The sequence below is a fragment of the Taudactylus pleione genome, unplaced genomic scaffold (genome assembly GCF_031769625.1).
Source record: "Taudactylus pleione unplaced genomic scaffold, aTauple2 ptg000017l, whole genome shotgun sequence".
Lineage (NCBI taxonomy): Eukaryota > Metazoa > Chordata > Amphibia > Anura > Myobatrachidae > Taudactylus > Taudactylus pleione.
This window is the reverse complement of record NW_028284419.1, coordinates 6,995,474-7,503,358: the sequence shown is the minus strand read 5'-3', so window position 1 is coordinate 7,503,358 and position 507,885 is coordinate 6,995,474. Positions and strand designations below refer to the sequence as shown.

The window sequence follows — 507,885 nt, the reverse complement described above, 5'->3', positions numbered from 1 at the left end:
TTCATCCACAACAGTGGCAGTCTCTTTCGCTGAAGTGATTGGTTTGTTACACTATGCAAAACCTTTTAAAAATACAACATGATGCACCATTTTCCATAATGCACCACTTTTCATTATGGGCTTTGCCAAGATTGTGTGTGTTTGACAGGCAGAGTACTGTATATTAAAGTACTTTACTGGGGCATTCTTGTTCTTTTGTATCTTGCAATGAACTCCATCACCAGCCTCTCATCCAGGCATATAAGCCCCATTTCCTGCATCTTCTTAGCAGATACAGACTAGTATCAACAAAACAAATAGTTAATTATTCAATTAGACTAGGCCTTAATTCCTGATAACTCAATCTCATTAGGATTTTAGATGCTAGTTTTTTAACAATGCTTTCTACTTCTCTTATTTGCTTTTTTATTGTTAAATTAAAACACTAATCAATTAATTAATCAATCAATCTGTAAACTTCATTGGGATTTTGGATGCTTGTTTTTTAACAATGCTTCCCACTTCTCTGAATTGCTTTTTTTTGTTAAATTATCAAAATGAATCAATTAATCAATCACTATCCAAAGATCTATGTTAGAATGGATAATGAATATGTCCTCTGCTCTGTTGGGATTGGATGTTTAACCAGAGATATAAATTACGTCTCCAGATGTATACCACCTGTCGGACGCATAGACTCACCCCAACACCATCCTTATTTTGGTCTGTAAGGTGCAGCACTCTACCACCTACTGATTGAAGCGCAATCTCTGGAAATGTAAACTGTCTAGGTGGTCTGTCTCAATCCACAGTGCATTGGCTACCCACAGGTAATTGCCGGCTGTGTTGTGGATTGAGAACCAAAATGCAATCACCATCCTGGGTAGGATCTATGGGATGCAGTGCTCTACCACGGGAGCAAGTTCTCTGGGTCTCGCGAGATATCCAAACAATCCGTCTCAGTCCTTAGTGTACTGGTCATCCACAGGTATCTCCCAGCATTATTACGATAATGTCATTCATTTAGTAATAGATTGAGAGAAACACATATAAATAATTTTAAACATAAATATAATTTAAAATATCTTAAAAAAGACTATTTCTTAATACTGATTTTTAGATACTTGAGGTTGTAGAGATATTAAATCTATCAAATAAACTCAACTTGCTATCTAGTTTATAACATGCAATCACCCATTGAGCATCACATATAATTATATGAAAATACTCATAAATTCGAGTAATCTCCATAGAATAAAAAAACCATGGAGATTATTCAGAATGATTTTATTGGAAGATTACGATGTATTTTAGAGTTTTCCAGAATTACTGTAGTTAAGTGCACAAATATAATAAAACTTAACTAAGTAGATATACTCTTATGATCATATAGTGGACTGGTGTTCAATCCTGACAATGCAGTGGGACCACTACCCTTGTCTGGAAGAAACTTTAATTTCACCCTATATATATATATATATATATTAGGGGAGAGCGGGTTCGGATTTCTGAAATCCGAACCCCCCCGAGCCCCCCCGATCCGAGGCCGATCCGAGTCAGGCTCAACTTTTCCTGCCTGACTCAGATCTGAAATCGAGGCAAAACGTCATCATCCTGCCTTCTGGGTCTCGTGGGTTTTGGATTCTATATAAGGTACCCGCGTCGGCGCCATTTTCTCACTCGGCTGTGGACAGTGAAGAGGGAGGGTGGGAGTTAGGGCTGGCAGTGTAGTGTAGTGCAGTGCAGTGTAGTGTTGTGCTGTGCTGCGCTGTGCTGCTGTTGTCCATAGGGGCTGTGTCCACTCCTCCAAAGTCCATAGGGGCTGGCTGTGTTGTGCTGTGCTGCTGTTATCCATAGGGGCTGTGTCCACTCCTCCAAAGTCCATAGGGGCTGGCTGGACTGTGTTGTGCAGTCAGTTGTCCATAGGGGCTGTGTCCACTCCAAAGTCCTGTGTAGTGTCCCAGTCCTAAAGGGGTGCTGTAGTGTTGTCCAGCGGGTGCTCTGTCCATCAGGGGTGCTCCCCCAAGTGCAAAAAAAATAAATATTTTTTCTGTGTTTGTGAATTCTGTGCGCAGTAGCCGCACGTGCATCAACAAAGTAGCGCCAAGCATGCGCCTGTGTCCAATAAGTAAAAGGCTGGCTGGCTTGTCCATTTAAAGGGTGCTGTAACCCCCAAAGTACACTCCAAACAAAAAAAATATATATTTTCTGTGTTTGTGAATTGTGTGCACTGTGGCTGCACGTGCATCAACAAAGGAGCAGCGTGAAGCGTGCGCCTGTGTCCCATAAGTAAAAAGCCAGCTGGCTTGTCCACTAAAGGGTGCTGTAACCCCCAAAGTACACTCCAAACAAAAAAAATATATATTTTTTGTGTTTGTGAATTGTGTGCACTGTGGCTGCACGTGCATCAACAAAGGAGCAGCGCCAAGCGTGCGCCTGTGTCCCATAAGTAAAAGGCCAGCTGGCTTGTCCGTTTAAGGGTGCTGTAACCCCCAAAGTACACTCCAAACAAAAAAATATATATTTTTTGTGTTTGTGAATTGTGTGCACTGTGGCTGCACGTGCATCAACAAAGGAACAGCGCCAAGCATGCGCCTGTGTCCTATAAGTAAAGGGCCAGCTGGCTTGTCCATTAAAGGGTGCTGTAATCCCCAAAGTACACTCCAAACAAAAAAAATATATATTTTCTGTGTTTGTGAATTGTGTGCACTGTGGCTGCACGTGCATCAACAAAGGAGCAGCGCCAAGCGTGCGCCTGTGTCTCATAAGTAAAAGGCCAGCTGTCTTGTCCGTTAAAAGGGTGCTGTAACCCCCAATGTACACTCCAAACAAAATAAAAAAATATTTTCTGTGTTTGTGAATTGTGTGCACTGTGGCTGCACGTGTATCAACAATGGAGCAGCGCCAAGCGTGCGCCTGTGTCCCAGAAGTAAAAGGCCGGCTGGCTTGTCCGTCAAAGGGTGCTGTAACCCCCAAAGCACATTCCAAACAAAAAAAAAATATTTTCTGTGTTTGTGAATTGTGTGCACTGTGGCTGCACGTGCATCAACAAAGGAGCAACGCCAAGCGTGCGCCTGAGTCCCATAGGTAAAGGGCCAGCTGGCTTGACCATTAAAGGGTGCTGTAACCCCCAAAGTGCACTCCAAACAAAATAAAAAATATATTTTTTGTGTTTGTGAATTGTGTGCGCAGTAGCCGCACGTGCATCAACAAAGTAGTGGCAAGCGTGCGCATGTGTCATAGGTAAAGGGCTGACTGGCTTGACCGTTAAAGGGTGCTGGAACCCCCAAAGGGCACTCCAAACAAAATAAAAAAACATATTTTTTTGTGTTTGTGAATTGTGTGCACAGTAACCGCACGTGCATCAACAAAGTAGTGCCAAGCGTGCACCTGTGTCATAGGTAAAGGGCCGGCTGGCTTGACCATTAAAGGGTGCTGTAACCCCCAAAGGGCACTCCAAACAAAATAAAAAGATATATATTTTTTGTATTTGTGAATTGTGTGCGCAGTAGCCGCACGTGCATCAACAAAGTAGTGCCAAGCGTGCACCTGTGTCATAGGTAAAGGGCCGGCTGGCTTGACCGTTAAAGGGTGCTGTAACCCCCAAAGTACACTGTGGCTGCACGTGCATCAACAAAGGAGCAGCGCCAAGCATACGCCTGTGTCCCATAAGTAAAGGGCCGGCTGGCTCATTTCTTCAAGGGTGGTGTAACCCACAAAGTGCACTAGTCTCCAACAAAAAATAAAAAATTATTTTCTGTGTTTGTGTGCGCCTTAGCCGCACGTATATATCAATATAACATAAATGGAGGACCAAACTTTCTCCGATAAAAATAAAATGGGGAAAGATCAAGAACCACTTCCTCCTAGTGCTGTTGCTGCTGCTGGGAGTTGTTCATCATCCCAGAGAGGAAGTAGGAACACCACTACTTTTACTAAACAATTGACCCTCCAACAATGCTTAGCGAGGAGGATGAAGTACGACAGCAGTCATCCTGAAGCAAAACGTATAGCTGAGGCCTTGACTGCTATGTTGGTGTTTGATGTGCATCCAGTATCCGCCATTAATGCAGTGGGATTTAGACAATTGATGGAGGTAGTGTGTCCCTGGTTCCAAATCCCATCTAGATTCCACTTCACTAGGCAGGCGATACCGAGACTGTACAGAAACGTCAGAAAAAGTGTCCTCAGTGTCCTGAAAAATGCGGTTGTACCCAATGTCCACTTTTCCACGGACATGTGGACAAGTGGAACAGGACTAAGGACTATATGACTGTGACAGCCCACTGGGTAAATGTATCACCTTACGCAGCAACAACAGCAGCGTCACCAGTAGCAGCATCTCAGAAATGCCAGCTCGTTCCAAGGCAGGCTACGGTGTTTATTACCGGTTTCAGTAAGAGGCACACCACCAACAACCTCTTAGAGAAACTGAGGGAAATCATCGCCCAGTGGCTTACCCCACTTAGACTCTCCTGGGGATTTGTGATATCTGACAACGCCACCAATATTGTGCGGGCATTACATCTGGGCAAATTCCAGCACGTCCCATGTTTTGCTCACACAATAAACTTGGTGGTACAGAATTTTCTGTAAAGCGACAGGGGCGTACAGGAGACGCTTTGGGTTGCCCGAAAAATTTCTGGCCACTTTTGCCATTCAGCGACTGCGTGCACCTGTGTCATAAGTAAAGGGCCGGCTGGCTTGTCTGTTAAAGGGTGCTGTAACCCCCAAAGTGCACTCCAAACAAAATAAAAAATTCTTTTTTTTCTGTCTTTGTGAATTGTGTGGGCTGTAGCCGCACCTGCATCCTCAAAGCAGCAGCCACAAGCATGCATCTGTCTGTTAAAGGGTGCTGTAACCCTCAAAGTGCGCTCCACAAACAATAAAAATATTCTTTTTTTTCTGTCTTTGTGAAATGTATGCGCAGTAACCGCACCTCCATCTTTAAAGCAGCAGCGACAAGCATGCATCTGTCTGTTAAAGAGTGGTGTAACCCTCAAAGTGCGCTCAACAAACAATAAAAATATTGTTCTTTTTTTTCTGTCTTTGTGAATTGTGTGGGCTGTAGCCGCACCAGCATCCTCAAAGCAGCAGCGACAAGCGTGCGTCTGTCTGTTAAAGGGTGGTGTAACCCTCAAAGTGCGCTCCACAAACAATAAAAAAATTCTTCTTTTTTTTTCTCTTTGTGAATTGTGTGGGCTGTAGCCGCACCTGCATCCTCAAAGCAGCAGTGACAAGCGTGCGTCTGTCTGTTAAAGGGTGGTGTAACCCTCAAAGTGCGCTCCACAAACAATAAAAAAATTATTTTTTTTGTTCTGTCTTTGTGAATTGTGTGGGCTGTAGCCACACCTGCATCCTCAAAGCAGCAGCGACAAGCGTGCGTCTGTCTGTTAAAGGGTGGTGTAACCCTCAAAGTGCGCTCCACAAACAATAAAAAAAATTACTTTTTTTCCCTGTCTTTATGAATTGTGTGGGCTGTAGCCACACCTGCATCCTCAAAGTAGCAGCGACAAGCGTGCGTCTGTCTGTTAAAAGGTGGTGTAACCCTCAAAGTGCGCTCCACAAACAATAAAAAAATTCTTCTTTTTTTTCTGTCTTTGTGAATTGTGTGGGCTGTAGCCGCACCTGCATCCTCTAAGCAGCAGCGACCGACGTGCGTCTGTCTGTTAAAGAGTGGTGTAACCCTCAAAGTGCGCTCCGCAAACAATAAAAAAATTCTTTTTTTTCTGTCTTTGTGAATTGTGTGCACTGTAACTGCACGTGCATCGACAAAGGAGCAGCGCCAACCATGCGCCTGTGTCCCATAAGTCTGTTTAAGGGTGTTGTAACCCCCAAAGTGCTCCAAAATGTAGAAAAATTTATTTTTTCTGTGTTTGTGACTTGTGTGCGATGTAGCCGCATGTGCATCAACACAGTAGCAGCACCAAGCGTGCGCCTGTGTCATAAGTCAAGGGCTGGTTTGGACATCTGGTCCGGACTGAAGGATGTGTCAACAATTTATGACAAATCTACTGTCACTGCATATGATACTGTCCTCAAAGCAGCAGCGACAAGCATGCGTCTGTCTGTTAAAGGGTGGTGTTACCCCCAAAGTGCGCTCCAACAAATTAAAATAATCTTCTTTTTTTCTGTGTTTGTGTGTGAAATGTATGCGCAGTAGCCGAACCTGCATCCTCAAAGCAGCAGCGACAAGCGTGCGTCTGTCTGTTAAAGGGTGGTGTAACCCTAAAAGTGCGCTCCACAAACAATAAAAAAATTCTTCTTTTTCTTTCTGTCTTTGTGAATTGTGTGGGCTGTAGCCACACCTGTATCCTCAAAGCAGCAGCGACAAGCATGCGTCTGTCTGTTAAAGGATTACATCCAAGTAGGCATGTCAGACAGTCAGTACCTGTACTGGCAGGAAAAAGAGCAATTTGGAGGCCGATGTACAAACTGGCTCTATTTTACCTGAGTTGCCCCCCTGCAGTGTGTACTCCGAAAGAGTGTTTAGTGCAGCCGGGAACCTTGTCAGCGAAAGGCGTAGGAGGTTGCTTCCACAAAATGTGGAGAAGATGAAGTTCATAAAAATGAATTATCAACTCTTCCAGGGAGACCAGCCTCCAGAACGTACAGAGGGACCTGTGGTGGTGGATTCCAGCGGGGACGAATTAATACTCTGTGAGGATGAGGATATACACAACACTGAAGAGGGTGAGGAATCGGTGGATGAGGAGGATGAGGATGACATCTTGCCTCCGTAGAGCCAGTTTGTGCAGGGACAGATTAATTGCCAGCTTGTTTTGTGGGGGCCCAAACGAACCAATCATTTCAGCCACAGTCATGTGGCAGACCCTGGCGCTGAAATGATTGCTTTGTTAAAGTGTGCATGTCCTGTTTGTACAACATAAGGGTGGGTGGGAGGGCCCAAGGACAATTCCATCTTGCATCTCTTTTTTTTCTTTGCATTATGTACAGTTTGGGGCCTAGTTTTTCAAACTGCCATCCTGTCTGCCACTGCAGTGTCACTCCTAGATGGGTCACGTGTTTGTGCCGCCCACTCGTGTCGCTTAGCATAGTCATCCAGCTACCTCGGTGCAACCTTTTGGACATAAAAACACTATTGTGAGGTGTGAGGTGTTTAGAATAGACTGGAAATTAGTGGAAATTAAGGTTATTGAGGTTAATAATAGCATAGGAGCAGAAAAACCAACACATTCTGTGATTTTAGCTGTTTTTATGCTTTTTTTAAAAAAAAATACAGATCCAAAACTCAAAACTCAGAACCCAAAACATGGAAGGGTGGTTTTGGCAAAACCAATCCAGATCCAAAACACGAAGAAAGATCCAGATCCAAAACCAATACACAAAACACGAAAAGGGGCCGGTGCACCCCCCTAATATATATATATATTGTGATAGGATCACTGGTAAAGTGGTCTGTGACAGGGACATTTATCCCAGATTCCTGTCTTTTGTGTTTTAAATCCCCAGGAGAAAGTCTGCAGTGTAGCAGGCTTGAGTCTCGGCTTTTTGAAAAGCCGGTTCTGGGACCTGGGGGTTGTGGGTGAGAGGAGAGGGAGGGCTCCACCCACGGCCACTCCAGGTTTTGGTTCTCTTAGCCTGGTAACAGGCTTGTTAGGGTTTCCACCTGAGAGTGGCCAATATAATCCTAGTGTGTTTAGGGCTGATTGTCTCACCTGGGAGAGCAGACAGGGAGTTTGCTCAGAGACACTTGAAAACCTATCTGTGAGTGTTGTGCTGTGCTTTTGTTGCTGGTGAGGGCATTAGGCCCTGCCAGGTTCTGGTAGTGAGGGAACTACCTGTGAAGTTAGTGCCCCGACAGGGCAAGGATTTATGTTTATGTTTTCTTTATGTTGTTTCTGACATTGTACTATAAAGACTGGCACTGACCAGCTTATACTTGCATCCAGTCTGGCGTTCTGTTTCCCAGCTGCTGTGTGAAAGGAAGGAGTCCTCTACCCAGGAGAGGGACCTCCTAATCTGACTGTGTCACAATATGGTGGAGAATGCGGGCACCCACACACACTGAAGTTGCAGCGAGAGGAAAACTTTCCGTTTAAAAATTAAAGGGACAGACACCCAATTTGTGAGTGTGGAAATAACACTGTGTCCTTGGAGTCCCATAGAGGAGGCGTCAGCCAATGCTCAGAGAGGCAAGGTTCAGCTTCCAACCTACACCCCAGGACAAAATGGAGGACATTATTAAGGCCTTGCTCCAAGCTACAGCAGCTCAGCAGGAGACAAACAAACTTCAGCAGGAATCTACCAGAGCTCAGCAGGAGACGAACAAACTTCAGCAGGAAGCTACCTGGGCTCAGTAGGAATCTACCAGGGCTCAGCAGGAATCCACCAGGGTGCAACTGTTGGCCTTGGAGACAGCCCAGAACCAACAACAGGTCACCATCGAGGAAACCCGCCAGGCCTTAGCGGAAAACAGCCAGGCCATAAAAGAGGTGGTACAGCACCTGGTCGCCCGGCCCAGAGATGTTAATACTGGTCCTCCCACCACCACTCACGCCGTACGAGCCAGTCACTTCCTCCAAAAGATGACTTCGGTCGATGATGTGGAGGCCTATCTTGCCGCATTTGAAAGAACGGCCGAAAGGGAGAGTTGGCCCAAGGAGCAGTGGGCAAGTCTGGTGGCACCTTTTCTGTCGGGGGAGCCACAAAAGGCCTATTTCGACTTATGCCTCGCTGATGCCAAGGACTATAAAAAACTAAAACAGGAGGTCCTAACTCGCTTGGGAGTCACCACCTTTGTTCGTGCCCAACGGGTCCACCGCTGGGAGTTCCATATGGACAAGCCTCCACGTTCACAGATGCATGACCTCGTCCATCTGTCCTCAAAATGGCTACAGCCCGAGATGCTGACAGGACCACAGATCATGGAAAAGGTCATGATGGACCGGTACCTGCGATCATTACCTGTGACTCTGCGCAAGTGGGTGAGCCATGCAGACCCTAAGTCCGCGGACCAGTTGGTCGAGCTGGTGGAGAGGTATGTTGCGGCTGAAGAGCTGAGGAGTATGCCCCATCGAGCCCCGATGGCGCACCGGCGAACTCCCACAGACACTGGTAAGACTGTTCCAGGGGAGAAGGGTGCTGGGCAGTGGGATGTACCTAAGACTGAGGGTGTAGAACCTGGACACAGGCCTGCCAGGCCAGGAAGGTTCTTGCCCCGTAAACAACCAGACATTAATATGATTCAGTTTTTCCGGTGTGGTGACTTCGGCCATATTTCCGCTAATTGTTCACTTACAACTGAACCTATGCAATGTGATACTGCTCATGTCTACCGCAGGGGGTATTTCTTTGCACAGACAACCTGTACGGCTGACCGGCTGGCTGAGACTGATAAGCACATGTGTGTACTCACAGTAGATGGCAACCGAGTAGAGGCACTGTTAGACTCTGGTAGCTTGGTGACACTTATAAAAGCTGAGCTGGTGAACCCCTTGCGGCATAAGGGAAAAACTGTTGGTGTGACCTGCATACATGGGGATACTCGATATTATGTTACTGCCGAGGTGAACATCGAGACACCATCTGGTTCTGCTATAGTTTCTGTGGGTTTGGTGCATGGTCCGATGTATGATGCAATATTGGGGAGAGACTTTGCTCACTTCTGGAAGTTGTGGGAAAGCCGCTTTGTTCCAGAAGTGAACAACCCCGATCCATTTGAGAAGGTTGTCGATGTAGTGGAGGAGGGAGTTTCTTCTGAGTCAGAGTTATTCCCTTTTTCTACTATGGTTGGTGAACTAGAGAATGCGGAGCGTGACGGTGGCCCGCCAACTGATGTGCCTCCCATTGAGGTGGGAAGTGTTGTTGGTCCAGGTTATCGTCTGCCTGATTTAGAGGTCAGAAGAAAGGTCTTTGCCGTGGAGCAGTTGAATGACCCTACTTTGGTAAAAGCCAGGGAGAATGTAAAGGTAGTTGATGGTAAACCCGTAGACCCTGATAGTCCTTTGTCCTATCCCCACATGGAAATGTGTCAGGATTTATCCTGCCCTGAGTGTCAGTATCATGCTCCCAGACCACATTTTAAGGGTCCACTAGTTCCATTGCCTATTATAGAGGTGCCGATAGTGAGAGAGCACCTGGAACAGGCTCAACAGGCACAGCAGAGGGTATACAACCGCAATGCTCGGTTACGCAGCTTTGCTCCTGGGGACAGAGTGTTAGTGTTGGTTCCCACTGTGGAAAATAAACTTTTGGCTAAATGGCAAGTGCCCTTTGAAATCTTAGAAAGAGTGGGACAGGTCAATTACAAAGTTTACCAGCCGGGGAAAAGAAAGCCGGAACAGATATACCATATAAATCTGTTAAAGCCCTGGAAAGATAGAACGGTACTGTCGGCCGACCGAGCCCCTCCAGTAAATCTAAAGCCCTATAGGTTACCAGTAGCACAAAGAGAATCGGTGTCGAAAGAAATTAAAAATATGCTAGAGTTAGGGGTTATTGAAGAATCACATAGTGAATGGTCATGTCCCATTGGGTTGATTCCAAAGCCCGACGGGAGTGTGCATTTCTGCAATGACTTCCGAAAGTTGAACAGTGTTTCAAAATTCGATGCCTACCCGATGCCACAGTGAAGGAGGCGTTGGCCATAAAGTGGGCGTTAGAGGCTCTGAGGTACTACTTGGTTGGAAGAAAGTTCAAAATGATCACTGACCTTGCCCTTTGAAGTGGATGTCCGAAAATAAGGACAGTAATGCGAGAATTACGAGATGGTTCTTGGCGCTACAAACTTTTAAATTTTCAGTGGAACACAGGCCAGGGGACCTGTTGTCTAAAGCAGACGCTTTGTCACGCGTTCATTGTTTGGGGGCTTCAGTTGTTCCGCCCCATATGTCGAAACAAAGGGGGGGGATATGTGATAGGATCACTGGTAAAGTGGTCTGTGACAGGGACATTTATCCCAGATTCCTGTCTTTTGTGTTGTAAATCCCCAGGAGAAAGTCTGCAGTGTAGCAGGCTTGAGTCTCGGCTTTTTGAAAAGCCGGTTTGGGACCTGGGGGTTGTGGGTGAGAGGAGAGGGAGGGCTCCACCCACGGCCACTCCAGGTTTTGGTTCCTTAGCCTGGTAACAGGCTTGTTAGGGTTTCCACCTGAGAGTGGCCTATATAAGCCTAGTGTGTTTAGGGCTGATTGTCTCACCTGGGAGAGCAGACAGGGAGTTTGCTCAGAGACACTTGAAAACCTATCCGTGAGTGTTGTGCTGTGCTTTTGTTGCTGGTGAGGGCATTAGGCCCTGCCAGGTTCTGGTAGTGAGGGAACTACCTGTGAAGTTAGTGCCCCGACAGGGCTAGGATTTATGTTTATGTTTTCTTTATGTTGTTTCTGACATTGTACAATAAAGACTGGCGCCGACCAGCTTGTACTTGCATCCAGTCTGGCGTACTGTTTCCCAGCTGCTGTGTGTGAAAGGAAGGAGTCCTCTACCCAGGAGAGGGACCTCCTAATCTGACTGTGTCACAATATATATATATATATATATATATATACACATTAGGGGTGAGCGGGTTTGGATTTCTGAAATCCGAACCCCCCCGAGCTCCCCCGATTCGAGGCCGATCCGAGTCAGGCTCAACTTTTCCAGCCTGACTCAGATCTGAAATCGAGGCAAAACATCATCATCCCGCCTTCAGGGTCTCGCGGGTTTTGGATCCTATATAAGGTACCCGCGTCGGCGCCATTTTCTCACTCGGCTGTGGTCAATGAAGAGGGAGGGTGGGAGTTAGGGCTTGCCGGGCTGTGTAGTGTAGTGCAGTGTAGTGTTGTGCTGTGCTGCACTGTGCTGCTGTTGTCCATAGGGGCTGTGTCCACTACTTCAAAGTCCATAGGGGCTGGCAGGACTGTGTTGTGCAGTCAGTTGTCCATAGGGGCTGTGTCCACTCCAAAGTCCTGTGCAGTGTCCCAGTCCTAAAGGGGTGCTGTAGTGTTGTCCAGGGGGTGCTCTGTCCGTCAGGGGTGCTCCCCCCAAGTGCTAAAAAAAAATATTTTTTCTGTGTTTGTGAATTGTGTGCACTGTGGCTGCACGTGTATCAACAAAGGAGCAGTGCCAAGCGTGCGCCTGTGTCCCATAAGTAAAAGGCCGGCTGGCTTGTCCATTAAAGGGTGCTGTAACCCCCAAAGGGCACTCCAAACAAAATAAAAATATATATTTTTTTGTGTTTGTGAATTGTGTGCGCAGTAGCCGCACGTGCATCAACAAAGTAGTGCCAAGCGTGCGCCTGTGTCCCATAAATAAAGGGCCAGCTGGATTGACCGCTAAAGGGTGCTGTAACCCCCAAAGGGCACTCCAAACAAAATTTAAAAAAAAATTCTGTGTTTGTGAATTGTGTGCACTGTGGCTGCATGTGCATCAACGAAGGAGCAGCGCCAAGCGTGCGCCTGTGTCCCATAAGTAAAAGGCCAGCTGGCTTGTCCGTTAAAGGGTGCTGTAACCCCCAAAGGGCACTCCAAACAAAATAAAAAAAAATATTTTTTTGTGAATTGTGTGCGCAGTAGCTGCACGTGCATCAACAAAGTAGTGCCAAGCGTGCGCCTGTGTCCCATAAATAAAGGGCCGGCTGGATTGACTGCTAAAGGGTGCTGTAACCCCCAAAGGGCACTCCAAACAAAATAAAAAAACATTTTCTGTGTTTGTGAATTGTGTGCACTGTGGCTGCACGTGCATCAACAAAGGAGCAGCGCCAAGCGTGCGCCTGTGTCCCATAAGTAAAGGGCCGGCTGGCTCATTTCTTAAAGGGTGGTGTAACCCATAAAGTGCACTAGTCTCCAAAAAAAATAAAAAAATATTTTCTGTGTTGGTGTGCGCCTTAGCCGCACGTATATATCAATATAACATAAATGGAGGACCAAACTTTCTCCAATAAAAATAAAATAGGGAAAGATCAAGAACCACTTCCTCCTAGTGCTGAAGCTGCTGCCACTAGTCATGACATAGTCGATAACATGCCATCAACATCGTCTGCCAAGGCCTATGCCCAATGTCATAGTAGAGTGCACATACAATCCCAAATGACAAAGTTCAGGAAAATGACCTTGAAAACATTTAAATCATCTGAAGAGAAACGTAAACTTGCCAATATGCCATTTACGACACGGAGTGGCAAGGAACAGCTAAGGTCTTTCCCTATGTTCATGACTAGTGGTTCAGCTTCACATGACGATGGAAGCCCTCCTCCCACTAAAAATATCAAACGAGTTAAGCTGGCAAAAGCACAGCGAAGAACTGTGCGTTCTAAGAAGATATCACAAATCCCCAAGGAGAGTCCAAGTGTGGTGGCGGTAGCGATGCCTGACCTTCCCAGCACTGGACGGGAAGAGGTGGCTCTTTCCACCATTTGCACGCCCCCTGCAAGTGCTGAAAGGAGCATCCACAGTCCTCTTGCTGATATGCAAATTGAAGATGTCACTGTTGAAGTACAACAGGATGAGGATACTGGTGTAGCTGGCGCTGAGGAGGAAGTTGGCAAGGAGGATTCTGATGGTGATGTGGTTTGTTTAAATCAGGCTCCAGGGGAGACAGTTGTTGTCCGTGGGATGAAAAAGCCCATCGCGGTCATGCCTGGGCAGAAGACCAAACATTCCACCTCTTTGGTCTGGCAATATTTCTATCCAAATCCAGACAACAACTGTCTTGCCATATGTACCATATGTAAAGGTGAAATAAGTAGGGGTAGGGACGTTAACCACCTAGGAACATCCTCCCTTATACGGCACCTGCAGCGCATTCATAAAAAGTTACTGTCAAGTTCAGAAACTTTGGCTAAGACCGTAAGCAGTCCAGGGACACCTAAATCCCGTTGTCCTGTTGTATCCAAGCACCTGCAAACCACACCATCAACTCCCTCCTCGTCAATTTCCTCCTTAGTCAGGATCGGAAGTAGTCCTGCAGGCCATGTCACTGGCATGACTGACTCTTCTATCCGGGATTCATCCGGAGGATCCTGCATTGCTACGCCTCCTGCTGCCGCTGCTGCTGTTGCTGCTGCTGGGAGTCGTTCATCATCCCAGAGAGGAAGTAGGAACACCACTACTTTTACTAAACAATTGACCCTCCAACAGTCCTTTAAGTATGACAGCAGTCATCCTGAAGCAAAACGTATAACTGAGGCCTTGACTGCTATGTTGGTGTTAGACGTGCGTCCGGAATCCGCCTTTAGTGCAGTGGGATTTAGACAATTGATGGAGGTAGTGTGTCCCCGGTTCCAAATCCCGTCTAGATTCCACTTCACTAGGCAGGCGATACCGAGACTGTACAGAAACGTCAGAAAAAGAGTCCTCAGTTTCCTGAAAAATGCTGTTGTACCCAATGTCCACTTAACCATGGACATGTGGACAAGTGGAACAGGGCAGACTAAGGACTATATGACTGTGACAGCCCACTGGGTAGATGTATCACCTTACGCAGCAACAGCAGCAGCGTCACCAGTAGCAGCATCTCAGAAACGCCAGCTCGTTCCAAGGCAGGCTACGCTGTGTATCACCGGTTTCAGTAAGAGGCACACCGCCGACAACCTCTTAGAGAAACTGAGGGAAATCATCGCCCAGTGGCTTACCCCACTTAGACTCTCCTGGGGATTTGTGATATCTGACAACGCCACCAATATTGTGCGGGCATTACATCTGGGCAAATTCCAGCGTGTCCCATGTTTTGCTCACACAATAAACTTGGTGGTGCAGAATTTTCTGAAAAGCGACAGGGACGTGCAGGAGACGCTTTGGGTGGGCCGAAAAATTTCTGGGCACTTTCGCCATTCAGCGACCGGGCCGAAGACTGGAGCACCAGCAAACACTCTTGAACCTGCCCCGCCATCACCTGAAGCAAGAGGTTGTGACGCGGTGGAACTCAACCCTCTATATGCTTCAGAGGATGGAGGAGCAGCAAAAGGCCATTCAAGCCTATACATCCACCTATGACATAGGCAAAGGAGGGGGTATGCACCTGACTCAAGCGCAGTGGAGAATGATTTCCGTGTTGTGCAAGGTTCTCCAGCCTTTCGAACTTGCCACACGTGAAGTCAGTTCAGACACTGCCAGCTTGAGTCAGGTCATTCCCCTCATCAGGCTTTTGCAGAAGCAGCTGGAGAAAGTGAAGGAGGAGCTAAGATGGAGCGATTCCTCTCGACATGTGGGACTTGTGGATGAAGCCCTTCATTCGCTTTGCCAGGATTCCAGGGTGGTCAATCTGTTGAAATCAGACCACTACATTTTGGCCACCGTGCTTGATCCTAGGTTTAAAGCCTACGTGGTGTCTCTCTTTCTGGCCAACACAAGCCTGCAGAGGTGCAAAGACCTGCTGGTGAACATACTGTCAGCTGAAGCGGAACGTGACACGTCAACAGCTCCTTCTTCATTTTCTCCCGCAACTGGGGCTGCCTGGAAAAACTTAGCTATCCTAAGCAACCCGCTGGCAGTGATGCAGGGCAGGCAGGACCAAGTTTGGACATCTGGTCCGGACTGAAGGACCTGGCAACAATTTCTGACATGTCTACTGTCACTGCATATGATACTGTCACCATTGACAGAATGGTGGAGGATTACATCGGTGACAGCATCCAAGTAGGCATGTCAGACAGTCCATACCTATACTGGCAGGAAAAAGAGGCAATTTGGAGGCCCCTGTACAAACTGGCTCTATTTTACCTGAGTTGCCCCTCCTCCATTGTGTACTCCGAAAGAGTGTTTAGTGCAGCCGGGAACCTTGTCAGCGAAAGGCATAGGAGGTCGCTTCCACAAAATGTGGAGAAGATGATGTTCATAAAAATGAATTATCAACTCTTCCAGGGAGACCAGCCTCCAGAACGTACAGAGGGACCTGTGGTGGTAGATTCCAGTGGGGACGAGTTAATACTCTATGAGGATGAGGATGTACACAACACTGAAGAGGGTGAGGAATCGGTGGATGAGGAGGATGAGGACGACATCTTGCCTCCGTAGAGCCAGTTTGTGCAGGGACAGATTAATTGCCAGCTTGTTTTGTGGGGGCCCAAACGAACCAATCATTTCAGCCACAGTCGTGTGGCAGACCCTGGCGCTGAAATGATTGCTTTGTTAAAGTGTGCATGTCCTGTTTATACAACATAAGGGTGGATGGGAGGGCCCAAGGACAATTCCATCTTGCACCTCTTTTTTTTCTTTGCATTATGTACAGTTTGGGGCCTAGTTTTTCAAACTGCCATCCTGTCTGCCACTGTAGTGTCACTACTAGATGGGTCACGTGTTTGTGCCGCCCACTTGTGTCGCTTAGCATAGTCATCCAGCTACCTCGGTGCAACCTTTTGGACATAAAAACACTATTGTGAGGTGTGAGGTGTTCAGAATAGACTGGTAATTAGTGGAAAATAAGGTTGTTGAGGTTAATAATAGCATAGAAGCAGAAAAATCAACACATTCTGTGATTTTAGCTGTTTTTATACTTTTTATAAAAAAAATATAGATCCAAAACACAACACCCAGAACTCAAAACACCGAAGGGTGGTTTTGGCAAAACCAATCCAGATCCAAAACATGAAGAAAGATCCAGATCAAAAACCAAAACACAAAACACGAAAAGTGGCCGGTGCACACCCCTAATATATATATATATATATATATATATACTGTATACTGTATAGAGGGGGTTTATCTAGCAGGACCAAAAGCCCTCATTCAGAGCCGTACGCTCTGAGCAGAGCGCACGCTCTGAATGAGGGCCGCCCTCCATAATTATGGAGCGTCCTCCTGGACGCTCGTATAGCTGTGGGTCACCACCCACAGCCTATACCAGCGTGCAGTTTGATGGCCGCGATGGTCTTGACCATCGCGACCATCGCCACTGCGAGCCGGAGCCTGCGGTTGAGGTTTTCAACCGCAAGGCCCGGAGTGATTTTGGCTCTATCAGAGCCAAAATCACTCCTACTGACATCACTAGTGATGTCAGTGGGCCGGCTTCTGACGGTAGGCGTTCCCTTGGGAACGCCCCCGTCAGGGAGGCACGCCCCCGGCACGCCCACCAAAGGGGGCGTGCTGTCAATCAACATCGACAGCACGCCCCCTTTGATCAGACACAACGAGCGAAGGAAAGTCCTTCGCTCGTCGCGTCTGGCGCATGCGCACGACGGAGCTCCCGCCGTCGTGCGCTTGAGCAGTGCACAACATCGACCCACTTGCGAGCGGACAGCCACTCGCGAGTGGGTCTGAATCAGGCCCAAAGTCTGTTTGAGGAGGTTTGACGAACATAAGTATTACTTAGCATATGGTGGTAGTGGGCAGCTCTGTTATTAATAACATTGTATAGCAATTTGAATTTAGGAGTAGATGTATTTGTGCAATTAAAAATCATATCTAAATTTAGTTGTCACTCATCTGTGTGCTAAAACATTTTGGGCCTTATTCAGAGATGTACGTAAACTTGATGGTTTACGTACATCTCCGATAATTGTGGGTCTGCGCATGCACATGACCCTTTTTGTGCATTTGCAGAATGGGTCATGCGTGATCACACGCAGTGTCCCCTAAGCCGCAGCCTGATTGACAGGTTGTTGCATTTTGGAGGCTATAGAGCATTCTGCCCTCGTATTTGGGAAGCGCCGAGGCCAGAGTAAGCGTCTTCTCAGTCTGCCCCCCACCCCATCCCTTCCCCACACTGACTGGGCCTCTGTCCTGTTCCACCCCTCTCTCTGCTGTTCTGTCTGCTTCTCCCACCACCAATCTGTCCTGTCCTGCACCCCATCTCCGTTCCCCCCCTACCTACTCCATCCAGCCCCTTTACTTAACCCATTCCCAACACCCGACGAGTCCTCCTCTCTGGCTATGTCAATCTTATCTCCCTAGTAGTAGGAGCCATTGGAAGGGGTGACACACTTCCCAGCTTCCACTACTCATGAATCTTTGAGACAGGACAGACATATATATATATATATATATATATACATGTGTGTGTCATTGTGTGTGTATCCTCTCAGTATAGCTTTTAGTAATGTAGGTGACCACCCACAGCTTATGCGAGCGGCAAAAAAGATGGTCGCGATGGTCAAGACCATCGCGACTATTGGGCTTGCGACGAGACCCTGTGGTAGGGTCTCGCTGCCGCAAGCCCAGGAGTGCTTTTGGCTCTATCAGAGCCAAAAGCACTCCCACTGACATCACTAGTGATGTCAGTGGACCGGCCCCAGACGGTAGGTGTTCCCATGGGAACGCCTCCATCTTGGCAGCAATGCCCCCGGCACGCCCACCAAAGGGGGCGTGCTGTCACTCACCATCGACAGCACCCCACCTTTGGTGCAAGACCCATAACGACGGCTTGGACGTCGCTATGCGGGTCTTGCGCATGCGCACGATGGAGCTCCCTCCGTCGTGCGCATGCGCACTAGGGCATCATCGACCCGCTTGCGAGCGCTCATGAGTGGGTCTGAATCAGGCCCTCGGTCCACTCTCAGACCGTTCAAGCCTAGCAGCTAACCACCTCAATGCATAATCCTTTGTCAATTAGATTCTCCTCCTGTAGCTTACCTGCACAAGCCTCTTTTAAACACGTCTCATCTCTCATTAATGCGGCTCACTCAGCCCCTTCTGTGCACCTGGCATGCATTCCACTGCAATGCGCATGCACTCTGACTGCTCCATTGCCTAAGACTCAATGTCAGTCGGGAGCTGGTAAGCACTGTAGGTGGTCACACACATACAGCGCTAACCTTAGTATATGGTTAGGGTGTCTGGTTTTTTCTACTTCAGGGTCCATAGGGTATCCACAGGATACCTTGGGGTATAGGTGTGACGTCAGTCGCTGGGCACCATAGAGTTAAGCTTTTCAGCCTCCCAGGATGCACTAGGGTCCCCCTCCTATACCCCGCCCCCGAGCCAAGGATATGCTAGAGTTAGGGGTTATTGAAGAATCACATAGTGAATGGTCATGTCCCATTGGGTTGATTCCAAAGCCCGACGGGAGTGTGCATTTCTGCAATGACTTCCGAAAGTTGAACAGTGTTTCAAAATTCGATGCCTACCCGATGCCACAGTGAAGGAGGCGTTGGCCATAAAGTGGGCGTTAGAGGCTCTGAGGTACTACTTGGTTGGAAGAAAGTTCAAAATGATCACTGACCTTGCCCTTTGAAGTGGATGTCCGAAAATAAGGACAGTAATGCGAGAATTACGAGATGGTTCTTGGCGCTACAAACTTTTAAATTTTCAGTGGAACACAGGCCAGGGGACCTGTTGTCTAAAGCAGACGCTTTGTCACGCGTTCATTGTTTGGGGGCTTCAGTTGTTCCGCCCCATATGTCGAAACAAAGGGGGGGGATATGTGATAGGATCACTGGTAAAGTGGTCTGTGACAGGGACATTTATCCCAGATTCCTGTCTTTTGTGTTGTAAATCCCCAGGAGAAAGTCTGCAGTGTAGCAGGCTTGAGTCTCGGCTTTTTGAAAAGCCGGTTTGGGACCTGGGGGTTGTGGGTGAGAGGAGAGGGAGGGCTCCACCCACGGCCACTCCAGGTTTTGGTTCCTTAGCCTGGTAACAGGCTTGTTAGGGTTTCCACCTGAGAGTGGCCTATATAAGCCTAGTGTGTTTAGGGCTGATTGTCTCACCTGGGAGAGCAGACAGGGAGTTTGCTCAGAGACACTTGAAAACCTATCCGTGAGTGTTGTGCTGTGCTTTTGTTGCTGGTGAGGGCATTAGGCCCTGCCAGGTTCTGGTAGTGAGGGAACTACCTGTGAAGTTAGTGCCCCGACAGGGCTAGGATTTATGTTTATGTTTTCTTTATGTTGTTTCTGACATTGTACAATAAAGACTGGCGCCGACCAGCTTGTACTTGCATCCAGTCTGGCGTACTGTTTCCCAGCTGCTGTGTGTGAAAGGAAGGAGTCCTCTACCCAGGAGAGGGACCTCCTAATCTGACTGTGTCACAATATATATATATATATATATATATATATATACACATTAGGGGTGAGCGGGTTTGGATTTCTGAAATCCGAACCCCCCCGAGCTCCCCCGATTCGAGGCCGATCCGAGTCAGGCTCAACTTTTCCAGCCTGACTCAGATCTGAAATCGAGGCAAAACATCATCATCCCGCCTTCAGGGTCTCGCGGGTTTTGGATCCTATATAAGGTACCCGCGTCGGCGCCATTTTCTCACTCGGCTGTGGTCAATGAAGAGGGAGGGTGGGAGTTAGGGCTTGCCGGGCTGTGTAGTGTAGTGCAGTGTAGTGTTGTGCTGTGCTGCACTGTGCTGCTGTTGTCCATAGGGGCTGTGTCCACTACTTCAAAGTCCATAGGGGCTGGCAGGACTGTGTTGTGCAGTCAGTTGTCCATAGGGGCTGTGTCCACTCCAAAGTCCTGTGCAGTGTCCCAGTCCTAAAGGGGTGCTGTAGTGTTGTCCAGGGGGTGCTCTGTCCGTCAGGGGTGCTCCCCCCAAGTGCTAAAAAAAAATATTTTTTCTGTGTTTGTGAATTGTGTGCACTGTGGCTGCACGTGTATCAACAAAGGAGCAGTGCCAAGCGTGCGCCTGTGTCCCATAAGTAAAAGGCCGGCTGGCTTGTCCATTAAAGGGTGCTGTAACCCCCAAAGGGCACTCCAAACAAAATAAAAATATATATTTTTTTGTGTTTGTGAATTGTGTGCGCAGTAGCCGCACGTGCATCAACAAAGTAGTGCCAAGCGTGCGCCTGTGTCCCATAAATAAAGGGCCAGCTGGATTGACCGCTAAAGGGTGCTGTAACCCCCAAAGGGCACTCCAAACAAAATTAAAAAAAAAATTCTGTGTTTGTGAATTGTGTGCACTGTGGCTGCATGTGCATCAACGAAGGAGCAGCGCCAAGCGTGCGCCTGTGTCCCATAAGTAAAAGGCCAGCTGGCTTGTCCGTTAAAGGGTGCTGTAACCCCCAAAGGGCACTCCAAACAAAATAAAAAAAAATATTTTTTTGTGAATTGTGTGCGCAGTAGCTGCACGTGCATCAACAAAGTAGTGCCAAGCGTGCGCCTGTGTCCCATAAATAAAGGGCCGGCTGGATTGACTGCTAAAGGGTGCTGTAACCCCCAAAGGGCACTCCAAACAAAATAAAAAAACATTTTCTGTGTTTGTGAATTGTGTGCACTGTGGCTGCACGTGCATCAACAAAGGAGCAGCGCCAAGCGTGCGCCTGTGTCCCATAAGTAAAGGGCCGGCTGGCTCATTTCTTAAAGGGTGGTGTAACCCATAAAGTGCACTAGTCTCCAAAAAAAATAAAAAAATATTTTCTGTGTTGGTGTGCGCCTTAGCCGCACGTATATATCAATATAACATAAATGGAGGACCAAACTTTCTCCAATAAAAATAAAATAGGGAAAGATCAAGAACCACTTCCTCCTAGTGCTGAAGCTGCTGCCACTAGTCATGACATAGTCGATAACATGCCATCAACATCGTCTGCCAAGGCCTATGCCCAATGTCATAGTAGAGTGCACATACAATCCCAAATGACAAAGTTCAGGAAAATGACCTTGAAAACATTTAAATCATCTGAAGAGAAACGTAAACTTGCCAATATGCCATTTACGACACGGAGTGGCAAGGAACAGCTAAGGTCTTTCCCTATGTTCATGACTAGTGGTTCAGCTTCACATGACGATGGAAGCCCTCCTCCCACTAAAAATATCAAACGAGTTAAGCTGGCAAAAGCACAGCGAAGAACTGTGCGTTCTAAGAAGATATCACAAATCCCCAAGGAGAGTCCAAGTGTGGTGGCGGTAGCGATGCCTGACCTTCCCAGCACTGGACGGGAAGAGGTGGCTCTTTCCACCATTTGCACGCCCCCTGCAAGTGCTGAAAGGAGCATCCACAGTCCTCTTGCTGATATGCAAATTGAAGATGTCACTGTTGAAGTACAACAGGATGAGGATACTGGTGTAGCTGGCGCTGAGGAGGAAGTTGGCAAGGAGGATTCTGATGGTGATGTGGTTTGTTTAAATCAGGCTCCAGGGGAGACAGTTGTTGTCCGTGGGATGAAAAAGCCCATCGCGGTCATGCCTGGGCAGAAGACCAAACATTCCACCTCTTTGGTCTGGCAATATTTCTATCCAAATCCAGACAACAACTGTCTTGCCATATGTACCATATGTAAAGGTGAAATAAGTAGGGGTAGGGACGTTAACCACCTAGGAACATCCTCCCTTATACGGCACCTGCAGCGCATTCATAAAAAGTTACTGTCAAGTTCAGAAACTTTGGCTAAGACCGTAAGCAGTCCAGGGACACCTAAATCCCGTTGTCCTGTTGTATCCAAGCACCTGCAAACCACACCATCAACTCCCTCCTCGTCAATTTCCTCCTTAGTCAGGATCGGAAGTAGTCCTGCAGGCCATGTCACTGGCATGACTGACTCTTCTATCCGGGATTCATCCGGAGGATCCTGCATTGCTACGCCTCCTGCTGCCGCTGCTGCTGTTGCTGCTGCTGGGAGTCGTTCATCATCCCAGAGAGGAAGTAGGAACACCACTACTTTTACTAAACAATTGACCCTCCAACAGTCCTTTAAGTATGACAGCAGTCATCCTGAAGCAAAACGTATAACTGAGGCCTTGACTGCTATGTTGGTGTTAGACGTGCGTCCGGAATCCGCCTTTAGTGCAGTGGGATTTAGACAATTGATGGAGGTAGTGTGTCCCCGGTTCCAAATCCCGTCTAGATTCCACTTCACTAGGCAGGCGATACCGAGACTGTACAGAAACGTCAGAAAAAGAGTCCTCAGTTTCCTGAAAAATGCTGTTGTACCCAATGTCCACTTAACCATGGACATGTGGACAAGTGGAACAGGGCAGACTAAGGACTATATGACTGTGACAGCCCACTGGGTAGATGTATCACCTTACGCAGCAACAGCAGCAGCGTCACCAGTAGCAGCATCTCAGAAACGCCAGCTCGTTCCAAGGCAGGCTACGCTGTGTATCACCGGTTTCAGTAAGAGGCACACCGCCGACAACCTCTTAGAGAAACTGAGGGAAATCATCGCCCAGTGGCTTACCCCACTTAGACTCTCCTGGGGATTTGTGATATCTGACAACGCCACCAATATTGTGCGGGCATTACATCTGGGCAAATTCCAGCGTGTCCCATGTTTTGCTCACACAATAAACTTGGTGGTGCAGAATTTTCTGAAAAGCGACAGGGACGTGCAGGAGACGCTTTGGGTGGGCCGAAAAATTTCTGGGCACTTTCGCCATTCAGCGACCGGGCCGAAGACTGGAGCACCAGCAAACACTCTTGAACCTGCCCCGCCATCACCTGAAGCAAGAGGTTGTGACGCGGTGGAACTCAACCCTCTATATGCTTCAGAGGATGGAGGAGCAGCAAAAGGCCATTCAAGCCTATACATCCACCTATGACATAGGCAAAGGAGGGGGTATGCACCTGACTCAAGCGCAGTGGAGAATGATTTCCGTGTTGTGCAAGGTTCTCCAGCCTTTCGAACTTGCCACACGTGAAGTCAGTTCAGACACTGCCAGCTTGAGTCAGGTCATTCCCCTCATCAGGCTTTTGCAGAAGCAGCTGGAGAAAGTGAAGGAGGAGCTAAGATGGAGCGATTCCTCTCGACATGTGGGACTTGTGGATGAAGCCCTTCATTCGCTTTGCCAGGATTCCAGGGTGGTCAATCTGTTGAAATCAGACCACTACATTTTGGCCACCGTGCTTGATCCTAGGTTTAAAGCCTACGTGGTGTCTCTCTTTCTGGCCAACACAAGCCTGCAGAGGTGCAAAGACCTGCTGGTGAACATACTGTCAGCTGAAGCGGAACGTGACACGTCAACAGCTCCTTCTTCATTTTCTCCCGCAACTGGGGCTGCCTGGAAAAACTTAGCTATCCTAAGCAACCCGCTGGCAGTGATGCAGGGCAGGCAGGACCAAGTTTGGACATCTGGTCCGGACTGAAGGACCTGGCAACAATTTCTGACATGTCTACTGTCACTGCATATGATACTGTCACCATTGACAGAATGGTGGAGGATTACATCGGTGACAGCATCCAAGTAGGCATGTCAGACAGTCCATACCTATACTGGCAGGAAAAAGAGGCAATTTGGAGGCCCCTGTACAAACTGGCTCTATTTTACCTGAGTTGCCCCTCCTCCATTGTGTACTCCGAAAGAGTGTTTAGTGCAGCCGGGAACCTTGTCAGCGAAAGGCATAGGAGGTCGCTTCCACAAAATGTGGAGAAGATGATGTTCATAAAAATGAATTATCAACTCTTCCAGGGAGACCAGCCTCCAGAACGTACAGAGGGACCTGTGGTGGTAGATTCCAGTGGGGACGAGTTAATACTCTATGAGGATGAGGATGTACACAACACTGAAGAGGGTGAGGAATCGGTGGATGAGGAGGATGAGGACGACATCTTGCCTCCGTAGAGCCAGTTTGTGCAGGGACAGATTAATTGCCAGCTTGTTTTGTGGGGGCCCAAACGAACCAATCATTTCAGCCACAGTCGTGTGGCAGACCCTGGCGCTGAAATGATTGCTTTGTTAAAGTGTGCATGTCCTGTTTATACAACATAAGGGTGGATGGGAGGGCCCAAGGACAATTCCATCTTGCACCTCTTTTTTTCTTTGCATTATGTACAGTTTGGGGCCTAGTTTTTCAAACTGCCATCCTGTCTGCCACTGTAGTGTCACTACTAGATGGGTCACGTGTTTGTGCCGCCCACTTGTGTCGCTTAGCATAGTCATCCAGCTACCTCGGTGCAACCTTTTGGACATAAAAACACTATTGTGAGGTGTGAGGTGTTCAGAATAGACTGGTAATTAGTGGAAAATAAGGTTGTTGAGGTTAATAATAGCATAGAAGCAGAAAAATCAACACATTCTGTGATTTTAGCTGTTTTTATACTTTTTATAAAAAAAATATAGATCCAAAACACAACACCCAGAACTCAAAACACCGAAGGGTGGTTTTGGCAAAACCAATCCAGATCCAAAACATGAAGAAAGATCCAGATCAAAAACCAAAACACAAAACACGAAAAGTGGCCGGTGCACACCCCTAATATATATATATATATATATATATATATATATACTGTATACTGTATAGAGGGGGTTTATCTAGCAGGACCAAAAGCCCTCATTCAGAGCCGTACGCTCTGAGCAGAGCGCACGCTCTGAATGAGGGCCGCCCTCCATAATTATGGAGCGTCCTCCTGGACGCTCGTATAGCTGTGGGTCACCACCCACAGCCTATACCAGCGTGCAGTTTGATGGCCGCGATGGTCTTGACCATCGCGACCATCGCCACTGCGAGCCGGAGCCTGCGGTTGAGGTTTTCAACCGCAAGGCCCGGAGTGATTTTGGCTCTATCAGAGCCAAAATCACTCCTACTGACATCACTAGTGATGTCAGTGGGCCGGCTTCTGACGGTAGGCGTTCCCTTGGGAACGCCCCCGTCAGGGAGGCACGCCCCCGGCACGCCCACCAAAGGGGGCGTGCTGTCAATCAACATCGACAGCACGCCCCCTTTGATCAGACACAACGAGCGAAGGAAAGTCCTTCGCTCGTCGCGTCTGGCGCATGCGCACGACGGAGCTCCCGCCGTCGTGCGCTTGAGCAGTGCACAACATCGACCCACTTGCGAGCGGACAGCCACTCGCGAGTGGGTCTGAATCAGGCCCAAAGTCTGTTTGAGGAGGTTTGACGAACATAAGTATTACTTAGCATATGGTGGTAGTGGGCAGCTCTGTTATTAATAACATTGTATAGCAATTTGAATTTAGGAGTAGATGTATTTGTGCAATTAAAAATCATATCTAAATTTAGTTGTCACTCATCTGTGTGCTAAAACATTTTGGGCCTTATTCAGAGATGTACGTAAACTTGATGGTTTACGTACATCTCCGATAATTGTGGGTCTGCGCATGCACATGACCCTTTTTGTGCATTTGCAGAACGGGTCATGCGTGATCACACGCAGTGTCCCCTAAGCCGCAGCCTGATTGACAGGTTGTTGCATTTTGGAGGCTATAGAGCATTCTGCCCTCGTATTTGGGAAGCGCCGAGGCCAGAGTAAGCGTCTTCTCAGTCTGCCCCCCACCCCATCCCTTCCCCACACTGACTGGGCCTCTGTCCTGTTCCACCCCTCTCTCTGCTGTTCTGTCTGCTTCTCCCACCACCAATCTGTCCTGTCCTGCACCCCATCTCCGTTCCCCCCCTACCTACTCCATCCAGCCCCTTTACTTAACCCATTCCCAACACCCGACGAGTCCTCCTCTCTGGCTATGTCAATCTTATCTCCCTAGTAGTAGGAGCCATTGGAAGGGGTGACACACTTCCCAGCTTCCACTACTCATGAATCTTTGAGACAGGACAGACATATATATATATATATATATATATATATATATACATGTGTGTGTCATTGTGTGTGTATCCTCTCAGTATAGCTTTTAGTAATGTAGGTGACCACCCACAGCTTATGCGAGCGGCCAAAAAGATGGTCGCGATGGTCAAGACCATCGCGACTATTGGGCTTGCGACGAGACCCTGTGGTAGGGTCTCGCTGCCGCAAGCCCAGGAGTGCTTTTGGCTCTATCAGAGCCAAAAGCACTCCCACTGACATCACTAGTGATGTCAGTGGACCGGCCCCAGACGGTAGGTGTTCCCATGGGAACGCCTCCATCTTGGCAGCAATGCCCCAGGCACGCCCACCAAAGGGGGCGTGCTGTCACTCACCATCGACAGCACCCCACCTTTGGTGCAAGACCCATAACGACGGCTTGGACGTCGCTATGCGGGTCTTGCGCATGCGCACGATGGAGCTCCCTCCGTCGTGCGCATGCGCACTAGGGCATCATCGACCCGCTTGCGAGCGCTCATGAGTGGGTCTGAATCAGGCCCTCGGTCCACTCTCAGACCGTTCAAGCCTAGCAGCTAACCACCTCAATGCATAATCCTTTGTCAATTAGATTCTCCTCCTGTAGCTTACCTGCACAAGCCTCTTTTAAACACGTCTCATCTCTCATTAATGCGGCTCACTCAGCCCCTTCTGTGCACCTGGCATGCATTCCACTGCAATGCGCATGCACTCTGACTGCTCCATTGCCTAAGACTCAATGTCAGTCGGGAGCTGGTAAGCACTGTAGGTGGTCACACACATACAGCGCTAACCTTAGTATATGGTTAGGGTGTCTGGTTTTTTCTACTTCAGGGTCCATAGGGTATCCACAGGATACCTTGGGGTATAGGTGTGACGTCAGTCGCTGGGCACCATAGAGTTAAGCTTTTCAGCCTCCCAGGATGCACTAGGGTCCCCCTCCTATACCCCGCCCCCGAGCCAAGGATATGCTAGAGTTAGGGGTTATTGAAGAATCACATAGTGAATGGTCATGTCCCATTGGGTTGATTCCAAAGCCCGACGGGAGTGTGCATTTCTGCAATGACTTCCGAAAGTTGAACAGTGTTTCAAAATTCGATGCCTACCCGATGCCACAGTGAAGGAGGCGTTGGCCATAAAGTGGGCGTTAGAGGCTCTGAGGTACTACTTGGTTGGAAGAAAGTTCAAAATGATCACTGACCTTGCCCTTTGAAGTGGATGTCCGAAAATAAGGACAGTAATGCGAGAATTACGAGATGGTTCTTGGCGCTACAAACTTTTAAATTTTCAGTGGAACACAGGCCAGGGGACCTGTTGTCTAAAGCAGACGCTTTGTCACGCGTTCATTGTTTGGGGGCTTCAGTTGTTCCGCCCCATATGTCGAAACAAAGGGGGGGGATATGTGATAGGATCACTGGTAAAGTGGTCTGTGACAGGGACATTTATCCCAGATTCCTGTCTTTTGTGTTGTAAATCCCCAGGAGAAAGTCTGCAGTGTAGCAGGCTTGAGTCTCGGCTTTTTGAAAAGCCGGTTTGGGACCTGGGGGTTGTGGGTGAGAGGAGAGGGAGGGCTCCACCCACGGCCACTCCAGGTTTTGGTTCCTTAGCCTGGTAACAGGCTTGTTAGGGTTTCCACCTGAGAGTGGCCTATATAAGCCTAGTGTGTTTAGGGCTGATTGTCTCACCTGGGAGAGCAGACAGGGAGTTTGCTCAGAGACACTTGAAAACCTATCCGTGAGTGTTGTGCTGTGCTTTTGTTGCTGGTGAGGGCATTAGGCCCTGCCAGGTTCTGGTAGTGAGGGAACTACCTGTGAAGTTAGTGCCCCGACAGGGCTAGGATTTATGTTTATGTTTTCTTTATGTTGTTTCTGACATTGTACAATAAAGACTGGCGCCGACCAGCTTGTACTTGCATCCAGTCTGGCGTACTGTTTCCCAGCTGCTGTGTGTGAAAGGAAGGAGTCCTCTACCCAGGAGAGGGACCTCCTAATCTGACTGTGTCACAATATATATATATATATATATATATATATATATATATATACACATTAGGGGTGAGCGGGTTTGGATTTCTGAAATCCGAACCCCCCCGAGCTCCCCCGATTCGAGGCCGATCCGAGTCAGGCTCAACTTTTCCAGCCTGACTCAGATCTGAAATCGAGGCAAAACATCATCATCCCGCCTTCAGGGTCTCGCGGGTTTTGGATCCTATATAAGGTACCCGCGTCGGCGCCATTTTCTCACTCGGCTGTGGACAATGAAGAGGGAGGGTGGGAGTTAGGGCTTGCCGGGCTGTGTAGTGTAGTGCAGTGTAGTGTTGTGCTGTGCTGCACTGTGCTGCTGTTGTCCATAGGGGCTGTGTCCACTACTTCAAAGTCCATAGGGGCTGGCAGGACTGTGTTGTGCAGTCAGTTGTCCATAGGGGCTGTGTCCACTCCAAAGTCCTGTGCAGTGTCCCAGTCCTAAAGGGGTGCTGTAGTGTTGTCCAGGGGGTGCTCTGTCCGTCAGGGGTGCTCCCCCCAAGTGCTAAAAAAAAATATTTTTTCTGTGTTTGTGAATTGTGTGCACTGTGGCTGCACGTGTATCAACAAAGGAGCAGTGCCAAGCGTGCGCCTGTGTCCCATAAGTAAAAGGCCGGCTGGCTTGTCCATTAAAGGGTGCTGTAACCCCCAAAGGGCACTGAAAACAAAATAAAAATATATATTTTTTTGTGTTTGTGAATTGTGTGCGCAGTAGCCGCACGTGCATCAACAAAGTAGTGCCAAGCGTGCGCCTGTGTCCCATAAATAAAGGGCCAGCTGGATTGACCGCTAAAGGGTGCTGTAACCCCCAAAGGGCACTCCAAACAAAATTTAAAAAAAAATTCTGTGTTTGTGAATTGTGTGCACTGTGGCTGCACGTGCATCAACGAAGGAGCAGCGCCAAGCGTGCGCCTGTGTCCCATAAGTAAAAGGCCAGCTGGCTTGTCCGTTAAAGGGTGCTGTAACCCCCAAAGGGCACTCCAAACAAAATAAAAAAAAATATTTTTTTGTGAATTGTGTGCGCAGTAGCTGCACGTGCATCAACAAAGTAGTGCCAAGCGTGCGCCTGTGTCCCATAAATAAAGGGCCGGCTGGATTGACTGCTAAAGGGTGCTGTAACCCCCAAAGGGCACTCCAAACAAAATAAAAAAACATTTTCTGTGTTTGTGAATTGTGTGCACTGTGGCTGCACGTGCATCAACAAAGGAGCAGCGCCAAGCGTGCGCCTGTGTCCCATAAGTAAAGGGCCGGCTGGCTCATTTCTTAAAGGGTGGTGTAACCCATAAAGTGCACTAGTCTCCAAAAAAAATAAAAAAATATTTTCTGTGTTGGTGTGCGCCTTAGCCGCACGTATATATCAATATAACATAAATGGAGGACCAAACTTTCTCCAATAAAAATAAAATAGGGAAAGATCAAGAACCACTTCCTCCTAGTGCTGAAGCTGCTGCCACTAGTCATGACATAGTCGATAACATGCCATCAACATCGTCTGCCAAGGCCTATGCCCAATGTCATAGTAGAGTGCACATACAATCCCAAATGACAAAGTTCAGGAAAATGACCTTGAAAACATTTAAATCATCTGAAGAGAAACGTAAACTTGCCAATATGCCATTTACGACACGGAGTGGCAAGGAACAGCTAAGGTCTTTCCCTATGTTCATGACTAGTGGTTCAGCTTCACATGACGATGGAAGCCCTCCTCCCACTAAAAATATCAAACGAGTTAAGCTGGCAAAAGCACAGCGAAGAACTGTGCGTTCTAAGAAGATATCACAAATCCCCAAGGAGAGTCCAAGTGTGGTGGCGGTAGCGATGCCTGACCTTCCCAGCACTGGACGGGAAGAGGTGGCTCTTTCCACCATTTGCACGCCCCCTGCAAGTGCTGAAAGGAGCATCCACAGTCCTCTTGCTGATATGCAAATTGAAGATGTCACTGTTGAAGTACAACAGGATGAGGATACTGGTGTAGCTGGCGCTGAGGAGGAAGTTGGCAAGGAGGATTCTGATGGTGATGTGGTTTGTTTAAATCAGGCTCCAGGGGAGACAGTTGTTGTCCGTGGGATGAAAAAGCCCATCGCGGTCATGCCTGGGCAGAAGACCAAACATTCCACCTCTTTGGTCTGGCAATATTTCTATCCAAATCCAGACAACAACTGTCTTGCCATATGTACCATATGTAAAGGTGAAATAAGTAGGGGTAGGGACGTTAACCACCTAGGAACATCCTCCCTTATACGGCACCTGCAGCGCATTCATAAAAAGTTACTGTCAAGTTCAGAAACTTTGGCTAAGACCGTAAGCAGTCCAGGGACACCTAAATCCCGTTGTCCTGTTGTATCCAAGCACCTGCAAACCACACCATCAACTCCCTCCTCGTCAATTTCCTCCTTAGTCAGGATCGGAAGTAGTCCTGCAGGCCATGTCACTGGCATGACTGACTCTTCTATCCGGGATTCATCCGGAGGATCCTGCATTGCTACGCCTCCTGCTGCCGCTGCTGCTGTTGCTGCTGCTGGGAGTCGTTCATCATCCCAGAGAGGAAGTAGGAACACCACTACTTTTACTAAACAATTGACCCTCCAACAGTCCTTTAAGTATGACAGCAGTCATCCTGAAGCAAAACGTATAACTGAGGCCTTGACTGCTATGTTGGTGTTAGACGTGCATCCGGAATCCGCCTTTAGTGCAGTGGGATTTAGACAATTGATGGAGGTAGTGTGTCCCCGGTTCCAAATCCCGTCTAGATTCCACTTCACTAGGCAGGCGATACCGAGACTGTACAGAAACGTCAGAAAAAGAGTCCTCAGTTTCCTGAAAAATGCTGTTGTACCCAATGTCCACTTAACCATGGACATGTGGACAAGTGGAACAGGGCAGACTAAGGACTATATGACTGTGACAGCCCACTGGGTAGATGTATCACCTTACGCAGCAACAGCAGCAGCGTCACCAGTAGCAGCATCTCAGAAACGCCAGCTCGTTCCAAGGCAGGCTACGCTGTGTATCACCGGTTTCAGTAAGAGGCACACCGCCGACAACCTCTTAGAGAAACTGAGGGAAATCATCGCCCAGTGACTTACCCCACTTAGACTCTCCTGGGGATTTGTGATATCTGACAACGCCACCAATATTGTGCGGGCATTACATCTGGGCAAATTCCAGCGTGTCCCATGTTTTGCTCACACAATAAACTTGGTGGTGCAGAATTTTCTGAAAAGCGACAGGGACGTGCAGGAGACGCTTTGGGTGGGCCGAAAAATTTCTGGGCACTTTCGCCATTCAGCGACCGGGCCGAAGACTGGAGCACCAGCAAACACTCTTGAACCTGCCCCGCCATCACCTGAAGCAAGAGGTTGTGACGCGGTGGAACTCAACCCTCTATATGCTTCAGAGGATGGAGGAGCAGCAAAAGGCCATTCAAGCCTATACATCCACCTATGACATAGGCAAAGGAGGGGGTATGCACCTGACTCAAGCGCAGTGGAGAATGATTTCCGTGTTGTGCAAGGTTCTCCAGCCTTTCGAACTTGCCACACGTGAAGTCAGTTCAGACACTGCCAGCTTGAGTCAGGTCATTCCCCTCATCAGGCTTTTGCAGAAGCAGCTGGAGAAAGTGAAGGAGGAGCTAAGATGGAGCGATTCCTCTCGACATGTGGGACTTGTGGATGAAGCCCTTCATTCGCTTTGCCAGGATTCCAGGGTGGTCAATCTGTTGAAATCAGACCACTACATTTTGGCCACCGTGCTTGATCCTAGGTTTAAAGCCTACGTGGTGTCTCTCTTTCTGGCCAACACAAGCCTGCAGAGGTGCAAAGACCTGCTGGTGAACATACTGTCAGCTGAAGCGGAACGTGACACGTCAACAGCTCCTTCTTCATTTTCTCCCGCAACTGGGGCTGCCTGGAAAAACTTAGCTATCCTAAGCAACCCGCTGGCGGTGATGCAGGGCAGGCAGGACCAAGTTTGGACATCTGGTCCGGACTGAAGGACCTGGCAACAATTTCTGACATGTCTACTGTCACTGCATATGATACTGTCACCATTGACAGAATGGTGGAGGATTACATCGGTGACAGCATCCAAGTAGGCATGTCAGACAGTCCATACCTGTACTGGCAGGAAAAAGAGGCAATTTGGAGGCCCCTGTACAAACTGGCTCTATTTTACCTGAGTTGCCCCTCCTCCATTGTGTACTCCGAAAGAGTGTTTAGTGCAGCCGGGAACCTTGTCAGCGAAAGGCATAGGAGGTCGCTTCCACAAAATGTGGAGAAGATGATGTTCATAAAAATGAATTATCAACTCTTCCAGGGAGACCAGCCTCCAGAACGTACAGAGGGACCTGTGGTGGTAGATTCCAGTGGGGACGAGTTAATACTCTATGAGGATGAGGATGTACACAACACTGAAGAGGGTGAGGAATCGGTGGATGAGGAGGATGAGGACGACATCTTGCCTCCGTAGAGCCAGTTTGTGCAGGGACAGATTAATTGCCAGCTTGTTTTGTGGGGGCCCAAACGAACCAATCATTTCAGCCACAGTCGTGTGGCAGACCCTGGCGCTGAAATGATTGCTTTGTTAAAGTGTGCATGTCCTGTTTATACAACATAAGGGTGGATGGGAGGGCCCAAGGACAATTCCATCTTGCACCTCTTTTTTTTCTTTGCATTATGTACAGTTTGGGGCCTAGTTTTTCAAACTGCCATCCTGTCTGCCACTGTAGTGTCACTACTAGATGGGTCACGTGTTTGTGCCGCCCACTTGTGTCGCTTAGCATAGTCATCCAGCTACCTCGGTGCAACCTTTTGGACATAAAAACACTATTGTGAGGTGTGAGGTGTTCAGAATAGACTGGTAATTAGTGGAAAATAAGGTTGTTGAGGTTAATAATAGCATAGAAGCAGAAAAATCAACACATTCTGTGATTTTAGCTGTTTTTATACTTTTTATAAAAAAAATATAGATCCAAAACACAACACCCAGAACTCAAAACACCGAAGGGTGGTTTTGGCAAAACCAATCCAGATCCAAAACATGAAGAAAGATCCAGATCAAAAACCAAAACACAAAACACGAAAAGTGGCCGGTGCACACCCCTAATATATATATATATATATATATATATATATACTGTATACTGTATAGAGGGGGTTTATCTAGCAGGACCAAAAGCCCTCATTCAGAGCCGTACGCTCTGAGCAGAGCGCACGCTCTGAATGAGGGCCGCCCTCCATAATTATGGAGCGTCCTCCTGGACGCTCGTATAGCTGTGGGTCACCACCCACAGCCTATACCAGCGTGCAGTTTGATGGCCGCGATGGTCTTGACCATCGCGACCATCGCCACTGCGAGCCGGAGCCTGCGGTTGAGGTTTTCAACCGCAAGGCCCGGAGTGATTTTGGCTCTATCAGAGCCAAAATCACTCCTACTGACATCACTAGTGATGTCAGTGGGCCGGCTTCTGACGGTAGGCGTTCCCTTGGGAACGCCCCCGTCAGGGAGGCACGCCCCCGGCACGCCCACCAAAGGGGGCGTGCTGTCAATCAACATCGACAGCACGCCCCCTTTGATCAGACACAACGAGCGAAGGAAAGTCCTTCGCTCGTCGCGTCTGGCGCATGCGCACGACGGAGCTCCCGCCGTCGTGCGCTTGAGCAGTGCACAACATCGACCCACTTGCGAGCGGACAGCCACTCGCGAGTGGGTCTGAATCAGGCCCAAAGTCTGTTTGAGGAGGTTTGACGAACATAAGTATTACTTAGCATATGGTGGTAGTGGGCAGCTCTGTTATTAATAACATTGTATAGCAATTTGAATTTAGGAGTAGATGTATTTGTGCAATTAAAAATCATATCTAAATTTAGTTGTCACTCATCTGTGTGCTAAAACATTTTGGGCCTTATTCAGAGATGTACGTAAACTTGATGGTTTACGTACATCTCCGATAATTGTGGGTCTGCGCATGCACATGACCCTTTTTGTGCATTTGCAGAACGGGTCATGCGTGATCACACGCAGTGTCCCCTAAGCCGCAGCCTGATTGACAGGTTGTTGCATTTTGGAGGCTATAGAGCATTCTGCCCTCGTATTTGGGAAGCGCCGAGGCCAGAGTAAGCGTCTTCTCAGTCTGCCCCCCACCCCATCCCTTCCCCACACTGACTGGGCCTCTGTCCTGTTCCACCCCTCTCTCTGCTGTTCTGTCTGCTTCTCCCACCACCAATCTGTCCTGTCCTGCACCCCATCTCCGTTCCCCCCCTACCTACTCCATCCAGCCCCTTTACTTAACCCATTCCCAACACCCGACGAGTCCTCCTCTCTGGCTATGTCAATCTTATCTCCCTAGTAGTAGGAGCCATTGGAAGGGGTGACACACTTCCCAGCTTCCACTACTCATGAATCTTTGAGACAGGACAGACATATATATATATATATATATACATGTGTGTGTCATTGTGTGTGTATCCTCTCAGTATAGCTTTTAGTAATGTAGGTGACCACCCACAGCTTATGCGAGCGGCCAAAAAGATGGTCGCGATGGTCAAGACCATCGCGACTATTGGGCTTGCGACGAGACCCTGTGGTAGGGTCTCGCTGCCGCAAGCCCAGGAGTGCTTTTGGCTCTATCAGAGCCAAAAGCACTCCCACTGACATCACTAGTGATGTCAGTGGACCGGCCCCAGACGGTAGGTGTTCCCATGGGAACGCCTCCATCTTGGCAGCAATGCCCCCGGCACGCCCACCAAAGGGGGCGTGCTGTCACTCACCATCGACAGCACCCCACCTTTGGTGCAAGACCCATAACGACGGCTTGGACGTCGCTATGCGGGTCTTGCGCATGCGCACGATGGAGCTCCCTCCGTCGTGCGCATGCGCACTAGGGCATCATCGACCCGCTTGCGAGCGCTCATGAGTGGGTCTGAATCAGGCCCTCGGTCCACTCTCAGACCGTTCAAGCCTAGCAGCTAACCACCTCAATGCATAATCCTTTGTCAATTAGATTCTCCTCCTGTAGCTTACCTGCACAAGCCTCTTTTAAACACGTCTCATCTCTCATTAATGCGGCTCACTCAGCCCCTTCTGTGCACCTGGCATGCATTCCACTGCAATGCGCATGCACTCTGACTGCTCCATTGCCTAAGACTCAATGTCAGTCGGGAGCTGGTAAGCACTGTAGGTGGTCACACACATACAGTGCTAACCTTAGTATATGGTTAGGGTGTCTGGTTTTTTCTACTTCAGGGTCCATAGGGTATCCACAGGATACCTTGGGGTATAGGTGTGACGTCAGTCGCTGGGCACCATAGAGTTAAGCTTTTCAGCCTCCCAGGATGCACTAGGGTCCCCCTCCTATACCCCGCCCCCGAGCCAAGGCACCTCAGTTTAGTTTGGTGCCCGGCCGGCGTCGGGTGCACCTGTCGGAGTGGGGGGCTAGAAGAGCCCCTGAAGCTTTCTTCAGTGCAGCTGTGGCTGCACATCTGGATGTACAGCATGGACAGTCAGTCCTGACGTCCATGCTGTCTTCCCTACACCCCCGCCGGTACCAGAACGCCGGTACCGATCCGGGGATGCTGGTGAGTATCTGGGGTCACAGCTAGCGGTGACCCCAGATGTTCCGGACCATGGCCGGATCCAAGGGGGACAAAGGTAAGCAGCGGGGTCCCGCGGTGGGTCCCCGCTGGTCACATGGTCCTAAGTCCCCAGGCAGGGGGCTCCCTGGGGACTGGCTGCAGCATGGAGCCAGGCGACCAACCTGCGCTTTCCACTACCCCCTGGGACAGCGGACCGCAGCAGAGCGGTAGCGCTGCGGCGTCCCAGGGGTTAAATGCATGCCAGGGGAGCGCGCCTTCCCTGTCTCACAGCCGGCGCCTCCCCCGCTGCACACAGCCCTCTCTGCATGCTGCCGACTGGTCCTGTGGCAGCGCTCCTCCCCCAGGCCAGCCTCCTCTCTGCTCCTCGGCGGCCATCTTCTCTAGAACGCATGGTGAACGCTGCTGGAAGCGCTGGACGGAAGCATCGTGGTCTGGGTCCCCCCGCATACCTCTCCTCCGCTGTGGCTCAGGTCTGTGTATGCAGCGCTGTGTCCTACCAGGCCCTGTGTCTGTGTAGTTGAGTGATCAGCGCTGTTAGTGCAGGAATTGTTATTTCTCTGCATTGTATGTGACTGTGCTAGCGCTGCCTGTAACTTTTCTTCTCTAAACTGTCAGCTTTATTACTGTCCCTGTTCTTCTGCTAAAGCCCTTGCGGTGCGGTGCTGCAGGGTGGTCTCTCGCCTATTTAATACTTAATTGGTGAGAGAGGTCACATACGTGGTGCCATCATGTCTGAAAGTGATTTTCCCCTCCGGCTACAGTGTACCACGTGCAAAGTACCGTTAGCGGAGGGGGAGGGTAGCGCGGAGGGCCTTTGCCGGCAGTGTTTGTCCATGGCGCGGCCTATTACGGTTACAGCACCGGTACAGGAGCTGCCCTGGGCTTGTTTCGCTCAGGCGTTAACAGCTTTAGTGGGCCAGTAAGCTCCGCAGCCCGCGTTTACTCCGATGGGTTTGTCCCAGCAGTCTGTGGTGTCGTCACCCATGCAGGGGTTCCCACGACAATTGGTGGTACCCCACAGTCTCCCTATTTCCCCGCTCACGGGTTCTCGGGAGCCAGCGTGGGTTAACTCCCTGATGAGTTCTGTACAGCACTTGTCGGATGTGTTGCAAGGGGAGTCTGTGATGCGGCCTCATAAAAGGCCGGTGGCGTCTCTGTCCGCTCCTTATGAGGATGACGAAGGGACGTCTGATGATGGGGAGATTCTGGATCCTTACGATCAGGAACCTCTCCATACTAAGGACGCTGATGCTAAGTCCAAAGTATATATTCCTGGACTTATTCGGGCGGTCCGCATAGCCTTGGTGATTGAGGACGAAGTTCCCCCAGCGGCTAAATCTAAGTATGCCTTTTTCAAAGATGTGAAGGGCGATGCCACAGTCTTTCCTCTTTCGGGTCAGTTGGTGGACCATTTAGAGGAGGCGTGGAAACAACCTGGCAAAAGATACCAGCCGCAGAGACACCTGGCGGTGGCTTATCCGTTCGCGGATAATTATTTTGCTAAGTGGGAATCCCCTCCACAGGTGGATTCTCACGTGACCCGTCTTGTCCGTAGTGCCACATTGCCGATGCCATCCATGTCCTCCCTTAAGGATGCTACGGACCGCAAGGTAGAAATCTGCCTCAAGTCCGCTTATTCCCTTGCAGGGGGGGCAGCACGGCCGGCTATGGCCATTTGTTGGGTTGCCAGAGCGATGGAGCGCTGGGCGGATTCATTAGAGGCTTCTTTTGAATCCGACTGTCCGGCCGAACAGGCGGAGTTGATTGGCAATCTCCGTGATTCGGCCACCTACATCAACGAGGCGGCTCTAGACATTAGTACTCTGGTGTCTAGAATTTCTTCAGCAGCGGTAGCTGCTCGTCGCACCTTGTGGCTGCGATCCTGGAAGGCGGACGCAGATTCCAAGAAAGGTCTGGAAGCATTGCCGTTTACCGGAGAAGTTCTCTTTGGTCCGGATCTGGATAAGATTGTGGCCACGCTGGCGGCAGCCAAATCTGCTTGTCTCCCGTCGGCCGCTGCTCCTTCTGGTTCGGGACCATCATCCTTTCGGTCATCTAGGGCCCAGGGCAGGCCCAAACCACAGTCGTTTCCTCGACAGGCTGGCCCTAAGAAATCGGTCAAGCCCCGGAAGCAGGCATGGAGCACCAGACGTCCGGCCCCCAAGCCAGATGACAAGCCTGCGGCCTGATGGTCCGGGCCTCCCTTTGGGGGATCCCAGGGTGGGAGGCCGCCTGCTACAGTTTGCCCAGTGTTGGTCGACCACTACGACAGACACTTGGGTTCTGGAGGTGGTTTCCCACGGATACGCCCTCTCCTTCCGGCACAGACCCCCGTCTCGCTTCTTCACCATGGGTCTCCCATCAGACCGGAACAAGGCTACGGAGCTGCGGAAGGTATTGCACACTATGCTCCAGGCTGGAGTTATAGTGCCTGTTCCATTCTCCCAGAGGGGCCAGGGTTTCTATTCAAATCTATTTTTGGTACAGAAACCCAATGGGTCATATCGTCCGATTCTCAACCTCAAAGCACTCAACAAGTCTTTGCGGGTCCCGAAGTTTCGGATGGAGACCCTACGGTCCATCATTCTGGCGCTGGAACCTGGGGACTACTTGGTGTCATTGGACATACAGGACGCTTACCTGCATGTCCCTATTCTTTTGCGCCATCAACAGTTCCTCAGGTTTGCAATCCGCAGCGACCACTTCCAGTTTCGGGCGTTACCTTTTGGCCTGGCAACAGCACCACGTGTTTTCACCAAGGTGATGGCGGTCATGGCGGCTTCTCTGCGGCTGCAGGGAGTCCGCATGTTGCCGTATTTGGATGACCTGTTATTGGTGGCAGGATCTCCAGAGCTCCTGTTACGCCACTTGGACCTGACCATTGCACTGCTGCAACGGCACGGCTGGCTAATCAACTGGCAGAAGTCCACTCTAATCCCGTCTCGGAGGATTCTGCATCTTGGAGCCTTATTGGACTCGGGACAGCAAAGGATCTTCGTGACAGAGGACAAGATCTCTGCTTTACAGTCAAGGGTGCGCAGTTGCCTGCACAGCCGCCGGGTGTCCTTACACTCGGCGATGAGGTTACTGGGCTCCATGGTGTCGGTGTTCGACATGGTGGAATATGCCCAGTTTCACTCCAGACCTCTGCAGCACCTGATCCTGTCCAAGTGGAACGGGCTGCCTCAGTCTCTGAAGTCCCAGACGATTGTGGTCACCCAGGAGGTTCGCCTGTCCCTTGCGTGGTGGTTACAGACGACCCACCTCAACAAGGGACGTCCGTTCTGGGTTCCAAATTGGGTCCTGTTGACAACGGACGCCAGTCTTTGGGGCTGGGGAGCAGTTTTGGGTCCACACTTGTTCCAGGGCAGGTGGACGCCGACAGAAGCGGAGCTTCCAATAAATATCTTGGAACTCCGTGCGGTCTTCAAGGCTCTCCAGCAGGCACAGCGGTTTCTCCGGGGTCGCCCGGTGCAGGTCCAGTCAGACAACGCTACCACCGTGGCCTACATAAACAGGCAAGGAGGAACTCGCAGTTGGGCGGCTCTCGTAGAGGTCTCTAGGATCCTGGTTTGGGCGGAGCGCAATCTTCCGGCCATATCAGCGGTCTTCATCCCGGGAGTGCTAAATTGGGAGGCGGACTTTCTAAGTCGCCAGGACGTTCATCTGGGGGAATGGTCCCTGCACCCGGACGTTTTTCAACTACTGGTGGACAGGTGGGGTCTTCCAGAAATCGACCTCATGGCGTCCCGGCACAACAACAAGTTGCCGGTGTACGGGTCTCGCACAAGAGACGAAGGGGCGTCTCTGGTGGATGCTCTGTCCGTCCGGTGGACGTTCCGGTTCGCATACCTGTTCCCTCCGGTCTCCCTTCTTCCACGGGTAATCCGGAAATTCAAACAGGAAGGAGGGACGCTCCTGTTGATAGCTCCCGCGTGGCCCAGACGGCACTGGTTCTCAGACCTTCAGGGTCTGTCCGTGGACAGTCCTCTGCGGTTGCCGCTACGACCGGACCTTCTGTATCAGGGTCCTTGCCTTCACCCGGACCTGACTCGGCTGTCTTTGACGGCGTGGCTGTTGAGACGGCCATGCTGAGGTCCCGGGGGTTTTCCAGCTCTGTGGTGCGTACCATGTTACGAGCTCGGAAACCGTCTTCCGCGAGGATGTACCATCGCGTGTGGCATACGTTCTTCCAGTGGTGTCGACCGAGAGGTTATGCACCGCGGGAGTTTCGTCTGTCTCGGATTCTCGCCTTCCTGCAAGCGGGACTAGATCATGGGCTTCGCCTTGCTTCTTTGAAGGTACAGGTTTCGGCCCTATCTGTCTGGTTTCACCGTAGGATTGCTACAATCCCGGATGTGCGCACCTTTATGCAGGGTGTTCTCCGCATTCAGCCGCCCTTTGTTCCACCTGTGGCGCCTTGGGATTTGGCTGTGGTCCTGAGGGCTCTCCAAGGACCGCCGTTTGAACCACTGGGCTCAGTGGATCTTAAATGGCTAACAGCTAAGACTGTTTTCCTTCTGGCCATTGCTTCGGCCAGACGTGTTTCTGAGTTAGGGGCTCTTTCTTGTAGACCCCCTTTCTTGGTTTTTTATGGGAACAGGGCAGTGCTCCGCACTCGGCCCGAGTTTCTTCCCAAAGTTGTTTCCCAGTTTCATGTTAACGAGGAAATAGTTGTTCCGGCCTTTAACTCACCGGGTCTTTCCGTGGGTGAGGCCTCTTTGGATGTTGTGCGGGCCTTAAGGACTTATGTTGACCGCACTTCTTCGTTTAGGAAGTCGGACGCTTTGTTTGTCCTCTATGGCTTCCGTAAGAAGGGTTGGCCTGCTTCAAAGCAAACTTTGGCAGCCTGGATCCGTATGGCTATTTCTGAAGCTTATCTTCATGAAGGCCTACCGGTCCCTCCTTCTCTGAAGGCTCATTCCACTAGGTCTGTGGGTCCTTCGTGGGCAGCTCGACGTGGTGCCTCGGCAGTTCAGATCTACAAGGCTGCTACGTGGTCCTCTGTCCATACCTTCATGAGGTATTACAGGTTTGACACCTTCGCCTCTCAGGATGCTTCCTTCGGGCAGTGGATTCTCCTTTCTGCACAGGAGCGTCCCCACCCTTAAAGGATACTGCTTTGGGACATCCCCAAGGTATCCTGTGGATACCCTATGGACCCTGAAGTAGAAAATATGAGATATGGTAAGAACTTACCCTTGTTATCTCTATTTCTACGAAGTCCATAGGGTTCCACAGGACTCCCGCCCTGTCGCACCTGTGCTGCAGATGGGCTTTGCTCTGGTCACCGGTTTTCCGTCTCCCTCTGGTGAGAATGTGATTCTTGTATGTGTCCAGATCTTTTTTCTCTCTCTTCCTTCTCCTCCTCCGGCCTCTGGCTTGATAACTAACTGAGGTGCCTTGGCTCGGGGGCGGGGTATAGGAGGGGGACCCTAGTGCATCCTGGGAGGCTGAAAAGCTTAACTCTATGGTGCCCAGCGACTGACGTCACACCTATACCCCAAGGTATCCTGTGGAACCCTATGGACTTCGTAGAAATAGAGATAACAAGGGTAAGTTCTTACCATATCTCATATTTTTTTTTGCAAAGACCCCCCTGGATTCTACGGAGACCAGTGCGATGGAGGAGGTGAGTATAGGATCTTTATTGCAGGTACTCCAAACAGGATTCTACTTGGAGAAGAGGACGTGATCACCTGGCAGCAGGTAAGTATGTTTGAGTGGGTAGGTGTATGTAATAAACTTTTACTTGTCACAGTGTATGTGTACTGTCATTATTTAACTATTTATTTTACAGTAGGGGTATGGGTGCTGGCCATCTGCTTGCACTTGTAATTACACAGTGCCAAAAGGCAGGCATGCTGGCACCTGTAGTTCCACTGTAAAATACAATAGTTTACATTTATTTACCGCTTTATTACCCCTGTACCCAATGCTCCAGGGGTCCGGGGAAGAGCCCCAGGCTTCAGACCAAGCCTGTGGTTTTGGGAGAGGGTGGCCTCTTCTTGGGGGTGCCCCCACCTCCCCTAAGATCACCAGCTTGGCCTGACTGGCTTGGGGTTGTAATGCTTTGACCACGGAGCCCCGGTGAAAGGGGCTCCTGGCTGTGACATTACACCCTGGTCGGTATGGTCCGGTGCTGGTTTTAATTATAGAGGGACCCCTACGCAATTTTTCCCCCCTATAATTAAAACCAGGACTGGCCCTGCAGCCTGGTGCTGGTTTCTAAATTACGGTGGAACCCTACTTGTTTTGTTCCCCATAATTTTCGGAACCAGGACTGGCTGGCAAGTCCAAGGCTGGTTAGGCTTTTGGGGGGGGACCCTACATCATATTTTTTAAAACATTTAACCCATTTTTTTACAGGTACAACACACAAGCAGAGAGAGAATACACTGCAATCTCGGGTGAGTAATCTCATCTAAACTCGCAAATAGGGGAAGAAATCTCTCTCTGCTTCACCATCGGAAAACTTACTTTCAGTTAAACTCACTTCTTAATAAATTTGCGAGTTTTAAAAGGGAAAACTCACCTGAGTTTTGGTGAAGCAAAGTGAGCTGAAAAAAAAAACTCGACCAAACTCGATTCTTAGTAAATTTACCTATAATTTATATAGATATATAGACCTCATGGTCAAACAGAAACAAAAATAAACACCAAAGTCCTGTTTAGCGTGTGTTAAAATTTGAGACTAGCGGGTGAGTCATTTAAATTTTAACACACACTGAACAGGACTTTGGTGTTAAATATCTTCCCTGAAGTATATCTCTTTGTGTCTATATATTTACTTGAAAAAGAGTTAGCACATATGTTACAAATGGATACAATCTGACAAATATGTTATTCAAGCTGCTGAGACAATACCACACACCTTTAATTGTGATACCATGAGGTGTCATTTCTAAAGAAAGACATCACCAGCATATCTCTTTCCTGATGCAAACAGGATAATTTTAGAACCTAAAAGAGCCTATTATAGATCCTTAACCTGGCATGTGAACATGAATGTGTCCTTTAGTGAAGTGCTTTCTAATTGATTTATTGTACATCAAACGCATATTATTGTTGGAACTTTAGACCATTGGTGGACTCGATTTGCTTAATTCGCACTCTCAACGGTACTGGTCTACAGGAGCCAGACACAGGCTTTCTGACAGCAGAAGCTCAAACTAAAGTGGATCAATAACTGTTGTTTAATGTACTCTCATCGCATCTCCTCTGCACGGTGTTATGATTCCTGGAGGGAATCTATGGTATAATGTAGTGACTGATGACAGCCTTGAGGGCTGGAATGTATAGCACTAGTCATGGCCAAGGGTTAAGGATTTGGTTGCAGCCGTTGGGCTGTCAATGCTGCCTTGGGGCTGGTTTGTTTTGACTAGTTGTGCTGAGGGCAAGAGGTGTGATGCAGCCTGTGGGCTGTAGGAGCAGCCTCGATGGCGGGTTGTGGCCTTTATAGTCGTGGCCAAGGGACTGATGTGTGAAACAGCCTTTGGTCTGTTGCAGCAGCCTTGAGGACTAATAGTGACTCGGGGCCCCAGGATCGTTGCAGACTTTGGGCAGATGAGACTCAGGTGAGGTATGCAACAATAATGTGGGGCTGCTACCAGTGCCACCAAGATGACACTGGTGACGGTGTGCTTAATAGTGCACCTGGAATTCAGAGTGGCTACCAGTGTCGCCAGGATGACACTGGCATCGGTGTGCTAGATTGCGCACCTGGAAAACAGAGTTGCTACCAATGCCACAGGGATGACACTGGCGACGGTGTGCTAAGTTGCGCACCTGGAACGCAGAGCTGCTACCAGCACCGCTGGGATGACACTGGTGATGGTGTGCTAGATTGCGCACCTGGAACACAGAGTAGCTACCAGTGCCACCGAGATGACACTGGCAATGGTGTGTGATCGTACGCACCTGGAACGCTAAACTGTGACTGGTGCTGTCATGTTGACACAAGCCACTGGATGGTGACAGATGCTTCTGGGGCAGGAAGCGCTCTGTGCTGCCCAGATGGTACAAGCAGCACATGTGGTCGAGATGCAGGTGAAGCCACCTAGATGGAATTAACGGCACACACAAAACACAGCTAGATTAACTCAGGAACTCGACTGACATGCAGGAGACAGGAACCGGAAGTACGAAAAACTTCTATCACCGGCATGGAGTGAAGGACTGGCTGCAACTTAACAGATACAGGGCCCAATCAAAGCAATCCCTTCAAATCTCCCTAATGACAGACTCCTGCACCTGGCCTGTGCACACAGACAAGAAAATCAATAGTGTGCAGCTGACACTGCATAGAGACAGGCAGTAATTACTGAACACAGATCAGCACACAACCAGACAGGAATAAATGCAGTGTCCAGGGGTGTTTCTAGAGAGGAGGGGGCCCGTGTGCAGTCTCCAACATGGGCCTCCTCCTCTCTGCCCGGCGGCCGGCAGCGCACTGAGCTGTGCGTGGCCAGTGCCAGAGTTATAGACTCTGGGCACTAGAGTGTGCCCGAGTCTATAGCGTATGCACAGGTAGCCGGGAAAATGGCCATGGCAGCCATTTTCCCTGTACTGTGCATGCGCAAACGACAGTAAATTGGCCGCCGCGGCCATTTTCCAGTCGTTTTACAGCGTCGGATGCCCGTGTGGAGGTGGGACTCCGGAGAGGTAAGTATTATTATGGGTGCGGGGTGTGCGGTGCGGGGCCCCCCTGGACCTAGGGGCCCGTGTTCCCCGCACACCCTGCACCCAATATAGATACGCCCCTGGCAGTGTCTCAATAGCAACTGAAATGACCTGCTAACCGCAGATCCTAACACACGGTTGCCTGGAGGTAATGAGATTTGAATGCAGATGCATGACATTGTTGGTTCCCTCTTATCATGATATCTGCAACTCACTTCAATGCTTCCTACTATAATAACTGCCACTGAGGAGGAGGACCACTCATTAATTCATTCGATGCCTCTGAGCAGATGATTAACAGTAGTATCTTATTCTTTGTGTTGATCAGTTCTTTTAAATCAGACTTTTTTCTTCTCTCCTTTACCAAGTCCACCATAGGAGGGTTTCTACTGTACTTCCTAAAACGTAATTTACGGGTACACATTATTTTATACTTTTTTCACCCTTTATTGAAACCATTATAATGACACTGATAATATCCTCAGACTTTATTAATCCGTATGACAGAATTGACCCGTACTTCTGTGAGGATTAATGAACAAGGGTGTTCAATTAATCAGTGTGATTTGTTATATGTATTGTGAATTTTGTCTTAATTTGATATTATCTATGTGTGTTGAAATTATTTTCTAATTAAACATTATATTAAATACTGTTTTTAACACATGAATTTAAGTTTGTGCCTTTCTTTGTGCAATGCTCCCCTATTTCTTCCCTGGCCCTATTGTTATTTCAGAAGGCTAATTACATAGTATAATTATACCACTTTGTAATAATTAGTTATTTTGAGCAAGTTTTAACCATCATTGGCCCTCATTCAGAGCCGTATGCTCTGAGCAGAGCGCACGCTCTGAATGACGGCCGCCCTCCATAATTATGGAGCGTCCTCCTGGACGCTCGTATAGCTGTGGGTCACCACCCACAGCCTATACGAGCATGCAGTTTGATGGCCGCGATGGTCGTGACCATCGCGACCATCGCCACTGCGAGCCGGAGCCTGCGGTTGAGGTTTTCAACCGCAAGGCCCGGAGTGATTTTGGCTCTGTCAGAGCCAAAATCACTCCCACTGACATCACTAGTGATGTCAGTGGGCCGGCTTCTGACGGTAGGCGTTCCCTTGGGAACGCCCCAATCAGGGAGGCACGCCCCCGGCATGCCCACCAAAGGGGGCGTGCTGTCAATCAACATCGACAGCACGCCCCCTTTGATCAGACACAACGAGCGAAGGAAAGTCCTTCGCTCGCCGCGTCTGGCGCATGCGCACGACGGAGCTCCCTCCGTCGTGCGCATGCTCAGTGCAGACCATTGACCCACTTGCGAGCGGACAGCCGCTCGTGAGTGGGTCTGAATCAGGCCCATAGTCCCATAAGTTACTATGTTTAGTTGGAGATGAGCAGCCATTCATGGTATGCTTTGTTTGTTGAACTGTTTTTGGCTTACCATTTTGCACTTGTGGTCATGTGTGGAATGCCTTTTGTTTTATTCTGCATTACATATAAGTGTTTAATCTCTTTTTATACATTGTGAAAAGTTCAGAAATGCATCTGGAAAGTGTAAGATACAGTACAGTATGTCCATTTTAAAGATATGGGGCCAAATGAAATCGGGTGAGAGTTCAGCCAATGTAATAGAGTCCGAGAACATTTTTTCAAAGTTTTTCAGACTCAAAAAACTCTCACAATTTACACTGTCATCCTGATGGTTTCCCATTTTGAAGATACAACTCGACCAATGTAATAGTGTGAGGGGTTGAGTATGGGGACCGGCGGTCGGGATGCTGCTGGTCAGAATACCAACAGTCAGAATTCTCACACTAGAAGGTAAGCTCCCTTACCCCTACCCCTACCCCTCACTGGTGCATAAACCTAACCACCCCCCTAGTGCCTAAACCTAACCTCCCCCACCCTGCACCCTAAACCTAACCCTCCCCCTTAGTGCCTAACCCTAACCATCCCCCTAGTGCCTAACACTAACCCTCCCCCTAGTGCCTAACCCTAAAACTAACCGTCCCCTAAACCCGATATTTACTTTCATTATGCCTGCGGTCGGGATTCTGGCACCAGTATTTAGACTGTCAGCATCCCACATGCCGGTAAGCTGACTACCTCCCAGTGTGAGAGTTTACTGCTACATTATCACATTTTCTAAACTAGCACCCTATTACATTTAGCCCAAAGTATTAGACATGATCTCTATCAAGTTAGGTTCTTTATGGAGTAGCAATAAAGGTTCACATCTCCCCATAGCAAGAAACACCATCCAGCTTCCACCATAAACACAAGCACTAGGGCAGATATCTATTTTTCTTTTTTAATTTATGGGAGCCCTAAACAAATGTTTTACTAAAGTTGTGTGGACTATAGTGATATAATGTTGTCCAAGTGAATTAGGAGGTAACAAACATTCATCATACATTGTATGAATGTTGATTTTTTTAATATTGCACCTTTTTAATATACTGTATTACTGGTGAAGTTCAGTAATTCTGAGGTATGTGTATCAAGCATTGGAGAAAGATAAAGTGTAGAGAGCTAAAGAGTACCAATCAATCCGCTTCTAACTCATTTTACAGGCTGTGTTTGAAAAATGACAGTTAGGAACTGATTGGTTTGTACTTTGGGGGAGATGTATCAAACCTTGGAGAGAGAGAAAGTGGAGAGAGATAAAGTACTGACCAATCAGGTCATGACTGTCATTTTCCAAACACAGGGGTAGATGTACAGTACTAAGCCATGGAGAGAGATAAAGCAGAGAAATATATAGTAACAATCAGCTTCTTTCAGTTTACAGATTTTGGGCCAAATTAAATTGCTGTCATAGCCCATTATTGCATGCTAAATAGTAAAACAGGTGTTAAACAATAATTCATCCAATTCAATCAGCCGGCCAGTTAATGCGCGTCACTTCTAGTGGTGTTAATGCATATTTTTTAAAGGTACCCCTTGCGCAGGTTATACGTTTTGACAGAAGCTGTTTGGATGGTACCTTATTACTCTACACGGTTTAGTAAATCTCCCCCATAGCCTGTAAAATGATAGTTAGATGCTACTTTATATCTCTCCATTTTATCTCTCCGAGGTTTGATAAATCTCCCCCTTTATCTCGCTTTACTTTATTTCTCTCTAAGGCTTGATATATATAAAGTACCCTTCTGTTCCCAAATCATTTGAACTCCTCACTGTGTAAATATTTGAGAGTGGGAACGATCCCAAATCACTTTCCTCTGTGCAAGCAAAGACAAGTGGAATTATGAAACATGCTGTACATGTTTCACAACTGGGCCAATTTTTACATAACCTATAGAAAATTAATAATGTGGCATACAAAATTTACAATCACACTTAAAATTACAGGATTAAAATATACTATATATTACATAGTAAACAACCAAATTAATTTCTTTAATCACTTAAATATTGGAACAGTTTTTCAGATTTTTTCCATATTTATGTTCAGAAATATATTACACTCCGCAAAATTAGCAAAAATGTTTCTCCTGTGAGTTGGAATATCAAATGCCGTTTTAATTTTATATACTCTCAGTACAGAATATAGGAAACAGGTTTATTTTTGTTTATTACACTGGGGAACAGTCTATCTGTTGCCAGGGATTTAAGAGTCAATTTCGATTAATTTTGTGCTCCTGATCATGAATATGCCCTGCTTATTTTTCAATTGGCTCTAGTTTTTGAGATATGCATATGTCTTAATATTTATTTTTCTATTTATGAAAAATAAATATTAACAATGTTAAAAATAGTTGAAATTATATATTTGTTTATTCTGATTAAATTTGAATCGTAAAATGTTATAAAAAGACACAGGATAATAACATACATAGGTGTTAGAAAGCTAAGAGAACCGTTTTTTGTAGGATTTTCTTTTGTATTCTTGTTGCAGACAGTCCCTCTGCAGACTCCAACAGTAATTGGCCATCATGTGATGATCCCACCTTCCTTGATATCTTTCTTCCATTACCTGAATATCCTGGTGGAACCGTTCACCCTATTCTTCGCTTAAATCTCCTAGATTAGATGGGAAGTGATCTAAATGGTTGTACAAAAAATGTACGTTAATACTCATTTTGGCACCTACTTTCTCGAAACATTTTAGCATTTTGTGGACTAATTCAAGATAGTTGTCTGCCTTGTGATTGCCTAAAAATTTTTGAATGACAGACAGATAACTCAGATTCGGTTTCAGTCATAGATGTGGTAAAATTTGGATCCTTCATCAGTTTCCATATCTGTGGGTCATCAAAAATTCCTGCCTTTAATTTTTCAATACTAAGAGATGGAATTGTTCGACAAATATATGTGAAACAATCGCCTGACTTGTCCAATGCTTTTACATATTGTTTCATTAAACGCAGTTTAATATGAAGAGGTGGCAGCATGATTTTTTTCCTGTCAATTAAGGGCTCACGAATGATGTTGGCTTCTCCTACAGTTATAACTTCTCTTGGAGGCCATATGGTTTGCTGTCAGTGCTTTTCTTTTGCACGACTATCCCATAAGCATATTTGACAAGGATTCCATTTTGCTGCACAAGAAGAAAGTTTACAATTTTTAAATCGACATAGACCACTGAAGCTGAGAATAAGCAATTTTTTCTAAGACTACCTTGATATTTTCATACTGTTCTTTAAGTTTTGTGGAAATATCAAAAGGAATTAGAGATGTGCGCCAACACCCATATTTTGGTTTTGGTTTTGGATCTGGATCTCCCCTGGTTTTCCATATGGATCTGGTTTTGGATCTTTTTCCTTTGTGTTTTGTTTTTATGCTTTGGTTTTGGTTTTGGATCTGTATTTTTTCCAATAAATGACATAAACAGCTAAAACCACATAATTTGGGCCTGTTTTGATCCTACAGTATTATTAGCCTTAATAGCAATCATTTCCTGGCATTTCCATGCATTTTTAACCACCTCACAGCTCACAATATCGATTTCACAATTTTTTACCAATACAGGCCAAAGGCTGCAGTGAGCTGGCTGGCTAAAGTAAGCAACAGAGCAGCAGCCCAAAAAACGCAGGATAGTTTAAGAAAATATAGGACATCTATGAAACATTACCACACAGCAGTGGAAGACAGGATGGCAGTTTAATAAACTATCATAATGTCAGTCAGCAATGCCCCAAATTGTGCTAAATGTAAAGAAAAAAGGTGAAAGATGGAATTGTCCCTCCCACCCACTCTTATGTGGGATATTAAAACGGACAAGCACAGTTTAACAAACCAAGCACTTTAGCAATTAGGACTGACACTTTTGTGGCTGAACTCCTTGGTTTGTTTGGGCCCCCACAAAACAATTTTTGGAAGGACTACCTTCAATTAGTGGTGGAGATTGCATGTGCTGGTCCAAACTGCTGTTAGCTGATACTGGACTGCTTGTTATTAAATTATTATAATTTTGTTAAAAAAAATTGCATGAACTCATTGCAAATGACGTTGGGAGGAGGTGCCCAGATGGTTAACGTCCCTTTTTCTGCTAACTTTGGCTTTACAAATGGAACAGATGCCTTCACAACTGTTGTCTGAATTTAGATTAAAATAATTCCACACCCAAGACGTGGCTTTTCTGGCTTTCTTTTTATCATGAGCAACAACTGCTGCCACTGGTGGCTGATTTTACGAAAACCACATCCTCATCATCTACATCCTCATTAGCATCAGATAGGACACAGATTTCCCCCTCATCCTCCTTTTGCACTTCTTCCACACTGTCATCCTCATTTTTTATTATTCACCATCTAATACTAGCACAGCCGTCATGGCGTCAGTGATCCGCTGTGAAACTGGGTGACAGCTGTTATACTTACTTCCTCTATCAAAGGACTGTTTAATAGACAATTGCTTTTTTAAATTACTACTAGTAGTAGTCTTCATGGTCCCCCTCTGGGATGAAGATCCACCCCCAGAAGCACCAACAGGCATAGCATTCAAGGATCCTTCTAAGGAATCATGGACAGGAGAGGAGTCAGTCATGCTTATGAAATTGGATGCAGCAGGACTACTTCCAATCACAAATGAGGATGTTGATGGTGGAGATTGCAGGTGCTTGGATCCAGATAGAAGGGAGCAGCTAGGTGACACTGGACTGATTGTTGTTCATTTTTTTGTCCCCAAAGTTTCAGAATTTGAAATACCCTTTCCAATTTGAAGAATGCGCTGCAAGTGATATAACAGGGAGGAGGTTCCAAGATGGTTAAGGTCCTTACTTCTACTCACTGTTACTTGGCAATGGTTACAAATGGCTTGGCAAAGGTTGTCTGGATTTGGGTGGAAATAATTCCACACAATGGAAGTGGATCTTTTGGTCCTTTGCCCAGGCATGTCAACAATGAGATTTTTCCCACCATGGGCAACAATTGTTGTCTGATTTACAGTTTTTACACAAACATCCTCTGCAGCAACATCCTCAACATCAACATCCTCATTATCCTTGTTGTTATTGCAACTACATAAATATCCTCCTCATCCTCATCCAATTCAACAGAAGCATTCTTGATTTCTACAGCATGTTGATTTGTGCTGCTCATCCCCACATTTGTAGAGGGCACACAAATAGTGGAAGGAGGATCCTCTACAAGTACAGTATTAGAAAGGTCAGGCTCATACATGGCAAACCGCGAACAAACTTGGACTCTCCTCAGGGATCTGTGACTTTTGGGGACAATTTAAATTTTTTTTTTTTACCTCTTCTACAAGCAGAAGGGCTTAAATCATCACAACTAGAACCACCAGTCATAAATAAAGGCCAAAGCCTTATTTTATCCTTTCCACTTCATGTAGTGAATGGCATATTGCCAACTTTTTGTTTCTTAAAAAGCTGACTTAGCTTTAGATTTTTTTGCTTTAACAGGGTAAAAATAGATTTTTGTAGCCTGACTTTTTGGCCTGAATTAAACTCTGGTACATCGGACTTCATAGATAACATTGACGGCCTTGCATCGTCATCATGACTGATGCTGGCAGCTACAAGACTGGTATGTGGATCCTGCTCTCCATCATGTGACTGTCCTCCATACCAAGCAATAATAGCGCAGCTAAGTTGGGGCTAATGCACACAACCACACACAGAATTTTTTTTTTTTTCACACGGGATGGGTGATGATCACCCTTGAAAGAGGCAGCAGCAGCAGCAGCCCCTTGACAGACAGCACAGCACCCCTTCGCACCTATGTTGATGACCGGTGTGACTAACACGCACACAATTTTTTTTTCACACTGGGGGTGGGTGAAGAGCACTCCTGAAAGATGAAGTAGCCCCTTGACAGACAGCAGCACAGCACCCCTCTGCACCTATGTTGATGACAGATGTGGCTAACACACACACACAAAAAAAATTTGTTTTTTTATACACTGGGGGGTGAAGAGCACCCCTAAAAGAGGCAGCAGCAGCCCCTTGACAGAGAGCACAGCAACATAGCAACCCTGCACATGTACAATGATGACGGCTAACACGCACACAATTTATTTGTATTTTTTCTTCACAGTGGGGATGTCACAAATGGTGTCTGTGAGTTACCTGTCTCAGGTGGTGATCGGGATTCAACGGAGACCGGCATGACTGGAACCACAGATTACGTAAATACAGTAGCTCTATTTGCAAGATTTGTGTAGCAGTGAGAACTGCCTTTGATGATAGATGACAGGAACATGGAGGAACTGGACTGGGACCAGCAGGAAGACCTGTTGTGTTGAACTGATGAAAAAGGAACTTGACTCTGGACTGGAACTACGTGGCTTGAACTGATGAGCTTGGAACTTGACTCTGGACTGGGACAACGTCTATAAAACTGATATGACAGGAACTTGACCCTGGACTGGAATAACGTGACAATGGCTGAAGGGAAATCAGGTAATGCTGAGATGAGGGTTAAACAGGGTGATCCGGAAATGCTGTGACAAAGGTTGGAACTCAGGTGCAGGCTGGATTGGATAATTGGGAATTACAGGTTCAGGAAGGAATGGGTAGGTTTGGGATTTAGGTTCAGGGAGGGAGTGGGTAGGTAGAAGGAGCAGGAGTTGATCCACAGCAGGAAGCATGATGCAGGTTTGCAGGGTGCCAGGGACCAACCAGGAGTAGGGCTAGCAGAGCACAGGACTAAGGTCAGGAGCACAGGGACTCACTATAGCTGATGCTAGCAGGACGTCAAGATTGACAGGTATTTCTGTAGCAGGTTTTCTAGATGCATCAGGAGTTGCTGTAGCAGGTATCTGGATTGCACCAGTGGTTTCTGTAGCAGGTTTTCTGGATCGCACCAGGGGCTGCTGTAGCAGGTTTTCTGGATTGCACCAGGGGTTTGCTGTAGCAGGTTTTCTGGATTGCACCAGGGGTTGCTGTAGCAGGCTTTTGGGATACACTTGGATACAGAAACAGCACGAACCATACACCACGGAAGTAACGAGATGTTCAGGCCCAGAATGCTATCAGGGGAGGATATATATACCCTGGGTCTGGCTGCAATTGGTGGATATGGACAGGTGGTCTTGCAGTAGCATTCTGAGTGGTGGAAGGCACAACATGCAGAGGGAGTATTCATCTCTGCAGCACTGAGTCAGAACTACACCTGTGATTCCAATCAGGGCTAGCAGTGTTCACAGACAGGAAAGGACCCAGGTGAAATAATCACTGTGAAAGGAATGCAGGGAGAAGTGCTGCAGCCAGCATGATCAGAGCACATACAAGTCCATGGAGACAGTTGGCAAGGCTAAGTCTACAGGCAAAAGGTGCAAACTAGACAGATTCATGACAGTACCCCCTCTTTATGGGTGAAATCCAGACACCGAGAAAAAAAAACAACTTTCTTTAAAACATGACATTCCAGGAGCTTCAAACACAGGGACACCATAACTCTGAAAACATCTCTTCAGACATCTTCCCAATTCTCAATTTGTTGGGGTACTTGGAGTGGAAAGTCTACAAGGGAGAAAGTTCAAGACCTTCACTGATTCTTCTTTTTGCTGCGAGAACATTTTGTGCCAACCAACAGACATGGGATCTCTGGTAACTCCTGTGGAAATATGTGACTGGGAAGGACAGGATCAGAAATAAATAGGGGCAACCCAGTACCAAGCTTTACGTTGAAAAGATGGGATAATAAACTCTATAATATTAGTAGGCTTGACTCCACATGGCAAAAAAGAATTCATCATAGCGAATAATTGTTTCAATAAAGCATAGTATTGAGAGAAGTCTCCATCAAAAGAAATACATGCTTGAGTATCCGATGAATCCTGTGTGTTCAAGGATTGCAGAGCACATTCAGGTGCAGGGCTGGAGGAAACTTGAGGATGCTCTGATTGATGAGGAGTCGAAATAACTGAAGCTGACAGATGCTCGGAATTCGGGCCAATTGATGAAACTGGAAGGAGTCCTGGGGAGCTAGAGACAGTAGCATCAACAATCAAAGCTGAGAACAGACTACAGATATTTTCAGGAGATGCTGAACAGGAACCATGATCAGAATTAGAAGTACATGACACTCCTCTCTGGGGACTGGAATCTGAAACCCGCTCCTGGGGTATAAGATTTGAGACCCCCTCCTGGGGTGCGAGACTTGAGACCCCTCCTGGGGCACGAGACTTGAGACCCCCTCCTGGGGCTCGAGACTTGAGACCCCCTCCTGGGGTGTGAGACTTGAGAACCCCTCCTGGGGTGTGAGACTTGAGACCCCCTCCTGGGGTGCCAGACTTGAGACCCCTTCCTGGGGTACGAGACTTGTAACCCCTTCCTGGGGTTTGAGACTTGAATCCCCTTCCTGGGGTACGAGACTTGAGACCCCTCCTGGGGCTGCTGACTGGAGTCCCCTGCTGGGACAAGCAGAATCCGGGCTGGGACCGGAATGGGCAGAATCTGGGCTGGAACCGGAATGGGCTGAATCCGGGCTGGGACCAGAATGGGCAGAATCCAGGTTGGGATCGGAACGGGCAGAATCCGGGCTGGGACCGGAATGGGCAGAATCCGGGCTGGGACCGGAACGGGCACTGAGACGTTGACACTTGGAACCACTGCTGGAGTTGCAAAGGGAACAGTCTTTAATGAAGTGGTCAGAACTCCCACAATAGAGGCAGAGCTGTAAATCTTTGCGCCACTGGCGTTCGGCGACAGAGAGCTTGGGGCGTGGGTAACTGCGATGTCTGACATTACTTGGTTCGGAAGAATACTTGTTTCTTAGGGATTCCAAGGCAGAGGTTTTAGTTGAGACAGAGACAGCTCTAAGAAATTCAGGAATGATCTGAAAAATTTTGCTGAGTAGAGCCTGAAGCTGTTCCAGCAGTTGATGGAAGGTAGTTAGGGGTTCAGGTAAGGTTTGGGTAACATCTAGCCGGTTATTCAGGATTTGCAAAAGCTGTAGCACTTGATGCTGTACGGCCTCCTGTGAATCCAAGCGGGCGACCAGGTTACGGAAAGCATCTAGGACCTCATTCAGAGGCGGTCATAAGCGGCCGCTCAGTCATACGCCTAATGACCGAGAAACTGAAAAAGGAAGCAATCACATGGCCGGTCGGTCGCAACCAAAGTGACGCCCATAAGCGAACAATGCACCTCCTCTAGCTAACGAGTGATAGCAGTAAGCGATCTAGTCAATCGTTGTCAGTCATTGTCAGTCGCTGTATGTTAATTTTCTTCTGATGGTTGCGGCCGCTTGTGTTGTGTTGATGCCCCAAAAAAAAAAAAAAAAAATACGCATAGAGAAAGCCATCACCATGAAATTTATTTATTCTTATTATTCGCTATTGCAAACGCAGCTGAATCAATTACAAGCCAATTAGCAGTGTTATTAGCTTCAACAATCGATTATTATCTGCTTGCATTGTGTGGCTCAAAATAGAAACATCAATCCTAACATCAGTTATGTTTGATACTATCGATTGTACTGTGTGGCTTGTTGGTGCTCCTACCCTACCTTAAGCTGTACATTCAGCCAGCCCTCTAACCTGCTCGCAGAGTGACGTTTTACTACTTCTGGCCTTTTATGTCGGTCGTAGCAAGTAATTTATGTACGCCCCTAAAACACCCTCAAAACGCTGAGGCATGCTTGCATTTTCAGACCACCACCCCCGTCAACACCCACAAACGGCCTTTCATGTCAATCAACTCTCGGAAGCCACTTCCTGCTTGTAAGCCATACGATCTACAGCATTTTGGATTGCAAAGCCTCGTACGCACATGCGCACAACTAACTGAGCACATGCGTGCTTTGTAAACATCGGATGCGTACGACCGAGCGGCTGCTTACGACCGCCTCTGAATGAGGTCCATAGTCCCTAATTAGGTGCTTGATCCGCCACCATCGTTGGGCCTGAACATTCTGTCACAAATGGTGTCTGCGAGTTACCTGTCTCAGGTGGTGATCGGGATTCAACGCAGACCGGCATGACTGGAACCACAGATGACGTAAATACAAAAGCTCTATTGCTGTGACAAAGGTTGGAACTCAGGTGCAGGCTGGATTGGATAATTTGGAATTACAGGTTCAGGAAGGAATGGGTAAGTTTGGGATTTAGGTTCAGGGAGGGAGTGGGTAGGTAGAGGGAGCAGGAGTTGATCCACAGCAGGAAGCACGATGCAGGTTTGCAGGGTGCCAGGGACCAACCAGGAGTAGGGCTAGCAGAGCACAGGACTAAGGTCAGGAGCACAGGAAGTCACTATAGCTGATGCTAGCAGGACGTCAGGATTGACAGGTATTGCTGTAGCAGGTTTTCTAGATGCACCGGGAATTGCTGTAACGGGTTTTCTGGATTGCACCAGTGGTTGCTGTAGCAGGTTTTCTAGATGCACTGGGGGTTGCTGTAGCAGGTTTTCTGGATTGCACCAGTGGTTGCTGTAGCAGGTTTTCTGGATTGCACCAGGGGTTGCTGTAGCAGGTTTTCTGGATTGCACCAGGGGTTGCTGTAGCAGGTTTTCTGGATTGCACCAGGGGTTGCTGTAGCAGGTTTTCTGGATTGCACCAGGGGTTGCTGTAGCAGGCTTTAGGGATACACTTGGATACAGAAACAGCACGAACCATACACAATGGAAGTAATAAGATGTTCAGGCTCAGAAAGCTATCAGGGGAGGATATATATACTCTGGGTCTGGCTGCAATTGGTGGATATGGACAGGTGGTCTGGCAGTAGCATTCTGAGTGGTGGAAAGCACAACATGCAGAGGGAGTATTCATCTCTGCAGCACTGAGTCAGAACTACAATGATTCCAATCAGGGCTAGCAGTGTTCACAGACAGGAAAGAACCCAGGTGATCACTGTGGAGGGAATGCAGCGAGAAGTGCTGCAGCCAGCATGATCAGAGCACATACAAGTCCATGGAGACAGTTGGCAGGGGAAGTCTACAGGCAAAAGGTGCAAACTAGAGAGATTCATGACAGGGGGTGGGTGAAAAGCACACCTGAAAGAGGCAGCAGCCCCATGACAGACAGCAGCACAGCACTCCCGCACACCTACATTGATTACAGGTGTGGCTAATATGCACACAATTTTTTTTTCCACACTGGGGGTGAAGAGCACCCCTGAAAGAGGCAGCAGCCCCTTGACAGACAGCAACACAGCACCCCTGCGCACCTACATTGCTAACAAGTGCGGCTAACATGCACACATAAACATTTTTTTTTCACAGTAGGGCTGAAGAGCACCCCTGAAAGAGGCATCAGCCCCTTGACATACAGCAGCACAGAACCCCTGTACACCTACTGTACATTGATGACAGGTGTGGCTAACACACACCAAAAAAATTGTTTTTAATTTCACACTGGGAGTGGGTGAACAGCACCCTTGAAAGAGGCAGCAGCAGCCCCTTGACAGACAGCACTGCAGCACAGCATCCCTGCACATCTTCATTGATGACAGGTGTGGCTAACATGCACAGACATTTTGTTTTCATACTGGGTGTGAAGAGCATCCCTGAAAGAACCAGCAGCCCCTTGACAAACAGCAGCACAGCACCCCTGCACACCTACTGTATGTTGATGACAGGGGTGGCTAACACACACACAAAAAAAATATTTTTTTTTTCACACTGGAAGTTGGTGAAGAGCACCCCTGAAAGAGGCAGCAGCAACCCCTTGACAGACAACACAGCACCCCTGCGCAACTATGTTGATGACCGGTATGGCTAACACACACACAAAAAAAATTGTTTGTTTTTTTCACACTGGGAGTGGGTGAAGAGCATCCCTGAAAGAGGTAGTGGCCTTTTGACAGACAGCAGCACAGCACCCCTGCACACCTACCTAGATGACAGGTGTGGCTAATATGCACATTTTTTTTCCACTCTGGGGGTGAAGAGCACCTATGTTGCTGACTAGTGTGGCTAACATGCACAGATATTTTTTTCACACAGGGGGTGAAGAGCACCCCTGAAAGAGGTGGCAGCAGCCCCTTGACAGACAGCTGCACAGCACCCCCGCACACCTACATTGATGACAGGTGTGGCTAATATGCACAAATTTTTTTTCCCACACTGGGGGTGAAGAGCACCCCTGAAAGAGGCAGCAGCCCCTTGACAGACAGCAACACAGCACCCCTGTACACCTACATTGCTGACAAATGTGGCTAACACGCACACACAAACATTTTTTTTTTCCACACTGGGGGTGAAGAGCACCCCTAAAAGAGGCATCAGCCCCTTGACAGACAGCAGCACAGCACCCCCGCACATCTACCTTGATGACAAGTGTGTCTAACATGCACAATTTTATTTCCACCCTGGGGGTGAAGAGCACCTCTGAAAGAGGCAGCAGCCCCTTCACAGACAGCAACACAGCACCCCTGCGCACCTACGTTGCTGACAGGAGCGGCTATCATGCACACACATACATTGTTTTTTCACAATGGGGTGAAGAGCACCCCTGAAAGAGGCATCAGCCCCTTGACAGACAGCAGCACAGCACCCCTGTGCACCTACTGTACGTTGATGACAGGTGTGGATAACATGCACACAATTTTTTTTTAATCCACACTGGGAGTGGGTAAAGAGCACCCCTGAAAAATGTAAGCATTACACAAGGATAGATGCAGGACTTCACCTTGTCATTGCAAGCTGTATCAAAACAGGCCTTGCAAGACTCCACAGCCATAGATCACATCAATTTTCCAAAGGCAGCGGGATCATCCAGGCTAGCAGCCCAAGCACTCCGTCCAGTAATGTACAGTAGGCCATAGCAGGTTTGCAGCATTCCATGTGTGACACTGAGTAGTACAGACATGTGTTACGCATGCCTTAGAGTCTACAGAATCGAAAAAACATACTCAACTTTATAAATGTTATAAACTAAAATACACAACAAAGAAATAAAAAATGTAAATAATAATGTAAGATAACCATTTCTATAGACTTTTCAATTTTGAATTAAAAAATACTTGGAAACAAAAAAGGTAACTCAATAACAACAATCCAAAAACTTGAAACCAATCATCAAACAGCGATTACTCTGAAAAACAATACAAACTACATCTATACCAATAGATAAAAAATATTACATGATGGGAAGATATATAAAAAAATTTAAAAAATACTTACATACAGTACAATAAATTCCAAAATCAATCTGCTCCTTGCATTTCCTCCTTCAACCTGATCCTCCGATGTTGCTGGAGAAAGGTCCTGATCCCACAAAACACTGGGATCTATATCCACCGGCATATAGCTTGCAACACAAATATTATGCAAAATGTTACAGGGTATTGATAATATCACAAATCTTGGCCGGCAGATATAAGATCACACACCCGGCCGCCCTGTCTTAACAATGAACTGGTTTTTAAGGGCATCGAAGGTTCTTTCTATTACACCTCTTAATGTTATGGGTGCTGCTTGGTACCTTTTTTCAGCATCACTTTTCGGGATGGGGCAATGGGGTCTTCAGCCAATATCAATTGGTGTATCCTGCATCACCTGTGGCAACAAAATAAAACAAAAAGTTTTGTTTATTTAAAAAAAAACAATAATAAACAAAAAAAATTATTCACCCAATATCCAGCCGTCCAGGATTTTACCAGTCTCAAAATCACAAGCCAGTTGATGACTGGTTTAGGATTAATGATGCATGGGTTGACCCAGGAAAACCGACAAGGAAGTTCGTGATTTTCTGTCTGGCATCAGAAACCATCTGCACATTCATGGAATGAAAGTGTTTTCAGTTTCAAAAACATTCTTCTGATTGCTTTGGTGGAATGAGTGCCACATGGGTACAATCTACCACACCCAGAATATTGGGGAACTGAAAATATTGATAAAAGCCATATTTGATCTCCCTCCATTCTCAGTCATTGTCTATAAATTTAATATACTGGGATGTCAATTTGCGGAAAGCCTTTAAGAACTTGGTTAAACAGCGAGAAAAAGTGGCTTGGGACATACTGGCATCCAGGAACAAAGTTGACCAAAATGTGCCTAACACCAAAAAATGTAAGGCAGCCAGAAGTTTTGAAATACCACTGACTGCATGATTTGTGGGCACCTGGGGTTCAAGGTCAGGCTCCATGAGATCATACAGCAAATAGATTGCATGAGAGGATAAGCAATAATATTTTATCACTTCCACCTCAGAGAGACCATCTAGTACACACCTAGTATGATACTGACGTGGACATGGAATTGTAACGCGCACTGACTCACCATAGGGAGCAACTGCTTGAACATCATCTTCCTCTTCCTCCTGCTCACTCTGCACACTAGCCTGGACCATGAACATCCAAATAGTGTCAGTATAAAGCTCCATTATTGTAGACAGTGTTAAAAAAGGAAATTAAATAAAAAAAATGCAAATGGTGCTGAAAAACACATTGTATAACAGCTGACTGTACACAAGCTGTTGCTCACTGAAGTCCCCAGAGAGGAGTAACAATATGTTGCAAGTAGGAAGAATTGCATCATAGGAGAAAAAATAATGATGCTGTGGGTCAAAAATCCGTCATTCCCAAGGGTCCTGGACCAGATCTACAGAATTTTATTACTGTGACAGTTTATACAGTCCCTATGGAGATTTTAGAAGTGAATTTTAGGTGATGTTGCCCATAGCAACCAATCAGATTCTAGCTATTATCTTGTAGAAGGTGCTAGTTAAATGTTAAGTAGGATCTGAGTGGTTGCTATGGGCAACATCACTTCTAAACTCACTTCTAAAAATTCTCACTTTAGTATTTACCCCCATGTCTGATTTGGCTAAGCATTTTGGGACTTTTAGAAGGAGGATAATTCAGTTACAGAATCCATTAGCAAATATACTTCAAAAGTTGCCTGGAAATTTGGAAGAATTTATTTTCCTGGGAAATCACATTCTGCTGGTTCAAGAAACTCTGGTTCCCAATCAAGTTCTGTCTCCTCCAGTCCCAGCTAGTTCAAGAAACTCCTCTCGCAATCCAGATCAGTCTCCTTCGATAACCATTGGTTCGAGTCCAATACCTGATTCCATCAGTTCCAGTCCGATAACCAGCATCCATCGGTTCCAACCAGATATCCTGTCTCCATCAGTTCAAGCCTGATATCATGTATCCATCTGTTCCAGCCTAATATATCCTGTGTCTCCATCAGTTCCAGGCCAATATTCTGTGTTTCCATCGGTTCCAGCCTGATATCCTGTGTCTCCATCTGTTCCCAGGGGTACTGACATCTGCGCTGGACCCGGGGAAAGAAGGGGCGTGGCCTAATCTTGGAGGTTGTGGCCACGTCCCCTTCGGGAAAAAAACAACATTCTTGTAGTGCGCACTGGGGAAGGGGATGCTGTGAGCCCCTCAGCCCAGCACATAGCCAGTGGGGGGCATGATCAGTGTGAACACTCTCCCCACAGGCATTGGAGACTGCTGTGGCTGTTACTTAGCAGCCGTGAGCAGTTTCCCAGTGCAGCCCAGCACACATCAGCATGTGCTTGGCTAGTTTGATGTAAGAGGGAGGGGAGTGGCACTGCACCCAGGCCTCCAGGCCGTTCCAGCAAGCCCATGCCCAGATAATTAATACCCGCCCACCCCCCTCTCGGCAACCCTGTCTGTTCCAGTCAGATATCCTGTGTCTCTATATTGTCAGGTTGCGGCCTAAGATTGGCCATTACTCACCTTTGCGCCGGCTTCCCCTGATCTCCCGTGGGGCAGACGTCGGGTGCAATGGATGGTACGTGCTGAGTATTCTACCTAGAGCCATATAAAATGCTTTGGACTGCTCTGTGCCTGGTTTCTGTGGTTGCTGTCATGGACGCAGCCATGACAGTTTGCATCACCTAATGACTTCATACCCAATGGTAGCATGGTGCTGGTCAGTTGACGTTGTCCACTAATGATATGCTACTGCAGGGGATAAAGCCCGACTCTGGATCACAGGAAGTTGCCTGTGCAACATTGTCGCTACCAGTGTATTCTTGCTTCTATCTCATTCCAGATCCTCTCGTGTTTACTGGTGAACAAGTTCCAGCCTCTTTTTGCAACAGTGTATTAATATCCAGCCTGTGTGCAAGGCAAGTCCCAGCCTCTCTCTGCAACAGTGTATTAACATCCATCCTGTGTGCAAGGCAAGTTGCAGCCTCTCTCTCTGCAGCACTGTATTAACATCCAGCCTGTGTGCAAGACAAGTTCCAGCCTCTTTTTGCAACAGTGTATTAACATCCAGCCTGTGTGCAAGACAAATTCCAGCCTCTTTCTGCAACAGTGTATTAACATCCAGCCTGTGTGCAAGTCAGGTTCCTACTCACTTACAAGGACCTATCCTTTATTATACCTGCACCTCCAGCATTCCAGTCTTAGGTTCCACCCTCTGTGTTACTTCTTCTTGAAGTATATGTACAGGGCTATTGTTTATTTGACTCTATTCCCACGGTATCAGACACCAGTGCAAAGGACTGCAACCTGCCAGCTGGGTGCAGCTAAGCCCATATCCCGCTTGGAGGGGTCACTGGCGAACACCTCCCGGCTGGTTAGACTCTGCATATTTGAACTGGTCTCATCACCATCTAACATCTGTGGATGAGGAGATTTTATAATCAGGCCCTACGCCACCGGTTCCTACCTCAACCCGGGACCTCAGCTTTCACCCCACCAACAGGGGAAATCTGCTCAGACTCCGTGACAGTTTGCACAGGCCAAATTGAAGCTTCCAGGTCTTGGGCGGTGAGTGCGCTACAGGATTTAGCCACTCCCATGGATAATCAGGAGGCGGCCCAATGTCAAGTACAGTAGGTCAATATCTGCAAGAGCTCTCTGGGCAACTGATGAATATACAAGCATCTCTGGCAACACTTTTACCATCACCTGCATTGGTACTACCACCTAACCCACCAGCCCCGCCTACTGGGTCTGGTAATCCGAGGTCTTGTCTCCAGTTGGCTACACCGGAATGCTTTGATGGAAATCCACGATGGTGTCATGGGTTTATTAACCAGTGTGAAATTCACTTTGAGTGTTTACCACAAAACTTTCCTACACCACGGTCTAAAGTGGCCTACATTATTTCCCTGTTGTCCGGGATGGCCTTGGACTGGGTTTCTCCCCTCTGGGAATGGGCCAATCCCATTGTGTCCAATTACAACTCATTAATTTCCTCCTTCAAGAGAATCTTCGATGAACCTGTTCACACGGCCTCAGCATCCGCGGACCTATTACGAGTTCATCAGGGGACCCGTACAGTTGGACAGTACATATTCCAGTTCCAGACTATCTCCTCAGAGCTAAAATGGAATGAGGAGGCACTGAAAGCGGCCTTCCTCTGTGGATTGTCATAGAGGATGAAGGGTGAACTGGCCTCCCCGGATCTACCAGAGTCCTCCGTGGACGTAATATCCCTTTGCATTAAAATTGACCTGCGTCATCGGGAGCGTACAACCAGCAGAGGTCGATGGGATTGTATTCAGAGTTCTTCACCTCCAGCAGCATAATCCTCTCCTACCCCTGGCTCCAGCAGAGAGGAGCCTATGCAGGTTAACTGCTCTCTATTGTCTTCCTTTGAATGAACTTGTCACTTTCAAAACAAGCTCTGCTTATATTGTGCCACGCCAGACCATGTCTTGAAGAAGTGCCCTCTCCTTACGGGAAACGCAAGACCCTAACTGGCACTGGGTGCGTCCAGTTAGGGGTTTTGATCAAACCCACCCACGTCATGGATAGTTATTTACCTGTCATACTGTCCTATAAGGAGAAGACGAGAGGCCTAAAAGCTTTAGTGGATTCGGTAGCAGTGGGGAATTTCATTTCCGAGGCCTTGATGCTTTCCATGGGTATTCCAGTGACTCCCCTTGCTGCTAAATTGGACCTCTCGGGGGTGGATGGTAGCATAATCCTGGGTAATCCGATCTCCTCCATTACTCACTCAGTGACCCTTCAAGTGGGTTGCCTTCATAAGGAGACACTAAATATTTAGAAAGAATAACCAATGGCGCTGACTGAAGTAGAGAATAAAATAGGATAAATAAAATAAGTAACCCTCACGCAGCTGTCAAAATCAGGTGGCAAACCAATAAAAAACTACTAAATTGAAAACATAGACAGCGCTATAGAAGGGAACATATAACATAAATAAATAAGCCCACATATATAATAAAATTAAATAACATTTAATGAATTATATATTGTAAATAATAAATTACTGTTCAAACACTTATGGTGCTAAAATATATGGAAATACAGTTCACATATAAAAAAGGAACACAACCTTTATACAATTCTACCAAAAAGGAACACAGCCTTTATACAATTGTACAATTCTAGAATTAGAACAATAATTTATTATTTATAATTTATTATTCATTAAATGCTATTTAATGTTATTATATATATGGGCTTATTTATTTATGTTATATGTTCCCTTCTCTAGCGCTGTCTACGTTTTCAATTTATATGGAGGCACTAGAATTCCTTGTTCTCTCTAGGATGTCATACGAGATGGTGTTAGGACTACCCTGGTTCAGAAAGCATAATCCTACTTTGGATTGGTCCACAATCCAAGTTTTAGCTAGGGGGGCTAACTGTGGCCATCAGTGCCTTTCCCAGGTTATACCGGTCCATGCCCACTCTCTCTCCACACAGTCTCCTCAGGTGGACCAACCCAGAAAAGAGCCTTCTGATCCCCGCTTGCCGAATGCTTACCAGGAGTTCGAATAAATTTTTAATGAGCAATCGGCGGATAAGCTACCTCCTCATCCCCCCTGGGACTGCAATATTGATCTACTGCTGGGGAAGGTGCCTCCTAGGGGTCGTATCTATCCTCTGTCCATACCAGAATCTGCAGCGATGGCAGAGTATATCAAGGAAAATCTGGAGAAAGGATTCATTAGACCTTCTTCTTTTCCTGCTGGTGTGGGATTTTTCTTTGTAGAGAAAAAAGGCGGAGGACTTTGACCTTGCATCGACTATAGCGGCCTCAATGCAATTACAGTTAAGAACATTTACCCCTTGCCCCTCATATTGTAACTGTTTGATAGAGTGCAGGGAGCCCGTGTTTTTTCAAGTTGGATCTACGCGGAGCATACAACTTAGGCCCTCATTCAGAGCCGTACACTCTGAGCAGAGCGCACGCTCTGAATGAGGGCCGTCCTCCATAACTATGGAGCGTCCTCCTGGACGCTCGTATAGCTGTGGGTCACCACCCACAGCCTATACGAGCGTGCAGTTTGATGGCCGCGATGGTCGTGACCATCGCGACCATCAAAACTGCGAGCCGGAGCCTGCGGTTGAGGTTTTCAACCGCAAGGCCCGGAGTGATTTTGGCTCTATCAGAGCTAAAATCACTCCCACTGACATCACTAGTGATGTCAGTGGGCCGGCTTCTGATGGGAGGCGTTCCCTTGGGAACGCCCCCATCAGGGAGGCACGCCCCCGGCACGCCCACCAAAGGGGGCGTGCTGTCAATCAACATCGACAGCACGCCCCCTTTGATCAGACACAACGAGCGAAGGAAAGTCCTTCGCTCGTCGCGTCTGGCGCATGCGCACGACGGAGCTCCCTTCGTCGTGCGCATGCTCAGTGCAGACCATCGACCCACTTGCGAGCGGACAACCGCTCGTGAGTGGGTCTGAATCAGGCCCTTAATCCGCATCAAACCTGGGGATGAGTGGAAGACCGCGTTCATTACACGGGATGGACATTTTGAGTACCTTGTAACGCCGTTTGAATTATGCAATGCTCCAGTGATCTTCCAATTCGTAGTGGTATACTTGGATGATATATACATTTTCTCCAAAGACTTACAGTCCCACCGATGTCATGTCAAGGATGTCCTGGCCCGCCTTCGAAAACATTGTTTGTACGGAATATTTTCTAAGTGTCTCTTCGAACAGTCCTCTGTGCCATTCTTGGGAAATATTATTTCTGGCAACTCTTTAAGAATGGACCCCGAGAAGTTGAAGGCCATTTGAGACTGGCCAAAACCAACCACTTTGAAGGCCATAAAATATTTTCTGGGATTCTCAAACTACTATAGAAGGTTTAATTTGAATTTCTCCACAGTAGTGGCACCTATCACAGCCCTCACCAAGAAAGGCTCTAACCCTTCCTGCTGGTAGCCATCAGCCCTCTCTGCCTTTGAAGAATTAAAGTCTGCATTTTCTACTGCCCCAATTCTTCATCAACCACACCTGGGGAAACTCTTTGTTCTGGAGGTAGATGCATCCTCTGTTGGAGTAGTGGCAGTACTTTCACAGCCAGGAGATGATGGTAAATCTCATCCTTGTGGATTTTTCTCCCAGAGGTTCTCTCCAGCTTAAAATAATTACACAATTGGTGATTGAGAATTACTGTCCATGCACCTGGCATTAGAGGAGTGGAGACATCTGCTGGAGGGGGCAAAGTTCCTATTTACCATCATCACGGACCATAAAAATCTGCTTTATCTTCAGACAGCTCATCGCTTGAATGCAAGGCAGGCACGCTGTTCCCTCTTCTTTGCACACTTCAATTTCAAATTGCAATTCTGGCCTGTGGTCTTAAACAAAAAAAGGTGATGCTTGGACTCATATCTCGATGGACTTTATCCCTGAATTGCCATCATCTAAGGGTTATAATTCAATTTGGGTTGTGGATGACTGCTTTTCAAAGTTTGCCCACTTCATCCCTCTAACCGGTCTTCCTTCAGCTCCACAGTTGGCTAAGGTATTCATTCTGCAGATCTTCAGGCTCCATGGCTTACCAAAGGAAATTGTGTCCGACCGTGGAGTACAGTTTGTAGCAAGATTCTGAAGGGCTCTTGGTACTTCCTGTGGGATCAAACTGAAGTTTTCATCAGCCTATCATCCTCAAACTAACGGCCAGATGGAGATGGTAAACCAGGAATTGGAGACATTCATCAGACTCTTTGTGGGCTCCATGTAGGATGACTGAGTCGATCTTTTACCTTGGATAGAGTTTGCCCATAATTTCAGATATCATTCTTCTTCAAATTCTACCCTATTCTTCACGGTGTATGGTAGACACCCTCGAGTGCCAGACTTTCTAGACCTACCTAGTGTCGAAGCTGGATAATTGGCTGAGACAGAATCTATTTAAAATTAAATCTGCACAACGCCATTTTGCGAATAGCCACAAAATGCCATTTTGTGACTGGCCACCCAGCGCCATTTTAGCGAATCTCACACATTATAAGTACATACGGCGATGCTATTATTTAGGGTTGTGCGATTCCCACGCAATAGAAAGATGTTAAATGTCCTCATTATATAAATACAGACAGTTACTAAAACATATAATATGATCAACCCTGCAAAACACGTACCACGGTGTACTCCACAAAACACATAGTCGCACAACGCTAACTAGCGTCTTTTCTCAATACCCCAATACTTACACTCTGCACACTTACATAAAAAGGTTCCCTAGCATTAAGGTTAATATTTAAGGTTTTATTCATTATCAGTAATGTTGCAAAATACATGTTATTTGATATCTAAGGTTTAGTGCATGATAAGCAGACCATGTTTCTGTGTCTTTGCAGATTTCCTGTTCCATCGGAGAAGAAATCACAACATGTGTCTGCAAGTTATGGATCATAGAGAGTTAGGCACTGAAATTTATCCTGTAATGCAGCCAGTTTAGATTTGTTATGCAGTGGGAAAATGGACACAAAGAGCTGTTGGAGGCTGGACTGTGACCATATGAATTGACCTATGAACTGTACTGTAACAGAAGAACCAGGAAGAACCAATGGAATCATGCCAACCTGTTCTATTATATTGCCTATCTCTGTGAGTATATGTGTAGGCTCTCTGAAACAAGATGCTAGTCTTCTTGCTTTGCTGTTGACGGAGGTTTCATCTTTGATGCCGGGATCTGAATCCAGAACGAATGCGTATGTAATGACTGTACCTTGTGTTTGTATAATTTGTTTGCGCTAATTGTATTTAGATCACAGCATGTAACTATCTGTTTTTATGGTGAATAATAACTTTTGTGCTTTGGAACCACAATCAAAGTCTGAAAGCAATTATTTCTTGTGCGACTCATAACGCTAAACAGCGAGAATTTTAGAGTGTATAGATAGGTATGAATCGATACTAGTGTGGAAGTTCCTGCGGTTGCTGATTTAATGAAGTAATTCTCAGAGTTATGAAGGAGGTGCATTGTTCATTGAAACAAACCTCCCATAATTATAAGAAGTTTGCGGACAGGAAATGTCTTGCTGTTACTCTGCTAAAAGTTGGGGACAGGGTGTGGCTATCTTCAAAGAACATCCATCTGAGAGTCCCAAGCATGAAATTGGCACCTCCATCCTTACCGTATTCTTAAGGTAGTTAATCCTGTAGTATACAAGCTGGAACTTCCTCCTCAACTCAGGATTTCTTATACTTTTCATGTATCTTTGTTACACCCTTTGGTGCTTAATCAGTACCAGCAGTCTCCTCCCAAGACTCCTCTGGTTCAGACTCTTTGGGGAGTTGAGTTTGAGGTGGAGAAGATCTTGGATTCCCATCATCTGGGCAATACTCATCAGTACCTTATTGATTGGAGAGGTTATGGTCCAGAAGAGCGGGCCTGGATCAAGGCAACTGACATATGTACTCCTCATTTGGTACGAGCCTTTTATAGAAGAATCCCTGAGAAGCCTTGTGGGCATCTGGAGTCCACCCTGAAAGGGAGGGTACTGTCAGGTTGTGGCCTAAGATTGGCCATTAATCACCTTTGTGCCAGCTTCCCCTGATCTCCCATGGGGTCAGACATCGGGTGCAACGGTGGGTACGTGCTGAGTATACTGCCTAGTGCCATGTGAACTGCTTTGGACTGCTCCATGCATGGTTTCTGCAGTTGCCGTCATGGACGCAGCCATGACAGTTTGCATCACCTGATGACTTCATACCCAATGGTAGCATGGTGCTGGTCAACTGACGCTGTCCACAAATGATCTGCTACTGCAGGGGATAAAGCAAGACTCCAGATCACAGGAAGTTGCCTGTGCAACATTGTTTATACCAGTGTATTCTTGCTGTTACCTCATTCCAGGTCCTCTCGTGTTTACTGGTGAACAAGTTCCAGCCTATCTTTGCAACAGTGTATTAGCATCCAGCCTGTGTGCAAGACAAGTTCCAGCCTCTCTCTGCAACAGTGTATTAACATCCAGCCTGTGTACAAGACAAGTTCCAGCCTCATTTTGCAACAGTATATTAACATCCAGCCTGTGTGCAAGACAAATTTCAGCCTCTTTCTGCAACTGTATTAACATCCAGCCTGTGTGCAAGTCAGGTTCCTACTCACTTTTAAGGACCTATCCTTTATTATACCTGTGCCTAAAGCATTCCAGTCCTAGGTTCCACCCTCTGTGTTACTTCTTCTTGAAGTATTTTTACAGGGCCATTGTTTATTTGACTCTATTCCCACGGTATCAGACACCAGTGCAATGGACTGCGACCTGCCAACTGGGTGCAGCTAAGCCCATATCCCGCTTGGAGGGGTCACTGGCAAACAACTCCTGGCTGGTTAGACTCTGCATCTTTGTGCTGGTCTTGTCCACATCTGACATCCGTGGATGAGGAGATCTTATATTCAGGCCCCACGCCTCCAGTTCCTCCCTCAATCTGGGACCTCAGCTTTCACCCCACCAACAGGTGAAATCTCCTCAGAGTCCGTGACATATATGTTCCATCCCTATATCCTGTGTTTCCATCAGTTCCAGCCCAATATCCTGTGTCTCCATAGGTTCCAGTCCAGTTTTCAGCTTATTCTCAAATGTCTGTCAGATGACAAAAATTTCCATGGAAGGAGAAGACTTTATCAAGAAATGTCATCTTTTTTACTATGCTAATCCTTGTCCTAAGGGTCCAGTGGCCACTTGTGAAGGTGGGGGTGTACTGTCATGAATCTGAGCCTTAGCATTTCTGAAAAGCTCAAACACTGATTCATTGCTATATCCAGGTCTATGCAGAAACATTCTGACTTCCCTACCAGTTTCACAGTTCTTCACTGGGTTCCAGTTCCAGGTCTTGCATCAGAGCAATACCAGAGTTGTAGCTTTCTTAAGCTGTACTCTGACTACATTAGACTCTGATTCCTGGCCTGAGTTCTGAGTTCCAATCTACCAATACAATATTGTTCTAAGTCCTGGAGTTAACCTTTGTCTCTGGAGTGTATATCTGGTCTTGCTGGCCTTCACAGGTCACTAGCCAAGGAGTCGCACAGTGGACCTGGTCTGTTCACTCCAGTTCTAGTTCAGTATTTATGCATATCACTAGTTGTGTTCCTACATTGTCGCTAGTGTTCCTATACTCCTGTTTGTACCCATGAGCCAAGGTATCATTAAACCACCATATTACCAATGTACATCCATAATACCAAAGGGTCATGGGCCAGATCTATGACAATGTTGAAGTTGTACACCATTTTGCAATTCCCAACAAGTGAATGCCCAATAAGATCCAAGAGAGATGAACATTATTGAAGTAGCCTTCCAACCTAAGAGATGAAATTGATCAATGTGGAGGAAATAAAGTTAAATTGACAGATTTGATCTCCAGGGAATAGTTGCTGTCTCCGATGCTGCTTCCTTGGTACCAGACATTGCAAAAAGGGAAGGTACTGGCTTCCTGCCATTTGATGTAAGGAAAGTTTGTGACATTTATAAATACAGCCATAATGAGATAAAGGCCACTATAGAGAATTTCAGGATAGATATTTAAAAAAAAGTATTGTATTGGTGAAAAAAAGCATAAAAAGCTTTATTTGATATGTGTTATAATGATAGAAATTGTTGCAAAGGTTGAAAGTGTTGTCGCACAACTGCTCAGTGATTTACCTAAGTTCCATTAGGTCATTAAAAAAAGAGACACAGTAACTTGGATGAAGAAATCACCAGATGACAGAAAAGTCTAGATGATGTTTGTTAATGTGGTGAAAGGCCCTGATGTTCAAAGTGAAGAGGAACTTCACCTTAAAATGCTTTGTCCCAGATTGCACAAACCATAGGTTTTGAGCTGGGGAGGGGCATGTGTGGCAATATCAAGCTAGGTGGCTATAGTAAGCCATGGATTCTGTGTGGGACTGCAGAGTTCCACCCATACAGGGAAGAAAATAAAGGTGCATCCACACCTAATTGCTACCCTGTGGAGTCAGTCCAAGGAGGACTGGTGCAGACAAGTATGTATACAGCCCAGGTGGGGCTTTGGAAGCCAGACCAGTGGGCCTTGAATCTGACAAGGCCAAGAGGCCAGTGTCCATACTTACATGCAGCATTGCAGCATGGAGAACTACAAGAGAGACTTTGTGTAATTTGTGACAGACAAGCCAGACCAGGAGGCTTTGTCTAAAACTGTGAGAGACAGGACTAAAAACTGAGACTGTATTTAATTTGCAGACTAGCTGCCCATTATAGAGAGGGGTCAAGAAGTGAGGTAGTGTCCTGCATGATGGAAAGGTTGTTTATTAATTTGTTTCTATATGCCGACAGTAAATCACTATTTGTTTCATTTAACCGGAAATCTGCATGTGGACCCTTATTATACATCTGTATACTGCACCCAGATACTGCACCACTGACCCCTCTACCAAGCTAAATTAACCCAATATAAATATACAGTCAGGTGCATAAATATTGGGACATTGACAGAATTTTCATATTTTGGCCTGTATTCACCACCACAATGGCTTTGAAATGAAACAAACAAGATGTGCTTTAACTGCAGACTTTCAGATTTAATTTGAGGGTAATTACATCCAAATCAGGTGAACGGTGTAGGAATTACAACGGTTTCTATATGTGCCTCCCACTTTTTAAGGGGCCAAAAGTAATGGGACAAACTAAACAATCCTAAATCTAACTTTCACTTTTTAATACTTTGTTGCAAATCCTTTGCTGGCAATTACAGCCTGAAGTCTGGAACGCATAGCCATCACCAGACGCTGGGTTTCATCCCTGGTGATGCTCTGCCAGGCCTCTACTGAAAATGCCTTCAGTTCCTGCTTGTTCTTGGGGCATTTTCCCTTCAGTTTTGTCTTTATCAAGTGAAATGCATGCTCAATCGGATTCAGGTCAGGGGATTGACTTGGCCATTGCATAACATTCCACTTTTTAGCCTTAAAAAACTCTTTGGTTGCTTTTGCAGTATGCTTCGGGTCATTGTCCATCTGCACTGTGAAGCGCCGTCCAATGAGTTCTGAAGCATTTGACTGAATATGAGCATATAATATTGCCCGAAACACTTCAGAATTCATTCTGCTGCTTTTGTCAGCAGTCACCACATTAATAAATACAAGGGAACCAGTTCCATTGGCAGCCATACATGCAAATGCCATGACACTACCACCACCTTGCTTCACTGATGAGGTGGTATGTTTTGGATCATGAGCAGTTCCTTTCCTTCTCCATACTCTTCTCTTCCCATCACTCTGGTACAAGTTGATCTTTGTCTCATCTGTCCATAGGATGTTGTTCCAGAACTGTAATGGCTTTTTTAGATGTTGTTTGGCAAACTCTAATCTGGTCTTCCTGTTTTTGTGGCTCACCAATGGTTTACATCTTGTGGTGAACTCTCTATATTCACTCTTGTGAAGTATTCTCTTGATTGTTGACTTTGGCACATATACACCTACCTCCTGGAGAGTGTTCTTGATTTGGCCAAGTGTTGTGAAGGGGTTTTTCTTCACCAGGGAAATAATTCTTCTGTCATCCACCACAGTTGTTTTCTGTGGTCTTCCGGGTCTTTTGGTGTTGCTGAGCTCTCCGGTGCGTTCTTTCTTTTTAAGAATGTTCCAAACAGTTGATTTGGCCACACCTAATGTTTTTGCTATCTCTCTGATGGGTTTGTTTTGATTTTTCAGCCTAATGATGGCTTGCTTCACTGATAGTGACAGCTCTTTGGATCTCATATTGAGAGTCGACAGCAACTGATTCCAAATGCAAATGTCACACCTAGAATCAACTCCAGATCTTTTACCTGCTTAATTGATAATGAAATAATGAGAGAATAGCCCACACCTGTCCATGAAATAGCTTTTGAGTTGATAGTCCCATTACTTTTGGCCCCTTAAAAAGTGGGAGGCACATATAGAAAACATTGTAATCCTACACCGTTCACCTGATTTGGATGTAATTACCCTCAAATTAAATCTGAAAGTCTGCAGTTAAAGCACATCTTGTTTGTTTCATTTCAAAACCATTGTGGTGGTGAATAGAGGCCAAAATATGAAAATTCTGTCAATGTCCCAATATTTATGCACCTGACTGTATGTATATATATATATATATATATATATATATATATATATATATATGTATATATATATATTTGTAAGGCATGGCCGCACTCGCATCACCAGTATTGCTTAAGAATGTCCTGGGGTGTCACCCATGGCTTCCACATGGGGAATCCAAAAATATAGAAAAAAATTAGGGGCACTCACCAGTATTGCACATAAAAAGCAGAATTTATTTCTCACATAATCCATAGGCGAATAGTACTCCTCAATGTTTCGGTCCCATCCAGACCATTATCAAGAGACACATCAGTGCAGCTTACACAGCAGCATGCACCAAATCCTTATATATATTAGAGATGTGCGCTGACCCCCATGTTTTGGTTTTGGATCTGGATTTCCCCTGGTTTTGTATCTGGATTGGTTGTGCCAAAACCTGACCTCCGTGTTTTGTTTTTCGGTTTTGTGTTTGGATCTGGATTTTTTCTTAAAAAAATAATAAAAACAGCTAAAATCACATAAAATGGGTCTGTTTTCATTTATACAGTATTATTAACCTCAATAACATTTATTTCCACTTGTTTACAGTCAATTTTGACCACCTCACAGCTCACTATATTGTTTTCATCCAGTTTAGGCCCAAAATTTGCACCAAGCTAGCTGGCTGACTAAGCTATGTTTATGAAAACAGGAAAGTTAAGGGGGAGGGGAACGGGAAAAATAATCAACTGCACAGGAACAATCGTATTGATACAATAATATAAGGGTCTGTAAATATGGTGTGATATACAGAGGTGCTCCCTCAGAGTCAATATAACATATATAAAGCACAAGGGAAAAGAAGACTCCTATTGTGGGGCACACTCTGATTAGAGTGGATGGGAAAGTATTATAAAATATAACTTTTATTAAATGTCACGACTAAAATAAACACTACTAGGCAAAAAGAATCAATATGGGGGGGCGGCAAAAATATGCACACAAATGTATAAACAGACGAGAGACAATAACACACTATCAGACAGAAAACACAAGTAATAAATCTAGAAAAATACAATAGTATGATCACAAATGTCTACAATAATATGAGGTCAAAAATGACCTAGACATTGGGTTAGTAAATAGCAATAGTTACATACATCCTGATATTGTTGAGGTATATCCCAAAAAATTGTATATATATATATATATATATATATATATATATATATATACATATATATATGTGTGTAGGGATATATAATGCCAAATACTAAAGTATGTAAATATAATGCAATACAGTTATAGATCAATTGATTATCTTATGTGGAATGAGGCGAAATATTAAAACATATCAGACATATAACGAAGAGACATACACATATAATTAAAATGGCTGAACACCATAATCAATATTATTTACCGATAAGAGGATTAAATTGGAGGCGTCCCTCCCTTCTATCTGGGAGAATGAAGTTCAATATTTGACTAAATAGTCGTGAAGAGCAGGAGTTGTGCACTTACTAGTTAGATGCTGCTTTCCCACGTCTTACAAGTATCAGACGTGGAATGAGTGTCACTAACATATGGCACATGAAGCTAGTATAGTTTGCTTCTGCTGTTAGTGTCCGCATAACCTAGGGTCCCTGTTACCTATGGCAGCGCAAGGAACCTGGTGAGGGACATCTAATGAGAGAGCAATGAATAGAAGAAAGTATAGATACCTTACTCAAACTCCCAGATAGGATCGTGGTGTAGGGGTCCTACAGTGCGCACTGAGTCCCCTCCAGCTGTAAGGCCGATGCGTGTTTCGCCGGAGGCTTTTTCAAGGAAGCTGTCAAACACCGTGTGCATGAGTCGAAGTTAAATACTTCCTGTCTCACCATGATTGGTTCTCTCAAAACGAGCCCCTGCCCACTAGCGCGTCATCGTAACAACAGAGAGAGAGTAGTTATTTTAATTAATCTGGTAATCAGAGAGTCACCTACCCTGTGTGAACCGCACAGTACACCAGAGTAGTCATGGGAGATAAAGCGATCGGCAGGACCGCTACGTTGTATTAACTTCCAGATACCGAACATAATGAAAATGAGAAAATGGAAAAACCAGCTGATCAGATGGGGAACCCACTCGAGTGATGTCATGATAGTGGGTGATCAGCTGATCGGAGATTCTCCAAAGTTTAGCTAATTAGTTACATATTGTTTATAAATTTCAACTAGTATCAGGTAAAGATTAGAAAAGGCACTGTATATATAGCAGATCATATTCAATCCATAATCTTCATTCTAATATCATAACATAGATAGCGCTTAGAAACACTAGGTCACATGATTAAATTCAACATTACCAAAAAAAAAATATAATACAAAAGTATGTAGTATTCAGTTAGTAGATTGTATTCCCTATGGTATCAAAAAAGAAACTCATCCAAATAGAAACAGTAAAAAGTAAAATAAAAAGTATTGTCACAAAAATTATTGTTCAGAAAAAAGTATAGTTAAAATATTCATGCAGTGTAGATTACACTTGCATACCATATAAGAGTAGATGTTATTACAGAATGTCAGTATCTAAGCCAATATAGATTATCTATAGTTTAAATGAGTCATACCTCATACAACCTTGAGGTTGAAGTAACATAATAAGGAATAAAAAATACTATCTACCTAAATCATAAAAGTATCTAAAAAAATAAAATAAAATATACCCATAAGTTGTAACATATGGTTACACAACAATAAATACATAGTTTCATAACCAGAAATGAAACAACACCTAATGATAATCATCGCATATGTCTGTAAGCGATATTTATGGTCACCATAGCAGTACAGAAATACCGTGTGTAATTCATTAATAGAAAGACAAACATATTATATAAATGTTCAATAATTATGTAACATATAGTCACACATATGTTCAACAATATTATTTCACTAGTGAACAAAAAATTAGTACATAAACGTAAGAAAATAATAATAAAAAGAAAAAATTATTATTAAGTGTGTTGTTAATGAGATAAAATAAATGTAAAAATGTGATAATCACAACTCTTAATTAATATATAAACGTACATACGTAAGTATGTGCATCTATAAATATGTAGATATTATACAAACAGTATCACATATATATATTTTATTAAATATTGAAAAGTTAAGACTACATATTTAAACACTAAGTGACTATAGTGAATGTGTGTACAAAATATATATACTGAATAAAACGGTGTCAAAACTAAGAATAATAATGAAATAAATAATGAATTAGAAGGAGTGTAAAAATAAATTTTGTAAAGGGAGAATACCACAACTAATTATATAAATACTAAACCACTCAAAAAAGATATTTGATCACACCACAAATGTGACAGATAAGAAATTTATTATTAGAGAATAATATCAAAAGTAAGAAGTTAAAAGTTCAAACAAGGTTATATCAAGAAGAGAATAATTAAATAATTCTATCAGACCTCCAAAAAAGGACTATAATTGATCATTTCGTTCATACCATTTGGGTTGACAGTGTCCAATTTGAAGGTCCACTCACACTCCTTCTTAAGGAGTTCTTTTGTTAGATCCCCTTTTCTTAGACCTAAGGATATTTTCTCAAGGCCAAAAGCTCTTAGGTCTTTCCAGGATCCTTGGTGGTGTGTGAGAAAATGTCTTGCCACGGTTGTGATTTTCTTCATTTTTTGAATATCCGTGGCTGCATGTTTAATATTACCGATGTGTTCAAGTAATCATTGTTTTAATGGTCTTGTTGTCATTCTAACATATCGTTTAGTACACGTACATTCTATACAGTAGATTACTGCCACTGTGTTACAGTTAATAAATTGTTGGAAAACATGCTTATTGCCGTATCGGTCATATACCTCTCTTTTCTTTATCATATTAGGGCATGCTTTGCACTGCCCGCATGGAAAAGAGCCTTTCACATCCAGAGTGGTCCTGGATTCAACTGAAAAGTGACTGCGGACGCACATATCCCTCAAATTTTGTGCCCTCCGCCAACTGACTTGGGCTTTAGGATCTTGGTGTTGTTTAAGATCAGGGTCCAGGGTTAGAATCCCCCAATGCTTCTGTATGATATCTCTTATTAGTTGCCATTCTTGGCAAAAATTACCTATAAACCTGACCTTATCTGTTTTTTTCTCCTTCCGCTTATTGGTTGTAAAAATCAAAGTTTGTCTGTTAATTTTGGATACAGCATGATATGCTCGCTTAATGGATTTGTTGCTGTATCCTCTATTTCTAAGTCTCACTGATAGGTCTTTACTCTGAATCTGGAATGTTTCCTCATCCGAGCAATTCCTTCTTAATCTAAGGTATTCCCCTTTAGGGATATTGTTAATGGTAGAGGGAAGATGACAGCTATCATGGTGCAATAAACTATTTGTCGCAGTGGGTTTCCGATATAAATCCGACCTAAGATTCCCCTGCTCATCCACTGTTAATTTGAGATCCAAAAACTTTATTGACTTATTACTGATCTCATAAGTAAATCGTAAATTGAGTTCATTGCTGTTGAGCTTCATCATAAATTCATGGAATCTATCCACTGGTCCATCCCATATAAGCAAGATATCATCTATGTAACAAATCCATAGTGGTATCAATGTATCAAGTTCTTCATTCTCTTCATTAAAGACCTTGGTGCGCTCCCACCACCCCAAAAAAAGATTGGCATAGGTGGGAGTGCAAGCTGATCCCATGGCTGTCCCCCTCGTTTGAAGATAGAATCTGTTGTTGAATATAAAGTAATTTTTGTGCAACACAAATTCCAGTAGCTCCACCAGTAAGTCATTGAATTCTGATGTTTCATCCATATTAAGGAAGAATTGTACTGCTTCTATACCTTGTTGATGGTGAATGCTTGTGTAGAGTGACTCGGCATCAATACTTGCTAACATCTGCCCTTCCTCTAGTTTGATGTCATCAATCTTCCTCAATACATCCAAGGTGTCTTGAGCATAGGAGGGTAATGTAGTCACATATTGTCTCAAATGTACATCTATAAAGGTGCTAGCTTGCTCTGATAATCCTCCTATACCTGAGACAATTGGTCTCCCAGGAGGTTCCTTATGACCTTTATGCACCTTAGGAAGTAAATAGAATGTAGGTATTTTGGGATGCACAATTTTTAAAAATTCATATTCAGACTTAGTGATTATTGCTTTTGTCCTTGCTTTTCCAATTATTCTGTTGTATAAGTCCATAAAGTTGTCAGTAGGATTGAATAGTAATTTTCGGTAGCAATCCTTATCCTCCAATTGCTGATATGCCTCTTTGAGGTACATTTCTGTCGGCCAAATGACTACATTACCCCCTTTGTCAGAAGGCTTAATAATAACATTAGGCCATTTTTTAATCTCTTTCAATGCTCGCATCTCATTGGCATTCATGTTACTCACTTTATTTATTGGTTTCTTCATATTCTTCCTGAATAGATCATCAAAGTCCCTTGATACCAATTCCTGGAAAATTTTAATTTCGGTACAATTGTTGTTTATTGGGTAGAAAGATGACTTTCTTTTGCATATAGGTCTACCTCCCACTGGTGATAAGACTAATTCCTGACTAGAATTGGATTCTAATAGGTCCTCCAAATTTTCCAGTGCTTCAATTTCTTCTGAAGTCACAAAAGGAGAAACAATCTCCTCCGGTTTAGATATTAACCACTGATCTAAAATGGATTCCATTTTAGATGAACTTGGGTTGGTAAGGTTTTGTTTTTTTGTCATGGGTTCAGTATTGTCTTCATTCTTTTTATTTGTAAAAAATTTTGCCAATAAGAGTTTTCTACAAAAGAGATTTAAATCCCTCTCCCATTTGAAGCAATCAAAACTACCTGTAGGTGAGAAAGAAAGACCTTTTTGAAGAACAGACAAATGTTCTTCTTTCAAAACTATATTGGATAAATTAATGATTTCCATCCGTATCTTTTAGCATCTTCTGTTTATCCGTTGAGATTGTCTTTGTGGTAATGGGGTTTCCCATGCTCTTTCTTCCCTTCCTCTTCTTGCCCCTCCTTGTTTGTTTCCTCCTGCCGTCCGTAATCGTGGTCTGGAGCCAGTGGCGTTCTCTAAAAAATGAGATATAGTAGAGGAGGACCTAGGTGTTGTCTCATAGGGTCCCGGGTTTTCTTCAGTGCCTGATGACTCAGCTTCTGCAGAGGTATATTGTGGGTTATACGATTTGGTGTAATCTTTTCTACCTTTGTTATTCCATTTAAAGATAGTACCACTAAGGAAATCGCGTTTGTCCCTAATAAATTTAAGTTTTTTCCTTTCAATTATTTCCCGTTCGTATTCTTCAAGATCTTGTTTTGCTTGTTCAAAGCATTTTTGGAAGTTATGATCTTTCTCCCAGGTTTCAAGTTTCTTGCCTAGAGACTCTATTTCTTTGTCACATTCATCCAATATAAGTAAATCATGTTTCACTAATATAGTCATCAATTCATGGGAGCATCTTAAAAGACATGTTTCCCATTCCTTCTGAAGAGCTGGAGTTGCTAGTTGAAATGCAGGGAAGACTTTGGGTCTAAGACCCCTGGGAGAGATTTTCTGTTTAATATAACTTTCAATGGTAGTTGCATCCCAGTGTGTCCTTGTTCTCTTTTGTAATGCTTGTTTTAATGCAAAAAAATCCTGTTCCCAATTAACATTGGGAGAAACTTCCTGAATTTTCTCTGGAAAAATATTCTCAATCTCCTCTGGAGAACAACGTTTACTAACTAATTCACTTCTAAGACTAAAATTTGCCATAAGTGTATATATACCACCCAAAAAAACTCTAACACAGCTTGAAAAAGTGTTAATTACAATATAACAGTCCCAATTACTTTCTAATTACAAAGTATAGTATTAACAAGATAATTAATTCCATGCTAGTTGATAAGAATCTGGGATAAGGAAACCCAGTGAACTAAGTTTATGAAAACAGGAAAGTTAAGGGGGAGGGGAACGGGAAAAATAATCAACTGCACAGGAACAATCGTATTGATACAATAATATAAGGGTCTGTAAATATGGTGTGATATACAGAGGTGCTCCCTCAGAGTCAATATAACATATATAAAGCACAAGGGAAAAGAAGACTCCTATTGTGGGGCACACTCTGATTAGAGTGGATGGGAAAGTATTATAAAATATAACTTTTATTAGATGTCACAACTAAAATAAACACTACTAGGCAAAAAGAATCAATATGGGGGGGCGGCAAAAATATGCACACAAATGTATGAACAGACGAGAGACAATAACACACTATCAGACAGAAAACACAAGTAATAAATCTAGAAAAATAACAATAGTATGATCACAAATGTCTACAATAATATGAGGTCAAAAATGACCTAGACATTGGGTTAGTAAATAGCAATAGTTACATACATCCTGATATTGGTGAGGTACATCCCCAAAAATTGTATATATATATATATATATATATATATATATATATATATATATGTGTGTAGGGATATATAATGCCAAATACTAAAGTATGTAAATATAATGCAATACAGTTATAGATCAATTGATTATCTTATGTGGAATGAGGCGAAATATTAAAACATATCAGACATATAACGAAGAGACTTACACATATAATTAAAATAGCTGAACACCATAATCAATATTATTTACCAATAAGAGGATTAAATTGGAGGCGTCCCTCCCTTCTATCTGGGAGAATGAAGTTCAATATTTGACTAAATAGTCGTGAAGAGTAGGAGTTGTGCACTTACTAGTTAGATGCTGCTTTCCCACGTCTTACAAGTATCAGACGTGGAATGAGTGTCACTAACATATGGCACATGAAGCTAGTATAGTTTGCTTCTGCTGTTAGTGTCCGCATAACCTAGGGTCCCTGTTACCTATGGCAGTGCAAGGAACCTGGTGAGGGACATCTAATGAAAGAGCAATGAATAGAAGAAAGTATAGATACCTTACTCAAACTCCCAGATAGGATCGTGGTGTAGGGGTCCTACAGTGCACACTGAGTCCCCTCCAGCTGTAAGGCCGTCACGCGTTTCGCCGGAGGCTTTTTCAAGGAAGCTGTCAAACATCGTGTGCATGAGTCAAAGTTAAATACTTCCTGTCTCACCGTGATTGGTTCTCTCAAAACAAGCCCCTGCCCACTAGCGCGTCATCGTAACAACAGAGAGAGAGTAGTTATTTTAATTAATCTGGTAATCAGCGAGTCACCTACCCTGTGTGAACCGCACACTACACCAGAGTAGTCATGGGAGATAAAGCGATCGGCACGACCGCTATGTTGTATTAACTTCCAGATACCGAACATAATGAAAATGAGAAAATGGAAAAACCAGCTGATCAGATGGGGAACCCACTCGAGTGACGTCATGATAGTGGGTGATCAGCTGATCGGAGATTCTCCAAAGTTTAGCTAATTAGTTACATATTGTTTATAAATTTCAACTAGTATCAGGTAAAGATTAAAAAAGGCACTGTATATATAGCAGATCATATTCAATCCATAATCTTCATTCTAATATCATAACATAGATAGCGCTTAGATACACTAGGTCACATGATTAAATTCCACATTACCAAAAAAAAAATATAATATAAAAGTATGTAGTATTCAGTTAGTAGATTGTATTCCCTATGGTATCAAAAAAGAAACTCATCCAAATAGAAACAGTAAAAAGTAAAATAAAAAGTATTGTCACAAAAATTATTGTTCAGAAAAAAGTATAGTTAAAATATTCATGCAGTGTAGATTACACTTGCATACCATATAAGAGTAGATGTTATTACAGAATGTCAGTATCTAAGCCAATATAGATTATCTATAGTTTAAATGAGTCATACCGCATACAACCTTGAGGTTGAAGTAACATAATAAGGAATAAAAAATAATATCTACCTAAATCATAAAAGTATCTAAAAAAATAAAATAAAATATACCCATAAGTTGTAACATATGGTTACACAACAATAAATACATAGTTTCATAACCAGAAATGAAACAACACCTAATGATAATCATCGCATATGTCTGTAAGCGATATTTATGGTCACCATAGCAGTACAGAAATGTCGTGTGTAATTCATTAATAGAAAGACAAACATATTATATAAATGTTCAATAATTATGTAACATATAGTCACACATATGTTCAACAATATTATTTCACTAGTGAACAAAAAATTAGTACATAAACGTAAGAAAATAATAAAAAAAAAAAAAATATTATTAAGTGTGTTGTTATTAAGATATTTTAGTCGTGACATTTAATAAAAGTTATATTTTATAATACTTTCCCATCCACTCTAATCAGAGTGTGCCCCACAATAGGAGTCTTCTTTTCCCTTGTGCTTTATATATGACTAAGCTATGTGGCAGCAGTGGATGGCACAAAAATGTGTCAGTTTAACTGTCAACATGGCACATCAGGAAACAAATGATTTTATTATTCAAGAGAGGCCTGAGGGAGTTGGAATATGTATGTAGTTGAAGGCGGGACAGAAAGGGTTTGGTAGTAAATTTAATTAAATTTTTTTATTCTGATGTAAATTTATAAGGGAGAAGGGGAGGAAAGGATGTATTTACAAAAAAAAATACTAATTCACATCAGTCTTAGCCCTAGAAGAATCCTTGAGGGCCATGCCTGCTGCTGGGAGTGGATTTTTACATCCCAGAAGGGGACCAGGAAGACTTCTAGTAGTGCTTTCCACATGAAAAAGCATTCCCAAATCTGTACAGGGACATTAGAAAAACATAGGGCCTGATTCAGACCCTCTCGCTAAATATGGCCGCTCACTCCCAGCGTATGCAAATTCAGCTAAGTAACATCATGGCAGGCGATCGCACGGCAAGGCATAAGCACGCCCACTATGTCTTGGCGTGAAATCACTTTGTGTATGCAGATGCCCACCAGCCTGTCTTTAGCCACCCACTAGCGAACGTCATCTCCAGGAAGTACATACAACCATTGTGTACATAGGGTTCCATCGGATCTGACCACAGCACTAGCAGTTGACTGTACCCTGCCGCAAGTACTGCAAGCACTTCAGTGTATAATTCAACCAGGTAATGTGTGCTATGACGCTGCCTGTTAATTATGCATGCCTCTGAATCTGCATTGAAACACTCAGGCACGCCTGCGGTCACAACTCCAATCCCCCGTTACTACTGACCTGCTCCTGTTAACACCCACAAACGGCCTCTCCTGTCACTCATTCCACTGGGCTGTCTTTTCTGGGTGAGCTAGCGCTTCTGGATTGCTCAGACTAGTTTGCACATACGCACTGCGATGCATACGCATGCGCAACTGCATAACATTGGCCGCGTACGAGTGAGCGGCCACTTGCGAGAGGGTCTGAGTCAGGTCCTTATTTAGTTAGTGGCCTCCAAACTGCCACTAAGCCAGCACAGAGATATTAATGGGTACATTTCATTTTTCTAAAATGAGAGTTTTTAGAAGTGCATTTTAGAAGTGATGTTGCCCATAACAACCAATCAGATTCTACTTAACATCGCTAGTTTCTAGAAGATAATAACTTGAATCTGATTATTTTCTATGGGCAAGCAACATCACTTCTAAAACTCACTTCTAAAAACTTTCTCTTTAGTAAATTAAATTTACCCCATAAGGTCTTACGTTGTGTCTTTCTTGAGAATCCTGCACCAACTTTTGCTGCTAGGAGTGGATTTTCATCCCAGAAGGGGACCAGGAAGACTGCTTCCTAAACAATTGACGGTAAAATAATCCTTTGCAACGCTTCCACAATGAACATTTCCCAGCCTGTTCAGGGACATTAAAAAAAGCATAGTTAGTTAGTGGTCTCAAAGTGCCACTTTACCAACACAGAAATGTGGACAAGCATAACATCTAAGATTTAAGGCAGGGTTAGCCAACCCTGGTCCTCGAGAGCTACCAACAGTGCATGTTTTCCAGGTCTCCTTACAGAATCACAACTGTAATAAATAATTAATTCCACCTGTGGATCTTTTCAAAATGTGGTGCCGAGTATTGAATACACCTGTGCACCTGCTAGGTGGTCTGAAAAACGTGAACTGTTAGTTGCTCTCGAGGACCAAGGTTAGCTACCTTTGATTAAAGGCCTTACGTTGTGTCTTTCTTTAGAATCCTGTACCTGCTTCTGCAGCTAGGAGTGGATTTTCATCCCAGAAGGGGACCAGGAAGCGTGCTTTCCAAAAACAATTGACTGTTAAATAATACTTTGCAAACCTTCCGAAAAAACATTTCCCAACCTGTACATGGACATTAAAAAAAACATAGGCCCTCATTCAGACCCACTCGCGAGCGGCTGCCCGCTCGCAAGTGGGTCGATGGTCTGCACTGCGCATGCGCGAGACGCACCATGCGCATGCGCACCTTGAAAAAGACCTTATTTGGGTTGAAACGCGTTGGTGCTGTATCCTGTGTTGCTGCCATCTACCCTGACTGTTGGAAGGTATTGCTCAAATCGGGGGAGCAGATAACTTACCCCTATATGCCTAAAACTGTGCCTTTCTGTAAAGGTTTTGGATGGTACGCAACCATTTTTTATTAATGTTGTTTTGAATAAATGTTTTATGGTTTTACACTATGTATTCTCCCCTCTTTTTGTCTTATATGGCCTTTTGATGCTGAGGGGTATTAGTGTGAAAAACCAAGTGGAGAAACCAGGTTGCTGACTCTAAAGAAAATAAGGATGTACAACAGTTGAACTATAAACAAGTGACTATTTTATGTCAATTGGACAACACTATATTTTTACTTTACTTGCACCTTTACTTGAGCGCTTTTAACGTTCTTTATTTTTGACCATACATACATCTGTGATTGGTGAATATCACATTGTTATTAGCTGCCTGGTGCAGCATGGAGCGCGAACATCTATTTCTCGGTTTTACACACTGCAATCGCCCAGCAAAGGCAGCCCAGGGTAATGAGTGACAGGAGAGGCCGTTTGTGGGTGGTAACAGGGGCAGGACACTAATAACAAGGGGTTGGAGATGCAACCGCACGTATGCAGTGGCGTAACTAGAGTCCCTCCAGCCCCAGCAGTGGCTTGGGGGCGGCGCCGAATGAGGGCGGCGCCGGCGTCATTGAAGTGAGGGGAGACGCACACTGACTGCTGTGCCTGCGCCTCCACTGGAGTGACTGTCAGGACCGCTGGTGCGTGGGAGCCGGTGAATCACCGGCGGTATTACAGTGCTGGGCAGCACCTGCTCCGCTCCTGGCTGTATGAAGAACGTCGGTCGTCGTGTCCTTAGAATGCTGATCTATTCAGCTGAGCTGCCCTGAGGTGAGTACCGCGGGCGGCATGCGGGGACAGGTGAGAGGTTCTGGGGTCAGTGATAAGTTAGTGGGCTTCAGTGCTGGCTGCTGGCACATAGAAGGGAAAGAGATACATGGTGGTAGAGAAAGATACGGGGTGGTGGAGTCAGGTAAGTACTGGGGAGCACTTCTTTAAGGGGCACAACTACAGGGGCACTTCTTTAAGGGGCACTGCATATGGGCTCAACTACAGGGAGCACTGCATATGGGCACAGCTACAGGGGCAATGCATATGGGCACAGCTACAGGGGGCACTAAATATGGTCTCAACCACAGGGGGCAATGCATATGGCACACCTACAGGAGGCACTGCATATTGGCTCAACTACAGGGGGAACATATGGGTACAGCTACAGGGGGCACTGCATATGGGCACAACTACAGGGGCACTACTACAGAGATCCCTGCATAAGGGGCACTACTACAGGAGACATTGCATAAGGGGCCCTGCATAATGGGCACTGCTACAGGGGGCTCTGCATAAGGGACACTGCTACAGGAGGTATTCCATAAGGGGCACTGCTACAGGGGGCATTGCATAAGGAGCACTGCTACAGGGGGCATTGCATAAGGGACACTGCTACAGGGGGCATTGCATAAGGGACACTGCTACAGTGGGCATTGCATAAGGGACACTAATACAGGGGGCATTGCATAAGGAGCAGTACTACAGGGGGCATTGCATAAGGGGCACTACTACAGGGGGCATCAGATAAGGGGCACTAGTACAGGGGGCATTTCAAAAGGGGCACAACTATAGGGGGACTACTACAGGGGCACTAATTTGATACACACAGTTTATAGGTTATAAACTATGTTCCCAATAATCTGGTTCTACACGGCCATAGAAACTGTACAACCTGTCTTGAACTGAGGTGACAGACTGGCTGGAGAGAAGAGGAGGGTTGGTGAAGTAGATCTGTCAGGGTGGGATGTAATGGGCATTACTGTGTGGCATAATGTGTAAGGGGCATTACTGTATGGCACAATGTGCTATTAGGGGTATTACTTATTGTGGCATAATGTGTTATAAAGGGCTTTACTGTGTGGCATTATGTGCATAATGTGTAAGAGGCATTACTGTGTGGCATAATGTGTTGTAAGGGGCATTATGGTGTAGCATAATGCGTTATAGGGACATTACGGCATGTCATAATTTGTTATTAGGGCATTACTGTGTGTCATTATGTGTTATACATGGCATAATGTGTAAGGGGCACTACTGTGTGGCATAATGTGTTATAGGGGCATTAAGGTGTGGCATAATTTGATATAAGGGCATTACGGTGTGGCTTAGTGTGTCATAATGTGTAAGCTACATTACTGTATCATGAAACCACAAACCTTAAACGTTGTCTTTGGGAGTGTTTGTTTTCTTGGGCTGAGGGGGGCGCCTGAAACTTTTTTGGCAGGGGGGAGCAAAATCTATAGTTACGCCACTGCAGGCATGCCTGGGTGTATCAACGCCATTTTTAGAGGCGTGCATAATTAACAGGCAGCGTCATAGTACACGTCACTTGACATTTTTTAACACTGATTTCCTCGCAATGCTTGCGGTAGTAAAGCTACCTCAAGCACTGCGTTTGTATCCGATGGTGCTTGATGCACCAATGTTTTAATACACTTCCTGGAGATGATGTGTTGCTGGTGGGCGGCTTTGCCTGTGTTATTGGGCATACGCATACACAAAGTGGGCGCTCGCTAAGACATGGTGGGCATGCTTATGCCTTGACGAGCGATCGCTTCCCATAGTGTCACTTTGAAAAATTTGCATACGCATCTAGCGAGCGTACACAGATAGCGAACAGGTCTGAATCAGGCCCACAAATCTGAAGAGATGTAAATAACTACTGACAGGAGAAAGAGGCAATTTGGAGGCCCTTACATAAAACTTCATATGCTCTACTTGAGCTGCCCACCTTCCAGTGTGTACTCAAAGAGTTTTCAGCACAGCCAGGAACCTTGTCAGTGATCGGCCTGAGACTAAATGTGGAAAAGATGATGCCCATCAAAATGAACTACAAATTCTACGAGACAGACCTTTACCATCAATTACATGCAAAAATTACAGAGGCACCTGTAATGGTGGATTCCAGCAGGGAAAAATGTATATTGTGTGAAGAGGATGATGTATGCATCACCCCAGATTATACCATCACCCAAGACTATATAGCCATCTCATCCTGTGTTGTGTGTAAATTACAGCTGCACTTCCTGTTAGATTGGGTATTCATTGTCCACTTTAGTGGATGTGAGCTCCATTTTAGTCCATATCATCATCATCATCATCACCATACTCCCTACACATCTTCTGACCTGTGCTATAGGAGGAGCAGCTGCACTCTGGAACACGGTTGCATGGAGTTGCCCCACTGCCTCACTGAAATTCAGGTAGAGGGGCCATGGGTAAGGGCTGGGAGTAGGGACACTATAATCAGAGAATGCAGTTTTAGCTGCTTTATTCTATTTTTTAAACCATATCCTCTAATTTCACCTCAAATCTCAGCAGAGACGTTTTGTGATGCCTTGGCAAACGCACATACACACACACACACACACACACACACACAAAACAGATTGATTTATTACATTCATTTTGGGGGGCACTTGGGAGGGAGAGCACCCGAACGAGGCAGCAGCCTCTTGATAAATGACACAGACAGCACCCCTGACACACACAACAAAAAGATTTATTGATTGAATACATTTTTGGGGGCACTTGGGAGGGAGAGCACTCAAACGAGGCATCAGCCTCTTGATAAACTACACAGGCAGCACAGCACCCCTGCATCCCTGTGCACCTACATTGCTGATAAATGTGGCTAACTTTTTTTTTCACACTGGGGATGAAGAGAAACCCTGAAAGAGGCAGCAGTCCCTTGACAGAAAGCAGCACAGCACCCCTGCACACCTATGTTGCCGACAAGTGTGGCTAACATGCACAGAACTTTTTTTTTCACACTGGGGGGTGAAGAGCACCCCTGAAAGAGGTAACAGCCCCTTGATAGACTGCAGCACAGCACCCCTGCACACCTATGTTGCTGACAAGTGTGGCTAACATGCACAGAATTTTTTTTCACACTGGGGATGAAGAGCAACCCTGAAAGAGGCAGCAGTCCCTTGACAGAAAGCAGCACAGCACCCCCACGCACCCATGTTGCTGACAAGTGTGGCTAACATGCACAGACATTTTTTTTTTTTTCACACTAGGCATGAAGAGCACCGCTTATGGACATAGCACCCCCTGGACAACACACCAGAACAGCCAACCCCTTCGGACAACAGCCATCCAGCCCCTATGGACTACAGCTAGCCAGGCCCTATGTACAGAACAACAGCCAGCCCCTATATATGGACAACAGACAGACAGCCCCTATGGATGGACAGGACAACCTCAGTCACAAGGCTCACAAGAGCCAGCCAGCCCCTATATGGACAACAGCCAGCCCTTAAGCAACACAATTGGAGCCAGTCCCTATGCAGTATGCACAGCAGCACAGCACAGCTCCCAGCTCCCTCCCTCTTCATTCTCCTTAGACGGAATGAAAAATGACAGTGATCTTGGGACATTTATAGAATCCGACAGCGAGATGATGAAGTTTTGTATCATTTTCAGATCCGAGTCAGGTGGGAAAATCCGAGCCGACTCGGCTCCCCAAAGTTCGGGTGGTTTTGGTTCTCAGAGAACTGAACCTGCTCATCCCTAATATATATATATATATATATATATATATATATATTATATATATATTTTGTGATATCTTGGGGTAATTAGCTCAGCAGAGGGTGGATTGGTGCAGTGTTTAGGTGCTCAATGAGGGTCCACACACAGCTTTCAAGTAAATAAGTGATGCTTTACTTTCCAGCATGGAAAGTCAGGAAACAAATAGAAAATAATAAACAACCTAGCCCGTATTTAGGGTGTCTAACTCACTTCTTGAACCCTCTCTATAAGGGTGCAGCTAGTCAGCCAACACAGTTTCTGTGATTGGTGGTCCTTCCTGCCACATGCAGGACTGGACACTAGCCTGCCACATGCAGGACTGGACACTAGCCTCCTGGCCTGCAGCTTCACTGCTTTATGGTCACACAGTCTGAGAGTTTTGTGGTCCCCCTGCCTCCTTCAGGTACAGACCCAGGCCTCCTAGCCCTCAATGGCTCGCTTAGCTTCACTGGGCTCTCTGGCTGCCACAGTCTCATATAGACTGTCTCCCACAGCAGCTTGACTGTTCTGCCTTCTTATCAGCCCATACCTGAGCTCTCTCCACAAGGCAGCCCTTAGGCATCTTCCCAGAATCCTTTTCCTCTCTGTGTGGGTGGATCTCCCCTGCCCCACACAGAATCTGCTGCTCACCAGTGCCATCTCTGGTGATACTGCCACAATTTATATATATATAATCCCAATACTGGCACTAAGAATGGTGAGGAACAATTAAAATACCTGCCAGGGTGTTCACCCTGGGGACCTTAGCCCCCTCAACACAAACCACAAAAAAGCAGCACTTCTGGACTTGTAAGGCAAACAAAATGCTGGTGCTTATACTATCAATGTTTCGGGGTCAATACCCCATCATCTTCAAGACACATGATGATGAGGCATTGACCCCGAATCGTTGATAGTAAAAGCACCAGCATTTTCTTTGCCTTACAAGACCAGAAGTGCTACCTTTATTTGTGGTATATATATATATATATATATATATATACACTGTATATATATATATTATATATACATATATATATTCCATAGACAAAAAACATTACGGTTTCACATGTCCCTGTCCCTGCTGACTCAGGGGAATCTCCAACTGAGGAGCTGAGGTCCCGGGTTGTGGAACGAATTGGAGGTGAGGGGTCTGGATATATGTCCACCTCATCCACAAGTATCGGTGTTGGCGAGACCTGACCATAGGTGCGGAGTCTAACCTGCTGGGAGGTGTTCACCAGTGAACCCCTCCATGCGGGATATGGGACTAAGCTGCATCCAGTAAGAAGGTTGTGGCCCTTTGGTCAGGTATCCAACATAGGTGAGAAATGGAGGGAGATAATACTGATGAGGCCCAGGAGAATGTACCTCTGAAAGAGGAACTAGCAAGGATTTTGTATTTGTATTTTTTTGTGGTTGTACTCGGAGGAAGTACAGAGTATGCAGGCAAGGTATCCAGTCACACCGCTGGCACAGGAGAGTAACTAGAGATGACTCGAGAGTAAACAGCAAGGGAACCTGGAATGAAGTGACGGCAAACAAACACTAGTAGTAAGAACGTTGTACAGGTAGTTTCCTGCTGTCCGGAGCCTAGTTATATACTGTAAACTAATATACAGTGGCAGTTTATTGGAGGATAGCGTCAGCTGACAACCACCACGCTACCATTGGGTAAAGGCAAATCAAGTGATGAAGACTGTCATGACTGCATCTATGATGGCAACCGCAGCAACAAAGACACAGTGCAGCTCATGGATGCCTACGTGGGTCCTAGGCATAATCCTTAGCGTATCACTCACTGCTATACTTGAAGTCTGACCACTCAAAAGGTCAGGGGAAGCCAGCACTGGGGTGAGTAATGGCCGATCTTAGGTCACAACCTAACAGTCCTATTAAGGCTTCTTAGACATGATCTGAAATTTCACAAAACCTATTGAATTTCTGCCACTCAAAATTCAAAAAGCAATCAAATTACGATCATTAAGGCTGCCACCTTAATGGACGTGTTCCTTGCATAATACAGATATGACACCATGTGGTTAACTGCAGATTCAGCACTTTCACAGAGTGAGATTGCTATCACTCACAAAATGGTGGAGCTGCTAATGCATACAATTGTGTGCTCGTTGGAATACACACATGCAGTCTATGCAACTAAGGTCTGAGCAGTAATGTGGCACACACATCTCATTCAGTGCCCACAATCTTCCCATTCAGTCACCACAATAATCCCACTGAGTTCCAACATCCTTCTCACTCCATACGTCTATCTCATTCATTATACACATTCAGCTCCCTAATTGCTAAAGCTATCATACTCCCTATGTCTATGCATTTACACTATCTTTGCCTTCATGCTGCTATAAATTCCCCAATCCCTACATCTGTGTGTTCTCCCAACTTTGCTAGTCTGCATACCCTCCTCCACACCAATGTCTTTCCCCATGTGCACCGCCCTGTCTTCCTGCATCCATGCCACTGTTTCCTTCCATCTGCACCACTGCCTTGCCCCCAGCCACAACACTGTGTCTTCCCCTCATCTCTGCCACTCTTTCTTCCTCCATCTGCAGCACTCTGTCCCCCAAACTGTGTCACTCTGTCTTTCCCCTCCCACCCATACCAATCTGTCTTCCCCTCATCTCTGCCACTCTTTCTTCCTCCATCTGCACCACTCTGTCTTCCCACTCATCTGCACCAAGCTGTCTTCCCCAATCCCTACTGTTTGTGTGTTCTCTCATTGTGCTAGTCTGTATTCCTTAGCCACACTTACTTTAACCATCTGCGCTGCTCTGTCTTCAAGCATCCATGCCACTCTGTGCCCCCCACTCATGTTGCTCTTTTCCCCCAAACCATGCCACTCTGTTTCTGCCCCTTGTGCACCACTGTTTTCCACCAATTTGTATCACTTTGGCTTGCCCCCATCTGTACTGCTTAATCTTCCCCTCTCCACGCCACTCTGTCTTATCCCCCCATCCACCATACTCTTATACCATTTGCATAGCTCTATATTCTAATCAGACCTCAGTTGCATAGACTGCATGTGTATATTCCAATGAGCACACAATTCTGTAATTTAGCAGCTCCACCAGTTTGTGAGGGACAGCAATCTCTTTGTGTGAGAGTGCTGAATCTGCAGTTAACCACATGGTGTCATGGCATACCATATCTGTATTATGCAAGGAACAGATCCATTAAAGCATCAGCCTTAATGATCAGAATTTCATTGCTTTTTGAAGCTTGAGTGGCAGAAATTCAATAGGTTTTGTGAAATTTCAGATCATGTCTAAGAAGCCTTAATGGGACATGTGAAACTGTAAGGTTTATTGTTTATAGAACTTTATTGCTTTTTAAAAATGTATTAACTATCAGGATTTGGAGGAGCAAACCGGGCCACCTGCAGGGGAGAAGGGCAACAAAATGGTACATTAGCACAGGTGGAGAAAGGCCGGCACACAGGAGGTGTTTAGGGGATGCACCAGGAGAGATAGCTGTGGGGGAGGGCTGCAGGTGTGCAGGATAGGGGCAGCAGCAGTTGGGTGCGGATCAGTGGCAGCAGTGGAGCAGTGCACAGGGGCATCAGTGGGTGACAGAGGTGCTCACTGGTTCTGGGCATGCATCTTAGAAAATAAGACACAGATGCATAGATTAAACAGTAAAATCCATCTATGCATCTGTGTTAAATTTTGAATTTGTATAAAATTAAAATAAAAAAATGGGACATTCCGCCCCCCCCTTGTAGTTCACCAAGTACCAGCATGCAGTGTAGGCTTGCTGGGACATGTAGAACCACAGCTATATTAACAATTCCAATTTTTACACAACACATTTACACTATCAACCCGGCACCCACCACCCCAGGGATGCCGGAAATAGCCCCGTGCTATCATCCTAGGCTTGGGGTGCCCTCAAGAGGGGAACCCCTTTATTGAAGGGGTCTGCAGCTCCCCTGGGAGCCCCGGCCTGGGCTGACTGGCGTTCAGTGTTGATGCTTCAGCCAGGGGGCCTGGTGAAAGAGCTCACTTGGCTGCGGCATCAGCCCCCACTAGAAAAAGTCCAGTGCTGGTTCTGGAAAATACAGGGGAACCCTACTAATTTTTTCCCCTGTATTTCCAAAACCAGGATAGGCTCAGAGCCCCGTACTGGTTGTTGAATACGGGGGACCCCTATGTAATTTGCCCCCCTTATTTTGACAACCAGGACTGGTTCCGAAAAGCCTGGTGCAGGTTGTGCTTAATACAGGAGAGCCCTACGTCATTTGTCCTCTGTATTTTGCACAACCAGCACTGGGTCAATCAAAGCCCGATGCTTTTTGCTCTTTTAGGAGGGGCACGCCATTTAAAAAAAAAATAATTTACACACAGATGCAGGCTTTACGAGCCTGCATCTGCCACTGACGCCGGCTACCTCCCCCAGGTCCTACTGCCTGCCACTCACTCTGCTTAGGCCACTAACAGCCACACTGCGTACTGCTTTCTCCCCCGGGTCTCAGCCGCCACTAACACCTGCTACCTCCACCCAGGTCCCGGCCACAGCAAACTTCAGCTTCCTTCCCCCGGTCCCGGCCCCTGCTACAGCCCACAGAGGACAGCCATCTTGGTGCACCCAAGTGTAGCCACAGTGAGTACACCTGCTAGAGGCTCCTACTGAGGCTGCACAAGTACCGTATATACTCGAGTATAAGTCGACCCGAATATAAGCCGAGGTACCTACTTTTACCACAAAAAACTGGGAAAACTTATTGACTCAAGTATAAGCCTAGGGTGGGAAATGGCAGCAGCTGGTAGTGCCCCCAGTAGTAATTCCCCCTGGTTGTGCCCCCAGTAGTAATCTCTCCTGGTAGTGCCCCCAGTGGTAATCCCCCTTTTCAGTGCCTCCAGTAGTAATCCCCCCCTGGTAGTGCCTCCAGTGGTAATCCCCCCCTGGTAGTGCCCCCAGTGGTAATCCCTACCTTTTAGTACCCCCAGTAGTAATCCCCCCCTGGTAGTACCCCCAGTGGTAATCCCCCCTTTTAGTGCCCCCTGTAGTAATCCCCCCCTGGTAGTACCCCCAGTGGTAATCCCCCCTTTTAGTGCCCCCTGTAGTAATCCCCCCTGGTAGTGCCCCCTGTAGTAATCCCCCCCTGGTAGTGCCCCCTGTAGTAATCCCCCCTGGTAGTTCCCCCAGTGGTAATCCCACCTTTTAGTGCCCCCTGTAGTAATCGCCCACTGGTAGTGCCCCCTGTAGTAATCACCCCCTGGTAGTGCCCCCTGTAGTAATCGCCCCCTGGTAGTGCCCCCAGTAGTCCCCCCCCCAGTAGAGAGAGACCTCATAAGAATAAAAAAACAAAATCACTTACCTGAAACTCCCGCTCCTGGTCCCGCCGCTATCAGCTCCTCCGGCCGCTTTGCATGGGAGAGACGTCGTCATGATGACGTGTCTCCCATTACCCACTGCGGGAGCCGGAAGATGGCTCCCACAGTGGGAGCAGGAGCAGCCGCTGAGAGTCTGACAGACTCTCAGCGGCTGCTGATTACAGCAGACACACAGCTGCCGGCTCCGGCGGCTGTGTGTTTGTGCTGTGTAGCGCTGACCGAACTCCGTCCGGTCAGCGCTACACTTCACTCGAGTATAAGCCGAGGGGGTACTTTTTCAGCACATTTTTTGTGCTGAAAAACTCGGCTTATACTCGAGTATATACGGTAATTGAATCTTCCTATCTCTATAATGGTGCAATTGTGAGGTAATAGTTTAAAAACTGTAGCTTTCTAAATTACTTGAACCCTAAAAGGCCCTCCCCTGGAACAAGAACTACCTAATAATTCAAACCCCAAGTCCAAAATCATACTGTACCCTGAGTTGTGCTTTCCCAAAAATCCCACATAAAAAACAGCAGAAAAGTGTTCCTACCTGAGAGCAACAGGCCACCCCTGAAAAAAAACTGACAGTTAGATTTATCCCAAATCCTCATTTTTTATTTTTTTGCCAAGAAATTTGGCATGCAGTACCGAGCAACAGTTCTACCTACCCATGCCAAATTTCAGCTTGATACACCCTATATATTTTGAGGTATAGCACCTTAAACAGCATGCCCCCCCCTCCAAAATTCTCTATGGAGATTTACATTTTTTATGATTCAGTCTTAATATAAGGGCACAACTGTGCCTTTATAATATATATAAATATATGATATACATATATATATATATATATATATAATATATATATATATGTATATATACCTACATACATATATAGTGTTATTTTTCAGCAGGAACTCTGTTACTGAACCTCTCATTATCTCATTAACTATGACATAATGTCCTGGGCCAACATTTTTTTCCATAAGATAAGTTTTATTTTAAAGGTTCTTTAGAGTGCCTTCTTTTCTAAATACTATATACTGTATATGTATATATAATATATATATTATAAAATTGTGATTTTATAGCTCCACCCCCAGTTCATGAGCCCTCTGGCATAGTCCAATGATAAAACGCATTAGTGCGTGGCCTAATGATGCAACTCCATCTCTACCAGCATCTTTTTATCGGTACGAGTCCACTCTGTTTTAAGGAATTACTGTGATATATGTATAAATAAAACTTTTATGCACTATGGAGCGCCCCCATCTGTTCTTTTTGTTGTAGATTCATTGGCTTCTTGGGGATTCTGGACAAAAGAAAGGGAGCAGCGGTCTGAAATTAATGGGCACTAGTGCAAGAACACCTAACATCTGTATGGTGTGGTGAGCTATATTAGTACTCATGCTTGAACACAGACTGGTTTATTGAGCACCTGTCATTATATATTTTATATATATATATATATATATATATATATATATATATATTGTGACAAGAATCACATAGACCGGAGTAAAATCCAGCAGTAGTTTATATTTTCACCACAGGCAGATATACAGGTCAGTGTAGTGTTCACAAGCAAGATGTTTCAGCAGGTACACAGAATTTTCCATACAGTAACCCAGTTCTTTTATTGGAACCTCAGGTCCAGGATCCCTAAAGGGGCCTATCCATTACACGACTTTGTGAACAATCCGACCAAAACCAGGAGGCATTGTTCACAAAGTCTGCTAATGGATAGCCGACAAGGACCAGCGATGCGCGTGCATGCTGAGTCCTTGCCAACCCTGACTGTCTACTGAATATGCCCATCAACCTGACAACGCTTGTCAGGTCCGGCATGTTCAGAGATAGGAGGTCGGGCTCCTGCACTGAATGACGTTCAGTGAATGCCAATCAGTGCGGGCATTGCACCTCGGCGACCTGAAGATCTGAACGCTAGGCATTCAGACTTTCAGGTCGCCTAATAGATAGGCACCTTAACACTAGTCACCCTCGGGCCTATAATTCACCATCAGGATTACTATGGATTTGCACTGACACAACTTTAAAGACAAATAATAGGTGCTGCTAATTAGCCTTACTTGTGGCTTACAACTGACCACAGGAAAACCTGGACTGGATCTCAATACCATTGCTCCATCTCTGCACAAACATGCTGTTCCACATTAACCTCATGGAAAAGCATGCTATCCCTGTCACACTCCTTCCTCCTTAGCTTCAACCACCCTGGTGAAGCTAAAACTTTTTTCAGGCAAGCTCTCTGCCTTGCCCATCTCTATTTGTGGCATCCATCTTGATTGCCACCATATGATTGCTTGGAGGTTCAGGACCCACTAACCTTCTTGAAAGGGCATCAGCATTGAGGTGCTGTTTCTCTGGTCACTGCTGTACCTCAAATTTGAATGGCTGTAAAACCAAAAACCAGTGGGTCACCTGGGCATTCACCTCTTTGTTTATGTGCATCCTCTGTAAGTAAACATGATCTGTGACTAGCTGGAATTCTCGCCCCAACAGATAATATTTTAACGACTCTACTGCCCACTTAATCACCAATCACTCATGTTCCACAGTTGAGTACTTGTGTTCTCTGGGCAGCAATTTCCAGCTAAGATAGAGTATAGGTCTCTCCTCCCCATCTACCTCCAGGGAAAGGACTGCTCCTAAGCCTGTCCCAGAGGCATCAGTCTGCAACACAAACTGCTTCCTAAAAGGCAGGAGCTTGAAAAACAGGCTCTACACACAAGGCTCATCTTAAATCCTGCCAAGCAGTCACTGCTGGCCTAGACCATATTATCTGGTCTGGGGATTGTTTCTTAAGGCACTCAGTCAGTGGAGCCACCTTAATTGCAAAATCATATATGAATCTGCGGAAATAACCAACCAGACCAAGGAATGTTCTGAGTTGTGATTTATATTCGGGTTTAGGCCACGTAAGGAAGGCTGACTGAGGAAGCCGCTGATATTTCATAGAGGCGGAGAAACGTGTTTTATACTAACTTTTATTACCATTGAAAGACCTGCTGATTTAATCCATGTCCTCCAAGAGCTCATATTCCCCTCCAGTGCTCCGGTATCTGGTTTTACAGACCTAAGAGGCAGCTGCTGACTAAAGAGTGCTACGGAGCTGACGGCAGGGAGAAGGGGGAGAATATCAAATAATAGAGTGACACGCTCATTTCCTGCACTCCCCCCGTGCTCCAGGGAGGCAGCCGCTGGTCACAGAGCGCTACGGAGCTCATGGCAGGGAGAAGGAGGTTTATACCAACTGACAGCATGGCACGCTCTTTCTTTACATTTACAACAGGGACATAAATTGGCTGTCCCCCTGCCCCTAGAACCTCCATACCCCCCCCCACCCCGATACTTCGGCTGTTGGATACACCCGTGGGTTTAAGTCACAAGGTGGTGGACAAAATCAAAAAGGGAGAAAGAGCTGGAGAACAGCACAACTAATTAACCCTGTCAAATCAGGAGGACATGGTAAATATTTATTTTTATACATAGTTTTCATGGCCATGATTTTTTTAAATATGTATGTATTAATCTAAATGTGCATACTGAAGAAATATAAATAGTTGAATGCCAAGAATCTAACTGGTTTTCACGGATAAGTGTATGCTTTTAAAGGAACTATTTAAAAATCTCAAAGAAATTGCCATATACTGTGGAAAGTCGTGCTGTTTAAATCACAGCAAGAAAAACCCTGTAGTGTCTAAACAAACTGACACATAATATGTTTCTCTCTAAAGTGCTACTAGAAAATCAAATGTGACAAAAATATTGTGAAACAGAGTTTCAATTGAACCAAGTGTTATATTATTCATGTTTTAAAATACAGTGATGCTTAATATTTAGATGTAACAGTCCTATATATAGGGGTGTTTTCATCTATCCAAATAGAGTTATATGTGGCCTTAAAATTCTTGATTGCCATAATTATCTCAATTGCATTATTGATGTATAATATGGTCTAATAATATTGGTATATATATATATATATATATATATATATATATATATGTTAAAGAGTTGATAACTTCTATATAAGAAAGGTAATAATAAATTTAACATTTTCATTTCATATTTTGTGTCAGTGCTCTCTAACTTTTATTGTCTTTTAGTTCATATATACGGGGACCGAGTAACCCCTTGTTCTTGAGAGCAGCAGACACCTCATTTTTATACATTATATCATTGGCGCCATCACTAGATTTTTCTTTTTCTGTATCGTTGCTTCCTAAAAGGCAGGAGCTTGAAAAACAGGCTCTGCACACAAGGCTCATCTTAAATCCTGCCAAGCAGTCTCTGCTGGCCTAGACCATATTATCTGGTCTGGGGATTGTTTCTTAAGGCACTCAGTCAGTGGAGCCACCTTAATGGCAAAATCACATATGAATCTGCGGAAATAACCAACCAGACCAAGGAATGTTCTGAGTTGTGAGTTATATTTGGGTTTAGGCCATGTGAGGACTGCTTCCACTTTAATGGGCTGAGGTTTAACCTGCCCTCTGCCTATGACATATCCCAAGTATTTCACCTCCACCATTCCAATGGCAAATTTATCAGGGTTAGCAGTAAACCTATGTGCCCTTAAGACTGTAACACTGCTTCTACCCTTGGAAGGTGTGATTCACAGTCAGAGCTAAAGATAACAATGTTGTCTAAATGTGCAGCTGCATACTCCCTGTGGGGTCAAAGCAACTTATTTATAGCCCTCTGGAAAGTTGATGTGGTTCCATGAAAACCAAAAGGCAGCATTTTGTACTGGAACAAGCCTTCTGGGGTAGAGAAAGTTGTTTTTGCTTTAGCAGCTTCAGTCAAAGGAATCTGCCAATACCCTTTTGTCAAATCAAGAGAGGTGAGATACTGGCTTTTTGCTAGATTCTCCACCAGCTCATCAACCCGGGGCATGAGGTAGGAATCAAACTGAGAAACTTTTTTAACTTGCAAAAGTCATTACAGAATCTTAAATCCCCCGAAGGCTTCGGCACTAAGACAATGGGGTTATTCCATTCACTGTTTGACTCCTCTATGAACCCTAAGTGCAGCATCTCCTCCACCTCTCCATTTACTGCTGCCCATTTTGCCACAGGTATGCGATAGGGTCTCTGCTTAGTACTCATGCTTGAACACAGACTGGTTTATTGAGCACCTGTCATTTTATATATATATATATATATATATATATATATATATAAAAATGAGAAGAATTGGCACTCACCAGGTAGCTGACAAGAAAATTGGTTTTTAATTACCCATCTTGAGGGAGAAAGTGCATAGAGCCATAAAGTGCAATAGTCATAGTCTACGTTTCGGTCCTATGTAGGACCTTCTTCAGGACATCACAGCAGACATGTTTCAGCTTGAAAACCAAAGACAGACTAAATACCACCACCACTAGCTGACATATATACCCACTTCCATTAGGTGGAGCTCCACCCATGCAAAACACAATGTATGCTGGGACATAGTCACTGCATATTGTAAACAACTAAACAAACATATCCCAGTCGACACTAAGATGATTTCCTTATTAGCAATGAGTCCCACCGCCCATAGAGCATCTAGAACAACTTCCACATGGAATTAAACAACAGATATAAGAGAAAGAAAACGGCGCTATTACCGGAAGTTCCATGCGTTCCACAGCAGTGGGACGCATACCTACAACCGGAAGTCGCGCACAAATCATTGTCGGGAGTTAGTCAGCGCTATAGTTACAAATAGCGCTGACATTCTCATGGGGCTGTCATTATAATAGTGTCAGAGTGCCCAAAATGGGATCAACGTCATCTGCACATTCAGCAGCAAAAGTTTATTGCTCTAATGCCTTCAATGGCACATAAGGACCCAAACAATAGAGGGCATGCAGCACAACATATCTCAATAACACCCCCTGCTGGTCTGGAGGATAATACACCTACACACCACAGGGAATAAATGTTCAAAAGTGGGTTCTCATTTAAAAAAATATTATTAGCAATGCGTTGGTGTAGGTATATATGTCAGCAAACATTGAAAAAAATATATATTACAAAAATAATAATCAACAATAAAAAGTCATATATAAAGAAATAACTCTAAACAACATTAATTAAGGAAAAGGAAAAATGGGGACTCCCATAAATATATAGAAGCCCTCATTTCAAAATACCATCATTACAAAAAACAACATCATTTCAAAAAAACATTAAGTGGATTGGATTCATTAAGTCCCTTTGGAACTAGAGTGTCTAACTCAAAAATCCATCTTGCTTCACGTTTACGTAAGGCAACATCCCGGTCACCACCTCTTCTCAAAGCAGGGATATGATCTATCATCATGCATTTCATACTAGACACTGAGTGCCCAAGTTGTAGAAAATGTAGTGCCACAGGTTTATCTGTTCTCTGTGTCTCTATCGCCATTCTGATGGATGAGCGATGATTCGCCATCCGTTCTCTGAAGGGTCTCTTCGTCATCCCGACATAATACAACCCACATGGGCAAACTAGGATGTAAATAATAAAGTCCATAAGACAATGTAATTTGTGTTTTATTTTTATCCTTCTGCCATTGTGCGGATGAGCGAAAGTAGCTCCAGTCAATAAAGACCGACAAGTTGTACAGTCTGGACATCTGAAACATCCCATCTTCCGATTGTGCAGCCAAGTGTTCGTTTTTACTTCTGGTGTCATAGTTGGTCGCATTAAAAGATTACGAAGATTGGGACCACGTCGATAGGCACAAACCGGCGGCTTCTTGCCCAAAGCTCCTAATTCACGATCTGACGTGATTATGGGCCAATGTTTACAAATAACTTTATTGGCATGATTAGAAGTTGCATCAAAGGTGCTTGTAAATAGCATCCTTGTCGGGTCCAATCTGGAATTTTCTGTCAGACCTGTCTGTGAGTGCCGTGTTCTTGCCTTAAATAAACATCTACGTAAAGTCATGTCTGAATAACCTCGTTCCAAAAATCGCTGGGTCATCCCCGCAATTTGTGTTTCTGCTTGGGAAACTGAGGAATTGTTCCTAAAGATACGTAAGTATTGAGAAATTGGTAGACTTTCTTTTAATTGACTTGGATGTTGACTCGTAGAGTAAAGTAAGGTATTGCGATCAGTGTCCTTCCTATAAAGGGTGGTGCCGAGAGTGTTGCCATCACGATATATCGTGACATCCAGAAAATTGATCTCACAATGATGTACTTGACTAGTAAATTTTATAGGGGAATCCAATTCATTCAACAAATTGACCATGTCCATAAATTGAGCCTCAGAGTCCAACCAAATCAAAAACAAATCATCAATGTAACGCTTGTAAAATAAAATTTTTGACCCAAATACAGGTAGGATATGCATCTGTTCAAATTGTGCCATATATAGGTTGGCATACGCCGGCGCCAAATTTGACCCCATGGCGGTGCCTTTACGTTGTATAAAATAACTATTACCATATTGAAAATAATTATTAGTCAGAACTAATTCAATAAGTTCCAGCATAAATTCAACTGGAGGACCATGATAATCATTGTTTGTGAGAGCTTGTTTAACAGCCTGTAGGCCGCCTTCATGAGGGATCACAGTGTATAGCGAGGATACATCTAACGTAGCCAACAGTATATTGTCAGGAAGATATGTCAATGATTTAAGGCTAGTGAGAAAATCATTAGTATCCTTAACATAACTAGGCATCTTAACAACAATAGATTGCAAAAAAGAATCGACAAATTGAGCTAATGGTTGTAGAGTAGAATTGCGTGCCGATATTATAGGTCTCCCTGGAGGATCAACCAATTGTTTGTGTATTTTAGGTAACGTGTACAATATCGGACACACTGGATATTCCACTCTTAACCACCCAGCAACCTTTTCATCAATCCAACCATGCTGGCATGCCAACTCAATGGCAGAGTCGACTTTACGTTTCACTTTAATCATAGGACTAGTATCAACCTTGGTGTAAGTGTTTATATCAGATAACTGTCGTTTAATCTCTCTGTCATAGGCATGCCAATCCTGCACCACTGTAGCTCCGCCCTTATCAGCTTGTCTAATCACAATTTGATCATTTTGTATTAGAGATTTAAGGGCAATTCTTTGAGCTCTAGACAGATTATCATATCTCGGCTTGGAGTTGACCTTCCTCATATCATAATCCAAAAGCCGTAAGAAGGTTTTAATGCTTGCGTTGTTACTTTGGGGATCAAAGATACTAGGTGATCTAAACGATGAATCTGGTATAGAATTGTTAGAGTTACCAAAAAGTTCTCTAAGTCTCATCTTCCTACCAAGTTTATAATGGTCGACAGACCAACCAAAACTATTATGTAAACTGGTAGGAACAAACGATAAACCACGAGATAAAACTTCCAACTCTGCTGTAGATAATTCATAGCTAGATAAATTGAATACGTTATTTAGTAGCGTCTGCCCCTGCCTCTCCTTCTTCTTGTACCCCCCTCTCCTCGTAGGGTATCTGGACCTCTTCCTCTGACCTGATCCACATTGGATCTGGTCACTCTGCCTAAAAAAGTGCCACTGGGAGGTCTAGAGACAATAGAGCCCATCACACTTGAATCAGTGTGTTCACTCTCCGAGAGAGATTGGGATGAGGAAGAATCAATATGTTTAGATGTATATGTATGGGCTCTGGGTAGTCGTCTTGATCTTTTGGGACCTGAATCACCTTTCAACCACTTATACACCTGGTGGTTGTTATAGTCACACATTGTCTTATGGACTTTATTATTTACATCCTAGTTTGCCCATGTGGGTTGTATTATGTCGGGATGACGAAGAGACCCTTCAGAGAACGGATGGCGAATCATCGCTCATCCATCAGAATGGCGATAGAGACACAGAGAACAGATAAACCTGTGGCACTACATTTTCTACAACTTGGGCACTCAGTGTCTAGTATGAAATGCATGATGATAGATCATATCCCTGCTTTGAGAAGAGGTGGTGACCGGGATGTTGCCTTACGTAAACGTGAAGCAAGATGGATTTTTGAGTTAGACACTCTAGTTCCAAAGGGACTTAATGAATCCAATCCACTTAATGTTTTTTTGAAATGATGTTGTTTTTTGTAATGATGGTATTTTGAAATGAGGGCTTCTATATATTTATGGGAGTCCCCATTTTTCCTTTTCCTTAATTAATGTTGTTTAGAGTTATTTCTTTATATATGACTTTTTATTGTTGATTATTATTTTTGTAATATATATTTTTTTCAATGTTTGCTGACATATATACCTACACCAACGCATTGCTAATAATATTTTTTTAAATGAGAACCCACTTTTGAACATTTATTCCCTGTGGTGTGTAGGTGTATTATCCTCCAGACCAGCAGGGGGTGTTATTGAGATATGTTGTGCTGCATGCCCTCTATTGTTTGGGTCCTTATGTGCCATTGAAGGCATTAGAGCAATAAACTTTTGCTGCTGAATGTGCAGATGACGTTGATCCCATTTTGGGCACTCTGACACTATTATAATGACAGCCCCATGAGAATGTCAGCGCTATTTGTAACTATAGCGCTGACTAACTCCCGACAATGATTTGTGCGCGACTTCCGGTTGTAGGTATGCGTCCCACTGCTGTGGAACGCATGGAACTTCCGGTAATAGCGCCGTTTTCTTTCTCTTATATCTGTTGTTTAATTCCATGTGGAAGTTGTTCTCGACGCTCTATGGGCGGTGGGACTCATTGCTAATAAGGAAATCATCTTAGTGTCGACTGGGATATGTTTGTTTAGTTGTTTACAATATGCAGTGACTATGTCCCAGCATACATTGTGTTTTGCGTGGGTGGAGCTCCACCTAATGGAAGTGGGTATATATGTCAGCTAGTGGTGGTGGTATTTAGTCTGTCTTTGGTTTTCAAGCTGAAACATGTCTGCTGTGATGTCCTGAAGAAGGTCCTACATAGGACCGAAACGTAGACTATGACTATTGCACTTTATGGCTCTATGCACTTTCTCCCTCAAGATGGGTAATTAAAAACCAATTTTCTTGTCAGCTACCTGGTGAGTGCCAATTCTTCTCATTTTTTATATTTCATGGGCTGTTTTGTCCTTAATTGAGCACCCCCAAGTTGATTCTGGTGCTGCAAGTGCGGACACTCTGTATGATTATATATATATATATATATATATTTTTTTTTATATTGTGACAAGAATCACATAGACCGGAGTAAAATCCAGCAGAAGTTTATATTTTCACCACAGGCAGATATACAGGTCAGTGTAGTGTTCACAGGCAAGATGTTTCAGCAGGTACACAGAATTTTCCATACTATGACGCAGTTCTTTTAGTGGAACCTCAGGTCCAGGATCCCTAAAGGGTCCTAACCATTACATGACTTTGTGAATAATCCGACCAAAACCAGGAGGCATTGTTCACAAAGTCTGCTAATGGATAGCTGACAAGGACCAGCGATGCGCGTGCATGCTGGGTTCTAGCTGACCCTGACTATCTACTGAACTACTGGACATGCCCATCAACTTGACAACGCTTGTCAGGTTCGGCATGTTCAGAGATAGGAGGTCGGGCTCCAGCACTGAATGACATTCAGTGAATGCCATTCAGTGTGGGCATTGCACCTCGGCAACCTGAAGGTCTGAACGCTAGACAAATCAAGAGTGGTGAGATACTACTTTTTGCTAGATTCTCCACCAGCTCATCAACCCGGGGCATGAGGTAGGAATCAAATTGAGAAACTTTATTTAACTTGCAAAAGTCATTACAGAATCTTAAAGCCCCCGAAGGCTTCGGCACTAAGACAATGGGGTTATTCCATTCACTGTTTGACTCCTCTATGAACCCTAAGTGCAGCATCTCCTCCACCTCTCATTTTACTGCTGCCCATTTTGCCTCAGGTATGCGATAGGGTCTCTGCTTTACTATCACCCCGGGAGGAGTAACAATATCATGCTGTATGATTTGGGTCTTTCCCGGAATAGCAGAGAATAAATCTTGGTTTCGTGCTACTAAGCTCACCACTTGCTGTTTTATGCTAAGACTTAGGGTGACCTCAATGAGTACCTGATCCTCTGGGGTTTTCTTTGCCACGAAAGTGGGCTGACTGGCACTTTCTTTCCAAGGTTTTAATAGAGTTACATGGCAAATTTGTGCCTCCTTTCTTCTACCCTCCTGTCATACCCTGTAGTTTACAGGTCCCACCACCTCTATGATCTCATAAGGGCCTCGCCATTGAGCATACAATTTGCTTTTAGTAGTAGGCAGAAGCACAAGTTTCTTGTCTCCCGTTTGAAAGTCTGTTTGACTGTGCTAATGTCGTAACTGAGTTTCTGATGCTGTTGAGCTCTGTCCATGTTCGTTCAGTAGTGGCTCAATCTGCCTTAACTGGCCATACAAATGGGACACAAAATGAACGATATTAGGATCTTGGCATGACTGTTGCTCCCACCCTTCTTTTAACACATCTAAAATCCCTCTAGGTTGCTTCCCATAGAGGAGTTCAATGGAACTGAACCCCGTGGAAATTGGGCCACCTCTCAAACTGCAAACATCAAATAAAGCAGAAGTAAATCCCAATCTCATTTTTCTTGTGACATCACCCTCTTTACCATCTATTCAATGGTCTGAACAAAGCGTTCTGCTAGGTCATCTGTTTGTGGGTGGTAAACTGAGGTGATCATCCTATCTACCCTTAACAGTCAGCACAAATCTTTCATTAATTTAGAAACAAAAGGGATACCTTGATTCATCAGGACTCTTTTGGTATTCCCAGATGGGTATATAGCATCAATAACTCCTGGGCAATAGTGCTAGATTTCATATTACATAGCGGGTACCTTGTGGCATAATCTGCTACCATTAATATGTATTGATGCCTACGAGAAGATTTTTCCACCAGCCATATCAGATCCATGCCAATTCGCTGAAGGGTGTCTGAAACTTTGGCCGGGGTGCTGTCTTCTGACACACTGGACATTCCTGACAATATTTTTTTACTGCTGCATGAATCCTGGCCAAAAGAATCTTAACTGAATATGCTGGAGAGTTTTCACTTCCCCTAAATGGCCACCCCACAGGTGTGTATGAGCCATCCTAAACACCAACTGCTTATGTTTCCAGGAAAGCAACAATTGGTCTCCTTTCTTATCTGCAAATATGTTACACGATATAACAAATTAAATTGCAAAGTATAGTTCACCTTCTGTTGATAAATCCGTGATTACTTTACCATTTACAATACTTCTACAACATTTTCAAATGCGTTTATTAAGTTCCCATTATTCTGTTGGTCTTGGCTAAAGTCCTCTAAAGACACTTCCTTGCCGATGGGAATCCACTATGCCTTGGTCTCACTCCCTTCCTTCTGCTCACTGGCCAAGGAAGGTGTTACAGTCACCAAACTTTGGGATACTGCAGAGCTTGTCTCTTGGGACATCTTTAATGTGGTCTGTCTGCTACCATCATGCCAAGTAATCACCACCTTCAGAGATCGCCCTTTTATCACTATCAGGAGGTGCACTTGGGGACATCCTTCTACATCCCCATGTACAAATATAATATTTACCAATGGTAGCACCTGATCAGCCCCAGGTGGAACCAGGTTGGCAGAGATGATGGTTAATTCACTGCCAGTATCCACTAAGGCCCAGACCTCCCAGCCTTCCACTTCCACGATCAAATGAAACAAGGTGGTTTCCACCAGAGAAGTGCTTCCAGCAACAATGCTGACCACCAGTCAAGTTTTTTTTCCAGTACTGCAGTCCATCAGCTCGCCCTGCTTTGGGCAGTCCCGGTGCACATGACCAGGATTGCAGCAGTAAAAACACACAGCTGGAGGTGGGTTGTTTGTTTTAAGAAGTTTCTGGGTCTATGTACTGGTTGGAACCCCTGTTTGGCCTTACTCAATTTCCCAATATTCAGGTAACATTCAATCACCACCGCTAACTCCTATAACATTTGAGGATCATCCTGTAGGGTCCACTGTTGTACCACATGGTCTACCAGAACTCCCTCTTGGTACTTTCGAAGACATGCTCCAGCTCTAGTGTGTGATTGAGTGTTTCTTCGATTTGTTTACCGCTTTATTTGGTAAGTTTGTATTTATTATTCTATCTTATATTGCATTACTGGGATATAATTGTGATCCTTATCAGCTTATCATCATTAGAGTGGTTTTAGGCAGTACTGATGTGCGCTTCACAGTTGGATCGCCCTGGATACATTTCCTCTAAATTACTAATGTACCTTAATTAACTGGTGCTATATAAGTGATTTCCTTTAGAGGGGAAGCAATCGGGAAGCCGGCTGACATTATACCAACAGTTGACTTCCCAACTGTGATATCCCGGCGAGGGTGAAATGCCCGGTGTCTAGATGTAGACGCCGCTCATTTCCCTGACGCCGGGAGACCAGCGCCTGGAATCCCAATCGAAGTGATGCCGGGCGCCGTGAGCGGACAGCCGCGGTGGGGGGAGGGTTAGGTTTAGGGCTCCCAGGGGGGACTTAGGGTTAGGCACCCCTGCGGGAGGTTAGGGTTAGGCTAGGGGGAGGGAGGGTTAGCGTTAGGCACCCCCGGGGGGAGGTTAGGTTTAGGCAACGGGAAAGGGGGGGTTAGGTTTAGGCACTTAGAGGGGGATTAGGGATAGGCACTTAGGGGGAGGTTAGGGTTAGGCACCCCTAAGGGAGGGTTAGGGTTAGGGGGGTAGGTTAGGTTAGTTAATACTTACCTAGGGACGATCAGGATTTCCAGTGCTGTCGGGCTGCCGCTGCCGGGATCTGTTCCAGTGTCGGGCCGCCGCTGCCGGGAATCAAACCGGCCAGCGGTATTTCATACCAATTCCCCTTTAGAGATATCAGTATGCTTCTGGATTGCCTGCTGTGTTGACCATTCTTCTTCATTGCTGGTCCACGGGGTCAAAATGTCGACCTTCTGTTTTAGATGTTTTTTATATGAAGTCTGAATCTAAAAAAATGGAGATCTCCATAGAGAATTTCGAAGGGGGGGGCATGGTGTTTAAGGGGCTAAACCTCAAAACCTATTGAAGGTACCGAGCTAAAATTTGGCATGGGCGGTTTGAACTGTCATAGGGTGCTGAATGCCAAATTTCAGGGCAAAAACATAAAAAGGATTTGGGAGTAATCTAAAGTTCCAACTGCCAATTTTTTCTGACATTCTCAGTTGGGACCACTTTTCTGCTGTTCTCTATGGGGGATTTTTGGGAAGGCATACTGTAAGTCAGGGTAGGGGAATTTAGAACTGGTGTTTGCTTTATTAGGAAGCTATTGTTCCAGGGGGGTGCTTTTGGGTTTTAGGTAATTGATAAAGTTACAGTTTTTAAACTATTACTTGAAAAATGCGCCATTGTAGAGATAGGAAGTTTCAACTTGTTGCGCAGCCTCAGTAGGAGCCTCCAGCAGGTGTACGGTGTACTAACTGTGGCTTCACTTGGGTGCACCAAGATGGCTGCCTTTTGTGGGCATTAGCGGCGCTGGAACACAGCAATGGCAGTGGGCGGTAGCAGCGGTGGGGACCCTGCAGGAGTGCAGCCATCAGCGGCCATGGGGACATCAGCAGCAGCAGCGTGGGTGTCAGCGGCAGCAGCGCAGGTGTCAGTGGTGATGGCGCATGTAACAGCAGCAGCGCGGGTGTCAGCGGGACCCAGCGGCAGCAGAGGAACCGACGGTGCGGGTGTTGACAGCGTGCTTGGATCTGAATGGATCCAGTCCTTGCCTGCCATTTTGCAGAGTTTGGCAGTCGAGTTAATATCAAAATTGGCGCCTCAGTGTCATTTTTGAAATTCAAAGATGCCCGTAAAAAGCCAATCATGGCTCGAGATGTCATCGCCCTGCCCCCTTGGCTTGCTTATATAAGCCAACGCGAGGAGGCAGCATGCCAGTCCAACGGCCGGGAGGGAGCAATGAAGAGCTCCCAAAGAAGGAAGATGCCGGAAGTCCTAGTGGACGGCGGTCATGTAAAAGAACTGACACAAACTTCTGCCCACTAGGTGAAGAGGACAACAGAAGCCCTGGAGAGGTGGCAGCCATGCAAAAAACTAATTGGCTGCCACCACCAAGGTGAAGATGCCAAAAGCCCTGGCGGGATGGTGCCTGCCAGGCAAAGACACCAAAGTCCTGGTGGGTTGGCGCTCACCAGGCAAAGTCCTACTGGGTGGTGGCCATGCAAAAGAGTTGACACAGACTGCTGCTAACTAGAAGATGCCAAAGCCCTGGCAGTTTGGCGCTCACCAGACAAAGATGCCAGAAGTCCTCATGGGAGGTGGTCATGCAAAAGAGCTGACACAGGCTGTCGTCTCTTGGCAAAGATGCTGATGCACTGGTGGGTTGACGCCCGCCAGGCAAAGAAGACGAAACCCTGGCAGGTTGGTGCCTGCCAGGTGAAGACGCTGGAAGTCCTAGTGGGTGGCAGCCATGAAAAAGAGCTGACACAGGCTGACAGCTAACACAGGAAAACACCAAAGCTGGTTGGTATCTGCCATGCAAAGACACAAAGCCCTGGTGGGTTGGCTCCTACCAGACTAAGTTGATGAAGCCCTGGCAGGTTGACACCAGCCAGATGAAGATGCCAGAAGTTCTACTGGGCAGCGGCCATGCAAAAGAGCTGGCACAGGCTGCCGCCTACTAGGCAAAGATGCTGAAGCCCTGGTGAATTGGAGCCCGCCAGGCAAAGACGACAAATCCCTGGCAAAGATGCCGAAAGTCCTAGTGGGTGGTGGCCAAAAGAACTGACACAGGCAGCCGCCCACTAGGTGAAGATGCTGAATCCCAGGCTGGTTGGTGCCCACCAGGCAAAGATGATGAAGCCCTGGCGGGTTGGTGCCCACCAGGCGAAGACACTGGAAGTCCTAGTGGGTGACAGTCATGAAAAAGAGCTGACACAGGCCGCCAACCACTTGGTGAAGATCCCAAAGCTATGGCGGGTTGGAGATCATCAGGCAAAGACGTTTAAGCTCTGGCGGGTTGGCGCTCGCCAGGCAAAGATACTGGAAGTCCTAGTGGGCAGCAGCCATAAAAAAGAGCTGACACCGGCTGCCATCCACTAGGCAAAGACGCCAAAGCCCTGGCAGGTTGGTGCCCTCCAGATGAAGAGGCCAAAGCCCTGGTGGGTTGGCGCCTGCCAGGTGAAGTTGGCGAAGCCCTGTCGGGATGGCTCCTGCCAAGCAAAAATGCCAGAAGACCTAGTGGGCAGTGGCCATGAAAAAGAGCTGACACAGGCTGCTGCCTACTAGGCAAAGATGCCGAAGCCCTGGTGGGTTGGCTCCCGCCAGGCAAAGATGCTAGAAATCCTAGTGGGCGGCAGCCATGAAGAAGAGCTGACACAGGCTGCCACCCACTAGGCAAAAACACCAAAGCCCTGGCGGGTTGGCGCCCACCAGGTGAACACATTGAAGCCGTGGAGGATTGGTGCCCACCAGGCAAAGTCGATGAAGTCCTAGTGGGCAGCGGCCTTGAAAAAAAATTGACACAGGCTGCCAACCACTAGTTGAAGATGTCATAGCCCTCGCTGGTTGGCCCTCAACATGCGAAGAGGTCGAAGGCCTGGCAGGTTGGCACCCACCAGGTGAAGATGCTGGAAGTCCTAGTCGGCGGTGGCCATGAAAAAGAGCTGACACAGGCTGCCACCCACTAGGCAAAAACACTAAAGCCCTGGTGGGTTGGCGCCCACCAGACAAAATCAATAAAGCCCTGGTGGGTTTGCACCCACCAGGCGAAGATGACAAAGCCCTGATGGGTTGGCACCCGCCAGTTGAAGACACCAAAGCCCAGGGGTGGCGGCGGCCATACAAAAAAGCTTGAAGGCAGACTTCCCCCAGGTTAAAGTGTACTGTGTTAAATATTTTCATTATAGGTGGACAACCGGTGCCAGTGGGGACTTATGCCCTGCATGCTGGTACTTGTGGTTCTCCAGGTACCAGGATGTAGGGGAGGCTTACTGGGACATGTAGTTCAGCTGGAAAGGACAATACACTATACACAATCAACCTGGCACCCACCGCCCAGGGGTGACGTGGATAGACCCGGGCTATCGGCCTAGACCTGGGGTGCCCTGGAGAGGGGGAACCCTTTATTGGGGGGTCCCCAGCTCCCCAGGGATCTCTGGCCTGGGCTGACTGGTGGTCAGGTTTAATGCTTCAGCTGTGAGATCCATCTAGGTATGTACGGTATGTTAAAAATGGTAAAAAAAATTTATATTAGACACAGGGTCACTTGCACCACTCATTTTATTGTATATTTGATAACATGCCTGTGTCGGCTATCTTATGTAGGAAAGATAGACAGAACCTTGCATGAACAGATGACTCTACATTGTTCCGCTATACGTGCAGCAATTAACAGTGGTACTAGTGACCAGCCTGTGGCTCGTCACTTCTTAAGTGCCAGCCACAATTTATTGACTATTAGGTATATAAATATAGACCACATCCCCAAATCTATTAGGGGGGGTAATAGAGGACTTAAGTTATTACAATGTGAGGCTCAGTGGATCTATCGATTGGGCACACTAGCTCCGAGAGGATTAAATGAAAATCTGGGATTCCACTACTTTGTGTAAATTCTTGTGCAATTTTTTTATGTTTTGTATTGTTAATTATTAGTTATTATATTGAATATGGCTTCTGAGTGTCTAAGATTGATGTCCGGATGTTTTGGTGTCTTACAAATGTTTACTACAAATATGCTTGATATCTTGTTTATTGCTACATTATAGCCATGTTTATGTTTGTTTAAAGTGGTTACCCTGGCGACAGGCGTTGGAGATGACGTCTTTATGGTGTGCCACCCTTCCGGATGCCGGGACCCGCTGCTGCACGTGGTGATCGGTGGTGGTATAAGTATTTCTGTATTATATGTTTTATGTCCTGATGATGGAGCAATAAAATAGCTCTGAAACGTTGACTATTTACCTGGAAGTTTGGACTTAATCATTTACTCGAGTGCCGCTGTCTCTGGTGATGTGTGTATATATATATATATATATATATATATATATTAGGGATGTGCAGGCTCGGTTCTACTCGGTTCCGTTCGGTTCTTTTTACCGGATCTTATTGGGTTTCAGCTGTCACGAGTTTTGGATAGCCAATAAGGTTCGGTAAAAAGAACCGAACGGAACCGAGTAGAACCGAGCCTGCACATCCCTAATATATATGTATAAATATATATATATATATATATATATAAACATGGTATAGTGTAAAAGATGTACTGTAATTACTCAAATATATATATATATATATATATATATACATATATACATGATATAACATATAGAGGAGCTTTCACAGACAGTGAAAATAGCCTGTAGGCCACGGGAAGGAATGGACTGTACGGGACAGGGGTGAGACTGGGAACTGATAGGCAGCGGCTGGGCTGAGGGTTTCCGGTGTCCGAATATGATGGGAGATCTTGTTGTAACTGGTTACAGCCATCTCTTCAATGTTCCACTCATCATACTCATAATCCCAAAAGTTTTATATGATGGGCAGCGACCTTCTGTCATAGGCCTGGCCAGCTGTGCATGTGTGTGTCCTGGCCACTGCCCAACTGGCCCCAGCATCACTCATACATGGCCATTACCCCACCAGACCCTTAATTGTACACAGGGCTTTGTACTGTATGTATGTTTTGACCACTGCCCCACCAGCCTCTTCACTTTACACAGGGCTATATCTACTGTTTGTGTGCCCCAACCATTGCCACACGGGCCATCACCCCACTGGCTAAATCTCTGCATACACTGTTATCTACTGTGCACAGGTGTCTTAATCAAGATCACTAAAACCTGGACTGTTAGTGTGCCTTGAGGACCAAGGTTGGGAAACACTAAACTAATGATATAGATATATACAGTGGGGCAAAAAAGTATTCGGACAGCCACCGATTGTGCAAGTTGTTGCACTTTAAAAGATGAGAGAGGTCTGTAATTTCCATCATAGGTACACTTCAACTGTGAGAGACAGAATCAGAACAAAAAATTCCAGAAATCACATTGTATGATTTTTAAACAATTTATTTGTATTTTCTTTCAGAAAACAAATATTTGGACAATCAAAAAGTTTAACTCAATACTTTGTAATGTAACCTCGGTTGGCAATTACAGAGGTCAAACGTTTCCTGTAGTTCTTGACCAGGTTTGCACACACTGCAGCAGGTATTTTGGCCCACTCTTCAATGCAGATCTTCTCTAGATGTGTCATGTTTTGGGGCTGTCGCCCGGCAACACAGACTTTCAACTCCCTCCACAGAGTTTCTATTTGGTTGAGGTCTGGAGACTGGCTAGGCCAATCCAGGACCTTGAAATGCTTCTTACGGAGCCACTCCTTGGTTGCCTGGGCGGTGTGTTTGAGGTCATTGTCATGCTGGAAGACCCAGCCACGTTGCATCTTCAATGCTCTTACTGAGGGAAGGAGGTTTTTCCCCAAAATGTCACGATACATGTCCTCATTCATCCTCTCCATAATACGGATCAGTCATCCTGTCCCCTTTGCAGAAAAGCATACCCAAAGCATGATGTTTCCACCACCATGCTTCACAGTGGGTATGTGGTTTTTGGGATGCCACTCATCATTCTTCTCCCTCCAAACACGGCATGTGGAGTTTATACCAAAAAGTTCTATTTTGGTCTCATCTGACCACATGACATTCTCCCAATCCTCCTCTGGATCATCCAGATGGTTACGGGCAAACTTTAGATGGGCCTGGACATGTGCTGGCTTAAGCAGGGGGACCTTTCGTATGCTGCAGGATTTGAATCCATGACGATGTAGTGTGTTACTAATGGTAACCTTTGGGACTGTGGTCCCAGCTCTCTTGAGGTCATTGACCAGGTCCCCCCATGTAGTTCTGGGCTGATCCCTCACCGTTCTCAAGATCATTGATAACCCACGAGGTGAGATCTTGCATGGAGCCCCTGGTCGAGGGAGATTGTCAGTGATCTTGTATTTCTTCCATTTTTTAATAATTGCGCCAACAGTTGATCTCTTCTCACCAAGCTGCTTGCCTATTGTCGAGTAGCTCATCCCAGCCTTGTGCAGGTCTACAATTTTGTCCCTGGTGTCCTTACAGCTCTCTGGTCTTGGCCATGGTGGAGAGGTTGCAGTCTGACTGTTTGTGGGTGTGGACAGGTGTCTTTTATACAGTTAACCAGTTCAAACAGGTGCCATTAATACAGGTAACGAGTGGAGGATAGATGAGCTTCCTAAAGAAGAAGTAACAGGTCTGTGAAAGCCAGAATTCTTGATGGTTGGTAGGTGTCCAAATATTTATTTTCTGCAAGAATATACAAATAAATTGTTTAAAAATCATACAATGTGATTTCTGAAATTTTTTGTTCAGATTCTGTCTCTCACAGTTTAAGTGTACATATGATGGAAATTACAGACCTCTCTCATCTTTTAAAGTGCAACAACTTGCATAATCGGTGGCTGTCCAAATACTTTTTTGCCCCACTTGTAAATATTATAAGGGCACGTCGTGGCAAAAAATGGGCGTGGTCACTTAAAAATGTAGCATGTCAACTTGACACACCCCTTTATCATCACTCTGAACATTCCTTTCCATATGCACCTTAACCCCAGTAGTGCCCCTTATACAGTACCCCCAGTAGGCAATGTCCCAAGTTATGGTCCCTCTTATGCAGGCCCATAGTAGTGCCCCTTATACAGTAGCCCAACTAGTGGTCCCCCTTATGCAGCCCCCCATTAGATCCCCTAATACATTACTGCCAACATGCAATGCCCCCAGTAGTAGTCCCCATTATGCAGCCCCTCATTAGTTCCCCTTATTCAGTGACCCCAGTAGTGCCCCCCCTTATGTAGTGCCCCAGTAGCAGTCCCCTCAGTGCAATGCCCCCAGTAGTGGTACCCCCTTATGCAGTGCCCTTTATATAGTGCCCCCAGTAGCAGTCTCCTATATGCAGTGCCCCCAGTAGTGGTACCCTATATGCAGTGCCCTTTATATAGTGCCCCCAGCAGTATTCCCCCCATGCATTGCCCCCAGTAGTGATCCCCCTTATGCAGGTCCCCAGCAGTGATCCCCCCTATCCAGTGCCCCTTATACAGTGCCCACTTTAGTGGTCCTCTCTATTTAGTGCCCCCAGTAGTGGTCCCACCAGTGCAATGCTCCTAGTAGTAAGCAGCTTATATAGTGCCCCCAGCAGTAGCCACCCCCATGCAGTGCCTCCAGTCATGGTCCCCCTTATGCAGGCCCCCAGTAGTGATCCCCCTTATGCAGTGCCCTTATACAGTGTCCCCTGTAGTGGTCCTCCCTATTTAGTGCCCCCAGTAGTGGTCCCCTATAGTAAGCCCCTTATATAGTGTCCCCAGTAGTAGTTTCCTTGTGTCCCTAGTAGCAAGCCCCTTATATAGTGTCCCCAGTAGTAGTTTCATTTGTGCCCCTAGTAGTAAGCCCCTTATATAGTGCCCCAGTAGTAGTTCCCCCCCCAGTAGTAGTCCACAATAGAGGTTCCTCCTCCTGATGCAGTACCCCCAGTAGTAGTTTCCCCCCCCAGTAGTAGTCCCCAATAGAGGTTCCCCCTCCCGATGCAGTGCCCCCTTAGTAGTAGTTCCCCCCCCGTAGTAGTCCCAAATAGAGGTTCCCCCTCCCGATGCAGTGCACCCAGTAGCAGTTTTCCCCCCTTCCAGTTGTACTCCATAGTAGTGCCCCACCCCAAGTAATGGTGCCCCCGCAGTGCAGCCACACAAGTTTAATTTTTTTTTTAAAATACACTTACCTGAATCCACACTCTGGCTCCGGCCACTGCTCCCGCCACAGCACGTCAGTCCTCCCGGGCTGGTGCACTATGCATTATGGGAGAAACGTCATGATCTCATGACGTCTCTCACATTACCCATTGCAGGAGCCTGAAGGTAGAGCTCATGAGTGAGCTCCAGCCCGGCTCTTGCAGTGAGCACTGCAGCAGTCAATGAGAGTCTGTCTGACTCTCTTTGGCTGCTGGTTCACACACTCATCACCGCCGCATGGCAGTGATGTGTGTGCAGCAGCAGCAGCCAATGAGAGTCTGTCTGACTCTCATTGGCTGCCGGTTAACACACACATCGCTGCCGCGCTGGTGGCAATGTGTGTGTTAAACTGCACAGCTTGAGCCCGCCTCCCACCGCTATTGGGTAAGCACTCAGGGAGAGGGAAGGGGCTCAACTGTGCAGCACAGGACTGGCGCTGGGTGCAAGGAAGCCTATTGCCGGTTCTGTGTAAATGTGTAGCGCTGACCGCACACACACATTGTGGTTGGCGCTACACCTCCTAACTAGGATGGGCCGGGCCAGACCATGGCTGGTGGTGCCCCCCTGCACCGCCTGTCCTACGGCAACCAGGGCACATGCCCTGCTCACCCTGCCCTAGTTCCGCCACTGGGCGGGCCATCCAGTAATGTATGTAAGTGGTGGCATGCAGGATATGCAGGGTCCCCACAAAGCAGAGTACTACATGTCTGTGTAGTACTGTGACGCTCACACACAGTGTACCATGATTGCTCATCACATGCACAGAAGACCTAATGATGGCCATCTTGGTAAAGGACAGATGCTTTATATAATGAAGCATCAATGAGGTAGCACATTCCTTATTCCAACGCAGAGATAAATGGTAATGCAGCCACTCTCTCAATAATTATTTTCAATTGCACAGGTTTTAGGATATGGTGTTACATTTGTTCATGGGATTGTACACATGGCATTTATATAATTAGCCACACAATTCCACTGTTCAAATTACTTTCAGATAGACACTTCACCTGGGTTATCAGTAGATTTTTATTTCGGTAGGTTCGCTTTTCCAATGAAATACCATCTGATTAACAATGGCATATAAATTAGTGGAGTGAAATAGTCTTATGGTGGCCGATATATTGGCCATTCAATTGATCAGCCAATATATCGTGCTCCCATCGGCCAGTGTGTACAGGCGATATGTCTGTGAACACCATCGTTCACAGACATATCGCATTGGCTGTGCTGCATAGCCGATGGACAGATATGTCTGCAGACATATCTGTCCATCAGCAGGTGTGTACGGGTGGTCTGCAGACCGCCCGTACACACACAGCGGCAGCCGTGGGGAGGGGGGTGGGACATACCCCCTCCCAACAGGACATGCCCTCGACCCGCCTCCAGCCTGGTCGGACCTGCTGCAGCATGCAGATGATGGCCGTTCAGTGTGTATGAACGACCATCATCTGCAGATATATCTGCAGATCAATTGATCTGCAGATATATAGCAAGGTGTGTACCCACCTTTAATATTTGATTCTCATGAATGTTCACTTATACTTCTTTTCCACCAAAAACCCAGGTCCGACCTGGGTTTTTGGACATGGTTCCAACCCTGGTCAGACCCAGGTCAGACCCATTTACACTGCACCTTTGATCTGGGTTACTCCCAGGTCACACTGGTCATAAAAAGTGGGAGGTGAATGCTCCACAACCACCAATCCGCTCATTTTAGGCATGATCCAGATCAGATAACCCGTGTTGCACCGTTTACACTGCACCATTACCTGGGTCCATCCTGGGTCCAACACTGGTAGCTACCTGGGTTGGATTGCAGGGTCACTTGACCCAGGTTATTTTTCAGGGACCCTTTTACACTGAGCTGCGACCCGGGTTGACCCAGCAAAATCCCAGTTTTTTGCTCTGGTGTAAAAGGGGGTATTATATGACAAAACTAAACATTTGTTAGGATATATTTTTGCCCAAAGTCTCCAAATACCCCACTTGTGTTGTGGGTAGACTTGTTTATAGTATTCATTTGTTGACATTATTGTACTTAAGTGTTAAACACTTAGTCACGACTGATTTGCTTTTGGGCTTGTATGTGTTTAGTAAGTGGTGGTTGGTGGTTTTGTGGCACTAAATAATTAACCACTGATCATCCCATACATTGTATATAATTTCCTCATTGCCTGGACTTAATTAGCTAGTAATTGATATCCTGGTGGCACTTAGTAATTAGCCACTATTTGTCCTATTCATTGTATGTACACAACCCCTACATTGTGTGTAGTATTACCTATAAAATGTAGTAAAGTAAGATTTTATTTGTCTATATTTTAAAGGTCTCTTAACATAATAGTTATCTCTTGGGAAGTTGTTATACAAGTTCAATTAGTATTCCATATCAATCCATATCGTGATCCTTAATATACACTAAGGAAGAGATGTACTAAGCCTTGTAGAGTAATAAAGTGGCACAAGAATAACCAATCAGCTCCTAAATTCCATTATTTAAACACAGTCTGTAAAGTGACAGTTAGGAGCTGATTGGTTGGTACTTTATATTTATCCACTTTATCAATCTTCAAGGCTTAGTACATCTCCCTCTTAGCATGTTAAACATAGCGTAGAGATAGGATTTTTTAAAGTGCAGCCTATTCATTGAGATATATACATTTGTAGTGATGGCTTGCCTTTGCTGTAGTACAGATGTGCTCATGTTCATAGTGACTATGCACCATGCTATGCTATGTGGGTCCTCAATCGTGGGAGTTCATCTCCATTCAATCCTATGGAGACATGAAAGCACATCCCCGATCGTGCTAGTGCGTCTCCCATTATATTCAATGGAGACGTGAATGCACATCTTCAATCACAGGAGTCCGTTTCGCACCACACATAGTGCGATTCACTGCGCTATGGACAACAATGTAGCTGGGCAGATCAGTATACACAAACAATCACACATAAGAGTATCTCCCTCATAGGCTAAGCCTACCTTCTGTCTGTTGAGTATAGACAATCACATATTGTAGAAGTCACTATTTTTGCTCTTTGCAGGTTAGTCCCACCTTCTGTCTATCTATTATAAACATTCACATACATAGGAGATAGTGCAGGTATTTTGGTGCATAGCAGGAATGCCAACATGCGTTTTGCTCCTAACCACTTTCTCATGGCTACCCGACTGCCCATCAGATCTGCCTTATATTCAAAATGTATTCATAATGTAAAGAGACAATCAGGTATCAATCATAAAAATCCATCTTGATTCTGAGAAGTTCTCTATCAATGCCCCTTCCTCTAATACCCAATTTAAATCTTTCCAATCCAAAGTCTGTTAGACCTTTGGGGTTACACTGATTGCATTCTAGAAAGCGCCTTGCCACTGTGGTTAAGCAGTCTTATATTGTGTTGATCTCATCTTGTATTCCTAATACTCCATATGAGTTCCAGTATCCTCTTTTTAAGGAATTTTATGGTCTTGCCAATATAGGTCTTATCACAGGGGCATTTGAGATTGTAGATCACACCTGCAGTATTACAATTAACGTGATCCTTAATGTGCTGCACTCTATTGTATTTGTCACAGTATGATTTGTTGTGTGACATATATGGGCATGCTTTTCATGTTCAACCTCTTGAAGAGCCATTGCTGAAGTTTTCTGATACTTTTCAGATGACTCCGCACTAGTGTGTAAAAGTTTTTTTATCTTCTCCAACTAATAGAGATAATTAACCCAGGACTGTACATTTTACATTGAAATGTTTGTGTAAAATCTTTTGAAATTCTTGCCATTCATGGCAGAATGTTTCAATAAATCTGACACCTTCTCTTTTGTACTTTATTTTGGGTTTTAGAAGTTGGTTTTTGGTGCATGTTTGATGGACCTATTACAGCTGAACCCTCCTTGTTATAAATGTAGTTTCCTCAGAACAATTGCATTTTGTGTGCAGAAATTCACCTTTTAGTAATCCTTTCAGTATAGGTGAAAAATGTAAACTTTCAAAGTGAAGTATTCTGTTGGTGGAGGTTTTTTTGTGGAATAGGTCAGATGATATATTTCCATCTTTCTCTATGGTAAGAGAAACATCTAGATATTTTAAATTTTCTTGTCAGGCTTCATATGTTCATTTAAGGTTCAATTTGTTGATATTAAGTTTATTTATGAAATGCTCAAAGATGTGCATGTATCCTTCCCACATTCTGAGTATATTGTCCATATACCTCAGCCGCAACACTATTATCTCTTTTTCCCACCATGCTAGGTAAAGATTAGCATATGTAGGGGTACACATAGGGTCTCATTCAGACGCGGTCACAAGCACCGATGTGCTCGCGACCGGGTCGATAGTTAGCCCTGCGCATGAGCAGCGGCCGCACTGCGCGTGCGCAAGCCCCGGAGCGAGAGAGAAACTCTCTCGCTCCAGAGCTCTCTACAAAAGGGGCAGCTGTCGAAGTTGATCGACAGCTCGCCCCATTTTGTAGGCGGGCCGGGGGGGTGGTTTCCAAAATGGAGGCGTTCCTTAAGGGACGCCTACTGTTTTGTGGGCGGCCGCACTCACATCATCAGTGATGTCAGTGGGGAGTTTCCTGCTCTTTCAGAGCAGGAAGCTCCCTGGGGCTTGCAGCTGCCGAGACCCAAACTTAGGGTCTCGTCACAAGCCCCGATGGTCGCGATGGTGTTCACCATCGCGACAATCAACCTGCTCAGTCATTAAGCTGTGGGTGGTAACCCACAGCTTTCCTAACGACCAGGAGGCCGCACTTCAAAAATGAAGCGGCCGCCCTTATTCAGAACGAGCGCCTCTGAATGAGGGCCATAGTCCCCATCACTGTTACACATTACCTTTAAGTAGAAGTTCTCATTGCATACAAAATAGTTTCTCGTAAAAACAAATCAGAGAGGTGTGAAAAGTAAGTAATTTGGGTCACTGTTGCAGTCCATACTTAAAGTATTTAACCACATTGATTCCACATTCATGACTTCTTCAGCCGACGATTGAGAAGCGGAGAAACGTGAAAAAGTGACAATCTGTGGAGAGGCTTGAATACACACGGGTTGGTGTTTGATGGTGTGGTTCCCTGTTTCAATCCAATCACTATGGCCAGTAACAACATTGCCGGCTAAAGATCATCGGAACCGGGTAAAACATATGGTCTTTGGCATAAGATTATACAAGGGATACCACCTGGGATAGAGTTTGAGACACAAAGAAAAATTTTCTATGCATGCCTGCTCCTTGAATATAACTCTCCATACGACCTATGCCTAATAAATCCACAGAAATATTAACCTACTTATCAGGACTGTTTCTGCTGAAAGCTATTAAAGCACAGCTAAACAGTCCAGTTTACTAATTGTGCCTACTTGAAACATTTGAAACTTTGTCAAAAACATATTGAGACAATATAAATTTTTCCCTACAAAAGGATACTAATAATTTTTCTTCCAAATAGACCTACATCTGTAAATTTTTTATACTGCAAGTGTTCTTAATTGTTTGCCATCATTTTCTACTATGTAGAGCAGCGGTGGGGAGCCTTTTTTCTGCCAAGGGCCATTTTGATATATATAACATTATTCACAGGCCCGGTGCAGGCCACGTCCCCTCCATGTAATGTCACTCTGGGACGAGACCACAATCATCGGTGATTACAGCAATGCCGGTAGCATCCTTAGGATGCTCCTGGGAGCTGTAAGGGCAGCGGTTTGACCATCTGAAGCATCCTAAGGACACTCCAGGTGGCACTGCTGCATAGATTCTGGCTGCAGGGTGCCATTCTAGGCTACAGGAGAGCAGTCCTTGAGAGACACAGGAGGACAGTCCTGGTGAGACACACGGGGTGGTGTTGGAAAAATAGAGTAGGGATTATCCTAAGGAGACATGCAGGAGGATGGTGCCATAGAGACACAGGAGGATGGTGCTGGAGAGACTCTGGAGGATAGCACTGGATAAAAGTATGGGAGATGGTGCTGGAGAGATGCATGGTGCTTAGATGGAGAGACACAGGGAGTGGACTTATAAAGACAGAGGGCTGGTTCATCTGGAGAGACCCAGTGGCTGATATGGAGCAACACAGGAATATGGTCCTGGAGAGACGCAGGAGCATGGTGCTAGAGAAATGCAGGAGGATGGTGCTGGAGAGATGCAGGGGGATGATGTTGGAAAAACACGGGAGGGGTGGTGTTGATTAAACTCAAGGGGTATGGCTTTGTAGAGATGCAGGGGCAATGGCATTGTAGAGACACTTTGTAGAGACACAAGAGGAATGGCACTGGAGAGGCGTAGGAGGATGTTTGATCAGTGAAGATCACATTTTGTCCTGCACCCAAAGTTCTGTTACAATTTTTTTTATCTGGTTGGACCTCCCTTTTATGAAGATTACATATTATTCCTATGCAAACAGTTGGTTCTGTACCTCATGATCTCCTACATACATACTGAATACCAACTCAAGAAAATTACTGCCCAGGGAGGCTCAATATTTTCAGAAACTACCATATACAATAGGTAGGAAAATACTCACAAACACAGGGGATGCACAGGGGTTGCAAAATCTAAAAAATGTGGCACATAAGTGACAAAAAAATGTTTGGGGGGTACCCTATAAAAATGCTCAGAGGGGTGGCAATCGAATAAAACAAATTTTCTTTTTTAATGCAGTAATATTATAGTCTCAGCTGGAGACAGGAGTGTTAAGAAAAGCAATTAAAATGTATTTCACACTATCATAGTCCCTAAAACTTCCAGGGGTCTAAGCAGCCACTGGCCATTCAATTTAATTTTTCCTATACACAACAGTATGTGTATGTGCACGTGGTCAGAGCCGGCCCTAGGCATAGGCATTATAAGCAAATGCCTAGGGGCGATGGCTCTACTGCTGCCCTCTCTCCGCCTACCGTGATCGGAGCTCAGCTTCGATCGGCAGCTCAGCGTTTGGCCAGGCCAGAATGAGCTTCTGTACAGAAGATCATTCTGGCAGGGCTGCAACTAGGGGGAAGGGGGGCTGGAGGAGCATGTGCACCGGGTGCCAAGCTACACCCGGCGCCAGTGTCCTCCAGCCCGGTGCCGCAGGGGGGCACCAAGCCCGACTCCTGCTGAGATGTTATTACCAACGGGCGCCCGGCTCCTTCCCTGCAGCGTCGCGGTAGCCGGAGGCTGGAGTTCTCTCCTGAACTCTAGCTTCCGGCTCTCCCCACAGCCACTATGGGAGAGACGTCATGACGTCTCTCCCATAGATCCGAGGAGCCGGAGCTCACTGCTGAGCTCTGGCTCCTGCAGAGAGCACTATGGGAAGAACGTCATGACGTCTCTCCCATAGTTCCGAGGAGCCGGAGCTCACTCCTGAGCTCTGGCTCCCGCAGAGAGCACTATGGGAGGAATGTCATGACATCTCTCCCATAGTTCTGAGGAGCAGCCGGGCGGACAGGACAGCGGCGGATGCAAGAGCGGGGATTAAGGTAAGTGTTTTATTATTTTGTATAAGTGGCACTATAGGCAGGGGCGTAGCATGGGCGGAGCCGTGGAGGTCATGCTCCAGGCGCCATCTATGACAGAAGGCGCTGAATGGGGGTATCAATCAGACAGCAATCACTTTTTTAATATACCGTCGGGGATCGGTCCCCGGCAGAGTGGAGACTAAACAATAGCTTAGCCATATGCATCCCTCTATTGTGGGTTCCTGCGGTCCTGCTTCTATGGTGCCTAACCAGTCCTCCCAGGCCCGCCTTTCCCCCTGCACCCAATCACGATGCCCCTTTGAATGATAACCATGGGCCACGCCGGGCATGCCCCTCCTCCCAGCATCAGAGTGAAGGACCTCTCCGGGCAGAACCATCCTCCCAGCCATCCTCCCAGCATCAGAGTGAAGCAGGACCACTCTGGGCAGCCCCATCCTCCCAGCATCAGAGGGAAGCAGGACCATTCCAGGCAGCTCCATCCTCCCAGCATCAGAGTGAAGCAGGACCACTTCAGGCAGCCCCATCCTCCCAGCATCAGAGTGAAGCAGGACCACTCCGGGCAGCCCCATCCTCCCAGCATCAGAGTGAAGCAGGACCGCTCCGGGCAGCCCCATCCTCCCAGCATCAAAAAGATGAACTGGGCCAGGACTAGAGGAGCCAACACATCTCTGACTGCAGAAGCTCATACAGCCAAACAGAAGCCCATACCCAAGGGAGAGGTGAGCACTCAGCACCTGCACATAGCTGTGATTGTCTGCAGCAGTGCAGACTTCAGAAGAGCTCACATTGGGAGGTGGGCCTGACCAGGGGGTATATTTATGTCTGAGGGAATGTTGTGGAAAGAGGTGACTCTTTAGCAGCTGGGGGGTGGGGTGCTTTCAAAATTGTTTCTATATACGTATATATGTATATGTATATATATATGTGTAGAGGTAGGGGGCACCAGTCAAAATTTTGCCTAGGGCACCAAATTGGCTAGGGCCGGCTCTGCACGTGGTATTCTCCCTAGTCATATGGAGGTTTTGCTTGCTGTTACATATCTCTTATTGTGTTTACAATGTGTGTTTCAGTACTAATATAAATATACAGACAGAATTTTAAAGAGCAGTTTTCAAGGGTGCAACATTTTCTTTATTTGCTTCAACTCTATTTGCATCTCTGGCAGTGACAAGACACCATCTCAGAGTAGCTCCACCTAATGTGAGGGTGGGGAAGATGAGTCCAACTCTTTAGGACCACTTTAAGCCCTGGTACCAGGAGCTTAAAGTGGGACAGAAAGGGGTGGAACTGCGTTCCATCACTTCTATTTGGAGAGGGAACCAGTTGTGCCTTATCCAGCCTACCTAACCCGACCTGTCAGCACTGAAGATGTCGGTTGCCTGCTGAGATTTTGTTACCAGGCTGGAGCTAACTCCTGAGCTCCGGATCCCGCAGTGTGCACTATGGGAGAGATGTCATGACATATCTCCCATAGTTCCGAGGAGCAGGCAGCCAGTCGGACAGCAGCAGATGCAGGAGCAGGATAAGTATTGTTACTGTTTGTTTTGTTGTGTAAGAAGCATTTCTACAGGCGCATTACTACTGGAACACTACTACTGGGGGCACTAGGGTGCACTGCTACTTGGGGCATTACTACTGGGCACATTACTACTGGGGGCATTACTACAGGGGGCACTACTACTGGGGACACTACTACTGGGGGCATTACTACAGATGGCATTAATACTGGGGTCACTAGGGGGTATTACTACAGGGGGCATTTCTACTGGGAGCAATACTACTGGGGGCTCTACTACTGGGGGTATTACTACTTGGAGCACTAAGGGGCACTATTACAGGGGGCACCACTACTGGGGACACTACTAAATGGGGGCACTACCACTGGGGGCACTACTAATGGGGGCACAACTAATGGGGGCACTGCATAAGGGGCACGGCATAAAGGGCATAAGGGGCACTAATACTGTGGGTTCTGCATAAGAGGCACTATCTCCGTAGGCACTGTATAAGAGGCACCCCTACTGGGGGCACTGCATAAGGGGCACCACTACAGCGGGCATTGCAAAAGGGGCACTACTGTTGTGGGCATTGTATAAGGGGCATTACTATTGTGGGCATTATGTATATTAGGGGCATTACTACTGTGGGCATTGTATATAAGGGGCACTAATGTGGGCATTGTGTAAAAGGGACACTACTGTGTGTCATAACATGAATAAGGAATACTAGTATGTGGTGTAATGTGAATCAGGGGCACTATGTGCGGTGTAATGTGAATAAGATTGTGCTAGTGTGTGGCATAATTTGTATTGGGGATACTATTGTGTGACCATGCCCTTTTCTTTCAGAACCACACCCCTATTTCTGCACGCCTTTATTAAGATAGCACAGAGGATGGTGGGGGTGAGTTCCACAACATCTATAGGACCACTTTAAGCATTGCCTGGCTCAATCTATGGTAGATAAGCTTATATGTACTGTAGGTGAATAGCTAAGGACAATGACTTTATGAAGAATGCGTGAAAGATAATTATCTTTCTATTTTAAGAAAAATACTTATGTGCGAATACTGCTTTAAAGCACGCATTGCTGGTTTGTAGAGCTCTTTTCTCTTAATACAGGGAGGAGCCTGCATTTCTTTTTTTGTTCCCCTTTGTAAACATTATGCAGTATGCACAAATTCCTGGCACATTTTGGACTATTTAACAAGCAGTAGATAAATCAACATCAACGGGAGCAAAATGTAAGTATTAGAGACAGCAAACACTTCTTGTTTCTTATTAATGAATAGTGCAATCTTCCAGAAATTATGTATTATTTTACCAGTAAATGTGTCACCTCTTGTTTAGAAGTATGTCTAGAATACATCACATAAGACAAAGAAATATATAATTTCCTAGCATATGATTACTCTCTGTTTTATTAAATACTGCTTTTGTGTAACTTAGCTATTATAATACATAATTCAAAAGTATGCTAGATGCAGTTAGTTGAATAATTGTTTTTTAAATGTTCACAGGAAAATAATAAGTCTAAAGATAGACTTAGATCGTATCTACCAAGAAAATGTTATTTTGTACACTCTTGTATTACATCCTCTTTTATTGTTTCATGATATAGTATTTATATGATGTAATGAAATCAAAATAAAAGGGGTAACAATTATGTATATCTTATTAAGAACAGTTATGAATTACCATATGCAATTAGTTCTATAAGCTAGTATGATATAGAATGTAAACTATGTATTCTGCGTTCTGTTGTCTTTATGTTATAGATTGAGGTGTTCCCAGCTACCTATGAGGAGATATAAGTCAAATGTGAAAGGAAAGAGTTAATACTGAACACATAAAACTCCTGAGAATTCTTTTCTCTTGGGAACACATGATAATGTTAGGATAAAAGCATACTGCCTTTCACAGAGACATAATTTTGTTAACTGAAGTTAATATTTACAGTAGCTGTGATAACTTATTGGGGTCATTATTTTGCTATTCATAGACACCTGGGGCTTGACTCAGCAAGGAACGCAAGTGTGCGCACACACGAACGCACTCGTCCGCTGCATGTATGTGCTGATCAATGCATAGGCATGGCAACCGCATCATAAGATGCAGACGCCCAGCCTTACACAATGCCACTCACTTCCCTTTACTCAAAGCCTGAGTAGTCCGCAAGACAGCAGAAACATCGGTAATATCGAGAACTGTCAGAACCATACACACAATAGACGTTGACCTGATGTTGTGCAGGATTTTGGCCACTTCCTGCATGCATCGAGTCATCTGGCTGCATATGCCGCGGCCCTGCATTAATTATGCACGCCCCTATAAGGGCGTCAGAACGCACAGGCACTCCTGCGTTTGCACAACCACCCCGCCACCACCCAAAAACGGCACTTCCTTTCAATCAATATCGGAATGGTCTGCGTATACACTGTGTGTAGTCTGCGTACCCTTACCCGATCGCACTGACTAGTTCACACCCGCGCAGTGCATACGCATGCGCAGTGCTAAAATATCGGCCGAGTGCGTGCGTTCTCTCACTTCCGTTCCTTGATGAATTAGGCCCCTGGTGCAAATATTTGACTGCAGAATTGCTGCGTTACAGCAATTCCATATAGAAGGATATTTTTTAGGCATGCATTAATAGTCGTTTCAGATATCCTCCTACAAATCATTATTTCCTACACAATGCCTCTCTGAAGGGCAAACAATAATGGCTGTCAAAGAGTTACCTCTCTCAGCATATCATGTGATGGCAAAGGGGGAAGGAGGGGGTTGATGTTACAGTGCACAGAGTAAACACAAAACACATTGGGTTGATGCATTGTTGGTTACAAAATGGGTAAAATGTATGCTAAACAAATGTGCATGTCTCCGTACGGCTCTCCACTGGTAGCGTATGCACCAAACATACTGTACATCACATAAACGTATGCTCATGTTTTTTGCTTGCTCGCTATGAAGTATCAATAAAACTTCAAAAACCACTCTACTACAGCAGAAGCAACCCTCCATCTTGTGAATGGAAAAATAATAACAATAGACAAAATCAGCTAATACATGCACATTAAAGCATAGTATACTGTATGGCCAAGCAACAAAGAAATCATCTGTCAGTGTCAGTGGATATTTGCAAACCAGATGCTGATGACCATCGTCGTCGTCATCATCATCATCATCCCTTATTTACACCTGTCCCTAACCTAAATATTATAGCTTTCTCAGGCGTAGATATGGTTGATGAAGAACTGCAATAGTCATGGCATAGCTCTTTATTTATGGCCATTTTATTGGCCACTGCTGAGAACTAATGTATAGCTTACTGATTCTACTCCAATGTACATTTTTCTGGGCATTACTGACAGCTACTATAATGGCATCTTATTGTGTCTAACGTCTGCTATGGGGCTCATAACAAGATATTTCTTTTGGCAATGGGTTTCTCATTGTGAAATACTTTACCAATTTACTGGGGATGTAGTCAAAATGTAGGACACTGGGCCTGATTCAGAGCCGGACGCTCTGACAAGAGCGCTCGCACTGAATCAGGGCCCTCCTACCTAAAATTGGAGCGGCCTCCTGGCCACTCGCACAGCTGTGGGTGACCACCCACAGCTTATGCGAGCAGCCAAAAAGATGGTCGCGATGGTCAAGACCATCACGACCATCGGGCTTGCGATGAGACCCTGCGGTAGGGTCTCGCTGCCGCAAGCCCAGGAGTGCTTTTGGCTCTATCAGAGCCAAAAGCACTCCCACTGACATCACTAGTGATGTCAGTGGGGCCGGCCCCAGATGGTAGGCGTTCCCATGGGAACGCCTCCATCTGGGTAGCAACGCCCCCGGCACGCTGACCAAAGGGAGTGTGCTGTCACTCACCATCGACAGCACGCCCCCTGTGGTGCGAGACCCATAGCGATGGCTTGGTTGTCGCTATGCGGGTCTCGCGCATGCGCACGACGGAGCTCCCTCCGTCGTGCACATGCGCACTAGGGCACCATCGACCCGCTGAATCAGGCCCACAGTCAGAACTTAGACAATCAAAACAGCAAATGCCGGGGCTGCTATGATCCTGTACACTGCCAGCTGTGCAAAAATATGCAAATGTTACAGCCGCTGGGATTTTTATTGAAACATCCATTTGCAGCATCTCTAGTCGCCGCTTGTGTACAAGGACGCAACCAAGGGACCCATATCGGTCGATCATCTAACTTCTGAGTAACCCTATGGCCATGCAGAATGGCCTATGGAACAAAGACCTTAACAACTGTATATAGGATCCTAGTCACAGGCTGTGACAGGGCCCCGAAATGTTCACAACACACTTGCATTTGAGCTGCCGTCCTCCGTTACTGGCCACAAATAGTCCCTGACTGTCAAATCACTTTGCAAATGTTTCTTCTCTGCGACCGCCGTCACAAAACTACTGTGGCACATGCATAGTGTGACCCCCTACAGTCACTACAAATCCCATCAAGCTTGAATGGTGACACTTGTAGAATCACAAGTGCCAGCATGTCATGATATTAAGGGCCTGCTGGTGCCTGTAGTCTGCCTGTGAAACATAAATCTAAAAAAAAAGATAGGACATGGAACCAAATGTTGTATACCTTTATTAAAAAAACACTGCCCCACACATCCCTCGGTCACTCATGGTCACACCATTGAAATGAATAGGGAAGAGCTGTTTGGCTTAGGGCTTTTAATTGCTGTGACAAGGGGTACAGGGAAGAGCCCTGGGCAGTTGTCCCTTGGGACATTATTTCTTAAATGTAACTATTTCTTGTTATACATACATTCATAATATATGCATGTCTTTATTTTGAATGTCAACATTTTGAACATATTAAAATATAGACAATCAAAATTGATAAAATAGGCAAGTCTATAATTTACATTTCAACATTTGCCTGCAGTATCTCAACTTCAGGCTCCCAGAGGCGTATTATGCTTAGTACACACTTAACGATGTGTACCCAGCCAATTTGTCGGGCAGATGCATCGTCAGCAACATAGCCGATATGAGGGATGGGCTGGGCCTGTATATCAGCCCTGGCAGTCTGCCCTGCACTCGCTTGTGATGGGGGGCATGGTTAATTCAAGGGTGTGTGCCCCGAGTCACGGAAGCTGGCCTCGTGGTATGCCCGTCTCTTCCCAGCCCAGCACAGCCGCCGCTGGACCATGCATGCCTCCACCCCTTCCATCTCTGTGAAATCATAATGATTCCACAGCCTTGGGGTGGAGGGTGGGGGACTCTTCATTCCTCCCTACTCGAACCAGTCCTAAGGCCTCCCTACTCGAACCAGTCCTAAGCATATGCCAGGGAGGCCCGATGGCTAGTCTGACCCTGGCCGGTACACACTGGCCGATGTGGCCGATATGTCATCCGATCTATCAGATCAGACAACATATCGTCTAGTGTGTACCCGGCTTAATACACCAACTTTTAGCTGTGTATGAGACTCAACACAAACATGTACGGCTGTGTCATTTTATTATCAACATTATGACTGTCAACATTTTAGTTGTAGACATACAGTAGAGCCCATGTTGACATTTTGATTGTCTAAGAATGTACCAGTAAACATTATGATGCCTATATTTTTATTGTATACATTTTAACTAAGTAATGTACTGCATTCAATTAACTGGACATTCCTTTTACTGATGGATACAATTTGTATTCTGTTTTTGCCATGAATGTCAATGGGTACAGTGTCTTACTGGACATTATTGCTGCTTAATAAAATTTTAATGCACAATAATAATTTTTCTTGTGCATAAATGTGACATAGGAACATCTCACTGGGTATTACATTTACTGGGCATCATACTGTGTGTTACTGATACTAACAAGCAATTTTTTAGACAGTGTTTTTTTACTGGTTGGAATCTTTTGGGACATTATTGGTACTGTTGTGCATCTTAACGAGCATTATTGCTACTGATGGGCATTATGTATAAATAACTTTTTTGGGGGAATTTCTGCTATTGCTGGACATTACTGGGATGTTTCATTTTATATTTATGAGGAATTATGATTGGTATAATAATTCTTGATCACTGGTAAAGGAGGAGTTAATGGAAATTAAAGCTAGCACATTAGATCTTGCTAGTCATTTGCCCTAGTACATTAGATTTTGTTTACGGCATGCGAGGTTGTACATTCGGGAATTTCTTTGTTTGTGATCACAAAGTCTCAACGGAAGCTGCTCCTTCCACATAAGCTCTGGGGTATTGTTAGGAGATGCAGAAGCTTGGGTTTTATTCTTTGTGAAACCTATCCTATCTGATCAGCCAAATTTGTATTTTTTATCATTCTGAGCTCTTACACACGTAGCCATGTAATTTGGAGTATTAAAGATGGTCAAACCCTCCATGACAATCTAGCAAACCAGCCAACCAAATGAAAGTTTTGACAATTATTATGCATTGAAATTAATGATTATCGATCAGAACCTGAAAACAGCTGAAAAACAATCTGGAGTGTTTGCTTTGCCTATGAAACCAGTTTGGTCTACGCAACTGTCATTCAGCCAACTGGAAGCTGTGAATAGAGATCTTCTCCATATATCAGGGGTGAAGATACTCTAGTCTTTTTGTCTCATGGGGCCAAGGTTAGTTTGGCACCCCCAACCACCCTCTTGAGGTGGCCATAGTGTATGAGTGGTGGATTATCTTGTAGATTGGGTTTAAGGAAAATGAATATGCTGGTAGTTCCACTTTAAGGGCATGACTCATTTGCAATGCCAATGCTCACATAAATGGTCAATGTTTTTCAGCTACGCATGTGTCTAACTCGCTAAAAAGTTGCACCACAAATGCGTCCCATGGTGTGAGCTTACAGAGCCACAGGGGTATATTTACTAAAGTGCAGGTTTTTAGAAGTGGAGTTGTTGCCTATAGCAACCAGTCAGATTCTAGCTTTTATCTTCTAGAAGGTGCTAGATAAATGATAAGTAGAATCTGATTGGTTGCACTTCCTGCCAATCTCTCTGGGATGGGTCTGTGTAGTCACTGCGATAGCAGTCCCAATTGCAATGGCTAGTTCGAGCATGCGCACTGCGATGCGTACGCATGCATAGTATGCAACAATCGGCCGATTGCGTTTTTATTAGTTACTGCATTTCTTGCTGAATCAGGCCTTCAGATGCTTAATTGCTTACATTGGAGACCATACTCTGATAGAGATTTTGCACCTAGCATGGGGCCAGTGCAAGTTTTGATGGAGCATCCAATGGTTGCGTATAAAGATGCACCGAGTGGAACTGTTGCATTTAAAGTTGCACAATGTGGGCATCCCAGCCCTTTCACATTCAGATGCAAGGATATACATCAGGGAAGGGAATATATTAATATTAACTTAAAATTGCAGATGCGACTACGGCAAATGACGAAACATGGACGCCACTGCATCCAACTCAGAATCGTTTTATAAGAGCCAGATTCAGAGGTGTACACACTGCCAATGTTGGAAGTAGTGGAATTAATTTTTTGCTACTACATATGCATTAAAGTCACAAAATGCAAGTGTCCGTGCAGAGTTGCAGTTGTCATTTCAGGAAAAGATTATTAGAAATATATAGATGCAGACAGGTAACCACAAATAGATGCAGCTGCGGGCTCTTCTGCATCTGCCTTTGAATCAGACCCAAAATGTTTTTTATGGGTTTTTTTTAAACAGTGTAACCTATTGCTCTCCAGGTATATTGGAACTACATGTTTCATTTTGCCCTATTTTTTTCCATCACTTTCAACTGCAAGAGAAATTGGCCAAGTGTTGTGAAACATGTTACAGAAATACAGTGGAAGCTTTTTATTTATTTTATGGTTTATTTTTGTATGTCTTATCTATATCATCCCAGTAATTTGATCGTGTGACGCTGATTCGAAAATATTTTTTAATCATGTTTATCTTTCATTACAATTTATTTCATGTTATAAGTTTTATATGCATTTCCTTGTCAGTAATAGTGAAAACAGTCCTAGGCCTTTACATTTGTCTCTCTATTACATCATGGTTTTGTAGCTTTGAACGTGCACTTTATTTTAATATAAACTATTGTTGGACATTTCCTGTCTAAATATACTGTAGCTCACCTTACTGGCGAGTAAAGGGATTGGTTCTACCCCATATTCATCTTAGACTGTTTGTTGCTCAGTGTTGAACAGTCTTCAGTAAAAAGCTCATTAAGCTGGGTAAGAGATCTGTTCCCCTATTCAAAAGACTATTCAAAGACACAGTTTACAAGACTAAGCTTTAAATTACTCTTCTACTATAGCAATGGACAAAACTTATTATTATATTTTGTTGATGTACAAAGCTTTGGAATGTGAGACATTTGCCCAGCTAGGCATTATAGCCTATAGGCTCCATACTCCAACATTTGCCAGGAAATCCTATGGATCCTTCCTCAGCAATGGCTGCTTTCACATGATTTGATGAACGCACAGTAGTGTGGACGGCACCCAAAGCAGAAAGTAAAGTGATCGCATTAGCAGTTACTTTACTTTTACACATCCTATCAGACCACCTCTCCTTGCATGTTTTATTTAATACATCTGGGTGCGCTATATTGACCAATACAACCCAATAATTAATAAATAGGCCCCTTAAAAATATTCAACTTTTTCATACAGTACATCCTAAGAACCACATTTAGAAGCTGTGTATTTACTATATACACTGGAATCCTACTGGCTTACGCAAACTTTGCATATTCATCCCACTTCTTATTGGCTCTGTTAAAATAGACCTGTCACCTACACACAATGCCACTGCCAGTGCACAAGGTTAAGCTTAGGCCTTTGTTCTCGCATCCCTGCTACTGAAGGAGGCATGACCATGACATGGTAAGGGCACTTTGCTAGCCAGATGCAGAGGCTGTGGGGCAGATATCATAGGCAAATGCAGGGGGGGTTTCCGTCAGCCTGGAAACTCCCCTCCCCAGCACACACATTACCACAGTAGAAATAGTAATATAATAGAATTTTGCTAGTGTTGCATGTTCTTCTCAGTATCACAAATGAAATAATTTTAACATGTATCAGACTGTAATAAATAACCTGTGCACCAACTAGGATATCTGGAAAACATGCACTATTAGGGATGCACTGCTATAGAGCCCAATATGTACATATATGTCCACGGCAGTGCTAGGTTCTTCTACTGCTCCTCCAGGTTCCCGGACTTGCTCCAATAGTCTGGAATGGTGAGCATATCTAAAATAAAAACATCCAGTTCAGGAAGGATGGCCTTACTGACGCATCTAATGGCTTATTGTGATCGCTGGTCTGGGGCAGAACTATGGGAGACAATGGAGGCGCTTGCCGCTGGGCTCCAGCTCTGAAGGGGCACCTCCTCCATTGTCCACAACATATTCACCCCACTTAGGGCTGTAATTATGTACCCAGAGTGTACCGTCACAGCCGCCCAATACATGGCACCCCTTCCCGGCACCTGAGAAGCCACCATATACTAGTGGAGAGCTGCATGTCACACCATCAGCTGCTGCCTTCATCTATCTATAGCCTGTATGCATGCGCATTGCTAAATTACAGTGTCAGCGGCTGTGATGCGGGGGGGCACCAAATTATAACTTGCCTCCGGGCGTCTGGGATGAACTTACACCACTGTCGCTGGTCCTGTATATGCTGGAATTATGATACACAATATACTTTGTATGACGCATAATAAAACTGGTTGAGTATTAATTCTGCACTCTTCATGGACTGGCCACATTCGCTCTAAAATCAAGCATTTGGAAACCCCCCTCTAGAAATCCTGCATTTGCCACTGGATATGGTGCTTCCCCATATGCCCTGCACCCTGGGAGTCAGCAGTACCCTTGTAACCCTCCCTATGGCCCTGCACTAGTGCCCAAGACTCTCTCTTCTGCACCAAATAACTATCCCAGTAGTCAGGAAACAGTTTAACCTGCCAATAACAGTTTCCCAAATTAAGGAGGGTTTGGCCATCTTTAATACTCCGTGTGTGTGTGTGTGTGTGTGTGTGTGTGTGTATTTACTGTATGTGTGCAGCCCCCTTCCTTGAAATTCAGTTCCAACACTCTCCTTTCATCTGTACTTCACTCCCTCTCCTTGTAATTTATTCCTCTAATACCACACTATGGGGTTAATTCTGTGCTGCACGTATCTCTCTTCACGGATATAAAAGGTGAGTTTCTGCATACAGAGCAACTTTACACAGTTTTGCATATACCGGTCCTATTCTTTATGCCTGGCCCAGGTAAAGAGAGGGCATGGTCTAATCACGGGAGGCGTGGTCATGCCCCCTTGAGAAAAAAACCCCACTCTTTTGCAGCGTCACTTTGTGGAGCTGCGCGCTGGGGTGGGGGCACTGTGAGCCCCTCAGCCTGGCGCAATCTCCTATGCTCCCCCAGTCAGGCATAGGAGATTGCTGTGGCTGGTGCTTAGCAGCTGTGAGCAATCTCCCACTGCATCCCACCACACGCTGTGTGCTGGGCTGCTGCGAGGGAAGAGGAGGGAGGGGGGCAGAGCCGGATCCGGGCCCCTACCGGGTCCCTTTGGAAGCCTGGGCCCGGGTAAACTGTACCAGCTCCTTCCCCTCTCGGCACCCCTGGTTGTGCATATAAGGAAGGGAAGCCTTTTTCTGATGGAACTCTTGCACCTAACATAGGGTAGGTGCAAGTGTGCATATACTAATGAAGACGGTTGCAGTGAGCATAATAAAAGTAATGGGCAGCACTGGATTCTGCTTGCACACACACAATCCGCTACATTAGGTGAACACCACAAGCAGTAAATCAGGCTTCTACGGCTGCCCACAAATAAAGCCACTTTGCGAGTCAGAATCAACCCTAATGTCTTAATTCACATAATGTTTACCTACTCTCCTAGAATGTTCAGTAAACTCCAACATTTCAGGTGGCTCTATTATCTTGGTAAACTGCTGCGAATGACGGGACTGTGAGGAGGGAGCAGGGCTAAATGATGTGTTTTCACTTTTAAAATATGTTTTTCACCTCCATACGGAGCCACGATTCCTGGCAATTATCTCCCCATCCTGCCTGCTTCACTTGGAAATGGGTAGGATGCAGGAGATCCAGACACTCTTCCAGGGGTGCAGCGGGCTACCTGAAAATTCGGAAACTTCCCACAACCTCCAGGAGAGCAGGTAAGTATGTATTGGCCCCACCCCCTGCTTTACAATGCCTTGAATCATGGCTTTGTATATATTGATCATGGAGGGGGCAGCCATACCATCGTCATTCCCGCTACAGCCCTATCAATAGATTTCTCCACAAGCACCCTCTGCTTTCCTTCTAATTAATCCCCCTTACCCCTTCCTCTAAAGTATTTCCACCCTTCCTAACATACTTCCATCCCTATATTCATCATCCTCGCTCACTAGAGAACAGACCCTATACACAGAAACAGATGCTTTACAAATATAATCTCATTTAAATTGGATTAATACATATCAACATATCATGTTTGTCATGAAGAAAATGTGACTCACTGCACTAAGTTTTTAGATGTGGAGATGTTGCCCATAGCAACCAGTCAGATTCTAGCTATTATCTTCTAGAAGGTGCTAGTTAAATGTTAAGTAGAATCTGATTGGTTGCTATGAGCAACATCTCCAATTCTAAAAACTCTCACTTTAGTAAATATACCCATTGTAGTGTATTGTATGTAAACGGAAATATGACCTTAAGTGCTAAATATAATTTGAATTAAAGTTAATAAGGTTAATGTAGATTTTATATGTGCTTGCCACAAAAAGAAAATCTACAATCCCTATAATAAAATATCAATTAGAAAGAAGAAAAAGTTTTGCTAACACGAAAACTGCACCTGATGTACAAAAAAAAAAAACTAATACAAATCTAATGCAGAACCTATATAAGTATTAAGAACAATATAATTTATTACAAAGACAAGAGAATACAGATTAAAGGACAACTGAAATCAGCCCTATCAAATATCAGTATGTGAAGCAAGGTGATATGTATTAATCATTTCCAAGTCATAGGAACACAATGTCCGAGGACAGTGTCCTTAGGAGAGAGCCAAATAGATGTCAGGTCATTGGTGATGTAACATAGAATTATGGAACTGTAGGAAAAATCCTCTGCTTAGCTTGATAGCAGTAATTGGTCTAAGCAAAGCGGTTACCACTGCAAACATCACTCTGCTTATTCAGTAGATCCTGTTCATCCTGTTCTACAACAACGTTTTAGTTTATATAACAGAATATAACAGAATTATAAAACAAATGATACAACTTAATAAATTATCTAAACAGTTCAAGAGATTAATGTAAACTATTTGGTAGCTGAAACAGGTATAGTGCTACCGGCTGGCAGTAAGACAGAAAATAGTTGAAAATAACATTATAACCATGTACAGTGTTTTAGAAACATTTGATTACATTTTTAGAATTATTATACAGATCAATCATTGGGCAGTTTAAAGGATTATACAACATATATATGATAGTTTTGTAGGGACATATGCCACAACCTTAATAATGAACTACAGTATATAGTTAATATTTTATGCAAAAATAAAATAAAAGTTATATTATCCAAGTAATCCTTCAGCAGATTAGTGAATTATTTAATTATTATATCTCTCAGGGTTATTAAACTTATATTCAATATTAACCAACATGTGTTCATCAAGTGCATGCAATCATTATAGATTCATATTACATTCAATTTATTTTGAATAATAAATAGTTACAAATATAAGACAAAAGTAAAATATATGGGGCCTTATTCATTACCGATCGCAACTGCAATTATGCACACGATCGGCCAATTATTGCGTTCTGTGCATGCGTATGCATAGCATTGCTAGTGCGTGAAGGCTCCACTGCAGTGACTAAGCAGACCCATCGCAGAGTGACAGGAGGTGAGCGTTTGGGGGTAGTAATGGGGGGGTGGTTGGTGAAACGCGGGTGCGTTTGATTGCCATTACACAGTCATGCATAAATTAGCCACTGTGATGCCATATGCAGCTTGGGCTTCACTGCGTGCGATGAGGTTAGCAATTCCTGAGTAAGGCTCCGATTGTACTCTCTGTTACCAATGCAAAGTATTATGTGTGTAAGGTAAAGTGGGCATCCTTATTTTAGGCTGCGACAGCATTGCGACTGCAGTCATTAGCAAATTTTCGCAGTGAGACTGCATGTGTAATTGCAGTCCGTAGTGAATCTGTAGTGAATCAGTCCCATTGTTCACAACATTGCAGGCTGGGGGCATGGCAACCGAGGTTCCGGCCTGGTGGGCTGAGCCCGGCAGTTGCTGGAAGGTTAGCTTGCAGCAGCAACCAGCAGCTTCTCTGACATAGTCACATCTAATGCCTTGCATGGGATGCTACCATGACAGGCCAGAGGTTAATTGTAAAAAGATCCTACAATCTACCTTACTGTATACAGGGAAGCGGCTTGTTGGAGGAACCCGGGAAAGGCATGGGTAAGCTGCTGAGTGGGACATTTTACATTAATCCATGCCCCCCCGGTAGCCAGGCCCTTGTCAGCTCTTGATTGCCCTGACTAATATATATACTGTCATGATTGAATAAATCACAGCACTTTTTTACTACTTATATGGTCTCTGAGTGCCGCCTCTTCTGTACATGTACATATATATACAGTATATACAGTATATATATATATATATATATATAAATATAAAACACGCAAAAAAGGCAGCACTCTGCAGGCTTGTAAGGATATTAAAAGTCCTTTATTCTCTACCATATAGGCAGTAAAAGACTCCACCGCATAAGGGATCTTTTAATATCTCTGACTATCATCTGTCTGAGGCAGAGACATATTTACTAAGCAAAGGGCTTAATTTTGCACAGACACAAAAAAGCAACAAGTTTCAAACATTCATAGACCTGAATAAATTTGATGGAATACTAACTTTAAAAAGACACTTTGTTATGAAAGACACAGCAATTATATCCAATTATGAGAACCCTTCAAAATTGGACCTTAAACCTGTGTCCAAATTTTATCCTTTGGAGACTAATAGCAGTAATCTATCGATATTTGATGAAATGACTAAAAAAGACTTAATAGACACCCAAGCAGACATATATTTAAAAAGTAAACTTACATTCCAAGAAAGACAAGCATTAAAAACTCTACAAGATAATGATAATATAGTACTCAAACAAGCAGATAAGGGAGGAAGTCTCGTTATAATGAACAATATAGATAACACTAAAAAAGCTGTCTGGCTCTTATGGGATCTGAATTCATACCAACCCCTCACCAAAGACCCTACAGAGGAGTACGTGGAGCTCCTAAGAGAAGTACTAGTGATAGGTCAACACAAGAATATTATCTCGAAAGATGAATATCAATACCTAATGATGTCTAATTGGTTACCCCAATATTTTATCTTTTACCAAAAATCCATAGGGATATAAGGAATCCACCAACCCAACCCATTATTGCAGGGATTGACTCTTTAACCTCACATACATCAGAATGTGTTGACATCTTTCTCAATAAATATGTGAAATATTTGCCCTCATATGTAAAGTATGCGACTAGTCTCTTAAATATTGTACAAGAAATTAGTTGGGATAACAGCTATATGTGGGTCACTATAGATGTCCAATGTTTGTATACTTGCATCCAGCATTGTAAGGGCATTGAAGCTTGTAAGGATTTCCTTGATAAAGACCCATCCATTGATGATAATCATAAACAATGTATCTGTGATCTGGTTGTATTAATTTTAACGCATAACTATTTTACATTTTTAGACCAGTTCTCTTTACAAATTTGCGGAACCATGATGGTCACTATTTTTGCACCCAGCTACGCAAACCTTTTTATGGCTAACTGGGAATCAGTGTACATCTACACTAACAACCCCTTCAAACATTTGATACACCTCTCTATGAGGTCTATCGATGATATTATCATTTGGAAGGGTAATGAGCAAGAGTTTAATGAATTCATGGATTTCATTAACATAAATGACTACAACCTGAAATTTACTTCCAACCTATAGAAAACCAAAAAGAGTTCCTATATATTGTTTTAAAAGGAACTAATAATGGTATTTCAACTAGAACATATATAAAATCAGTAGATACAATAGCTACTTGCACTACAAAAGTGGACACACTAGAGGTTGGAAGGATAACATTTTTTATTCCCAGTTCCACTACATCAAATGGAATGGAAACCCTGAATAGGGAAAACTCAGCTCAAAAAGTAAGACCAGGTACCCTTCATCACACATTTCAGCAATGAAGAGAAAAGGTTCTGACAAGTTTGGAATAAACACTGGGGGATCCTAAAAATTAGAGATGAGTGGGTTCAGTTCTCAGAGATCTGAACCATACCTGCCGACTTTCTGGCTACTCCTTCCGGGTGGGAGCAGCCAGATCGGCAGGACAGGGGGGCGTGGCCGAGACCAGGGGGAGTGGCCAGCCGGGTGACATCACCTGTGGGTGTGGTGGAGGCGGAGTCACACGATCGCGTCAGTTTGGCCCCGCCCCCGCTACACAATGCCGATAAAATAGGCATTGTGAAGCAGGGGGCGGGGCCAAAATGACGCGAATCGCGTCACCGCCCCCCCCCCGCTGCGGGGGCTGCAGGGGTTATAGCGGGGGGATAGGAAGGGTGAGCGGCCTGCCTTCCCGGGAGGTCAGGAGCGGCACCCGATTTTCGGGAGGCTCCCGACCAAATCGGGAGGGTAGGCAAGTATGATCTGAACCAGCCCGAATTTTGTAGATCCAAGTCAGATCCAGGCCAGCTCGAGGTTTCCCGCCTGACTCGGATCTCTCAAATTGAGACTAAACCATAGAGACGAAATCTTGCTGCTCGCGAGCTTTCGTCTCTACATATAAGGGATGCAGCGGGCGCCATTTCACTCTGGCTGTGTAGACTGAACAGGGAGGGTGGGTAGTGTAGGGCTGGGGAGAGGTGCTGTGCTATCTGCTGTGTCCTGGGCTGGTGCTGATCCATTCTGAGCTGGTGCTCTGTGGTCTGCTGTGTCCATCTGGGCTGTTGCTAATCCATCTGAACTGGTGCTGTGGTGTCTGCTGCTTCCATCTGGGCTGGTGCTGTGCTGTCTGGTGCTGGTGCTGTGCTGTCTATTGTGTCCTGGGCTGGTGCTGATCCATTCTGGGCTGGTGCTGGGCTGTCTGCTGTGTCCATCTGGGCTGTTGCTGATCCATCTGGGATGGTGCTGTGCTGTCTGCTGCATCCATATGGGCTGGTGCTGATCCATATGGGCTGGTGCTGTGCTGTCTGCTGCATCCATCTGGGCCCAAGTTCTAGACCCCCAAAATTATATATATATTGTCAATTTATTTTCTGTGTATGTGTGCATGTTAGGCTTACAGTAGCCACACAATATACAGCAAGTTGCAACCTAGTGCTGCCCGACTCCAGTCGGCATCAATTGGCGCTCTGGGCCCAAGTTCTGACCCTGAAAAAATAAATAAAAGTCCTTTTTTGTCTAATATATATTTGTCTGTGTGGGTGTGCATGTTAGGCTTTACCGCAAAAGATACAGCAAGTCAGCAACGCAACCTAGTGCTGCCCGATTTCAATTTGTCATCAATCTTTGCTCTGGGCCCAAGTTCTGGACCTGAATTTTTTTTTTTTAAATTGTCTTTTTTTGTCTAATAATTGTCTGTGTGTCTGTGCATGTTAGGCTTAGCCGCACAAGATCTAGCAAGTCGGCAACACAACCTAGTGCTGCCCGACTCCAGTCATCATCAATCTGGGCCCAAGTTCTGGAGCTGAAAAAAAAAGTATTTTTTTGTCTAATAATTGTCTGTGTGTCTGTGCATGTTTGGCTTAGCCGCACAAGATCTAGCAAGTCAGCAATGCAACCTAGTGCTGCCCGACTCCAGTCGTCATCAATCTGTGCTCTGGGTCCCAATTCTGGAGCTGAAATTTTTTTTTAACAAATTTTCTTCTTTTGTCTAATAATTGTCTGTGTGTCTGTGCATGTTAGGCTTAGCCGCACAAGATCTAACAAGTCGGCAATGCAACCTAGTGCTGCCCGACTCCAGTCGTCATCAATCTGTGCTCTGGGCCCAAGATCTGGAGCTGAAAAAAAAGTATTTTTTTGTCTAATAATTGTCTGTGTGTCTGTGCATGTTAGGCTTAGCCGCACAAGATTTAGCAAGTCAGCAATGCTACCTAGTGCTGCCCGACTCCAATCGTCATCAATCTTAGCTCTGGGCCCAAGTTCTGGACCTGAAAATTATTTTTTTTAAATTGTCTTTCTTTGTCTAATAACTGTCTGTGTGTCTGTACATGTTAGGCTTAGCCGCACAAGATCTAGCAAGTCAGCAACGCAACCTAGTGCTACCCGACTCCAGTCGTCATCAATCTGTGCTCTGGGCTCAAGTTCTGGAGCTGAATTTTTTTTTAAAAAAATTGTCTTTTTTTGTTTCATAATTGTCTGTGTGTCTGTATGTGTTAGGCTTAGCGGCACAAGATCTAGCAAGTCAGCAATGCAACCTAGTGCTGCCCGAATCCAGTCGTCATCAGTCTGTGCTCTGTGCCCAAGTTCTGGAGATGTCAATTTTTTTTGTGTGCGCACAACTGCACGTGTGTGAATTTTGTAACCGCACCTTGGCTACACTATTGGTGCTTGTGACACTGCTTCAAGACCACAGAAAATATGGAGGGCTCTCACATGACAGGAGAGCAAGGCCAAGAACCACATGTTGTAGCTGCTGCCAGCAGTGCAAGGCCGTCAACTTCCTCATCCTCTATGAAGGCCCATGCCCCAGAACTTAAGTCACACCATCGAAATGGTAAAGCTACTTTTACTGAAGTTAAGGAAAAAAAATTGAAAGGAAATTTGCCTTTAGATAAACAAAAAATTGGCAATATGCCATTCACTACACGAAGTGGCAAGGAAAGGATAAGGCCTTGGCCTTTCTTTATGAAGACTGCTGGTTCTGATTCTGATAGCCCTTCAGAAAATACAACTTTGTGCCCTGAGAAATCGAAATCACAAATCCCCGAGGAGAGTGCAAGCTTGTCCGTGGTTGCAGTGTGTGAGCCAGACCTAAATACTAGTGTTCCAATATTTGTGTGCCCTCTGTAAATGTGGAGAAGGGCAGTCAACATTTTGCAGACGTAGTCATCGAGGATGCTTCTGTGGAATTGCACATGGAGAAGGAGGATATTTTGGTAGTTGAAGGTGCTAAGGATGATGAGGATGTTGATGATGAAGATGTTGGTGATGAGGATATTGATGCCAAGGATATCCTTTGTGTAAGTAAGGCAACAGCTGTTGCCCATGGATTGAAAAAGCCAAAGCCCATTGTTGTCATGCCAGGACAAAAGACAAAAAAAATCCACTTCTCACGTGTGGAATTATTTCCACCCCGATCCGGACAACAGTTGTCAAGCCATATGTGATCATTGCCAAGCAAGAGTGAGTAGAGGGAGGGACCTAAACCACCTAGGAACCTCCTCCATGTTACGTCACTTGGAGCACATTCATCAAATATCAAAGTGTATGTCGCCAAGTTTCAAAACTCAAAACGTAACAAGTCCAGTGTCACCTACCTGCTCCCTCTCTGTGAGATCCAAGTGCCTTCGATCTCCAACACCAACACCTGCATCATCAACATCCTCATTCATCATCAGGAGTAGTCCTGCTGCATCCAATGTTGGTATTCGAAGCATGATTGACTCCTCTCCTATCTGTGATTCCTCAGAAGGATCCTTGATGACTACACCTGTTGCTACTGCTGTTGCTGTGAGTGGTTCTTCATCCCATAAGGGGACCAGGAGGAAGACTACTTATAGCGTATCCTCCAAAAAACAATTAACTGTTAAACAATCGTTTGTAAGGGCAAACAAGTATGACAGCAATCACCCATTTGCACAGTAGATTACTGATGCCATAATAGCTATGCTGGTATTAGATGTGTGTGCAGTATCCACCATTACTCTAGTGGGTTTTCAACAGTTAATTAAGGTCCTGTGTCCTCGCTACCACATCCCTTCTAGATTCCACTTTGCTAGAACAGCAATTCCAAGTCTGTAGAAGGACATTAAAAAAAAACCTTATTAATGTCCTCAGAAATGCCATTGTACCCACTGTCCACTTGACCACTGGGTAGGTGTATTGCCTACAACAGCAACAGCAGTAGCAACATCTACCAAAAGTCTGCTGATACAGAGACAGGCTACTCTTTGTATAACTGGTTTCACTAAGAGGCATACCACTGAGAAACTCTTAGAAAAACTCAGGGAAATCATTGCTAAATGGCTTACCCCACTTGGACTCTCCTCAGCTTTTGTGATTTCGGACAATGCCACCAATATTGTGAGAGCATTACATGTGGGCGAATTCCAACATGTCCCATGTTTTGCTCACACAATTAATTTGGTGGTGCAATGTTTTTTAAAAAATGACAGGGTCGTGCAGGAGATGCTCTCATGGCCCGCAAAATATCCGGACATTTTAGACATTCAGCGACCGCTTGTCGAAGATTGTATGACCAGAAGGTACTGTTAAATTTTTCCTGCCATCACTGAAGCAAGAGGTAGTAACTCGGTGGAATTCTACCCTCTATATGCTTCAGCAGACACTGAAGCATATAAATGGCAAAAGGCCATCCAGGGTTAGACAACGGCCTATGACATATGCCGAGGAGGGAGAATGCACCTTACTCAAGCACATTGGAGAATAATTTCCGTGTTGTGCAAGGTTCTCAAACCCTTTGAACTTGCTGCACGTGAAGTTAGTTCAGACACTGCCAGCTTGAGTCATGTCATTCCCCTCATCAGACTTTTGCAAAAACAGTTGGAGAAACTGAATGAGGAGGTGAAATGGAACGATTGCGCAAAGTATGTCGGACTGGTGAATCAAGCCCTTGATTCACTTCAGCAGGATCCAATAGTTGTCAATCTATTGAAATCTGAAAAATATATTTGGGCGACCATTCTGGATCCTAGGTTTAAGTCCTACTTTGTGAGTTTTTTTCCAACAGACCCAAATCTAAACCTGTGCAAAGAGCTGTTGGTAAAATTATTGTCAGCTGCAGCCGCATGTGAAACACCATCATCTCCTTCTTCAGTTGTTGCAGCTCCCAGGAAAAAACTACATTTTCCTTACAGAATGCCTGCTGGTCATGCAGATTGTTCACCAAAAAATGACATCTGGTCGGGCCTGAGAGAACTGCCTACTATTGACATGTCTTCTACCGTGACTAAGTGTGATACGGTCTCCATTCACAGAATGGTGGAGGACTATTTCAGAGATAACATCCTAATAGGCATGTCAGACAGTCCCTTTCAGTACTGGCAAGAAAAAGAGGCAATTTTAAATTAATGTTATGGTTGGTTTAGGAACCAATGATTTGTGTTTGAATTAATTTATTACCAATTTTACAGCCTGGGGCTGCACCAATGAATTTATTTTTATTATTAATTATTCAGCCAGAGGCTGCACCCAATGAATTGTTTTTTAATTAATTTATTATCAATTTTACAGCCAGAGGCTGCACCAACTATCAACTATCAATTCTTCCATCCTCAAGGGTATCCCAACCATCATCTTTGCACAGTCCTCAACTCTATTAATAATTATATCAATCAGTTTTGAGTCAGCAAGCTGGATGCAACCTTTTGGCCCTTTTAAATAGATGAAAAAATCAATATTGTGAGCTGTGAGGTGGTCAAAATTGACTGGAAATGAGTGGAAATAAATGTTATTGAGGTTATTAAGACTGTAGGAACAAAAAAAGGCTAATTTTATGTGATTTTAGCAGTTTTTTTTATTTTTGAAGAAAAAATCCAGATCCTAAACCAAAACACGAAAACAAAACACGGAGGTGAGGTTTCGGAAAAACCAATGCAGATCCAAAACCAGGGGAGATCCAAAACCAAAACACGGGGGTCTGCCACCACTAAGCCACTGATATACATTGTGCTGTTCGTAGTCGGTCTCTACTTTATTCAATTTTTCTTTTTTAAATCTTAACAAATCTCGTTTGTAGAGAGAGATCTGATTATCCAATTTCCCCATCCAATCCGTACTGGTTTCAGACAGCAAAATAGGCAGTTGATTTTTTCAAACAATACATTCTTTTCTTTAATAGTGACCAGTTCTTTCTTGCTCTGCTCAATCACAAGAAGAATTAAATCAAATGAGCATTTATTAAGAATTGTGGGTCATAACATCCCATAGTGGGGCAATTTTTCATTCTAAAGCCATGGGGGATAATTTTTTCTCTATAATAATTACTTAATGAGATGCTATGAAGATGAAAATCTACTTCTTTATTTTTTAATTTAACAAGATCTCTAAATAGTGTATCAACAGGCAAAGCTTCAAATTGTTCAGAGATACATTCTTTTTCCAGAATAGTGTCAGCATCTGACTCAGAATAGCTGAAAATGTCCCCAACAGCAAAAAGCAATGGATTAAATGGTAATCCTGGTTCATGCTTCTCAGCCATGATGTTGTACAATCCAGGTGCACCACACAGAAAATGAAAGTCTCCAATAAACGTACTGTAAATGGTAATACTTCACACACCACAAGCTCTAATGTCTTGTGACTATAAAAATCAACACAGTCCAGGCTCAGAAAAAAGTGTGCACAAGTAACCACCATGTAACACAAATATTAAAAACAAAGAAAGCGATCTTGAAAGAACCTCATAAGGCAGAAGATATATAAATGAAAATACTTGCGGATGCCTTGACAGAAGGACAAACAAGAGTCCTCCATACACAGTATACCAAGGTCTGGCACTCCAGATAATAAATGAAATCCTGCAGGGGTGCCCTCCAAAGCCGGCCCTAGCCAATTTGGTGCCCTAGGCAAAATTTTGACTGGTGCCCCCTACCTCTACAAACACATATATATATATATATATATATATATATAACCATACAGAGTGTCCGCACTTGCAGCACCAGAATCAACTTGGGGGTGCTCAATTAAGGACAAAACAGACCACGAAATATAAAAAATGAGAAGAATTGGCACTCACCAGGTAGCTGACAAGAAAATTGGTTTTTAATTACCCATCTTGAGGGAGAAAGTGCATAGAGCCATAAAGTGCAATAGTCATAGTCTACGTTTCGGTCCTATGTAGGACCTTCTTCAGGACATCACAGCAGACATGTTTCAGCTTGAAAACCAAAGACAGTCTGTCTTTGGTTTTCAAGCTGAAACATGTCTGCTGTGATGTCCTGAAGAAGGTCCTACATAGGACCGAAACGTAGACTATGACTATTGCACTTTATGGCGCTATGCACTTTCTCCCTCAAGATGGGTAATTAAAAACCAATTTTCTTGTCAGCTACCTGGTGAGTGCCAATTCTTCTCATTTTTATATATATATATATATATATATATATATATACATATACACATATATGTACTGTACATAGTAATGCCCCTGTAGTAGTGCCCATATACAGTAGTAATACCCCATAGTAATGCCCTTGTAGTAGTGCTCCCATAGTAATGCCCCTGTAGAAGTGCCTCATAGTAATGCCCTGTAGTAGTGCCCATATTCAGTAGTAATACCCCCATAGTAATGCCCCTGTAGTAGTGCCCCCATAGTAATGCCCCTGTAGAAGTGCCTCATAGTAATGCCCCTGTAGTAGTGCCCATATTCAGTAGTAATACTCCATAGTAATGCCCTTGTAGTAGTGCCCCCATAGTAATACCCCTGTAGTAGTGCCCATATACAGTAGTAATACCCCCATAGTAATGCCCTTGTAGTAGTGCCCCCATAGTAATGCCTCTGTAGTAGTACCCATATACAGTAGTAATACCCCCATAGTAATGTCCCTGTAGTAGTGCCCATATACAGTAGTAATACCCCCATAGTAATGCCCCTGTAGTAGTGCCCATATACAGTAGTAATGCCCCTGTAGTAGTGCCCATATACAGTAGTAATACCCCCATAGTAATGAGGGTGGAAGTGTCGTTCATGCCCATTAAGGCCAGCTAAACAAGTAGGTTGTCACCTCGCGGGCTCGCTACACTCGCCACAAGGTTATATTCCCCCTCTATGCCCACTTGGATGGTAGGGAATGATGCAGGACACTGGGAATGATGCTGGACACTGGCTGATGACGTCAGAGTCCTCTCCGGAAAGGGGATTTAGACATTAACCAGGGAAAAGGTATATAATTAGGGCTAATTGTAGAAGAAGGTGTGGTATAGATATAATAAAAAGTAAAGGGAGACAGTCAGTGGGAATTGGTAGAATTTACTGCTGGCCGCATGGCCGGCATTTCAAATCCTGACAGCGGCTGCCCGACACAGGAGGAAATCCATATCGTCGGAAGGTAAGAATTTGCTAATCTGATTCCCCCCCTAACCCTAACCCTCCGTTATGGTGCCTAACCCTAACCTCCCTCCCAGTGCCTAACCCTAATCCCCCCTCTAAGTGCCTAAACCTAACCCCCCTTCCCCGCCGCCTAAACCTAAGTCTCCTGGAGGGTGCCTAACCCTAAATCCCCCCCGGGAGCCCTAAACCTCACCCTCCCCTCCCCCGCGGCTGTCCGCTGTGGTGCTCGGCATCCCTTCGATTGGGATGCCGGGCGCCGGTCTCCCAGCATAGGTAAAATGACAGGCATCGGGGTTTAGATGCCTGTCATTTAACCCTTGCCGGGATTAAGCAGTCGGGAAGCGGGAGGTCGGCATTGCGTCCGCCGGCTTCTTGACTGCTTCCCAGTCAGAGTGGGGAGAAAGAAAACATAATGATTGTAGGTACAAATCATGAGGAGTCAGAGAGACATGAGGGGGGAGGTGATAGAAGAATGCACATTGGGGGAGGGAGGGGAAATAATTCTACATACAAATTAATTAGCTGCAGAATGAATGAAACAGGGAGGATGAGAAGAGGTGCTCAAGAGCTGAACAGTCAGGGGGTAGCATAGACACAGGAAGAGCTGCACCCCCAGTGAAAGAATGTATGCTAGCAGGGGTGTAACTAGAACTGTTAGGGCCCCATAGCACAATTTTGAAAGCCCCCCACCACCCAGCTGCTAAAGAGTCCCCTCTTTCCACAACATTCCCTCAGACATAAGTATACCCCCTGATCAGGCCCACCTCCCAATGTGAGCTCTTCTGAAGTCTGCACTGCTGCAGACTATCACAGCTATGTGCAGGTGCTGAGTGCTCACCTCTCCCTTGGGCGTCAGCTTCTGTTTGGCTGCATGAGCTTCTGCAGTCAGAGATGTGTTGGCTCCTCTAGTCCTGGCCCAGTACATCTCTCTGATGCTGGGAGGAAGGGGCTGCCCAGATCGGTCCTGCTTCACTCTAATGCTGGGAGGATGGGGCTGCCCTGAGTGGTCCTGCTTCACTCTGATGCTGGGAGGATGGGGCTGCCTGGAGTGGTCCTGCTTCACTCTGATGCTGGGAGGATGGGGCTGCCCAGAGAGGTCCTTCACTCTGATGCTGGGAGGAGGGGCATGCCCGGTGTGGGCCATGGTTATCATTCAAAGGGGCATCGTGATTGGGTGCAGGAGGAAAGGCGGGCCCTGGGAGGACTGGTTAGGCACCATAGAAGCAGGACCGCAGGAACCCACGATAGAGGGATGCATACGGCTAAGCTATTGTTTAGTCTCCACTCTGCTGGGGACCGATCCCCGACGGTATATTAAAAAAGTGATTGCTGTCTGATTGATACCCCCATTCAGCACCTTCTGTCGTAGATGGTGCCTGGAGCATGACCTCCACGGCTCCGCCCACGCTACGCCCCTGCCTATAGTGCCGCTTATACAAAAAAAAAACCACTTACCTTAATCCCCACTCCTGCATCCGCCGCTGTCCTGTCCGCCCGGCTGCTCCTCGGAAATATGGGAGAGACGTCATGACGTTCCTCCCATAGTGCTCTCTGCGGGAGCCGGAGCTCAGGAGTGAGCTTTGGCTCCTCGGAACTATGTGAGAGACGTCATGACGTTCCTCCCATAGTGCTCTCTGCAGGAGCCAGAGCTCAGGAGTGAGCTCCAGCTCCTCGGATCTATGGGAGAGACGTCATGACGTCTCTCCCATAGTGCCTGTGGGGAGAGCCGGATGCTAGATTTCAGGAGAGAACTCCAGCCTCCGGCTACCGCGATGCTGCAGGGAAGGAGCTGGGCGCCCGCTGGTAATAACATCTCAGCGGGCATCCGGCTTGGAGCCCCCCTGCGGCGCCGGGCTGGAGGACACTGGCGCCGTGTGCAGTAGCGCACCCAGTGCACCTGCTCCTCCAGCCCCCCCCCCCCACCCTAGTTGCAGCCCTGCCAGAATGATCTCCTGTACAGAAGCTCATTTTGACCTGGCCAAACGCTGAGCTGCCGATCGAAGCTGAACTCCGATCGCGGTAGGCGGTGGGAGGCCAGCAGTAGAGCCATCGCCCCTAGGCATTTGCTAATAATGCCTATGCCTAGGGCCGGCTCTGGTGCCCTCACAAAGGGGTAGATAAGGGGCTGAAAGTGCAGCACTCCCCTCAAATAAACCACACGGAGTCCAAGGAATCAATGGAATGTTTCAGTACTTTAACTAGTATCTTCAACCATACAAATATACAAACAAACAGCTCACCTTAAATAACACCCTCTGCCCAATGTGCTTGAAGCACGCCAATACATCACCATAGTAACATACTATATATATATATATATATATATATACATACTGTATATATACTATGATTTTATTCTTTGTATTAATGTTCTCTCAATGCAGAGATTTTATTGGGGACATACCCCCTCCTCCTTCTTTTAGGAAATGTGATGTAATTATGCACTAGTCACTTTTCTATTGTTTTCTACTGACACATTATTGTATTTTACATGTTGTGCCAAGTATGGTACTTATTATTGTTTTACAATGTGTCCCTCTCTATTTATACAATGTATGATGTATTAAGTTTCTTTCTCCAAACATGTCTATCCCAGAATGGCTCCCCCCCCCAATGTTTAGATACAGAGTAGTGAGGAAAGTGGCCCCCGCCTGATCCCTTTTCCACCAACAAAATGGCCGCCGAACTGTGGGCCTGATTCAGACCCAGTCGCAAGCGCTGAGCACTCGCAACCGGGTCGATGGTGGCCCAGAGCACATGCGCACGATGGAGCCTGCTCCGTCGTGCGCATGCGCGAGACACGGATAGCAACGGGCAATCCGTCACTCCGAGTCTCACACCAAAGGGGGCGTGCTGTCGATGTTGAGTGACAGCACGCCCCCTTTGGTGGGCGGGCCGGGGGGTGGCTGCCCAGATGGAGGCGTTCCCATGAGAGGTGGATTCATGTATTTTTGATGGTGTGGGCCAGAGTCTGCTTGAGAATTCTGGCTGCCTGGAACCAGTTGGGGGCATGGCTGCAGACTGTGCACAAGGATATTACAGAATAGTGATGGTTGGGGGGAGGAGTTAGTTAGAGCTGAGATGCCCTGAGGTAACGGCTGAAAAAGGAGGGAGTGGAGTAATGTCAGGTACCAGATAGAGAGACAGAGCCCATGCTCTCTAGAGTGGAGGGGTTTGGTGGCAGACAGCGGGGAGCTGTTACGAATGAGAAGAGAGGATCAACCGACAGTGAGTTGCATCCCTTATAGAGCCAATAAAGGGACAGAGAGCTGGAGTTAATCCCCATACAGCACAAGCAATATAGACAGAGTGAGATTACCTGAAGGAGAGAGCAGGAGCACTGAGGAGAAACAGTGAGGAAAGACAGTTAGGAGAGAGTGCTTTAGCCTATCAGTGAACAAGGTGCAATGTCTTTCTGGCAGGAGCAGCAGCTGCTATTCAGCACAGTGAGAGAGAAGCAGGGGAGTCATGGAGCCTGAGACATCCCACCAGCACCCCATAGGGCAGAGTAGTGTCTGATTACAGCTAGATAACAGACCTGCGAGGGGGTTAGTGTACAGGAGCTGATCAGGAACAGGGTACTGACCAGAGCCAGCTTCCTGACTGAGACCTAAACCAAGGTGTGTACGTTCTTATGAAAATTATCACCGCAGCACACCTCAGGACCCAGACTACCTAAACAGCTGTATACATATACTTCAAGCCCATTAAGTGACATTCAAGCATATGACTAAGCATATTGCTATTCATTAATGCAAGCTCTTTTGCCAAATAAAGGAAGACCCTTCATACAAGTGACTGGTATAACCCCTTGCTGGAGACAAATTAATAATGAACATTCCTTTAATAAACAACCTAACAGGAACCAACATAAACCTAGGTTTCCAACTATCAAATGTGTACACCAACAAGTAAACTGGCCAAATATGACTAGTTAAGTGGTTATTAGTGTGGGGTATCAGTATATTATCTGAAATGTGTTTCATGTAGGTGAATTGTAATGTTATTGTCAATGATAGTGCTCTAAAATAACCTAAAGGAGTCAAGTTAGGACATTTTAATATAACATGTTGTTTCTGAAACTGTTAGAATTTTCCTAGTAACCATTTATATATGTGGTAGAAAATAGCATAACATATTTCCTTCTAATCTATAAGGACAGTTGCATTGGCTGAAATTTAATATATAAATGTATACCTTTAGGGATAAGCTAATTTACATTTGTGACAGTGAAGTTTAACTCTCATTGCTGCTTTATCCTGCATAATAAAACTTGTTTCTGTGACCACAGTTAATCAGATCTCAGGTATTTTATTTGAGAAATAGAAAACATAGGACACTAGGGTAATTAATTTCCCACAAATATAACCTATACCCTAGGCTTAAGGGTTTTCCCAAGCAAGCCCCTTGGTGGAAGGTATACAAGAGAGGAAGCCTGGGTGGAGGCATTCGCTACCGGAGGACCATAGAAATCATCTGCTATAAGGTAACCCACTTCTAAGATAGAACAAAGTAAACAGGGTTACATTTGGAAGCACGGCTAAGATTAAAGACATACTGAAAGCCTGTTAAAATACAATTGCCAGCAGTCATTATTCACAGCTAAGTGCTGCATTTACTTCCCAACTTGCCTACAATGGGAAAGAAACAAAAGAATAAGGAAGAGGTAGGCATTGATGTCTTTGTTGTAGCAGTTGGGCGAGCTGAAGCTCAGAAGGAGAAACAAGGGAGCAAGAAAAGACCAAAGGAAAAGAAAGTGAAATTTAAAATTAATTAAGATATTAAGAAAAGTGTCCATGAAGAACTAGTTGAGTTATCAGTCATTAGTAATGTACCCTAGGATAAGACTGTTTATAAACAAGAAGAGAGAACTATTGTAGAAGTAGAGGCTGCTACAAAGGTTGAAGTTGAAAGAAAAGATCTTAGTAGAGACAAAAAGGAGAAAAACAATGGCCCTAGTTTAGGTACACTAATCGCTCACCAAGATGTTCTGGAGGAGCCTAGGAGTAAATAGAAATGGCCTAAACCAGAAGTGAAGATTGCGGAGAGAGATATAATTACAAAAGAACAGAATAGGGTAAAAATTATTGAACAAATATTCACAGACCTGATAGAACATGAATAATTGTTGAGAGATAGGCCCCAAAAGGTGCAGCATCTGGCAGAAGTAATGGAATATATAGCAAATATACAGCTTAATCATATCAGATGGCTTACCACTCTTCTACAGAAGGAAGTATCAAAAAAGAGGGAATTTAATGGGACTGAGTTCCAAAAGAAAATTGAGGAAGAACCGGTTTTAAATGTCCAGCTAGAAAAACAGAACCACGAAATACAAGAAGAGCTTACTGTTGTAACCAGAGAATTTCAAAACTTGCTCCAGTGGAGTAAAAAGAAAATGCTAGAGCAGAACACTAGCATCCAGAGGTCTTTGCAACAGGAGGAAAGGATAATTAACTGGAATCTCAAATAACTGAGATGTCTAAACTCTTGCAAGCTGCAGAAACCTCTAAAGAGCAGGACCAGATTAGTCTTTGCGAAATGAAGGAACATTTAACACAGCTAGAATCTGAGAAAAACAACTTTACCATTACAAGTTCTATAAAATCCACTCCTGAAACACATCTTAGTGCACTTTTTATGGGTAAATATACTAAAGACATTGCCTTGCAGACTGAAGAAGTGTTTGCTAGTTTGCCAGAAAATACAGCAAATAGGCCTAAAATATCTGGCACTGTGGTATGGTTCCATGTAAAAAAGGATATGGATTCATTAAAAGGCATGATAACCATGGAGATGTCTTTGTCCATTGGACTGCTATCACAAGAAACAACCTCCTGAATCTTTTGCTAAGTGTTGGAGAAGGGGAAAGTGTAGAATTCAATGTGGTGGATGGAATAAGGGGAGCACAAGCAGCCAATGTGACCTTCCCTGGAGGTGTACCAGTTATAGGTAGTTGCTTTGCTCCAAACCAACGAGGAAAATGCAGATGTTGTTATCAGCCAACAGGAAGAGAGGTTTGGGGAGGAGATGTATATGCTGAACCAGTGATTAAAAGAGAGATTGGAGAAAGAACATCATATCATCAGAGAAGCACCCAGAATAAACGCCCTTGTCCATTCCAAAGACATCATTCCAGATGGAGCGACATACCAACTAAGTCCTATGGTCAAAATGTTGCAATAATAGAGATGAGAATTTGACACCTTCATCTAAAGAACACAGTTCAAGTGATTATCAAACATAGTCCACTAGTGTAATTAGTTTCCCACCTATACCCTTGGTGAAGGTATACAAGAGAGGAAGCTTGATGGTGCCCTGGGGCAGCTTGGTTGGGCCAGTTTTGGGGGGTCCTGTGCTCTGGATTTGCACCCTAGTATGTTAGGGACCTACCCGAAAGAGGTTACCTGGATATGTTGGGTAGGCCCATAACCTTGGCCATGATTATGCTAAAAATCTCTATTGATTGCAAAATTTTATTGCATTTATATATATTATTAATAATTTGGAGTTGTGCACCTGAGATTTGTCTGTTTCTGTGCCTGCAATTACTCTCATCAGGTAGCACCTCCCATCATATATATAGTCAGGTTGTGCAGTCCAGAAATCTTTCCCACATACTTCATTTAATGTGCTTTATTGCACTTCTGAGGGAAAGGGGACATCCTCATTCTGGATTAGCACCCTTCCTTATTGGTTTAAAAGCATTGATGATACTGGATAAGAACCTCTATATACCCCTGCCTGTACCTTCTAAAATCCTACCTATAAACCTCTAAGGATGATGCTAATTTGCGTATGCAGTCATACAGTAAATAAAAGACTCCAGACTTGGAACCTATGGTTCCGAAGCACAAAGTATTATTCAAGTAAAAAGTACAGTCAGTTACACGCTATTGATCCAGACACAATTAGACGCAAAGGAATTATACAGACCCCAAGTATAGTATACATACGCAGTGCTTACTGGTCCAGATGTTACGCATCAGCAAGAAACCCCGTCGTCATTCAGCATTCAGCAAGAAGACTAAAGACCCAGTGTTTGAGCACACATATTTATACCCCCCCCCCCAGAATAGACAGGACAATAGAGAAGTCTCTTGCTTATGCCATTGGTTCCCATGGGGGAAGCATCTGTTACAGAGCGTTTAACAGGCTGGTTCAAATAGACTCATCCCAGCCTCCAACAACTGGGGGTCTCTGCCCTCCCGCCCCATGCAATCATTCTAACAGTTGTTCATATAATATACATTTTGTTGCTTGAAGTCTCTGCGGTCCATAAGTTGAGAATGCATGATGCGATCTCCACACCGATAATACCGGAATTCTGTTGAAAGAGTACGCATCAGTATGAACCCAAACACGGCTTTCTTAGCATGCATAAAACCTTAGTTATCAAATAATCTTTATTTCACAGCATTTATACTAACTGAACAAACTTAAATCTTATACCTTAAAGCTTATTAAACCTTTTATGTGGATATGTAATGTGTGAGTATGCGGGGTTTGATATAAAGACGCTAGTTAACTTGGGGCAGATGCGTGCGCATGAAGCTAATAAAACAGTGTTTTCATACAGGATCTTATGCATTCGCTAATATGCGATTAGTTACCAGTGCAATTGTGCGTATTAATGTGTGTATGAGAAATGGTGCACTTAAATCTCACTTACTAAGTGAACACCTAGCAGTGTGGATTGCTGAGCATTATAGTTCCACATGCCCCCTCTCTCAGCAGCCCCTAACATTCCCAGGCTCAAAAGAAAATGTCCTTTGTTCTTACAGACTCTTGTGTGGATTCAAATTAACCCAGCTACAAGACCCAAACCTAAGATAACACTCTAGGCTTTGAAGTTATTTCATTGCAGGAAGCTTGCTAATGTAAGGTGTGTATTCTAGCCGGGCAACCTGGAGTGAGAGCAGAGTGAGATAAGCTTATCCAGGAAGCTTATCTACACAAGCTAGTTGTCACTTGGCCATTTGCTCTGTTCAGCTAATGCAATCCAATTTTGACATACTGTAAATCCATTTCTGAAATATATCCTTTATAATACGTAAAGTCATGAAATGGGCTTTTGGTGAATCGCCGTAACTTATGGCGATGGTCACAGATGCATTCGCATGATGCTAATAGTATTATCGCCACATGTACTAAAGTGTCAGTTTATCTAAAATGGTGCTTAGGCGGCCATTTAGCAAAATGGCATCTTGCGGCCAGTCGCAAGATGGTGTTGATGCGATTCAATTTTAAACTGATCTTGTCTCAGCCAATAATCCAGTTTCGACAGTCCATCCTTTGATAGCGAACAACATGTTATCACAATATGCTATTAGAATTTAATTTAGGCTTACAGTTACATATTATTTAGTGTTATTATGGGATGGCACAAGGTGGTTCCTAATCCATCAATAATGTGTCTCTGAGTGGGGACATAAAACTACTATTATACGCACACTGCGGATCTTGGAAGAAGATGTGAAAGGTGTGGGAATGCACCAGTCTTATAAAAGCAGTCTTGAAGGGGAATTGAGACTTTACATTATCTGAGGTGTTTTAAAAATAACATTTCAATAATACATTCTATGCATGTCTAAATATAATACATTAAATGATGGTATTTCCTAGTTCAGGGTTGTAATGGAGTTCTATATTTACCTTGGTATTCATATTGTCATTACTGACCACATCATAGTTTTGTTCTTTCATTTTACTCTATTTTTACATTTTCCACACTTCAACACAATAGGAACACACCGGACGCATATGCCAATTATTATGATGACAATTAGTATAAGGATTAAGAATTTGCCTATGCTGGCGATCACTTTCTGGACCCATTCCCCTAGACCTTAGAACCATTTCACTGGGTTCAGCCATGAAACCCATCCTTCTATCTTCTACCCTACTTCAGCCACTGAAGCATTATGGTTCTTACGAAACTCCCATTTTAGCTGCAGAATTTCATCCATCCTTTGGTCTATCACTTCCTTAGGGTCGCTGGTATCATTGGTGATATAGGTGCAACATTTTACTCTAAATTGGGTGCTAACGTTACGCAATACCCTCCAGTAACAGCAGTTAAATAATTTAACACTAGCCTGTGTTGCACCAGTTCTTTCTTGTATGCTTGCAATTCTCTCCCTGCATACCTGAATGTGACTTCGTACATCTCGTTGATATTATCTATCAATTTAGCAAGTTCCTGAATATATCTAAAATTTAATGTACCCCGAGCAATTCTGGTGGGATCTAGTGCGACTAAAACTTGAAAGCCAGTTGTCTCACTAATTAACTGAGTGGCTTTATGCACATCACCAGGTATCATGTTTCTTTTGCCTCTGTGTTCATATTGCGTGTGAAGATATGGTGATGGTGTGTTTTTATGTATACCAAGCATTTCAACATGTGTGAGGGTCATAACTTCTGGAAGTATTCTTCCCAAATAACATAACAATTACAATACTAAGATTGGTCAGACACTCCCTTGATTTGGTATAGCGCTCCTCCTCCTGACTCCACTCCATCAGCTCAGCCATCAGCTCACATTTCCTTTATTGGTCCCCCATCACAGAAACTGGGTATCCCCAAACAGATCATCACGACAGAAACTTCTGGAAGAAAGAACTAGGATGACCACATCAGACCACTCCATTGCTGGAAGCACTGATCTACACATTTCTTTAGCTCAGATATCTCACCGTCATCCTTTTTAATCCTTCCGGCACAAACTCGCAATCGACAGGTCCATGTTATCATCCTTGTCTCTGCCTTGTATCTCCACCGGTTGGTTAACCTCCCTATAGTGAGTGGAATGGACCCACGTATCTTCCTCGGCCACCCTTTGAGGATGTTGTATCGTCAGATACGGACCTTTCCACCAATCAGTCAAACAACCTGAGCTAAAAAAATTTGGATCATAATAAATTCTCCAGATTTGACATCATGACAGTTTGCATTAGACATGTTAGTTAATAACACTTTCAATTTTGGTTATTCTCATTCATCTTCGTGAGACCCTGCACAGTAACCTCATTATCATATTTTCACATGAGGCTGCCTGTTTAAACAGTATCTCAAAGGGGGGCAAATAAAGGAAAAGACAGTCTGGGATAATCTTAGTGTTGTTACCCATCACCTTACACATTTTCTTGGAAACGTCACCTGTAAAATAAGTCCCCCCATAATTTTTAATAATTCTAGGGATATAGTATCTGCAAACAGGTTCCTGCAATTAAATTTTGTTATTAATAGCTACTGCTCTAAATAATGCCTGGGCCACTGGGTTGGATAGTATTCCAAGTAGTCGACCTTAGCCTGGCATGGCTGCCGTTTATCCTTAGCAACCTTGTGTCCTATGAGTGGGAGATAAAGCACAACAGTTTAATATCATTTAAACATGACCTAAAATACAACAATAAATCGTCCACATTTTACATTAGAACAGATACATTGGCAGATTGAAAAGATTGTAAACAGTCATATAAGGCCTGGGAGAAGATACTGGGGTTGCCTATGAACCCATGGGAAACCCGTGTTCATTTGTGGTGTTCTTTACTTTGCAGTACTTGTGGGTAGTATGAGGCCTGTGGTTGTGTATGATATGTGGGGTAAGGATGTGTTTGCTGTGGTGTGGGATTGGTGAGGACGTGTAATTGTTCAGGTGCAGGTGTGTGTGTGGGTGCAGGTGTGTCGGTTGGCTGTGATGTTATTGTCATTCCTTCCAGAGCTTGGATACTGTCAGCCATTAGTTTTTCGCTCTGGGTCTCTCTCTTCTTTGTGATATTTTTATCATGTTCTATGGCAGACTCTATGAGGTTATCTATTGTGAGTCCCCTCCAGCCAGGCTGTGAGGTCTGAACCCGAGTCTTTAATGCATTACTACTTCCCTCGTGGGCACTACACCATTCGCATCTGCATTTCAATTCGGAACAGTTATCATCCGAATGGGATGCAGACCAGTAGCGTTGCTACCTCTGACCTGGTTACCCGGCTGGGGGTTTAATCTGCTGCTGCTACGTATGGTATGAACAAATTCCCCTACGGGTGCAGAGGGTGTTAGCACTTCCCTTGCTGTTACCGATGGAGATGGCGGCATCACCCATGATTGTGGTGATGCAGCATCTATCATTTGCACAGCATGGGAAATGGCAGACATTACAATAGGCTCATCATCCACATCATAAACATTTTCTTTATGGTTACTTAAGAGAGGGTACAAATTGCTTGTTACATTTTTATGGGTATTTTTGGTAACTGTACTTGCACCTCCATCCACATAAGGTGGGGAAGGTGAGCGTGAACTGCTGGCAATACTTTCCACAACGCTACCTTGTCGCACGTGTGCGCCATTTTGCGACTCGCCCGTATTGCAATTCAGTGTCGCGGATGTATTCTCTGGCAATGTGCTCGCAATGCTAGTTTGCGTCGCTTGCACATTTTTAAGCCACGCATCCCCTTCATGCTGCCACAATTTTAAACAATCACAATATTTGACCTTTTTCTCTCGGTAGTGCATCAAACTGATGTGATCCCTGACATTATCTAATACATCCTTATCAAAACTACCAATTCTGGGAAACGGTCTAACACTCTTCATCGTCATTTTAAACCATACAGCACAATACCTTATTGCATAAGTACCGTACTTAGTATGCATAATACGACGGGCCAATCCAATTGGAGCTTTCATTAGCAGCACATCATTGTCTAACATCTCTACTGTTTGCATGGCTCCCATTCTGAGACAAAATCCTCCGCTTTTCAATAAATATTTAAACTTTTGAAAGACAATCTAGATACTCTCACTTACCTACGGAAGAATTTCTAGATGCCCCCGGTCACCTACGGAAGAATTTCTAGATGCCCCCGCTCACCTACGGAAGAAATTCTAGATGCACCCGCTCACCTATTATCTCTCAGCTCACAATCACACCTAGTGCGGCTCAACTACAATGCTCAAATAACCCAACCTTATTATTGAACACTGCAGTCACACTGAGAGCCGGAGCCTAACAAAAATAACAAACCATACACCTGCTCTGTGTACTGAACGGTAAGCTGCTTACCGAGCGGCTAGCACCTAGCCCTTAAAGGTCATACGGTACCTCTAACTGTAGGGAACAAGTTACCCCTACCAACAAACACTCACAACAAATACTCATTGTTACACACTTTTTCCTGCGCAGAAAAATACACGTTAACCCAGATATTGATAACAATTGAAAAATTTAAACCTCAACGGCTTTGTTTAAACACGTGGCAGCACAACCGGAAGTACGTATATGCTATTGTGCGACCAGTCGCATACACAATAATGCGACTACCACACAACCGTATGACAACTTTTTAGCTGCGTACGCAAAAGTGCATCTTTACTGTGCGCAAAACTGCGACTCAGCCGCATACTCAATACTGCGGCACCCTTTTAAACGTTAGGTTCTATCAACAAAGGAAAACAAACTTTTTCCTCTCTAGTCCCTGGAATCTAGTCAGCTTCCTTTGCTCACACGAAAACGGATAGCGATTTTTCAGCACAAAGCGGTTGCAGGAAAACCCTGCATGTGGCCACTCCACCCTTTGCTGAGATATCGATAGCCGTATGTGCCGTGTGAGTAGGCAAGTGACTTCACTCGATGAGCCCCCATCTGATGATACTGGATAAGAACCTCTATATACCCCTGCCTGTACCTTCTAAAATCCTACCTATAAACCTCTTAGGATGACGCTAATTTTTGTACGCAGTCATACAGTAAATAAAAGACTCCAGACTTGGAATGTGTGGTTCCGAAGCACAAAGTATTATTCAAGTAAAAAGCACAGTCAGTTACACGCTATTGATCCAGACACAATTAGACGCAAAGGAATTATACAGATCCCAAGTACAGTATACATACGCAGCGCTTTCTGGTCCAGATGTTACACATCAGCAAGAAACCCAGTCATCATTCAGCATTCAGCAAGAAGACTAAAGACCCAGTGTTTGAGCACACATATTTATACCCCCCCAGAATAGACAGGACAATAGAGAAGTTTCTTGCTTATGCCATTGGTTCCCATGGGGGAAGCATCTGTTACAGAGCATTTAACAGGCTGGTTCAAATAGACTCAACCCAGCCTCCAACAACTGGGGGTCTCTGCCCTCCCGCCCCATGCAATCATCCTAACAGTTGTTCATATAATATACATTTTGTTGCTTGAAGTCTCTGCGGTCCATAAGTTGAGAAAGCATGATGCGATCTCCACACCGATAATACCGGAATTCTGTTGAAAGAGTACGCATCAGTACGAACCCAAACACGGCTTTCTTAGCATGCATAAAACCTTAGTTATCAAATAATCTTTATTTCACAGCATTTATACTAACTGAACAAACTTAAATCTTATACCTTAAAGCTTATTAAACCTTTTATGTGGATATGTAATGTGTGAGTATGCGGGGTTTGATATAAAGACGCTAGTTAACTTGGGGCAGATGCGTGCGCATGAAGCTAATAAAACAGTGTTTTCATACAGGATCTTATGCATTCGCTAATATGCAATTAGTTACCAGCGCAATTGTGCGTATTAATGTGTGTATGAGAAATGGTGCACTTAAATCTCACTTACTAAGTGAACACCTAGCAGTGTGGATTGCTGAGCATTATAGTTCCACATGCCCCCTCTCTCAGCAGCCCCCACCTTTCCCAGGCTCAAAAGAAAAAGTCCTTTGTTCTTACAGACTCTTGTGTGCATGCAAATTAACCCAGCTACTAGACCCAAACCTAAGATAACACTCTAGGCTTTGAAGTTATTTCATTGCAGGAAGCTTGCTAATGTAAGGTGTGTATTCTAGCCGGGCAACCTGGAGTGAGAGCAGACGTTATCCAGGAAGCTTATCTACACAAGCTAGTTGTCACTTGGCCATTTGCTCTGTTCAGCTAATGCAATCCAATTTTAGCATACTGTAAAGCCATTTCTGAAATATATCCTTTATAATACGTAAAGTCATGAAATGGGCATTTGGTGAATCACCATAACTTATGGCGATGGTCACAGATGCATTCGCATGATGCTAATAGTATTATCGCCACATGTACTAAAGTGTCAGTTTATCTAAAATGGTGCTTAGGCGGCCATTCCGCAAAATGGCGTCTTGTTGCCAGTCGCAAGATGGTGTTGCTGCGATTCAATTTTAAACTGATCTTGTCTCAGCCAATAATCCAGTTTCAACAGCTTGGAGTATGGTAATGTATATGCACACTGTATTAGGCACAATTCTAGGTAAGTCGCACAAGTTATATACTGTAGTGCAACTTTGGTTCATTTTTGGGGTGTGGGTCCCCCTGGATTGCGTTGGTTAATCTGTCTCAGGGCACCGCATTATAACACATTTTCCTTTATAACACATTTTAACCCTTCACTGTGTGTGTTTAATATATATGTACTTCACTTTTTTATTTTCATTCTTTATATGCAGCTGCAGCTGCTCCTAACTATCTCTTTACACTGCACTTTTCTTACTGTGGTGGTGCCCTGGGGCAGCTTGGCTAGGCCAGTTTTGGGGGGTCCTGCGTTCTGGATTTGAACCCTAGTATGTTAGGGACCTACCCGAAAGAGGTTACCTGGATATGGTGGGTAGGCCCATAACCTTGGCCATGATTATGCTAAAAACCTCTATTGATTGCAACATTTTATTGCATTTATATATATTATTAATAATTTGGAGTTGTGCACCTGAGATTTGTCTGTTTCTCTTCCTAAATCTACCAGTCGCCCTCAAAATTTGTTTAAATTCACCACCTTGAAGCCAATTATAGACACGAAGATCTTTATAGTCCTCCTTAACACGCTTGTGTTTTATTTTTTTAAAGACCAATAAATCAGAATAAAATTGATAAATGCTGGTTTCAATCTTGGACAGCCAATCAACAGAAACATCTGTTTTTAGAATGTCCAATCCTGTGCTTTCACAATCTGTTATTTCTTTATCCAATGCCAAAATATCTATATTGACCTGTTCTATGACCAAAATCATTAGATGAAATGAGCAGTCATTAAGTATTTGATACCATTGCTTAGAAAAGGCGATATTTGATCTGCCTATAGTGGGTTGTTTTTTGATCCTGAAGTCTCTGGGTATGATTTTTTCTTTATAATACTGTGACAAAGTCAAGCCATGCAGATTTAACTCAACTTTACATTTTCTCAATTTGAGCAAATGTGAAAATATCTCAGAGGGAGAATCCACATCAAACGCCAAAGATTCGGTGTCTGCAACATAATGCGATGTATGTCTTTGCTCTCAAAACTCTTGACATGTGTCAATTCACCAGATAGAGACATTACATGATCCATTTAGCAAATAATGCCAAAAAGAAAAAAGGACAAAAAACGAAAAAATCCAAACAATAATGACAGTCAATATGTGGTGCTATCCAGTATAAATAATGTTGCAATGTATAAAAACCAGCAGCACACACATATAAGGCGAAAAAGGAGTGCATAGCACATAAATGGTTTATTGCAGAAAAAATCGAGCCAGCACATCCATTTAAATGGAAACATTTTTATCCAATAACAAGGAATAAAACATCCATAAAGTGCATGATATGCATTAGGGTATGAGGAGACCTCATAGCAGCAGAAATTGCATGATATATAGCCAAGTCAGATACTTTTCAGTAGAGAAGCAAGTAAAGTCCCAATCAGGTATAAGGTGCTCGACAGCAGCTGTTTCGGTGTCAACCTTACACCTTCATCATGAGCAGTGAATACACCATGACCCATAGCAAAATATATACCTGCAATCCAATCAACACAAATCAACTCACCTGTGTGCAGCATCGGCCAAAAAGCACATGAAGTGCTCCGGTCAGAAAGCCTGATTCAGAGCCGTACGCTATTTGCGGACGGTCGTTCTGAAAAAGGGGCCGGATATTTAAATTAAGCGCTCGCTCTTTGCGGTCTGTTGACGCCTCTATGTCTGAACGAGCGAACTAAACATGCGCTTGCTATTTTGAAAAAACGCCCCCTTGCCACTCGCATCATACGTCATCTCCGCTATTTATTAGATTAATCGAGTACATCGAACGGCGTATGAACTGCTCGCTATTCTTGTGGTAGCATTTTCCTACCGCAATCATGCGAGCAGTTCAGACTAAAAGACAACCAAGTGACGTGGTCGATGACGCTGTTTTGTTAATTATGCACACCCTTAAAACGGCCGTTTTGACAGTTTGGCACGCCTGCGTTCGGATCTCCACTCCCCGTTTTCAAACACCTTCCCCTGTTGCCACCCAGAAACGCCTCATCCTGTCACTCATATTAGCAGGCATTAGCTATTTTGCGAGCACACGATTTCCGACCGCACTGACTGGTTGGTGCATGCGCATTACAACCCATACGCATGCGCAGATGTGCGAACATCGCTCGGAACAAACGAGCGGCCGCTTACGAGCGGCTCTGAATCAGGCCCAGAGCCCGGAGCATTACATCTGGTAATGTATAAGCAGCTGAGCATCACAAGCGGAAGTGACGTTCCACGACTGGAGCACAGAATACAACATCACAAATGGAAGTGACGTACATTACATATATATATATTAGGGGTGTGCACCGGAAATTTTCGTGTTTTGGTTTTGGATCTGGATCTTTCTTCGTGTTTTGGATCTGGATTGGTTTTGCCAAAACCACCCTTCCGTGTTTTGGGTTCTGGGTTTTGTGTTTTGGATCTGTATTTTTTTGAAAAAAAGCATAGAAACAGCTAAAATCACAGAATTTGTAGGTTTTTCTGCTCCTATGCTATTATTAACCTCAATAACCTTAATTTACACTCATTTCCAGTCTATTCTGAACACCTCACACCTCACAATAGTGTTTTTATGTCCAAAAGGTTGCACAAAGGTAGCTGGATGACTATGCTAAGCGACACGAGTGGGCGGCACAAACACGTGACCCATCTAGGCGTGAAACTGCAGTGGCAGACAGGATGGCATTGAAAAACTAGGCCCCAAACTGTACATAATGCAAAGAAAAAAAAGAGGTGCAAGATGGAATTGTCCTTGGGCCCTCCCACCCACCCTTATGTTGTATAAACAGGACATGCACACTTTAACAAACCAATCATTTCAGCGCCAGGGTCTGCCACACAACTGTGGCTGAAATGATTGGTTCGTTTTGGGCCCCCACAAAACAAGCTGGCAATTAATGTGTCCCTGCACAAACTGGCTCTACGGAGGCAAGATGTCATCCTCATCCTCCTCATCCACCGATTCCTCACCCACTTCAGTGTGTACATCCTCATCCTCACAGAGTATTAATTTGTCCCCGCTGGAACCACAGGTCCCTCTGTACGTTCTGGAGGCTGGTCTCCCTGGAAGAGTTGATAATTCATTTTATGAACATCATCTTCTCCACATTTTGTGGAAGCAACCTCCTACGCCTTTCGCTGACAAGGTTCCCGGCTGCACTAAACACTCTTTCGGAGTACACACTGGAGGGGGGGCAACTCAGGTAAAATAGAGCCAGTTTGTACAGGGACCTCCAAATTGCTTCTTTTTCCTGCCAGTACAGGTACGGACTGTCTGGCATGCCTACTTGGATGCTGTCACCGATGTAATCCTTTAACAGACAGATGCACGCTTGTCACTGCTGCTTTGAGGATGCAAGTGCGGCTACAGCCCACACAATTCACAAAGACAGAAAAAAAAAAGAATATTTTTATTGTTTGTGGAGCGCACTTTGAGGGTTACACCACCCTTTAACAGACAGACGCACGCTTGTCGCTGCTGCTTTGAGGATGCAAGTGCGGCTACAGCCCACACATTTCACAAAGACCGAAAAAAAAAGAACAATATTTTAATTGTTTGTGTAGCATACTTTGAGGGTGTCACCACCCTTTAACAGACAGACGCACGCTTGTCGCTGCTGCTTTAAGGATGCAGGTTCGGCTACAGCCCACACATTTCACAAAGACCGATAAAAATAGAACAATATCTTTATTGTTTGTGTAGCACACTTTGAGGGTGTCACCACCCTTTAACAGACAGACGCACGCTTGTCGCTGCTGCTTTGAGGACAGTATCATATGCAGTGACAGTAGACTTGTCAGAAATTGTTGGCACGTCCTTCAGTCCGGACCAGATGTCCAAACCAGCCCTTGACTTATGACACAGGCGCACGTTTGGCGCTGCTACTATGTTGATGCACGTGTGGCTACATCGCACACAAGTCACAAACACATTAAAAAAATAGTTTTTTATTTTTTGTAGCACTTTGAGGGTTACACCGCCCTTTAACAGACAGACGCACGCTTGTCGCTGCTGCTTTGAGGATGCAAGTGCGGCTACAGCCCACACAATTCACAAAGACAGAAAAAAAAAGAACAATATTTTTATTGTTTGTGTAGCACACTTTGAGGGTGTCACCACCCTTTAACAGACAGACGAACGCTTGTCGCTGCTGCTTTGAGGATGCAAGTGCGGCTACAGCCCACACAATTCACAAAGACAGAAAAAAAAGAACAATATTTTTATTGTTTGTGTAGCACACTTTGAGGGTGTCACCACCCTTTAACAGACAGACGCACGCTTGTCGCTGCTGCTTTAAGGATGCAGGTGCGGCTACAGCCCACACATGTCACAAAGACAGAAAAAAAAAGAACAATATTTTAATTGTTTGTGTAGCACACTTTGAGGGTGTCACCACCCTTTAACAGACAGATGCACGCTTGTCGCTGCTTTAAGGATGCAGGTGCGGCTACAGCCCACACATTTCACAAAGACCGAAAAAAAAGATCAATATTTTTATTGTTTGTGTAGCACACTTTGAGGGTGTCACCACCCTTTAACAGACAGATGCACGCTTGTCGCTGCTGCTTTGAGGATGCAGGTGCGGCTACAGCCCACACATTTCACAAAGACCGAAAAAAAAGAACAATATTTTTATTGTTTGTGTAGCACACTTTGAGGGTGTCACCACCCTTTAACAGACAGACGCACGCTTGTCGCTGCTGCTTTGAGGATGCAGGTGGAATCTAGATGGGATTTGGAACCGGGGACACACTACCTCCATCAATTGTCTAAATCCCACTGCACTAATGGCGGATACCGGACGCACGTCTAACACCAACATAGCAGTCAAGGCCTCAGTTATACGTTTTGCTTCAGGATGACTGCTGTCGTACTTCATCCTCATCGCTAGGGACTGTTGGAGGGTCAACTGTTTAGTAAAAGTAGTGATGTTCCTACTTCCACTCTGGGATGATGAACAACTCCCAGCAGCAGCAATAGCACTAGGAGGAAGTGGTTCTTGATCTTTCCCTATTTTATTTTTATCGGAGAAAGTTTGGTCCTCCATTTATGTTATATTGATATATACGTGCGGCTAAAGCGCACACAAACACAGAAAATATTTGGAGAGTAGTGCACTTTGTGGGTTACACCACCCTTTAAGAAATGAGCCAGCCAGCTCTTTACTTATGGGACACAGGCGCACGCTTGGCGCTGCTCCTTTGTTGATGCACGTGCAGCCACAGTGCACACAAGTCACAAACACAGAAAATATATATTTTTTTGGTTTGGACTGGAGTGTACTTTTGGGGTTACAGCACCCTTTAACGGTCAAGCCAGCCGGCCCTTTACTTATGACACAGGCGCACGCTTGGCACTACTTTGTTGATGCACGTGCGGCTACTGCGCACACAATTCACAAACACAGAAAATATTTTTTTTTTTGGTTTGGACTGGAGTGTACTTTGGGGGTTACAGCACCCTTTAACGGTCAAGCCAGCTGGCCCTTTACTTATGACACAGGCGCACGCTTGGCACTACTTTGTTGATGCACGTGCGGCTACTGCGCACACAATTCACAAACACAGAAAATAATTTTTTTTTTGGTTTGGACTGGAGTGTACTTTGGGGGTTACAGCACCCTTTAACGGTCAAGCCAGCCGGCCATTTACTTATGACACAGGCGCACGCTTGGCACTACTTTGTTGATGCACGTGCGGCTACTGCGCACACAATTCACAAACACAGAAAATATTTTTTTTTTTGGTTTGGACTGGAGTGTACTTTGGGGTTTACAGCACCCTTTAACGGTCAAGCCAGCCGGCCCTTTACTGATGACACAGGCGCACGCTTGGCACTACTTTGTTGATGCACGTGCGGCTACTGCGCACACAATTCACAAACACACAAAAAATATTATTTTTTTAGCACTTGGGGGGAGCACCCCTGATGGACAGAGCACCCCCTGGACAACACTACAGCACCCCTTTAGGACTGGGACACTGCACAGGACTTTGGAATGGACACAGCCCCTATGGAGAACTGACTGCACAACACAGTCCAGCCAGCCCCTATGGACTTTGAAGTAGTGGACACAGCCCCTATTAACAACAGCAGCACAGCACAACACAGCCAGCCCCTATGGACTTTGAAGTAGTGGACAACAGCAGCACAGCGCAGCACAGCACAGCACAACACTACTCTGCACTACACTACACTACACTACACAGCCCAGCCAGCCCTAACTCCCACCCTCCCTCTTCACTGTCCACAGCCGAGTGAGAAAATGGCGCCGACGCGGGTACCTTATATAGGTTCCAAAACCCGCGAGACTCGGAAGGCAGGATGATGACGTTTTGCCTCGATTTCAGATCCGAGTCAGGCGGGAAAAGTCGAGCCTGACTCGGATCTGCCTCGGATCGGGGGGGCTCGGGGGGGTTCGGATTTCAGAAATCCGAACCCGCTCACCCCTAATATATATATATTACATACATATATACATATATATATATATATATATATATATACACAATATCTTATAGGGGTGCACTCACCAGACTAATACAGTGGTTTTCAAAAAAAGTTGCTTTATTCCATGATACAAGTAAAGTCCGACGTTTCGGTCCTATTCGGACCTTTGTCAAGGTACAATAGCCCTTATACAACATGCCTATAAATACCCAAATCCCCATCCCCCAAGTAACAAACAAAACCTGACATGGACAAATACATACATTAAACATAGAACAAACACATATATAGAAAACCTGTATAGATTGTGCTCCAGTATAAGCAGCTGAGCATCACAAGCGGAAGTGATGTACATTACATATATATATATATATATATATATATATATATATATATATATATATATATATTACAGACATTATACATATATACATTACATATATATTAGGGGTGTGCACCGGCCACTTTTCGTGTTTTGTGTTTTGGTTTTGGATCTGGATCTTTCTTTCGTGTTTTGGATCTGGATTGGTTTTGCCAAAACCACCCTTCCGTGTTTTGGGTTCTGGGTTTTGTGTTTTGGATCTGTATTTTTTTTTTAAAAAGCATAAAAACAGCTTAAATCACAGAATTTGTGGGTTTTTCTGCTCCTATGCTATTATTAACCTCAATAACCTTAATTTCCACTCATTTCCAGTCTATTCTGAACACCTCACACCTCACAATATTGTTTTTATGGCCAAAAGATTGCACCGAGGTAGCTGGATGACTATGCTAAGCGACACGAGTGGGCGGCACAAACACGTGGCCCATCTAGGAGTGACACTGCAGTGGCAGACAGGATGGCAGTTTGAAAAACTAGGCCCCAAACAGTACATACTGCAAAGAAAAAAAAGAGGTGCAAGATGGAATTGTCCTTGGGCCCTCCCACCCACCCTTATGTTGTAAAAATAGGACATGCACACTTTAACAAACCAATCATTTCAGCGCCAGGGTCTGCCACATGACTGTGGCTGAAATGATTGGTTCGTTTGGGCCCCCACAAAACAAGCTGGCAATTAATGTGTCCCTGCACAAACTGGCTCTACGGAGGCAAGATGTTGTCCTCATCCTCCTCATCCACCGATTCCTTGGATAAAACAGGAAAAAGGGATTTAGGTGTCCCTGGACTGCTTACGGACTTAGCCAAAGTTTCTGAACTTGACAGTAACTTTTTATGAACGCGCTGCAGGTGCCGTATAAGGGAGGATGTTCCTAGGTGGTTAACGTCCCTACCCCTACTTATTTCACCTTTACATATGGTACATATGGCAAGACAGTTGTTGTCCGGATTTGGATAGAAATAGTGCCAGACCAAAGAGGTGGAATGTTTGGTCTTCTGCCCAGGCATGACCGTGATGGGCTTTTTCATCCCACGGACAACAACTGTCTCCCCCGGAGCCTGATTTAAACAAACCACATCACCATCAGAATCCTCCTCGCCAACTTCCTCCTCAGTGCCAGCTACACCAGTATCCTCATCCTGTTGTACTTCAACAGTGACATCTTCAATTTGCATATCAGCAAGTGGACTGTGGGTGCTCCTTTCAGCACTTGCAGGGAGCGTGCAAATGGTGGAAAGAGCCACCTCTTCCCGTCCAGTGCAGGGAAGGTCAGGCATCGCAACCGCCACCACACTTGGACTCTCCTTGGGGATTTGTGATATTTTCTTAGAACGCCCAGTTCTTCGCTGTGCTTTTGCCAGCTTAACTCATTTGATTTTTTTAGCGGGAGGAGGGCTTCCATCGTCATGTGAAGCTGAACCACTAGTTATGAACATAGGGAAAGACCTTAGCCGTTCCTTGCCACTCCGTGTCGTAAATAGCATATTGGCAAGTTTACGTTTCTCTTCAGATGATTTAAATGTTTTTTTCAAGGTAATTTTCCTGAACTTTGTCATTTGGAATTGTATGTGCCCTCTACTATGACATTGGGCATCGGCCTTGGCAGACGATGTTGATGGCATGTTATCGTCTATGTCATGACTAGTGGCAGCAGCTTCAGCACTAGGACGAAGTGGTTCTTGATCTTTCCCTATTTTATTTTTATCAGAGAAAGTTTGGTCCTCCATTTATGTTATATTGATATATACATGCGGCTAAGGCGCACACAAACACAGAAAATACTTTTTTATTTTTGTTGGAGACCAGTGCACTTTGTGGGTTACACCACCCTTTAAGAAATGAGCCAGCCGGCCCTTTACTTATGGGACACAGGCGCACTCTTGGCGCTGCTCCTTTGTTGATGCACGTGCAGCTACAGCCCACACAATTCACAAACACAAAAAATATTTTTTAATTTTGTTTGGAGTGCCCTTTGGGGGTCACAGCACCCTTTAACAGATAAGCCAGCCGGCCTTTTACTTATGGGACACAGGCGCACGCTTGGCGCTGCTCCTTTGTTGATGCACGTGCAGCCACAGTGCACACAATTCACAAACACAGAATTTTTTTTTTATTTTGTTTGGAGTGCCCTTTGGGTGTTACAGCACCCTTTAGTGGTCAATCCAGCCGGCCCTTTATTTATGGGACACAGGCGCATGCTTGGCACTACTTTGTTGATGCACGTGCGGCTACTGCGCACACAATTCACAAACACAAAAAAATATATATTTTTATTTTGTTTGGAGTGCCCTTTGGGGGTTACAGCACCCTTTAATGGACAAGCCAGCCGGCCTTTTACTTATGGGACACAGGCGCACGCTTGGCGCTGCTCCATTGTTGATGCACGTGCAGCCACAGTGCACACAATTCACAAACACAGAAATTTTTATTTTATTTTGTTTGGAGTGCCCTTTGGGGGTTACAGCACCCTTTAGCGGTCAATCCAGCTGGCCTTTTATTATTGGGACACAGGCGCACGGTTGGCACTACTTTGTTGATGCACGTGGGGCTACTGCGCACACAATTCACAAACACAAAAAAATATATATTTTTATTTTGTTTGGAGTGCCCTTTGGGGGTTACAGCACCCTTTAACGGACAAGCCAGCCGGCCTTTTACTTATGGGACACAGGCGCACGCTTGGCGCTGCTCCTTTGTTGATGCACGTGCAGCCACAGTGCACACAATTCCCAAACACAGAAAAAATATTTATTTTTTTTGCACTTGGGGGGAGCACCCCTGACGGACAGAGCACCCCCTGGACAACACTACAGCACTGCTTTAGGACTGGGACACTGCACAGGACTTTGGAGTGGACACAGCCCCTATGGACAACTGACTGCACAACACAGTCCAGCCAGCCCCTATGGACTTTGAAGTAGTGGACACAGCCCCTATGGACAACAGCAGCACAGTGCAGCACAGCACAGCACAACACTACACTGCACTACACTACACTAAACTACACTACACAGCCCAGCCAGCCCTAACTCCACCCTCCCTCTTCACTGTCCACAGCCGAGTGAGAAAATGGCGCCGACGCGGGTACCTTATATAGGATCCAAAACCCGCGAGACCCGGAAGGCAGGATGATGACATTTTGCCTCGATTTCAGATCCGAGTCAGGCGGGAAAAGTCGAGCCTGACTCGGATTGGCCTCGGCTCGGGGGGGTTCGGATTTCAGAAATCCGAACCCGCTCACCCCTAATATATATATATATATATATATATATATAGTCAGAGCCATATATTCCAAGTAATAGGAATAGTCATTTATTTATCAGAATGACACAGAGGCACCAACCGAAAAGTACTGAATTTTTCCAATGGCACAAGCTACCCTAGTTAACAGAGATCAACCCTCTAGTTACCAACAAACTGCTTTGGCATCTGTTTCTAACACAAATGCCAGGTTTAAATACCTTAGACCCCTCTCCCAGTTTGGCAGCCTGTGACGCTACCACCTTGTCTTCTTAAAGGAGATCTCCTCAGGTGCTCTGGTTAGACAGCCGCACCCTGTCAGCTGCTGTAAACTGTGGGAGAAAATGCATTCACTAAATAAAACAAGTAAGTCACACATTCTTTTTACAATGAGTAAATGTCTTTGATTTGTATATGATTTGTATACAGTATGTTTAAGCTAGATGCAGTGCTGCACCAGTAAGCAACCTTGTCTATACATCTTCCCTGGGGCCTGTCAGTATAACATCTGATTCCTCTTTAGGAAACCACTCCCATTGTCACATTATATACATTGTATCTGCAATCTAGGAGCTTTCGGTCTCTATCCAGTTGATTACTTCCTGTTTGCAGCAATTTCTCATTATTGGATGGCAGTGGGGAGCTCTTACTAAATCATGAACAGTGAGTGCTAGAGATAACTGATAGAATCATATTGTTTAACAAAATTTTATCAATTTTATTGACTCTTCAGAGTAGCCACCTTTAACTAATATAACTGCCAAGCACACATGTGGCATTCTTTGGGCAATGGAAATATTGTTTGGGAAATTCTTGCCAACACTGTTGCAGAAGTTCCCACAAATGTGTTGCACTTGTAGTTTGCTTTGCTTTTACCATTCTGTCTAGTACATCCCAACCCAGCTCAATGGGACTTATCACATAATATTTGCAAGGTATCCCCTGAATGTATCATGGCTGAACCGAAGCAGATATCTATGATAGCTACCACAGTCCCTCCATTTCCGACAGCAGAAGCAGCACCCCATAGGTTTCTTTTGAGGTTGCTAGGCTGTCTTATTTCTATGAGGGGGCTGCTATGCTGTCAGAATCCATAAGAATGCTTCCCGGCAATGGCTGCCCACACATGCGTGGTCAGCTGACCGTGAATGCGCAGGAGCACTGCCAGGTCTTGAAGGAAACGTGAAGTGATAGCATCAGCCATCACTGCACTCCAAACACATCACAGAGATGGGCACCTAGTCTTTTTTAATACATGTGTTTTTTAATGCATTTGGGCAAGACCTAGTTTCTTATTGCAGTGAGTAGCGGGGGATAAGAAACTATAATTATCAGGTCTAAAATCTGATCATTACTAAATATGTCTCTAAGTCAGTAGACTCTGCTGGCCATTCCATGAGTTGAAGCCTACCATCTTATTCTTTTCTTCAAAGATAGTTCTTACATAGCGGTAGGTATGTTTTAGGTCATTGTCTTGTTGGTATCACAGGGATTTATTTATTAAGCTACAACATGTTTATGCCTGAAATTTAAAAGGACAATGCTTTTAATGGCAAAACATGGAGTGATTTTCTTCCAGTCGTCAGTAGTCCATTGGTGGTGCTTCATGGCCCATTGAGGCCTCATTTTCATTGATGCAGAACAGCTGTAAGTTCTTAAACCATTACTTTTTCCTAAAAAAAAGGCCTTTATAGCTCTCAAATTTACATTATTTTTCAGTTTACTTGAATTGCATAGATTAAATTGCGGGAAAACACAGTTTAATATTCCAATAGCTCACCTTCAATCTTTACCATCTATAATAGCTTGATGCCAGTATAGCAGCTGAGCACTAGAAATGAGGGGAGGCCACGAGCTCTTAGTGGCTGCTAGAGTGACATACCACTCACAGCCAGTAAATCTCAACAGTGAGAGCAAAATGGAAATATGATTATACAGCTGCAGCCTGATATAATATAAATATTGAATGAAGTCGTTTCTGCTGAATGGGGGAATGGGGGAGGGGTCAAGGCAAAAACAGCCAATCACAAACAACTTTATAGTGATGCTGGTGTGATCATCATTAACTAATATTTATGATATTTTAGCACATCAGGGTTAAAACCTATTCTCCACTTTTGGCTAGACACCTCTGTCAATAGAACAGCCTCAATCTGCGGTGAAGAGGAAAAATCTGAAAGAGTGCACTGTATATAATTGCAAATATGTTATCAAAGTCCAATCTTCTACCATTATAGTGCCATGTAGTTCCCTAAAATAAATTTACAGATTAAAAAACAAATCTGCTTGTTTTAGCAGCTTGTTTTAGTCTCATGTAGGCCTTATAATAATCATAAGAATGAGAGGATATTGGGACCATCTATATTACATATGGTAATTACTGATGTGTGTGTAAAAATTTACTACATTGCTAAGAATGCATTTGTAAATATTAGTATAACCTGCTTTGTAACCGGAATGTGAATGGAGATTAATCCACACAGATGGCCTTAACTAGGCTGCTGGGTTAATTATGGTTTTAGCATCCACATCTTACTACTCTGCCTTGACCATATTTCAGTAAGAACATATTTGCTCTAACCAACTCCATTCCGCGGCTGTCATCTTGCTCTGTAAAAGTATGCACCATTGTGTAAAGCTTAGTGCTCCGGCACATTGCTTGTCTAAAGCCTCTGTTGCACGTTAAAATTAATGTTTTATGCTTTGTAAAAAGAAACCCCTCCAGATCTTGAAAACTTTTGCACCCCACACAACCCTCTTGACCTACAAACCTATTCCTTCCCTTGTCATAAATGCCTTCACTCTCCCTTCCCTTGTCACACGTGCAACCTGAATCTTCCCATGTGATATATGCCCAATCCTCACATGTCATATGACCACTACCCTCCTTTCTATTGCTACATCTCCTTTCTATGCCGACTAAAGCATCATTTTCTAGTCTATAGGCCTGGCTGTACGGTGCATATTATCTAAGTGCATTTTTTCAAAGTGCAATTTAGGTTTTAGGCATTATTTCCACATTACATTCTTTCATTAATCTCTACTACAGAAGGTCTGCTTTCAAACAATAAATGTGAGTTCACTATATCGCCACAACAAACACGTGCTGTCTATATAACCTCGACCCTCTACACAGTGAACTACTTGTTTAGACACTGCAAAAACACACCACTTCAACTGCAAATACTAATGCTGCCTTTCTGTTTTTCACAAACATATAAGTGTAGGGTTGGGTATGTAATCCCAGTGGCTGCATAGCTGCCTGGTGAAATGCAGTCTCTGGAAGACCGAACAGTCAGAATCCCGATGGACAAGGTAAGTACCTTATCCCTACCCCTCTCCCCCCCCCCCCCCAACCCTAACGCTCCCTTATGGGTGCCTAACTCTAACACTACTAGGGTGGTGCCTAACCTTAAGTCCCCCCGGGGGTGTCTAAACCTAAAACGGCTTCCCGGGCGTCGGCATTATAACTTAATCCCTAAGTGTATATCTGTACCTGAGTTGGTGAATCTGCCTTTAGTTTATACCCTTGAAAGTCCTGCCTTTATTATCATTGTTTCTTTGCCTAGCCTCACATCCTCTTACTTCTAACACAGTTTACTTTAATATTCAATATCTGCACTCATAAAATCTCTACATTATTCTGCTTAATAATATACAATTTAATTTGTGCATACACAAATACCAACACTGTACTTCTGCAAATCTACTGCACTGTTTCTCTTGTACTTTCAGTCTTCCTTCCCCTATTTACCTCATCCACATGTTTTCTTCAAATTCCCCCATCACTCAGTGTTTACATAATCTTTTATTCTACCCCCTGTTCCCCCCTATTCTCCTCCACCTCCTCCTACCCCTCTCTCCCCTCCTCTGTCTGCCTTCCTCCCCTCTTCTTCCCTCCCCCACCCCTCCAGTTACTCCACTTTCATTCACTTCTCCCCCACCATGGTAATACTACCTGACCACCAAACCCTGCTCACGACCTCCTCGCCCTGTCACCTCACCTCACCTCCATCCACATTAAATTAAACTCCCTCCCTGCCTACCTCCTGCAGGTTCTCTTCCTAGCTCAGGAGCCTGTTCCATCACTACACTCTCTTCATCCCTGCACTACAAATTAATTTCACCTCAACACTAGAGAAATCCTGATAATCTCATTCACATCTCTCCCACAAACTCTGTACCTTTCTCTTGTGCTCTTTGGAATGCCAGATCTGTTTGTAATAAACTGGTCCCCACTCATGACCTTTTCATCCCTAACTCCCTCATACTCCTAGCCATTACAGAAACCTGGATTTCCCCCTCTGACATCACTATTCTCATAACTCTCTCCTCTGGGGGCCTCTCATTCTTTCATGGTGGAGGTCGCCATGGTGGTGATATTCTGGTCATTCTATCCTCTGGTTACTCCTTCCAGCTCATGCTCTCGAACTGTCCTTCTGATTCTCTACATTCAAGCTATTCACCTCTTCCAACCTGTTCACCTTGAATTACCTGTCATTTACCATCCCCCTGGCCCTCCCTCTAAATTCCTTGACAGCTTTGCTTCCTGGCTCCCTCACATCATCGTTTGGTCTTTCCCAATGGACCTCTTCAACTTCCCATGTGAGTGACCATTCACTTGATGTGATCATCACTTACCATTGTGATTTTTATGATTACACCAATTCCATATCCCCCCTCTCTGACCATCAACTTATGCCTCCCTCCTTCTCCACCAATGCTAAGGTTACCATCACTAAGCATAATATTTTGACTATCTACATTATTTCTTTATCCACCCTGCTCAACTCACTTCTCTCCCCTATTCTCTCTCTCTCCAGCCCTGAACAAGCCACTTCCTTATACAATGCCTTCCTTACTGCGGCTCTTGCCTCAGCTATAACTACTTCCCCTCACAGATCCACACCTTAACCCTGGCATTTCAAATTCACCCGATACCTACAGAAGTTTTCACAAACCACAAAATGAAAGTGGAGGAAATCATGCTCTAAGGCTGATATCCTCAATTTCAGAGTTATGCACTCATCCTACAGTTCTGCCCTTTTCCTCTTTAAACAGTCATATTTCAAAAACTTAATTTCCTCCCAGTTCTCAAACCCCTGGCATCTCTTTCAATTGCCCTTGATTTTGCCACCTACTTCACTTCTAAAATTTACTCCATAACATCCCCCAGACCCTGAGCACCCTGCCCCTCCTTTCCCAGCCTACCCCTCCCTTTCCTTCTTACCAAATCGGACTTCTTTTTCCCCTGTATCTGGAGAGGAAGTCATGGTCCTCATCTGGTCCCCTCTCCCCTCCACCTCCTCCACTACCTCTACTTCTGCCTGTTCCCATCTGTCCCACCTCCTCAATCTCTCCTTTTCATCAGTCACTGTTCCCTCTGCATTCAAGCATTCCCTTGTCTCCCCCATTCTTATAAATCCTACTCTTGATCCTAACACTCCCTTTAACTACCAACCCATCTCTTTCCCCTCCCTTTTGCCTGCAAACTCCTTGAGTGTATTGTTTACAACCTCCTTACAATCTTTGTTTTTTTCCCACTCCCTGCTTACCCATTTCAGTCTGACTTCCATACTTTTCACTCCACTGAAACTGCCCTGATGAAAGTCACCAATGACCTTGTTGCCGCCAAGTCCAAGAGCCACTACTTGCTGCTCATTCTTTTCTCTCTGCTGCTTTTGACATTATGGATCACCCATTCCCTTTGTCTATGTGCCTTCTCCTGGCTGTTTTCCTTCTCTGTCTCTTCTCATGACTCCACTTCCACACACTTACACTAACAGCAGGCATACGCTAAGGTTTTGTTCTCGTACATCTCCTTTTCAGCTCTTTTGACCTCCAATATCATCTCTATGCTGATGATATACCTTTCTTTCCCTGACCTCTTGTCCTCTCTTCTCACTCATATCTCCAGTCATCTCTCTACTATCTCTTCCTGGATGTCCCAGCACTTTCTTATACTTAACATGTCTAAGACCACACTCCCACATAACCTCACTTCCTACAATTTCATTATCTATTGATGGCACAACCATCTCCTCTAGCTCCCAAGTTCACTGTCTTGGAGTTATACTTGACTCCTCCCTCTCCTTCAATCCATGCATTAACTCTCGCAGTCCTGCCACTTCCATCTCAAAAATATTTCTAGGACCAGACTCTTTCTCACCCTGGATGCTACTAAGAACCCTGACCTCCTCCTATCTGGCCTTCCTGACTCCCACCTCTCTCACTTCAATCTGTCCTCAATACTGCTGCCCAGCTCATCTTCCTCTCCAAGCATACATCTGCCTCCACTTTCCTACAAGCACTACACTGGCTTTCCTTCAAAACCCAATTCAAGCTTCATATTTTACAAAGTAACATAAGATTGGGGAGCATTTGGACAAAGGTAGAGTGCGGAAAGAGACATATGTGATTTATAAACACCACTCACCTCATGCACCTCACATAGTAATTTCATGCACCTGCCCTAGTCACTTCATGCATCTCCCCTAGTCAACTCATACATCTGCTCTTGTCATCTCGTGCATCTGCCCTAGTTATCTTGTGCATCTGACCTAGTCATCTCGTCCATTTGTCCTAATCACCTTGTGCATCTGCCCTAGTCACCTTGTCCATCTGCCCTAGCCACCTCATGTATCTGCCCTAGTCACCTCATATATCTGCCCTACTAACCTTATGCTCCTACTTTAGTCACCTTGTGCACCTCATCTTGTCAGTTTGTGCACCTTGCATCTGCCATGGTTACCTCAAGCATCTACCAATCATCTCATGTGTCTCCCCTAGTCATCGCATGTATCTGTCCCTGTCCCTCATGCACCTCACTTAGTTACCTCATGCATCTCCCCTAGCCATCTCATAACTCTGCAATAGTCACCTTGTGCACCTCCCCATGTCACCTCATGTGTCTGCCAGTCATCTCTTGCATATACCCTAGTCATCTTGCATATTTCCCCTAGTCACATTGTGCATCAGTCCTAGTTACCTCATGCACCTCCTCTAGTCATCTCATGCATCTCCACTAGTCACTTCATGCATCTCCTCTAGTCAACTCCTGCTGCTCCCCATGTCACTTCATACAACTCCCCTAGTCACCTTATACATATGACCTAGTCATCTTGTGCATATGACCTAGTCACCTCGTGCATCTGCTCTAGTCACCTCATGCATCTACCCTAGTCACCTTGTACATCTGACCTAGTCATCTCGTGCATCTGCCCTAGTCACCTCATGCATCTGCCCTAGTCAACTTGTAGATCTGCCCTAGTCACCTTATGCATCGGCCCTACTCACCTCATGCACCTCAACTAGTCAGTTAGTGCTATTCACATAGTTACCTCATGCATCAGCCCTAGTCATCTTGTGCATTTCCCCTAGTCAACTTGTGCATCAAACATCTCCCCAGTCACCTCATGCACCGCCCCTAGTCACCTCATGCACTTCCCCTATTCACCTCATGCATCTGTCCTAGTCACCTCATGCACTTACCCTAGTCATCTAATGCAGTTGTTCTCAAACTCGGCCCTCAGGACCCCACACAGGTCACGTTTTCCAGGTCACCCAGCAGGTGCACAGATGTAGTCAATACTCACTGACACATTTTAAAAGATCCTCTGGTGGAGCTTATTATTTCACTTGTGATTCTGTGAGGAGACCTGGAAAACATGACCTGTTTGAGGTCCTGAAGACTGAGTTTCAGAGCCTGTGATCTAATGCATCTCCCATAGTCACCTCATGCATCTGCCCTAATCACCTTGTGCATCTCCCCTAGTCACCTCATTCAACTCCCCTAGTCACCTCGTGCACCTCCTCTAGTCATCTTGCACATTTCCCCTAGTCACCTTGTGCATCAGCCCTAGTCACATCATGCATCTCCCCTAGTCAACTCATTCATCTCCCCTAGTCACCTCATGCATCTCCCCTAGTCACCTCATGAACTTGCCCTATTAATTTAATGCATCTCCCCTAGTCACCTAGTGCATCTTCCCTAGTCATCACATGCATCTGCCCTAGCAGAGATGCACTGGGGCTGTAGTTCAGCCCTGGCAGTCCACCCTGTGCGCACGTCTTAGGTTCGCATGCTCACAAAGGGGGCATGGCTAAGTTTCAAGGGGACATGCCACAAGTCATGAAGGCCTGGCCTCACGGCATGCCCCCGTTTGTTCCTGGCCAAGCAAAGCGCACTGGCCCATCACTGCCACTGGGCCTCCCCTTTCTCCTGAGCTCACATAGTAAACCCAGCAGTGGGGGTTGGAGAGCGAGGACACTTCAGCCCTCCTCGAGATGGCCCTGAGGACCATCGACCTTTCTGGCACTTGCCACAAGAGCCTGATGGCCAGTCCAGCCCTGTGCCCTAGTCACAACATTCACCTCCTCTAGTCACCTTGTGCATCTGCCCTAGTCACCTTGTGCACCTCCTCTAGTCCTCTTGCACATTTCCTTTAGTCACCTTGTATATCAGCCCTCGTTACCTCATGCATCCACCCTAGTCATCTCTTGCACATTTCCCCTAGTAACCCTGTGCATCTACCCTAAGCACCTCATGCATCTGTTCAAGTCACCTCATAGATATGCCTTGGTCACCTTATGCATCTGCCCTAGTCACCTCGTGCACCTCACCTAGCACTCCAGGGCTTGCGGCAACGAGACCCTACCACAAGGGTCTCGTCGCAAGCCCGATGGTCGCAATGGTCTTGACCATCGCAACCATCTTTTAGGCCGATTGCTATAGCTGTGGGTGGTCACCTACAGCTATGCCAGTGGCCAGGAGGCCGCTCTAAAAAAGAGAAGGACGGCCCTGATTCAGAGCGAGTGCTCTGTCAGAGCGTCCGGCTCTGAATCAGGGCCTCTGTACAATACAGACAACATTTTGGTGATTGCTATAGAAAACAGAGGATATTTTAATATACCATATAAAATACAAAGAACACTCTAGTGAACTCTGTAGAATACAGTGAGCAAGGACATGGTGAATAATGGGGCAGCATGCAAGTGGAGTACATGGTGAAATAATTAGGTAGGATCAAGTCCCAGTGGCAACAGCCACTCCACAAACTTCAGCAATCAAACAGCTAGTTCCTGCACTGCTAATCCTACTACTATCCTCTCTAATCTTCAAGTATCCCCAAAATGATCATGTTTTCAGTATTTCTTTAATCATGCACAGATGAGTTTATTTTCTTTACATGCTCAGTAATTTTCCCACCTGTTTCCACATACAGATATCCTTAAAACTAGATATGTGCAGGCTCGGATTAGTTTGGGTTTTCGGAATTTGGCGGAAAAATTCAAAGTAGTGTGAGCCTGCACATCTCTAACATGACCTGTTGGGGTACTTGAGGATTTGAGGTCAAAACGATTCCTGGTTTGGATCTTCCCGCGGTTCGGAACTCAGATTTAAAAACCAAACCCTGGTTTTGGAATGCATGCTAACAGGTCAAAATTACATAATTTTAGCTTTTTTTATATATTTTTAAAAAAATGCAGACCCGGAACCAAAACTAAAACACCAAGATGAATCCGCATCCCAAACCAAACACGGGGGTCGGCGCACATCTCTAATATATATATATATATATATATATATATATATAAATATATATATATATATATACACTACACTCAGACATACCCACACACATTTGTATTGTTATGATTTTCAAAACACTTTGTATCATCTTTCTGTAGAAATTGAAAATTAGCACAATGCTGACTGACATATTATGGGCCTGAGTCAGAGTCTGCTGCAGCCATGGCCTCATCAACGACGTTATGCTAATGCCACTACAAAGCCCTTCGCTGGTGTACAGCTGTGCATCTGAATGTGCAAGGATTGAAATACCCACTTGCTGCATCTATAGGTGCTGCATTACCGTCTGGTGCGTCTTTAGATGCCACCAGCGGTCGCACCATCAAAACTTGCACCAGCTGTACGTAGATGCAGACTATCTGTCTGAGTATGGACTCCTATATGAGTGGCTGAGCATCTCTATATGCAACCGCTTTCAGTAGCATACCTGCAACATACCTGCAACAGCCTACAAGATGCTACCTCTGCATGCTTCTGATTAGCCACCCCCTGTTATCTTCCAGTCGCCACCTAGGAAGACTTCCTATATACTTCTGCGACTGTGCATCATACATGCCTACCCACCTGGAATTTGCGGTAGGCTCCTGATTTTTCCGGTATCCCCCGGAAGGGTAGGCACTTCTCCTGCATTCTACCCACTTCCTAGTAAAGTAGGAAGAATAGGGAGGCTATTAGCCCCGATCGTCGGGAACCGAGTGTTGGGGGCGGGGTCTAATGACGCGATGCTATGAGAAGTGCGTAATTTAGCCCCACCCCCTAATTAAAATATGCGCCATCATGCCGAATTACCACGAGGGTGTGGGGCTTAATGATGCTTCTTCGGTCGGCCCCGCCCCCAACTCCGCCCACCTGCTTCTTCTCCCTGGGCTTTTCCCGGGGAGGAGAAATACATTGTCGGCAAGTATACTGTGCTTGTGAATCTGTACTGCGACTCTGTATGAACACCATTGGGACGCATGCATGGTGCAACTCAGATGACATTGAAGTTGTGGTCAACTCTGAATCAGGCCCGGTACCTTTTAATAACATCACCAGTATAACACTTTGACAATTATTGATAGCGGTCCTCATGGGTTTGTTGCCCAGGGGCCCCCACACACCTTAATCTGAGAACAGATGCTCTGCTTTGCATCACACAGCCACTCCTGGAGCTTAATATGCTAGACATACTGTATGTGGTAACTGTATTTATATTACGATTGCAGTACTTACTTTGCAATGATTAGTTCTTGGGTGTGGGACTAGGTGACCAGGGGCATCCTGCAATACAATCTGTGGACACAGAATTTGTAGCACAGATACATACAAAAAAGTACACAAAGAGCATTCACTGAGTTTTGGAAATATTCAACACAATTTATACTTCTCATAAAATCATTCAGTTTAGTGCAAGAATAAATCTTTACATAAATACTTACCAAAAATTCATATGAAATATATATGTGATAAAAAATGCATATAGTAATACATTTATGCAGGAAAGTTGCAATAAGATTACAATAGAGGATGTAGAATATAAAACTATTAGGGGTAAATTTACTAAGATTCGAGATGGTCCCGATTTTCAAGGAGATTAATCTCGCTGGAACTCGCCAAAATTCAGGTGATTTAATCCCTTGTTTTTACCAAATTTACCAACAGGCGATTTGGGGCTATACGAGTTGGCCGATGGTGAAGTATAACGAGATATCTCTCCCGAGTATCTCGTTTTGCAGGAGATTACTCACCCAAGATTGCAGTGTTTTCTCTCTGCAAATCTCTCCCGAGCTAGGTGCAGCATCAGCCCTGACCGCTAGTCAGCACAGGCCAGGGATCCCTGGGGAGTTGAGTACCCCTCCAATAAAGGGGTCACCCTCTCCAGGGCACTCCTGGCCTAGGCTGATAGAGTGGTGGGTGCCGGGTTGATAGCGTATGTGTAGTGTAAAAGAAAGGGTTAAATATTGTCTTTAGTTATGGAACAACACGTACCAGCAAGCCTCCCCCACATGCTGGTACTTGGAGAACCACAAATACCAGCATTACGGGACCGCTGATACTTGTAGTTCCACAACCAAAGCAATACATAATAAACACAACATACACAGTGACAATAAAATTTTATTATAACATACATTCACACTCACTATCACACTCACTATCACACTTACTCACCTAGTATCCGAAGTAGGTCACGTCCTTTTCTCCAAGTAGGCATCCAAAGGGTTAAAAAAAAATGAGTACCCGAATCCAAGCCGGACCGAGAAAAGCTATGTGTTTCCACATAGCTTTACTCCACGCGAATGACCAGGGCACAAGTGGGCCCCGCCAGCCAATCAGCGGCCATCTCTGTCGGTGCAGCTCGCTAATTGGCTGTGTGCAGTCAGCGTGTCTCCCCATAGACTTCTATGGGGAGAATTCTCCATTGAAGTCTATGCTGGGAACCGCGACATTGTATCTACTGCTGTAACCACAAGGTTAATTGAGGTCACCCTCGTGGTTACAGCAGTAGATACAATGTCACGGTTCCCAGCATAGATTACAATGGAGAATCTCCCCATAGAAGACTATGGGGAGATACACTGACTGCACACAGCCAATTAGCGAGCTACTCCGACAGAGAGCCCGCTGTTTGGCTGGCGGCTCCTTCAATGATGGGGCCCACGTGTGCCCTGGTCATTCGCGAAGAGTAAAGCTATGTGGAAACACATAGCTTTGCTCGGTCCGGCTTGGATTCGGGTACTCGTTTTTTTATTTTAACCCTTTGGATGCCTACTTGGAGAAGAGGACGTGACCTACGCATAGGAGAGGTGAGTATGGATTTTTTTTATAGGTACCCCTATGGATTAGGTGAGTATGTGTGATAGTGAGTGTGATAATGAGTGTGAGTGTGCATATATGTTATAATTAAATTTTACTGTCATGGTGTATGTTGTGTTTATTACATATTGCTTTGGTTGTGGAACTACAAGTGCCAGAGGGCCCGTAATGTCCCGCATGCTGGTATTTGTGGTTCTCCAAATACCAGCATGCGGGTGGAGGCTTGCTGGTACGTGTTGTTCAACAACTAAAGACAATATTTAACCCTTTCTTTTACACTACACATACACTATCAACCCAGCACCCACCACCCTAGGGTGCCGGGGATAGCCCCGGCCTATCAGCCTAGGCCAGGGGTGCCCTGGAGAGGGTGACCCCTTTATTGGGGGTGTCCCCAACTCCCCAGGGATCCCTGGCTTGGGCTAACTAATGGTCAGGGCTGATGCTGCGAGGTGGGGGCCCGGTGAAAGGGCACCCCTGGCTGTGGCATCAGTCCCCCGTTAGAAAGGGTCCAGGGCTGGTTTTAAATATACGTACTAAACACCATTTTAGCAAAATAAATTACAGTGCAGGTTTGCTGGCTGTGTCGGCAGTGCAGGGGTTGCTGGCGGTTTCCTCAGTAGATGGAATGGCAGTGCAGGGGGGCCAGCTTTGTCTTTAGTGCAGGTTTGCTGGCTGTGTCGGCAGAGTGGGATGCTAGTGGTGTCTTTAGTGCAGGTTTGCTGGCTGTGTCGGCAGAGCGGGGGTGTTAGCAGTGTCCTTAGTGCAGGTTTGCTGACTGTGTCGGCAGTACAGAGGTGTTCTCAATGCAGGGTGCCAGCGGTGTCGGCAGAGCAGGGGTGACAGTGGTGTCCTCAGTGCAGGTTTGCTGACTGTGTCAGCAGTGCAGGGGTGTTCTCAATGCAGGGTGCCGGCAGTGTCGGCAGAGCGGGGATGCCAGCAGTGTCCTCAGTGCATGTGTGCTGACAGTGTCGGCAGTGCAGGGGTGCTGGTGGTGTCCTCAGTGTTCGAGTGTCGGCAGTGTCGGCAGTGTGGGAGTCGCTGACGTTGTCCTCAGTACGCGGGGCAGCAGTGCAGAAGTGTCAGCAGATGTGGTGTCAGCAGTGGGGGATGCTGGCAGTGGGGGTGCCTGCGGTGTCGGCAGCTGGGGGTGCCGGCGGTGTCAGGCAGCGGGGGATGGCGGGCGCCATCTTCTTTTTCTCTCTGTGCATTTTCAATGGGCTTAATGCTGATTGTCTGAGAGCCGTGACAGATGGCTCCCTCAGCCAATCAGCGTGAAGCCCGCTCAAAACAAAACCTTGTGACCTGATAACAGGGTCACGAGAATTTGCCTTGGGTGAGGGATCCGGGGCAGGCAGGGAGATCCGAGCTGCGCTCGGATTGCCCCGGAATCCCGAAATTCAGGTGGGTTCGGATCTCTGAGATCCGAACCCGCTCATCTCTAGTTACAACCATCTCTTAAAACAAATACATACAAGCTGAGCTGTGGCAGGCATTAGCATATATTTGCTGCTGCATTGCGTGCAATTATGCAGCTGCAATCGCAATTGCGATCCGTGGTAAATCAAGCCCTCGGTCCTCAAGGCACCTAACAGTCCATATTTTAAGGATATCCATGGTTGAAAACAGATGGTTTAATCAAAATGAATAAGATACTAATGAAGTCACTTGTGCAGAAGCATGGGTATCCTTAAAACCAAGTTCGGAAACCACTATCAAAAGGTAAATATTCTCTACAACACAATTCTTTTCCACCAGGTGTACCTGTGTTAATTAAATAATTTAAAGTATTTAAAGTTTCTGTAATTTCTTAAACTGTGATGGCATATGTAGATCAAAGAGCTGTGTCATAGATTATGTACCCCTAGAAAATTCAAGAAGTTTGGGCTGATGATTCAGTTTCTACATATCATTCTGCCACTGTATAGAATTATAGGACACTGTAGGCATGTAAGAGAGTTCTTTGCTAAGTACTTGATTCTAAAATTTAGTTATTGAATGTGATGAGAGGTTGAAGAGTATATTCTTTCATGGATAGTGGGTTTGCATGTATGATTTCGAACTCCGCCTTGGAACCCTTAAAGGCTAGGGGGTAAATGTACTAAAGTGAGAGTTTTTAGAAGTGAATTTTAGAAGAGATGTTGCCCATAGCAACCAATCAGATTCTAGCTATTATCTTCTAGAAGGTGCTAGTTAAATGTTAAGTAGAATCTGATTGGTTACTATGGGCAACATCTCTTCTAAAGCTCACTTCTAAAAACTCTCACTTTAGTAAATTTACCCCTAATTGTCCACTGAGGAATAATGGGGGTCATTCAGACCCGTTTGTGAGCAAAGGACGCTCGCAAACGGGTCGATGTTGCCCCACTGCGCATGCGCACGACGGAGGGAGCTCCGTCGTGCGCGAGACCTGGAGAGCGACGGGCTCTCTGTCGCTCCGGGTCTCGCAACAAAGGGGGCGTGCTGTCGATGTTGATTGACAGCACACCCCCTTTGGTGGGCGTGCCGGGGGCGTGGCTGCCAGACGGAGGCATTCCCATGGGAACGCCTACCGTCTGAAGCCGGCCCCACTGACATCACTAGTGATGTCAGTGGGAGTGATTTTGGCTCTGATAGAGCCAAAATCACTCCAGGGCTTGCGGAAGCAAGACCCTACCGCAGGGTCTCCGTCGCAAGCCCGATGGTCGCGATGGTCTTGACCATCGCGACCATCATCATGGACGCTCGCATAAGCTGTGGGTGATAACCCACAGCTATGCGAGCATCCATGAGGACGCTCCTAAAACAGGTAGGAGGGCCCTGATTCAGAGCGAGCGCTCTGGTCAGAGCGTACAGCTCTGAATCAGGCTCAATGTCTCTTGTCTGATTTTTTGTTTCATATTCAGCTGATGTAGTGTCAGGTATTTTTGGAAAATAATCCATTTGTATTTTCTTGCTCAAAATCACCATTCACTTTAGTAATATAAATAATTGATAATAACTCTATTATAAATTACAATAAGGCTCTTTAGTATTTTATTTTGTTTTTTACTTTACTATTTTTTCTCTTTGATAGTTTTCAGAAATATCCCAAGTTATTTCAAGAAATACCTAATTCTTGTTAATGCTTAGTGAATAGATAAATAAAGAAGAAAACAAGCACAACATGTAAAAATGTTAGACAGCTTTGCTTTGCACAACTGAGAAATAATGGTAATTTTCTGTTATACAGTAAACCTGAATCTTTAGAACATGGAGAGAAATGTGGCTATAATTGGTGCTGGAATCAGTGGACTTGCTGCTCTGAAATGCTGCTTGGAAATTGGGCTTCGTGCAACCTGCTTTGAAAAGAGTAACTCTGTTGGAGGACTATGGAAGTTTATGGTACATTTCTGTATGCTTTAATTAATTTGTATTGAGAAGACAAATCTCAGGAATACTAAAACATATATAATAATTTGTAGAGCTTTTTCACAGTAGTATTCATAGCATTTGCTGGAGGTTTATTAAGGTACGTATCCACTTGCCAACTGAGGAACGTTTGAATGATTACGACATTGTAATCGTTCAGTCATTCCTCATCCTGTAGGTGCCCACACCAGGGTTGCCTACCATTAACATTCTCTTCCCGGGAGAAGCCCGGGTAAGAGATGCAGCAGGGGGCCGACGGGGGCGGGTCTTGATGATTAGCGTCATTAAGCCCCGCCCCCTCACGGTAAAATTGTCGCGATTGGGCACAATTTACATAGGGGGCGGGGCCAAATGCTGTGATTCATGCAGAATCACAGCTTAAGTCCCGCCTCCTTCACGGAGACCCGCGATTGCCGCGGGTATTCTCCTAATTCTGCCCACTTCACTAGAAATGCCTACACTTCCGGGGGTGCGGGGGGTTACCCGAAAAATCGGGAGCCTCCCGCGAAAACCGGGAGGGTAGGCATGTATGGCCGACACTGAACGATATGTTGTTCAGTGCAGGCACCCTCCTTCATCCCTGAACATGCCCAATCTGTTGTTATCGGCAGATTGACCGGCATGTTCGGGTGATGATTGATGTCGGAACGACCAGCAGGAGCACGCATCGCTGGTCATTTTCAACATTTTCATGCCTGAGTCATGCACGATTAATGAGCGATTGAACGTCGTAATCGTTCAACCGCTCTGTTTAATTGGCAAGTGTATAAGTTGCTTTAGCCATCTTGGTTGCTGTCCTTTGTAATGATTCACATCAATTCCTGACCCATTGGTCTTAACCTAACAGTATGTTTTTGGACTGTGGAAGGAAGCCAGAGCACCTGGACAAAATCACACAAAATAGAAAAAAGAACATAAAATCACCACACAGATAAACCCATGATACAAGCGCTGTGAGGCTTCAATAAATTATAAGCTCTCTGTCGTTTCTCATAAAGGTGTTATTTATAAGCATGTTACATACATTCTCAAATAACATATTTCTTAAATCCTGCATTTTAATGCAGTTGTGATGTGTTAATATCACCCAAAATTGCAAAGCAAATTGTTATATTTTTACTTGTATTTATCCTAGTTGGTGTACTAGGGCAGAGCTTACAAGACATCTCTGTCCCTAAGAACACTTTGCTTCTGTATATGAACCCAGTGCAACTATTTGGCTGTTCAGGTACCGGTATTGCTATTGACTAGGAATGTGCACCGGCCACTTTTCGCGTTTTGTGTTTTGCTTTTGGATCTGGATCTTTCTTCATGTTTTGGATCTGGATTGGTTTTTCCAAAACCACCCTTCCAGGTTTTGTGTTTTGTGTTTTGTTTTTGGATCTGTATTTTTTGGGAAAAAAACATAAAGACAGCTAAAATGGCAGAATTTGTTTTTCTTTGTTCCTACGCGATTATTAACCTCAATAACATTAATTTCCTCTCATTTCCAGTCTATTCTGAACACCTCACACCTCACAATATTGTTTGTAGGCCAAAATATTGCACCAAGGTAGCTGGATGACTATGCTAAGTGACACAAGTGGGTGGCACAAACCCGTGGTCCATCTAGGAGTGGCACTGCAGTGGCAGACAGGATGGCAGTTTGAAAAACTAGGCCCCAAAGAGTACATAATGCAAAGAAAAAAAAAGGTGCAAGATGGAATTGTCCTTGGGTTTATGTTGTATAAACAGGATATGCACACTTTAACAAACCAATTATTTCAGCACCAGGGTCTGTCACACGACTGTGGCTGAAGTGATTGGTTCATTTGGGCCCCACAAAACAAGCTGGTAATTAATCTGTCCCTGCACAAACTGGCTCTACAGAGGCAAGATGTCATCCTCATCCTCATCCACTGATTCCTCACCCTCTTCAGTGTTGTGTACATGCTCATCCTCACAGAGTATTAATTTGTCCCCACTGGAATCCACCACCACAGGTCCCTCTGTACTTTCTGGAGGCTGATCTTCCTGGAAGAATTGATATTTCATTTTGATGAACATCATCTTCTCCACGTTTTGTGGAATCCACCTCCTACGCCTTTCGCTGGCAAGGTTCCCGGCTGCACTAAAAACTCTTTCGGATTACACACTGAAGGGGGGACAACTTAGGTAAAATAGAGCCAGTTTGTACAGGGGCCTCCAAATTGCCTCTTCTTCCTGCCAGTACAGGTACGGACTGTCTGACATGCCTACTTGGATGCTGTCACCGATGTAATCCTCCACAATTCTTTCAATGGTGACAGTATCATATGCAGTGACAGTAGACATGTCAGAAATTGTTGGCAGGTCTTCAGTCTGGACCAGATGTCCACACTTTGTCCTCCCTACCCTGCATCACCACCAGTGGGTTGGTTAGGATATCTAAGTTGTTTCTTGGCAGCCCCAGTTGCGGGAGAAAATGAAGAAGAAACTGTTGCCATGTCATGTTCTGCTTCAGCTGACTGTGTTTCACCAGCAGGTCTTTACACCTCTGCAGGCTTGTGTCCACTGGAAAGAGAGACACCACGTAGGCTTTAAACCTGGGATCGAGCATGGTGGCCAAAATGTAATGGTCTAATTGCAACAGATTGACCACCCTCGATTCCTGGGTAAGCGAATGAAGGGCTTCATCCACAAGTCACACAAACTGAGCAGAATCGCTCTGTCTTAGCTCCTCCTTCACTTTCTCCAGCTGCTTCTGCAAAAGCCTGATGAGGGGAATGACCTGACTCAAGCTGGCAGTGTCTGAACTGACTTCACATGTGGCAAGTTTGAAGGGCTGGAGAACCTTTGCACAACATGGAAATCATTCTCCACTGCACTTGAGTCAGGTGCATACCCCCTCTGTTGCCTGTCATAGGTGAATGTATAGGCCTGAATGGCCTTTTGCTGCTCCTCCATCCGCTGAAGCATATAGAGGGTTGAGTTCCACTGCATCACAACCTCTTGCTTCAGGTGATGGCAGGGTAGGTTCAAGAGTAATTGCTGGTGCTCCAGTCTTCGGCACGCAGTCACTGAATGGCGAAACTGGGCCACCCAAAGCATCTCCTGCACACCCCTGTCATTTTAAAAAAATTCTGCACCAGCAAATTTATTGTGTGAGCAAAACATGGGATGTGCTGGAATTTGCCCAGATGTAATGCCCGCACAATATTGGTGGCATTGTCAGATATCACAAATCCCCAGGAGAGTCTAAGTGGGGTAAGCCATTGGGCGATGATTTCCCACAGTTTCTCTAAGAGGTTGTCGGCAGTGTGCCTCTTACTGAAACCGGTGATACACAGCGTAGCCTACCTTGGAACGAGCTGGCGTTTCTGAGATGCCTCTACTGGTGACGCTCCTGTTGTTGCTGCGTAAGGTGATACATTTACCCAGTGGGCTGTCACAGTCATATAGTCCTTAGTCTGTGCTGTTCCACTTGTCCACATTTTCCTGGTTAAGCAGACATTGGGTAAAACTGAAGTTTTTAGGACACTGAGGACACTTTTTCTGACGTCTCTGTGCATTCTTGATTTCGTCTGCCTACTGAAGTGGAACCTAGATGAGATTTGGAACCAGGGACACACTACCTCCATCAATTGTCTAAATCCCACTGCACTAATGGCAGATACCGGATGCACATATAACACCAACATAGCTGTGAAGGCCTCAGTTATCTGCTTTGCAACAGGATGACTTCTGTCGTACTTCATCCTCCTCACAAAGGACTGTTGGACAGTCAATTGCTTAGTAAAAGAAGTAGTGGAGTTCTAACTTACTGTCTGGGATGATGAACGACACCCAGCAGCAACAGCAGCAGTGGCAGCAGTAGGCGTAGCAATGCAGGATCCTCCGGAGGAATCCCGGATAGGAGAGGAGTCAGTCATGCCAGTGACATGGCCTGCAGGACTACTTCTGATCCTGATTGAGGAGGAAATTGACGAGGAGGGAGTTGACGGTGTGATTTGCAGGCACTTGGATACAACAGGACAAAGGGATTTAGGTATCTCTGGACTGCTTACGGTCTTAGCTACAGTTTCTGAACTTGACAGTAACTTTTTATGAAAGCGCTACAGGTGACGTATAAGGGAGCATGTTCCTAGGAGGGTAACGTCCTTACCCCTACTAATTACACCTTTACATAAGGTACATATGGCAAGACAGTTGTTGTCTGGATTTGGATAGAAATACTTCCAGACCAAAGAGGTAAAATGTTTGGTCTTCTGCCCAGGCATGACCATGATGAGCTTTTTAATCCCACGGACAACTACTCTTTTCCTTGGTGCCTGATTTAAACAAACCACATCACCATGAGAATGCTCCTTGTCAACTTCCTCCTCAGAGCCAGTTTCACCAATATCTTCATCCTGTTGTACTTCAACAGTGACATCTTCAATTTGAATATCAGCAACTGGACTATGGGTGCTCCTTCCAGCACTTGCAGAGGGTGTGCAAATGGTGGAAGGAGCCACCTCTTCTTGTCCTTGGGAAGGTCAGGCATCGCAGCCGCCGACACACTTTGACTCTCCTTGGGGATTTGTGATATCTTCTTAGAATGCACAGTTCTTTGCTGTGCTTTTGCCAGCTTAAATCTTTTCATTTTTCTAGTGGGAGGAGGAAGGCTTCCATCATCAGGTGAAGCTGAACCACTAGTCATGAACATAGGCCAGGACCTTACCCGTTCTTTGCCACTCCGTGTGGTAAATGGCATATTAGCAAGTTTACATTTCTCCTCAGACAATTTAAATTTATTTTTTTGGCTCATTTTACTGAACTTTGGCTTTTGGATTTTACATGCCATCTACTATGACATTGGGCATCGGCCTTGCCAGAAGATGTTGATTGCATTTCATCATCTATGTTATGACTAGTGGCAGCAGCTTCAGCACTAGGAGGAAGTGGTTCTTGATCTTTCCCTATTTTATCCTACAAATTGTTTTCCTCCATTATTTTTATGGAGTGCATTGTTTTTATGGAGTGAATCACCCCTGAAAAATTAGATTGATGATGAAAAGCAGCGTACACCACACAGGACAACCCCTGTAAAAATTATTGATGAAGAAGGGCAGCGTACACCACAGAGGACAACCGCTGTAAAAATTATTGATGATAAAGGGCAGTGTACACCACACAGGACAACCCCTGTAAAAATTATTGATGAAGAAGGGCAGCGTACACCACAGAGGACAACCCTTGTAAAAATTATTGATGATGAAGGGCATCGTACACCACAGAGGACAACCCCTGTAAAAATTATTGATGATAAAGGGCAGCATAAACCACACAGGGCAACCCCTTTAAAAATTATTGATGATGAAGGGCAGCATACACCACACAGGGCAACCCCTGTAAAAATTATTGATGATGAAGGGCAGCATACACCACACTAGACAACCCCTGTAAAAATTGGTTTGATGATCAGGGGTAGCATACACCACACAGGACAGCCCCTGTAAAAATGAGTTTGATGATGAAGGGCAGCATACACCACACAGGACAGCCCCTGTAAAAATTGGTTTGATGATGAAGGGTAGCATACACCACACAGGACAGCCCCTGTACAAATTAGTTTGATGAAGGGCAGCGTACATCACATAGGACAGCCCCTGTAGTTTGATGAAGGGCAACATACCCCAACACCACACAGGGCAGCCCCTGTAAAAATTATTTGTATTTTTGGGCAGCAGCCCCTTGACAGGAGCACACCACCCCTGCGCACCTACCTACACCAATGACAGGTGGATAACACGGCACGCACACAGAAAAAAAAATATATATATTTTAACACTGGTGGTAGGTGAAGAGAGCACCCCTGAAGGACGAGCACCCCCTGAACACAGCACTACAGCCAGCCAGTCAGCTCCTATGGTCAGGACAACAGCCAGCCCCTATATGGATAACAGTAGCCAGCCAGCCCCTATGTATATGGACAACAGTAGTCAGCCAGTCAGTGTCAGCAACAGCTCCCTCCCTCTTCACAGTAGCCAGCCAGCCCAGTATGTAATGTATATATATAAGTACTACTAAGTTTACTTTATTATTTATTAAATTTATCACACAACAGTACAGTAGCCAACAGCTCCCAGCTCCTTCCCTCTGCTAGCCTCTATGGACAGGATAACAGCCAGCCCCTATATGGACAACAGTAACCAGGCAGCACCGGAATCGGTATGAAATACCGCAGGCTGCATGGCCGGCGGTTCGATTCCCGGCAGCGCCTGGCCAACAAATGCAGAGTTCCTGGCAGCGGAAGCCCGACAGCGCTGGAAATCCCGATCGTGGATAGGTAAGTACTATCTAACTTGTACTTGCCTAATCCTAACCTCCCCCCAAGTGCCTAACCCTAATCCCTTCTCTAAGTGCCTAACCCTAACCCCCCATTCCCCGCTGCCTAAACCTAAGTCCCCCAGGGGGGGTGCCTAACCCTAAGTCCCCCCCAAGGGTGCCTAACCCTGACCCTCCCTCCCCCTAGCCTAACCCTAACCCTCCCGGGGGGGTGCCTAACCCTAAGTCCCACCCGGGTGCCCTAAACCTAACCCTCCCCCCCGCGGCTGTCCGCTCGCGGCACCCGGCATCCCTTTGTTCAGGATGCCGGGCGCCGGTCTCCCGGCATTGGGGAAATGTCAGGTGTCTACATCTAGACACCCGGCATTTCATCCCTCGCTGGGATATGACAGTCGGGAAGCCGGCTGCCGGTATTAAGGCCACCGGCTTCTCGATTGTATACTTCCCGCCCCTATGTATATGGACAACAGTAGCCAGCCAGTATCAGCAACAGCTCCCAGCTCCCTCCCTCTTCACAGTAGCCAGCCAGCCCAGTATGTAATGTATATATAAGTATTATTTATTATCACACAACACAGTAGTAGCCAACAGCTCCCAGCTCCCTCCCTCTGCACGCATGCTCCACAGCCAGAATGAAAAATGGCAATCTCGGGACCTTTATAGAATCCAAAACCTGCGAGAATCAAACAGTGGGATGATGACATTTTGCCTCGTTCCAGGAACCGAGTCTGGTAGGAAAACCCGAGTCAGACTCGGTTCCCACCTTGGATCGGAGGTGCTCGGGGGGTTCGGATTTTGGAAATCTGATCATCCCTACTATTGACTGATCAAAAATGTAACACAGCAGATGCATGTATTGAGTAGTTAGTCCCAAAATCAGTTTCACACTAACCATGAAAATATCACAGTTTCATATATCCATGTATCATGGCCTATAGCCTATTGTCACATTTGTGATACAGCTGGCTTCTATAGAAGCCTTTGTGTCTTGTAGTGCCAGAGGCTATCATTTTGTGAACCGGTGGAGCGCAAGGAGATACATCCTGGTAATAAAAAGGACTCTGCAGCTGAACATGTGCAGTTGAGCCGGGCTGAGGAATGGAGCTGGATAGCAGGGTGGGGTGCCACAGGTCTGTGAGTGAGGACTGGGCAAGCGATGATGCTAAGGTGGTGCTGAGTGACAGGGCCGCTGAGTACCCACTTAGAGAGTGATGGGGACTACAGCAAAGCATCAGCAGTGTGAGAAATAGATTTGAACAGTGTGGCAGTGCTGAGGGTCACAGCAGGATTTGTGGAGGCTGTGTGAGTTGAGACAAGCAAGGGAGACATCCCTAAGTGAGCTGCAACATAAAGTAAGATATATATTATATATCAGAGATAAGTGGTTCAGTTTTACTCGAATTTACTGGGATATGTTCCTATCTCAAAAATTGCATCACATTGGCTAGATGAGCGGATTCAGATTCCAGAAATCCGAACCCACCCGAATTTAGCAGAACCGAGGCAGATCCAAGCAGGCTCGGAGTTTCCCGCCTGACTCAGATCTCGAAACCGAGGCAAAACGATAGAGTCTGAAATCTCGCGGTTCGCGAGCTTTCGTCTCTATTATCAATGTAGTATATAAGGGACAACGCGATGGACACCATTTCACTCTGGCTGTGGAGACTTAACAGGGAGGGCCTGGGTAGTGTAGGGCTGGGAGAGATGCTGGTGCTGTCTGCTGTGTCCTGGGCTGGTGACTGCTGATCCATTCTGGGCTGGTGCTGTCTGCTGTGTCCATCTGGGCTGTTCCTATTCTATCTGGGCTGTCTGCTGTGTCCTAGGTTGGTGCTGCTGAATCCATCTGGGCTGGTGCAGAACTGCAGATACATCTGGGCTGGTGCTGTGTCCATCTGGGCCCAAGTTCTGGACTCAAAAATTAAAAAAACATATATATATATATATATATATATAAAAATCAATAAAAGTGCTAAACAAAAAAACAATAAAAGTGTATTTTCTATTTTTCTGTGTGTGTGCATGCGTGTTAGGCTTAACTGCAGTACCGCACAAGATCCAGCCAGCAACACAAGTTGCAAGCTAGTGCTGCCCGTCTCCATTCGTGCTAAAAAAAAAAAATCAATAATAGAGTCTTTTATATTTTTCTGTGTGTGTGTGTGTGTGCGTGCATGTTAGGCTTAACTGCAGTACCGCACAAGATCCAGCCAGCAACACAAGTTGCAAGCTAGTGCTGCCCGTCTCCATTCGTGCTAAAAAAAAAAAATCAATAATAGAGTCTTTTATATTTTTCTGTGTGTGTGTGTGTGTGTGTGTGCGTGCATGTTAGGCTTAACCGCAGTAACGCACAAGATACAGCCAGCAATGCAAGTTGCAAGCTAGTGCTGCCCGGCTCCAGTCGTGCTAAATTAAAAAAAATCAATAAAACTGTCTTTTAGATTTTTCTGTGTGTGTGCGTGCATGCATGTTAGGCTTAACCGCAGTAACGCACAAGATACAGCCAGCAACGCAAGTTGCAAGCTAGTGCTGCCCGACATGCTAAAAAAAATAAATCAATAAAAGTGTCTTTTATATTTTTCTGTGTGTATGTGCCTGCATGTTAGGCTTAACCGAAGTACAGCACAAGATCCAGCCAGCAACGCAAGTTGCAAGCTAGTGCTGCCCGTCTCCAGTCGTGCTAAAAAAAAAATATCAATAATAGTGTCTTTTTTATTTTTCTGTGTGTGTGTGTGTGTGTGTGTGTGTGCGTGCGTGCGTGTTAGGCTTAACCGCAGTAACGCGCAAGATACAGCCAGCAATGCAAGTTGCAAGCTAGTGCTGCCCGACTCCAGTCGTGCTAAAAAAAAATATCAATAATAGTGTCTTTTTTATTTTTCTGTGTGTGTGTGTGTGTGCGTGCGTGCGTGTTAGGCTTAACTGCAGTAACGCGCAAGATACAGCCAGCAATGCAAGTTGCAAGCTAGTGCTGCCCGACTCCAGTCGTGCTAAATAAAAAAAAATCAATAAAATTGTCTTTTAGATTTTTCTGTGTGTGTAAGTACATGCGTGTTAGGCTTCATCGCAGTACCGCACAAGATCCAGCCAGCAACGCAAATTGCAAGCTAGTGCTGCCCGACTCCAGTCATGCTGAAAAAAAATCAATAAAAGTGTCTTTTATATTGTTCTGTGTGTATGTGCGTGCATGTTAGGCTTAACCGCAGTACCGCACAAGATCCAGCCAGCAACGCAAATTGCAAGCTAGTGCTGCCCGTCTCCAGTCGTGCTAAAAATTAGGTGAAATGGAGCGATTGCGCAAAGTATGTTGGACTGGTGGATCAAGCCCTTGACTCACTTCACCTGGATTCCAGCGGAGACGAATAAATATTGTGTGAAGATGAGGATGTGCACACTGATGGGATGACAAGGATGAGGACAACGACAACTAGTAATGTAAAGCCAGTTTGTGTATGGGATCATTTTCATTTCCATGTCCATATCACATTGGCAGCTTGTTTTATGGGGGTCCAAACGAACCATTCATTTTAGCCACAATTGACAGTCCTTGTCACTGAAATGATTGGTTTGTTAAACTGTGAATGCCCTGTTTCGTATACAACATAAGGGTGGGTGGGAGGGCCCAAGGACTATTTAATCTTGCACCTTTTTCTTTTCCATTATGTGCTGGTTGGGGCATTGCTGCCTTACATTTTAAATTAATGTTATGGTTGGTTTAGGAACCAATTATTTGCTCTTTAATTAATTTATTATCAATTTTACAGCCAGGAGCTGCACCCAATGAATTGTTTTTTACTTTTTTAATTAAATTATTATTAATTATTAGCCTGGGGCTGCACCAATGAATTGTTTTTTAATTAATTTAACATGAATTTAACTGCCAGGGGCTGCACCAATGAATTTCTTTTTATTATTAATTATTCAACCCGGGGCTGCACCAATGAATAATTTTTTAATTTATTTATTATCAATTTTACAGCCAGGGGCTGCTACCAACTAGTATCAACTATCAATTCTTCAATCATCAAGGGTATCCCAACCATCATCTTTGCACAGTCCTCAACTCTATTAATAATTATATCAATCAGTTTTCAGCCAGCAAGCTAGATGCAACCTTTTGGCCCTTTAACTAATAAAAAAATCTATATTGTTAGCTATGAAGTGGTCAAAATTGACTGTAAATGACTGGAAATAAATGTTATTGAGGTTACTGTAGGAACAAAAAAAGGCCCATTTTATGTGATTTTAGCTGTTTTTTTTATTTTTGAAGAAAAAATCCATATCCAAAACCAAAACACGAAAACAAAACATGGAGGTGAGATTTTGGCAAAACCTATCCAGATCCAAAACCAGGGGAAATCCAGATCCAAAACCAAAACACGGGGGTCGGCGCACATCTCTAATATTGGCTATCTGGCTCTCACATGTTTTGGATATCCAATAAGATAAATCTGAATTAATACTAACTTGAGCTAATTTGGCAATAAAAAGTGAATAAAACCGAACCCACACATCTCTAATATATATATCTGCCAGACACCAAGTTTTATATTTATGTGTGTGTATGCGCATGAGTGTGTGTTTATGCATTGAGGAACAACACACTGAAAATGGTTTGAATGCATAAACTACTTGAGTTTATTTCATGCAAGAAACAGCAACTTTTCGGGTCTGCTCAGGACCTTTTATCAAGCTGAGCAGTCCTGAAACATTGGTGTTTCTTGCATCTCAGTTGTTCCGTCTAGAGAAGGTCCAGAAAATAGACAGTGATGCCCTAGCTATATTCACAGAAGCTGGCTTTGCTATACAAACAATTGACAACAATACATACAAGTGACTACAATACAATTACCTAAAATAATAGAACACATCAGTGAAGATGAAGTTATGTTGCCCCCTCCAAGGTTGGCTTCAGCTGCTAGTAGGGCCGATGCTAGGTGTCTCAGCACCCATGACTGTCCTGTGCTCCCTCTCCGCCCCCTCTCTCACTGTGCCATCCCCCTGAGCATAAAATAATAATGGCAGCAGAAGGATGGAGGGCAGGGATCTTCTCCAGCCAGACCCCAGCACCCCAGGGTGGCCTCACACGCAGAGCATGCCTGGAGCCATCCCTGGATGCTAGTAAGTAATGGATCACAGATGCCCTTCCAAAAATATGGTATGCTGGGTGTTGGGCTCCCGGCATAGATCTAATGACAGGCATCATTAGTAAGTTGCCGGGATTTGACAGGAAGCCGGCGGTCGACATTTCAACCGTCAAGCGCACCTACTGAATCAAGGGTGTATTGTTACTAATGTATGTGAAAAAAGTACCTCCAATTATTGTAAGGAAGAACATTCTGCAAAATTGCCCATAAGAACTGATCACAGCCCTAAAGACACACTCCATGACACACATACTCACCTGCTGCCACATCCCCTTCTCAACATAAGGTATCCTATAGAAGTACCTGAGAAAAAGATCCAATACTCACCTTTTGTCCCACGATGTTCTCCGCAGAAATCCAAGAAGGGCCACGACACACACTGTAAAAACACGCTTCAGCATGTTGTTACAGTACGCTAATGACAGCTCATGGAGAATGAGCTATCATTAGTGCCGGGCCGCAAGCCAATCAGCAGTGGCTTAACGTTAGTGGCCGCTCATTGGCTGGGACCCACATGGAGGAGCCTCTCATTTGCTAAGTCCACGTGGGTCCCAGCCAATGAGTGGCCGCTAATGTAAAGCCGGCGCTCCTTGGCTTGCGGCCCGGTATTAATGACAGCTCAATCCCATGAGCTGTAATTAGTGTACTGTAACAACATGCTGTAGCATATTGATACATTGTGTCCTGGGCCCTATTTGGGTTACTGCCGAGAACTTCATGGGACAAAAGTGAGCACTGGATCTTTTTTTATGAGTACTTCCATTGGATACATTACGCTGAGAAGGGGACGTGAACATTTGGCAGCAGGTGAGTATCTGTGAGTGTGTATGGATGTAATAAATATTTATTTTCACGGTGTCTGTGTCTTGTGTTTTTTACACTTTTCTTTAACTACACATACCAGCGGCCCCTTAATGCCCTGCATGCTGGTACTTGTGATTCTCCAAGTACCAGCATACGGAGGAGGTTTGCTGGGACCTGTAGTGCCACTGGAAAGACAATGTTGATAATACTATTTTTAACACTACATACACTATCAACCCACCACCCACCGCCCAGGGGTGGTGGGGATAGCACAGGGCTATCAGCCTAGGCCAGGGTTGCCCTGGAGAGGAGGACCCCTTCATTGGAGTGGTCCCCAACTCCCCAGAGATACTTGGCCTGGGCTGACTAGTGGTCAGGGCACGATGCTGCGGCTGGGAGCCTGGGGGAAAGGGCTCCCCTGGCTGTGGCATCAGCTCCCCACTAGAAAGGGTTCAGAGCTGGTTTTAAATATAGGGGTAACCTCACACTAATTTTTCTCCCTATATTTAAAACCATGTCGGGCCCTGCTGCCTGGTGCTGGTTCTTAAATTATGGTGGAATCCTACACATTTTGTTCCCTGTAATTTTAAGAACCAGGACTGGCTGGCAAGTCCGGGGCTGGTTAGTCTTTTGGGGGGGGCTATGTAATTTTTTTTTCAAACTTTTAACCTTTTTATATATTTACAGACAGAAACATTCATGGATCACAGTGATCTTTGTATGTTTCTTCCAAATTCGCAGATCACAGGCAGGTGTATTTATTTCAAGGGTTTGTACAGGAGAGTTTTCCCATCTCATGAGAGTTTAGAAACTCTCTGCTTGGTAAATTCCTGAATCCTATCTTCACTAGAGAAAAGGTTCTCAAGTTTTGCCGATGGTGAATTGAAGAGAGTTTGCCAACTCTCCAGTATTTTCCCGTAGCAAAGGAGATCTCTCTCCCGAGTTTGACATTAGTAAATTTGCGAGTGGGAAACAATGCCCAAACTCTCCAGAGTTTGCAAACTCTCCCAAACTCGATTCTTAGTAAATTTACCCCTTAGTGGTTGGACATGTGTAGTTGAGCTGGGCAGACGCCGAGGAGTGGAGGGTGGGGTGATGTGTCCATTGCCACTGAGTATCCACTGACAGAGTGTTGGGTACCACAGCAGAGCACCAGCAGTGTGTGCAGGAGATTTGAGGAGACAGCATGGCAGCACTGAGGGCTGCAGCAGGATCTGTGGAGGCTGTATGAGTTGAGCTGGGCAAGTGATCTGTCCCTATTGTAAGTGAGCTTGCACATAAAATAATATATATCTACCAGAGATTAGTGAAACACACACGCACACATGTACACACACACATATATATATATATATATATATATAAATAAATCTATATTAGAGATAAGCAGTCTGATTTTGACTCAGTTCTTTTCACAAAATTAGCTCAAATTAGGATTAGTTCGACTTTATCTTACTGGCTATCCAAAATATGTGAGAGCCAGATAGCCAATATGATGCCTTTTTTGAGATCTGAACATAATTGGCTAAAATTGAACCACTTATATGTTATATAATATATATAAATATTGGAGATGTGCACCCACCCCCGTGTTCTGGTTTTGGATCTGTATTTTTTTCTAAAAACTCTATAAAAACAGCTTAAATCACATAATTTGGGCCTGTTTTTCTTCCTACATTATTATTAACCACAATTACATTTATTTCCCATTTCCAGTCAGTTTTGACCACCTCACAGCTCACAATATTGTTTTCATCCAGTTTAGGCCAAAAGGTTGCACCGAGCTAGCTGGCTGACTTAAGCTAAGCGACAGCACTGGGTGTTACAAACATGTGGCAGTTCAGCTTCCAACATGGCACATTAGGAAACAGAGTGGCACTGCAGTGGCAGACAGTATGGCAGTTAAATACACTACTAAAACACTCTAAGAGTACGGCCTGCGGCATCACAGTACTTATGTTATGGATACACACTGGCATACGGCTTGAGACATCACAGTACTTGTGTTATGTAGAACACTAAGGGTACGGTCTGAGGTGTCATAGTACTTATGTTATGGATACACACTGGGGTACGGCCTGAGGCATCACAGTACTTGCGTTATGGATATACACTAAGGGTATGGTCTGCAGTGTCACAGTACTTATATGGATACATTGAGGTATGGCCTGGTATGGTCTGCAGCATCACAGTACTTGTGAAATTGGATGCACACTGGTGTATGGCCAGGCATGGCAACAGGGGGTGACTAAGGGAACACCAGTACCGGGCCCCAAGGTCCAGCTAAAAACCATAGCCACTGCCACCCAACCCCAGCTCCCTTGTAGCCTGGCTGGGCAGCACTGGGCTCTTCCAGGTGGCTAAGCTGTGGCCCGGGCATGACCTTTACATCTGCAATGTGGTGGCATGATGTCATTAGTCACGTGGCTGCATGTGTTCCCTGCCTGGGCAGAAGTGTATTGATCCCCGGCCGACCATCAGTTGGTAAGTAGTTGAGGCTGCTGTTAGGGCTGGGGACAGAAAAAGGTACAGGGGCGGAGGAAGGTGATGGGCTGGGGGAGGAAGGTGACGGGCTGAATACAGAGGAAGGTGATTGTGCCTGGTGATGGAGGAAGGTGAAGGAGGCTGGGGGCAGGTGACAGGCACTGGACGCTAAGGAAGGTGAAGTTTGCAGAGGAGGATGAAGGAGGCTGGGGCAAAGGAAGGTGATGGGGGCTTGGGGCAGAAGGTGACAGGTGTTGGAAACAGAGGAAGGTGATGGGGCAGAAGGTGACAGGGGTTGGAAGCAGAGGAAGGTGATGATGCCTGGGACGGAGGAAGGTGAAGGGGCAGAGGAAGATGAAGGGGGTTGGGGGCAGAGGAAGGTGATGTGGGCTGGGGGCAGAAGGTGATGGGCTGGACGCAGACAAAGGTGATGGTGCCTGGGGACAGAGGAATGTGAAGGGGGCAAAGGAAGATGAAGGAGGCTGGGGGCAGAGGAAGGTGCTGGGGCAGGTGACAGGGGTTGGAAACAGAGGAAGGTGATGATGCATGGTGATGAAGGAAGGTGAAGGGGGCAGAGGAACATGAAGGGGGCTGGGTGCAGAGGAAGGTGCTGGGAGGCTGGGGGCAGAAGGTGATACTGGCTGGGGACTGAGAATGGGGTCTGGAGATGTAGAAAGGTGTTGGGGGGCTTCTGGGCTGAGGATGGTGATGAGCGGCTGAATTTGAGGAAGGTGATGAGGGACTGATGACTGAGTATGGATGGCTGCAGACTCCATACTTCCTACCCCTGAGGCATCCACAGCACTGTGTGGTAAGTCATAGCATATTTTTACTTTATTTAAAGGTTGGCATATCTTTCAGTTAACATTATTATGCTTCACATATCACACATGAATGGGAGGGATGTATGGGATCAGGGTGGTGGTGAGAAGGTGGGGCCCCCAGAGACATCAGTGTACCGGGCCCCAGAGATTTCTGTTGCTGACCCTGGGTACAGCCTGCAGCATCACAGTACTTGTATGGATACACTGGAGTATGCCTGCAGTGTCACAGTACTTGTGTGTTAGGGATACACACTGAGGTACGGCCTGCATCATCACAGTACTTATATGAATACACTGGGGCAATGGTCGACAACCTTAAATGAAGTGTGAGCTACTTTAGTAAAATTAAACATCCTGAAGAGCTACTAAAATTGTAGAAAGAAAATCTGGCTAATAACCGAACAATTGAAGGTCATTTATGGAAATGTAAAAAAATGTTTCATAGAAAACAACAATGCATTACAGTGATATTGTTGTAGTTTGCAAATACAATTTAAGCACAGGCACAATTTACTGTTAATTACCGGATCCAAGGAGGTACGTGCAGTAGAGGAGAAATTTACTGTATCGCCAGGGCTGCTGTGTGATTTTCCAGCAGGGCTGGGGAGGAGTCACTCTCTCTGCCATAGCGTAGATGCCGTGTGTAGAACCACAAGGAAGCACAGCTGTGGCAATCACCTGATGTGCTTCCCTGTGGCTCCACCCATGGTGTCGACACCATGGGGGAAAACACATTAGAGGTCACTTCCTTCCAGTTTACTCGGCAGTACTGCAGCTAGATGAGCTACCAAAATTAGGATGGGAGCTACCAGAGACCACTGCACTGGGGTATGGCCTGCAGTGTCATAGTACTTGCATGGAAACACTGGGGTATGATCTGCAGTGTCACACTTGTGTTAGGGAGACACTGGGAGTACAGAACATAAAAACAATTAATTTTTAACCATTTTTTTTTTTCTACTTTTTTTATACTTTTCTTGACTTTTTTGAAGTCTTTTTTTTACTTATTTTACTTTTTGTACTTTTATTCTTTTCTTTTGTTTTTTTAACAGTGAAGCAGATGGACACCGGTCAGCTGCATTGGCAGCACTGGAGCAGATAGACACTGGCCATGTGCATCAGCAGCACTGGAGCAGATGGACACTAGACAGATGCATAGACAGCACTGGAGTAGATGGATACCAGACAGGTGCGCTGACAACACTGGAGTGGATGGACACTGAACAAGTGCATTGGCTACACTGGAGCGGATGGATACCGGACAGGAGCGTAGGCAGCACTGGAGTGGCTGGACACAAGACAAGTGTGTTGGCAGCACAGGAGTGGATGGACACCGCACTGAGCACAGGAGCAGCCACTGGAGTGTATGTGTATGGATGGAACACAGCAAAGCCCCTGGACAACACAGCACAGACCCTTAATGGCCATAGCCCCTGGATGGATATCACAGCCCCTGGATGGACTCAGCACAGCCCTTGGTTGGACCGCACAGCCACTGGATATACAGAACAGCCCCTGGATGGACACAGCACAGCCCCTGGATGGACAGCACAGTTATGATACAAGTTATAATACAAGAGCTGGCTAAAGTGCACTAAAAAAAAATAATAAATATTACTGTGTGCTGAAGATAATTGTGCTTTTAAAGTCTGAACTGCATGTACTGTGCCTTATCATTGGAGAGATGTAGCTCATGTAATTTCTGAATCAAGAAACATCAGCATTAGATGCTAACTTTTCCTATTGTGGATTTCCAATTGTGGATTTCAAGCACATGTAGGAAAGTGACCACCTATTAAGAGGGAATGGGTATGAAGTCCCAGTGGCTGAATAGCCACTGGTTCATATTCCAACACCAGCAGCCTGAAGGGAGAAGATCCTTACAGGCCAGGTATGTACCCTACACTTATCCCTCTCCCCCCCTAACCCTCCCTTAGTGTTGCCTAACCTTAACCTCCCCCTGGAGATGCCTAACCCTAACCCCCCCTACCGCACCATAAATCTAACCCTCCTGGGAGGGGGGCTAACCCTGACCTCCCCTGGGGGTGTCTAATCCTAACCTCCCCACTGTGGTGTCTAACCCTAACCCTCCCACCTGGAGGGCCTCCAAAAACCCCCCCAAAAAAAATTCTAACCCTAACCCTGCTATGCTCTATAAACCTCACCCTCCCACCCTGTGGCTAATGCTAAGGGCACCCCGGACTTACGTCCTTCGGGCTGGCATCCTTTGGCATTATGGCATCAGGATTAAGTTAGGCATCAGTATTTCTACACCTATCTTAAGTCCCTTGTTGGTATTGTGACCTATTAGAGTTTTCCCCAGAAGCCGAAGTCTGCATTACACTCCACAAACATCATTAGATTACTAGATGTCAAGATCAAACAGGTCAGTTCTATAACCTTCATTACCTTCACTTGCGCAGTAGGAATAGTGAGTTCCTGAGCACGAGTACACACTGGGCCTGATTCAGAGCCGGACGCAAGTGGCTGCTCATTCGCTCCGAGCAATGTTTGCCCAACTGTGCATGCGTACGGATCATAATACGCATGCGCGAACCAGTCATTGCGGCCGAAAATCGCTTGTTCGCTAAATTGCGAATGCCTGCTATTTTGAGTGACAGAATGAGGCGTTTGTGGGTGGCAACAGGGGAAGGTGCTTGAAAACGGGGAGTGGGGATCCGAACGCAGGCGTGCTTAAAGGTCAAAACGGGCGTTTTATGGGTGTGCATAATTAATACAGCAGCGTCATTGACCTCGTCACTGGGTTATTTTATAGTCAGAACTGCTCGCAAGATTGTGGTAGGAAAAACCAACCACAAGAATAGTGAGCAGTTCATACCCTGGTCGATGTACTCGATTAATCTAATAAATAGCGGACATGACGTAGGATGCGAGCGGCCAGGGGGCGTAGTTATCCAAAAAACGACCGTAAGTTTTGTTCGCTCGTTCAGACATAGAAGCGTGAACAGACCGCAAAGAGCGAACGGTTCATTTGAATAGCCACCCCCTTTTCCTGAATGACCGTCCGCAAATTGCGTCCGGCTCTGAATCAGGCCCTCTGTGCTCTGTGTTTAGCAGTATTACAGTGAGTGCTACAAGTGTATTAGCCTGGATATGGGATGCTTAAATCCTGCTTCAATCCTCTACAGACCACATTTCAAGTCACTAAGGGACTCTTTATCAAGACATACGATGGTGTACCAGTGTCTTCCTTAAATATGCAGGTACTTTCAGTGACATCATACCTGGAGGTGGTGTGTACCATAAAATGTCCTCAACATAATTAATTAAGGCGCATACATAAAAAAATTAAACATGACATAAAAGAGTGGAATTCTAGGTTTTCCGCTATTAATGGGCCTACCAACATTGCCGATGGGGCTCAGGAAGAGAATAGTGTTCATCTTCTGGTCCGCTACTTAGGAGTTTACTACGTCACTTCTGGTCCACCGGTTGCAGAGAATAAATATGGTAAACAAAATATGTGTCAAATAAAAATAACAATAATTAAACCCCCACAACATGAACAATAACACTTTATGAAGAATAGATTAATCTGCAGAAAGGGAAATAAAAAATGCGATGGAGACACGAAATACTAAATCAGAATGAATTTTAAACAACCAACCAACCAACAAAAACCATATACAAAATTGTACCAACATGCATGTGTATTTTTGGTCACAAAATATCCCATAATCACCCCTAGGCCTGTGTTTCTCATCCACACTCCTTACCAGCTCCCATTTATGGTAACATTACTTCTTTCAGACTATACTCACTCTTTGGAATTCCCCTACTCGAACAACAAGACATTGTCCTACCCTCAAAACCTTTAAGCTGTCCCTGAAATGAGCGGTTTGGTTTTGGCTTGGATGTCATCTTTCACTGACAAAGATGATGTTTTGTCCATGAAAGATTACATTTTGCCTCATTCTAAGATCCAAACTTAGTGGCAACATCCGTGCCAAAACCAAACCGTGCATTTGTACTGAAACTCCCCTCTTCAGGCAAGCTTTTTACATTGCTGAACCACTCTCTTAATCCTTTAGGCCAAGCCTGGACAACCTGTGACTCTCCAAGTAGTATGAAACTACAAATCCCATCACATCTTGTCAGAGCTTTCAAATGGAGAGCATGCTGGGGCTTTTAGTTCAATGAAAGCCGCAGATTGTTTATGCCATATGCTATTCTACCTGATTATAGCTATTCTGCACATCTTCCTAAATGTTCACTCATTCACTTTCTTTTCTTAGATAACCCTTTCACATGCTGTGTGACTGGATCACATAGATCCACAAAACACATTTCCCATTACATTCTGCCTGGACATATATGCAGAGTATGGCACTTCATGAGCCTAACCCATTGTACAAATAACATGTAAACTTACAAGCAGGGTCCTCTTACCTTTCTGTCTGTTAATACTAACCCCTGTTTTATTACTGTATTTATTCCTAATTGCTCCAAATTGTAAAGTGACCTGCAATAGGCTGTTGCTACATAAACAATTGTAAATGTAAAACAAAACAAATCTCACATTTCTATGTTCTAAATAGGATCATGCAGAAGATGGGAGGGCTAGTATCTACCGCTCTGTTTTCACCAATGCCTGCAAGGAAATGATGTGCTATCCGGACTTCCCGATACCTGATGAGTATCCTAACTTTATGCATAACACTGTGTTCTTGGAGTACTTGAACCTGTATGGCAAACATTTTGATCTGCTGAGACATATTATGTTTAAGGTAATAAACTAGTCTGTATTTAGTGTTATTGTTGTTGCTTTCATACAATTAATAATTATAAACAGTTTTATGGTTTTATGTCCTCATACACCATGTAGCGCAAGATGCCCGGGCTGATTGAGCCGCTCCGAGAGGTGTACAGACTGTATTTTTTTGTATAACTTTTGCATCTTATTCGCATCACAGATGCAGTGGCTGGCTGGCTGGCAACTTTCAGGATGGGGGGAAAACATAAGCAACTGGCCCAGGCTTTTCTAAGAAAGAATAGTATGACGTAAAACAATATCGATAGACACAGTATAAAAGTTATATACATTTACTGTATTTTATATATATATATATATATATATATATATATATTTTTATATATATATATATATATATATACTGTACAATTGCAAGCCCTGGCACTCCAAGATCCAAAGAATAATGCCCATCTCTGGAGCCCTCATGGTATATCACTGTCAAATAGAGGCGGCACTCAGAGACTTAAATACAAGTGAAGAAACCCTATGCCAGGGTGATTTATTTGCCAACGTTTCGGGGACTGAATCCCCTTCCTCAGGACAACAACAATAACATTACAAGTACAAGAAACAGTGTTTAAATAAACCATAAAGATGTCACTTACCCCCATATCCCCACTAGAACACACTGCCGCCAGGTCCCATCGGCTGTCATCTGCCCTCTGTGTCCTCTGGCTGCGGCGTCCCCTTCGAAGTGATGTCATCGGACTTAGCCCAGGGACCATGGCAACTGTAAGTAAAACCAAAATAAAGCATGTGAGACATTCATGTGCAAACTTGCTAAAAAGCCTACTGGCGATGAAACATCCGGCTGTGTTATATTCTAAAGCATGCCTCAAGTATTGCCTAATAAACAATATGCATGAATTAATTGTTTACACCATGTGAAACTGTGCAAAATTGTTTACATATATCAATAAAAGTTTATGTTTTAAAATTATGTATGAATGTGTAAAAAAAACTTTTAGTGAAAAGTTTTTATAAGGTAGGTTTTCACAGATGACAGCCGACGGGACCTGGCGGCAGTGTGTTTTAGTGAGGGATGGGGGTAAGTGACATCTTTATGGTTTATTTAAACACTGTTTCTTGCACTTGTAATGTTATTGTTGTTGTCCTGAGGAAGGGGATTGATTCCTTGAAACGTTGGCAAATAAATCATCCTGGCATAGGGTTTCTTCACTTGTGTTTAAGTCTCTGAGTGCCGCCTCTATTTGTCAGTGATTATATATATATATGATATAGATATAGATAGATATATAGTGTATATGTGTATAAAAATATACATTATATATTAATTTATGAATAATAATCTACATCCCACATTGCGCTCCCTTTCCTCATTCACATCCCACACTGTGCTCCCCTTCTCCAATCCACATCCCACACACTGCGCTCTCCTTCCCCTATCTACATCCCACACACTGTGATCCCCTTCTCCTATCCACATCCCACACACTGCGCTCTCCTTCCCCTATCTACATCCCACACACTGTGCTCCCCTTCCCCTATCTACATCTCACACACTGTGCTCCCCTTCCCCTATCTACATCCCACACACTGTGCTCCCCTTCCCCTATCTTCATCCCACACACTGTGCTCCCCTTCCCCTATCTACATCCCACACACTGTGCTCCCCTTCCCCTATCTACATCTCACACACTGTGCTCCCCTTCCCCTATCTACATCCCACACTCTGCTCCCCTTCCCCTATCTACATCCCACACACTGTGCTCCCCTTCCCCTATCTACATCCCACACACTGTGCCCCCCTTAACCTATCTACATCTTACACTGTGCTCCCCTTCCCCTATCTACATCCCACACACTGTGCTCCCCTTCCCCTATCTACATCCCACACACTGTGCTCCCCTTCCCCTATCTACATCCCACACACTGTGCTCCCCTTCCCCTATCTACATCCCACACACTGTGCTCCCCTTCCCCTATCTACATCCCACACACTGTGCTCCCCTTCCCCTATCTACATCCCACACACTGTGCTCCCCTTCCCCTATCTACATCCCACACACTGTGCTCCCCTTCCCCTATCTACATCCCACACACTGTGCTCCCCTTCCCCTATCTACATCCCACACAGAGCTCTCCTTCCCCTATTCACATCTCACACTGCGCTCTCTTTCCCCTATCTACATCCCACACACACTGGTCCCACTCTAGATTGTGCTTACTGCTCCCCTTACTTTAAATATAATGTCGCCGGCTAGAAAGGGAAAGTTGCCCTGGTGTGCTGCACTGCTGCTGGCTGCTGCTGGGTGGTACTGGTGGAGACATTGGCTGAGCACTGGGGTAGGGGGGGCTACCTTATGACTCCTTGGATGTCTCAATCAGTGATCCGAAGAGACAGTTTGCTCTTAGAGCCAAAAGCACTCCTGGGCTTGCAGCAACGAGACCCTACCGCAGGGTCTCGTCGCAAGCCCAATGGTCGCAATGGTCTTGACCATCGCGAACATCTTTTTGGCCGCTCGCATATGCTGTGGGTGGTCACCCACAGCTATGCGAGCTGCCTGGAGGCCACTCCAATTTTAGCGTGTGCTGGGCTGCTGTGATGAAAGAGGGGGCTGAGCAGTACCGGACCCGGGCCCCCGGGGGGCCCCTCCAGCAAGCCCGGGCCCAGTTAATTTGTACCCACTCCCCCCCTCTCAGCACCCCTGGGTATGTTAACCCTATCGGAATCTCGAGGACAGAGGGTGGAGGCGGAGCAGAGAGGAAGGCTGGTAGAGAGAACAGAGCGGCGACAAAAGCGGGACAGAGGATGGAGGATGGAGGATGGAGGCAGAAATGGGATGTAGCAGGGAAGAACGCAGACCCATTGTAGGACAGGCCCAAAATATTCTAGTATGCAATAAATCTAATCAATGTATTTATTATTTGTTTCCCTATAATGTGAGTTTATTGTGAAAGTGAAATGTTTACTATAAGTTTTCTTCATCTTTGCTTAAGAGAACAAACATTTATTTCTTAATTTTTATTATCACCTAATTAGACAAGTCTAATGCAAATTTCATGCTCAGTTGTTGTTTTTAAATGTTAACAATATTACCAATGATTTTCCTATTAGACTGCTGTGGTTAGTATACAGAAATGCTCAGACTTTGCGGTTACTGGACAATGGGACATTGTTACAGAACATGATGGAAAACAGAGATCAACCATCTTTGATGCTGTTCTTGTATGCACTGGTCATCACGTTTATCCAAATCTTCCTCTTCAATCCTTCCCTGGTATGTAATGTGTAATAACTAATAATCAAACTCAAATATCTGACATTAATACATTGCGTCTGCTAATAGGCATTGGGGGTCTGATGCCAACTTGAATGAAAATTGTTTGCAGATGCACCAGTTTGCATGCACAGTGATAAATGTGCATATTCGCCAGTATTCTGTACGCATATTTGCAGTCTGCCCGTTATGCTTGGTGTGCTGCTTTTCATCATCACCTGTATGGATTGCACAAGTCTATACTTGACGCAAGTGACATACCTGGAAACGGGTTGGACATAAAATACCAATGGCCGGGAAACCGTCTGACTAAATCACGATGCCACAAGCCTGAACGCTGAAGATCCCGACTGGGGCTGGTAAGTATCCTAAACCTTTTCTTCACTACAGCATTGAGTATCAGCCCCCCTCATTTATTTCTGTCTACGCCAGGCGGGGTGAGTGTGACAATATTACTTTGGACCATGGCACCATATTTTTTTCATCCAAGGTTATGTGTGCTGCAAGCTAAACCTATATATATATATATATATATATATATATATAAAACCAAAGGTAACTCCACAGGTTGCGGAGAATAAGGCACTCTCCAGACTTGTTTATTCACAATAATACATAAGCTTTATTAGCATGCGTAGAGATAGTTGCCAATGTTTCGGTCCACCTTAGAACCTTTGTCTAGGCATAGCACAATAAGAGATACATATAGCAGTAATATAAAAAGGAACAAACAAAAATCTGAAGAAAAACAGGGTCACAGAAAATACATATATACCTCCCAGGCCCTTAATCTGGTTGTTAAAACTAAAAATAATCTCTACATGTTACAATATTAAAGGTAATATATATATATATATATATATATTTATATATATATATTGGATCTTGAGATATATATATATATATATATATATATATACACACTGTGGTGGGCAACTCATTAATCTAAAGAAACTGGGTGTTGATAGAGTACTATGTTATCAATAATAGTTCTGTTATCAATAAAATAGTTAACCAACACAGAAATAAATTGGCTCATTATTGGTAGTAGACTACATGTGCAAAGTGTACTGAAACATGGACATACACACTGTGCGAAGTAGCCAAGCAAACACATGCCCTTGTGTTCATGCTGGGGAATGTTCAGTATTTATGAGCAGTGACAGGAAGTGACATAGGACCAGAAGTGTCCCCCTATGTTTGTAAAAACCTGGTGTATACTAATAATACTGATCACACAACCATATATATATGGAATACAAATACCAATATTGCGCTAGTGACTGGCAATCGTCAGATGGTATTAATTTCTGATAAGGCGGCTAATTCCCAAAAAAGGTCCTTTGCCAGAAAGAGCCTATGGAATTAACAATGATAATGTTGGTTATTTTGGGGAGTGCCTAAACAGGATATACAACTCTATATGGGATCCAATTCACCCTTTGTATAGTATATTTTTTATTCCTATTACATAGAGTGTTGTGAGGTGATAAGGGTGAATTTTTATTCCTCCTATCGGGCCTACTATGAGACCTTTTCAACCTGAGTTAACCCAAATACAACTAATAACCTTCTTTCCTTTTAGTACACAGTTTTATTGAAATACATAAAATCACATTTAAAACTTATTCTCACATATACATAGACATTTTAACAGATGTTAGTACACTTGCTGTCTCCCTTTATAGGGTCAAGTTCTTTGACAGCCTGTAAGGTCCACTTTGGATCTTGATATCTTGTCACCCAACATGTTTTGTCATGAATGATTTCCTCAGGGGTGTTGCCATGGTGTATGTGTTAATCCCAGTTGGGCTTTAGATAACTGTAATAATCTCAGCCAGCCTGTCTTGTTAGCAACTGGTTCTCTACTTCTACTGGAGATTTAAATCCTACAGGAAGGTTAGCTTTTAGCCTCAACTCAAAATGCCAGTCTCTATGCATACTGCTCGGTTCACTCGGTTCATTTCCAGACTGGTGAACTGAGTAGTACGCAGAGAGACTGACATTTTATCACCTCACAATGCTCTATGTAATAGGAATAAAAATGATACTATATGAAGGGGGAATTGGATCCAAAATAGAGTTGTATAATGCAGTTTAGGTGCTCCTCAAACAACCAACATCATTATATACTTACATTTGAAAATATTTTTATCTCACATGTGCATACTTGCATATGTTGCAATGTCTGCATTTGAAAAATTCATTGCATTTCTTTCCCCATACATTCTTTTCAGATACTCTAATTCTCAACATGATTGGCACTAAAATATCTTTCAGATATTTTTACCTTTTAAAAGTGATGAGGTTTTGCTGGTAAAACACATTTTAGGAGCGTATACATTTTTACATTTTCCTAGTATTTCTACAAGGTTTATTTGCTCAACTTTTCTGAAATTATGTTCTCCTCTCTTCTTAGTCTTCAACAAAATCTTTCTATTAGTATTCTTATTTTTTTTTAATCCTTGCTGAAAAACTGTAAAATATTTGGATAATTACTTTTTTTAACCTAGTGGCATAAATATTTCAATGTTTTTCATAGGTTTTTGAATCACTACAGTTTCTCTTAATGTGGCAAAATTGGGAAAATGATTTATAAGTCTTCCAATTTTGAACGTGCCCACTGTAAAATGTAGGGAGCTGTTGGTGTCTATAGTTTTAATGAAATTCTTTGTCATCATCAGTTTTATCATCATGAAATAAAACCAAGTCAAAATATTAAATATTGTTTGTATTATACTTGGATGTAAAAGATAAATTATACTCATTAACATTAATGTATTGTAGGAATTCAGTAAGTGTATTAGAATTCCCTTTCCAAGTAATTAAAATATCATCTATGTTGCTCATGTATTTAAAAATATTCTTAAAACAAACAATGCTAAAAATTTGTCCGTTGCTGTACTATATATCTGTAGAAAAAATTGATCTAAAAATGAAAAATAATTATGTGTAAAATGTAATCTAATGATAACTAAGATAAAGCATCTTTCTCTAAAATTTCTAACTGATTTAATTTCCTCTCGTGTTCAACAGATGTGCACAAGGATTGCACATCTATAGTTACAAAAGCAAAATTATCCTGCCATTCCAAGTTACATTTTGTAACATGGCGGTGTTGTCTAGTATGATTTTAGTTTTTTAACATGATCTTTAAGAAAGATATCAACATTGGTCATTGATCAAGTTGATAGAATGTAGAATCATTCTTAAAACTTGATTTTGAGCTACATTCATAATTTTACATAATATCTGTTTCTTTTTTTTAAATGTCTTTTAAAGGTTAATTTTCTTTTTTTTTAATCTATAAATAGTTGGAAACTACTAGGTTTATTTGTAGGAGCAAAAGATAAAGCCTATCTATGTCGTGATATTTCACTTTGAGACAATATTTGATTTGATGCCTTGAATTTTTTACATTATATTTTTATTTTAATGACAGTTTTTTTGTTTATTTTTTTTACCCCCCTCATTTTCCTTACCTTCAGGGTTTTTTTTAGGGGTGAAGATCTTTCAATATGCTCTCAAAACACATTCCTTTTATCCTTTATGTGAGGTGCTATAACAGAAGGAAAAACTCACTATCACTATCTGTTTCTATTCGATCAAGAACAAAAAAGCTATTTCTAAATTAAAGTGATTCAACCTCCTTGTGTGATCTCCATCTAGGTCCCTCCTTATATTTCTTTGACTTTTGGTTCTATTTCCCTCTCTATTATTTGTGTTACTCCTATCCACTTCTTAATTGTATTGTCTTGTTTCTCCCTAAGGAGTTTGCTCCTTTTGGTAACTCGTATTTGTGACCTCCTAGTTTCTCTCTAGTTTCTACTGAAAAACTATCTAATTTGTTTTAAAGTCCTCATTATTTCTAAGTAGTTCTAGAATATTAACGTTTCTTTTAACATCCTTTTCTATAAGATGAAGCTCTTCCTTTAAGATCCTTTTCTATAAGGGGAAGCTCTTTATTTCTTTTCATTGATAATACTTTCAATTCAATTTAAGTGAACAACTATGTAGTATCAGACCCCAATTAGTTGGAACTGTGGATATGTACTAATGAAACTTCGGACTTTGAGGATTCTCAAGCCCCTTGGTATAGGGTTTACTCTTACGTATTGTTCAAGTCATGCTACATATATGTAAAATATTCACTGGAGTAGTCCCAGGCGACCTGACACGCACTTTAGCTGCAGCCCAAAAACACAGAAAAGGACTATACCCTTATAGTCAGTCAAAATATATGCAAACAAGTACTGATAATCAGGATGCACTGATGTCAAAACAGTGATGTTAATATCAGATTCAATACTTTCCTTGGTATAGTGGGTGTTGATTTCTCATATGGTTGATCTCTCACGAACAATAGTGATCCGTCAAATGCAAAACCAGTAGTCCTTCTAATAAGGGCCCATAGATTTTAAAGGTGGAGGTATCCAGATAACCTCTATTAGGTTCCTTATCAGGGGTCTACTCTGGTCACTTCCAAGTATAAAGTAGTCCTGTCACATTTAACCTACGTGTTTTGGGAGTGGCCTCTCCCTTCCTCAAGACAGTGCTTATACATTAAAAGATTATTGTTACGTTCTGGGTTATTTGTGGACCAGGGGTGGTAGCAGGAGCGATCACAGAAGCAGATTTGTAAATAAAACTAGGATTTTTAATAAGTGCTCGAGTGGACATATAATGTGGCAGTAAATAAAAGTCCAGGAAAATATAAATGTGCACAAGAGTTCTGTGGTGGGAGCAAAAGGGTTAATGTCCAGGTAGAAACAATTAGAGCAGTCCAGGTGTGCAGGTAGTGAAACTGAAAATAAACAAGCCAGGTTTTCAGATAGTGAACTGAAGTGCAGGAAGTCAGCAGGCTCAGGCACTCAGGTATGGGCAAGGGTGATGGAGGTAGCGGGGTAGTCCAGTGGGAACTAGGAGCTGACAGGCAGACTGGCAGACAGCGGATTCACAGGAACAGGAAAGCACAGAGAACTCCCTCTCAGCTAGGCTGAGATACACGTTGCACTGGCAAAGAAGGAAGGCACTGACCCTTCCTAAATACCCCATGCCATGCTGTTACTGGCTGGAGGGAACATGTGACTCACCAGGATTGGCCAGCAGCATCACATAGCCAGAAGGCAAGATGGCAGCGCCCATGCCAAACGGAATGGAGACGCCGCCAGGCCTTACCAGCGCAGAGTGACAACAGGCCCGCACAACAACGCGAGCAGCCAAAGCCCCCCGCCAGACACCAGCTCCGCCACCAGACAGCCCGCGCCACAATGACCTCACAGGTAACACTCGCCTAGCGTCATGCTGAAATACCCTGGCCGTGACAGTACCCCCCCTTTTGGGGTGGCCTCAGGACACTCACCAGGCTTCTCCGGATGGGCAGAATGGAATCTCCTGATGAGCGTGGGAACGTGGACATCACGAGCATCGGTCCAGCAACGTTCCTCTGGACCGTAACCTTTCCAGTCCAGCAAATACTGTAGATGACCTCTGCGTAGATGAGAGTCCAAGATCTGGGCGACCTCAAACTCAACTCCTCTCTCCGTCTGGACTCGAGGAGAAGCAGGTAGAGCACTATGGAATTTATTCAGGACCAGGGGCTTCAATAAGGAAATATGGAAGGAATTAGGGATTTTTAGGTATGGGGGTAACTGTAGACGATAGGCCACTGGATTAATGACTTCTGTTATGGAGAAGGGACCGATGAAGCGTGGTGCAAATTTCATAGAAGGAACCCTCAGACGAAGATTCCGGGTGGATAACCAGACCTGGCTTCCAACTTGCATGCGTGGAACTATTCTACGCTTCTTATCGGCCTGGGTCTTATAGCGAGAGGATGCCTTCAACAAATCAGACCGTACTTGAGTCCAGATGGCAGCAAAATTCCGCACCATGTCCTCCACGGCCGGAACATCGAAAACAGGCAGGCTTCGGAATTCGGGAACACGAGGATGAAGGCCATATACAACCTGAAATGGCGTTTGGTTAGTTGACGAGTGGTAGGAAGCATTATGTGCAAACTCAGCCCACGGCAGCAAGGCAGCCCAATTGTCCTGGGAAGATGACATAAAAATTCTTAAGAATGTCTCTAGATCTTGATTAACTCTCTCGGTGGAGCCGTTGCTTTGCGGATGGTAGGCCGTGGAAAAGTTTAACTTCACTTGAAGAACAGAACACAAAGCCCTCCAGAATTTTGCAGTAAACTGCACACCACGGTCAGAGACAATTTCAGCAGGAAGGCCGTGTAGACGAAATACGTGTTGGACAAACAACTGTGCCAGGTCAGGGGCAGAAGGTAACTTCTTCAACGGTATATAGTGGACCATCTTAGAAAATCGGTCTATTACAACCCAGATAGTGTTGAAACCTTGAGAGACTGGCAGGTCTGTGACGAAATCCATGGACAGATGCATCCATGGACGTGACGGAGTAGGTAATGGAAGCAATTCCCCAGCTGGAGCTTGTCGTGATGATTTATGCTGGGCACAGGAGGAGCAGGAAGAGATAAACTCCATTATGTCTGCCTTCATAGAAGGCCACCAATAGTGTCTTTTCAGGAACTCCAAGGTCTTCCGAGTGCCTGAGTGCCCTGCGAAGCGAGAGGAATGTGCCCAAGTGAGAAGCTGCTTCCTTAATTCCGGGGCCACAAATGATTTTCCCGTAGGAGGCTGAAGTTGTAATGCGGCGAAAACTCTTGATTCCAAGACAGGGGTATTGCTTTGATTTTCAGATTGATCATCACAGAGGAGAGATCTCGATAGGGCATCAGCCTTCTGATTAAGTGCTCCAGACCGAAAGGTCAGGGTGAACTGAAACCTGGCAAAGAATATTGCCCAGCGGGCCAAACGAGGACTCACACATTGGAGGTTTTGAGAAATAGGAGATTTCTATGGTCCGTAAATACAGTAAATGGAAACTTGGCGCCTTCTAGCAAATATCTCCATTCTTTCAACGCCAACTTTACAGCTAGTAGTTCTTGCTCACCTATGGCGTAGTTCCTTTCGGCAGGAGAGAATTTTTTAGAAAAGAACCCACACGGATGGACTCGGTTGTCCTCATAACGTTGAGACAAGACTGCTCCCACAGCTTCAGATGATGCATCTACTTCCAACAAAAAAGGCCTGTCCAGATCTGGTTGTCGAAGGACTGGTGCTGAGATGAAGGCCTGTTTTAGAAGATGAAAGGCAGACTCTGCCTCAGGTGACCATTGGGCAGGATTAGCACCTTTGCGGGTCAAGGCTGTAATGGGAGCCAGCAGTGTAGAAAATCCCTTAATGAAGCGTCTATAATAATTGGCGAAGCCCAACAATCTCTGGATGGCCTTCAGTGTCTGAGGTCGGGTCCAATCCAGAATTGCTTGTACCTTCTTGGGGTCCATTTCTAAACTGGAGCCAGATATTACATAGCCGAGAAAAGGTACACTGGGCACTCCAAAGATGCACTTCTCCAGTTTGCAGTAAAGGTGGTTTTCTCTCAAATGGGTCAGGACCTCCTTAACATGTTCTTGATGTTTAGCCACAGAGGGTGAAAAAATCAGTATGTCATCCAGATAGACAACAACCGAAACATATAACAGATCCCGGAAAATCTCATTAACGAAACTTTGAAAGACAGCAGGGGCGTTACATAATCCAAAAGGCATTACCAAATACTCAAAATGTCCATCTCTGGTATTAAAAGCGGTCTTCCATTCATCGCCAGCTCGGATACGAATGAGGTTGTAAGCCCCTCTTAGATCTAATTTAGAAAAAATGACAGAGCCCTTGACCCTATCAAACAACTCAGTAATCAGGGGAAGAGGGTATCGATTTTTTACAGTAATGTCATTAAGGCCTCGATAATCGATACATGGTCTTAGACCACCATCCTTCTTGCCAACGAAGAAAAACCCAGCTCCGGCAGGTGAAGTAGAGGGGCGGATGAACCCCTTTGCCAGGTTGTCCCGGATGTACTCGGTCATGGCTTGAGTCTCAGGCAAGGACAGCGGATAGGTACGACCACGAGGTGGCATCTTATCAGGTATCAATTCAATTGGACAGTCCCACTCCCTATGAGGGGGTAAGATATTTGCTTGTTGTTCAGAAAAAACGTCGGCAAACATCTGATATTCCTTGGGAATGGCAGAAGAAACTAATGAAACTGTCTTTCTCACAGGTCGAATTTTTGGAAGACAGGATTTCTGACAGTCCATACCCCATGACAGAATCTGCATAGAACTCCAATCAATCCTGGGATTATGTTTACGTAACCAGGGTAGACCAAGAACAATTTCTTGAGAGGCCTCTGATATCACCAGGAATTTTAAGGACTCAGAATGAAGTGCCCCAATTCGGACCAATACAGGTTGAGTCTCTTTGGTGACTATCCCGTTAGTCAGAGGGCGTCCGTCTATCGAGGTCAGAGAGATAGCATGGTTGAGAGTCAAACAAGGTATCTGAAATTTATCAATGAAACTAGACGTTATGAAATTTCCGGCTGCTCCTGAGTCGATTAGAGCAGTAGCAAAGACAGGTTTGGGTTTAAGATCCAAGGCTAGGGTAATCGTGAAATCTTTAATTTTTGGAGACGGGTTCATAACTCCTAACTTGATGTCTCCAGGGTCAGTTAGGATTTGGCATTTCCCGGTTTACGGGGACAGGAGATCAGCAGGTGACCAGACTCTCCGCAGTACAGACAGAGGTTCTTTTGCATTCTTCTCTGCCGTTCTTCTTTGGAGAGGTGTGTATGATTCACCTGCATAGGCTCCTCTTCAGTGGGAGAAGGAATGGGACGGGTAGAAATGGAGGGGGTAAATGACCTTTGCCGGTCAGTTCTGTTTTTTTCAGCCTGACGTTCCCTGAAGCGTGGGTCAACTTTGATACACAATGAAATCATGTCGTTCAGATTAGTAGGAAGCTCTCGAGTGACTAGATCATCCTTTAGTCGGTCTGACAACCCATGCCAGAAGGCCAAGGTGAGGGCTTCCTCATTCCATTTGAGCTCTGATGCTAAAATTTGAAATTGCACGACATATTGACTGACAGGACAGACCCCTTGCCTCAGTGTCATGATGTTTGATGATGCTGATACAGTACGCCCAGGTTCATCGAAAATCCTCCTGAAGGATGACACAAAGCCTGCGTAATTATCCAGCAGTGGATCTGAGCGCTCCCAGAGTGGGGAAGCCCATTCCAAGGCCTGGCCGGATAACAGAGAGACTATATAGGCCACTTTAGTTCTTGCAGTTGGAAAGTTGTCAGGCTGCAGGGTAAAATGTATGTCACACTGATTTAGGAATCCTCGGCAGAGTTTAGGATTGCCGTCAAATTTATTTGGTAAAGGAAGACGTAAGCGGGGAGATGATCTGCCTCCTGTATTCCCAGACGCTGATGCGGATGTAGTTGCTGGTATTTCAGGGGTAGAAAAGGAAGTTTGCAAACTATCCTGTCGCTTGGACATCTATTGCAGAAATTTAGCCATCTGATGCTGCATGTTTTCCAGATTTTCTAATCGACCAGAAATGCACCTGAACAAATCCACTCCTGACTCCTGATCCGTGGCCGGCTCCATGTGGCCAGTGCAAACTGTTACGTTCTGGGTTATTTGTGGACCCGGGGTGGTAGCAGGAGCGATCACAGAAGCAGATTTGTAAATAAAACTAGGATTTTTAATAAGTGCTCGAGTGGACATATAATGTGGCAGTAAATAAAAGTCCAGGAAAATATAAATGTGCACAAGAGTTCTGTGGTGGGAGCAAAAGGGTTAATGTCCAGGTAGAAACAATTAGAGCAGTCCAGGTGTGCAGGTAGTGAAACTGAAAATAAACAAGCCTGGTTTTCAGATAGTGAACTGAAGTGCAGGATGCCAGCAGGCTCAGGCACTCAGGTATGGGCAAGGGTGATGGAGGTAGCGGGGTAGTCCAGTGGGAACTAGGAGCTGACAGGCAGACTGGCAGACAGCGGATTCACAGGAACAGGAAAGCACAGAAAACTCCCTCTCAGCTAGGCTGAGATACACGTTGCACTGGCAAAGAAGGAAGGCACTGACCCTTCCTAAATATCCCATGCCGTGCTGTTACTGGCTGGAGGGAACATGTGACTCACCAGGATTGGCCAGCCGCATCACATGGCCAGAAGGCAAGATGGCAGCGCCCATGCCAAACGGAATGGAGACGCCGCCAGGCCTTACCAGCGCAGAGTGACAACAGGCCCGCACAACAACGCGAGCAGCCAAAGCCCCCCGCCAGACACCAGCTCCGCCACCAGACAGCCCGCGCCACAATGACCTCACAGGTAACACTCGCCTAGCGTCATGCTGAAATACCCTGGCCATGACAATTATATTATGAAGAAGCTGTTTGCACTCCTGTACATTGCTGTGCATTGCATTCAGGACTAGAGCACTAAATGGTTATATGTGAAAAATCGTTATAAAACACTCAGCTTAATGGGAAACTTTGTCCTCCAGGGCTACTATTTTGATCTATGCAATGCTTGTGCAGTTAGGGTTTTCATAAAATATTTTGTGCACATGCAGTAGCAAAATATGTCTCAACTACAGTACATAAACATCAGCTTTGTTTGTAGTTAGTGTGCACCTCTGAATCAGGTCCCATATTTTAATGGCCCATGCCAAGCCAGTCAATGACAGTGGCAGAGATAGAGGAAATGAGTAGAGTTCTTTTATAAAGGTGCCATTGGAACTTTAATGTATGCAAGTGTTGACACACATCCAGACATCACACATTCAGTATGTATTGTAAGCCAATTTCCAATCAATCCTGATAGAGAGCATTTGACTGCTGCTAAACATATTCTGACATGCCTTAAGGGTACAAGTTCCAAAAGATTGTATTTACAAGCCTTCAGTGATGCAGATTGGGGAACGGATAAAGATGATAGGCATTCCTACACCAGATACCTTTTTGCATTGGCAGGGTCAGCTGTTTGCTGGGCTAGCATGAAACAGTCTACTGTTGCCTTGTCTACCACTGAAGCTGAGTATACAGTATATCCCACCACACTTTTGTTTCTTTTATAAATAATTTTTCATCTATGTTTACACATTATTAACTGTAGTGACCTCAGTATCCTCATAAAATATATGTTTGCAAATATCTTTTACGACATATGGTTTGCGATCTTAACCAACTCATTATATCAACTTACACTGATAGCAAATAGCAGCAGGCTTCAACTAAGTGAAACTAAAACAAAATAGTTCCAGCAAATATCTGTGTCCTTATTGGTTCTTGATAACTTCCAAACGTGGATGTCTCTTTAATTGAACCAATGATATTCAGCCACAAAATATGAAAAAAGAAATGATAGGAAAACTAGTATCAATAAAAATTATATCATAGTGACAAATTGAGAATACCGAAGATCCAGATGGACAGATGGATATATAGATGACATCATAATCCTTCATGCATGAAAAGCACTGCAATTCCACTCCCAGTGATCTCAAATGTATACTAGATGATGCTCACATTTGTGCTTACATAGGAAAGTGTGGCAAACCTCCTATTAAGGTTTCTTTTAATTGTGTGTGTATATATATATATATATATATATATATATGTGTGTGTGTGTGTGTGTGTGTGTGTGTGTGTGTGTGTGTGTGTGTGTGTGTGTGTGTGTGTGTGCAAAAACACAGAAGGGGTGCTCCATAGTGCATAAAAAGTGATTTATTCAGACAAATACAGGATGCTGTCATTCACATGTAGAAACATCCAGACAGGCACCAACCATCAGTCCAGTATCCACAGGAGTCCAAGCCCATGCTGTTGCTTGGGAGGACAATGTGCCAGAGTCTCTGCAGACCAGGACCAAAGGAGGGCTAACAGAAAGCTACACATCGTGTCACTAAGGCCACGCCCTAACGCGTTTCATCATAGGACTTCGTCAGAGGGCTGGCCTAAGTGACTCTGAGGCCTGATCTTTATGTGACTTGTAAGCCAATCGGTGATCTTATGGGTGGGTTCTCCAAATGTAAACAGACTTGCCCACTAAAACAACGTAATCTGCAATAAAAAGACTGCAGACACATGCAATTTACACGCCAATATTATACATTGAGATACATTTCATGTACAAAACTAAAAATATTAAATCTATCAAAGGAAACTTTGCAAGGTGAGGTTATCATGCACAACTAATAATAATATTACAATAGGGAAAAAGGGAATCAGGAAAGGCTTCTGCACCAGTGAATAATGTGTTATCAAAGTACTTATACCCCAAAAATAGAAATTATGAATCTCAATATTTATATAATTTTGGGGCGTGCTGCCTAAGGACACCTCATAATCAATTGATACGTGTATTACCTGACTCCATATAATATTGGGCTGATGTAATGCCCACTTGTATGGTAGTAATGACTGTCCCACTGTGATCGGCAGACATATTATGGTTTAATGCCTGTTTCATACAAAAAAAACGGGTTTGATGTAATTTCAATAACGCTGCTTATTTGATGCCTATCTAAACTAATTCCAGCTTTATGTCGGCCTGAATTTATTTATTAACTACTCAGGAATATAGACATACTTATTCTTATATTTAATTATTACCGGCTGATGTACTGACATGTGCCCCACATGATTCAATTCAATTAGGGGCTGATGTAATGCCCATTCCAATAATGCCGTTCAATTTGATGTCTATTCAAATCATGATGTTAATTTCAGCCTCATATATATTTGTGTTTATCCACTAGTTACTTAGGAATATAGATATATTGAATGCACGATCTCATACAACTTGGAACTGATTGCAATGCCCATTCTAACTAATGCCGCTTAACTCGATGTTATAACATCACCACCATTGAATTTTGAGAGGTGACATTTATATTCTATAATGATCTAACTCTTATAGTGAAACAGTTAAATTTTCTGTTTCATACTCTATCCTGTGTGGATTTTCTGTAATAAGGGCTTACACTGATATCTAGAGGATGGTACTATCCTCATCAGTTACCAATGTTACTATATAAGCCTATTTCCTACACGCGGCATTAGCGCAACATTGTATCCTTGAAAGTATCACCTGTATCTTTGATACAATTTAAGCATAGCTAGCAGCATTTATAACTGGCTATTATTACCATTCTATATGAGTGTGGATTCCCATTACATACCAGCCGATAATTATTTGCAGATACAATGTGGTTCTAATTAGTATGCTTTTTAGCTAACTAATTGTTTCAGTGAATATTATATAACAGGTATATTGTAGCAAGATTTCACTAATAATTGGTCCCAATTATATGCACCATGTACTTGCTATTTCCTGACTTGTGGATAGACTGAACCATACAGTTGTATTATCTGTTTATAACCTTGGTGTCCCGCAGCTTAATAAAATAGGTGTAATAATACAGATTAGGTATCACACAATAATATTCAAGACATTTAAAATAATTTTTTATTTTCATTAATGAACATTCGTTCTGACATTGTTACTATTTTTACTATGTTCACATTGTTATCTACTATTTCACTGAAGAGAATGCAGATTATTTTAATCTAAATAATTAAAAGTTAATTTTTATATATATCCTAAGTGCGCCAGCAAAGAGGACATTCCTGTCTCTTCCATTTCTTGCATACAACTAATAATAACACATAGGGGCATATTCAATTAGCCACAGGGTTTACCCTGCGACTAATTGCCGCGCTGGACTGGATTCAAATAGCGGGGATTCCACGCGCGGGTGTCCCGGTCTAATGACTCGGAGAAATAGCTATTTAATTGAATAGCTAAACCCCGTGTTGTGGGACTTTTGCCTGTCAATTAGCTGCAGGTGAAACCCCTAATTGAATATGCCCCATAGAATCACATAATAAAAAATGCTCCCATAACAGGCAGCCAAAACAATCCACCTACTAGTTAAGGGATAGACCCTACTATGAAATATATATACTCAATTTAGATCAGGCAAAAAGAGTTAGCGTTTAGCCATATTACTAATAGATAGCTGATGATATAATAACAACCTTTCAGTATATACAAGCGCCCAAACGAGCACTGACATATCCATAAAAATGTCTGACAGTATGTATATTTTATTAGATGGCAACGTGTGGCTTCAGAGTACCTATTATACACGCTGCTCAAAAGTGCAGCCTCTGTATATAGTCCTATGACCAAACAGTACGACCATCCACACAGAGCATACAAACAATAATATAATACAAAATACAAAAAGGATTCCATTAAAATGAAGTATTTATCAGTACTCAAATACCAAGCAGCAGAATACATATTATACACGCTGCTCAAAACTGCAGCATCTAAAAACAGTACTCATTGTGTGGTGTGACCCCAATGGGTCTGACATATTAAAACATGCAAATACAGAAACAAGTACAGTACATAATAAAATAAATATATATAAAAAGAAAATATAAAGCAATAATCCCACTAAGCACAATACAAGGAGATGAATCTAAATAATTTCCACTCATATGTAGCCATATATAATTAGGATGCAATTACTACTGTATGACTATATATATATATATATATATATATATATATACAGTGTTAACCATGTCAGTAATGACAAGTAGAAAATAGCAAATTTTACAAAAATGGTTATAAAAGGTTTACTTAGGATAAGAACACATTAAGTACGAATATTAAGTGATGAATGGTGTTATTTCATACCCCTCGTTAAGTCCAGCAGGAACCAGCATATTAAGTGTCAATATCCAGTAAGTTTCATGTTTTATTAATGCTTTATCTCTATCTCCCCTTCTTTTATTAGGAAGTACAATGTGAATACCCTTCCACTTTAAACCATTGGTATTACTACCATGCATAAGTTTAAAGTGTCTAGGTACATTGTGGTTAGTCACCCCATTTTTTATGTTCCTTAGATGTTCAAGGATGTGGACCTTCAGAGTCCTTTTTGTTTTGCCAATATATTTTAGTCCACAGGGACAAACCAGCAAATATACAACATAGGTCGAATTACAATTGATAAAGCTTCTAATAGGTTTGCCTATTGGATCAGAAGAGCCAATGAATTGCATACCTTTATCAACCTGAGGACATATTTACAGCTTGCACATGGGAAACAGCCTTTAACACCCAAAAAATTATTTGGACCTATTATATCCATTTTTTGGGGGGGTAATTGACTTTTTTATATAGAAGTTTTTAAATTTTTTGCCCTTTTGTACACAATAGAGGGGTGTTTGGGTAAAGATTTAGGTAGCATTGGGTCCATCAAATAATGTGCCAATTGTTTTTAAGAATGTTGGCCATTGCTTTATTAGCTCTATGAAATTGAGTGAGGAATCTACAGTCTTTTTGCTACTCAGTGTCCGACCTCCTGGATTTAACCTTATATTAAATTAATTCAGTTCTATCAATATCTTTAGCTTTTTTATGCTAGATTCTATCACATTTGAGGGATATCCTCTATTTGAAAATCATTCTTTGTACACCTTACATTGTTCCTCAAATATTTGTACATGAGAACTAGGGGTGAGCGGATTCGGTTCTACTCGGTTCCGTTCGGATTTAAAAACCGAATCTTATTGGGTATCAGCTGTCACGAGTTTTTGATAGCCAATAAGATTCGATTTTTAAATCCGAATGGAACCGAGTAGAACCGAATCCGCTCACCCCTAAAATGAGAACAATTCCTCCTAAGAAACTGCAAGAAGGGAATATTGTCCTTCCATGGTTGAAAGTGCCAACTGGTATAGCCTATATAACTGTTACTATCAACAGCTTTGAAATGAGTGTAGGTTTCAATTGCAGTAATATGTGGATAATTTTCAGAACTTAGCACTAGATCAAGAAATTCTATCCTGGAGGGGTTAAATGAGACATAAATTTAAGATTGAAGGAGTTAATATTAATCACTGAAATAAATTACTCAAAATATTTTTCATCACCTCTCCAGACAATCAATATATCATCAATATACCATTTAAAAAAGGTGATACTATCAAATTTATCTGTAATGGATGTGGCCTCCCATTTGCCCATGTAAATGTTCACCAGGCACGGAGCACAAATTGTGCCCATAGCAGTACCGCATAGCTGTATAAACCATTCACGCTGAAATTCAAAATAATTATATCTCAAGACAAAATCTAGACAGTCACAAATAAAACATACTAATGCATCAGGTATCTCTGGGTCATGTTGCAACACATCTCGTACAGCCTCAATACCCAAATCATGTGGGATTGCAGTGCATAAGGACTGCACATCTATAGTACCCCATTTATAATCAGTATCCCACTGAAAATCATTAACAAGTTGTAATACATGTGTAGAGTCCTTATCAAATGAGGCCAACAATGGGACATAGTTTTTAATAAATACATCCACAAACTCTGATAGTCTGGATGTCAAAGGACTATATACAGAGGCTGCACTTTTAAACAGCGTGAATAATAGGTAATCAGCATGTTGCCATCTAATAAAATATACTTACTGTCAGACATTTTTATGACGATGTCAGTGCTCGTTTTGCACTTGTATATACTGAAAGGTTGTTATTCTCTCATCAGCTATCTATTCATAATATGGCTAAACACTACCTCAATTTGCCTGATCTAAATTGAGTATATATATTTCGTAGTAGGATCTATCCCTTACCTAGTCGGTGGATTGTAAGGCTGCTCGTTATGGGAGTGTTTTTTTTGTTATGTGATTCTATGTGTTATTATTAGTTGTGTATGATAACCTTTTCTTGCAAAATTTCCTTAGATAGACTTTATATTTTTTTAGCTTTGTATATGATATGTATCTCAATGTATAATATTGCTGTGCAAATTGCATGTGTCTGCAGTCTTTTTACTGCAGATTACATTGTCTTAGTGGGCGAGTCTGTTTACGCTTGGAGAACCCACTCCTAAGATCACTGATTGGCTTACAAGTCACATAAAGATCAGGCCTCAGCATCACTTAGGCCAGCCCTCTGACGAAGTTCTATGAGTAAACGCATTAGCATGGCCTAAGTGACGCAACATGTAGCTTCCGGTGAGCCCTCCTTTGGTCCTGGTCTGCAGAGACTCCGGCACGTTGTCCTCCCGAGCAACAACGTGGGCTTGGATTCCAGTGGATACCAGCCTGACGGTTGGTGACTTCCTGGATGTTTGTATTCTATGCCATGTGGAAATCAGCCCACAATGTTTTCTTTATTGGTACGAATCCATTTTTACATGTGTTTTTACAGCATCCTATGTTTATCTGAATAAATTGCCTTTTATGTACTATGGAGCGCCCCTTCTGTGTTTTTACTTCTAGATTCAGTTGGTCCTCGGGGATTTTGGACTAAGAAAGGGAGCAACGGTCTCTATTATCAAAGACCTTAGTGCTACACATGTACTGCTATACGGTGTGGTGAGCTGTTGATACACTCACTTTGATGCCCAGACTGTGATATTAAGCACCTGTCCACTTTACTGTATATTATTAGGGCACAGCTGCGCCCTTATATTAAGGCTGCATCTAAAAAAACGGATTTCTCCATAGAGAATTCTGAAGGGGGGCAGGGTGTTTAAGGGGCTAGACCTCAAAAGTTATAGGAGGTACCGAGTTGAAATTTGGTAGGGGTGGGTAGAACTGTCGCACATTGCTGCATGCAAAATTTCAGGGCATAAACATAAAAATTAGGATTTGGGAGTAATCTAAAGCTCCAACTGTCACATTTTTTTGACATTCTCAGTAAGGACCACTTTTCTGCTGTAGTCTATGGGGGTTATTTGGGAATGCAAAACTCAGGGTAGGTGGCGAATTTAGACTTGGGGTTTCTTTTATTAGGTAGCTATTGTGAAAGGATGCATGCTTTTGGGGTTCAGGGAAATTAGAAAGTTGCAGATTATAAACTATTACCTCCAGAATGCACCATTGTAGAGATAGGACTTTTCAACTTGTTGCGCAGCCTCCGTAGGAGCCTCCAGCAGGTGTAGTCATAGTGTCTTCACTTGGGTGCGCCAAGATGGCCGTCATTTGTGGGTGGCAGCGGGGGCCGGGGGGCAGGAAGCTGCAGTTTGCTGCGACCGGGATGCGGGGGAGAGGCGGTAGGGGTTAGCGGGCATTAGCTGCAGCTGGCATTAGTGGCAGCAGTACGGGCGGCGGTACGGGTGGCAGTGGTGCAGACGTTAGGACCCGGGGGGGTAGCAGCACACAGATGCAGGCTCGGATCAGAAAATTCTGTGATATCTGTATCTGTTTTTTAGAAAAACAAACACAGAAGCACAGACGGGTCAGTGAGACCCGTCTGTGCTTCTGTGTTTAAAAATAAAAACAGTTTAAAAAAAATGGCATGGGCCCCCTCCTCAAAAAACCAACCAGCCCCGGGCTATGGAACCCCAGTACTGGTTGTGCTAAATACAGGGGACAAATGATGTAGGGGTCCCACATCTGAAGCACAACCAGCACCAGGCTTTTCAGAACCAGTCCTGGTTGCCAAAATACTGGGGACAAATGACGTAGGGGTCCCCAATATTTAGCGCAACCAGCACTGGGCTCTGAGCCGGTCCTGGTTCTGGAAATACAGGGGAAAAAATGCATATGGCCCCCCCTGTATTTCCCAGAACCAGCACCGTACCCTTTCTAGTGGGGGGTGATGCCACAGTCAGGGGAGCCCTTTCTCTGTGCCCCCCCCAGCCAAAGCATCACCTCTGACCACTAGTCAGCCCAGGCTGGGAATTCCTGGGGAGCTGGGGTCCCCCCTAATAAAGGGGTCCCCCTCTCCAGGCACCCCAGGTACAGGCTGATAGCCCGGGGTTGTGGGCGCCGGGTTGATTATGTAAAGTGTGGTGCAATTAAATGTAAAATATTGTCTTTTGCAGTGGAACTACAGTTCCCAGAAAGCCTCCCCCGCATGCTTGTACTTGGAGAACCACAAGTATCAGCACGTGGGGCATTATGGGCGTGCTGGTAGCTGTAGTTCCACAACAAAAGCAATATTAAAAAAGCACACAACACACACCATAGAAAAGTATAATTTTATTAAAACATACATGCACACACACATGCACTCACACATGCATACACTATCTCACATACTCACCTAGTATCCCTGAAGCCAATCTGTCCTCTTCTCCAGTAGACAATCCAATGTCTTTATTATTAATTATTAATGTTTTTATTACCTGTAATAAAAAATGTCATACTCACCACCTTCTCCTATGCGTTTATCTGTCCTCTTCATTCCAAAGTAGGCAAATCCTTGGCTTGGAAAAAAAAAAGAAATACCCGAGCCCACGAACATTAGTAGTGTCCTCTAAGGACACTGCTACCCGAGCCTTCTGCCTCTCAGCCAATGAATGGTTCTCACCATTGAATTCAATGGTGAGAGCGGAGCATGCCCCTTTTGAAAATGGTGCCTCAGCATCATTTTTTGAAATTCAAAGATGGCCGCCGTGAGCCAATCATGGCTTGCGACGTCATCGCCCCGCCCACTCAGCTGGCTTAAATACTGCCAGCGCAAGTTGCCCTTCACAGAGACGGCAGTGGGGAGGCAGCAGAGAGAAGCTGCCAAAGACAGAAGACGCCGCGGGAGCCCTGGATGGCCGACAGCCAGGAAAAAAAGCTTAAAGGCCATTGCCCTCCAGGTGAAGACACCATAGAAGTCCTGCGAGAGCGGCAGCCATTTAAAAGAGGTTAAGGCTGCTGCTAACCAGGTGAAGGTCCAGCTAAATAAAATATTAAAAAAAAATTTGTCTGTCTGTTTTATTTTCACATTTCTTTTGCAGGTGTACTATAGGTACCAGTAGGCCCTTAGTGCCCTACCTGCTGGTACTTGTGGTTCTCCAAGTTCTGATATGTGGGGGATGCCTGCTGAGACCTGTAGTACTACTGCAATAGACAATATTTATATATTCAAATGCACCACACAACACAAATCAACCCAGCACCCACTGCCCAGGGGTGCTGGGGATAGCACTGGGCTATCAGCCTGGGCCTATGGTGCCCTGGAGAGGGTGACCCCTTTAATGGGGGGCCCCCAGCTCCCCATGGATCCCCAACCTGGGCTGACTAGCGGCCAGAGGTGATGCTGCAGCTGGGGGGCCTGGTGAAAAGGCTCCCCTGGCTGTGGCATCACACCCTCGCTAGAAGGAGTCCGGTGCTGGTTCTGGTGAATACAGTGGGACCCTACGCATTTTTCTCCCCTGTATTTCCAGAACCAGGCCTGGCTCAGAGCCCTGTGCTGTTTGCACTAGATATGGGGGATCCTTACATCATTTGTCCCCCCGTATTTTGTCAACCAGGACTGGTTCTAAAAAGCCTGGTGCTCGATGTGCTTAATATGGGGGACCCCTATGTCATTTTTCCCCTGTATTTAGCACAACCAGTACTGGGGCTTCAACGCCCGATGCTGGTTGTCTTCTAGGGGTGGGGCTATGCCTTTTTTTTACACAATCAATTTTTAACAGATGCATAGATAGGATCTCACTGCTGCATTCGTCCATCTGTGACTTATTGATTTGATTTTCTCAGGTGCATACGCACTACCAGTGAGCCCTCTGTCACCCACTGATGCCCCTTTGCACTTCACTGCTGCCACTGCTCTGCACCACCGCTGCTGCTGCAACCCCACACTCCTACAGCCGTCTTGCACTCTGCACCTCCCAAACCAACCTCCTGTGTGCTCTCCCCTCTTCCACCTGCATTAGTGTACCATTTTGTTGCCCTTCTCCCCTGCAGGTGGCCTGGTTTGCTCATCCAAACCCTGATAGTTAATAAATTTTAAAAAAGCTATGAAATTCCATAGACAAAAAACCTTATGGTTTCACATGTCCCATTAAGGCTGCTTAGACAAGATCTGAAAATTCACAAAACCTATTGACTTTCTGCCACTCAAACTCCAAAAAGCAATGAAATTACGATCAAGAAGGCTGATGCCTTAATGGATGTGTTCCTTGCGCAATACAGATATGGTATGCCATCACAACCTGTGGTTAACTGCAGATCCAGCACTCTCACAGAATGAGATTGCTGTCACTCACAAAATGATGGAGCTGCTAATTGACAGAATTGTGTGCTCATTGGAATACACACATGCAGTCTATGAAACTGAGGTCAAAGCAGAAAATAGAGCTGTGCAGATGGGATAAAAGTTGTGTGGATGGAGGGAGGAGACACAGCAGTGTGGATAGGTGAGACACAAAGGCGTGTAGAGGAGGGAAGGTTAAGCAGTACAGAGGGGGGGTAGCCAATGTAATGCAGATGGGTGGAAAACAGTGGTGCAGATGGGGGGAAACAGAGTGGCACAGTTTGGGGGGACAGCTACGCGGATGGGGTAGAGAGTGGCATGGACATGGGAAGACAGAGCAGTGCAGATGGGTAAAGACAGATTGGTGTGGATAAGGGAATACAGACTAGCACACATAGGAGAACACACAACAGTAGGGATTGGGGAAGACAGATTAGTGTGGATGGGTAGGAAGACAGAGTAGTGCTGGTGGGGGGAGGAGACAGAGTTGCACAGTTATGGGGACAGAGTGATACAGATGGAGGAAAAAAGAGTGCCACAGAGGAAAGGAATACAGCGGCGTGGCTTAAAGGAAAGCAGTGGTGCAGAAGTAAACAGTGGCTCAGATGCAGGGTGATGCAGATGGAGAAAGACAGATTGGTGCGGATGAGAGAACACAGACTACCATAGTTGGGGAAGACAGATTGGTGTGGATGGGGAGGAAGACAGAGTGGTGCAGGTGGTGGGGGGAGACAGAGTTGCACGGTTGGGGACCAGAGTAGAGCAGATGGAGGAAGAAAGAGTGCCACAGATGAGAAAAAGACTGTAACGTGGCTGTTGAGAAGGCAGAGATGAAGGGCGGGGTGGCTGAGAAAAAATATTGGTGCGGATGAGGGAATACAGACTATCACAGTTGGGAGACCAAACAGCAGCAGGGATTGGGGAATATATAGCAGCATGGAGGCATATAGGGGAAGAAAATGTACATGCATAGACAGAGTATGATATTTTTTAAAATAATGGAGCTGAACATGTATTCTAAATTAGATAAATGTATGCAGTGAGAATGATGTTGGAAGCCAGTGAGATTGTTTGGTGATCAAATGGGAAGATTGTGGGCACTGACTGGGATGTGGGAGCCACATAACTGCTCAAACCTCAGTTGCATAGACTGCATGTGTGTATTCCAATGAGAACACAATTCTGTGAATTAGCAGCTCCGCCATTTTGTGAGCGACAGCAATCTTATTCTGTGAGAGTGCTGAATCTGCAGTTAACCACAGGGTGTCATGGCATACCATATCTGTATTGCGCAAGGAACATGTTCATTAAGGCATCAGCCTTAATTATCGTAATTTCATTGGTTTTTGGAGTTTGAGTGGCAGAAAATCAATAGGCTTTGTGAATTTTCAGATCATGTCCAAGCAGCCTTAATGGGACATCTGAAACTGTAAGGTTTTTTGTCTATGGAATATATATATATATATATATATATATATATATATATATATATATATATATATATATTCAGTTCCAGTCACCCAAAAGGAAAATTATACAAAACAGATAAAAGCAGGCCATTAGTGTAATATGTGAAACACATGTTTGTTTAGCAATAGAAAACAAAAGATAAAACGCATATATCAAATATAAACTAAAACAGCTTACCTAGTTTTGAACCAAGAAATGGATCCAATTTAAATTCCATTTGGAATTGGAACAAGGGAAGCTCTCCCTGATAAAGTCTTGACATGAGAAAATGTATTGGATTTATGGACACCTTCCTTACTTGGAATCTACCATTGATTCAATTCTTGGTTCAATACCAGATAAGCTGTTTTCATTTATATTCCATGTACGCCTTTTACTTTTAGTTTTTATTTTGCTAAATAACCCTGTTTTTGCATATTATTTTATTGACCTGTGTTTATCTGTTTTATATCACACGATTTGGAAAGGGAGAATGGATTAAAAAGTTGGCATCCACCTTCTAAAGTTCCAGATACACATATTGTCACAAGCCGTGGCAGCGGCTTGTTTTCCACCGGCTCGGGACCTACACTGACTCAGAATCTGGTTCCGCTGATTACCAAGCACCGGGGATGCTGCAGAGAGTGACTCATACTCCATATGCTGCTGATTGGCTGCTCCTCCTATTTGTAGCTTCCAGATTCATTCCCCCCCCTCGCCGGTTATAGAGTTTCCTCCTACAGCTCGGTCTGGTTGTTCCAGCTATCCTCCGTGATTGTCTACACTTCAGCTGCTGCTTCTATTTACCACTCTCCATCTCCCTCCACGCTGCCTTCCAGGCTTCAGCAGGTAGCTCAATTATTCAAGACTGTTGTTCCACTCTGATCTGAATGCTGTTAGCTTGCTGTCTGTTTTCACCATCCACATGCTGTGCTCAGTGTATGCAGGCCCAAGCCTTTGGGTCCGTGCTTCCTCTGTATAATCAGCAGCTACAGTTTTCTCAGCCCTACTGTGTGTAATCAAACTGTACATTTACACCTGAACTATTTTCAGCCTGTGTTATCCTGCCCTCCTGGCAGGCAACTCATCTAGCCAAGAAATCCTGCCCTCCTGGCAGGCAACTCATCTAGCCAAGAAATCCTGCCCTCCTGGCAGGCAACTCATCTAGCCAAGTTATCCTGCCCTCCTGGCAGGCAACTCATCTAGCCAAGAAATCCTGCCCTCCTGGCAGGCAACTCATCTAGCCAAGAAATCCTGCCCTCCTGACAGGCAACTCATCTAGCCAAGAAATCTTGCCCTCCCGGCAGGCAACTCATCTAGCCAAGTAATCCTGCCCTCCCGGCAGGAAACTCATCTAGGCAAGAAATCCTGCCCTCCTGGCAGGCAACTCATCTAGCCAAGAAATCCTGCCCTCCTTGCAGGCAACTCATCTAGCCAAGAAATCTTGCCCTCCCGGCAGGCAACTCATCTAGCCAAATAATCCTGCCCTCCCGGCAGGCAACTCATCTAGCCAAGAAATCCTGCCCTCCCGGCAGGCAACTCATCTAGCCAAGAAATCCTGCCCTCCTGGCAGGCAACTCATCTAGCCAAGAAATCCTGCCCTCCTGGCAGGCAACTCATCAAGCCAAGAAATCCTGCGCTCCTGGCAGGCAACTCATCTAGCCAAGAAATCCTGCCCTCCTGGCAGGCAACTCATCTAACCAAGTTATACTGCCCTCCTCGCAGGCTACTCTATAAACCAAGTTTTCCTGCCTTATCTGATGAGACACTTTTCCATAACATTATAACCGGCCAACTTTGTATTTAAGTCTGTGCATTCCGTGTCCTTCATTATGGAGCAGGCTCAAAACCCTGCACAAATCCTTGCTGCACAGATCCAAGTGCTTACCCAAAAAGTTCAGGAGCTCTCTATAAGATTTGAGGATGTTCGGGCATCCACTCCTGGAGGTTTTCTGAAGACCGTACTCAGTTCCTGAACTTCCGTGAGAGCTGTAAACTCTATTTTTGTCTCCGACCTGTATCTTCTGGATCCGAGACTCAGCGGGTAGGATTAGTGATCTCGCTCTTACAAGGAGATCCACAGACTTGGGCATTTGGTCTTGCTTCAACACATTCTGCGCTTTTATCAGTAGATGCCTTTTTTAATGCTCTTGGATTATTATATGCAGATCCTGACCGTAGTTCTTTGGCCAAATCCAAGCTGCGGGCTCTTCGGCAGGGAAAGAATCCCGCAGAGGATTATTCCTCAGAGTTTCGGAGATGGGCAGTGGATTCAGGATGGAACGACCCGGCATTGCGTAGCCAATTCCGCTTGGGTCTTTCGGATGCCATCAAGGACATTTTGGTCCAACATCCATCACCTGAGTCCCTTGACCACTTAATCTCTTCAGCCATCTGTATTGACCGTCGCCTCCGAGAACGCAAACGAGAACGCAGTCTTTCTGTACAGTGGCCTCAGTCACCTTCCTTGCTGCTGGCGGAGGACTCTGAGGAACCCATGCAACTGGGAGCTTTCCGGCTATCGCCCAGGGAGAGACAAAGACGATGATCTCAAGGCCTCTGCCTATATTGTGGAGCTAAAGGTCATCCGCTGAAATCTTGCCCACATAGGCCAGTAAAAGATCAGGTCTGAATGTAAAAGAGGAGTTACATTTAGGCCTGGCATCTGTTTCCTCAAAAAAATTGTTGCTAGTTCCTGCGGTGGTACATCTGTCGCAATCCGTCCATTCTGTATCGGCATTTGTGGACAGCGGTGCTGCTGGGAACTTCAAGGATTTATCATTTTTTCATTCCTTAGGTTTAGCTGCAGTTCCTTTACCTGAAGAGGTTCCTATTTGTGGGTTAGATGGTGGTCTGGTGGCTAATGGTCTTATCAAATTCAAGACACCACCTCTTCGTCTCTCAGTTGGAATTTTGCATTTGGAGATGATTTCTTTTTTGCTACTCCAGTGTCCTTTTGCTCCCGTCATTTTGGGGTTTCCATGGTTAATGACCCATAATCCCGTCATTGATTGCATTATGGGAATATTGTCAAATGGAGTCCAGCGTGTCAAAATTGCTGTTTATCTACACCCATCCGGACGGCTATCTCTGCTGTCTCAGAGTCTCTTCCAGGACTTCCTGCTCAATACCATCTTTTTGCAGATGTTTTTTCTAAATCAAAGACCAATTCTCTTCCACCTCATCGTCCGTATAATTGCGCCATACAGCTGTTACCAGGAGCCAAGTTACCCAAGGATCATCTCTATTCTCTTTCTATAGGCCATGGAGGAGAATAAGGCCATGGAGGAGTATATTGTGGATGCCTTGGCTAAAGGATTCATCCATCCTTCTAAATCTCTGGTTGGGGCTGGTTTCTTCTTCGTCCAGAAGAAGGATGGGTCATTACGTCCTTGCATTGACTTTAGGGCATTGAACGAAATCACCATCAAAAACTCGTACCCTTTGCCCTTGATCTCGGTACTTTTTGATCAGCTCCGGCAAGCTTCCATCTTTTCCAAGATTGATCTCCGTGGAGCTTATAATTTGATCCGGATCAAGACCGGAGATGAATGGAAAATGGCGTTCAATACGCATATGGGGCACTATGAAAATTTAGTTATGCCGTTCGGATTGGTTAATGCTCCAGCAGTCTTTCAAGACTTTATCAATGATGTACTCCAGGAGTTTCTTGGCATTTTTGTGGTTGTTTATCTCGATGACATCCTCATTTACTCTCACTCCATGCACCAGTATGTCCAGCATGTCAGTCAGGTCCTATCTAAATTGAGAGAGAATTTGTTTTTTGCCAAGTTGGAGAAGTGTGAGTTTCATGTGGAGCAAGTATCTTTTCTTGGATATATTATTTCTCCTCATGGCTTCTCCATGGATCCTGGAAAGGTTAAAGCAGTATTGGACTCGGTTCAGCCTACTACATTGAAAGGCATTCAACGTTTCCTTGGTTTTTCAAATTACTATCGGAGATTTATTGGCTCGTTTTCCTCCATTGTTGCCCCCATAGTAGAGTTAACCAAGAAAGGTGCGGATGCTTCTAACTGGCCTAGTCAGGCAGTTCGGGCCTTTGAACATCTCAAACTTGCTTTCACCAGCGCCCCTGTTCTCAAAATCCGGATCCAGATCTGCCTTTTGTGGTTGAGGTGGATGCCTCTGAGATTGGGGCAGGAGCTATTCTCTCTCAGAATAATCCGTTGGATGGCAAACTCCATCCATGTGCATTTTTTTCACGTAAATTTTCTTCAGCCGAGTGTAATTATGACGTTGGGAACAGGGAGCTGCTTGCCATTAAGTTAGCTTTTGAGGATTGGAGAAATTGGCTTGAAGGAGCCAAACACTGGTTCTCTGTACTCACCGACCACAAAAATTTGGCATACATTGAATCGGCCAAGAGGCTTAACTCCAGGCAAGCACGATGGGCACTATTTTTTACCAGATTTAATTTTCTCATTTCTTTTCGACCTGGATCTACTAACATCAAGGCTGATGCATTGTCCAGGAGTTTCACTCCCGTCCAACAGGATACTGTGATCAAAGAATCCATCATTCCCATATCTTGTATCCAGGTGGCTTTATCTCGAAATTTGGCTGAGGATCTGTCTGTGTTTCAAGAGGATTCGCCTCCTGGTAGACCATCCAATCGCCTGTTTGTTCCTGTAAATTTGAGAAAAGCTGTCCTACAGGACTTCCATGTGAGACGGGCTTTCGGACATCCAGGCATCAATAAGACCATTGAATTAATGTCTCGTGCGGTTTGTTGGCAATCTTTGGCTTTGGACTTCGGGAGTTTGTTTTGGCATGTGAGGTTTGTGCTCGTAACAGGACTCCTTGTACCCCACCATCAGGATTACTGCTTCCGCTTTCCACACCAAAAAGACCCTGGACACACATTGTGATGGACTTCATTGTGGACCTTCCTCACTCCTCTGGCTGTTCAGTTATTTGGACTATCGTGGACCACTTTAGCAAAATGACGCACTTTATTCCTCTGCCCAAATTGCCATCTGCCAAAGAACTTTCTGTCCTCTTCTTGGAACACATTTTTCATTTGCATGGTCTTCCCTGTGACATTGTTTCCGACCATGGGACACAATTTGTTGCATGGTTTTTGAGATGTTTTTGCACTGCACTGGGTATCAGTCTCAGCTTGTCTTCAGGATATAACCCACAGTCTAATGGGCAGACAGAACGTGCTAATCAAACCCTGGAGCAATATTTACGGTGTTACGTCTCAAAATTCCAGAATGATTGGGTGTCTCATCTTCCCTTGGCTGAATTTGCTTTTAACAATTCCTGTCACTATGCATCTTCAGTTTCACCCTTCTATTGTGTGACGGGCCAACATCCTCGGGCCAATTCATTTGATTGATCATTCTCCAGATCCTCTGATGCAGGGACTGTTTCCAGACTCCGTGGTATTTGGGCCAAGGTGCATCATAATCTCCTCAAGGCATCTCTCCATTCTAAGAAACTGGCAGATAGACATCGGAGGCCTTGCATGTTCAAAAGGGGGGACTTAGTGTGGCTGTCCACTAGAAATATCAAACTCCGGCAACCCTCTCACAAATTGGGTCCTCGGTTTATTTGTCCTTTCCGGATCATTTCTCAAGTTAACCCAGTTGCTTTCAAACTCCAACTACCAAATTCATTAAAGATTAACAACACTTTTCATGCCTCTTTATTTTAAACCAGTCCATAAGTCAGATAGATTTGGGAACTGGAGTTCTTTCAGGCCTGCTCCAGTGGTGGTCCATGGTCAATAGGAGTTTGTGGTTGAGAAAGTGCTGGATTCTAGAGTATCTAGAGGTCGGTTGCAGTTTCTGGTCCATTGGAAGGGCTATGGTCCGGAAGAACGTTCCTGGATTCCAGAAGATGCCTTATATGCTCCCAGCTTGAAGAGGATGTTTTTTCAGGAATTTCCCTTTAAACCAGGCTCTGGGGGTTCTTCAACCCCGCGTCAAGGGGGGGTACTGTCACAAGCCATGGCAGCGGTTTGTTTCCCACCGGCTCGGGACCTACACTGACTCAGAATCCAGTTCCGCTGATTACCAAGCACCGGGGATGCTGCAGAGAGTGACTCATACTCCATATGCTGCTGATTGGCTGCTCCTCCTATTTGTAGCTTCCAGATTCATTCCCCCTCACTGGTTATAGAGTTTCCTCCTACAGCTTGGTCTGGTTGTTCCAGCTATCCTAAATGATTGTCTAGACTTCAGTCGCTGCTTCTATTTACCACTCTCCATCTCCATCCACGCTGCCTTCCAGGCATCAGCAGGTAGCTCAATTATTCAAGACTGTTGTTCCACTCTGATCTGAATGCTGTTAGCTTGCTGTCTGTTTTCACCATCCACATGCTGTGCTCAGTGTATGCAGGCCCAAGCCTTTGGGTCCGTGCTTCCTCTGTATAATCAGCAGCTACAGTTTTCTCAGCCCTACTGTGTGTAATCAAACTGTACATTTACACCTAAACTATTCACCATCCACATGCTGTGCTCAGTGTATGCAGGCCCAAGCCTTTGGGTCCGTGCTTCCTCTGTATAATCAGCAGCTGCAGTTTTCTCAGCCCTACTGTGTGTAATCAAACTGTACATTTACACCTGAACTATTTTCAGCCTGTGTTATCCTGCCCTCCTGGCAGGCAACTCATCTAGCCAAGAAATCCTGCCCTCCTGGCAGGCAACTCATCTAGCCAAGTTATCCTGCCCTCCTGGCAACTCATCTAGAAAAGAAATCCTGCCTTCCCGGCAGGCAACTCATCTAGCCAAGAAATCCTGCCCTCCTGGCAGGCAACTCATCTAACCAAGTTATCCTGCCCTCCTCGCAGGCTACTCTACAAACCAAGTTTTCCTGCCTTATCTGGTGAGACACTTTTCCATAACACATATACATTAAGCATCATTTCAATATATCCATGCCACAACTTTATTTTATACATTTATTGCATTCTACACCAAATTCATCTAAAATAATACACATAGTTATACCTTGCTTCCTATCTTTTCTCAGTGTTATTCTTTCCAGAGGTATGACTGGCAACAAGAGATTGGCTGCAAACCCATGGTTGAAGGGAGATATGGATCCCTGGAATATTAATAGCTAGGCCTTGAAAAAGATTTTCACTTTTGATGAACTTTCTCACCCTTTCTGCACATTAATGAACTTTCTTTGCATATTTGAACTTTATTATAATTTTTGCAGTTGCATTGGAGAATTTTTTGACTGATAATGGTGTCTTCACCTTAATAACATCCTCCGGGATTAATCTGAAATGAGGGGTGCACATTCCTCCAGTCCTACTGCAAAAATGTAAATATTTAATAGGTGTGCGGAGGAACAGGAAAACTGTCAAGATCTAATGCCAAAGTGAACTTTTTGAATACATTTTTGTTTATTTCAGCATGGTTGGATCATAAAATTCTTTTTGGTTTTCAAAATTTTCAGTTGCATTTCACTAATTCTGACAAAGACCTTTGTGAAACAGTGTTCTTTTTTATAGGAACTCTTGTCTTGATTATCACAAAACCTAACATTACAGTGTATTCTGCTCAATTTACCATTTAGATGAATAAAACATTTTTTATATACTGCAAGTGCAAATACATTGGGAGTTATTTCCTAACACATTTTTAATACATTTTTTAAATTAATTTATTACGTTATTTATAAACGGTAGTGCCGGCATACTGCGCAGCACTTTACAGAAAATTATTGCTTAATAGTCCCTGCCCCAGTGGAGGCTACAATCTCTATTTCCCACCATATTGACACTCATCTGCTCAAGTAAATTTCACCAGAAGCCAATTAAACTATGAGTATGTATTTAGAGTGTTGAAGGAAATTGGACACCCAGAGGAAACCAATGCAATCACAAGGATAACATAAAACTCTATGCAGTGGCATCGCTATGGGGTGCAAGCCACATTGGGTGTCACCCTCAGAGGGGGTTAGACCAAAATGCCAGCTCATCCTCCAGTGTGACATTCTCCTGCAGCACTCGGCTCCTGTCACAGAGGAGGAGCCGACAGTGCAGAGACTAACCTCCAGGGGAAACACACCATCACTGGGGATGCTTGGCATGTCCCTGGAGGGATTTCCTATGAGGCCATGCCCCTTTGTGTGAGGCCACATCCCCTTTTCGGGCGCATGTGGATCTGCCACGCGAGGGGAATATGTAGTGCGTGCTGGGTGTCACCAGACCCGGTGACACCTCTGACTGGGTGGGATCAATGCTAACCACTGTGCAATGGTGCTGATACTTAGTGTAAGAACATTTCTGGTTTCCTCTTAAAGGCTTGCAGACAGTACATTTTGGATTCTGTATAGTATACAGTGCAGAGTTGCCTACCTTTTCAGATCTCTTCCCGGGAGAAGCCCAGGTAAGAGAAGCAGGAGGGGGCTGATGGGGCGGGGCCTGACAATTTGCGTCATTAAGCCCCGCCCTCTCGCGGTAAAATTGCCGCGATAGGCTAGAATTTGCATAGGGGGCGGGGTCAAATGACATGATTCATGTAGAATCATGTTTTAAGCCCCGCCCCTACATGGAGACCTCGATTGCCGCGGGTATTCTCCTCATTCTGCCCACTTCACTAGGAAGTGGGCAGAATGCGGGAGAAATGCCTACCCTTCCGGGGGTGTGGGGGGTTATCCAAAAAATCGGGAGCCTCCCGCGAAAACCGGGAGGGTAGGCATGTATGATACAGTGTTGCAGACTCTATTAAGTCTTGTCAAAGAAAAAACAATTAGTGGTGGGTCTCAGAGGTTTTGGCCACCTTCCAAATAGAAGGACTGTTGCTGCTTTGAAATTGTATACTGGAAAGGAGGATGGCTACTACTGTATCTTATTTAAAACTATATGTACAAAATATATTGCAAGCGGATAGCAAATTTTGTTCATATGATTTTAGATTAAAACATCAGCAAAATTATATATTTTTTTTATTTTCCAGGTATTGAGAAATTCAAAGGCCAGTACATGCACAATAGAGATTACAAGAATCCTGCAGACTTTGCAGGGAAACGGGTGCTTATAGTTGGTTTGGGTAATTCGGGAGCTGATATTGCCGTAGAGCTAGGACGCACTGCTGAAAAGGTACACGATTTACACAGTACTCTTTGTAAATAAATGCTTCCAAAAAAATTGGCACTTAAGGTGCACAGTCATGACATATACTAAATGGAAGTTCTGTACAGAGCGGCATTGCAATGTTCATTGAGTTTTTAGTTTGTTTGTTTGTTTGTTTGTTTGTTTGTTTGTTGCTTATTTTAAAATGTACACACCATAGGCAATGGACTGAGGTTCCTAAAATGTGTACGTAGAGTACAGCATTTCCCATGGGCACAATTAGTGCAATGCAGTAATAGGTGGAGCCCCTTGCACCACAGCCCAGAACATAAACTAATCACGGAACATTATTGATGTGCGGGTCTGGTTTCTTAGAGAACCAATAACAGCGTTCCAGTCCGGGTTTGATTCTACAGTCAGTTCGGAACTCGGATTTAAAAACCGAACTTGGGTTTTGGATTGCATGTATTGTAACAGGTCCAAATTACATGATTTTAGCTGTTTTTGTTTAAAAATATTGATCCAAAACCAAAGCCAAAACACAAAGATGAATCCGGATCCAAAATTAAAACCAAAACAGGAGGGTCGGCGCACATCTCTACTAAACATAATTATTAACATAAGTATGAAACACAGTCAAATTTGCCTTAAGAGGGTGAATAATATCCTGCCTTAAATACTGGCATCAATACAATTCCCTAGAATAACATATTATATTATGCTTAGGCATTTGCTGTGATTGGACTTCTGCCTAAGTAAGCCAAATCTAATAAAAAGAGCTCTGTAGATTCTGTTTTTTTTAAGGCAAATACACATTCCTTTGCTAGTTCTGCTAGTAGTTATTTATACATAGTGATTATATCCCCTTAATTTTTTTGTATAAATCTAACTCAGACAGACTTTGCTCATGACTGGAATCTACTATACCCCTTTATTTTACTGTTATGTTTCTTAGTGACTCTCCAAAACATTCTATATCTATTGTACAGAATTAGAACATACAGTATATTGTAGAATACTCTAGATCCACTACCCATTACACAGGTGGTACTGAGCAGTTAATCAGTAATTGTTTATTTCCTTTTTTTTTTAAACAAAGTCTTTGTCAGGGGACAACTGATGACATTTTTATACTATCTAAAAACTGAGAACAGTTGGCAGCATATTTTTTTTTATAAATCAGAATACTATTTACTAGAGATGTGAGGTTCGGTTCTCCAGAAATCTGAATCCACCCGAATTTCGTGAATCTGGGTAAATCCGAGTCGCGGTTCTAATCTCCTGAGGAGATCCGGGTAAATCCAGGTCGCGGTTCTGATCTTTCTGCGGTTCGGAATTCAGATTTTAAGGGGCATATGTATCAAAGCTTGATGTGAGATAAAATTGTGAAATATATATCACCAACCAATCAGCTCCAAACTATCATTTCCTAAACACAGCCTGCAAAATGTAAGTTAGAAGCCGATTGGTTGGTGATATACTGTATATTTCACAATTTTATCTCACATCAAGCTTTGATACATATGCCCCTAAATCCGAATTTCTGGTTTTGGCTTGCATAAATTACATGATATTAGCTGTTTTTAAAACTTTTTATCTCTTTTTTATTTAAAAAAATCCAGAACCAAAACCCAAACCAAAACACTAGGGGTGGTGTGCAAATACCAAATCCAGGTCCAAAATCTTAAAGGTGATACAGATCCAAAACCAAAACCAAAACACTGGGGTCGGCGCACATCCCTACTATTTACAGTGTTAAGGCAACATTAACAGTATGCATCACAATGCCATTGTAATTAAAGTCCATGTCCTCTCTAAAATATGTATCACTATCTTCCAAAAAATATGTTTTGGCCTAAACATATTTACAGTATTTGCTAATAGAATATCTTACCTATGAGCTTTAGTTTGGAAGATGCAACACTCCCTGGTTACCTGTGGATTATGGAGCCTATTTATGAAGACGTCTGCAAAAATAACGTTTTTGGGTATTGCTCAGCTACCCGTTGATACTGCCCGGCAGCAGTAAAAGTAGTATTACCTCTTGCCAGGCCAGTTACAGATTCCATGAGATTAAAAATAAAGTTTGGTAGAAAAAAAAAGTGATCTCTTAAAAATATATAGATGCAGTGGTTGGGAAAATAAAAGCTTTACTACAGAAACTAATGAAAGAGTTGTTGTTTTCCTTATTTATTTGAACTTAATTAAACATTTTAAATCAAGTTTTCCTATGTGGTCCTGGAGATTCTGTAGATCCAAAAGGCCAGTTCATATAAGAATAGGAAGAATGAAGGACAGTTCTTATGCATTTTGTCTTGCTTGTAGACTTCATAAGTTCAATGATCTTAAATAAGTATAAGCTCTTAGATGCCAAGTGCTCCTTGTTCATTCATTTGTAAGTAAATTTGTTCAAGAGACCATTAGGCATGAACATCAATGATAAAGAATACATATGTATCCATGAGTTGAATATATCGTATACAGTACTGAATAATAACAAATGAAAAAGGAGCTTTATTTATAAAATATAGAGAGAAACACCTATGTCTATGTAGACATTAATACACATTATTCAGTTGCTTAAAAAGCATGTATGAAACATACAGAGATCATCTTTAAAAAGATAATCAATTCTCCATCAATCACAATTAAATAGGAATATTATTATTATTATTATTATTATTATTATTATTATTATTATTATTATTATTATTATTATTATTATTATTATTTTATTTATATGGTGCCACAAGTGTTCTGCAGCTCCTTACAAAGTACATAAACAAATAAGTTGACCAGTGACTTACAGTACAATACAATACAATAAAGGACAAGGAACATGGATAATATACATTGATACATTAGCGACCATAAAACCCAGATAAGCAACAGAGCAAAGCAGCCAAGTGTTAGGTGCCCTAGTGGGGAGTAAGAAGTAGATGAAAGTAGAGAAGGAGAAGCACAAGAGGGTAGAGAGCCCTGCTCATAAGAGCTTACATTCTAAAGGGGAGGGGCAGACAAATATTTGTGACACAGATGGGGAGGCAGGGAGGAAGGAGTTTGTAGCAGCAAGTTAAGATGGGAGCTGGAAGGCTTTGATGAAGTAGTGGGTCTTGAGAACCTGTTTGAAGGGTTGTAGAGAGGTGGAGAGTCTGATGGGAAGCATTGTGCATGCATTGTATATGCATACAATGTATTTATACAGTATAGAGAGAGAGTCTGACCCCAAGCTGAATTTAATACAGATATTTCCTATGAGTAATTTGAGCCTACTGGATACTAATATCATAACTATTGTTATTTGTCTTTAGGTCATGCTCAGCACTAGGAGCGGGTCCTGGATAATGAGTCGTGTATGGGATAATGGATATCCTTGGGACATGGTCTATTTAACCCGTTATCAGTCCTTCCTTAACAACATTTTACCAAGAGCTGTTTCTGACTGGCTGTATGAAAGAATGATGGAAAAAAGATTTAACCATAGTCACTATGGTTTGGTACCTATGAACAAGTATGTTAATGGGGTGAATTAGATTACCTTGGATTTCCAAATGTAATGTTACATACACTGTACACATAGTTGCTAAATGCTACTAATTTCTAGGAACAGTCCCAGGTTTTAAGATGTGTCCCTGGAAATCTTTGATATTCAGTTCCACAGCAAAGTGTCCTTTCAAATTATTTAAAAATGTTGGGAACAATGCAGCATTATGTTGTTTATCAAAAATAATATGGTTCAATCATTTGAGGACCTTCTCTTCTTTTTCCAGGAGCCTGAGGAAAGAGCCTGTTTTCAATGATGACCTGGCGGCCTCCATTACCTGTGGCACTGTAGTAGTGAGGCCCAACATCAAACAATTTACTGAAACCTCTGCGGTTTTTGAAGATGGTTCAATGATGGAGAATGTGGATGTTGTCATATTTGCCACTGGTTACAGCTATGCCTACCCATTTATGGATGATTCCATTGTCAAAAACAGTAAAAACAAAGTTTCTCTCTACAAAGGAGTCTTCCCTCCAACACTGGAAAAGCCAACATTGGCAGTTATTGGATTAGTTCAGTCCTTAGGTGGGATCCCACCAACTTCTGATGTCCAGGCTCGTTGGGCTGTGAGAGTTATCAAGGGTATGTGGATAGAAACTATGTAGTGTTGTACATTTTATTGTATCACAAAGAGAAAAAAGGAATTTTCTACACTGCTTTTCTATAACATGTTCATGGTCATGTGTATAGATATGTGCATGCCAATAATCCTGTAGCTGCTTGCTCTACTTCTGGTTTCAATAAATAAATGTTAATATGCGGTTTATATCTTCTACATTTCATTATCAATTGGTGCTGCTCCAAGATGCTTTGTTCCTGTCCATGATCGCAAAACCTTAACAGATTTTTAGTTTATTAACATATCTGCAATTGACAAGTACTTCAATAATTTCCTCCAGTGATATAAAATTCCACATTTAAAACATTTTTAAAAAATAAATATAAAATTCAAGGACATTTAGAAACATTCTCCAAAGCTACCAGATGGTGCAACTATGAATATGAGTAAGTTTACATACTGTAGGTTCCATGAATAAAGGTAAAAGACCTGTCCAGTTCTTCCTGACTGATGGTGTAATCATTGATCTTTTTCTTATGTTGGAAACCATTTTTTCTTTTTTTGGGAACCCTAACACTTCCTAAATCAAACCTCCCAGCTTGAAGTAATTTTGAATTAGGATACTGCACACACAAGAAGATGGCTACTTCTGAAGTGATAATCTTCACCCAGCTATCACTCCACTCCCCCAATAATATGCCATCAATGCTGAATACCCCCGCCACTGGCCACATGATGTTGATGTGGTCCACACATCAACTGTCCTGAACCTAGGAAAGATGGGAAATATGGTAAATTGATTAACTTTCTGCTGCATTAATTAAAAACAAAATCTTCTGGCCAGATGATGGGGGGGGGGGATTTATTAAATCTTGGAGAAAGATATAGTAGATAAGTTGCTCATAGCAACCAATCAGCTTCTCTAGCTGGCCACACACATGGCGATCTGCACACAATCAGCCGATGTGTACGATTTGTGTATGATTTCCCTTGAAACTCTCCCCAGCAGCTCTGCACACGATCTCCACATGATCTGCACTCGATTTGGTAAACAATCTTCAAACGATCTCTCCTGCAGTCAGACTTTCACAGTGCATCGCCTCCTAGATTGTCAGATCTGCCTTACTGCATGGCAGATCTGACGATGTGATGTGCGACCAGCAAAGACGCGCATCGCATCATGATCGTGAGTGGGGACTCACGATTTACTCAGGATTTGGCCATATTTTACACTATCTGTTGTTCCAATGTGTCGGAATCGGCCAGATCGGGTAAAATATCGCTATGTGTGTGGCCAGCATAACTAATATTTGTAGCACAGCTTATAAATTTTATATGAAAGCTGACTGGTTAGTACTTTCTCTCTCCACTTTATCTCTCTGCAAGATTTAATAAATCTCCCCTGATGTGATTTGACATTTGTCCTCAAAAATAACATACGTTTGATTGTGATGCATTAGTTCAGTATACTCACTCAAGTTTGAGTGCAATGCAACTAAAGCTAGATGGAAAGGTTCTTGTGTCTTGCCAAAAGTGTCCAACTGCATCATCTGGAGAGAATAATATTGCTCCATCTATATATGGATTTGCTGATTTTTTTTACTACAATTCAAAATCTTGTTATACTTCATATACAGTACAGTACAATGATCATGCAGTTTACAACTATTTTTTTCACCTAATTTGTTACGTTCTGTAAAATATTTTATTGATATAAATTACAAAATCATCCAAACTGATGTCTTTATTTAGCACATTATTCTAATCCAGGGCCGTAACTAGGGGTGTATGACCAGTCCCTCCGGACAGAGCACAGGGCTCTGTGGGCGGCACCATTGCTGCCTCATGGCACTTGCTACTGGCTAGCAGGGTGCCTGGAACGGCATCCTGCAACCAGAATCGCTGCTGCACCACTGCGTCCTTTACACATTCCAGACAGACACCCTGCAGCCTGTACAGTCGATTGGCATGCGCTGCACTTTTTGATCCTGCCGTACCCGCACCCTATGCACAATGTAATGACATCATGTGTGCAACTTCATGATGTTGGGCGCCCAGAGGGCAGGGCAGCAAAGGTCACATTTCCTGTTTCAAACCATTAATTTTACTAAATGATAGGGAACGCTTGTGTCATAAATGTTTGTCCTCTAAATTAAATGACTGTTTTTCTTCAGTGGCACACTGGAGACTTTTGCACACAACATACATAAAGGTGTTTCAGTGAACCACTTCCATAATTAGATTAAATGCTTAGCTCTTGATTTTTCTTTTTCTTTTCTTCCAGGACTGCGTAAACTGCCCCCGAAAGAGACGATGATAAATGAATTAAATGAAGAGGAAGGAGAGAAAAGGAGCTGGTAGGATTCATATTAATCTACACTAATATTTATTTAAAATATAACATTATGTGTTTGTGGCAATGAAGGCTAAGTAGCTCTCTCAAGTGAAGTAAATGTGAAACGGGGGATCGCTGTACTCAGGTACACATATTATGGTAGGAGAGAGTGAGCAGTCTGATCATGGTGGTGGTTACTTCTCACTAGAGATGAGAGGTTCGGATCTCAGTGATCCGAATCTACCCAAATTTCGGGGATCCGGGGTTATCCGAGCGCATCTCTTAAAACTTGTGTATAGATGTTCAAGTGTCAATTCACCCACTTATGCCAGTGTTCATAAACTATACAGTATTTCAAGAGACTTTTGCCAATATTGTTAAGACAATACAAGTAGAGTGGAGATAAGACCCCTATTACAGCTTTGTGAGATCTTTACCTTTAGCAAGCTGCATCTCCCTTAAAGGTAGATGTAATTACTGGTACTCGGATGCCCCAGGTCTTCCCCTCCTGGTAATAGAGGCTTATCACCACAAGACATAGGTGGAACTAGACATTTGGCCATGGGTGGAATCAGTTCCAGTCCCTTAGATCGCCAATATATATCTTGCGAATCCAGTTACTATAGAGGTAGCTTGACCAAGCACAGTGATGTGGCCATTCCCATTGAAAAAAGATGCACTAAAAAGATTTGGTGCGCCATCGCAATACAGCGGCACAGTGGAGAGTGTTCATCTGCTTCCATGGCTGGCCTCAGCGGCATATCCATAATGGGTGCAGGGTGTGCAGTGCACACGGGTCCCTGGGTCCAGGGGGCCCACCCTGCATACCCTGCACCCATAGATTTGAAAACTTACCACTCTGAAGCACGATGCACAAAATGCCAGGAAAATGACACACAGACCCCCTCCTCTTAATATGCCCCTGGCTGGCCTGGGTGCACTAAAAACAGTTATCCCCCACACTTCACATTATGCCAAATAGTAGTGCCCATAGTTCATATTATGCCTAAGAGCACTTCCCTTTACATATTGTACCAGGCAGTAGTGCCTACATTACATATTATGTAAATAGTAAAACATACTCAAATAGTAAAACATACTGTATACTCAAAAAGCAAGAACTGCTTGGTACACAGACCAGGGCAACATACATGTTTTCCCTATCAAACCCTTTAGCTATAGCATTTACATGTTCCAATATTATACTATGCACAGCAAATGGCATAGCCAGCCGGCCATGATGATCTATCCTGTATCATTCCTTTTATGTACACAGTTATACTGTATAAATTACAGATGTTTTGATCTGTTCATTGTAAGTACTTCTACATGCTAATATAATTATATGTATAAGTAATTAACGGCCTATACAGCCTTACTGAGATGCTGGAATATTGCATGCAGCCATAAAAACACAAATTTATTATGATTAAGTTGATATAAAGTAGAGATGAGCGGGTCCGGTCCTCTGAGAACCAGATCCACCTGAAGATAAGGGATCCACCTGTAGATACCAACCTGGTGGGCTTGGTTTTCCTTGATCATAACAGCCATGTTTGGTCAGATGCAACTCAAACACCAAAATGGAAAGGCTATTTTGTGATGGTATCTGGAGATGTTCTCTCTCCCCCCTTCCAGCCTTCCCATCCATAATCCCAGAATCACAATGATAAGAGATGTTTAGTACCAAACTTTAAAAATCCCCCTGCCCCTTCCTGTTCAGAGCTTGTTTTCTGTGCCACAGACAGCATCTCCTGCATGTCCCTTTCATTTTTTAAATGAAATGCTATACCACCACAAGAGCTCAACTGGGGCAAGGACTTATGTGAATGAGTCATATATTCTTTGAAAATTACTCCCCACCTCCCTCCCTCATAAATTTGCTTTGGAATCCAAAACTTAATTTAAATTTACTATGAATCAAACTCTCATTTCCCTGCTTTCAACTAGATACATACTCCATCTCCCTCAGGCCTCTTTATTAATGAAAACATGTTTCCTTATGTGCCATGTTGAAAGTTGAGCTGTCATGTGTTTGTGCCGCCCACTGCTGCCACTTAGCTTAGTCAGCCAGCTAGCTTGGTGCAAATTATGGGCCTAAACTGGATGAAAACAAAATTGTGAGCTGTGAGGTGGTCAAATTTGACTGGAAAAGAGTGTAAATTAATGTTATTGAAGTTAACAATACTGTAGAAACAAAAACAGGCCAAATTTAGTGATTTTAGCTAATTTTATTATTTTTTAGAAAAAATACAGGTCCAAAACCAAAACACGCAAGGAGGGCAGTTTTGCCAAAATCAAATCCAGATCCAAAATAAGAAGGTGATACAGATCCAAAACCAAAACACGGGGGTCGGCACACATCCCTACTATAGACATATCTTTTGGTCAAAGTAGAATCTGACACATAGGCGTGAGCACAGGGTGTACAGTCTGTGTGCCTGAACACTCCTTAGGCAGCCCAAATACCTACCTAAAACATCTTCACCATGCATCTCAGCCATTCCCAAGCAAAGAGGTATCCTCATTTAAGTCCAAGATGGATATTTGGACACAGCAGTTTCACATTGGCCATCTTAAAAACAGAAAGACTGCCAGTGACCGCTGCCAAGGTGAGTGGTATATGATATGGGGGATTGAGTAGAGTGAGTGTCTATGTCCTGGGGGTGGGTAGGCAGGGTAGTCTATCTGCCGGGGAAGAAGGTGGTTAGGCGAGCAGCCCATAACCTAGGGGGGTGGAGTTGTCGCACACTGCTTGCCCCAAGCCAATGATTCACATAACCTACTTCATGCTCTTTCCTCCCTATCTTCCCCTTCTGTGTCACGCCTGTCTGTCTGCTCCTCCCCTTCTGAATGTAAGCTCTCTCGAGTAAGAACCTCTTCCCTCATGTGCTTCTCTTTACATTTTCTTCTACTCCTTACTCCCCATAAGGGCACCTAATACTTGACTGCCAACTCCCAGCTGCTTATTGTGAGTGCTTTAATCACTATTGCAGCAATGTATATAAGTCGTGTCCTAGTCCTGCACTGTAATGTACTGTAAGTTACTTGTTTCCTGTTCACTTACTAGTTTTATGTACTATGTAAGGCACTGCGGAACACTTGCGGCACCATATAAATAAAGGATAATAATGATAAGTATATGCAGCCATGGCCAAATGTTTTGAGAATGACAAAAGTATTAGTTTTCACGAAGTCTGCTGCTTAAGTTTTTATGATGGCAATTTGCATAAACTCCAGAATGTCATGAAGGTGATCAGATGAATTGCAATTAATTGGAAAGTCCTTCTTTGCAATGACAATGAACTTAGGGTCTCATTCAGACCCACTCGCGAGCGCAGGACGCTCGCAAGCGGGTCGATGGTACCCAAATGCGCATGCGCACGTTGGAGGGAGCTGCGTCGTGTGCATGCGTGAGACCCGGATAGCGACAGCCATCTGCTGTCGATGGTGAGTGACAGCACACCCCCTTTGGTGGGCGTGCCGGGGGCGTGGCTGCCAGATGGAGGCGTTCCCATGGGAACGCCTAACGTCTGGGGCCGGCCCCACTGACATCACTAGTGATGTCAGTGGGAGTGATTTTGGCTCTGATAGAGCTTAAATCACTCCAGGGCTTGCGGCAGCGAGCACCTACCGCAGGGTCTCGTCGCAAGCCCGATGGTCGCAATGGTCTTGACCATCGCGACCATCATCATGGACGCTCGCATAAGCTGTGGGTGGTAACCCACAGCTATGCAAGCATCCAAATTTAACTAGGACAGCCCTGATTCAGAGCGAGCGCTCTGGTCAGAGCATCCGGCTCTGAATCAGGGCCTTAATCCCAAAAACAACATTTCCACTGCATTTTAGCCCTGCCACAAAAGGACCAGCTGACATCATGTCAGTGATTCTCTCGTTAACACAGGTGAGAGTGTTGATGAGGATAAGACTGGAGATCACTCTGTCATGCTGATTGAGTTAAAATAACAGAAGCTTTGAAAGGAGGGTGGTGCTTGAAATCATTGTTCTTCCTCTGTCAACCATGGTTACCTGCAAGGAAACACGTGCAGTCATCATTGCTTTGCACAAAATGGGCTTCACAGGCAAGGATATTGCTGATAGTAAGATTGCACCTAAATCAACCATTTATCGGATCATTAAGAACTTCAAGGAGAGAGGTTCAATAGTTGTGAAGAAGGCTTCAGGGCACCCAAGAACATCCAGCAAGCACCAGGACCATCTCCTAAAATTGATTCAGCTGCAGGATTGGGGCAAAACCAGTGCAGAGCTTGCTCAGAAGATGGCAGCAGGCAGGTGGGAGTGCATATTCACGCACAATGAGGCGAAGACTTTTGAAGGATGGTCTGGTGTCAAGAATGGCAGCAAAGAAGCCACTTCTCTCCAGGAAAAATATCAGGGATAGACTGATATTCTGCAAAAGGTACAGGGATTAGACTGCTGAGGACTGGGATAAAGTTATTTTCTCAGATGAATCCCCTTTCACATTGTTTGGGGCATCTGGAAAAATGCTTGTCTGGAGAAGATAAGGTGAGCGCTGCCATCAATCCTGTGTCATGCCAACAGTAAAGCATTCTAAGACCATCCATGTGTGGGGTTGCCTCTCAGCCAAGGGAGAGGGATCACTCACAATTTTGCCTAAGAACACAGCCATAAATAAAGAATGGTACCAAAACATCCTCCAAGAGCAACTTCTCCCAACCATCCAAGAACAGTTTGGTGATGAACAATGCCTTTTCCAGCATGATAGAGCACCTTGCCGTAAAGCAAAAGTGATAATTAAGTGGCTTGGGAAACAAAACATCAAAATTTTGGGTCCATGCCCAGGAAACTCCCCAGACCTTAATCCCATTGAGAACTTGTGATCAATCCTCAAGAAGTCGGGTGGACAAACAAACTCCAAGCACTGATTAGGCAAGATTGGGCGGCCGTCAGTCAGTCAGTATGTGGCCCAGAAGTTTATTGACAGCATGCCAGGGCGAATTGTAGAGGTCTTGAAAAAGAAGGGTCAACACTGCAAATATTGACTCTTTGCATAAACTTAATGTAATTGTCAATAAAAGCCTTTGACACTTCTGAAATGCTTGTAATTTTACTTCAGTATACCATAGTAACATCTGACAAAAAGGTCTAAAAACACTGAAGCAGCAAACTTTGTGAAAACCAATACTTATTATTCTCAAAACTTTTGGCCATGGCTGTACAGTATAATAATCAACTTCTTGTTTGCATAGGAGATCAAATCTACCAGTCTGAACTTTAGAAATATACAATTTGTTGCAATAACTGTTAATAGTATTAATTTCTTCAGTTGTTTAATTGTATCACAGCAGATAAATAAACTGCAACAATGAAACTAAGCAGTTATATACCACATTCATACCTTCCCGTGCCACACAGCTGCAGCACATGCATAAATATGCTGTGATGTACAGATTTCTAGTACATGCTTCCAAGGAGTTAATCATGAGTCAGCCTGCGTTATCCTATAAAATCACTGAACTGGACTCTGGAGCAGGGAGTGTATCTATGGGGAATGCTGCACATTCTCCCCTCTTCCCTTGCCCTGTAGCAGCACATTCTCCCCACTTCCCTTGCCCTGTAGCAGCACATTCTCCCCTTTTCCCTTTCCCTGTAGCAGCACATTCTCCCCTCTTCCTTTTTCCTGTAGCAGCACATTCTCCCCTCTTCTCTTCCCCTGTAGCAGCACATTCTCCCCTCTTCCCTTGCCCTGTAGCAGCACATTCTCCCCTCTTCTTTTCCCCTGTAGCAGCACATTCTCCCCTCTTCCCTTGCTCTGTAGCAGCACATTCTCCCCTCTTCCCTTCCCCTGTAGCAGCACATTCTCCCCTCTTCCCTTCCCCTCTAGCAGCACATTCTCCCCCTTCTCTTCCCCTGTAGCAGCACATTCTCCCCTCTTCTCTTCCCCTGTAGCAGCACATTCTCCCCTCTTCCCTTCCCCTCTAGCAGCACATTCTCCCCCTTCTCTTCCCCTGTAGCAGCACATTCTTCCCTCTTCTCTTCCCCTGTAGCAGCACATTTGCCCCTCTTCCCTTGCCCTTTAGCAGCACATTCTCCCCTCTCCCCTTGCCCTGCAGCAGCACATTCTCCCCTCTTCCCTTGCCCTGTAGCATCACATTCTCCCCTCTTCTCTTCCCCTGTAGCAGCACAATCTATCCCCTGAAGAAGCACTCTCCACTCACTGTGCAAGTTGTAATTATCTTCTTAAGCATCTGTCTATTGAAAGCATATTATGGAAATAGATAAATGCTGTATTCAAATAATAAAGTATTTTTTAAAGTTATAAACAACAATAATTAACACATATTGTAGCAGTATTTGTTAAATACAATTTCTCATAGAGAGCAAAGCAAGTAAAAAGTCCTTTATTGTGTGCAAAATGTATTTTGTCATTTAATAAATTGCCCACTCTCTCTCACAACACTGAGGAGTCTATGTAGTAAGCCTTGGAAAGAGATAAAGTGAATGGAGATAAAGTACCAACCAATCAGCTCCTAATTATCATTTTTCAAACAACCTGTAAAGTGACAGGAGTTCATTGATTGGTGCTTTATCTCCTCTAGGGGACCATTTATGATCAGCCACATTTGCAATACAATCTGGGCACGTTACTAGTACCGGCATGTATCAAGTAGCCCTCGCAGGGACAGGGTACCCAAAAGGAGCCCATCTCTGTGAGATGCTCAGAGTGAAGAAACTGCGTCTGCGCATGCATGGTATACAGACCAACCATGTACAGCGGCCATTGCCTTCTAACCCTCTCCCATTACTTATGCGATGTGTAGCCCTCCATAAAATGGAGGGACAGCAGCATATCAGAGGTATCTGCTGCAGGCTCTCCATAGTACATTGTAGGGATAATAATTTTTTAGGGATATCCCCCAAATATGGGTGTTTTTCAGGGAATATGCTGCAAATAGTTAATGATAAATGGGCCCCCAAAGCTTAGTACATAAACACCTAAGTACCACAGCAGTGCGGGTTCAGGGTGGCTGCAAATCGCAATGAAGCACATATATTCTGATTCACTGGCAAACAAACCACCCTAATTAATACAGAGTCTCATTTCAGCTGCCAGGTCAGTGAGGAACAGGTACAGGGCAAACCGGGAAATAAATATTGCAGTAGCTATGCACAACTGTCTTATACGTCATTTACAGTGGCTGAAATACTATGTCTATAACATTGCCTATTACTACAGACTATTTGGGCCAAGTATAACATACAGTATCATGCCTCTCAACATTGGAGGTCTCAGCAACAAGACTGGAGGTGCGGCCGTCGTACACTCATCACTGGCCAGTTGGCAAAAATTGGGGCTGTTTCGACCATTGTGATGGTTGGGCAGTATACAGCATTACCCTTTCAGACAGAAGGCTAAAGGGCAATTAATAACTGACTTCTATCATCATAATCATCCACACTTCTCCCCAGCCCATCTATCCAATCTGCTCTGTCAACCAACAGCTACAAGTAGAAACGGTGTTTATAGCTGTCAAATATCCCTTATGCCAGTGGTTCCCAAACTGTGTGCCATGGCACCCTGGGGTGCCTCAGGCTGCTTGCAGGGGTGCCTTGGGTTGGTGGTCCAGTACCAAATAAAATGTATTTTATTCAGTGTGATAGGTAAAACCAGTGCTAATGGCTGCCAATCAAAGAATATGTGGACAGAAATAAGTGCAGCCCTGTTAACCACCACATAACTGAACCTAAGGGTGACATATAAGCACAATTTACTTTATTTAATTTTTCTCTGAATTTCTCAATAAGAAACTTTTGGCTCCTGGGTGGAATGGAAAAACTACTGATACTCTAGGGCGCCATCATTCAAAAAAGTTTGGGAACTACTGCCTTATGCATTTTATATTTTTATTATCATTGTATTTTTTTTATTTCAAATGCCATAATATATCATATACTGTATTTAGTTTTAAGCATATTACTGTACAATGAGTCATATTTTGGTTAGCTACCAGTTAATTTTATTTATGGTCAGTTATTAAAATCCTATAAGAATAGTGGTGATTAAGCTGTTATACACAGTGTGTGGTAAACAAAAAGCATAACATTGTCTTTCTCCTGCATAAATGCACAGCACAAAACCCATTATATTCACCTGAGATAGTCATTTTGTTTGTCTGAATTGATCTCTTGACTAAAATATAGCAACACAAAGTAGGAAAAAATAATAAAGATAAATAGAACATAATGCCTACTCTACAATTCCTCCATTTTGGTACACTGAAGACATGAGTGTCTTCCATTTTGTTTTGTAAATCACAAAAAGTTCCCTGGTGTGCAAATGTACAACAGTGTTTGACGGTAATTATGGACTATGCTTTCAGCAATGGTTGTCTTAACACACGGCTTTAATTATAAAATGTTTCTTTTTTTTCCCCAACACATTTAAGGTTTGGCCGAAGTGAAACATTATCCACTGATTACGTCTCTTACATGGATGAATTAAGCTCTTACATTGGCTGCAAGCCGAAACTTGCTCATCTCTTCCTTACTGATCCAATATTGGCATGGCAGGTATTCTTTGGGCCTTGTAGCCCCTACCAATTTCGACTGCATGGAGAAGGCAAATGGAATGGGGCTCGGAAGGCTATATTAAATCAGTGGAATAGAACTATTGCAGCCACAAAAATGAGAGTGGTATCTTCTCATCAAGAATCATCTGCCATTATAACGTTGGTCAAGTTCCTCCTGTTACCTCTGCTCCTCATTGCTGTGTTTGTGGCATGGCTTTAGGATACCTGCGCTTAATATCACCAAACAAAAAAGACCTAAGATGTTTTTTTCATCATAGTGGTTTATACGTATAATGTTACTGCACAATTTACAATCATTGTAAATGTACATCAGTGTTTAGCACTTAGTTGCCTTTTTTACCTGTTGGAAATTGTATTCATTATATTTTATTACATGTACAACTACATTTTTTAACTGAAAAGCAACTGTATGTTACAGATAGATGAAAGCAACTTATTATGGGATTAATCCTGAGTCAGACAGATCTCTGTGCATGGACCTGAGTGGCAATTTTTGGCATACAGCACATGCGCAGATGCTGATATATATATATATATATGTTAGCGGCTGTCCCTCCTATTGTGAGTTGTACGGAACTTGGTCGGATCTGTCTTTTCATGACATTGTGTGTTACTGCCCTGTCTTGTGGGAGTGTCGTGGGTTTGTATCTAAAGCTCTGCGCGATTTGTCGAGTGATGCGTAAGAGGAAGGGAAGCCTGTTTCTGGTGGATCTCTTGCATCTTCTGTGGCATGATGCAAGTGCCAATATTAATGATGATGGTTTGCGATGCCTTGCATAAAATCAATGGCCAGCATGGGTTTCCGCTTATAGACACAAGAACCCCCTCTTTAGCATGAGGTAGTATATCAGGCTTTCGCAACTACAGCCACTTTGCATGCGAATCAGCCCCTATAGGTTTAGCTTTTATTTTACTGATGCAAATCAATCTTCTCAATAAATAATAATAAATCTACTAAATATGGACTGCAATTATTTGTTTCTTGTGCTTCTGTTATGTTCAATAAAAACATTAAAAAACATTACAGGTGTATTATTACTGAATATATATTTTCTCTTATTTTAAATAAGCAAAACACTAGATTTGTAAGTTGCTGCCAAGCAGGAAAAAAGAGTTGGAAGCTGATTGGCTGGAGCACCATTTATTATACACAGTGAACTCGTTTTGGTGATAAAACTCGCTAGTAAATGAGGCCCTAAGTTTCCTACATTTCAGAATCCTAAATTACTCCAGACCTAGTATATATGAAACATTTATTCCAGGATCAACGACCTGTATATACTGCATACATTTTTTAATTAGCACAAAACGTTATTCCTGATTGCTAAACCTTAAACCAGTGGTCCTCAAACTGGGTACTCAGAACCCCAAACAGTTCACGATTTCCAGGTCACATAGCAGGTGCACAGACACATATATTCCAGGTAATATTCTGTGTTCTGGACCTATAGATGTTCAAACTAATTAATTTCCAACAGTTATTTACCCTTTCCAATGATAACGTAATTTCATTGGATTACTGTTCACATTTTATACATTTATGTGTCAAAGATTTTTTTAATATGTATCCTTCTATAGAAACTAGCTCTATCAATTTACATGTCAATCATGTTCAAAGAACTTCAAACCCTCCTAAACATATTATTTTCTACATTTATAGAATTTAGATTTAAGTTAGTAAAAGCCTTTTTATTCACAAAAATAGAAATTTTATTGTATGAAATCGAAGTGGGTAAATTGAAGAGCAGTAGCACTTTCCTACAAGAGCCCATAGACCAAATTAAAGTCCAAAGCATACATATTTCTGAACAGAGGTAAGTAAACAACATTAGCTTCTATTGTATATTGTCCTTCATATTGTGTAGTGTACACTATTGGTGTGTTTTGGTATTTTTTTTGTTTCGGGTCACCTATGACTCATAACAGTGGGTCCTGTATCAAATTGATCATACAAATTGATCATACAAAACATCCAGGATCTTTGAATCTAAACAACCACTGGCAGACAACAGTGCAATAAGATAAAAAGCATACATATCACCAACCCGGAGTGAGTATTTTTACATTATTTAAAAAAAAATTTTTTATCACCCATTGTACACTATTGTATTTTTTTTATATTTATTTTTAGATTTCACATACTGTTGGGTCTATTCACGTAGCAGTGAAAAGCCCTTTATCAGTGATAACAGGGTTTTTCACTGCTTTAACCCATTCATAGAAGATGTTACCATGGAGAAATCTCAGATTTCTCCAGTGGTTCCCCTGATTAGTGCAGCTATCACTTCTCCATACAGTAGTATGGGGAGAGTGGTTCATAGAACACGGAAATCAGAGCTTTCAGTTTTGATTCACAAAATCCATTCGCCATTTTATGATGGCGTAAGGAGGCCTGGTGAGAAGAGCAGCGAAGACAGCTTTCATTCCACCTCTTCATGGACAGGAGCCAATAAGAGGAGCCCAGGGCATATGCATATTCATATGCCGGGTCACCTCCTCTGAATCCTCCCTGCCCACTGTCCCTTGCTCTGTCCCTCAGCACCCCGCCGCTGCTATATATTATTAAGGTGTCCCAACATATGCATATGCTGGGTCACCTGGCTCCTCTTGATTGCCGGCAGCCCCAGTGCCTCCTTGCACTGCTCCTGCCCCCGCCATATATTTTAGTACGGTGAACGGACATATGCATATGCTGGGTCACTTCTTCCTTACTGCCCATGGCCTCCACTGCCCCCTTGCGCTGTCCTAACCCGTCACCATTAATAAGATGACCCGACATATGCATATACTGGGTCACCACCTCTTAACTAGAGATGAGTGGTAAAACCAAACCGCTCAACTATACTCTTAACTAACTGGTCGCTGCCCCCTCCCAGTTGCAGCACTGATGTGAGATGACCCGGCAGTCAGTGCATGGCTGAAGCCCTGGATACCAGACAGCATTGCATAAAAGGTAAGTATACATATATTGCTACTTAGCCAAGCTATATTTTGCATACAAATAATGCAATATATAGGAAAAAGTAACAATGCTATGACTCGAAACTCCATGAATAGACCCCTGAATGAGAAACATTAACGAGAATCAGGGCTGGATTAAAGGGGGGGCGACAGGGGCGATTGTCCCTGGGCCCCTACACCTGAAGGGCTCCCACACCCAGCCATCGGTGTTAAAGTGAACTGGAGGAGACGGAACCAGTTCCGCCTCCTCCGGACACCTAACCCCGGTGCCGCACGGAGACACCAGGCGCCCGCTGAGATTGTAACCAGCGGGCGCCCGGCTCCCTCCCTGCAGGAGCAGCCAGAGCCGGAGACTGAAGCTCACTCTTGAACTCCGGCTTCCGGCTCAGGCAGTGAACTATGGCAGAGATGTCATGACGTTTCTCCCATGATGCAGAGGAGCAGCCAAGCGGACCAAAAGGCAGAGGGAGCGGGGCTCAAGGTAAGTATGACTTTTTTTCTTTTTAGCACAAGCGGCTTTTCCACTGAGGGCATTGCTTTGGGGGGGCATTACTACTGGGGGCATTACTCGGGGGGGGCATTACTCAGCATTACTACAGGGGGCATTACTCGGGGGGCATTACTACAGGGGGCATTTATACAGAGGGTACTACTACAGGGGGCATTACTACTGGTGCCACTACCACAGGGGGCATGACTGCTGGGGGCACAACTACAGGGGTATTACTACTGAGGGCATTTATACAGGGGGCATTACTACTAGGGCATTACTATTGGGCACACACAGGGGCATGACTACTGGGGGGGCATTTCTATTGGGGGCACAACTACAGGGGTATTACTACTGGGGGTATTTATACAGGGGGCATTACTATTAGGGACACTACTACTGGGGGCATAACTACTGGGGGCATTGTATAGGGGGCACTGCATACGGGGCAACACTTCTGGGGGCACTACTACTGGGTACACTGCATAAAGGGCACCACTGCTGTGGGCACTGACACTACTGGGGTCCCCATTGTGCATACCCCCAGTTCGTCACATTTAATAGGGGCCCCCACATGTTTGTTTCCCAGGGGCCCCCACAGATCTTAATCCGGCCCTGACCAGAATCTTATTAGGTGCATCCTTATAATGTGCCTAACTAAAGAATATAGCCTATGCAAAATTTACTACCACAACTTAACAAACTTGTATTTTAAGCTCAATACCTTCAAACCATTAACTGTGGTGCCAATTTATCAAGGGTTTTTTCATAAAATTATGCAGAAACCACAGTTTCTCAATTATTATGTATCAGCGCTATGTACTAATAGCCTATGATTTCGCAGAAATCTCCTGTGAAAAGCTAATTATCGGTGCAGATCGCAGTCCCCATTATCAGTAGGGACTACGATCTGACTCCTACCTACCAGTATCTGGATATTTGGGAGCCACACAAAAATTATCTGCCAAATGTGATGCTACTAGCATAAAACCCCTTTCACACAGAGGGCCAAATTCAGACCCGCTCGTGAGCGCCGAGCGCTCGCAAGCGGGTCGATGTTGGCCCAGTGCGCATGCGCACGAGGGAGCCGGCTCTGTCGTGCGCATGTGCGAGACCTGGATAGCGATGGCCAAGCCGTCGCTATGGGTCTCGCTACAAGGGGGGCGTGCTGTTGATGGTGAGTGACAGCACACCCCCTTTGGTGGGCATGCCGGGGGCGTTGCTGCCCAGACGGAGGCATTCCCATGGGAACGCCTACCATCTGGGGCCGGCCCCACTGACATCACAAGTGATGCCAGTGGGAGTGCTCCCGGCTCTGATAGAGCCGAAAGCTCTCCAGGGCTTGCGGCAACGAGACCCTACCACAAGGCCGCCCACAGCAATGCGAGCAGCCAGGAGGCCGCTCTAAAATTAGGAAGGACGGCCCTGATTCAGAACGAGCGTTCTGTCAGAGCGTCCAGCTCTGAATCAGGGCCAGAGTGTGTGAAAAATCCCAGCTTTTACACAGCATTTAAATACCAGGTGGGTTTGCCGGTTCTGGTCTTTATACCCCTTTCACAATGAAAATCAAATTACTGGGTAATGCACTTTTACCCGGTAATTAAAGTTTTTTTCTGTGTGAAAGGGTCATCCCGGGACCTAATTACAGAGTCTGCGACCCTGGTTTCTTATCTAATTGTTTAGTTTGGGGGTTGCAGTACCTCAATATTGGGAGGAGCAGGTATTATGTTAATAAAAAATATATATTAATAGTGATTATTTTTAGCACCTTAAATGTGATTTAGGTGTCTACTTGCAGTCAAATTCAGTGACCGGATGTACTGTGAAAGAATAGAGAAACCCTCAAAATCTCTAAAGCACAACTTCCAGTAGTTACACATTCTCTGTAACACCACTTCTAAATTTCCACTTTGACCACTGGGTATTGAGGTCACAGAATTTTGACACAAAAAGTACAGTTCAGAGTTTAAGCTTGAGGCATACAGAAAAATGTTTTTTACAGTATCTTAAATTTTCTGCCAATTGGCAGTAATATGGGAAAAGTTGCCTTGCTGACAGTATTCTGTTTTTTATTATTGTGCAAGTTATTTTTAATTATGTACTGTGCATGTCAATTGTTTCCTGATAAAGGTAAATAACGTCTGCATTTATTATGCTCATTGAAGCTCTTTTAAACTCCATGGCGTTCTATGTCAGAGCTCTCTCTTATTCATTCATTTGTAAGAAGCACACTTTGGAGAGAATGATTTTTAAAAACTGGTGAATTTCCAAGAGATTCAAGTCACTTTATGCAATAGAATGAGATTAGACGCAAAGTTGCCAGAATCACTTTCCACTGGATAAAAGTCGCCATTCCAAATTTTGTAAATTTCAAAAATACAAGTTGTCAGATGTAGTAGCCTGCGACATAAACTCACCGGAAAAATGAATTTATATGACCACAATTAACTAAAGTATCATTGTCTGCATAATTTTAAATATATTTAAACATTATTGTCCCAAATATAAAATAAATATTTTTTTGGGGGTGCGGGCCATAACTGAGCATTAATTAGTGACAAAGTAATTCATGTGTTTATTGTGGCTCTTTGTTATGTTCTCTCTGGAAAGATTGCTTAAAATGTAAGTAGTATGAGCAAACTCTCTGGCCAGTAGCATTTTTGGCAAGTTTGTCCTTTCCTACCCATCACAAATCCCTGAAACTAGTCGTCAATTTTGATGCTATGCCTCCTTCTATTACATCTGCCGACTTTGAGTGGAAAGTCACCAGAATCTCACTGCAATATCAGAAGAACTCAAACTAACCAAAAATGTGCATCCTATAATATTCCTCCTTTGTATCAATAAAGGTACTCCTAATCATCCAGTATTCTACATGTTTCTTTTGGCTTACTGTATTTCCTAGACAAGCGATCAGTTTTGCACTTGTAATAAAGTTTTTGGAAATATTCATAAAACCAGAACAAAAAGGACTCTTTAATATAATTTTAATGTCAAAAACGTAATTACAGCTAAATAAAGACAATATAAGTTTAATAGTATGTTCCCCTTTAAATTTGTTTTGGTCAATTAAATATTAGTATGTACCAAATATCAGAGAAGGGAAAAGCATGAATAAATAGACGGAACAAAATATTCTTAAAATGTTACATCAAGAAACTATTAAAGCACATATATTACATAATTTATAAAATAATTTTGTTAAAAAAAAGACACAAGGTCATTGAGTCTAGGGGGTAAATTTACTAAAGTGAGTTTTTAGAAGTGCGTTTTAGAAGAGATGTTGCCTATGGCAACCAATCAGATGCTAGCTATTATGTTCTAGAAGGTGCTAGTTAAATGTTAAGTAGAATCTGATTTATTTGCTATGGGCAACATCTCTTCCAAAACTCACTTCTAAAAACTCTCACTTTAGTGAATTTACCACTGGGTTCCACTTAGTTTAAAATAGGCAGGGAAAGAGTAATTTGTAATATACAGAAAGTATAAAGTTGGATAATATAGTATACTTAAACACAAATTAACACAAAAAGTATCATATTGTTTCTAAAATAGACAGTAGTACACAGGTAAAAACTTCCATTAATATATCGCTAGCAATAATTAATACCGTACATATGAGCATTTATTATTTGTATATTGTTGACATCTTTTATTACATTTTTAAAATCTTGTTTTACAAAGGTGCCAATGGTGAATGTAAGCATTTTTAAGGTCAGTGTTATTTAATGGTCACAACTTTTGGACATGCATAGGATGTATGTTTTTCATGTGTTGGGCTGGACTCAAATCAACTAAATGCCTAAGATGCTGTTCAGCGAATGAAAATTGTACAGTATGAAAACCTCATAAAAACAGACATACTATACATATTGTATTCTATTACTGTAATACCTATTTTACTTTAGGCAGTATTTAAAATGGCTATAAAATACTATTCAGTGCATTTATGCAATTAAGAACAGCATCTCATTACTTCAAGTGTCTTGTGAATCTTCAATCATCTGTAAAAATGTCCAGCTTTGCTATTTGATTGGCCAGATTTTATATTACAGAGGAAAGTTTTGCTAGGTTTTATCCTTTTAGCCAGACAACTGCAACCATCACCAGAAAGCTAAAAAAACAGATCATAAGTGATACCAATGAAGATTTAGAATCCCGTTTTGCCACTCGTGTTCTTAGGGGCTTTTCAATACGTTCCCATTGGGTAAAAATGGCCTCTCGGGCTCCAGACCATTTTCCTGGACCAGTTAGACGTAAATGGTAAGAATTGCAGGGGCCAAACACAACTTTGAATGCCAAAAGTGGGTCAGTTAAAAACAACTTCAGTATGTTTGGTGTCACACCTATATCCGCAGCAAGATCATCCATGTATGTAATGTAATCTATACGTCGAAAATTGTTTTCAGCTGTTGCAAACCTTAATGGATAACAAAAAGAAACATCATAACTAAGACTTATTTGCAGCATAGTTGTCAATATTTTAAAATCATTTCCTAGAACATTTTTCTGCTGGAGAAACATGGTATAGTGTAGGCCAACATTCATGCACTGATAATGAGTTTGTCGAACTTATAAATCAAAACAGTTCACAGAGATTGAGAGTAAATAGTAAGAATTGCTTTAGTATGTAGAATAAGATATGCTGTTCTGTGTAGTTGGTCGATAATGATAACTAGGGACATCTCTAGGGAGAAATTTTAACAACCCGGCATGTGGACATTGTAATCATTGCTAAGTGACATGAATTCTACTTTGGAAAATTCCTAAGCATGTAACTTGCTAACAATTCACATTTCTACAGTAAGAAACATCAAGAAGTAGTTCTGTGCTGGATCTATAAAATAAATAAATAAACCAGTGTACCTGCAGCATGCAGGTGAGGGGAATTTGCAGCCACACGAAACCAAGACAGAAATTTATATGCAAAGATGTTCACCTAAGTGATAGACGCTTAACCCCTGCAGTGCTTGTAACACTCGATTACAAAGGTGTGTGCAATTTGTCAATTAAATATATTTAATACATATATAACCATACACTCATAAAAAAAAAAAAAAAAAACAATACAATGTATAAAAAGCATTTGCTCAATCGCCAACATCAATTATGCCATAGTCTCCAGTGCGGATGTAGTTGACAACCCAGCGTGCTTGATGCCGTCACTCAGAATGCAGACGCCGGAATCCCGCCACTAGTCAGAATCCCGCCGCCAACATCCCAACCTCTGACATCCCAACAGTAAGTATTGGGGTTAGGTTAGGATTTAGCCACTAGGGGGAGGGCTAGGCTTTGAGGAGGGAGAATTAGAGTTAGGCTGCGGGAAGGGAGGAGCAGGTTTAGGCTGTGGGGGGGGTAGGTTTAGGCTGTGGGGAGGGTTAGGTTTAGGCTGTGGGGAGGGTGGGTTGGGTTTAGGGGTAAGGGTAGTGTACTTACAGGCAAGGTTAAGAGTAGAGTACTTAACGGCAGGTGTCGGCAGAGCCATATTTAGCTTTCTGGGGGCCCGAGGCACTTAAGACAGGGAAGCCCTCTACCTGTTGACAGCACTGCCCAGCCTGGCTGTGCCCGCTGTGCCAGTGCCTCCACCCCATGCATCTCCATGAGGCAGCAGTGCAGGTCCCACCAGCACTGCTGCAGTGGGGTCACACTATAATATATATATATATATATATATATATATATATATAAATATATATATACACACAGGTTGAGTCTCCCATATCCAAAATGCTTGGGACCAGGGGTATTTTGGATTTGCATATCATAATGAAATATCTTGGGAATGGGGCCCAAATATACACACAGAATGCATTTATGTATTATATACACCTTATACACACAGCCTGCAGGTAATTTTGTACAATATTTTCAATAATTTTGTGGCGCAAGCAAAGTTTGTGTACAGAAATTAAATTAATTTATGTTTCATATACACCTTATACACACAGCCTGTGTAGCACATCACTGCTCATCACGTCTCACACCACCCCCAGAGAAGAGTAGTGAAGACAGGTGCTGGGCGCCGGCCACTGCACTGGCCAGGGAGGGGAGCCAGTCTGCTATTCTCCAGCTTCCACCACCAGCTGCTGTGTGGGTCAGTGGAGGCTGGGGATGAGCAAAATCGTTCCCACGTAGAATTTCTGGCCGGGAGGGGCCCTGTGTTCTCGCCCACCCCCTTAATCCAGCTCTGGGTGTCGTTATTCTAACCCAATCAGGATTCCGGCAGGATCCTGAGCAACTGCATCCCGTACCCAACCCTTTGATTGTATCTCACAGGGAAAACAACAGTCACCTGCTCCTAGATCTATGGAGATATCTTAGTAAATTGTTTGTAACTAACACTCTAGATACTTTTTGAAAGTTGCTAAGTGTCAATACTCAGAAAGTTTCTTTCACTTTTATAGTAGGAAAGGAATACACAAAGTCTATACATGGGTGGGTATAGGATGCTGGCACTTGGGATCCTGACGGTCAGAATCCCCACACTGGCATCCCAACAGAATACCGGTGCTGGGATTCTGACTGGTGTCGGGATTCCGGTGAAAGCATTCCAAGCTCCAGCATCCTGACAGCTGGGATTTAAACTGCATACCTTATTCATAGATAGGCAAATTCAGGTGAAGGTGAAAGAAAAACACTCATATAAAGCTGTTGTAGGTAAATATTTACCAACTTTGTAAGTGATCGTCTCTCCTGTCATGGTATCTGCAGTTAAAGCCTGCAATAGTATAAACTTTTCCCAGTATATAGATATACTGGGCTTGTAAGCATGCCTCCATGTTATGTCCGCCGCCGAAACTGTTAGCAGAGTGTATAACAAACTTTTATAAATTGTATTGTATCATTATTTTTTTATTTTATGAGTGTTTGGTTTTATATGTATATATGTTTGAAATATATTTAAATTGACGATTACATGCACCTGTTAATTGAGTGTTACCAGCACTGCAGGGGTTAAGGGTGTATCACTTAGGTGAACACCTTTGCATATACAGTACATTTCTACAGTGAGTAGGTTTCAACATTTTCCTTATAATCTACATTAGATACAATTATCAAGTAATTACTGAACCTAAAAAGAAAAAAACAAACTAACAAAAAAAGTATGACAGAGCGGAAAGAAAACACTTCAATATAATTACAGCTTTGTCTGAGAAGCTCTTGAAACTTGTACATACAGAGATGTAGCATGTGATAAAGTAGCACCCCACATGTAATGATGCTTTTATTGTAATGCACGGTGGAGATGTATGAATTCAAATGGATTGTGTCTACACATAAATGCTGGCATACCAAGGATAAATACATAAGGAATAGATGCAGGAAACTGCTCTATTGTCAGCTATGTGATACGTGTCTCCACTGCAGAATACAAATCTTAGTTGGAGAATAAAATCAATATGATCCATACACTAAAGCAATATTCTGAAGTTGGCAGAGGACTTAAAACAAAGATGAGTAGAGGGTGTGGCCTGACAAGCAAATATGACAGACGAAGCTCCTCTACCAGGAAATACCGTAAAATATAACATTATTGAGGCATCCCACTCTGCAAAGTAGCTAAATCACTACTAATGATACCTAAAATGAAGCAGCCCCAAGGCTGTACACTCAGAGAGCTACAAGACCTTTACAAATTGGGGCCCCATTGCTGCCAGTCTGCCTTTGCACTTCTACTTACAAAAAGTGAGCTCAAAGATTAAGAGCTCATTGGAAGTGCCCTCAATCTTCCTATGAGATTCCTGTGCTTCCTATGAGATTCCTGTGCTTCCTATGAGCACTTCCAATGAGATTAAGAGCTCATTGGAAGTGCCCTCAATCTTCCTAACTACTCTACTCTTATTTCTACTGAAAGGCACAACAATCCTGTGAGCACCTGTCCTGCAGCAGCACAGCTCCAAAGCGCTCTCCCCATTAACAAAATGCAAATTGAATGCACAGAAGAGAAATCTAAATCACATTTGGTGTGACCACCCTTTGCCTTCAAAACAGCATAAATTCTTCTAAGTACATTTGCACACAGTTCTTGAAGAAACTCAGCAGGGAGTCCAAACATCTTGGATAATTAAGCACAGATCTTCTGTGGATGTAGGCTTGCTCAAATCCTTCTGTCTCTTCATGTAATCCCAGACAGACTCAATGATGTTGAGATCAGGGATCTGTGGGGGCCATATCATCATTTCCAGGTCTCCTTGTTCTTCTTTACACTGAAGATAGTTCTTTTTGACATTGGCTGTATATTGGGTTCGTTATCCTGCTGCAGAATAAATTTTGAGCCAATCAGATGTCTCCCTTATGGTCCCAGGAGATCTGAGAGGATATCATCCTCAAAGTTACCGTTTCATGCTGAGGTGAGCTGTTTGGACCCAAGTGGGGAATATACCACGGCACCCTCAGGGTAACATACACACTCTATTTCATTTCTATTCCTAATACTCCTGTGCCATATTATTTGGAACATTTTCTTTATTAACTTGTGGATCGGACATTGCTGATATTTTTGGATTGGGCGAGACTTTTATCCATTATACATTGTCTCTCACTATATGGACTGACACATATCAGGGAAGTTATATTGAAAGAACTTTCACTATCCCAAATTATTTTAGCATTATTTTTATGATGATTACATTTGGATTACCCAGACTGGGAAGGTAACGCTCTATAGGGGGAGTGGATTAATAACCCTATATGTACAACAGTGTGCCTTGCTTTAAAGGTCATTTATGGTACGCATCCATTTGTGTGTTTTAAACATTAATAAAATTGTGAAGATTTTACACTATTACGGCAACCCTCTTTTGTTTTGCATGTGTGCACATTTGAAAAGTCTACACAGAGGAGGTTTTGCCTTGGATGAAAAAATTTAATCACAGCTTGGAGTGACGACTTGATATTACTGAAGTTATGGTGAATTACTGGGAATTATTTTAACTTTTCTGACACAGTGATATTGATGCAGTAGTATTGAACTGGGACTGATTCGGTGGTGTAATAACATCACACACAGATAATTGACTCAGAGATATTTGGTCTGAAAAACTGTCCATCATTCCATTAGGAGCGCTTGGGAACAGTCTCTTTTTTTCTTGGTATACTACGGCTGTGATCTGTGAAAATCACTTTGGTTCCCTGGCAGCACTATTTAACGTGGATCGCTATTGTTTTATATTGATTTACCTTTCTAATACTGTACTCAAAGAGGAGCATCCTTCCACCACTTGTGCACTCTCTGCAAATGTGGGGATGAGTAGCACAAGTCAACATGCTGATATTGAGGATGCTACAATGGAAGTACACCAGGATGAGGAGGATATTTGTGTAGCTGATGCTAATAAGGACGTTGATGATGAGGATGTTGTTGAAGAGGATGTTGTTAATGCGGATGTTGCTAATGACGATGTTGTTTGTGTAAATCAGGCACCAGTTGAAACAGTTGTTGCCCATGTTAAAAGACCATTGTCATGCCTGGGCATGAGACATAAAATCCACTTCTTATGTGTGAAATTATTCCTACCCATATCCAGACATTGTCAAGCCATCTGTAGCCTTTGTAAAGCCAGAGTAAGTAGAGAGAGGGATCATAACCATCTAGGAACCTCCTTCCTGTTACGTAATTTTCAGCAAATTTAGGGAATGTTTTTGGAAACATCAGAAACTGGTGCTAAAAATATAACAACAACAGACAGTACAACATTGCTCCCTTCTCTCAGCTAGATCCCAGCACCTGCAATCATTACCGCAAACATCTTCATCAACAATATCCTAATGTTTGGAGGTAGTTCTGCATACAGGATAAGGTTGGGTGACTCTTCCCTTGTCCAAGATTCCTCAGAAGAATCATTGAGCACTAGACCTATTGCTGCTGCTGGAGGTGGATCTTCATCCAGAAAGGAACCAAGAAGACTACTACTAGTAGTAGTTTATAAAAACAATTGACTGTTAAACAATTCTTTGATAGAGGAAGCTGCTGCTGGAGGTGGATCTTCATCCAGAAAGGAACCAAGAAGACTACTACTAGTAGTAGTTTATAAAAACAATTGACTGTTAAACAATTCTTTGATAGAGGAAGCAAGTATGACAGCTGTCAGTCATGACAACTGTGTTAGTATTAGATGGTGAAATAATAGTAATTGAGGATGATAGTGTGAAGGAAGTGCAAAAGTAGGATGAGGGGGATATTTGTGTCCACATGCCAACACCTTCATCATCAACCTCCTCCTTAATAATATGATGCAAGTCGTTCCAAAAAATTGTTTTGTGGGGGCCCAAACAAACCAATCACTTCAGCCACAAAAGTGTCTGTCCTTGTTGCTAAAGTGCTCGGTTTGTTAAGTGTGCATGTTCTTTAAAATATCCAACATAAGAGTGGTTTGGAGGGCCCAACGACAATTCCACCTTGTACCTTTTTTACTTTGCATTAAGCGCAGTTTGGGGCATTGCTGACTGACATTTTTATAGTTTATTAAACTGCAATCATGTCTGCCACTGCTGTGTGGTAATGCTTCATAGATTTCCTATATTTTTTTAAACTGCCTTGCGGTTGTGCTGCTGCTCTGTCCCTTACTTTAGCCAACCAGCATGCTGCAACCTTTGGCCTATATTGGTGAAAAGTATTGAAAACAAAATTCTGAGCTGTGAGGTGGTTAAAATTGACTGAAACTGCCTGAAAATAATTGTTATTAGGGTTAATAATCTTGTAGGAACAAAAACAGGCCCAAATTATGTGATTTTAGCTGTTTGGTTTAAGGTGCAGATTCCATGCTCCAGATGGCACTCTGATTACTTGTGTCCTTGGAACATGCACAGTCATTGGAGTGGAGCATCAGCAATGGAGGAACCCAGGAAGCTTCTATCACTACTTGCCATCTAATTTCAAATAAAAAGTGGTTTCCCAAATCATCATTGTAGCAGTTTAGCCTCTTGATATAGATTTACAATGAAGGAAAATCACCTTGCTGAAGAAGCTCCTCTGCCTCAGACACCACAAAAAGTGACCCACACCAACCACCATGAATGAAATGGGCAACTGTTACCAAGGGCAATAGTTCCCAACTTTTGTTCTTGACCAAACAAAGGTTCTCTGTTAACTTTATTCAATTTTTTTTAATTGCTTGAGGCTAGAACAACTAGCCTAAACCTGAGACTACATATTCTACACCACAGTCCATGTGACTAAATAATAATCCTGCTCAACCATAATCTAGTTATAAATTTGAATTCATTTTATGTCCATTAGCTAATGTGTTCTAACCATGCCTCCTTATCTATATCTAGGACATTACATCTCAACTACAGAAAGGGCTCATTGGAGAACACTTCTCAATGATCTTATTGACACATTCCCAGCTGCTCTTTGGACAGCACATAACACTTTCCTGAGGGGACACCTAATCAGTATGGTCTCTAAACAGAAGATAACCTAACTAAACAACTTGTCCATTCAACTGCAACCTTTAAAAGCAAAGCATAATCTCAACTTTCTATTATTGAGATCTGAGGGCCTGATTCAGAGCCGGACGCTATTTGCGCTCGCTCATCCAGAAAAAGGGGCTGGCTATTTAAATTGACCGTTCACTCTTTGCGGTCTTTTGACGCCTCTATGTCTGAACGAGCGAACAAAACATGCGGACGTTTTTTGTAAAAAACGCCCCCTGGCCGCTCGCATCATACGTCATCTCCGCTATTTATTAGATTAATCGAGTACATCGAAAGGCGAATGAACTGCTCGCTATTCTTGTGGTAGCATTTTCCTACCGCAATCATGCGAGCAGTTCTGGCTAAAAGACACCCAACTGACTTGGTCGATGACACTGCTTTGTTAATTATGCACACCCATTAAACGCCCATTTTGACCGTTTGGCACGCCTGCGTTCGGATGTCCACTCCCCGTTTTCAAGCACCATCCCTTGTTACCACCCACAAACGCCTCATCCTATCACTCAAATTAGCAGGCATTCGCTATATTGCGAGCACACGATTTCTGACCGCACTGACTGGTTTGCGCATGCGTACTAATACCCATACGCATGCGCAGATGTGCGAACATCGCTCCGAACGAATGAGCGGCCGCTTACGAGTGGCTCTGAATCAGGCCCTTAGAGAACCCAGGGAAACATAAAAAAAAAATCTTCAAATCAATTAATACATGACCCCACAGACATTTGAACCAATACAAACTAACTATAAAAAGCTTTATAATCTCCTCTTCCGTCAGTCAATTCAATTCTTTGGTGACAATTATCTGCCTAATTTTTCCAACACTCAGAGGAATTAGAGGACCCCATAAAGAGTAAAAAAACAAACAAAATAAAAATCACAACACTCCAAATCTCCACGTCTCAAAGAAAATATCTGATCACCAGCCCCCCTTTTGAGCTGTCTGTGACTGCAGGTACTGAATAGATCTAAAAATAGGGTTAATCAGGTCTGCAATCATAGCTCCCTCACATCGACAGAGTCTCTGCAATAAATAGAGGAAATTGCAGGTGCACACTAATCAATATTGATGGGCATACACTATACAATTATCTGACAGATATCTGTCCAATCTGGCTGGTTGAAATTAATATCTGGTCATGTATGGGAGCAAATGACAATCGACCATTTACTCACAAACACTGGAAAACAGACAAAAATGGTAGTTCAGACAAATTGGTTAAAACACACAAATGTAACCAATTTAAACTATTGTTTTCTATCCGTTTTTCAGTGTTTAAAACCATATGATCTACTGCCATTTGCTCCCATAGATTACCAGGTTTTCATTCCAACCAGCCAGATTGGGCATTTATCTGACGGATAATTGTATAGTGTATGCCCAGCATAAGAATTCTGATGATCAAAATGTTTATAATACACTCCAACAATTAACATGGTTTTTTAAGTTAGGTTCTTAGAACATGTTTAGACAAAGATGTTTGCCCACCTACCACGTCATGGTGAACCTCAAAAAATGTGGGACACTAACATCCCTAATACTGATATATTAAATCAGTTTATCTAGAACTTAACTTTAATAGAGCCCATTTTAATGTGTGTACTGCAAAGTAAAGGACCCATGCCAATTAAACTCACCTGGGGCAGGTAGGAGGACTGCTAGCCCAAGAGAAGGGGTCTCACCGTCAAATGTACCCTAAACACACACACATGAAAAAGGGGTGGGGCCTGGACTGCACATCCTAATGTTAAACATAATAAGAGGTGCTACCATGCCTGAGACCTGTATTTCTACAGCAGAAAAAGGTGGAAATTGCAGCTACTGTACACACTGGAAGACAAGTCTCAGCAGTGCCACTACTTTTTCATTGGAAGTAAACTGGTGTCTTCTACATAGTAAGGTAAGTGATTTTATACACTTATTTTCCCTAATGATAGTTTATACATTAAACAGAAACGTTGGATGTAAGGTTAGCATGGTTAAGAAGTTGTTAATTAGTTGTGAGTCCTGTCAACTCTCAATGAGAACCTGCAAAATATTGTGCATTTCACCCAAAGGTGAGAACATGCCAGAAAGGGTAAAAAAACACATCATTCCTTGTCTCCCAATGAGTGTTGATAGAACCCACACATTGGCACAATTTAATCTCTGGTGTCACCACCGGGTTGCCACATTTTTTCAAATGCAATATCATCATGGGAAAGTGCAAGTGATCCCTATGCTGTCTCCAGCTATACACAACCTTGAAAATGGAAGCATTTCTTTCAACTCATAACCAATACCATACTCCATGCTCTCATCGGCTGTTCACTGCATTGCACTCGACTTACCATTCTACCACTGATGAAATGTAAACAAAGTTAGAATGTCAACAATGTATTTCTAAGGTATACCTAACCCTAATGCCAATGTCAACATTTTCCCTTTGTCAACTTTTCATGTGTTGACATTTTGACTATGTCAACATTTTAATCATGTCAACAAAATAATTGTCTACATTGTATTTTAACATTATGAATATTGACATAGTGACTGCATTCACCTGGTTTCTCCTTTAGCACACAGATGTAACATCTCTACATGTATATACAGTTATTATACAGTTTGAGGTTCAATTTGTGCTGATATCACATGAGCATTTCTAAAATGGTAATTTGTGCTACTGGTTTAACTTAATGGCTTAATGGTTTAACTCTTGATCGCAGTATTTATACTGAGTGAGAAAGAATACAGAGGACGCCAGATACATTTTGATAAAAAGTATTAGGTGAGTGCAGTGGTTCCCAAACTGTGCGCCGTGGCACCCTGGGGTGCCTCGAGACACTTGCAGGGGTGCCTCAGGTTGGTGGTCCAGCACCAAATCAAATTATTTATGGTTAATGTAATGTAAATATGTGAACAAACAGAAGTGTAAACCTGTCCACCACCACATAACTGAACCTAAGGATGACAGGAAAGCACAATTTACTTTACATTACTACTTTACTACATTTTTTTCAGAATTTCTCAATAACAAACTTAAACTTAGGAGTGCCGTGAAAACAATGCTGATACTCTAGGGTGCCGTGATTCCAAAAAGTTTTTGAACCACTGGGTTAATGCATTAATAAATAAATGAAACTGAGGCTACTAATCCATCTATGGATACCTTTTTCCTACCTAGATGGATTTTAAAAAAGAACAAAGAATTGGTGTGAGGTGGCGCTTATCAGACATAAGGCAATAAGGATTAATAACCTATTTTAATCACAATATCATAATAAAAATGCAAAATACACATATCCTAAAAAAAAACATTTACATGTACATATTAAATATCCAAACAGCAAAATTAATCTCAGCAGGGGCCTAAAAGATGCCCTATATATCCTGATTCCACACTGTACTAAACAAATAGGTGCCTGTGTTGTTTCAAATAATGGAAAGTTGATATTTATGTAGCCACAATGATTCTATATTGTAGCAGACATTGTTGCAGTAAAGTTAATACGTTACTGTATTAAATTTCTAGTGACACACTTCTAAAAGATCCTTTTTATAGAATGTCCTGACTGGATTTCATATACTCACAATCCTGTATTAGTATAATGTAGGGTTTTAAAAAAGGTTTGTGCCTGTTCTACTTTTGGAACAAATTATTTGGTCAAATAAGATAAATAACTGGCTTTACTGGATTGAGCATCTTGACAGACTATCTTTACAGGATGGGTATGAGATGCCCAACAGGGTTATAATACCAACACTTGTCGGTCAGTATTCTAACCCTCCTCTCTCCCTACCCTAACCCTCCCTACCTCCAGTGCCTAAACCTAACCTCCCCGCACCCTAAACCTAACCCTCCACCCTTAGTGCATAACCCTAACTCTCCACCTAGTGCCTAATCCCAACCCCTAACCCTCCCCCCAAACCCACTATTTACCATCGTGATTGCGGCGGACGGGATGCCGGAGCCAGGATTCTGAGATCCACATCCCTATCTATACAGCTGGCCTTATGTTTTTTACTATACTGCTCTTAAATCTTATTTTATTCAGCTATCTTTATATGATTACTTGTACATTACAGATTTTTATACCATACTTAAAAGTTGTACATAGCTAATGTTGACATTCATAAATGTCAACATGGCCACAATATCGACATTTAACATGTTTACACCAGAATGTCATCAATACATTTTAGTGTTAATTTTTGGTTTATGGTTAAGCTAAAATATGCAGAAATGGGTTTGTCTGCATTCTGGTGTCAACAGGCTAAAATGAATGTCAACATTCTGACCATCTTGACCTAATGTCTACAGTATGTTGACATTCTGAATGTCAACTTTTCATACCACACCCTATTCAAATATAGGGAGCACTACCAATTATTTTTTATGTGATGTCCATATATTTCATTAACTTGAAATTATAAACTATATTACTTGTATTAATCATTAAATAAATAAAAGCGGTTTCTTTTTTCTTACAATTTTTTTCTCTGCTGTTCATCCTTTACCATTTCTTCTTTCATTTCTTCTGCATTTGGAAGTTTGTGTAATCCTGAAAAAATATATTAACAACATATACATTTATTTAGTTGATTAAAACATTTGAGCACTTTAAATTTGTTCATTATACTATTGATCAATATTTTACCCTTAAAAAGTCTTGTAGCCCATCGGGACTGTAGTTCAGCAATGACCATAGTTGGCCCAACTGGAAGAACAAAGGAAATGAACGCTATTGTGGGCTTTTCAATGGTCAAAGGAATCATTTTTTTGTAGAAAGATCCTTTGTTATCATCAATCTTGACAACTGATTCATCCAGAAAAGGGAAACTGTAGTTATATCCTGTGGCAAATATGATAATATCAATATTGTTCACAACAGAATTGTCTTCAAAATGGGCTGATGTCTCAGCAAATGTTGTCACTCCTGCCTTCATAATAATTGAACCCGATAGAACACGGCTTGCAAACTCTTCATTTACAAGAGGCTCCTTCCACTCAATTCTATGATTAAAAAATATATTATTTTCAATAAAAAAAAAATCTAGTAATACATGTGTAAAAAAAGGTATGCAGTGTTCAATTATTCAGTGAAGCAAATTACTGTATATTTTATTAATGTCCCAATTGTAGTGAATCATGTGTAAAGGTAGTCACAAAAATATAAAAGATTCATACACTGAGATCTGGTTAAAACCCCAAGCAATAGGATGAATTCCGAATAAAATGCCATACATGTAAATAACCAAACTGAACAGATTAAGCCATTTGGCACTTGGAACAAGTGGTTATATTGCACTAGAGCTGTACAGGGCCACAACCACACTTAGCCAGACAGCAATCTGCTGACCAGATCATTTTTGGGTATGCTTGAAGATCTGATCAGATTAATTCAGGTAATTCCCAGCACAGCGATCATTTTTGACCAATCTGAACCTATTGTCCCAATTTGCAGTCACTGCTACCAATATCAGTGCTTGCGTGTCCAGCTTCAGAACTAAAACTGCAAAACTGACACTAGATAAGTACTGCTACCTTGCTTCAGTGTTACTCATTTCACTGGAATTACTCATTAACCAATGACCTCTCAATGCCTAGAATTGTATGTACCAAATAGAATTACTCATTAACCAATGACTGCTCAATTCCTAGAATTATATGTACCAAATAAACAAACTAATGCAACAATGTGCTGTTAGCATTGAAATAAATTAATACTAATTTAATCTTCTTGATATTTACCAAATTCTTATTATTCACAGTAAGTTTAAAAGAAAAATCTTGATGCATAGTGAATGTTTTCAGCTCAAAATTACTAATTTATGATGAATCCACGCAAAATATTGAAGCCATTAAAGTAAAACAAAATACAGGTTGAATCTCCCATATCCAAAATTTCGAATAATGGAATATTCAGAAATACAGAATTTTTTGAGCATGACTGAGATAGTGACACCTCTGCTTTCTGTTGGGTTAAGGTACACAAACTTAGTTTAATGCACACACATTAAAATTATTGTTTTAAATTACCTACAGGCTATGTTTATGTATAAGGTGTATATGAAACACGTGCATTCTGTGTTTAGACTTCGGTCCAATCCATAAAGATCTCATTATGGTATTCAAATATTCCAGTGAACACAGAAAAATATTATATCCAAAATACTTCTGGTCCCAAGCATTTTGTATATGGGAGACTCAACCTGTAAAATAAATACGCCGCTGAGGCTCAAAGCCTAGCATAGTAAATTGAAACTATTTCCTGTTCCTATTAGTGTTTTCCCAAATTCTGTAATTTAGTCGTAACCAGGGCTTAAAGCGGTTCTGGAGAGGTGGAGGAAGTCATCTCTCCCGCCGCCTACTCCCCACCCCCCTGCCACGCTAGTCTGACAGGCCAAAACAAGTGTGAAAACTGTTCTTTACACACACACACACACACACACTGTTGTGTATAGGAAATGGTAAAGTGAATGGCTGGGGGCCGCCTTGGCAATATATCTTAAGTTTTATTTTTCTGCCGTGCCTTTGAGTTTTTTGATGGGGTCCCTGCAAACTAGTCTATGTCACTTGGATGCCCAATGTTTTTTTTCAACCCCTATATATTGCCTTTGCTTGATTCTTTCCTTACCTATATGCTGGTTTCTCTGAAACAAGGGACCTCTGAAGAAATTGAGCCTCCCTAGGCAGACAGTGACTGGCTCTCTGTGGGACTTCTGTGCAGGGACTACTATTAGAGGTGACGGAACTCAGTTCCATCCCGTTCCTGCCCACTTTAACCCCTGGTCGTAACAGTATTGTATGTATAAAAATTTGCTGCTTAATCTACAGCAGAGGTTTTCAATGCCTGTCTTCAAGTATCACCAATAGGTCATGCTTGTATATTTCTTAAATCATGCACTATTTTGCTGGGTCAGTAATTATCCCACCTGCTTCCACAGACAGATATTCTCAAAACATGACCTGGTAGGAAAACTTGAGGTATAAGGCTGAGAACCACTGCTCTACATTCCTTTATTCCACATCACAATTTTTTCTCTAATTACTTTAGCTACAAATCTGTTGACAATGACATACACCTGCCCTTAAATTGCGGCAAATTGACCTGTTTGGCATGCCACGGAAAGTATGAAAGTACAATTCTAATCTAGTGTTACTAGTACACTATGGGGGGAATTCAATTGTTTTTTGTGCCCGGTCTAAAGGGAGTATGGGGGGTGATATTTAATTGTTTTGGCCACCTATGCCACGCCCAAATAGACCAAGGTTGGCAATGTAAAGTGGCTAAACCTGTCTACATTCCTGGTTAATGCTAGGACTTTTCCGATTTTGCCATTTTGTGCTCGCCATCCAGCAGGGTGCGAGCAGAAATCTGTGTGCCCATGGTATTCACACCTGGTTGGGCAAGAATTGAATTGCTCCACTGGGCACCCATTACTAACAGCCACGGGTGAAAACAAATGAATTTCCACCTACAAGCAATTTTGTGTGTGGCTACAATGCAAATAAGATACAAATAAGATTCAAAATTCAGAGAAAAAGTACATAAGGTATAGGGGATCACTACCCATGGCGAAGCGCCTATGTCGCGCCAAGCATCTTCTACCAAATAGCACAAAAACATGAATGAGGACAGATCTGTGTTTGCTCCTTTCATCTTATTACTCTCTTGAGTGTCTTAGGGGGAATTCAATTACAGGTGATAAGTTACCACCAGTAAAAAAGGGAGGTAGCCTTGGGCTTTATAGCCCAAAGCAATTCAATTAGCCTCCTTTTTCAACTAGGTAATGGGTGTTAACATGGGTTATCGGCCTTAACACCCAGGATAAGTGAAAACTTCACGGATTCAGGCGTTAAGTGGCTGCTATCACCCAATAATAGCACACTTATTGGGGAATTCTTTTAGGATCTCAGGAGACCCAGAAAAATAACTCCCTGATAAACGGGGCTAATTGAATAGGGTCTGGCATTCAATTAACATCTGTTAACTTAACGGATCTAATTAAATTCCCCCTTTAATTTCAGTTTAAAATAAGCAAGATTGGCATTTTTGCTACAAATTATAATTAATACTTCAAATGTGTTTGAAAATGTCTTGAAGAGCAATCACCAAACTTTAATTTACCCCTCAGGTTCTATGTTGTACATTTCATGGTCAAATTGATCGTTCATATATTTCTTCATCATCCATCTGGATATAGCTGGCGGCACAAACTTTTGGATCCACTTTCTGTAACGGCGCAGGTACAACACATCAAAAGGAAATCCTCCTTTCCCTAGACGCTGAAGAACCCATACTCCTTTTCTGGTGCTAAGGTACACCTGTAAATCATATTACATTGGTGAGATACAAGGATGTGCAGTGCCCGTTTATCTATGTCAAATGATCAAGGCTAATAGTGCAATATTAACCCAAAAAATATATATTATATATTAAACAAAAAAGTGCTAACATTATAACATATTTGTTAAAAAATACATGAATATATTAGAGATGTACGCTGACCCCCATGTTTTGGTTTTGGTTCTTGATTCATCTCTGTGTTTTGGTTTTAGTTCTGGGTTGTTGTTTTTTTAAGATTGATAAAAATGTACCGCGGAAAGATAAGACTTTGACTCGAATCTGTCCGGATCTCCTCAGGAGATCAGAACCACAACTTGGATTTTAGGAGAACTGGATCGCACCAATATATATTTGCTGCATTACCGCATATGCACCAGGCCCCAGAATGCAATACATTCCGGGGCTTGGATGCAGTGAGCAATGCCATCTTTAGCCTATGAGCTTCTAATCGCAACTCCCTGAGAAGGATCCAATCAAACCCAGCACCCCCAGTGCGGCATGTGTACTTCTGCGCATGCGCAGAAGGATGCCAGAGGGACTTCTGGGTCATAAAACTTCTGCAACTGCTTCAGTTCTCTCTCCGGCACTTGTGTCTTAAATAGACAAGCTAGTGTGCAGTGTGCACTCTGTCTTCAGCGCGATGGATGAGGTGGCATACACAGAGTGTTTGCACTGTTCAGGCGATCTGTTTAGCACTTAGCACTGTGTTTTTCAGACCTGCCAGTGGCTTGGTGCTTGTGAATAGATATTCACAAGCAACAAGCCACTAAGCACCAAGCCACCGGCAGGTCTGTAAAGCACAGTGCTAAGTGCTAAACAGATCGCCTGAACAGTGCAAACACTCTGTGTATGCCACCGCATAATTTTTGTATACTTTTAGAAGTAGGTTTTAAGAGGTTTTTTTTAAGAATTTTTTTTCTTTTTCATATTGTATTTTTGATGGCTGCCATTTTTCACTCATCACCCAATTTCTCACACATATCTTTTTACTGGCATGAAATATACCACATATATACATTCTTTCAATCATTTTTCAACCATTTTGCGACATACTATTACACGTTCACGTTAAACACACATCGCTTCCCTATTACCTATATTGTTCACTTCCTATTATTTATAAGAAGTAAGGAAGCAGCTCAAAACATTAAAGGTGCTTTATTATTATTTCTATTTACATATAATAGAAAGGGGCCACATTTATTTTCAGCACCATGCATGGAGGTTTCTAGCTCAGGAGTGGTCACATTTCCTGTACCCATGCAGTCGTGTATGTGGAGGAGAATAAAGTGTAACTATCAATGGATGTCTAAGCTTCATATTGTAGAACCACAAGTATAACACAACCCACAAATGGAGCAATGTTGTTTAGATGAACAGAGCGATCAAATATTTGTCACTTAACACATTGATTGCCTGTTCATTCTTATCTGTGCTATAGTTATAAATACCATTCCTACTCAGTGAGTTAGGTTTGATGTGCCAGATCAAGTATTTTTATTGATGTATTTAAATTAAATATGCTTTTTATGTAGATTGCACTAATCTGGAATCAAAGACTGCAAATAGGCAGGTTACAATGAACACTAAGTTAAAAAGCAAAGTACAGTATATGCTTCTCTTTGATTAGATTTAAAATAAAATTTAATAAAAACATAATTCACATGTTATACAGTATTTTAATGAAAGTCTAGTTCCATAATATACCTGTGAGGCTCGTGTACAAAGTTCGGTTGAAATATCAACTCCAGTGTTGCCCATGCCGACTATTAATATTCGTTTGTTATCAAACCCAACTGGCCTCTTGTATTCTCGACAATCTATAACTTGTCCTTTAAAATTTTCAATACCTTTATGGAAAGAAAGCAAAAATTTCCATTGTATATTATACAAGGGTGTGAATGATGGGCTAAAAATAAGTGTGTGTGTGTAATTGAAAATACCTACCCCAAATGATTGTGCAGTTACCTACGCTTGATTTTATTATTATTCAGTGGATGATAGAAAAAGCACCTCTGTTAGTGGATTCATTAAGCAATGTAACTGCCTTAGTAATTTAATTGGGAGCAGAACTTGTAATTCTTGATGAAAGGGGTAAAAAAACAAACTTGTCATTATCTTGAATAGGTTCAGAAAAAGGTTCAACTAAATTAACAGTTTTTATCACAATATATAGGGTGAATCAAAACTACCAGTGAACAAACATTTTCAGGTTTAATACAGTAATCTTAAATGTAAGTACATACAATCTTAGATTAGATCTATTGATTATGTTTTATTGATGTAAGTTATATTATTCATTTACTGGACTTAAATGTTCATTTGCTAGCATTGTGCGTTCATTCACTGGTAATTTCTACATCTCTTCTGTTATTTTGGTTGTAAAATTCTAACTATTCCTTCAGTCTTTAAACCAAAAATGTATTCCAAAAAGTATACATAGTAATAATGATGGCACATGTCTCATAGCTTTTATGTAGTATCTTCTACATACACTATCCCCTTGAATATGAGAATTACCTTAACCATTCATTCACTGGTAATTTCTACACCTCTTCTGTTATTTAGGTTGTAAAATTCTAACTACTCCTTCAATCTTTAAACCAAAAATGTATTTCAAAAAGTATACATAGTAATAATGATGGCACATGTCTCATAGTTTTTATGTAGTATCTTCTACATGGGGCCGGCCCTGTAGCAACAGTACAGCCCCTCTTCTCAGCCTGCCCCTGACTGGGAAGGAACCTTTTATGGCACGGCCACCGCACTTTGTTATTATGGCGGCGGGCAACAGCAGGCAGGCGCCGTTGGATTTGTCTGCGCCGGTGGGGTGACTGCAGCCGCGCCCATAAGCTGCAGTGCCCCGTGTGATCGCCCTGCTTGCCCGCCCCTAGAACCACCACTGCTTCTACATACACCATCCCCTTTAATATGAGAATTACCTTAACCATTCATTCACTGGATGATTCACCCTAACACGATAACCTCTTGGTCTGGACAAGTTGAACCAAATAGCAATATAGTTCATTCTATATGATACATAAGGTAATGCGAGGCTAAATGTACCAGTTCAAAATAAAATGCAATCTCTATGAATATTTTAAAACTTCTGCTAAACCATCTAACATATTACATCAGCCAGAATGTGTGCAACTTTAACTGGATGTGTTTCTGGAATAAGAAGATACCTGAAACGACTCCACGAGGTCTTGGATGCCCCAGGTCTTCAAGCTCCAGATAGTAAGAACTTATTATCTTAGATATTGCAGGAAGAACTTAGTAGACAGAACAGGAGACTGACAGATATAGTATTGAAACAGATGCATTAAGTGCTAGATACAAACAGGGAAGGTACAGTATGAGGAAAGAAATACTGTGCAAAGTCAAGATAATGTCATACATGGGCACTGATCACAAGTTCAAATCAGTGCTTGTGTTCCTGAATATTGTTATGCCTAAGCATTCTCTTGTAATCCATTTTGGATTACAAGAGAATGCCACATTACTACCAAACCTCCAAGCTAGTTATGTTAATGTGAAATGACCTGTGTGCAGATGGTAGCAAAGCCCAAACCACTTTCCTCCTGATGACGATTGGCTGGGTGCATTTCCAGCACCAAACCTAACCATACAAAACAGAATCCTTCTAGTTACTGTAGTTTGTCAATTGACAGATCATGAGCATGGAGCAGGCCAAACCAGAATCTAGAGTTTGAATTCAGGGCAATGTCCATTGAACAATTTTAGGTCAGGGCAGACAACAGGAAACAGTAAATCCAGTTAAGGACCAAGGTAAGGTAAAAGACAGAGATATAGGGTCTCATTCAGACCCGGTCGCAAGCGCTGAGCGCTCGCAACTGGGTCGATGTTAAAGCCCTGCGCACGCGCAGCGGCCGCACTGCGTGTGCGCATGCCGCGGAGCGAGAGAGAAATTATCTTGCTCTGGAGCTCACTACAAAAGGGGCGGCTGTCGATGTTGATCGACACCTCACACACTGTTTTGTAGGCAGGGCGGGGGCGTGGCTACACAAACGGAGGAACGCCTGCTGTTTTGTGGGTGGCCGCACTGACATCAGCAGTGATGACAGTGGGGAGCTTCCTGCTTGATCAGAGCAGGAAGCTCCCTGGGGCTTGCGGTTGCCGAGACCCAACCTTAGGGTCTCGTCGCAAGCCCCGATGGTCGTGAAATGGTCTTGACCATCATGACCATCACCCTGGTCAGTCGCTGGAGCAATGGGTGGTAACCCACAGCTTAGCTAGTGACCAGGAGGTCGCTAGCCTCTGAGTGAGGGCCATAATCCCTCTGAATGAGGGCCATAATCCAAAGGCAGTCTGAGTCACAACAGGGCAAGACTTACTGAAAGGTAGGGTCAGCACAGTGAGTCAGACTAAACTACCATCAGCAAAGGTGTACAGGAAAAGGATCCTTAAAAAATCAATAGGAGACAGGAGTTTGGAGATTCAGTCCCAGAATCACATGCACAAGAACTAAATCGGAGGCACTTGTGCTTTTACTTGAAGCTGAAGAGAAGCCATTGTCTAGCAATGAGCACAGAAGATGGTGGAGCAAAAAAAACACACATTACTTACTAGAAACACTGTCAGTCTGTATCACTTATGTGGCTAAGAGAATATGAGCAAGATGCTAGTGCAGGACATAAGGGACCCATGGTTAAACGTGAAAAGCCTGCCGAGGGACGCTTACCCGGATATAGTATAACCATCTTGGAGAAAATATCCTCCAGTGGTGCTGGGATCGAGTCCGGATGGATCCAAGTCCAACAAATCTACAAGTCCCAAATCCAAATTGGCACCACATCATCCACCATGGATCGATCAATGGGAGAAGGCCATTGGCAAGCCACATCATAGCTTCTGCCCTCTTGCTAACACAGATGTGTCCTCATACACCTAGATGCCTGGGGAGATTGAGCCGCTCCTAGAGATGTAGCATACCATATTTTACATAAAATTTTTATCTTATTCTCATCACAGATGCAGTGAAACACCACTAAAGTGTACTAGTAATGCTAGGCTGCGACTTTCACAATACAGGAATTAGTTTTAAACATGTACAAAGTCGCAGATGGAATGCAATGTAACTTGGCCTGATTAAAAGCCATGGCTGCTGCATTGTAGCACTCCAGAAACATGTTCAGACTCAGTCACACACAGATATATAAATGTTGCAGTCGAGTCATCCGGGACCTGGCAAGCTGAGAGTGTCACTTTGCTGCAACTAGACAGTGTATGAGGATACATCTGTATGAACAGGAAAAGTCCATTCCAATGGCAGAGGTCAGGAAGGCTAGAGCTCCCAGAGAGCAGGATCGGTGGCGATGAAAAAAGACCAAAGACCGCGGGATCATGTCTAAAAACTGTAGGAAGAAGAGCGATCTGCAGCAGAACCTTGACAACAGCGGCTGACTGCAACATTTAGTCAGAAAATAGTGCAGAAGTCGTGTCATGGCAAGGTGCTATTTGAAATAGAGCTTTATAAATGCTTTGTCCTCTGTTGACGCTGGACAGGTATGTACTTTTGGACAATCAGTACTTATTTGTATACCTATTATCCTACCAACAAATAGGGCATAAGGACCAAGCCTCACAATGCTGCACTTAACGGAATCTAGGCCGGACCCACACTAGGCCGTGGCCCCATACATATTGGTTGGTGTTTGTGTAGACAATAGGCCTCCAGGATTCTACTTATGTAAATTTTAGGATTTAAAAGGTGCAGGCTGCATTTCCCAAGATAGTGAACAGTAGTGTGCTCTTAGCTACATTTTGCCTTGCTGGGTCTCCTCTGTTTTTATGGTTCACTTAACCCATGTGGAATTTGTAGTTTAGATATCATTGTTAGACATTTTAGGCTAGTGGATAATGTTTGTACTGTACCTTAGGCCAGTTCAACTGAGGGGCCTACAGTATGTACTACTAGTTATTTAGTTATCCAGTTGGGAGGGCATATATTAGTCGTGTGTGTGTGTGTGTGTGTGTGTGTATGAGTGTTTATTTATATAGGGCACTGTGAAATATAGAGTATACGCTCTATTGCCCTTCTTTCTCTCTTCCAAACTCCTACTAAGATAATTATGTGAAAAAAATAAAGGATTTTTATAATGCAGAAAAAAAAAAGTTATTCACAATTTTAAATAGTTTCTAAAATGTGAAAATTAGTGCAGTTAAGAGATTAAAGACCCTATTTATCACAATGCGGATGTAATTCATTTACCCCTAAATTTGCAGTGTGAAAGTGAAAGTGGGTAACAGCAACACATTTTACATCTTTGCACTCTAAAAATTACCTTGAATGGTGTTGACTGATGACACGGGCTGCACATGTTGACCGGTGCAAACCATGACTGCATCAAAGATGTCTGTCTTTTTGTCTCCATCGGTTTCTGTAGTAATTAACCACTGCCCAGTAATAGGAAAGTCAGAAGTCTTCTCCACTCTACAAACTGCTGTCTGAGCACAAACAAACATACATAAGGGATTTCATTAGGTCAACACAGATATAGGGGTATATTTAGCAATAAAATTGATAAATGGACTGTAAATCTTAACCTGGAATAATTCCAAAAATAGAAGTTTCCGTTCTTACCAGCTTACATTATATTGGAGTCCATATAGGATCAAATTCAGTGGCCATCTATCTGCAACGCAACAGTATCCTTATTAAAAATGTTGAAGAATATCTTGCTATCCGCTGGCTTATCATTGGAATGTCGGTACCAGGATGTGCAATATATCCTTATGGCTTTTGTACTGATCTTTGTACCATGCACTTGTCCAAATTATGTAGCCCTCAGCACAAATTGATCGACGTGTTTCATAATACAAACTGGTAAGAAGGAAACTTTCTATTTGTGGAACTATTCCTGCTATAGACATCCCGTCCTTTTATCACCTAATTATTACCCTTCAATTCAGAGAAACTTCAAGTTCTGGAATAACTTTGATACAGTTGTATTCTTGATTTGCTTGGGACTCCACTGTGCTATGGTCTAATTAGGTTTATATTAGGAGAGGGGTTTGGACTGCGCACCCTAGCTACTTGTAATGGGATGTGCTGCTACCTAGCTGAGACTTAGTACTACAACACAGACAAAAAGAGCAGGTGTACCATACAACCATTAGCGTTATAATACATTTAATAATTGTACATCATAAGCGAGGTTTTTGGCATTAATTTGTCCAAAGTTATGAGCTTATCCACCAACGTCAGGGTAACCTCATTGGGTAAGTCCTTCACATAATAGGGGTTCATGTCTGTGGCGTGAGCCCAAACTAGCCTAGCCAAACCACCCCAGGGAACTACACAGTGAAGTTTTAAAGTGTTAGGCAAGTGCAGAGCCGTAACTAGACTTTTTGGTGCCCTGCGCCAGAAATAGCATTGGTGCCCCCCATTTTTCAAATATAGACATAATGCTCCCAAAAAAGGGTCATAGCCTAATGGGGAAGGGCCAGGGAAGAGATAGGGGAGGCCAGGAGATACTGGGGATGAAATAAGAGGAAGCTACAAGTGAGACTGATAATAAACAGAAAATTGACAGGCCCAAACAGCACCCGCTGCCCTGCGGTGCCCTGTGCCATGGCACAGGCCGCACTGCCCTAGTTACGGCCCTGAGCAAGTGAAAGTAGCTGCTTAGTATTAGAAATGTTAGAAAAGTGAAAAATAAATGTGTGAAAATGTTACATAAATACAAAACAAATATTTAATTAGGTTTACCGATATTTGAATTCATTCCTTATAGGGATATTAGTCTGCGTATTTTAGAAAGAAATTAGATACTAGTTTTTACATTGATAATGTCTTGTTATAGGTTTTGGGGGCTATTAAATGTATTTTATTTACCTGTTGTGGTTATGCTCTCTCAATTCTGAAAACAAAAGAATACTTTTATAGCCCAGATCTTGTTTTTGTCAGAATAATTGAAGTGCTAATACGCACACATATACACTTCTATAGGTGTTGAATCCTTTTTACCAGTGACATGTGCACAGACCCCCGTGTTCGGGTTTTGGCAAAACCACCCTCAAGTGTTCTGATTTATATTGGGTTTTGGTTTTAGATTGCCTTAAAATTCATAAAAAAACCTGCTAAATTCATGTAATTGGGACCTGTTTACATGCAATCCAAAGCAGGGATTTGTTTTTAAATCCAAGTTCAGAATTTACAGCAGACTCAGGCCAGGACTCTGTTCTGCTCGAAGCCCCAAAAGCTGTCTGAGCTGAGACTCAATTTGACTCGGAACGCCAAAGTTCTGTTGTGCACTTTGTAAATTATTGATAAATGTCTGACTAATTTCTGTTTTTACATTTGTGTGCATTCTATCACAACTCTGCTAAGAAGTTCTTGAAAATAGAGTAAATAGTATTATTGAAAACAGTAGATGTGGTTCAATTACTGCAACCTCAACATTGTTTGATGAAGAATAACATTTTAAATGCATAATAATTAGACTATGATATACCTCTCTCTATGGTTTGGGATTTCTGTAGAATATGACTAAATCTTGTTAAATATAGTATAACTTACCTTGAATTTTATATATTGCTGCAGTTTAAAATTCTCAGCATACAATTTGATGTATTCAAAATATTTGCTATTGGGTAGGAAGTTGGGAAAATCATCTGGCATTGGAAAGTCACTGAGACACATCATTTCTTTGGAAACATTGGTGACCAGGGATCGGTAGATGCTGGCTCTCCCATCCTCCACGTTATCCTAAAACATGGTTCTGTATTTTTATTTGCATAAAAAATGGACATTTTGCTGTAGATTTTTTTTATTTTTCAAATAATTAATACATTCAAGCAAATATAGGAGTTGTGTGCTCACTGTGAACCTCCAAAGGCCTCCAAGGTCATCACTTTTTTCAAAGCAGGTGGGCTCCAGTCCTTCTTCCACGCATGCTTTGATAGCTCCTAATCCAGCAATTCCAGCTCCAATGATTGCAACAGTCTTAACCATTGTGTTATCTGAAGATTAAAGAAAACATTGAACTGTATCAAACCTTCAAGAGATATAGGGGCATATGTATCATTCGCAAAGTAGACCTCTAATTTTCAGACTTGTAACGCCTATTATCATTTGAATTTGATTTTTTTCATCATATGTATCAGTGTTGAGCTGGCTTAAATGAAAATGTGATAAACTATAGCATTTTAAAAAAAAATTCCTGTATTCTTTGCAGTTTTATTACAAACATGGGAAAATAAAGTATCAGGACATACTACAATCACATATATCATTTATTATGGACTGCATGGCTGGTAAATTGGATAGTGTTACTTCCTCACAGTTCTGAGGAGCTGAGGAGACACTTGGGGCTGGAAAGACAGAAAGGGGCTGGAGCTGGGGAGACACTGAGGGGCTGGAGAGACACTAGGGGTCTTGAGATACAAAACTGGACTGGAAAGACACTGTGAAATTTCAGAGACAGAAGGGGCTGGAAAGACCAAAAGAGATAGACTGACATTGGGGAACTGGAGAAACCATAGGGAGCTAGAGATATACTGTGGAGCTGGAGTGACACAAGGGAGCTAGAGAGACACAAGGAGGCTGGAGAGACACAAGGAGACTGGAAAGACACTGAGGGCTGGTGAGATCCACGGGTAGGGTGAAGCTGGATAGACACAAGGGATAAAGGATGGGAGGACACAAGGGTGCTGAGTTGCAGAGGCATAAGGGAATAAAGCTAAAGAGTACTGGGGGGAAGTGGCTGGAGATTATCCACGACTGGCAGGATTAGAAGGAAAAGGCTCAGGGACAGTAGTTTTCATTAAGGCACCAATTCTAAAGAAACCATATTACGGAAGCGAATAGTGTGTCAAATTAGCATATATGGTTTAATAATATAAATTGTTTGATCAGGGAAGTTCACATTGCACTCTGCCCCAACACTTCTGTTACTATGTATTAGCTGGTTGAACCTCGGTTATATGATGATGACTCTGGATATATTCCTATGCAAACAGGCATCTTCCTGACAATGTGATCTCCTATATGAATAGTGAATACTGACTAAAGTAACCATCTGCCCAGGGAGGATCTTTGCAGAGAAACCACCATATATGTAAGGTAGACTCTCAAACTGGCATGTACCTGCCAAGGACCTTGGGATGGGGGAGAAACATGGGTGTACAAGACCTTGCCAAATCATAATCATGCCCCTATTGGAGGTCTACCTGGACAGCATTCGAGCTTCTGCACATGCGCAGAAGCTCAATGTAAAGTATGAGTAAAATGGCCAAGGGGGAGCTCTTTTGCATGCCCAGAAACTGCAGGTCCTGATATGGGCCTTTGCGGAGCTCTGTGAGTCATTCCTACAGCATCATGAAGCAGATACAGGTGTCTATGGCTGATTAAAAGATAGTTTATTCTCGAGTATGCTGAATGTGCTAGCAAAATGAATAATAAAATAGAGATACTAATAATCTCCAGGTGACAGCCAGTTGGTGCTCCTGGAAGATGCATCTTAAGATGCATCTTATGTTGTGGTATACTCTATTGGTAGGATGTGGAACATTGTTCAATGTGTCAACTGTTGGATCTAAAGTTCAATTGAAGTCACCCTTAAGCATGATGATTCCCCCTAGCAAGGTTTCAGGTGTACCAAGCAAATGGTGAAAAAAGGTAGGCTGACCCTGGGTAGGTGCATAAATGTTAATGAGTGTGAATGACAGGTTAAAAATTTAGCATTTCAATAAAATGTCTCTGCCCTCCAGCATTCCATGGGTCTCCACTGCCAACAAGGGAAAATGCCTGGCAGAGAGTATTGCAACACCTTGAGTTTTACCCTGGCTATTATTTTTGAAAAAGGCATGGGGATAATAATGAATAGGGAGGGGGGTGTATTGCAAAGATGGGTCTCTTGAGAAAAAGTGATGGCAACCTTATAAACCCAGAATGATCTGAGGAGTTTAGAGCTTTTCACTGGAAGTTTAGTCACCTAGCATTAATGGAGGTGATGCAGAGGTTAACTGGAGACATGGACATGTGGGAGGTAGGGTAGTAAGGAGTGGATTCAGAGCCATTAGAAGGCTTAGAGGAATAGTGGAATGAAATGAAACAGGGAAGAATGGTAAGAGTGGTAAGTTTGCCCTGATTTCCTTCATTCAGACACCGGTTCTGAGTTTCTAGACTCCTGGTTCAGTACTATGCACCTCCGGTCATGTTAGTTTGAGTTCCCAGTAGTGAGTTCCAATCTTAAGCACCTCTGTTTGGAGCTGGGGTTGAGTTCCATGAGAATGGTTCCAGGCCCTCTCGGCTGGAATTCCAGTTCTGTATCCTTGTGCAGTTCCACCCTATGTGTTTGGGTTTATAATGGACACCTGAGCTTTTCAGCTATAGTACATATCTGCTCCATGAGCATACCTCTCATTAAGTCTCCTAGTTTCACCCACACTGCTGCTTCAGCTGGTCCCATGGGTCCCAAGATGGACCTGAGAACCACAAGTCCTGTGACAGAAGGGAAATAACAGCAAAATTGACAAACATAATTGTAGACCGCATCTGGAACACATAAGAAACACTCATGTGCTCCAAATACCTGGTATGGTCAGGGAACACCGAAAGGTTAACAGCAATCACAAGGGTGTAAAACCTTGACTCAACTTCCAGTTTTAAAGAAGAAACTATCATATAAATATTCCAAATGATACAATGAAAACAAGAGAGCAAAACATTGAAATGAAGAGTGACTACAATATCTAGACTATAGATATTATCCGGAAACATAGGGGGAAAAACAATTAGAGGTGACTAGTAACAAATAAGCATGTAAATTATGACACCAGCAGGGGCGTATCTATAATGGGTGCAGGGTGGGCGGTGCACACAGGCCCCTGGGTCCAGGAAGGGCCACGCACCCCACACCCTGCACCCATATTATCTAAAACTTACCTCTCCAAGGTCCTGCATTGGGTGTCTCAGCACTGCTCAAAATGCAGGAAAATGGCAACTACAGCCATTTTTCCGGAATTTTTTGCATGCGCAGTGAGGAAGTAGCTGGGAAATTGGCAGCCACGCCATTTCCCCAGCGATATGTGCCTGCACAGTAGACTCTGGGCACACTCTAGTGCCCAGAGTCTACTGATGCTGCGGTGGCCGGCCAGCCGCATCAGTAGGCTGACGGCCGCTGGGGAGAGAGGTGGCAGCCTGTGTGCATTCCCCGTCCGGGGCCCCCTCCTCTCTCCCTGATGGCCCACAGCCGGCTGAAGACACCCCTGGATACCAGATAACAATACAGTAATAGGAAAGTTCCAGAAAGGGGTCTTATAAAAGACAGAAAACAAGTCAAGCTTACCACAACTTTCTATTCATAAATTACAGTACCTGGAAATTGAAGAAGAAACAGATGGAGGGACAGAAGGGAATTCTGGAACTGTGTCAGTGTTACCAAAGTCTCTGTCCCGTCCAAAACCAAAATTCACAGCTGGATAAGCTAACAGGTGTCACCAGACATGGAAGTGCTGGTGTGACTTCTAGTCTTCCACTTGGTTGGTGGCCTGTCTTTCGTGGTTCTGCATCCGCCATAGAAGCAGGCAATGGGAGATAATGAAGTATCAGGCAAATGGACACCTCATGAGTGAAATGTAAATTAAAGGAAACCTCCAGCAGATTTTTTTTTGGTGAAGTTCATCCATAAAGGGTTTCAGTGCCTTACGCTGATGAACAATGAGCCAGGAGAGGTCCAGAAATATTAAGTTAATGCCCTCTAATTGATGACCTTTCAGAAGAATAGCCTCTTTTTTAGTAAAATAGTGGAGCCTGCAAATCACATCTTGCATTTGTTTCTGAAGGATGCCTCCATGGTCTCAGAGCCTTTTAACCCACAACTTCAATAAGGCTGAACCATCCCACACCGTGCTTGTATACAAGTAGAATTTAATTTAACAGTGGCTGCAGCCATCACCAGAGCCGCACCAGCAGCCCCAACAGCATCAGCGGACTTTCTATTATTTATATATATAGATCAATATAAAAAACTGCACAACCAGCTTGCTATATAACAGGGAGGTGCTCCATTAAAGGCCAAACAAATGGACCAAATATACAAAACATATAGATGGATGGGCACTTTCAAATGCAAAACATAGAAATATTTTATTTCAGCTTACATGTTCAAAAAGTCCATTGTCAAGTTTCGGTCCAACAGAACCTTTGTCAAGACACCAAGTATCCAAACAGCACAACCACCACAGAGAAAGATAACCCTAGTGTCACCCAGTACCAGCCTATACACCACTCCCAATCAGTAATTACAGATACATGTGGCTGATCAATTAATCTGGATACAAATCCTCATGCGTCCGCCTGAGGTTAACATAACTAATGTACCGCACACCGCTGGGAAACCATTACTCACCATATGTAAATAATCAAATTCAAATGTAAGTCACCGGTCCAAACTCCATGTAATACATTAATTGCTGCACGGAGAACTGGAATGTGTTCCGTCAGTGGCAAACGCAGGATTCTAGAGGGGGGTTTCCAAATGCTTGATTTTAGAGCGAGTGTGGCCAGTCCATGAAGAGGGTATAATTATCACTTAACCAGCTTAAATATGCATCATACAAAGTGATTTGTTTGTTATAATCCCAGCATATATAGAGGACCAGTGATCACAATAAGCCATTAAATGCAGCAGTAGGACCATACTGCCTGAGATTAATGTTTTTATTTCAGATGTGGGCACCATTCCGGGGCATTGGAGCTAATCCGGACAGAAGAAACTAGCACTGCCCTGGACATATATGTACATATTAGTCTCATCATGCACTAGATAGTGTATTATTATATGGTATTAATAATTAACTCTATTAATGATCTATAGCAGTGCTCACCTAACTGTGCATGTTTTCCAGATCTTCTAGTTGGTGCACAGGTGTATTTATTACTGGCGGACACAAAAAATGCACAGGTGGTGCTAATTATTTCATTTGTGAAGAATGCAGCACTAATAAAATTCTATATTACTATTTCTATAGTGGACATGGTGTGGCCTGGGGAGGCGGTTACCAGGCAACCAGAAACCCCCCCTACGTTTGCCTATTGTTCCATACTGTGGAACGCATATCGGCAGGAAATTGCACCCAGCTTCCGGCACCAGGGTAGCCAGCCCACACAGCATGGAGGACAAAGCGTCACAGCATGTCACGTGAAACATGCGCTAGAGCAGAGAATCACGTGAGCTTCATGCATGATCAAATCTCGGACATAGCGCCATGGTAACAGTCTTGGCTTGCATTCTACCACAGTAGAACGCTTACAAGGGGAGGCCATTAATTGTAATGAAAAGGTGTATAGAGACATCATAGGTGTAACACACATAATAAAAACAGTGAATCCTAAAAAAAAATGTGCACACGAATAATAATACACAGAACCAACATTGATATTGTAAAAAATACAATCTAGAGGAGCAACCTTAGAATAGAAACAGAAGAATTACTCAATTACAGCAAATGTGACTACACATCCTGTATCTTTAAAGGTACTGCTGTAGCAAAACAGCACCACATATCCATCCCGTGCGACATGGAATTATAAAGCCATACCGTACTTAAACAGGGTTGCCAGCATTTAGACTCACAAACCCAGAATTAAGGAAAAGCAAAAACAAAAACAAAATACCAAAGTGAAACTGTGTTTCAGACTTATCTCAAAAAACAATTATATGGTAAAAATGTGTTAAGTCCACGAGGAGCCACAGTGTCCAAGTGGAATATCCAATGTGCTTCGCATTTCCTCAGTAGCAACTCGCGATCACCACCATGAATTGGTTTAGGTATAGTGTCTATCAGCATATAAAATGTTGCAAAACACAAAGTATTGGGATAGTACTTAATCCTTATCAGAAATTTGAAATCCTGCTGGTCATCCTTTTGTATCTGGAGTTCTCAAAATCTTCATACTTTGTCCATATGATACATGTAACAAAAATAGTAAAGGAATGTCTTAATAGTCTGATGTAATTTTCCTATTAATGTTCATATGCAGAATGACGTTGTTCTTATCAAATGGGCACGTATGGTTGATGCGTACCCCACTCACATTAGAAAGTGTGGTTTAACTCCTAAAAAGGTTTCTTTACTCTTCCTTCCTAATTGTTATTCCAAACAAGTCTTTTTATATCGTGACACACAAATGTTTATGAGGGGTGAAGTGATGCGTACCCTACTCACATGGTGTAAATGCTGTAACCTGCATATAATGGTTTCTTTTCGGATATCCTCCTGGAGTATCCTCGGGGTTAATTCCCATATGATGTTTCCTCATAAAGAAGGAAATGGTATATGTTTGCTAAAAGCTTTTAATAACATATAAAATAAACTCAAACATACATAAAAGTGAAAAATAACAAATAAGTATATGTTGACCTGATAGTAGCAAAATAATCCTCCGTCTCGTCAGAGAGGAAACAGCCAAAGTTGTCCAATAGTTAAAAAATCCCTGTAGCCAACGCGTTTCGACCTGTCCCTGCAGGTCTTTTTCAAGGTATAGGGATTCATGTATACACTAGTGTCTTAAATACCCTGTGTAATCAATTAGTCTCAATTGTCACTTAATTGGTGTATAGACTACACATTTCTGTAGAGATCTACCTTCTAGAGGTGGAAATACATATTCCGGGGTTGGTGGTTACTTAATGTCTCCCAACCAGATTTCCTCCGGAAATGGTTAAGCACGTTCGTCTCCTATTGAGTTCCCCCAAGGCTCGCTACCCACGTGTATGAGCGTTGAACTTCCTCCACGTGGGTAGCGTGCGCCCGTGCTCCTAAGTCCACAGCACATAACGTTGAAGCCGGCCCCGGCGTCCGACCGGATGCCGCGTCATTGGGCCATGATGCACGTCCGGCGACAGACATGCTGGGGCACAGCATACGGAGGGAATGTCTCACATTTTTATTTTTCACTTTTATGTATGTTTGAGTTTATTTTATATGTTATTAAAAGCTTTTAGCAAACATATACCATTTCCTTCTTTATGAGGAAACATCATATGGGAATTAATCCCGAGGATACTCCAGGAGGATATCCGAAAAGAAACCATTATATGCAGGTTACAGCATTTACACCATGTGAGTAGGGTACGCATCACTTCACCCCTCATAAACATTTGTGTGTCACGATATAAAAAGACTTGTTTGGAATAACAATTAGGAAGGAAGAGTAAAGAAACCTTTTTAGGAGTTAAACCACACTTTCTAATGTGAGTGGGGTACGCATCAACCATACGTGCCCATTTGATAAGAACAACGTCATTCTGCATATGAACATTAATAGGAAAATTACATCAGACTATTAAGACATTCCTTTACTATTTTTGTTACATGTATCATATGGACAAAGTATGAAGATTTTGAGAACTCCAGATACAAAAGGATGACCAGCAGGATTTCAAATTTCTGATAAGGATTAAGTACTATCCCAATACTTTGTGTTTTGCAACATTTTATATCCAGCGCCACTGGATGACACAATAATTTTGCCTTGTTGGATTATATGTATTGGAGTCGGGTGAGCCTCCATTTGTTGTGTTGAACTGGGGGCAGCAGGTTTTGCGCACCATACCTTATAGTCACTTTTTAATAGACTGTATTCCTTTATCTTCACTCCAGACTATTAAGGGTTGCTGCAATTGTTTGTTTTTGTTTGGGTAAAATGTTCTCATTTAGAGAAACGAGGATCGATAGATTCGACAGCCTGTTTGAGGAAAACTCGGATGATGTAGAAATCCGAGACGATGATCTTGAAACTATTATGAGTGACTTAGAAAAGGATCTCATTAAGGAAAGTAGGATCTGGTGGGAAATAGCTACCCTAGAAAAATATGTAGCCCACCAGATTATACCAAAGGGTTTGAAAATAGACAAAAAGGCTTCTTTTTCCACAACATCAGAAGCTTTTAAAAATAAATGGGACTCTATCATTAACAAATGCTCTTTCTCGTTAATTAACTTAATTATAGAAGAACGTCAAATTGAATTTGAGGAATTGAAAAACTCAATTGAAACGAATAAATCTCTTGTACAACCATTCATTAACTCACATGAATGTAAAAGATTAATAGAAAGAACGGAGCAGAGAGTAATGAAAATTGAGAAAGATCTTAGACTAAAAAAATAAAAAAAATTCAATAGGGATAAGAATCAAGTGAATGTGGAAAATCCCCTAGAAAATGAAACAGAGAGAGAGGGTTTAGAAGATGAGGTACCACAGAGGAATACACATTCCCCTGGCACGAGTCGAAAGTATAGACCAAGGGAATATCGAAATTATAGGGACAAGGACTTAGGAGACCATCATAAAATGCCACAGAAATATAATAGGGGGTATAATTGGAACCAAGTGAGGCCTCACGATTTAGGATATAGGAAGACCCACCAAATGAGTTATAACAAAGACAACTGGTGGAGGAATAAATGGGAGGAACAGGCCCATAGAGACCAGAGTTTCACCCCCATTAATCACCAAAGGTCCGACCCAATATTGGAAGCACCCAGCTCTACTCGGAGGAGACATTTTTTAGGGGAGAGACGGGGAAGGAGGGACCACAGGACATAAATAAAAATAAAAATAAAAGAGGGAAACGAGGGGGCAAGAAATATAAGAAAAGGAAAAGAAAAGTCCACAGAAGAATAACAAAAGGTCAAGGACCAAACAACCTTGAGCATAATACGAACTTTAGGACTACTACAAGTGGAAAAGTTAAGATTTTCAACTTGAGTACCTATATTCTAAATCACAATGAGGAAGCTGTGTTGAGCAAAGGACTCAAATATGCCCCTTCGACTAAAATTAATGATTTCGCCTTATATATTGATGTGAAAAATATGTGAGAAAACTCACAGTAAAAAAGTTCTTCTTAATGAAAGAGAATACAGATCCAAATACACGAACTGAAGTAGAACCAGAAATTAAGTCTACTTTTCGGCCAAAATCAACATTTTTCCCTTCCCATTTAAAGGGCAGCTTTATCGACACCTTTGCAGCCCAAGTATTGGAGGACTTAAAAGAAATAACATCGAAGAAAATTAAATATAATTTAACATATGGGGAGAGGAACGCATTAAAAGAGTTAGCTAAGAAGAAGGATTTGATTATAAAACCTGCCGATAAGGGGGGGGCTATTGTTGTGATGAACACCTCAGACTATGAGGAAGAGGTTTTGAGGCAACTTAACGATATTAATACATACAAGAAATTAAGAAGAGACCCCACGGAGGCATTCCAGGAGGAACTAAAATACATGATAGCCAGGTATATGAATATGGGCATTCTGACAGATATGGAATCTAAATTCCTGACTAAAGAAAAGCCGGTCATACCAGTAATATATGTATTACCAAAAATACATAAGGATCCAATACATCCCCCAGGCAGACCCATTGTGTCAGGAATTGACTCAATAACAACAAATTTATCAGAATATATAGACTTTCATTTACAACCGTTGGTTCTCCTCAATAAATCTCATCTAAAAGACACACGTGATTTCCTCAACAAACTATCAAATGTTGAATGGGAATCAGACTATACGATGGTGAGTGCAGACGTCAGCTCCCTGTATAGTATTATTAAACATGATCAAGGAATTGAAGATGTGAGATTAACACTACAAGGATCGAACATTGATAGAAATCTGCAAGAATTTTTAATTCAGGGGATTCATTTTATTTTAAGGCACAACTATTTCCTTTTCAAAGACACTTTTTATCTGCAAGAAGTCGGCACCGCAATGGGTACCAGGTTCGCACCGAGTTATGCAAATATCTTTATGGGAGTATGGGAAGATTTAAATATCTGGAACCACAACCCATATAGTGCGAACCTGATACTCTGGTGCCGATATATAGACGATATATTTTTTATCTGGAAAGGGGAGAGAAGCCTTTTAGATGATTTCTGTGTTAAATTAAATTTTAATGATCGAAACATCAAACTAACGTTTGACATCCAGGTGGAACACATTAATTTTTTGGATGTGACAGTCTTTTTGGAAGATGGAAAGATCCAGACGAAATCCTACCAGAAACCAACGGACTCTTCAACATATATACAAATGAATAGTTGCCATCATCATCAATGGCTTACCTCCATACCAGGAGGACAACTCAAAAGGTTAAAAAGGAATTGTTCAAAAACAGGATTTTAAGGAACAAGCAAACAGAATGAAAGAAGCGTTTATAGCCAGTGGATACAAAGAAGATTCCATAACAGAGAAAATGAAAACAGTAATGGAGTTGGACCGGAAGGACCTATTGGTTACTAAACCCAAAAAAATGAGGGAGGAAAAATTCCAGTGGGCTTTTATTTCAGATTTTAATTCCCAACATAGGGAAATAGAAAGGGTATTTAAGAAACACTGGTCCATACTAGAAAGGGATCCCATCCTGGGTAGAGTTATCCCTCGAAGACCAGTGCACATATACAGAAAGGCAACGAATCTTGCCACAAAATTGGTAAAGAGTGCACACCTATCCGATGATACCCTGAGTACGAACAGAACTATTGGTTTCCATAGATGTGGCCTATGTTTAGGGTGTAGAAATATAAAAAAAAACGGAAATGAAAGAAAGTTCACATCTGTTAACATAAATGGCCAAGATCTGAATATATTAGAGTTTATAACATGTAACTCCAAAAATGTCATATACGCCATTGAATGTAAGTGTGGTCTGTTTTATATTGGGAGGACAACGAGAAATCTTAAAACTCGTATAGGGGAACACCTCCGAAATATTAAAAAAGGCTTGGAAACGCACTCATTATCGGCCCATTTCAAGAACATACATCAATGTTCCACAGATGGAATAAAAAATTTCTGGGGACTTAAGATCATTAAAGGGTCCGTAAGCAATAAAGATAATATGAGGGCCATCGCAAGGGAAGAGATGAGATTGATCTATAAATTTAAGACACTGGTCCCCTGCGGTCTAAATCAAGACTTTGAGATAAAATGGTTCCTCTAATAGCTATTTTTATTAGGACATATTAGATTCAGTTTTTAATATATTTTTAATAAGATTATTTGCTGCTATCTTCTCTTGTATCCCCACTCATTCTTATTTATGTAATGAATTCATGCGTATTGTATATATATTCTGATCACATATGGGAAGAGAAATCTTTTATATTCCTTTTGTATAATATTTTTTTATATGTCACATATTTACATGTTTTTATTTATTTATGTATTGTGCTTTACACCAAGTTTATGTATTTAAACACCCCCTTTGAAACCATGAGGCTACAATATGGCCGCCGCTAATGTGAGACATTCCCTCCGTATGCTGTGCCCCAGCATGTCTGTCGCCGGACGTGCGTCATGGCCCAATGACGCGGCTTCCGGTCGGACGCCGGGGCCGGCTTCAACGTTATGTGCTGTGGACTTAGGAGCACGGGCGCACGCTACCCACGTGGAGGAAGTTCAACGCTCATACACGTGGGTAGCGAGCCTTGGGGGAACTCAATAGGAGACGAACGTGCTTAACCATTTCCGGAGGAAATCTGGTTGGGAGACATTAAGTAACCACCAACCCCAGAATATGTATTTCCACCTCTAGAAGGTAGATCTCTACAGAAACGTGTAGTCTATACACCAATTAAGTGACAATTGAGACTAATTGATTACACAGGGTATTTAAGACACTAGTGTATACATGAATCCCTATACCTTGAAAAAGACCTGCAGGGACAGGTCGAAATGCGTTGGCTACAGGGATTTTTTAACTATTGGACAACTTTGGCTGTTTCCTCTCTGACGAGACGGAGGATTATTTTGCTACTATCAGGTCAACATATACTTATTTTTTATTTTTCACTTTTATGTACGTTTGAGTTTATTTTATATGTTATTAAAAGCTTTTAGCAAACATATACCATTTCCTTCTTTATGAGGAAACATCATATGGAAATTAACCCCGAGGATACTCCAGGAGGATATCCGAAAAGAAACCATTATATGCAGGTTACAGCATTTACACCATGTGAGTAGGGTACGCATCACTTCACCCCTCATAAACATTTGTGTGTCACGATATAAAAAGACTTGTTTGGAATAACAATTAGGAAGGAAGAGTAAAGAAAACTTTTTAGGAGTTAAACCACACTTTCTAATGTGAGTGGGGTACGCATCAACCATACGTGCCCATTTGATAAGAACAACGTCATTCTGCATATGAACATTAATAGGAAAATTACATCAGACTATTAAGACATTCCTTTACTATTTTTGTTACATGTATCATATGGACAAAGTACGAAGATTTTGAGAACTCCAGATACAAAAGGATGACCAGCAGGATTTCAAATTTCTGATAAGGATTAAGTACTATCCCAATACTTTGTGTTTTGCAACATTTTATATCCAGCGCACTGGATGACACAATAATTTTGCCTTGTTGGATTATATGTATTGGAGTCGGGTGAGCCTCCATTTGTTGTGTTGAACTGGGGGCAGCAGGTTTTGCGCACCATACCTTATAGTCACTTTTTAATAGACTGTCTATCAGCATACACTTAATGAAGAGAGGGAATGATTAAACTCCAAAAAATGCTTCGCCACCGCTTTATAGGTGCTTAAAGTCTGTAATGCAGAGTGTATTGATGAACGATGGTTCGCCATTCTTTCTCGGAATGGTCTGGTTGCCATGCCTACATGGGCATGTCAGGAAATAAATCACATAGTCCATGGTACATAATAACTTGTGTCTGATATAGATCCTCTTTCCGCTATGTGGATGCGGAAAGTGCATACCAACGAGCATTGATCTGCACGTTATGCAGCTGGGGCACTTAAAGCAGCCCAACTTATTGCCCACAAGCCATTGTGGTGGTTGTGTGTTAGGCTCGGTCCCCTGTGAAAGGCCATCATCGGCGGTTTCTTACTGATGCCTTTAAACGCCGTATCTGAAGCAATAATATTCCAATGCTTACGAACTGCCTTAGTGCTGCAATGTGATGCTAGATCAAATGTTGAAGTATAGATCATACATGTAGGGTCCAAAGGACATTTATTGGTGGTCCGTGCATGTCTGGATCTGGACTTAACCAAACATCTGTCAATTGTGTTTGGTTTATATCCTCTCTCCAGGAACCGATCGCCCATTTGTCTCAATTGTGTTTCTGTACATAATGGAGTCGTGTTGTTTCGTAGGACTCTCATGAACTGGGAGATGGGGAGACTCTCCTTTAGAGTACTAGGACGATGGCTGGAAGAGTGCAACAAAGTGTTGCGGTCAGTGATTTTACGGTATAAAGTTGAGTGCAGCTGATTGTCTTTCCAAAAAATGCTAACATCCAAAAAATGAATTGCTTCCTTCTCAATCTGGGCTGTGAATCTAATAGGACTGCTGAGTGTGTTTAGGCTGTCGTCTATTTGTTAGGAACTCTAACTCTGTACCACACCAAATAAAGACGAGATCATCAATATAGCATTTATAATGTATATTTTTGCTTCCGTATATAGGCAAAATATGTTCAGGTTCATAATTGCTCATGGACAGATTTGTGTAGGATGGCATGAGGTTCGACCCCATCACCACCCTAGCTGTCTGCACATAATACTTATTACAATATATAAAATTATTCTTTTTAAGAACGATCTCTGCAAGTTCCAGGAGAAACTCTATAGGTGGACCTGTCTGTTCACCTGTACTGAGAGCTGTTCTTAGTGACTCAACACCTGCCTTGTGTGGAATCACAGTATACAGCGATGTTACGTCCATGGTGGCAAGCCAATACTGATTATTTAAATCACTCAATGTCTGAGTTTTATCAAGAAAGTTTGATGTGTCTCTAATGTAACTCTCCATTGAGGCCACATAAGGCTGAAAAAGACTGTCAAGAAACATTGCAAGTGGTTGAAGTACTGAACCTCACGCAGATATAATGGGGTGACCAGGCGGGTTACTCAAAGACTTGTGCACTTTTGGCAATAAATATAATATGGGTAATATTGGGTACTCAACCTTCAGGAAGGATGCTATACCGGTATCCAACCAACGGTACTGAATCGCCCGGTCAACCACTTGATCCACTAACTTCTTGACATCATACATAGGATTATAGGGTACCTGTAGGTAGGTGTTGTCATCTCCCAGTTGGCGGTGCACTTCCATATTGTATGCACTCCAATCCTGGATGATGACAGCACCCCCTTATCCACCTGTCTGATAACAATTTCGTCTTTGTGTATCAGCGAGCGTAGTGCTTGTCGCTGTGCCTTACTCAAATTATCATATCTCTTCTTTCAACAAATGAACCCATGCCGCGTTCAACCATTCTGAAGAAAGATTTAATGCTAGGATTAGATGTGTGTGGATCAAATGTACTTGGTACTCGAAACAGTGTCCTACCTCTGTTATGTCCTCAGTGAAAAATTCACGTAACCTAAGTTTGCGACCAAACTTAAAGTGGTCGACAGACCAATTAAAATGGTTATGATGTACCTTAGGAACAAATGACAAACCAAAGGATAAGATCTCACTCTCAGCCTGTGTTAAGGGTTTGCTGGACAAATTGTAATTCAGAACTAATTCTTCCTGCAACCTCGTCTGCGCCTTTTGCACTTGCCGCCTCTTCTAATCGGGTATCGGGCTCTGGACCCATCTTTGTTACAACAGGCTCTCTGCATCCCCTCCCTAAAAAAGGGGCACCACATGGAGGTCTTTGTCTACCAATTTCACTCTCCGAGTTTGATTGGGAAGAGGAGGTGTCAAAACTAACTGGTGACCTGTATCTTGTGTGTGGAAATTTCCTACGGGGATTGTTATCACTCCGCAACCAAAGATAAACCTGATGGTTAGTATAGTCAGAGTTTACAGTAGCCAATTTCTTTTTTCGGTTCCTGGAGAGAGGATATACACCAAACACAATTGACAGATGTTTGGTTAAGGCCAGATCCAGGCATGCAGAGACCACCAAGAATGTCCTTTGGACCCTACACGTATGATCTATACTTCAACATTTGATCAAGCATCACATTGCAGCACGAAGGCTGTCTGTAAGCATTGGAATATTATTGCTTCAGATACGGCATTTAAAGGCATCAGTAAGAAACCGCCGATGATGGCCTTTCGCAGGGGACCGAACCTGCGTCAATTGTTGCTGCGCCTGACTAGACAACCTAGCACACAACAGCCACAATGGCTTGTGGGCAATAAGTTGGGCTGCTTTAAGTGCCCCAGCTGCATAACGTGCAGATCAATGCTTGTTGGTATGCACTTTCCGCATCCACATAGCGGAAAGAGGATCTATATCAGACACAAGTTATTATATACCACGGACTATGTGATTTATTTTCTGACATGCCCATATGGGCTATACTATATAGTGATGAAAATCAGAACATTCCAAGAAAGAATGGTGAACCATCATTCATCAATACACTCTGCATTACAGACTTTAAGTACCGATAAACCGGTGGCGAAGCATTTTTTGGAATTTAATCATTCCCTCTCTTCGCTAAAGTGTATGCTGATAGATATTATACCTAAACCAATTCGTGGTGGTGATCACGAGTTGCTACTGAGGAAATGCAAAGCCCATTGGATTTTCCACTTGGACACTGTGGCTCCTTGTGGACTGAACAAATTTTTACAGTATAATTGTTTTTTGAGATAAGTCTGAAACACAGCTTCACTTTGGTATTTTGTTTTTGTTTTGCTTTTCCTTAATTCTGGGTTTGTGAGTCTAAATGCTGGCAACCCTGTTTTAGTACGGTATGGCTTTATAATTCCATGTCGCACGGGATGGATATGTGGTGCTGTTTTGCTACAGCAGCACCTTATAGATACAGGATGTGTAGTTACATTTGCTGTAATTGAGTAATTCTTCTGTTTCTACTCTAAGGTTGCGCCTCTAGATTGTATTTTTTACAATGTCAATGTTGGTTCTGTGTATTATTATTCATATGTACATTTTTTGTTTATGATTCACTGTTTTTATTATGTGTGTTACACCTATGATGTCTCTTTACACATATTCATTAAATTTGATGGCCTCCCAGTGCCAGCCTATGTGCCCTCCTTATGTTATATAATGCTTTTGTAAGCGTTCCACTGTGGTGGAATGCAAGCCAAGACTGTTACCATGGCTCTATGTCCGGGATTTGATCATGCATGAAGCTCACGTGATTCTCGGCTCTAGCGTATGTATCACGTGACACGTTGTGATGCTTTGTCCTCCATGCTGTGTGGGCTGGCTACCCTGGCGCCGGAAGCTGGGTGCAACTTCCTGCCGAAATGCGTTTCACAGTATGGAACGCATTACGGTTCTCCGTGCAGCAATTAAGGTATTACACGGAGTTTGGACAGTGACTTACATTTGAATTTGATTGTTTACATATGGTGAGTAATGGTCTCCCAGCGGTGGGCGGTACATTAGTTATCGTAACCTCGGCCGGACGCATGAGGATTTGTATCCAGATTAATTTATCACCTGCATGTGTCTGTAATTACTGATTGGGAGTGGTATATAGGCTGGCACTGGGTGACTATAGGGTTATCTTTCTCTGCGGTGGTTGTGCTGTTTGGATGCTTGGTGTCTTGACAAAGGTCCTGTTGGACTGAAACGTCGACTATGGACTTTTTGAATATGTGAGCTGAAATAAAATATCTCTATTGTTTGCATTTGAGAGTGCCCATCCATCTATATGTTTTATATATATATATATATATATATATATACTCAATTACTAACTATATGCAGTACTTTTATATTATTTGGATCGCGCAGCCACTACTTTTTGTTTTTTAGTGTTTTTTAAGAAATATACACTTTCTTCTTGTTTGGCAGCTGCGACCAATTAATTGTGGGTTGCTCTGAGAGGATCATTGTCAGCTTTTTGTTCTTTTGTTTCCATAGGGTTTCAACTAGGCTTGCTTGGGGAACACCCTCAGGGAGTTGTCTCACCAAAAGATTGTTGCAAATCCCTTTGTTATCAAGATCATACATTCTTGTTTTAAGCTGGCATAAGTCAGTGGCTTGGGAGGAGATAACGTCCCGCATTCACAAAAGTAGGTCATCAGAAGACTCTTTACTCTCTTGCAGGGTGGTAACATGGTCCGAAAGCAAGGAGAGATCACTTTGCAGGGAATAGACTTCTTGACATATGGGGCCAAATGTAATAGAGTGCTAATTTGTAAAAAAAAAAGTTTAGCTCTAAAATTTCATTTTTTACTCACTTGCAAATGTAATAGGGTGTGACTACTCGCATTTTTTGGGCTTTATTATAACTCGCAAAAAAGCATCTCGCATCCAGATGTTTTCCCATTCTCAAAATAGAACTCGGGCAATGTAATAGAGTGTGAGTGCTTCACTCGCACATATTACTGCCTGACAAATCGCAAAAACAATAGACCAGCTTCAGGATAGCGAGTTTATCCTGAGCCGGTCAGAGTAACACAGAAACATACACATATCCATGAGATATGTGCATGTTTCTGTGTATACAAATAAAAAATAACCTTAAAATAAATAAACTGTGTGCACCCCCCTCCCCCCACAATCATAACCAGCCCCACGCTCTGTAAAATACAGGGGACAAAATGCATTGGAGTCCCCTGTATTTTAAGTACCAGCACAGGGCTTTGCAGAGCCTTGTTGTGGAAATACAGGGGACAAAACAAGTAAGGGTCCTCTGTATATTTCATAACCAGCACTGGACTCCCAAATAAAGGGCTCCCTCTCTCCAGGGTACCCCAGGCCTAGGCTGATAGCCCGAGGCTATCCCTTGCACCCCTGGGTGGCAGGTGCCGGGTTGATAGTGTAGTGTGGTGTAAAAAATTGTTGAGATAATATTGTCTTTTGCAGGTGAACTACAGGTCCCAGCAAGCCTCTCCTACATGCTGGTACTTGTAGAACCACAAGTACCAGCATGTGGTGCATTCCATGCCCGCTGGTACCTGTAGTTCTACTGCAAAATAAAAATAAAAAAACAACAAGACTCACACACAGACAGGGAAATACCCTCCCTCCATGTATATGACAGGGGCCAAAGTGTGCCCAGTCATTGCAGGAGCCACCAGCCAATCAGTGGGCACCTCCGTTGGAGCTGCCCGCTGATTGGCTGTGCGCAGCCTGTCTCCCCCATAGACTTCAATGGTGTGAAATCTCTATTGAAGTCTATTGTGTGAACAGCTGCATTGTAGCCAATTATGTAATTGCAAAGGTAATTGAGGTGAACCTTGAGGTTACATCATTGGCTACAATGTAGCGGTTCCCACCATAGACTTCAATAAAGATTGCACACCATTGAAGTCTATGGGGTAGACAGCCTGACCGTGCAGAGCCAATCAAAAGGCAGCTCTTACGGTGGTGCCCGCTTATTGGCTGGCAGCTCCTGCAATGTCTGGGCACACATGGGCCCCTGTCATTCACATGGAGGAAGGGTATGTGTAAACACATACTCTTCCTCCTGTCCATACTGGATCAGAACTTTTTAACCCCCTGGATGCCTACATGGACCAAAGAGGATGTGAACTACATATAGGAAGAGGTGAGTATTTTATATTACAGGTATCCGTGGATGCTACATGGCCAAGTGGATGCAAATAGCTACAGGGACACTAGATGAGTATGTGTGAGTGTGAGGGTGCAAGTATGATTAAATAAATTTGTACTGTCACAATGTGTGTCTTGTTGTTTTTTTATATTTCTTTTGCAGTAGAACTACAGGTATCAGCAGGCCTGTAATGCCACGCTTGCTGATACATGTGATTCTCCAAGTACCAGCATGCGGGGGAGGCTTGCTGGAACCTGTAGTTCTATTGCAAAAGACAATATTTTCACTTATAATTTTTACACCACATTTACACTATCAATCATGCACCCACCGGCCAGGGTGCCGGGGATAGCCCCGGGATATATCCCTGGCCTTGGGTGCCCTGGAGAGGGGGAGCCCTTTATTGGGGAGTCTGCACCTCCTCAGGGATCCCTGGCTAGGGCTGACTAGTGGTTTGGGGTAATGCTTTGGCAAGGGGACCTGGTGAAAGGGTTCCCCTGGCTGTGGCATTACTCCTCCACTAGAAAGAGTCCAGTCTGACTATGGAAATTACAGGTGACCCTACTTGTTTTATTCTCTGTATTTCCACAACCTGGACCAACTCAGAAAAGTCCTATGCTGGTACTTAAAATAAAGGGGACCACTTACACATTTTGTCCCTTGTATTCTTAGAACCAGCACAGGCTTTACATAGCCCGGTGCTGGTTCTTAAAATGCAGGAGACCCCTACGCATTTTGTCCCCTGTATTTTAAAAACCAGCACAGACTGGTTATGCTTCTGGGGAGGGGGCACGTCACTTTTTAATAAGAAGAGTCACTTCTTTTTAACCGACAGAAGCCTGCACGGATCTCACTGATCTGTGAAGGATTCTGGATAACTCGCTCCTTTTAATGCTAGTCGCATTAAAAGTAAAAGGTGTGAGTTTACATAGGAAATACTTGCACACATTTGTATAGTGTAGTAGCCTCAAGCTCAAAAGTTCGCAGGCTATTACATTTGTGAGTCCCAGCACCAACTTTCATCTTTGAAAACTGCGAGAAGGTGCAAGTTGGATTTTTAACTGAAACTTGCACCCTCTTACATTTGGCCCATGGTGTCTTGCTAATATTTTTTGGACAGAAGAGTTTTAATATAGGCAATATATGGCTCTCTGTACTGTTCTTCTCAGACAGCATAAAATGCATGCAATTTTATCAATTTCACAGACCAGAGGGACCTCCTTTATTCTGCAAGTCTTTCTGTTGATTTTACAAATCGCAGACTAATACATCTGACGACTTGTATGCAGGGCCGGCACTAGGCTGTGCTGCTCCCAGTGCTGTCCTGTGTTGCCGCCCCTTCCTTCCTCCGCTCCCTCCCCCTGAGCTTACATATGTGCAATTGCGCTGGGAGGGAGGGTGGGCGTTTCCTGCGCCCTCCGGAAACAGGAGCGCTCCGGGCGACGGACCGGCTTGCCCGTGCCTGGAGCCGCTACTGCTTGTATGCTTGATATTACAAAATTGTGATAGCGACTTGTGTCCAGTGGAGAGTGATTCTGGCAGATTTCTGATGGCTTTGCCTCCAGTCTCATTCTATTACATACTGTATGCCTGTGAATTGCCAATTTTTCAATCTCAGAGGCATTACATGTCTAAAGCCCAGATCTCACAATCTTGTGTCAATTAGTAAGGTGTCACCTCATTAAACGCAATATATTTTCTAGTTTACCAAATGTAGGCCTGGTTATACTTCCATATTATTATCAAGTGAAGATTTTGATATGAAAAAATCTGCATATAATCCTGGAATTTTTGTGGTGTTAAAAGAAAATCGAATTTCAGTATTATTTTTCTTTTTTACATTTTTACAAAGACTAATGGTATTTTCTGAAAATGCAATGTCTGAAAAAAAAACACGAGGTATAATTTATATGGTTACAGCACTAGGGGTATTGATGCTGTGTGACAGGTGCAAACATCAAAAATGGTAAAAAAAAATAGCAGCAAAGGAGTTGTGTCACATACTGCATCACAAATGATTTTATTATTACTTGATATGTGAGCATTATGGGCCGAATTCAATTCCATGCGATGTTGAAAAGCCGCGGGAGCAGGGCTGTCTCTTGGGGTGTTTGACCAGTGCGGTCGAACAAAGGCACACCCCTTCCAACATCCCGATTTCAGTGGGACATGCTGTCACACTGTTCCACCCATGGGCCAAAGTGTCCCGCAGGTGGTCTGGTCGGGAGGTTGGGCAGCTGCGGTGGTGCCGGACTGTGGAGTAGCTGAATGGCGTATGGCATCCATTCAGTGCCAAGAGAGGGCTGGGGGAAGCTAGTGACAGAGTGCTGGGCTCGCCCCCAGCCTGACATTGCAAGAGAGACGTGCCATGTGGGCATGCCACCAAATAACATCACACAGGGGGCGTGGCCTATGGTAATTAGGGCACGCCCCCATTTCCGGCCATGTGCAACTAGTGGGCGCTTTATACCAATCCGGCACAGGGCGTGGCTCCCACTGGAGCCGGCCCTGCGCGGGAGGGAGCTCACAAAGCTATTCAATACACCGCGCTATTTGGGCGGATAAAGCATTTCTTCTTGCACCCCCTTGGGGATGCAAGGAGAAATCCAACAAATATGCCGGGCGCTCAACTGTTTGCCGGCTTAGCGCTATTAGCCACGCACTCGCACTTGAGTTGGAGAATGCCGGTTACCGCGCCTTAACACTCAGGTTAAGGCATTCTCAGACTTACCTGCTTCCCGACCAGGCAAATAGTGTGTTGATTTAAATATCTGCAGGCGCTCCCTCCCTATTCAACATCGCACTGAATTGAATTCGGCCATATGAGACCAATTACACATTTAGCAAAAACTCCCTAAACTGCCCAGCTCCTCCCATCCCAAAAAAAATCTATATTTTAAATCTTTAATGTTGCCGCTATATTGACATGTAATGTTATACTGTATTGCAGATATTACATACATGGGTGCAAAAACATACAGAAATAAGAGCACAATGTGCCAACAACATAATTTGAGATGGGATTCTGCATTTTGCAACTTTATAAATGACCTGTAGCACTGGTAACATTATTCCATTGTTTTATTATATTATAACAAGCAGTGGGAAGTATGCATGAAAATGGGCGCCAAACACATATGGTTACAAAATAATGTTTATTTAAACCTGTAAATTGCTGTATAGACCCTTACACAAGCCTAACAATTTAGCTAAAACATTCCTAAAATCTGAAACCTTGTCACAATAATCATACAGAAATATATAACCACAGGATCCTTGTGGAAAAAATACAAAGTGCAAGTGCCAAAAATTGAAGGTGCTAATTATTAAATGATTAAGAAAAAATGTCCCAGAAGGAATGAGTATATACTGCAATATTCCTTTATATTTGCACAATAATAGTCTTGGATGTAGATTCCTTACTGTGTAAAACAGTTTGGTGTTCTAGTCCTTTATAAAATCCTACATAGGGTATATATGGTTTAAGTATTGTAGGTGTATACAGTGTCCACTTCAGAGAGTCTTATTAGGACATCTTTCTGGGACTCCTTTTGTATAAACACAAACACATGAGTAAGTCAGATCTCCAGACGGAGTCCTAGCAGCGTCCTGCTTAGATTTGGCTTACCGGTAAGCTGTCTGTTCGTTCTCGTACCTCTGCCGCCTGGATCTTGTGCGGCTCACCTTCTCCCTCCGCCACCTTCTCCTTCCGCCAGCTTCGTTCCGCAGCAACGCGCTGGTCCGGGCTGTCCTGAGGTGCTTCTATTGAGCTTGCGATGTGATGTTCTGAGGTGGCATAGTTTTGGGGAGTTCCTGCTTGCATCAGGGATATCCTCTGAATGATCAACGCTTGTCACTCCTGCCATCTAATGCGTTTCACCACGTGGGGCTTCGTCAGAGAATGAAGGAGTATCCCATAGCAATATTTAAATTAGGGGTGTGCACCGGCCACTTTTCATGTTTTGTGTTTTGGTTTTGGATCTGGATCTTTCTTCGTGTTTTGAATCTGGATTGGTTTTGCCAAAACCACCCTTCCGTGTTTTGGGTTCTGGGTTTTGTGTTTTGGATCTGTATTTTTTGAAAAAAAGCATAAAAACAGCTAAAATCACAGAATTTGTGTTTTTTTCTGCTCCTATGCTATTATTAACCTCAATAACCTTAATTTCCACTCATTTCCAGTCTATTCTGAACACCTCACCTCACAATAGTGTTTTTATGTCCAAAAGGTTGCACCGAGGTAGCTGGATGACTATGCTAAGCGACACGAGTGGGCGGCACAAACGCGTGGCCCATCTAGGAGTGACACTGCAGTGGCAGACAGGATGGCAGTTTGAAAAACTAGGCCCCTAACAGTACATAATGCAAAGAAAAAAAAGAGGTGCAAGATGGAATTGTCCTTGGGCCCTCCCACCCACCCTTATGTTGTATAAACAGGACATGCACACTTTAACAAACCAATCATTTCAGCGCCAGGGTCTGCCACACGACTGTGGCTGAAATGATTGGTTCGTTTGGGCCCCCACAAAACAAGCTGGCAATTAATCTGTCCCTGCACAAACTGGCTCTACGGAGGCAAAATTTTGTCCTCATCCTCCTCATCCACCGATTCCTCACCCTCTTCAGTGTTGTGTAAATCCTCATCCTCACAGAGTATTAATTCGTCCCCGCTGGAATCCACCACCACAGGTCCCTCTGTACGTTCTGGAGGCTGGTCTCCCTGGAAGAGTTGATAATTCATTTTTATGAACATCATCTCCACATTTTGTGGAAGCAACCTCCTACGCCTTTTGCTGACAAGGTTCCCGGCTGCACTAAGCAATCTTTCGGAGTACACACTGGAGGGGGGGCAACTCAGGTAAAATAGAGCCAGTTTGTACAGGGGCCTCCAAATTGCCTCTTTTTCCTGCCAGTACAGGTACGGACTGTCTGACATGCCTACTTAGATGCTGTCACTGATGTAATCCTCCACCATTCTGTCAATGGTGACAGTATCATATGCAGTTACAGTAGACATGTCAGAAATTGTTGGCACGTCCTTCAGTCCGGACCAGATGTCCAAACCGGCCCTTGACTTATGACACAGGCGCACGCTTGGCGCTGCTGCTGTGTTGATGCATGTGCGGCTACTGCGCATACATTTCGCACACAAACACAGAAAAAAAAGAATTGTTTATTTTTTGTGGAGTGCACTTTGGAGGTTATACCACCCTTTAACAGACTTATGGGACACAGGCGCTCGCTTGGCGCTGCTCCTTTGTTGATGCACGTACAGTGCACACAATTCACAAACAGAAGAAAATGTTTTATTTTTGTTGGAGTGCACTTTGGGGGTTACACCACCCTTTAACAGGCAGATGCATGCTTGTCGCTGCTGCTTTGAGGATGCAGGTGTGGCTACAGCCCACACAATTCACAAAGACAGAAAAAAAAAGAATTTTTTATTTTTTGTGGAGCGCACTTTGAGGGTTACACCACCCTTTAACAGACAGACGCACGCTTGTCGCTGCTGCTTTGAGGATGCAGGTGCGGCTACTGTGCATAAATTTCACACACAAACACAGAAAAAAAGAAGATTATTTTATTTTGGTTGGAGCGCACTTTGGGGGTTACACCACCCTTTAACAGACAGACGCACGCTTGTCGCTGCTGCTTTGAGGATGCAGGTGCTGCCACAGCCCACACAATTCACAAAGAGAAAAAAAAATAAGAATTTTTTTTTTTTTTTGGAGTGCACTTTGGGGGTTACAGCACCCTTTAACGGACAAGCCATCCAGCTACTGCGCATACATTTCCCACACAAACAGAGAAAAAAAAGAATTGTTTATTTTTTGTGGAGTGCACTTTGGGGGTTACACCACCCTTTGACAGACTTTTGGGACACTGCTCCTTGGCACTGCTCCTTTGTTGATGCACGTGCAGCCACAGTGCACACAATTCACAAACACAGAAAATATTTTTTGATTTTCTTTGGAGTGCATTTTGGGGTTACAGCACCCTTTAACGGACAAGCCAGCCGGCCCTTTACTTATGGGACACAGGCGCACGCGTGGCGCTGCTCCTTTGTTGATGCACATGCAGCCACAGTGCACACAATTCACAAACACAGAAAAAAAAATATATTTTTGTTTTGGAGTGCACTTTGGCGGAGCACCCCTGATGCACAGATCACCCGCTGGACAACTCTACAGCACCCCTCTAGGACTACAGCGTTTATGGGACACTGCACAACACAGTCCAGCCAGCCCCTATAGACTTTGGAGTGGACACAGCCCCTATGGACAACTGGCTGCACAACACAGCCCAGCCAGCCCCTATGACAGCAGCACAACACAGCCCAGCAAGCCCCGATGGACAACAGCAGCACAACACAGCCCAGTCAGCCCCTATGGACTGAGTGGTCACAGCCCCTATGGACAACAGCAGCACAACACAGCCCAGCCAGCCCTAGCTCCCACCCTCCCTTTTCACTGTGCACAGCCGGAGTGAGAAATGGCGCCAATGCGGGGACCTTCTATAGTATCCAAAACCCGCGAGATCCGGAAGGCGGGATGATGACGTTTTGCCTTGATTTCAGTTCCGAGTCAGGTGGGAAAAGTCGAGCCTGACTCGGATACGACTCGGATCAAGGGTCTCGAGGGGGTTCGGATTTCAGAAATCCGAACCCGCTCATCCCTAATTTAAATCCCCTGCTCATCTTGCAAAGATCTGTCTTTATTGGTTAATTGGTTAAATGTTCTTTCAATGTTTTAGTTGCTTAATCATTCAATGCAACTATGTGTCTGTATCTATCTTTTTTTGTGCAAATCTACAGTATGCTCATTAGATTATATAGATACTTTTTAACTAAAAAAATATAGGAATAGTATGCAAGTTTAGTTATATTAGCATCCTTAAATGATAAAATTATAGCACCTGAAAACACTTGCAATTTGTCAGGGAAAAATAAAAAAAAAGGGAAAGAGTACTATTTATAATTCTAAAATATATAAAAATATACTGAAAAGATCATAAAGATTATATAAAATGCATGTTTATATTGCAATTGTGCATCAAAATTATATATATATATGTGTGTGTGTGTGTGTGTGTGTGTGTGTGTGTGTGTGTGTGTGTGTGTGTGTGTGTGTGTGTGTGTGTAGAGTATAAATATTTCAAAGATCATAACAATATTTATTATATATATATACATATTTATAGTCCACTTAGAATTTGTTCCGTAGGTGTATCAAATGATATTATAATATTTATATCTAAAAAATGTGGATATAAGATCCCTATATATAAGTAAATGTAACATATGAATATAGGGTCCCAATAATTTCTTGACCCAAAATTCTTTCTATTGCTACATATGGTATACAAATTAGTCAGCAATATGGATGTATAAGCAGAAAAGACGTGTAGTATGAACAATAGAAAAAGAGAAAGAAAGACATATACATGTTAAACCGGAACCTGAACGTAGATAAGCTGCATACTAAGAATTTATATGGCTATATATGTGTACCTATCTATGCCCCTTACATCATATGAACGTCTATTTTAAATATATTTTCTTGGGACCATAAGATGGGTTAGGGTTTAATTACTAGATGAAAAAACCCAGGTCAAAATCAAGGTTTAAACCATGAGGATGAAATGTTTTCGGGCAATAGATCCATTTCGATTCTTCTCTGGAAATTTGTGCTATATAATCACCCCCCCTCCAATTTTTTGGTACAGTTTCGATACCTATGCATTTCAGGAGGGAGGGGTCGCTATTGTGGACCAGGGCAAAATGGTTCAATACACTGTGGATGTCCAATTTCTTCTTTATATTTCTGATGTGCTCCATCCATCTTGTACTTTATTTCCTAATTGTTCAGCCCACATATTGGAGGCCACACGGGCACTCCAACAGATATATAGCGCCTATCGTATCACATGAAATGCTGTTATGAATCTTAAAGTACTTTTTTGATTTCGCTGAAGTGACATTGGTTACGGGTTTGGTGCTATTGCATCTTGTAGTCTAGCATACTTTGCATCTTACACAATATTTGAAGCCCGGTGCTTCTTTTTTCGGTTCACAGCACACAGGTATGAAAGTGAATTTTGTGTTGTGCATATCAAAATGTAAAGGCAAATAAATTGTTTAGAAGTATAAAACAATGCAAATGTGAATGATTAAGGAGGCCTATGCATCAAGCTTCATTTCATAAAATTATGTAAAAACTGTAGTTTCTGCAAACGTTTATGAATTGTACTTATGTACTAATAGCACAATGCAGGATATTTTGCAGAAACATCCAGCAGAGTGCTACTTAGCACTGCAGATTGCAGTCCTTATTATTATCAATGGGGACATTGATCTCAGCCCTAGTGAAATTTAAGTTTTTTGAGAGTTTGGCTCCGTTAGTTTACACCATCTTCAGATGGTGTAGACTACTTTAAGCCTATGGAGGCTTATGAGCAGGTGAGAGATCTTCCGATCTCCAGGCCCGCTGAGAGCTGCGGGGGGCCTGGGTAATAGGGGGCATGGCCTAATCGTGGGAGACGTGGCCACGCCCCCTTCCCGGAAAAAAAAAAGGGAGGGGGAGTGACGCCGGACCCGGGCCCCTGCCGGGCCCCTCAGGAAGCCCGGGCCCCGGTAATCTGTACCCGCTCCCCCCCTCTCGGCGCCCCTGCCGATCTCTCTCCCGTAGCCTCCAGCAGGTTGTGGAAGCTAGAACTGTCCACATAGGCAGTGTCAGCTTCCCCAGTAGAAGTCATTCACAAAAGTATGCCGTGGATATAACTCACAGGGACAACGGTTACGCTACAATAGAAAATAGAAAGAGAAAACTAGAAATATAATTTTTATACTTATGACTTATGTCTGTCTGTGGCCAGTTAGGCAGCTGGCGATCACCGTGCTGCCATGATGATGGGTCTATTTTTATGTGGAGGTCTTGGGCTGTAGCTCCATTCAGCCCATAGACATAAGGCAGTTTCCACCATCAGGAGATGGAGTAAACGAATAGAGCCAAACTCTGAAAAGCTTAACTTTTTTTTAGTTGGGTATATAGGGATCACACCAGGGCTGTAACTAGGGTGGTGTGGCCGGTGCCGCCGCATGGAGTGGAACAGCCCTGAGGGCAGAACCGGCCGCCCACCACAATGTGCCTCTGTAGCATGAAATCCAGCGCAGGCTCAGTGTCTAACACTGGCCGCGCTGACTGAGGGAAAGAGGGGAGGGCCGCAGGGAGGATGGTGTGGCCGGTGTCTCACTCACCACGCTATGCAGCTGCAGCCGCCAGTGGAGATGGCTGTGAGGAAGAGGTATAGGGGGAGCAGGGTAGGGGTAAGAGGGGGGGTTGAGCCGTGTGTCTGGTGGGGGGGGTGAGGGGAATGCACTGTTAGGGGTGCAGTGTGGGGATGTGATTGGGCTGCGTGAGGAGGGCAGTGAGTTATGAGTGGGGGCTGTGTGAGGAGGACAGTGAGCTATAAGTGGGGGCTGTGATTTGAGGCACTGATAGCTATAAGGGAGGGTAGTGAGAGTGGGGGCATTTGTTAAATGTGACAGGGAACAGTGTGGGCTGTGATTGGGGGCAGTGATAGCTATAGGTGTGGCCTGTGAGCAGTGAGAGTGGGGGCAGTGTGATGGGGTAGTTTGGGCTGTGATTGTGTGTAGTGATAACTATAATTTGGGGTGGAGAGAGTGGGGGCAGTGTGAAAGGCAGCAGTGTGGGCTGTGATTTGGGGCAGTGATAGCTATAGGTGTGGCCTGTGAGCAGTGAGAGTGGGGGCAGTGTGATGGGGTAGTTTGGGCTGTGATTGTGTGTAGTGATAACTATAATTTGGGGTGGAGAGAGTGGGGGCAGTGTGAAAGGGAACAGTATGGGCTGTGATTTGGGTCAGTGATAGCTGTAAGTTGGGATGTAGAGAGTGGGGGCAGTGTGAAAGGCAGCAGCGTGGGCTGTGATTTGGGGCAGTGATAGCTCTAAATGGAGGCAGTAAGATTGGTGGCTGTGATTGGGTGGTATAATGTATAAGGGGCACTACAGTGTAGCGTAATGTATATAAGAGGCTCTATGTGGCATAATGTGTATAAGGGGTACTACTGTGTGGCATAATGTGTATAAGGGGCTATACTGTGTGGCATAACATGTATAAAGGGTAAGGGGTACTACTTTGTGATGTAATGTGAATCACAGACACTACTGTGTGGTGTGGAGATGTCTGTGAAATCTACTGCTTTAGAGGGAGATATCTCAAACCTTGCAGAGAGTGGAGAGAGAGAAAGTACCAACCTACAGTATCAGCTTATAGTTGTCATTTTTCAAACAAAGGATGGGATGTACAGTGCTAACACTGAAATGCAGTAAAACCTCTGAAAACTGCAGTTTCCTGAAGTTTGATTGTATTTTCCGTATGTATTAAGCTACGGAAAGGAAAACTTTCCAGAGCTTGTACCGGATAGGCAACACCATCTATAGTTGGTATTCCCTATAGAAGCCTATGGGCTTCTTTTCACAGCATTCCCAGAGAGGGATCCATTAGGATTCCTTCCAGAGTCCCCTGCGGCTCGCTATCAGCTGTCCATTTGCAGGAGGACTCCATGGTACTAAACCCAGAAGGCCTCACACCGCAAAATACAGCTCTAATTGGAAGAACTGTTCTGTGCGGTTTTAATCACAATTATACAGTGTTAATAAAAATTACTATGCATGCTGTAAGTGCCAGGTTGTATTGCATTCAAAATTCAATGCTTGATACATCCCGTTCACAGCCTGTAAATTGCAGTTAGAAGCTGATTGCCGGAGCAATATAAGTATACTTTGGGTGCAGGGTGTGTGGTGCGGGGTCACACTGGACCTAAGGGCCCAAGTGCTAGCAAACCCTGCAACTATTACAAATAAAGGGTCACATTATGGACCCTGGCTCTACTAACAACCTCTCTCTGCCTGCTGTGTGTGGGGGAGCACTCACCCTGATCACCCCTGAGTGGATCTGTCTCTGGATGAGGGGTACTCGGTGGCCACCTGTGCAGTGCATGGTGCATTGTGTGTGTGTGTGTGTGTGTAAAAGGAGGGGGGTGGCTACACCTCCACTATTTGGGCATGCCCCCTCCAGTATCCAGACCCACTCTCTGCAGGCCTACTGTGAAATGAACATTTCATACTCTATTTGTAATTCCTTGTAGAGCACTAGCGCCGCTCCCGTGGTCAAACCCTATGCGTGGAGGTTGTTTTGCACGCGGCTAAGCCGCACGCTGGCAAAAGGGGGCATAGCCTTATGGACAGGGGACATGGCCTCACAGCCCAATCCCCCTGTTTGGGGGTCTCAGAGTTGCGGACTGCCCCTGGACCAGTCTTTGTGTAGTGCCGGCTCCCTCACTGTGACAGGAGCCGAGTGCTGCACGTAATGCCACAGTGCAACACCCAGCTCCTGTCACGGAGGAGGAGTCTGCACTTTGGTGTCACCCGCCTGGGTACGGCCCGCACCCCCCTTGTGACGCCACTGAATCAGAGAGGGGAGACCAATGGTTGAAGCTACAGTAGGGAGTACACTAACACAGCAAAGTATTGCAAGAATTACTAAATACAGCAGGTTATATTCAAACAAGTTGTTTTTATTTCATGTACCAGAATTAACATTACCAGTACTGGTTATACTGGTTTTGTGCCCCTTAGCTAGCAGCTAATGTAACACTACACCTACAGTATTGATCACTGAGATAATGGCTGTACATTTGGCAACTGTAAATAATTATGTGTTAAGATAATAGCTTTATGAATTTTATTGAGTTTATAACAGTAAATTAATTTTATTTGTAACTGTAAAATGTTGATTAATACTTCTCTAGGAACTTTTATTAGTTTGATTTTACTACAAAAGAGACCTAACCAGCACAGCAACATGTAAGGCTCAACAAATATGACTACATCAACCTGAGGTATGGTTGACGATAGATAATATATAATTATATATATATATATATTTAAAATTGCCATATCATCCCTTTAATTCAGGACACATGAATTACACAGATTGTGTGCCTGGCTGACTACAAGTCTCCATTTCACCTGGTTTAAATCAACTATAGGACCATACCAGTATAATTCAGGTATCCCAAACAAAAAGGATTATATGGCAAGTATATATATATATATATATATATATATATACATACATATGTCTGTACAGTATGTGTGTAACTTGCACAAAATTACAGAGTAGAATGGAATTTCTAATGAGTAAATGTTATGCGATTACTCACATTTGAGCAACGATATGAAAATATTCTTGTTCCTCTGGTGATCCCAAAGTTTTCAGCTTCCCACAGAGAGGATGAAACTGAATGAGATCAGAGGACGGGAGGGCAAAGTAGTAAAACAATGTGCCCTCCCCCACCCTCACTGTGAGCTTAAGTAACCAGGATAAAGACACATCCCTTATTAATACAGTATGTGTGCTGGTAAAGAAAAAAAAATATTGCCAGCTTGCTTGTGTATGTGTTTACGCCCCCATACATCAGCAATCTGAAAATCACAATTGAAAAATTTGAAGATTTTAGGATTTCCCAATCTAGCAATCTGCACCCATAAATTACAGATCTTTTTAAGTGATTTGCAAATCGATTGCAGCAAACACAGATCTGTCAAACTTGAAAGGCCCATCATTTTACTAGTAACGGTCTGCAAATCTGCTGTTCACCTCCATACACTAGCAATCTACAGCCCCAATCGATCTGCCAAATCCAACATGTTGGCCAATCTGATTTAACAATTCCAATTACTTTTTGGTTGCAATCTGCGATCTGTGAAGCCTATACATTGCAGATATTTATACACAATCGATTGCAAATTGCAGAATTGCCAAAATTGATTGCTGATGTATGGGGGCTTTTAGATGCAAGTCTCTTTATTTTAAGGGACCAGTGAATGTATTATGCAAGTTAATCCAAAATAAAATCATGCAATATTCACTGCCATATTAATGTTTCAGAAATTGAGATGTCTGGCATTGTACCTATATGAAATTTTGTTATATATTTTACTGTAACCTACTATAATCCTGTAGTAGTAATTCACATAGTGCAGAGGTTCCCAAACTCCACTGTTACAGTCCAGGTTTTAAGGATATCCAAGCTTGAGCACAGGTGACTTATGCTGGGTACACACTAGAAGATATGTAATCCAATCCTGCAGATCAGAGCGTCATATCGGGTACATCATCTAGTGTGTATCCATGATATTGCCACTCCCGTGGGTCCCTAGCGGCATCACCCGTCGGCCCTGCAGGGCTGGCGGGGGAGGTTGCTAATGATGCCATGCTGCAGAATGCAGGATGCCACGCCCCGCCCCTCGTTGGACCCGGCATCAACAAGTGTGTATGCACTTGCCGCATGCCAGGTCTCATCGCCAGTGAGGTCATGAGGACTGACGGCTTGATTCATTATGGATCGCTATTGTGATCGGAGCTCCATAAACACATGCTGCGAAAATATGCTAATGATTGCAATCGTAATGTCATTGCATTGCCAGCATAGAGACGCCTACTGCCTCCCACTACCGCTATCTCACATCTGTAATACTTTGGAAACCTTCATAAACATTGGTAACCTCGAGTACCATCGGTCCCTCATGCAGAATTACAGCAGCCCTGACCACACTTAGAAATTGCTAACATTGTTGCACGCAGTAAGTACTCAAGTTGCGTATGCAATCGCTATGGCTAATTTATGCGCGCCCATGCAATGACGTTAAAACGGAAAGGCACGCCTGCATTTCTCCGACCACCCCCAAATGCTCACTGTCTGTCAATCACTCTGCCATGCCTCTGCGTGGTTTCCGTGATTGCAGTACAATCGTAGTGGTGCCTTTGAGCGCGCGCACTGTGATGCATGCGCAGTACACAACAATCGGCTGTCTGCGTATGTTTTTGCAATAGCGATCAATGATGAATCAGGCCCTGAGTTTGGGAACTTCTGGACTATGGTCTTAAACCTTTAGTAGCAGTGGATAAATCTTCTTGCAGGGCATCCAATTAGGTAAAAGCCACATTTATCAGTACATAGATTAAAAGAAGCTATTTTCTGACAGATATCATGGTGTGGAGTATTAGTAATGCTGGGCATACACTATACAATTATCTGTCAGATATCTGTCCAATCTGGCTGGTTGGAATGAAAACCTGGTAATGTATGGAAAGCAGATGACAGTTGATCACTGGTCTTAACACTGGAAAACAGACATAAAACAATTGTTCAAATTGGTTATATTTGGATGCTTTAACCAATTTGTCTGAACAACCAGTTTTGTCTGTTTTTCAGTGTTTGTGAGCAAATGGTCGATTGTCATTTGCTCCCATATATTACCAGATTTACATTCCAAGTGCTCAAAGGGAAAAGGGGATTGGGAAAAGGGGACGCAGCACAGTAGAAAAAATTTGATCTCAAGTTGTGAGGAATTAAAAAAATATATTTATATATCAAAAAATACAAAACTTATGAGGAAAGCCCCATGATCATATAGATTGATAAAGATGCTCCCACAGAGTTATGTATCCATAAGCAGAGAAGAGAAAAAAAGATAATTCCTAAGGGTGGGGCACACTTTATCACAATTATTTTTTAAAAATTAACTTTTATTATTAAGTATATAAAATTTGAAAATACAATGAGGCAAGAAATTATTAGAAGAAAATGGTATATAACATCCATGAAAAAAGGAAAAGTATAAAATTAGCATATCTCATAGATCCATAATAATTAATATATAGTATCCTTTGAGTAAATACATAACCTGTGGAATAATAATTAGAAAAATATTCAATATTGTTGCCCAGCAATGACACTGTATGATACTGTGAAAATGGAATCACACACTCTACAATAAAAATTGGTAATACAATACAAATCAAAATAATCTACAATAACTTATGTCAAAAAAACAATTAGCAGCCGTGAATATGAAAAGTGCCCATGCAAATCAGTACATATGCTTAAACAACATTATTACTAGAAAGAAACAAGAAAAATCGATGATCAACAAATAAATAAATAATTAATTTCATCATAAAGTGCTGAGGGAAAATGCATAAATCAATGACTAGGAGAGTATACCTGCTATATATGCACGGATGTCAACAGAGACAAATGCAAAACAGGTTATCTCAATAGATATCTGATGGATCTTGTGGTATAATATCTTATACTAATAATGAAAATACAAAATAACAAGGCGAAAGTACAACATGTATGGACATAATGTAAAAAATAATAAATAGAACACTGCATGTATCATTTCCAACAAATATAATAATAAAATGCAGTGGCACTACGGTCCTATATATTTCTTCAAATTGCAATCTATAGTAAATTTGAGGTGTCCCTCTGTATGCAGTAATCTCAATAATTGCACCCACAAATAGAAAATACTAAAGAAGGAAAAATAGTGCCTGTGTACTTAACTGAACAGGGATCTGCTTTTGCCAATCTTGCTAATGTATTGGACTGGAAATGAGAGTCCCTGCCCCGTGGCACAGTGAAGATACAAAAGGTACTTTCTCTGCTGTCAGTGCGGGCAGTTTACTCACCCTGTTACAGTAGCATTGCAGGGTGAAGATACATAGGCGGCAGCTGATGAGAGTTTAGTGAGGAAAAAGAATAAATACCTATCAGTAGAGAGCGGGAAGAAGATGTACTGCCAAGACTGGAGACCGTGGTGCATGAAGTCCCTGTGTGCACATGGAGATGTGGCCTGACATGTGTTTTGCCTGGAGGCTTTCTCAAAGACTGAATCTTTCAGATCCTTGAAGCATCAGAGGTATTAGGATGGTCTATACATAGATCTGGACGATTGTATTTCAAACCACCTTTTGTGTTATCATTACCTTAATTGCTTTTAGAGACTGATGTTTCTTATTGTTCATCTGATAAATTTGTGGAATAAATTGCTTTTTAACTCTTTATGGATGTTGGAGTGAGAGAAACAGGAAAACTCGCACTGAGATATCTAAACTAATCTGTTCTGGATCCTTCCTCATTGCAATGCTGTCTATGATAAAATAATCAATAGACTTAAAGGAGGTGCACCCTGGAATGAGATTAACAGTACAAACACTAGAAAAAGAAAAAGTAATTCCTTTATGGGGCATTCACGGATCAAGACTCTTCAAGATGGCAATAAGTATGTCAATTATATCGGGGAAACCTTCTGATATATTAAAATGTAACTTTTATTAGTGCTATCTAAAATAATATTAACTCACGAAATATAAAGGAAAAAACAATACATTAAATAAAATTGTGTGACCACTGTTGTTCTGACTGTGTTATTCACTATAATTATTTAATATGCTCTTTATCATATAACCAAATGGTTTATTCTGAATTAATTTAAGTTAATTAAGCTGGGTGTCTGCAGTACATGGGACATACCACACTTCTACTTAATTTGATAAACAAGATACTATATTATGTATCTCCCCGGGGTACTCTTGTCCCACCTTCATAGAGGAAGTCTATTAGTTTGCGATTTCAATGTATCGTAATATCGCATTATCTCAAAAGCGGAATATTATGTGGAAATCTCTAACATCGGGTAATAAGGCTTGCAGCCATAATCAATATTATCCCCACGTACTAAGTATGCGGTATATTGTGTATAGATAACATCAATGAGGGATCTCATATATATATATGGTAAATCTGTACATGTACTGGAAAGTAAAATTCCTATACTTGCTATTATGTCACATGGGGTAAAAGAATGTACAGCAGACCTTATATATATATGTGTAGCGATTCCAACGTGAGATCTCACTAATGCTGAGATAAAGTATCCCTAGTCCGCTATGAGTTAGTGTCTGTGTAGCTGTCGTAGACACAGGTGTAGTTTAATACTATACACTAATTTCACATACTAATAGAGACAAAAATAGGAGATGTGCTGTTCCTTATAATGGTACAAAATATAACAGCCAGACTGTATTAGCCTCCTATACCCATTGTAATGGGTTAAATAAATGTCTCAAGTCACTGTATCCATTGGAATCCCTGCTACAAATAAATTGAAACAGTGTGTCTCATACAATCTATAGTAAATTGAAACAGTGTGTCTCATACACTCCTAAATCTTTTAGGATTTAGGAGCGTATGAGACACACTGTTTCAATTTAGAGCTCATGACAAAAGATACCATTATACGAGGAATCAACATATTGCCTGTGTGAGTAGGTTACGCATTTCTGATGGAAAAGATACCTTGATATGTTTGTTACCACTATGTCCTAATGTGAGTGGGGTACGCTAATTTGGAATTCATAGTATTATAAATACATGTTTGGTGCTCCCTTACTTGAACCTGCATGACACAAAGATACCGTTATATGTGGTGATTGCATTTATGTGAATGTAAGTCTTAGAACGTTATCGTATACTTTGGATACAATTTTTGCATGTGGGATATCTATATCCTTGATATGTGATCTATCTTTGAGGAGGGTACTTTAGAACAATCTACACATTGTTGGGTTTTTTCTGTTTCCTTTTTATGTCACATCACCATTGCGGAAAAGAAAAGTGACTGAACATATAGAAGAAATCTTTGATTCCCAAGAGGATTTTTCTGGACTACTAAAAGTTATATATTTGTATGCATATATACAGTGTGCGCTCTTTGATTTTTTTCCCCAATTATTATTTATTCTGAGAATATTTACTGTCCTCAATCGGGAGCTGCTGAGCTTTAACATGACACCCATCTAACTGACAGGCCGGTGTAGTCAAGATGATCCAGGGCATCCCCCAGTCACATACATGGTTCAGAGGAACGTAGCTCCCACCAGCCACTTTGGGGAGTGGATCCCTGTAGCTTGGAAGCATGAACATGGGCACTACTGCTACTTCAAACTACAGCTGTATCCTAAACCACGCTGGATGAAAGTAGATGTAATACACAGCGCTGGTAGGTTGTACAATCCTTTTATAACACATTCATGCACTTCACTTGAGAGCTCCTTGTCAAACAGAACATTCACAGGCACCACCAGAAAGCGCCCAATGTTCTGCGGTGCCCTGGCACATGTCGCACCACCCTAGTTGCAGCAGGATGCGGTCAATTGACTGACAGCTGGGATGCCAACTGCCGAAATCCCGGCACTGGAATCCTGATCAGTGTGGGAAGACCGGCAATGGAATCCGGACATTGCTGGAGATGCCGATGCCAGAATCCCAACAGACGGCATCCCGATCATAAGTACAACAGGGCCTAGTAGCTGTTAGTCATGGGGGTAGGCTTAGGTTTAGACACCCTGGGGGGACTTAGGCTTAGGCTGTGGGAGGAGGGAGGTTAGGGTTAGGCTCCAGACAAGGGGGTTAGGGTTAGGCACCATGGGTAGAGGTTAGGTTAGGCACTAAGGGGGGAGGGTTAGGGTTAGGCACTAAGGGGGAGGGTTGGGTTTAGGCACTTATCAGGAGGGTTAGGGTGCAGGGTAGGGGTGGTTAGTGTTAGGGTACAGGAAAGGAGGGGTAGGGTTAGGGGGTATATAGGACAGGGGAGCACTACTTACCATTCCCCTGTTGGGATTGTAACCATTGGGATGCCACTGTCAGTGTATTGACAGCCGGCATTCTACATATCGGTATATCCTACCCAACCCATCACAGCCCTGGTTTGTGGCTGTCAGCACTATGAGAGAGATAACTGCTATGGAGCTAGAGTTTATCACCAAAGAGATAGCTCCAATATGTATATTAGACTAGCTATCTGTTGCCCGTGGCTTCATCCACAATGAAATCGCTTCTGCCAACATTTTTTTTTATTTGAGGTGTTATTGTTGTATTTCTTTTCATTCACCTGTACGTTCTCTGTCGATTGCTTTTCTCAATGAATGACTGCTTCAGCCCAGTCGTTATTAAAATACATAGCTAGTCATGCCTGCTCAGACTTTTTCAAGCTTCTTTTGTAAGTCAGTCCTCTCTCCCCATCTTTTCCAAGACCACTCCAGTCAGTTTATTCCCACTTCATCAGTCGCTACCTCAGCTTACTCTTGTTAGGAATTGAGGTATTGTTCGGGAAGGTTTGTCCTGCAACAGCCTTGAGGGCTGGTAATGCTTGGCTTGTTGCGGTTGTGGAGCAGCTTTGAGAGCTGGAAGAGCTTGGCTGTTTGTCGCCTGTGGGCAGTAGAACAAGATGCGGCCTTTGGGCCATGTAGCAGTCCTGAGGGCTGGTAAGCAGTCACGCTGGGAGGCGGTTTTCTGGAAGCTGAGGCCTGAGGCTGCAGGAGGAAATGGAGGCAAGGGGCCGGAATGTACAACCTCCGCATCCACGGGTCTTGGTCGTTGGCGAGACCTAGTCAAAGGTGCGGAATCTAACCCACGAGATGGTGTTCACCAGTGACCCCACCAATCAGGATATGGGCTTGAGCTGCACCTCGTAAGCAGGTCGCGGTCCTTTGACTAGGTGACCAAAGCCTGCAGGAAAAAGGAGAGATGAACACTCGTGGCCCAAAGGGTCTGTGCCAGTAAGGAGCACGTAGGGACACTGTACTTGAGGTAAAAGGAAGTGTGCACTGCGGACACACTCTACCGGGTTGCCGGTTAGAAAGAGTGCACCACGGTGCAATACTGTAACACATAGGTAGGGACCACAGAGTCCAGTAACAAGGTGGGTAGTGGTACTGGAGCCAGCCAGAGATTATGACTCTGGAGAGGTGGGTACGTATAACTACACTCAGGCTGTGATGGTAAAGCAATGGTGAAATGGATAGTATACTGCACACAGGCGGCAGGAGCAGAGTTAGAAGCAGCGGAAGCCCGACAGCGCTGGAAATCCCGATCGTGGATAGGTAAGTTTCCACTAACCTAATGTAACCCCCCTAACCCTAACCCTCCTTAGGGGTGCCTAACCCTAACTTCCCCCCCAAGTGCCTAACCCTAATCCCCCCTCTAAGTGCCTAACCTAACCACCCCCTTCCCCGCTGCCTAAACCTAAGTCCCCCGGGGGAGTGCCTAACCCTAAGTCCCCCCTGGGGGTGCCTAACCCTAACCCTCCCTCCCCCTAGCCTAACCCTAACCGTCCCGGGGGGGTGCCTAACCCTAAGTCCCCCCGGGAGCCCTAAACCTAACCCTCCCCCCCCCGCAGCTGTCCGCTCGCGGCGCCCGGCATCACTACGATCGTGATGCCGGGCGCCGGTCCCCCGGCATCTGGGAAATGCGGGCGTCAACACCCATGCCGGGATAAGACAGTCGGGAAGCTGGCTGTCGGTATTTAGGCAGTCGGCTTCCCGATTGCTTCCCAGCAGTGGTAGCGCACTGGTGGAATGGAGGTATGGAGGTATACTGCACACAGGCGAGGTAGTAATGCACTGGTGAGATGAATGATATAGCTGTACACAGGCTGAGATTGTAAAGCACTGATGAGATGAATGATATAGCTGCTCACAGGCTGAGATGGTAAAGCACTGATGAGATGAATGGTATAGCTGCACACAGGCTGAGATGGTAGAGCACTGATGAGATGGATGATATAGCTGCACACAGGAATAGATCACTGGAAGCAAGGGAACCTGGAACGAGAGACCACTAGTAACACTAGCAGCGACAATGGTTGTTCAGGCAACTACCTGATACACAGGAGCCGGATATATACCCCTGGAAGCCCACTGATTGGTCCCTAGCATCAGCTGACCGGCCAGACTGTCTGGGAAGGAAGGATAGTCAGAGAAGGAACTGTCATGGTGGCGCCCATGACAGGAACTCCGATCCCCGCGCTCCAGGCCGCCCGAGACACCAGCATCAGGGAGAATGCTCAGCACCTCCCACGTCGCCGCACCAGCTGCCCGACTGCCCAGGAAGTCAGAGGAAGTTGGTGGGACGGTAAGGGACGGCCGATCCCCGGCTGAACTCTGACATAAGCCTTGGCTGGTTGTAGCAGCCTTGAGGGCTGGTAAGCCTTGGCTGGTTGTGGCCTGTGGGCCGTAGAACAAGATGCAGCCTTTGGGCCATGTAGCAGCCTTGAGGGCTGGTAAGCCTTGGCTGGTTGTTCCTGATGAAAGACTTGTGCCGCCGGGTTGACACAAGTGATGGTATGCTGGATTACATACTTAGGGTGCTGGATTGCAGCCTGAGCCACTGGGTTGACACAAGCAGTGGTACGCTGAGTTGTGTACTTTGGACGCTGGATTGCGGCCTGAGCCGCCGGGATGACACAAGCTGTGGTATGCTGAGTTGCATACTTTGGATGCTGGATTGCAGCCTATGCTGCCGGGTTGACACAAGCGGCTGAACGCTGCAGTGCGGCCTATTCCGCAGGGTTGACACAAGCGGCTGGACGCTGGAGTGCAACCAGTGCCACCGGATTGACACCAGCCGCTGGATGCTGGGTTGCACACTCTGGACACCCTGTGCCGCCTGGATGACACAAATGGCAGGGAGCAGGTATGCGACCCATGCTGCCTAGATGACACAAACTGCAGGTAGATGTTATGCGGACCATTCCACCTAGATGGTACAAATGGCAGGCAAAAAACAAAGCTGACAGGACAACTGGGGAGTTGAACTGGAAAACAGGAGACTTAGCCAGAACCAGAAACACATGAAATGCTATCACCGGTATCAAAGCAGCATTCGCACCAGAAGGAAATAGATGCAGTTGCCAATCCAGATTGTTCCCAGAATGAAGGACAGGAGATAGGAGGAGTTTCAGCAAACACTCATCCAGTGTTCGTCTCATCCTGCATTCACAGTGCGGCAGCTTGTGACAGTACCTCCCTCTTGATGAGGGGTTAAAGAACCCCTAGACCCTGGTTTGTCAGGTAAGTTCTCAAAGAATCTTCTCTTCAGGGTAGGAGTATGCAAAGACCTTTCAGGAATCCAGGAGTGCTCCTCTGGTCCATACCCTTTCCAGTTAACAAGAAACTGAAGACATCCTCAAGAAATTCTGGAGTCAAGGATCTGCTCCACAACAAACTCCTGATGCCCATGGACCAGCACTGGTGGAGGCCTGACTGAACACCTAGAAGTAAACCTGGAGGAAAGGAAAGCCGGTTTCAGGAGAGAACAATGGAAAGTGTTATTGATCCTGAGAGTCTGAGGTAACTTCTGTCAAAGGGCCACAGGGATTCACTTGATAAATAATTCTAAAAGGGCCAATGAACTTGGGGCTCAACTTTTGTTATGATGGCGCAGGTTAATGTTTTTGAAGGACAGCCAAATCAAGTCTCCCACTTTGAAATTACAGGGCCTATGATGTCTGTCAGCCCAAATCTTGGAATGACCAGAAGCTTGAAGAAGAGAATGGTGTACTTTCTTCCAGACTGACCATAACCTGGAAACAGATGAAGAAGAAGGAGTTGCGGTTGACAAAGTCTCAAAGGAATTACTCCTAGGGTGAATCCCAACATTGCAGAAAAAAGGAGACACTGATGAAGCAGAATGGCAGGAGTTGTATGCAAATTCAGCGAATGGCAAAAGAGTAACCCAGTTGTTTTGGCACTTGGAGATGAAGCAACAGAGGTACTGATCCAGAGATTGATTGGCCCGCTACATCTGTCCGTTGGACTGTGGGTGGTAGCCTGATGACAGACTGACATTAATGTCCAGATTAGTACAAAAGCACCTCCAAAACCGAGCAACAAATTGGGTACCACAGTCTGAGACAATGTCTGATGGAAGTCCATGAAGTCTAAAAACATGGTGAATAAAGAGTACTGCCAATTCTTAGCTGAGGGCAATTTGCTGTGGGGAGCAAAATGCACCATCTTTGAGAATCGGTCCACAATGGTCCAGATGACCGAACAGCAAGAAGATGACGGCAGATCCACCACAAAATCCTTCGAGATATGAGTCCACGGTTTAAAAGGAGTAGGTAGTGGACATAACAGGCCAAAAGGAGTGGTCCAGAGAGTCTTGTTTCTGGAACAGACATCACAAGCCGCCACAACTCATGAACATCACGAGACATGGACTGCCACCAAACAGAACAGGAAAGTATTTCCAGAGTCCTTGCAATTCCTGAATGACCAACAGCTTTGGACGAGTGGAAGTTGATCAGGACTTCCTTACATGATCTCTCTGAGACAAAAATCAATCCTGGAGGCACTTCAGGAGGAGCTTCAGACTGACATTGCCTAAGAGAGTCAGCCAAGGTTCTTGTCAAAGCTAGATGAATCCAGGAAACCGGAATTATGGTTTCTTCTCTAATACTAGGACAAAAAATGATGGGAAAGCTCTGAGAAAGGGCATCTGCCTTCCCGTTCTTGGAACCAGGTGAAATGAGATGATAAAGTTAAAGTTCGTGAAGAACAGGGCCCATCATGCTTGCCTAGCATTCAGTCTCTTAGCAATTTCAATATATGCCAGATTTTTATGATCAGTAAGAACTGAGATAACATGGTTAGTCCCCTCTAACTAGTGTCTCCAATCTTCAAATGCCCACTTATTGGCCAGAAGCTCTCATTTGCCCACATCATAGCTTCTCTTCACCAAGTCAAATTTCCGAGAGAAAAAAGTGCATGGGTGTTATTTGTCATTTTCCAAATCTCTCTGAGAAAGGATGGCTCTGATCTCAGAAGCATCCACTTCAACCAAAAAAGGAAGATCTGGATTGGGATGACGGAGGACAGGAGCCGACACAAAAGCCATCTTAAGGGAGTTGAAAGTGTGAACGGCACTGGAGGACCAACTAGCAACATCAGCCCCTTTCTTTGTCAACTCCACGATGGGAGAGACAATTGAGGATTATAATTAGCAAACCCAGGAAACACTGAATGGCCTTTAGTGATGTGGGTTGTTTCCAATCCAGGATAGCCTTCACCTTATTAGGATCTATGGGGACTCCATGAGAGGAGATGATGTAACCCAAGAAGGAGACCTCTTCCGCCTCAAACTCACATTTCTCCAACTTGGCATACAAATTGTTATCAAGGAGTCTCTGCAGCACCAGTCTCACATGCTGTCAATGCTGTTTCATGGATTTGAAGTAGATGAGGATGTCATCTAGGTAGACAACAGCAAAGACTCCCAGGAAATCTCTTAAGACCTCATTGATAAAGTCCTGGAAGATGGCTGGGGCGTTGGAGAGATCACACAGAATGACAAGATATTCAAAATGCTCCGAGTGGGTGTTGAATGCCATCTTCCACTCATCTCCTTTCCGGATGCGGATAAGGTTGTATGCTCCCTGCAAGTCAGTCTCCAAAAAAATAGAAGCTTCCCTCAGTAGATCGAAGAGGACTGAGATGAGCGGCAAGGGATACACATTCTTGATTGTGATCTTATTCAATCCTCTAAAATCAATACAGGGTCGGAGTGATTCATCTTTTTCTGAACGAAAATTAAACCTGCTCCTACCAGAGACTTGCATGGCGAAATTAGTCCTTTTTCCAAAACCTCCTGGATATACTCCTGCATAGCTTTATTCTCAGGAACAGACAAAGTGTATAGCCTGCTCTTGGGGAATCTGGTACCAGGTAAAAGATAGATGGCATAATCGAAAAACTGATGAGGTGGTAGAACATCGGCCTTCTTCTTAGAGAACACTTCAGCCAGGTCACTATAGGGAGTGAGGATTGACTGAGACTCTGATGGAATGGCCGCTGCCAAATGAACAGGACAAGACAGACAATGGGAAAAACAAGAGGACCCCCACTGCAGTATTTCCCCAGTTTGCCACTGGGTCACTTGGTTATGCTTCTTAAGCCAAGGTAATCCTAGTGCCACGGGAGCCAGTAGACATTGAAGAAGGAGAAATTATAGTTCTTCCAGATGCAGAGCTCCAATGGTCAACTGTAACGGTGGAGTCCAGAAAGTAATCGGAACTTTGGAAAGATTTCTGCCATCCAGACCAATGACTGTGACTGGACTACATAAAGGTTCAGGAGTAAGTCCCAATGTCTCAAAGAGTGCCAGGTCCATGAAGTTATCCGTGGCTCCACTTTCACCAAATGAAGAAACAGAAACTTGAGCATATGGTGACTTGAGTATGGTGGGAAAAAGGACAGAATTTTCCAGAGATGGATGCAAGGCCTAGATGCAACTCCCCACTACCCTAGACCTTGTCTTTTCCCAACTTAATGGGACAATGTCCTTTACCTCCACAATACATACAAAGACCCAGCGTGCATCTCCTCTGTTTCTCTTCTGCAGGAAGATGGAAAGCCCCCAATTGCATAGGCTTTTCCTGTCCAGCCGGGGACATCCAGAGAGGAGATCGAGGAGCCACAGATGGCAGATTCTTTTCCTACATGCGTTCCCGGAGATGTCGGTCGATGCAGATGGTCAGACTCATCAGATCATCCTGGGTTACTGCAGAAGGATGTTGGACCAAGATGTCCTTTATCTGATCCCACCGGAACTGACTCCGGAGAGGTGAGTCGTTCCACCCAGAGTCAACGGCCCACTTATGGAATTCTATACAATAGTCCTCCGCTGCCCTGTTCTCCTGTTTTAAGGACTGGAGGCTAGACTCAGCCATGGCTGCTTTGTCCAGAGCATCATAGAGAAGGCCCCGGGCTGTGAAAAAGGAATCCACAGTCTGAAGTGCAGTATAGGTGGAGGGATATTGAATTTGGGCTCAATGACAGAAGGATGGGCAGGTGCAACCTGAAGCTCCTCCACTCAGAGGGAAAGTTCCTGCACTTTCTGGGTCAGAAGCTCAATCTGAACTGCCAGACTTTCCACAGGATTCTGAGCAGGCTCCATGTCAAATACTTCCAAAAAATGTACATGTGGCTGGTGATAATGCTAGGAATTGTGGTATTGTCCAGGAAGGTTTGTCCGCAAAAGCCTTGAGGGCTGGTAATGCTTGGCTTATTGCGACCATGGAGCAGCTTTGAGAGCTGGAAGAGCTTGGCTGGTTGTGTCCTGTGGGCTGTAGAACAAGATGCAGTCTTTGGGCCATGTAGCAGCCTTGAGGGCTGGTAAGCCTTGGCTGGTTGTAGCCTGTGGACTGTAGGACAAGATGCAGCCTTTGGGCCATGTAGCAGCCTTGAGGGCTGGTAAGCCTTGGCTGGTTGTGGCCTGTGGGCCCTTATAACAAGATGCGGCCTTTGGGCCATGTAGCAGCCTTGGCTGGTTGTTGCTGATGAAAGACTTGTGCCGCCGGGTTGATACAAGTGACGATACACTGGATTGCGTACTTAGGGCACTGGATTGCGGCCTGTGCCGCCGGGTTGACACACGCGGTGGTACGCTGAGTTGCGTACTTTGGATGATGGATTGCGGCCTGTGCCGCTGGGTTGACACAAACGGTGGTATGCTGAGTTGCTTACTTTGGATGCTGGATTGCGGCCCATGTCGCTGGGTTGACACAAGCGGCTGAAAACTGGAATGCGACCTGTGCTGCCAGATTGACACAAGCAGCTGGACACTGGAGTGTGGCCTGTACCACTGAGTTGATACAAGCAGCTGGACGCTGGAGTGACATAGGTTTGGCAATTTATATTTATATATCACGTATATCCACCTTCTTGGTTGTCCATCACACTCGTGATAGACAGAGAGTGCTTGATGCTGAATGGCTCTATTGATATATGTGATCGATGACAGGTGATCATGTGAGTCACTGAGCCAATGGAAAATGACCTGCCACAATCATGTAAAGAGCAGAGTTTCTGCACTACATGCGATGGTGAACTAGCCTTTAAAGGGTGAAATGCGCGTCCAAGGACTTTGATGAACATGGTCTGGCTGGTGCACACGCCGACCACCTCCTCCCGTTCTGACATCTATTAAGGGTAATCGTATCACTTCACCCAGACCTCCGTGTCTGCACCCCAGAGTTGTTGTGTTCCTGTTGTTTGTCTCAGTAATCTGGATATATAAATTGCCAAACCTATGCATTTAGCGGATGCACTATGATTGCTAGTGCATACCTCTATGCACACATACCCCAGCATAATTATCATACAGCAGCCGTATTCTGGATGAATGTGCCAACAGACTAATGTACATATAAAAGACTAATAGATATCAGAAGCAACTCCATCAGAGATAGCCATAGATATAGCACTCAACTTTAAAACATATTTTGTGCATGGACACATATTCTGGCATAATTTCCGTTTGGCTACCGTATGGGGGATATATGTACAGGCATACTAACCTATACACATGAAGGCAAATAACATGAGGAAAAACTGTGTTAGAAGTGATGCACAGCTCAATTATCAAATTCTGGGTATAAGTTTGTACTATTGACAGACCTTTCCTATATGTGAGAAAACATATGCATGATTGTCATTTATGTGGATGGATAACTACGGGAACATGGCGTGATTGAGAGATATATATACTATATGAACAAGACTTCTATGGTACTTATTGGTGCTGAGCATTTATGTACCCTTTGTATACAGTAAAGATTTATTTTGGAGGTTAATGAATACTAAGAACAACCTGTTCTATGATATTATCTATTAATATCTTCGCTCTTCACTTTTTTATTTATAATGTTGCATATGTGTCCCGATGGTGAATAACCAAACCAAAAGGAGGTTATTCTGTCGTTTTGACATTGTGTATCATACATTACACTCCTATGTACTTGGTTAAGAATTTGAACCAATTTAGATCTTAGGACACAGTACAAATATATTGCAGCATATAATAAGAATCTCTATATTGTATTGTAGTGAAAATGGGCATGGCTACGTATAAATGGGGCATGTCAACATGACACACACCCCTTTATTGTCACTCAGAACATTCCTATCCATATGCACCTTAACCCCAGTAGTGCCCCTTATACAGTACCCCCAATATGCAATGTCCCCAGTTGTGGTCCCTCTTATGCAGGCCCATAGTAGTGCCCCTTACACAATACCCCCAGTAGTGGTCCCCCTTATACAGCCCCCCATTAGTTCCCCTTATTCAGTGCCCCCAGTAGTGGTCCCCCCCAATGCAGTGCCCCCAGTATTGTTCCCCCTTATGCAGTATCCCCAGTAGCAGTTCCCACAATGCAGTGCCCCCAGTAGTGGTACCCCCTTATGCAGTGCCCTTTATATATTGCCCCCAGTAGTAGTCCCCCCTAATGCAGTGCCCCCAGTAGTAGTCCCCCCCAGTAGTGATCCCCCTATCCAGTACCCCCTGTAGTGGTCCTCCCTATTTAGTGCCCCCAATAGTGGTCCCCCAGTGCCCCCAGCAGTAGTCCACCCCATGCAGTGCCCCCAGTACTGGTCCCCCTTATGCAGGCCCCCAGTAGTGATCCTCCCTATCCAGTGCCCCTTAGACAGTGCCCCCTGTAGTAATCCTTCCTATTATTGCCCCCAGTAGTGGTCCCCCCAGTGCAGTGCCCCTAGTAGTAAGCCCCTTATATAGTGCCCCCAGTAGTAGTTTCCCCCCCAGTAGTAGTCCCCAGTAGAGGTTCCCCCTCCCGATGAAGTGCCCCCAGTAGTAGCCCCCCAGTAGTAGACACCAGTAGTGTCCCACCCCCAGTAGATGCCCCCCCCCAGTAATGGTGCCTCCAGTAGTAGCCACCACCTCCCCGTTTGTGCCCCCAGTAGTGCAGATACTTTAAAAAAAAAACATACACTTACCTGAATCCACACTCCGGCTCCGGACACCGCTCCCACCGCTGCCGCATGTCAGTCCTCCTGGGCTGGCGCGCTCAGCATTATGGGAGAGACGTCATGATGAGATGTTCCATTACTCACTGCATGAGCCAGAAGGCGGAGCTCATGAGTGAGCTTCAGCCCGGCTCTTGCAGTGGGCGCTGCAGCAGTCAATGAGAGTCTGTCTGACTCACATTTGCTGTTGATTCACACACATTGCCGCCGCTCTGCAGTGATGTGTGTGCAGCAGAAGAAGCCAATGACAGTCTGTTTGACTCTCATTGGATACTGGTTAACACACACATCGCTGCTGAGCTGGCGGCGATGTGTGTGTTAGCACAGCCTGAGCCCGCCTCCCACCCTCCTCATGGAGCTATTGCATAAGCGCTCATGGGGGAGGGAAGGGGCTCGGCTGTGCAGCACAGGACCGGTGCAGGGAAGCCTAGTGCCGGTCACCGCCACACTGACTAACTAGGGCGGGCCGGACCGTGGCCGGAAGCACGCCCCCCCCCATGATGCCTTTCGTACGGCACCCAGGGCACATGCCCCACTCACCCTGCCCTAGTTACGTCACTGATGCTTAGTGATAAATAAAGTAATAACCAATCAGCTCCTGTAAATTTTTCAAACACAACCTGTAAAATGGCAGACATTGACTGGTTGGTACTTTATCTCCCTCCATTTTATCTCTCTTCAAGCTTTGATACATCTCCCCAAAGATCTAAAAATACAACTTCAGCAGCATCAGACTGATCCGGACAGTACTTTTATAACATCTCTGTTACTAACGGTGAAGTAACTTGCAAACCTTCTGTAATAGTCAACTAGTCCAGAAAAGTACAGAGCTTTGTTTTCTTTTCAGGCCTAGACCATTGTTTTACTGGCTCTACATTATCGAGCTGAAGCTTGACATGTACAGCAACATACTGTAGCTCAAATATTTGGGGCCAAATGTAATAGGGTGCGAGTTTAGATAATGTGAGTTTAGTAGAAAACTCTCACATTGGTCGAATTTTATTCTCATAATGGGAAAACATCTGGATGGGAGTTTAAATCGTGAGAGTTTTTTGAGTATAAAAAATACAAGTTTGCATGTTCTCGGACTCTATTGCATTGGCCGAGTTTAAAAAGTGTGAGAGTTTACTGCTAAAATCTTACATTTTCTAAACTCTCTCCCTATTACATTTGGCCCTTGGTCTCTGTAATTGACATCACACATTTACTGGTTTTGCTATTAACCCTGGTGCTCTTATGGACTTTAACATGACCTTTACTTTGAGCAGATGTAATTTGCAATCACAGGAAAGAATATATCACAACGTTGTGTAAATATGTAACAGTATAAGCCATATGAGGTTTTACCAGATTGTTTATGGTTCTCTGAGAGTTGACAGGAGTTCTGTGTAACTCACATGGGAGTACCCTGTACTGTAACAATCCAAAAAAATATTGTAGTGTTCTGCTTCCTGAGTGAAAGGAATTTGCAGGGTAGTTGCCTGATACTAATTAAGTTTTATGCAAGTTAATTTACACTAGGCATTGACCACGGTTTAAGGGGCATATTCAATTGGGGACGAGAATAGCAAAAATTCCGCACCTGCAAAGTTTTGGCTGTTTGTGTGGGATTTTTGATATTCAATTAAGTGCAGGGTTTTTTCTATTTTGAGCGCCGTGAGGTTTTTCTTTGAGCACCTCCAGCAAGTCTGATTTTTCCTAAAATCGTTAATTTTAGCGGGACTTGCTCTGTGACCCTGGCAGCAACCCCACCCAGGACTAATTAAGCAATTGGAAGTTTCCAAATAGCTTAATTAGTTCTTAATTACTTACCTTTCGATGAGCTTTCTTCTGCATCCTGCGTCAGGATCAGGTCTCCTGCAGCAGTGGTGAGTATATCAGTGTGTGTGCGAGTGTATGTGTATGAGTATGTGTGTGTGTGACCTCTGGTGTGTGTGCGACCCCCCAGTGTGAGTATGCCCCCCCATAACGAGTGCTGGGAGAACTACATCTCCCAGCAACCCTTGCTCCTCCCACAAGCCCCCGGAGCCTCCCAGCAGTCCTACCCCCAGTGAAAATATGGAAGGGAGGCCATAGGGAGCTGCGGAGACTACTGGAGACCCCCAGGCAGAAAAGTGTGAATTTGTTTTATTTATTTTTTTTACTCGCCGCAGGGTTTTCAGAGCTGAAAACCCTGCAACCACTTTTTTCTTTTTGGAGACCATGGGTTTCGGAAGTGTGCATACCCGCGGTAATCCAAAATTGGGCACGAGGGGTGCGAGGTTTATTACCTCGCTAAACCTTGTGCCCTATTGAATATGCCCTTCAGTGTCTGAAGTCATTACAGAAGTGAATGATCCTGTTTGGTTTCTGCATAATTTTACATAAAATTCCCTTAATAAATATGTCCCTTAATACTTTAACTTTGTGTGTGTACAGGGGCAAATTGGGCCACCTGGAAAGTGGGAAATCTCCCACTGGACCGGCCCCATCTCCCCTCTGCTGGGCCAGCTCACACTGCCTGCCGCCCCGGGCTGATTCATATGCAGCGATTCCGGGAACCAGTCATCTCCTCCGGCTAGCAGGCACTTCCGGGTGCCTTTAGCCAGAGCAGCATCAGCTTTTTGCCTCCACATTGCAGTTGTTGCTGGGGCTGTGGCCAGCAACATTGGCAGGGAGCTAGTGCTGGCAGGAGCGGGCTCAACCCAGCAGACATGGTCACACCAGCCCACTTTTGCAGGAGGAGAGAGAGCCACAAATACCAGCAGCCTCACCAGAGAGATGGATCCCAGGAGCCGGGAAAGGTGCTGCAGCAGTAGGATGGGGGCTTGAGGCCGGTACCACCTGGAGCAACCTGGGAGGAGTGGGACATGTACGTTGGAGAGGTGAGAGGGTGAGCAGCTTCACACGGCCAGGTGGGAGAGGGAGGGGTAGGAGGTGGGCAGAACATTTGGCACAGACCATTTTTTTGGTTTATATCAGTAAGTAAACTTATAAATGTCTAAGCCTGCAGCCACCTCACAGCTGTCATCCATGCCTACCCAGTCAACCACTTTCTCTCCCCATCACTCAATATGTTCATGTCACCCTCTACCTCTCCCTGTCACCCACTGCCTTTCCTTGACACCCTCTGACTTCCCCTGTTACTCACTATCTCCTTATCACCCTCTTCCTCTGCCTGCCATCCACTATCTCCCTGTCACCCTTTGCCTCTCCCTGGCACCCTCTGACTTTCCCAGTCACCCTCTATCTTCCCCAGTCACCCACTGCATCTCCCCAGTCACCAATTACCACTTCCCGTGGAATGGAGGAGGGGGCCCAGGCAGTGGCAATGGACAGTATCTCTATTGTGACCCTTATGCAGTGCCCCCTGGATTTGTGTCCCATATGCAATGCCCCCAGTAGTATTGCCCAATATGCAATGCACCTTATGCTGTGCCCCCTGTAGCTTTGACCTATATGCAAGTCCCCCTAAAGTAGTGCCCCTTATGCAGGGCCCCCTAAAGTAGTTCCCATTATGCAGTGCCCCATATGCAAGGCCCCCTAAAGTAGTGCCCTTTATGTAGGGCCCCCTAAAGTAGAGCCCATTATGCAGTGCCCCATATGCAAGGCCACCTAAAGTAGTGTCCGTTATGCAGGGCCACCTAAAGTAGAGCCCATTATGCAGTGCCCCATATACAAAGCCCCCTAAAGTAGTGCCTGTTATGCAGTGCCGCCCCATGCGCAAAGTACTCACCTCACCATGCTGGCTCCTACTCCGGCTGGCTCCTGCTACGCTGCTGCCTCTGACTGGATCTGTCTAGATCCTGCAGGCTCCTCACATGAGCGGATGACGTCATGACCTCTTTGTTACAATGCGGCTCCCTGCACTGGGAACGCTGTCCTGTGAAGCGATCACAGGCTTTTTTAGCCTCCGATTGCTTCAGTGGCCAGTGGGCCTGATTCAGACCCGCTCGTGAGCGCTGAGCACTCACAAGCGGGTCGATGTTGGCCCAGTGCGCATGCGCACGAGGGAGCCGGCTCCGTCGTGCCCATGCGCGAGACCCGCATAGCTACGGGCAAGCCGTCGCTATGGGTCTCGCTACAAAGGGGGCATGCTGTCGATGGTGAGTGACAGCACGTCCCCTTTGGTGGGCGTGCCAGGGGCTTGGCTGCCCAGATGGAGATGTTCCCATGGGAACGCCTACCGTCTGGGGCCGGCCCCACTGACATCACAAGTAATGTCAGTGGGAGTGCTCTCGGTTCTGATAGAGCCGAAAGCACTCCAGGGTGTGCAGCAACTAGACCCTACCACAAGGGTCTCGTCGCAAGCCCGACGGTCGCGATGGTCTTGACCATCACAACCATCATCATGGCCGCTCGCTATAGCTGTGGGTTGCAGGAGGCCGCTCTAAAAACTAAGAGGGACAGCCCTGATTCAGAGCGAGCGCTCTGTCAGAGCGTCCGGCTCTGAATCAGGGCCCAGTTTTCGCAGTGCAGGAAGTCACATTGTAAAGCAGAGGCCGAAGACAGAGTGCTGTCTCCATCTCTGAAAAAAAATATATATCATTAGGGGGAGTTTCTGAGTACTCAGAGACCCCTCCTACGTGCGTGGGTGGGCTCAGGGCATATTTTTGCATCTGGGCCCACCATTCAGAAGTTCTGGCTGGGATGTCCCTTCATGTCAGGAGTCAACTCTGAGCATTGGGGCTCTCTGGCTGAGTGGATAGAGTGCTGCCCTGGGACAGTTTCCTTTCCCGGATGACCCTTGGTATATCCATGCCTGTCCTGGGCACCGCATGGTGGGGAGAGCAGCTGCATAGCTTTCCCCCTGCCCCAGGGACATAAACTACCCCCACCCCGACCTCAGGGACATACACCTTGCACCCTACACTTTACCCCCATGCCCAAAGACATACACTACTAACTCTAACCCCTGCCAAAGAGACATTAACTACCTACCTCATCCAATGTGATTGCTTTTTTTCCCTGTGGGGGCCATTGTGTTTTAATTTTTCCTGTGGGGGCCAATATTTTTTTTTTACCTGTCAGGGGCCATTGTGTTTTATTTTTTTCCTATTAAGGCTAATGTGTTTGTTTGTTTTTTTCCTGTGAAGGACAATATGTTTTATTGTTTTCTGTAGGGGGCCAATGTGTGTGTTTTTCCTGTGGGGGCCAATATATTTATTTTTTTTCCCTGTGGGGCCCAATATGTTTGTTTTTTTCATGTGGGGGTCAGTGTGTTTTATTTTTTGTGCAATGTTTTTCATCTGCACATGCATCAGAGTTGCACTGCGGATGCATCCCAATGGTGTTCGTACAGAGTCGCAGTACAGATTCAGAAGCGTGTTGGCATGTTGAGTGTTCCTGGGTGGTTACAGGAGGTTGGCTAATTAGACACACATGTAGCACAGTATGCCCGTGTTACTGGAGTGACTTGGGAGTGTTGCTGAGAGTGGTTGCAAACAGAGAACCTGAATTAATCACATTGGATGCCGTACTCAGGTGAATGATCTGCACCTAGCATAGGGCTGGTTATAGTTTCATTGGTAAGACCGTTGGTAGCATCTAGAGATACACAAAGTCTAATTACAGTGTCTGTAGACACTGACAATGGACGTCAGATGCACAGCTGTACACCAGGGAAGGGCATTGTAGCGCCATTAGTATAAAGTCAAAGACGCAACTGCGTCCAACTCAAAATCAGGCCTTATGAGGGGGGATTCCACCCCCCTTGACAGACCTCACCCCCTCAGACTTCATCCCTGTTAGGGCTGCTTCCATAAATTTCCCAAGGTCGTTTTCCATCCCAATCTGCCCCTGTACACTTATGCCTCTTTTCTTATGTATGTACAGTATGTATGTGATTACGCTGTAATTTATAGTCAACATTGCCTATTTTTAAAAAAGAAAAACAAATTCTTATGCGCTGTTCCTAGACAACAGTTAATTTGTTTGCAGTCCATTTACAAGTTATTGAAGGTTTATTTTGAAACAAGGCACTGAGCCAACAAATACTGTAAAGATAGTTGTTTTATAAGTGGTACAATTATTTTTTTTTTCTTTTAATTTTTTTCCCCAAAATTTTAATAGTATTAATTATCTATGTGCATCTGGATCCTTCCAGACAATAGTAGGTGTTATGGCAGAAATGTTACAGGCTTACTTTTTATTTTCAGGGTCATTCTGAGGGCATTCCAGTTGCACATAAACACTTTTATACCTTCATCAAACTTACAGGTTTTTGCACGTGAATGAGCATCAAACCAGGATTTTGGTATGTCTGAGAACAAACAACCTGGATCCACAGCCCTGCACTTTACCAGGGTCAGATAGACCCGGCAAATTTCCATGTCTAAAGTCTGAATGGAGTCTGAAAGGAGTATTGTTAACTTGCAATTGGATAAGGGGTCCATTCTACAACATTGCACATTTTTCTCATGTCATTGGAGCTGTGGATGGTATTTATGTACCTCTGAAATAATTCAAATTTAATGAATCTATGTTTTGCAACTGGAAACATTTTCATTCAATAAGTGTAATATGTGAAGCATCCATACTAATCCATGTATTTCTACCATATCCTGGCAGTGACCATGATTCCTTTGTGATGAGTCAGTCAACAATCTGGCAAACATTATTAACATTAAATACAAGACAAACATTGCTCCCAGCACTCTGCAACGGACCAGCAAAACAGACATGCATGTTCTTGTCTAGATTAATCCTTCCCTTACACACATCTGTGTTGGACCAATAAATTGATTTATGGAAACTTCCATTCTTTGTATTTGTTCTGATAACATAGGCATCTTTATAATGGGTGCAAGGTGTGCAAGGGTCCAGGGGGGCTCAAACTGCACACCCTGCACTCATAAGTAATTATACTCACTTTTCCGCAGACTCCGGTGTGCTGCTCCGCAGCGTTGGACCGGCACTGCAGAGCAGCAAAAAATCACTGGAAAAATGCCATTTTCCCGGTGACCTGCGTTTGCGCAGAAAAGATGTTCCCAGGAAAAGGGCACGAAAATCCGCCCATGCGCAGTAGACTCTGGCATGAAGCCAGAGTCTACTGCGCTCATTGCACTAACAGAGAGGAGAGGCCACCTCTCTCTTAAAATGCCCCTATCTGAGAACTATGGGGGTGATTCAGACCCAGACGCAAAGCAGCGCACTTTTGCAGCCATCAGGAGCAGGGTATGCAAATTCCACGATCGCACGGCAAGGCTTAAGGATGTCCTCTATGTCTTAGAGAGCGATGGCAGAGTGAACGCACTCCAGTCTAAAGACACCCCCTTTTCTTTCGCAGCACACGTCATCTCCAGGAAGTGTATGCAATATCAGTAACATCGAGAGCCATCGGAGCTGCTCGTAGCCCTTGAGGTAGACCCTACCCTACCACAAGCACTGCGATCACTACAGGCTGTAATACAACCAGGTGATGTGTACAATGACGCCTCCATGCTATTTAAGCATGCCCATGAAATTCCATTAGAACACACAGGAATGCCTGCGTTCACACATCTACTTCCCTGTTTTCATAGACCTTCCCCTGACACCACCCACAAACGGCACTATCTGTCACTGAAATTAGCGCTCAGTCTGTGTACTTTGAGTGCCCCATTCCCAATTGCTAAGACTGGTTGCGTACTGCGATTTAAACACATGCGCAGAATGCAAAAATCGGCCAGCTACGAGCGAGCGCCGCGTTACGTCCGGGTCTGAATCAGGCTCTATGTGTTCTGGCAAGCCTGGTTAATACGGGTTTCTGATAAACTATTTAGCTTAATTCAGGATGGGTCCATGTCCTGATTGGATAAGCCTCCACCTGCCAGTCCTATACCCACTTCACTGTATCTCCTACTAGTTGCCAGAGAATCAGGTCTAAAACCTTGGGTTTAGCTTTCGTTGTGTGCACTGACACTGTCAGTCTTCACCTCTGGTATTCCCTGATTTATTTCCATGTATGACTCTTGTTACCTTCTGACTTTGCCGCCGCATTACTCCTTGTAAATCCGGCTGAACTCCGGTTGCTGTCACTTCATGTTCCTGACTCCATTACTGTTTGATCCTCGTGGTTCCCAGTGATGTGCAAAGTTCAAGCAAGTCTCCTGTGTTTATCCTTTTCCTCCCTGTGTCCAGACTAGGGGTGAGCGGGTTTGGATTTCTGAAATCCGAACCCCCCCGAGCCCCCCCGATCCGAGTCCGATCCGAATCAGGCTCGACTTTTCCCGCCTGACTCGGATCTGAAATCGAGGCAAAACGTCATCATCCCGCCTTCCGAGTCTCGCGGGTTTTGGATCCTATATAAGGTACCCGCGTCGGCGCCATTTTCTCACTCGGCTGTGGACAGTGAAGAGGGAGGGTGGGAGTTAGGGCTGTGTAGTGTAGTGTAGTGTAGTGCTGCTGTTGTCCACTACTTCAAAGTCCATAGGGGCTGGCTGTGTTGTGCTGTGCTGCTGTTGTTAATAGGGGCTGTGTCCACTACTTCAAAGTCCATAGGGGTTGGCTGGACTGTGTTGTGCAGTCAGTTCTCCATAGGGGCTGTGTCCACTCCAAAGTCCTGTGCAGTGTCCCAGTCCTAAAGGGGTGCTGTAGTGTTGTCCAGGGGGTGCTCTGTCCATCAGGGGTGCTCCCCCCAAGTGCTAAAAAAATAATATATTTTCTGTGTTTGTGAATTGTGTGCGCAGTAGCCGCACGTGCATCAACAAAGTAGTGCCAAGCGTGCGCCTGTGTCATAAGTAAAGGGCCGGCTGGCTTGACCGTTAAGGGTGCTGTAACCCCCGAAAGTACACTCCAGTCCAAACCAAAAAAAAAATTATTTTCTGTGTTTGTGAATTGTGTGCGCAGTAGCCGCACGTGCATCAACAAAGTAGTGCCAAGCGTGCGCCTGTGTCATAAGTAAAGGGCTGGCTGGCTTGACCGTTAAGGGTGCTGTAACCCCCGAAAGTACACTCCAGTCCAAACCAAAAAAAAAATTATTTTCTGTGTTTGTGAATTGTGTGCGCAGTAGCCGCACGTGCATCAACAAAGTAGTGCCAAGCGTGCGCCTGTGTCATAAGTAAAGGGCCGGCTGGCTTGACCGTTAAGGGTGCTGTAACCCCCGAAAGTACACTCCAGTCCAAACCAAAAAAAAAATTATTTTCTGTGTTTGTGAATTGTGTGCGCAGTAGCCGCATGTGCATCAACAAAGTAGTGCCAAGCGTGCGCCTGTGTCATAAGTAAAGGGCCGGCTGGCTTGACCGTTAAAGGGTGCTGTAACCCCCAAAGTACACTCCAGTCCAAACCAAAAAAAAAATTATTTTCTGTGTTTGTGAATTGTGTGCGCAGTAGCCGCACGTGCATCAACAAAGTAGTGCCAAGCGTGCGCCTGTGTCATAAGTAAAGGGCCGGCTGGCTTGACCATTAAGGGTGCTGTAACCCCCGAAAGTACACTCCAGTCCAAACCAAAAAAAAAATTATTTTCTGTGTTTGTGAATTGTGTGCGCAGTAGCCGCACGTGCATCAACAAAGTAGTGCCAAGCGTGCGCCTGTGTCATAAGTAAAGGGCCGGCTGGCTTGACCGTTAAGGGTGCTGTAACCCCCGAAAGTACACTCCAGTCCAAACCAAAAAAAAAAAGTTATTTTCTGTGTTTGTGAATTGTGTGCGCAGTAGCCGCACGTGCATCAACAAAGTAGTGCCAAGCGTGCGCCTGTGTCATAAGTAAAGGGCCGGCTGGCTTGACCGTTAAAGGGTGCTGTAACCCCCAAAGTACACTCCAGTCCAAACCAAAAAAAAAATTATTTTCTGTGTTTGTGAATTGTGTGCGCAGTAGCCGCATGTGCATCAACAAAGTAGTGCCAAGCGTGCACCTGTGTCATAAGTAAAGGGCCGGCTGGCTTGACCGTTAAAGGGTGCTGTAACCCCCAAAGTACACTCCAGTCCAAACCAAAAAAAAAAATATTTTCTGTGTTTGTGAATTGTGTGCGCAGCAGCCGCACATGCATCAACAAAGTAGTGCCAAGTGTGCGCCTGTGTCATAAGTAAAGGGCCGGCTGGCTTGACCGTTAAAGGGTGCTGTAACCCCCGAAAGTACAGTCCAGTCCAAACCAAAAAAAAAATTATTTTCTGTGTTTGTGAATTATGTGCGCAGTAGCCGCACGTGCATCAACAAAGTAGTGCCAAGCGTGCACCTGTGTCATAAGTAATGGGCCGGCTGGCTTGACCGTTAAAGGGTGCTGTAACCCCCAAAGTACACTCCAGTCCAAACCAAAAAAAAAATTATTTTCTGTGTTTGTGAATTGTGTGCGCAGTAGCCGCACGTGCATCAACAAAGTAGTGCCAAGCGTGCGCCTGTGTCATAAGTAAAGGGCCGGCTGGCTTGACCGTTAAAGGGTTCTGTAACCCCCAAAGTACACTCCAAACCAAAAAAATATATATTTTCTGTGTTTGTGACTTGTGTGCACTGTGGCTGCACGTGCATCAACAAAGGAGCAGCGCCAAGCGTGCGCCTGTGTCCCATAAGTAAAGAGCCGGCTGGCTCATTTCTTAAAGGGTGGTGTAACCCACAAAGTGCACTACTCTCCAGCAAAAATAAAAAAATATTTTCTGTGTTTGTGTGCGCTTTAGCCGCACGTATATATATCAATATAACATAAATGGAGGACCAAACTTTCTCTGATAAAAATAAAATAGGGAAAGATCAAGAACCACTTCCTCCTAGTGCTGTTGCTGCTGCTGGGAGTTGTTCATCATCCCAGAGAGGAAGTAGGAACATCACTACTTTTACTAAACAATTGACCCTCCAACAGTCCCTAGCGATGAGGATGAAGTACGACAGCAGTCATCCTGAAGCAAAACGTATAACTGAGGCCTTGACTGCTATGTTGGTGTTAGACGTGCGTCCGGTATCCGACATTAGTGCAGTGGGATTTAGACAATTGATGGAGGTAGTGTGTCCTCGGTTCCAAATCCCGTCTAGATTCCACCTGCATCCTCAAAGCAGCAGCGACAAGCGTGCGTCTGTCTGTTAAAGGGTGGTGACACCCTCAAAGTGTGCTACACAAACAATTAAAATATTGTTCTTTTTTTTTCTGTCTTTGTGAATTGTGTGAGTTGTAGCCGCACCTGCATCCTTAAAGCAGCAGCGACAAGCGTGCGTCTGTCTGTTAAAGGGTGGTGACACCCTCACAGTGTGCTACACAAACAATTAAAATATTGTTCTTTTTTTTTTGGTCTTTGTGAAATGTGTGGGCTGTAGCCGCACCTGCATACTTAAAGCAGCAGCGACAAGCGTGCGTCTGTCTGTTAAAGGGTGGTGTAACTCTCAAAGTGCTCCAAAAAATAAAAAACTATTTTTTTAATGTGTTTGTGACTTGTGTGTGATGTAGCCGCACTTGCATCCTTAAAGCAGCAGCGACAAGCGTGCGTCTGTCTGTTAAAGGGTGGTGACACCCTCAAAGTGTGCTACACAAACAATAAAAATATTCTTCTTCTTTTTTCTGTCTTTGTGAATTGTGTGGGCTGTAGCCGCACCTGCATCCTTAAAGCAGCAGCGACAAGCGTGCGTCTGTCTGTTAAAGGGTGGTGACACCCTCAAAGTGTGCTACACAAACAATAAAAATATTCTTCTTTTTTCTGTCTTTGTGAATTGTGTGGGCTGTAGCCGCACCTGCATCCTTAAAGCAGCAGTGACAAGCGTGCGTCTGTCTGTTAAAGGGTGGTGACACCCTCAAAGTGTGCTACACAAACAATAAAAATATTCTTCTTCTTTTTTCTGTCTTTGTGAAATGTGTGGGCTGTAGCCGCACCTGCATCCTTAAAGCAGCAGCGACAAGCGTGCGTCTGTCTGTTAAAGGGTGGTGACACCCTCAAAGTGTGCTACACAAACAATAAAAATATTCTTCTTTTTTTTTCTGTCTATGTGAATTGTGTGGGCTGTAGCCGCACTTGCATCCTCAAAGCAGCAGCGACAAGCGTGCGTCTGTCTGTTAAAGGATTACATCGGTGACAGCATCCAAGTAGGCATGTCAGACAGTCCGTACCTGTACTGGCAGGAAAAAGAAGCAATTTGGAGGTCCCTGTACAAACTGGCTCTATTTTACCTGAGTTGCCCCCCCTCCAGTGTGTACTCCGAAAGAGTGTTTAGTGCAGCCGGGAACCTTGTCAGCGAAAGGCGTAGGAGGTTGCTTCCACAAAATGTGGAGAAGATGATGTTCATAAAATGAATTATCAACTCTTCCAGGGAGACCAGCCTCCAGAACGTACAGAGGGACCTGTGGTTCCAGCAGGGACGAATTAATACTCTGTGAGGATGAGGATGTACACACTGAAGAGGGTGAGGAATCGGTGGATGAGGAGGATGAGGATGACATCTTGCCTCCGTAGAGCCAGTTTGTGCAGGGACAGATAAATTGCCAGCTTGTTTTGTGGGGGCCCAAACGAACCAATCATTTCAGCCACAGTTGTGTGGCAGACCCTGGCGCTGAAATGATTGGTTTGTTAAAGTGTGCATGTCCTGTTTATACAACATAAGGGTGGGTGGGCTGGCCCAAGGACAATTCCATCTTGCACCTCTTTTTTTTCTTTGCATTATGTACAGTTTGGGGCCTAGTTTTTCAATGCCATCCTGTCTGCCACTGCAGTTTCACGCCTAGATGGGTCACGTGTTTGTGCCACCCACTCGTGTCGCTTAGCATAGTCATCCAGCTACCTCGGTGCAACCTTTTGGACATAAAAACACTATTGTGAGGTGTGAGGTATTCAGAATAGACTGGAAATGAGTGGAAATTAAGGTTATTGAGGTTAATAATAGCATAGGAGCAGAAAAACCTACAAATTCTGTGATTTTAGCTGTTTTTATGCTTTTTTTCAAAAAAATACAGATCCAAAACACAAAACCAAGAACCCAAAACACGGAAGGGTGGTTTTGGCAAAACCAATCCAGATCCAAAACACAAAGAAAGATCCAGATCCAAAACCAAAACACAAAACACGAAAAGTGGCCGGTGCACACCCCTAGTCCAGACACAATGTTAGTGTACTGCTGTCAACATTTACAGAGCTGGTGTTGTACACAGGGCTATTAAGAGCTGAATGGTGCGCAGGTACTGGTGGCGTGGTCAAAACTCAAGGAATTGTGGCCACATCCCATCCAAAGAAAAAGAGAATATACTACGCCTGGAGCTGCAAAGGTGGATAATGTGTGAAGCGTTATAACAAAAAACTGGAAATGTATGGGAAGAAATGACAATCAGAGATTTGCTGGAAAACAGACAAATAAGGTAATTCAGACAAGATGGTTAAATCCGTTTGATTTAACAAAGTTGTCTGTGTGATCATTTTCGTCTGTGTTCCAGAGTTTGGCAACAAACAGCTGATTGTCATTTGCTCCCATACATTACCAGATTTTTGTTCTAACCAGGAAACTAGTCTAGCTGGCTGGTTGGAAATATAATCTTTAGATGTGTGACAAGCTTAAGGGGCCTATTTATCAAAGGAAGAAGATCCCTAAATACTCAAAAACTGCAATTTATCAGGTTTTAGGGATTTCCCCTGTTTAACTTTCCTCACAGTCTGCGATGGCCATTAGGGAGGTGGCAGTCTTTCTATACTATTGTCATTGTAGGATGGCAATAGCAGATGTGGTAAAAACTTAGACTCTGTTGTGAAGGAGACACAGGAGCATTGGGGTCCAGGCCAGTCATCAGCACTCTCCTTAGGCACAAGAACACCTATTATTGAGGGAGAAGCACAGTTATGCCCTCACAGCTGCATTAGCTGCCACCCTTGGGGTTTTTAACTCTTCCTTTGCTGTACACTGGACATTATGAAATCAGACACACCCTTCCACATATTGTCTATAGGAGATAGGGGGTCTTGAAAGAGGGTGGATGGGGATTTGGAAACCAGTACGCAGGTAACATACCATAAATTCCTGCCATCCCCATCCGAAAGGATTTATATCCAATTACCTGGGTTGTCCAGGTCTGACCATCTGAATTAAGGATTCATCTCTCCCCAAACTTTATGGCCTGTAGAGATAAGAGATGGTTATCTGGATTTCTGGTACCAGGAAGATAGAAATCTCCCCCAAGCCTTGTAGGAATAAAGGTCAAATACAGGACACACAAACCAAATCCCATTTTAATACAATATTATATATACTGTATATACACTTGCATGGAATCATTTCTGGTGATTATTCCTGAGATTAAATGCCACAATCAGTAAAACTGAACTTACCTTTTTAGATCTGGATATATATATATCAAAAATAATAATATATATACTAAAACTTATAGAAAAAATATGGATTCAAATTCCTACATAGATTTTACTAGTGAACACCATAATAGGTGGCTAATGAACATTCCAGTAGGTCAATACAAATGTATGAAGCATATTTGTACGGAAACGGAAGTCCTGCAATCTGAAATCAAAATTATGGAACAAAGATTTAAAGACAAATGTTATCTTGGAAGTACTTTAGAAAAAGCTAAACAGAGTGTGGGAAATACACCAAGAGAATAACTTTTGAAGGAAAAGAATAAGAAACAAAACTAATCAAACTTTGAATTGTCCTTTATTATAAAATATGGATCCCATCATAGACAATTCGAAAAGAGCATTGAAAGAAATTGAAGAATGCTGTGAATATCCAATTTAAAGGGACCATTTATCAACCAAACCAAGCTTCATTTACAGAAAAGCCGAATCTTTAAAAGACAAATTAGTAGAAAGTAGTTTGCCAGAAATTAAACCCACAAGTGAAAGATGGAAAGGCTACCACAGATGTGGGACATGCCCGATGTATTGTAGCACTACTAAGAACAATCCCTGTAAAAAAACAACCACATTTCAGGTTAAGATAAAAAATATAACATAAATAATTTTGTAACGTGTTATTCTCGGAATGTGAACTACATGCTAGAATGCACATGTGGAATGATCTATGTAGGAAAAACAAAAAGGAATTTAAAAACCTACTTGTCAGAACACATTTACAATATCAGAAATGGTTATTTAAGCCATCCATTGTTTGACCACTTTAAAACTTGTCATAATAAGTCAGAAACCTCTATTAAAAGATTCTTGTGGCTAGTACAAGTAAAAGAAATTTGGAGGTGTAAGGATATAGAAAATAAACTAGCAAAATAAGAAATTCAGTGATATAGGGCCTGATTTAGCAAGGAATGCAGTTTCTAATATGCATGCAAACGGTCGATTGTTGCGTTCTGCACATGCACATGCATCGCAGTGTACGAACTGGCCACTGTAATCGGGACTGCGATCACAGTCATTCCGCAGAGCCATCGCTGAGTGATTGACAGGAAGTGCCGTTTGTGGGTGGTGACAGGGGTTGGTTGGCTAAACGCAGGCGTGCCAGTGCGTTTGGATGCCGTTGCAGGGGCATGCATAAATTATCCACTGTGAGGTCCTACGCAGCCTCAGCTCCCATAGTGTGCATTCATGTTAGCAATTTCTGAGTAAGGTCTTACCTTGTGCAAGTGTGCATGAGGGGCCGATGGTACTCAATATGTCAGATGGTTTCACTATTCTGCTAACTATTATGGATGTGTGTAAGGTAAAGTGGGCTTCCTTATGTAGTGCTGAGATTGCATTGCGATCACAATGGATTACCATACTTTTGCAATGAGACACCCTTACCCCAAAAGGTTTGTATACTGACTTTGAATTAAAATGTTTTTTAGAGTAAATGATATGTTTTTTTATTGTAGATTTTATATTGATTATATTCCTTTTACTTTTCATATTTCATCAGGAATTATGGGACAATACAAGGTCAAACACCAGCACTTTAATATGGAGACACACCTTCCTTCTAAGTAGGGTTGGACTGTGCAGGAATCCTAAGTACTGCACTAGTTTTAACAAAGTTAGGTGTCAAAAGAAGTTGATTATGTTATATGTTTGACCAACTTCCGGTCCTTGGATTACAAATGGAATGCAACATATGGCTCCGATTATGTCATTTCCAGCTTCTGAATCCTTTGCTTATGGAGTCCGTATGATGTAAAGTATTAGTATGAAGGAACCGAATACACTACTCTGAGAGACATCATAGAAATGATCAGAAGAATGATCTACTACATTATATTTTAATAAAGTACATGGTGATCTATCTATCTATCTATGAGGAGTGAGAGATTACTGGATTAATGTCACACCTGATGCAATTGTCTGGATATAAACGAGCTGATTCAATGCAAACCATGCAGTGACAATCTGAGTGTGTCTTAGATGTTATTGTATGATATTGCAGTATTATTTTTTGTCTGTCTTCATTATTGACAATGTTGGTGTTGCATTTCCACTGAGAAATAATTTCATTTAGGATAAGACATAGAGCCGATTATTATTGTTCTTTATTATCATCATATTTCACTATAACCCAAGATTTACTGTCATTTCTCTATTCCTCTATTAACTGACGGCTACCTCAAGTTAGTAGTTCTCTCATTAGGGGTCCAATTCTATACAGTAAGACCCTTAACAGCAGAAATGAATGCTTGAGTAACACTGCGGTTACACTGTTGTTTCCAAGGGCAACCTGCCTCTCCAGTAATCTCTCACTCCTCATAGATAGATCGTGGTCCAAGTGAGGAGAAGTAGAATGAGGTTTGGCAGTTTCTATGCCCGGACTTTTCTAAACCTAAACTATAGATACTTTCAAGCTATATATTAGGGGATCAACTGATACCTGTTTGATCATGCTATTTAAGCAAGGATGCATTTATGACATGCTTCATGGGATAAAAAGATGTCTGCATGATAACGCTATTTAAGCTTGATACTAATTGTCTTTTACTGTCTGTATATTTTGCTCTTTGTGATATATAGGAGGGTGTTTGATATTTATCAATATTGTATATATTCATATTTTATATGTTTAATAATAATACACAGGATCTTTAGGATCTAAGTGTATTAGATTTATTACTATTTTCTGACATTTTTTGTGATACTTATCTTGAGTGTTCTATAATAAAGTGAGTCTAATTTTAGTAATTATTTACATTAAAAGTTATGTTTTACTTTATATAGGATTTACCAATACTTAGAGTGCTCACCAAACAGAGTTCCTTTTTCTTCTTTCCTTATACCTTTATTACTGTGTATGTGTGTTGTTTGTCAGACACACTGCAAACTGCAAACATGATACTTAGTGTGGTCCTGCAAAAATAGGCTCTCGATTGTTTTTTCAACAAGTGTGTGTTGAGATGCAGCTTACAGTATATTACTGTTCTAACTGTGTGTGGTGGTATCCCCATCATCTGCACCCCAAAACAATTATTGCATAGAAGTAATTTTCTTTTACTTGTGTGTAAAACAAAGCCTTTCTTTTATAATTGAATTTAAAAAGAACATAGTGTGTTTTTCAATGGTAGCTACTCTGAGTGGTGGTATTCCCATCATCTGCACCCAATAAAATGTATTGCAAAGAGGTAATATTCTTTTCCTGGTGTGAAACAAAATTGTCAGTCTTTTATAATCAAATGTAAAAATTAGCATAGTGTGTTTTTTTATAGGCAACTACTAGTGTGATGGTATCCCCATAATCTGCACTCCAAAATAATTATTGCAAAGGAGACCTTTTTTGTTCCTGGCGTGTAAAAAAAATTAGCATTCTTTTATAAACTAATTTAATAATTCATATAGTGTGTTTTTCAGTGGCAGCTACTGTGTGCGGTGGCATCCCCATTATCCTCAACCTAACACAATTATTACAAATGAGACCTTTTCTGTTCCTGGTATATGAAAAAGATTACAGTCTTTTATAAACTTTTAAAAGTTTGTGTAGAGTGTTTTTGAGATTCTGTACTTAGTGGGTGTTGTCTATTAATAAAACTGGTAAAAGTCCCTCCATTACCTATCTCATTGTACATCAATTTGGCATGGTGGCAGTTAAGTTCAACAACAGTAGCTTTACTCCTGTCTTGGTGAAAAAATATAAACAATCATAGATTAGTTGATAGAAGAGCAGGAGCAACCCAGTACTAGTGCTCCCAGTCATAGTACTTCTTCAACATCTACTAAAAGAGGTCATGAGGAAAGAAGATGTAAAGGGCACCTCAAATTTAAACAGTATTTCACAATTATAAAGAAAATATCACCTCTAACTATGAAGGGAAAAGGCTGAAGAAAAGACTGTGTGTTCACAAACTTCACAGATCCCTGGGAAGAGTCTAATGTTATCCACAAGTGCTACTGTATGTGTGTCTGACATTTCTGACATTGTAATCCTGTAGAAGCCTCCTTCTGCCATTTCTGCATCCTCTGCAAATGTGAGGATAAGTAGTAGTAAAAGTAATAATGATGACATAGAAATTGAGGATGCTATTGTCGATGAGTGGGATATTTGTGTATATGACTACAATAAGGATGTTGTTGATGGATGTGTTGGAAAAGAAGTTGATAAAATTCAGGAGGAGGATGTTGTTTGGTATCAGTTCTTCCCAGTGATGAGAAAAAGAAGGACATTGTCATGCCTGGGCATAAAACCAAAAAAGCCAACAACATTTGCCACATCTGTACCATTTGTGAGTCAAAAGTAAGTAAAGGTAGAGACTGTAACCATCTAGGCACCTCTGCCCTGTTACTGTATGTCATTTCAACGAGGTTATGCAAATTATTTATCAAAGTTTGAGAAATCCTGTAAAATAATAGCTAGCAGTAAAGCATCAGTTACCAGCAGCATGGATAGATCATAGCACATGCAATCTCATCTCAACACCTTCACCATCAACAACCTCATTAATGATTGGAGGTAGGCCCCGGCATCAAATTTGCAAAGACTAACTGACTCCTCCCCTCTGAAGAATCCTTTTGCACTAGGGCTGCTGCTGCTGGAGGCAAATCTTCATCACAGAAGGGGACCAAGAAGACTAGTAGTTTAAAACAACAATTGACTGTGAAACAATTATTTGCAAGAGGAACCAATTATGACAGCTGCCATCCTGTTGCACAGCAGATCACTTGAACCAAGGTGGCTATGTTAGCATTATATCTGCATCAAATATCCATCACCAATGCATCTGGTTTTAGACAATTAGTTGAGGTCATCTGTCCACTCCGCCAAAATCCATCTCAATTCCATTTTAACAGAACAGCAATTCCTCACCTGTACCAGGGTGTTATAAAAAAAGGTTATTATTGGCTTACAAAATGCCATTGTACTGCCTATCCACTTAACTACAAATATGTGGACAAATGGTACAGGTCAACTAAACTAAAGATTACATGACTGTGACAGCCCATTGAGTCGGGGGTATCATCTTCAGCAACAGCAGTATCTAAGACACAATACCAGCTCATTCACAGGCAGGGTACTATGTATAGCTGTAGCCACCTACATTGTTGATGCGATGCATGTGCACGGGCACAAGCAATGCGGCTTAATACAGCTCTCGCCGGGCTGCGACTAGGCGCGGCCGGCATTCACGCCATTGGAGTCTAAGGCATGTGCATGCATATGAACCTGCATGCCATAGACATGGGCACACTAGTTGCACCATCCATGCAGCGATGTGCTCGCGTGGCTACATCTGTATCACTGGCTTCACTAAGAGGCATATGGATGTCAATCTGTTAGAAAAAACTCAGGGATGTGATAGCAAACTGGCTTACCCCATTAAGACTCTCCTCAGGATTATTCATTTCTGATAACCAATATAACATTGTACAAGCAATACAACTGGGTAATTTTTTACACATACCATGTTTTGCGCACATAATAAATTTGGTGGTTTAGAATTTCTTATAAACTGACAGGTGCATGTACAGGAGATTCTGAATGTGGACTGAAACATTTCTAGACATTTCAGCATTCAGCAATTGCATGTAGAAGATTGCAGCAGCTGTAACAACAATTCAATTTGGCATGCCACCAACTGAAGCAAGAGGTAGTAACATGGTGGAATTCCACCCATAATATGTTTTAGCAACTGGAGAAACAGCAACAAGCCATAAAAAAGTACACAAGACATGAGATAGGAAGAGGGGGACATGTTATCTTAGACCAGCACAGTGGAGAATAAGCTCCATTTTATGCAAGCTACTGATACCATTTGCGATTGTAAACCAATTAATTGAGTTCAGACACTGCCAGCCTGATGAAGGTCATATCTTTAATGAAACTAATGGAAAAGCAGCAAGAGAAGCTAAAATAGGAGATGAAACAAAGCAATTCAGCTAAGTATATTGGACTTGTAGATTAAGTTCTTTATATACTTTGCCAAGACCAAGGGTTTTAACAACTTGAAATTGGATTAATATATTTTGGGATCTATTCTTGATCCTATGTTTAAGTCCTACATAATGTATTTATGTCCAACTGACACAGATCTTAAGAGATGCAAAGAGCTCCTTGCATGTAAGATGTCAGCTCAAGGTACACATAACACAACAACATCTCATGCTTCAGTTTCTTCTGCAAAATTATGCTGTCAGAAAAAAACTGACCTTTTTCAAGCGTCCAAATATGTGATTACGGGACTACGCAGACCCGTCGCAGAGTGATTGACTGTAAGTACTGTTTGGGGGTGGTGACGGGGGGTGGTCGGTGAAACGCAGGTGTACCAGTGCATTTGAATGATGTTACAGGGGCATGCATAAATAAGCCACTGCAATGCCATTCGCAGCTTGTGTACTCACTGCATGCGACGAGGATAGCAATTCCTGAGTAAGGTCAGAGCTTTGTGCAAGTGTGCATGAGGCTGCGATTGTACTCAATGCTATCAATGGTTTTGCAGTCTTGCTAAGTATCACAGATGTGTCTAAAGTAAGGTGGGCATCTTTATGTTGTGCTGCGATGGCATAGCGATCACAGAGGATTAGCATATCTTCACAGTGATTAAATAAACAAAAAACCAAGGCGCTTCTTTGAGTTAAAATTCCAATTATCTCCTAACGACTAAATGAGGTAGTCAGCCTCATAGAGAAAAAGCTACAATATATAAAAGCAGTCGTGGTGATAATCTGGTAACAATTAAACATCCAAGTCAATACACCAAATTCTGAACCTAAACGGTTTTTATTAAAAGAAGTAAATCACACAAAAAATCTAACATATGCTGCAATTAAAAATAGAACAATGCCTATTTTAATTAATATAAAACAGTTTTGACAACCTGCAACAATGACATAACAATGCAAGTAATATATTAATTATATGGTCCCCTGTTGTTTAAAGGGTAAACGTGGCAGGATATCCAGAGATGATGGAAAAAATGGGCTCCAGCATGTAGTAAATAGAGACAACTGAGGGGGGGAGGAAAATGGGGGGAAGTTGGTGTACCCCAATACCTCCTTGGTATTGCGCTCAACCTCAATGTAACAGGGAGCGACTTAGTTTGTGGACACGGAGTTGTTAACCAATATTATAGGGTAAAAAGTACCTCAGTGTAGTCCTGTCTGCTCCGGCAGAATCTATGGACTAAATGAATGAATTATTCCTCCGTGTCAGCACGTCTGCTCCAGCAGGAGAGGTGAACATTTCCCAAGTGCTTCTCAGAGTGTGCCTTCTGCTCCTGCTGTCTTAGGGCAGTACCATCAGGTGAGGAAACGGTCTCCGTCCTCCATCTCCGTCCTCTCTGCTCGCGCCGGTTCAAGTGAATGTGCAGGCACGGACGTGAAGGTGATCACCTGATGTCTGTATGGCAGCTGACTTATGGAGGTTCTAATAAAAGGGGAGCCAGTTGTCGTAAAGGTGCAATGGTAGAAGCTGGATCCTGACAGTCCCAAGGGGTATAAAACAGCGCCTACGCGTTTCGACGTCAAAGGCATCTTTATCAAGGCAGATGCATTGTGGTACATTTCTGATACTTAAATAGTATTCTAAAATCTATTAAGTAGTTGCAGCTTTATCTAATTGAAACTAATTGACTTGGATAGTTTTGTTTCCATTCCAAGGAAAAATCAATGAGAGAAGATAGAGGAGAAAACAATATACTGAATACGAAAATCCCTTATATCAATTTACATTTATCCAAAATGAGATTAAATGAAATGAAATCAGTAAAATTAATAAAAACAAAAAAATAATAAAATAAATAAAAAAATAAATAAAAAATATATGTATTGGTAATCATTGGATATCAAGCAACTCGTAATACACATATAGAATGCCCATAGTACAGGGTATTTTTCTTTCATACACATTTCTATTTGTATATTATAGTTTTTAATGCATGTATATTTATATTAACCACCCATCATAATAGGCTCAAGGAAATTTTAAAAACATAAACAACAATAAACCCAGTCTAATACCTAATAAGAAAAAGGTTAAGAATAAATTAATTAACCCATTATACTTCACATTATAGCAGAGCAAAACTCCTATCTATACAATCAAAAGCTGAATTGGCACAGATATTTTATTGTTTTATTATTTTCAGGATCAAGGTGCCTAGGATTCCTAGAAACCATACATCTTAAACTCAATTCCACTTTAGATTACCAAAAAAATATATATAAATATACACGATACCTGAAACCAATACTGGCTCAGATAAAAAGATGAAAGAAATGAGGCAATCAAAAACTAGCAAAGAACTTTCTATAAAAAGAGCATAAAAAGGGGGGGTAAGTTGTTTAGACTACAGCTGTTAAAGTAAACCCATCAAAATATTCAAGATACATAAAGTACGCCAACACAGATGTCAGAAAACAGTATTAAGTTCTATTTGTTCATTTAGGCCGTCTGGAAACAGACTGTTCATATTAAATATCCAAAAGATTTCTTGTTTACACAGGTGTCTAAAACGGTCCCCTTTCCTCAATGTGGGGGGAATGGCTTCTAATCCTGTAACTCTCAAAGAAGACACTTCACCTCCATGTCGTTCAACAAAGTGTCTTGAGACACTATGTAGGGCACTCCTCTTTAGGATATTTGTCCTGTGTTCAAGAAACCTTTCTCGTAAACATTTAGTTGTTCTCCCCACATATCTAATATTCTCACAACTACAGGTGAGTAGGTATATCACATATTTGGTATTGCAGTTTATAAACTGTTTTATCTGAAAGCTCCTATCTTGTCCTTTAATGAGTGTTGTTTTCTTATTCATAAATTGACAGGTAATACACTTGTGCATTCCACACTTGTGGGAACCTAGTGGTTTTACTGATAACCAATCTATCCCCATATTCAGGGATTTTGGGTGGGGTTCAGTTCTAAGGAGTCTAGGGGCTAAAATGTTTTTGAGAGATTTATTCCTCCTATTTATTATCATGGGTTTATCAGGAAGAATCGATTTTAATAATGAGTCATATTTTAACATATGATAGTTTTTCTTAATTATTTGTTTAATTTTACCTGAGGATTCGTTAAAGGTGGAAACAAACGCCAATTGTCTTTTCTTATCCGTGCTTGAAGTCTCCCTATTTCTCATTTTCAAAAGGTCTAATCCATTAGACTATAAGGAACAGGCTGCTGTCCTATGTAAGAGTTTCGAAGAAAGAGGCTATCCTCTTCAAATATTGGAGAAAGCATGTGAGGAAGTGGCCACTATGGATAGGACTGACCTTTTGAAAATGAGAAATAGGGAGACTTCAAGCACGGATAAGAAAAGACAATTGGCGTTTGTTTCCACCTTTAATGAATCCTCAGGTAAAATTAAACAAATAATTAAGAAAAACTATCATATGTTAAAATATGACTCATTATTAAAATCAATTCTTCCTGATAAACCCATGATAATAAATAGGAGGAATAAATCTCTCAAAAACATTTTTGCCCCTAGCCTCCTTAGAACTGAACCCCCCAAAAAATCCCTGAATATGGGGATAGATTGGTTACCAGTAAAACCACTAGGTTCCCACAAGTGTGGAATGCACAAGTGTATTACCTGTCAATTTATGAATAAGAAAACAACGCTCATTAAAGGACAAGATGGGAGCTTTCAGATAAAACAGTTTATAAACTGCAATACCAAATATGTGATATACCTACTCACCTGTAGTTGTGAGAATATTAGATATGTGGGGAGAACAACTAAATGTTTACGAGAAAGGTTTCTTGAACACAGGAGAAATATCCTAAAGAGGAGTGCCCTACATAGTGTCTCAAGACACTTTGTTGAACGACATGGAGGTGAAGTGTCTTCTTTGAGAGTTACAGGATTAGAAGCCATTCCCCCCACATTGAGGAAAGGGGACCATTTTAGACGCCTGTGTAAACAAGAAATCTTTTGGATATTTAATATGAACAGTCTGTTTCCAGACGGCCTAAACGAACAAATAGAACTTAATACTGTTTTCTGACATCTGTGTTGGCGTACTTTATGTATCTTGAATATTTTGATGGGTTTACTTTAACAGATGTAGTCTAAACAATTTACCCCCCCTTTTTATGCTCTTTTTATAGAAAGTTCTTTGCTAGTTTTTGATTGCCTCATTTCTTTCATCTTTTTATCTGAGCCAGTATTGGTTTCAGGTATCGTGTATATTTATATATATTTTTTTGGTAATCTAAAGTGGAATTGAGTATAAGATGTATGGTTTCTAGGAATCCTAGGCACCTTGATCCTGAAAATAATAAAACAATAAAATATCTGTGCCAATTCAGCTTTTGATTGTATAGATAGGAGTTTTGCTCTGCTATAATGTGAAGTATAATGGGTTAATTAATTTATTCTTAACCTTTTTCTTATTAGGTATTAGACTGGGTTTATTGTTGTTTATGTTTTTAAAATTTCCTTGAGCCTATTATGATGGGTGGTTAATATAAATATACATGCATTAAAAACTATAATATACAAATAGAAATGTGTATGAAAGAAAAATACCCTGTACTATGGGCATTCTATATGTGTATTACGAGTTGCTTGATATCCAATGATTACCAATACATATATTTTTTATTTATTTTTTTATTTATTTTATTATTTTTTTGTTTTTATTAATTTTACTGATTTCATTTCATTTAATCTCATTTAGGATAAATGTAAATTGATATAAGGGATTTTCGTATTCAGTATATCGTTTTCTCCTCTAACTTCTCTCATTGATTTTTCCTTGGAATGGAAACAAAACTATCCAAGTCAATTAGTTTCAATTAGATAAAGCTGCAACTAATTAATAGATTTTAGAATACTATTTAAGTATCAGAAATGTACCACAATGCATCTGCCTTGATAAAGACGCCTTTGACGTCGAAACGCGTAGGCGCTGTTTTATACCCCTTGGGACTGTCAGGATCCAGCTTCTACCGTTGCACCTTTATGACAACCGGCTCCCCTTTTATTAGATCCTCCGTAAGTCAGCTGCCATACAGACATCAGGTGATTACCTTCACATCCGTGCCTGCACATTCACTTGAGCCGGCGCGAGCAGAGAGGACGGAGACGGAGGACGGAGACCGTTTCCTCATCTGATGGTACTGCCCTAAGACAACAGGAGCAGAAGGCACACTCTGAGAAGCACTTGGGAATTGTTCACCACTCCTGCTGGAGCAGACGAGCTTACACGGAGAAATAATTCATTAATTTAGTCCATAGATTCTGCCGGAGCAGACAGCACTACACTGAGGTACTTTTTACCCTATAATATTGGTTAACAACTCCGTGTCCACAAACTAAGTCGCTCCCTGTTACATTGAGGTTGAGCGCAATACCAAGGAGGTATTGGGGTACACCAACTTCCCCCCATTTTCCTCCCCCCCTCAGTTGCCTCTATTTACTACATGCTGGAGCCCATTTTTTCCATCATCTCTGGATATCCTGCCACGTTTACCCTTTAAACAACAGGGGACCATATAATTAATATATTACTTGCATTGTTATGTCATTGTTGCAGGTTGTCAAAACTGTTTTATATTAATTAAAATAGGGATTGTTCTATTTTTAATTGTAGCATATGTTAGATTTTTTGTGTGATTTACTTCTTTTAATAAAAACCGTTTAGGTTCAGAATTTGGTGTATTGACTTGGATGTTTAATTGTTACCAGATTATCACCACGACTGCTTTTATATATTATATCTTCACAGTGAGTCTGCGTGCGTAATCGCTATTGCAATCGCAGTTGTGATCCATACTGAATCAGGCCCTATGATGAGTCAAATCAGTGCACCAGAGTGAAACATAATGTCATCTGGTCAGGCTTAAAAGAGTTGCCCAAAATAATTGATACATGTAACGTGACTTAATCTGATTTGTGATTTAGGCCTATATTCAATTAGAGGTGAAAAGTCGAAAAAGTTTTGCTTGTCCGACTTTCCGCCTCGTCCGCCTGTCTCAGTGGTGAAAACTTTCGTGTACGTCCCCGCTTTTCGCCTTATTCAATTCCAAAACAGGCGAAAACAGAAAGCGGCGAATGTGGAGCAGGTGGAAAATACTGTCAGAAGTGGGGAAATCAGTCTGTACCCCCAAAAAAGATGCACTAAAATAGGGAATCAATGTACATGTGTACTAATAGCCCTAATAAAAGTGTTTGGGGTACTTAAGTAGTTTAAAATGCTTCTTATTATCGTCTTTGTAAAAGTGGTGAAGAATGGCATAAAGCTGTATTTTTATGTGAAAATAAGTAGTCCAAATTTGGGGTACTTGAAAATGGATGCTAGCACATTTGTATGTCTCTAAAGTGAACTTATAAAAACCGTCAAAAACGCACCTGCGGCATGCACCTGCAATCCTAAAAACACCTAATCCATCCTAGCAGACCCCCACGAAGTCTATTTTACTAGTTTTTATGCTTGTCCCCCCACTTTTTACTTTTTCACCCCAAAACGAAAGCTGCTGAGAAAGTATACTAATGTTGCAAAGATCACCCGAACATAAAGAGACCCACTGCTTCCTTCTTACCTACATGCAACGACACATACCTGCGTAAATATCGGTAACATCGACGCAGTCTTGGAAGCCATTCTGACATGCAGACCTGCGTATGCAGTCGCAGTGGCTAATGTATGCACGCCCATGAAACAGCGTTGAAATGGACAGACATGCCTGCATTTTTCTGACCAGCCCGTCACCACCCCCAAGCGCTGACAACCTGTCACTCACTGTGCAATGGATTCCTATGTGTTTCCATAGTCACAATGCAATCGCTGCACACGTGCAGTGCAGCTTATACACATGCGCGATGGTAAACAATCGCTCGATCTGCATGAAAATCGCATTAGCGTCCATCTCTGAATCAGGCCCTAAGTTTGTACTCTACAGTAAGGGACATTATAAATAAACATGTTATCTATGCAATGGAGCTTTTTTTCAAATACAATATAGCATGTATTTTGTATAGTGCATTAAATCTATACTTCCTGTGACATTCTACAGTGCACTTACTGTGCATACAAAATACTGTAGTTCTTTTGTTTCAGACTTAAACCATAGTTTACATCACTTGGCCCCAGGCCTATTGTGCACATTCATATTTGTCCTAGAATATTTGCATTATTGGGAAATGGAGAGGATGAGAAATAGTTGCATCACACCCTGCACAACAAGGGAAAAACTACCTTGATACGGTACCACATAGTATAGAGATGTACTTTATGTACTGAACAAAATGTTCACTTATTAAGAATAACAAACTTGTAAGAAACATTCAGTTATTTATCTATTTTAACTTACATAACATCCAATATTTACTGCTATATATATGTTTTTTACATTGTACTGTAGGTTTAAATTTAAAACAATTTGAAGTTTCTTTTATTATTTCTTTTTGTAGGGAATGTGGATGTGTGTGCCAAGAACCTTTCTCCTGAGTTGAAGTACATACTGTATTATACATTTCCCAATAAAGATTGTCACTTAATTGTATAATAATGGAACCCATTTTTTATTTAAAATGTGCAAATACAATAATTACTAAATCATTAATTAAATGTAAATTTGAGGTATGTGCTAAATTCTCCACAAATTACAGTACAATACGGCTCCACAAAATGCCGGATACTATATTCTGCACATTGTAGTATCCCAAAAACAATGTACTGAAGTAATAGGGATCCCCCCGAGGCCACGTCCCTTTATTTTAGACAATACCCCCTTTTCGGGTCCACCAACAGTGCACAGGGATAGACTGGCTGTTACCAGACCAAGTGGCGCTTCTGGTGTCACCCCCTCGGATGGTGTCACAAATTGGCGAACAGCGGAGATGGATGATGAAAGCGTGTTCGTGTCACCCATTCCACACCTCTGTATTCGGAGAGGCTGAGGTCTGCCCTCAAGAGACGCCCCCAAAGTGGCACAAATCCGGGGTTGCACCTTGCGGGCACTATGCCATGCCACCTTCGATGCACACAAGGGGTCTGTATGTGCCACATCAGGTGTCACCATCCATTGTGATGCCTCTGACTGAAGAAAGAGCTAAATTGGTACAGTGCACATTCACATGTGGCTTCAGTTCCTATATAGCATTAATGCATTGTTCTCTGAGAAACACAATAATGATACATTTTCAAGCAGGGTTTTCCATTACTATGCTAAAATCACACATCGGGGTACCAGTTCCCATTACCAGGTCCAGCGGTGTCACATCACAGCCATCCATGTCACTCCTGGCTACAGATGGCATCCCTTAGAACTGTACTTGCCAGCCAGCATTTCCTGCATTTGCTGAGTATGGGCACTGCCATTTTGGCTGTGATTACCTGATTGCACTGACCAACCAGAGTCCAGGAACATTGGTCACCTGCTCTGCTCAGCCTATCGGTGCTCAGAGCACCATTTTTAAACCTGGATTTGCACTGTGATCATTGTCGATTATTGGTTCTGTTTGCATTCTGCTCCTGATCCAGTCACCTGTCTCCTGCATTGCTATACAGCATTCAGACTCAAACATCACCTGCAGCCTGCTTTCATTGTGCATTGCTAACAAGCAGCTTCAAACATCACCTGCAGTCTGCTTTGGTTGCGCACAGCACTCAGCTTCAAACATCACCTGCTTTCTGCTTTCAGTGTCCATAGCACTCAACTTCAAACATCATCTGCAGCCTGCTTCAATTGTGCAAAGCACTCAATTCCAATACTATCTGGAAAATGCCTCCAGTGTACATAGCACCCAACTCTTATATCAGCAGTGGCCTGCCTGCCGTGTACTACCAATAGTCCGACTCCAGCCTTCCTGCATATTAACTTTATCTGGTTTCTGGGGCTCACTCTAGTGCCTCATTCATTTCAAACATCTGTGGTACAACAACAGCTGCTGCGTCTTTGTACTCAGCGGCTGTGCTATAATGTGCAAAAGCCACAGGAGGCATCTTAAGCAATAAGATGCCCACTGAAGACTTCTCTGAACCGTTGTTGCATCTCTGAAACAGGCCCTCAGTCTGCTGTCTCTTCTGGATATCCAGATACCTGTCTCTGCTTAGTATTCTAGAAATCATATATAATAATTGCTACCAGGGGCAACGAGAGGAAAGGGAGCAGGTACTAATTACCCGGGCTTGCTGGAAGGGCCCGGCTGGGGCCCAGGTCTGCCACCACACCCCCACCTCTTACACTGTTCACGCCCACCCCCATGGATTTGTGCCAGGCTGAGGGGCTCACAGCGCCTCGCTCTGCTGCATTTTTAATTCCTATGTTTTTTTTCTAAGGGGGCGTGGCCACATCTCCTGCAATTAGGCCATGCCCCTTCCCCCGGGCCAACTCTCTATAACCCTGCTTGCTACAGTGACCTGCATGAGGAAGGGCATTATCAGGCCCTCAAGCTTCATACACTCTCCCACTAGTGCAGCTGGCCCCAGTTATCCGATTTGAATCACCAAAACCCCAGTGACGTGACAGCTACTATATGACAGTCAGTCAGTTATTGTTACTGTTAGTAGTCAGTGAGAATTTATTTTGCATTATTATGTATATCACCAACACATTCTACTATCACACATCGGGGTACAAGTTCCCATTACCAGGTCCAGCAGTGTCACAGCCATCCACAGCCATCCATGTCACGCTTGGCTGCAGATGGCTTCCCTTAGAGTCCAAACAATTTAATTTAATTTCTGAACTGTAGGATTGTTTGAGATGAGAAAGATCAGTAATATATAATTAATCATCCTTTTCAATAAACCCTTAATATTTTTCAATAACTGAGCACTATTCTATTTATATAAATGGGCCATTGCAAACCCCCAATAAGTGGTGCATGCAGGGGGGGTTTCTGAGTACTATAGAAAGCCGCCGGTGAATCCACCATCAATACCAAGGTGAGCTGAGCAGAGTCTGGCACTAATGTAATGTGTGCCACACAGTTGGGCAACTTGAAGCTGTCAAGCTGTGAGCCAGGACTTGGAAATACAGGTCAACTTAGCTGGGTGAGTACCTCCATCCTCTGCCACATGTTTCTTACTGGAGTCAGCTCCCATACAGTTGGGCATTCTGTGAAGCTTCATAGTATGGCTATCTCACTGGACTCATTGGGACTATACCGGACATTGTGAAGCCCCAACGGCAGGGTAATTATTATTTTATAAACCACAAGACATAAAGGGGTAAATTGAGAGTTTTTAGAAGTGAGTTTTAAAAGTGATGTTGCCCATAGCAACCAATCAGATTCTAGCTATTATTTTCTAGAAGGTGCTAGTAAAATGTGATTGGTTGCTATGGGCAACATCACTTTTAAAACTCACTTCTAAAACCTCTCACTTTAGTAATTTTACCCCTGGATATCTACATCAGTTATACGACTTACTAATATACAGCAGGCTTAAGCTAACAATTTGTGACTGTTTTCACATAATTACACAGTAAAAGATACTTTGTGCACTTTCCGGCTACAGATTAGTTACAAAAGATATGTACCTTCTACTGCAATTGATTCATAAACAACTGTGTCTTATATAATTCGTGAGGTATTGTTCCTCTTGTTTTATCTTTACTGTGTTATTTGTATAGATTTATTATTAAATAACCATTGGTGGGAATATGTGAGTTGGATCTATATTTATATTATTCAACTTGTTCTTAGAAATTAATCATTGTGATCGCCTTCGGCATCCTCTCCACATTGCAACTTTACATGGTAGTTTAATTGGAGATTTGATATACTGTAGATGCCATAAAGGGCATGAGAATATAAGTATTCCATAGTTACTTCACTTGCTGGTTTCCAGCAATTCAACTAACTCAATTATAATAGATATATTATACTGATATATGATAGAATTTAAGTGACCTACAGATGGGCCCAGCTCAGTGGTGTAACTAGGGTTTTTGGAGCCCGGAGCAAGCTGAAGAATGGCACCCCCTCCCCCCCACACACACACATATTAAAATATTGAGCGCGCTGTAGGCAAAAAATAGGGTGTGGTAACATACCGAAGGGGCGTGGTCACATACTGAAGCAGCCTGGTCACATACCGTATGGGCGTGGTCACTGAAAATGGTGTGTGCCAACAGTACACGCCACTCATTTCTTGTCACTCTCGGAACATTCCTTTCCATTCCATATACACCTTACCTATACGGTGGTTTCTCACAATGTGGAACCTCTGAAGAGATGTATCTTCCCTGGGATGATGGCGGCTTCAGTCGTTATTCAATATTCATGTACTGTAGGTCACATCGTCTGGAAGATGCCTTTTTGTGTATGAATATTAACAAGGTCATCATCATACAACAGCGGTTCAACCAGACTCTTTCCCCTTGTGAAACTTCCTTAACCATCTGTCTCTCAGCCACACAATCTCCCCCTTGCATCATCTCTCAGTACACCATCACCTCCCTCCCTGCATCATCTCTCAGCCACACCACCACCTAACCCCCCTGCATCATCTCTCAGCACACCATCGACTCCCCCTGCATCGTCTCTCAGCACATCATCACCTCCCTCTGCGTCATCTCTCAGCAACACCATTGCCTCCTGCCTGAGTTGTCTCTCAGCCACACCATCTCCTCCCCCTCTGTGTCATCTCTCAGTTACACCATCGCCTCCCCCTATGTCGTCTCTCAGCACACCATCACAGATACACACACACACACTGACACAGATACACACACAGAAACACTGACACAGATACACACATACAGAAACACTGACACAGATACACACACACACTGACACAGATACACACACAGATACAGACACACTGACAGACACACACATGGACAGATACACACACATACTGACACACACACACACTGACACAGATACACACACACACTGACACACATGCATACTGACACAAACACACACTGACACAGATACACACACACTGACACACACGCATACAGATACACACACACACCTTTCACACAAATGCAGCCAGCCAAGTAAAAACATTGCTGACATCAATTGAAAGTCACAGCCCCCCCACTCCCCCCCTCCTGACACAAAAAAAAATAATCCATACCTGGCTGGTCCAGAGCAGAGAGAGTGCCGGGGAAGGAGAATCACCCTGTCACAGTCACACCATCGCCTCCGGTGGCAGCTCTTAGTACAGATGGAATGAGAAGACTGCCTGGGAGGGGCTTAGCGCTTCTGCTGCAGCTCCCCCTACAGTCATCCCCAGCAGCATTAGCAGGCACACTTGCCTGCTTGTTCAGTCTTTAGTCCAGGTGCAATGGTGGCGATGGGGGGCGGTGCGGGTACGATGTCCTGGTCAGCGGCGCCATCCTCTGCTGGGCCTGCCATGGCACCCAGGGCATGTGCCCCATGCGCCCTGCCCTAGTTACGCCACTGTCCCAGCTAGATTGTTGTTCATAGCATGACATTCAGTCACACCTTGTAAAATTGCGTGATGGCTTTACTATGGCATACCATGGTGTTCTACAACATAAGAGAATCCACGGCATGCAATTCACCACTTAACTGCTGAGTGGCAACTGCTCCACTGATTAAATTTACACTACTGTGAATACCATACTGTAGAAGTGGATGGAGATCCCTGAGAAGCGAGCCAATAATGTTCAGGACATTATTGCAGTGTAAGCAGGACTGGATTTGATTTTTCATGTATGCGCAACCAATCTGTTTAATAATATCGCAGAAGCTCGTTGAATGGGATGCAAATGAGTACACATACTGTACTGTACAGTACTGTAATTGCTGTGGTGTTATGATGCACCCACAGCTTTTAATAAAATTAAAAGAATTCATGAAGACAACTAGTAGGGGACTATGGCCCTGATTCAGAGCCGGACGCTCTGAGCAGAGCGCTCGCTCTGAATCAGGGCCCACCTCCATTAATATGGAGCGTCCGCCTGGACGCTCGTATAGCTGTGGGTCACCACCCACAGGATATACGACGGTGCAGGATGATGGTCGCGAAGGTCTTGACCATCGCGACCATCGCCACTGCGAGCAACAGCCTGCGGTTGAGGTTTTCAACCACAAGGCCAGGAGTGATTTTAGCTCTATCAGAGCCAAAATCACTCCTACTGACATCACTAGTGATGTCAGTGGGGCCGGCTTCAGACGGTAGGCTTTCCCTTGGGAACGCCTCCGTCTGGCAGGCACGCCCGCGGCACGCCCACCAAAGGGGGCGTGCTGTCAGTCAACATTGACAGCACGCCCCCTTTGATGAGACACTCTGAGCGAAGGAAAGTCCTTCGCTCGGCGCGTCTCGCGCATGTGCACGACGGAGCTCCCTCCGTTGTGCGCATGCGCAGTGCAGACCATCGACCCACTTGCGAGCAGACAGACGCTCGCGAGTGGGTCTGAATCAGGGCCAATGTTTAATCGTATACTTGTAGTTTGCTCTTGAAACCGCTATACAGTATATAACCGATACATTAGCAGCTGAGTTCACATGAGTGCGTCAGAACTGCATATGCAGATTCATTTACAAAAGTGTACGTAACTTGCTGTAACTTCATGGCTCTGCACTTCCCCCACCCTTCATGTCTAAGCAATTGCACAAGGATTCAGTAGATAGAGCTTACATCTGTGAAAGCCCATATGGCTTTGTGGTTAAGGCAATTGCTTTACATAACAGTGGTCCAGGGTTCGAATCACTGCACAGGTCAATGTTATTTCATAATTCTGATTATTTTAGATTCATTCCAGTACATATTTTTTACATTTTACTCTTGCAATGACACACACGTGTAAAGTACAGTGGTGGGGAGGCTCCAGGCACATGTGTCAGGTTTCAGATGCACCCACAGCATGGTGGGATTCAGGGCTCAGACAGGACTCAGGCACACCCACAGCGTGGTGGGGTTCAGGGCCTCTGACAGGGCTCAGATGCACCCACAGCATGGTGAGGTTCAGGGGCTCAGACGCACTCACGGCTTTCAATAGGACGGGATGAATTCCTCTTCACTGATGGTCAGGTGCTGTGTTGAAGGTACTACATTGCTCTGCAACTCCATCCCCACCCTACAATGACACACATCCATACTGTTATGAGGTCCAGGCATGTGTTGGGTTTCAGATGCATCTACAGCGTGGTTTAGTTCAGGGGCTCAGATGCAGGCCTCAGATGCACGCACAGCTTTCAATGAGACAGAATGAATTCCTGTTCACTAATGGTGGGGTGCTGTGTTTATATGTACTAGTATAATATTTTGAAAGTAAGACACAATTCCAAAAAAAGGATATGAATTCATGATCACCAGTCTTCATAGCAGCTTTTGAAAGGGATGCAAATGGATTACAGTGTACGTCACTGTGTTCACCTTCCCCTACCATCCCCCCCAGGGCTGGTGCTAGGTATCTCAGCACCCATAGCCATCCCATGCTCCCCCTCTGCCCCTTCCCCTTATTTATCTATAAGTTTTTAACTCTTTAGGCCTGAATCAGAGTTGGACACTATGCCGATTTTCCGCAGTTGAGAGATTATTGATTTTCTGTGCATGTGTCACAGCCGCATTGCGCACATGCGGCGAATAAATTGCATTCAAGCTCGCTGTGAGGATTCACTCACAATTGATTTACATGAAGAGACAGTTTTATAGATGTTACGGGGAGTTCCAGCCAAAACGTGGGTGTGTTCGGCCATTTTGTGAGCATTTACTGGCCAGCATCTGCGATTGCACATGTAGAGAATAAAGCTACAGCGTCTCTATTACCATGTCCATACTGAGTGACCATAGACTCACTTGAGGATCAATGTATTGAGGATATGCATCCAATGCTGCATAGTCAATGATTTGAGGATACGCATCCAATGCTGCATTTGTGTATGCAGTTGTGAGCAGCTACGAGGACTCTGGTGGGCGTCTCAATACAAATTGCGCAGGCTGATGCATTAGCATATTTTAGCAATAGCTAAGCAGCAAAATTCGCAAATGCATTTGTATTAGCGTACATCTCTAAATCAGGCCCTTTATGCTCCAATAAATGTATCCGTCTTAATATATTTTATATTTTGCTGTATTGTAATGTACTGTATATAGGAGAATTTCCTATAGAAAGAAGATTCAATTTGGGATGTAGTGGCTTCATTTTTTAATGCATACCCAATTATGAGAATTTAGTTGTGATTTATTTTCCCAGAGTGCCCCAGTACCAATCTTTATCTTCGTAGTAGACATCCGGTAGGGGTCCATCTTTACCCTTGTCCAAAGAGATTGATGTTCATGTTTTACTGTGTATGTCCAGTTGAAACAAAAACAGTATTTCACTATTGGAAGTTTCCTTCCCCTATTTGTTCAGTTGAGGGAAGGGATCTCTACCCTTTTTTACAGTACTGATTCAATTTGGGATGCAGTGGCTTCAGTTTTAATGCATACCCATTAATGAGAATTTAGTTGTGATTTATTTTCTCAGAGTGCCCCAGTAAGGATCTTTATCCACCAAATAAAGAAATTTTTTTTATTTCTACTGGACATTTTTTTTGCCTTCTAATATATACCCATTAAGATAGTATGACCTTTAGAACAACATCACACCTTTTTATTCCAGAAAATCACCATTATGAAGGTTTTAGATTTAGCATTTATTACATTAATCCTCATTAACCAATAATATGGATCCATTATTACCTAACAACACGACAGTTGTGGTTTTTAGAATTGAGGATTTATAATAATATATTAAAATGAATGTGTAATATGGTGCTTGATTGATGCATGTGGATTGCACACTATTTTATATTACAGAATGCCAAAGGTGGACATTGTAAAAGAAGAGGGATTAATTTCTGTCACCCAATACAGTTTAAAGTGGCGGTGAGAGTGTTTTTGTGTGACAAAAAATAATACAGTGCAATGATTGCTAACATATACACACTGTCATATGAAAACTAGAGTTTCATCTATATTTAACAAGTATATATTTATTATATTTAGGAGCATAGTGTCACGGAGATATGGAAACATGTAGACAGCAACCAAAAATAAATAAGCTTCTCACCTGCTCAAGAGGAATATATTTTATACAGAAAAGGGAAATATAGAAAGAGTTATGAGAGGTCAAAAAAGACTGAATCATAGATACCAACCCCTTTCAGATGGAAATTAACATAATTTGCCTTTTTTAGATTTGGATCCAAGAATAAAATAGAAAAACTAAACAGAAAGAGGAGAGGAATAGGGGGGGAGAAACAAAGAAGAAAAGTAGGAGAAACAAAAGGGTAATTGTAGACACAATACAGGAGATAAAAGAGAAGGATGAGACAAACAATTTTAATCTTAGCAAACGGGTATTGAGCCTAGAGGAAGAAAATGTACTTAAGACAGGGCTCGAATATGTCGTAAATTAACAGTAAAAAAAAATTTCTCAGTAAAAATAAAGGAGTGGAAAGTGAGGAGGCCAGTGGTCCCTCTGGGTTCTTATTTAAACCCAAATCATGTTTTTACCCAGTACATCAAAAGAGTAGCTTTATTGACTGTTTCAGCAAAATTGTGAATACTGAAACCGAGAAAACTGTAAATCAGAAGAAAAGGAGGAGTAAAAAGTGTAATTAAACTAAAAGTTAGTTTTTAGCACTCCAAACTGTGAAGGATGATGCCGATTTAATAATTAAACCGGAAGATAAGGGTGGAGCGGTGGTTCTTATGGATAAGGAACAGTATATCACAGAGATTAATGGGCAGTTGTAGAACGGAAACACTTAAAAAATTAAAAAGTCACCCAACCAGTAGGATCACCAAAGAGCTTCTGTCACTTACTACTAAGGCTCTGGAGAATGGTGTATTAAATAAATCAGAGCATGAATCCATAAATTAAGTATTCTTTGGTCCCTACAATATACATCTTGCCCAAAATCCATAAGAACCCCCTCCACTTCCCTGGGAGACCAATTATCTCCAGCACAAATGGCATCACTGCAAATCTTTCTGCTGTGGTTGATGCATATTTACAGCCATTAGTTAAGAAAACCAAAGCATACATTAGGGATACTAGTGATGTTCTGAATAAAATGAAGAATATGGAGTGGGAAGAAAATTAAATTTTAAGTAGTGCGGACTTCTCTACCTTATATACGATAATTGAAAAGGATCAAGGATTAAGAGCAGTGTCCCACTTTTTAGACCTATCAGATGTAACATTATTTGTGAAGTAATTTATTTTAGAAAGTATCCAATTCATTTTAATTAACAATTACTTTTATTTTAATGGGTGTTTTTATTCACAACAAATTGGGACAGCCATGGGCACCAGGTTTGCCCCTAGTTACACCAATTTATTTATGGCATTCTGGGAAGAGAAATTGATTTGGCAGAACCAGCTGGGGGTGGGCCTGGTGTCCTGGCAACGTTTTATAGATTATGTTTTATTCATATGGAAAGGTACGGAGGAGGAATTGGTTTTATTTTGTCTATCTTTGAATGAGAATGATTTTAACATTAAGTTGACTTTTTCTATAAGCAAGAAAGAGATTGTTTTTCTGGATTTAAATATCTACGTGAAAAATTTAGTTTTGCATACCAAGACGTATAGAAAGAATACTGACTACAATAGCTTTATAATGAGGGATAGCCAACATTATGAAAATTGGCTTGAGGGGATTCCATTCAGCCAGTATTTAAGAGTAAAGTATAATTGTACTGAGTAAGAAGTGTGTGATTCACAGCTTAATGAAATGGCAGATCGCTTCTTAGAAAAAGGTTATAGCAAAGATTAAAGAAAGCTCAGGCAAGATTATGTACTATAAATAGGAATGATCTTTTAGTGAAGAAGACTAACAATAAAGAAAAAAATGATGCCAGTAGGTTTGAATGGTCCTTTATAAGTAGCTATAATTCCCAGTATAAGGAGATTGAGGTGGTATTTAAGAGACATTGGAAGATTTTAAAACAAGACCCTGTGATCGGTGACAGAATACCAAATAAACCGTCATTTATTTATAAAAAGGCACCTTCATTGAAGGATAAATTAGTGAGAAGTTCATTGGATATCAAGAAAAAAGTTAGTAGTAGAAGTTTGGATTTCCACAGGTGTGGAATCTGTACCATGTGCAGAACAGTCAAAGGCCAGTCTAAAATAATAAATTTTCTTGTAAAAGGTACTGATTATCCTATTAAAGAATTCATTACCTATAAATCAAAATATTTTATTTATGGATTAGAATGTATATGTGGCCTAATATATACTGTATATAGGCAAAACAAGTCATAATTTGAAAAAAAGACAGGCGGAGCATGTATATTATATTAAAAAGGGCTTGGAGACCCACAGCGTGTTGGCACATTTTAAACTAGTCCACCAGTCAAACCCATGTCAGTTAAAATCTTTTTGGAGGATCCAGCAGATAAATCCAACATGGAGAAACAAAGATTTGGAAGTGAGACTTTCCAAATCTGAGATAAGATGGATCCATAAACTTAAAACCCTTGTACCTGGTTAATTGGAGAGTTTGAGCTCAAATGGTTTTTATGATTTGCCATAAGTATTGAATCCTAGTAATTAACTACTCTTGAATTTTATGATCATTTAAAAAGTGGGTATGCATTTTTATTATTTTTAGCAACTCCTCCTGAATACCATGTTTTATTAGCGATTAATTTTTACAGATTTTTTTGTTTTCTGATGTTTTATATATTCCTATCAATATTTAGTCCTTTTAATGTACTTTTTTTTTTCTTTTTATATTTATATAACGCACTTTTTTCAGGACTTTGCAATGGAAACATCCAAAATGGCCATTTCCGGTCTTTGGAACGCATCTCATTACCGGTATGCTACATCTGGCATACCAAACATCCTGCGGACATCAGCTGATTACCGGAAGTTTGTCATGGCGCCGCAACTGTGCAGGATGCATTGAGATGATGATTTCCGTCAATAGGAAAGCATTGGAGCAGGAACGCGGCTCTTATCCTTACAATGCTACTTCCAGGGAAGGAATGGCTTTTGAAAAGAGCAGGAAGTGCTGGTAATGAGGGGAAGGTTTAGAGGCCATTAAGGAGGGTATTTAAACCCTGTTAGGAGACCATCACCATGCTTCTGATGAAGGACAACAAAGTCCAAAACACGTAAAGCAGGTGAGTTCTGGGACAATTTGGACTGTGGCCCAGAGGACATAGCAAGAAGTTGGTGAGTGTCCAGGATCCGCCAACATGTTGCCAATATTGTCTAGAAGTCCCCTGGTATCCATGCCTTTGTTGAACCCCAGAGTGTTTATGCATCTTATATGTGATGCGATATGCTGAATGTTTTTTAACCAAATGTGAATGTGATCATCTATTACATTTATTTTTATTTTGCATCAAATGGTGTTGTGCTATGATATCTTGTTCTCTTGTTTGAGAGGAACATCATTAAGAGTTCGGAGTATTGACGGAATAATCCTGAAGGTGAAGGAAATAATTATATCCTTGGAACATAACCTTTGGAGCTATTTAGGAACTTTTTGGTGGACTTATCTTTATTTATCAATTTTGAGAACATTTACAGTGCCGGAGTGGAACTCATATTTCTATATCATTTGCTCAGATGGCTTCAAGGTAACCATCCGTGGATCTGAGTAGTAGACTGGCTATACAGACTTTTGTATCTCCATAATAGCAGGGTTTAGATATAGTCCAGAGAGCTCATGAGGGTAGATAAAGTCAAAGAGCTCAAACGATGTGCAGAAAACAGAGTTAAGACAATAAAACTGGTCTTGTAACAATCCAGGTCTGGAAACAGATATTAACAAATAGCTGGCACTGGCAATAAGCAGGTCTAGTAACAATAGCAACAGGTATTCACAAATAGTGGTTACAGGCAAAGGTACAGGAGCTAGGGGCCAAGAAGTCTACAGGAAGGCTAATCACTGAACACCTGTTGTTAGGTAGAGACGCCTTATATAGTTTGAATTGAAATGACTTTTCACACAGGTCTGAGCAGCCCCTACTGTGCAGGCACCCAAACTTCTGACCCTTGCAATCCATTTGCTGGAGGACCCAGCACTTCTGCACAGGCAATTGATCTCCGGTCTCTGGATAACTTCAGTGGTAGCATAAATGTGGCTGTAGAAGTCAGGTGAAGATGTCTTCTTACAGAGAGCAAGCTGCCAAAGCTTACATAGACTTTTCAGGGGAGATGTATCAAACATTTGAGAGAGATAAAGTACCAACCAATCAGTCTTAGATTGTATATTTACTAAAGGTCGATTTTAATCGATTTTGATCAATTTAAAATCAATGAAAATCAGTTCAAATCAATCAACATCACTGTGTTTCTGAGGCTAAATCACACCTTTACTAATACTTAAAAAAGCAAATCAAACATTGCCCATTAGGAAATGTGTGATTTTGCCCCAGAAACACAACATGTTGATCGAATTTCATAGATTTTAGGGCCTGGTTCAGCAGTGCACGCAAGAGATTATTGGTAATCTGCGCATGCACAGAACCCGTTCTACACATATGCATTAAATCCTTAGGGATGATGAGCTCTCATGCCATTGCCAAGACATCCTGTGCACAATTAATGTTTTGGGCCTCACACAAGCTATGTAAAAGTGGTCACACTCTTGATCTTGTCTTCCAGATTGGATTAGAAGTTCCTGATCTAAAAACCCTGTTATGTGATCAGACCATGACCCAATTCGCTTCTCAGTAGCAACCCATCAAAAGCAAACTTTGCCCATGGAGTTGACCAGGTATCGTCCAAGGAGAGGTATGACTCCCCAGGCTCTTACAGTAAATCTGGATCTCTCTGCAGTATTTGGTGCCTGTGAAAATGCTAGTTCCCCTGTCTCTGACTACTGTATAATAGGGATGTGATGGCTGCAATGGGTATTATTGCTTTTCCGCATATACGACCCCCAGTGACGTGCGGTGAGATCAATGGCTGGGAAGGCACACATGTACAAAAACACAGTTTTTATATCAAAGCTCTGAATCATGACAGAGATTATGACAGGGAAGGGAGTATGGCACCCTGACTGCACGTCCCTGATGACCCCACATACCACACTGTCAAGCTCCTTGGTTTGACAACAGTGTTAGTGAGCTCAAGAATAGAGGTCGTAAACTTAAAAGATGATGGTGGAAGGCTAATCTGGTAGAGGATAAGCTAAAACTAGTCAAGCATATTGAAGAATACCAATCGCCTGTAAGAAAACAGAGTTCCTGTCAAGTGACATCAAGCAGCAAACAATAGGCCTGCTCACCTTTTCTGTACAGAGGAGATGCTTTGCAAACTAGTATGCCTGCAACCTGATGAAATCCTCTCCTACTAAAGATGCAATGAGTTGCAAACTTCTTTGAAAAGTATCCTCTATCCAGGACTGAATACCCACCGTGCTATCAAATGAGTGGAAAGTTCCCAAGCCTGAAAATGTAAGCCACCTACTGTATCTTCATGGACTAGCTTGGACTTAATGTTTGTAAAAGACAGTGCTGGAATTACCCAAATGTTGTGTCCTACCACCTGTAGTCTGGACCCTGCCTCAACCAAGCTTCTGTATGGACATAATTGGCCCTGTATTTGCAAATACAGTTCAATGCTCTTTGCAGACAGACATGTTTCCTAAACAACTAAAGAAAGCAATTCTTAAACCTTTTCTTAGAACACCTAATTTAGATCCTGACTGCATGACCAACTACAAACTGGTATCAGACCTTCCTTTTCTAGGAAAGGTTTTTGAGAAAATGGCTGCAACTCAACTGGAAACTTGTCTGTCAACCCAAGATATTTATAATCCATTCTAGTCAGGATTCAGGAGAAGACAGGACTGAAACAGCCCTGGTATGTGTGCTTAATGATCTTCTGATGGGAGGAGACATAACTGACTGCTTAATATTGATCCTTCTGGATCTCTCTGCAGCAATTGACATCATGGACCATGGGATTATAATTGAGCACCTGAAATATTTCTGTGGACTGGATTGCATAGTCCTTAGCTGCTTAAAATAATTTCTCACTGGTAGGTCACAGAGAGGTTCTCCTGGAGTATATTCATTGTCACTGGTACCACTGTAATACAGTGTTCCAAGGGTTCTACACTATCTCCCATGTTTTTTGCAGTATACATGCTACCACCAGGTGAAATAATTAGATGTTGTGGCCTGGTATACCACTGTTATGCAGATGATACACAACTGTACTTGCCTTTTGCTCCAGGCACTGAGAACTTAATACCAACCCTACTGTAAATAGCTGTCTAGCTGAGCTCCAGGTGTGGATAAGTGCCAAATGGCTGCAACTGAATCCTGAACAAACAGAGGTCCTTATGATAGGAGCTCACAATCAAAGGGCTAGACTACAGAATAGCCAACCAACTGGATTTACGCTTGGGAGTTCAGAATTACAAAACACGAATTATGTGTGGAATGTTGTTGTTGTCCTGGATAATGGCTTGACACTTAAACATCAGGTATCAGTCACATTCAAATCCTCATTCTTTATTCTAAGGGATATAGCCTGAATGAAGCACTTAATTCCCTAAGAAGATCTGCCTAAAGTTATACATGCATTTGTATCATCATGCTTAGACTACTGCAATGCCCTCTACCTGGGTCTCTCCAGCAAAAGAAGTGACCACTTGCTGGTGGTACAAAATCCAGCAACCAGGCTGTTTACTAACCATCCATACTCCTGCTATATAACACCCATCCTCTACTCCCTACACAGACTGCCTGTAAGATGGCAAATCTATTTCAAGATTGACTTACTGGCTTTCAAAGCCCTATATTTCCAGTACCTAAAGCAGCTTCTGATTCCTTACTGCCTCACTTGCTTACTGTGATGAAGGACTATTAGCAATTCCTAGAATCTCCCTTTATTCACTTCCTACCACAGTTCAAGAGGCCTCCACTATAGAATCCTTCATAAATAATCTCACGGCCTACTTGTTTACTCGAGAATTTCACTAATGTTTCTACAAAAAAAAAATACAACCCAAATGCTTAGTTCTTTTTTCTGTTAGGTCTGTTTTGTATCTTGTGTTTTTTAAATGTAAATGTAAAGCACTTTGAGTCCTAATGGGAGAAAAGTTCTATATAAATAGCATTATTATTACTATTATTATTATTATAAAAAGAACAAAACAATAAATAAATAAAAACATGCCCAGGTCTGAAGAAGAGGATCTTCACCCCAGCTGCATCTCCACAAAGTAAGACCAGCCCAATCTTTCCTATAGAGAAATTGAAATGCTGATGCAACACATAGTGTAGAGGCTATGCCCCAAGCATATTAACCTAAGTACACTGCCTAACCCTAATATTATCCTCCCCTAACCCTCCCTTAGGGATGCCTAACCCTAACCACCCCCCAGTGCCTAACCCTAACTCCCCCATAAGTGCCTAAACCTAAGTATCCCGGGGGAGTGCCTAACCCTAAACCTCCCCCCATGGATGCCTAACCCTAACCACCCCTTCTGCTAGCCTAACCCTAACCCTCCCGTGGGGGTGCCTAACCCTAAGTCCCCTCTGGAAGCCCCTAACCTAACCCTCCCCCCCACAACATGGCTGTCCATGCCCACTGTCCGGCTTACCTTCATTCGGTATGCCTGGCGTCTGGTTCCCGGTGGAGGTATAATGACAGGCGTCGGGATTTCAATGCCTGTCATTAGTACTCTGCCGGTATTTGACAGTCGGGAAGCCGGCCATCGGCATTTTGACCGTCGGCTTCCTGACTGCATCCCCTTACAGCATACAGACCTGCTGGAGCAATCTTTTGTGTGATATTTGGGTAAATGGCATATGCGCAGAAGATAGCAAAGGCTCTGCTCAGTGCCAGTCTTTGCTAATACCTGAACCAGTGTAATCTTTCTGAACATATCACCCAGAAGATAATGGATGCATCAGATTAAACAAGGAGAGACCCACTGCAGGCACACTTTGGGATCTAGTCTATGGCGTGTGTGCACGGCATACCATGCACCTGTGGTACCCCATATTTGTGCCCCAAATAGGGGTCCCTCAATTTGTTTTTATTATGTATATACATATAAATATTGCTGCCTATACACATTAATTGCAGGGAGACTGAACTCTGTCTGACCCCACTGTCTCTGACTGCTATTGGGCAGCAACCCCTTTAACCCGGGAAAAAGCCCCTCAATTGATTGGTAGCCTGGGTGTCCAGGCAGAGGGCCCAAGGGGAGGGCTGTAGCTGGGGCCCCTGTCCAATAATTAAGGCCGGTCGGACCCAGGAAGGTGGGATCAAGGAATTAAAAGAACTGCTCTCCGGAGCATCAGAGGAGCTGCCACGGTCTGCTGGAGGGGACAGGATTGCTGTACGGAGCATGGGTGCTGCTGTACCTGCTACCCCTTAAACAGTACCACCGTAACAAAAGAAGAGTGGCTGCTGCCGAATTGCAGAGGGGGCGTCCAGAAGATTTACTTGGCACTTGGGGACCACAGTGCTGCTGGACCCCAACCCCCCCTTACACACACAAATAAACTGCCGCTCACCTGTTCAAGGGGTGGGAGGCGCAGCGCACTGAGGAGCCGAAGACGCTGCTGTGGAGAGTAGATAACCGCTGGAGTGAATGCGGAGGCTCCACTGTTGAAGGGAGTGAGCTGCCGGGCTGAGTGGGGAGAGTAACCAGCTGCACCAGAAGACCTGGACTGGCTGGAGGTCAGACACCCCACATGCTGCTGGCACTCACTGGCAGCTGGACCTTTTGGAGAGGAGCCTGCCCGCTGATGATGACTGTGCTGATCGAGGGGACTGCTGAGGACTGTCCTGCCAGCGGAAGAGTGCGCCTGTGCCTGTCGGAGGATTTTGCTGCGGAGGACGGACCTGGAGAAGACTGCCGCCGAGGACTGCTGGGAGACCTGGAGGACCCAAAGACAGGTGATCTCCAGTAGCGGGCTGTTCAGAAGAGTGCCCGCGGACCAGAGGACCCCAACTGGCAGCCTGTGACCATCACCGGGAAGAATAGACTGCTACCGTCTGAAGCTGGACGTAGCCACCACCAGAGAAGACCCCCGCTGCCGCGAGGACCCTGCAGAGGAAGTGTGAAACTTGCTGTTTAGCTGTGGGCAACGCTGAGGACAGCCCCACCGAGGAGTCATCTGTAAGGCCCCTGGAAATTACAAACCCCTTTACAGTGCCTGGCCCAGGAAGTTGGGCAGTCGAGTCTCAAGACGCAGCCTGGTGTGGTGCTCTGCATCCCGTGTGGTGCCTGTTCCAGTGTCGAGGAGTCCATTTGGGCGGAAGAGTCCCTGTAAGTGGTGAGGACTATGCTGCCCCCATTCCCCCTCCCCTTGCAACTGACCAGGGCCCGTAATCTGTTTCCTCCAGCCTACTCCTGAGCGCAACCCCTGCCTTTAGTTAGATATCAGCCCATCAGGACACCCTTTACCCAGCATCCCACAGTGCCTTTAAGCAGGTCCCTTGCCCCCTCCTGGGGGCGCTGCCGCTGTGCAGTTGTGCCTAGCACTTACTCTTAGTTTTTTTCAAGGGGGTTCAATAGTGAAAGCCTGCCATTTATCCTCTTATTGATAGTGCCTTAAAGAGGTTAAGTGTGAAAATAGGGGGGAAGGGAAAGTTAGGTTACCTCTTCTGTCCCCCCAAAAGAGATATTGGCGGTTATTTTCTCTCCTGTGAACCTCCGGCTCATGTCCAGGAGGGGACGTGTTACTTGTATCGGCTCATGTCTGACGCAATCTAATGGGATGTCAAATGTCGCTTAAATCTAATGTCATCTGTATTTATTCTTGCTGAAATTTGTTATTCAAATGCTGTTCTCTCTCAGGCATTGTGCCTTGTTGTGTTATTGTTGTCAATGCTGATTATTATCTTGCTTGCCATGAAATGTTTGAATGTTTGCTGGTATTGGTGTTAATGTAAATTGTCTTTTACACACTGCTTGTTGCCGGTATCCATTTCAAAGTCTTAATGTAAATTGTCTTTTATACACTGCTTGTGGCTGGTATCCATTTCAAAGTCCATTCATGCTGATGTAATGTATATTATTTGCTGTCATCTCTTAGCACAAGGTGTATGTTTGCTGTGAATCTTTTACCTTGTCATTTTCTGTGGTGTAATGTACATTAATTGTTTATATAGCCCTGTGTAACCCATGCTGGCAATTCTGGTAGTAAACGTTGAAGCATTAATACAGACTGTTTATTAAAGCTATAGCCTGCTGGAGCACTACTGGTACAAGCTTGGCCTGCATGTGTTTCTCCCATGTTTTCTCAGCAAAAGTTTAAGCATTAGCACAGACTGTTTATCAAAGCTATAGCCTGCTGGAGCACTACTGATTCAAGCTCGGCCTGCATGTGTTTTTCCCACATTTTCCCTAAAAAAGTTGAAGCATTAATGCAGACTGTTTATTAATGCTATAGCCTGCTGGTGCACTATTGATACAAGCTTGGCCTGCATGTGCTTTTCTCATGTTTTCTCAGCAGAAGTTGAAGCATTAGCACAGACTGTATATCAAAGCTATAGCCTGCTGGAGCACTACTGATACAAGCTTGGCCTGCATGTGTCTTTCCCACATTTTTCTCAGCAAAAGTTGAAGCATTAGAACAGACTGTATATCAAAGCTATAGCCTGCTGGTGCACTACTGATTCAAGCTCGGCCTGCATGTGTTTTTCCCATGTTATCTCACCAGAAGTTGAAGCATTAGCACAGACTGTATCTAAAAGCTATAACCTGCTGGTGCACTACTGATATAAGCTCAACCCACAGGTTTCATGTTCTGTTCCCTCATTTGCTTTTAGTGAAAGTAAACGTTCTGAAGAAATCGTGTTTTCTTTTTGTGTCTCGTTGATCACAGTCAGTACTCTGGCGATGGACTTGCGGACAACACGAATCTTGGACAACTTTGAAGCAGCACCTCCTGTCACCTTAGCAACTCTTAGCTGAGACAGTTCTACTTTGAGGTCATCCAGCTGCATCAACAGCTCCTCCTTTTTCTTACCGCGCAGGTCTCGTGCCTTAATTTTTGCCATTATCACAACCGGCTACCAGAGGAAAGATATTGTATATGTATTGTAGATACATCCAGGTTCGGCTACAGGTGGAGTAGCAAAAACAATCATTGTTTTTGGTGCCCCCCAAAAGGGGGTGTGGTCTAATTTCCAGAGACCATACCCACTAGATGACGCCATTTTGGGGGTATGCCCGCATGCCACACCTCCAGTTTTACGTCATGCTGGGGACGAGCCCAGAAATTCGTCAGCAGCTGGGCTGCCCCCAGCCATCTCTTCACACTGAACAGATGCATGCGTGCGCCTTCAATTCAGTATCACCAACACTGCTGCTTTCTGCTTAGCAAAGCAGAGCTGCGGTGGTGCCTGAGTGTTTCCAACCTCCTGACCACCCGCAGGACACTTCAGCCCCAGGGACACTTCAGCCCGCTGGTGGAATAGCGGGACAGTGCCCAAAAAACTGAACTATTCCGCTAAATCGGGACATTTGGGAGGACTGCGCCTCTATGGGGTGGCGCTCCTGTTCGGCCGCACTGGTCAAATGGCCCTAGAGCAGGCCTTGGATACAACACTGGCTGCACCACACCACCAGGCAGTTCACAGCTGGGGCTGAAGAGAGAATATGGGAGGTTAATGAGTTGGCCCCATCCATCAGAGTGTCACAGATATCAAGGCAAGGTAAGTACTTTATAGATATTTTGTCCCCACAGTTGTCCGTGAGGAGGCTGAGCTTGAGGGAGCAGAGACCTTTATTTGTTAAAGGTTTCTTTTTGAATAATAAGTTTTAATATGGGCAAGTGCCAAAAATGTTTCCCATCAAAATATGTAACAATAGAATAACAACAAAAAAAGTAAAAATAAATGTTTTAAAACAATAAACAAAAAAATTAATGAACATGTGAACAAGTATAATGATGAAAGGAGAATTATGAATTCCCTAGTTTAGTGTTTACAGACAATTGCACTGCTAAAGTTGTATCTGCTACAATGGGCAATGGAAGTTCAGAAATGACTGTAGTTTATACGATTATAGTACACTGTACAAAAATAGACAATGGAATAATTCACTGTAACTGAGCGCAACTGGCAAACGACAGTAGTCCTATCAAGAGATGGAATTTTGGGCCTGATTCAGCACGGATCGCATGGCTGTGTTCGCACGCTAGCTGGGAAAATATGTTAATGAATGCAATCGCATGGCAACCGTAGCACTATACCAAGATGTCCATCACTATATAAAGCCGCCAACTTCCCATGTCATGCATCCGCAAGTCAGCGAAAACATTGGTAACATCAAGTAACATTGGAACCATCCGCACAGTTGTGGTTGACCTGGACCTACCGCACAAACTGCTAAACTTCCTGTCGCCATCTAGACCTCTGTCAGTGCATACAATAGTAGGGGCTTAATTATGCATGCCCCTGTAACGACGTTCAAACGCACAGGCACGCCAGCATTCCCCCAACCACCCCTCCTCTCCACCCCTAAATGGTCACTTCATATCAATCACTATGATTGACATGAAGCAGAGTTGCCTACCCTCCCGAATTTTGCGGGAGTCTCCTGAATAAAGGTGGGAGCTCACGTTACCCTGTAAAGTAGATTGAACTCACCGGGTGCAGGGAGGCAGGAGTGTGGCTGCTGCTGGCCCGGAGGTCTCCTGGGCACGCCTTCCCCTGCTCACAGACTGCTGCTGGGAGAGACTGATGCTCCCAGCATTCCCTGGCCAGCTTGTGATGGGGGAGGACGGAGGGGGGAGGGGCCGACCCCGGAGGACACTGAAGACAGAGGAGCTGCCTGAGAATGTGAGAGCTCACTGCAGTTCCTGCCAAATGTATAACTCATGTCAGTGCCATGGGGGAGGGACATGTGTGACTGTGTGTATGAGACTGTGCGTGTGTGACTGTGTGTGAATCTATTCATGGGATGTGTGTGAGACTGTGTGTGTGTGTGTGTGTGTGTGTGTGTGAATCTATTCATGTGATGTGTGTGTGTGAAACTGTCTGTGTGTGTGAATCTATTCATATAAATGAATGTGTCTGGGGCGGAATCTATTAATGCACTAATGTATTAATGTCAGTGGGGGAGCTAGGGCATCAGCTTATAGGAATATATACGCCCATAGGTGGAGTTAGACACACCCTTTGGGTGGAGCAGACCACGCCCCCACAACGGCGCGTCGCATTCTGCAGCCATCTACAATCTTCCTCAAAGTCATTTTCAAAATTAGGCAAGTATGACATGAAGTGTCACTGCGGTCGCTTCCCGATCATAGTGGACGGTTCGCGCATGTACACTGGAATGTATACGCATGCACAGAGCACAAACATCGACCAGCTGCATACGAACGCAGCCATGCAATCCAACCTGAATAAGGCCCTTTGTCTTTGGCTCAAACTGCAAAAAACATACTTTGCTGTCCCGATATCAGACTATGGAGCTGCAATGTAATGTGGTATGATGGCAGTAGAAACCTGTGATTTCCCTTTTCTTAAATACTGTATGAAGAATCAGTGACAACAGATAGCCCGTTTTTAATACTCTTGTATTTCAAATAATAATACTAAAACCATTCACTCTAGCACTAGGGACATATACAATTGGGCGCGAGTTAAAAACCTTGCACACCTCACGCCCAATTCCGGAATACCGTGGGTATGCACGCTCCCGCTACCCGTGGTATTCAATTAAAAAAATAGTGGTCGCGGGGTTTTCAGCTCTGAAAACCCCGCGCCGCGTAAAAAAAAAAAAAATCTACATGGCAGGGGTCTCCGCGGCTTCCAGTGGCTTCCCCTCTCTCTTATTACTGGAGAGGGGGCTGCTGGGAGTCCCAGGGGCTGATGGGAGGAGCAAGGGCTGCTGGGAGATGTAGTTCTCCCAGCGCCCATCCCGGGGGGGGCACACACACCGCACCGGGGGTCACACACACACACTCATACACACACTCACTCATACACACTTACATACACCACACACACTGACATTCTCACCCTGCTGCAGAAGAGCCGGCTCCCGACGCTGGATTCAGAATAAGAAGCAGAAGACAGCACTGAGGAAAGTGAGTAATTAAGGACTAATTAAGCTAATTGGATACTTCCAATTGCTTAATTAGTCCTCAGGGGGGGTGCCGCAGGGGTGTCAGAGCAAGTCCCGGTGATTTTTCCTTAAATCATATATTTTAGGAAAAATCACGCTTGCTCAGGAGGTGCGTGAAAAAAACCTCCCAATGCATGTTTTTTTAAAAACCACGCACCTAATAGAATAGCAAAAAACCCGCACCTGCAGGAAAAACCTCACAGGTGCGGGTTTTTTTGCTATTCTCGCACACAATTGAATATGGGCCTGATTCAGAGCCGGACGCTATTTGCGCTCGTTCAGAAAAAAGGGGTGGCTATTCAAATTAACCGTTCGCTCTTTGCGGTCTGTTCACGCCTCTAGGTCTGAACGAGCGAACAAAACTTGCAGTCGTTTTTTGGAAAACTACGCCCCCTGGCCGCTCGCATCCTACGTCATGTCCGCTATTTATTAGATTAATCGAGTACATCGACCAGGGTATGAACTGCTCGCTAATCTTGTGGTTGGTTTTTCCTACCGCAATCTTGCAAGCAGTTCTGACTATAAAATAACCCAGTGACGTGGTCAATGACGCTGCTGTATTAATTATGCACACCCATAAAACGCCCGTTTTGACCTTTAAGCACGCCTGCGTTCGGATCTCCACTCCCCGTTTTCAAGCACCTTCCCCTGTTACCACCCACATACGCCTCCTCCTGTCACTCAAAATAGCAGGCATTCGCTATTTAGCGAACAAACGATTTTCGGCCGCCCTGACTGGTTCGCGCATGCGTATTACAATCCGTACGCATGCGCAGTTGTGCAAACACCGCTCGGAACGAACGAGCGGCCACTTACGCGCGGCTCTGAATCAGGCCCTATGCCCCATAGTGTGATTAGCAATTCTGCTACGTACAGATGTATCCTCCTGCATCCTTGCTGCTCACACTGCAAATGTGTGCACACCTTGCGCCATGCGATTTGCCGCAGCTGTGTGTGCCACGGTACACTATGCCGTGCACTGTGTTTGCACCATGCAATCCTATGGGTTATGGGTGTGAACACAGTGCGCATAATCGTTTGCGGGTGTTTGACTCACGCCATTCGTGGCTTGATTAGCTGCACAAGCGACAAAGATGCAACTGGACATATCGGTACCCATGCATTTGTTTGTTCATCTGTTATTGTGCGCACACTTCCAAAGGCAAATGATGTGTTATATGTACTGTATGTGTTATTATGGGTTGTCTGTTTACCTTCCGAATTTCACAATGAAGCTCTGCAGGCAATAGGTTTATTCGGGATTAACAACTTGCTGATTAAGTTATACAATATAAGTGACCTAGCATGAACCAAGAGCATGTTAAATCGGATTAGACTATTGAGAAATCACACATCCTGTTTTGTACCATGAATACATTTTGACCAGGTGCCTAATCCACAAAGCTAGAAAAACACAGTAACTGCACATAGTTATCTAACGGTCACTCTAGACAGTATTTTGTATATTGACAATATTTACTAAGATGGGAAGTTAAAGTTATATTTTGAATAAGTACATATGTACAATCCCACTGATAATGTTCCAACATGTAAATCCAGTAAATTTACTAAAACAGAGAGAAGTGAAAGAAATACTGTATGTTACTATGCATGGTGAGTTGTATGTGCTGCATTATAGAGATCTTTTAAGCTTGATTGTAAGAGAATATGATGCATATTTTGCAAACAAATGAAATTGTTAAAAACATGGGTGTAGGTATATGTTGCAAAAACTTGGCACATATTCTACTGCTGCAGAGGTACATGCAACTTGCTCGCATTTACAGATTGTAGTGAACACAGTTTATGGCTGCGATTTGAGGAGCCATTTTGAGGACCTAATACTACTTTAGTATTTTAATTACACATTTCACCTGTGTATCACCTTTTAACACATAGCATTTGATTTATTATTATTAACATGAACACCTTAGCCTTTCACAGGTGTGCTGCCCTGGGGTGGCTGGCCTTTGCTGGCTTTTTGGGGTTCCGCCCCCCTAGACTTTGACTAATACATTAGCAATGGATTGCCGCAATCCCGCAATGCTGCATCCCGGCATCGTAGGATCGCAGAAATCCAACATGTAGGATTTCGGCGATTTGAAATCGCGATCAAAAAATTATTGCAACTGTCAAACATGTGAAATGTCTGCGATCTGGCAACGGATCGCAGAACATCGATGGATGGAGGTCGGCGTTTCCACCCGGAAAAGCCGGCATTTCCCATCGCCTCGCCAGATCGTGACAAACAGTCACTGATGTATGGGCACTTTTAGTATTAGGGATGATATTATTCAGAGTGCTGGGGGATAACCTTTGCTGTTTCTTGTTTAGAATAACCCCTCCCTATCAAGCACCTGAGAGATATTACTAAAGTGATTGAACAACTACCAATATTTACTGCCGGTGCTACCATTAGGCAGTAGTAGGTGGCTACCTAAAGGCGAAACTCATTGGAGGGCGCCGCTGAGTACTGAGACTACTGATGACAAGGGCTCACGAAGGAACTCCTCCAGCCCCCACCACTGCACTGTTACCTGTCAATTCAGTAGAGTACACCTGTACACACCGCATGATGAGTAGATATATCTACCATCAGATGTGCATATCTGTGAATTGAATTCAAGTGAACGGCTGATGTGTTGGCCAGTGTGTATCCAGCATGAGTGTTTATATGCAGATGCCAATAGATATATGTATATATATTGTGACAGAGTTAGCATAATTCAACATGAAGTGAATGTGGAATGTCCAGATCTCCCAGGATTGGCAGAGCAAAGGCATTAGGAATGTGAAATGTCCAATTGAGGTGTTGCCTCAATCAGAGTCTGGAAAGGCAGCTGATTACAGACACCTGTGTGAGGGTGATTTAAGAGCTGCAGAGACACTGGGGAAGCTGATCCTGATGGTTAGATAGTCGCCCAGGTTATAGGCCCTGGGGTGAGTAGTGTTAGGGTTCCTGGACCTGTGAGTCCACTGAATATATTGCTGTTTGGAAGACTTTGTGTAACATCTTGCCTGTGAAACTGCCATACCCTGTGTTACCTGTCTGTGGTGAGAAATAAAGATGCTGATGGATTTTACCTGGTCAATGTGATTCTTTTCACATTTGGCATCCGAACAGGGACTTGCTGGAAATAACTATGCAGCAAAGAGCTCTGTCATTTGCCTCAGCACTCCCCAAAGCAGGGCGAGCCAACGGACTGTAGTGCTGGAAAGAATAAAAATGAATGAACTGCGCTAGGTGTGTCTATACAGCTGCTCAATTAAAAAACATCAAGTATGGAAAGGGAAAACGAGCGCGTGTTAAAACTAGATCAGGGAAAACAAAAAAATTAAACAATAAAAAAATAAAATAAAAAAATTAAAAAAAAATTATATGTACAAACAAACGAACAAACATAAAACACTGAAACCATATGTTTAAGATCTTTTAGGAAAAATTGATGGCAGGTCCAAGCAAGCGTGCAGTGGTATGTTAAATCCAATGCGACCTACCTGTCCCTACCTTAATCTGTGGCTTCTAGTGCTGGCAGCGTGTTGAATCGCCTGCACTGCACAGGAAGCTGCACGAAGTGTAAGTGGGGTAGCGGTGGTTGTGAGCAGCGGCACAGGATGACGTCAGCAAGTCAGGAAGATCGTCAAGTTGTAGTCCAGTAATGCTACACTATTCTTCCTCCACACTGTTTTGTTTGATGATGCGAGTGGAAGGATGGGAGGTTTGGGCCTTAGTGGATACTGGGCCTGATTCAGAGCCAGACGCTCTGACCAGAGCGCTCGCTCTGAATCAGGGCCCTCCTCCATGAAAATGGAGGAGGGCCCATTGGAACGCCTCCGTCTGGCAGGCACGCCCTCCAAAGGGGGGCGTGCTGTCAATCAACAGCACGTCGCGCCCCGGGTCTCGCGCATGCGCACGACAGAGCTCCCTCTGTCGTGCGCATGTGCAGTGGGGAACATCGACCCGCTTGCGAGCGTACTGCTGCTCGCGAGCGGGTCTGAATGACCCCCACTGACAGCAAATTAGCCATCATCTCTGCCAAACTGGTTCCACCTGGGGCTGATCAGGTGCTACCCCTGGTAAAGATTATATGTGTACATGGGGATGTAGAGGAATGCCCCCAAGTGTACCTGCCAACAGCTATCAAAGGATGATCCCTGAAGGTGGTGTCCCAGGAGCCAAGCTCTGCTGTTTCATAAAAGTCTGGTGGCTGTATGCCCTCCTTGGCCAGTGAGCAGCCGGAGGGCATTGAGACTTAAGACACAGTGGATTCCCATTGGCAAGGAAATGTCCTTGCAGGACTTTGGCCAGGATCAACAGAAAGATGGGAACTTGATAAATGCATTTGAAAATGTTGTAGATGAATATGGTAGAGTAATCACGGCATTATCAGCAGAAGGTGTACCTTAATTTGTATTGAACAATGATTTGTTATATCGTGTAACATATTTGCAAGGTAAGAGAGTAGACCAATTGTTGGTTCCCCAGAAACACAAGCAGTTGGTATTGAGGGTGGCTCATACACACCTGTGGGGTGGCCATTTGGGGGAGGAGAAAACTCACCAGCGTATTCAGCTAAGATTCTTCTGGCCCGGCATTCATGCAGCAGTAAAAAAGTATTTTCAGGAATGTCCAGTGTGTCAGAAGACAGCACCCCTGCCAGGGTTTCGGGCACCCTTGGTTCCCCTCCCTTTCCGAACCTTTTGAGAGAATTTGTATGGATCCGATAGGGCCGGTTAAAAAATTGCTTGTGGGCATCAATACATATTAGTGGTGGTAGATATGCCACAAGGTACCCGGAGGTCATCCCGCTACGTAACATGAAATCTAGCACTATTGCCCGGGAGTTATTGATGCTATATACCCGCTTGGGAATACCAAAGGAGGTCTTAACAGACCAAGGTACCCCTTTTGTCTCTAAACTAATGAAAGATATGTGCCGACTGTTAAAGGTGGATAGAATTACTACCTCAGTTTACCACCCGCAAACAGATGGGCTCGTTGAACACTTTAACCAGACCCTTAAACATATGATAAAAGGGCGGTGTCAGAGGAAAAGTGAAATGGGACTTACTCCTACCCAATTTAATGTTTGCAGTGCGAGAGGTACCCCAATCCTCTATGAAGTACCCCAATCCTCTACAAGATTTAGTCCCTTTGAACTCCTGTATGGGAGGCAACCTAGAGGGATTTTAGATCTGTTGAAAGAAGGGTGGGAACAACGGTCATGTCAAGAGCCTAACATCATTCAGTTTGTGACCCAATTGTATGGCCGTTTAAGGCAAATTGCGCCACTCGTGAACAAGCACATGGATAGGACACAAAAGTGGCAAAACATCGATATGACGTGACTGCAGTTAATCTGTCTTTTAAACCGGGAGACAAGGTACTGGTTCTGGTACCCACCACTGAAAGCAAAATGTATGCCCAGTGGCGAGGCCCTTATGAAGTTATAGAGGCCTCGCCACTGTTATTTATAAGGTTCGACAGGAGGGTAGAAGGAAAGAAGTGTAGATCTACCATATAAACCTGTTAAAACTCTGGAAAGAGAGCGCTGGTCAGCCCTCTTTGATTGCCAAGAAAACCCCGGAATGTCAGGTACCCATTAAAGTTACCCTTATTCCCTGCCAGAAACAGGAGGCGGTAAGTTTAGTAGCACGGCACCAAGATGTGTTCTCTGCCATTCCAGAAAAAACCCAAATTATCCAGCATGATATAGTTACTCCTCCCTGGGTGGTAATAAAACAGAGGCAATACTATATACCCGAGGCAAAGCAGGCAGCGGTTATACAGGAAGTAGAGGAGATGCTGCGCCTAGGGGTCATAGAGGAATCAAATAGCGAATGGTATAATCCCATAGTTTTAGTGCCTAAGCCATCAGCTTTAAGCTTCTGCAATGATTTTTGCAAATTGAATAAAGTGTCACAGTTTGATTCCTATCCGATGCCCCAGGTGGACGAGCTGGTGGAGAATTTAGCAAACAGCCAGTATCTCACCACCCTAGATTTGACAAAAGGATATTGACAGATTCCTTCAAATGAAACTGCTAAGGCCAAAACAACCTTCTCTATCCCAGAAGGTTTGTTTCAGTATAAAATGCTTCTGTTTGGTTTGCATGGGGCTCCGGCAACCTTCCAGAGGTCTATGAACAGGTTGGTGCAGCCTCACAAGGAATATGCAGCTGCATATCTAGATGACATAGTCATCTTTAGCCCCTGACTGGGAGTCACACACACCTACCAAGAGTAGAAGCAGTGTTGCAATCTTTACGGGCACATGGGTTTACTGCTAATCCTGAAAAGTGTGCCACTGGAATGGTGGAGGCAAAATATTTGGGATATATTGCAGGCAGAGGGCAGGTAAAACATCAGCCCAGTAAGGTGGAGGTGGTCCTCACATGGCCTAAACCCAAATGGAAATCCCAGCTCAGAACTTTCCTTAGGCTAGTGGGTTACTACCGCAGATTCATTTGTGATTTTGCCACTAGGGCAGCACCATTAACAGAGTGTCTTAAAAAAACAGTCCCCAGACAAAATAGTATGGTCTAGAGCAGCAAAAGCTGCATGGCGGGATTTAAGGCGCGCCTTGTGTGCAGAACCTGTTCTGAAGGCTCCTAACTTTAAAAGTTTATATTGCAGACAGATGCCTCAGGTACAGTATTGGGGGCAGTCCTTTCCCAAGTGGTAGAAGGGGGAAGAGAAACCCATCCTCTACCTTAGCCGGAAATTGCTGCCCAGGGAGAGCAAGTACTCAAAGGTGGAGCGAGAGTGCTTGGCAGTTAAGTGGGCAGTAGACTCGTTAAAATATTATTTGTTGGGGCGGCAGTTTGTGTTGGTTACAGATCATGCCCCTTTACAGTGGATGCACACGAACAAAGTAGTGAATGCTCATGTAACTCGTTGGTTTTTGTCTTTGCAGCCATTTAAGTTTGTGCTGCAGCATCATCCAGGTAAACAGCGCCTCAATGCTTATGCCCTTTCCAGAAAGTTTGATGGGCCTGATCCTCCTAGCAACCCTATGGTGAAGCTAGAGAATCTAGAAGGCAGCTGACTTGACACCTGTGTGAGGCTGGTTTAAGAATTGCAGAGACACTGGGGAAACTGCTGCTTGGAAAACTGTGTAACATCTTGCCTGTGAAACTGACATATCCTGTGTACCTGCCTGTGGTGAGCAATAAAGCTACTGATGGATTTTACCTGGTCTATGTGATTCTTGTCAGTATATATATATATATATATATATATATAGACCAGCGGTCATAGTGTAGTATGTACCAAAACCAGCTTTTGGATGTTAGATTAATATTAGGTGCAATGATGAATTTAAAATCGTGATTGTCTACATGTGTAGCCACTTGGGGGTAATAAAAGTCCTTCTCTTAGGGCACTAAGTACAGTGTCAGAGTTAGATAAACAGCATAACAGTCAAATGTAAGTCACCCAACTTCCAGGAAAGGAGATACTGTATTCATTTACTGCAGATCCTCTTGGAATCCATGTGTCACGCTGGGAGGCGTTTTTCTGGAAGCTGAGGCCTGAGGCTGCGGGAGGAAACGTAGGTGAGGGGCCTGAATGTACGACCTCCGCATCCACGGGTCTTGGTCGTTGGCGAGACCTAGTCAAAGGTGCGGAATCTAACTCACGAGATGGTGTTCGCCAGTGACCCCACCAATCGGTATATGGGCTTGAGCTGCACCTCGTAAGCAGGTCGCGGTCCTTTGACTAGGTGACCAAAGCCTGCGGGAAAAAAGGAGAGATGAACACTCGTGGCCCAAAGGGCCGGTGCCAGTAAGGGGCACGTAGGGACACTGTACTTGAGGTACAAGGAAGTGTGCACTGCGGACACACTCTACCGGGTTGCCGGTCAGAAAGAGTGCACCACGATGCAATACTGTAACACATAGGTAGGGACCACAGAGTCCAGTAATGAGGTGGGTAGTGGCACCGGAGCCAGCCAGAGATTACAACGCTGGAGAGGTGGGTACGTATAACTACACTCAGACAGTGATGGTAAAGCACTGGTGAAATGGATAGTATACTGCACACAGGTGACGGTGGTAATGCACTGGTGTAATGGAGGTATACTGCACACAGGTGAGGTGGTAACACACTGACAATATAGCTGCACACAGGCTGAGGTGGTAAAGCACTGGTGAGATGGATGATATAGCTGCACACAGGCTGAGGTGGTAAAGCACTGGTGAGATGAATGATATAGCTGCACACAGGCTGAGGTGGTAAAGCACTGGTGAGATAAACGATATAGCTGTACACAGGAATAGATCACTGGAAGCAAGGGAACCTGGAAGGAGAGACCACTAGTAACACTAGCAGCGACAATGGTTGTTCAGGCAACTACCTGATACACAGGAGCCAGAAATATACCCCTGGAAGCCCACTGATTGGTCCACAGCATCAGCTGACCGGCCAGACTGTCAGGGGAGGAAAGGCAGTCAGAGCAGGAAGTGTCATGGCGGCGCCCATGACAGGGACTCCGATCTCAGCACCTCCCATGTCGCCGCACGAGCCGCCCGACTGCCCGGGAAGTCAGAGGAAGTCGGCGGGACGGTAAGGGACTGCCAATCCCCGGCTGAACTCTGACACCATGGGAGTTTCCAATTAGGCAGAACTCCTTCATAAGATAGTGGTGACTTTACATGAAGAACAGGAACATCCAATGCATTTAGTTTGAACCAAACTTCCTCAGGGATTAAGATCTTGTCCCACTAGTGGTGCTTACTTAGGTCTAGACATACAATAGAGGTATCATACACCAAATTTTTGTTAACAGTCAAAATGGGATGCGGTCATAATACCGACAGTTGGGATGCCGACACTTTGAATGCCGACGCTGAAATCCCTGTCAGAATCCAGGCACCGGCATCCCGACAATAAGTGTTAGGGGTTAGGGTTAGGCACTAGGGGAGGTTTAAGGTTAGGCACAAGTATGGTAGGGTTAGCATAGGAACTAGGGGGGAGGGTTAGGTTTAGGCACTAGGGATAGGTTAGGTTTAGCGTGCAGTGAGGGAAGGGTAGCGTTAGGATACTGACCAAGAGGGGTCAGGGGAAGAAAGATTCTATGTTGCCCCCCCAACATAAAATCATTCCAACATCTCTGTTGGGAACAGTCATTCTGTCATTCTGGTAAAGACTGTAATAGAACTTTATTCTTAATGGTCACAATCAAATAAACTATTGCTTGGGCATATCTGTTTTATTCCACCAGAACAGACTTTTTTAGTTAAAAAATATTTCATATTTTAGCAAATGTCCCTTTAAGATGTGACTGCAATATCCAGCACCATACATGTAACAGATCTATCAATGACAGCCAAGCATGCCAGAGACATGGGCAGATATAAGTTTTATACCAAGGTATTAGAACAAAGATCCAGCTTTTATCTGTATGATAAGTGAGTAAGTGTGTCTGTCCGTCTGTCTGTTTGTCTTTTATGCACAGCCAGAGTTTTGGACCTAGGTCCACCAAATTTGGCAGGGTGGTGTAGTTTGACCAGTATTAGGTTTTTGCATATGTTTGAACTTTGTCAGGGCTACACACTGTCACACAATCCCTAAAAATTGTGAAACTCTGAAATGTGAAAGCTACAAAAGTATCCTTTTAACCTCACAGGCTGAGCAAGTGTCAAACTTTATGACTCATGCAAGTTCATATTAAATTTAGAGTTAGTCCTTTTAAAAGTGACCATATATATATTAGTCAGCCCTCTGTTTTTGCAAGCACGGACGTAACAAGAACTTTGTGGGCTACATAGCAAAATCTTAAAAGGACCCCCAAAAGGTAAAAAAAACATACATTTGCCCCCACACAGGGCTCATTCATGTTATGCCACATAGAGCCCATTCAGATTATGCCACAAAGTAGTACCCCTTATACACATTATTGCCATTCAGTAGTAGTGCCCCTTATACATTATGCCACACAATAATGCCCCTAACACTACACAGTAATGCCCCTTACACATTATACTACACAGTAATGGATTTTATAGATTATGCCACATAGTAGTAGTGCCCCATATAACACATTATTCCACACAATAGTAGTGCCCCTTACACATTATGCGACACAGTAATGGCCCTTATAACATTATGCCACACAGTAATGCCCCTTACACATTATGCCCCCTCAGCAACTCACCTCCTGATTGGCTGCTGTCCTGTGAACTCTAATTGCCTCACGACCAGTGGCATTGTCTCTCCATGCATGCCTGCTGGTGCGCCAGCTATAATCAGCTAGCGGGCCAGCACCAAATCAACACCACTGACACCCAGGTCCCCCTCGGTGGCCCTGACTGGACAGGCCCACCTTGGGTGAATGACTGGGTGCAGGGGGAGTGGTGGGCCACAGAGACAGCTCGGGTACCATAGCAACCGCACCCCTCACAACCACGGTAGTTACGCCACTGTTTGCATGCATGTTAGCAAACTGGGGTCCTTTTCAGGATCAATGGAATGGGGTTATAGGCAAGGACAATGTAGACAAATAAAGTCTATGCAGGTGTACATCAGAGTCCAGTCTTCAACAAGGGCAATGCCAGGTATCTCAGCTAGTAGAATATGAGCAAGAAAATGCAATCCTGATAGAAACTGTAGAATTCAGACTACTGTACTAAAGATAAGAACATTGCTTATGTACTGTTGTGCCTAAATGACAGAACGTTAAAATATGGAGGTAATTTGAGAAGCTCATAAGCAAATGAAACATATTACAAAATGCATGTGATCTTATGCAATAAGAGAGTTTGCCACTGGATTTTAAAAGGTTGGTTTTGGACAAACATTACTACAAAAAACATACAACAAAATAAGCAAAATTACATTACACAAATATTTTTTTAAACTACCCATGTACATTTTCTTTTCTGTTTTGATTTAAAATACAAAATGTGCAAATCTATTGACCAGTTTCATATTACTGTAATTCACAATATGGTTAGAAAAGAACTGTTCTCCTATTTCATTTTGGAATTTGCAGTGTTTATTGTACTGAAATGTTCACAAAGCAAAATCAAATCCCACTTCAGTATGTCTACACAAACATATAATTCTAAAGGTCATTAGTCTCGCAGAGCTGAATAATATAATTATATTTTATATTCATTCAGGAATAGTTTATTATATTCAGAGAAAAGTACCACAAGGAACATTGGCCCTCATTCAGAGCCGTACGCTCTGAGCAGAGCGCACGCTCTGAATGAGGGCCGGGCTCCATTTTCATGGAGCGTCCTCCTGGACGCTCGTATAGCTGTGGGTCACCACCCACAGGCTATACGAGCGTGCATTTTGATGGCCGCGATGGTCGAGACCATCGCGACCATCGAAATTGCGAGCCGGAGCCTGCGGTTGAGGTTTTCAACCGCAAGCTCCGGAGTGATTTTGGCTCTATCAGAGCCAAAATCACTCCCACTGACATCACTAGTGATGTCAGTGGGCCGGCTTCTGACGGGAGGCGTTCCCGTGGGAACGCCCCCGTCAGGGAGGCACGCCCCCGGCACGCCCACCAAAGGGGGCGTGCTGTCAATCAACATTGACAGCACGCCCCCTTTGATCGGACACAACGAGCGAAGGACTTTCCTTCGCTCGTCGCGTCTGGCGCATGCGCACGACGGAGCTCCCTCCGTCGTGCGCATGCTCAGTGCATAACATCGACCCACTTGCGAGCGGACAGCCGCTCGCGAGTGGGTCTGAATCAGGCCCATTGTCATCCCCCCATACTATATTACATTTGCACAGGTTATTTTTTTTTTTTTTGCAAGATGCAAAAAATTGAGAGAAACTTTTTTGGGGGGGCACACTTAAGTCTATGTATATATATTATAGTGCTTTTGGTGTATGGGTTATATGTTTTAAAATACATAACTTTATTAAATCATATTTCTAAAATAAAGGTGGGAAGAATTAATCCCTAAGTGAGTAAACAGAAGTGTTCCTCACTGTGTTTACAACATATAGACAAATACAAAAATATATATTTTTTAAATATAAAGATAGTTGGTTAATCTGAAAGTAAGTTATTAATACCTATTATTACAGTGGTGATATATCTGCAGATTAACAATAATCATTACAAGAAATCGGTAATTACCAACTCTCTCTCTCTCTCTATATATATGTATATATATTTAAAAAAAAATGTTTTTGTATGTGTCTATATGTTGTAAACACAGTGATGAACACTTCTGTGTACTCACTTATAGGGATTAAATCTTCCCACCTTTATTTTAGAAATACTGTATGACACAATAACATTTTGAAATTTAAAACATAACCTATACGCCTAAAACACTATTATATATATATATGTATATACATAGACTCAAATGTGGGGCACCCCAAGTGTAGGTCACACATGCGCACTAGTGTCCGAAAGGAGCAGTGAAGCCGCTCGCAGGAACACCTGATTTTCGGGTCAGCTGTCTCCGCACCGGAGCAATAAAGAATTGCTCCGGCCTCCGCGGCGAGTTACAATGTTAACTATTGGGGTCAGTTCAGACCCCTATAATAACATCATGAATAGATCCCAAAGTATTGCTTAGTATAGGTTCTGGATATTACCAGGACACTAATGAATAACTACTTGAATAATTGTTATAAGAGCTATCTTGTGCAGGACTCTCTCCACTTTTGCGTTATATATTACATTTGGCACTTTTGAGTGTTTGAGTGCTTTTTGTCATATTGAACAAATTATGCCTATAAATTACAAATGAGCCTTTGGTTTTACTCAGTTTTGTTTGGATCTCAAAAGCGGCATCTTATTGGTTATCCAGCTCTCAGGTGTTTTGGATAGCCGATAAGATAAATCTGAACTTGGGCTAATTTGGCAAACAGAATCAAAACCGAACTGCTCACCTCTACTAGAAATACAGTATGTTCTACTGCAAAAGTGCAACTGGAAAGTGTAGGGGGAAGGCAGGGCTAGTTGCTACAGAGACAAGTTGTTACAATGAATCTAAAACCATAGCCACGTCACACCGCGGCTCGTGAGACTGGAAAAGTTTAAACATGTTACCATCAGTGCTCAGTGAAACGACACTAATGCCGACATGTTTATGTAATAGGTACCTAAAGTAACTCGTTTTTCTTGTCCAAAGTAATATTTTTCACTTAGATTTGAAGTCGTATCTTGGCTGGACTGTTAAAAGTAAAGGTTTATCCATCATTTTGCTAGAATCACAGACCATTAGTATATTTATAATCATTGCTATAATCGTGAATTGAAGCACAGAAATTGATCTATGGCCATCTTGGTTATCTGACGTCACTTGGGGCAAGTTGTTACAAAAAACTTCGAGTTCTGAAGATGAGTGTTTCTGTATAATGTTGCTAAGAGTTACAATGTGTTGAAACCTGGCCAGGAGTGGGACCAGTGTATTGCATGTAAAGGGTGGCCTCATATTCCTTGCGTAAGAGGTGATGCAGTAGCATTTACTTGCACTAATTGCGAATCAGAAGTCAGCAGTGAAGACGGTGAGTGATGTCTGTCATTGTCATCAGACTATATACCAAATACATACCTAATGTGATTTTGTGATAAACGTACAAAGTTTCCTAATGAACACTTTTTATATTAAGATTTTGTATAGATTATTTTATCAGTAATAACTTACTCCACATCGGGGGCAGATTGTTACAATTTTGTTCTGAAAAACATGTTTTTCATTGTTATTAATAATTATTGGATGTAACTTACACCCATTATAAATAGACAAAAGAATGTTGTTTTGGTTGTAATTTTTTCTGTTTGATTGTGATTAAATATCTTTGAGATATTTTAATTTCTGTATTTTTGTAACAACTAGCCCCGCCTTCCCCTACCATTCTTTTTATCATTTATGGGGACGTTACTTGATCTACAGACGATTAGAGGAAATGGAGAACTCTAATCCTTTTGTGGAAGAATAAAATAAACTGTGCTCCCAAAGCTCCTGTAAATGTGTGCTTGCACTTCCATTTTGATTTAAAATAGTTATATTCTTCCACTTCAGTGTAAACACCTACAGTAAGTGCTCAATCTGCATTTGGCAAGATACGCCCTCAATCCACTCAACTGCCCCCCCTGGTTAGTGCAAACTTTTGAAATCTTCAGCCACTACCATCTCTGCCTGCAAATCCAACCACCTGTATCACTGGAACCAATGGAACAATAGCAGGTGTGTTTTTATCATTTAAAAGTTTCTATAGTGTGTTTTGCATTTTTGTTTGTAAACTAATATTATTATTATCTTAATTTTCCCCCCTAATTTTGTTTATAATTATTAGTTCAATTTAGTTCTGTAATTCTAAAACTAAGAAAAATAACATCTAAAGTAATCTTAAAGATGCTATTTCTTCAGTTGAATCCATGTAAATCATACACATCAAGGCTCATATTAATGTTTTCAATGTGACACAATAGAAAGTTAGCAAAATTGCTGCCACCAATCCACAGAGGCTAATTATTTTTTTCAACCTTGGTCTAGAGTCTGTAGATTTGCAAACAACACGAGTCCTGGCTGGGCTTAGTGTTCGGCTCCACTGGGTCAGGATTGCTTTTCTGGCTCCGCTCCATTTGCCAGGACCTGTTAGACGATACTGGTATGGTGTGCATGGGCCAAAAAATACATTCCAGGCTAGTCTAGGATCTGTACGTATCAGATGTAGGATGTTGGGGCGAATTCCAATCTCCACAGCAACTTCATCCATGTACTCAATAAAGTATATTTGCAGAGTCTGGCTTCTGCCCTTTCCAAAACTGTTGAGAAGGGAAATATATTGTTCACAATGATAATAATACAACTGTCTCTTAAAAGAATAAATAATCTTGGCTCATATTCAATCTCTCCTGCTCGCGCACATAGACGTTAATGTCATGCATTTAAAAGTAAAATATAAAGCCTTTTAATGCTTATAGTATAAAACAAATAATCGAAACAAATTGACCGGTACATGCATACTTTCTACTAACCATTCATTCTGTGACAGGTGTCAACGTTGTCACCATAATATAATAAAATTTTATGTGAGCACCCAAACAGTACATGCTGCAATAAGTCTTTGAGAGTGAACTTTGAAGCCCTGTTAAAATGAAGACCAGGTACAAGCTTTGTCTATGGTTTTATGGGCGCATTCAAGCTCTTTTTGAGTAAACTAACCTGCTATTTCAAATTCATCTTCTTTTGTTACTATTACTGAAACATTATTTTTATATACACCTTGCTTCTTTGGTTATTTAACAAGATTCCCTAGCAAAATCACAATATACAGTATTTTCATTAATAAACTCCATGCCAAAAATAGAGAGGTAGAGAATTTGAGAATTGCAGTAGATCCCAAAAGCATCAGACTTCATCTGGAGCTGGTACAGCCAGGTCATTGGGGCTGCCATCTTGCTCAGAGTCAGCTGATCTCAGCTCCTCCAATCCTGGTCCGGATCTCCAGAACATGACTTCTGTGTCCAATCCACAGCCAGGGCTTTCTATATAAGTCTCTTTATGGCCATTACACATTGCCAGTACAACTTCTGATGACTCCTGCCTGTTGTTCCTAACTGCAGATTCCAGAGTTAGGCTCCACAGTATGTCTTCCATACACTGCTGTTATAGTTCAGTATTAGCACATACAGTACTGCTGCTTTCTGCATCCTTTTCTGTGTTTCCAACAGCCCCTGGGTTGTCTATATTACATCTGTCCTATCTATCCACTATAATGCAGTCCTGTTGCAGCTTGTAGTTGTTTATTATGAATTCCAGCATATCCCTATTATTTATATTCAGTAAAAGCATGCCAGTACCACCTGCAGTTTATACTGCTCAAGTATTAAACATTCCTATTTCTTCTTATCAAGTGCTCACCAGCACCGCCTTCAGTTGACACTGTTCAAGTATCTAGCATATTTATTTTATTTCAGCAAGTGCTCATCAGCACCACCTGCAGTTTACATTGCTCAATATCAAGTAACACTACTTCTCAGCAAGTGTTCACTAGCACCACCTGCAATACACACTGCTCAAACAACTAGTTTTACTATTCCACTCCTGAGTATTCTACCACTGAGCCATCCGCTCAGCCATGCTACTACTGAGCCTTCCACTCAACTGTGCTACATCCAGAAGTACTGTCAGTCTTCTAACACATTCCTATTGTGTTTCTATTTATGTTCCCATTGTGTGAAGAGAAACCTGCTCAGATGTCACAGTTTTCTCCACACACCCTCCAATCAGAATCAAACCTTGGTCCCTGCTTTTTAAACCAAACAAATCACAGAACCTGACAACTAGTGTTTGAGAGTTGAGCCTACTGTAGATCAAAGTCCCAGGCAATAAGGTGCAAGGCACTTCAATTTGTAGATCCATTTGACTTCTTATTTTGAGAGATTCTCATTGAAATTTCCTCCCCTCCAGTCTCTCTCACTGTTCAAATTCCATAGAACTTTAAACCTTTAGGGTCTTTTCCATGTTTTAAGAAAGAAATATTAGAGTCACTATGAGTAGTGAGGCATCTTTTTACATTGTAAATGTGTTCTCTTATTCTTATTTTCATTTTTCCTTTTGTCTGGCCCACATACTGAAGTCCCCATGGGCACTCCAGTAGATATAGGAGTCCTTTTGTATGGCAACTGATGGGATTTTTTACTTTGAAAACATTTTATTGGTATTTGATTTGAATGAGACAATAGGTTTCATGGTAGTGGTTCCAATGTTTCTACATTCTGCACAGTTGTTTCAAAAGTGATATCCCTTGTTATATTGATTTGTAATGTGAATTGGAATTGGAATATAACTTGCAGTCAGTATATTCTTCAATATCTGCCCCTTTATGAAAATTAATGTTGGTTTGCTGGGTATTGAGTCATTCAAGTCATTGTCCAGAGTAAGTAGATGACAGTTGTCTTTAAGAATTTTTTCTCACTATTATGTGCTGCTGTTGAACTCAGTGATGTACAGTATGTAATCTCTGTTGGGTTCTGTGGGTTCTTCTTGGAGTTGTACTTTAAAAGTTTGTTTTGATTCATGTTTCTTACTTTACTAAATGATTTATACACATCTACAGAAACATATCTTTTTCCGAGAAACTTATTTTTTAGAGACGCAGTTTGTTCTTCAACTACATCATCACTGGTGTAATTCCTATTTATCCTCTGAAATTGTCCCTCTTGGATATTTTGGATCCATTTGGGGTGATGATTGCTGGAAGCCAGAAGGTAATTGTTGCAATCTGCATATTTGATGAATGTTTTAGTCTTTAGTGATCAATCTTCTAAATACTGTAGATCTCGATGTTTAAAAAGCAAATTCTTTCTTGGCTACAGCTGGAGGTGAATTCCTAATTTAGGGTGCTGTTTTTGATGTATATGAAGAATGACTGTAGTTGTGGTTCTTCTCCCACCCAATGAAAAGAATATCATCTATTAACCTGATGCAGCATTTCAGATGGGTGATAAACAAATTATTATTCTAAATTAAATCATCCTTCCTTTTAGCTACAAAGAATTTTGCGCAGCTTGGCGTGAAATGTGTGTCTATTGCAGTTTCAGTTGTTTGTTTATAGAACTGGCCTTCGTTCCAGAAATATAAAAAATATATGGAAAAAATCAGTGCGCTAGAAAAGCTGCCAATATGACTCAAAAGGTAAATGATGTATCACCACACACCACAAATAACATACAAATGCCACAAATAAGTAACCAATAAGTATCCTTGGCACTTGATAAGATGGATCACTTCACTCTAAAGGTGCATACTTCTTAGACCATGAATCTCAAAAAGAAACATAAAAAACAAACAATAGTGCAATATTGTTAAATAAGAATCAGTTCCTATGTTCAACTAACTTGAAAAGAGGATTAATCGGGAGAAATAGGAGAAAATCAGTTTCCAGATAGCCAGTGAAAGACATGTGTACAGCTTAAGTGCAATTGTCTGCTTATTATAGTGGACCATACTCAATGGTACAGTTTTTACCTGGCACACACATAGGAACTGATTCTTATTTAACAATATTGCACTATTGTTTGTTTTTATGTTTCTTTTTGAGATTCAAGGTCTAAGAAGTATGCACCTGTAGAGTGAAGTGATCCATCTTCTCAAGCACCAAGGAGACCCATTGGTTACCTATTTGTGGTTTTGTTTCAGAAATAGTTGTGGTCCGAGATAAATTCTGATGGATTCATAAAAACTCTGGAGGGACTGCATGCAGCTACAGGGATATTATCTACCCCATTTAGTATTTCTTTACTTTAATTGCTTTGGACTTCACATGTGGAAATAGTAATTACTCTAGTCAAAGAATTTCTTTGTAAAAACACCAGTGACTATTTCAACACAGTGATATACAGCTCATTCAGGACTTAAATATAAAAAAGTTTTATACATGTGAATTTTACCCTCTATGTTCATGCAACTAGTGTTTTAACATGTGAATTTGACTTTATTGTTTTTAGATTTTCATGTCTAATAAATATTTATGTATTTCTATCTCACACGGTTACATACGTTTTTTCAATATATACACAATTGCGTTGTTATATTTTCATATAGTGTTCATATAGTGAATAAAGCCACTACCTTATTTATAACAGCAGCATAAATGTGCAGATAAATAAAAAAATATATTTATTTCATATAAGGTTTAATATACCTGTGTGTATATACAGGTTGAGTCTCCCATATCCAAAATGCATGAGACCAGGGGTATTTTGGATAACGGAATATTCCGTATTTTGGAATATTTGCATATCATAATATCATAATGAAATATCTTGGGGATGGGACCCCAATATACACACAGAAAGCATTTATGTGTTATATACACCTTATACACACAGCCTGGAGGTAATTTTATACAATATTTGCAATAATTTTGTGGCTCAAACAAAGTTTGTGTACAGAAATGAAATTCATTTATGTTTCATATACACCTTATACACAGAGCCTGAAGGTAATTTTATACAATATTTTTAATAATTTGTGCCCTAGACAAAGTTTGTGTACATTGAACCCTCAAAAATCAAAGGTTTCATTATCTGAGTCCTGCAAAAAAAATTCCGTATTTCAGAATATGCCGTATTTCGGAATATTTGGATATGGGAGACTCAATCTATAAACATATAAACCCACAATAATATTTTGTCACTTAAGTGATTTGCTTGACAGCGTCAGTGCCTTTCTTTTAATAATCTGATTCATATAGCTTCTTTGTTTGCTAACCAGTGGTTGTAGAAAATAGTAGGGGTGAGCGGGTTCGGTTTTACTCGGTTTTACTCGGTTCTTATCGCCACTTTACCGCAAATTCGGCTCGATTTTATTCGCTATCCAAAACACGTGTTCGGCGATAGCCAATAAAAAGATCCGAGTAAAACCGAGTAAAACCGAACCCGCTCACCCCTAGAAAATAGTCTATATAGCCAGAGAGGTTTGAACTAAAAGAGTCAATGCCTGACACTGTACAATGGGGTGGCCCAGTAGATTTCTACGGTACTCATGGATTTTAAGGGAGTGGTAAAACAACATGATTTTTGGATGGATTTTGTAGAAATGGTCAAGTTCTTTGTTTACTAGAATGCCTAAATGGTGACCTTCTTCTAGAAAATATTGTAGTTATTTTTTGTAGGCTTCAGTTGGATCACAGACAAGAACTGTATAGGTGGTGCAGTCTGTCAGTAATCTGTTGGTTTCAATTTGACAGCTCAGTCTATACATGACCTCCTCCCTTTCATTCTTCCTTATCACTTCCATTGCAGTTTTCTTCACTTCAATTTGGTAAAGTTTATTTTATTCTTGGATTGTCATGGATCTGTTCTCTTCCCTTTTCTACTAGTTGTGTGTGGATTTAGGCCGGATGCGCTGAAAGAGCGCTCGCTCTGAATCTGGGCGGTTTTTTGTGTGCGGCCTCCTGGCCGCTCACAAAGCTGTGGGTGACCACCCACAGCTATTGCGAGTGGCCAGGATGATGGTCGCGATGGTCAAGACCATCGTGACCATCGGGCTTGTGATGAGAACCTTGTGCTAGGGTCTCATGGCCGCAAGCCCCGGAGAGCTTCTGGCTCTAATAGAGCTGGAAGCTCTTCCACTGACATCACTTGTGTTGCCAGTGGGGCCACCCAACAATGGCAGGCGTTCCCTTTGGAACGCCTCTGTTTGTGAAGCCAACCCCCCCGGCCATGCCTACCAAACGGGGCGAGCTGTCAATTACCATCGATTCCTCAGGAAGCCACTTTAATAAAATATTGTCAGACTCACTGGTATTGTGACAATTACTGCATCTTGCAGGCTACTACATTTCCCCTTTGTGTTTTCTTACCTTTCAAATCAACTCTGCTTGCACTGTACATATTACTAAGTAGCAACTTTGCAAAACGTAAATAGTTGTAGGTATGTTGGTATACTTACCACTTCCTTTTACGTTCCATACTCTTCTTATAATGAGCTTCCATTTCTGTCACTGAAGGTAAATTCACAATACCTGCAAAACAATAGTTATCATTGAGCAGGGCCAGCAACAGAAATCTTGGGGCCCGTTGCACTGCTATTTCTGGGCCCCCCCATAACCCCTCCTCCACACAACCCACACATCCCTCCCAACACATGTATCTAAATGCGTCTACATATATACAGTATATATATATATATATATATATATATATACACAATTTCCAGGGTGTAGGCACTCCTTATCCAAGGTAAGCTTGCCGTGGTGCTCACTGAATAGTGGATAGAACAAATGTAGGTGTCACTCTCCGGTCTTGGTAATAATCCACACAGGTAACTCTGTCACATATCAACGTTTCGAGTTTATTATCAAACTCGTCATCAGGACAAATACAAAGACACACTTCTCACCTTATATACACCTGTATGCCCCCCTCGGACGCGCGTGTCCGGCCCCGTTCAGCGCGACTTCCGGCTGCCGCTCAGGCATCGGCGCTCACCGATGACATCACCGCTGCCATTGCGTTGCCTAGGGGACCGTGCACGCACTGTCCATGTACAAAAATCACATATCGTGTGAAACATCACCTAATGGATATTGAAAAATAAACAAATAAACAAATAAGTGCACTAAAAACTACAGCTAATTTCTGTATGCATAAATAAATACTTCGATCCTAAGAGTAGGTAATTTTTGGGATAATGGTTGTTACTAATGCATATGTCAAAAGCCCACATTATAGGCAACAATTTATACACTGTATTACATACATGAGGTAAATATATCTCTAATATCACATCTTTTGTATCTATTAGATAATTATTTTTAAGATTAGAGCCCTACTAATTTATAACCATCAATCCTCAACATTCTAATACTACAATGCATAGGCTTATTTCGTCTCAAATGAATGCTGAAAAGACCAACTGCTCATTAAGACCCTTAGGTTTGATGGTATCTAGTAAATATATCCATTTGGTTTCTAATCTTAACAAAGCTTTATGTCGGTCACCACCCCTAGGGTTTTCCGGTATGTGGTCTATGACCATGTGTCTTAAGTTAGCCATATTGTGCTTCTTTTCACAAAAGTGTCTAGCCACCGGCTGCTCTGACATTTTTCATTAATTGCCATTCTGATGGCTGATCTGTGTAGTGCCATTCGTTCTTTGAAAGTACGGATGGTCTTACCCACATAGCACAGCCCGCATGGGCACTTAATCAGATATATAACAAAAGAGCTTGTACAGGTAAGTGGGTATTTTATTGGGAATTTGCGTCCTGTATGGGGATGCGTGACGTCCTGTATGGGGATGCGTGAAAAATGTGCCCGTGATCATATGGCCACATGTCACGCAGCCCATAAATTTATAGCAACCTCCGCTTTTCTTTTGTATATTAGGTAATTTATTCAACTCTGTGATGTCAGATTTAACTAATAGATCTCTGAGGTTCCTATTCCTTTTTAAACACGGACGTATTATTGTGTGTTTAAGGCCTTTAAGGTCCTTATCATTTTGTACAATAGGCCACAGGGAGCGAGTACTATTATTTATAATGCTATTGGCAACACTGTATTTACGTGGCCAATTAATCTTCCCCACGTTCTCATCACTTTTTTTAAGACTTTTCTTTAGTAAATCACCTCTAGTGAGTTTTCCCACTCTATCCTTGGCTTGTTGCAGGGTTCTTGGTGCATATCCCCTATCTTTAAATCTATTACACATTTTATTTAGATCATGTTCTAATTGATCTCCATCACTCGTTATTCTTTTAACCCTCACTAATTGTGAAAATGGCAAACTAGTTTTAGTGGCAATCGGATGGAAACTAGATGCTACCAATAACGTGTTGCGGTCTGTGGGTTTAGAGAAGATATATGTGTTTAACTTGTTTTCTTCCCTCTTTATGGTCACATCCAAGAATTGTATCTGTTCCAGACTCAGATTAAACGTAAACTTGATAGGACATTGTCTACTGTTAATATCCTCCATTAAGGTTTGGAATTCATTATAATTCCCTTGCCAAAATAGGATAACGTCATCAATAAAACGACTGTAGAATATTATCTTATCCCTCACTTCCCTGTTGAAAAAAAATAATTTTTCTATGGCAAACATATAACTATTCGCATACGCCGATGCGACATGGGAACCCATGGCGCATCCCATGCGTTGCAAATAGAATTTTCCATTAAAGTAAAAGTAATTTTTATATAATACCTCTTCCAACAAGGACATCAAAAAGGATAAATTGGGACCCTTATAGAAGCTGTTGTTTTTAAGAAGGTCAAATGTAGCCTTCATTCCCTCCCTGTGTGGTATGTTTGTATATAAACTCGTTATATCCAACGTACACATCCACACATTCGGGGGCAGCTCTCCCAATTCCTCCAGTTTGTTTAACAACATTGTTGTGTCTTTTAAATAAGTGGGTTCAGCCTGTACACATGGTTGGATAAAATGATCAATATATTCGGAGACATGGCTAAGAAGAGAGCCCCTGGCCAATATTATCGGGCGTCCCGGAGGTCTAGTTAGATCCTTATGAATTTTGGGTACACTGTATAATAATGGAGCTCTAGGATGTTCTGTTTTTAAGAATTCACATGTATCCGTATCGATATATCGGTTCATCACTGCTGTGTCCAGTTGTTCCTTAAATTTGGCCGTTGGGTTGGAGTCCAACTTGGTATATACATTTTCATCAGAGAGTTGTCTTTCCAGTTCTTCTATATAATCCCCAACATCTTGGATTACAATCCCACCCCCCTTATCGGCGGGGCGGAATAGTACATCATTATATGAACTGAGATCTTTGACCGCTTTACGTTCTTCTCGTGTTAGGTTATACCTAATCTTTGGTGCCTTCTTTATATTTTCCAGTACTTGTATGTCTAATGCCTTCATGAAACTCTGTATTGATACATTATGTGAAATAGGATCAAATTGTGACTTCTTTTTAAATTTTCTATCCGATATATCAGTCATCATCGTTGTGTCTTTGCCAAAAAACTCACGTAGTTTTAATTGACGATATAGTAAGTTCTGTTCAACCTTCCATTCAAAGTCATTGAATGATACAGTAGGTATAAAGCTCAGTCCTTTATTGAGCACTCTCATTTCTGCGTAAGAGAAACTTCTAGATGACAAATTAAATACAGTGCTTATTTCTTGCATCCCCTGCCTTTCCCTCTGGGTAGTGCCACGGCGGCATTGGCCACCTCTACGGGTTTTCCTCCATTTTGGTCGTGCCTTGCACGGGTATTCACCCCTAAAGGGGGTCTGCCGGAAATATGTGCACCCTGTATGGAGTGATTATCCTCTCCTGATGAGGAACAAATGTCACTTGTTATTGATTGCTCTGGTTTCCAATGGCGTCTACGGGGGCCAGTGAATCGTTGTTTGCCTGTTTGTGGATTACCACTATCCAACCATCTGTAAACTCGATGTTCACTATAGTCTTTATTGACCTTTTCAAGTTTCTGTTTTTTAAAGTTGACGAGATCTTTTTTGACAGTTACTAACTGTTGAGTCAATTTATCCATCCATGGGTTAGAGGTATCATTAATAAGAGCATTTAAGTGTAGATCTTCATACTCTTTGATCTTAGATCTACAAAGGGTTAATTCACGTGCTGATTCTTCTATTACCAGTGTCATTAGATCGAAAGCACACTTGTTCAGCATGGCAACCCAACGTCGGCAGAATTCATTATTGAATCTGCCAATTGTAGGCATATTTTTAACTCTAAACCCTCTGGGGATCTTTTTTTCCCTATGGTATTCTGATAGGGTGATACCATGGAGTAGAAAGTCAATCTCTCTTTTTTTCATTTTCAATAATGATTGATATATTTCTTCAGATGTAATGTCTCCTATGGTATCTTCAAGTCTTTCTTTGAACCACACCGCCTCAGTCTCACTGTCTGAGAAGGATAGTATTTCTCCTATGGGGAAATGAGCTCTATTGTAACCCCCTGCATCAGTGTCTATATTACTTAAAGACATTGTGATAACAGTAACAGCAATATGTATCAACTTAATACTCAATATGTCAACAAACGTGTGACTTTTTTGTATAGTCGATTTAGTTGATATTAACTCATTCAATCTGATTGTGAGACATCACTCAAATGCAATGCTGCAACATGTACAGAGAGAGACTTTCAATATTCCACACAGTATTATGCACTATGTCACACACAACTTGATGTATCACAGAAATCTTGAAAAAGGTTCACTGTATCATAGTCATAGTTATTGTTCCAAAGCAATCCTTACAGGCTATATTGCTGCAAGAGAACACATGCATAGGTACTTCCAATATCCACAAGAAATATTGCTGTAGTGTTTAAAAGCCACAATACACTGTGCTAAATGTGCACAGACAAGATGTTAATCAGTGGTGATTCAGGTACACTGATGAGAGACAGGCAGTTTAAGTTGCAGGGTGCACATACAAAAGAGAAGCACAAAGTGCTTTCTTACATACAATTTCCAGGGTGTAGGCACTCCTTATCCAAGGTAAGCTTGCCGTGGTGCTCACTGAATAGTGGATAGAACAAATGTAGGTGTCACTCTCCGGTCTTGGTAATAATCCACACAGATAACTCTGTCACATATCAACGTTTCGAGTTTATTATCAAACTCGTCATCAGGACAAATACAAAGACACACTTCTCAACTAAAATATATATATATATATTTATATACACCGTGATAACACAGAATTATGTGGATGTACATGTTCCTTCAGCAATTCATGAATATATGCATGTTTATGTTCGTTTATTTTTCCCTATATTGCAATGTAGAATATATACATGTTTAAGATGATATTCAATATTAGTATATTTGTGTGAGGTGTAGCTGGGTTGCATTTGTCGAATGGTCTCAGCCCTGGAGAGGATTAAGACCTACCCTTCCCCCTCCAAAGTAAATAGATGAGTTCCTGTTGCATCAGTCATTTTGTTTAATATTTTATCCAAAGGCATCTTAAATGATGTATTAATAAGTATATAGAGATTAGTGTTTAGTTCTATGCGGGTGTGATTAACTGCGGAGATATGCATAAGTTAGAACTGATGAAGCAGCCATTTATTTTAATGGTTCAGCAATAAAGATTTATAGATTTAAATCTGTGTCAGTTTTATTGTGAGAAAACAGCCAGTTTCAGATATAATAAATAAAAAGGGCTAATCAAGATAGCCTTGGCTTACAAGAAGCAGGAATTAGAAGCTATATGAGAACAGAACAAGAAGATAACATTATATTATGGTTAGGACATATAAACAATTAGTGTCTAGCAGGTATGAATATTAATTTAATTAATATTCGCCATTTTAAATGTATTGAGGCTATGGACAGATGATAGTATAAAGTATTGACCAGGGACAGAGTCGGTGGAGCAGTCGGAGACAGAGGAGAGAGGGAGCACACAATGAGGGTCTGGGGATGCTGGTGCCGTTGACGTATGTATGAAATTGGCTGGCTGGTATGCTACACTGGGTGTCACAAATGTATTTTATAAGTATTCCTTACTGCTGCTAATATAACCTTTTGTTGTAAGTCTGCACTGGCAAAATACATGTATAATTACTCTGTCTTTAAGTAAAAGCATTGTCATTTATGTTAGAATCTGTATTGGTATGAGTTATTTCATTTCTTTTTATAATAAGTAAGGTTTATAATATGAGATATGGTAAGAACTTACCCTTGTTATCTCTATTTCTACGAAGTCCATAGGGTTCCACAGGATACCTTGGGGTATAGGTGTGACGTCAGTCGCAGGGCACCAAAGAGTTAAGCTTTCAGCCTCCCAGGATGCACTAGGTCCCCCTCCTATACCCCGCCCCCGGGCCAAGGCACCTCAGTTAGTTACCAAGCCATAGGCCGGAGGAGGAGAAGGAAGAGAGAGAACAAAGATCTGGACACATACAAGAATCACATTCTCACCAGAGGGAGACGGAAAACCGGTGACCAGAGCAAAGCCCATCTGCAGCACAGGTGCGACAGGGCGGGAGTCCTGTGGAACCCTATGGACTTCGTAGAAATAGAGATAACAAGGGTAAGTTCTTACCATATCTCATATTTTCTACTTCAGGGTCCATAGGGTATCCACAGGATACCTTGGGGATGTCCCAAAGCAGTATCCTTTAAGGGTGGGGACGCTCCTGTGCAGAAAGGAGAATCCGCCGCCCGAAGGAAGCATCCTGAGAGGTGAAGGTGTCAAACCTGTAATACCTCACGAAGGTATGGACAGAAGACCACGTAGCAGCCTTGCAGATCTGAACTGCCGAGGCACCACGTCGAGCTGCCCACGAAGGACCCACAGATCTAGTGGAATGAGCCTTCAGAGAAGGAGGGACCGGTAGGCCTTCATGAAGATAAGCTTCAGAAATAGCCATACGGATCCAGGCTGCCAAAGTTTGCTTTGAAGCAGGCCAACCCTTTTTACGGAAGCCAAAGAGGACAAACAAAGCGTCCGACTTCCTAAACGAAGAAGTGCGGTCAACATAAGTCCTTAAGGCCCGCACAACATCCAAAGAGGCCTCACCCACGGAAAGACCCGGTGAGTTAAAGGCCGGAACAACTATTTCCTCGTTAATATGAAACTGGGAAACAACTTTGGGAAGAAACTCGGGCCGAGTGCGGAGCACTGCCCTGTTCCCATAAAAAACCAAGAAAGGGGGTCTACAATAAAGAGCCTCTAACTCAGAAACACGTCTGGCCGAAGCAATGGCCAGAAGGAAAACAGTCTTAGCTGTTAGCCATTTAAGATCCACTGAGCCCAGTGGTTCAAACGGCGGTCCTTGGAGAGCCCTCAGGACCACAGCCAAATCCCAAGGCGCCACAGGTGGAACAAAGGGCGGCTGAATGCGGAGAACACCCTGCATAAAGGTGCGCACATCCGGGATTGTAGCAATCCTACGGTGAAACCAGACAGATAGGGCCGAAACCTGTACCTTCAAAGAAGCAAGGCGAAGCCCATGATCTAGTCCCGCTTGCAGGAAGGCGAGAATCCGAGACAGACGAAACTCCCGCGGTACATAACCTCTCGGTCGACACCACTGGAAGAACGTATGCCACACGCGATGGTATATCCTCGCGGAAGACGGTTTCCGAGCTCGTAACATGGTACGCACCACAGAGCTGGAAAACCCCCGGGACCTCAGCATGGCCGTCTCAACAGCCACGCCGTCAAAGACAGCCGAGTCAGGTCCGGGTGAAGGCAAGGACCCTGAGACAGAAGGTCCGGTCGTAGCGGCAACCGCAGAGGAATGTCCACGGACAGACCCTGAAGGTCTGAGAACCAGTGCCGTCTGGGCCACGCGGGAGCTATCAACAGGAGCGTCCCTCCTTCCTGTTTGAATTTCCGGATTACCCGTGGAAGAAGGGAGACCGGAGGGAACAGGTATGCGAACCGGAACGTCCACCGGACGGACAGAGCATCCACCAGAGACGCCCCTTCGTCTCTTGTGCGAGACCCGTACACCGGCAACTTGTTGTTGTGCCGGGACGCCATGAGGTCGATTTCTGGAAGACCCCACCTGTCCACCAGTAGTTGAAAAACGTCCGGGTGCAGGGACCATTCCCCCGGATGAACGTCCTGGCGACTTAGAAAGTCCGCCTCCCAATTGAGCACTCCCGGGATGAAGACCGCTGATATGGCCGGAAGATTGCGCTCCGCCCAAACCAGGATCCGAGAGACCTCTACGAGAGCCGCCCGACTGCGAGTTCCTCCTTGCCTGTTTATGTAGGCCACGGTGGTAGCGTTGTCCGACTGGACCTGCACCGGGCGACCCTGGAGAAACCGCTGTGCCTGCTGGAGAGCATTGAAGACCGCACGGAGTTCCAAGATATTTATTGGAAGCTCCGCTTCTGTCGGCGTCCACCTGCCCTGGAACAAGTGTGGACCCGAAACTGCTCCCCAGCCCCGAAGACTGGCGTCTGTTGTCAACAGGACCCAATTTGGAACCCAGAACGGACGTCCCTTGTTGAGGTGGGTCGTCTGTAACCACCACGTAAGGGACAGGCGAACCTCCTGGGTGAGCACAATCGTCTGGGACTTCAGAGACTGAGTCAGCCCGTTCCACTTGGACAGGATCAGGTGCTGCAGAGGTCTGGAGTGAAACTGGGCGTATTCCACCATGTCGAACACCGACACCATGGAGCCCAGTAACCTCATCGCCGAGTGTAAGGACACCCGGCGGCTGTGCAGACAACTGCGCACCCTTGACTGTAAAGCAGAGATCTTGTCCTCCGTCACGAAGATCCTTTGCTGTCCCGAGTCCAATAAGGCTCCAAGATGCAGAATCCTCCGAGACGGGATTAGAGTGGACTTCTGCCAGTTGATTAGCCAGCCGTGCCGTTGCAGCAGTGCAATGGTCAGGTCCAAGTGGCGTAACAGGAGCTCTGGAGATCCTGCCACCAATAACAGGTCGTCCAAATACGGCAACATGCGGACTCCCTGCAGCCGCAGAGAAGCCGCCATGACCGCCATCACCTTGGTGAAAACACGTGGTGCTGTTGCCAGGCCAAAAGGTAACGCCCGAAACTGGAAGTGGTCGCTGCTGATTGCAAACCTGAGGAACTGTTGATGGCGCCAAAGAATAGGGACATGCAGGTAAGCGTCCTGTATGTCCAATGACACCAAGTAGTCCCCAGGTTCCAGCGCCAGAATGATGGACCGTAGGGTCTCCATCCGAAACTTCGGGACCCGCAAAGACTTGTTGAGTGCTTTGAGGTTGAGAATCGGACGATATGACCCATTGGGTTTCTGTACCAAAAATAGATTTGAATAGAAACCCTGGCCCCTCTGGGAGAATGGAACCGCCACTATAACTCCAGCCTGGAGCATAGTGTGCAATACCTTCCGCAGCTCCGTAGCCTTGTTCCGGTCTGATGGGAGACCCGTGGTGAAGAAGCGAGCCGGGGGTCTGTGCCGGAAGGAGAGGGCGTATCCGTGGGAAACCACCTCCAGAACCCAAGTGTCTGTCGTAGTGGTCGACCAACACTGGGCGAACTGTAGCAGGCGGCCTCCCACCCTGGGATCCCCCAAAGGGAGGCCCGGACCGTCAGGCCGCAGGCTTGTCATCTGGCTTGGGGGCCGGACGTCTGGTACTCCATGCCTGCTTCCGGGGAATGACCGATTTCTTAGGGCCAGCCTGTCGAGGAAACGACTGTGGTTTGGGCCTGCCCTGGGCCCTAGATGACCGAAAGGACGATGGTCCCGAACCAGAAGGAGCAGCGGCCGACGGGAGACAGGCAGATTTGGCTGCCGCCAGCGTGGCCACAATCTTATCCAGATCCGGACCGAAGAGAACTTCTCCGGTAAACGGCAACGCTTCCAGACCTTTCTTGGAATCTGCGTCCGCCTTCCAGGATCGCAGCCACAAGGTGCGACGAGCAGCTACCGCTGCTGAAGAAATTCTAGACACCAGAGTACTAATGTCTAGAGCCGCCTCGTTGATGTAGGTGGCCGAATCACGGAGATTGCCAATCAACTCCGCCTGATCGGCCGGACAGTCGGATTCAAAAGAAGCCTCTAATGAATCCGCCCAGCGCTCCATCGCTCTGGCAACCCAGCCAATGGCCATAGCCGGCCGTGCTGCCCCCCCTGCAAGGGAATAAGCGGACTTCAGGCAGATTTCTACCTTGCGGTCCGTAGCATCCTTAAGGGAGGACATGGATGGCATCGGCAATGTGGCACTACGGACAAGACGGGTCACGTGAGAATCCACCTGTGGAGGGGATTCCCACTTAGCAAAATAATTATCCGCGAACGGATAAGCCACCGCCAGGCGTCTCTGCGGCTGGTATCTTTTGCCAGGTTGTTTCCACGCCTCCTCTAAATGGTCCACCAACTGACCCGAAAGAGGAAAGACTGTGGCATCGCCCTTCACATCTTTGAAAAAGGCATACTTAGATTTAGCCGCTGGGGGAACTTCGTCCTCAATCACCAAGGCTGTGCGGACCGCCCGAATAAGTCCAGGAATATATACTTTGGACTTAGCATCAGCGTCCTTAGTATGGAGAGGTTCCTGATCGTAAGGATCCAGAATCTCCCCATCATCAGACGTCCCTTCGTCATCCTCATAAGGAGCGGACAGAGACGCCACCGGCCTTTTATGAGGCCGCATCACAGACTCCCCTTGCAACACATCCGACAAGTGCTGTACAGAACTCGTCAGGGAGTTAACCCACGCTGGCTCCTGAGAAGCCGGGAGCGGGGAAATAGGGAGACTGTGGGGTACCACCAATTGTCGTGGGAACCCCTGCATGGGTGACGACACCACAGACTGCTGGGACAAACCCATCGGAGTAAACGCGGGCTGCGGAGCTAACTGGCCCACTAAAGCTGTTAACGCCTGAGCGAAACAAGCCCAGGGCGGCTCCTGTACCGGTGCTGTAACCGTAATAGGCCGCGCCATGGACAAACACTGCCGGCAAAGGCCCTCCGCGCTACCCTCCCCCTCCGCTAACGGTACTTTGCACGTGGTACACTGTAGCCGGAGGGGAAAATCACTTTCAGACATGATGGCACCACGTATGTGACCTCTCTCACCAATTAAGTATTAAATAGGCGAGAGACCACCCTGCAGCACCGCACCGCAAGGGCTTTAGCAGAAAGAACAGGGACAGTAATAAAGCTGACAGTTTAGAGAAGAAAAGTTACAGGCAGCAGCGCTAGCACAGTCACATACAATGCAGAAAAATAACAATTCCTGCACTAACAGCGCTGATCACTCAACTACACAGACACAGGGCCTGGTAGGACACAGCGCTGCATACACAGACCTGACCACAGCGGAGGAGAGGTATGCGGGGGGACCCAGACCACGATGCTTCCGTCCAGCGCTTCCAGCAGCGTTCACCATGCGTTCTGGAGAAGATGGCCGCCGAGGAGCAGAGAGGAGGCTGGCCTGGGGGAGGAGCGCTGCCACAGGACCAGTCGGCAGCATGCAGAGAGGGCTGTGTGCAGCGGGGGAGGCGCCGGCTGTGAGACAGGGAAGGCGCGCTCCCCTGGCATGCATTTAACCCCTGGGACGCCGCAGCGCTACCGCTCTGCTGCGGTCCGCTGTCCCAGGGGGTAGTGGAAGCGCAGGTTGGTCGCCTGGCTCCACGCTGCAGCCAGTCCCCAGGGAGCCCCCTGCCTGGGGACTTAGGACCATGTGATCAGCGGGGACCCACCGCGGGACCCCGCTGCTTACCTCTGTCCCCCTTGAATCCGGCCATGGTCCGGAGCATCTGGGGTCACCGCTAGCTGTGACCCCAGACGCCCACCAGCATCCCCGGATCAGTACCGGCGTTCTGGTACCGGCGGGGTGTAGGGAAGACAGCATGGACGTCAGGACTGACTGTCCATGCTGTTCATCCAGATGTGCAGCCACAGCTGCATGAAGAATAAGCTTCAGGGGCTCTTCTAGCCCCCACTCCAACAGGTGCACCCGACTCCGGCCGGGCACCAAACTAAACTGAGGTGCCTTGGCCCGGGGGCGGGGTATAGGAGGGGGACCTAGTGCATCCTGGGAGGCTGAAAGCTTAACTCTTTGGTGCCCTGCGACTGACGTCACACCTATACCCCAAGGTATCCTGTGGATACCCTATGGACCCTGAAGTAGAAAAATAAATATAGAACACATTGCTTTATCACACCTGTATATAACATAGGCATGAGCCGGCACTCCTCGATATACAAAATATTTCTACCCTGGAGCCACTCACGTGTCCAATAGATACAGTTAGTTCAAGGCGGCACTTTTGGGACTTTTATACGAAGAAAATAATTAAAACACCAAAGTGGTAAAGTTCCGGTAGGACTGAAACGGGACGTTTTATGTATCGACTATATCTATATAAAGTCCCAAGAGTGCTGTCTTGAACTAACTGTATATATATATATATATGTAAAATATTCACTGGAGTAGTCCCAGGTGCCCTGACAAGCACTTTAGCTGCAGCCCAAAAACACAGAAAAGGACTATACCCTTATAGTCAGTCAAAATATATGCAAACAAGTACTGATAATCAGGATGCGCTGATGTCAAAACAGTGATGTTACTATCAAACAAAATACTTTCCTTGGTATAGTGGGTGTTGATTTCTTATATGGTTGATCTCTCACAAACAATAGTGATCCGTCACATGCAAAACCAGCAGTCCCTCTAATAAGGGCCCATAGATTTTAAAGGTGGAGGTATCCGGATAACTTCTCTTAGGTTCCCTATCAGGGGGCTACTCTGGCCACTTCCACGTATAAAATAGTCGTGTCACATTTCACCTACGTGTTTCGGGAGTGGCCTCTCCCTTCCTCAAGGCATTGCTTATACATTAAAAGGTTATATTATGAAGAAGCTGTTTGCACTCCTGCACATTGCTGTGCATTGCATTCAGGACTAGAGTACTAAATGGTTATATGTGAAAAATCTTTCCAAACACTCAGCTTAATGGGAACTTTGTCCCCCAGGGCTACTATTTGTGTCTATGCAATGCTTGTGCAGTTAGGGATTTCAGAATATTATGTGCATGCGCATTAGCAAAATATGTCTCAACTACAGTACATAAACATCAGCTTTGTTTGTAGTTAGTGTGCACCTCTGAATCAGGCCCCATATTTTAATGGCCCATGCCAAGCCAGTCAATGACAGAGGCAAAGATAGAGGAAATGAGTAGAGTTCTTTTACAAAGGTACCATTGGAACTTTAATGTATGCAAGTGTTGACACACATCCAGACATCACACATTCAGTATGTATTGTAAACCAATTTCCAATCAATCCTGGTAGAGAGCATTGGACTGCTGCTAAACATATTCTGACATGCCTTAAAGGGTGAAAGAAGGAAAGGTACTCTCTTTTTGTGAGGGCACTCAACCTACTAGATATAAAATGTAACTTTTAATCATATGCTGATAAAATAGTATAATATAAAAGACAAACATCTTTATATAGAACACTAGATGAACAAAACAGACAAAATATGCAATCTGGGACAGGGTAGGTGAATGAAAAGAGATCGGGTCAACAATATATCTCCAATCTCTAAATCCCAATGATTGTGGGTCAGACACGCTAATAATGACACTATGGTCCGGTTGTTGGCAAAAATAGATAAATGAATAAAATACAGTAAAGGGATAATAATATACCCCCCTCCACTGTAGACGCCGGTGGCTACCTAATAAACTCCCTGAAATTCAGGGTAGTACCCAACAGGCTGTCCCTTTTGATGAATTTCACAAGTGGGACATCATCAATGTGGGGATATAAATGAGTATCAGTATAATATATGAGCAGAAAAAATTATACAAACAGATATATCACATAAATTGCAATAGTTCTATGTAAATTGGTAATCAATAAAGTAAATGATGAGCAGAAAAAATACAAAATTAAAAGTGCAAATAACAATTTAGACAGGAAGATATACCATATTCTCCTGAAGGGTTGATAAATAATAAAAAATCAGATGAGTATCTCAGCGCAAATCATATATACTTTCTAGACAAGTTACAATGATATCCTGACAAAACAAATGTGATATGATATATTTACTGATAATTATAAATTAGAGTGTGATAGAAAGCAGGAAAGTAAATAGGAGTATAAGTCTCTCCAATAGCGTCGGGAGAAATGGCTGCTGCAGGATGTTTTGCATAAGCAATGGACACCGTTTGAGCGGATATCTTCCTGTGCATGGGGATAGAATTAGGACTCAGGCATCAGCTGTTGAGCGGGATATTCAGAGTGCGAACCTGATGAAAAAATTTCAGTGCAGACTCGCTCTCCTATTTCCCGCAAAATGAGAGTGCCTATGGAACAGATAAGTATGAAAAATAGGACACAATAGTGAAAAGATAAACGAAGAAAGAATACCTTGTGAGAGAAGGGATGTTCATGGGAATAAGTATAGAAGATAGGGACATCCGTGCACTAGGCTGTCCCCGCTGTGCCCTGATGTGTATACAGTGCAGGGACAGAGACATGGTGCGCTATTGAACTCTGTCCCAGAAGAAGATACCTGTGATACCGGAGTGGCTGCTCATGGTAGACCGCCGATAAGGGGTTCCCCTGGTGATCAAAGGGTTTCCCTATGGTGCCCAGACGCGCGTTTCGCCAGGAGGCTTTCTCAATGGGTGACCTGCAGAGGATGACGTGAGTTCCTGTATTAAACCAGCAGCGGCCACTAGAATTATGGCGATCATGATTGGCATGCAACAGTGTCCAATAGGAGGAATCATAGGTTCGTCCAATCAAAGGAATATGAGCTGATGGACTTATTTCGGAGCCAATCCGTACTGATGAAGGTCAATGCGTGGCTAATTAGCATATGTAAACAAACGGACAAACATGAGCCGCTTGAATGAGAGTATAGTCTAAGGATTGGCTCATATTGAGAATCCCTAACATAGTGGCGTCTTATGGTGTATGAAGGTACACATACCCACATGTCATATGCATGTGTATGTGTACATATCTCAATGTATTAGCGCATACGCATATGTGTACATGCATATGCATACATGCATGCTAGTTAAGGGATTAGAGAGGGATTGTGGCTATGGTAATTGGCATATACTCTCATGGGTGCACTTCCATAAAGAGATCTTACTGGATTTGATCCACAATACATTAGAAGCCTATTTTGGAACACACCTATTACACCTGACTTTGTTATCAGTCTAACCAGTGCTTAGGATATCCCTCTCCTTTTCCCTTGTACACATTGATGCCTTAAAGGGTACAAGTTCCTAAAGTTTGTATTTACAAGCATTCAGTGATGCAGATTGGGGAACGGATAAAGATAATAGGCATTCCTACACCAGATACCTTTTTGCATTGGCAGGCACAGCTGTTAGCTGGGCTATCATGGAAACAGTCTACTGTTGCCTTGTCTACCACTGAAGCTGAGTATTTGGCATCCATGGAAAATGCTAAAGAAACATTGCAGCTGAATGAGACTTTGTGTGAACTAGGTGTTCTTAGTCAATGTGACACTGTCAGCATTGCATGTGATAACATACGTACTATTGACTTTTCCTCCAGCACCAAACATCATGGTTCGACTAAGCATATTGCCATAAGACACCATGTCATAAGAGAGCTGGTAGATAGCATTTTAGTCAGCGTGAAATATGTGATTAGTGAGGAGAAACTTGCTGATATGTTGACCAAGGGTCTAAAATCACATATGTTAAATGTCTTTCTACAAAACTGTGGACTGTAGTGCATTTGAATGTTAATGTGTTACGGTATGTTTGCTTATGAGTGCTCTGCACTGTCTCCTCTTCCATTGCTGCTGAGATCCTGTAGTGCTGGATTCACGCTACTACACAACCTCCAACCCCAATGCGCTACTGTGCATGCACAACATGTCCGTGCATCTTTGAGCTTCATGAGTGTCTCTGTATGGCCCTGCTAAATACCACTGTGTCACCACCGCTAGTTACACCGTGTATTCCACTGCCACCAGTATATACTGTATAAGTGTGCAAGTATGTACCTCTCAATACAGCACACTTTCTACATTAACCCTCACACATTTCTAGCTGGATCAGTGGAACCTGCTGTACTGTATATCTACTGTAGTAACCATGTGCTACACTGCAACTCATGCTACCTGGCTAATAAACCAACACTGGTTAAGTTGTTCATCATGTGGACTAACCTCCATTACACACCACTGAAAACTTATATCAACACCTATAGGATCTGCCAATATGGTTTATTTTTGAAAACTGATTCACCCAATTTTTCACTTTGGTACATGTAGGTGGCATTAGTTAGTTACTTGTTCAGGCCTGGGAATGTAGGTTCCTCTGCCACAAAACTAAAAAGGTGTTACACACCTGTCTGAGAACACAGTTAAAACCTGCATAAGGCAGCTCAGAGAAAAGGCGAGGAGTGCCCTGTGAAGCCACTGTGTGTCTGAGTTTTGATAATTTCCTAAGATTTTATATATATATATATATATATATATATATGTGTGTGTGTGTGTGTATGTGTGTGTATATATATATATATACACACACACTTAGCAAGCAAACACAGGCACTGATGATATCAATCTCCTATTTTCGACCTCCAAGCATCACTTTGCAAATGTCAGGCCTGAACAGCTGGCACCTCAGTCAGGCAGGCACCTCAGCGGCACACAAACTCAAAGTGAATTTAATTATTCTAAAAAGCTACTGGAAATCGAGATTTGTAACATAAAGCATGGATAGATTTAGAGATAAAATAAAATATTTGCGCATGATTAACTTATTATGAATTAGGTGGAGCTATTGTACAATGATTGATATGGAATGGGTATGTCATACCGGCAGTCCGGATGCCTCCTATCAAAATACCAACAGTGGCATCCCGATGGTCGGTATCCCAACAGGGGTCGGGTAAATACTTACTCTCCCCACTTGTCCCCCCAAACCCTAATCCTCCCTTCTTGTAGCCTAACCCTAACCCTCCCAACCCCGTACCCTCAGGCCCGGCGACAGGGGGGGACTGAGGTTGTAGGGGGCTCCCAAAGGGGTGCCGTGAGTGGATGGTCCATCAACAACTCAGCTGATCGGGCCACGCACTGCCTCATTACCTGCCCATGGTTATTTACACAGCAGCACAGTCGGCCCTATGCTGTGCTGCTGCTAGTCTCACTGATTGACAGTCAGAGCCATGTGGCGCTACCTCCGCCTTCTATTCCCTGCTTTCATATTCTGCTGCACCGGCTCACAGTGTGACTCCTGGACTGAGGCTCTTCTGTTTACTGTAGGTTAGTGACAGGCTGTCTGTGACACAGTGTCTGTAATGTTTTAGGTAGTGTAGTTGTTGTTATTAAATAAAATGAAATATATGGATTATAATATTTATTTTAACCCTTTTCTTTACCATTAAATTTTTATTGTTAAATAAGTTGTATTTTTAGCAGTGGTGTGGGGTTGAAGGGTGTGTTGCAAGCCATGGCAAATATATTATTACATGGTTATATAGATATTTTAAACAAAGATAAAGTACAAAAGTTTTTTACACTTTAATATTATGCATTTTATCTTTAGCTAAAATATCTATAACAATGCAATAATATCATTACCATGGTCCTCATCAGTACCTTCCACCCCACACCAATGCTAAATATAGTCCATAACAGTGGATGAGAGGCAGGGCCGGCTCTAGGGGTGTTCGACCTGAACGGTTGAACAGGGACGCCACCCATAGAGGGCGCACCCTTCCCCAGCATCCTGATTCCAGCGGGACAGTACTGTCCCGTTGTTCAACCCATGGGCCAATGTGGCCCTCAGTTGGTCAAATCTGGGGGTTGGGGGACACCCACCGCCGCAGCTGTTCGGCTGTGCCGTCACCCCGGCGTCTGAATGGATGCTGGCGCATGCACCTGGCATCCATTCAGTGCTGTGAGAGGGCTGGGGGAAGCCCAATTAGTGAGGCTCCCCCCAGGCTAACGTTATTTGGAGGTGTGTCATGTGGGCACGCCCCTCGTATAAAGTCATGTAAGTAGCGTGGCCTATGGTAATTAGGCCACACCTCCAGTTTTGGTCGCGCAAAGCACTCGGCCAGCACAGGGCGCTATTAGACCTGGAGCCGGCCCTGGGGAGAGGCAAGAAGAGGTGGTAAGTGCCAAATGCACTCTAACCAGAACTATTTGACACTTAAAAGTACCAACATCAGTATGTGTGACAGCAGATAATGTAGAGAAAAATAACTTTTCTCTGTTATCTGCAAACATCTAATGAATTTGACATCTCCATACCATAGTATGGTGACAGAAAATAATTCAGATTTTATTACAATAAAACGATAAGCGCAAGTTTGAGGCTTAACGTTTTTTTCATATATCTGGCAGGATTATCTCTTGCTTTTGTTTTCAATGTATTTATTTATGTAATTCTTTATAGTAGCTATTTAGTTGTTAGGATATAAAGTTGTGTTTTGGCCTAGGGCTGCTGCATGATTGGCAGGGCACATCAGGCAAGTACAGGCCAGGTCTTCAGGGGTTGTCTGTGTACTATTGTAGCTTACTTTGACATGGCTCCTCTGTCTAGTGGCAGTGCCAGCATGGCGCTGTGTGACGTCATGCACCGCAATAAACAAAAAAAACATTATTGCACCAGCCACCGCCGGTGCAATAGAGGTTATTTTGTTTATTGCGGTGCAGCCCGTGACATCATGAAGTCACGCTGAGCCGCACTGGCACTGCCATTAGACAGAGGAGCTGCAGCAAGGTAGGTACTGGGGCTGCACTGTGGAAGCCGGTTGGCAAGTGGAGGAGCTGGCTGCAGGGAAACTGGGTTGGGGGGCCCCTAAAAAATGTGTGTTCCGGGCCCCATTATTTCTGTTGCCGGCCCTGCGCACCCTAACCCTCCCCTTTAGTGCCTAAACCTAAGTCTCCCCCCTTAGTGCTTAAAGCTAACCTTTCCCCCTTAGTTCCTAACCCTAACCCCCCCTAGTGGTGCCTAACCCTCCCCAGGGGTGTCTAACCCTAACCGCTCCCCAAAAAAACCTAACGCTAACCCCACTATGCTGCCTAAACCTAACACTATCCCCCTGCTGCTAACAGCTAAAATGCCCATGACTTACCTTGCTCGAGCTGGCATCTTTCTGTATTCCGGCGTCGGGATTAAAATAGGTGTCAATATTTCAATGCCTATCTTAAATCCTGTGTCGGGCTTCCTCCGTCTGGATTCAGATTGGCAGCATGCTGTCCGCCGGTCTGCTAACTACATCCCGATTAATATGCCTTTCTACTCGCACATGATTTACATACATAATCAAGAATCTAACAGACAGCAAGGAAGAAAAATGTCTACCTACATCTCTGCACAAACCTTTAAATACTCTGGTTGCCCAGCGGGCCTGAAGTTCGGAAACTGGCAGGAGGGATCCGAGAGGTTGAACAAGTCCTAGGAATGCTAGTGTTGGTTTCTCATGGCGTGTTGGGAAAACATTCTTGTAAAGAGTAACTTTGTTGTCATCAACTCTAATGACTGAGTCATCAAGAAATGGAAATGAGATGCTGTATCCCGTAGCAAATATAACCTCATCTAAATCTTCCACTACTGTCCCATCCTCAAAGACAACTGTTGATTCAGTGAATTTATGAATATCTGGCTTTACTCTAATTGCTCCACATAGGATTTGGCTGGGTAGATAATCATTAACGATGGGTTCTTTCAACAAGGATCTGTAAGATATGACAGTGGTTATCTCTAAAAGAAATCAGACTTGATGTACGCATGCGCACATATATTTAAATCAATGACTTGCCTTTTTGCTGTGCACCAAGTAACAAGTAAACAAACAGGTGATGTTTATGCCTTAATAGCGATTTGTATTCATTGTGAAATCAGATCTTTTTATGGAAAATAATGATTATTTATTAATATAATAAAATAAGAATACATTTTGTCACTTAAGTGATTAATAAAATAAAATAGTATTGTTTTTAAAAAAATTCCCATTCAATTTTATTATTATGGTTATTATTATGGTTTAGTTATTTATGTTATTTAGTATGAAAATGTGGACTGAGCGTTGCTCGGTTTTCTTAGTAATGACATTGATTACAGGATTTTAGTCGATATTCAATAGCATAAAACACATAGGGGGAGATGTACTAAACCTTGGAGCGAGATAAAGTGGAGAGAGATAAAGTACCAACCAATCAGCTCCTCAGTGTAACTTTACAGGCTGCACTTTGTCTCTCTACACTTATTCTCCAAGGCTTAGTACATTTTCCCCATAGAAACAAAAGATATTTGTGTTAAACATTGCTGTGCCTAAATCAGGGGTGGACACAATGTCGATGTTTGCGTAGTTGAGCAATTATTTGCTACTGAACATAAGCAAAAATTCCTGGAAACCCCTATGACACATGCGTACAACAGAGTGTATGCAGAGACCACTGCCTTGTATGGAATTGCTCCCATTTTAGTTAGAGGTGGAAAGCCATGTGCATTCCTAGGTGGTGTCTGGGAGGTGGCTTGAAGTGAGTGCAAAAAAAATGCCATCTCATGGACGTGTTATGAGAGTGACACAGGCATGTCAGTGAAGGTGACTGCGTTTTCAAATGCAGACCCACAGCCACAGCTAAAGAGGCCATGTTAAGAGAATTTTCAGAAGGAGACACTGCGTCAGCCATAGTGCCTCATAAGTGTTGACAGTGCAAGCAATGGTGTGCCAAAGGTGGAGTGTTTACAACCACCAGTGGAGCTGCACTGTCCACGAGCATTGAAATGGGCACCTTAGAGACTGCACAGTGCATCACATGCTAGTACACTAGGTGGTGGCATTTACATATATCGCAACTGCGAATCCGGAAATAAATCACAGCCGCACATGCATTAGCGTCCACTTCTGAATCAGGCCAGCTGTTCTTTATCATATTGTTGTTTTATATATGGCATATAAGTAAATCTTCATAATCATGCAACTTTACAGCCACACCAACATTTTTGGGAAAATACCTACTCAAACATTAGTTAACTACTGTACATAACACTGCTAGTTGTTTGGTACAATTTTATATTTGGTTAGCTACATGTTTAGCTAGTTCTTACCGGTCTTTAGGCTGTAATCCATAATTTGCGTGATCAAACCAATTGTTCATTTGCTTCTCATTCAACATGGATAAGAGTCCACTTGGTAAAGAATTAGTGATACAGAAATAGCAGCGTGTTGAAAGGACCATATCTATAGGGAATCCATGCTGGGAAACACGACTTACTACCCAGGAACCTTGTCTGGTACTTAGGTACACCTGGAATATAACAATAGAAGTAGAATTCTTACAATGAAACTGGAGTCAGCAGAATCTAAATCTATTCTGGCTTGAAGCGACAGTAAATGTTTCTATTTTTCTACTGCTCATACTAAAAATAGCATGGGTGTTATGCCTAAACACACATGTATGTATTGTATAGGTCAGTGTAGAATGTTTCATTAATGTTATGAATAATACCATATACTTGTAATAAACCATAACCCAGATTTTCACTTACTATATAAGAGACTTTCCCTTAAAGGTATTTATGCTTACCACTATTCAGATTGGTATTATGATAAGGAATAAATGGAACACTAATCAGGTCTAATAAGATATAATCCAATGTACTAGACTGTTGAAATATGTGTATACGATTGGTGATGGTGATAGGAGAATAATCGTATACACCAGTGTATCCCTCAGAGTCACCAAATAGTACAGTGCTTAACCAGTGAAGTGGTTTATTTAGCAGCAATGTTGAAGTACAACCGTACTCAGTTATGCACACTATAGACTATCAGCATGAAGCAGAACTTGAGTGGAGCATACAGACCACCAACCAGTGACTATATGTTGGTAGTGGTGCAGGGTGCAAGCAGTAATGGCTTTGTGGAAGGCAGTATAATGCAAGGTCTCACTAAGCTAAGTGGAACATGTCTGTGTTCCACTGTGGCGCTTCTTCACAGTGACAATATGGTGCCATGCATGTGCAGAAGTCCAAATTGTAGCCATCCTAAAGAAGCATCTTGGAGACTGCACAGTAGGGCTATCCAACTTTCAACACTCCCCCTTCGCTACAAGCTTCTCCATGTTACACAATTTTTTTCACTTTTAGCTTTACTGTAGCAACTTGTAAAAAATGTAGGGTGAGACAAGCAGGAAAATATCAACATTTTAGACAATTCTAGTCCACATTTTTTGAAAAGGATATTAGTCAGATTCCTCTCACTGACAGTGAGAACTATATCAACAGTCTCTTCCTTCACAAATTCACAACTGCTGTCACTCTCAAGTTTGTTGATGTCCCGATTATCAGGCATGTAACGAAAATCTCTCAAGGTATGTTTATAGAGTGTAAAATGTCTTGCCACTGGAAGTGTGATAGAATCAACCTACAAAGTGCCTTCTTTATGGAAGAAGGATGCAGTGGCGGTTCTAGGGGCTTGCAAGCAGGGCTATTGCCCTGGGCGCTGCAGCCTAAGGGCACAGCAGAGGTGTCCCTGCCCGCACCATCTAATTAGATAGCACCCGCCCGTGCTTGCCCACCACGTGAGCCCACCGCTGTGGTTTTCTGCCACTTACCTTCCCTCCCACAGTGCATTCTGGGAGTCCCTGGGCACGCAGGGGAGAGGCAGGCAACCCACCAGGTCCAGGACATGGAGAGCAGCAGCAGATTGGTGGCAGTGTGTGTCCCCTGTCCACAGCAAGAGAAATGGGCGAGACCACCAACACCTGCACCTGAATCATTCAAACTAGGGCAGCATGCTAGGGCACCGGATCCTTCACACTAGGGCAGCATGCCAATGCACACAGGTCATTTACACTAGGGGCAGCATGCCAAGGCTTCCAAGTCATTCACATTCACACTAGGTGGCAACATGCCAGGGTACCCGGTGCACATGGTACTGCAGGTCCTCACACCACCACCACCACCACCACTCACTCAACAGCTCCCTTCAGTCCCTGCTTGTTCAAAAGTCTGGGTTGTGATTACTGCTGCAGCCCAGGCCCTGCCTGTGTCTGACTCTGATCTCTGGCCCCTGCTGCTGTGTGAAAAAGGTATGTATATCTGATCATTCATATCATATTCTAAGGGGCATTACTCTGTGTGGCATATTGTGTAAAGGGCATTAGTGTCGCATAATGTGTATGAGGCATTACTCTGTTGCATAATGTGTAAGGGGCATTACTCTGTGTGGCATAATGTGTAAGGAGCATTCCCGTGTGCGGCATAATGTGTAAGACGCATTACCTTGTGTGGCATAATGTGTAAGGGGCATTAGTGTGTGTGGCATAATGTGTGTAAGGGACATTAACATGTGTGGCATAATGTGTAAGGGACATTACCATGTGCGGCATAAAGTGTAAGGGGCATTTAAAGTGTAAGGGGCATTACAGTGTGCAGCATAATGTGTAAGGAGCATTAATGCATGGCATAATGTATTATAAGGGGCACTACTACAGTGTGGCATAATGTGTATAACTGTGTGGCATAACGTGAATGGGCTCTGTGTGGCATGTCATACAAACTCTGGCAGTGCCATATTCACAAACTGTGCTGGTGTTCCCAATTCCTCCCAGTCATCCAGAATGCCGGTGGATGGCAGGCGTGACATCGTCGCGCATTGGCATTCTGAGAGTGGCTGCAGGAGAAGATGAAACAGCAGTGCATCCTCCTTCTGCTGGGTGTGTTTCCTAAAGTGATGATCAGGGGGCGTGTCACAAAGCCATACCCTCTATTCGGGAGTGTGTAGCGGGGTTCCAAACTGAACTCTCGTCCTGAGCTCCACAAGGTCTAGAACCGGCCCTGGAAGGATGTAATGCTATTCTTTCTTTCAATAATCTGATTGTCTTGCCCACATAAGCTAGGTTGCACTAACACATTATCAAATAGATGACAAAATGTCTGTCACAGCTTAAATGATGTCAAATATTGTAACTGGTTCCTTTAACATGATCGACAAAAGAGCCGCCAAGACATAAAAACTGGAAATTAATGCACCCATAACACTTAAATACTCAGTTTTTAGGTTACAACCATTTGTTGGTCTTAAAGGGACCGATGTCAGATTTAACTACCATATCATTAACATTACTGCACCTCATATTACAGAATAAAAGCTTTTTTTGACACAATCATCAAATGACTTTGGCAGACTGTATGATATGCCAGTGATGTAGAACAGTATTGCAAATGTGTTTGGATGTAATTGAATATGTAGAAGAGTCCATTCACATTTTTAAATAGCCTTCTGGATTACATTTTCAGGATAACCTCTAGCAACAGAGGATCAAATGTAGGATCAGATGTTATTTGTACTATTCTCAACCATTGTTAGTAAGGCAAACCATATTTCAATGGTTGCAGATGAATACTATCTGCCAAAAGAAGAGTGTTTTCATATTTATTCTTTCTGTAAATTTTGGTGGAAAAAATCTGAAATCAGAAAAAACAATATGGGCCATAATTATGTTGTTTTTCATACATGTGCATGAAAAGATTTGCATGTGATGGGGCCATGTTCTACCCCATAGCTGTCCCCTGATCTTTAAAAAAAGGAACTCTTAAACAATTTTTTTTTTTTTTGTGGAACACAATTTCAATAAGCAATAACAAAAATTCAACAGCAGGACCCTTATAGTGTAGACTTTCAGAAACTAGAGCCCTGATTGATTCCATTCCATCAACATTATCAATATTGGTATAGAGATTTGTAATATTAAGTGTCACAAGTAAGCAGGAGAGTGGCCCAAAGCATTAAGCTTATTAATAAAGTGGTGTCTTTTTAATAGTAGTAGCAAGTATTCTGAACCACTGGTTGTAACCAAAAATCTATGTACTCTCAAATTTTCTAAACTCTCACCCAATTATATTTGGCCCTATGTTTTTATGCACTTTATAAACAGAACTTTTTGCACTATTGGATATACTGTACTGGTTCTGATTGTTTGTTGCATATACCATGCACTACTGCTTTACACTATTGTGTGTACTGCTGGTCTCATCTCCTGCAGGAATATATATATACAAGTCACGTTTCTGATTTTTCTGTTTTTACTGATTTGTGAGTTCTCTTCTAATACACTTTATTGTGGAAGTGGAAGCAGTTAAGAACATACAGATTAGAACCCCCCCCCCCTCCCATTGTCATTTAAGCTTTGAATAAGGGACATGTACATAAGTAAATGTAGTGATTTTACCTGTTTTGCTGTGTGACTGATTTCCGCAGATATGTCTCCTGCTGAATTTCCGGTTCCTACCACTAGGACAGTCTTGCCATGGTAGTCTTCTGCTTTCCTGTAAAAACGGCTGTGGGTGTACTGACCTTTAAATTCATTTATGCCTACCAATAAATGAAACAAGAAACTAGTTTGTAGGACAAATCATTATTTTAATTTTGTAAGGGAATTCAATTCTATAGAATTTAAAGTTATTGTGTCTGGTTTGCCTTCTGAAATTAACTCAGTTACATGAGAACTTAGAAAAAAATTCTAATTTGCTTGTTTTACAATGTGTATAGCCAATATGATTGATGTGAACAAGTTAGAAAATAAAGAATTCAGAGACCGAAAATATTGTAAAGCTTTATAAATGGATGCTCTGACACAGAATTGTGATTTCACTACTTATTTATTACATTAATAATATAACATTATTAATAATGGGGACACTATTTATCATATTATAAAGGGATAGTACTTTATTTTTAAATGGGCTCAGTAATGTCTATCTTATTACTAGTCGAGGCAATAAATTATTTATTATTCTGGCTCCCCTGGCATGTGGGCACACTATTACTCAATATGAAATAATACTCTGTATGTGCGAACAAATGACCACTTCAGTCCAAACCCCAGAGGACAATGCTGAGTATCACTAATCTCTTACACAATTAATGGGGTTAGGAACATTTGTTTTATAAAAATCATCCCACTTCCACAGGGGCTGGCTGGCAACTTTTGGCCTGGGGGGCAGACACAAGTAAGTGGCCCGATATCTCCACCAGTGCATTGCAATGGAGAAAAGACACATGATAATAGCCTCTGTAAGTAAGGTGTGCCTAATGTGGGTGTGCTTTAAATAATGTAGAGAGGTTTGCAATGACAGCCAGATTAGGGAGCATCGCAGTTACTGCCATATAATACAGAGAAGTTCGCAGGGACCATCAGATCAGGGAATATCGCAGTGACTGCCATATAATGCAGAGAGGTTCGTAGGGACCATCAGATCAGGGAGTGTTGCAGTGACTGCCATATAATGCAGAGAGGTTCGCAGGGACCATCAGATCAGGGAGTGTCGCAGTGACATTATTATGCAGAGAGGTTGCAGTGACAGCCAGATTAGGGAGCATCGCAGTGACTGCCATATAATGCAGAGAGGTTCGCAGGGACCATCAGATCAGGGAGTGTCGCAGTGACTGCCATATAATGCAGAGAGGTTTGCAGTAACCATCAGATCAGGGAGTGTCGCAGTGAATGCCATATAATGCAGAGAGATTCGCAGGGACCATCAGATCAGGGAGTGTTGCAGTGATGTGCCATATAATGCAGAGAGGTTCGCAGGGACCATCAGATTAGGGAGTGTCGCAGTGATGTGCCATATAATGCAGAGAGGTTCGCAGGGACCATCAGATCAGGGAGTGTCGCAGTGACTGCCATATAATGCAGAGAGGTTTGCAGTAACCACAGATCAGGGAGTGTCGCAGTGACTGCCATATAATGCAGGGAGGTTCGCAGGGACCATCAGATCAGGGCGTGTTGAAGTGACGTGCCATATAATGCAGAGAGGTTCGCAGGGACCATCAGATCAGGGAGTGTCGCAGTGATGTGCCATATAATGCAGAGAGGTTCGCAGGGACCATCAGATCAGGGAGTGTCGCAGTGACTGCCATATAATGCAGAGAGGTTTGCAGTAACCATCAGATCAGGGAGTGTCGCAGTGACTGCCATATAATGCAGAGAGGTTCGCAGGGACCATCAGATCAGGGAGTGTCGCAGTGACTGCCATATAATGCAGAGAGGTTCGCAGGGACCATCAGATCAGGGAATGTCGCAGTGACTGCCATATAATGCAGAGAGGTTCGCAGGGACCATCAGATCAGGGAGTGTCGCAGTGACTGCCATATAATGCAGAGAGGTTCTCAGTGACCACCTGATCAGGGAGCGTTGTAATGGCTGCCAGATAACGCAGTAATCACCAGATTATGCAGAAATCATCAGTGACCCACATATAACACAGGTATTATGAATATACAGTAGCCCTCACACACAATAATAATACCCCCCCCCACATTCACACACATTATTACATCACCCCCAGCACCGACAGTATTAAAACACCCCATCCCCCCAAAGATAAAAATAACTACAGCCCCCCATTGCATAAGTATTCCAACACCCCCCTTCCCTCTCAAATGTCATTTAAACATGTAGTCCTCCACTGGCACTTACCTGCCTGGAAGGCTGCTCTGTCTCTGGTCCCTGCGGAGCTCCAGGGTACAGGAAGAGATCACACAAACAGGATAGACCAGTGAAGGGGCGGAGACTCGTGGTGAGGGGGCGGGGTCTTCAGCAGGGACATGAGGTGATGGATTAATATAGGCAGTCAGGGTAGGAGAGGGGGCGGCCTTCCGGTGAGGGGCGGGGCCTTAGCCGGGGAGAGGAAGGAGCCCGAGGGAAGGGACAGAGGACACAAAGAGGTTGGTGCACAGCCCCTGCAGCGGAGCGGCCTCAGAGGGAGTGCTGCTCAGTGTGCAGCCACAAGCTACATAGGGTGACAGACAGCCCGGTAACAGGCAGAGAATGCTGCCCAGCCGCGCTGATGCTGCTATAGTCGGAGCGACTGAGAGCACTTTCTGCCTGTCACCCGGCCGTCAGTCATATGATACCGGCCCTCACTGAGGCAAAAGTCTACCGGCCCGGGGGGCATATGGCACCCTGCCCCCCGGGCCAGCCCGCCACTGCACTTCCACATGTGTATGTTTTACTTCTTCAGTGCTATGTGATATTACACTAAAACTAAAGTAAAAAACTGCAATAGTGAATTACCATTAATAACATGTAACAGAAAAATCACCCTAGTGAACAATACAAAAAAAGTGACAATTGTGTCTTCAAAATTTGTTTATAGAAAATCCCCCACACCACAAGTTTCCTTATGTAGAATAAATACTCTTACTTGAGGATGTACTGTACATTTATGAGCTTATCTGATGAATCTCTGTCTCCATGTAAGGTTATTCCATACTGATAATATGCATGTAAGAAGAAAAAAGAATCTAGTGCAAGATAGTATTTTTATCTTATATACATAAAGGCCCTCATTCAGAGGTGGTCGCAAGAAGCGATCGCTCTCTCTGAATGAGGGCGGCCGCTTGATTTTTTAAGTGCGGCCTCCTGGTCGCTAGCTAAGCTGTGGGTTACCACCCACTGGTTTAGCGACCGACCAGGTTGATGGTCACGATGGTCAAGACCATCGCGACCATCGGGGCTTGCGACGAGACCCTAATGTTGGGTCTCGGCAACCGCAAGCCCCAGGGAGCTCCCTGCTCTGAACGAGCAGGAAGCTCCCTACTGACATCACAGCAGATGTCAGTGCGGCCACCCATAAAATGGCCGGAACGCCTCCGTTTGTGTAGAACGCCTACAAAATGGGGTGAGCTGTCGATCACCATCGACAGCTGCCCCTTTTGTAGTGAGTTCCGGAGCGAGCGCTTGCAACCGGGGCTGAATGAAACCCAATGTGCTTAGTCCCTTTGTCCGGAACGCTCTTTGAATTTGCATATCTCAAAGACTAATTAAGATATTAATGTGATTCTTTTGCAATGGATTTTAATTAGCAATAAATTACAGAATTTGTAATAAAACTGTATACATTTTGATGAAAAAAAAATGACATAAACCATAATAAATGCTTTGGTATAGCTAACCTGAAAATGTCAAGAAAACTACCAAAACACAGAGCTGGCACAGTGACCAGGGGGAAGTGGGATAGGGGTGACCGCCGCTTGGTGGACTTTTCGCTCCACATTGGAGGTTTTACGGGGATAAAGTATCAGGCGCGCGCCCGCTTTATCCCCGTATTCAATTTGAAAGCTGCGAAAACGGGACCCGGCAGAAAGGTAAGTATCGGAAAAAAATTGGGAATTTTTGGGAAAGCATCCAGGGACCCCCCTAATGATGTCCTGACATGGGGGGTCACTATGGGTACCCCCGTTTTGACCTGCATAAGGTAAGTATGGTTTTTAAATAGCCGCGGGAGGTGTTTTTTTTCCGACAGGGAAGAAGGGGTGATGAAGAGCACTTAGGTTTTTTTTTTTTTTACAAAAAAAACTAGTTGCATCAAATTTGGGGTACATGAAAATGGGTGCAAGCATATTTTTAAGTCCCTAAGGTGCATTTTTAAAATTCTTCAAAAATGCACCTGCCACTACCACCCGCATTTCTTAAAACACCTGCCGCATACTTGGGAACCCCTCAAGAATAAATTTTGATAGTTTAAAACTTTTTCCCCATATTTTATTTTTTTTTACCCCAAAATTGAACAAATTCTTTAGGGGTGTCCCTATGTTTTTTAACTTTTTTTGATAGATAATTTTTAAGGACCATTCCCAGGGCTGCAGGCTATTTTTTTTAAGCCTGCACCCCTAAACCCCAATTCTGCACTTTTTTTCGCCTGCTAAAGGCTGGTGAAAAATTATCCCTGTTTTTTTACATTGACTTTTCGCACCGGCGAATAGTCAATGTAATTGAATATGGGGATAATGATAATAGGCGAAAATGACGTCATCTGTGATAAATTATCGCCAATAACTACTTTTCTCCTCAAATTGAATATGGCCCAGAGTCCATGGCCAAATATATCAACACTTCGATTCCAGGCTCGCAACTCCCAGCCAATCAGCGCCGAGTTTGCGCCTCAAAGCAACTCCTCTTTTCTCTGCTTTCCACGAGAGCTGCCGGCAGCCAATGATTGGTGGGAGGCTGGGAGATGGTGAGGGGGAGTAACAATGGATTATCATTTGCACCTATAGGGACTCAGCCTGCAATACCCCCTGGAAACGGTCAATTTTGGTTTAGAGTCCATGGCTAAATATTTAATCGCACGTACAAATTGGCGAAATGTTACAATAAAAAAATCCCCAAAAACCATAAAAGGGCGTGGCTTAGCCGGTCATGTTTCACACACATCTTTTATTACCCGATTTTAACATATTAACATATTATTTAGCCATTATCTAGTGAAGCATTTTCCGTACGTATGTTGTGGGCTCAAATTGACTAAATGTTCGCCACAGGCATACTAGTACTGTATATTTAATAAATTGCACTTACACATGAAGCATACAATGAGCGCATCACACAAATGATTTCTTTAAAATTGGATCTCCTACAAGAGAAAATAACTTAAGATGTGCATTAATAAAGTAAAATGACAAAACCACCAAATTCTATATTCCTAGTTCGGATGTAATATTATTCTCACCCTAAGGTCCTTGATGCATTTCTAGATTTATTATCTTTTTAAAAAATCTGGCTTTTTGAAAAAGATAACATGAAGACAGAGATTCATCGGTTAGGCTCATAATTGTACATCTTCAGGTTGTTTCTACAAGCAAATTTTAAAGAAACAATTGTCCCTTTTTTGTATTGTTCACAAGGGTGATTTTTGTTACACGTTATCAATGATAATACACAATTACTGTTTTTTTTCTATTTTTGTTTTATATCACACAAAGGTGAAGAAGTAAAACGTACACATATAGAATTAAAGTGTTAGAACCTGATGTTTTACCATATGGTTTGGCCTACACCTCATATGGTTTAAGGATTTGAAAACCATCACAAATCAGATGCTGTTTGAGTTTTAAGCCTCCATACTGTAGCAGAGTAAAACCTGTGGTTTAGGGCTGAAATAATAATGTATAGCAGTTGACAAACAGTAACAAATAACATTTAGTATATAGACCGCATAGTTTGTACTAGACATTGCAGCAAGACGTTGGTATTCTTAAATGTCTGACTCTGTTTTCCAGCCCAATGTTAGATACTGTGAAGTACAGTATGCGTGACTCTTTATCATTGTACAGTGTCAGGGGTATATTAAAGCCCAAGGGGCAATGGGCCCCCTCCTCTGAGAAGCGCACAACCTCACAGTTTATCTTATGCAAGGTCCCTCTTCCTCTGTGTGTCCATCCGTGGCTCCATCTTTCCGGTGATATTTGGAAAGATGGCTCATGTGCACAAGAGCTAAGCCTCTATTACAGTGCCAGAGTTGCTTTCAATGTGCAGCGCCATCAACGCAGAGGAGGGACCCGCTTGTTGTCTCCAGGTAAGTACACTATGGGTGTTCATTTACAAAGTTTATTCTCATTAGCTGACCATTAGCTGACCATTAGCTGACCTAAGTTGCCCATTAGCTGACTTCATATATTTTTTATCAATTGAATTCTCTTTTACATTAATTTTTAATTATGTGCATTATGGGGCTGATTCAGAGTTAGGCATACCTGCAGTCTCTCTTCTGTATGGCCACAGCAGCCTATTTATTAGCCTATGCTAATGAGAGAATCCTTCCATGCATGCTGAACAACCATGTGTCTGCTGTCCCACCCTCTGTTCTTCTGTCCGCAGCTGCAACCACCACCATTAGTATCTTGACATGCACCTCCCCCATGGTACAAAATATCCATCTAGAACAGCTGTCCCATCTCTGTCCGCATGCTACAGAAGTTGGCTTACATGCCCAAGATACTCCCACTAGATGGAACAGTTCTGTGTGTTTGCATAGTCACTGCCCAGTTAAGCCCAATATAAGAGCAAATATAAAATTATTTTTCTATTATTTAATCTTAGAAAATCAATGCACCAGCGGACATGGGGCGTGATTCAGTGTTTGCGTACTACTGCGTGAGAGACCTGCGCACGTGCAGGGTCTGTACTGTGCTTGTGCTGGTCTCCCTCTGCGAGAACTCTTACAATTCTCCCAAGCCACAGCCTGATTGACAGGATGCGGCGGTTTGGAGGCGTGAAGTGGGTGGGGGTTGTCTCCGTTCCCAGAAATGGGGGTCGTATGGCACCCAATTTCTGAAGTGCCGAGGCCAGGCTGCGATTCTTCTGACACAGACTTATTGGCCTTGGCATTGGAACTGCTAGAGGCAATCTGTCAACCTCAGGAATACTCAGATTGCCGATTGTCTCGCAGAAGATCCGATGCTGTGTCTTAGGACGCAGTACTCGGATCTGAGATGCAATCAGGAGCCGTCTATTTACACCAGACACCTCCTGCTGCTTTAGCATATGACTTGAATGGTATTACACCAAGTGGCTGTGCAATACTGTATGTACAACTCTGAAATACACCCATGTGTCTAGAAATGTATTTCTATTTCTCCTGATTGCAGAAATACAAACATGTGCATGTTACCCAATTTCTAATGTGGGGGTAATAACAGGGAATGTGCGTAAAAAGGACCTTGGCATTTAAGTGAATCTCTTTATAAATTGATAGTGTTTTGTCTACAACATATATCAGTATTTCACTTATCTTTGGAGTATACAAGGTACTAAAGGGGCACAATATTTTATCCCTTATTCATAATATTTTACTGTAGTTTTCACTGTTTGAGTAAGAGAAGTAACATAATACTAAGTACACTTTTGGGGAAATTATTTAAAAGGAAAGTTAGTAATGTGGTCCAGAAATACTTTTTTTAAAACATTGCTGCCAAATAACTTGGCTCTTATTTGCTTGGCAGAGTGATTATTTCTTTATTGGAGTCATGCAACTGACAATAATTGTGCTAAAAGGCATAGAATTACATGTGTCAACATTCAATAAATGGATAAAACCATGGAGTTCAGTAGGAGGTGCAAAACAACATTCTTAAAGTTAGCCAAAGCAATAAACAATACAATATAGCATTAGTTAAAATAGGCAAGTCAGATGAAAAATTGAGTAATGTACACAAGTGTCTAAAGAAAATAAATACATGAAACAATCCCATAAAATTGTAATAGGCAATGGTTAATATCCCCTTATATGTGAATATAGCGAGTAGAATAATTATTAAAGACACAAGAGGGTCAAAGAATAAACAGGGACATCTTAGAGAGAGATGGAAGGGTCAACCAAATACAACCCTGTTTCAAACCACAGTATGAACGGAGGTAGTTCCCTACCTGCACCCTAACATGGGACGGTTGGGTGGCAGCCTTACAGGGTCATTTTTAAACTTTTCCAGATTCAGACTATTATTTGTTTGATATATTTTCTTTATAATGCAGTTACTTGGAATATAAAAATGTTATCAAGGCGGTAAATACGGTACCCTCCAGTGAAACCTAAAAAATCCTGCTTTTGACTCTGTACTCTTAAACTGTGTGATCCATGCATGATATAGAGGTGTGATCTCTGCTTTGCACATACGCTATGACTAATTGTTGTGTATTATACTTAGACTCTGTAATTCAGTTGTGTTTTTATTAGGGGTGTGCACCGGCTACTTTTCGTGTTTTGTGTTTTGGTTTTGGATCTGGATCTTTCTTCGTGTTTTGGATCTGGATTGGTTTTGCCAAAACCACCTTTCCGTGTTTTGGGTTCTGGGTTTTGCGTTTTGGATCTGTATTTTTTGGGAAAAAAGCATAAAAACAGCTAAAATCACAGAATTTGTGGGTTTTTCTGTTCCTATGCTATTATTAACCTCAATAACATTAATTTCCACTCATTTCCAGTCTATTCTGAACACCTCACAATATTGTTTTTAGGCTAAAAGGTTGCACCGAGGTAGCTGGATGACTATGCTAAGCGACACAAGTGGGCGGCACAAACACGTGGCCCATCTAGGAGTGACACTGCAGTGGCAGACAGGATGGCAGTTTGAAAAACTAGGCCCCAAACAGTACATAGTGCAAAGAAAAAAAAGAGGTGCAAGATGGAATTGTCCTTGGGCCCTCCGACCCACCCTTATGTTGTATAAACATGACATGCACACTTTAACAAACCAATCATTTCAGCACCAGAGTCTGCCACACGACTGTGACTGAAATGATTGGTTCATTTGGGCCCCCACAAAACCAGCTGGCAATTAATCTGTCCCTGCACAAACTGGCTCTACGGAGGCAAGTTGTCGTCCTCATCCTCCTCATCGACCGATTCTGCACCCTCTTCAGTGTTGTGTACATCCTCATCCTCACAGAGTATTCAATTGTCCCCGCTGGAATCCACCATCCCTGGAAGAGTTGATAATTCATTTTGATAAACATCTTCTTCACATTTTATGGAAGCAACCTCCTACGCCTTTCGCTGACAAGGTTCCTGGCTGCACTAAACACTCTTTCAGAGTACACACTGGAGGAGGGGCAACTTAGGTAAAATAGAGCCAGTTTGTACAGGGGCCTCCAAATTGCCTTTTTCCTGCCAGTACAGGTACGGACTGTCTGACATGCCTACTTGGATGCTGTCACCGATGTAATCCTCCACCATTCTGTCAATGGTGACAGTATCATATGCAGTGACAGTAGACATGTCAGAAATTGTTGCCAGGTCCTTAAGTCCGGACCAGATGTCCACACATGGTCCTGCCAGCCCTGCATCACTGCCAGTGGGTTGCTTAGTATACCTAAGTTGTTTCCTGGCAGCCCCAGTTGCGGGAGAAAATGAAGAAGGAGCTGTTGACGTGTCACGTTCCGTTTCACCTGACAGTGTTTTCACGAGCAGGTCTTTGCACCTCTGCAGGCTTGTGTCGGCCAGAAAGAGAGACACCACTTAGGCTTTAAACCTAGGTTCGAGCACGGTGGCCAAAATGTAGTGGTCTGATTTCAACAGATTGACCACCCTGGAATCCTGGCAGAGCGAATGAAGGGCTTCATCCACAAGTCTCATTCTGAGCGTAATCGCTCCATCTTAGCTCCTCCTTCACTTTCTCCAGCTGCTTCTGCAAAAGCCTGATGAGGGGAGTGACCTGACTCAAGCTGTCAGCGTCTGAACTGACTTCACGTGTGGCAAGTTCGAAGGGCTGGAGAACCTTGCACAACACGGAAATCATTCTCCACTGCCTTTGAGTCAGGTGCATACCCCCTCCTTTGCCTATGTCATAGGTGGATCTATAGGCTTGAATGGCCTTTTGCTGCTCCTCCATCCTCTTAAGCATATAGAGGGCTGTGTTCCACTGCGTCACAACCCTCTTGCTTCAGGTGATGGCAGAGCAAGTTCAAGAGTGTTTGCTGGCGCTCCAGTCTTTAGCACGCAGTCGCTGAATGGCGAAAGTGGCCAGAAATTTTTCGGGCCACCCAAAGCGCCTCCTGCACGCCCCTGTCATTTTCAGAAAATTCTGCACCATCAAATTTAGTGTGTGAGCAAAACATGGGACATGCTGGAATTTGCCCAAATGTAATGCCCGCACAATATTGGTGGCATTGTCAGATATCACAAATCCCCAGGAGAGTCTAAGTGGGGTAAGCCACTGAGCGATGATTTCCCTCAGTTTCTGTAAGAGATTGTCGGCGGTGTGCCTCTTACTGAAACCGGTGATACACAGTGTAGCCTGCCTTGGAACGAGCTGGCATTTTTTGAGCTGCTGCTACTGGTGACGCTGCTGTTGTTGCTGTATAAGGTGATACATCTACCCAGTGGGCTGTCACAGTCATATAGTCCTTAGTCTGCCCTGTTCCACTTGTCCACATGTCCGTGGTTAAGTGGACATTGGCTACAACCGCATTTTTTAGGACACTGAGGATACTTTTTCTGACGTCTCTGTAAAGTCTCGGTATCGCCTGCCTAGTGAAGTGGAATCTAGACGGGATTTGGTACCGGGGACACACTACCTCCATCAATTGTCTAAATCCCACTGCACTAATGGCGGATACCGGTTGCACGTTTAACACCAACATAGCAGTCAAGGCCGCAGTTATCCGTTTTGCTTCAGGATGACTGCTGTCGTACTTCATCCTCCTCGCTAAGGACTGTTGGAGGGTCAATTGTTTAGTAAAAGTATTGGTGTTCCTACTTCCTCTTTGGGATGATGAACAACTCCCAGCAGCAACAGTAGCAGCGGCAGCAGTAGGCGTAGCAATGCAGGATCCTCCCGGAGGAATCCCGGATAGGAGAGTCAGTCATGCCAGTGACATGGCCTGCAGGACTACTTCCGATCCTGACTAAGGAGGAAATTGACGAGGAGGGAGTTGACAGTGTGGTTTGCAACAGGACAAAGGGATTTAGATGTCCCTGGACTGCTTACGGTCTTAGCCAAAGTTTCTGAACTTGACAGTAACTTTTTATGAACGCGCTGCTGGTGATGTATAAGGAAGGATGTTCCTAGGTGGTTAACGTCCCTACCCCTACTTATTTCACCTTTACATATGGTACATATGACAAGACAGTTGTTGTCCAGATTTGGATAGAAATATTGCCAGACCAAAGAGGTGGCATGTTTGGTCTTCTGCCCAGGCATGACCGTGATGGGCTTTTTCAACAACTGTCTCTCCCGGAACCTGATTTACACAAACCACATCACCATCAGAATCCTCCTAGCCAACTTCCTCCTCAGTGCCAGCTACACCAGTATCCTAATCCTGTTGTGCTTCAACAGTGACATCTTCAATTTGCATATCAGCAAGTGGACTATGGGTGCTCCTTCCAGCACTTGCAGAGGGTGTGCAAATGGTGGAAAGAGCCACCTCTTCCCGTCCAGTGTGGGAAGGTCAACCGACACCACACTTGGACTCTCCTTGGGGATTTGTGATATCTTCTTAGAACGCACAGTTCTTCGCTGTGCTTTTGCCAGCTTAACTCATTTGATTTTTGTAGCGGGAGGAGGGCTTACATCGTCATGTGAAGCTGAACCACTAGTCATGAACATAGGGAAAGACCTTAGCCGTTCCTTGCCACTCCGTGTCGTAAATGGCATATTGGCAAGTTTACGTTTCTCCTCAGATGATTTAAATGTTTTTTTTAAGGTCATTTTCCTGAACTTTGTCATTTGGGATTTTATATGCCCTCTACTATGACATTGGGTATCGACCTTGGCAGATGACGTTGATGGCATTTTATCGTCTATGTCATGACTAGTGGCAGCAGCTTCAGCACTAGGAGGAAGTGGTTCTTGATCTTTCCCTATTTTATTTTTATCGGACAAAGTTTTGTCCTCCATTTATGTTATATTGATATATACGTGTGGCTAAGGTGCACACAAACACAGAAAAGAAGAATTTAAAAATTTTTTTGGAGTGCACTTTGGGGGTTACACCACCCTTTAACAGACTTATGACATAGGCGCATACTTGGCGCTGCTCCTTTGTTGATGCATGTGCGGCTACAGCGCACACAATTCACAACACAGAAAAGAAGAATTTTTTTTTTTTTTTTTGGAGTGCACTTTGGGGGTTACACCACCCTTTAAGATATGAGCCTGCCGGCCATGTACTTATGACACAGGCACACGCTTGGCGCTGCTCCTTTGTTGATGAACGTGCAGCTACAGTGCACACAATTCGCAAACACAGAAATAAATGTTTGATGGACAGATCACCTCCTGGACAACACTACAGCACCCCTTTAGGACTACAGCCTTTATGGGACACTGCACAACACATCAGAGGGGCTCGGGAGGGTTCGGATTTCAGAAATCCGAACCCGCTCATCCCTAGTTTTTATGTTACCTCTTGTACGGTGCTGCAGACAACTTGTGACGCCTCATAAATAAAAGATAATAATAATAATAATAATAATAGAGATTTGCACAGACCCCCATCTTTTGGTTTGGATTCGGATTCATCTTCGTGTTTAGATTTTGGTTTTAGTTTTGCAAAACCAACCTCATGTGTTTTAGTTTTAGATTTGGATCTGTATTTTAAATTAAAAAAAATTATGAAAAAAAAGGTACAATTACGTAATTTTGACCTGTTAGCATGCAATCCAAAACGCGAGTTTGGTTCCTAAATCCGAGTTCCGAACCATGGGAAGATCCGACCCCGGACTCTGTTCGACTCAGTACCCCAAAGTGATTCCGAACTTGGACTTGGTTCAACTCCTAAATTCGGTTGATGTCAGAACCGGACCCCCACATCTCTGAATAATAATAATATTAATAATTAATAATGCCATTTGTATTTATTCATTACCTGGGAAAGATTCTAGAGGCAAATAATGATCAACATGATGACCATTACAGACCAAAACAGCATCAAAACACTCCTTCTTCTGAATACCATTCATCTCTGTCTGTACCTCCCATTGCCCTGTAGTGCAGAAATCTGAGCTCTTTGTCACATGGCAGACCTCAGTCTAAAAGAAAACAGAAACAGCAGAGATATAACTCTGTATATGATGCATGATATTGTCAGGCAATAGTTTTACATACATCATCAATGTAAAGTATCACATAATTTTTTCCTGTTCTCCTGGAATGTCCGGGAGACTCCTTGACTAGAGCAGCCTCATGAATTCAGTGAAGTGGGCTGTTAGTGAGCTCAGTGACACAATTGGTAGGAAATGTATCATCATGGCCACAGCACCTGCTGCCCGATACCACAAATAGTGGTACAGTACTTTCCACTTCTACCTCCCCTCCAGGACCTCTCAGAAGAGAGAAATTCAAAGTAGGCAAGCATGTATTACATTCAGTTAATTGACATACAAGCGAGGTTATGAACCACCATGGAAGTATAAATATAAGTATAAGCATTCTCATGATTTACATATCATGCAATCCTTACAAAAGTCATATTAACTTTATCTGCTCTACTTTTATTTTAATTCCTTTTACTATCACTCCTTTTCCTCTGATACTGCATTTACACCCCATTCAACTATGTTTGGTCCATATGGTATACGTAGGGGGGTATTCAATTACAGACGAAAAGTCAGAGGTCGGAATTTTCGCCATCATCGCTGCTTTTTCTGGGATAAAGTATCGGGCGCATGCCCGCTTTATCCCGGATTTCAATTAGGATCCGGCAAAAACGGGACCCGGCGGAAAGTTAAGTATCGGAAAAGTCCTGTAAATTTTCGGGAAATCATCTTGGCACCCCCCTAAAGATGTCCTGACATGGGGGATCACTATGGGTACCCCCGTTTTGGCCTGTGGAAGGTAAGTCGGGTTGGGGTTGTTTACTAGCCGCTGCAGGTGCATAAATGCGTCTATGAAGAAGGGGTGAAGAATATCACTTATCTTTTTTTTTTTTTTTTTTAAACTATGCCCAACAAATTAAGGGGACATGAAAATGGGTGTAAGCATATTTTTAAGTCCCTAAAGCCATTTTTTTTAATTCTTAAATAATGCACCTGCTGCTACCAGCCGCATTCTAGGAAACACCTGCAGCATACATGGGAACACCCCCCTGAATCAATATCGCTATTGAACTTTGTTCCCCAATATATTTTTTTTCGACCCCAAAATTAAAATACATTTCTTGGGGTATCCTGATGATTTTCTTTACATTTTTTGACACAGATTACTTATAGGGGACCCCCCCAGGGCTGCAGGCTATTTATTTTAAGCCTGCACCCCTAAACCCCAATTCTGCACTTTTTTCGCCATGTATTACATGGAGAAAAGTTATCCCCATTTTTTAACAAAGACTTTTCGCACCGGTGAAAAGTCTTTGAAATTGAATAAGGGGATAATTGAAATAGGCGAAAATGACATTATCGGCGATAAATTATCGCCGATAACGGGCTTTTCTCCTGTAATTGAATACCCCGCTTAATATTTGTATTGTTTTATCCTCCTTCCTTTTATCTATGCTGATGCTCCACACAGCCTCACTCATACTGCATAATCATAACTAGGAAGAAAATCCATTACAGGAGCTCTGCCATCTGGGACTGTTTTTTAAATGACAACTTTTTAAGTCAGTCAGTGCTTTATATACTGACTATTTACAGAATGACACAGACCAGTCTGTAGCCAGAGCCAAACGGGATGCAGTCGGGATGCCGATGGTCTAAATGTCGACTGTCGACATCCCAACTGTCTAATTCCGGCAACTGGCTAATGACCTATTGAAGATAAGCCGGGCGCCGACAGCCGCGGGAGGGGGGGGGGGTTCCCGGGTGGGACTTAGGGTTACGCAACCACCCGGGAGGTTAGGCTTGGGGAAGGCTGGGGTTAGGGTTAGGCATGCCTGGGGGGAGGTTAAGGTTAGACATCCCCCCGGGAGACTTAGGTTTAGGCAGCAGGGAAGGGGGGATAGGTTTAGGCACTTAGCGGGGAGTTAGGGTTAGGTACTTGGGGGGGGGAGGTTAGGGTTAGGCACCCCTATGTGAGGGTTAGGGTTAGGGGGGGTGGTTAGGTTAGTAAATAGAAAAAAAACTTACCTGTCGACATCTTCACTGCTGGGCTTCCTTGTCGGGATTTTAAATCATACTGATCCCAGCCAAACTAGACAGACAGATTCAACGTGTCTGTCATCAGATTGGGCAGATTGGGGATGTTCTCTAGCATGTGAGTCATTTATGGAATGTATAACTGAGCCATTGACAAAAATCCCTAATAGCAATATGCAAATAAATTCAGCAACAGATTAAGTTCCACCTGAGCCTGGAGCTAAAATATATGGAGGGCCTATTGTGTACTGCCACAGGGGGTGTGACCAGCACCATGGGGGTGTGACTAATGAGCTGGGGGGCATGACCAATGCTGTGGGCATCTGTGTCATGGGCTGTGGCTAATGCCTTCATTCAATCACCTCAATCGCCTTCCCAACTTTGCAAATATCAACAGTGTAATGTTAGAAAGGTGTTTCCAAACCTCAGTTCTCAAGACACACTAAAAGTCCTGGTTTTAAGGCTAGCCATACCTGAGCACAGGTGACGTAATTAGTACCTCAGTTATTTTGATTTAACCATCTGTGCTCAAGCATGGATATCCTAAGAAACCTGGACTGTCAGTGTGCCTTGAAGACCGAGGTTGGGAAACACTGTGTTAGAGGCTACAAATGCACAAAAAGAAACATTCCTTGTTAACGTGACAAAAAAATTAATGCACGCCTGCGTTCGGATCTCCACTCCCTCGTTTTCAAGCACCTTCCCCTGTTACCACCCACAATCTCTCACTCAAACTACCGACCTGGCTGTGTTCAAGGAGAGAGAAATTTCTGATCGTAGCGGCTAGTTTGCGCACGCGCATTGCGACCTTTACGCATGCGTAGTATTGCGAACATCGGTAGCGTATGACCGTGCGGGAGCTTCGACCGACTCTGCATGAGGTCCTATATACAGTACACACACACAGAGACAATTGCTAACTAAATTACAGCAAGCAAAGTAGTGAAGACACTTCATTGCTTTGTAAGAAGGCATTGTCAAAATCCTCAGAGGCAGCTCTAATTCATACTGCATATGTATTCCCACATATTATACAGCATATTGTGTGAAGTGTTACTAGTGAAACCAGACAGAGGTACAATATATGAATTTAGATAGGAATATCTATCCAGGCTATGACAGTTTTACACAAACTTAATATAACCTAATCTTTGGTAATGAACTCACTCAGGAACCTATTCATCAAAGAATATTTGTGGGGTACCCATATCTGCAAATATTAAGGATCCCCTGAATGTATCTATCCCCCAGTTTCAATCGCAAAAGCAGCCCCCATAATATTCTATGGAGTCTGCTTAATTGCCAAATATACCATACACTGAAATGTGTGCCATTGTAGCCGATAAGCTACACTCCACCGAAGTTACCAGGAGTGGAATCCATAGGATCCCTCTGCGGCACTCTCCGCTCGCACATGCGTGGTCAGCAGACTGAGCATATGCAATAGCACTGCTAGCCCCAGAAAAGTAAATAAATTACATCAGTGATCACTTTACTTTTAGACTTCGCAGGGACCGGAGCCATTGTCCCTGCATGTACAATATTTTCATACATTCCAGCTGTATATAGGGCCTGATTCAGAGATGGACAGCATTGCACAGCTGCAGGGAAGCAGCTGTACAATACTGTCTAACTAAAATACAAATGCAGCAGGAGGTGTCTGTAGTGAAATTGACACCTTGAGCATGCATCTGCGATCCTAATGCAGCATCCATGGGCATGGCCTCAGATTGCCATTGCGACCAGAGAGAATGGAGAGTCTAAGGGGTCTATGTACTAAGCCTTAGAGAGAGATTCAGTGCCAACCAATCAGCTTCTGTCACTTTACAGGCTGTGTTTGAAAAATTACAGTTAGGAGCTGATTGGTTGGCACTTTATATCTCTCCAAGGCTTAGTACATAGACCCCTCAGAGAGGATGAAGATGTTCAACTGGGTAGGCGGAGGGGGGAAGCTCAGCAGGGTTTGTATTGGCAGGCAGGGCCGGCAACAGGAATCTTGGGGCACGGTACACCTTTACCTCTGGGCCCCCCAACCACCCGCACCTTGACCCCTTCTCCAAACACACATGCCGGGTCCACACACACACATTGCAGATAGAGAAATGTACATATATATATATATATATATATATATATATATACATACACACACACACACACATGTATACATATATATATATATATATATATATATAAATACGTACATACATACACACCTATATATGTTAAAAATGACAATAAAACAGTCACTTACCCTCATGCTGGGTCTTGGTTTTGTCGCTTAATCTTCACATGGACCACTAAGGAGGTGGAGGAGTGTGGGGCTGAGGGGGGGTTGAGAGTGCCGTGAGCAGAGGGGGCTCGGGAGTGTCACGAGTGGGAAGGCCGGGGGTGCCACGAGGGGGGGCATAGGTGCTGCGAGTGGGGGGGGTGGAAGTGCCACAAGGGGGGGGTTCGAGGTTGTCTCTAGTGGGAAGGAACAGGAGGGAAGCAGGAGGGACCCAGGAGGAGAAAGGTAGGGGGAAAGATTGTCAGTGGGCGGGGCTTCGGCAGCACTGCTGTATCAGCGTAGCAGCTCTTCCCAGCGGCAGGTCCTCTTTGGGTCCTCAAGCAGCGGGGCTTCCCACATGCTGACTGCACCATCGGGGTCCTCTGTGCCAGGGGTATTTTCAGTGGGTCCATCCTCATGATGAGCGCATCTGTCAGCGGGGCTTCTCCCTAGGGTACAGGAGTCACCGTCCTTCATCTGTAGGAAGCATAGCTCTTCCCTCTCTGTCCCGGCAATCGCAGTGGCAGCTATTCACAGCACTGCTCACGGGGTCTCCTCCCATCGTCAGCACCAGGCACCGGCTGCGGTAATCACACCAACAGCAGGGGGCAGTGGCTCATCAACAAGACTGGGGCAGCAGCGGGGCCTGACGTTTATTCTGTTCCTGTTCATCAGGGCCCCTCTGATCCATGGGGCCCGGTATGGGTGTCCCCTTAGTCCCCCCCTGTCGCCGGGCCTATTGACAGGGCCTACTAGGACGGCACTGGCGCCTGTGAATGTTGTCAGCCAGGCTTATATTCATTTGGGGCCTGAAGCTGCAAATTCACCCACCTCATTGCTAATCCGGCCCTGAAAATTACTCCATTGCAGTAGAAGTACTACTGCTCCATTCTCATACCTCTGTTCTACATGTTTGTGGTGAATAGGCCCAGAAATGGAATCAGTATTTCATGCCAGTGGCTGAATAGCAGTCGGATCAAACACCGACAGCGGAACCCCGACGGACCTTATTCCCGACTGGGGCTGGTAAGTAACCTAACCCCTCCCCCCCTCCCCCCCGTTAACCTTAACCCTCCCTTAGTGGTGCCAAACCCTAACCTCCCCCCCACTAGTGCTTAACCCTAACCTCCACCCATTAGTGCTTAAACCTAACCTCCCTTACCCAAACCCTAAACCTAACCCTCCCAGGAGGGACCTAACCCCCCCTAGTGGTGCCTAACCCTAACCTCTGAGGCCTTTCCCTACCCTAATCCTCCCATGGGAGTACCTAACCCTAAATCCCCCCGAGGGTCCCTAAACCTAACCCCCCCACCCCACGGCTAGATGCTAAGACACCTGGCTTACCTTTGTTCGGTATGCTGGGTGTCAGTATTTTGAAGTGGGGCAAACGATAGGCGTTGGGAATTCGACGCCTATCTTTAGCCCCCTGTCGGGCTGTAAGTGTAGGGATTTCGGCGGGAAGGATAGCGCCGGCATCCTGACTGCATCCCCCAGAAATAATCACCAGAAATTATATTTCCTGAACTTTGTATGATAAAGCAACTGCATTTGATGCCCTATAGCTGACCTAGGTTTGTGCTGCAAAGGGGCTATTGGGTAAATTGAGGTTGACGACCTATGAATTCTTTGAAGCCAGCCACAACAGAAATAGGGTTGATAACCATTGATATCCATTCGTGAGATTTGAAGAAAGTTTATAACTGTGTCTTATCTCCTATGCAGTCAGCTATGGGACAGTTTGAACAGCTTAGTAAAATGTGGAAAAACTGTCCTGTGTCATTTTAACAGAAGAATGTGTGTGTTCACAGAATTTATTAATATTTGGCACTGAGAGAGTTAACCAGAAAGGTGCAACTCTCTCTACCATTGTTGTCCATTTGCGGAGAGCAGCCTTCTGGTTGGGATGTACCTTAAACTAACTTCTTGTGAGCTCCTGCATACAGAGATTTATGTCTTACTTGTATTCTCTGATTCCCCCCTTTTATTTGAGTTCTGAAATTATTTGCATATATAATCTGTATGTCATTTCTATTACTATTTTTTGTAACTAAGCCTTGAAAATATTTGAGTAAACACATTTAATCTAGCATATTCTCCTTGATTCTTAATTGAACTTGCGAGCCTGTGAGGCCCATGCTACATACCTGTATGTAGGTGAAGGTGATTTATTAATATTTGTTCGGGAAACACAAAGGGCTCGTGGTGGAAATAAAATTGTGTATTTTGGTAAATGACCGAGGCGCGCCGGCGTCACGACCAGCTGATCCTGATTGCTGTACATGAGAGTCTGCCAGGGACCGTGACACTGTTAAAGCAAGCTGAGAAGTTGCCAATGTCCCTCACCCATACTTCCCTTTCAGGGTAATAAGAAATTCATGGGGTCAGAAATCAACAAATGTTTGGTTTGTTTCAAACAAACTGAGCTGAAGGAAGAGGGGAGAGTGCAGAGGGCCATAGTTTGACTTATGGAGCGTATGATTAAAATGCACGATATGAACGATATCGTTCATAACATTATCATTCATAACGTGCATTTTTCGGTGCAGGCATGTATGGACGATAAAGATATCGTCCATCGACCATGCATGCAGGCCAACCTGGTCGATAACGACCAGGTTACTATAGGAACCCATGAAAATTGATCCAGGGTCGTTGGCCATCGTTGTTGGGTTGGTGGTGTGCTGGATGATTGATATCGATCAACCAGCACACCCGGGAGATCGTTCAACGATGTCGTTATCGTTGACGATCGTCCCGTGTGTATGGACCATTAGAGGTGGCTTCGATGTATCTGACAAATGAAAAACAGCAGGTAAGTAACCATTAGCTTTTTATTTTAGGTCTTTGTACTTCAACAAAATATTTAGACTTGAGTGGATTTATCCTTTAAAATAAGTTGTACTTACATCTTTAAAGTATATACATACTTAGTAGTTGCTTCCATGAACATTATATTTCATAATTAGTTTACTGTTGATATGTAAATACAGGATTAGTTATCTAGAAAAAAAAATAAAACTCATTAGCAACCTCACCTTAAACTGAACGTGTTTCAGGAGTCTAAAGTGATCCGCATAAAGTTTGAGGTAGTCCAGGACCTTAGAATTGTGCAGGTATGTTGGGAAATCTTGTGGCATCGGATAATCCGTATAACACATCATTTCCTTGGAAGTGTTGGTTACAACAGATCTATATAAGCTTGCTCTCCTGTCTTCCACCATGTCCTGTAATTAGATCTCCATTATAATATGTACTGTAATGTACCATTATCACATTTAAAATTAGAAACTTTTTAAGATACATATGTAAAGGTCAGTTTTGGGAGAGTGGATCATCTGTGTCTTCCTTTCAGTGGCACAGATGATAAGACTATATTGGTCCCCTCAGTCTTCACAAGATGAAAGAGAACTTTTACTTTGCTGCAAGGAGACCACAAGTCAGAACCTACAAGAAATCCCAATAGGTGATGCTGACTATTAATGAGTGAAGTGCAAAATTACTTACCAAAGGCAATCCAGAAAACAAGCATAGGGAAGGCAGGCAACTATCACAGAGATGATCTGAGTCAGGATCCATAAAACAGCAAGGAAATGTGGATACAAATTTGTAGTTCTACAGCAACAAACTTGTTGAGCAGTTAAAGAAAAACAAAGGGATTATGTAGTAAGAGAATTACCTTGATTGGCAAGAGAAAATACCCAGGAGAATGCAAAGAGGTTATCAGATTAGCAGATGATCCAAGAACCATCACTGGTGATAATGTGAACAAACTGACTGTGGTCAAAATCCCGAAGTGGGCAAATATGAAACATTTACAGTATAAGAACATAGGATTAAGGATGCCAAGCACGTGGTAAACATAGAGGCTGAAATAACAGTATTGCAGATAGGCAAACCTGGATTATTTAAAAGTAGAATTAAAATGATAAAGTTACATATTCTGCTATGACTAAATGTATTTAATCCCCCTAAGGCAGAGGTTCCCAAACGCAGTCCTCAAGGCTCCCCAAAAGATCAGGTTTTAGAGATATCCGTAGGTGAGCACAATTGACTTAATTAGTACCTCAGTCAATTTGATTTAACCACCTGTGTTCAACCATAGATATCTCTAACACCTGAACTGTTGGGGAGCCTTGAGGACCACGTTTGATAACCTCTGCCCTAAGGTATACTGGTAAACAGTATACAGGTATAACAATTTAATGCAGATGTTCCCTAACTCCACTCCCTAATACCATTACAGGGCACTGCCCTCTGACAAGTTTTAAGTATATCCATTCTTGAACACAGGTGACTTAATTAGTACCTCAATCAATTTGATTTAACCATCTGGACTCAAGCATGGATACCCTTAAAACCTGAACTGAAATGGCGCAGTTATGAAACTCTGATACAAGTTTTAACTATAAACTACAGTACATGGTTTAAGAGGTATCAAAATCATGATATTGTTAGAGGTGGAAAGATAATGTTTGATGTAATTGAAACAGGCCTGACTGGCCTGGAGCACCCTATTCACCCTATTCAGTTCCTGTGCTATTGCCCCCTTCTGTCAGAGGCCGTGGCCTCACACCTTTTTGTGCCCCCATAACTGATGCTAACCTTAGCAGGTAGGAAGTGGAGGTGACATCCTCTCCTCCAAGGACTGGCAGTGTTGGTCTTGGCTGTAGCACCACAGACACTTATCTGAGAAAATGTATCTGCACCAGAAGTTAATTAGCCTTAGTTTATTTCACAAATCAATAGAAAAGAGATACCGTATGTCAATTGACTATTTTCACTGTCTAGGAGTAGAACATTATCAAGTGGAGGTACTCATGGGGTTAAAATATTATGTATATATTTTTTTTTGATACAGGGAAAAAATGGTCAGTTTTAACCATTCAGTTCTATAATGATGACAAATACCAGTTGAAAATCAACCACAAAGGGGAGTGGCCAGATAAGCCATGGTGTCGGACGTGTCTTCCCTGAGCTCTATGTGAGAATTTCCAATTGCCCTCACCCACTAGGGTTTATACCACAACTTGGGGTCTCCCTATCCTACCATAATATCTACTGCCTCCTGGAACTCCTTGTAGTGGTCTCCTGTCTCCCTGCCATCGTCGACACCTCAGCTCCCTCTGCCCGCCACTGCTTTGGAGTCCTCTGCTCCTCTCCTGGTAGCCTTTTGCCATCTCCTCCACAGCATCTTATCTACTAGAGGGACTTGCTGCTCATGCCTCTTCCCCCCAGAGGACAAGCCACTGTTATCGAATGAGAGACCAAGTGGTTCAACTTGACCTCTACAGCCAGACACTGGTCCCACTGGGGGTTCTCCCCATGTTCATGATCCCCCCCCCATGCTCCATGTACTTTTGGTGCATTACTTCACAAATTATTTTTCATAATTTTGAACCTCCTAGGTGTTCCTATGATTAAGGGTTTTCGCTTTCCTCTCCTCCTTCACTTCCTCTTTTCTCTTGTGGCTACCTTCTCTCTCTCCCTCTTTTTGCTCCTTACTTTGTATTTGGAGGGACTAAGCTTTTCTATATTTTCAGCAAGCTCACCATATTTTATGTAAAAGCAGATTTGTCCCCAATAACATGGCTCTGAAACTGGTATCTATCCATGTCAGTGGTCTAATCTCTACTCGTAAGAGTACTGTGGTCCTGGTAGCTTGCAGGGAGGGAATGACAGACTTGGTATTTCACTAAGAAACTCAACTTACATGTACTTATACTCAATTGCAGGGTAAATATAGCAAAAAAGAACTGCGCTCTAAAGCCTATGCTGGGACCTCAGTAATCAACACATCAATAGTGTAAAAGACAATTTAATAATTGGGGCTAATAGCCACACTCACAGGAGTAGATAGTAAAACATAAACATAAATACATACAATAGAGTTGATCACACTCTCAAAAACTAGAAACAATATAAATGGACAATACACACAATTAGATAAAAAAGTGTAAACAATCTGAAATGGACTTGTATCTTGAATAGATGCACTAAAAATTGAAGGTGATATTATCCCTGGAGATCCTTGCAAATGAATATGTAACAACATTCCTTCGTGTAAGAGATATGTATAGACGTGGTTACATAGACCTATAGTTCACAACGAGAATGAATGATCTATATGTTTGCTGGGAGAAGGGAAGACAACGATCCACTTTATGGTAAACTGTATAGTGAGTGTCTCGTATTAATTCAATACGAGCAGGTGATGGTATAACCGACTCTCAGTAGAATGTCCCGTATATATATATCTCTCAGTGCAAGGAGTTTATCAAAAATGGGACTGACATCCCCTCTCCTAAAAGTACCTTGTCAGTAGCTTAGAGCTGCTTGAAGAACGACAGCTAATATGGAACTCACTTGCAATGTGAAACACCAGCAGTCAGCCCCCTCCGGAGGGTGCAACTGTGTCCCTGCAAGCTGGTCAGCGGCCGGGAAACTGTAAAGCGGGAGCCGTAAACTACGGGAGTCACTTGCATGTAATGTACCAGGTGATGGCCGTGGGTGGTGTAAGATGTTGATTCAATACCACGCAATTCCATTTTACCCTAAATTCATAATTCCATTTTAACCTATTTTTTTCTTTTTATCCCTAGCCATTACCACAGCCACCCAGCACCAAAATAAACTTAATAGACACATTCTTTTGGCAACCACCTGTCAGTTTGCAGCTGACTGGAAACAGTCCTCTCCTCCCAATATTCATGCTTTTCTTAGTAGGATAGGGCATGTTCACCGAATGGAATTTATGACCAGCAATCTTAAAAATTCTTCCAAGTCCTTTGACAAGGTTTGTGGCCCTTGGTTATCCTTTTTCCATGCTATTTCCCTCTGCACCTAATTCTATTCTTCAACATATATCTCTTAGCTTATATAAAAATATGGTGTCTCTCAACCAGGGTTACTGATAGGGGGGCAGTGGGTACTGTTTCTCCCCAGGCCTGGGCTTGTTGCAGTGTTGTAGCAGTTGGCAATGTATGGTAACAGTGAGCTGCTGAGGGCTATATTCATTGTCACCTTATGCAGCAGCTTGGCCCCTCTTCCAGGGACCTGATTTGCCAGGAGCCCAGGTTGTGAATCACATGTCACATCATCATATGACATGTGTTATGAAACACCACAGTATTTGCATATGACTCCTAGAACCATGCTACAGAGATCTTCTGTCTATAACAGACACCCGTTGCTCCCTTAGAATAAGGTAAACTTGCCGGTACTTAGGATGCCGCCAGGTCTTAAAACTCAGGCCAGTAGGAACTTAGGACGTGATTCAGACTCGGATGCTAAGAAGCATTCGCTCATTGCTGGCCGATGTTCACATTCTGCGTATGCATATGCAATTGCTATCCTTCCCAATTTCATCCCTCTGTACAGTCAAAACATAACTTTACATATTTTATCTTTCTTCACTTTCATATAATGTCGACTGTAGGCCAACAATCCTGTGTGATTGGATCATACAGCCCACCAAGAACCTCTGCAATCCAGCTGGACCAATCTGCAATATGTAGCACCATCTGTATCAATGCCTATTTCCCTATAGATTGTAAGCTTGCAATCAGGGCCGTCCTTTAGTATTTCTTTGTCTGTCTGAGATTATCCAGTCTTGTTTTCTTACAATTTTGTTCCCAATTGTAAAGTGCAATGGAATATGCTAGCTCTATGTAAGTATGTTACTAATAATAAAACACAGCCATTTAATTCTTGAGCCCTTATTTTTATTCACACTTCAAATTCAATTATATGTAGCTTAAGGATATTACTAGATGTTATCAATTAACCAAATTTTGCAAGCACTTTGCAGAAGAAACAAATATTTGTACTTCACTGTAGAGAAGATTGTTCTTCAGTTTTCTAATCACAAGTATTTATATTTGCTAAAAGGCAAGCTTATTTGTGTTTTGTAGGTCCAGAGTGTTCTATTTATTAGTTACTCAGATCACACACCAGCTGTGTTAAAGTTGTACGTGTAATATATAGGGACTCTTGTTTATTGCCTGCCAATAAATTAGCCCATTATTCACCAATGTACATTAACCACTCCACACTCATTCAGTGGCATTTATCCCACTGATGAGCTACAGTAAGATATCTGCATCATTTCAACGCAGTTATTTGCTGAGTGCAAATGTACTGGTCTTAAACAAACTAAAGATTGTCCTTAAATGTGCTAATTCTAGTTTAGATGAAGCTGACTGATATCTGTAATTCTGTATACAATTTGTTGAAACGAGAGAGTGTATCATGCCAATATAGTGTATTTTCTAATCCCCTTGAGACGCATTTCACCAAGTCTTTATTAAAAAGATTGAACCCAATCAGAAAGTATTTAAAGGGAATCCAGAGGCAAATATGGTCTGCATAGCTGATTTGCAGTCTTATTGACCAAATAAGGAGGGGCAAATTGATTCTTTTAGGTCTCATTCATAAAATGCTTGCAGAGTAGCTGATTAGGGCTACAGTGTTATGATTTGTGGTTACATAGGGGTCTATTCTAGAGATGTGCAGGCTCGGATTGGTTCAGATTTTCCTGCCAACTTCATATTTTTCCTGCCAAATTTCGGGTCTCAGAAAGAGGCAAAATGTCATCTTTCATTGACAAAGAGCACCTTTCATGAACAAAAGTCCATGAAAGATGATGTTTGCCCATGAAAGATGACGTTTTGACTCTTTCCGAGACCCAGAATTTGGCAGGAAAAATCCGAACTTGGTGGTAACATCTTTTCCAATGCTACTTATTTGTCTTGTAGTTTCCAATGTGTCACAGACCTTTTAGCAATCAGGTCAGTAATCAACACTCCTTACATCCACAACAGTGTATAGCAGAATTAATATCAAATTTGAACATAATACACAGCATTACAACAAATACAGTCGGCAACCACTTCTGATTGGTTGAGTACTTCGGATCCATCCCAGGGCTACGCTACTATTATTATTAGTGAGGTGCTGCAACTTATTTGCATTATTCTATTGAGATTTGCAATGTAATACAGAGAACATCAGTTACCAATATATAATATAGAGAGCCATGGGCGTAACTACCATAGGTGCAAGGTGCGCAGCTGCTATAGGACCCAGAGCTGAGGGTGGCCCATCTTCCTTGTCAAAGTTACATGTGTTATATACATTTTTCACCATTGGGTGGTACATAGGGGCTCTAACAAACTTGTGCTATGAGGCCTTCAAATACCTATTTACACCCCTGCAGAGAGCATCTGTGACCGCCATATAATACAGAGAGCATCAATGACCACCATGTTATAGAAAGAACATCACAGTGACTGCCATATATTAAAGAGAAGTGTGATTAACATAAAATGCAGAGGACATTTTTTATTGCCTCACGGTATCATTCTCTCATCAATAACGAACACTTCCTCAAAAACTATTAACTATCAGCAGCATCATAACAACCCTATTCAATGTCATTAATATAATTAACCTCTTTACAATAATTACCTTCATATTCCCCATTATTAGCCCCAACACCAAATAATTCCATTTATGTACATTTACCACCTATGCAATACTGTTAGTCTCATTAAAAAAACATCATCATAATTAACCTCATTAAAACAATAACCCCTCATACCCTTATACTTAATATTACCTTCCATAAACTCAGTCATGGAGATCTCAGCTTCTGATTGGTCCTCCAAAACAACCACTCTCTCTGCAGCCATTTCAAAGTTAAATGTTCTGCCATAGAAGTGGAAGTGCAGCTCTAACTTGCAAGCTCATGTCATAAAAGGTTATAAAAATTATTTTATTAACTAATCAGTATTAGGTAAACCTTTTAAATTTCACACAAATACGGTAAAAAAATGGAGATAAATGTCTTCAAGCAATTAGCATATTGAAAACAACATTTATTGCTTTGTACGTTCAGTTATTTATTACATGACTTGTTTTATTTGTCAAATCAAAGGTCACCTGCTAAATAGGTTTTATTTATTCATCTCTTTAGGCCTGCAATCATTTACTGTGATAACTGAGCTTTGGATTTTGTCTCAAAGTCTAATTAATTCAGACAGCAATGATTATAGAGAATGTTCTCACCATAAATACTTACCGTGTATCTCCACAGTCCTCCAATGTCATCGCTTTGCTCAAAACATATTGGTTCCATTCCTTCTTCTAGGCAACATTTGATAGCTGTCAGTCCACTGCAACCAGCACCAATTATAGCCACTCTCTTAGCCATATTGTGCTAAAAATAAACAAAGAAACACATTTTACTTTACCAACAGTGTTTAGATGTGCAGCAAGGAACATAAGCCTAATCTCACCATACTAATCCAGCCCAATATATGACAATAGAAGTGCATTATGTTGTGTATCTCTGAACTGCTCCATTTGTCTAATACATACAGACCAACCAGCAGTGGTTGCAATGCTGGGGCTGCAGCACAGACCAACACTACCAGAAGGGAGCCGGATAACACAATAATATTGCTGGGAGTCGGTGGGAATGGTAATATCACTTGGGATCAACTGGGTGTAACACAGCCCGAAGTGGATTAGTCACCACCAGGACAAAGCAATCAGCAGCCTCCCTGGGGAATATGCTCGCCTACCCCAGACTCCTGTGTCAACTAGTCAATAAGTTTACAGGAGTCTGGGGGTGGGCTAATCTGCCATGGCTGTGTTACACCCAGCTGATGCCCGCTAACTCCTGCCAATATTAAGCAGCATTTAGAGGTACAGTTAGTGTTATTGTGTTACTAGGCTCCCCTCTGGTAGTGTTGCATTGAGTTTCAACCCTGGTGTTGCCACCTCCGCTAATACAGGGCCTGATTCTGCAACATGCGCAATTGCAATTACATATGCAGATCGAGCGATTGTTAGTCATTGCGTATGTGCATTGCACGTATGCTGCGATCGCACTGTAATTACGGACACACAGAGGAATCCTTTCCAGAGTGAGTGACAGACCGTGAGCGTTTGGGGGTGGTGACGGGGGAGTGGTCAGAAAAATGCAGGCGTGTCTGTCCATTTGAACACCATTTCATGGGCGTGAATAAATTAGCCACTGCGATTAAATACGCAGCTTGTGTACTCACTCTATGCAACAAGACATGCAGTTTCTGCAGCTAGTCAGACCTGGTATAAGTGCTGCGTGAAGGGCTGATGTGCGTCGATGATACCGATGTATATGCAGGAGTGCGAGTTTGGATGGATATGAGAAAGCAGCAGTGGGCGTCTTTATGCTGGCCGAGCTGTGGCAGGCATTAGCATATTTCGCAGTGCAAACGCAATTGTGCACGCTGATAAATCAGGCCCACAGACCACTAAAGTGTTAAGTCAAAAGAAGCGTAATTGTGATGACATCATTAAAAACTGAAGTGAGAATGGACTTTTGTGCACATGACACAAGAGTATTAATTAAATAAAATATGCCCTGGGAAAGAGCATTTTGCTATGCATTCTCCTGGCAGGCTTCCTCAACCCCCACAAAGAAGAGTTGTGGAGTACAATAGATGCAACTGACTAGCTTAAAATAGAGATGTGCGCAGACCCCCATGTTTTGATTTCGGTTCTAAATCATCGTGATTTTGTTTTGGCAAAATGACTCTCAAGTTGTTTTGATTTTGGATCTAGGGGCCTGATTCACTATCGATCACAACTGCGAATACGCATGCAATTGGCCGATTGCTGTGTTCTGCACATGCGTATGAGACTCCACTGCAATTGTGATCACAGTGAATATGCAGACCCATCGCAGAGTGATTGACAGGAAGTACCATTTTGGGGTGGTGATGGAGGGGTGGTTGTCGAAATGCAGGCATGCCAGTGCTTTTCAACGTGATTGCAGGAGTGTGCATAAATTAGCTACTGCAATGCCATATGCAGCATGGGCTTTCGACTGCATGCGGTGAAGTTAGCAATTTCTGAGTAAGGTCAGACCTTTTGCAACTGTGCATGAGGCTCTGATTGTACTCAATGTTACAGATAATTTTGCAGCTTTACTAAACATTACGGATGTGTATAAGGTAAGTGGGGCATCCTTATATTAGGCTGCGTATGGCATTACAATTGCAATCATTAGCATATCTTCGCAGTGAGACCGTGCGTAATCACAATAGAGGTCCTTACTAAATCAGGCCCTAGATTTCTTAAAAAAATAATAAAAACATCTAAAATCATGTCATGTGGACCTGTTTTGTTCCTACCTTATTATTAACATCAATAACATATTTCCAGTCAATTTGACCACCTCACAGCTCACAATATTTTTTTCGCCAAAATTTGCCAAAAGCTGCAGCGAACTGGCTGGCTAAACATAGTGGCACAGCATTGACAGAAAGAATAAACTACACAACCCTATAGAATGTTTTCAATAAGCAAGAACTAATCGCTTAAAATAAAAAGCCTAGTAGAAAATATAATATAATACCAATACACTTCTCCAAACAGCAACTCGCAGGCCTCAGGCCAATATAGGCTGATTCAGAGCCTAGTCAGTCAAAGTCAAAATTGATAGAAGTTAATTTACTCACAAACTGATCCAAGATGCAAATCACAGGCCTCAGGACAACACAATATATTCAAGACAGAGTCTCAGCCTAGTTGGTTGAAATTCTTAGAAGTTCATTTAATCATAAACTGATCCAAGAAGCAAATCACAGGCCTCAGGACAATACAAGAGATTCAAGGCAGAGTCACAGCCTAGTCGGTCAAAGTCAAAATTGATAGAAATGAATTTAATCACAAACTAATCCATGCAGCAAATCACAGGTCTCAAGACAATAGAAACTGATAATTTTAGAAAGTAGAAAGTACAGACTGAGTACTTGTTTGTTTGGATAGTTTTGGTCACTTTAATACTTTCTAATATATAAGAGAAATGTTTAGCACCACAAAAGGTAGACTATTCAGAGACCAAAAATAAAATAAAATATAGTACTCTGTACCTGTTGAGAATTTGCGGGGGCTATATGCCTGGATGAGAAACTGGTGATGGATTGTCTTACAAGATACAGAACATTAATGCCCCAGTAAAGTACAATAATATGCGTTGCCTGTCAAATACAAATAATCTTGGCAAAGCCCAAAATGAAAAGTGGGGAACAATGATATTGTCCTTGGACCCTCCCATCCACCGTTATGTTGTGTATTAAAAAAGACATGCACAGTTTAACAAACCAAGGACTTCAGCGACAGGGATGGCTAAAGTGTTTGGTTTGTTTGGGCCCCCCACAAAAGAAAACATCATGATTTAGTTAAACCAAGCTACCAGTGGGCTTCAGGAGGCTAACAGTGTTGTTAATCATCTTCACAGTTGGAAGTTGTCATTATCATCCTCATCATTACCCTCATCACTGTTAATATCAGATTACACAATAATAGCTCATCCCAACTGGAATTCAAAATTGCAGAAGTCTCTGTTGTAATTGGCAGTAAAGGTCTTCATAATAGAATTTGTAGTTCATTTTTATGAACAACAGTTTTTCCACATTTTTTGGAAGTAGCCTCCTACGCCAATCACTCACAAGGTTTACAGGCTGTGTAAACACTCAGTCCAACTACACACTGGATGGTAGACAGTTTAAATACACCATACTTAATTTGTACAAGGCACTTCAAATTGCCTTTTTCTCCTCCCAGTATTCAAAAAGACTGTGACTTGCTAATTTGTACATTATTATTAAAGTAATCCACCATTCTATTTGATGCTTTCTGCATCAGATTGAGTCATAGTAGAGGTGTCAATATATGTGGACAATTCTTTTAAACTTAACCAGATGTCATAATGTTTCTGGTAGATTGAGTTGACTCATCATCATCACCAGTGTCTCTCTTGGAAAAGGTCAGTGTTTTCCTGGCAGCAAGCATTTGCAGGAGAAACTAAATCAGGAAACATTGTTGTGTCATGTGACACTTGAGCTGACAACTTGCTTACAAAGAGCTCTTTGCATCTCTTAAGATCTGTGTCAATTGGAAAGAAAGACATTACATACAACTTAAACCCAGGATCAAGCATGGTTGATCCAATTGCAAGATGTTGCAAACCCTTAAGTCCTGGTGAAGTAAATAAAGTGCCTGATTCAGACTCGGATGCTATTTGCGGCCGCTTGCTCTCAAAAAGGGGCCATATATGCAAAACATGCGCTCGCTCTTTACGGTGTAAGGACACCTCTATGTCTTAGTGGGCGAGGGCTTATTGCTCTCACAAGTGTTTACAGACGCCCCCTTGCCACTCGCAACAAACGTCATTTCCGGGAAATGTAGGATTAATCGGGACCATAGGGAGCCATTGGAGCTGCTTGCCGCACTTAAGATATACCTAGCTTCCTGCAAGCAGTGCCAGCAGTTCAGGGAAAAATCATCCAAGCAATATGTTCAATGACACTATTATGTAATTATGCACACCCATTAAACTCCGTTCTGACGGTTGGGCACACCTGCGTTCGCAAATCCACTCCCCAGTTCACAAGCACCTTCCCCTGTTACCACCCACAAACGGCACTATCTGTCACTCAAAATAGTGGCCTGACTGCGAGCTACGGGCGAGCACTTTCCCATTGCATTGACTGGTTCACGCACGCACATTGCGAATTATACGCATGCGCAGATTGAGAAAAATTGCTCAATGCGAGTGAGCGCAGCATAGCAAACAGGTCTGAATCAGGCCCAAAGTACATAAATACTGTAGTGGAAGTCCAACATATAAGCAGAATAGCTGCTTTTTTAGTAGTTTGATTAAGGGTATGCCCTGACCCTGGCTGGCAGTGTCTGAACTTACTTAATTAGTTATAATTTCAAGATCTAATGCTAACATTGCCCTCATGGCTTCAGTGATCCACTGTGCAACAGGATGGTGGCTGTCATACTTGATTCCATGATTGTTTCCAATACAATTTTTGTTTAAAACTACTATTCTTCTTGTTCCCTTTCTGTGATGAAGTTTCAATCCCTAGCAGCAGCAGTAGCAGCAGCCCAAGGATTCTTCTTGGCCTTTAGGCCCTTGCAAATTGGATGCAAGACTACCTCCGATTGCTAATGAGGAGTTTGATGATAAAAATGTTGGATGTGCTGAGATTTATTCATGCTGCTGTCAGCTGATGCTGGACTGCAGATAAAGGGCAGCCTTTTTGAAGTTTTGTAAAATAATATCTGGGAATAATTTAGTGTCCCCTCTCGCATGTTTAACTTAAGCCATAAATGAGGCTAAAGATGGAATGTAATATGGTCATACTTTCCGAATTTAATTTTTTCTTCTCTGGAAGAAACCCAGGGGATTTGTACCTGACCACTAATGGGGGTGGATCCAGGTAGTTCAAGTCTTTACAAACTGCCCAACATGTTGTAATGCCATGATTCATACTGTAGGTCTATGAAGAAGGGAGGTGCCAAAATGATGCAATTCTCATGGAATCGTGTCACATGGGCCTGACCACCTCCTCACAGACCCACAAATTGCAGCATTCTGCTGTCTATTCTGCCTAATTCATTAATAAGTGGGACAAAATGCAGAAGGACCATCTACTCTTCCAGGAGTCTGTGGGACACTCTAAAAAAAATATGTGAGTCTCCCGGAAGTTTTGGGAGAGTAGGCAGGTATGAATATAATGTGAATTTGAGGCAACTTACAAGTTGCCACAAAATGCAGCTATTACATCCAGCAGTTTGGAGGCCAACATTTCTGGAAAATTGCTGAGTTACAAGCTGCAGACGAAGTGATTTGGGTTGTATCATCTCTGGCATTTTGCCATGTTTTCAGCATTCTGGTGTTTTTTCAATAAATAAATTATTAAGTATTAACATAGCAACTATCAAAGTAGTACTTGAATAGGAAAGAGCTGTTAACAAAAAAAACACTCCTTCATCACCCTTGGCTAAACCTTCCCCATAGTTATATAAAAATGTGCTGTTTTTGTTTGCTTAGTTAACAGGTTTTTACATTGCTCTGTGCTATTAGACAAAGCACTACATAAAGTAGTAATTGGGATACTGTAGCTCCAGTGTATAGCAAAATTTTTAAATCTTTTCTGCAAATAATTCCCTCATTCTGCACATTTGGCTCTTGAACTTTATAAACTACAAAATCCTGCAAATGAAAGCTTACAAATAGAGTGCGGAATGGCACTGCATGTAACGGTGACACATTAAATGTACCTACAGTACAGTTACTGCTAGAAACATATCATCAATTTATACTATAAAATGTAACTCAAATGAGTCACCCAAATATGTACTTAACCAGATAACTCTTAAAAATTAAATACAAAAACTTCATATCTTATAAAACAAAAAGTCTGCAAATAATACAAAGCATCTGTTCTCTTTGAAGATATAACGTTACCTTACAATCGGTCTTGTTTCAGTCCTTTTGTTAATACTATGTCTCACTTCCTTCTTGAGGGAACATTTTGTTTTTTATTGCTAGCTGTTTTACAGCTCTCTTGCACCATCTGTTGCATGTACTGTGAAACTATTCTTAAAAAACGACTCAAAGAATAATATATAATTCATTGAAATCTAGCATTCTGCAGTGTGTATCATACTAACTGGAGCCCTCTTCTGTACTGAAATACTTTGATGACAATGCTCAGGCCAGATGCACTTATTTTTCTTATGGTATTTTAAATATGAGAAACAAAACATCCCATAAACAGATGTCCTCTTACTAAACTACAATACAGTGGATCGCCACTATATAGCAGAGAAAACCCTATTTGTCCCTCATACTAAACTGATAGCTACATTCATTTCTATTGGTGTAAAACAATAATAATCCCAGTACTCTTTTACAATGGGATGTTACAAGGATTGTCCTTCACAGCACTTACCAGAGTAGGACTACCAATTGGCACACAAAAGGAGATTAACTGTGCCTATACTCTGAGTTAGCACATACAGTGGCAAATGCAGGATTTCTAGAGGGGGGTTTACAAATGCTTGATTTTAGAGCGAGTGTGGCCAGTCCATGATGAGTGCATAATTAGCACTTATCTAGCTTTAATATGCGTCATACAGAATGTATTCTGTATCATAATTCCAGCATATACAGGGTCAGTGATCACAATAAGCCATTACATGCGGCACTAGGGCCTCCTGCCTGAGCTGTATGTTTTTAATTCTAATGTGGACACCATTCCAGAGCACTGGGGCAAGTCCGAGAGACTGGGGGAGCAGCAGAAGAACCTAGTACTACCCTGGACATATATGTACATATTGGTCTCCTTATGCAATGGATAGTGTATTATTACATAGTATTAATACATAACCTTAGTGATGGTCTATAGCAGTGCACCCCTAACAGTACATGTTTTCCATATCTCCTAGTTGGTGCACAGTTGTATTTATTATTGGCTGACACATGTTAAAAGATCCACAGGTGGTGCTAACTATTTCATTTGTGATACTGAGAAGAACATGCAGATCTAGTAAAATACTAGAGATGAGCGGGTCCGGTTCTCTGAGAACTGGACCCACCCAAACATAAGGGATCTGACTAGGATCCGAGTCCGGCTCGGGTTTTCCCACCTAACTCAGAATCCAAACAAGGCAAAATGTCATCATCCCGCTGTCGGATTCTCGCAGGTTTTGGATTCTATAAAGGTCCCGACAATATACTGATGGAAAAGAATTTATATTCGCACACATCCCTTAATTACATAATGTTACCCCATCTTCAATATTCAGATTATATTATTTATTATGTATTTGGGGGTGCTGCCAACAGACAAATGGTATATAATACCATATTATACAAAAACAGAAATAAAGAAGAAAAAAAGATTTTGTCTATGATGCGGCGCACATTTTTTTGGATTTTTTATATTAAAATCGTATGCTTTATTGGGTATTCATTAAAAAATAGTTTGTCTAATCCCGAAGGGGAATAGTGTTCATCGAAATATTGGTTTAAAATAATAGAAAGGTAGATAGTGTGTACGAAGATGGAAATGTGCAATAAAATATATTTTCTTCGCTGTGTGTCCTCTTTTATTAATCTTTTTTATTTTAGTTGGAAAATGTGTAATGTAAAAATATGGACCAATTGAAACCTCTCAAAATATATAGATATGGTAGCTCATTATTATACATCATATCATATATTAATATTATCAGTATCACCCCATTCACTGGGAGATTCAATATTGATTCTTCAAATCTAATGTATAATAATATTGGTCAGTATTATTATCAATTGATAGCTTGTATCTGGTCAGGTTCTGTTCAATAATTATATTATATCCCAGTCCCCTAATAGATTCTCACATAATACTGTATCTATATTGGAGGTGTTGGTACTCCTTCTAATGTTTTAAGGAGGTTGTTTTATCATCCAACCTCTACATAAGCATATTAGTAGTGTGGTTATAATCAGTATGAAAAGCTATATTGGTAACAGTATCGTTGTTTCAATTCACTATTAACTGTTACAAAACCACCAGTCTGTTATGCTGAAAGTGCAGGATTATTGCGTTTTCAATACCCGCTTATTTAGCATGCAATCTTCATGGAGATATTGGTACTCCTTCTATATATTATGGAGATTATTTGATCATCAAATCTCTACATATGCACATTAGTAGTGTGGTTATAACCCATATAAGGGAGTATATTAACACCAATGTTACTGTTACAGTTTACTATTAACTGATACAACCCCAACCACCAATCTGCTATACTCTGGATGCGGGGTTATTATATCTACAACACCCGCTGCCAGGCATGCGGTCTACATATAAACACATATAAACATAAAAAATTTTCAGATTTGTGAGGAACACACAGCGACTCATTGGTGTTAATATACTCCCTTATATGGGTTATAACCACACTACTAATGTGCATATGTAGAGATTTGATGATCAAATAATCTCCATATAATATTAGAAGGAGTACCAATATCTCCATGAAGATTGCATGCTAAATAAGCGGGTATTGAAAACGCAATAATCCTGCACTTTCAGCATAACAGACTGGTGGTTTCGTAACAGTTAATAGTGAATTGAAACAACGATACTGTTACCAATATAGCTTTTCATACTGATTATAACCACACTACTAATATGCTTATGTAGAGGTTGGATGATAAAACAACCTCCTTAAAACATTAGAAGGAGTACCAACACCTCCAATATAGATACAGTATTATGTGAGAATCTATTAGGGGACTGGGATATAATATAATTATTGAACAGAACCTGACCAGATACAAGCTATCAATTGATAATAATACTGACCAATATTATTATACATTAGATTTGAAGAATCAATATTGAATCACCCAGTTAATGGGGTGATACTGATAATATTAATATATGATATGATGTATAATAATGAGCTACCATATCTATATATTTTGAGAGGTTTCAAGTGGTCCATATTTTTACATTGAACACATTTTCCAACTAAAATAAAAAAGATTAATAAAAGAGGACACACAGCGAAGAAAATATATTTTATTGCACATTTCCATCTTCGTACACACTATCTACCTTTCTATTATTTTAAACCAATATTTCGATGAACACTATTCCCCTTCGGGATTAGACAAACTATTTTTTAATGAATACCCAATAAAGCATACTATTTTAATATAAAAAATCCAAAAAAATGTGCGCCGCATCATAGACAAAATCTTTTTTTCTTCTTTATTTCTGTTATTCTATAAAGGTCCCAGTGATCGGCCCCATTTTCACTCCTGCTGTGGAGAGTGTAGAGAATGGATGTGCTCTGTGCTGCTCTGTCTGTGCATGTGTTCTCAACGTCTCAAGGTGGCAGTGTTAAAGGGGGGCTGCAGTACATAAAGGGGTGCTTCTGTGTTGTCCTTTCTATCAAGGGGCAAGGGCTACTGCAGTACCATCATGGGGGGCTAGGGCTCCAGTACATAAATGGGTGCTGCTGTGTTGTCCATAAAGGGGCTGGGGCTGCAGTACATAAAGGGGGGCTGCAGTACATAAAGAGGTGCTGCTGTGTTGTCCTGTCCATCAAGGGTCTGGTGCTGCAGTACATAAAGGAGTGTTGCTGTGTTGTCCATAAAGGGGCTGGGGCTGCAGTACATAAAGGAGTGTTGCTGTGTTGTCCATAAAGGGGCTGGGGCTGCAGTACATAAAGGAGTGTTGCTGTGTTGTCCATAAAGGGGCTAGGGCTGCAGTACATAAAGGGGTGCTCTGTCAATCGAGGGGTGCTCTTCCCCAGTACATAAAGGGGTGCTAATGTGTTGTCCTGTCCATCAAGGGGCTAAGGCTACAGTACATAAAGAGGTGCTGCTGTGTTGTCAATAATTGGGCTGGAGCTGCAGTACATAAAGGGGCTGGGGCTGCAGTACATAAAGTAGTGCTGCTGTGTTGTCCTGTCCATCAAGGGGCTAAGGCTGCAGTACATAAAGGGGTGCTGTGTTGTCCAGGGGTGCTCTGTCAATTCAAGAGTGCTCTTCCCCAGTGTAAAAAAAAAAATTAAACTTAACTAAAATAATCAATCCATAAATTTCTTTTTTTTTAAATATTTTTTTTTCCAGTTTTTTCTTCAGTGACACCGTCAGCCAGACTACAGTTTATCATCCACGTATTGTGACACTATAAATCATAGTAAAGTGTTATTCTTGTTCATAAAAAACATTATGACACTGTAAGTTGTAGCATAGTGTGTTATTCGTTTTTTCTTATTCATAAAAAATCTTGTGACACTGTAAGTGGTAGCGCAGTGTGTTATTTTCTTATTCATAAAAAATCTTGTGACATGTGACACTGTAAGTGGTAGCACAGTGTTTTACTCAAACAAAATCTTGCGACACTAAGTGGTAGTGCAGTGTGTTATTCTTTTCTTATTCATAAAATATATTGTGACACTGTAAGTGGTAGCACAGTGTTTTACTCATACAAAATCTTGTGACACAATAAATTGCAGCGCAGTGTGTTTTTTCTTTTCTTATTCATAAAAAATATTATGACACTGTAGGTCATTGACTCAGCAGTGTAAAATTTAAAATTGGTACAAATTGATGTGTGTGCTGTACCCCACTTCAATTGTGTTTGTTGATATGAAGAATGATTAGTTGAGAGGAGAGCACGAACCACATACTATTGCTGGAGCTGCTGCCATTGCCATCAGTCATGACAATACTAGTCCTACATCTTCTACTAAAGCCGATGCCCGAGGGTATTCAGGGCTTAAGTCAGGGCATCAAAAATCAAAGACACAGCTTTTTACAATGGTAAAGAAAAAAACAACAAAGGGAAAGTAAGCTGCACAAAGACATTAACTTGGTAATATGCCTTTCACCACACGAAGTGGCAAGGAAAATGCCTTGGCTTTTATTTATGACTGGTGGTTCTGCCTCTTATGATGATGTCAGCCCTTCTCTCTGTAGATGTTTCAAAAAAATTAAAATTGTAAGACACAGGAACCAACTGCGCGCTCAGAAATGTCACATATCCCTGAGGAGAGTCTAAGGCCCGTATTCAATATGGGATGAAAAGTCAGAGGTCAGACATTTTGCACTCATCACCATTTTTTTCAGGGATAAAGTATCGGTTACGTGCCCACTTATCCCTGCATTCAATTAGGGTCCAGCAAAAACAGAACCCGCTGGAAAGGTAAGTATTGGAAAAGTTCTGGAAATTTTTAGGAAATCATCCTGGCACCCCCATAAAGATGACTCATCGGTGGCGATAAATTATCACCAATAATGGGTTTTCACAGCCTAATTGAATACAGTCCTAAGTGAGTTGGCAAGTGCCATGTGTGAGCCTGACCTTTCCAATACTGTACTCGAAGATAGCGTAGAGTGGAGGTTTGAGTAGGGAGTTGGTGGAGGTACCCCTTTGAGTGGTCTTTTGTTGCTGCAGTGTTAATGGTTAAAAGTGGGACCGGCAAGTTAAAGTCTGGTTCCAGCCTTGAATGCAGTGACTAGCTGTGGCCAAGGGTTAAGGATGTGATGGAGCCTTGGGGCTGTTGAGGCAGTTTTGAGGGCTAATTAGTCTTTGTGAGTCGTGGCTTGTGGCCAAGGCTGAGATGCAGCCTTTTGGCTGTGGAAGCAGTCTTGAGGGCTGGTCTGTCTTGGCTAGTTGTAGCCTGAGGGCTAAGGTTGAGATGCAGCCTTTGGGCTGTGGATGCAGCCTTTGGGCTGTGGATGCAGCCTTGGGGGCTGGTCTGTCTTGCCTAGCTGTAGTCTGAGGGCTAAGGTTGAAATGCAGTCTTTGGGCTGTGGATGCAGCCTTGAGGGCTGGTCTGTCTTGGCTAGTTGTAGCCTGAGGGCCAAGGTTGGGATGCAGCCTTTGGGCTGATAAGTCTTTGATGTAATGTGAACAAGGCAGGAAGATGTTACAAATGTTGCCAAGTTGACACTAGTGGTGATGCATCAGCTTGCGCACTTAGGATGCTTAGTAGTGACCAATGCTGCTGGGATGACACTGACAATGGTCTGCTGGATTGCACACTTGAGACGCTGAGATGCGACCAGTGAAGCCAGGATGACACTGGAGATGGTGCATTGGATTGCACATTTGTAACGCTGAGATGCCACCAGTGCCATCGGGATGACACTGGTGACTGTGCTCTGGATTGTGCACTAGGGATGCAGGGATGCAACCAGTGTCACCGGGTTGAAACAAGCTGCCTGATGCTGACTTGTGTCCTGGATGGAGTGCACTCTGCACCGCTGAGATGATACACACAGCTACAGCAGAGATGCACACTGTGCTGCCTCAATGACTCAAGCAGCATGCGGCAGATGGTATGCAGACCATGCAGCCTGGATGAAACAAATGGCAGGTAAATAACTCAACAGACAGGACTCTGGAACTCGACTGACAAACAGGAGACTGGAATAACTGGAAGCACAAGAAACTTTAGCACTGGCATGGAGTGAAGGGCTGGTTGAAATTTAACAGAAACAGGGCCAACCAGAGCAAGCCTCCCTTAATGATAGACCAATGTACACCTGTGCTGTGCACAGACAGGAGAATCAATTAGCATGCACCTGACACTGCACACAGACAGGCAGTAATTAATGCAGTGCCTCAGGCTCGAAACTGCAACCAATATGATCTGCTTAACTGCAGATCCTCACAGGGGCTGAACGGCACAAGTCAACATGCTGACATAGAAATTGAGGATGCTTCCATGGAAGTGCACCAGGATGAGGAGGATATTTGTGTAGCTGACGCTAAAAAGTATGTTGATGATGAGGATGCTGATGATAAGGATGTTGTTTGTGTAAATCAAGCCCCAATGGAAATAGTTGTTGCCCATGATAAGGAAAATACCATTGTTATGCTGGACATTAAACAAAAAAATCCACTTCTTATCTGTGGAATCATTTCTACCCAAACTCTCTGCATCCATGGATAAGGACAGGAGGAGGTCTTGGTCGTCTAGAGTTATATCTGAGGGAAGAGGATACCGGTTTGAGTAAGGAGCAGTGAAAACTGCTCTTGATTTTGAGACTAGAAGGCAGCTTCAGATAAAAGGCCACAGGATTGATTTTAGAGATAATCCTAAATGGCCCAATGAACCTGGGACCCAACTCCTGTGTCCGCTGACGGATATTGATATTTTTGGAGGACAGCCACACCAAATCTCCCACTTTAAAAGTACAGGGTCATCAATGCTTATCTGCCCATGCTTTGGCACTATAGGATGCCTTAATCAGGCATTGGCGGATTTTTCTCCAAACTGACCGTAGCCTAGAAACAGAAGTATAGGATGGATTGCCAGTTGGTCTTGCCTCAAAGGAATTTGCTCTAGGGTGCAGCCCAGAGTTGCAGAAGAAAGGTGATATGGATGATGAGGAGTGACAGGAATTATTGAACATGAACTCCGCCATAGGAAGAGGGGACGCCCAGTCATTCTGACACTTGGAGACGAAGAGTCAAAGATACTGTTCTTCAGACTGGTTCACCCGTTTTATCTGCGGATGATACCCGGAAGACAGACTAACATTGATACCTAAATCAGAGCAGAAGTTCTTCCAAAACCGTGCCACAAACTGTGTCCCCCGGTTGGAGATGATATCAATCGGCAAGCCATGGAGTCTGAAAATGTGAAGTATGAATAAAGCAGACAAATCTTTAGTGGAAGGTAGCTTGGAGAGTAGAACAAAGTGCACCATCTTGCTAAACTGGTCAACAATTGTCCAGATGACAGAACAACGGCAGGAAGATGGCAGGTACACAATAAAGTCCATGGCAATATGGGTCCATGGCTTGTAAGGAGTAGGAAGGGGAAGCAGGAGACCAGGAGGAGCTGTGCCAGGAGATTTGTTTCAAGCACAGACATCATGATCAGTCAAACAACCTGAACGCAATAAATTTCTTATCATAACATATTCTCCATGTTCAACATCATGACAGTTTGTTTCAGGCATATCATGGGACAACAATTTCAGTTTCTGCTGTTGCTGTTTTAACTGTTTACTCATTGATATAAGATACCTTACAGTTACCTCGTTGTTACCTTTCAAATCTTCCTGCGGACTTATAATCAAATGAGGTTGTCTACCAAACAGTATTTCAAAGGGGGACAGATTTAGAGGGGGTCTAGGAGTGGTCCTTATACTATTTAGGACCAACTGTAGTGCTTCTGGCCATCCTAGTCCAGTCTCTGGCATGATTTTACTTAGTTTGTTTTTAATAGTTCCGTTCATCCTCTCCATCTTGGCACTGGCTTGCAGTTGGTAAGGGGTGTGAAGTCGACTATTAATACCCATCAGCTTACACATATTTTGAAAAACAACACCTGTGAAATGAGTACCCCTGTCACTCTTGATAATTTTAGGGACACCATATCTGCATACAAATTCCTGAACAATTTTCTTAGCAGTGAACGCAGCAGTATTAGTGGCAGCTGGGTATGTCTCAAACCAATTGGAAAACACATCAGTGCACACTAATACATACTTGAGATTCCTGCAGGGTGGTAATTGGATTAAATCCATTTGTATTACCTGGAAAGGTCCATCAGACGGGGGAATGTGAGATGGTTCGGTAGGGATCGTTTTCCCAATGTTTTTCCTTAAGCAGGTCAGACAGGACATTGCTCTCTTTTCCACTTGAGAAGAAAAACCCAGTGCACACCAGTAAGCTCTCACCAATTTGCACATACCTTGCTTTCCCAAATGAGTCAGACCATGCGCTGCCTCAGCCAGGCTGGGGTAGTATGCCTTGGGAGCCACTGGCTTACCTTGTCCATCCCTCCAGAGTTCAGAGGACTCTTGCCAACATCCCTTGGACCTTCAGACTGACTTTTCCTGGGTAGAACACAAATTTTGCATCTCAATTAATTTCAGTATGTCAATTGTTTGGAAAGTCATGACCTGTTCGATTGGTACATTCATATTTAACCCTGCTGCCCATTTTGCAGTTTCGTCTGCCCTGTTGTTGCCCAATGACACCGATCATGTTCACATGTATGGGCTTTACACTTTATTACTGCCACTGCCTTTGGCAGTTGGATTGCTGTTAATAGTCCTTTTATATGTTTGGAATGTGCAATTGGTGTGCCTGCTGCTGTCAAATAATTTTCTCAGATGCCATAAGGCACCGAAATTGTGTACTACTCTGAAGGCGTACCTAGAGTCAGTATAGATATTAGCAGATTTACCTTTCACTAATTCACATGTTCTCTTTAGTGCCAATAGTAACGCCACTTGGGCCGAGTGTGGTGGTCCTAAGGGTTTGGCTTCTATGATGTCTTCGTCATTTACAACAGCATAACCTGTACATAACTCTCAAGTGTCAGTCTGTCTATGACAACTCCCATCCGTGTAAAATGTCACATCTACATTTTCTAAAGGTGTATCCCGTATGTCAGGTCTTGCAGTAAAGGTCTGATTCAGATATTCCATACAATCATGTGCATCAATATACCTGCAGAACTCACCTGTTGCCAGCTGCTCACCTCTCTCCACCCTTTGTGCATCATGTTGCACATATGGTAAATATGTAGCTGGGTTTAACATACTGCACCTTTTGATGGTAATGTTTGCAGGTGCTATTAAGGCCAGTTCCCATTTTGTGAACCTAGCTGAGGAATCATGTCTGGTTTGGGCAGAGTTTAGCAAAGCAGATACAGCTTGGGGAGTATAGACAATCATATCATGGCCTAGTACAACATCCTCACTCTTACTGACCAATAGAGCAGTTGCTGCTACACTTCTTAAACACGTTGGGAGTGATCTTGCCAGTGTCCAATTGTACACTGTAGTATGCTACGGGCCTACTGGCATCACCATGTTTTTGTGTGAGGACGCCTGCTGCACACCCATCAGCTTCCGTACAATACAAAACAAAAGGTTTTTCATAATCTGGTATTCCCAATGCAGGTGCTTTTGTCAGTCTATCTTTAAGATTAAGGAAAGCCTGCTCTGATTCCTCTGTGTGTATGACATGATCGGGCTTTGAGGAAGAGACTAAGGAGCTCATTCAGAGTCGATGTTGCCCCACAGCGCATGCGCACGATGGAGCTGGCTCCGTCGTGCGCATGCACGAGACCCGGCTAACGATGGGTGATCCGTCGTTAGGGGTCTCGTCGTAGATGTGGCGAACTGTCGATGTTGAGTGACAGCTCGCCCTGTTTTCTGGGCGGGCCGGAGGCCTGCCATTTGTGGGGCGGCCCCACTGACATCATCAGTGATGTCAGTGGGGAGCTTCCTGCTCGATCAGAGCAGGAAGCTCCCTGGGACTTAAGGTTGATGAGACCCTACCTTAGGGTCTCGTGGTAAGCCCCGATGGTCGCGATGGTCTTGACCATCGCGACCATCACCCTTGTCGGCCGTTAGAGCTGTGGGTGTTAACCCACAGCCTAACGACCATCATGGAGGTGGCCGTTCAGGATGCAAGGGGTCACCCTGTTTCAGAACTACCGCTTGCATCCTATGACCACCTCTGAATGAGGCCGTAAGTCCTGTAATGGCAAGGCCAAAATAGAAAAACCTGGGATCCACATTCTGCAGTATCCACACATTCCCAAGAAGGTACGAATTTGCTGTTGGTTTTGCGGCAGTGTCATGTTCTGTATGGCCTGAATTCTGTCATTTGTGAGATGTCGTAATCCCCGAGTTAGGCAGTGTCCCAAATATTTAATCCTGGACTGGCATGGCTGTAGTTTGTCCTTAGCAACCTTGTGTCCTGTTTGCGAGAGATGAAGCAACAAAAGTTTAGTATCATTTAAACACGACATAAACAAATCAGAACATAACAATAAATCGTCCACATATTGTATTAGAACAGATCCATTGGCAGGTTGAAAAGATTGTAAACAGTTGTGTAAGGCCTGGGAAAATATACTGGGGCTGTCTATGAAACCTTGTGTCCATGTGTATTGTACACCCCTGTATGTGAAAGCAAATAGATACTGATAGTCAGGATGAAGAGGCACAGAGAAGAAAGCAGAACAGAGGTCAATGACAGTGAAATGGGTTGCATTTGGTGGGATCTGCATGAGAATGACAGCTGGATTTGGCAATACGGGAAATTGGCTCTCTACCACCTTAGTAACACCTCTAAGGTCTTGTACCAGCCTATAACCCCTCCCACCACTCTTCTTTACAGCAAAGAACGGACTGTTGGCTACACTAGCTGTACGAACTAAAATTCCCTGCTGTAGCAATCGCTCAATTATGGCATAAACCCCTAATTCTACCTCCTGTTTTAATGAATACTGGGGAATTTTTGGAGCTTGCCTACCGCTTTCTAGATTTACCATTATGGGACTTACGTTTGCCATTAATCCAGTGTCCTGTCCATCCTTGGTCCAAAGTGAATCTGGAATTTTGGACAACATTAGATCTGCCTGAGATGGATTCTCACTTAAACTGGTAGAGTGATACATTATACTTTGGGGAGTGTCCAGCATATCCCTCACCTCGTGCGCAACTCTCTCTGGGATATCTAAAAATACACCATCAGGGGTATAATATATGACACATCCCATCTTACATAACAAATCCCTTCCCAGTAGGTTAGTAGGAGCTGCTGCTGCCAGGAGGAAAGAATACCTGGTATGCAACAGCCCAATAGTGACCTCTGTGGATTTTGTTAAAGGATAATGTTGCACTTTACCCATTGCTGGTACTGTCTCATTGGTTACCTGTAAATTAATGGGAGATTTTATCACTGACCTGGTCGCCCTTGTGTCTACTAGAAAAGGATATTTAGTACTGGCTACATCAACCATCATTACCGGTTCTTCCCTAGTACTTCCCGTTAACCTGACTATCTGTAGACTACAGGTATGACCTGACCCCTAGCATTGACTCCCACTCTCCAATAAAGCATTAACGGCTACAATTAGAGCTGGTGTCTATTGGACATTTGCTGGTCTCTGTGTATCCCTTATGGGGATATCCAGGTACTCCCTGGTTAGGGGGTCCTACCTTCTTCGCCGTACAGTTCCTACTTACATGTCCTGGTTGGTTGCAATTAAAGCACTTCCATGAGCGGGGTGGATGAAAGGATTGCTGTGTGGGTTGATCAGGAGGGAAAGGTGGTTGGTATGGGTAAGGATATTGAGGGAGATATGGGGGTTGTGGATAGTATGGGAGTTGTGGTTGTGTGTGATAAGTGGGGTAGGGCTGAGTTTGTGGTGGTGTAGTATTAGTGAGGATGTGTAGCTGTTCAGGTGCAGGTGTGTCTGGTGGCTGTGATGTTACATTCATTCCTTCTATAGCTTGAATACTAACAGCCATTAGTTTCTCGCTCTGGGTCTCTCTCTTTTTAGAGATGTTCTTGTCATGTCCAATTGCGGATTCTATGAGGGTGTCTACTGTGGCTCCCCTCCAGCCAGGCTGTGAGGTCTGTACCTGCGTGTCTAAGTTCTCTTTAAGACCATCCGTGAGTACAGTGACAATCATTCCCCTGTGGTGAGTGCTATCTTTAATATCTTTTAACCCAGTGTACTGGGTGATAGCCTGCAGAGCTCGGTTACAAAAATCTTCTGCAGATTCACTCTCTTTTTGTTTTATGGTGAAAATTTTGCTCCAGTTAACTACTACTGGAAAGTATACACCCAATTGAGTTACAATGCAGGAAATGTTACCTTGGTTAACTTCATCTGTTAAGGGAACATCTCCATCCATTACACAATCCGTGATAAATTTTGTCACGTCGATATTGCGTGGAAGACAAGCCCTTAACACCACTCGCCAATCTTTATTGGTTGGCTCGTGAGAACTACCCAAATTTTTCAAAAATCTTTGACATTTGGCTAATTCCTTTTTGGGATCGGGGAAATCATTCATTATGGAATTTAGCTCCGCTCTTGTCCAAGGACAATGCATTGCTACTTCCCTTGTGGGCACTACACCGTTCACATCCACATTCCCATTCGGAACAGTTATTGTCCGGATGGGATGCAGACCGCTGCTACTTTTGACCTTATTACCTGGCTGGGGCTTTAGTCTGTTACTGCTACGTATAGAGTTAACAACTTCCTCTACGGGTGCAGTGGATGTTGACACTTCCTTTACTATCACTGATGAAGATGGCGGCACCACTTGTGCTTGTCGTGGTGCAGCATCTAACATGTGTACAGCATGGGAAATGACAGACATAACAATAGGCTCATCATCCACATCATAAACATTTTCCTTATGGTTACTTAAGAGAGGGTACAAATTACTTGTTAAATTTTTATGTTTTTTTTCAACAACTGTACCTGCACCCCCGTCCGCATAGGGCGGCGGTGGTGTGCGTGAACCACTGGCAATACCTTCCACAATGCTACTTTGCTGCATGTGCGCACTATCTTGCGGCGCGCACGCACCGCAATTTTGTGCTGCGGGTGTACTTTCCGGTAACGTGTTTGCGACGCTAGTTTGCATCGCTTGCACACCTTTAAGGCATTCATCCCCTTCATGCTGCCATAATTTTAAACATTCGTTATATTTTACCTTTTTCACTCGAGAACGCACCAGACTGATGTGATCTCGAACATTGTTCAATACATCCTTATCAAAGCTACCAATTCTGGGAAATGGTCTAACACTCTTCATCGTCATCTTAAACCATACATCACAGTACCTAATTGCATAAGCACCGTACTTAGTATGCATAATACGGCGTGCCGACCCAAGCGGCACTTCCATTAGCACATCATTGTCTAACATCTCTACTGTTTGCGTGGCTCCCATCCTTGGACAACCCCTATGTTTTTCAATAGAGATTTAAACCGGCGAAAGACACTCAAGACACTTTCGCTTACCTGTGGACGTCTTTGAAAAAGTGCGTATCCACAAACCCTATGGAAGACCTCTAGACGCCTCCACTGACCTATGGAAGAAGCTGCTTCCACGCAGAAATCCCTGTTTGACTACCTTTCAACTGCTAGGGGGTAATACTTACCCTTTGTTTTCCAGTTGGTTTAGTCCACCCTCTCATCAGTTCACAATCACAGTTTAGCCAAAACTATGCGGTTCAATTATAGTGCTCAAATAAGTCTAACCGATTACTGAATACTGTAATCACACTGAGAGACGAATCCTAACAAAAATAACAACTCATACACCTGCTTTGTGTATAGTAAACGGTAAGCTGCTACCGAGTCACTAGGCCGCTCCTTATGCCTAGCACTTGAGGGTCCTATGATACCCTTAACATTTAGGAACCGTGTTACACCCTAAGCCAACAAATACTCACTGTTACACACTTCTTTCCTGCGCAGAAAATACACGTTAACCCAGCTATTGGCAACACTTGATAAATCAATTCAACGGCTTTGTTTAAAACACGTGGCAGCAAGACCGGAAATACGTATACGCTATTGTGTGACTAGTCACATACACAATAATGCGACTACTACACAACACGTATTATGACTCTTACGCTATACTGCGACTTAGCCGCATACACAATAATGCGACTTCAACTTTTTAACACACAAAACAAAACACAAAAACAACCTATCGATGAAGGAAAACAAACTTTTTCCTCCCTCGTCCCTGGATTCTAATCAGCACTCCTAAAGTCACAATAACAGTGGTAACAGATTTCGAAGGCACAATGCGTTCTCCTGCTAGGCGCCTCCACCCTTTTGCTGAGAGATCGCTACCGAGTGTTACAGAGTGACCGGTGGCGTGATTAACACTGCGAGCCCCCAACTATCGATACCTAATTAAAACCTCTGTACGATCCTGCCTATACCTTTTAAATCCTTCCTATACCATCTAAATCCTGCCTATACCTTCTAGAATTGTCGCAATTTAGCATAATGAGTCGCACAGTAAATAAATGCCTTCAGACCTTGAATGTGTTTCCAAAGCACAAAAAATTATTATTCAACATATAAAACAGATGGTTACACGCTGTGATCTAAGACAATTAGCGCAAATAAATCATACAGACCCAAGGTACAGTTGTTACATATGCACGTGCTCTGGTACCAGATACCGGCATCAGCAAGAAACCTCCGTCAACAGCATCAGCAAGAAGACTCCAGACATGGGGTCAGAGAGCACACATATATACTTTCAGGGATTGGAAATACAATAGACACATTTGGCATGATTCCATTGGTTCTTAAAGGTGTCTTGGTTACAGGATCATTTATTGGACAATTTCAAATGGACACAATGGCCTCCAACCGCCCTTTGTATCCTTTTTCCCGCTGCATGCAAATCTAAGTTGCTAACATTACAGAGTACATTTTAATGTTTTAACTCTCTATAGTCCATAGTTTGCAGACGTCTGTTCTGATCTTCTCACCGATGGTACCAGAAATCTGTGGAGACACAGTGGATCAGTACAACACCAGACATGGTCTGCTTACCATGTACTAAACCTTAGTTGCAGAAAACAGTCATTTCTTTACATGCTGGCATTGTGAATGAATCACGTAATAATAACCCTTTTGCGCTACGGAACTATTGCTTTAAGTGTATGTATGCAAGGGAAAACAATGCTAAATAGCATTGTGTGTCTGGGAGTCTGTGGGGTACTTAGCGAGCAGCGCTAGGCTGAAAAGGTATCTTTGAGCGTGTGGGACTAAGTCAGTATTGGTTGTGTAGGGATTGTATAAAGTGTTCTAATGCGTTTCAGATGCACAGCACAGTTTAACTATATTGCGCTCTCTGCGCTATGAGATTTGTGTTAACCTCGCGGCTAGGTGTTTTACTGAGAGTACAGGGAGAACAGCACTAACTAGCGCTGTGTAAGTGTTGCAGTGTGCTGGAATGTTATCCTTAGGTGTTTTGACTACTGACAGTATGGTTTTGAGAAGGATTAATAAAAGTGTTCTCATGCTAATCATTAGCTATTTTGCATTGTGCACTGTTTAACATCGCGTATATGTGTTAATGTGAATGCAGGGAAAACACCACTAGTTTGCTACTATTTTGCACTGTTCATATTTAAGTCTGTGGTGATTTTAATGTGTTGGAAAGTCATTTTTATGTATGTTGAACACTGTCGGGATGTTTGGGGAAGATTGTTAAAAGTCTTGAATTGCTATTAATTAGCAATTTAGCGTTGTATTTTTTGGTACTATGTGGATCTGACAAAATGGCGCTGTGTGACCTATTTCTAACATGGAGTCTTGTCATCATTTGCAAGATGGGGTCGCGCAAATCTGATTTTAAATTGATCCTGTCTCAGCCAATTATCCGGCTTCGACAATGGTTTCAATTCCGTGGCTCTACAAAATTTTATTGCTGGTGATAATGTTGCGATTTCAGGTTGGAATCGACTAAGATAGCATAGAGTGGAGATTTGAGTAGGAAGTTGGTGGGAGTACCCCTTTGAGTGGTCTTTCATTGCTGCAGTGTTAATGGTTAAAAGTGGGACCGGCAGGTTAAGTCTGGTTCCAGCCTTGAGGGCTGGAATTCAGTGACTAGCTGTGGCCAAGGGTCAAGGATGTGATTGATCCTTGGGGCTGTTGAGGTAGTCTTGAGGGCTGATTCGTCTTTGCTAGTTGTGGCCTGTGGCCAAGGGTGAGATGCAGCCTTTTGGCTGTGGAAGCAGCCTTGAGGGCTGGTCTGTCTTGGGTAGTTGTAGCCTGAGGGTCAAGGTTGGGATGCAGCCTTTGGGCTGATAAGTCTTTGATGTAATGTGAACAAGGCAGGAAGGTGTTACCAATGTTGCTGGTTTGACACTAGTGGTGATGCACAGGATTGCGCACTTAGGATCTTATTTGTGACCATTGCTGCCAGGATGACACTGGCAATGGTGTGCTGGATTGCACACATGAAACGCTGAGACGCGACCAGTGCCATCGGGATTACACTGGCGATGGTGCGCTGGATTGCGCACTTGGGACACTGAGATGCGATCAGTGCCGCTGGAATGACACTGGTGATGGTGTGCTGGATTGCACACTTGGGACGCTGAGATGCAACCAGTGCCGCTGGGATGACACTGGCGATGGTGTGCTGGATTGCGCACTAGGGACACAGGGATACGACCAGTGTCACTGGAAGACTACTAGTAGTAGCTCTAAAAAACAATTGACTTTTAAACGATCTTTTGCAAGGGGGAGCAAGTATGATGGCAGTCACTCAGTTGCATAGTGGATCACTGTCACCATAACATCTATGCTGGTATTAGAATTGCGTCTGATATCCACCATTAGTGCAGTGGGTTTTAGACAGTTAATTGTGGTCCTGTGTCCCCGCTACAAAATCCCATCTAGGTTTCATTTCGCTATAAAAACAATTCCCAACCTGTACAGGGATGTTAAAAAAAACTTAATTAGTGTCCTCCAAAATGCCATTGTACCCACTGTCCACTTAACCACAGATATGTGGACAAGTGGAACAGGACAAATGCAAGATTACATGGCTGTAATATCCCACTGGGTGGCTGTATTGCCCTTGGCGGCACCAACAGCAGCAGTAGCAGCAGCATCTAAAAAAAAGCAGTTTATTCAGAGGCAGGCAACCAGTTTCACTAAGAGGCATACTGCTGACAACCTTTTAGAAAAACTCAGGTAATTAATAGCAAAATAGCTTACTCTGCTTGCACTCTCTTCGGGATTTGTGATTTCTGACAACACCACCATTATTGTGAGAGCATTACAGCTGGGTGAATTCCAACACGTCCCAAGTTTTGCTCACACTATTAACTTGGTGGTGCAAATTTTTTTTTTAAATGACAAGGTCGTGCAGGAGATGTTCTTTGTGGCCCGCAAAATTTCTGGGCATTTTCGCCATTGAGCAGATGCATGAGAAATGTTGAATTTGTCCTGTCACCAGCTGAAGCAAAGGTAGTTGTGAGGTGGTACTCCACCCTTTATATGCTTGAGTGGATGGAGGAACAGCAAAAAGTCATCACAAGCTAAACAACGAAGTATGACATAGGAAGAGGAGAGGGACTGTACCTTTCTCAAGCTCAGTGGAAAATACTTTTCTTATTGTGTAGAGTGCTAAAACCCTTCAAAGTAGTCAGGTAATTACCCTCACTAGACTGTTGGTCATGCAGCTTGATAAACTGAAGGAGGAGCTGAAATGAAGTGATTCCGCTAAGTATGTCTGACTTGTAGATCAAGTCCTTTATTCGCTTCACCAGGATCTAAGGGTTGTCAGGATCTTCCAATCGAAGCAATACATTTTAGCATGCATTCTCGATCCTAGGTTTAAGTCATATGTCATGTCTTTCTTCCCAATTGACGAAGATCTGAAGAGAAGCAAAGAGCTGTTGGTAAGCAAATTGTCATCTCAAACGGCACGTGATGCAGTGATGGCTCCTCCTTCAGTTTCTTCAGCAAGTGCAGCTCTTAGGATAAAACTAAACTTTCCAAAAAAAAAGACCCACTGGTGATGCAGATGAGTCAACATAACCAAGTATTGACATCTGGTCAGGTCTAAAGGAATTGCCTACAATTAATGAGATCTCTACCATGACTCCATCTGATATGGTCACCATTCAAAAAATGGTTGAGGACAATTTTTCTGATAGTATCCAAATAAGCATGTCAGACAGTCCATTTCACTACTGGCAGGAAAAAAAAGGCATTTTGGAGGACCTTGCACAAACTGGCTTTGCTTTGCTTTACTTGAGCTACCCACCCTTCAGTGTGCACTCAGAGAGAGTTTTCAGCACAGCTGGGAACCTTGTCAGTGATCGGCGTAGGAGACTACTTCCTCAAAATGTGGAAAAGAAGATGTTCATCAAAATGAACTACAAATTTCACGAGGAAGACCTTTACCCACCAATTACATCCCAAAATTACAGAGGCACCTGACACTGTAATGGTGGATTCCAGCGAGGATAAATTAATATTGTGTGAAGATTATGTACACACTGATGAGGGTGAGGAATCCTATGATAGTGGTGACAACATCTTGCCTCTGTAAAGCAAGTTTTTGGATGGAAAAATCATTGCCAGCAATGTCAGCTGCCCGTTGGTAGCTTGTTTTGTGGGGGCCCAAACAAACCAATCGCTTCAGCCACAACTGGCAGTCCCTTTTCACTGAAGTAATTGGTTTGTTAAACTGTGCATATCCTGTTTGCTATATACAACATAAGAGTGAGTGGAAGGGCCCAAGGACAATTCCATCTTGCACCTCTTTTCTTTGCATTATCTGCTGTTTGGGGCATTGCTGCCTGACATTTTTAATTGTATAGTTTATTAAACTGTCATCCTGTCTACCACTGCAGTGCCACTCTGTGCCATGTTGGAAGCTGAACTGCCATATGTTAGTGCTGCCCACTGCTGTCACTTAGCCTATTCACCCAGCTCAATGCAACATTTTAGCCTAAACTGGATAAAATCAATATTGTTAGCTGTGAGGTGGTCAAAATTGACTGGAAATGAATGTCATTGAGGTTAATAATACTGTATTAACAAGAACAGGTCCAAAGTATGTGATTTCAGCTGTTTTTATGATTTTTTAGAAAAAATACAGATCCAAAATCAAAACCAAAACACGCAAGGGTAGTTTTGTAAAACCAAATCCAGATCCAAAATCTTGAAGGAGATACAGATCCAAAACCAAAACATGGTGGTTGGCACACATCCCTATAAAATACTATAATATTACTATTTCTATTTTGATCAGGGCAGGGATGGGGGTTTCCAGACAACTGTAAACCCCCCTGCATTTCCTATGATGTACACCTATATGTGTGTGTGCACAGGGCTGTCGAGAGCTCCAACTGGCCCTCGTACAGGAAGAGTGGCCAAATCTGGGAGGTGTGGCCACGCTCCCTCCCCAGTGACCTGTAACAAAATAGTATGCGGCACCGAGCATTAATTTCTATAAATATTAGTGCAAAATATATCCAGGTTAATACATACTAATATTTCTAATCTAAGTAAAAGGCAACACAGGCAAATAGACATTTCCAATTTCTGCCATTTTTATATAATAAAAAATAGACAAAAACCTAGTAAAAAACATTATTTCAGCAAAATGTGGCGCTTGCCTAATTTCATCTTAAAAGAAGTTGAAATGCTAATGGTTTATGGTTTCCATCAACCACTGTGCACTGAGATCACTACATACAAGCCATTTGTACATACAGATGTGTTTCCATACACCTATTCTGAAACCTCACCAAATAGTCCCATTTGGTTTGCTACGGACATTGCGACTAAGCCTGAGCATGTGTCTCGCCACAAACTTTTTCTTAATACATGCATACTGGCGTTGGCATTACATGCAGCTGCTGTGTGCAACCCAGAGGCTAACCTGGGTAAAAAAGCAGAAGACGGAGGACCTAAACGAGTGAGTCATGCAAACATTCCATACAAATCTTTGTCTATTTATACATAAATTCCCCATCATGTTATACAATACAATTTATACAGTGGTTTGTAAAAGTATTATATACAACCAGTGGCGACTCCAGAGGTGGGGCTGCAGCGCAGTCCAAAATTCAAATTGGGGAAACAGACCAACTGCCTTTTCAAATACTGACCAACATAGATGGCTGGGATTCACTGGCAGTTGGTGTGGCTCCCCTATTTGAATTTTGGACTGTGCTGCAGCCCCACCCCTGGAGCCACCACTGTACACCATAAATTTGTCTTTCTTACAACTGACACTTACAATGTCAGACTGAGGCATTAAGGGCCCACAAGGGAAGTGCAATGGCAGAGGCACACTGAAGTAGAGTGACCAGTAATCAGTTAGGGGTGGTTATCAACTATATGGACATGACCATCCCAGAAAGGACAAGGCATATTTTACAGCCCAGATTCCCAGACACACCCATGTGACCAATTTAGTCAAATACATTTCGATGTTATCCGTGCTATAGGTGAGCTGATGCTCATGTAGATAAGCCTTTTAGTAAATGCAGTGCAAGGATCTCCCTGTGGGGTCAGCAGTAAGCCGTGTGTAGGGGCTGTAAGCCAAACATGGCTGCTCAGCTGATGGAGCTCTGGAGCTCAAAATGCGGACCAGGTATAAAAGGATCTCCCTGTGTATTCAGCGGTAAGCCATGTGCAGGGGGTATCAGACAAACATGGCTGCTTGGCTGATCGAGCTCCAGAGCTCAGAGGGCAGGCCAGGCAGCTCTTACTGGATACTGAGTGCATAATTTGGCAACAGGTGCTCAACGCGTTTCTGTGTCACATGACACTTTCCTCAGGAGCAGTGGTGAATCCTTCAATATTCAAAGAGGTATATTAATTTTTTTATGTATATTTTTTCTTTTCATTTTTATTATTAATGTGTTTTATCTTTGATGTTTTCTTCCTATAATAAATGTGGATATTTATTCATATGAGTTTGAGACCCTAATTAGAAAGGTATGCAGTTTATATGTTTTCTCTGTAAACCACTTCCCTCCTCCCTCATAAATTTTCTTTGGAATCCAAAATTAAATTAAATTTACAAAGCAAACAATCCTTCCTTCCTTTCCCTGCCTTCAACTACATACATATTCCATCCCCCTCAGGCCTCTGATCCAATTCTTGATTAATGGAAACATTATTGGTTTCTTTATATGGGGTTGTATAGTTTATTAAACTGCCATCTGGACTGCCCGTGTAGTGCCATTCTCTTTCCTAGATGTGTCATGTTGGAAGTTGAACTGGCACATGTTTGTGCCGCCTACCTTTTAACCAGAAAAGAAAACAATGTTAATAGCCAAGGATTCCTCACAAGAATTGAAAAGAAGTCAAGAAATATAATTGTTGCACTGTAGGACTGGAAACTCCAAATCATCATATCTTACATGAACAAATCATATATATTAAATAATTTAGGAGGCTGACCCATTGGCTATACTACCCCCATCCTCCCTGATGAATTTGCTTCAGAATCCAAAAATTTAATTTAATTTACAACAAATCAATCTCTCCTTCCTTTAACTGTCTTCAATTACATACTCCATTTCACTCGGGCTTCTGATCTAGTGCTTAATTATTGAAAACATTCTTGGTTTCTAATATGGGGTTGTATAGTTTATTAAACTGCCATACGGGCTGCCACTGCAGTGCATCTCTGTTTCCTAGATGTGCCATGTTGGAAGTTTAAACAGATGTTGGAAGTTTCCTAGATGTGCACTGTTGTTGCTTAGCTTAGTCACATAGCTACCTAGGTGCAAACTTTTGGCCTAAACTGGATGAAAACAATATTGTGAGCTGTGAGGTGGTCACAATTGACAATTGAGGATAATACTACTGTAGGATTAAAAACATACACAAATTATGTGATTTAAGTAGTTTTTCTAATTGAAAAAAAAAATACAGATCCAAACCAAAACACAGGGCTCGGTGCACATCTCCAGTATATACCCCACATGCAAATAAATGTATGCATTGCACCACTTACATTGAAAATGGTTTGTCCAGGTACACAGTACTTGCTCTATCTTACTCTATTTCCAAATCTGAATCAGGAACTATGTCCAATGGTGCACATGACAAGGGTCATAAAACTAATAGCAGTGGACTGTTATTTTATATTAATCTTTAGATAAAACTTTTTGCATGGCATCCAATTAGATAACAGCCACATTTCTTAGTGCATAGATTAAAAGAAGCTATTTTCTGACAGACATCATGATGTGGAGTATTAGTAAGCACTTTTTGAAGGCATATAAAGCCAGAAAGTCTAGGATAGTTCTTGGGATCACTTGGGATACATTCTCAGTGCATGCATCTTGGTGTTTAGCACTGGGGGACACAAATTGGAATTGCATGGAGATCCATGCAAGTTTGATAGGTGTTTTTAAATTGTAACAGGAATGAGGATGGTGGGGGAGTGACTACAAGTTGCACGCATGTCGGTTTCAGCGATTGCACCGTCAGCCATGGTGAGTCAGACATTCTGTGCAATGTCAAATTGTGAGGGCAATGGTCCGCTGATATGTGTACTAAGACGCACTAAGAGTGGAATCAACTCAGCCGGTCGGTGTCTCAATTGGTGTGCTCATCGGCAATCACATTACCATAAAGACACATTAGCAGCTGCACTAACAAACACTGACTCAGAGTTCAACTGCATCCAACTCAGAGTCACCAAGTGAGTATTGTCTTTCATGTGTTGCAGCAGCCACAGACACTAAAAAGAAAAAAGTCTTGTAACTGGAGGATGAAAGGCCTATATAGTGTGTGGGGCTGTCAGTGCTGGCTATGAGATCGATAACTGCTATGGAGCTATAGTTCATCACCAAAGATAGCTCCAATATACTGTATATTAGAGATGTACGCTGACCCCCGTGTTTTGGTTTTGGTGTTGGTTTTGGATCTGGATCTCCCTGGTTTTGGATCTGGATTGGTTTTGCCAAAACATCACCTCCGTGTTTTGTTTTCTGGTTTTGGTTTTGGATCTGGATTTTTTCTTAAAAAACCATAAAAACAGCTAAAATCACATAAAATGGGCCTGTTTTGTTCCTACAGTATTATTAACCTCAATAACATTTATTTCCACTCATTTCCAGTCAATTTTGACAACCTCACAACTAACTGTATTGATTTTTTCATCTAGTTAAGGCCAAAAGGTTGCATCCAGCTAGGTGACTCAATACTGATTGATAAATAGAGTAGAGGACTAAGCAAAGATGATGGTTGGGGTACCCCTTGAGGATTGAAGAATTGATGGTTGATAGTTGGCGCAGCCACTGGCTGAAGTAAGAAGAGTTGATACTTGATAATTGCTGCACCCACTGGCTGAAGAATTGATAGCTGGTGCAGACAGTGGCTGAAGTAAGAAGAGTTGATACTTGATAATTGGTGCAGCCACTTTCCTGAAGAATTGATAGTTGGTACAGCCACTGGCTGAAGTAAAAAGAGTTGATAATTGGTGCAGCCACTGGCTGAAGAATTGATAGTTGGCACAGCCACTGACTGAAGTAAGAAGAGTTGATACTTGATAATTGGTGCAGCCACTGGCTGAAGTCAGAAGAGTTGATATTGATAAATTGGTGCAGCCCCTGGCTGAAGTAAGAAGAGTTGATACTTGATAAATTGGTGCAGCCCCTGGCTGAAGAATTGGTAGTTGCCACAGCCACTGGCTGAAGTAAGAAGAGTTGACACTGGATAATTGGTGCAGCCCCTGGCTGAAGAATTGATAGTTGGCACAGCCACTGGCTGATGTAAGAAGAGTTGATATTGATAAATGGTGCAGCCACTGGCTGAAGTAAGAAGAGTTGACACTGGATAATTGGTGCAGCCCCTGGCTGAAGAATTGATAGTTGGCACAGCCACTGGCTGAAGTAAGAAGAGTTGATATTGATAATTGGTGCAGCCACTGGCTGAAGTCAGAAGAGTTGATACTTGATAAATTGGTGCAGCCACTGGCTGAAGAATTGATAATTGGCGCAGCCCTGGCTGAAGAATTGATAATTGGTGCAGCCACTGGCTGAAGAATTGATAGTTGGCGCAGCCACTGGCTGAAGTAAGAAGAGTTGATATTGATAATTGGTGCAGCCACTGGCTGAAGTCAGAAGAGTTGATACTTGATAAATTGGTGCAGCCCCTGGCTGAAGAATTGATAATTGGTGCAGCCCCTGGCTGAAGAATTAATAATTGGTGCAGCCACTGGCTGAAGAATTGATAGTTGGCGCAGCCACTGGCTGAAGTAAGAAGAGTTGATATTGATAAATTGGTGCAGCCCCTAGCTGAATAATTGATAATTGGTGCAGCTCTTGGCTGAAGAAGTGGTAATTGGTGCAGTCCCTGGCTGAAGAATTGATAATTGGTGCAGCCCCTGGCTGAAGAATTGATAGTTGGCACAGCCACTGGCTGAAGTAAGAAGAGTTTATATTGATAATTGGTGCAGCCACTGGCTGAAGTCAGAAGAGTTGATACTTGATAAATTGGTGCAGCCACTGGCTGAAGAATTGATAATTGGTGCAGCCCTGGCTGAAGAATTGATAATTGGTGCAGCCACTGGCTGAAGAATTGATAGTTGGCGCAGCCACTGGCTGAAGTAAGAAGAGTTGATATTGATAATTGGTGCAGCCACTGGCTGAAGTCAGAAGAGTTGATACTTGATAAATTGGTGCAGCCCCTGGCTGAAGAATTGATAATTGGTGCAGCCCCTGGCTGAAGAATTAATAATTGGTGCAGCCACTGGCTGAAGAATTGATAGTTGGCGCAGCCACTGGCTGAAGTAAGAAGAGTTGATATTGATAAATTGGTGCAGCCCCTAGCTGAATAATTGATAATTGGTGCAGCTCTTGGCTGAAGAAGTGGTAATTGGTGCAGTCCCTGGCTGAAGAATTGATAATTGGTGCAGCCACTGGCTGAAGTAAGAAGAGTTTTAATTTTTTTGGTACCTCTCCTACAAGCAGAGGGGCTGAAATCATCACTATAACCACCAGTCATAAATAATAAAGGCCAAGGCTTGCCACTTCGTGTAGTGAATGGCATATTGCCATTTTTTTGTTTCTCTAAAGCTGACATAGCTTTAGATTTTTTTTTCTTTAACAGGGTAAAAGGGTTTTTTTTACCCTGACTTTTTGTCCTAACTTAAGCCCTGGTACAGCAGCCTTCATAGATGACGTTGATGGCCTTGCATCGTCATCATGACTGCTGCCGGCAGCTACAAGACTGGTATGTGGATCCTGCTCTCCTGTCATGTGACTGTCCTCATAGTCACTGCGGTCTTACAGCAGTGTCACCAAGCAATTAGTGTAGCTAAGTTGCGGCTAACGCACACAACCAACCACACACAAAAAAATAGTTTTTTTTAAAAAACTGGTTGTGTGGCAGGCTAACACGCACACACAAAACATTTTTTTATTTGAACACTGGTAGTGTGTGGCAGGCAAACACGCACACACAATTTTTTTTTTTTATTTGAACACTAGTGGTGTGGCAGGCTAAAACACACACACACAAAAATTGTTTTTATTTGAACACTGGTGGTGTGGCAGGCTAACACGCAAACACCAAAAAATGTTTTTATTTGAACACTGGTGGTGTGGCAGGCTAACACACACTCACAAAAAAATTGATTTTATTTTTTTCACACTAGGGGTGAAGCGCACCCCTGAATAAGGCAGCAGCCCCTTGATAAATGAGACACAGGCAGCACAGCACCCCTGCACACTTATGTTGCTGATAAGTGTGGCTAACGGGTGTGCACACACACAGAAACAGAAATAAAAATAGCAATACTTTATTTTTTTCACACTGGGGGTTAATAGCACCCCTGATGGACAGAGCACCCCCTGGACAACACAGCAGTACAGCCAGCCCCTACAGACAACATCCAGCCCCTATGGAGTGGACAGGACAACAGCAAGCCAGCCCAAATATATAACTTACTTTACATGGATTGAATATTATGGACAACAGCCAGACCCTATGGAGTGGACAGGACAACAGCAAGCCAGCCTCAGTATATGGAAGACAGCCAGCCCCGCCCCCAATGGACATAATAAGCAGCCAGCACCTATGCACAGCAGAACAGAACAGCACAGTTCCCTCCCTCTTCAATCTCCACAGCCGGAATGAAAAATGGCAGCGAGCGTGGGACCTTTTATAGAATCCAAAACCCACAAGAATCTGACTGCAGGATGATGATGTTTTGCCTCGTTTTTAGACCCGAGTCAGGTGGGAAAACACGAGCTGGCTTGGACCTGACTCAGATCCCCTAAGTTCAGGTGGGTTCGGATCTCTGAAATGCACTGCCATGGCCATTTTCCAGGCATTCTGCGCATGCGTAGAAGGGAAATCGCCGGGAAAATGGCATAGCAGCCCAGGGTGTCTACTGAACCTATCAGTGCATTGCGGCCACCAGAGAGAGAGGAGGGGGCCCCAGACAGTGAGTGATGGTGACACTTTACCCTGACAGGAATGAGATTCCCTGTATGGACGTCACTTCCACACAGGTGTGCTATAGCATGCGCCGAAAGGGAAGAGATCAGGGAGAATGTCACATTTATGGGTGTCCCTATTTAAGGTAAGATGCTTCTCTATTTTACATGTTCCTGACGAAGGTTTTTGAATAAACTGAAACTGTTGAATGGCTGAGAGGTCATTGTGACCCTGTGTTGAAATCTCCATGAGTGCCGCTGTAGGTGATATATATTTCTCTGAGGAGTTGGAGGGTACTCAACATTTATATTTACACACTTACAGCCTTGTGGATTGCTTTTTGCTTATATATATATTAGGGGTGTGCACCGGCCACTTTTCGTGTTTTGTGTTTTGGTTTTGGATCTGGATCTTTCTTCGTGTTTTGGATCTGGATTGGTTTTGCCAAAACCACCCTTCCGTGTTTTGGGTTCTGGGTTTTGTGTTTTGGATCTGTATTTTTTTGAAAAAAAGCATAAAAACAGCTAAAATCACAGAATTTGTAGGTTTTTCTGCTCCTATGCTATTATTAACCTCAATAACCTTAATTTCCACTCATTTCCAGTCTATTCTGAATACCTCAAACCTCACAATAGTGTTTTTATGTCCAAAAGGTTGCACCGAGGTAGCTGGATGACTATGCTAAGCGACACGAGTGGGCGGCACAAACACGTGACCCATCTAGGCGTGAAACTGCAGTGGCAGACAGGATGGCATTGAAAAACTAGGCCCCAAACTGTACATAATGCAAAGAAAAAAAAGAGGTGCAAGATGGAATTGTCCTTGGGCCCTCCCACCCACCCTTATGTTGTATAAACAGGACATGCACACTTTAACAAACCAATCATTTCAGCGCCAGGGTCTGCCACACAACTGTGGCTGAAATGATTGGTTCGTTTGGGCCCCCACAAAACAAGCTGGCAATTTATCTGTCCCTGCACAAACTGGCTCTACGGAGGCAAGATGTCATCCTCATCCTCCTCATCCACCGATTCCTCACCCTCTTCAGTGTGTACATCCTCATCCTCACAGAGTATTAATTCGTCCCTGCTGGAACCACAGGTCCCTCTGTACGTTCTGGAGGCTGGTCTCCCTGGAAGAGTTGATAATTCATTTTATGAACATCATCTTCTCCACATTTTGTGGAAGCAACCTCCTACGCCTTTCGCTGACAAGGTTCCCGGCTGCACTAAACACTCTTTCGGAGTACACACTGGAGGGGGGGCAACTCAGGTAAAATAGAGCCAGTTTGTACAGGGACCTCCAAATTGCTTCTTTTTCCTGCCAGTACAGGTACGGACTGTCTGACATGCCTACTTGGATGCTGTCACCGATGTAATCCTTTAACAGACAGACGCACGCTTGTCGCTGCTGCTTTGAGGATTCAAGTGCGGCTACAGCCCACACAATTCACAAAGACAGAAAAAAATAAAGAATATTTTTATTGTTTGTGGAGCACACTTTGAGGGTTACACCACCCTTTAACAGACAGACGCACGCTTGTCGCGCTGCTTTGAGGATGCAAGTGCGGCTACAGCCCACACAATTCACAAAGACAGAAAAAAGAAGAAGAATATTTTTAATGTTTGTGTAGCACACTTTGAGGGTGTCACCACCCTTTAACAGACAGACGCACGCTTGTCGCTGCTGCTTTAAGGATGCAGGTGCGGCTACAGCCCACACATTTCACAAAGACCGAAAAAAAAAGAACAATATTTTAATTGTTTGTGTAGCACACTTTGAGGGTGTCACCACCCTTTAACAGACAGACGCACGCTTGTCGCTGCTGCTTTAAGGATGCAGGTGCGGCTACAGCCCACACATTTCACAAAGACCGAAAAAAAAAGAACAATATTTTAATTGTTTGTGTAGCACACTTTGAGGGTGTCACCACCCTTTAACAGACAGATGCACGCTTGTCGCTGCTTCTTTAAGGATGCAGGTGCGGCTACAGCCCACACAATTCACAAAGACAGAAAAAAAAAGAACAATATTTTAATTGTTTGTGTAGCACACTTTGAGGGTGTCACCACCCTTTAACAGACAGACGCACGCTTGTCGCTGCTGCTTCAAGGATGCAGGTGCGGCTACAGCCCACACAATTCACAAAGACAGAAAAAAGAAGAAGAATATTTTTATTGTTTGTGTAGCACACTTTGAGGGTGTCACCACCCTTTAACAGACAGACGCACGCTTGTCACTGCTGCTTTGAGGATGCAAGTGCGGCTACATCGCACACAAGTCACAAACACATTAAAAAAATAGTTTTTTATTATTTGGCGCACTTTGAGAGTTGCACCACCCTTTAACAGACAGACGCACGCTTGTCGCTGCTGCTTTAAGGATGCAGGTGCGGCTACAGCCCACACAATTCACAAAGACAGAAAAAAAAAGAACAATATTTTAATTGTTTGTGTAGCACACTTTGAGGGTGTCACCACCCTTTAACAGACAGACGCACGCTTGTCGCTGCTGCTTTGAGGATGCAGGTGGAATCTAGACGGGATTTGGAACCGAGGACACACTACCTCCATCAATTGTCTAAATCCCACTGCACTAATGTCGGATACCGGACGCACGTCTAACACCAACATAGCAGTCAAGGCCTCAGTTATACGTTTTGCTTCAGGATGACTGCTGTCGTACTTCATCCTCATCGCTAGGGACTGTTGGAGGGTCAATTGTTTAGTAAAAGTAGTGATGTTCCTACTTCCTCTCTGGGATGATGAACAACTCCCAGCAGCAGCACCAGCACTAGGAGGAAGTGGTTCTTGATCTTTCCCTATTTTATTTTTATCGGAGAAAGTTTGGTCCTCCATTTATGTTATATTGATATATATACGTGCGGCTAAAGCGTACACAAACACAGAAAATATTTTTTTATTTTTGCTGGAGAGTAGTGCACTTTGTGGGTTACACCACCCTTTAAGAAATGAGCCAGCCAGCTCTTTACTTATGGGACACAGGCGCACGCTTGGCGCTGCTCCTTTGTTGATGCACGTGCAGCCACAGTGCACACAAGTCACAAACACAGAAAATATATATTTTTTTGGTTTGGAGTGTACTTTGGGGGTTACAGAACCCTTTAACGGTCAAGCCTGCCGGCCCTTTACTTATGACACAGGCGCACGCTTGGCACTACTTTGTTGATGCACGTGCAGCTACTGCGCACACAATTCACAAACACAGAAAATAATTTTTTTTTTGGTTTGGACTGGAGAGTACTTTCGGGGGTTACAGCACCCTTTAACGGTCTAGCCTGCTGGCCCTTTACTTATGACACAGGCGCACGCTTGGCACTACTTTGTTGATGCACGTGCGGCTACTGCGCACACAATTCACAAACACAGAAAATAAATTTTTTTTTGGTTTGGACTGGAGTGTACTTTGGGGGTTACAGCACCCTTTAACGGTCAAGCCAGCCGGCCCTTTACTTATGACACAGGCGCACGCCTGGCACTACTTTGTTGATGCACATGCGGCTACTGCGCACACAATTCACAAACACAGAAAATAATTTTTTTTTTTGTTTGGACTGGAGTGTACTTTGGGGGTTACAGCACCCTTTAACGGTCAAGCCAGCCGGCCCTTTACTTATGACACAGGCGCACGCTTGGCACTACTTTGTTGATGCACGTGCGGCTACTGCACACACAATTCACAAACACAGAAAATAATTTTTTTTTTGGTTTGGACTGGAGTGTACTTTCGGGGGTTACAGCACCCTTAACGGTCAAGCCAGCCGGCCCTTTACTTATGACACAGGCGCACGCTTGGCACTACTTTGTTGATGCACGTGCGGCTACTGCGCACACAATTCACAAACACAGAAAATAATTTTTTTTTTGGTTTGGACTGGAGAGTACTTTCGGGGGTTACAGCACCCTTTAACGGTCTAGCCAGCCGGCCCTTTACTTATGACACAGGCGCACGCTTGGCACTACTTTGTTGATGCACGTGCGGCTACTGCGCACACAATTCACAAACACAGAAAATAATTTTTTTTTTGGTTTGGACTGGAGTGTACTTTGGGGGTTACAGCACCCTTTAACGGTCAAGCCAGCCGGCCCTTTACTTATGACACAGGCGCACGCTTGGCACTACTTTGTTGATGCACATGCGGCTACTGCGCACACAATTCACAAACACAGAAAATAATTTTTTTTTTGGTTTGGACTGGAGTATACTTTGGGGGTTACAGCACCCTTTAACGGTCAAGCCAGCCGGCCCTTTACTTATGACACAGGCGCACGCTTGGCACTACTTTGTTGATGCACGTGCGGCTACTGCGCACACAATTCACAAACACAGAAAATAATTTTTTTTTTGGTTTGGACTGGAGTGTACTTTCGGGGGTTACAGCACCCTTAACGGTCAAGCCAGCCGGCCCTTTACTTTAGACACAGGCGCACGCTTGGCACTACTTTGTTGATGCACGTGCGGCTACTGCGCACACAATTCACAAACACAGAAAATAATTTTTTTTTTGGTTTGGACTGGAGTGTACTTTCGGGGGTTACAGCACCATTAACGGTCAAGCCAGTCGGCCCTTTACTTATGACACAGGCGCACGCTTGGCACTACTTTGTTGATGCACGTGCGGCTACTGCGCACACAATTCACAAACACAGAAAATTATTTTTTTTTTGGTTTGGACTGGAGTGTACTTTGGGGGTTACAGCACCCTTTAACGGTCAAGCCAGCCGGCCCTTTACTTATGACACAGGCGCACGCTTGGCACTACTTTGTTGATGCACATGCGGCTACTGCGCACACAATTCACAAACACAGAAAATAATTTTTTTTTTGGTTTGGACTGGAGAGTACTTTCGGGGGTTACAGCACCCTTTAACGGTCTAGCCAGCCGGCCCTTTACTTATGACACAGGCGCACGCTTGGCACTACTTTGTTGATGCACGTGCGGCTACTGCGCACACAATTCACAAACACAGAAAATAATTTTTTTTTTGGTTTGGACTGGAGTGTACTTTGGGGGTTACAGCACCCTTTAACGGTCAAGCCAGCCGGCCCTTTACTTATGACACAGGCGCACGCTTGGCACTACTTTGTTGATGCACATGCGGCTACTGCGCACACAATTCACAAACACAGAAAATAATTTTTTTTTTGGTTTGGACTGGAGTGTACTTTGGGGGTTACAGCACCCTTTAACGGTCAAGCCAGCCGGCCCTTTACTTATGACACAGGCGCACGCTTGGCACTACTTTGTTGATGCACGTGCGGCTACTGCGCACACAATTCACAAACACAGAAAATATTTTTTTTTTTGGTTTGGACTGGAGTGTACTTTCGGGGGTTACAACACCCTTAACGGTCAAGCCAGCCGGCCCTTTACTTATGACACAGGCGCACGCTTGGCACTACTTTGTTGATGCACGTGCGCCTACTGCGCACACAATTCACAAACACAGAAAATAATTTTTTTTTTGGTTTGGACTGGAGTGTACTTTCGGGGGTTACAGCACCCTTTAACGGTCAAGCCAGCCGGCCCTTTACTTATGACACAGGCGCACGCTTGGCACTACTTTGTTGATGCACGTGCGGCTACTGCGCACACAATTCACAAACACAGAAAATAATTTTTTTTTTGGTTTGGACTGGAGTGTACTTTGGGGGTTACAGCACCCTTTAACGGTCAAGCCAGCCGGCCCTTTACTTATGACACAGGCGCACGCTTGGCACTACTTTGTTGATGCACGTGCGGCTACTGCGCACACAATTCACAAACACAGAAAATATATATTTTTTTTGTTTGGACTGGAGTGTACTTTCGGGGGTTACAGCACCCTTAATGGTCAAGCCAGCCGGCCCTTTACTTATGACACAGGCGCACGCTTGGCACTACTTTGTTGATGCACGTGCGGCTACTGCGCACACAATTCACAAACACAGAAAATATATTATTTTTTTAGCACTTGGGGGGAGCACCCCTGATGGACAGAGCACCCCCTGGACAACACTACAGCACCCCTTTAGGACTGGGACACTGCACAGGACTTTGGAGTGGACACAGCCCCTATGGAGAACTCACTGCACAACACAGTCCAGCCAGCCCCTATGGACTTTGAAGTAGTGGACACAGCCCCTATTAACAACAGCAGCACAGCACAACACAGCCAGCCCCTATGGACTTTGAATTAGTGGACAACAGCAGCACTACACTACACTACACTACACAGCCCTAACTCCCACCCTCCCTCTTCACTGTCCACAGCCGAGTGAGAAAATGGCGCCGACGCGGGTACCTTATATAGGATCCAAAACCCGCGAGACTCGGAAGGCGGGATGATGACGTTTTGCCTCGATTTCAGATCCGAGTCAGGCGGGAAAAGTCGAGCCTGACTCGGATCGGACTCGGATCGGGGGGGCTCGGGGGGGTTCGGATTTCAGAAATCCGAACCCGCTCACCCCTAATATATATATTTATATATATATATTATTTATATATATTATAACTAGGGGTGAGCGGGTTCGGATTTCTGAAATCCGAACCCCCCCGAGCCCACCCGATCCGAGGCCGATCCGAGTCAGGCTCAACTTTTCCCGCCTGACTCGGATCTGAAATCGAGGCAAAACGTCATCATCCCGCCTTCCGGGTCTCGCGGGTTTTGGATCCTATATAAGGTACCCGCGTCGGCGCCATTTTCTCACTCGGATGTGGACAGTGAAGAGGGAGGGTGGGAGTTAGGGCTGGCTGGGCTGTGTAGTGTAGTATAGTGTTGTAGTGTAGTGCAGTGTAGTGTTGTGCTGTGCTGTGCTGCGCTGTGCTGCTGTTGTCCATAGGGGCTGTGTCCACTACTTCAAAGTCCATAGGGGCTGGCTGGACTGTGTTGTGCAGTCAGTTCTCCATAAGGGCTGTGTCCACTCCAAAGTCCTGTGCAGTGTCCCAGTCCTAAAGGGGTGCTGGTGTTGTCCAGGGGGTGCTCTGTCCATCAGGGGTGCTCCCCCCAAGTGCTAAAAAAAAAATAATTTTTCTGTGTTTGTGAATTGTGTGCACTGTGGCTGCACGTGAATCAACAAAGGAGCAGCGCCAAGCGTGCGCCAGTGTCCCATAAGTAAAAGGCCGGCTGGCTTGTCTGTTAAAGGGTGCTGTAACCCCCAAAAGGGCACTGCAAACAAAATAAAAATATATATTTTTTTGTGTTTGTGAATTGTGTGCGCAGTAGCCGCACATGCATCAACAAAGTAGTGCCAAGCGTGCGCCTGTCTCCCATAAATAAAGGGCCGGCTGGATTGACAGCTAAAGGGTGCTGTAACCCCCAAAGGGCACTCCAAACAAAATAAAAAAATATATTTTTTTGTGTTTGTGAAGTGTGTGCACTGTGGCTGCACGTGCATCAACGAAGGAGCAGCGCCAAGCGTGCGCCTGTGTCCCATAAGTAAAAGGCCAGCTGGCTTGTCCGTTAAATGGTGCTGTAACCCCCAAAGGGCACTCCAAACAAAATAAAAAAATATATTTTTTTGTGTTTGTGAATTTTGTGCGCAGTAGCCGCACGTGCATCAACAAAGTAGTGCCAAGCGTGCGCCTGTGTCCCATAAATAAAAGGGCCGGCTGGATTGACCGCTAAAGGGTGCTGTAACCCCCAAAGAGCACTCCAAACAAAATAAAAAAATATATTTTTTTGTGTTTGTGAATTGTGTGCGCAGTAGCCGCACGTGCATCAACAAAGTAGTGCCAAGCGTGCGCCTGTGTCCCATAAATAAAAGGGCCGGCTGGATTGACCGCTAAAGGGTGCTGTAACCCCCAAAGAGCACTCCAAACAAAATAAAAAAATATATTTTTTTGTGTTTGTGAATTGTGTGCGCAGTAGCCGCAAATGCATCAACAAAGTAGTGCCAAGCGTGCGCCTGTGTCCCATAAGTAAAAGGCCGGCTGGCTAGTTCGTTAAAGGGTGCTGTAACCCCCAAAGGGCACTCCAAACAAAATAAAAAAATATATTTTTTTGTGTTTGTGAATTGTGTGTGCAGTAGCCGCACGTGCATCAACAAAGTAGTGCCAAGCGTGCGCCTGTGTCCCATAAATAAAGGGCCGGCTGGATTGACTGCTAAAGGGTGCTGTAACCCCCAAAGGGCACTCTAAACAAAAAAAATAAAAAATTTCTGTGTTTGTGAATTGTGTGCACTGTGGCTGCACGTGCATCATCGAAGGAGCAGCGCCAAGCGTGCACCTGTGTCCCATAAGTAAAAGGCCAGCTGAATTGACCGTTAAAGGGTGCTGTAACCCCCAAAGTACACTCCAAACAAAATAAAAAAATGTTTTCTGTGTTTGTGAATTGAGTGCGCTGTAGCCGCACGTGCATCAACAAAGTAGTGCCAAGTGTGCGCCTGTGTCCCATAAATAAAGGGCCGGCTGGACTGACCGCTAAAGGGTGCTGTAACCCCCAAAGGGCACTCCAAACAAAATAAAAAAATATATTTTTTTGTGTTTGTGAAGTGTGTGCACTGTGGCTGCACGTGCATCAACGAAGGAGCAGCGCCAAGCGTGCGCCTGTGTCCCATAAGTAAAAGGCCAGCTGGCTTGTCCGTTAAATGGTGCTGTAACCCCCAAAGGGCACTCCAAACAAAATAAAAAAATATATTTTTTTGTGTTTGTGAATTTTGTGCGCAGTAGCCGCACGTGCATCAACAAAGTAGTGCCAAGCGTGCGCCTGTGTCCCATAAATAAAAGGGCCGGCTGGATTGACCGCTAAAGGGTGCTGTAACCCCCAAAGAGCACTCCAAACAAAATAAAAAAATATATTTTTTTGTGTTTGTGAATTGTGTGCGCAGTAGCCGCACGTGCATCAACAAAGTAGTGCCAAGCGTGCGCCTGTGTCCCATAAATAAAAGGGCCGGCTGGATTGACCGCTAAAGGGTGCTGTAACCCCCAAAGAGCACTCCAAACAAAATAAAAAAATATATTTTTTTGTGTTTGTGAATTGTGTGCGCAGTAGCCGCAAATGCATCAACAAAGTAGTGCCAAGCGTGCGCCTGTGTCCCATAAGTAAAAGGCCGGCTGGCTAGTTCGTTAAAGGGTGCTGTAACCCCCAAAGGGCACTCCAAACAAAATAAAAAAATATATTTTTTTGTGTTTGTGAATTGTGTGTGCAGTAGCCGCACGTGCATCAACAAAGTAGTGCCAAGCGTGCGCCTGTGTCCCATAAATAAAGGGCCAGCTGGATTGACTGCTAAAGGGTGCTGTAACCCCCAAAGGGCACTCTAAACAAAAAAAATAAAAAATTTCTGTGTTTGTGAATTGTGTGCACTGTGGCTGCACGTGCATCATCGAAGGAGCAGCGCCAAGCGTGCACCTGTGTCCCATAAGTAAAAGGCCAGCTGAATTGACCGTTAAAGGGTGCTGTAACCCCCAAAGTACACTCCAAACAAAATAAAAAAATGTTTTCTGTGTTTGTGAATTGAGTGCGCTGTAGCCGCACGTGCATCAACAAAGTAGTGCCAAGTGTGCGCCTGTGTCCCATAAATAAAGGGCCGGCTGGACTGACCGCTAGTATATATCAATATAACATAAATGGAGGACCAAACTTTCTCCGATAAAAACAAAATAGGGAAAGATCAAGAACCACTTCCTCCTAGTGCTGTTGATAATTGGTGCAGCCCCTGGCTGAAGAATTGATAGTTGGCACAGCCACTGGCTGAAGTAAGAAGAGTTGATATTGATAATTGGTGCAGCCACTGGCTGAAGTCAGAAGAGTTGATACTTGATAAATTGGTGCAGCCACTGGCTGAAGAATTGATAATTGGTGCAGCCCTGGCTGAAGAATTGATAATTGGTGCAGCCCTGGCTGAAGAATTGATAATTGGTGCAGCCCCTGGCTGAAGAATTGATAATTGGTGCAGCCCCTGGCTGAAGAATTAATAATTGGTGCAGCCACTGGCTGAAGAATTGATAGTTGGCACAGCCACTGGCTGAAGTAAGAAGAGTTGTAATTGATAATTGGTGCAGCCACTGGCTGAAGTCAGAAGAGTTGATACTTGATAAATTGGTGCAGCCACTGGCTGAAGAATTGATAATTGGTGCAGCCCTGGCTGAAGAATTGATAATTGGTGCAGCCACTGGCTGAAGAATTGATTGTTGGCGCAGCCACTGGCTGAAGTAAGAAGAGTTGATATTGATAATTGGTGCAGCCACTGGCTGAAGTCAGAAGAGTTGATACTTGATAAATTGGTGCAGCCCCTGGCTGAAGAATTGATAATTGGTGCAGCCCCTGGCTGAAGAATTAATAATTGGTGCAGCCACTGGCTGAAGAATTGATAGTTGGCGCAGCCACTGGCTGAAGTAAGAAGAGTTGATATTGATAAATTGGTGCAGCCCCTAGCTGAATAATTGATAATTGGTGCAGCTCTTGGCTGAAGAAGTGGTAATTGGTGCAGTCCCTGGCTGAAGAATTGATAATTGGTGCAGCCCCTGGCTGAAGAATTGATAATTGGTGCAGCCACTGGCTGAAGTAAGAAGAGTTTTAATTTTTTTGGTACCTCTCCTACAAGCAGAGGGGCTGAAATCATCACTATAACCACCAGTCATAAATAATAAAGGCCAAGGCTTGCCACTTCATGTAGTGAATGGCATATTGCCATTTTTTTGTTTCTCTAAAGCTGACTTAGCTTTAGATTTTTTTTTCTTTAACAGGGTAAAAAGGTTTTTTTTACCCTGACTTTTTGTCCTAACTTAAGCCCTGGTACAGCAGCCTTCACAGATGACGTTGATGGCCTTGCATCATCATCATGACTGCTGCCGGCAGCTACAAGACTGGTATGTGGATCCTGCTCTCCTGTCATGTGACTGTCCTCATAGTCACTGCGGTCTTACAGCAGTGTCACCAAGCAATTAGTGTAGCTAAATTGCGGCTAACGCACACAACCAACCACACACAAAAAAATAGGGTTTTTTTTAAAACTGGTGGTGTGGCAGGCTAACACGCACACACTAAAAAATTTTTTATTTGAACACTGGTAGTGTGTGGCAGGCAAACACGCACACACAATTTTTTTTTTATTTGAACACTAGTGGTGTGGCAGGCTAAAACACACACACACAAAAATTGTTTTTATTTGAACACTGGTGGTGTGGCAGGCTAACACGCACACACAAAAAATTGTTTTTATTTGAACACTGGTGGTGAGGCAGGCTAACACGCAAACACCAAAAAATGTTTTTATTTGAACACTGGTGGTGTGGCAGGCTAACACACACTCACAAAAAAATTGATTTTATTTTTTTCACACTAGGGGTGAAGCGCACCCCTGAATAAGGCAGCAGCCCCTTGATAAATGAGACACAGGCAGCACAGCACCCCTGCACACTTATGTTGCTGATAAGTGTGGCTAACGGGTGTGCACACACACAGAAACAGAAATAAAAATAGCAATACTTTATTTTTTTCACACTGGGGGTTAATAGCACCCCTGATGGACAGAGCACCCCCTGGACAACACAGCAGTACAGCCAGCCCCTACAGACAACATCCAGCCCCTATGGAGTGGACAGGACAACAGCAAGCCAGCCCAAATATATAACTTACTTTACATGGATTGAATATTATGGACAACAGCCAGACCCTATGGAGTGGACAGGACAACAGCAAGCCAGCCTCAGTATATGGAAGACAGCCAGCCCCGCCCCCAATGGACATAATAAGCAGCCAGCACCTATGCACAGCAGAACAGAACAGCACAGTTCCCTCCCTCTTCAATCTCCACAGCCGGAATGAAAAATGGCAGCGAGCGTGAAACCTTTTATAGAATCCAAAACCCACAAGAATCTGACTGCAGGATGATGATGTTTTGCCTCGTTTTTAGACCCGAGTCAGGTGGGAAAACACGAGCTGGCTTGGACCTGACTCAGATCCCCTAAGTTCAGGTGGGTTCGGATCTCTGAAATGCACTGCCATGGCCATTTTCCAGGCATTCTGCGCATGCGTAGAAGGGAAATCGCCGGGAAAATGGCATAGCAGCCCAGGGTGTCTACTGAACCTATCAGTGCATTGCGGCCACCAGAGAGAGAGGAGGGGGCCCCAGACAGTGAGTGATGGTGACACTTTACCCTGACAGGAATGAGATTCCCTGTATGGACGTCACTTCCACACAGGTGTGCTATAGCATGCACCGAAAGGGAAGAGATCAGGGAGAATGTCACATTTATGGGTGTCCCTATTTAAGGTAAGATGCTTCTCTATTTTACATGTTCCTGACGAAGGTTTTTGAATAAACTGAAACTGTTGAATGGCTGAGAGGTCATTGTGACCCTGTGTTGAAATCTCCATGAGTGCCGCTGTAGGTGATATATATTTCTCTGAGGAGTTGGAGGGTACTCAACATTTATATTTACACACTTACAGCCTTGTGGATTGCTTTTTGCTTATATATATATATTTATATATATATATTATATATATATATATTATAACTAGGGGTGAGCGGGTTCGGATTTCTGAAATCCGAACCCCCCCGAGTCCCCCCGATCCGAGGCCGATCCGAGTCAGGCTCGACTTTTCCCGCCTGACTCGGATCTGAAATCGAGGCAAAACGTCATCATCCCGCCTTCCGGGTCTCGCGGGTTTTGGATCCTATATAAGGTACCCGCATCGGCGCCATTTTCTCACTCGGCTGTGGACAGTGAAGAGGGAGGGTGGGAGTTAGGGCTGGCTGGGCTGTGTAGTGTAGTATAGTGTTGTAGTGTAGTGCAGTGTAGTGTTGTGCTGTGCTGTGCTGCGCTGTGCTGCTGTTGTCCATAGGGGCTGTGTCCACTACTTCAAATTCCATAGGGGCTGGCTGGACTGTGTTGTGCAGTCAGTTGTCCATAAGGGCTGTGTCCACTCCAAAGTCCTGTGCAGTGTCCCAGTCCGAATGGGGTGCTGGTGTTGTCCAGGGGGTGCTCTGTCCGTCAGGGGTGCTCCCCCCAAGTGCTAAAAAAAAAATAATTTTTCTGTGTTTGTGAATTGTGTGCACTGTGGCTGCACGTGAATCAACAAAGAAGCAGCGCCAAGCGTGCGCCAGTGTCCCATAAGTAAAAGGCCGGCTGGCTTGTCTGTTAAAGGGTACTGTAACCCCCAAAAGGGCACTGCAAACAAAATAAAAATATACATTTTTTTGTGTTTGTGAATTGTGTGCGCAGTAGCCGCACATGCATCAACAAAGTAGTGCCAAGCGTGCGCCTGTGTCCCATAAATAAAGGGCCGGCTGGATTGACAGCTAAAGGGTGCTGTAACCCCCAAAGGGCACTCCAAACAAAATAAAAAAAAAATTTTTTTTGTGTTTGTGAATTGTGTGCGCAGTAGCCGCACGTGCATCAACAAAGTAGTGCCAAGCGTGCGCCTGTGTCCCATAAGTAAAAGGCTGGCTGGCTAGTCCGTTAAAGGGTGCTGTAACCCCCAAAGGGCACTCCAAACAAAATAAAAATATATATTTTTTTGTGTTTGTGAATTGTGTGCGCAGTAGCCGCACGTGCATCAACAAAGTAGTGCCAAGCGTGCGCCTGTGTCCCATAAATAAAGGGCCGGCTGGATTGACCGCTAAAGGGTGCTGTAAGCCCCAAAGGGCACTCCAAACAAAATAAAAAAAAAATTTCTGTGTTTGTGAAGTGTGTGCACTGTGGCTGCACGTGCATCAACGAAGGAGCAGCTCCAAGCGTGCGCCTGTGTCCCATAAGTAAAAGGCCGGCTGGCTTGTCCGTTAAATGGTGCTGTAACCCCCAAAGGGCACTCCAAACAAAATAAAAAAATATATTTTTTGTGTTTGTGAATTGTGTGCGCAGTAGCCGCACGTGCATCAACAAAGTAGTGCCAAGCGTGCGCCTGTGTCCCATAAATAAAAGGGCCGGCTGGATTGACCGCTAAAGGGTGCTGTAACCCCCAAAGAGCACTCCAAACAAAATAAAAAAATATATTTTTTTGTGTTTGTGAATTGTGTGCGCAGTAGCCGCAAATGCATCAACAAAGTAGTGCCAAGCGCGCGCCTGTGTCCCATAAGTAAAAGGCCGGCTGGCTAGTTC

General features: G+C 43.6%; 3 protein-coding genes across 4 annotated transcripts; 1 reads left to right on the top strand and 2 right to left on the bottom strand.

The window, feature by feature from the left end:
- The first annotated feature begins 126,378 nt into the window (after positions 1-126,378).
- Positions 126,379-259,701, top strand: LOC148540775 (flavin-containing monooxygenase 3-like). The gene is made up of 9 exons (XM_088482011.1): positions 126,379-126,478; positions 188,514-188,665; positions 208,790-208,978; positions 212,084-212,246; positions 243,593-243,735; positions 247,020-247,219; positions 247,479-247,834; positions 250,096-250,168; positions 258,576-259,701. Exons 2-9 carry the CDS (start codon positions 188,534-188,536, stop codon positions 258,916-258,918), a joined length of 1,599 nt encoding a protein of 532 aa, XP_088338137.1. The 5' UTR covers positions 126,379-126,478; positions 188,514-188,533; the 3' UTR covers positions 258,919-259,701.
- Positions 259,702-265,218: 5,517 nt separating this feature from the next.
- Positions 265,219-386,807, bottom strand: LOC148540774 (dimethylaniline monooxygenase [N-oxide-forming] 2-like). 2 transcript variants are annotated; one of them, XM_088482021.1, is made up of 9 exons: positions 386,730-386,807; positions 290,789-290,928; positions 290,486-290,674; positions 288,249-288,411; positions 283,648-283,790; positions 281,722-281,918; positions 278,248-278,603; positions 278,079-278,151; positions 265,219-266,590 (listed from the first exon to the last, which is right to left on the bottom strand). In XM_088482021.1, the coding sequence occupies exons 2-9, from the start codon at positions 290,918-290,920 to the stop codon at positions 266,245-266,247; spliced, it is 1,599 nt and encodes a 532-aa protein (XP_088338147.1). In that variant the 5' UTR covers positions 290,921-290,928; positions 386,730-386,807; the 3' UTR covers positions 265,219-266,244. The 2 variants fall into 2 exon arrangements, with proteins under 2 accessions (XP_088338147.1, XP_088338138.1); XM_088482012.1 differs by lacking the exon at positions 386,730-386,807 and adding an exon at positions 321,706-321,777.
- A 13,653-nt stretch (positions 386,808-400,460) lies between these two features.
- On the bottom strand, positions 400,461-453,934 carry LOC148540773 (dimethylaniline monooxygenase [N-oxide-forming] 2-like). The gene is made up of 7 exons (XM_088481709.1): positions 453,761-453,934; positions 446,251-446,413; positions 433,333-433,475; positions 429,206-429,405; positions 427,475-427,830; positions 408,600-408,672; positions 400,461-402,964 (listed from the first exon to the last, which is right to left on the bottom strand). Exons 1-7 carry the CDS (start codon positions 453,884-453,886, stop codon positions 402,598-402,600), a joined length of 1,428 nt encoding a protein of 475 aa, XP_088337835.1. The 5' UTR covers positions 453,887-453,934; the 3' UTR covers positions 400,461-402,597.
- Positions 453,935-507,885: the final 53,951 nt, after the last annotated feature.

What these genes read in the sequence shown, in the direction of transcription:
- LOC148540773 (XM_088481709.1), bottom strand. Translation starts at nt 453,886, where the DNA reads ATGATGTGTTATACGGATTATCCGATGCCACAAGATTTCCCAACATAC. An exon ending in GGCAACCAGAGTATTTAAAG is followed by an intron (nt 408,673 to 427,474) that starts GTTTGTGCAGAG and finishes ATTGTTTTGCAG; the next exon opens with GTATTGTGAATTTACCTTCA. An exon ending in ATGGAACGTAAAAGGAAGTG is followed by an intron (nt 402,965 to 408,599) that starts GTAAGTATACCA and finishes CCTTCTCAACAG; the next exon opens with TTTTGGAAAGGGCAGAAGCC.
- LOC148540775 (XM_088482011.1), top strand. Translation starts at nt 188,534, where the DNA reads ATGGAGAGAAATGTGGCTATAATTGGTGCTGGAATCAGTGGACTTGCT. An exon ending in GAGGACTATGGAAGTTTATG is followed by an intron (nt 188,666 to 208,789) that starts GTACATTTCTGT and finishes TGTTCTAAATAG; the next exon opens with GATCATGCAGAAGATGGGAG. An exon ending in TAGGACGCACTGCTGAAAAG is followed by an intron (nt 243,736 to 247,019) that starts GTACACGATTTA and finishes ATTTGTCTTTAG; the next exon opens with GTCATGCTCAGCACTAGGAG.
- LOC148540774 (XM_088482021.1), bottom strand. Translation starts at nt 290,920, where the DNA reads ATGGTTAAGACTGTTGCAATCATTGGAGCTGGAATTGCTGGATTAGGA. An exon ending in ATCAGTCAACACCATTCAAG is followed by an intron (nt 283,791 to 288,248) that starts GTAATTTTTAGA and finishes CTTTCCATAAAG; the next exon opens with GTATTGAAAATTTTAAAGGA. An exon ending in GGCTACAAGACTTTTTAAGG is followed by an intron (nt 278,152 to 278,247) that starts GTAAAATATTGA and finishes ATATTTTTTCAG; the next exon opens with GATTACACAAACTTCCAAAT.